Source organism: Asterias amurensis, chromosome 7 (genome assembly GCF_032118995.1).
Source record: "Asterias amurensis chromosome 7, ASM3211899v1".
NCBI lineage: Eukaryota > Metazoa > Echinodermata > Asteroidea > Forcipulatida > Asteriidae > Asterias > Asterias amurensis.
In genome coordinates, this window is record NC_092654.1 from 21,931,435 (window position 1) to 22,427,030 (window position 495,596).

The 495,596-nt window shown below is 38.2% G+C and overlaps 16 protein-coding genes, 1 long non-coding RNA gene, 1 other non-coding gene and 1 pseudogene across 30 annotated transcripts; 5 read left to right on the plus strand and 14 right to left on the minus strand.

Annotated features, from left to right (window-relative positions):
- Positions 1-20,665: 20,665 nt before the first annotated feature.
- On the minus strand, positions 20,666-25,213 carry LOC139939418 (frizzled-2-like). Its single transcript, XM_071935289.1, has one exon. It carries the CDS (start codon positions 24,772-24,774, stop codon positions 23,116-23,118), a length of 1,659 nt encoding a protein of 552 aa, XP_071791390.1. The 5' UTR covers positions 24,775-25,213; the 3' UTR covers positions 20,666-23,115.
- Positions 25,214-27,565: 2,352 nt separating this feature from the next.
- LOC139939440 (cyclin-dependent kinase 14-like) lies at positions 27,566-141,273 on the minus strand. Of its 2 annotated transcripts, XR_011786308.1 has the most exons (15): positions 141,022-141,273; positions 123,142-123,222; positions 115,382-115,428; positions 93,102-93,350; positions 76,514-76,605; positions 74,839-75,013; positions 72,352-72,538; positions 71,665-71,785; positions 70,400-70,493; positions 69,991-70,054; positions 69,142-69,190; positions 66,042-66,181; positions 65,664-65,749; positions 41,868-41,954; positions 27,566-27,990 (listed from the first exon to the last, which is right to left on the minus strand). XR_011786308.1 is itself a non-coding variant. In XM_071935360.1 (13 exons), the coding sequence occupies exons 1-13, from the start codon at positions 141,077-141,079 to the stop codon at positions 65,691-65,693; spliced, it is 1,416 nt and encodes a 471-aa protein (XP_071791461.1). In that variant the 5' UTR covers positions 141,080-141,273; the 3' UTR covers positions 60,831-65,690. The 2 variants fall into 2 exon arrangements, 1 of the variants encoding a protein (XP_071791461.1); XM_071935360.1 differs by lacking the exons at positions 27,566-27,990; positions 41,868-41,954 and having other exon boundaries at positions 60,831-65,749.
- A 576-nt stretch (positions 141,274-141,849) lies between these two features.
- Positions 141,850-150,240, plus strand: LOC139939441 (uncharacterized). Its single transcript, XM_071935361.1, has 5 exons — positions 141,850-142,069; positions 143,524-143,754; positions 144,137-144,334; positions 145,546-145,678; positions 147,326-150,240. Exons 1-5 carry the CDS (start codon positions 142,038-142,040, stop codon positions 147,431-147,433), a joined length of 702 nt encoding a protein of 233 aa, XP_071791462.1. The 5' UTR covers positions 141,850-142,037; the 3' UTR covers positions 147,434-150,240.
- A 27,707-nt stretch (positions 150,241-177,947) lies between these two features.
- On the minus strand, positions 177,948-182,077 carry LOC139939907 (frizzled-5-like). Its single transcript, XM_071936069.1, has one exon. It carries the CDS (start codon positions 181,462-181,464, stop codon positions 179,839-179,841), a length of 1,626 nt encoding a protein of 541 aa, XP_071792170.1. The 5' UTR covers positions 181,465-182,077; the 3' UTR covers positions 177,948-179,838.
- Positions 182,078-202,284: 20,207 nt separating this feature from the next.
- Positions 202,285-214,846, minus strand: LOC139940046 (monocarboxylate transporter 13-like). Of its 4 annotated transcripts, XM_071936244.1 has the most exons (6): positions 214,781-214,846; positions 213,385-213,583; positions 208,501-208,778; positions 207,123-207,266; positions 204,996-205,847; positions 202,285-204,292 (listed from the first exon to the last, which is right to left on the minus strand). In XM_071936244.1, the coding sequence occupies exons 3-6, from the start codon at positions 208,697-208,699 to the stop codon at positions 204,165-204,167; spliced, it is 1,323 nt and encodes a 440-aa protein (XP_071792345.1). In that variant the 5' UTR covers positions 208,700-208,778; positions 213,385-213,583; positions 214,781-214,846; the 3' UTR covers positions 202,285-204,164. The 4 variants fall into 4 exon arrangements, with proteins under 4 accessions (XP_071792345.1, XP_071792347.1, XP_071792344.1 ...); XM_071936246.1 differs by lacking the exon at positions 213,385-213,583 and having other exon boundaries at positions 214,781-214,837; XM_071936243.1 differs by lacking the exon at positions 214,781-214,846 and having other exon boundaries at positions 213,385-213,822.
- A 3,755-nt stretch (positions 214,847-218,601) lies between these two features.
- On the plus strand, positions 218,602-261,805 carry LOC139939594 (uncharacterized). The gene is made up of 41 exons (XM_071935612.1): positions 218,602-218,674; positions 219,532-219,561; positions 221,013-221,211; positions 222,222-222,463; positions 224,179-224,325; positions 226,952-227,050; positions 227,165-227,416; positions 228,290-228,535; positions 228,650-228,901; positions 229,536-229,781; positions 230,114-230,365; positions 231,031-231,276; positions 231,391-231,642; positions 232,318-232,563; positions 232,678-232,929; positions 233,590-233,835; positions 233,950-234,201; positions 235,137-235,382; positions 235,497-235,748; positions 236,417-236,662; positions 236,777-237,028; positions 237,704-237,949; positions 238,064-238,315; positions 239,150-239,389; positions 240,090-240,212; positions 240,832-240,991; positions 241,629-241,912; positions 242,375-242,607; positions 243,108-243,309; positions 243,862-244,296; positions 245,771-246,054; positions 246,416-246,569; positions 246,814-247,011; positions 247,725-247,955; positions 248,480-248,706; positions 249,670-249,868; positions 250,419-250,463; positions 251,655-251,752; positions 253,088-253,311; positions 254,157-254,279; positions 261,682-261,805. The coding sequence occupies exons 1-41, from the start codon at positions 218,602-218,604 to the stop codon at positions 261,716-261,718; spliced, it is 8,523 nt and encodes a 2,840-aa protein (XP_071791713.1). The 3' UTR covers positions 261,719-261,805.
- A 2,952-nt stretch (positions 261,806-264,757) lies between these two features.
- LOC139939691 (uncharacterized) lies at positions 264,758-270,506 on the minus strand. The gene is made up of 4 exons (XR_011786342.1): positions 270,121-270,506; positions 269,477-269,571; positions 268,694-268,766; positions 264,758-268,393 (listed from the first exon to the last, which is right to left on the minus strand). It is a non-coding gene; the product is annotated as an uncharacterized lncRNA (long non-coding RNA).
- A 7,802-nt stretch (positions 270,507-278,308) lies between these two features.
- On the minus strand, positions 278,309-278,659 carry LOC139939595 (uncharacterized). Its single transcript, XM_071935613.1, has one exon. The coding sequence runs from the start codon at positions 278,657-278,659 to the stop codon at positions 278,309-278,311; it is 351 nt and encodes a 116-aa protein (XP_071791714.1).
- Positions 278,660-281,008: 2,349 nt separating this feature from the next.
- Positions 281,009-289,488, minus strand: LOC139939936 (uncharacterized). The gene is made up of 9 exons (XM_071936103.1): positions 289,261-289,488; positions 286,821-288,673; positions 286,193-286,439; positions 285,755-285,891; positions 284,664-284,828; positions 283,976-284,308; positions 283,316-283,555; positions 282,534-282,686; positions 281,009-281,223 (listed from the first exon to the last, which is right to left on the minus strand). The coding sequence occupies exons 2-9, from the start codon at positions 288,597-288,599 to the stop codon at positions 281,014-281,016; spliced, it is 3,264 nt and encodes a 1,087-aa protein (XP_071792204.1). The 5' UTR covers positions 288,600-288,673; positions 289,261-289,488; the 3' UTR covers positions 281,009-281,013.
- Positions 289,489-294,836: 5,348 nt separating this feature from the next.
- Positions 294,837-300,544, minus strand: LOC139940066 (uncharacterized). Its single transcript, XM_071936298.1, has 8 exons — positions 300,469-300,544; positions 299,787-300,043; positions 298,887-299,058; positions 297,993-298,430; positions 297,160-297,450; positions 296,459-296,740; positions 295,690-295,868; positions 294,837-294,962 (listed from the first exon to the last, which is right to left on the minus strand). The coding sequence occupies exons 1-8, from the start codon at positions 300,542-300,544 to the stop codon at positions 294,837-294,839; spliced, it is 1,821 nt and encodes a 606-aa protein (XP_071792399.1).
- Positions 300,545-302,234: 1,690 nt separating this feature from the next.
- LOC139939306 (uncharacterized) lies at positions 302,235-309,658 on the plus strand. 2 transcript variants are annotated; one of them, XM_071935079.1, is made up of 5 exons: positions 302,235-302,507; positions 303,378-303,466; positions 305,090-305,211; positions 306,350-306,448; positions 306,968-309,658. In XM_071935079.1, the coding sequence occupies exons 1-5, from the start codon at positions 302,293-302,295 to the stop codon at positions 308,252-308,254; spliced, it is 1,812 nt and encodes a 603-aa protein (XP_071791180.1). In that variant the 5' UTR covers positions 302,235-302,292; the 3' UTR covers positions 308,255-309,658. The 2 variants fall into 2 exon arrangements, with proteins under 2 accessions (XP_071791180.1, XP_071791181.1); XM_071935080.1 differs by lacking the exon at positions 306,350-306,448.
- Positions 309,659-310,415: 757 nt separating this feature from the next.
- Positions 310,416-325,477, plus strand: LOC139939308 (phosphatidylinositol N-acetylglucosaminyltransferase subunit A-like). Its single transcript, XM_071935081.1, has 13 exons — positions 310,416-310,525; positions 311,286-311,376; positions 312,230-312,295; positions 312,632-312,754; positions 314,191-314,366; positions 315,846-315,961; positions 317,047-317,154; positions 317,952-318,058; positions 319,298-319,380; positions 319,946-320,031; positions 320,389-320,516; positions 321,851-322,006; positions 324,854-325,477. The coding sequence occupies exons 1-13, from the start codon at positions 310,509-310,511 to the stop codon at positions 325,025-325,027; spliced, it is 1,431 nt and encodes a 476-aa protein (XP_071791182.1). The 5' UTR covers positions 310,416-310,508; the 3' UTR covers positions 325,028-325,477.
- A 2,928-nt stretch (positions 325,478-328,405) lies between these two features.
- Positions 328,406-335,047, minus strand: LOC139939309 (transmembrane protein 41A-A-like). The gene is made up of 5 exons (XM_071935082.1): positions 334,845-335,047; positions 333,405-333,561; positions 332,081-332,242; positions 330,591-330,729; positions 328,406-329,896 (listed from the first exon to the last, which is right to left on the minus strand). The coding sequence occupies exons 1-5, from the start codon at positions 334,970-334,972 to the stop codon at positions 329,718-329,720; spliced, it is 765 nt and encodes a 254-aa protein (XP_071791183.1). The 5' UTR covers positions 334,973-335,047; the 3' UTR covers positions 328,406-329,717.
- Positions 335,048-335,459: 412 nt separating this feature from the next.
- On the minus strand, positions 335,460-343,246 carry LOC139939310 (uncharacterized). 3 transcript variants are annotated; one of them, XM_071935085.1, is made up of 3 exons: positions 343,163-343,246; positions 339,496-341,775; positions 335,460-338,375 (listed from the first exon to the last, which is right to left on the minus strand). In XM_071935085.1, the coding sequence occupies exons 2-3, from the start codon at positions 341,726-341,728 to the stop codon at positions 338,080-338,082; spliced, it is 2,529 nt and encodes an 842-aa protein (XP_071791186.1). In that variant the 5' UTR covers positions 341,729-341,775; positions 343,163-343,246; the 3' UTR covers positions 335,460-338,079. The 3 variants fall into 3 exon arrangements, with proteins under 3 accessions (XP_071791186.1, XP_071791187.1, XP_071791188.1); XM_071935086.1 differs by having other exon boundaries at positions 343,173-343,212; XM_071935087.1 differs by lacking the exon at positions 343,163-343,246 and adding an exon at positions 342,772-342,819.
- Positions 343,247-343,604: 358 nt separating this feature from the next.
- On the minus strand, positions 343,605-362,110 carry LOC139939352 (uncharacterized). The gene is made up of 19 exons (XM_071935159.1): positions 361,811-362,110; positions 360,857-361,105; positions 359,314-359,427; positions 356,763-356,885; positions 355,121-355,243; positions 353,997-354,239; positions 353,403-353,666; positions 352,349-352,615; positions 351,637-351,900; positions 350,992-351,090; positions 350,734-350,826; positions 350,198-350,296; positions 349,322-349,375; positions 348,668-348,795; positions 348,008-348,072; positions 347,414-347,592; positions 346,711-346,894; positions 345,232-345,435; positions 343,605-344,885 (listed from the first exon to the last, which is right to left on the minus strand). Exons 1-19 carry the CDS (start codon positions 361,878-361,880, stop codon positions 344,507-344,509), a joined length of 3,201 nt encoding a protein of 1,066 aa, XP_071791260.1. The 5' UTR covers positions 361,881-362,110; the 3' UTR covers positions 343,605-344,506.
- A 359-nt stretch (positions 362,111-362,469) lies between these two features.
- LOC139939351 (uncharacterized) lies at positions 362,470-464,789 on the minus strand. Of its 6 annotated transcripts, XM_071935152.1 has the most exons (30): positions 464,451-464,789; positions 461,495-461,710; positions 458,952-459,038; positions 454,125-454,217; positions 452,080-452,175; positions 451,431-451,523; positions 450,584-450,679; positions 449,936-450,028; positions 449,262-449,357; positions 448,611-448,703; positions 447,789-447,881; positions 447,404-447,499; positions 446,766-446,858; positions 446,382-446,477; positions 445,732-445,824; positions 445,348-445,443; positions 442,739-442,831; positions 441,559-441,651; positions 440,692-440,784; positions 438,486-438,578; positions 376,973-377,071; positions 375,526-375,567; positions 374,994-375,109; positions 373,707-373,771; positions 373,015-373,193; positions 372,037-372,205; positions 369,823-370,020; positions 367,766-368,117; positions 367,034-367,084; positions 362,470-366,498 (listed from the first exon to the last, which is right to left on the minus strand). In XM_071935152.1, exons 1-30 carry the CDS (start codon positions 464,527-464,529, stop codon positions 366,481-366,483), a joined length of 3,270 nt encoding a protein of 1,089 aa, XP_071791253.1. In that variant the 5' UTR covers positions 464,530-464,789; the 3' UTR covers positions 362,470-366,480. The 6 variants fall into 6 exon arrangements, with proteins under 6 accessions (XP_071791253.1, XP_071791256.1, XP_071791254.1 ...); XM_071935156.1 differs by lacking the exons at positions 362,470-366,498; positions 367,034-367,084; positions 367,766-368,117; ... (5 more) ...; positions 375,526-375,567; positions 376,973-377,071 and adding exons at positions 409,509-410,695; positions 416,090-416,261; positions 416,833-417,011; ... (2 more) ...; positions 431,086-431,127; positions 436,077-436,175; XM_071935155.1 differs by lacking the exons at positions 438,486-438,578; positions 440,692-440,784; positions 441,559-441,651; ... (15 more) ...; positions 461,495-461,710; positions 464,451-464,789 and adding exons at positions 379,903-379,995; positions 381,280-381,372; positions 383,017-383,106; ... (11 more) ...; positions 394,467-394,691; positions 397,387-397,879.
- Trnas-aga (transfer RNA serine (anticodon AGA)) lies at positions 406,180-406,253 on the plus strand. Its single transcript has one exon. It is a non-coding gene; the product is annotated as a tRNA-Ser (tRNA).
- LOC139939526 (uncharacterized) lies at positions 412,281-415,463 on the minus strand (annotated as a pseudogene).
- Positions 464,790-468,340: 3,551 nt separating the features above from the next.
- LOC139939861 (calcium-activated chloride channel regulator 3A-1-like) lies at positions 468,341-492,615 on the minus strand. The gene is made up of 16 exons (XM_071936014.1): positions 491,903-492,615; positions 488,036-488,288; positions 486,924-487,053; positions 485,470-485,621; positions 482,647-482,757; positions 481,533-481,733; positions 480,597-480,771; positions 479,612-479,730; positions 479,005-479,167; positions 478,298-478,551; positions 473,872-474,046; positions 472,939-473,114; positions 472,236-472,425; positions 471,822-471,944; positions 471,411-471,572; positions 468,341-471,273 (listed from the first exon to the last, which is right to left on the minus strand). Exons 1-16 carry the CDS (start codon positions 492,130-492,132, stop codon positions 470,636-470,638), a joined length of 3,252 nt encoding a protein of 1,083 aa, XP_071792115.1. The 5' UTR covers positions 492,133-492,615; the 3' UTR covers positions 468,341-470,635.
- Positions 492,616-495,596: the final 2,981 nt, after the last annotated feature.

The window sequence follows — 495,596 nt, forward strand, 5'->3', positions numbered from 1 at the left end:
CAAATGCTGGAAATTTACTGCAACGCTGTGAAATGGTTATTGGCAGACATTGATTTGTAAGAGGCTCTCTTAGGTCTCGGCTTCCTGACTGGGAAACCAACGTTCTTCTTCACATCAGAAAATTGTTTACTGAAATTTTAGTCGCTTTGATACATTTTTTTAAATGGTTTTATTACCTAAGTCTCTATAAATGGGAGTATGATCAATATAGACATGTATCCTGCTTCAATCACATTGTTGTTATCCTTTATTAATAGCAGTGGTCATTACTAAGAAGAAGGAGCCAGGCTATTTCCTCTTACAGCCTTACTCAGGAGATGTTTTTTTAAAAAGTATCAAAACACTTCACTCTGTTGAAGGTTTTTTTCCCCCACAAGATTATAAACAATCATTTTACATTCAGTCTCGGTATTGCTGCAATCAAACTTACAAAATAATATGTAAAAAAATCTCAATTTGTACTCAAATCTGCTGTATTAGATCTAATTTGATAAATTTCCTTCGCAAGCAACAAAATAAAAACATAAAAATTACACAATCGCAGGATCAATGAGAAAATGATCGACAACACAATAGTTGAAAGAAGAACACAAAAATCTAATAATATTATGCATCTCCTTAGCCTACATAATGCATTATGCGTGGAGAATTTTCAATTTCCATTAAAAAAAAAAAAAACACACGAGAGTTTTATTCAGGTTAAACCAATATTAAAAATAAACACAAAATCCGGCCAACTGACACGAGGCATAGTCAAGTACAAACAAATAAATGTATATACGCGGGCGAAAAGAGAGAATTTACATTCATATCAACGACTGGGTCTCTCACTCGACAAATACCTGGACATTTTAACGAGCACTTCAGCAAGATGACTCATGTGATTATATTCAACTGCTGCAGCCAAATTAAAAGTGTTACGATCATCGTCGTGCAACGTCGAGAGTGAATGACTAAGGCCAAGGGGAGAATGAGACCAGCTGAAAGGTTGCTGCTCTGTGTTGTATTGAGGCGTGCTCAACAGGGCAGATTTAATTCAAGCTGTGTATTATACCGAATTCACACAGAATGACTTTCACATTTTTTTTTTTCTTTCAAGGTTTTTGATTGCTATCGCAGATTTGGGCGCAGATTCATTATTTGGATAATCCGCAAAAGGGGAAGGACAGATCAAAATCTTCGCGAAAGGATTTTTCTAAGATGGTATTTGCGCGGTCTACAGGGTGTGACAGGTCGCTGCATGTAAAATCAGGCGTAAGCCTGCTCGTGGCATCTCCAACTGCTAAGAGCTTTTACAGAAACATGGCTGCAATATAAAAAAACCACCACTAGGTCTTAATCAGTCCATTAAAACACGATAGGATCATAATATGTCACTTGTACTGAAACTCAGAAACGGATTACATCTGTTGTTTGTTGGACACATATCATAAGACATACTGCAGCATGATTCATTCTGCTGGAGTGTATCGACTAGCTGTAATAGATACATGCGATAGGGTTATATGCTAAGTTTAGAGAGAGCTGTATTTGTTAAGAGATGGTGTGAGGATGAGGATGCAACCAAATACACTGGAGGATGAGTAAGACTGCACCAGGAGGCTGAAGGATATGAATTAACTAAACAGATCAAAATACACAAGAGTGACTGCTCAGTTCTTACCCTCCGAATAAATTATCAACATGAATTTCATTATAGATGTTTTATGCGGCATGAGGAAAAAAAAAAAAATGTAGAATAGCAGATAAAGGGTTTACAAGTTAAAATTGGACCAAAAGGCTGAAGTAGATGCATTAACTAAACAGATAAAAATACACAAGAGTGACTGCTCAGTTCATACCCTGTGAATAAATTATCAACATGAATTTCATTATAAATGTTTCATTATAAATGTTTCATTCGGCACAAAGAAAAATACAGACAGGTTGGACAAGGAGGCTGAAAGAAATGAATTAACTAAACAGATAAACATTTACAAGAATTGCTGCTCAATTCATACCCATAGCATGAACTTCCATATAAATGTTTCATTCGGCATGAGGAAAATTACACACATCTTGCAGAATAGCAGATAAGGGTACACAAATTAAGACTCTTGTGTATTTTTACCAGATACAGAAAGAGATGAATTAACTAAATAGATCACAAAATACACAAGAGTGACTGCTCAGTTCATACCCTTCGAATTATTGGTAAGAATTTCCCTACTTCATTCGGCATGAGAGTGGGAGAGTACATAAATTCTGCAGAATGGCAGATAAGAGTATACAAATTACACTGGATAGTAGGCTGAAGGAGATGCATTAAAGGCAGTGGACACTATTGGTAATTACTCAAAATAATTATTAGCATAAAACCTTTCTTGATTACGAGTAATGGGGAGAGGGTGATGGTATAAAACATTGTGAGAAACAGCTCCCTCTGAAGTGGAGTAGTTTTCGAGAAAGAAGTAATTTTACATGAATTTGATTTTGAGACCTCAAGTTTAGAATTTGAGGTCTCGAAATCAAGCATCTGAAAGCACACAACTTCGTGTGACAAGGGTATTTTTTCTTTCATTATTATCTCGCAAATTCGACGACCGATCAAGCTGAAATTTTCACAGGTTTGTTATTTTATCCATATGTTAAGATACACCAAGTGAGAAGACTGCTCTTTGACAAGTACCAATAGTGTCCAATGTCTTTAACTAAACAGATCAAAACACATTCATGTAAGAGTGACTGCTCAGTTGCATACCCACCCTGCAAATGAATTATCCACATGAATTTCGCTACACATGAAAAGGTTTCATTCCGCCTGAAGAAAATTTTGCAGAATAGCAGATAAGGGTATACAAATTAAGATTGGACCAAGAGGCTGCCTAAACAGATAAAAATCCAAAAGAGCGACTGCTCAGTTCAAACCCAAATTAGAAACTGAGAATAAATATACATACGAATTTCGCTTCAAATATTTTGATTGACACGAGCACAATTAAAAATGTTTCTTATGTCAAATTAAATATATAGGGCCTAAGTCTTAATAACCTATGGACAAATACAAAATATTGGTTTAGACCTATAAAAAGAAACTGTAAATAAATTATCCATATGAATTTCCCCTATGTTTCATTCGCCATGATTGAGGAAAATGATTGAGATAAAAGTGTTAGACAAGTGATCTTTAATTGTATCCCATTGAACAATTGCTTATTTGAGTACACTTTTCAAAGTTATTATTATTATTAATAAGCATAATATCACTTTCAAAGAGAATTTTTTATCAGAAGACATTGAATGAATTGTTCATGGACATGGCATCTATAACGAGACAAAGCAAGTGCAGAGACTCAAGATGACAAGGGAGAGGGAAGTGAACTTACAAAGGCTATATTCAATCAAAAGCCATTCCCTTTAACAAAAGAAAAAGAAAAAAAATACCAACAATGACATCGTCCCCGTGGAAATCGTCTGGATGTTTAATGGATGAAGGATGTATGAATGATAAAACCAATCAAAACCAACAATTGAGATCATCTTCGAACTTATCAGATGGAAATATAGAAGTTCTCATGAGTTGAGAGGGATATTGTACAAAGCGACTTCTCCCCAAGGACATTTGGTTTTTCACTCAACACTGAACTATCTAATGGATGTGTATCCAATGGAACCATTACAAATTTCATAAATCATTTTGGTTCGCTGGTATTTTTCTTTAATTGACAACGTGGAACATTTACAAATTAAAATGCCCCCTGTGCACCCGTAGCTGTCAGAGTAACACACATAATGAAATAAGTCTTCTTGCTACTGGCATGGTCAAGTGTTAAGTGCATCGTTTCTAAATGCTAGAGAGTGCACCTCCTGGGCTTGTTTATTAGGATTGACAGCGAGTGAATTATATTAACGCTGAAAAGGTGAAATAAACAGCTTTACCTGTAAGTCATGCAAGACCTAGTAAAGAACAGGCTTTGCTTTGAGGCGAAGGCGAGAATAAATTGTACATTATTTTAACTCCAGTTTAGAAGAAACTCATAAATTAGTTCAACTACACTGACTTTCCTGCAAAGTGGATATTTTCTTGTTTTGTACATACGACTCAACACTTTGCAAAACCCAGTGTTCTGAATCCGGATCTTCTAATCTAAAAAAAACCAAAAATTCTTCTAGTTCTCCAAATCAGTTCCTTTATTATTTTGTGTCAAGATGGTCCGTTCCAAATGAAAAGGACTTGCCTACATCTATGGCCATTTGCTTCAAAAAGAATCCACTCCAGCCATGGCAACTGACTGCATAACTTTGTCTTGCCCTAGCTACTGCTGAGGCAAACCACGGCTTTATATGCTTGAAGAGCTTTCATGGATGAAGAAAATTGCAAAATATAGCATGCTACTTTACCAGGAATAACCAGACTATTGATATAGACAGTACCACTCTCTGTGAAAAAAATAACTGTCTGAGATTGTGTGCCACAGTTTGGCCTATCAGAAAGTTGAAACCACAATTGTGCCATTTTCAAAAGGGGGATTGGCAGTCCTTGGCAGGGGATCATAGCACACAACAGGTCAGTTATAATTGCCTACACATTCAACACAAGCCCTTTGTCCCAAACCAACTCATAGTCACTCTCTGGTATTGATATTCCACTTCTTGTAAATTACTTACCTTCTGCTGACCTTGTAGAATACAAAACACATTGCAGCTGAGACCTAAGCAGTGAACATTCAACCCCATGCTGGTCCCCAATACAAACACCACATATCATTGACACAACATGAATTTATAAGCAGAGAGCTTAGTAGTAGTTCCACCATGGAGCTGTATGGGGCCAAGTCCTAGCTCTATGGTGCCACAGAGCATCCTTCCATCACAGAGCAAGGGCACAGAGCTAGCTGACCAGCTTGAGTTTTATGTGACCATTAAGCTATTTGCAAGCAATTCAGAAACAACTCTCTCTCTCTAGAAATAGTGCCAAGACGACCTCCATAAAATCCAGTGAGGTATTGAGTTTTATGTGTCTGTGATGTGATTGAGAAAAACTTTGGTAAACAGACTGGTGAGGAAAAGTAAGGTCATGGGGTAACCCTGTTCATAGGAATCCAAAGAATACACCAGGTTTCAGTCACAAAGGAACTATGCTATAGTAAAACTTTAGAATTTGGGTTTTAGAGACGATTGAACTTTTCCAGAATCGTGTCACTCAAAGTTGTATCCCTTTATTTCTGTTACAACATTCCTTTAAAGACAGTGGACACTATTGGTAATTGTCAAAGACTAGCCTTTACAATTGGTGTATCTCAACATATGCATGAAATAACAAACTTGTGAAAATTTGAGCTCAATTGGTCGTCGAAGTTGCGAGATAATAATGCAAGAAAAAACACCCTTGTCACACGAAGTTTTGTGCGTTTAGATGGTTGATTTTGAGACCTCAAGTTTTAAACTTGAGGTCTCAAAATCAAATCCGTGGAAAAATACTTCTTTCTCAAAAACTAGGTCACTTCAGAGGGAGCCATTTCTCACAATGTTTTATACTATCAACCTCTCCCCATTACTCAGAACCAAGTGAGGTTTTATGCTGATAATTGTTTTGAGTAGTTACCAATAGTGTCCACTGCCTTTAAAGTGAGATGATTCTCAAAATGCTTTATACTATCGAAAGCTGCTGTACTTCTAAAACTCTTTCTACCTCCAAGTAAGCTTTTACTGCCATTCATTTTAGGAGTGATTACAAAAGATGTACCTTCCCTTTAATTCAGAAACAGCACTAAGTGTTGACAGACACAGGGTAAGGAATTTGGGTTAACAAAATTTTTGAGGGTCACAATTCTGGGCCATCCTGAAACCCCAATCCTAAACTTACCTGGCAGCAAAGGTCCCTGTTTATTCTAAATAATACATGTTGATGCATTACATGTATGGAGAACACATTCTATACACAAGGGAGAGGTGCAGTGGGAGAAACTGTCTGGTGTGATATGATTTAAAATTGGAAATACATTTTTAGAAAAGTAGCTGAAAGATAAACACCATTTGCTGAGTAAACAATTCTAAAGCAGACACTGAGCTAGTCTTGAAGTCAAGACGGTAATTGTTAAGCGCGGTGTAGTTACAGCGCGGTGTAGCTATGGGGACGGTACACTCATCCTCGATCCCAGTATGTGTGTGTGAGTCAGTGGCAATGAGCTACCTACAACCGTTGCATGTGTATAATCGCACTGTGACTGTTGCATGAACGGCAGATAAATAGGCAGTGCCTAACGACTTGTCATCAAGTCTAACCATGAGCAGACAAAGGTACGTGGGTTTTAGGCATTGACTCCTAAAAAGAACTAGTGTCATTTTTATCTGAAAGCTTGCTTGGTAATGGTATAAAGATGGTAACGGTTGTACAATTATTTTGTTGATTAGAAATCAGTTAAAGTATGTCCACAATTTTGAAACTTCAAAGATCGCCTAAAGGCTCCTTTTGGAAATGGCTGTTTGAATGCAGCTCAATATGGCCAGAGATGCAATAAATTCTTCATGAATGTAGGCACTACATACCTTAACAGATTTTTCTTCCTACTAGACACTGTATTCAACTGAAACTTTCGCAGGTGACTTGTATCTGCCTTGATAATTGTGCATAAAGGCAGCATCCCGGTCTTCATTAACAAAACCGAACAATAACCCTCTCTTGATTTTTTTCTTCTCAACATTACAATTATTTCGTTTCTTGTGTATTTCTTAACGGGTCCAACATTGGGAAAATGATCACTTTCTTCTTCCATTTGAAGCGTTTTTTTTTCTTTCTTTTAAAACTTCCTATGAATCAATCCTCAAGCTTTTGTTTTTAAGATGTAATTTGAGTGATTTGATTTTATAGAGTAGAAAACAAAACAACATTTAACACCTGTCACTATGGCATACACAGGAATCTGTTATTAGAAAACAAATAACCCAAAAGAACAAAATGCTCCAATGGCAAAAACATTCAAAACCACAATCGCTGTGCAAACATTACAAAACGCATTCCGATCAGCTATGCAATATATCGCTGTTGATACTGCCTGGAGATTGGTCATAGATCCTCAGCTACGGCCACCGATACGATGCCTCACAAACCCCTCAAAGTAAATATATGCAGATGCATTCACAGACAAACTCTGCATACAGCGAGCTTGTTAATTAAGTCTGTACATTAACTGTCATGAGTAGGTATCACTGGCGAAAACAAGTCCAGTGAGTAGGCAGATTCCTGGAAAAAGTGTGTAAAGTAATAGGATATTAGGCACATTAATTTTCAACGGCAGAATTAACTTCAACAACACACCTGTAAAAAATACTACAAGAAGAAGATGAGAAAAAACACTTCATTTTGTCATTAAGATAATAAGGCTTTGATTTAAATTCTGGTCATTTTTACTAGTGTATTTTTTTGTTAAAATTTGCCTGTGTAATTTTCCTATGGAATGGTATTTTTATTGTTTTACTGTTATGCGTCCTCGAACAGTCTGGACCTGACGAGAGCGCAATATAAGTTCAATAAATTATTATTACTATTATTTGTGATCACTAAAAATGTGTATTGAAAAAACAACACAAAACACACACAAATTCTATTTTATGTGTGGTTTGTTTTCATTGTTTTCAACTGAGTAAAACCCTCTTTGGCCTACAGTATTAAAGCTGGCAAAAACTGTCACAGACAGTGTTTATATTTTGTGTTATCAACCTTGAAATAACAAACATTTGAAAATCTGGACCTCAGCCGCTGTGCCAGTCAGGAGAAAACAGTGGGGGAAAACAGGCACAGTTTTCAGCTTGTACTGGTATACACATTGTTTCCTAATTTTTTGTTATAACAACCCAAATCAGCTGTTCAATTTTCACCAGTAAAAACCTTTTCAGATACATTTTTCTTGATGTATGACTTAAATTTCAGAGGTAAACAGTTTCCCAGAATACAAGGTTCTAGTATCAGTAATCTTTCAGAATAAAATTAAACAAAGTATTTTTGTCCCTTACCATTCGAGTAATAGCTTTAATAGGAATATTTGCTCTTGCTTTTAACATGAGCACCTTAAAACACATTTAAAACGCTGTAGTCATGTGAGAAAAATCAACACTAAACTCCTCCAACTTATCTAAACAACAATGCAAACTACCTTGGTGTAACATTTTGTTTGTAGTAGGAACCTTCCTTCATGGTAGGACCATGGAGGTAGAATTCGCCAAGGACCCACCATGACCCACTACCCCCACTAGGTGCACATCTGTTTATGATGTAAAAGGGTTTGTGTGGTTGGTCCCTTATACCCAGCCCAGCATAGTTCCTGTTATTATCACCTCCATTGATTATTAATTCTCTCTCTCATTATGCAGTGTATGGAAACACTAATCTACTCTCAACATTCCCCATTAAAACACCCCCCTCTTCTCTTTGAAGTCCCCCAACCCCATCTATAGTTACCCCAAAAAGAGAAGCTCACAACCAAGACAGGAGACAGAAGGCCTTGAATGGCCTACTCTAATGGATCACAACAAAAGGAACAGGGGTCCTGGACTCCCTTTTGAGACTGTTTGCTGATGGTGTATTTACATCTTAGCTGGGGTCTTGGGGTAGAGGGGTTTGGCTTCAATAAGACTGGAATGTGATATGGTCATGGATCTAATGAGAAAGGGACCACTCTGGGTATTAGATCCTGGCACAACCTCTCAACAGGGACAAACCCATTCTTGTGGTCTAGTATGAAGAGTGTCTGATGGAAACTTGAGAGGTCTAATTTTACCTCCCAATCTCCTCTCTTTGACACCTTTTGTTCCTTCCAATGACTTCATCTTACTACCGGATTGTATTTCATCCACTTATGGCAAAACAATTCATTGTAAGCTGCACCATGTAGAATTTCCAAAAAGATTTGCTAAAAAGGTTTTCTAAAAAGAGAGAAAAATAGCGCATTGCAACAAAAACAGAGCCCCCTTCCTTACCAAAAGCAGCATGTCACGATGGAGGGTATTTGAATAAACTAACGAAGCAACAAGGGAAGGCGGGGAAAACTCTCTTAAAAAAAACAAAACAACAACAACGATACACACAAAGAAAAACTAGTACATGAAGATTACAAAAACTATTTGTAAAATGCCCAACTTGAATTTATGAAAAATGGTAGAAGTCTCCTCTAATTTAAAAAGTCAGACTCTAAATCACCACCATAAATGGAAATAGACTTTTATCATGCTGCCTCCATGTTAGTCATATTCCTAGTATTGAATAACAATAATTATTATTATTAAAATTCATGCTAAATAAACATCTTGTAATTATGAACCAGACTATTTTGTTCCCCCAGACTCAGTTTGGTAACATTGATAATGCTATCAATGGTAGAAATTCAAGATGGCTGCACCTTGATAAAGGTCTGGTTATATTAGGCTAATTTGTTATTAATTGTACATTTTTTTAGCCAAGTGAAGTGGGCCAGTCAATGCACCAGTTAGTATTACAAACCCTAATTAGTCAGGGCCATGAACACAGTCATTCATAAAACCATTAACTCCTTAGATGTATGCAGCACCAGTGAACATAAGGGGCACACAGGATGCTTTTAATTCACATGAACAATCTCTCCCTTCACTTCACAATCACAGCCTTACTCTATGCTCACAGGTAGGCCTACCCATTTACTCCTGGGTGATGAGAAGTGTCTTGCATTTGAACTCACACTTAGGTAATCAGAACTTGAGTTTGATGCACAGAAGCTCGCTCAGCCAAGATATGTAGGATAACTTCATTGTGTGAACAAAAACAAGATTTTATCTTACTTCCTTTGGTGGAAATTTTCATGTTTTTTTTTTGACAGTTAAAAGACCAAGGAAACCTACAGGTTAACTCTGTAACATCACAGGCTTGTGAGCAAACTCAAAATTAACCCAAATGGATCTCATGAGAAAATACAAGAGAATACCGGAAAACCTCGATGTCTAGACTCACATCAAATACCGATAAAGTCTGACAAATGCTCACTTAATTGTCTACTCCATTCATTGATCTCAGAGACAATACTTCAAGTCAACTCATCTGTAGATATAGAGGCTCAGAACACAATATTAATATGGTACAGCTGGTGTGAGTTAATTGATCTTTCTTTGAGGGCAGACGGAGGCGTATCCAAAGAAGCGAAATCTCACAACAGATGTTCCCACGAATCCTTTGTCATTCGGAAGCGTCAAGTTAGTGCGACATATAAGTAGGATATGATGTAAACTATCAGTTTGGTGTGATATCTAGTTTGTTTCTGTCTCTGCACCAGCGCTGAAAAACATAAGAGCACTTCCTGTTTGAGAGATGGATCAATATACATTCTGAACATTTTTGGGAAAATGTGGTTGCCCTGTTGTTTATTCCAAGATGTTTACTCTCTTCAACAATATTTTGAGCCCGAGTATTGCGTAGTGACTCCATTAAGCATGCACAGAGCAGAGCCATTCATAAGCATATTTTTCATTAAAATGTTTGTCCCGAACAACTTTTCATTCTCCCTTGAGTTAAAATTAGCGATGGTTCACTCTCGCCGTCTAAGACAGACGGAGACGCATGATCTTGTTCAGTCTGTACCATCGATTGCCATACCCACTCTCTCCACTCAGTCTTTTCTTTTCTCCTTTTTTCACAAGGTACATGTTGACACAGTACTTGAGGGCAAAATGCAATTAACCCAGCCCTATGCAGTGCTAGATGTAAGCCAATACAAAAAAGCATTGAAGCAGTGTGGAGTGGGGAAAGGGGCCTGTACACTATTCAGCAGTTCACAGCAAACAACAAACAGGCCCTAGTCATGGCAAAGCAACCATTATTGACCTGAATGGGCTGTGATTATCATGTGTAAATGGGCAAGACAATAGGGCTTTAAAGCCAAATAAAGCCCCCTATTCATGTGGTTTGGACTAGCTGGTCACAATGCACACTGGGCTGAGATTAAACTAAGCCCATGGCTTGGAAACAGCTTGAATATCTTGGAGCTCAGTTTTGTCATGGAGGTCTGACATGGGAGCGGGGTTCACCTAAACAGAAAGTTTTTCAGTTCTTGGAATAGAAAACAAGGTTTACTGGACGAGAAACTTATTTACTTCAAGTCAGACCTGACCCACGTAACATGTCATAACCACAAACCTGTTGTCATTTTAATTCCAATCATTGAAAATACATTCCTCTAAATCTTCTTCCGCACCGCCACACAAATCCTGTCTAAAACATGATTCCTTATCAAACAATACTGTTAATATTAATCATTACAAGCACATTGGGCCATGACCTGAAGTAAACTACTCTGCCCCCTTATCAAAGTGACACCTAAAAAAATATACTCTAGAAACCACAGTTTTTGCCTCGGCACGCAAGTCCAAATTTCACCGTCGTTAAACAATAGCGATTGTGAACCGTTTCCCTCGGACATCTGCCAAAGATTCCTGATAAACAACACTTCAAGGAACAAAGTTCAGATCATCATGGATACCGGGCAGCGATACCAAAACTCCTGTGGGTCCCCATTCAGGGCACCAGCCGCTAATTTGAAGTGACTTAAATTCTTATCTACTAAAATAAAGTACAAACCGATGTTAATGATATTACTCCAACAATGAATGAGACATTAATAAATTATCGCAAACTTTTGAGGGGGGAAGAATTTCCACTCCGCACAAAGAAAAACAGTTGTTCAACATCATGAACATGTGTTGTTCTTCTTGTGTCCTATTCATCCTGCTATTGATGTTAATTGTGTTGTTAGATGTGTAATCAAATAAATACAAACTTAAAAAGGGTGTGATACACAATTTAATGGGAAACATTAGCACCTCACAGTTCTTTTTATTTTTCAAAAGAGTTTGTTTTCTTTGATCCAGTACAAAGGCCCTTTTCAGAGCCACAGCTTAGGCTTATGATGCTCTGGCTTGCTCTCACTCCATCAGTATTTTTCAATGTACTTCTCTACAGGACATCTAAAATATTATAGGTGGATGGTGTCTCAGCCAGAGCCCAAGCCAAAGCCATAACTTTGAAAAAATTGCCATAGAACCAGTGTGATGCTAGACTTGTGGACAAGTCGTTAAGTGTCTGTTGCGGTGATAGCATTCCGACTCTCCACGCGATTCCCGCAATATTCTACTACTGCTGTCACAACTACAGTCCCATGCAGAAGTCGGCAACAAGCAGCTCATGATCTCGCCATAGCACCACCACAACTCGTCTATCTCACCACGTGGGACATTAACGACCACAAGTCTAGTGTGATGCTGGAAGGCAAGTCAGTATGGTCCCTCGATCTATCACTGCTTTAAACCGTACTCCACACACAGGGTGTTAGACAGAGATAGTGAGGGCTTGCTCTGGCAATATCACCATGTAAACCAACCGCTTCTTCAGTAGAGGATCAGAAAGTCATGACTGGGGTGGTTTGGATTCATGATAACTTCAGTTTCCCAGCAACCTTGGAATTGTACCAAGACCATTTTTTTAAAGACCCTCAGGGGGGATAATAAAAACCCAGGAAGTAACCAACAGGCCCCTCCAGAAAGCCTCAATTAGAGCATTTGTGCTGCATGTGCCTGTCAAAACACACCCATTCCAAGCCTCTAGTGCCAGATTTGGCATTGACCTTTTGGGCAAGTGCGGAAAAATAACAAGCAATGAAAAGTCTGTCTTCTTTCGGCGGTTTGAAAAGCACCAAGGAAAAAGCCAGGTCTAGTACCCATGACCCTTAAAAGCACTAAGGGGAAATTATGAATGTGTGGTTTTGAGACCCTCTTTATGAAGCAGGCAGTCTGTTCTCCTAAATTATAGTTGGTAGCGGACACACAACAAGTCTTCAATTTGAACAGTCAACCACTCAACCCACTGCATGATTTCGCATGTTATTTGGCAAAGCCATTTAAAAAAAGACACATAAATATTCCTGGAATCAAAATTAAATTGCCATCTTTTGTATAAGGTGAAAACCTTGATGTACCAGTCACTAGGGAAACAATCTCATATATTATGATTAAAGTTGAAATTTTCAAGTTTGGCTTTCCTGAAGAATTATCGGCATCCAACTGTTCAAGTAATGCAATTCAATGTATTCACCCTTAACAAATGAGTCATAATTCCAGTTTGAAGTTCCGAAAACTTTCGAAAACCATTTGTAGAACTCATAGTTTTACTTAAGAACCCTTTTTTTCCTGTACTCCGACTCAAAGAACACAAGTCTTGTACGTCTACTTGACTTCTACTGGCATGAACAACATGTACTGTGCATGTACTCCTACTTATGGGAAAAAAGCTTGTATATTTTACTCATGGAAATGTTCTTACTAAAACGCTGCTCTCCAAATATGTTCCTGTTCAATTAAAAACATCTGTAGTAAAAACAACTCACAAACTAGATCTTCAACAGTGAAACAGGTTGAATTTCTGTCAAACCAAAACAGTGACACAAGAGAAAGAGGCAAGGTTTATACAGTTTTTCTTCAAAGCGTGGCCAATACAGCATTTTTTTATTTTCACATTTCCAGCAGCGGGTGCTCACTACACTGTTAAAGCTGATTTACATAACAATAGGCTATATTTGAGACAATTGTAAACATTAACAACAGCTATTGTTAATTATGAATATTTACAGTCCAGACTGACTGTTTAATTTCTTTCCCAAATTTGCAATCAACAAATTTGGAATAACAATCTTTGAAAAAAATCAAACAAATCCAATCCAATAAAACCAATTCCAAATCAATATTGTTATTACGAAAATGGGCCTAAGAACATACACAACTCTTTCAAAGAATATATATATAATTATATAAAAGATTAATAAGTAGTTTTTAATATCCTACTTTAAGTTTCAAGCAGGTTCATTTTCCTGAAGATTTTTTTGTTCTTTTTTGTTTAATCAAAAATAGTACAAAACGTAGCCAAAATGAGAAACAATGTTTTAATACTCATAGGCAGCATATTCAGGATTCCAGGGTCTAGGGTGTGTCCTTTGGGATATAAACAAGCATTTGTTATGAAGTTAATATGGACGGTTCAATATGGTTCAAGGAAAGATGTTTTAAAACTAGAATATATGCTAAACACAAAAAAACCTCACAATTGTGTGGTTTTCCTTTTACTTTGTGAACGAACCATCATTCTAAAGAACAAATTTTTTTAACTATAGTAGTTCATGAAGTATAAGGAGAACCACACAATTTCAACGCATATTTTTGTGGATCATTATTCTAATTTTCCAACCGCTTTCCAACCATGTTCATTTCATAACAAACGCCTTTTATAACTCAAAGCATCTTATCCAAGGCAACATGTTCCTTTAAATTAACACGTCAGTCAGATATATTATACATACCAGCCTGACTCATCAAATTATCCATAACAAAAATGAAACTGCCATCAACGCACATAGTACATTGTTGACAATGTCTTGAGCAAGGTTTTACAAACAGGTACTAATTAAATGAGTCAAATGCCCTTGATAAAGATGAGGGTATTTGCAAAACAGAACTAAGAAATCAAAACAACAACTCTTAAAATACATCGGTTAATTTTTCAAACTTCCTGAAAATTTTACATCAAAAGAAAAGGAAAAACGGAAAGAACAATATAATGTTAAATTTATACAACTGTACATGAGCAATAATGTTAATACGAACTTTGTGTAATGATGAAATGAAAAATAAAATGGAAGGAACTTCTTTAAGACGGTCCTCAAACTATACAACAAAAATTAAGTAAACCGGAGTTTATTATTTACTCTGCTCAAAGAACTGTGGTACTTTCTCCTTGCTAACATGTTACCCTATCTGGAACATCAAGATAAATCACAGCAAAGAACAGAGATAGGAAAAAAATCACCTCAGTGAAGTTTACATTGTTTCCGAACAATATACATGGCAAAACTCAACAACCAAAAAGATGACTTAACATTTGTCAGAATAAGAATTAGTCAAGTTATTGGAAAATTACATGTGTATGTTGTACTTTTTAACATCACAACATAAATTATGTAATGGTATGGTATCTTTTTTTCATAGGTTGATTTGAGAGCACATTAAAAATGTTCATCCTTTCAATTTGTGTAAAATTCTTACCAATGACTGGGGCCATGAAAACACATAATTTTCTTCGTGATTGGCACTCCGTGGGTATTGGCCCTTGTTTTGGCTAAATAAATAATGGGATGCAAATGAACACGCTTTGTAGCCATGCAGGTTTACCAATTGTGATCCACAGTACATGTAGGTCACAGGAATAGACTTTGATATCCCCAAAAATCAGAAAAGGAGGTAGCACCATTAAGCTTTGTTCCAGAATGGAACATTGTTTTAGGTTTGTTAAATTAGTTTCGGAACAAGGTGATCAACCCCCACATATCATCTGGGATAGTCTTTGATGTAAGCATCACTGTATCAAGTACTAAATGTTTGTATGACATCTGATGACATCTCTGTCTCAAATCCGTGATTGATATAAAATTAAACTCTGACACAAGATGAAAAGTCAAACCTTCAAATCCTATCACAATCATTTTTTCTGTATCCATAGTAACCTCACAATCAATTAACATTTCACTAGCATTACAAATTACACTTCACCCACCATTTCCCCCATCATACAATTTATGCAGCAGCTACTTACACGTTTTTTCTCAAAATTATCTGAATTACTTTCTCTATCCGACATTTTAGAAATCTAAGTTTCACAATTTGTTTTGCAGGCTAAAATACTCTTGTATGTGCACAGTTATGTCTATACATGTAATTTACATGAACAAAAAGATTTACGCTTTGTTAGAATACAGTAGTTTACAAGACGCTTTGTTATCTTTATACACCATTTTTATATACACATTTTCACTGCAGTTTCATGCACAAGTCCTTCCACAATCAACTTAAAAAGTGCTTTCAAAATAAGAAATACAAATCATGATTTAGATTTGTCTTCACATTAATTATGTCACCAACAACAAAAATGAACCATTTTAAAGTTCCTTAAAAACAACAAAAAGGAACCATTTTAAAGTTCCTTAGAAAATGAACTTCACATTTTTGGAACACATTTTTTTGTGGCTGGGGATTTTTTCGTCATCTCAGCAGCAACTGAAAGTTTTACCAAGTTTAAATGAACATATGTAGTTCCTTAAAAAAAAAAAAAATACAAAAGTGTGAGAAGAAAATAAAAACTATTGTAACTGTGACAAGTTGAGTTGGAGGTCATGATTATTCAATTCAACTACTGATTCTTTTATATAAAAACATAATGAAATACCTTTCAAATACCAGTGGTGTTCACAGCCAAACAAATCTCTCTGTGGTTGGTGAAATGTTACAGCCAACAATCCTACCAACACCTTTCTCTTATCCCAACACCCCTACCAGACTTCTCCCTTTTCGGTTTCATTGTATTATTTGTATGAAAACCTGTCTTTTTGCGTTTCCATGAGTAACTGTATTAAGTATACTCAGCTGAACCTAAATTTTTCCCTTTCACTACAACAATAACTCGACATGTTGTTACCAGAGTGTTCTCAAAAGTGTTCTTTTTTTTTTTTTCCCAATCAGATATTCAATGGAAAGAAAAAACTCCTTCAGGAAAGTGGTTTGAGTTTTGCTAAATTGCTTGGGAGTGTGGGGTTGCTGTGTATTTTGTAGCGTCTCCTATGCATTACATTTCAAGCAGAATTGAAGCATGCTTTGACAAATTACCAATTTGACAGGTTGCGACCCCTGGTTTCACAGTCCTGGGCCAAAAGACGCCCGCCTGACATCAAGCCATGTGAATCATTCTGCAAACTCTCCTTAGATAAACAAAACGTGACAATGCCCTAGCCCCGACCCGTGATAAATTGTGAATAGAGCAATTTTGGTTGGCGAGTTGTTGTTCAAGCAGAGCATAGGGCTTTCTGCGGTGGTTTTTCACCGCCGACAAAAGAGCCCGAGATAAATCTAGAGTGTTTAGTGGCTGCTGCAGTAGTCTCGGTCATGATTGAACTCGAGAGCCTCCCTAATTCACATCTGGCTGGTAGTCAGGCCTCCATGGTTTCCGTTCAATGTTTTTAGAGGACAAGTGGGGGAACGAATTGCTATTCGTAAATCAATGTTGAAATAATAAATGGGGATGAGAGAATGATGAAAGTCAGAAGTTCTTGCCGTGACAAATGGCATTTACTCTCGCCCGTAAAAACTTGATAAATTTGATTGAACAGTTATTTCAAGTTGATGGTTCCAAGAACATTGAAACAACATACCCAAATTTTGTTTACAGTACGGAGAGTTTCGGAATAATTTGTTCTGGCAAGCGAAGCTGTTGATGAAAATTCACCAGCTTTGGAATTGACATCAAGGGCCTTATCGTAAAATATAACCATTCACAAATCACAAGAGACAAAAAAACATTTTAGATGGACTGTAAAAAAAGATAACTCAGGCAAACAAAACTATTCACATTCACTTTGGTGAAAATTTTATTTTTTATTGTAAAATAGTGTTTTGATAAATACACAGATGCGATACTTTTACAGCAATATACAATAAGAGGGTCATTGGCAAAAGCTTAACATAAACAACTATGGTGTTAAAAAAACAATAACAAATGAAATAAAATAGTCAGAAAACAAAAGCACCACAACTGTCAAAAAAAAATATTCTAAAACTCAAAACTTACCAAAACAGCAGAAAAAGTGAATCCATTGATTTTGCTTACTATGATTTCATTGTTCCATTATGACATATGCTTTAAAATACCTGTAAGATTTCAGGATTTGTTGGTCTTAACACCACTGGATTTGTCCGGTAAACATTACTAACTCCCACCAGCCTAACCTATATCCTTATAGCTCAAACACGAGGTATGGACTTATTGTGCTAGAATCGTAGTGCAGTTGTGCTTTTAATACATAATAAAAGCCATCATGTATAACTCCACCATAAATATCTCAAGTTTGTCATTATAAAGCAACACAAGTGCTCCAGTGTTGGACCTGTTTATATTATGGAAAGTTCTTGGGATATGCATGGTCTGTGAAGCATCAATGACCAAACTGGGCTATGCATCAATGCACAATTATAATATTTCTTGCACATAGAACTGCCATTGACAGATCTCCATGCATGACAGGTACCAAAGTACAAATCCTATGCGAATCTAGTTTACTCTTATACTTTTCACCGTAGATTTTTTACACACAGCATCTAGAATTGTGAATGTGATGATATTCAAAATAGGGTTGCTAGTAAAAGACAAAGTAGAGCTGAATTTGCTATGGTGTCTTCACATGCTAGGTCCAACTTCAATCCTTATCGTCACAAATCTCCAACACAAATATCTCACCATACAAAGTCTATGAGCAAACACACAGCCTGGGTTTATCGGGTCTTGCAGTAGTACAGAACCAGACATGAGCCTAGTCAGGCATGCTAGTGCTTCTAACCAGTGGAACATCAACAAATCCATAACAAAGAGATTAAATCTACAGATTGTGAAGAAATGATGGTTCACTGCTTTTCAATAGTAGACCCAGTTGGTGGATCAGAAATGTGACAAGTTTATGCTCTCAGCAAAAAGTGATTGGAAATAGACTATCGTCAGAGGAATGAAGCTGAACCAAGTCAGTACTCAAGTTTCACAAAGGTGGTATACATTGACAGCTTTTAACTCAAGATAGATTTATAAAATCTACAATGTGAAATAATGTCTTTATATCAGAGTCAACTGCGACTCCATTGATCCCATACACATTTATCATCAAACCATCTTGGTCATGTTCCCCCTATGCAAACTACAATAATAAATACTGATTCTCATGATGCCAAACAGAACCGTTCCAGACTACATGACACTAGTCTTAGTTCACTTTTAAATTGAATGAAATAGGAAAAAAAAGCTTGAACATTATTGGTGATAACCCTTAAATTGTGTCTGGTACCTTGACTGTGCACATACATTCTGAACTAAGTTAGGAAGTACTTCACAATTATTTGTAACCAGAATTAACTTCTTTTTGACATGGACATACATTTATTTTGAAATCTGTAAAATTTGAATCTTTAGTTCAATAAACTCATTGATATATTTAACAGTACTGTTTGAAGTAAAACAAACTTTCTGATAAAGGGTGCCAGCAAATCAAAAAGATTTTTCGGAAAATTTGCTGCAGACCTTTCGTTTTCATTTAGCAGTAGTACTGTACTCCGATCACAGACACAAGTTTAAGGCGAATGTTGAAAACAAAACACAAAGTCTCGCAAACAGTTTTTCATCTATAATCATTTTTTTCTGGGAGTTCAAGGAAAAGAGGAGATGTTGATGCAACAGTTTTGCGTCATTGCTAACAACTTGATATTTTTTTGAATATTTTAACAACATTGTATTTCTTATAAAACTAACAAACATGTTGACCACCACAGATAATTATTTTTAAAAAATCCATCTTATTTTCCCCATCCTATCATTTGCAAACTGTTAGTGACATTATCGTACTGCGTTAATCGTTAAATACAAGCTGTTACATTTTCATTTCTTTGCTTCAAATACATGCACCACAAAAACACCACAGGAGCAATATCTCAACAATACATTCGATTCATTTTCATAACATTTGGACCATTGTTCGGTTTCAGCAGACACCTCTTTGAATTATGTTCCCTTACGACCCACACTACCCCTTAAAAAAAAAACACCAGCTGTTGGCAATCCATTAACAATTCAAGAGGGTCCCAGACATACGCACCTCTTTGTAAATCGGCACTAATTTGTAATAAAGTATAAAAAATTGTCAAATGGATAATCAAATAGGAACCAGAGATGAAGCGAGTATAAAAAGCGACCAATACTGGATGGAATGGTCAATAAACAAGGTTTAGCAACAGGACAAGCTTCAAACTACCTTGACTGAACTGCTGGTCAGTTCTTGAGTTATTATGAGCTATAAATTTTATGTGATTGTTCTGATGTTTTCAAATTACCCCCTCCCCCTTAAAGTGTCTTCATATAGTTCATCCTAAGGGAAGTGATAAATCTCATGAAGTCCATTTGACAAGGGTAAAGACAAAAATGGTTGGAGTGGATGGTTCCATCAACATTCAAATTATTCTTTTATCAAGCAATGTTTCTATTTCATGGAAAAAATAAAGAGATTTTGCAACTGACAACACTTCAACTGAGAATTTTGATTGTCTATCTTAACAATTCATGTACTTTTTTATAAGAAATAAAGAGATTTTGGAACTGACAAAACTTCAACGGAGAATTTTGTTTGTCTATCTTAACCAATCATGAACTTTTTTTATCAGAAATGTCTGCCATGGTTGGATACAATTAAGCATAATCTTAACAAAAGACAATTTTGAGAGACTTATTAATTGCTCGTATTTCATAAATCAACACAATGCAAGTGAATTGAGAGTGTCAGTTTGGGGATTGCGAACCCCTTTAAACCCAGGCAAGAGGAATTCCTCGCCTTGAGTCACCCTAGAGACCTACGAAATTGATCTCCCAAGCAGAAAATGCACAGAAGATGGATGTCAATTTGGGCACAGGTGATGGGAATTTGAAGTTTGAGAAGTTACAGGAATGGGGTTTTGGAATTTGAAGTTCCTTCTGTGGTAGTGGGACTGGACTAGGGCAATGGCCTCTTTGGAGAGGTCAAACTAGAACCATGATAAATTATGATTTCTTTTGTTTGGAACTGCAAAAAGAAGTGGCACAAAATTACAACTTTGTCTAGTTTTTGTTTGACATTTCTTATTCAAGTCCATTGAAACATAAATATTGTCAAAGATTCAGAAATTCCTGAACATATTTTGAAGTCCAATAAATGTGTCTGTATCATCAGTTGCAAACCTCATTATCATACCATCCAAGCCTATTAAATATTAACATCTATCAGTTGAGTCATAAGTTTACCATTTGAACAGTTCCTTTAGCATTTCTGTTACCATATTATAGACTTTAAATGATTAGATAGGCCTATACACAGTATGGACACAAATTGCCAACTTATTCTCTCATTTGATAATAATAGGATAACGTTTGATAAACCATTAAAACAGATTTCAAAAGGAAGAAAAGTCTGCACAATGATTGCATCAAGGACTGTAATGAATAATCAATACCTCTTCCAGACCCTTTGGTGTCAAAAAAACTGGGGAGGATTTACATATTGTTGAGTTTTTTTTCAAGCCTTCGGGTGAATTGTTTTCTGTCTTCAACTGAATGTGGCACATTGTTAGTGCTTGACTGAACTGATTTCTATCTGTCTACAAGGAAAGACAGTCGAGGCAGAGTGAGCGGAGGTCAGGCTGGGTTTGCTGAAGCAGAAGTTATTCCTAGATCAGAATCCAGCTGACACCAGACTTTACTATGGAATAACTTCTGTGGTAGTTTACGGATCGACCTTTGTACCCCAGCTATCAACAAAACCAGCGCTTGACACTGTGGGAACGCTCCAAAGGTTTATTTGCTATCATTCCGTACATAGACAAAGCACCCCGTTTTCCATACTTGAGATTTTTGGAAGGGCTGATTTGATAAGCAATCAGTACAGTCACAGGAAATAAGTTTTATATATTTAGCTTGCCAAATAAACAGGTTTTAAATTGATAGTATTTTTTTTCCAATTGATGAACTGAAAACTGAAGATTTTTCTTCCCCCAAATACAAATTTGCTTTTCATAATTGCCAATGAGTAAATTTAGACAGTTTATCATTGTAAATTTGTAAATTGAATTTCAAACAACCTTGGGACAAAACTTGAGAAAAGTATTTCAGAAAACTGAAATATTTTAGAAGACCAGTCATTGCCGAGTGGAAGTGAGAAACCGAAATGAGTAATGAATTATCGTCTACCGATTATTAACTCATTACGCTACGATATTGAGAAAGAAAAAACGTCCATCAATGATCAACACAATACATTATATTGATGATTCATTCAAAATGGCTGCCAATTCTATCAGCAGTGGCAAGCTAGTAACATAACACATCCCCTGTATAGCTTTCAAAGACTTAACAAAAGGGGTTTTAAGCTGCCATTAATCACTCACGCACCACCACATACCAGACAGTTGTGTTTCCCCTCAAGGACTTAGGTGATGGTCCCAAGCCCTGGCTTCTCATCAAAAGGAACAAATTCAGGGATCGTCAGTGACAGTTCTCCTCCAATCAATCCGCAGATTATAGATCAAGAAATGTTCACCTAAGTATTTTTTTCCAAAAGTTCTGACACAATTATAACATTTCCACGTTGTAACTACATTCACTGTGCATTATCTACGTACTGTTCATCAATGTCATCATATGCTAAAAACATGTAGGTACTTGAGACTGTGCTTGTTTGTGCTCATTAGATTCTGTGAAGAGACGGCGGCGGCGTATGACTCAACTCATTTCTGACCGATTCTAGTCCCTGTATGTACATTTGTAACACCATTTTTTGCATCTTACATTTACTGCTATTTTAATACACTTATTTATGTGAATTTGACTACCATACCTTACATAGGCCTTGATTTTAAAATTAAATTACCCCTGCATTTGAATTTCTGTACAGTATTGATTTACATTGGGCAGAGCAACATACATGTTACTGAATCCTGTCCTAGCATGTGTTGAATAAAATAAAAATCACAACAAAAAAATAACCATTTACAAGTATGATTAAAAACAGATCTCAATAGAATAAAGTTTTATAAATGGTAAAACACACATGCAGTACACAATGGCTGCTTTTCATATAGTACATGTACAATATTCGGCACAATTCAGTCATCAATATGACTTGGACTTTTCTTTATACAGCATATTTACAAGAATTCACCCACCTGGTTTCCGTCCAGGGGCTGGAGGTGGGTGGGTGGGTGCTGTCTCCTGCGAGGTTTATCGACTGCACTCCTTTGGCCTTTTTCCACAATTCTCACACAAGCTCACAATGTCACTCCTACCATAGTCGCGTATTTATATTAAGCACAGCGTCACTGTTGAGAACAAGTCCAACGTACAAGCTTGAATCTCAAATGTTACCGAGTACAAAAAGCTTAGCTTTATCAACACAAATCCTCTATTTAACATTAGCTTTTACAGTCTGGTGCTGTTTGTTTCTCTAGCGATTTTAAACAAGTACATCATACGTTTGTAGGCGGTTGTTTGGGCTGAAATAGAGAGCAGATCCTTGAGTAAAATATCGACCATGATCGAACTGTTTTTCCAGACCAAATCCAAACTCCGCTTGTGATTCCAACAACTAAAAGCATCAGATATTTGATCATGAAGACCAGAAAGTCTGGGCGGGACAAATCTTTGAAGTACTCCGCGTAGGTGCAGGAAAAACTCAACTGGGAGCAGTGCTGTAGTCGCCATTGCTCTTGCCAACGGGAGTGGTTGGACTGCTCGTAGAAATAACATCCAATAACTACTGAGGCGGGTAACGTGTACAAGACAGAGAAGAGTCCAATTCGCATCATCAGCTTCTCTAGTTTATCCGTTTTGTTCCCGTCTTGCTTCATGAAAGTTCTAATACGGAACAGAGCGATAAATCCCGTCAGGAGGAATATGGAGCCAATGATAAGGTATACGAACAACGGCGCCAGAACGAATCCACGCAGGGCGTTGATGTTGGACACTCCGGTGTAACAGACTCCTGCGAGGGAGTCCCCGTCTATTTCACCGACTGCGAGAATGATGATTGTCTTAATGGCGGGGATGGACCAGGCTGCAAAGTGGAAATACTGAGAGTTACGCTCGATGGCCTCGTGACCCCATTTCATCCCTGCAGCGAGGAACCACGTCAGACTGAGGATGACCCACCATAGCGAAGATGCCATCCGAAAGTAATACAGGAGCATGAAAAGGATGGTACAGCCTTCTCGCTTTGCTCCCCTTGTCAAAGTCCACAGCTTTCCTGGAGCAGTGGGACGGTTGCAAGATACACTGTCCGCCAAGAAGAAACCGCAAATGTAAACTACAGCGATGACAAAGTAGCATCCGGAAAGAAAGATAATTGGACGCTCAGGATACTTGAAACGGGTTCGGTCGATGAGGAAAGTCAAGACGGTGAATAGGGATGAAACTGCACATAAAAATGCCCAGGAACCGATCCATATACGGGCAAATTTTTGCTCATTGGTGTTGTTGAAATGCATATGACATGGGGCTCCACAGTTCTTAGCACCCATAAATTCATAATCGCCAGCTTTCTGATAAACTAGTTCCTTTGGACATGTGAAAGGTACATGTTTCTTGATTGCTGTCGTTGGTGGCATCTTGGTCACATTGGGAGGGGTTGTAGGGGGAAGGGTGAACTTATCTGTTGTGCGGTTGCGATCAAAACATAGTCCAGTTTCGGGGAATTTGTCACAGTCGAGACTAGCCGGCCATGAAAAGCCGAACTTGTTCATGAGCTCCTCGCATCCATTACGGGCACTCAAGCAGAGCGATTTGCAGGGCTGAAGTGCTGGTTGATCTGGCATTCTAGCACAGAACGGAGCATACATGGAACACAGAAAATACTTGAGATCCACTGAACACTGCACTTTGACAAGTGGGTAAAACTGATGCACTTCCAGCCCAGCTTCGTCCTGTCTTTGGTGGTTCAGTAAATTTGGCATGATTGTTTCGTTGTAGGGGACGTCTTGGCACAACGGAATTGTAATGGGCTCGCAACGTCCGTACGATATGCTACCGATTTGACAGTCCACGAATGAATTCGTACACAGAAGAACTGCGACAACTGCAACAAGACGGGTCGTGGATATCCGCAAAACATCTCCGTTTCCGAACGCCATGTTGTCAGTTTGATGCTATGATATCCTCGTTATGGCCAGATCATCGAGACAGCAACGATCAAAGCTTGATTTCGGAAGAAATTCGGCAATAAAGCTTTCAGATGATATCCTCTCGGCGCGATCTGCAGTCAGGTGAGACACATTCATACATGCAGCAAACACACCATTGAATGATGCACACAGCTAACGATACAAACACCCTGTATTGAAGAGACTGCTGGCATCTACATATTGTCAGTGCGTATTGCCAATGTGTGTACCTGCTTTGTGTGGCCGGCTGAACCCGGTGGCTGCGACTGACGTCACGAGGACGGTTTCTTGTCACCCCAAAATAAATAGCGCTACATAACGCTTTCCACCCCCAAATTATCAATGCAATTGACATATATGTATTGTTATTCATGAATGATACGGCCCATCTTTCAAAATTTATCAAAATTTATCACAATTCAGTGATATTTACGCAAACTGTTCGAAAAGAACCCATTTTCACCAAAGAGGCGACCATTTGAAACCGCTTAATGCTAAGTGCTGTTTGACCAATCAGCGCACAGCACAAAATCACATGATCACCACTTGAACAAAGTGGTGAGAACAGGTACACAAAGAGGTGGCACTGTTCAATGAGCGTATAAACCCATTCGCCGAAACTTTTTCTCCCCTCTCAAAAACACAGTAGCCTAATAACCATGCATCCGGAGTTCCATAAGCCTTAACCCCTCACTCGATAGCTACACAAGGGAGACTTAACATCCAGCTGTCTTAAATTCGCATTTTTGAAAACGATTTCGTCTGATAAATTCACGTCTGGTCTGTCTTCCCCACTACCTTTGTTCCCTAACCAGACGCCACTGTGGTTATTAATTCTCTATTGCTGATTATGTTGTTTTGTACTTGACCGAGTTGTACTTGATAAATTGGTATCCCATTGAGGGCCTATTTTGTATTAAAACACCGTATGTGTTTTTAATTGTTGACGCTGTATGGGGCAAGGGCGTTAGGTATAATGGCTGGAAAACCAATAAAGGGGGTTGAATTGAAAAGACCGGTATCATATACAGCTGTATTTGTCTACTGATTGGAAATGTTTCAAATTTTGAGAATAATTTATCATCTTTTTTAGTATAAACACGACGGAAGGTTAATTTAAAATAATGAAGCGAAGAACAAAGACAGCACTTATAACAAAATGTATGCTCTGAATTCGCGAGACGAAATCTAATATGGCAAGAATCCCAATGGATTGAAGGGACAGCTATTAATCTTGGAATTATTTCCTGTATTACCTCGCGCTTTCCTCTCCAGCAGTAACTGTGACTTCCTGCTTATTACTCAATACACATCGAGACTGTTGTGTAGTCAACAATCATTCAATATGAAATGCACACAATACAACTTTTGTGTATCACAACGCAGATGCATAATTCAACTACAAATATTGTTTTCAAAATGTCTAAATGGTGCTCTCTGCTCCAGACATCAAGACACTTAAAACCATCAAAATAAAGATGGATGGTGATTGCAGCAAGGATTTTATGTTTCATGAACATTTGTTACTCATGTTAAATTTATCATTTTCCTACATCAAAACACTTTCACTACTTGGGAGAAATAGACGTAACACAGTGACTCATTAAATGGTGAATGGTAAAGATTTCTAGATTTTGGATAAAAAAACAACAACAACGTTTTGGGGCCGGTTTGTTTTTGATGTGACGCCCTGACTCATGTGAATAAAAACTACACACTCTTCGTAGCCGTCACCAGCTTACGATGATGGATATTGGAAAGAGCAGGTCCCCTTTGTGTTCCAGCGTAATCTCCACCAAATCAGACAGAAGGTCTCTTCCGGCCGTCCTGAAAAAACATGAAAGAATTGCCCAATTTTGTAGCTTTTTTTCTTTTACCAGGCCACAATTAATTATACAGGATTTCCTGTTTAGAGAAGGGGACCTGGCGACCTGTTTACTACAATGCGTGGAACAAGGCGGACATTAATTGGTAAATGGCTTGAGGCAGTGATAAAACCTAAAAGCTACTATCGTTTATTTTTCTTCTAAGAATGGACTGTGGAATCAGCTGTGAGTGGCAGATCAGCTGCGTGATGGTGAGTGATGATTTGAATATCATGAATAATTCAACAGGTTAACCGCCAATGGCGAATGATTATTTGAATACATGGATAATTCATCAAATTTTGTGTTACTGTTGAGCCAAGTGTACTGACTGAGGATAATTTGAGTATCATGAATTATTCAAATCAGCATATTTACATATATTTTTGTCTAACAAAATTGAAGTTTATGAAACAGTACCCACTTTGAATTGTTCAGATTTTCTCTTATTAAAGTAACTCTATTTTTAATTGCATTCCATTTGTCAAATTTGCTAAAATTTCTGTTTGACATTAGAGCACAAATGACCCATGATAAAAAGTTTTATTTGTTATTACTTATTAAATAGCATAAGAGACTTGCTTCTAAAATTAGTACTTAAATTTGTAAGTCTAAACCGGCCATTGGGTTTCGTACCAATTACTAACTAAAATAATTTATTCAATTCGTTCAAACTTACATTTATTTCAAAACTTCATGAAAACAGTACAAAGTTATAGTAATGCAAGTTTTGAATCACATGTACAGCACATCACTTTATGACAATATAACAGTAATTAATACACATCTTAATATGATTTCAATTCAAGTAAAGCAGTAAAATATTGCATTGAGGAAGAGTCTAGGTATCAGGTTAACCAGTTATAAAATGATTGATGACAAAAATCACACAATAAGAATTAGTCTCCATCTCAAGTTGACACCTCCCACAATACATCTCAGATTGTAGTTGTCCAGGCTAAGGTCATCGGACCGTAAAGTTAAAATGGTTCAATTATTTGTTCTGCTTGGTTGATTTTCAGTATTCATTCAACATCCCCTGTGGCCCCAATTACTGATCTCACTGAGTTCGGTTAAAACTCATTTCTTGGCCAGCCAGAATGGTGTGTATGATCATCAATTATGAACAGTTTTTTTCCCCCTTAGCTTTGTGAACAAAAAATAAAAGAGAAGAGAGAGGGAGAGAGAAGTATTCCTGCCTAGGTTTCTAGGACTAGGTGTCAAGATATTTAACATTTAAGACTCGGTGATTAGCCATTGCTTCTTCATTGCATTCTTGTTCATGATAAAATCTATAGCTGTATTTCACATTGGCCAGCATCTGTGAAACAGAGTAATCAAAAGACATAGTGAGTAATATTGCATACCACTTCTGTGTGCAATAACTGCCATGTTTTCTTTCTCTGATATTATATTGAAAGCAATCAATAACTTGATTCACATGGGTTCAAATAAATACCAAGTTGAATTTTTGGGTGCACCAAAGTGTGATTATGATTTCTGGCACCGATTGTTTGTGTAATGCCAAAGGTCTTGGGTTCGAATCCCCACCCGAGTCATATACCTGTGTATTTGGTTCACAGAATTTGAGAGAGTACTAGTGCAGCTGCTAAGGTGGCAATTGTGCACTTTGAAGTACAATCATAAACTGCTATATGTTGGTTGGTGTTGGGCTAACTATCAATTTTAGAAATGGACCCATATGGGTCTCTCCTATTTCGGGAAGGAGTCACATTTGAATAAAAAGGTGGCATAGGGTATAAATAGTGGGGGAAATATGCTTATAAAAAAGAATAGTTTATTTTTTTGCACAAAAATATATACTTGAAATCCTTCACTAATTCAGACACAAATGAGTATTAAAAAAAACTGTACTGGGTGTATAAACCAAATAGTTTGAATTATTGATATATTAAATAAATCAAAGCAAGATTTAAAATGAGAAAAGACAAAGTGGAAAATAAATATAATTACAAAAATGGAATAAAATCTTTCATCACAGGTGAAATCGTAGAGTTCACTTAACGACATTCCCATATCACTCTCTTGTCTGAACTGCAAAGACGCTAGTCAACCTTCCGAACAAGATGTACCCAGGCACTTTCCATTGAGAAATGTTAGCATTTTGATCTTGTTGAGCATAGTTCCACCTAGCTGTCAATGTCTATACAATCCAACGAACGCCCCGGGGGTTATTTTCTTAACGTGCACATTTTACATGTTTTAAGATTACTAGCCCTCCGGCTAGGGAGTAGGGTGAATAGAAACATATCCGAGATGTAATATGATCACACATTATGATAATTGCGTTGCTGTACAATTCATTTCACTCCACTGCAGACTATATATTTTCTTTTTCAAGATTTTTGTATTATTATAGTTTGTATTGTTGACTGGTTCACTATATCTGTAATTATATTCACAAGTTGAGGATTCACTGCAATGCAGACATGGCTTTTAGGATGGATGAAGCGCAGTGTATTTTAATGGAGAAATCATACACAATAAACCAAATTGATCGGAATACTGCTATGTCATAATCTACACAAACAATTTCTTTTGGCTGGTTTAAGTGCTGAAGCATTAGACTTGCATCCTATGTTGTCATGTTCCCTGTGTGTTATATCACAAATTAACATTATACCAAAAAGATACCAGACTATTCTCCCTTTCTCCCAAGCCTCAGTTTTTGTGTGTGATTGGAATAGGAATAAAACAAGATAGCTGTAAATCAAAGGCCGGTTACCAGACTATTCCCATCTAGCCTCAGTTTGGTTTTATTGATCGGGATAATGAGTAACAATATGGCAGCGAATCAAAGGTCTGGTAACCTGCAGACTTTTCCCCTCTAGACTCAGGCCGTGTCCGAATTGGCGACTTTGGCTACAGCTACGGCTAGTTCAGCGCGTCTGTCAGTGTTGAAGAATGGCAGATGTGCGCGCCCTAGCCGTAGCTGTAGCTGAAGTCGCCGTTTCGGACACGGCCTCAGTTTGATTTCATTGGTTGGAATAGGAGAAGAAAAAAAATGATGGCTGTAAATCAAAGGTCTGGCACCAGACTATTTCCCTCTAGCCTCAGTTTGATGTTTTTGGTTGGAATAGGAGAAAAATAAAATGGCAGCCGACCAAAGGTCTCGGAGTAAAACAAGATGGTTGTAAATAAAAATATCTAACATGGCAGAACATAACAGATATCGATAAAGAGATTAATTTCACTTTTTCACTTTTGTTGTTGAAATAATCCTCAACAATGTTTTTCCCGGACTCCTTCTTAGAATAATGATATGTGGAGGTCTAGTCATCAACCGCTGGCTTTTTAATCGTACAAAGGTCTTGATAAATAATTATTAACAGGCCAGATGGAATGATAAACTAGGCCAGCAAAAACACTTGAGCAAACACACAGCGGATTTATAAACCCACAACTATTCCTCTATGACCCGATCCAGAAATACTACTATATTAGGTAGAAGAAAAATACCAGGTATGATATTGCTATTCCAATGGAAATATCATAAGTCAATCTGTTGTCCTCCAAGTGTTGATGCATAAAAGATCATTTCACCTACTTGGATATAAGTCATTATAACAACCCTTACCAATATTCTGCCTTTTCATTGGTTTAGAGCATGTCACATGATCTGTCTTAGTTTTGCTAGACGACGGCCGTGTGATAGTGCATCGGTTTGCCGTGCGCTAGTCCGAAAGACTAGCACACGGCGTGCAGTACCCAGACGTCCGTTGCGTGTACGAGGATGACAAATTAATAGTCTGTAACCATTTCGGATTACATGCAGAGCACAGTAAAAGTTTTCGCAATCTGTATTCGCGTCGTCCGTGGATTGTAGCATTCAGGTCTGTAAAGTCTGTACATTATTTAGAAATGTTTGGGGTGTTATAAAACAAATATTGGCTGCTTTTACTCGTGCAATGGTTTAAACTATGACTCCCTCGGTGATCCCCGGAGATCACTTCGGGAGTCATAGTTTTAACCATAGCGCTCGAAGCAGTCAATATTTGTATACTATTTTTTCTCTCTCTGAAAAAAACTTAAGTTATTTTCAATGTCTCTTGGAAACTAGTTTTACAAGAAAAAAAGGACAATACTTGTAATGCTTAGATAAAGGCAGTGGACACTATTGGTAATTACTCAAATTAATTTTTAGCACAAAACCTTACTTGGTAATGAGTAATGGGGAGAGGTTGATGGTATAAAACATTGTGAGAAACGGCCCCCTCTGAAGTGCCATAGTTTTTCGAGAAAGAAGTAATTTTTCGAGACCTCAAATTTAGAACTTGAGGTCTCGAAATCAACCATCTAAACGCAAACAACTTTGTGTGACAAGGGTGTCTTTTCTTTCATTATTATCTCACAACTTCAACGACCGATTGAGCTCAAATTTTCACAGGTTGGTTATTTTATGTATATGTTGAGATACACCAAGTGAGAAGACTGGTCTTGACAATTATCAATAGTGTCCAGTGTCTTTAAGGTTTGTTAAGAGGTTTATGCTTGGTAAGAGTTTTTAAACACTTTATTTGAGTTTTGTTCATGTAGTGAGACTGCATGTTTACGCCATAGGAAAATCTCTTCTTAAAACAGCCCAGACTCCATTTGGTTCTTATCAAATATTTTTTCAATGTCAATGTAATAAGTATTTTCTAGGCTAAATTTAACCCCTTAATAAATAGGCCGTCAAAAAATTATCAATATTTCCAATCATGGTTCTATTATTATTTAACTGCATAGGCTTGTCAGGGTTATTCCTTTCATTCATTGATAAATCCATAATCCAATAAAGGCACCCCCCCCCCCCCCCATTCACACCCTCCACGTCCACATATTTTCCTTTTGCAGAGAGGGGGGGGGGACATTTTTAATATATTGAATGATTCATTTGTGCATTATTTCATGGGGGAAGGGGCCTTCTTCTGGTTATGCCACTATCCTTCCACATGCTGGAACAAAATCAATTCAAGTGCCAACCTTTCTCAAGGAAAAAGGAAGTTAACCAATCAATTGAACTTAATGAAGGGTAAATTTGAATTGACCAAATATTTATGGGAAATGACACATGCCACTACCCTAAGTCATAATTCTAATTCTCAAAACACCAGAAGTCCCACCAGACCATTACAACAGGAATGTGGGTTTGAGATTTGATTGTTTGCTTATGTAAGACTTCCTCTTTTTGCAATAATTTCCATACCCCTTTGAAGGGTTCAAGGGTACAATGTGACCTCAAAATGTGACCTCAGGTGACCTGAGTTAGAATGGTTGGGATTCTAGGTTTTTTTTTCATGGGCAGTAAATATCTTACTTTCTGGCAGAGCAGTTGAAAATGAATTGAAATAGCTGTGGGTGATAAACACCTCATATCAATACAAATATTTCAATGTGTTGAAATTTATGACTAGTATCACACTGCATCCATAATTTGCCACACTCACTGTGTGCATTTAAGGTACACTTCCTCAAAGGTGCCAAACTGTTTGTCTTTCTGTATCAGAACTGAAATTTCCTTCACAATGTCTTCACTCTAATGGGTTCTTTGAAGTGAGCTTTTCAGAGAGTCAAAATGAAATTAGATTTAAATATGATGCCTTCAAACACTATGGATAGAATTCTTTGCTTGTGGAATTCCTAAGGAAGAGTTTTAATCATGGGGGAAGGAACTTGAATTTGATCTGACATTATGGACTGTCAACAACTCATTTGCTTATTTTCACACATGGGAAATTGGGAGGAATTTCAAAAGATTTTGTTTAAATGTAGCAGCTACTTAGTCAATTTGATAAAGAATATTGGATATAATAGAAAACAAACTTTTTTTTTTTTTTGGGGGGGGGGGGGGTACAAGAAATGATGTCTTTGCCTCCCCTTAACCCCCACTACTCCAACGACTATGACAGTGTGTAAACAACATGCCAAATTCAATTTTGAATAATCACGTTCTTTAAAATCACCATTAAACCATTACAGCCAATAAGGGGCACCATTAAGACAGCATTCTAAAAAGTCAGTCTTGTGACAATCAGATTTATGACTTTAAAAATGTTTGTAAATCCTCCAAGTGTAAAAATAAATGTGGCCTTAATTCAGTTAATAAATTAAATCACATGGAATTCACAATGACACATTTGTTGCTTTACATTCATCTCATGGCTAGCTCGGACTTACTCTCCTGCTGCTTTGGTAAGCAGACCATTTTAATGATTGTGTATGATCCCCAGAAGACAGGTGCTGTAGAGATTAAGAGTGAATCAGTTCATGATCAGAATGTCTTACAAGGGATTAACCCACAAGCTGGCCTGTCAATCATAGCCACTGGGCCAGAAATAAGCCTCTTCCATTTTTTTTCACTCTCACTTTAGGTGTTTTTTTTTTTTAACCCTGTAAGATCTAAGTTATGGATTGAGGTTTTGTTGGGCTACAAAGGCTGTCATAACAGGAGTAGAGACTAGTTTGTGAGAACTCCACCAGTGTGTTCATTGTTCATATGCTTTGGGCTGTAAAACATGGATTTGAATTAATCCATACACATATTGAACCGAAGGACCCCTACGGCGCTTGACTCAATTTTTTTTTTTTTTCATTCCCAATTCAGGGGGTTAAGACTGCTGGAAATTTCTCACGGCGTTTTTATGTTCCTTGAGATGAAAATCTTTTTAATCCATGCCACTTCATGAAAAGGGCTGTTTGGTAAAATTAAATCAAAAAATGTAATATTTATCCATTTATTTTTTATAGAAGATGTATCTGTCAATATTACTTAGCTTTAGGCCTGAAGTATTATAATATTTGAGTGAGAAATAACCTCTTTCTCGAAAACTATGTTACTTCAGAGGGAGCGGTTTCTCACAATGTAAACTATCAACAGCTCTCCATTGCTCATAAATACCAAGTAAGTTTTTATGCTAATAATTATTTTGCGTAATTACCAATAGTGTCCAGTGCCTTTAATTGTGATGGCACCATCTTCATCATGTGTGCTAAACAATCATGAGTTTTATTTTCACCCCAGAACAGGACTAGAAATTTTCCTTAAAGGAACATGTTGCCTCGGATCAGACAGGTTGGCAGTATAAAAAGCGTCTGTAACCGTTTGTCTCGAAATTGCGTGGAACTCGTCAGTCGACGAGGTAAAAGGAAAACCACGCGTTTTTGAGGCATATTTGTGTGGATCAATGTATTCTACTTTTAAAACATCTCTCCAACTAATGCCTTTTATAACAAACGGTTACAAACGCTTTTTAAAGACCAACTTGACCGGTCCAAGGCAACGTGTTCCTTTAAGACCTCAGATTGGTTACAATGATCACAATTTTAAACAAAAACCAATATGGCTGCTCCCCCCTCCCCTGGAGTCTATTCCCCCTCATCCTTGGCTTGTCCTCATCCTCCCTGTGGCCTTGAAGACATTTCCTGATTTACCATAGCAACAAAAGCCCCACAGTGATCAAATTCACCTTGGCAGCCAAAAATGTGCTACAAACTCAGTGCAAAATATTGATTTCTCTCGCTCAAATTTGTCCTTATTTTGCAAGCGTTGCTAGGAAACTGAGCGAAGCGGAAGTGCCGAGTGTTCGTCAGTTGAATGCAGAGTATATCCAGAGGTGTGTCTGCATAAACATGTAACTGATCGGAAGGTGTGCTACTGCTCACTTGATACTACATTTTAAGGCCCTTTATAACAACAGTTGGTTTCAAGTGGGATTTCCCCTTAATTATTGTGATTAAAGTATGCATACCTTTATGGTTTTTAGAACCATGTGATTGTTTTAATCATGTATATTAATATCGTTGATACATACAATTAAACTAAGCTGTGAAAATTTCATTTCAAAAGGTGGGTGTGTTTGGGGGATATTGCGAAAATCTCGGGCAGTTACGCCACACAGGAAGAATAATCTGGAAAAAGAATACACAATCTAAGTAATGCTTCTCAGAATCAAATTTTGGGGTGTAAAAATTTATATATTTTTCCATCACCACATTAAATCAAAGTGAAATGTTCTCCAAATGATTTATACTATTGAAAGCTGTCGTGGGCTTCTAACCAACAATTTGTATTGCCATTAATTTTAAGAGTGATCACCAAACGTATACCTTCCCTTTAATACCTACAATAAAAACTCCAATAAAAACTCTCTCTGTAATCCAGACTGACTAATTTGACAAATGAACAAAAGATATAAAGTGATAAAAATAACTGTGTATTATTATAAGCTTGATCATTTAAAATAACAAATTTTAAGTGTTTCCTTCCTTCGCCTGTCAGTGTCGAACAAACCTTTTCCTTAATAAGACCTAACCAGAAGGCCAAATGCACTTTTTATTTAAAGCCTGAGTTTAAGTGTCCAATCCACTGAATCCGTTTCCATCAAACTCAACATAAATTTAAATAAGACGCTTTGAACCTGAGAGGCGCGCAAGCTACCGCCATTAGTCGTTTCCCATAAATGTCAATTAAGCCACGCTCTACTGGAGTTTTCCTCCTCCTTATCCGAGATGAAAACTCTCAACATGGTGTTTTTTTTTCCGTAAGACATGGCATCATTTTCACGGCCGATTGCTCATTTTTTCAATCCCGCCTGTTGGGTCATACTGTTACCTATTGATTTAAGTTGGATTATAGTCACTTTCAGCATGCTTTCAGCACATCTTACAGGGCTATTTCCTTTGTCAATGGCGGTGCTTGGGGCAACTAGAGGCCAGATACAAGCTGTATCAACACACCCATATATCCCCTTTTGCCTTTCTTTTATACTATGTCTTAAACCTCAAGAGACAAATTATACAAATTAAGACGGCCCCCCGGAGGCGATGTTGTGAAACGCAAATTTTAAAGAAGCATCTCCTGTTAATTAATCGCCACTTCTTACCCGAAATCAGTTCATCCAAAAAGGTGAATATTGCTTAATACATCTTACTGTAACCATGGAGTCTTTTCCTTCCTCCATGCAGTAACAAGTCCTTCTATTTCTAGCCTGAAATATAGGATTCCTAGATTCGTCCATTTAAGTTAAAGGGAATCTTTGCCACATTCATACAGAGAGTCTAGTTTCATCGAAATCCATGGTTTTACTTTCTTAGAAAATACACAAACACATCTAGTTGCTGACGTCAGGTCACAGTGAATATTTCTTAATATATCCATACCTTACTGTAACAGGTCATTGTAACCTTAAATATAGGATTTTTGATTCATTCACAAGAAATGGAAAAAAATGCCTTTTTCATATAAAAGAATTTAGATTTATCATGGAGGTAGAAATCCATGGTTTTAACTTCTCAGGAAATACACAAACACATTGGTTTGATGTTAGTCATGTAGGTAATTAGCATGTACAAACTTTCCATCCATCCTAAACCTTGAATCTCAGATCCTGAAGATCAAACACGCTGAAAAGATAAACATCACAAGGCTGAAGTAACAGGGAGAATCATCTAAAAAGATGTCTCACATCTTGAAGGTCAAAGACTTAAAGATGATTCCACATTCCCATCATGAAGTCACTCAGGATGGTCTGACGACAAGGAAATGCAATCAAGTGTCAGCAAAACCTTTAAGGTTATGTCCACTTCCAAAACTAAGTTATGTAATTTACAGAATGTGGGTTTGAATCCTGGCTTGGCCAGTCATAATACTGGTGTCATAATTACTTCTCTCCACCTAGATGTACACATGGGCACTGGTGAGAGCTGGGGAGTAAACTTGTGATGAACTGGCATCCTGTTCAGAGACATAGTTGTAGTTGTTTGAAGCCAAAGAAATCATACATAAACACCAGCCTGATGAGCCATATTCAAAGCTGCAAAACTGGTAAATTGATACTCTTCTTAAACTTGTGACAAATTACACTTCAGTTACTAATTTTGATTGCTGCAATCAAAATAAGCCCAGTGTTAGAATGGGTGCAAAGTCCATGACAAAACATCAAACCAGTTTTTGTTTGTTGTCTTCACTCTGAAACTTTCACATTCTCAAATGTTATTTGGAAAACAGGAGGATTGAAATGGGTCTACTCTTCCAAAACCAATAATGTTATGCAAATGTACTTTTTGAAACCTCCAAATTGAGCTTTGACACAAGGCATGCAGATGGTATCCTGCTGTTGGGAAGGGGGGGGGGGGGTGGCAGGGGTCTGGAGTCACCACTAGCCCTGCAATACCAGGAGGTGACGATAGACAAGAACCAGACTGGGTTGACATGCCAACAACTCCAATATGAATGTGAGATTATTTATGGATCTGGTACTGTTGTGATGAGATATTTATAGGAATATTTCATGCTTGAGGAGGAGGTGGACTTTGAGTTCCTTAGTTTGGGTGTTGCCATCTTGTTTATTCAGTCTTCTCCCTGTGGAAGTCTTTGACAAAATGTCTTGGGATTTTTCTGCTCTGAACTTAAGACAAGTTATTTCATTATTAAAAAAAAAAATTCTTTCTTAGTACACATCCAACAGCCCGATCATCAACAACAGGATGAATAAGGAACAAGAAAAAAGGTGTTAAATATGGGAGGAAATACACTCACAATTGCTAAATAAATTAGCTATTTTAAATGATGATGTTATTTTTCAACAAAAAACACAAAAAAAAACACAGTTTTTTGTCCAATAGCTTTTATACAATTGGGTGAGGTTTGCAGTAGCACAATGTGTAAATCTCATTTGAGTAGTGATGATTCTGAAAAGTACCGGTGGTTAACAACTCAACGTTTTGATGCTCTGATCATTTTTATAATTATATGCATGCTTGGTGAATAAAACATTATGCATTCTAAACTGCAAGACAAATACATTTAATTTGAATCTGTGAATCTCTATACAATATTTTTGTGTATGTTTTCTTATTTATAAAACTGTCTCCAATTTGAGTGACAGGGTGACAACCATCAACAAAATTGTGTTGTTCTGTTGTTTAAAGACTTCCCAGTTGTAAAGTATGTTTATATCCAAGCATCCTACCCTACAAATAAAGCCAACAAATCTAGCTCTATCCACACATGGAGAAAAGACCCTCCTCAAAACAACCCCATATCACTCCCATGTCACCTCCTCATAGAATGGAACATTCCAGTCTTCTAACAGCTATTTATGAGTTCCCCCATCCTGGTGCACCTGCACATTAACTTGACCCTAAATGACCTCATTAATTTCAGCTTTTAAGCCTTGTGCCTCCTCCTACTCCTCACTGTAGGTATCAATATCTTTGTCATTTGCCTGAGTCAGGAGTAATAAGAACGGATGGATGCACTGGAGGCAGGCAGGGAGATGTGATGGACTGGCAATAAGATGGGCCTCACAAATACAAAATTATGTTACTTCTTCATTTGCTTCTCCAAAGGGGTCACATTTCTAAGATAGACTTAAGGCTATGCATGGTGGACAAATTTGTAAGGTTTGTGTTGACACCATGTATAACATCTCGGGCCAGTTTGTACTGCTAGATGCTTCGAGGTCGCAATTTTGTTATGGTCTAAGATTTATTAAAATCTCAGACCATAACAGAATTGCGACCTCCCGAAGATTGTCTGCTCAAGAAATGTTTGGGCAACGTAAATCTCTACATAAAATTTCATAAACGCAAGTGCACTGTAATTCCACATACAAACTCATGATTTTAAAGACTCACTTGTTTTAATCTAAACTGAAACAAATGGCGTCTTATATTTAATTAGTTCATGTGTAGCGCAGCGGGAAGCTCCTGCATTATGCGCTACAATGTCTTGTATTATTTGTATTCTTCTCGTCTATTTGATTTTTACCTCTGATGATAGATATTATCAAATTACAACTACTTAAGCCAGGTTCATACTTCCTGTGAGATGCGATACAAACTTTGGCTTCACAAATAATTTGCCTCAGTTGATTAAAGCCTGGTTCATACTTCCTGCGAATGCGAAGCGAATGTTGACGTCACAAAATTCGCAACCAATTTCGCATCAGTTCAGCTCTTTTCAACGCACTTGAGAATATCGCTGCGAAAGGATAGTTGTGACATCAAATTTACGTCAAATTCACTTCGCATTGGCATTCGCAGCAGTATGAATCGGGCTTTACGGTGCTCAACTCCTGCGAAACATTCGCTGCAAAAGAAAAACAGCCCTGAACGCCAAAATTCTTATCGCATTCACATTCGCAGGAAGGATGAACAAGGCTTTATCGTTATCAAACGTAACCTTATGCAAAAATATTCCTTGATTTTACGTTTGAATGACAATGACAGACTCGCGTAACTCTAGTAAGGAATACACATCAAGACCCTTCAATTCCAATAAGTCACATTTTTCCGCAAACCAAAACTCAACCGCATCCCAGCAGAGTCAGATAAAACGATATGTCACACTCAGTCAGAAATCGCTCTTATCAACAAGCCAGCTAAATAACTCCCAGTGAAACAAGAAATGCCGAACCACATTCCAGCTTCGGTATGTCACAGGAGATGGAGGGTCCCCCCCCCCCTCCTCTACTCACTCTTGTAAGATCACAATTACTTAGCAAGCATGGTGCCGTTTTCACAATCATTGAGCTCGGTGTGTGTTCAGACGGTCTCGCTTGCCTTAGAACCGAGGGACCAACAGCTCTCACACAACAGGGGTTGCCACCGCCTCAATTTGTCAAACTACTGGAAATATTAACACTTGGATATACCACTAGAGAAAGAAGTTTAGTTTGGCATGGACTGTGAACGAAGAAAAACAACCGCAGTTTAACTTATTTTATAAACAATATTTTTTTAAATATTATTTTAGTTTTATCCGTACACTGATTTGTATTCAGCATGTACTTGGTATACACAGTTCTGATTCCTGTGAATTTGTTTACATTTAATGTTAATATATTAGAATAATACGTTTATCCCTGATGCAAACTTAACATTACTAAATAATTTGTTAATGAGTTTATTACTAATGCCTGTTGTATGAGTGTTGAATTTCAAGCAAACTGTTTAAAATGATTTCATCTGTGTTTTCCTTTTCTCAGCTGTAAGGTTCAGACATGTAGAGTAACATATAAAGTGGGCTTTCCCAATGTGTTGTTTCTGATTCGGCTTTCTTTGATATTTCCTGTTAAAAACTCCCCACAAATTCAGTTCCTACCTTAAAATATGACCATTTTCTTAGATATTTCCTGTTAAAAAAAGTCAAAACACCCCACAAATTCAGTTCCTACCTAAAAATATGCCCATTTTCTTAAATATTTTCTGTTAAAAAAAGGCAAAACTACCCACAAATTCAGTTCGTACCTCAAAATCACCCCACAATGTATATCTAAAGCATAAAGTGTGGTGGTCTCCCAATAAATTGATGTTACAGCCTCCAAAGACAACATACTAGGGGTGCAATTGCAGGAAAATGACAAAATCTGAAACTGTTTCCATTTGGTCGAGAAATTAACTCCCTGAATATACAAGGTTTACAGACTCTCTAAATCAAGTCAAACAGATATCTGAAGGTCTGGTCATGAAGGCTGAGTCGTTCACTCTATATAGTGGCAATTTTTCCCCAAGGCAGGAAAATCTCAAGGTGTAGAGAGATCAAAGGAAAATCCTTCAATCAGGAAACAAATCCTGAAAAAACAACAAGGCTGTACACATTGTCAAGGTACATTAACAAGTAACTTTCAATGTCAATAAATGCTTACAGAAGAACAAACAGAATTCATACATATAACTAAAAGGAAGAAAACAATGTTAAATCTTACATTTGTTTTATTATCTTTGGACATGAAGAGGACAGAGACATCTCAACATATTCAGTTTATTTTGTTATAATTATTTGTGTGTTAAATGCATCAACGAAAAGTAAAATTTAATCAAATTGTATAAAGAGCACAACAGGGCTCTATTCATATGAAGGTATATTCTGAATTCCTTAATCTAATTTCTGCTTTCTTGGTTTTGCTGTCCTCTTATCAAACTGTTCCTGTTAAAGGCAGTGGACACTATTGGTAAATACTCAAAATAATTGTTAGCATAAAACCTTTCTTGGTAACGAGTAATGGGTAGAGGTTGATAGTATAAAACAGTGTGAGAAATGGCTCTTTCTGAAGTAATGTAGTTGTCTTTGAGAAATACATAATTTTGCCATGAAGAGGACGCCATAAAGTGGTAAAAACCAACAAGTTAAAAACCAACAAGTTGGTTTAATGCAAAATCAATACACATTACTGCTTTAAATAAATTCAGCACAGTAATAGTCACATGCAAATCATTCCTAAAGGTCACTGGGTCAGCCAGGCCTAAAGATCGCATCTCAAAGCAGTCTCCTGCATCAGCGAAGATCAAGACGCCCAAATGATTCCTCGCTCTGAAGCAGACTTCCCTCTCCCATCATCCCATTGTTTATTTGGACAGACTCGCCAAACCCATCCAACAAGATTGAAACACGCTGAACTATGCGGCCCGCCTATTTATATAAAACCCATCCACCATCGTGTTTACATATTTATGATTTTAACACTATTCCGATTATTTATTACACGCGGAAGACACACTTTACATTTTTCTGTTTTTCTGGTTGATTTACAGGCTGATTTATGAGCGCTTGAAGTGTTTATGGTGATATTATTTTGGATTCAGTGACCGTGGTGAAAAAAAAAACAAGAGTCGAGAGCAAAAACATTAAATACAAGCTTCAAAACGGTCCTAAAACTGAAATCTCTGCTTAAAAACACCAGGGGGATTAAAGTCATTTACTTTTGGTAATTACTATTTTGTTTATAGTCCCCCCTGCTTCATGTTTATAGTGTTCAGAATGCCCAACAAGCATCTAGGCATTAAGTCCTTGCTGTTCATGCCCCTAGCCTGTGGTTTTTTTGTTTTTCATGAGTTTATTTTATTTTCCACCAGCATTATATTTTATGTTTGACCATGTACCTGGTGGGAATGGGTTATGTTCAAAAAAATAAGTAAAGAATTGATAATAGATGTTAAATTTGCATCGGGGATAAAGAATATTAATTTTTGGTTTTTACCCATACACCAATGTGTGTTAGCACTGTATACTCAGTACTTTCCCCCCGAGTCCTGTGAAAAAAAGAATTGCAAGGGTTGTGGGTTCGAATCCCACCCGAGTAACATGCGTGTGATATTTTTTCACAGGACTCAGGAAAGTACTGGGTATGCAGCGCTAACACACATCGGTGTATATGGGTAAAAACCAAAAATTAATAAAGAATTGATGCTCACCTTCCTTGTTTTCTTTAACAATGCGTTCCAATATGAGCAAGAACTGTTCCAAAAACAGGACCTCTAAATTCCAACCTAAACTGCACCCTGTAAGTTCACAAAATAATGGCCAATCTTAAGTTACACATTTACATAGTAACCAAAGAATCTAGTTCTGCAAAATGTTTGCAATGTATACAATTTACTTGTTTTTTAATTCAAATTGAGTTCATAATAAGAATAAGAACTGCTCTAAAACGTAGTTCAAAATGGTCAATCTTAGTCACACATTTACATAGTAACCAATGCCCAAAGATGGAGGCAAATCTAGTTCTGCATAAAATTTCAATTCACATGACCCCAATTGATGATACATCACCTTAAGGGGGAAGGAAGCCCAGCAGCTGCTAAAAAATCAAGAAAAACTTCAACAAAGTGTTTTCAAAATTTCAGGCTGCAAGTTTTTATATTCCTGGCTATAGGCTAAACCGCAGCATTCACATCAAATTGAATTATACCTGAATATCTCTGCCAACGATTTTTCCCGATCCAAAAAAGAACTCTGAAATATGCATTTTTCTCCGGAAGAAAATTATGTCGCTTTGGAGAAAAACCTCCAGGGGGTTTAAGATTTGACATGTGGACAGGTGCATCTAAGGAGAGCCAGATGAAGGGTTTGTAGGAGGAGACTGTCTCCAAAATCCTTGATAATTTGACGCGGTCACGTCGCTATGGCAATGTGTTTTCCTCTCGGAAAGTAAAAACAGTTATAAAGAGGATGATGGGTCTTGCGTGACATGCCAACGCTGTAAAACACCTTTACTCCCTGTCAGAGACACTTGGGCAACTTAATACTTGACGTGAAGCTCTGGTAATGAAGAAGTAGTGGAGAGAAAGTGAGAAGAGATGAAAACATCTTTGGAGATGAATTTGATAGCATTGCTGGAGGGGTTAGAGCTATGGCTGGAAATGCCACTCTTCCTGTTGATGCAGTAGTCACCTGACTACGGTTTCATTTTGAAAAACTTGAATGTCAAAACATGTTTTTTCTTGTTTTTGCATTTAAGGACAGCAGTCTCTTACGTCCTCTTCCCACAACGAGGTGATCTAAAATCTTTTTATTGAAACAAGAAGAAACATTTCCAAGAATGAAACATTGTTGTAATGTTTAATAACCACATTTAGACGGCTCTGGATAGAGTGTCCAGTTTTGCTGAAAATTACAAGTAAATGTTTCCAGTATCCACCAGGGTTCCCAAGTTATTAAAATTTACCCATTTTGCTTATTTTATAATCACTTGACGAGTTAAAGGTTTTAACAGTGCTGAAAAAATATTTAAAGACTGTGTTCATGTGTTTTTATAGATCAACCATAAAACATAAAAAAACAATCCTGTGAAAATATTTGGGCTTAATCCAGTTTGTGAGTCAGGAGAAAATAGTGAAAGGAAAAAAACATGCACAATTTTCAGCATGTAAATTAACATATTGTCCTTAATTTTGGTTGCAACAACTGAAATCAACTGTTGTTTTTTTTTAAATAGGTTTTCAGACACAGTGCTTTCCTGGGCTTACTTTCAGAGAGAAATATTTCACAGAAAAATATGGTGCTAGTACCAACTCTATTAATACTCGGTAAGCTTTCAGTTTAACAATGATATTTGTATCCTTACCAATCCTTTGTAACCTTAAAAGACTGAAATTATCATATGCCATTTAAGGAACTCTCCAAATCCCCAAAAAACAAAAACTCACAAACCCTCTAACTTTGATACTCTAGCTCTTGATTACAAGTACATGAACTGTCGTTACTCATTCCAAAGAAAACTGAAGGAGAAAAAAAAAAAAAACGATGACAGGCTTTCAAACTAAAATTAAACAATGATATTTTGTATCCTAAAAATCTTCTATGAAACCTTTAATGACTGAAATTATCGTGCCATTTAAGCAACATATCAAAATCCAGACCCGAACTTCAACCCTCTTAATTACTCTAGCTCTTGATTACAAATACATGAACTGTCATTACTCATTCCAAAGAAAACTGAAGTAGAAAACAAAAACAACGATGACAAGCAATCGCACGGTCCATCATCATCGTCACACAATTTCTGCTCTTAATTGCCAATAATCAGAGCAGTGACAGCGTCACAATTCCAGTCCGGTGATTCCGGCATCAGGTTACCCAATGTCTACCTCTTCCCCTATCTTGGGAACCGCGAGCGAAATCTGGCGTCACCGTCTCGCGTTTGTAATTTACACCGAATGGGGAGTAGCAACCAGTGGGAACATTTTTCAGCGTGATGAGTCATGTGGAGAGGGTTTGGGATGTATCATTTAAAGGGAAGAAGATGTCTTTAAGATTGGTTGGATGCTGCAGAAGAAAGTATAAGACTAAGAGAGGTAACTAATGGTTTTTCGAAGGATCTTATCCTCATACAGGAATGTCATTTATTATGGAGGTTGTGAAATAGAACTGTTACTCCATTTTGATGTGCAATATTCATTATTGAGAGTATAGGGTCATGTATAAATACTCCAAAAATGTATGACATAAAAACTGTTGAAGACACTGGACACCTTTGGTAATTGTTGAAGACCTGTATTCTCACTTGGTGTATCCCAACATATGCATAAAATAACCAACCAGTGAAAATTTGGGCACAATTGGTCATCAAAGTTGCAAGAGAATAATGAAAGAAAAACACCCTTGTTGCACAAATTTGTGTGCTTTCAGATGCCTAATAAAAGGCTTCAGGCCTGATGTCTTTTGATATTTGAATGAGATATCTCTTTCTCAAAAACTACCTTACTTCAGAGGGAGCTGTTTTTCAAAATGCTTTATACTATCAGCAGCTCTCCATTGCACAATACCAAGTAAGTATTTATGCTAACAATAAAATATTGTTTAGAGTAATTACCAATAGTTTCAATCAGTGCCTTTAAAGGCAGTGGACACTATTGGTAATTACTCAAAATAATTATCAGCATAAAACCTTATTTGGTAATGAGTAATGGGGAGAGGTTGATAGTATATGACATTGTGAGAAACAGCTCCCTCTGAAGTGACCTAGTTTACGAGAAATAAGTAATTTTCCACGAATTTGATTTTGAGACCTCAAGTTTAGAATTTGAGGTCTCGAAATCAAGCATCTGAAAGCACACAACTTTGTGTGACAAGGGTGTTTTTTCTTTCATTATAATCTCGCAACTTCGTTGATCAATTGAGCTCAAATTTTCACAGGTTTGTTATTTTGTGCATATGTTGAGATACACCAAGTGAGAAGACTTGTCTTTGACAATTACCAATAGTGTCCGGTGTCTTTAAAGGGGAGAAGATGTCTTTAAGATAGGCTGGCTGAGGCAGAAGAAAAAAGGTATTCTGAGACGTGTAGGAGATGTAACTAATGGTTTGTTTGTACGATCTTACCCTCAGGGATCTCATTTATTATGGAAGCTGTGAAATAGAAGCGTTACTCCAACTCAGATGATTTTGATGTGCAATATTTATTATTGTGCAATATTTATTATTGTGCAATATTTATTACTGTGCAATATTTATTATTGTGCAATATTTATTATTGAGAGTATAGGGCCATGGATAAATACTCCAAAAAATTAATGACATGAAAACTCACTTCTTGTTTTTACAAGTGTTAACAGTGTGCTGAGCTAATTGTACACGGTCGGTTAAATTTAAAGCAAAATATGTTTTTATTGTTTTCTCAGCTGAAACTTTCATATGAGATTTTGGTTGTATTTTTCTTTATAATTTTGCCTATAAATCAGCATAACGTTGACAAAATCCAATATATTACCTTACCTTAAATGTATAGAACAAAAACATTCACTAAATTTTCTAACAAAAGAGTTAAAGATGCTATGTCAGTTTTTTGGCCCCAAACATTAAAAAATTGATTTTATTTTAGTGAATGGTATTTCATCACGAGTATCACCCGCTCTAACAAAAAAAAAGTTTAACTTTTACGTTTACAGGTCAGGAACCATAAAAATTTTTTAAAACGTTTCTTATAAAACACATAAGAATTGGTCACGTGATATATTGTCGGGATCCCGACAAAAACTAATTTTGAGCACTTTATTTCACTGCTACTAATAATTGGCGGACTTTTTCGAGCAATGGCTCAAATGAAAGCTTGTAACTTTCTTTACCCCCATCAAAATACCTATAGAATTTTAAATCAAAATTTTTGGGTCAAATCGGCCAAAAATCTGACATAGCATCTTTAATAAAGAAGGTGCAAAACAAAAGGGAAAACACCAAGGAGATAACTCGCATTTGAACTGTGACATCATGATACGGTATAATCAAGAAGGAATAGGGATTGAAGTAAAGATATGAAGGAACTCTCAGGTAGGGATAAACATACATCAGGCTAGAGGGATCTTCATTATTATACATGGATCAATGGGGATAGGCCACTCCCTTTCATCATTTTACATTATGTGGTTTATTTTTGTATAGTTTCTCTTGTTGTAAAGCACCTTGGAGCATTGTAAAAATGGATTTGGGGCTATATAAATGTGTTTTATTATTAAAGAGGTATTGAGTGGGTGGTCTTGCATTGCCTTGTTTTAATTATTTAAATTATTTAAATTATTTAATTTTATTTATTTAAATTATCACAAAGAGCCTTACAATAAAACTATAAAACCCAGGCAATAAAATGCTCCCAAAGAAACAAAATTTTAATTTTACCAAGAACATTGGTTTTACTTGGTAAGTCTGCTGCCAAACTAAACTAAAAAGTTAGTTTTAAAAAAGAAAACAAAAGAGGTGGAGGATGGGGGCGGAGTATATTGACTACAAAATCATATCAAACCATTTCTATTATGTTAATCTCATATGTAGAAATCTCAAAAATGGAAAATGATCAGAGAGAGAGAGGGGGTTGGAAAGGGGATGGACAGGACCAATTTGCATAAAGATGGTTGATTATCAGGGTGCACTACCCTTTCCCCTGTCAACCCTGATCTACCAAAAGCCTTGCAGACATGACCAATTACCAGCCCTGCAGAAGTCTATTGTGTCTAAGCCATTAAGTCCCCGTATAGGGGATCAATACTGAACATGCGCCACCGAAGTACATCCAATTATTGCATTAATATTTTGATTGACGGCCGTGTGTGTATTTGCTTGGGATGTATTCATCGCACTCGGGTGGATAACACTACATGGTTGAGTTAACAATGACAATACCCAAACGAAATGTCAGATCCACTTTGCCTCGTGACTCAACCAAATCTACCTTTGTCGGCGCCTTACGATTTCATTGCGCCGTCTTGCACTAAAAACTTGTTCAATATCGGTAAAAAAAAAAAAGTACCAGCGTCAGGCGCTAATACGCTGCAGGTAGCCATGTATAAACATGGATGAAGGTGACAAGAGTACATAGTGTGGAGATTTGAAGCATATTGTAATTGGTCAACCTTTGAATGGTGTGGCCAATTATCGTTCAGTGCTGGTGTTGGTTAGCCTGGTACATTGCTTAAAGCCATTGGACCCTTTCGGTACAGAAAAAAAAAAAAGTTCACAGATTTACAAATAATTTACAGGGTTTACAGAAGGTAATGGTGAAAGACTTCTCTTGAAATATTAGTCCATGAAATGCTTTACTTTTTGAGAAAACAGTAAAACAATATAAATTCTCGTTAACGAGAATTACTGATTTGTTATAAACAGGAGTGGGTTTTCCCGTTATTTTCTCCCGACTCCGATGTCCGATTGAGCCTAAATTTTCACAGGTTTGTTATTTTATATAGAAGTTGTGATACACGAAGTGTGGGACTTGGACAATACTGTTTACCGAAAGTGTATAATGGCTTTAAAAAAAGTTTGAAGGACACAAAACACAATGTCCACATATTTACATTAAACTTACTGTTTGAATATAATGATGGTAGAAAGCTTCCCTTAATATATTACTTGCTGAGGTGCTGTAGTTTCTGAGAAATGAGTAAAACAAGTTACATTTTTGTTATGTCTTTTCCACCACCATCTTCAAATCATGTAAGTGTAATGTAAATCTGTGGACTTTGTGTTGTGTGTTACAAAAAGTACCCACATCACCCTTTCAAAAAGATGGGTCCAAATATATAAGGAAACAGGGCTTTATTAGTTTCAAGAAAAACTCCACTCGACCACAAGGGGCCTCGAGGTGTAGTTCAGAACTTTCCACTAAACCTGAAGTAGGTTTTACAATACCTAAAAATATGTCATGTTTAGATTTGTCAAAAAAGGGAGACCACCAATCGCTAGGGCTAGATTAATAGCTCAGTTAAAAGTGGTACATACAGCACAGCATTAGCACAGGCAAATTAATGCGGAGGTCACAGGTTCAAGTCCAGGGCCCAAATTCATAGAGCTGCTTAGCACAAAAATTTGCTGAGCATGAAATTTCTTCCTTGATAATAACATGATTACCAACAAAAAATTGATTGGTTGCATATTTCTTGTTACTGGTATTCAGCTGTGGAAATTTGGTTGGTAATCCTGTTATTATCAAGGAAGAAATTTCATGCTAAGCAAATGTTTGTGCTTAGCAGCTCTATGAAATTGGGCTCAGCTCTAGTCAATTTGTCTTAGCTCAACACTCAATGTTTATATTTGCTGAACTTAAAGTAGTAGCATTTCTCCATGGTAGAATTTGTGAAATTGCAAGGCTTTAAAATAAAGTATATTTAACATAACACTTTAATGGTAATAAACAAAGTAAGTCAATCAATATTGATTGATCAATCAATCAATCAATTAGACATGTAGGATGTTAAACTTTGCGTGGCGGAAGTATAGGTTTGCGAACACTATGTAAATATCTCTTTTGAGTAGTGGTGTTTCTGAAAAGAACCAGTGGTTGCAACTCTCACTCAATTAGACATGACAAAAGAATTATTACTCAAAGCATTTGTTTTCAAGGCCACTTGTTATCCAGATGAAAGCAAAATCCTTCCACCACTCTTTCAAAACTCCACTTCCTCTTTTCAATTCTTCATTTCTGCATCTGATGACTGATGCACACCACTCCAAAGAATCTCTTAACTTCACTCATGAAAATCACCTTTCCCCCCCCCCTGAATCGCAAACCATTTAAAGCGAGAGATGGTCCAGGCTAATGCCCCAGGTAAGGGTGTAGCCATAGGGGGTATCCAGCAGCCTGTCCACACCCCAGTGGGTTACCATAATGCCTCAGCGAACAATCACAATAATACCAAGATCCACTGCTATCTGACTCACACCTCCCTCCTCCTCCCCCCAAAAAAGTGCGCTTTGTCATCTATAAATTGCTATAAATTGCTACCAAAGATCATTATTTCGGACCCAAACTATTGATTTCTTCGGTCTTAGGTACAAGCTGGAAAGTGACGATGGTGGTGGAAATTGGCGGGGTTTCTTTCGGAGAGGCGTGATTCATCTGTTTTCATTGTGGAAATTGAATTGTTTATCTTTGGATGATTTGACAAGGAAGTGGATTTGAGAGGGAGGGGACCCACAAGTTGTGATTAAAAGAAGGAATGACTTTCTTCATGATTGAAAGTGAAAAAAAAAAAGGGAGATGGGGGAGTTGATTGGTCCGAGGATCCCCTGTCGGAGAAAGGGTCCATTAGGGAGAAGAAGAATTATGGTAGGGGGTGGCTCATGCCTCCTCAAACACCGATGAGTCAGAGAAAGCAGTTTGGTTGGAAGAAGCTCAAGGAGGAGGAGTGTCTTGGAAAGAAAAACAAACACATCCAGCGACAGAAAAAACACAGAAAATAGAGTGATTCTTTTGACTCGCTGTCAACATAACAGAGCTGCCAACATTTGCATCTTGCAATCAGGGAGATTGTGTACAACAATTACAACAATCAGAGTATTTTTAGAATTACATTCAAAAGAACAGGCATAAAGTTTCCATCATCAGGGAGATGTTTAAATTTCTTCATCAGAACATGGACAGAGTGGTTTGTTTTCAGGGAAATTTCTCTGCAGAATTAATGAGTAAGTGGCAGCTCAAGAATAAGCATCCTGCAAACTTTACAGTTAAATTAATGATCAATCCAAAAATCATTTGACTTTAAATAAACAACAACTGATTTCCTGTGGTTTGTTTGCGAGTCTAATTGCCACCCAAGACGATTTACAACAAGTGTCTAAGCACACCACAATCCTCTTCAATTAAAATATTTTGAAAAGAGCTCAGCAGGACATGTGAAAAGTGTGAGATCGTCATCATACAAAAGGGATAGCCCTGTAAATAGATCAAAGGCAAACAAAGGACACTGAGCATGAATTAATGAGGCGTTAGGAAAATCCACCTGCTGGTCCTAGCTACAATGCTAGTCTCACTCTTGAAACCCATCCATCTCCTTGCCTGCAGGAGTCCCCCAAGATCGCCATTCTATCATGGGACACCAGGGATTGGATGAAACCGAGCGTTCACAATACCTTAGCATTCCCCTCCCCCCAACGGCGAGAAAGGGATTATTGTTTCAACACGTTCTTCCTTAATGAGGGCTTTGACACCTTTCAGGAAGATGTTGAATGAGTCACCATGAATGGTACCTTGGGAGGTAACGATTTTGGTTTTGGGTTAAGCGAGCGACGATTCATTCCAAATTATCAATTGGCAGCAGTTAAGCTTTGAATTTGCATTCATAAATGTTAAGTGACAAGTGAAAGATAAGATTGATAGTAATCTGTACATGTCTAAAAAGACAAAATAGTATATTGACAGCAGCATTGACATCTGATATTTTAAAGTTTTAAATTCCCAGACACCTATGTCATCCCTTCCTCTTAAAACCCTAAGAAAAACAAACAACCAAACAGAAAACAGAATAGCTCGAATGAAGTTTAGAAGTATAACAGAAAAGTTGCATCCTTTCCCATTTAAATTTATATGGAAACTTGCATGGATAACAAATATTAATTTTTGTTTTGTACACCGATGAACAAAACATGAATTCCAACTTCCATTTGTTTTTCTTAATCATTTGTTTTTCATTTTTTTCTAAAAACAGTCTCCAAAATCTGGTTTTATTAAGTTACATGTAAGCTAGGACAAGGTGCGAAACATAATCATATTCACATAAACTCTCTGTCATCCATTTGCTTTGTAAAAGAATATTCGGATATCATGTCAAATTTGAAACCATTCTCAAATCGAAAAAAATATCCCAAGAAGACGGAATTTCTGTCAAGCATTCTAAAGACAAAGTGGAGCCTAGTCGCCATGATCGCGCAAAGGCAACTGTAGACTGGATGACCACAAGAATATTCAAATTACCTCAACGAGATCTCTCAACGTGCTTTTATCGCAGAGCTCGCCCTAGGCCCTTCTCTTCATTCTTATGTCATCCGATCCTCCACAGGTGTGGTTTGAGCGAGCTGTAACACAATGTACACGCTTTTACCGAGAATAATTATTGACTCTGTATTGAAGAATTGCAAATTCAGGGCAAACAGAACGGTAGGGTGATTCAGACGACGTATGTAGTGGTACGAATAAGTGAACTGCATGAGAGGGAAAAAAGGTGAATATTTAATAGTTTCAGCCAACATGAAAATATATATAGGCCAATGAATGTGTGTGCATAGGATAATCTTACTGCTCGGACTTTGTTATATAGGCTATGGAATCCTACTTTTAACTCGGGGGATAGGCTGAGTTGATTATTTACACTGTTCAAGACAAATAAAATGGGTATTATTCAGTGTCTTACACAACCGAGGAGTATATCTGTAACTCATTCATTTAACTTGATTTTTAGGTAGTAAATTTAGATTGATCATGATATTGGTTTAGTACTACAATCTAATAATGCTACAATTTATTAAAAGCTGATTTTAGCTTCTATAATCCTAGAACCTTGTTTGAACAAAAAAGACGAAAACCTTTTTGCAAGCAATTAATGTCACCGTAGCAACCCAACTTGTAATTCTCCATGTTTGTACAGTTCGGTCTCGATCCACGGTCCTTGAACAAATGTTTTCATCCATCGAATCATTATCTGACAACAAAGTACGGCCACCCCTCTGAGCGAACAAAAATAAAACCAAAAAATAATTGTCTCGACCTGTGTACATGGAGGGTCAAACGAACCATGAGGGAAAACAAAAAAAGCACAACAGAATTTCTAGTTCCAACTGCAATAGCTCCAGGCTGCTTGCCTTCCTGCCCGACCCTAATTAAACGAGGGTAAATAAACCGGCTCTTTTCAAGATGGTAATTGTCAGTTTTCTCGGCATGGCGGCATATTTTGGCTGGACTGTTGTACACATGGTGACAACATGATACTGGGGGTGGAGTTTGAAAACCGATAGCATCTGATTGTTTTTAATTAGGGAAATGGGTTTTATATTTGGGCACTCAGTTGTCTTGTGACAGGGATCAAAATCAACATGAGAAATAATGTGATGTCCAATAAAGTGGGGCTTGAACTTCAAGGAAAAAATGCTAAAAATGCACTACAGACTACAGGGCCAAATTTCATGGTGTTGCTGAGGCTAGAATATTATGGTAAGCTATGTTTTAGCCTTCGAGAAAGGGTTGAAAAGTCAGTGAAAGTCAGCTGTGTGAAACTGAGGCCAGGTCTCTTACAATTAGCTCAGAAATGTGAAACATATATACGAAGAAGAAATCTTTTTATTTGTTAATGTAAAAATACTTTGGGGGGTGAACAAAGAATAATTGACTGTATAACAGGATATGTGCCGGTGTTCTACCAACTGAGCTACCTTGCCCTATAATGTTAGCGCACATTAATCTGGAGGTCTTGGGTTCAAATCCAGTTCAAGTCAATCTTCATTTGTTCAATACAAATTTGAATTAAATTGTACCCAGTTTCAAGGGCCTAGTTTATAACTTGACATTTTGATGTATTTGCTGAATTGTTTGGTGGAGGTTCGAACTAAAAGAAGCTAAAGTATGGGCTACCCTTCAGCAGAAGTATGTGTATGGGAAAACTTGACTTGGGTTGTGGGTTCACTGGCCCTATGCTTAATAGACTGATCCAGTAGGCTCCACCCATTACGCATGTGTGAGCAAGAACACGTGGGGCTCGCCAATGCCTTTCTGCACAACTCTGCCGCGCGCGCCAAGCAGACGCGCACGCATGTCGGACCTTAGTGTCGAACCTTCGTTGCGTTGTGATTGGTCAATACGCAAGGGGGCGGGGCTTAATGGATCGGTCTATTACTAGACTCTGACCAGTGATCCAGGGAGTATTCTGAGCCCTGATAAGGTAAAAAGTTTAATCATGTAGCAGCCATGTTGTCCATCTCCCTATCAAGTCAATGTAACCAAAGTGAGGCTGTGAGGGAATATAGCCCGACACCTTTTTTATACAATGAAAAACTATATATACCATATTGCTAGTGGATTACAATGAAACAAGACAAAGATTGTGGTGACATGATTCTAAAGGTCTACTGAAAAGATTAAAGGCACTGGACACTAACTATTGGTAATTGCTCAAAATAATTGCCAAATATAAAAACTTACTGGGTAATAAGCAATGGGGAGCTGTTGATAGTATAAAACATTGTGAGAAACGGCTCCCTCTGAAGTAAACAAAGTTTTCAAGAAAGAAGTAATTTTCCACTAAAATATTTGAATTTGATTTTGAGAACTCAGAATTAGATTTTGAGGTCCCAAAATCAAGCATCTGAAAGTACACAACTTCATGTGACAAGGTTTTATTTTTCCTATCATTGTCATCTTGCAACTTCGACCACCAATTGAGCTCAAATGTTCACAGGTTTTGTTATTGTATGCACATGTTGAGATACACCAAGTGAGAAGACTGGTCTTTGACAATTACCAAAGGTGTCCAGTGCCTTTAAATTGCCCCACTTTTTAAAACCACAGTCACTTTCTAAAATGTAGCTCAAAGAGAGCCTGTAGGTAAATGAAACCACAAAAACACACTATACCTTCAATCCTAACCATGAACCAGTTCAGCTTTGAAATTACAAAACCCCAGACTGTCTCAATGTCCAGGAGAGAAATGCTACAAATAATGAAAAAAATATAACACTGAAAGAACCTTGTTGTTTTGAGATCTAACCATAAACTTTTCACCTCTCCTGACACTGATAAGACCCATGGTTACCCCTACACCTGAGGGGACAAACCTCAACACTAGTCTCCAAGAAGGCTTGAAGACAGTCAACTATACTCTTGGGCCTAAACCATAAACTTTTCACCCCAAAACCTCAAATAATCCCCTACACCTGAGAAAAGAAAACACAGCCAAAACCACATCCATGGAAACCTACCAAGGAAACGTGTCCCACCTCTAGGAATGTTACCTGTTTCAAACTGTAAGGATAAATAAACAGGTCTGAAGTTGGCGAAGATAATTTGAGATGGTTGGGTGGAAGGCCACTTCCAAAGTCAATGAAACTCGATATAAATATTTGGCTGTCAATAACTGTCAGAATAATAACATTCCCCCCCCCCTCTCCAAAAAAAAACGAAAAGAAAAATAAACACCAAAAAGCACCTCTGGAGCACTATTCCCTTCGTCATCATCTAACCAATTCCAGAAAGCGTCTTAAAGGCAGTGGACACTATTGGTAATTACTCAAAATAATTATTAGCATAAAACCTTTCTTGGTGACGAGTAATGGGAGAGGTTGATGGTATAAAACATTGTGAGAAACATCTCCCTCTGAAGTGCCATAGTTTTTGAGAAAGAAGTAAGTTTCCACCAATTTAATTTCGAGACCTCAGACCTCGAAATCAACCATCTAAACGCCCACAACTTCGTGTGACAAGGTTTTTTCCCCTTCATTATTATCTTGCAAGTTCGATGACCGATTGAGCTCAAATTTTCACAGGTTTGTTATTTTATGCATATGTTAGATACAACAACTGTGAAAGCTAGTCTTTGACAACTACCAATAGTGTCCACTGCCTTTAAACAAGACACCATAGTAAATTTCTCATTTTTGTTCAGCATTTTAATCCCTTTGAAAAAGTGCTTTATAAATACTTTTATTATTAAAATAATTGTTGGCATAACAACTTACTTGCATGGTAACAAGCAATGGAGACTCCCTCTGGAGTAAAGTAGTTTTCAAGAAGGTCATTTCTCACTCAAATATTAAAATATTTCAGGCCTGAAGACTTTTTTTCAGCATCTGACAGCACACAAATTTGTGCAACAAAATGTTTTCTTTCATTATTCTCGGACAATTACCAAAGGTGTCCAGTGCCTTTAGAAGAACAACACAAACTGTAGGGTGGTGACATCCATTACTCTCCTTTTATCAAAACACTTCAACTCAGCCCTTTCATTGGCTAAACAGCCTAACTCTAAAAAATAACATTTTAAGAAAAGTTGTTTTGTCATAAAAATGAGATGCTAAAAAAGAGGCTGAGACAGGACAAGATATATTCACATCCATAGAAAGTTATGCCTTTGAAACTCTGAAATGGACAAAAAACCTCAATTTACCCAGAAATGATCTGATACAAGAAACCAACATGTTTGAGTGAGGCTTTTTTGTCATGGACTTACCAACTGTAACAATGCATTTGTACAAGTTTTTTTATTTTTTTATTTGTTATTTTATTTTAAGCAAGTCACCCAAAACAAGGCTAAAAGCCACTCTAGGTTAAGGGCTACAAGGAAGAAAACATAGACATGCAGAAACTCAGTGGGGCTGAAGGTAGGAAGTGACATTCTTCTTACAAGATGGAAGATCATGATGAAGGGAAACATGCACCAGGCAAGGAGTTCCAAAGAGATGCAGTACGAGGGAAAAAGCTACTGGAGTAGCTCTTTGTTCTACATCTCGGCACAGCCACAGTATAAGGATGAGAACAAGTTGGGTTTACAAAGAGGTAAACAATGTATCAAACTTAAGGTGAACTTTTTCCTGACCATGCATCTTATCTCGATAAACTCGATTAGAAAATTTGAAGAAAACAATCTTTGAGAGTGAATACAAAACATACACACGTGCCCTTTAAACTAAACTTTTCTCACTGACATCTAAAAGACTTTTACCTTGCCTCATCATCCGAAAATATAAGGGACATCCTAATGGCATACCAAGTATTTCTCCATAGTAACTTGATCAGCCAAACTAATAAAAACCTCCACTCTGGACACTTTCCTTATCATTGCTGAAGGTACTGATTATTCTTGATCTCATTAAGACAAATAGTACCGGCTCAGGGACACATTATCTCAGTTTCATCTCATCGTCAATTTTAAGGAGGTCAGGGAATACAAACCGACTGAATGACAAAAGATATCTGATAACGGCATTTCCCCCCTTGATATATACTTCGCCTATAATGAAAAATGCATGAGGATAATGAGGCACGGGAGTAAACAAGACCCTAAGTAATTGTGACAGCAGTTATGCCCCCCCCCCTCTTCTCCCATTTCCTTATCAAGATGAAATTCTTTCTTGTTGATGTCCTTCGGATGGGACGTAAAACTGTAGGTCCTAATGTGTTGTTACAAAAATTATCAACGCACATAACAAAAAAAACAGTACACACTTATCGCAAAGCGTAGGGGTTCACCCCGATGTGTCTGGCAGTGCGACTACCTTCAATCATGAAGGCTGCACAAGAAAGGAACGAAGAGAGAAAGAAAGAACAACCCACACTACAAAACCTGCGAGGAGGTAAATAATAAAATAAAATAAATAAATGAATACAAAAACGCTGGCCGAGGTCAGTTACTTATTCACTTTTCACTGTATCAGATGTCGCTGGAGAAAACATGGAGGCAACTCTGTCCTACAGAGTGTTTTCTAAACACACATTCTCTGCACTGGCATTTCATTATTATTGGTGCAACACAATTTTCCCCCTTATCTGTGTGTTTTAAGGGGCCACCCAAGCCGGGTAGGCAGCCACTCATGCTTCCTATCCACGTTAAATTCTGATAAATTACTTTGCACAAGTGTCATTCTGTTTTTAAAACATACAGCTTTTTTTTTATATCAAAAGATAAGGAAGAAATTACCAAATAAAAGAAGCTTGATATGAGAAGATGTCAAGATTGCAAAAAATTGTTATTTTATCTGGGGTCAGCTGAATAAATTTGTGTCTAATTATTGTTGATAGAAAGTCAATATAATTACTCTTTCCTTATCAAAAGATAAAGGAAGAAATGACCAAATAAAAGAAGTGTGATACAAAAGATGTAAAGATTGCAAGACATTGTTATTGAGTCTAGGGTCAAATGAATTCCATGGAATTTAACCAAACACAAAAAGCACATGGGTTTTATTATTGCAGAGACGGTGTATTTTAGTAGCTGGGAATTTAATCAAATTTCCGGGCAGATGTTGCAAAATCCGCGTAATTTATCATTGATAAAAAAAGTGATATTACAACAAGATAAAATAACTACGGTTCTGACGGAAGCCAGTTTTTCCGCCACATTTCAAGACAACCGTGGCTAGTCAAACACAAAAACGGGGAAAAGTACCGCGGGCTACCGGGGACATGTCTCGTGGTCAACTCGGAGAGAAACAAATTTGCATGCATGTAATTAAATTCCAGTTGGACGGGGTGCCGTGGCGGTGCATCAAAGAGAAACGCCGATGCACTCGGCAAGGTTCTGGGTTACGGATCTGCAGGGCATTGTGTTGAATTGAATCTCGGCGTAAATTGCTCGCTATGGACGGCTTTAGGATCGAAAATGAGCTGAAGATGAAAGAGATGACAGAGCAAAGAAAGAAATTCAATTTCTCTCACTCTCTCTCTCTTGATGCGATGCTGTGGATTTGTTCCTTATCGACATCAGCAAAACTGATTTGATTTTCAGTTAGGACAGGAAAATATGATTTAGCGTGACCCGATGAAATCTCGAGGTGTTGATGGATTTGATAATGTGTGCAGGATTGAACTGAATGATTCAAACTTCACTCCTGTTCAGCAGAAATAAATACCAGACCAAGTCCTCTGATAAACGTTAGAGGTGCTTCATTCACATACATTAGGTGTAGAAAACACATGACATTGTGATTATAAACCTGATAAAGATCTTACTAAAATTCAACGTGTATAGAACACTGCTGTTCGCCTCGTTTCTTGCCTGCCTCGTTCTCACCATATTACATGTACACCTGTACAAATGCAACTGCATTGGCTCCCAGTTAAGTTTGGAACAGTATACAAAATTCTTCTGTTAACTTTCAAGGCTCAAACATGTCAATCTCCTGCTTATTTATCTGAACTTGTTCATCATTATTCCCCTACTCGGACTTTACAATCATCTCAACAGTCATTGCTTTCTGCTACTAGAGCTTCTTCCATTTTTTATGGCCACAGATCTTTTTCATATGCTGCAAAGTTTCTTTGGAATAGTCTTCCTGTGCATATTCGCCAAGCTAATTCTTTACAATGTTTTAAGTCCCTGTTGAAAAGTCATTTGTTTAAAGCTGCTTTTTTGTAGTTTGCTTATTTGTATCTTGTATCTTTCTCTCATTGTTTATTTTATTGTTCTCTTGATGCGCTTAGAGGCTTTTTGCATTAGGCGCTTTACAAATGTCTTATTATTAATATTATTATTAAACCTAAGCTGCTAAGCAAGATAACTGACAGTTCATCAAGTTTTGCTGTAATTTCACTGCACCACAGCAATCTGTGCTTACAATCAAACTCTGCTAAGCAGCAAATTTCCTACCCAAGCTGTGCAAGTGAAGGATCTACTCTGAGTAACACATGCCAGAATTTCATGGGGGTTTTCTGAGCCTGAACAAAAAACAGATTCATTGCAAATGATAAAGAAGGTCGGACCACGACGAAAGCATAAAACCTCATGCTGGTGTTTTGATTGCTCAAAGAATGAGTAAACAGGTTCTATATTCACTTGTCTTGGATTTTTAGAAGTGTTAGGTTGGCTTTCCTCACCTTCCACCTCTAGGACCCTGGTTCGAATCACACCAGGGGCATTATGTTGATTGGGTTTTCAGTCAGTGCGTGGGTTTCCCTTGAATACTTATTTTCCTCCCACATCTAAAGCTTGAAGGAACACGTTGCCTTATCCGTCGAGTTGGTCTTTGAAAAGCGTTTGGAACTGTTTGTTATAAAATGCATATGGTTGAAAAGATGTTTTAAAAGTAGAATACAATGATCCACACAAATATGCCTTGAAATTGCATGGTTTTCCTTTTACCCTATCGACTAACACGGTCGACCATTTATGATAGTAAAATTTTTGTCTCCCATAAATGGCCGACCGTGTTAGTTCGCAAAGCAAAAAAAACCATGCAATTTCGCGGCAAATTTGTTTGGATCATTGTATTCTACTTTTAAAACATCTTTCCAACCATGTGCATTCTATAAAAAAAAAACGGTTAAAAACACTGTTTATTCTGCCAACTCGTCCAATTCAAGGCAATCTGTCATTCCTTAATTGCATTTCCCATGCAGAGATTCCTCTGTTTAAACCATCACTGTCAAAACTTCCACAAAGACCTGAGTGAACTATTCTAAAATTAGAACAGACCAAGATTGCTACAAGATGTGTGGTAAGCAGTAAGCAGTGAACCTTCTCTTATCCATCTCAACCGAAACACAGCTTCAAATACTCCAGCAGACTTTTGCGTTCCAATACAGTCCACCAATAAATTTGTGACCTCAGATGACCTCACCACAAAGGAACCGTTTTATGATCTCAACAGGATTGATCTAGTTGGGGTTGGATTCTTTCACCACTGGGGCCACCGGCCTCTCCAAGGTGAACGATGATAGCCACAACTGACCACCATGCAGAAAATATTGTCCCTCTGGACTCTTTCAGCAAGTCCACATCCAATGCCAGACATCCTAATGGCCAGATTACACCAGGGCCACTCCCCGCTCATACAGCATAAAGGGCTGTTTATAATCACTCTGTCACCAAGCTTGAAAAGAAGGAGGGAGGTCGAGTTATTTAAGAGTCCCCTCGACCCCTAGGGGGTCAGGAGTTTGACCTCAGAGGTCAGATTCAGATGCAATTTATCTTGGAGAATCTTTTTCTGAATGTTGTGATAATTCTCCGAATTCTTTAGGGTTTAATGGGTGTTTAAGATGGATTGATGAAGTGACCACAAACTGCTGGAGGTATTAAACCATGGAGCTATGCCGACACCAGACTAGGACCAGACAAATATGAGGTTGTGAAACAAATTATCACTAGAGAGTGAATATAATTGGGCAGTGGCTGAACCATGCAGCTTGACAATGGACTTACAATGATCATGGAGAGGTAGTAAGTGCAAGACTGTGGGTGCAGCCACAGCTTAAAGGCAGTGGACACTATTGGTTATTGTCAAAGTCTAGCCTTTACAGATGGTGTATCTCAACATATGCATAAAATAATAAACCTGTGAAAATTTGAGCTCAATCGGTCATCCAACTTGCGAGATAACAATGAAAGGAAAACACACCTGTTTCACACAAAGTTGTTTGCGTTTAGATGGTTGATTTCGAGACCTCAAGTTCTAAATTTGAGGTCTCTAAAAATTACTTCTTTCTCGAAAACTATGGCACTTCAGAAGGAGCCGTTTCTCACAATGTTTTATATTATCAACCTCTCCCCATTACTCGTCACCAAGAAAGGTTTTATGCTAATAATTATTTTGAGTAATTACTAATAGTGTCCACTGCCTTTAAACACTAATATTAATACAAACAGGCAACAATAACTGTTCTGACAGTAGTAGGCTGTAACAGCCAATTACCAATGGAGCACGAGCCATTGCTCTGCCACCATTGTTGTGGCCATGAGGCATCTTTTACAGGCACCAACTGCAGTGCATGCTAATGACAACTTTTGTGTGGCACATTAGTAATTTTTCAAACAGTGAACATTCCGATGTGATTGCGTTTTCTTCTTGGATATTGCCTGGAACTGGCTGCCTGTAAATTATCCTGTGTGACATATGACCCTAAGACTTGATTAAATGCAAGGGTCAATTATTAGTTGAAGCCAAACAAACCTTGTGTTGTTAAGTTCATCGTTAATTTATTAAATTTCAACATTCTCCCCCGATTATTTTGTAAGTACTGGTACATAAGTTTATTTAAAAAATCAAGTTGTGAATTTTATTTTAAAATAAATACAGCTTTCAATTACAAAACGAACCCCCAAAATAAAGATTTGCAAATTATGTGATTATACATTGCACAAATATAAATTTTTGTAAAAACCTCTTTAAAGGGTCTGGGTACTTTTTGTAGAAAAAAACACAATGTCTACAGATTTACATTAAACTTGAACACAGTTTGAAGATAATGATGGTAGAAAGCTTCCCTAAAAATATTACTTGCTGAGGTGCTGTAGTTTTTGAGAAATGAGTTAAACAATGTCATGAAAATAACTTTTGTCTCAGTTATCATGAGACAAAAATTATTTTAGCATGTAAAAACGTGTTTTCATGACATTGTTTTACTCATTTCTAAAAAACTACAGCATCTCGGCAACTAATATTTTAAGGTATGCTTTCTGCTATCACTATCTTCAAACGGTGTAAGTTTAATGTAAATCTGTGGACATTGTGTACCCAAATCCTTTAAACTGATCACTCCAATCCACACAGAGAGAAATAGATTAAGCTTAAGAAAATCATCCACTACAAGTTTAGTTGATCAACCACAAGATTTGTGGATATAAACCCTTTACTTGTGCTGGCATTGTACTTTTTCCTAACACAAAACACAATGTCCACAGATTTACATTAAACTTATACAGTTTGAAGATTATGATAGTAGAAAGCTTCCCATGAAATTTTAATTGCTGAGGTGCTGTAGTTTTTGAGAAATGAGTAAAACAAATAATTTTCGTCTCAGTTTTAGCATGTAAAAATGTATTAACCAGTTATGCTGTGGTTTTGGTATAATATCAAAACTGGTTAATGGGATTTTACATGCTAAAATAATGTTCGTCTTTCTGAGACGAAAATTATTTTGTGACTTGTTTTACTCATTTCTCAAAAACTACAAAACCTCAGTTAGTAATATTTGAAGGGAAGCTTTCCACTATCTTCAAACCCTGTAAGTTTAATGTAAATCTGTGGACATTTTGAAAAAGTACCCAAATCCTTTAAATTGGTTGAAACTTTTGTTATTTTTCGTTTGCCCTAAAATGATGTGGTTTACATCACATCTCAGGAAATAAATAAAGAATAATTTAAAATAAAATAAAATTATAATGAAATATAAATTAGATATTATAGGCTATAGAGGAAAATACATAAGTACAGCTTGTAATGTAAAAGAAATAGTAATAAAAGTGTGCTTTTTAAACTACAACTTGGAAATGATATAATACTGTCAAGCTCTTGAAGGGTCGACTCTTGATTTCTTGTTTTAATGCCCCCAGTAAAAATAAAATATTGTCTTACAAAGGTGCCCTTTATCATAGAAAAATGCCTTGACATTCTAAGAATGAAGTTTCTAAGCCGATGAAAATGGTTTGGTATAGAAGTCACTGGACACAAAAGCAAACTCTTGAGAACAAATTTGTCTGCAAGAATGAAATGATAGTCTAATAAACATCATTTTTCTTACACTGATATCTCAACTTCCAAACTCAGCTACCATTTTTAAAAAGAGAGATGTGGTATTTAGGCATTTGTTACTCACATAGTAAGTATTGTTGGTGTCAAATCACTACATTAGAGGCATAATCTATCGCACCAAAATGGTGGACATGTTAGCAAAGGTGTCTGCAGGGGCCTGAATCCCCCCTAAACAAAAACCACTTTGTGAAGAAAATGCAGTATGCAAAGGCAAATGTGAAAGGAATTTGGTGCCAAAAGTTCTCAGCAAAAAGTCTTTGTATGTTTTGTGAGAATTTTCTGCCTCAATGATTTGTTTAACACAATTTACTTCCAGATGGCTTGAGGTTATGAATCATACTGAACTAGGAAATGCTCAGTGTTGTGAGAGGTTCAAATTTGCTGGCCTTAAGAGCAAAGCTCAAGAAACTTGTCATCAAGAAAATACTAGAATTCTAGTATCTTCTAGAAATAATAATTACCAAACCACAGCTTTTAGTCGGGAACAAATTTGCTTTTAAATGGTGATGCATCAAAATATTTGATACGAGTTTGAACATTCAAAGGGAGAATTGGATGGGAAGTTTAAAATTATATGTAGTTTTACAAACTCCCTTAAGACACGTCTTTACGTCTTGTTCTTTGTATGTAATATGATTTATGGACGCAAATGCCAGATCTGGACTGGCGGCTACGGCTACGGCTACGGCTACGACTGTTGCTAAGGGTGTTGCTGAGGGCACCCCATACTTCATCACATGATGATGCAGCAATCCACCCATAGGCGCCAATTTGATGAAAAAAGAACCAGACTAATCAAACCGGCAAGCCTCATTTAAGCTACTTGGATTTGATTGGAAACAAAAGCTGCACCAAGTAAAGGTTGATACAATGCACTCATGCAACTACAGTTTCTCAACAGAAAGAGGAAGATGCCAAGCACAGCAAGAGTTTTTGTTATGTGTTTTAACATCTTTAGTGGCACATGTGAGAAAATATGGTTGACAGTAGAAGCAAGGGCTGTGCTTTACTAAACTTGTTCAATGAAATGCAATGGGTTTATGTGGTTGAAACAACTACGAGTTGAATCAGTTCAATGTGTTTCATACTGATGTGTAACTTTAAAATTGAGTGGACGTCTATCATGGTAGAGTTGGCTGAGAGCAATAGCTGTTCCTTTTTTCATAAAACAAAAATTGTGCAAAACCACCCTTTTTTTTACATTGACGGCAGCTTTTTATTTATTATAGTTCCTTTTTACAATTTCTTCCATGGAAGAAAATAATACTATGTTACAATAAAATACACAAGAAAATATACATAGTTATGTTCAATTTGTACACAGCCTTCCAATTACTAAATTGGAATTAATTAAAAAAAAAAAACAATTTCAGTTTTACAAAAGTACGGCATTGTTTGAGAAATTAGGGCCTACATCAGAAATTTACAGCGCAAAAAAACCTTCACAAATAATTTTTTTTATTCATCTGGCAAGATTGGGTATCAGTGGGGCGATCAAGAGAGGGCGCCATCATGATCCTGAGTGAGACCCTATTGCTCATCAACAGAGGGCGCTAGCACATTTAATTTGTCAAAAATTGTACTGGTCACTCTGAGCATTCAGTTCGGGAGTCCAACTAATTTCATTAGATTCATTTACATTTACGCAGCAGGAAAACTTGAAAAAAAGAGGAAATTTCCATGGGTATGACCTTAATATTGTATAGATGATTTTTTTTCTGGCTATTTATTTTACTGATTCTCAAAGGGTAACAGAATCTGAAATTTTGTTAATCGCTCGGGGACAACCTGCATTATAGCAAAAGATTATCACAATAAAAGTCTGTGTTTAAAATTATTTACACCTTGGTAATAATTATATAGCACGTCTTAAGGGCTTAGACTTTGTAGTCACATTGGAGAGATACAATGTGTTAATCTGTTTCTGTCAGACCACTCTGACAACTGAAAAAATAGGAAAAGCAAAACCCCAACTTCATAAGAAAGTTTTATTAATGTAATTTTATGCAAAGCAAGGGAAAGAAGTATACACTGTAAATCAAAAGAGCCTGTGACAATTGGTTGGAGCTTTGCTGGTGGCAGTAATAAAACAACTTTAAACAACCCAGTAATGTACAGTCAACCCTTACTGTCAAAACCATGCTATAAAGAGGTTCTGCTTATTAAGAGTACATTCTGAAGTCCAGATTCTCATTTCTGCTTTGTGTTACTTTGTTTGGCTGTACTCTTATAACAACATTCCTGTTAAAAAAAGGTAGTTTGACAAGTCAGCAACTTTGTTTTAACGAGAGTTGACTGTATAACTTTCTGGTTAGTTGAACAGGAAAACAAACTTGTAAGGTAAAAATCCACCACAACAACAAAAGATTCATCAAAAAAGAAGTGCTTGTCATACAAACCAACACTCATTAATTATAGAACCATTTTCAAATCAACAGTAAATAGGGTACCAGCCTATCAATAGCACACACAAAGTATTAAGTTTGTGGCTGGTAACCTTTTTTTTTTTTTTTTTTTTTTTTTTTTTTTTTGCTGAGCTGAGCAGCTTTTTTCCCGCTCTAAGCAGATTTGTTTGTTTCTGGTGGATTTGTAGCCTACTTTGTTTTAAAAAGAGAATAAACATTGTAACAAGTGAGAGGGAGTGATGGGATGGGTTAGTGCGCAGTCACCGAACTCAATAACAATAAGCACTTTGATACGCGAATTTACAGGAACGTTACAGAATTGGTAAGAAACAAAAAACGTGAAGACCAAAGATTAACATAAAACTTACACGGTCTCACGATGATGAAAGTAGAAAACATCCCTTGAAATGTTTCTGTCTGAAATGTCATATTTGATGAGAAATAAATAATCTAATTTCACCTTTAGAGTTTATCGCTCATCAGTGATAGTTTTACTCATTTTTGTTTTTTGCATCGATGTCATTTATATATCCTGGTTAGCGTTTTCTGTTCTATGATGCCCATCCTGCATCCTTCCCGGTAAAGGCGTCTTTCCGACTTAAACCCACGCCTCTTCATACGACAGGCTCCAACAGTCACCAGAATGCATTGGCCGAGTTCACTAACTTGAATTTGCCTTTTACAAGTTGCGACAGGCGTTGGGAACGGCAGTTTTTATTTGGATGCTGTAGCAGTAGCGAGCTCCGTCAACCAATCAGAGGAGCTGTTAGCAAAGCACTTCGGCAAAATATGCATGAAAGCATGTGATGAGTGCACTTATAACACTGTGCGGGATTGGATGGTTGAACAACCAATCAGAGAGAGACTTACAGATGTGAGTCATCAGCAGAAGTCCTCTCACTTGGATGATTTCTCTGGTTCTAGCTTTATGCCTGGGACATTAAAAATGGACGCAACTGTGGGTGGAAAGGAGAAACAAAACCCCCATTAATTATATATACTATGACAACTTTAATGACAACCACAGGTCTCTAAGAACTGGGCCCCTTGGCCAGAAGTGGGGGGGGGGGGGTGATTGTTGTAACGAAATCCCAAAATATTCAGTAACTAGACAACAATACTTATATTAGTCATTGTGGCATCAGTGGTTAGCTTGGTAGGATTCAAACCCACAACCTTGTGATTGCAAGTCCTGCAGTCTAACCACTGGACCACAGTCATTTTGACATAAAACAGAGAGAAACTTACTATCTGGGAGGTCGTGTATTTTCGTTGGCAAGTCACTGAAGTAATGATGCCTCATGGCATCGGTGGTTGATATTCTATTTCTTGGGTTCAGCTGAAGAAGACGTTTGGCAAGATCGTCACCTCCGTAACTGACACACAGACTGAGGAAAAGAAAGAAGACATAAACAACAAAAATCAGACGAATATTCACCTGTTCTAAACGATGTCAAAACTTTTTACGATGCACACATAGTTCAGAAGTTTTCAATGATTGTGTGAGAAAAATTTACAACTCAGAAATTTACTGAGTTAAGAATAATATTAACCAAGTTCCTAACCATTTATTGTGCTATCACCACTATGCACATAGGTTGAACTTTGTTCTGGTCATAAGGAAAAAGACGTTGGAAAAATAAATGTAGATCAATCCTTCCGAATTCTGAAAAAAACCCGAAGAGAACCCTTGTATATATTTTAGCGTTTTCTTCTAAACATGCCAGCCTGCCGACTATGGGAAGTACCTATGCTTCCCTTTGATTTGTCATGATTCGTCAAAGTTTCCTGCATGTACAGCTAGTCAAGTCGTAGGTGTTCTCAAACTCTCCACAAGGACAATAGTCCAGTATTGTGAAATTTGAGTCCTGGGACTTCCTGTTCCCCAGAAACTACAGAGCCCGATTTCCACATCTGATGCATATACCATTTGTATAAATATTTACACCAGATCTCAAAAAGTGGCAGTGTACATTAGAATTCATCAGCAGTTTTTGGAGAAATAAACTCTTGAACAAACTTTCTGAACCTAATTGCAATCCATGCCCTTGATATCTACCAGAGAAAACAGAGGAAATTTCCTCCATGCCCATGGTCATTGCCTTGGTGCCCCTATAACGTGGTCCATTAGAAGTGTTAATTTCCCTGATAGAGATGCCCTTTTACTTGGGAAAAGCTTCCTTGCCCTTATAACCAATGAACCAATTATCAGGCCTGGGTCCAAATTCATAGAGCTGCTTAATCAGCAAATAGTGCTTAACAATTTTCTGCTCAGCAAAAATGAGCAGGATACCATTTACAAAATGGTACATGTTGGATGGTGTTTTGATGGATACCATTATTCTGGTAAGCATAACTTTGTTACTTTTGTTAGGCTACTTTTTGAGTTTAAGCAGCTCTATGAAATCAGGCCAAAGACTACATTCTTGATTACTTTAATGATGTATGCTTAGGTGAAATCTAGGTTGTGGTTGTATTTCCTGGAGTGAAGGGGGGGGGGGGGGGTGGTTGGGCTTGGGTGACAGTTTGAGTTATATTATTTTACATTGTTCACAGCAGGGTTGGTTAAAACCAGATATTGTGGCCTAGTGTTATCTGGTTTGTGGTTTCACACACACAGAGTATGAGGTCCGACAAAACAAGAGAAAGACGGTGAGTTTTTTTCAAGGGAAATGGAGGAATATCTTCAGGGTCAATGGCCTACAAAATAGAATGTGAAGGTGTAGATGTTCTTAAAACCTATCTTTGAAAACCCTTTCCCTTCTTTCAATACAAAAACCTTTTCTGTGTAAAATTATTTCAACCGGCTTAATAATAGCATATGGTGAAGGATTGGGATAGTATTGTTAGCCTCTGTTTAAATAAGCGTCAATTATATTTCGTTAAGAAACAAACAAAGCTAGATAAATGGTACATGGTTTCAATTGCCAAGTGTTCAAAGTTTTGGGAGGAAAAAAAAAAAAAAAAATACTAGAAACCAATGATCCATCTTGAAACTTGTGCTGAAAAAGTGTATCAAACGTTATGCAATTTGGTCGCTGGATTTCTCAACCACAATTCTTAATGGCTGTAAATGTTTATGATAACAAAATATTTGAGGCTGACTGAAACCAGTCAAGTACCAGTATGCAGAAACAGGTTACCAGCTAAAATGCCATTAAGTTCACATTGTTGCGACTGGTGCTGCACTCATTTTTCGCTTAAAGCCATTGGACCCTTTCGGTACAGAAAAAAAAAAAAAAAAGTTCACAGATTTACAAATAATTTACAGGGTTTACAGAAGGTAATAGTGAAAGACTTCTCTTGAAATATTAGTCCATGAAATGCTTTACTTTTTGAGAAAACGGTAAAACAATATAAATTCTCGTTAACGAGAATTACGGATTTGTTATAAACACATGTCATGACACGGCGAAACGCGCGAAAACAGGAGTGGGTTTTCCCGTTATTTTCTCCCGACTCCAATTTCCGATTGAGCCTAAATTTCCACAGGATTGTTATTTTATATATAAGTTGTGATACACGAAGTGTGGGACTTGGACAATACTGTTTACCGAAAGTGTATAATGGCTTTAAACAACAACTTTGATGAGCAGTATTTTCTGCTAAACAGCTTCATGAAATTTAGCTATTGTCTTTTAAGTTATGCTAGTTCTAGTCCCACTTAAGCACCCAAACAGCTCTGCAATTTTTTGCACTTTTGTTTATGCATTGTTCCTGTTTAACTTTTTTTTGTTTAACCTTCACAATGAGCCTCTAACCACCCTCCAAGTTCCCCGCTGTAAACTTCCTTTTCCTGTCAAAAAAACAACTAAACAACCGACTGGAAAATCCCATCCAAGGGATCTCAAATCTCTACAGGATGTTGAACTTCCTCTGTCACAGAAAACCACAAGTTCCTAGGACGATTGGCTAAAAATAAACTTCTACCTACCTTCCTACCTTTTTAAGAGAAACTTGGGAATTTTATTCAATAGATGTTGAACTTGCATCGTGGATATAGAATATTAATTTCCCTCCCGAGTAATATGCCTGTGATTTTTTTTTTCACAGAACTCGGGAATGTACTGAGTATACAGTGCTAACACACATCGGTGTATATGGGTAAAACCAAAATTGATATCAGGAATGTTTTGTTGGTGAAAGCTTTGAAGTAACCTTGCTGTCATTTCATTGATGTTATAATTGCATAAGACAGCTACCCTAGAATGTGGATGTTGTGGGTTCCAATCCCACTGGAGTACTCTATGTATTTCTTGCCTCACAGGGCTTGGAAAGCACCCAGTACTTAAAAAAAAATTAAAGTAATACAAAAATATTTAAAAAAAAATGTTACTGTAACTCTTACCTTGGTACTACTTCACAGAGGAATTTGGGCGGATAAACTTTAGTCACTACTGTAAAAACAAACCGGACAAAAATAGACAAATGAAACTACAAAATCGCAATCAGTACTCAAGTGATAGAAACAGCTCCACGAAACCAACATTCTTGGTTATTTACTGTAAATTATTGCAACACTGCAATTGAGGAAACACTAAGGTTTTTTTCACTGATTGTAAATGCGGTATTTTGGCTATGGGTTGTGTTTGAACATGTAAGCTTTATCAAGTTTGGTGCGTTTAAATTTCTACCAAAACTGTTCAGTAATGATTATTATGCTGCAGAGTTTAAGACACTGGACACCTTTGGTAATTACTCAAAATATATAATAAAATAAAAACTGTAACGAGCAATAGAGAGCTGTTGATAGTATAAAACATTGTGAGAAACGACTCCCTCATGAGGTAATGTAGTTTTTGAGAAAGAGGTAACTTCTCACTAAAATATTTGAATTTGAGAAAGACTTCAGACCTGAAGCTTTTCTCAGGCATCTAAAAGCACACAAATTTTCTTGCACCTTCGATTACCAATTGAGCCCAAATTTTCACAGATGTGTTACTTTGTGTCGTCTTGTTGGGATACACCAAGTGAGAATTATTCAAACATTTGATTGCATATTCCTGATTGAATACTTTTGGATAGCAATTTGTTTTTAGAAGTTATGTGGCAAAATTTTGAAACAGGGAATGGCTTTCTCTTTCCATATGATGAAATAAAACTTAAACTTCCTCGTCCGGAGGTGAGCAACACGCAGGAAGTATCCGATTCTATGTTTCAGTTTCAACCTATAAGAAAAAAGCTCAGTTCAACTTACCTGTTTTATAGTTTGGTAGTCTTGTTACACCTGGCCAATTTGCCTCTGTTGGGGTTCCCAAAATCTGGGGAAAAAAAAACATTGACAAAATCAGTCAATCTTCAACGTCAAACAACAATGGATATATGTTTGTACCAATAAAATGAGTTTAGAAACATGCCAGCCAAAAAGAAATACACAAAATAACAGGTATGTGAATTTATATGAAGTACAGCATTGTGTAGCTGAAATAGTTTGGAAGCTTTTTGTGTAAAATAAAAGAAGAAATCTATTGCAATATATCATGATCAAGCTCGGACATTTAAAAATCAAATTAAATAATAAATATTGGATTGAAACTTCTACCACAAGAGGGCAGTAAACAAAATGGTGCTGTCAGAATTTAGTTGGATAAAAATAAATACCATACCTTGAATATTCTCTCGAGTTGGTCTTTGTAATCTTTCATTCCGGGGAATGCTGGATGGCCCCTCAACATCTCAATGAATATACAGCCAACACCCCTATCAAAAAATGGTCAAGTCCATTAGCTTCTGACTTTTGAGATGAAGTGAGTTACCCAAAGAGGACTTTCAAAACTCATTTCTTCAAAACTTTGCAAAACTGTTCAAATGACGTCAACAGTTTTTTCTAAGTGGATGTATCTTTACAGATGAATACAGTTGCTGTTAATGAAGACATTTCTTCATATTAAGAACATTCTCACCCCATGAAGTCAAAATGTGAAGTATGTTACATAATTGTCAATGGTATGCCAGGTGTAGTGAGCATCAAACTGCCTCCATCGATATCTGGAGTGACAGTCTAAAGTGACATCAATTTAAATGATTTCATGTCATTGAAATATTTCTGGTGGCTGACAAAAATAGTTCACTCAGTGAATAATAAATGCAGACACTACCTTTGAAAAACTTCATCTGACTAAGGTTAAGTTCTGTTGCCTCAGTATTTATAGACATTTATAAAATGCAGTTTTATTTTCAATTTTATAGCTACTGGTAAATTTATAATAATTATTACTAGAGTCTTATGTCGGGCAAACAGATTTATTTATTTATTTCTTGTTTATCCTGGGAAATCCATTCAGTAAGAAAAACACACTGATCTCCCATGGATCCCAGCTAATAACAATCTACAGAAGTGAACTTAAGATAAAATATTAAAAATTTACACAGAAAAAACAAGAAGCAGGAGACCAAGCCCTCCCTAATGCCGGCCCGGCCTTGTGGAATTCACTTTCTGATAGCTGAACAAAAACAAACTCACTAGAATCATTCAAGAATTTGCTGAACACACTTGGGTGTTTTTTTTTTTTTTTGGGGGGGGGGTTTAAAGGACACAAGTGTCATGTTTTCAATTATAAATGTTCTGTTTTGAGATTATTGACAGATTATTGTTTGAAGCATCTGTTTGTTATTGGTTTTATTTTTTGTGATATGGACTCATAAAGACTTCAACAAGGATGAGACATTGGATTAGGGTTTGAGGATTCAACTTGAAAGTTCTCAGGAAATTTGAAACCTTTTCATGAGTGAAACCGGAGTTACATCTCTAAGCTTGCATTACAGTTACATGATCATTTTATCGCCAAGTAGGTCCAAGGATCTCACTACATATCCCCGAGTGAAATTACAGCTACTAATTTCAACAAAATGTGTAAATTTAGAGGCTCACCAGATGTCTAGTTGTGTAGAATAATCTGTAGATCCTAAGAGTACATCTGGAGGTCTGTACCACAACGTGACCACCTCATGCGAGTAGGTTCTACTTGGGATGGACTTGGCTCTTGCTAGACCTAAATGAAGATACAAGACACAAAGGATGTTGGTTAGAAGCTTCATCGAGATGGGCGATGATAAAATAGGAAGAGTTGTAGTGTTAACATTTAACATTTTTTAAGTTGCGAAACATGGATCTTCCATTTTTTAAACACGTTTGAGACTATGCTTCCCACTGTAGGCTTTCTATGATTAAGTAAAAAGTTATGAGAGAGGACATTAATGCCTTTTCTGAAAGTAAACCTCAACAGCAAATGTCTGCACATGTATTTTTGAGGATTCTGAACAGAACAAAATTAACTAATAATTCTTCTCTATCCCCTCTGAAATATTTAAAGAGGTTTTGTTTTCTTCGGATGTTTTTTTTTTTAGCAGTCAATTTGAAATACATGATAAGAGAGAGAGAGAGATAAGCAGAAAACACACATAAAAAGCAAGGGGTAACGAAGAAGACAATTTGATGAAGACCTTGCTGTGTTAAGAATATAGTTAAATCAAAATTGTTCTCTATCCCCGCTGAAACATTTAAAGGGATTTTTTTTTCTTTGGATGTGTTTTACTTGACTTGACTGAGGAAACTTACCGAAATCTGCGAGTTTGAGTTCACCCGTTTCACTGATGAGAATATTTTGTGGTTTCATATCTCGATGGAGAATTGTCCTCTGATGACAGAAGGAGAGACCCCTCAGCAACTGGAAAAGGAACAGCTTGACATTGTGTGGGTTCAACCCACCTGGGTGCTTCTCCAAATACGCGCTCAGATCTGTATGCTGGAGGAGAGAAGATAGAGTGTAGTTGATGTCATTAAGGCTTAGTATGTATCATCCATTATGAACAACAGAAAAATCAAAGAATCAAGCAAAAACGTTGGATCACGATTTTGCAAAAACTTTGCATCTTGCACATAATATGCTTTGTGCAAAAACATTGTGTATCGGCTCAAACTTTTTTTGTGTGTAGGAGAAACAACATTTTCAAATGCAGGCCTCCGATACTTCACGGAGGCAACAAAGGCGATTGCCTCCATGCCCCCCCCCCCCCCCGCCATTGCCTTGGTGCCCTTAAAATGCTACAGTAGATATTTCCTCATCAAGGATAAAAATGCTTTAGAGCCGTTGCCCTTTCTAAAACAAGAAGCATACAGGCCTGAACATAACACAACTAAATAAGTATCAATCAACCTGGATCTTATGATTCTAAGGCAATTTTCATCCTGTGTTGAAAAAGTAAACTGGATATTTTAATTTGAAACAGCGAGTTTCAGACAAAGCGAATTGAGTTGAAATACAGCACCAGATGTGCTCAACCTACAGCAGGTCTCTACCGAAAGACAATCTTACCACTCATTCAATTTATTTGAGTTGACTTTGCTAAAACCCCCCCAAGAGACAAAACAGCGCCCCTGGATATGCTTACTGTTTCATTCCAAAAGTCTGCGTTCTAGATTTCCGTTCTTCGGTGTATTGTTGTATTTAATCAAATTGTTGCATGAAAGGCTGGTGGACAACTTAGCCCAATTTCATGGCTCTGCTTACCGCTGAATTCTGCATCTACAGAAACAATTAACCGCTTAGGCAGGGTAAACGCATAAATTCTGCGCAAGTTGTGTAAGTGAAGAATGGTCAGTTTCATGAAGTTCGATGCACACTGTGTAACTCACTCACACTAAGCTCAGAATTTTCTGAATAAGCGCAAACCTTTTGCTTTTTGTTTACTCCCAAGCAATGGTAGTTATTTCCCAGGAAAATGCTAATTCCCGGGAATGCGCAGGAGTTAGTCATGCCAAGGTCGACCACAATTCAAAGAAAATCCTCAGGAAAAACGACTAATGCGAAAAGGGCATAAGAAATCCAAGACCATACCAATTCCATGCCGAGATTTAATACACATACAAGAAGCATGGGTGCAACACATTATGCACTCACTACACGATGTACATTTGAAGTGACACAAATTTAATGCACCACCCCCGTCCGTCTGATATAACATAGCGGGCGAATTTACGAACAAATTTTAAAAAAGCTCTCTCTACGTCAATTACCAGTGAAAACAATACACCTTTAACCTTTTGTGATGTGAATAACAACTTGTTATTTAAGCATCGCAGCCTGACGTTTTTCGCGTATAGTCAAGCGTGTCATTGATTTATAGTCGCACTGTTGGCTCAGAGAAAGGTGGGCTTCTTAGAAATCTTGCGTTCTACGACTTTGACATGAAATTCTGTATCTCAAGCATTATGGGAAGAAATCAATGTTACATCCTATACCCTAAAGAAGAATATTGTGAGTGTAAATATTTGCATGCGTTTTCTAGTTTTGATTAACCTAAATAAAAGGTCTGGTTTGGATGAAAGCTAAAGCCGTCCCTTACTACTTTTATGTTTAAATCGGGGATATCTATTTTAGTACACAAACATCTGCACTATTCTGCTTTATTCTTCTTCAAAAGTATTTTTACAAAGATGACCCAAACTTACCAGACTCCTGGATGGGGCTACCCTCTACTATTGACGGACTGCTTTAAATAAATTGATAAATAAACCGGAAGGTCGCAGTTTCAAATCCCGCTCTAGTCAACTACTTCTTTGTTGGCCCCAAATTTATTTATTTGCACCTAGTCAGTTTCCCTTGTGGTTTATGACTTGTAAAATAAATGTTTTCACTTTTCCTTTGGTCATGAAATCTTATGAAAACAAAATCTCATGAAAACAAAATTGTCCAGTGACAAAACATAAATTCTGGTGCAATTAGAAAACAAAATGCTTCTTTTATGCAGACAAGTTTTTAAACTGTTCTTGAATATGCCAAGTGAGTATGAAAGTTTCACAGTTTCAGGTAGGGAGTTCCAAAACCTCGGTGCTGCACTCTTAAAACATCTCTACCCCCATCAATGATTTGGAGTTGTTTTTCCGAAGGAGTTTGTGTTGTGAACAGCCTAAGACTATTTATGTACTGTGGAACTATCAACATATGATAGGCAGGTGTAAAAAACTACACCCTAACTGGATCACCCCCAACCAAAAACACACTCAAGGGACAAATCTTTGGTGTTCAATAATTCAAAAACTCACCACATACTCGATGACAAACGTGAGCGTCGTCTTTGTGTGGATGATGTCATGAAGACAGACAATGTTTGCGTGCTTCAAACCTTTCAGGAGCGACGCTTCCCTGATTGCCGTAAAAGGAGCGCCCTCGTCTTGTTGTAGACGGATTTCTTTAAGCGCAACGACTTGTTGATTAACGCTGAAGGAAAGAGAAAGAGAGGAGGAAATCAAGGAGAAGGGGTTGAGGTTATTTTGTCAGACAGGAAAAGTGCAATGTGGGGGGGGGGGGGAATGCATTAAAGGTTGTGTTAGAATAAAGAGTATTTGGTTGAGTGTTTGATACCAGATAGATTAACTTTATTATTGTTATTATTTATCCGACCAAGATTTCAACAAACAGTACAAGATACAATATTACCGTACTAAAGAAATATAACAGTATAAGAAACAATGAATGTAAACTTATGACACCAAGAACAATTGTAAACCAATGGTTGAATGAGACAGAGCACTGGCAATCAAGCAAGACAATTATAAAAACAGACAGGACAAGCCCATTCTAAGATGGCCAGGATTAATCAAAGTGAGCCTAACCACTGTGACTCGAAAGCCTATCAATCCAATCTTAAAATGGGAATAGAATCTTTAACAAACATTTAAAAACAGTAAAGATAAACTTTGGAAAATAATAAATATGAAGAACAAAATAAATATGTTTATGTTAAGAAAAACCTATTTACATGTAGCAAGAACATTTGGAAGTGCACATTTGAGTTTTAAAAAGCTGACCTAAAAATAATGTACAAATGAGGGGGGAAAAAAATACAGAAATTATGTGTGTCTATACTTCAACATTGCCGCTACCCTACGCAGTAACACCGAACAATCAGAGAAACACAATCTAAAGGGTTGTTTAAGGCAAAGTATACCTTTGGTTTTTGAAACATGTGAAAATTTGATTTGAGTTGTGGTTGCGTTTTAGAAATATCACTGAAAATCCAGAGCAAATGAATCCATGCAGGAAGTAAAATACCTAATGGGAACACACAATAATATGAGAAGTGTTTCTGACAGCAGCGCTTCGCAGATTCCAGTTTGGCATAACAACTGATACTTTTTTTACATTATAACCACAAAACTTTGAAATGATACTATTCTCACAATGCTTTATACTTTCGAAAGCTGCTGTGCTTCTAACCAAGTAAGCTTTTATTACCATAAATTTTTAAGGAACATTACAGAATTGGTTTTTGCTAACAAAACAGTTGCTGGCAGTGTAAGCACTTAATGTAATCCATCGTATACATAAACTGACAAACCTGTAGAAGTTTGAGATCGATCAGCCATCTGGGTCACGAGAGAATAGTGAAAAAACGATTACAATTTTTTAATTGTTCGATGCCAAATTAAAAATTGAAAATAAAAATAAAAAACGCGAAGTTAGTTTATTTTTTTCTCATCAAATATGACATTTCAGACAGAAATATTCCAAGGGATGTTTTCTACTATCATCATCATTAGACCCTGTAAGTTTTATGTAAATCTGTGATCTTCACGATTTTTGTTTCTTACCAATTCTGTCACGTTCCTTAAAGAGTGATTAGGTACTGAACGTTTACCCCCCCCTTTAACACTTAAATTTCAAAATAAATTCTTCAAAATTGCTATAAATAGAGAAATTGGATCTTAAATTACCTACCTGCTTATTGCCTTATACACTTTGGCATATGAACCTTCGCCCAGTTGACCGATTTTTGTGTATGTCTCTGACTTGCCGAATGGTGAACAGGACTGCAAAACAAGAACAAAAAACAAAGACGTTTTAGATTAAAATTGATAGAACCAAGTTGAAGACATTGAGGGTTCCACACTGCTTGTCCATTGAGTGGTAACAAGTACGCTAAATGTGAGTTTTATATCTGTAATGGTAAAAAAGGGCGTTCAGTGTACCCTGCTAAAAATTGTCTTATTGAAATAAAAACAAATTCATTTTTAAAGACACAACTAGAAATAATTTCTAGTTAGATTTTTGGGAGTGACACAAGATAAGTTTTCTTAAAATAGGCTATATTATTCTATTATTTCATAAATACAATTTTTAGCAGTCTAGATACTTATACATCTGGAAACAAAATAAAAATCCACAGATAAATGTTTTTATCAGAAAGCATGTTTCTTGCCTAATACTTTAGTTGGTGAATTTTTTTTACCAATAAGTTATATTGGCCAGGACTTCAAAAATAATGCAAAGCAACTTATGAACTCCATACAAATGGTACTGACGCAACAACCCCTGATAACTCCAGTGGACTTCATAATTCTGATGATCTTACAAACTCTACATAGCATTGCGGAAAACCAGAACAGGGAAATTGATGCACTGTTCAGACCTTAAAGGCAGTGGACACTATTGGTAATTACTCAAAAATAATTTATTAGCATAAAACCTTACTTGGTAACGAGTAATGGGGAGAGGTTGGTAGTATAAAACATTGTGAGAAACGGCTCCCTCTGAAGTGGAGTAGTTTTCGAGTAAGAAGTAATTTTCCAAGAATTTGATTTCAAGACCTCAGATTTAGATTTTCAGGCCTCAAAATCAAGCATCTGAATGCACACAACTTCGTTTGAAAAAGGTGTTTTTCCTATCATTATTATCTCGCAACTTCAACAACCGATTGAGCTCAAATTGTCACAGGTTTGTTATTTTATGCATATGTTGAGATACAGAACGTGAGAAGACTGGTCACTGACAATTACCAATAGTGTAACTGTCCAGTGTCTTTAATGAGGATGCGGATGACGTTTCCCCTCTGTTATCAGTCGTTGTTAAAGCCATGCCAGACAAAGCAATTTAAAGGCACACAGTTCCAGGTATTCTCACAAAAAGCAATTCACACAACAGTTTTATGAGGAGGGAACTACATTAACAAAATTAACTCCCATACAAGTGTTCCTTTTGAAGGTAGTGCAATTGGTTGCCTTCAAGTTGTCAGTAAAAATGTCCTCATTTAGCAAGATTAGAACCTCAGAATGATTTAATGTACATTCAATCCTAGTTTTTGAAGACATAATAAATTCCACCGTTCCTCAGTCTGGTAACTCGAATCACTTAATTCAGGGGTCGATTTCACAAAGAGTTAAGACTAGTCTTATCATGAGTTAGGACAAGTTACTTGTCCTAACATAAGACTAGCCATACGTTTTGTATATATCTCCTAGGACTATAGTCCTAAGTTTTAACTCTAGTCCTAACTCTTTGCGAAATCGACTCCCTGACGATCTTACAAAGACTGAAAGTCTTTGCGGATGGAAAACCCGTCCAATACAAGTTGGTACAATATGAGGAATATGAATTATGTACAAAAACCATTCACGACAATGCTCCTTAATGATTTTAACCTCCACAATCTAAAATTTAATCCTAACAAAAATGACAATAATTTCCATCCAAAATGTGGCAGCAACAAACCTTGCATGGTGGGCAAGTTCCCCTTCGTTGTATTTCATTACGTGGTTTCTCATCGCACAGTGGTAAATGAACACTGTTACGTAGTCCAACGTTGTGACACCCCACACATACAGCAACGTTAGGCATCCTTCTAATATAAAAATCACTTAGTTGACCTCCAAAAAAACAATCCTGTCTCTTCGAATCACTTCTGAAGTATGGCTGTCAGTCCGCCAATCCATGAGTTTTAAATAGAAAGGAAAAATCCAACAGGAAATGTTGGCAGATAAGAGAATAACAGTTTACGGGGCATACGACGGAGCGGTTGCTGTGGTGGGTCTGCAATGACCTTGTTTATCGTGGCGTAGTACAAATGCCAGTGACGTAACTCTTCACCAATCAGGAAGCTGCCTCACATCATGAATATTTATAGGATGTGGACTGAATCACTTACACGTTGAACCAACCAGCGTGTTATTGTGAGTGGGTTGGCAACTACGTGTACTTGCATAACCAACGTGTAAGTACATGCCTACAGGCGATATCACTTCTATATTTACAAACACGTACAATACGTGTGTGCGACCACTTTTGATATCCACTGACAACAAATTGTGAAACACTCCTCAAAAATTAGGAAAAAACATTTAGTAATCAATTATGTTTTTACTATTTGCTATTGTGGTTAGGTTTGTTGTTGTTGATTCGCAATTGTTTCTAACACATTCTAGGTGATTCACACGCAGGTGATTTGAAGGGTTCGTCCGACGTCCAGGGTGGCACCAAGATTTCGTAACAAGACAGGTTTTCAACTGGGGTGTCGTGGCTGAGTGGATTTCTGATGCTTCTGTTCAGCAGAGTGTGGGTCTGAATCCCGGTCGTGACACCTCTGTCCCTGAGCAAGACACTTAACTATAACTGCTTATCTCCAGGCAGGGGTAAATGGGTACCTTCAAGGGCAGAGATGGTTCTTGTGATTGGTTTAGCCAAATAGCGCATATGGTTGTTGACAGGCTGTATACTCCCCAGGGAGTTGAGATGGTTTAAGGAATGATTTAAGGCCTATTGACCAGGGGTAATAATGTCAAAGCGCTTTGAGATGCCCTTGGGTGTGAAAAGCGCTATATAAAAACTGGTTATTATTATTATTATTAAATTCTAACAATTTGATGGCATGAAAATAACAGAGCTTGGTAAATCATTTGGAACTTAACCAAATACTAAAGAGTGTAAAACTTTGAGTGTTGTTACAAAAGATTCCAGGAAGGTTGCCAAAGTTATTGTCCCTTGTGTAACTTTTCTTCTTCCGTGTAAAATGTTAAAATTGGAACAAACTCTCCAGGAAATGTCTAAAAGATTAATCCTTTCTCAATAATCAGCCTGGTTGAGATAAACTACGATGGAACATTCGTTAAAGGTGCAGATGACACATCAAAGGGCACGGCTGGCCAAACTACTCCCCAATAGTGGAGAGGATGTTTATCTGAAAGACACTCTATATTTGTCATTGTCAATTGTGTCATATGTCCTTTGGATATAACACTCCTCATTTACATTCCTCCAGCTTCAACTACAACTTGACTGAGCAAGTCTAGCGAAATAAATTATACATGAGGACCTGTTTAATAAGTGCGCAAGTTTGTTTCCTGCATGAGTTTGTTTCCTTCACGCTTTAAAGCAATGTGCGTGGGAAAAAAATGGTCCCAAAGTGTTAGATTACGCGGAAAAAACTTGTACAATTTTAGTTCGTTGTTCAGTGGGAAATCCGGATAAGTGTTATCCTACTCAAGGTTGGTTCGGGTTGCGCAAAGAAAATTTTACGCATACAGGATATGAACAAAAAAACCTCTGGTTTAATGTGTTGGTGCTCTACCAACTGAGGTATCTAGCTGGCACCTCTGAACCTTCTGATTGGCCCCGGACAAAATAGGGAGACCACCACCAAAGGGGACACATGTAGCTTAGTTGGTAGAGCACCGGCACGCTAAACCAGAGGTCGTGGGTTCAAATCCCACTCTAGTCAACTTGTCCTTTTTCAACCCCAATTTATTTACAATAGTCAGTTAGGTTCCCGTGTAGTTATAAACTCGTTGCCCATGTAATTTATCAAGTTGTAAACTTGATGAACTTGTATTTAGTTGTAGCTTAAATATCAGGGCTAGCTTGACTGGTGTTTCTTGTGGAAGTCATACAGCACCTGCCCAAGCCATTTGTGGCCGTCATAATTGAGGCAAATGATTTAAAATCTGGATAAACAATGGGAAAAAAACTGCTTGTGATGATTGACAAAAGCAGATTGACGTCACCAGGGAAACATTTCTATTCTTAATAGTCTCTTAAATGTAAATTACATATTTACCACCACCGGGATGTTATTCCAAGCTCACAGTTACAGAAACTATTTTGGGATTAATCAGAATGATCAGACAGGAAGCACAAAGGGAGCCCTTGCATGTATACATATCATGGTAAAGAAGGCTTGGCTGTAATATGACTTTAGTGTACAAGTTGTTTGTGTTATAAAATCAATCAATAAGAAGACATTTAGCGCCAAAAACAACATAAACTGTTCAAAAGCGAGGAGACAGTTACATGGAATTAATCACAATACACATTTGAGAATGTTTTTTTTTTTAATATATACATTCTCTGAGTATCTTTGGTGTGATTTGGAAGAAGAGGAAAGTGTGAGATGCTGCAATAAGGTGGTTTTTACAAAACAATAAATATAAAACTGTTAACAATTACAGATTGCACAAAGCCAGGGGTAGATGCAAGTCGCTTCACCATGTCTACCCCTGCCCCCTTGAAATGTTTTATTATACCCTTATTGATAAATGGTGTTGTCACACAAAAAATGGACTCCCACTTGCAGTCCCCCCCCCACCCCCTTTCTATGAAAAGTGATACTTCTTCATGAAGAAACAAAATACAACAAAAAGAATGATTATTGGTGTTGTCAAGACTTAAACACAACAAGTTTGATACCCACTTGCCCCCCCCCCTCTTTAATAAGAAATGTGATACTCCTTCATAAAGAAACAAATGCTAAAAGTTCCTTTCCCACGTACGGACACAACGAAGAAAGGGATTCCAAATTGTTAAAATGTCTACTAGTTATTCTGCCGCAATTTGGATTGTTTAGAGGGATTGTTTAGCTTCTCTTCCTGTCTCCCCAGACAAACCTACATTGATCCTGATCGGTCATTTGTAATCATTTCCTCTTACAACTGCCCGTCCGTCCTGGTGGTCAATCTTGGTGGTCAATCTATCCGGTTGACCATCTACTAGTTCATGAACCACCTCCATGTGCCACTGTTTGGTGTATATCCATAGGACTGAGAGGTCGTTCAGACCATGAAAGTCGGTTTAACTCATGGTTCAACCCAATCGAATTCAACTCTGTGTGTCTGAACGATACTAAGGTTAGTCCGAATCGAGTTCAACCAGCGAGGGGGTTTATCTTTAGACCGCTTCGGGTTTATCTTTTAACACTGTGCTAAAACCACCTTGAAAGTTAAACTGGTTCGGGTCTAACTTAGTACGCTCACTGAACATACCCAAAGCACCAGTAAGATCATCAGGCCTGTACTTCAGAGAAGTAACGAAGGCAATTGCCTCGGTGCCCCCTAGTAATTGCCTTGGTGCCCTTGAAAGGCTCCAGTAGAAACTTGAAATTTCCTCAAAGGGTGCCCTTTATCGAGGAGAAAATGTCTTGGTGCCCTTGCCCTTTCAAATCAAAGCAGTGGATCATCTCCTTGTGCCATCATCTCCTTGTCGGGTATGCATCAAGGACGACTTTATCTGGTGAGCCACCATTGGCTCTGAGAAGAGTCGGTTGTTTGCTCGGCGCTATGTGAGTATACTCTTATTCTCCAAAAGATGTTCAGAGTATACTGATCGAACTGTCCAGCAGAAACCAGCTCTTCTCAGAGCCGCCACTACTCAAAACAGATTGTCATGACAAACTATATAAAGAAAGACAGTTCTCTTAAGAACAAACTCTACCTGGCAAGTAGATACACACATGGTGTTACAGCAAACTTTAACCAATTCATACACCATTTATTTTAGTGATAAATCGATCAAGTATGGACATATTTATTTATTTAATTATTTTTATATCAAGGGTAGCGCATACTGATTATTGTGCCACCAAACATCACATTCGCATTCGGAGGAAGTATGAACCAAGGCTTAAGGGGCGAACACTTGTCCCTGTCCATGTATACTACCAGCCTTTGGTCACTGAAATCAACCAATTATTTTGACCAAATTTGTCAAGTTTTTGTATACCTGGCTGAATCTGAAAGGAAATGGTGCGTAATTGTCGGCTTAACGGTCATACTCTTTAACTCCCACATTTCCCGCCAATTCAACCTTATTTCCTCATTTCTGAAAACTATTCATTTCAGATATAATGCTGAGGAGGTTATGAGGAAAATATCAACCCACAAAAAGTCACCTATCCGTAGCATTTATATAAAAAATAAATGACAACATAACAGGAAATGTGATGTGATGATTCTCATAAATGACCTTAATATAAGTTGTACAAAACTTCCTTGATGAGGTGGCTGGCCAGGAGCTGTCCAAATCCATGCAACAATTATAATTTGAACCATTGAAGAGTTTTTTTAGAATTTCCCTTCAACAGCAAGTTTTCTTAAAGATGCTATGTAAGATTTTTGGCCCCAAACATTAAAAAAATAGATTCTTTTGAGTGAATGGTATTTCAAAGAGTACCACCCGCTCTAACAAAAAAAAGTTTAACTTTTACTTTTAATGGTCAGGAACCATGACAAAAATTTAAAACGTTTCTTATAAAACAAAGAATTGGTCACGTAATATATTGTCGGGATCCCGACAAAAAACAATTTTGAGCACTTTGTTTCACGGCTACTAATAACTGGCGGACTTTTCGAGGAATGGCTCAAATGAAAGCTTGTAACTTTCTCAACCCCAATCAAAATACCAAAATTAAATCAAAATTTTTGGGTAAAATCGGCCAAAAATCTGACATAGCATCTTTAATGACTTCTTCACCCAAATAAAGGCCAATCATGTGCGCTGCAGTTTATCAGTTCGAAACTATAATATGGACAATCACAATTTCATGATTTCTTTTAGCCATTTATAAGGTCTATCAGCTAAACATGTAATAAATATAAAAAATTAGAGTAAAACAAAACAAAGATTACCAGAGCAGAATTCGAACCTATGACCTCAGGATTAAAGTGCGGATACTCTACCAACTGAGCATGTTGCCTTTTTCGCAGGTTGAAATCCATTGTGGTTTAATGACAAATAAACTTTAAAAAAAAGATTAGCTACACAAAATGGCTGCCCTTTTCTCCTATATTGACCCGTTTCACATCCAAGAAATTTGAATTCTACTAGGAGTCAGATCTCTTATGGTCACACCGATGCTTAGCGCTTGATCTGATGAGAGAACTCTTTCTATAAAATCAATACATGATGGCGCCTGTCTGCCTCGTCCCTTCCCTCCAAGCAAAAAAAAACGACTGAACAAATGGCTTGTCAAAGGCTCATTTTTATTCATGGTCAAATTTCACGGTACATTGGCTCAAATGAAAATATGACTGCGCTCATGAGCAAAATAAAACATAACCATTCTAACAGCAGTATTGGTAAGAGAAAGCTCAACTGCAATTGTAATTAATAAAGAAATTATGACAAAATTATTAACATTTTATTTTATCGGTATTGTTATAAATATTAGAAAATATTAGAAAAAATTAGAAAAACAATTATTGGGAAATTTGTTAAAATATGTTATTAGCTATTCAACTATTAGAAAATGTCTCTTGGGAATTTTTATTAAAAATAATATGTTATTATCAAAACTAGCATTGTGACTTTTAACTGAAAACTTTTGAGCACATGTCATTGAGTCTTGGTGACTAGACTAGTGTCGTAGTGTTGATGTAAAGGATTTTTTGTTTTGTTTTATCCAGGCCAGATTGAGCTAAAATGCAAGATCGACATCTCCTCCCCTTTCTTCTATTCTACTCTAAAGTCTTCCATTCACTGTGCCATCAATATTCCATCCAAACATTATCAAGTGTTATAGCATGGTTGCTGAATAACAAACAGGTTGTTACTATGGGTTTCTGATCAAGGTGTTATGGACAGAGGAAAGGCCGGATAGAGACTTCTTTATCCTAGCTACTGGCAATGCAGGACACGGCAACGGCTAGTTCAAGGTTTCATTTGCAGTTTATTGGACAATCGTACGAGATAAAACTTTCAATATGGGCAAGAGGAAGTGGACTGGAGATATTGTGGAATACGTGCAACCATTGATAAGAAACAAAACTGGTTGGTTTAATTGTTGTTGTTGTTGTTGTTGCTGTTGTTTTGTTTTTGTTGTCCCTGAGACCAAATAGCCACAGGCAGGAAATGCTCAGGTTTGTTGTTTGTTTGTTTGTTTGTTTACATGTAGCAGGCCTTGAACTTCGCTCTTGAAGGAGCAAAGCAATTTTGCTCTGGTTATAAGGGCAACTCTATGAGGAAAATGTCAATTGAACTAGCATTATATTAGCATTCACTCCGGGCAGTCTTGACAGAGACAGAAGAACGAGTGAAGAGCGCATGCATTTTTCACCGTACACAAAGCCCTTGTATAACGCCCACAGTGCTGTTGGTAAAGCCAGCCAATGTATGTCATAGAACTGTCAACCAATGAGGCCACTTGACTCTGTGAAGCTCTTTTCCAAACCTTTGAGAAAGAGTTAGACTCTCCTTGGGCTGAAACGTCACTCTAGGCCTTTAACTATTTTTGCAAACCCTTATCAAAGAGAGTAACCAAAAACTCAAAAGAGTCAAGTTAAATGATTTAAGCTTTCTAAAGTCCAAAAGTAACTTTATAGAAAGACTTGTGGGGTAAACTAAAACCAAAATGAGTCAAAAAAATGACTGAGGATTTGCGGAAGTCACATAAAATAAAATAAAAACATCCACTTGTAACTTTATGCAACAACTTAACCTTTGTTATGTGTCAAGTAGAAACTGGTGAAGTCAACGAAAGCCAAATTGAATCACCAAAATGACTGAGGATTTGAAGGAAAAACGTAAAAACTTCCGTAATGGACACGTTCGGTACAGAAAAAAAAAAAGTTCACAGATTTACAAATTACTTACAGGGTTAACAGAAGGTAATGGTGAAAGACTTCTCTCCAAATATTATTCCATGAAATGCTTTACTTTTTGAGAAAACATTAAAACAATATCGATTTCCGATATCGAGAATTACGCATTTATTTTAAACACATGTCATGACAGGGTGAAACGTGCGGAAACAAGTGTGGGTTTTCCCGTTATTTTCTCCTGACTTCGAAATTTTCACAGGTTTGTTATTCTATATACAAGTTGTGAAACACAAAGTGTGAGCCTTGAACAATAGTGTTTACCGAAAGTGTTCAGTGGCTTTAAGTCCAAAGGTAACTTTACGCCAACTGGAATTTTGTTGAATCAACTATAAAACCGAAATGAAAAAGCAAATGACTGGCGATTTACAGAGTCACATAAAACTCAAAAACTGGAAACTTTATGCACAAACTGAAAACATCATGTGACAAGTGGTGTGACGTCAACACTAAAACTGAAAAGAGTGAACAAAATGACAAAGGATTTGGCAAGGGTCACCTAGAAACTGGGTTATTTCAACGGACTTTATGGCACCCTTGTAGTGGCCAGACTTGAACCACAACCTTCAGAACACGAACATAATACATCACAAGTATCTGTCATAATAGTAGTGAAGGCCAGAAGGATCTAAAGACCGAAGGCCTATTGCGCCATTGAGGGCTTACCTCCATGCATTGCACGCAGAGGCAGGGAAACACCATATTGTGGTCATTAATCATTTGGCCTCGTCAGGTGTTTACCTGTTATAATTCATGGACAACAACAAAGTCAAGGACAACAACCGACATCAGATGATCTATCCTGCATGAGCCTCTCATTTCAACATCTACATGTATCATTGGTTTTAACACCCTAATACACTGGACTCCGTACTTTCCTGGGTTTTGTTTACAAAATCACAGGAATAATACTCGGTTGGACACACCTAGGCCTTAGGGTAATTATACCAAAATTAATATTCTTTATCCCTGATGCAAATTAAACACAATGCATAAATACCCCAGACAGTTTCTCTACTCCTATTGGTGGAAAGCGCGTGACGTGGGTGTGCATAAACCTTTTGCTAATGACCGGTAAAAAGTGTTAATTCATGAGCGTGACACGTGACCTTGCACCTGTTCTTATAAGACAGTTTCTTCATTCCGATTGGTCGAGAGCAACGGCTGAAACAGTTGTGCCACATCACCCGTTACGCGCGACGCCCACAGCATTCCCTTATAAGGAGTTGTTTAAGCGAGGGCAGCGGAGGGCTCTACCATTTCATAGCTGGAGGGGTGTTGTGTTGAAAGAAATCATTTAATTATCAAGAACCAGGCCTCGTTAGGATTAAACCACTAGTTGAAAACCTCTTCACCACACATTGATTCTTTATCCCTGATGCAAATTAAACATAAATAATGTAACCTCAAACAAACTAAAAATCTACAAAACCTAAAGCATGCAGGGGGAACACTTTGCAGCCACAGGGATCTATTGCACACTCCACCATATAAAAGGTCATTAGATTAAAGTCATGGGCCTGGGGGGGGGGGGACTATGGAAACCCCCATCCTCACCCCCCTAGGTCTGCATGTACCTCTGACATGTATATGGCATGCCATGGGGGAAAGATGCAAGTTTTGTAATTATGTTGAGAACGTGTACGTATTTGATCCTTCTAAACTAATTAATGTACATGTATGCCTCCAAGGATTTCTGCACGTACTCAATTTCCAAATCTGGGAAGTGGAAATTGAGTACGGAAAAAAAGGTAAATGAAAAAGGTAAATGGAAAACGCAAACAAATGCATTAGGGCTTCCCTGTATGGAATAGTGGTTTTACTTGTGAAAAATTTTCAAGCAATAAATGCCATGTTGTTCATATCTGTACATAATAGGACTGTATAATCACAACATGCTTCAATCCTATTGGGGGATTTCCTAATAATATACACACGTGCTGTCTGCAAGAAATCTCAAGTTATTAAGCATATAAGCAAAAATACTCTGTTCAAGGCCCAGTCACACATGCCTCGATAACGAGAATGATAACGTCATCAATAGGTACATGACCTCGATTGGTTGAATAAGCGTGGGCGAATTCTGTGCGGAGCAATTCAACCAATAGAATGCAGTCTCTGCGTCGTTATCGTTATCGTTCTCGTTATCGCTGCAGAGGACCGGGTCTTTAACCATGAAATACACACAAGCACATACATTCTATTTTTTGCATCCCTGTGGAGACATCTTTTGGTCTTGTCTTTGCTCCTGTAGTTTTAGAAGAACCTCCCATTAGACTTTGTATGCACAATTTTTTGTGGAGCACCCCAGTCTTTAGAATTCCCCTTTGGGGGACTCTTTGTTTTCCCTTTCTGTTTTGTTCATGGTCTCCGTAAGGTAGTGAATATGAAATCACCGCAGCTATTTGCTGCTCTTGTATGAATCTACCCTATAAAAACTGGGCCTTGCTCATCGGCCTAAGCGGCTCTCATCAATAGTCAATGAGCAAAGTCAATGTCAGATCTCTGTAAGCACCTGCACAAATACCCTGGCACCTGCTAAATGGTGACAGGTGCTGCCGGTAGCTTTGAATTCCATGCATAAACCTCGTAAGTGTGGCTGGTCCCGGGGAAACATCATCGAGCTATTAAAGGCACTGGGCTGGATTTCACAAAGAGTAAGACTCTAGTCTTATCTCGAGTTAAGATGAGTAAATCGTCTTAAACTTAAGATAGCCTTAATTTTGAAATACCGCCTGGGAATTAAGTTTGGACGGGGTTTGTGAAGACGACCACTGGATACATTCGGTAATTTTCAAAGACCAGTATTCTCACGACACTTGGTGTATCCCATTTGCATAAATCTTTGAAAATGTTTGCTGAATTGGTCATCCTAGTTGAAAGAAAATAAGAAAAACACCATTCTTGCACAAACTTGTGTGCTTTCAGATGCCTAAGAAAGGCTTCGTAGGCCTGAAGTCTCTCTCAGATTCAAACACTTGAGTGAGATATTTCCTCTTTCTCACAAACTAGGCTACTTCAGAGGAAGTCTTTTCTCAAAAGGTTTTATAATATCAACAGCTCTCCATCGTCGTTACCAAGTAAGTTTGTGTATGGTAATAATTATTTAGAGTAACTACCAAACATGTCCGGTGCTAATAACCAACAAAAATATATGCCCGATTCCCTGCATAATTCTTTGAGTTCAACTTGCTATTAAGCATTATTTGCCCTATTCATTCATTAATCTATTATTAGAACTCGTCCCAGAATGATGTGACCTCACCACCCAGTTTAAACGCAATCAATGATTCCCCTGCAATGCAAGGGAGCTGTTTATTAACCGCGCTCCCAACTGTTTTTGTGTACACTGCCGTGCATATCAGTTTCATATCCTCAAGAACACTTGCAGTTTCATACCTGTCGACCTTTTCAAAAGCGCATTCATAAAAATGAGATATGTTGGTCAGATGAAACGCGAATAGAAAGTGCAACATGAAGCCATACAGGCAAGTCACTGTGGATCATGTTGTATAAAGGTCAGTATTCAAAGCACTTGTCATCAATCAAAAAAAAAAAACGTCCCCACTAATGGTGTATGCTCATGGTTCAATTATGTTTTACAAAGATCTATCTCCTTGCCCTTTCCCTTATAAACATGGACCAAAAGAATGGAACACTCTTTCAAATCACATCAAGGATGATCAGACCATGGATGGAGCTACGTACTTATCAGACTATTTTCGAGAAAATGCTCAAACGTTATCTTTTTCAATAAGTGAAAATGCTCAAACGTTATCTTTTTCAACAAGTGTATTGTATACGTTTTTTTGAAACTGTCTTGAGCCCCTTTGAAATTATTTTGTTGATTTTTGCGCTATAGGCCTATTTCTTCTGATTGATTGATTGACTGATTGAAACACAAGAATGACTTGTGCGTTATCAATGTGCTTTGCCTAATGATACATTGGGATGTCTCCAGTATATTGAGTTAAATGTACTTCTGATGTTCTACTTCTGAGAATTTGATAAAGTCCACTGGCAATATTTCTCAATATATTTTTATCCGTTTCTGCACATTTTGCACAAGTTATTATTTTTTTTTACAGTCACAATTCTTGTTGGGGTGTGTGTTGGGGGTTGGGGGGGGGGGACAAAGGGCTGATGTGATCTCAGGTGTTATACGCTTACTTATAAATGTTTTCTATGTTGTTCTACTTCACTTCTTTTGCGGGGATTTCATGTTTGTTTTTCCCTTGTTGTCTAAAACTTTTTACTTATTTATCGGTGTTTAAATATTCTACTGTCCTTTTAAAAAAAAATCATTGTAGAACTTGTTCCTTTATTTTTCTCCTTCATTTTCGTCGACAACAAATTAATTTCATTAATTAATTAATTAATTGAATTCTGCAGCTACCTATACATCATAGAATCCCTAAATGTCTCACAATGACTTCACCATGCTGAAGAATTTTACCAGTTTTGAGCCCAATACTTTGCATAACACTAGGTTCAAGCTGCAATATTGAACATTGAATATAATAATATGCTTGTATTCCACTTTCTCTCCTTAACTGTGTCAATCCAGGGGAAAGAAATTCTATCACAACACCTGCCCACTAGAGACCACAAGCCTGAAGCTCTGACCTTCAAATCTCATCAACTCTCCCCACAGAGGATGTTGTGATTTCCCCCAAAAGACTGACTACAAAAACAACAGATTACACAACAAAACTGTTATGAAATTTTCCATTTTGTATTGTTGAAAAAAAGTGTCAATTCAAAAATCAGGGGGCGGCGATGATGGAGTTCTTATAGAGATCAATGTCACTAGGGATTATTTATGATGATCCGATGATCAGTACACGTTAGGATAACTCCAAGCTCATGAGAGAAACTGTTGACGTCAATTTAGTTTAAAGGCGTGGTTTCCTGCTCTTTTAAATATTCTTTTCAATAAATTTGCAGCATTTAAAGGCCTGGACACTATTGATAATACCTAAAAATATTTCTTAGAATAAAAACTTACTTGGTAATGAGTAATGAAGAGTTGTTGATAGTTTAAAACATTGTGAGAAACAGCTCCCTCGGAAGTAACATAGTTTTTGAGAAAGAGGTAATTTCTCATTCAAATATTAAAAGACTTCCGGCCTGAAGCCTTTTATTAATATTAGGTATCTGATTTGAAAGCACATTAACTTGTGTGTAAAGGGAGTTTTTCTAATCTTCATTATTCTCTTGCAACTTCGATGGCCAATTGAGTCTGATTGTTCACATATTATTTTTTTACTTTATATGCATAATATATTGGGACACAACCAAGTGAGTTAAAGCCATTGGACACTTTCGGTACAGAAAAAAAAAAAGTTCACAGATTTACAAATAACTTACAGGGTTTACAGGAGGTAGTGGTGAAAGACTTCTCTTAAAATATTATTCCATGAAATGCTTTACTTTTTGAGAAAACAGTAAAACAATATCAATTCTCGATATCGAGAATTACGGATTTATTTTAAACACATGTCATGACACGGCGAAACATGCGGAAACAAGGGTGGGTTTTCCCGTTATTTTCTTCCGACTCCGAAGTCCGATTGAGCCTAAATTTTCACAGGTTTGTTATTTTATATATAAGTTGTGATACACAAAGTGTGGGCCTTGGACAATACTGTTTACCGAAAGGGTCCAATGGCTTTAACTGCTCTTTGACATTTACCAAAGGTGTCCAGTGCCTTTAAGCTGTTTGACAGTTTACAGTAATACATAAACAACCTTGTAATAAGCCTGCAATATCAATCTTGTTAATAATACAAAGACCAAATCATACACATATTTAAGTCCCATTTGAGTAAGTTGATTGACTCTCCATACGTTTGTACGTACGTAAAAAATAAACAGCACTGAACAGTCACACTTGACTTTTCAAGCACGCTCCAGTTGTTATGACATTCTCATCCAGGAAAATATACTAGTCCTGATTTGCAGTGATGTTTGAAGACAGTGGACACTATTGGTAATTGTCAAAGACTAGCTTTCACAGTTGGTGTATCTCAACATATGCATAAAATAACAAACCTGTGAAAATTTGAGCTCAATCGGTCATCGAAGTTGCGAGATAATACTGAAAGAAATAACATCCTTGTCACACGAAGTTGTGTGTGTTTAGATGGTTGATTTCGAGACCTCAAGTTCTAAATTTGAGGTCTCGAAATCAAATTGGTGGAAAATTACTTCTTTCTCAAAACTATGGCACTTCAGAGGGAGCCGTTTCTCACAATGTTTTATACCATCAACCTCTCCCAATTACTCGTCACCAAGAAAGGTTTTATGCTAATAATTATTTTGAATAATTACCAATAGTGTCCACTGCCTTTAAATATACACATCAGTTTCCTGTAACTTGTCACATTGTACATACATGTACATGAAATATCTGCCAAGACTTCTCCAAATATTGATCCAAACAGCAAAAAACACAACTCAAATTCTTGTCTGAGATTTTGAGCCGGATCTTCCTCATGTATGGATGTATTTTGATTTGGCAAATGGAAATAAAAAGACGAGTTTCGGCTTTGGGAGGAAACTTACCCAGACAACGAAGTAATTTAAGGAGAACAATTTCTTCAGGATCTAGGATCTCATATCAAGTATTTCTTTTAAAGGGAAGGGAGGCTATAGGTTCGGTAATCACTCTTAAAATCAATGACAATAAAAACTTACTTGGTTAGAAGTAGCTTTCGGTAGTAAAAAGCATTTAGAGAATCATTTCACTTTGAAGTAATGTGGCTTTTGACCCCTTGCACGCCCGTCACCTACGGCGACTGATCCACGCTCACCATGTTGGTGGGCAAGTTAGGTTTACGTGTATTAATGCCGCGTCACCTAAAACGAGCACTTTCACTGCATAACGCACATCAGTGAGTTATACATAAAAACGTACAGTGAAATTGCCCACCAGTATGGCGCATTCAAGATTGTTTTGATGATGACGTTAGGTGAAATGGGTCAATAGACAAATATTTCAGTTCTTATCGCCCAAAATTTGAATCTGAGAAGCGTTATGGACATCAACGTTTCTCAGATTGGGTTTTCCATCTATGGTTTATCCTTCCTGCCTTGACTTAATCGCTCCGGATTGCATGCATGAACGCTTCAAATATTTTTCTCAAACTGAACAGTTGCTGTGCTTCTTATCAAGTAAGTTTTTATGGTCATTTTATTTTTGTAGTGATTACCAAAGGTGTATACCCTGCCTTTAAAGAAAAAACATGTAAAGGCACTGCACACTCTCGGTAATTACTGAAAATAATTGTTAGCTTAAAAACTTATTTGATATTGATCAATGGAGAGCTGTTGATAATATAATAATAATTATACAACATTGTGAGAAACAGCTCCATCCGAAGTAACATACATGTAGTTTTTGAGAAAAAAAGTAATTTCTCACTAAAATATTTTGATTTTGAATTTGAGATCTCATCTGAGGTCTCGAATTAAAGCATCTGAAAGTACAAAACTTGTGCGACAAGGGTGGTTTTTCTTTCATTATTCTCTCCCAACCTCGAAGACCAATAGAGCTTAAATTTTCACAGGTTTGTTACTTTATGCATACATTGAGATACACCAAGTGAGAAGACTTGTCTTTGACAACTACCAAAGGTGTTGAGTGCCTTGAATGCAAATTAACTCACCGAATAATTCATGCTAACAGGTCTCCTCCTAACGTAGTCATCTTTACTCCGTGTTCTCTCTAACTCCACCATTAGGTCATCGTTGGGTCCCAGCATTGCGTCGTTCGCTGAGCAAAATCTTCTTATGGTTGGGTGAACGTCTAATTTATTAGAATCAGGCGGGGCATCTGGACATCCATGTACAAGGATTGCGATGGAGTCAGGTGAAACTGGGAGTCGGGAATCCTCTGCAGGTGACAGTGTGCCATTCTGTTAAAAATAATAAATAACAATAATGAAAAACTTATAAAGCGCACAAATCCATCGAAGTGTTCATGGCATTAAAAGTACAAACAATAACATACACATGTACAATGTAAAATAACCAAATTTGAAACGTAAGAAGAAATCCAGAATATATATGGTAGAAAAATACAATACAAATGCAATATCTAAGAAAACATTGAAGTGTAACAAACAAACCATTGACTTAAATACTTGACAAACGATAAAAATCAGATACAGTTAAATTCAAGTTTTAAGACAAAATGTAAGACCTTTGCCCTATTACTAGACGGATTCTTCTTAGTGGGCTCAGGTGGTCACTCAATGTTAAAGGGACACATTGCCTTGGATCGGTCAGGTTGGTCTTTGAAAAGCGTTTGTAACCGTTTTTTATAAAATGCATATGGGTAGAAAGATGTTGTAAAAGTAGAATACAATGATCCACACAAACATGCCTCGAAATTGCGTGGTTTTCCTTTTACCTCGACAACTAACACGTCGGCCATTTATGGGGGTCAAAATTTTGACCCCCATAAATGGCTGACCGTGTTAGTTCGCACAGTAGAAGAAAAACCACGCAATTTCGAGGCAAACTTGTGTGGATCATTGTATTATACTTTTAAAACATCTTTCCAACCATATGCATTATATAAAAAAACGGTTACAAACGCTTTTGTTTTGACCAACTCGTCCGTTCCAAGGCAACGTGTTCCTTTAAGATGAAAAGATGCAAACTTTCTCATAACAAAACGTGAACAATCAGTCACAGATTTCATCTCATGAACGCTCTTTTATTATTTGTAAGATGATTAATTTTCCAGACAAGTTTATGAGATTATTTTTTATTACATATGGTTCAACTATCCAAGTACTCTATCAAAGTGCACCGTTTAGGGCCTACACTTAAAGGAACACGTTGCCTTGAATCGGACGAGTTGGTCTATAAAAAGCGCTCGTAACCATTTGATATAAAATGTATATGGTTAGAAAGATGTTGTAAAAGTAGAATACAATGATCTACACAAACATGCCTCGAAATTGCGTGGTTTTCCTTTTACCGCGTTGACTAACACGGTCACGGTCGGCCATTTATGAGAGTCAAGACTCCCATAAATGGCCGACCGTGTTATTCTGCAAAGTAAAAAGAAAACCATGCAGTTTCGAGACGAATTTGTGTGGATCATTATATTCTACTTTCAAATTATCTATCTAACCATATGCATTTCATAACAAAAGGTTTCTAATGCTTTTCAACGACCAACTCGTCCAATCCAAGGCAATGTGTTCCTTTTACTGATATCGGCTTTCGAGCCAAATCAACTGTCACCAGGGGGAAGACAGTACCTAGGGCTGAAAGAGGGTTACCCCCTTCGGTATTATCCACAGTAGCCTGGCTGGTAGAGCAGTGCACTACCTTCCCAATTTTTTTTTACGAAGCATTATGGTTAAGTGCTTTAATCAAGGACACAAGTGTCATGACAGGGATTCGAACCCACACCCTGCTGCATGGGTTTGGTGAACTAGACCACTCGGCCACGCCACGCAACACTCTCAAACAGCCCCATCACTGAGGCAAAAGGAGGCAGATTATTGGACGATAGCTGTTCTTGGAGCATCAAACGTGCGCGTGATCATAGTATATCAGAAACGTTGCGCATTAAGCGAGCAGTCTCTCTGTACAGCTACATTATATTTTATTATTCTTCACCTTTTTTTGTAATATCCTAAAATGATTTATGACAAAATATTTGACAAATTTTGCATGCTGAAGGTAATAATGTTGGCGCCTAACACTACATCTGTACGTGCATTATTAAACCATTGAACAAATACAAACCCTAAGTAACCAATTATGATTGCAAAGTGCACTCCCATTAAAAACCAATTAAATGTACATCACTAAAGTGCTGTAGTTACAAGAGTCGGGACTATCCATAAGATAACTTCACTCAGGAAAATTTCCAAGGGGAGAAAAAAGAGAAGCTTTTGATCAAAATCCAAGTCCTTGGGGAACTTAATTCATTGCGATTGATGGCAAGGTACTTTCATGGAACATTGACAATCATGCTCAGATTTACCTTAAAAGCAAATCCATTAGGACTGCATACATATAATGAACAAAAAGACCAAAACATGACGCAGAAATTGCTTATGTTTTGTTTTACTTGTCATATACGCATTTATACTAAAAGATGAAGTGCATGTATGGCATTTAGGGCTTGAATGTTGAAGTTTTAGGGGGAATACAAGGCCACAGGGCTCGAAGCTCAACAGTTTCACTGCCCCAGATGTATTTGTATAAGCCCAGAATCAAAATGAGAAGAAAACAATTGTCTAAACAGTTTAAAGCCATTATACACTTTCGGTAAACAGTATTGTCCAAGTCCCACACTTCGTGTATCACAACTTCTATATAAAATAACAAACCTGTGAAAATTTTGGCTCAATCGGTCATCAGAGTCGGGAGAAAATAACGGGAAAACCCACTCCTGTTTTCGCGCGTTTCGCCGTGTCATGACCTGTGTTTATAATAAATTCGTAAATCTCGCTAACGAGAATTGATATTGTTTTAATGTTTTCTCAAAAAGTAAAGCATTTAATGGAACAATATTTCAAGAGAAGTCTTTCACCATTTCCTTCTGTAAACCCTGTAAATTATTTGTAAATCTGTGAACTTTTTCTTTTTTGTCTGTACCGAAAGTGTATAATGGATTTAACCTACACAATAAATTATTTTTACTTTCAAGAACAAGCAGTAACAGAAGATTGATCTTATTTTGGCCTACATGTATGGGCAAGTATGCTTCTATACAGAACAGAATTGAAAGATATTTATTATGTGACATGACCATACTTTCTCATCCCCCCCCCCCCCAAGCATCATGTAAAATGCCATTCTAATGCACAATGAGACATCCAATGCTGTATTCCATTATTTTTTATTTATTTTTTTATTTTAAATCTTTAGACATACACAATAGTTGCAAGTTGTACAGGGGCTGTCAAGGCTAAAACAAAAGTATAAAACTGTCATCAAAAGATGTGTAAAACCAGACCCCTGCCAACGATAAAAATATAATTATACAATATAAAAAGGTGATTGCACTGAAACATTTAAGAAAATCACACAATAGAAATCATTAAAACACAACAAAATCAGACTATTGAAAACAAAAAACTACACCCACAACAAAACACCGCAGCGATAAGAGGAAGGGACAACAATTGAAAATAATAAAAAAACATAGAATGGACTAAAAATTATGTGACATTATGTGACACTATTATGTGACACGACCATACTTTCTCATCCTCCAAGCATCATGTAAAATTCCATTTTAATGAACAATGAGTACATCCAATGCTGTGTTCCTAAGGCATCTTAAACTCAACAATCTTCTCAATCTGTCTCCACAGGTTCCTTCAAACCCATGGGTTACACTTACAGTAGAGTAGACAGAGCCGCCTCAAGAGAATGAGGACACACAATTATTGAGGACACACAAATGAAATATTATATATTAAGCAAAAACAATGGAAGATTTCGTACAGGCTGAAATATATGAGGACACAAGAAAGAAGGAGTAAAATTTAAGCCTTAATTGTGTTTCCTGATTAATCCTTCATTCATATTTCCTTTGTGTGTCCTCATTAATTTTTACTTTTGTGTGTTCTCTAGAGATGGTTCCATTTAAATACTTACAGTGAGAACCACTTTAACCGCACAACTTGCTGAAATGCGAAAAACTTCACACAATTTGCTTTCTTTTTGTTAAAAAAAACAATTGTATAGAATGTTCCCGATATATGTAAGTAGATCATTCTGAAGTCCTTGTTTCAATTCAGCGTCCTTCGTCCAAACATTAACAAATTTGATAAAAACCTGAAAAGATCCCTATAGCAATTCCTTAGTTTCGTCACACAAAGTAGATATTGTAATTAAAGGCAGTGGACACTATTGGTAACTACTCAAAATAATTATTAGCGTAAAACCTTACTTGGTGACGAGTATTGGGGAGAGGTTGATGGTATAAAACATTGTGAGAAACGGCTCCCTCTGAAGTGACATAGTTTTCGAGAGAGAAGTAGTTTTCCTCGAATTTGATTTTGAGACCGCAAGTTTAGAATTTGAGGTTTCAAAATCAACCATCTAAACGCACACAACTTCGTGCGACGAGGGTGTTTTTTCTTTCATTATTATCTCGCAACTTCGACGACCAATTGAGCTCAAATTTTCACAGTTTTGTTATTTTACGCATATGTTGAGATACACCAAGTGAGAAGACTAGTCTTTAACAATAACAATAGTGTCCAAAGCCTTTAAACGATACATCAATATTTTCACTTTAACCACCTCTCTTTAGCAGCTCGTTTAAAAGACACACACACCAATTCTGGTTCACTTCCTAAACGATTTGATTCATACCTTTTGAGTATACACACCGGCGTAACAGGATCCCATCTTCAATTCTACAATTGTTTGTCCCGGTTACATACAAAGACCACTTCAACAGATCACCTGAGAGACCAACTAACTCGATGAACCAATTAATAATTACTGAGAGCTTACGTCAGTATTATTAATCATCATGTCTTGAGACACTGATACTTAACTCAAGAGATTGTCGTAAGATGTAGCACCACGCTGAATCAGAAACAATGCGGTGATCGTTCACCTTTGCACAGAGTAGCAAAACACTACACATAATTTATTGCTCCTCAATAATCATTGTTTGCAACTCAATTTTAGCCTTCAGAGTACACGCAAAACACAATCAGTGTGAATATTTCTTCATGACATAAATCTGGCTGGAATCATTCCCTGCACTGTCAGCCAATATCTGCATGTGTCCATGGTGAAGCCAAACCAAATGCTATTCAAACAAGTTCTTCTTAAGTCCATATATTCATGTTTGGTCAGTATTAACAATCATCATGTCTTGTAACACTAATAGTCAACTCATGTATTTTGTGGTAAGGTGTACCACCACGTTGAAACAGAAACAATGCTGTAAATGTTCTCCTAAGCATGGCGTAGCAAAACACTACTCACAAATTATTGCTCCTTATACATAAATCATAACGTAGCACCCAATGTTAGCCTTCAGAGTCCACAAATGGATTTCTGGCTAAATCCTTCTCTGCACAGTCCGCCAATCTGCACATGTGTCATGTATTATCACCATCCAGTTTAATTGTCCGTTCAACGCCTTTGTTGGGCACTCGCAATGAAAAAAACACCAGGTATTGTTATTAGAACAGCCACCGAAATAGACGTCAAGATATCGTAACGGGTGATCAATCAAGTTCAATTTTATTACCGGCATACCGCGACCATGCTGCACACGTTGCCGCTCACTTAATTATGTCGTCCTTTAAGACGGCAAAAAATTACCGAGAAGTGTTCATCTCCAGAGTTAACTAAAGCAACCCTCGTTGGTCAGCGAGTTCCAGTGGATCATAGATAATAACCATAGGTGCCCACGTTGTCGATGGCGTGTCCCTATACAGGGAACCAGGCACCGGGAACCAGGCGCTATATACATCTATCAGCAGGCAGTCGTTGCCCACACTTGGAGATGAGGTATTAATATATCTGTGTCAATCTTTTCATGACGGTCAGGGTTATTGAAACTAGATCATGGGATGTGAATCAAAAGAATCTAACCCAGCATGCAAAAAGATGTGCTGTTGCTCCCTGTTGGTATCAACTCATGCAAGAATAAATCTCAGTCTGCACTTCACTGTACTCATATCAACAATTTCAAAGATATTTAAAATAAATTATTGCTTTTTTCCCCATCTATGTTTCTTTAACCCTTTAAACTCAACACCTTTTTTCCAGGGGGGGGGAGGGAGGGGGGGGAATTGGCATTTCCTCAGGTTATTTATTAACAATGACAGATTTACTATTCAGAATCTGGCTAGTATGTTTTCTTTTTTACAAAAAGCATACTTACTTACTTACTTTGTTTTTGCAATTTGCATGCGCTCTTGTTTGATGATGTGGAGTTATAGGACTCCATTTACATGTATTCAAACATTTATTCAGTAGCTTGAAACTTACTTCATTTGTATTTTTATAATAATCATAACTTATAGTTCTGCTGCATCTTTAATATTTACCCTATTTGCTACAAATTGATTAAAGTACTACTCTATCATTTTTAGTATTTTGAACCTAATTATGAGCGGATGAGATGGCAAATTCTTTTTTCATCATTTTAAGGGAACCTATACATTTGGTTATGAATCCTAAAGTAATTGGCAATAAAAACAGACTTGGCTAGAAGTACAACAGCTTTCGATAGTATTAAACATTTTGAGACTCATTTTTTACTTTGAAGTAATGTGGTTATGGAAAAATATATCAGTTTTTATCCCCTAAAATTTGAATCTGATAAACGATTAATTTCTCAGAATGTTCATTCCAATTTTAGACTATTCTTGCTGGATATATCCACTTCGGATTTTCTAAAATAAATGCAGCAACCGTTTGAAATGACATTTTTACAAATTAGTTTTCTTGTAAACATACATAGAATTAAAGGCAGTGGACACTATTGATAATTACTCAAAATAATTATTAGCATAAAACCTTTCTTAGTATCGAGTAATGGGGAGAGGTTGATGGTGTAAAACAATGTGAGAAACGGCTCCCTCTGAAGTGCCATAGTTTTCGAGAAAGAAGTAATTTTCCACGAATTTGATTTCAAGATCTCAAGTTTAGAACTTGAGGTCTCGAAATCAACCATCTAAATGCACACAACTTCGTGTGACAAGGGTGTTTTTTCTTTCATTATTATCTCGCAACTTCGATGACCGATTGGGCTCAAATTTTCACAGGTTAGTTATTTTATGCATATGTTGAGATACACCTGTATAGGTTGAGATACAACTGTGAAGGCTAGTCTTTGACAATTACCAATAGTGTCCACTGCCTTTAAAGCCATTATACACTTTCGGTAAACAGTATTGTTCAAGTCCCACACTTCGTGTATCACAACTTATATATAAAATAACAAACCTGTGAAAATTTAGGCTCAATCGGTCATCGGAGTCGGGAGAAAAAAATGGGAAAACCAACTCTTGTTTCCGCACGTTTCGCCGTGTCATGACATGTGTTTAAAATAAATCCGTAATTCTCGCTATCGAGAATTGATATTGTTTTAATGTTTTCTCGAAAAGTAAAGCATTTCATGGAATAATGTTTCAAGAGAAGTCTTTAACCATTACATTTTGTAAACCCTGTAAGTTATTTGTAAATTTGTGAATTTTTTTTTTCCTTTTCTGTACCGAAAGTGTATAATGGCTTTAATCCCAGCAATGGAACAGTTCCAAAAAACAACTTTAGGTTTATTTATTTTTTCTATTTCTCAATAAAATCAAGAATTTTGAGATTTTTTTCTAACACATAGAGTTGAGGACTTCACACTGCACTAAGAAAAACGCTTGCATCATATAGAAGATTTTAGTAAAAGTTGAAAAAGACAAACAAATTCATACAATCTGCTCCTATCCAAATATTTATGCTTGACTGCCACTAAAATGGCTTCCCGAATCTCATGCAACCACTAGAGAGACAGTAACCATGGCAACTGTTTTGTTTCATTTCCCATTCCCCATGTGACGTAAAGCTTTCTTTTGTTCCCAATTTGTTCCCTTTTTTTTTCTTCATCTGTGCAATCAGTTTGGTGGGTGTTCCATTACATTCACTAACAAATAGCAAGGTGTCCAAATGTCGCAACAAAAGCGCACCTATCAAAATCCATTCGTACGCAAATACAGGAAATCCTTGGTGTTTGCTGAAGACAGTTATAGAAAGAAAAAGCTTTCAAGGTATGGATTCTGAAGATCGATTGCCAAGTGCTGGCGTGATGTTATTAAATTGTGCGAGAGTGTTCTCAGGTTTTGTGTTGCAAATCAATTCTATTATTTTTCAATGGCTTATAATATTTTTAAACATGGCCTTAAAAATACATGAGAAGTCAATGTTTCTAGTGAGTCTTAAAGGAACACGTTGCCTTGGATCGGTCGAGTTGGTCTACAAAAAGCGTTTGTAACCGTTCGTTATAAAATGCATTGATTGAAAAGATGTTTTAAAAGTAGAATAGAATGATCCACACGAATTTGCATGGGAGTCAAAAATTTGACTCCCATAAATGGCCGACCGTGTTAGTCGATGAGGTAGAAGGAAAACCGTGCAATTTCGAGGCATGTTTGTGTTAATCATTGTATTCTACTTTTACAACATCTGTCTAACCATCTGCATTTTATAACAAACGGTTACAAACGCTTTTCAAAGACCAACTCGACCGATCCAAGGCAACGTGTTCCTTTAATGAAAGTCAATATTTTGAAAGTTCCTAATTTTATTACACAACATCCATCAGTTTTATTAACATGTTTGTTTTAAAGGCACTGGACACTATTGGTAATTGTCAAAGACCAATCGGCTCACTTGGTGTATCTCAACATATGCATAAAACAACAAACCTGAGAAAATTTGAGCTCATAGATCAATTGGTCGTCGAAGTTGCAAAATAATAATGAAAGAAAAATCACCCTTGTCACACAAAATTGTGTGTTTTCAGATGCTTGATTTCGCGACCTCAAAATCTAATTCTGAGGTCTTGAAATAAAATTCATGGAAAATTACTTCTTTCTTGAAAACTACGCCATTTCAGAGGGAGCCGTTTCTCACAATGTTTAATACTATCAACAGCTCCCCATTACATGTGACCAAGTAAGGTTTTATGCTATTAATTATCTTGATGATTAAAAATTACCAAAAGTGTCCACTGCCTTTAATTGTCTTCTCAGACTGTGGTGTAAAGCATGCAGATAATTTGTCCTTGAAATATTCTCAAAAATGTTCAAGAACTTCTGGTTCTGTTTGGGGCGTACACAGCAATTTGGGTTTTCTGTTCATAAAATTAGGCAAAAGGTCACATCCTACACAATGGAACCTTCAATCTCTGAGTAATGAATTATATTTCTGCAGAAAAAATGCAGAATGTCTTTTTTTTTTAATTTCTCAAAAACTTCTTTGGGTGACATACACAGAAAATTGGGTTCATTTATTTTTACTTGTGTGGGAGAAGGCTGCATCCTACTCAGCAATAATGGAACCTCCAACCTCTAACTAAATAAATGAAATTTCAGAGAAAAAAATCCTCAGACTTTGTTTAAAGAATGCAGAACGTCTTTCCAACTGAAGTAATTCTCAAAATGTCTCAAGAACTTCTGGTTATTTTTGTGACTTACACAGCAATTTGGTTTCCTTTCATAAATGTGAGGTAGAGGCATCATCCTACTCAAAAATAATAGAAATTTCACTCTGTAAGTAATAAATGATTTTTTTTCTTTGTTTGTAGGCAGTGGACACTATTGGTCATACCTCAAAATAATTATTAGCATAAAACTTTACTTGGTAATGGGTAATAGAGAGTTGTTGGTAGTATAAAACATTGTAAGAAATGGGTCCCTCTGAAGTAAAGTAGTTTTTGAGAAAGAAGTAATTTTCCACGAATTTGATTTCGAGACCTCAGATTAAGAACTTCAGGTTTCGAAATCAAGCCTCTGAGATCAAAGCACACAACTTCGTGTGACAAGGGTGTTTTTTCTTTCATTATTATCTCGCAACTTTGACGACCAATTGAGCTCAAATTTTCACAGGTTTGTTATTTTATGCATTATGTTGAGATACACAAAGTGAAAAGACTGGTCTTTGACAATTACCAATAGTGCCCAGTGTCTTTAAATTGCAGCAAGACACAAACTCGTAATGATCCTTGTTATAAAGTACACGTGTGCTTAACGCATTCACATCTATATAAATCTTTTATACATTTTCTCCTCTAGTAATAATACAAACTGAACTGCTTCTCAATTCAAACTTCCTGTACATTATGTCTTTGCTAGTGCACGACAGTTTATTTTCGACGAAAAAATAAGAGCAGCACTTATTGAAAGAAGCGAGGAGGGAAAACCACTTCTTCTTTTTTAAGGTTGGGGAAAATATTGTTTCAAAGCAACAACTCGTGTTCAACTAGGTCAAAAGGATGGCAAACAAAACACACAACTCACTTCCCAGATAGAAGCACCGACATATAAGATAGATGCAGTCTGGTCCATGCCACTTTAAAAATACAGAGGCCTGACTTCTACCTTCCATTAGGCAGCCTTGGCATTTGACAAGTTGCCTGAAAGCCACATCATTTTACTTTTTTAGAGGCAGTGTACAAGCTTATATATTCATGTTTATTTAAGGGTAGCTGTTAAACCATTTTAAATTCTGAATATTTGATAAAGAACACCTGAGGATGTGTAGATGTACTTGCATACTCCTAGCTATAATGGCATCTTCAGCAGAATCCTAAAATAAAATTGTTGAAAGAATGGAACGACACTTGTTCTTGGCAAAGATCTTTTCTTCTGTTTGTCTTTTTAAAAAAATGTGATCTGTTTCTCTCTCGAAAACCCTTCGGCTTTGTATCAAAATGGAAAGGTAAAACAAAAAAATGTATGTTTATTTTAACAGAATTACCATAATCTTTAATAGATAAAGACTTCTTATATTAGTGTGTATTATATTTACAACAAGAAGTTCACTGGCACTGTACACAGCAAAATCTAAGCATTCCGTTTTCAACAATTATTAATTTAAATAATTGCGCCTGACGAACTCGAGTACTGTGTATACACAGTGCAAGTGGAAGGCCACACATCACCGGTGTCAGCGTTCATCCTGTCGCTATGTTTACTTCATAAGTACCTTGGACACATAAAAATGGCTGTCACCATGGTAACATGTATTGCATGATAGCCACTTGGAAATGAGTATATTTCAGATTGCTTGGGGCAGATGTATTTATTGCTAGTACAGTTGAAAGTAGACAGTTGCTATTTATTCACTATTGGACAAAATAATTTTCTCTAAGGGAAATTCAAAATAACAATTTTTTAACCGAGATTACCCGACTAGCTAGAGGCATTTTGAATCTATATTTCAACAGCAGATAGCTCAATAATGTAATAGGTTACATTTGCATCCAGGGTATAGAATACTATTTGGTTCTACGTATTATTAGGATTAAACTGCCTTTAACGACCCCAGGCAATCTTGTTGGTCTAGTTGTAACACATCTGCCCTAGAACGGCAAAGGTTGTGAGTTCAATTCCAACCCGCCCAAGTAATATGACTGTAGATTGTTTTCACAAGACTTGGGAAAAATACAGAGTATTTAGTGCTTTCCACTAGAGAGTAGATTCAAATATTATTAATTATCGCGAATGAAAATTAAACACCTATATTAATATTTTTTATTTATTTTTTTTCAAAATAAATCCAACAAAAGCAATTAAAATGGTCAATGAATTAACATGATATAACAAAAGGAATTAAATACAATGTACAAAAACTAAAACTGCTTTTATTCTTTTAAAATTGTTAAAACTTGTTTTCCAGATGTCCAGTACAAAACATATAAATTTTAGCCTCACAACTGCAGTATCAATTGTTTCACCTTTTTTATAAACATGTTTAACGAGATTTGTTCTTGCAAACCCTCAGTACACAATCAGATTTCCCGGAGCTCCTGCATCCGGAGCTAACAGTACCTGGGATTTGTTCTCTCATCTTCTCTAAGCTCGCTGAAACTAAATCAGCATGGAATTTACACAGCTGGGGTCTCCAGAGAAACCAATTCTACAGTTGAAGGTGTATCGTCTACGTTTATATCAAGTCTTCTACATGAAGTCTTACTCTGATGGCGACTTGCATTTCGGATGGATGAAAAGTCACACTATGGTTTCCAATTTACAGATTGAGTTCCTTTGCATACGGAGTAGGAGTTCTAGAAATAAAACAAAATCTACTCAGCAGTAGTAGAGAACTCTCCCGAATTCCAAAAAAAAAAAAATACTCCGCAGTAGAATATATAGCAAGACGAGCTCTCAAAAGAACATAATCTACCCAGCAATTATACACAGTCAATGTGTTACTGTACGTATACCAAATATACATTGATACCTCACCATGCAATGCCTCAAATCCAATATTCATAAAATTCCTTGCCAGACTGTTATTATTTTAAGGTTTGAATTTAGGTGAAGTTCCACAATGCTTTAAGCTCAAAATTTGTACTTGTCCAGAATTTATTTTACAGGTACTATTCAAAAACAACTGGACTTGTCCAGTCATAAATTAAATTAGTTCTCCAAGGTTTTTCTAAAACTGGGTATTATAGACCCAAAGTGGATGTTTGGCCTAATCATGTTCACATAAATATCCAGACTTCATCATAACAGGAAAATGAAAAAGTGCAGAGACCTGGCAGTCAGGCTGTTTCTTATTCAAAATATATTCTGCCACTGTATCTGTCACCTTCCCTGACTCCACTAATGATAATGCGTTCCAGTCACATTATATTAAACAGGTACCAGACTATTTTACACTTTTGGCCGCAGTTTTATAAGATTTGAACGAGAGTCAAACAAAATGGTGGAACAAAAAGTCTGTATCATAAACCATAAACCCACGATGCATTTGTTCCTTGAAGATCCAACACCCCCCCCCCCCCACACAACCTGGACAAAAATATCCATTTTTTCCAATCAATGGCAACTAAATAATGCCCTTCTATGCTTTTTCTTTGATGGCAATATGTACTCCAGGGTTTCCCTTGATTACAAAATAATTGGCCCTAATTGAATTTGCCTTCGGCCAACAGAATTGTAAAATTGGCAGAAAAAAAATCAAAGCTTTGTATGCATAATTTCGATATGACAGGGGTAGATGCAAGGATGAAATTTTATTTATGGGAAGATTCTTGGGATTTTCTGACCTGAGGTTCTTCCTTTATAGTCTATAGACCCAGAACCTCCCCTTTGACTTCAGGAAATTTACAGACCAGTGCATCACCAGAAAGACAAAACTGTAGGTTTTGACACATTAGTTTTTCTCTCCCTTTGGTATACTTTTCTCAAGACAATTTGAGGGCTCAAGACAATTTGAGGGCTCAAGGGGATTTTGAGGAAATTCTGCTGAAATCTAGACAAAACTGACAAATCACAAAGCCAAGGTAGATGACTCAGTAGCAGGGCTGCCAATATTTACACCTTGCAATCAGGGAGATTTGTTTACTACAATAAGGAGATTTTCCAAAATATCCTTCAGAACATGGAAATCTTGGTTTATTTTCGGGGAACTTTCTGCAGAATCAGGGAGAGTTGGAAGCCCTGCAGTAGATTTGCTGTTGGTATGAAACCTGATACAAACCAAAAAAGTGCTTATGATTGAACTGGATTATAACCAACAATGACAAACATTTTTTGCTTTGGTCAACATTTAACATTCCACTCCCTGCTGATGATCCACCATGATCATTTTCCTGTTATTGGTTTGAAATTTATGACAGTTTCACTGTATTTTACTCACGATCATCTGATACAGTTTTGTTTGGGGAAGTGCATCAATTTTGTGCATTCACGTGACTCATGTTTGCATGAAGTAGAGGTGTGAGCCCCCCCCCCCCCACACACACACACACACAAACACATTCTGGATAGGTTCCTTTCCCACCCTCTGCCACTCCTTGCATTTTGGCAGGAAGCTTGTTTCTGCATTATATTTCTGCACTAAGCAAACTTATGTGGGTGCTGGTAAAATTTGTAAGGCGCGGCCCATATCACATTATCAGTTAGTGTGAAATCCACGTTCCCTTTGTAAACAGGGTGGTCTATTACATTCCATGGTCTTTCTGGCAGGCAAGATACAACACTGTTCAGATGGGAAAATTTTACACTTTGTGAATTAATTTCCACATAACTTAACATAACTTAACATGACTTAACATGACTTATAAAAACAAAAACCTGAAGAAAGGTTTGGTATGTTTCCCTTTTCTTCATATCAAATGTTTTATACAAACCCTACAGTGCAATTTCCATGCAAATTTCACGTTTTAGTATTGAGCTGTTTTACATACAGAATTGTGCCTGCAGGAAGTCCAGGCTCTGCGGCTCTTTAGTAAACATGTGATATCACAGGTCACACGATCAATATAAATGTACTGAGCAGAGGTCATCGTTGCATGTAGATAGGTCAGCAGAGGGCATGCAGATAACCATCTCTCTTACTCTGGGAGCTGAAGTGAAAGACCCTGGCCTGAATCGGCCTTGTGCCCGGACAAAAAACATTAGCCAATAACGGCTAGCTTCCTCTGCCCACTGTCATGGCCATCATGCCTTGGGGTAACTTCAATCAATACTCATGTCAACTCTTATTATAATTCTTTGAAAGGCTAATTACTAGTCCTTGCTCTAAGGTATGATAATGATGTGTAAGTCCATGTCAATATATTCCGAGTTGACAAACCAGGAAACTACATGTGCAGCTAAAATGAAAATTGTAACATACATGTAAGCTGTCATTATTAGTCAGCAGTGATCTTTGTTCAAACTTAAGCACTATAGCATTAACTGTAGTGTTTAAACTCTATTACACGTTTTAATAGATGTTAAATTTGTATCGGGACAACAAATACTAATTTTTTGTTTTTACCCCAGCTAAAACATAGGATTGGACTGCCTCTAGCCACCGGGCAATCTCGGTGGTCTAGAATTGCAAAGGTCATGGGTTTGAATCCCACCCGAGTAATATGCCTGGTTATTTTCACAGAACTCGGGTAAGTACTGAGTATACAGTGCTAACACACACCGATGAATATGGGTAAAATAAAAAATGAATATTCTATTACAACACTTACATACTGAAGTTTCACAATATTGGCCCGTAGTGGCATAATCAGAGTGGGGGCTTAGGGTGTGTGCAGCCTCCTGCCCACCAGAACCCTCCCCTCTAACAAATAGCTCACACATTTCAAAATATTCAGAGTAACCCAACCAACCTCTTTTCAAATTCCCCTAACTCTTTCATCATTGGATACATTAGAATTAACAATATCCCCAAAGATTTACAACTATTATTACAGTGAACAATTTCCCTTGTATAGCAGAGCAAAATGCTACATAAAATGTATCCGTTGCTACTCAAAATTCATCATTGCTACTCAATATTAGCATTTAGAGTGCACAAAACTGTTCAGTCTAAATATTTAGCTTTGCAATTTATGCTGGACGAAACCGTTCCATGTATTATTCTTGTCGGGTGTTTCTCATGACTGATTACTAGAGCTCCCCATTTGTTTCTTCTATCTCTTGTCCTTCATGCAACCCCCTCCCTCCCCCTCCCTCCCCCTCCCTCCCCATCAGCAAGCCATCTGTGTCAACCTTTCATCAGCGGCAATTGACTGTTCCAGATAAATGCACGTACCTACATACGTACATACGGGTTCTTGTTAACAAGAAAACGTCATGCTCTTGAGTTGAAGGGAAATAACAGCAAGGACTCAATGTCATGGATGAATCAACAAGACCTGGCCACAATGCCAGGGAGAATACTGCACAAACAAGATGCAGAGTAAGGGTCCTGCGTTGTCTCTTGCTGTCTGCAGACCAGTAACCACTTGTTTACTCTTTCAAGGAACTTGCAAGGAAGTGAATTTGCATTTACGCTTGAAAAACAATGTTATGTGAGCAACATATTCCTGCAACAGAGCATCTATCTTATGTATCCTTAAAGCCATTGGACCCTTTCGGTTCAGAAAAAAAAGTTCACAGATTTACAAATAACTTACAGGGTTGACAGAAGGCAATGGTGAAAGACTTCTCTTGAAATATTATTCCATGAAATGCTTTACTTTTTGAGAAAACAGCAAAACAATATAAATTCTCGTTAACGAGAATTACGGATTTATTTTAAACACATGTCATGTTTTCCGTTGTTTTCTCCCGACTCCGATGACGATTGAGCCTAAATTTTCACAGGTTTGTTATTTGATATAGACGTTGTGGTACACAAAGTGTGGGCCTTGGACAACACTGTGTACCGAAAGGGTCCAATGGCTTTAAAGACTTATATACAGCAAATCATGATTTAAAGGCAACACATACCTTCAAATTTTTGAGTAAATACCAAAGGTTATACTAAAAATGGATCTTATCTGTTTCGAGCCAAGGTCGGCCCGAGTAGCGTCAACTATACCCTGGATCTCAGTGCTTTGTGAAATAAACTACTAATTGCAATATATTTTTCCTGTGCACTGGACAATGACAAATGTGCATGCTGTATATAATGACAACTTTTGTCACTACATAGTGCAACCAGCATGCACTTTATTTCACGGCTAAAGCGTACGAAGTTGTCTGGAGTCCAGACCTCATGCCAACAACATTAACTTTACTTTGTTAATGCTAGAAATTGTTTGGCAATGACATACAATCAGATATAAATTTGAGATTCGTGTTTTGAAATGCAAATAAATGTATACAGTTTTGTTTCAACCGCGAGCGTATATGTCGGTTTGATGTAACTTTGCACAACTGGTTTGCCAAAGATCTGAGACATTATAAACAAGTAGCTTGTTCAAACATTTTGTTTTTTGCATCCCTTTATAGAGACCCCTTTTGTTCTTTCCTTTGTCCATGTAGTTAAAGCCATTATACACTTTCGGAACAGAAAAAAAAAGTTCACAGATTTACTAATAACTTACAGGGTTTACAGAAGGTAATGGTAAAAGACTTCTCTTGAAATATTATTCCATGAAATGCTTTACTTTTTGAGAAAACATTGAAACAGTTATCAATTCTCGACATCGAGAATTACGGATTATAGTAAACACATGTCATGACACGGCGAAACGTGCGAAAACAAGAGTGGGTTTTCCCGTTATTTTCTCCAGACTCCGATGACTGATTGAGCCTAAATTTTTACAGGTTTGTTATTTTATATATAAGTTGTGATACACGAAGTGTGGGCCTTTGGACAATACTGTTTACCGAAAGTGTCCATGTAGTTAAGATTCTCGGATAAATTTTGTGGAATACGTACCCCAGTCTTTAGAAAACCCCTATGGAGACCTTTTGTGTTCCCTTTCTGTTTTGTTCTCAATCTCCGTAAGGTATAGTGAATATGAAATCATATGAAGTAAAACATGTAGGGGCCTACAATGTACAGTGTTGACCTCATTTTATCAATCATCACGTACCATGTATTTTGAGTACCAGACCTGCACAATATTTACAATTACCGTAAGAGGTGCATAGTATGTGGTCTTCACAATTTCGCTGCTTTTTAACTATGATTTTTTTACAATGCAAACTTGTTATGGAATATATCAAAACCCAGGAATGGAACTACACTGAGATAACAACCACCTCCATGCATCACTGACTTTTCAATTTGTCATCTAAATGCAAGTTTAGTTTAAGAGTTATCAGCAAATACACCCCAGACTGCAAAGAATCAGAATATCGCCAGATCGCCGACCGACTGATGCAGAGGCTATGCCCCAGCATTAAAGAACACAACCCCATGGGATAGTTGTCTATAAATGAATTAGACTAGGACTGTGAGCTAATGGCAGAACATTCATTCCATCTTGTACTGTACAAGCACTCCAGGGAAGGGTCCAGATGATACAGTCGGCTAGACTACAAGACTGCATCCCAATGTAAAACATCTCCCCATGGATGACAACTGGGTCTCTTTGAAACAGTTCAACTTGTAGTTGAATTTAATTAGACGCCTTGTCCATTTATACATGTTGTTTCTAATGACGTTTACTTGTTCAAGACGTCTTGTGAGTGTAATTAAATTTTTCACATTTACATATCCATACATACAGCAGGCCTGTATGCTTCGCTCTTGAAAGGGCCTTCAAGGGCACAAAGGAATTTTATTTTCCTTACGTAGTAAAGGGCACCCTATGAGGAAATTGTAATTTTCAACTACAGCACTTCAAGGGCACCAAAGCAATGACCAGGGGGCTTCGAGGCAATCGCCTTTGTTGCATCCATGAAGTATCAGTCCTGACACCAAATAATAGTGCTTTATCAGGTAAATTCATCTCTTATATCGTTGCGGTACCCGCTGACAAAACATAGGATTCGCACTGCCTCTAGCTACCGGGCAACCTCGGTTGTCTAGTTGGTAAGACACTGCTCTAGAATTGCAAGGGTCGTGGGTTCGAATCCCACCTGAGTAACATGCCTGTGATATTTGTTCACAGGACTCAGGAAAGTACTGAGTATACAGTGCTAACACACATATAGGTAAATTCATCCCATAATAATCTCTCTGCAAGGCATTCATCTGTACACTTACAGGGGCTGTTTAATTTGATGTTCGGATTATATTCTTTTCAAACAAGGTTTGCTTGTAGGTATTAAATTTACATCAGGGGATAGAGAATATTATTGTTCGGTTTTACCACAGAGGAAGAAATACTCCTTCCTCCATGGTTTTATCCTTTCACCGATGTGTGTAATCAGTTAGTACTCAGTTCTGTGATTTTTTCATAGAACTTTTGAAAGTACTGATCTGATAAAAAGTTTGCTTTGCTCAATACTGTTTTTCTTGTACAACACACCAAGCCACAATGATTTATAAACAGAAGGTAGTCCTATGCTACCAGTGTATGTAAATTATGTTCAGTTGTATACAGCAAGACAATTCCATTATAACATCTCAATTTTATTTTACTTGTTTAAAGGAACACGTTGCCTTGGATCGGACGAGTTGGTCTATAAAAAGCGTCTGAAACCGTTTGTTATGAAAATGAAATGCATGGTTAGAAACATGTTTTAAAAGTAGTACACAATGATTCACACTAATATATGCCTCGAAATTGCGTGGTTTTCATTTTAATTTGCGAACTAACACGGTTGGCCATTAGTTTTATGGGAGTCAAAAATTTGACTCCCATAAATGGCCGACCGTGTTAGTCGACGAGGTAAAAAGAAAACCACGCAATTTCGAGGCATGTTTGTGGAGATTATTATTCTACTTTTACAACATCTTTCTATATAGAAAGGTTTGCGGTAACACCATGTAGAGACTATCTCTAAAGAGTTGGGTGGTTCTTTAGTCATTACATGGTGTTACCGCAAACCTTTCTATATCGTATTTCCACCATGCAAAGTTTCAAATCCTACTTAACATCTTTCTACTCATATGCATTTTATAACAAACGGTTACAGAGCGCTTTTCAAAGACCAACTCGACCGATCCAAGGCAACGTGTTCCTTTAATGTGACTGTAATAGAATTATAAATTCCCTTCCATCTCCCTCCCTTGTCTCTTCCATTGTTCATCCCTTGCTTTTTCTTTGTGCTTTCTGCCTCTCCCTTTCTCTCTCTCCCTCTCTTTCTCTTCATTTCCTTTTATTTCCTTTATCTGCCTCTTTTCTACTTGTATACATGCCACCCTCTGTGTCATCTGTGGACGCGGCGTATCGATACCATGCAATACGCGTGTATGGCAAAATGATCTTCACGTAATACACGTGTATGGCAAAATTATCATCATGTGACACGAGTGTATGACAAAATGGCATCGCACATAGACCATTTCTACGTGTTTACATTGGTCAATGTTCATGATGTCAACTGTATGGCAAAATATTTTGCCATACAACCATACACAAATTTTGTACGTTCCCCATAAAAATTGTCTCACAACGAAATCGCACGCACAATTACGCACTCAGCATTCTCCGGGATATATTTCTATGGCTAGGGTCTAAGCGTCAGGCCATTATCTTATTTTGTGCATTTATATCACACGTCCTTTAATTCGATAAGCAGTTTAAAACAGCTGATTAGTTTTTTTTCAGAGTTACAATTTAATCACACAGCAAGCAATAAGGTGCTGCGTATCAGTGACAGACATTATACAGAAATACATCTCCAATTTCCTGAAGATTACAAGTGCTTCGCGCTATGAAGCTTTAATTTGAAGCTTGTAATACGGTTAGATTTCATGAATTGCGTACATGTTATTTTAAAGGGTCTTTGTACTTTTTGTTGGACAAAAAACACAATGTCTACAGATTTACACTAAACTTACACAGTTTGAAGATAATGAGAGTAGAAAGCTTCCCTGAAAATATTACTTGCTGAAGGGCCATAGTTTTTGAGAAATGAGTAAAACAATATCATGAAAATAATTTTCGTCTCAGTGATCATGAGACAAAAATTATTTTAGCATGTATAAAAAACGTATTTTCATGACATTGTTTTACTCATTTCTCAAAAACAGGAGCACCTCAGCAACTAATATTTTTAGGTACGCTTTCTACTATCACTATCTTCAAACGGTGTAAGTTTAATGTAAATCTGTGGACATGGTGTTTTGTGTTACAAAAAGTACCCAAATCCTTTAAACAAGGTTTGCTTGGTCACTGTTGATGTGATGGGTCTGTAATCAACATCCAACCAGCATCAGTGCCTCATCAATGAAAGGCACTCTATGGTAATTCGTCTCACTGGTGAAAAACAATTCTATATTTGTTTTGCTAAATAATTTTGCAAATTTGCAGTTTTATTTGATACCGTGTGTACATTTTATTTATGTAGCTCGAATTGTTACCGTCAGACCTGAAGTTTTAAACAAGACCAGAACCACAAGGAGCAGGACTTTGAAATGTTTAGACTTTAAAACGCACAAAGAGAAGATTGATCTTACTTGTCCAATTGCTAAGTAAATGTGTATCAAATTACTGCAAACGGCATCAAATTATTAACAGGATGTATCTCTTGGCAAACGTGCAAAAACAGTGTAGACAACCGGACTTGGTTGGATGGTCCTGACTTTTCTGGCCCAATTCTTATATAGCCTTGGCCCTGTCCTCCAGAGTAGATTTTGTACTCTGGTTGTACTTCCTACACTGGCCATAATGAGGTTTGAGAAATGTTAAAATTTACCCAGTCAGCTTCGTCCGTTTTATTACAAGATATACAATTCAAATTATTATTATTATTTATTCGGCATAAAAACACATACAACGTACAAACATAATACAGTACAAAACAAAAGCCAGAGACATGCCTGGAATTAAAAAAGTTTACCTAAAAACTGTAGCCCGAAGGCCTTCAATTCCAATATCCCTGGCCATATACGTATTAAAAATCTATAATTATTTACAAAAAACTATAAAGACATAAAAAACCTTAAGACAAAAACAGAAAGATAATTAAAAGCTAGGACGCAGAAAGAGTTAAAATGCAAAATAGCCCCACCCCCTCCCATCAGGCATTATACCTTAAATATGTGAAGAATTTCTCACACTACAGAGCCAGGTCCCAGGGAAATAAAACCCAAGGAAATTAAAAGGGTGTTTTACATACCTCCCCCCCCCCCAACCCCCTCAAGTCAATACTTGACGGATGACCACTCAGTAAGGGTAACCCAGTGGTTATCTGGCTTAGCCATACTACCAAGCACTAACCTATAGGGTGGTTATTTCCTAGGAAGTAGCTATTTCTCAGGACCAAGCCAGGGTTTTCAAATTTTCAAGTGTAAAAAAGTAAAATCAAAAATTTTCTGTGAATTTCATCCAGTATGACAGGGGCTTACAAATGAACCAGTTAACAGTATGTACATGGTAGATTTAATGCATTCCAATATCACTTATTATTCAAAATGCTACTCTACTATGACCATATCACCCTGAGCAAGGTTTCTACAGGAAAATGCTGACTGAGAATATTATGCCAAAAATGTGCCAACGAGGCAACTTCCTGCGAAGTTGCCTCGAACAAAATAATTAACAGTGTAATTTTTAGACACTTTCTCTCAAAACGGTTCCTCAAAAACTGTGAAGTATGTTGCCACAATTAATCAATCAGATCATTAGATGGTTCACAGAATTGATTCAAAAGAAACCATGTACGATCAACGATGTCAGAATTTCTCTTGAGATTTTGATTGGTCAGGTTTCTTTGTTGACGATAAAACTTGTCCATACAAAAGGAAGGTGACAAACCAACAAAAGCAAATAATACATGAACATTTTGTTTACCTTCTCTACTGTGAAATCTTCACAAATCTTCCTAGGATGAAGAAAACAAATAAATGGCAGATAGGAAACGACTAAACAAGTCTGACTTACCTCATGTTGGCATGCTTCCTCTGTGATTGTGCTGTCCTTGCTAAAAGCTGCATAAGAAGAAATCAGACAAGAAGAAAAAGTAGTGAATTACACGTACGCACCTAAAACCCCCAAAATGCCATAAGCAGCTGACGAACAACAACGCATCGGTCGAGTGGATGTGGGTTTATTAGCACACACCGGCCACCTGATCTGAACGCGGTTGAGGGGAGAGTGTGACAGACCTTGCGCTCGATCATTAACTCTCTGTATTCTGGGTTGAGAGGAAGACAGCTTCCCTTCTGTCGTTTCCCCTGCACGGGGATCAAGTCGAAGGAATCACTTAACGATTATGCGAGCCGGGCCCGCATAGGCCGACCGCCGTTTAATAGCTGCGTTGTGATACGCTTATGCTTTCGCATTAGTGAACTTAAATATAGATCATCATTGCAATTTCCATTTACAAGAATTCTGACCAGATTTGCTCGTATATAAATCACCAAGAATGTTGGATGGTAACCACTTCTGCTTATCACCTTGGTTACGAGCGCAGCGCTTAATGGTAGTATTCTATAAAATGGCCGCCTCAGATGTTTTATAATTTTCAACTTGATGAGTTTTCAGGATGTGGAAGTAATGACTCAATTACAGAAGGATTATAAATTTATGCACTAAATCCAGGTGCCTTTTGAGAGTAATGTTGCATACAAACAAATTGTTAAAATGTTAAAACATTATGTGGCTGTTCCTAAATGATTTTTCTTTAGAAATGACCCACATCTCCCTTCCTCCCCACCGAGGGCTTGAATTTGGATAACATTCACCAAGACCGGTAGGCTTGTAGCTCAAAATGGTTTCTAAACAAGAATTTGTTTTGACAAGACCAGAATCTTCATAAGAAAGAGCTTGCTACAGAACTTTGAAAAAAATATTTGAACAAGCACTGAGAGAAGACTATCTCATTTTATTTAAGGGTTAGTATTTTGGTCCTCAAAAGAATAGACCGTTCCAGTAGGCTCCGCCCACGACCAACGTGTGAGCAAGAACACGTGGGGCTCTCCAATGCCTTTCTGCACAACTCTGCTGCGCGCGCCAAGATACGTGCACGCATGTTGGACCTTAGTGTCGGACCTTCGTTGCGTTGTGATTGGTCAATACGCAATGGGTCGGAGCTTAATGGATCGGTCTATTGTGTTACCAGACTCACTCACAAGTCGACATTTGAAAATTAGTTCTTTCTGTTACAAATAAAACACAGTGGGGTATTATTATTATTCAGTTGAAAAAGACAGGAAAGCCAGATTTGTTAGATCATGAGTTTACTGGTCCAGGGTTTAAGTCACCGCCTAGGGCCTGTGGTCCAGTGTCAAATTGAAGCCCTGCAACACCTAAATTGTTTTTATCTTGATGAATTTTCATCAATTATCTTTGATAATCAATCAATTATCCTTGAGCTTCCAAGCATGGACAGGAAAAAAGAAATTAGGGCGTGATAATTGAGGAAAAGGGGACAAAACCCTGTCCTTAATAATTCTTAAGGTCATCAGTAGAATTAATGATGTCCTTAAGACGCATATCAAATCAAAATATTGCTTTTTTAATATAGTTCGAGGGTGAACGCCAAACTATTGACGCATGTTTGACGGTTGCCTTTTTAAAACCATTAAAAGATTACCAGCTGCACCTTTGTTTTTGTTGCATTTTCTTCTCTATTTATATATCATGTATTGTCTTAAATAAAATGTCTCAATTTGCCGCAGGTCCTTATAAATGGCAATGTAAACCCTTCTTTTTTTTAACTGATCAATTGCTTTAATCCTATATATAATTATGAAAAAAAAAATACCGTGAAAATTTCATTTTTGAGATAAATTGAAAATCCGGAGCGTTTCTTTTTTTATGTCCACGCAGCAGAATGATAATCCCAAGTATAGGAGTACACTCTCAATTTAAAATTTTGGGAAATAAAAACTGAAATCTTTTTACATAACCACATTACTTCAAAGAGAAATGTTTCGCAAAATGCTTTATACTATTGTTGCCATTCATTTTAAGGGTGATTACCAAACATATACCTTCACCTTTAAATGAAACTCTACAGCGTGATCGGTCCAAGGGTAGAGCAGTAGATACCTGCACAAGTCTAGTAAGTTGTTTGTTTGATTGTTTGGTTTATTTCCATACGTATTGCGAAGAGCAAAAGAGATGGCGCTGTTGAACCCACACAAAGATATAGGCCAATCCGTGCGCACATCGTGCATGAGAACAGGAGTGTCTTTTAGACAGACATGGCGCATTATAAATTGCCACTATTATTATTATTATTAACATACACCGCCGATGCCCCATCTGCCTACCCATAACGCATTGTGGTTCTGAATCGCGATAAACTTTATTTGCACAACAAACATAATAACAATCATTTATATTATACAATATTGCTAATGAACAATGTAATAACTACGGTACAAACTAACATCCAGGTACATGTATAACCCTCCTGCAGTGGAGTACCAATTACAAAACTTGCCTCAGTCTTACACAACAAATTTCTGCAACTCTCTACAAAAACATAAAATACGCACATTAACCCTGCGAGGCGGAATGCGTAGGTTAAAAGATTTCATAAGCCTCTGTGCTTCAAAGGCACTGGACACTGTCGGTAATTACTCAAAATATTTTGTTAGCATAAAAACTTGGTACTTGGTACTGACTCATGAGCAATGGAGAGCTGTTGATAGTATAAAACATTGTGAGAAATGGCTCCCTCTGAAATAATGTAGTTTTTGAGTTGAGGTAATTTCTCACTCAAATAATAAAAGACTTCAGGTCTGAAGCTTTTTATTCTCTGAAAGCACACAAATTTGTGCAAGAAGGGTGTTTTTTTTCTTTAATTATTCTCTTGCAACTTCAATAACTAATCAAGTCAAATTTGTTCACAGATTTGCTGTTTTATGCATGTTGGGATATGCCAAGTGAGAATCCTGGTCTTTGACAAAATTTACCAAACGTGTCCAGTGCCTTTAAATGAAGGTGAAATGCAATGCCACTGCAGGGATGAGTTAATCTCCTCTGATCGTGCGAATGGCGCGGCTTTATGCTTGAAAATAGCCCCAAGGGAGGAATATACCCGATGTGCCTCAGCCGAGGGAACGTACATGGATATGTCTTGGTATTTAGCTCAGCAGGAGGAGAAAGACGAGGCAAGACGAGACGTGTCATACTTTGTACCAAACTTCATTCTAGCCAATGTCGTTGAGATTGTTACATGGTGTGTTGGGGCGATGATTATGAGACTTAATTTACACTTGAGAAAGCGTCCTCCCTCCCACTCACCCGTAAATCTCCGCCTCCCCTTGCCTTGGCTGCACAGATCTTTATCCTCATCATGTTGTTAGTTATATGAATCCAAGTCATCTCTGAAATTTACTTCTTTTTTTCCCTTTTTTTTCCAATGAAATCTCACCTAACATCACTGACTGATTTGGGCTGTTGAACCAAATCAAATGTCACCAAAGAGCACATTGCCACCTGTTTCTGAAACAGAGTTACCCCCTTCACAGTTCGTAAGGATGTAGGCAATTTTGGTTAAGTGCGATAGACCGATTGGCCACGACACCCCATAAAACAAACGGAGTTACAAAAATATTTCTCAGTAACCCAAGTCTAGAAATTGAGATACAAACCAATTTATGGGAAGTAACTTTTCTTAAGCAATGTGTCATAACAAATTTGAGTACTAATCTAATTTGATATTTAGTGGTAAAATTAAGACACGGCCCAATTTCAAAGAGTTGCTTTTAAGCAGCTCTTTGAAATAATCTCTTAAAAAAGGCAGATAATGTCGCCTTACAATTTTCTGCTAAGCAGAAATGAGCAGGATACCAGTCACTGTTTCGAATAGGTACCGCATTCTGGTAAGCAAATTTGTCGTGCTTGTGACTGAGCAGCGTTGTGAAATTGTACCTGGGTCAATGCTCTTCCGTCCTCATTCCTATATACTCATGCCTCACCGTCACTCTCATAACTTATGGCAAACAGGAAGTAACAATTGGTCACAAGAGGGGGCTACAGCACCAACAACAAATCCCGACAATTGAATACTGTACATAATGATGCTTCCAAACATGCCTATGTACTGGTAGCTATAAATGCACTGATATGAATAGTCAATATATTTGGCCCTTGGAATCAGGAAAATTGTATTGAGTACAAGGGCTAATCTACATGTACGTTACTATGGTTTTAATAAACTGTTCAGGCTATTGATTAAAACAGGACCAAAACAAAGTCAATTTTTACATGAATAATTTCCCGATGAAAAATCCCTTTTCCCCGTAAAAACCACCAGGTGCTTATACACAAACAAAAAGTGAATTGAACTGAATTGAATTGAATTGAATTGAATTGACAATTCTTTAAAAATCTGCAGTCTTTCCCATGTGGAAAAGAGAATGTATTCTTGGTCAAGAGAGGGCGCTGTTAGTATTCAGCAGCAATAGCTTCTGAATGAAGACCTTGGATGTACACATCAACAGGCAATCCTTCTAATCCCCAATTATGACCTCAGAATTAATGACACGGTTGATGGATTTCAAACCACTAGCCTCCATAAAAAGTAATGTCCCCCAACAAAGTATACCACAATAAAATCAACAGAGCAATATTTTAGCAGAGATATTTTAAGAATGCAGCCAAGCTTAGTTAATTGACAAGTACTTCTCGTTAAAATTACCACTGACATGATTAATTTAGTCGTAAATGGATTGCAACCAGTGAATTTACATCTTTACAATAATGCCACAGAGCCTGGACTTCCTGCAGGCACAATTTGAACACAGCTCAATAAGCGAAAACATTAAATCTGATTTTTTTGTAGAGATTTGCACAATATTTGTTATCAACTTTTGATATAAAGAAAGGAGCCCATCTAAAAATGTGGTCAGCCGAATTTTTTTCTTGAGTTGATGCGGAAACTATGAAACAAAATGTTAAATTTCCCTTCTGACCAGTGTCGTTTCTTGCATTCCAGTAAATGCACTTGGGTGTAAAAGGTCCTTTTTTCTTTGGAAACAAGGGTAACCTGGGCCAAATTTCATGGCTCTGCTTACCGTAAGCACAGAATCGGCGCTTACAGAAGCAGGGAATTCTGTGCTTACTGCAAGCAAATTTTACGGGTAAACGGCTAACTTTGACTTCTGCGCGTGCGTACCAGGCATTCTACGCTTACAAGGCTAGCGCAGAAACTCGGCGATTGCACATAAGCGGGGAATCGCGATCGTAAGCGCAGAATTCGGCAGTAAGCAGAGCCATGAAATTGGGCAATGGTCTACACCCATCGCTCTCCAAGATAACAAAATTGTCATATATTTTAAGAATGTGGCCACATACCAAAGCTTTTATAACTGACACCCACTTCTATCTCTTAAATGTACCACTGACATTAAGTCAGTCGTTACTGCCTATCCCCATTGCTTTCAAAGATAGCAACTAATGCATTCCGCCTGGCGTGGGAATTACATTACACGTAAAAAAAAAACTTCCTTCACTCACTTTGTCAGCTTAAAAGATTCAAGCCTTAATACATGGTCGTGGGCTTTAACAGCATTCTTTGATAAAAATGTACTATGTGTATAAATCAAAGATCCCCTGATACTTGTCACTTCTTGGAGATGTTATATTTTGAGACACATTAGCAGTGTTTTCCCCGGCAGAGTTTCAAAACTTCAGGGTACGGAAACAACAGTTCAGAATGATTTAATCTTTAGTCATCTTCACACTATCCAATATTTGTTTCTTTAAAGACAGAAGAAAAAGAATTATCACGATTCCTGATTACAATTTTCAATACCATTTCAACAATTGTATTGGTCGTCTCCGAACAAGTGGTTTTTTTTTCTTTTCCTTTTTATAGCAATCTATTCTGTTTCCTCTGGGGTATTTTCAACAGCCCCTTGTTTGAGGCGAAATGCAACCGGTTTCATTATTGCCCACATTAGCGTAAGACTTTGGAAATTGCCCGCAGTGAAATGTTCCTGATAGATTTGCATCCCAGCTGCTGTTAACGAAGACTAGAGTATGAGGCTTGCATCGGATGATACTGATGACGCTGATGCCCACGCAGTTATGCTGAATGCATGTAAATTATACAGAATCAAATGGAGATTCAACGAGCTCCACAGTTAGGTATAGGATAATGCGCGAGGTGCGCGCCATTCGTGGTAAGAATAGAGGTTCACCGGCACACCTGTGATGTTATGCTATTTTTAAAATCGCTCCATTATTTTGCACGAATGGCGCGATATTGTTAAATTTTTAAGTAAATTGTTTGTATGTATTACGCAAGATTTTTCACTCCCCAGTGATGAACACCACCGGTGATGCGTGAACATGGTAGGCTGGACGTAGACCAATATTTAGGACGTACTCTCGTTCCTTTGACAGTAGCATCATGGATCGGGAGAGAAAGTGGCAGCATAAAAATGATTGATTTTTTTGTCTGGACGACCACTTCAAGGTGAGGGCTACACTTAACCAGTGTGGGCTACCGACCTAAATCAACTGCCGCTAGGAGCACGTTGCCACCTACTCCCCCGCCCTATATGCAGACCTTTTTTGTGCAAAGTCAAAGCCGTTAGTTGGTTGACAAAAAGTACAGACTGCCCTTACTAAAAAAGGTGTCCGAAATGTTTTTGTAAGTTACAGCAAATTTGTTGAATCACTGATGAATTCATGATTGCTTCCGTTATATTCCAAATCTCCTTACTCTTCATAGCTACATGAGTGTGGAATAATAGATAGATTGCACTAAGCGTCATCACTTGCCATACTCAATAATAAACAATGCAAAAGTGCATACGTAAGCGCGCTACGCACAGCTCTTAGCCAATGATAGCCTTGCACGCGTGCACATTTCATCAAATATGGCGGTCGATGACGCTTAGTGCAATCCATATAGAGGATTTTACAAAACAAAGGTGAATGATGAGTGACTGCAGAGTGAATGCAAGACAAACTGTGTGTAAATATCTACTGCAAGAACTCGTCTTATTTTTTTTTCTACTGCCGCTGTTAGAACAAATCCACACAGCATAACACATGATGTTACTGCAAACTGATGCAATTCCATGCCTCAAAACCCATGTTTGTGAACAATGGTTTAGTCCAGGTCAAATGGAATAACTCAGATCATTTCACAAAGGGTAACAAGATTCATCTATTTCACAAAGGGTAACTAGATTCATCTTATAATGAGATGGCAGTATTACTTGTGATTTGTGTTGAGACATCACTTTACTCAGCAATTAAGACTGATTTGCACTTAAGATCAATCTTAAAGGAACACGTTGCCTTGGATCAGTCGAGTTGGTCTTTGAAAAGCGTTTGTAACCGTTTTTAATAAAATGCATGGGTAGAGAGTTGTTGTAAAAGTAGAATATAATGATCCAGACAGACATGCCTAAAAATTGCGCGGTTTTCCTTTTACCTCGTCGACTAACACGGACGGCCATTTAAGGGAGTCAAATTTTTTACTCTCAATAATGACCGACCGTGTTAGTTCGCAAACTAAAAGAAAAACCACACATTTTTTAGGCAAATTTGTGTAGATCATTGTATTCTACGTTGAAAACATCTTTCCAACCATATGAATTTTATAGCAAATGGTCACAAACGCTTTTTACAGACCACCTCAACCGATCCAAGGCAATGTGTTCCTTTAACTCTTTGTGCAATCGAGCCCTGAACTTTGTTATTCTCTAAAGGTCAGTAATCATACTTACAGCGTCGGAAACTCTTGAGGGAAATTCGCTTCTTTAGATTCCTCATCCGGCTTATTGGACCGATCTTCTGTCCGTTTGTTTCTAAAACGTTGCGGAAGAAAAAGTAAGCCACACATTAAGCGACAGTTAAAAAAAGGCAATAAAATGTACAGTATAGCTTTAGCATATTTTACAGTCATGACATAAAATAATGGTCCCTGGAACAAAGTACACATGTAGAAAAATTGTGATTAGTAAAACGTCTTACCCACATGTGATACAGGATTTAATAGACTTTTCAGGCTATTATATAAGTTTTCTAATTTTTCCAAGGGCCAACAATTTCTTCTTCGAAAATCAGACTCAAGTAGGAGGAATATCATGCCTGCATTTTAAGCTCATTTGAATGAAACAAGGATCCGTTTTTAAAGAAAAAGTTTTAGTGTTCCCTAAAAAAATATTGACAAAATAGGGAGACTGTTAACAGAGGGCTAATAGATAGCTCAGTTAGAGCACCGGCATGTAACTCGGAGGTTGTTGGTTCACGCCTGCTCTAGTCAATTTGTTCATTCTTAATTTCCCTCCAACTTTCTCTCACTTTTCTTTGAAAAAAAAAATTAAAGGTACTTTTCTTCCCAAGATTTGAGTTTTATATGTATGTTTGAATAGTTATAAATGGCTCAAGGTAAGTACTAGTTGGAAACATGCCTATTTGTTCGTGAGGCTGATAGACTAAATGTAAATTAACAGACACGATTTTAGAAAGGGCAATGGCATCAAGTTAATTTCTTCTCAATAAAAGAGATCTCTATTAGGAAACTGTAGATTTTAATTTGACAAATTCAAAAGGGCACAACAATGACCAGGGGCAGGCCTCCACTGCCTCTGAAAAGTAAAAAAAAACTATAATGTTGGGTTCAATCCATAACAATTTTATACTTTCAAAGTTAATAACAACATTTGAAGTCCCAAATATCGTTAGATATACCGTAGGGCAGTTGGACCATAGGTCATCCTTACTAAAAAATATATTAAAAAATACGCCTACTCATCTTTGGTTGGATTACCAGAATTGAAGTGTACAAAATGTGGACAAATTCTGCAACAAAATATGAACTGATTTTCATTAGAGCAACGCTTATGAAGAATTTATCACAGACGACTGATAGGGGTGTGTTGAATGACATTCGTCTTCCAAACATCTACAGGTAATAAGAATTGCGTAATTACTGCTTTACATGTAAACGCCATGCACTACCACAATCATGCAATGTACATAAACACTGCATCTTTTGAAGCACAAGTTCCTCCCAGGAACCTTTAGACTTTCAATGTCAGAGGTCCAATGTAAACTACATGCATGTCCACACATTTCCTGTTATGGTTACAACGTATGTTTATACTTCACCATTCATCTTGTAGTCCGGCTTCCTGACAGATTGTTTTCCCTTTTTATTTGATGACTTACTGTAATATTTTGAGGAAGTATATACATTTGTGAGTGTCTGATGTCTAGAGGCATTTAATAACATGATGAACCCACAACGGTTCACATTTTACATGTACATCTGGGCTCAAATTCACTTCACCAAAAAGCAGCCAAGCACAACAAAATATGCTTCCCAGAATAAAATTACCAGCCGAATACCATGTCACGTTTGCACTATTTCTGACTGGTATCCTAATAATCTTTGCTTAGCGAAATTGTCTGTAATTAGTTAGTCTTTAAAGGAAAGATACACATTTGGTAATTATGGTAAAGTCTGACTTGGTAATGAGCATTGGAGAGCTGTTGATAGTATAAAACATTGTTAGAAACGGCTCTGAAGTAGCATAGATTTTGAGAAAGAGGTAATTTCTCACTAAAATAACAAAAGACTTCTAGCTAGAGGTCTTTTATTCCTATCTGAAAGCACACAAATTTGTCCAACAAGTGTTTTTTCTCTCATAATTTTCTCGGAACTTCGATGACCAATTTAGTTCAAATTTTTACAGGCTTTTTGTTTTTTTGTGCAAATGTTGAGATACACCAAGTGAGAAGACTGGTCTTTGACAGTTATCAAACGTGTTCCTTCCCTTTAAGTGTTACTATGTATACCTTCTTTGTTTTATCTATCAGACTAACACAACTATCTCTATAATTGTCTACAAAATAAATGGCATCAATTGTGAAAAGGAATAAAATTTCAAATGTAATGCTTAATGTCACAACCAGACCTGTACTACTAAGAAAACCCAACATTAATATTAATTTTGGTTTACCCATTTATATACACCAACGAGTTCTGTGAAGAGGCAGTTCGAATTCTAAACTGCTTGATTATTTGCATGGGTTAACAAAACTTTAAAACATTTATGCAAAATGCAAATTCGACATTCAAACCCAACATTGTTTATTCTCATGGAATAGGCCCTACACGAAGATGTAGAAAAAACAAATTGGCATTATACAACGTATGCCAAGTTATTTCTCAACATATCAAAATGTTGATGATAACATGACATGGACGTCAAGGCTAATGTTTCAGTCGACTTTATTCCATTTTACTATATCCCCCAAACAGCCTGATTATTCACAAGGATAGTCGCAAAATGTTAAAAAAAGCTCAGTTTGTTAAAATGTATAAAACTGGGTGTGCCCGCAACAGCATAAAGAAGATGACACGAACACGAAGGCTACTCGAGTGTTAGGAATGATGTTGCTTGGATATAATCTTTCATTCTGATCAATGTTTTTATAAGATTATGTGCGTACAAGATGCACGAGGCAATGAAATAGCAGGTGTTGTTACCGAAGTACATTAATACTGAGTGGCTATATGAAAGTGAATCTTCGCGTGAGCCTTGTCGAGGCATCGCTGTCCCTTAAGGAAATAAAACTGTTCACACGGTGTGCCATTACAACTAAATAATGTTGTACACAAATAGTACAGCGTTAGTCATGTTAGTATACGTACTTTTTCACCACAGACAGTGGGACACGACAAAATTATGAAAATGATGTTGAGAAGTATGTTTATAGTTCAAATTCAAATGGATCAAGTAATTGTACTGGTGTATTTTTCCTGTTTATTTACACTGTGTATATTGTTACATTCTGAGTGTATTTCCTATTTCAGGATCATCGTTACAATTTATTGTATTGCAATAATGAACCATCTGATACTAAATTATAAAAATTTACACATCTACTTTTATTAAGGCTAAACAAATTTGAAAAGTTCTAAAAACCAACATACTTTGCCTTTAAATGCAGTGGACACTGTTGGTAATTGTCAAAGACTAGCCCTCACAGTTGGTGTATCTCAACATATGCATAAAATAACAAACCTGTGAAAATGTGAGCTCAATCGGTCTTCGAACTTGCGAGATAATAATGAAAGACAAAAAACCCATGTCACTCGAAGTTGTGTGCGTTTAGATGGTTGATTTAGAGACCTCAAGTTCTAAATCTGAGGTCTCAAAATCAAATTCGTGGAAAATTACTTTTTTTTTCTCGAAAGTATGGCCCCTTAGAGGGAGCCGTTTCTCACAATGTTTTATACCATCAACCTCTCCCCATTGCTCGTCACCGAGAAAGGATTTACGCTAAAAATTATTTTGAGTAATTACCAATAGTGTCCACTGCCTTTAAGATATTATGCTATGTTATCCGAGGTAAATTATTCGTTATCGTCATTTTATGTTGTTTGTCCAAGACGCTATCCCCTTCAAGTACTTTTCTTGTCCAGCTTTGTGTTTTTCTTCAGTCCCATCAAACCATTGTAAGTGAGTTATTTTCAATCGCTGTACCCTGCAGGCAGAATAGCTTCCCCTCTTGCAGATGCGCCCAAAACACAAAGGTAAATCTATCTTGCATTTTGCAGGACCCCGGTATATGGTAATAAGAACGTACAAACTCTTTAAAGGAACACTACAGAATTGGTAAGAAAACAAATCGTCTAAGATCACAGATTTACATAAAACTTCCACCATGTACACGGTCTTATGATAGTAGAAAACATCCTTTGAAATATTCCTGTTTCGAGTTTATCGCTCAGTCAGGGAGTGTTTTATTCCTTTTTTTAAAATCGATGTCATGCAAAATGTGTAATCATTTTTTTTCCACTATTTTCTCGTGACCCAGATGGCCGGTTGATCTCAAACTTCTACAGTTTTGTCAGGTTATGTATATGGTGGATAACATAAAGTGCTTACATGCCAGCAACTGTTTTGTTAGCAAAAACAATTCTGTAAGTTCCTTTAAAGGTAAAATCAATCTTGTGGAATAGAGGCTTCAAGTACTCTTCAGGAATCTCCACAGGTTTGTTGGGCATTCTGGACATAATTTTTTTTAAAGTTTTGCAAAGGGACGCTAAAAATAGAGGGCCTTCAACATGTTTTCTATTTTTGGTGTTTATATTGGTTTTAAATACCCTAATGTGCAATCTAGAGCATTGTAAAAGGTTTTAGCAAGATGATTGTTGTATAAATAAATCTCTGCATGAAATTACTTGTCAAGAAGCATTGAAGCTGCTGATAATAATTAACTGTTTTGAGAAAGGACTCCCTTCAAAGTATGTATCGGTGCAAGGGTAAATAAACCAAAAGGGAATGCACCAGTATATATTAGGATATTTATCACCCCATAACATTTGAATCTGATAAACGATTCATGTATGATTTGTTTCTCAGATTTGTGACGGTTGACTGAAAATTTAAATTTCCATGGTGTCTGTTTACAAAGCTTGCGTCCAGAGATGCGGTTGCGTGCCTGCTGTCACCTCTCTAAACATGGATGGATTCAACATTCTTAATGAAACTACTGGGTCTCTTTTTCGCTGCATTCTGAACAGGCAGACACTCTGTATTCAGTACGGCCATGCACAGATGACCTTTAAAATGATTTTGTGATAATCCTGCCAATATATCAGAATTATGTTTACAAAAAAAACAATGATCCTACCTAAAAACCAGACAGGATTTGGCAGTTCAAAAGTACATTCATATTGGGGATGTTATTTTTTTCTTTTTCTTTTTGGCAGCACAGACCTTTGCTCCAAGGTCCAAATACAAAGAATGCTATCAGCTTAGTGAAGATTAGAAAGGTTTTTATCTGTTGTTTTTTGCTAATCAGTAGAATAACACACAGCTACTGTAATTTTACTTGCTCATTACCATGCCACACATTGTCAAGCTGTATGCTTCCATATTAAAGTGCAGGCAAATAAAGGCCTTGTAATCATTATGTCAAAGACCAAGTGAGAGCATGAAGGAATAAATCAGGTAGTGTTTTGTTGAATGGAAATCACATTTATAATGGAACAATTCAGAAACCACAATGATGAGGGATTAATAAGGGGCATGTAAGCAATTGCCTCCAGTACAGACTGGGCAGTTTTAAGGGGCGTGTAGGCAATTGCCTCCAATACAGACTGGGCAGTAGGGGCATGTAGGCAATTGCCTCCATACAGACTGGATGGGCAATAGGGACATTGTGCCTCCAGTACATACTGGGCAGTTAATGGCGTACTATGCAATTGCCTCCAATACAGACTGGGCAGTAGGGGCATGTAGGCAATTGCCTCCATTACAGACTGGGCAGTAGGGGCATGTAGGCAATTGCCTCAAATACAGACTGGGCAATTGGCTATAGCACGGCCCAATCCTTCAATTTCCTCTCCACTCCAGACCAAGTTGTTTAGTCTTGGTGTTTGAGATTGGAATGTCTTACACTGTGTCAGTGGGGCGGCCTGCTGGCCCCAAGTCCTTCTGAATCTTTCACTTGGGCAATTGGATTACACAGGATTTGGAACTGAAAGGGGTTAATGACACTGTAATGTATCATGCCTATGTGTATTACACACACATTTACAATGAAAAACCTACAAAACAATAACTTTATCATGGTAAAAAAAAAAGTGAAAATCATTATCCTTCGCCAGTAAATTGAAAACATCAATAATTCTTGGCCTCGCTCAGAATCACTTTATAATTGTGTCCCCGGTTTCACACCTGATCGGCTCAATCTATTATTTTTTAATTTACTGGTTGATTTAGTTCTGCTATGCATGTAAAGTACTTTACATCCCCCAGTGTGAAATGCGTGTACTTTAAAAAAAAAAACTAAAGTGGCGAGGAATACTTCATAAAAAAAGATCTGAATAAAATCAATGAGGATGGCTAGAAGGTTGAATATAAGATGCAAGATTCATTGACGTTGGTCTTATCAGGGAGTCTTTACCAATCTGTTATTTTTAATCAAGTCCTTATGCTTGGATGCCAGAGGCAGGGGGTATCCATTAGTCTGTATGCACCAATGTGTTCCGAGATCACTTCATCTGTTCTGGGTATCGTATCGCAGGGATGTGCGACTTCAAGGAGCCATTTAAGACGTTTTGGTCACCGTGGTCCAGTGGTTAGGCTGGTTCGAAATGGCGGCTTCGGCTACTGCTACAGCTACAGTAGATCAGCGCGTCAGCCAGTGTTGAGGAATAGGGAGGCGAAGGCCTTAGACTCTGCAGGCCTTACAATCACAAGAATGTGGGTTTGAGTCCTAATAAGCTTACTGCTGATTTCACTTAAAGAATAAGTATTGTCGTCTAGTTATCGAATTACATTTTCTTGATTTGTGCAATTCATAATCAAAAACCAATGTGTGTATGAGACAGATTGGCTGTTGCTTGCTTGGTTTTGAAAAGTAGTTTTAACTACATTTATAATGCTTACCAGAAAAAGGTTACCTGCCAAAATAAATCTCACATACAAGCTATGTGACTGGTCTCCTTTGTTTCTTTGCCTAGCCTAGCAGCAGAAATTGTAAACAGTATTTTATTCACAAAAGCAGCTCTATGAAATTGGGGCCCGGTATACAATTTAAAGAAATCGAACATCATGCCCTTTTCCTGCTTGCCTGTCCTATTCCACTCTCGGCACACACCTTCCCCTTTCACGACACTCGTGAGGTAGCCCATCACAAATTCAAATGCTACAAACAAACAAAATTAAAGGCTCAACCAGACCATTCATATTCTTTAAGATAAATAAGAGTTCTGCCAAAATCAGATTCATACTGTATCTACAAAAAAAAAATTCATGGCGCATGATTGTGGCAAGTCACACTTCAACCTGCGAATGGTTTTCACAAGAGAGATTCCCATTGCAGATGAGATGACAATTTGATATTTGCTTAGGCAGGCCTAGACCAGGTGCAATAGATTTCTGACATTGCTCAATTCATCTGGGAGACAAGGTAGAGAGGGGTGGTTGATACTAAAGTGCATTACATTTGCACTATACACATTGTGGCTAGTTTTTTCCTAGGTCCCTGTAAATTTACATAGCTTCAGATTGATCCATGTAAATTAGCTTTCCATTTCTGGGATAGATTTTAATCATTAAGTTTTTTTTTTTTCCCGGTTTTAAATTTACTAAAGGCACTCGACAAAAAAATCCTTGTTGCACAAATGTGTGTGCTTTTAAATGCCTTACAAAGGCTTCAGGCCAGAAGTCTCTTAAGATTTGAGTGGGAAATAAGCTCTTTTTCAAAAACTAAGTTGCTTCAGACGGAGCCATAAGCTAACAATTATTTTGAGTATTTTACCAATAGTGCCGTAGTGCCTTTTCAGTAAACAGCATTTTGCACATTGCGCATAGTTTTTTCCCCAGTCCTGTAAATTTACATAGCTTCAGATTGATCAAAAAATAAGTTTTCCAGTTCGGGGATTGATTTTAAAGGCACTGGATACCGGTACTATTGGTATTTACTCAAAATAATTGTTGCCATAAAAACTTACTTTGTAAAGAGCAACAGAGCTGGTGATTGTATAAAACATATTCTTTGTCCCCGATTCAAATTTAACATCTATTATAAAACATTGTTGGAAACGTTGTGAGAAACGTACTATGGCAGTACGCGTACATGGCAAAAACAAGAATACTTATCATAAAGGAGAAGGGGTCAAAAGTCACTGGACACTATTGGTAATTACTCAAAATAATTGTCAGCATAAACGAGCAATGGAGAGCTGTTGTAGTATAAAACATTGTGAGAAATGGCTCCCTCTGAAGTAACATAGTTTTTTAGTAAGGCATACAGGCCTGAAGCCCTTTTAGGCATCTGAAAGCACACACATTTAGGCAACAAGGGTGTTTTTCTGTCAGTATTCTCTTACAACTTCGATGACTAAATGAGTCATAAATTTCACAGGTTTGTTTTTTTATGCATATGTTGGGATACACCAGATGTGAATACTGGTTTTTGAGAATTACCAAAGGGTCAGTGCCTTTAAATCAGTTGGTGTTTTTTTCTTCAGTTTTAAATTGATTAAATGCATTCAGGGTCCCATAGTAATGTTCTCGTGACAACTAGCAAAGAAAAAAACATTGTGGTTTACAGCAACTAAATTAAGTTTCAGCAAGAAAAACACCAACAAGGGAAATTTCCTCCACGCGTCTGAATGCATTGCAAGGTGACAAACTTCATCATGGATTTCTGATCATTTATAATCAAATTTTAAGGCTTTTACTGAAGTATTGATTCAATTTTGTGCTGAAAGAATCTAACAAATTGTTATTTCTTTTGGATCTGAAGCCTTGAAGGAGAAAGCAAACGTTTCTACTACTTGAGGTGCAATGAACGCTTGTGACATTTGAACAAATTCACAGAATGGTAGATAATCACAGACATGGGGGTCGTTTTTTTATAGTTCAGATGTACTTCTGAAGAAAGAAAAAAACATCTACATAAAACATACAGACAACGGGGAAAATACTATGTAGACTTTAAAAATAAGTCTGACAAACAATTATTTATTAATAACCATCACAAAAGAATGATTGGAAACTTCCGGTAAAAGCCAAATGTGTGCTAAAAAAAAGTCTAAACACACTTATCGAATCAAAGTATAAGATACTGCAGCCGATTTCATGAAACGCTAGGATTAATCCTTACTCGAGATAGGACGAGTAACTTGTCCTAACTTAGGATGGGTTTAAAGCGCCCTATGTATTTGGAAACGGAACTGAGTCCTAAGCTTTAAAAGAAATGTTGCATTATAATATTAATATAAAACACTGAGTAACTTGTAAATAAATTTTCTTAAAAAGTAATTATTAAATGTTATCGCAGGTTTGTACATTATTTTCTCTGCTTGTTTTTAAAAAGTGTGTAAATTTACTCAATCCTAGATAAGACAACATGTTTTGATGAGAATAACAAAAGTTTATAGACAAAAAAATGTTAATACTTTGTCAGGCCTGATACTTAACGTAGGCATCAAAGGTGATTGCCTCCATGCCCCCTGGTCATTGCCTTGGTGTCCTTGAAATGCTCCAAGTAGAAATTAACAAAAATCCTCATAGAGTACCCTTTACCAAGAAGAAAATGCCTTAGTGCCCCTGCCCTTAAAAATGAAGCGTATAGGCCTGCTTTTGCCCTGTGACTCTTGAAAGCAACTGTTTTCTCTCTCGACAGTAATTTCTCTCTTATTTTTCTGATGCCAATGATTTAATGAACAAAAGAACAAAGCATACAGCTGCTCTACGTAGTACTCCATGCAGGTAATCAAGGTTCTCATTCAAACAAATTAATTAATAATACAACTATGCATACTGGGCAAACAGCATAAAAACCCTTGCTGTTCTGTTTAAATATTGATGGAACAGAACGGACGAACACAAAAATGGCTGGGAGCTGTCAGGCAATGCACTGCATTGATCAGTTATAGATGGATCAATAGGAGCCCAAGGTAGACCAGCCATATTAATATACTATTATTACAATGAAGGGTCGCAGAGGGTCATTTGTTATGGCATTGAGTGGGGAGGGATTCTAGTCATGTTTGCTTCCTGGGGAAAATACTGTTTTTACATATGTTTCTAATGTAAACAATGTCAACTAAAGCATTATACTAGATAGTATTACACTTCCATGCTTGATAATAATAATAATAATAATAATAATAATAATTTATTGATCTTATATTGCGCTCTCTCCAGGACCAGCCTGTTCAAGGGCGCATGACAGTAAAAACTGCAAAAGATAAGAAAATGACATATCATAATTGTTCTTACTGGAAAGGGGGAAATGTACTTACTTTAAGTTTTTTGTGAAGAGAGGATCATTTAAACTCAAAATATCTTCTAATAATCATTCTTTAGATATTACAATTCTTTATAACAAATCCAAAACGCACTCATTTTGTAAATATTTTAATTCTAAAAACCAATATTCCGGATTGGTGAATTTAATTATTTAATCATTGAGACTAACTCTGATAAATCACTGATCTACAAAAAAATAAACAACATGCATCTGGAAAATCTGTAATAAATTAGGCCTATAGTTAATCCTCAATAATCACCTTATCTGGAAATTTCCTTCCATTTTAGAATCTATGTGCTAATATGAACACAATCTACATGTGATGCACATCATGAATTTCAGATTGAGTTGTTGAGGTTAAAATTCAGCATCTCATCAAATGAACCACAAGGCGATGGTCTGTGTGCAACTACATTCCCAGAGTGTGTACGGACTACACTTCATCTTGATTCATCTTAAATGAGATAAAATGTGCGTACGTGTGCATGCACTTTCTATGTTTAGAAATTTGGGGGATGGTTAATGGGCCTTTTGCTTTTTTAGCAGCAAAAGCTCGCCACACGTTGTAAACTCAAAGACAACTCTCAGCTAACCGATAATTCAAGGCTTCGGATGAACACTGCTGGCGGCAGGCCTGGAGGCCAGAACTTTTAGCATTAGGCCAGTAAATTCGCTACCAGACAAGACTGGTGTTTTTTGTTTTTGTTTAATTAACCAAAGGCTACCTACCGGTGGTGAGCGCCGGACTCCCTGCACTCCTGGGTCGATTGAGCACTAAAAATGGTATTTCTTTAAATATTCTGATTTCATTGATATTCGGCAAAATTCTTACTTTATTATAATACTGATTCAGTTCATTTACGAACAATGCCTCTCGACTATGCTGGTTTTCCCTCTCTTTAATTGTTTTGGTAATTCCATTGTTTTATTAGTGTGCGTGGTACCAACTTATGGGGTTTGACCTTGTGAGTTGGTCGTACGTAACACAGTATTATCTCACTGTGTAGTAGTGTTTAAAGGGTCTATGTAATTTTTGTAGGACAAAAAACATTATGTCCACAGATTTACACTAAACTTACACAGTTTGAAGATAATGATAGTAGACAGCTTCCCTGAAAATATTACGTGCTGAGGTGCTATAGTTTTTGGGAAATGAGTAAAACAATGTCATGAAAATAATTTTTGTCTCATGAGACGAAAATTGATTTAATATTTTACAAACGTATTTTCATGACATTGTTTCACTCATTTCTCAAAAACTACAGCACCTCAGTAAGTAATATTTGAAGGGAAGCTTTCCACTATCATTATCTTCAAACCCTGTAAGTTTAATGTAAATCTATGGACATTTTGAAAAAGTACTCAAATCCTTTAAAGTGCAAATGTTGACAATGAATCCGAATGTCTTACAGTTCTGTTTATTATCAAAGTAGCATGACAAATGAGATAGGCCTAGATCTTCTCTCTTAGGGTTGGTTCAACTCATTTTGAATCTGGTACTGTAAAATAAATTGTTGTCCAGTAAAAACATTTAGATATAAAAAAAAGCGCTGCAGTCTTCCCACATTCAAGACCTGTAATTAGAAAAAACATGTACTGTTTGTTTTTTTATTACCAGAACACACAAGCATTGACTTGGTCATTACCATGCCATATATCATCATTTGCACGCGCTTCCAAATGCCTGTGCAGACCTGACACTGTTGATTATCAACAGCGAAGGGCACCTCCATAAGAAAAATTAAAGGGACATGAACTGCTTTTAGGTGCTTTGGACAAAAGCATTTATTATGAAGTTAATATAGTTTAAAAGATGTTTCAAAAGTTAAGTATGATTCACATAAACATTCTCAAAATTGTGTGGTACTCCATATTACTTAATGAACTAAAACAGTTTCGACATTTTGTAAACCAAATACTTTACTAAACAAAAAGGCGGACATGTGTTTGTATAAAAAAAAATTTAAAAAAAGAGGACCATATAACATCTGAAGGCCCTTCCTGAAAACCACATTTGTTTATTTGATTGCAGCACTCAAAATACAAAGCCTAAATTTTCCAAGGCTTTCATCTCCATGTCTTCAAGATTCTTTCAAATGAGGAGGAGTTTACAAGAAACACATGAGGACACTGCGTACTATTTGCGACTTCAAGGAGCTTGTTGTCTACCTGGATTAAGGGCACCGGATCAGGGGACAAGTCCTGAATCTAAATGAGGGAGGCTAGTCAAGAACACTTGAGGTTTTCAACTGGAACTTTTAGCCATAAAGTGTAAATCCTTGTCTTTTTTTATTTCTAAGCTGGAGATTTCACCGCTTTCATTCTGGAAGAATGAGAAGGCTTAGTTAGTATCCAATCAAGGGTTTTGCAGGTGGTCAGCATGGACACCTGACAGAACACTGCTCAAGTACATCAGGGAGGGCTGGACTGGCTGCTGGACTGCATTTTTGAGAGAAAAAAAAAACAAGGATTGGGAATATGTATCTACAGTGCAGGAATTTTTGAGTTGAACCAATGCATAACATATCTGTCACTGAAATACCACACACTGAGTGTGTGTAATTTCAGTGTGATGGAATTTATCTGTGAATGATCAAATCATTGATCTGAACTCTGAAGTCTCAATTCTAAAGTCCTAAACATTCACTTTGTTAGAGGGGGCTTCAAACAGGTTGAAAGAGTCAAATCTGGAGCCCTAGGCCCAAGTTATAATTTTGAAAAGGGCCATCAAGTAAGGAATTTATAACTTGCTGTGTTATAAAACTACATTCCAAAAGCAATATTGCAAGCAAATGAACAACGGAATTCAGGGTTCTCTCCTAATGCACAATTACAGGTTGTGTATCAGGCTGATTAACGTGAATTGTGTGCCAAATGTGTGTGAATTTGGGCTGAAGTAAAATTCACCGACAACAATCATCAAGACTTACACCATTAAGAATGCCCGAGATTACACAGTAAGGACTTTTAAAACCAAAGATAAACACAAAGTAAAAAATATTCAGAGTAGAGGACCTTGTTTAAATTCAGCATGCTTAGGCAAAAGTTCAGAAATTTTGATCCAGAATGCCAAAGTGACTTGATTTCAAAAAGCACTGTTGAAAGCTGTCAGTATTTCCACTGTGACATCATACTTTGCTTAGCAGTTAAGATTGATTCGCACTTAAAAGATCAATCCTAACCCTTTGTGAAATCGACCCCCAGAGATCAGCTCCTTTCACAATTTTATTTGCATCATGAATAACTTGTTAAGAATTCCAAGAAACCTTCTTTAAGAGCCACAGAGCTCTAAGTAGTTTCATATTTTCTCACTCATTGGTTCAAGAGTAAACATTTCCAAAGGATAATGCAAATATTTTTAAAAACCAGAATTCTTTCCAAGAATATAAGGTGCGTTATGGAAACACGGTTGAGTGACCCCCTGCACAGACAATGTGTAACCTAAACCCGAAGTACTGTGAAGTCCTATTCATTGTGATGGACGAATTAATCAATACCAAGGAATCTCTGACGAAATCTCACAATGTCCCGTTGTTGTGTACAATGGGGAGTCAGAACAACAATTGGGACTAGTCTGCTTGAGTTCTGAATCAACAAGGCGTGTTGACACAGAGTAAACGACTCTATTACTAGATGACCAACTGCATCAGTCTTCTCAGAGATGACCAACTGCGTCAGTCTTCTCATAGATGACCAACTGCATCAGTCTTCTCAGAGATGACCAACTGCGTCAGTCTTCTCATAGATGACCAACTGCATCAGTCTTCTCAGAGATGACCAACTGCGTCAGTCTTGTCATAGATGACCAACTGCATCAGTCTTCTCAGAGATGACCAACTGCATCAGTCTTCTCAGAGATGACCAACTGCGTCAGTCTTCTAATTTTTTTGAAGAGATGGACTCGTTGTGGATTCAGGTAGAATCTTCGTCGTTATGATTGACGGGAACTTGTAGGAATTAATCAGCTTGGGAATTTCCATCTGAACATTGGGGAACACTGACTGTCCCCAAATGGGAATTTCCATTTAGCCCATCCCATTGTTTATAAAAAGAGCCACAGAGCATGGACATTCTTGTCATGCCTGTATGCACGATGTACCTAGCTCAGAAGAAGACCAAATTAAACCTTACATTTTGACAGCAACATCATGACTTGACATGCCAAAAGCCATGAAGCAAAATGGAGGGAAAACTCAAGTGTAGCAATTTAGAAAGTTAGGTCTCAAAATCATCTAGTTTTTAGTTTGAAATGCTACAGTAATATAACCATAACAAAACCTTTAAGAACCCAGAATTGCATTTTCACTACATTCAGAAGTGTAACAAAACGTTGAACTTTTGTTTCCACAAACTTTTTGACACTTTGTGAAGCTGCTGACAACTTATGAAACACCTGCAAAACCATACAAAAGTTAGTTAACAGCTCGAGATTTTTAAGACATGTAGTACCAAGTACGTACATGTACGTATGTGTACAATGCAGACACCGACGAGCGAAGACACCTCACATTAATTGTTTCTGTGGGTGGATATAAATTGTGCTTGTACTTTCAATTGAAAAACAATACACTAACAAACCTTTTATAAAAAACGACTTTCCCTTTATAGTCCAGAATGCGTTCAAGTAAAAACATCATCACGTGACTGAGCTTTAAAAATAAAAACTAAACAAACACTAAATAATTAAATAGTTTGTAAAAACTTTACAACTCCTTTTAGCCCTGTGTCATTCCCAATCAATTTACAATGTAAAGTTTGAGCTGGAATTTAACCTTTGACATGTCAAGCATTTTGATTCCCATGTGTATTTGCAAGGTCATTTGGTTTGGATAAAATCATTTATTTGATTTCAGATTGTACCAATGAGTGTGTCAGGCCTGGAATTTCATTGAGGCCACTAAGGCCCAGCCTGTTGTCTAGGTGCCCCATCAAAAGTTGCCCATAGACAAAATGGAAATTCCAGGCCCGCATATATTTTCCATCCAATCAGCCTCCACTCTTTCTCATGGGTGTCTATCCCTTACAATCAGAGATCTCATTTTTTAAAACAAAGGGATGGTTTTTTAAATTCTCAATTTTCTCCCATGTATACAAAACCCATGAGACAAACCTTTATAAAAAGCAAGAATAAAAACAACGGAAATAAAGGAATATTAAGAGGTCCCTATAATCCTTATTTGCATAGTGTAAATAGTTCTTGATCAATGTTTGAATGAGAGAGATTGGCTGTTGCCAGTTTGGCATTTAAATACTCTTGTGGGAGCTTTGCCGAGTTCCCTTGTTGGGAAGATCATCTAAACAAACAAAGTAATACGTGGTATTTTGAAGGTGTCTAAAGGCCTTTTCACACGAGGAAAATAAGCAGGGGGTCCTTGGTCTTAAAGGAACACGTTGCCTTGGATCAGTCGAGTTGGTCTTTGAAAAGCGTTCTATAACCGTTTGTTATAAAATCGGTATGGTTAGAAAGATGTTGTGAAAGTAGAATACAATGATCTACACAAATATGCCTCGAAATTGCGTGGTTTTCGTGTTAGCTCGTCGACAAACACGGTCGGCCATTTATGGGGGTCAAAAACTTGACTCCCATAAATGGCCGACCGTGTTAGTCCGCGACGTAAAATGAAAACCGTACAATGTTGAGTGCTACTTGTGTGGATCATTGTATTCTACTTTTAAAACATCTTTCTAACCATATGCATTTCATAACAAACGGTTTCAAACGCTTTTCATAGACCAACTCGTCCGATCCAAGGCAACGTGTTCCTTTAAGAACACAACGCTGTTTAATCCACATCGTGTAAAAGGTACCTCTGCTTAAATTGGCACGGGTCCCTGGTCTTAACGTTGTGAAAATTATACCACGATCGTCCGTGTGTGCTGTGTGAATGGAAATTGCTTGCGTAACGAAGGACCCTGGTGTGGCTGGGGCTACCAAGAGCGCAAGAAGAAGGTGCAAGAAAATTAAGATGTTCGACCCCGTTACATGATAACGTTACACCTTTGAGCGTGTGCACGACTCCTTCAAGAGAGCAAGTTTTCAATGTTGACTTTTAGCACCACAACAGACGAAGTTCTGAGACACGGGGGGGCGTTGGTTTCTGCGCCCGTGTGAAAGGTCCTGTTTGAGTTTGACCAATGTCCTAAGTCATGACAACTGGCACCGGAGACCAAGGACCCTAGTTTGACTTTGTCGTGTCAAAAGGGTTAAGTTACATCAATCGGCGTAATCGGCTGACACTGATGGTGTAGATTTACAGGCCTGGAATTACATTACACGCATGCCAGGAAGGCAATGCCCTCCATGTCACTGGTGTTGACCTTGGTGCCCTTTCAATAAGTATCCCATTAAGATGTTCCGAAGAAAAGGCCCTTTGCAGAATGAAAGATGGCCTTACCCTTTCAATAGATGAAATTCCAGGCCATGGTTCAATCAAATCAAAACAAGATGCACCTCGTTTCATGTTTACAAAATGACAGTCCATAGTTCACTGTTCATAACATACAATGTAATCATATGGGTTTATCAGTAAAACAAATATTGAGTTTTTATGGTATTTAAATACTCACTTCAAATGGTTTTTAAAAGCATGTGACAAGAGCTTCTAAGCATGGCTATTACTAAAATAAAGACAGAACAAAGACAAATCCATAAACTTGGGTTGACTTTCATGGCAACAACAAAAATCTATACTTCTGGCATGGCACCCAGAGGACTGGACACAAAGATTGTGCGTTGAGCAAATTTTAAGAAAACAAACAAGAACTGTTGACACAGTTAGGCCTAATGGATGTGGTCGAAAACATTTTAGTGGACACTGCATCATGGAACTTTGAAAATATCAAGAGTTCATGGATAGAAGATCATCAAGACTGAGAAAAGGACTTTGAAAGACTTTGAAGGATGCAGAATCAAGACCTGCAAGAATCAGAACCTGCAAGTTTGGGATGAGGGGTCAGACAGTCAGATGGTCTGAGACCAAAGAAGTCACTGGACCAAAACTTTGATTGAGGTAGTATCATGGTGCTCAGAACAAGATCTTTTACCATGAGCTAGTTATAAATACTCAGTAATAAAAAATATTAGAGCAAAATACATACTTAGTAACGTTACAGTTGCCACAAATAAAAACTGTTTTGGGGTAAGAATGGGAAAAGTTTCCGTACAGCGCCATTCATTCGATATGAAATAATAAGGTATTTAAAATCTAATTAACCTCGATGATAAATCCCTTTTTGTAAAAATTAGTGAAAAAGTGGTGGCGCCATACGGAAAGTTATCCAAAGAATGGTGACCTTTTTTGAAAAGGAGGATATATTATTCTGTAACAATCCAGCCCTTGTGTCATTATTATGACAAATCATTTGTCTGCCCCTACAAAAAAAAAAATTGCCAACAATAAAACACTGTCCAGTAGAGTATGACACTCACACTTACCCACAGTAATGTTTTGAGCAAAATTTTATTGAATTTAATTAGCATGACAACAAATGCAAAATTTCATCATCTGCTGATCATACTCCTGAAAATGAACACGAATTGCACGAACCAGAGAGGTAGGTAGGCCTACAATTTCTACCTCCTGGTAATAATACACAAAGCATAGCAGCCGACACTCACTGACACTCAGCAGCAGTAGCAGCTCGACCATGAAAAGGTATTGAATTTGACTCATTTATTACAATGTCAGTCACTAACTTGTCACCCCTGTCTGCTGGACGGCCAACTCGCAACAGCTCAAGAATGCAGCAGACAAATAATAAGGTTCCTTCCTCCATGATTAGCCAGTGCAAAATAAACAACTACTTTGCGTACTTACCACCTTCCACAATACTTGGATCCGGTTTCTTCTCATCTTCGAAGACTTCGACGTCCATCCTCGCCACAAAACAGTACAGCGATACCACAACAAAGTGTGAACCTTAGTGCTAGACCAAAATGTGCACAAGCAGCAAATTTCAGCTGATGGTTATTGTCAATAATCCTTCACATCATTCCTTGACAAACACTCATACGTCTCTGTCTACGTTCAGTGACAAACCGCTTATCGTCTGCTGTTTGGCTGCTGCTGTTTCACGCACAGAATACACACGACGAATGGCTGTCACTGTCAGAATGTTGATGTTTTTTTTTTCTAACAGGTGTGCGCAATAGCGCCCTCATTTGACCATAATTGACTCGGTGTTTTTTCCACTTCGGAGAGATCGAGATCGAATCGCCTTGCCGATTCCGAAAGGTTGGTTCCCCAGGTTTGATGTAAAACCACAAATTATTTTGCTGAAGTTATACTTCATATATTTTGTTCTTCATGCATTTAAATAATTTGTTTTGTCCCTGCTTCTAAAACTAATAGCATAGAGTAAGGACAGACAACTAGAAATGATTGTGGAGGTCCCGAAATAACCAGATCCCATCTTTTCCCACACTCTTATCATGAATGCTATACACTCAAGAACAACCAAGTCAAAGTACTTTGGCTCAATGCACATACTTGTCTTAATAATATATCTTATCATTTTTATTCTTCCTGCATTTTTGAGAGAAATAACCTACCTCCTTTTTGTTTACAAGATCATGAAGTCGTACCACCACGCCCACCACGTGCGCCACCGTTAAATTGCTATAGCGCCCTCAATCATTAATTGATCACGTGATTGCTATGACAACTGTGCCGACGACAAGATGGCGGAACTTTAGGGCTGTCAGAATAGAGAGAAACTATTCTTGTTTTGAAAGCTACATGAGTACAATTTCACTGCTACGAAGCTTGGTATTTTATGCCTGATATTGTAGTTTTTCAAGGAACCAACAAGCTAACTATGGAAAGTTCTTCTGATGGTTAGCAACAGCAGTTTGCGAGAAATGAGGTAGGCATGTGTTTCAAAAAAATGTCAAAAATGACAATGATTGGATGAGGTAGGCCTAGGCATTATGTGTGTTTCAATTCAATTTTTGCCATTCTGTCCTTACTGATTTACTCTATGGGCTGACCGACATGACTGCGTGATGATAGATGGACACAATGGTTTTGATAATAATAATTTGTTTATCATTTCACATTTGAATTTCCAGCACTGCAGTGTTGTAAAATTGTATTACTGTTACTGTAGTGTAAATCTGTGTTTGATTGATTGAATATTCAGGCAAAACAGTTGAAAACATGTTATTAATCATGTTAATATTAATAGCCTCTGTGGGAGTGTGTCAACTGCCAGTGTCATGACTTGTTTACAACATTTTATTTGTTACAAAATACAACAATTAATGGAATGAATGATTTTATTTTTAACAAATGGTTGCCTTTGTTTGTTTGCTTGTTGTAACTAATGTTTGTTTTATAAAAAATATAATCAATTTATTTGTATTAACATTTCATTTGCTTGTAATTGTAATAATTATTCACTGCCTTCATGATCACGTGTATTATTATTATTAATGATGAACTTCAATGGACTGGTATAAATTGAATTGAATTGAAAATTGAAATAAATTGAATGAATAGTTGATTGGAAAAGTTTCTGTATGGCGCCACACTTTTTCATTCGATATGAAATAATATAGTAATTAGCCTCAATGAGATATCTCTCTTTGTAAAAATGAGTGGAAAAGTGGAGGCGCTGAACGGAAAGTTATCCAATTGATTTGGTATGATTCAATTATGATTGATTTGTTTTGTCCAGACAGATAAAATCTTGAAATTTAATTAAATAATGTTGACAACTTGATATGACTTGTGTGAAGGATCTCATGTTTCTAACTGAAACTCATTACTTATGCTTTTATTTGTTTTAATGTTTTTTAAATTACTGTTTTGTAAACTTTTTTTTAGGCCTACATTCTGGCTTCTACTGTTCTAGTTGCTGTATTGCAGTATTTGCTTTTAATTAACAAGTCATTAAAAAAATAATAACTAGTAATCAAATGCACAAAGAATTGATAATTTATTTATTTTAATTTTTAATTTTATAGATTTTCTTTATAAATAAAGTATCCCTGCTCTAAAATTACACTTACAGCTAGGCCTACATCATTATACTGTTTGAAGAGTTAATTAATTTTAGTCCTAAGGCTTAGTGTTTATCAAACTTTGTAAAATGGTCACGTTTAAATTAAAACAATTAGGCCTACAAATGAAAAACATTTAATTTTATGTTCTGCTCAGTTAAACGAAACATAATTTTTCTTCCCTGAAGGATTGTACTGGAGAGAACTTATTATCAGTTAGCTTTCACATTAAAAGTTGCTATTATGTTTTTAATGAATTCTATTCATCTAAGCCTGTGCTATGTTTTTAACATTAACTTATTTTATTTATTTTCAGACCTGCCACCTCCAGCAGAAGTTTGCCAAAAGTTCACCGAAAGAAACCGCAACATCGACGTGTACAATCTGATGAGGGCAGTGCCCTCGTTGACAACGAGATACCGTACCGCTTGCCGAAAGTAGAACTTTCACAATCTCTTCCAACACCAAGAAGTACGATTACAAGAAGAATTAGTAGCAGCCACGAGACAATGAGTCATGACCTACTCTATAAAATTGATTACATGGGGTAAGATATAAGAAACTGACAATTTTTGCTATTGATAATAACTACTGAGTGGACAGTGGACACTATTGGATATTACTCACAATAATTATTATCATAAAACCCTTCTTGATTACGAGTAATGGGGAGAGGTTGATAGTGAGAAACAGCTTCCTCTGAAGTGACATAGTTTTTACTTGATTTAGTACGGTGATTGAGTTCGCTATTCTGGGGGCCCTTGGCTTCAAAACCAGAATAAATGAAAATCCAAACTTCCCCTTTCAGGGAAATTGGAAGGTTTCCTTATAAATATGCCTCTCTGTCCTCAAAAGAGAAATGACGGTTGTGGTATAGTCAGTGACCATTAGTAGTGTTGACCTTGTTCTTGTCTTTTTCAAAATTGCAGATCCGAAAGCCTTGAGAAATATTTCCAGCGGAGAGAGAAGCTTCCAGACCCTCCTAACACCATAGCACAGCTCAAACGCCAGGAGGGCATTCATATGCCCACCTTCAAGAGGGCCAATATTCGACCTATTGACCCCAATAACAAGATGGGTGGCTACAGTGAGAACCTAGCGCAGGGACATACGGCGAGTAGAACAAGGTACCTGAAACTTATATTCACTTTCCTGTTAATAATAAAAATGATAATAATAATAACCAAATTTTATATAGCGTTTTTCACACCCAAAGGGCGTCTCAAAGCGCTTCCAACATTATTGCCCCTGGTCACTGGGCCTTAATTCACTCCTTAAAGGAACACGTTGCCTTGGATCGGACGAGTTGGTCAAAACAAAAGCGTTTGTAACCGTTTTTTATATAATGCATATTGTTGGAAAGATGTTTTAAAAGTAGAATACAATGATCCACACAAGTTTGCCTCGAAATTGCTTGGTTTTCCTTCTACTGTGCGAATTAACACCGTCGGCCATTTATGGGAGTCAAAATTATGACCCCCATAAATGGCCGGCGTGTTAGTCGACGAGGTAAAAGGAAAACCACGCAATTTCAAGGCATGTTTGTGTGGATCATTGTATTCTACTTTTACAACATCTTTCTACCCATATGCATTTTATAAAAAACGGTTACAAACGCTTTTCAAAGACCAACTCGTCCGATCCAAGGCAACGTGTTCCTTTAAAGGCACTGTACACGTTTGGTAATTGTCAAAGACCAGTCTTCTCACTTGGTGTATCGTGAAAATTTGAGCTCAATTGGTCGTCGAAGTTGCAAGAAAATGATGAAAGAAAAACACCCTTGTTGGACGAATTTGTGTGCTTTCAGATAGGAATAAAAGACTTCTAGCTAGAAGTCTTTTATTATTTTAGTGAGAAATTACCTCTTTCTCAAAAACTACGTTACTTCAGAGGGAATCGTTTCTCACAATGTTTTGTACTATCAACAGCTCTCCAATGCACGTTACCAAGTCAGTTTTTAAGTTAATATTTGTTTTGAGTAATTACCAAATGTGTACCGTCTCTTTAAACCATCTCAGCTCCCTTGGGAGTATACAGCCTGTGCAAAATTAGTAATGTGCTACTCGGCTAAATCTAAGAACCATCTCTGCCCTCCAGTACTGCTGCTCTCACTCGTACCCATTTACCCCTGGGTGGAGAGAGCAGTTATATAAAGTGAAGGAGATTTGTTGATAATGATTAATGATTAATGATAAATTTACAGGCATGATGCTATAATCACTGCCCTTAAAGCCTACAGTCCAGTGTTAGTAAATTTTGAGCCAGCCCCCATCCTTATGTTATGTTCAGTGGTTTTTTTGGTGAAATTGATTATTGTATTGTGGTTTTTGTTTTGTAGTCTCGCAACAAGGGGTACTACTGGGCTTCCTGGCATCTTTAAATCACCGGAGCTTATGCAACATTCATCAAATGGAACAAAACAGGCTGCTTGGAGACTATCACCATATCAACACAAGAACTATGACGTGCAGGTAAGCAGGACCCATTGATTATGTTGATCAGTTACGGAAGGTATACAATTGTAGAACAAAATTGTATAATATTTACATGAATCACTACAAGTTATGGAAACGATGTGGATTTTTTTTCTCAAAAATTTAAGAACTGGACCCTATATTTAGAGCTGCTTTAAAAGCAGAAAAATGCTTAAACAGAATGCTGAGCAGGACACCATTTAAAAATTGTACACGTGACATGGTAGCTTAAAGGAACACGTTGCCTTGGATCGGTCGAGTTGGTCTTTGAAAAGCGTTCTGTAACCGTTTGTTATAAAATCGGTATGGTTAGAAAGATGTTGTAAAAGTAGAATACAATGATCTACGCAAATATGCCTCGAAATTGCGTGGTTTTTGTTTTACCTCGTCGACGGTCGGCCATTTATGGGAGTCAAAAATTTGACTCCCATTATGGCCGACCGTGTTAGTTCGCGACGTAAAATGAAAACCGTGCAATTTTGAGTGATACTTGTGTGGATCATTATATTCTACTTTTAAAACATCTTTCTAACCTTATGCATTTCATAACAAACGGTTTCAAACGCTTTTCATAGACCAACTCGTCCGATCCAAGGCAACGTGTTCCTTTAAGGTAAACACCTGAAGACGAGCAGAGTATACTGTTCGAAACGTCGAGACCAAACCGGCTCTTTTCAGAGCCACCATTCCCTCAAAAGAGTTTTTACCCATGGTTGTGCCCGCAAGTTTACTATTAATATTTATATTTAGTTGCTCTTATTCTCCACACCATGCAAAGCTTCAAACACCATTTACCATTTTATAAGAAGAAACTATAAATAAATAAATAAGATGGTTGATTTCGAGACCTCAAGTTCTAAATCTGAGGTCTCAAAATCAAATTCGTGGAAAATTTATTCTTTCTCGAAAACTATGGCACTTCAGAGGGAGCCGTTTCTCACAATGTTTTATACCATCAACCTCTCCCCATTACTCGTCACCAAGTAAGTTTTTATGCTAATAATTATTTTGAGTAATTACCAATAGTGTCCACTGCCTTTAAGCACCATTTTGTTTGTGCTTTGCTACTTTTTGTGCTTAAAGCAGCTCTATGAAATTGGGACATGGGCTTGAACAATAAAATATTCATTCTTACAATATTTAGGGAAAAGTTATGGTGTCCAAATTTATATAACATGTAGGTGTTAAAAAGACTCCCATACATCCTCTTGCTAACACCATGACTGGAATTAATTAATCACAATATGAACTAATCACAAGAAATGGAGACAGCCTGGTATTTACACTAGCGAATCAGTACAAACTTAATAATTACCACTAAATGCAGAGAGGTGAAAGTGAGATAGCGCCCTCTATTGACATGTAGTCCCTACAACTGAAACCTAATGAGCCCAACACATCGGCAGTCAGGCTCGGTGTTTGGCTATCCATTACCCCACTTATACACCATAAGACACATTCAGTGTTGATGAAACAGTCATCTTGTTTGACAAAGATCCACCTCCACTCTCCCCCCTCCCCCCACCAAGAAAAAAAAAAACACCACAACCAAGGAACCCGCCCTCCCCCATTGTGGAAACTGAGGATGAATTTCAAGATTTGCCTTCAACACTTTCCTATACACTGTTCATTATTATATCACAGGCCATCCGAGGCCAGACTGCTCCATTCTCAAGAGACTTCATTATACACTGCAACACCCCTAACAGCTGGCTACGCATGAAATTGAAGAGTCAGAAGACAGACCACTGACAGGATGTTTGGGCCGGAGTTTGTTTTCTGAAATAGAATCGCTGAGTCCTGGAATAAACAAGATGATAGAAGGTGAGAGGGGTACTGGCAAGGCACAGGCTTTGAACTTCACAGGGGCTTCATCGGAAATAATTTTCCTGTCTCATAACTTTGTCTTTGAGCCTTATGAAGCGTTGTGACTCCACAATTGTTTCCATGCCCAGCAGGCCTTGAACTTTGCTCTTTTAGGGCACAGCCATTTTCAAATTTTCCACTTCTATGAAGAAAATGTAAATTTGTATCAGAACTTCGCAAAGGGCACCACGGCAGTTACTGTGGCGGCCATGGGTTATTTCAAGGTGAACTGAAGGGCTTTTGCTCTACACTGTCACTGAGGAATATTCGCCTCTGTGCCCATACTCTTTGCCTTGTTGCCATCCATAAAATGGGATGAAAACACAGGCCTGGAATTACATCGAGGACATGGCATTTGTTGCCCGCGGTCTTGGCCTTGGTGCCCCTTGACTTTAAGATTTTCCAATGGAAGTGCCCTTTGCAAAATGAAAAATGGCCTTGCCCTTTCAAAAATGAAATTCCAGGCTTGGTTCAAAAATGAAATTCCAGGCTTGGAAACACGGTATTGCAGGAAAGGTGTCATTAGTGTGTGAAACTCCTTTCAGTGTGTTTTTAAATCTAAAATTATGTGTAAAGAAATCTCATTGGTTTGAAACCAGAGTCCAAGTCTCGGTCTGAAATAGTTGATCTGAGAAAGCCAGTGCTTTTTATCATAAAATGATTTGAGTTATCATATCAATAGAGGGCGCTATTTTAGAAGGATATGATGCACTAAGATGTTATCAATATTTTGAATCAGTGATGAACATTGTCAAAAGTTATTTATACAATAAATTTATATGACATGCCTTTTGGATGATTATTTGATGGTTTATAAAACTACTTAATTAAGACTTTTTTATGTCACCCCTTTCCATGTACCTGATCTTACGATTGTGTGTGAAGACTTCTGAAGTTTTATGCAGTTTTGTTAAAATTGTTCAAAGCGTAAATGCTGTTTTCAGTTTACTTTCTTAATTTTCACTCTTGCCCAGTTTTACCTTGCTTGATTTCTTTTTGAATATTCACGATACAGTCACTGTATGATTATGAATTGTACATTTTTGCATTTTCTTTTCAATGTGATTAGCAAACAAATGTTTATCAGGTAAATATACTGAGTACAGATGGGACAACCCTGAAGTTTGGAACGCAGTGTAAGTTTAAGAGAAAATATTTGGTTATATGGGCATCGCAGATTTGTCCTTTGCCTGTTCATCTAGTGTAACAAGCGATGACAGTCATTTTGAAATTTGGGGAAATAATTCAAATTAGTGTAATGGCCCAACAGACAGATACATTTTGTGTGATGTTCTCTGACTGTGCCAAATTCCATGTTTGTGTCATCAATTCCCCCAAATATTACCCTTTCTGCCCAAATTTTAATCCATTTATAAAAAATTGTGTATTTACTTAAATCTTTAACGCCCTGACCAATCAGACAAAACATTCTAAGCTATTTTTAATATTTCATTTTCAATGTATTTTGTTAGTGTCAGCATTGCCTACAGCTCCGGTCATTTTTTGTCATAAACTACAAAAATAAACAAAGCAGTCAAGCAATTTCAACTTCTATAAATACCAATCGGAAAATGACACCAGATTTATCGCCTGAAAGAAATAAGCTATTAGGAAAATAAATTCTGGCGTAATGGATGATGGGTAGATTGAGCCAGCCCGATGGCGCTGCCAGGGGCTCGAAGACGCCTCAGTCACCCAGCCGACCTCATCGACCCTTCCTCCAACGACCCGACCCCTCCATGGCAGAACACACAAACTGCACCATCGCATTCCTGTCCATCAGCCTTCACCGGTGCCAAGTATGCGCCAATGATTTCACAGTGTTGAAATGAGTACCGGTGTCATTGACCTTTGACCTTAAGTCACCCTGCCTACTGAAACTTGACAAGAGTGGTGATTGACAGCCATGCCATTTTAGTAAGGTGCACCGAAAGTGCCAAAATCTGACCGGATTTTGTGTGTTGGTTTTTCGTTTACAATAAGATTGAAACAGCACTAGCTACTATTATTAAAAGAAATATTTGTTGGCCTTTTGTCTGGGCGAATTCAGAATCGATCTTGAATGTTTCCAAAAATTATTCATAAGGGTTTCAAACGGAACCACTTTGATCAATCGATGTGTAGCGGGGTTTGGTTTTGACATAAATGGGACACTGTATAGTGGTAGCTGACTGCATTTCTGGGCTGTGTAAATAACCAAATTTGCATTAAAAAGGTGAAGCTTAGATGATGTAAATACAATGCGTTATGTTGGTTTGCTGTAAGCGTCGAGTGAACTTGAAAACTCGGAACACTTGAATGCAAAGCTTGTGGAAAATGCTGTGAGGAGATGTTTTTTTACAGAAGATAAAATGGTTAGAATATGGATAATAATATTCATTGTGTTGATCACAATTATTTATGAATGAAATGTATTCTAAATTACTATGATAGGACTAAGACCTTATGATTGATTGATATTAGAATTTCTGGAAAATACCATTTCCAAAGGCATGAATTATGTATGAATTATGCATGAATTATGTATATATTGGCTTATTTTGCATGTTGCTTGTAAATTTAATGAAGGAAATTCATATTTTCTGGAATGATTTTTTTTTTCCAATTTGTTGTGATTATTTTACAATGTTCAAATAAGGTACACATTGTGTATAAATATAGAATGGACTATCTGTAAATGTTGCTAATTATTGGATATAAAAATAATCAAACAAAACTATTTTTTGGTCAATTCTTGTTTGTCTGCAGAAATTGAGAAACTTCATGTTTTTGTGCTGTAGGTTTCTAGACCTCAAGATTCTAATGCTCATTCTCTTCTGCAATATGAAGTCTGTAAACCACTCTTTCCGTTCATCAAACCGAAGTGTGTCTCTTCCTTAAAAGTTTTTAAAGGCCCCAAATTTAATGATTTGATGTTTATTTTCCTTCATTCTAGTATAAGTTCAGTGCTGCTTTCACATCAGTGATGTTGTGACAGCATTGTGATCAAAATTGACAGCCGACAAGAACGCGGACTAAAAGTAACCTCGTGCCTTTAACACAAATTCTTGTATTCAAAAGAGGCAGTATTTGTGGTCAGTAACTGACATGTCAGGGTGAGTCACACTAAGTGTCTGGTCATACCATCTCTTAGGATCTCCTTTATTCCAAAATGAACCCATGCCCCAGTTTTCCCTTCCCCTGGCAGACTTCAACCTCGAACAATTGGAACAATCAACCCCAGTTTGACACCAAATACTGGTGTACATCTAAAAGTAAAGTCAGCAATGAAGAGTCGCCTACTTCGTTGAACCCTACCTCAAAGTTTGTTAATCGTGTCCTTAACAATAAACCTCTGTAATTTAACATGGTTATTGACAGTTCTTCAAACTTTACTCTGTTTAGAAATTACCAATTCAAGGACCTAAAATGACAGACTTTTTTTGTATAACCTGGAACAATAGTTGAGATATTTATTTGATGTGTTGGGCCCGATTTTTCTCCTCATTGTGAAAAGAAAAAATCCCACTTCCATTTCGTGTTTTGTTCTTGGACGTTAAATGGCAGGTGTTTTTTAAGGGGTCATGTTTGCCAAGTAGCACCCAGTGCTACTGTTTACTTCCAACTCTGACAAAATATTTGTGAATAGGGTTATTTTACCCCAGTAGAGAATACACCACTCTGTATAACCCAAATCAAATTCATGATTTCCCCGGCTCCTCTTTTATTCAGAAATTCTCAGCGACATTCCCCTCGTGGTCTGTAGTACTTTTTCTCTCTTCGCCGCACATTGTGTGCTCAACTTCCATGGGAAATAAACGGGTAGAGGGAGGGAAGGGGGAAATAAAAAGATTGTGTGTTGTTCAGCGGAAATTCTTGGGCCGAGTGTGGAATAGAGAGAGTGTACATGTATACGTACGGATGAAGTGTGTGGCTTTCACGACCACACCAGTCCCCCGAAACACGCTTGGGACACGATGGGCTATTGTTGGGGCTGACAATAACGGGCTATGGTTGAAGCACCAGGCTATTTGCTTAGTGGAGTACACGTTTGTTAGCTCACTCTGAGGTAGCTCCTTTGCCAAATGTATACCGTGTTTACCTAGGGCAAGCGGGTCTGAATAGAGTGCCAGAGCTGGTGGTAGTCATGACAGTCCCTTACCCTCGCGTCTTGGGACCCGTTTGCTCAAGTCTTTTTCGGTACCCTTGTACTTTTGCTCACCTTGTGACACAGTCCTTCTGGGTTTCCATGTATTTTTACAACGGTCTGACAGGGCAATTATTATACAAATTTAAGCGAAGTACTTTATGATAGATTTCATACCAACAGTCATCAAGTGGGAACGAAATTGGGAATAATAATAACAAGTGATATAATGTCTATTATATAGTTTCGAAAATGACGATGCAAATAAAACCTGAGTTATGCATCAAAAAAATAAAAAATGATAACATCTAATTTTGATCATGCTGCAACTGTATGAATTTGTAGCTGAATTTGTTTGCCTTTGAGAAAGACTCTTGGTCGAAACTTCGGGCAATTAACTATTTTTTGAAAGTGTAGCTGGATAACATAGAGCAAAAATTAAGTGTTATTTTTCATTTTACACAGCTGTGTTTTCGATGTAAATATTAAGCATTAGTAATGGATGGTTTGATTGAGTATGTTTCCTCAATGTCAAAAAATCTACCATCTCCTAGCCATTTATTTCCCCATGTATGTTATTCTAACCCAACTGACACATTGCCATTATTTATAGCCCGCATAATACACAGTGTATATTTTGGTCCATTAAATCTTTTTAATCCATTTTGCCGGCTAGGAGCACACTGACAGAGGCCCATCATAACTATCGCTTACCGGTCCTTTCATGATCCTGGGGGCGACTGCTATGGAGGCTTGCGGGAGGGAACGAGGAGCTAGTGCGAAGTCTCTAAGAATAGACGCCGGGTTTAAGGACGGGGAGCCCCGGGCGCAGACTGGCTTGGCTGCTACTGTGTGCGATCCGACCGTGGACCTAGCATCAAAACACGAACTCCAGGGGCAGGAGTTGATGGTGAATCGGTCAATCTGGAGAGCCATTGTTGTTAGGTTTCTTTTACCATTAAAGTTGGGTTTTGAGGTAAAATTAAAGATATGGTACACAGGAAAATGTTGTTATTGTGTGCATGTATGTCAACCACAACAAAATCATGTGTTTTCAATATAGAGGAACCTCTGTTTACTGTTTAGGCCTGATATATTTCACGGAGGCAACGAAGGCGATTGCCTCCATGCCCTTGGTGCCATTGAAGCTCAACGTTAAAAAATAACCATTTCCCCAGGGTACCCTTTCAAGGAGAAAATGCATTGATGCCTTGCCCTTTCAAAAACGAATCATAAGTCCTGAATTATTTTTCAAAATATCAATTGAGGAAAGTAAACTGTTGCATCTGCACGGACGATCTGAAACTCAAATCTTTAGACGCCCGTAATTGATAATGAATAATGTTCATACTTTTATGTTATTCATGCTGTCACAAACATTGGTGAAACTACTTGTATTAATTTGTTCCCTTTGTTCACTTTGGCATTGTGCTAAAATTACAACACCGTGCGTCATCGAGCGACTCTGCGAGTCTAATCCGTTACATCATTATCGTATATATTTCTGCTCTCCAAGTTGTCAGCATCTTCTAACAGAAATACAGGGGGAGAATCAGCGAGTGGGGAAAGAAGGAAAAAAGTATTTGACAAGGCTGGAATGTTTGGATGAAAGCATAAGGTAGAACCCCTGGTGTTCTTACGAAGGAATTAACGGTAGGGCTCCAGGCCTGTCAGAGACATCTCCAAGCGTTTCTTCCTTTCAATAATGGCGCCTAATTGGAGCTCAGTCCTCATTAAGACCAATAAGTAGGACATCGCCCCCATCTTTCTCTCTTTCGCTGTAGAGAATCACGAGTGTGTTGCGTAATTTTGGGCAATTTCCCACCCAGCTCTTTCTCACAGCGCGTCTGTCGTATGTTTCATTCAATTCAGTTATAGACTTGTGGACAAGTCGTTAATAGAATATCACGGTAGGATAGTCGAGTCATTGTGTTGGCGTGATGATTCAGGTTTTCGCGATCGACAGACATTTAACGACTTGTCCCCACGTCTAATTCAATTCGCTCGTTAGCGGTGCTTGGTGGTGGAGGGGCAGTACATGGTATAAAAGCTTTTCAAGTATTGTCTCCGTTTTCGGTCTGAACATGTGATTGCTATTTGGAGTTTGGGTTCTTGACCCTCAACATGTTCCATGTGTTATTTGAGCGGGAAAAAACCCTGATGTTCTCGTCTGCTTCCTTATTAATTGGGCATAGAATCGCTTATATCCGGTGAACATGTGGGGAACATTGTACAACCACGTGGGGTCGGAGTGCATTTCTGTTTTACTTTTAGAAATATTGCAAGAAACTTGTCTGTAGAGTTGGTGTTTTATGTCATAATGGAAGAGATTGGTTTTGTTGTAATCCTGAAATGGCGGAAATAGCAACGTTTTAAAAGCATGATGTCTTCCGGGATGAGAAACTTGAAACCTTTATCTGATTTCAGACTTCTGTGTTTTTCTTTTCTTGTGGGAACTTATTGTCTCAAAATTTTAAAAATAGCTTATCCTGCGCTTGATTGCTTTTTCTCTTGCTGAAGAAACTGTTCCAGAAGCTTGTAGTGTGTATCTCCAAGGGTTATCAAGAGGATGGGAATGCCATCATTTCAAGGAACCCCTAAAATTTGGGTCACGTGTCTTTTCTTCTATGACTTCCACCTATGTATATAACAACCAGTTGCTTGTCTTCTGTGCAAGTTAACCACCCCATGATCGGTTTGGTTTAGCAATGAACACCAATTCATAATGACAGGGCGAAAACCAAACTACACAACACCCACCCATGAGAAAGCTGCCAAACTGATGAAAGAACATCCCCAATGAGGACTTGCCTTTATTCTTATGTACTCCTGTCGTTTTCCTTGTTCAATTTGTATGGATCTAAAAATCTGAATATGAAAAATATAATCGGAAGAAACTGCAGTTTGAGACGTGGGATGGAAACCCCTTAAGGGAAAACCCACGCAGTGAGGTAGAGACTGAAACAAATTACAGATCCACGTGCAAGGCTCGGTCCAGGTATCGAACGAGGGTCCACAGAGAAGAAAGACAGTGACGGAGAAGCCACTGAGCACACCTAACTGCCCATAATGGGTGCGTTCGTTTAGCTTCCCTGGGTCGACCCCGGTGTGTGGAGTTTTTTTCCCACGACGAACGTGTGCAGATAATTACCCACGTTCGTCCTGGGAAAAAAAACACCACACACCGGGGTAGACCCAGGGGAGCTGAACGAACGCACCCTGATGATTCAATCGGTGTGGTATCTCGCTGTTTGATGTCAGGCGTTGCTTATATTTGTGTGTTTTCGGATGCATGCGAAAGGCGCCATGCCTTTCTCATAATTTTAAAGAAATAACCTCTTTCTGTAAAACCACATTACTTCAATGGGTGTTTATTCAATGTTTTATAATAATTATCAACAGTTCTCCATCCAGTGCTCTTAACCAAGTGTCTATGGTAATGAATTTCTGGATTTCTAATAATTATTACCAAAGATTTGGGGCTTGTTTTGGCCGCGAATAATACAATCATTCGTCATGTACATTGTCATGTGCATGTTCCTTAGCCAAGTAAACTACATCATATAACTTGTAGTTGTAGGGGTGAATGGAATGATAATTACATTGATGTACTACATTCAATAATTCATGTATTGATCACACACTAGGCAAAAAAAGACCACACCATGACGTCCATTGTACATGAAGCAGTTAATAATTTGCAGGCAGGTAAGTCCCCACTCATTGATTTATTTCCGAGGTGGAAGTAAAATCAGTTGATATTTGTTTATTTTCAGTGTCATGAAAACTGTCCATGCGAACTGGCACTGTGAGCCTAGATATGCAAGTATGCGGACATTTTATAATTTGAACTTTTGGTGATTGGTACCAACTTCCTAACGAAACGATAACCTATTTCAGGGCGAAACGGAAGGGGAGGGCCCTCCAAAACTAGAAACATGTATAGTGACGTCATGTAAGTGATGTCGTAGTGTAGACCATGTGGTTCTTAAGCGTTGTCGCTGAACAGCCCTTTTTGGTCGCAAAGCCTGAGGAAGTGGTGGCAGTCTTCGAAACTGCGTAGTGCATACTGTGGGCTTTGCACACCCCCCCCCCCCCCCCCATAGACCACGCATAGACGTAGCCTAAGCCGGACCAATTCGAAACCTGTGTTTCGAGCTAGGCTACCACTGTCATAGGCCAACATGTATTTGAAAACGTGCACAAGGATATGATACGTAATTTCAAACGGACAGACGGCCCTTTTCGAAACCACGTATTCGGCTTATGGGCTTTGGCTTATAAAACTCCGAGCCCAGATACCGAAAGCATGCACACGTTTTTTGAAAAAGTACGAGACGAACCCTACCAACAAGAGCCCACAAACTGGAGTCGTGATTTCGAAAAGGCAATTAAAGCTCACAAACTGTTTTTGGCTGGTCACATGGAATCGCAGCTTTAATAAGATTTTGGCTTTAGCAGTCAATAACTGCCAACAACACTGTACGTTGTTGGTTGTTGAGGAGGCAATGACCGGACGTCTAAACTGTAGGGTGATCACCGAGGATCAATTTCCCCACAAATCAATCTGGAGTTAATGGATATCACCCCTTCTAATCGATATCTGTGTAATCATAAAACAGAGGGGGGGTCAAGTTGAAAATGACTGTTACCTGATCGATATATCCTCCCACACATGTCGATGTAAATTAAGACCGGGGCTTCACTTGTCGATGACGGGTTAAGGAGTACAAAGACAAAGTGGGAGATTAATTGATGGCGAGGCACCTCGTTGCGTAATGAGTTTTTTGTTTGCGTCTGTAATGAACCTAGATGAGAGATTGATGACCGTGGAGGCATTAGCTTCGATGGTTCTATATCGAAAGTGCAGTGTCATAGTGATTATACTCTTGCAATGATATTCAGCTATTTCAGTCAAGTGGCTTTGCGAGATTTGAATATTGTCTGGTACAAATTACGTGTTTGATCACAAATTTGTATTAATAGTAGAAAGATATTTTATTTCTCTTCACAAGTTAAATATAATTTCACACAAAATAGATACAAAAAGATATGGAGGAGGCAAGACTGAGGAGAAAAATGTAATTTTCCCAATAATTATAAAATGTTCAGTCTGCTGATAAAAACATTCTATAAGGTAAAGACACGCAGATAAACAGGGGATGAGGGGGGGGGGGGTGAGATAAACATTAATTTTACAAAGATATCAACAGTTAAAAACTTGCATGAGTTGAATTGGTTGAATCAAGTTACACTGCTTAACCTCATGCAGAGAAGGTGTCACATTATGGCACACTGGTACGCAGGTTTTGCTCATCTGGAGGTTGCTATGCAAAAGCTTTCCTGAACCATGTGTTGACATAGCAACTGTATCTAAAGTCCGAGGAAGCGGTAACTTGTGCCTATAAACAGGTTATTATACAAGATACAAATTATTCAAATCTACCCCTAAATGCATTATTGGCTGCCTATGTATTAAAAGTCCAAGAAGTCGATTTACCGATGTAAATAACAGACATCTCTAAACAAAAATTACACATGTAGTGGTGTTAGAAAAGGGGAAGTAATTGGGGTTGTAGGCTAGCCTGAACATCTGACGTCACACTTCGAGGCTCGTGAATTACGCCAGATATTTGTTGTCGACCCACGTTCATAATCACCTTTGACCTCATCATTTCACATGACCTTTATGGTTCTTGAGATTCGCAGTGTGATCCGACGTACATGTGTTGTACACGTATATAAGTCAATACCTGTCATTATCCTTGCGGATAGGGGCAGGGGACCAGTTTACGGAAAGTAGTTTTGTTAGAAAGGGAAGCAATGATGGTTGTGAGGGATAACTTGACTTTAATGCATGGGTTTTAGCACATCCATGGATATCAATCCCAAAATGCCAGGCAGATCCCTTCCTCTTTTGGCTAACGATGTTCCCTGTACCTTTTACGTATTCCCCAGGCATATAGCGGGTTTCAACCAAACGATCGGAAATCGAATTGTAAGGGAAAACGAAACGCTGCAACCAGTTAGGAAACGCCCTCTAAGCGGTTTGATTTAACAGGTCTTATTTTCAAGAGATGACATCTGAAGCGATATCCACCGACTGTGTTGAGTTACAGAGAGCTCACGGCGCCTGGTGGATAACGTGGCTGATCAGCAGGTTATGTTACCAATTGATACAGTTAAACTTTTACAAGCAGGAAACTGGATTCGTGTTACGGGCTTTTTCTGGTTAAGGGAGAGGTCGAGTGAAATACCAAATTCACTGCTTCTCCAAGTTCCCTTTTTGAGTTAGATACCGTATTAATTGCAAACTGTTGATTCCTGTTTGTGATGCCCTAAAACGAGACGGTATTCTAATACGGAGATGGATGTTTATTTTTAGGTATCTTTCTGGCATTAATGCAACCACAACCCGGAGGGCTTGAGATACATGTGAAGATGAAGATGGTTTCCAACTTTTCATGTGAATTTTATTAAATGATGTGGGAGATAATAAAGTCCAAAATGAAGTAATGTGTAAGTAGAAACCCCAGTGTGTGTAGGTCATGGGCCCAATTTCATAGAGCTGCTCGGAAATATTGCTTAACAATTGCTGCTAAACAGAAATGAGCAGGATACCAGTCACAAAATAGTTGTACATGTTACATGGTAGTTTGGATGGTAACCTTATTATGGTAAGCAACATTTTATTTTGCTTAGCCACTTTTTATGCAAGCAGCTCTATAAAATTGGGCCATGGTCTGGATTCGAACCGGGGTCCACAAACGTGGAAGGATACCTGGGAAATGCATGACGCTAAACAATGAGCTTCAAGTAAACTTCGCCAACGTCGACATAAGAGACTTTTAAAAATTGCGTATAAATGCAAATATCGCAAATTTTGGACAATAATTATTACAAAAAGTCTTCCCTGCATTTTTTTTATGACGAACACTTTTCACTATAGGTCTGACCCCAGTTGCGGTGGACAATCACAGTTTTTGAGTGTTTCGACCCATCAGCAAAAAAACAAAAAATGTTTTGTTTGTTGATTTTTGTTTAAGGATGGTCATTTTGTCTCTTAGCCTAATTGGGCTTAATAAAGTGGCGTGGCAAAAAAAAAAAAACTGTTGTAGAGGATAATAAAAAACAAATTTCGTTTTAAAGCCTGGCAGCAATGCCATCGTTGTGACATGCGGTCAGTCGCCAGTCACGAACTCTGGTTTATACTAACATTAAAAGCTTGTTAAACATCCCCATTATTAACCAACCTGACCGGAATTTACTCTTAAAAGGTTATTTGTGTCCACGACCACTGACAAGTTCAAGAGCAAATATGATGCAGTTCGTGTCAGTCAGAGATCTAAAGGTGGGTCATGCTTAGACGTGACCTTGAGATCTGTCATACTTGAACCTCTGTCGTGAACCCACAACCGGCTCGTGAAAACACACACACACTTGATGCTAAACTCCCTCTAGTGGAAGATGAATCCTTGTCGGTATAGGTCCATGTCCGTCTCACCATAAAGAACGTTTATGGTCTCACCCAGAGCTAGGTTATCAATATTACGGTATAGGCCTACCGGTAATCGATAAAAACCTAAGATCGAATTTCGATTAATTAAAGGCCCTGGGCACAATTTGTAATTACTCAAAAATAATTGTTTTATGGTATAAAACGGAGAGCTGTTGATAGTGAAATAAAAAACATTGTTAGAAACGGCTCCCTCTGAAGCAACATAGTTTTTGAGAAAGGGGTAATTTCTCACTCAAATATAAAAAGTCTTCATGCCTGAAGCCCTTTTTAGACAAATTTTGTGCAACAAGGTTTTTTTTTCTTTCATTGTTCTCTTACAATTTCGACGACCGATTGAGTCCAAATTTTCACAGATTTGTTATTGTATATGGACATACACCAAGTGAGAATACTGGTCTTTGACAGTTATTACCAAATGTGTCCCAGTGCCTTTAATGAAGACCGTTAATTATTTCCCCAAAATTTTGCCCTGCTGAGAAATTTGAGGGGAATGACTTCCTACATAAAAAGGGTGGAGACATCCACTTTACCTCCCCTGACATATGGAAGCTATAAACTGAAATGAAGCCTTCTCAAACCACACACTCTAAGCTAAAATCTGTTTTCGCTGGAGGGGACAGTGGGCTCTAAACAAACCAATGATCCTCTACATACCGGGTACACACCTCAATGAGATGACGATCAAACCACGACAGGCGACGGTGGGGGTAGAGGGTACAGGGATACGGTTGAGGGGGGATGAACAAAAACTGTCAGGAACAGGTCAATTTTGTTAAGAGCTGCTGAGAAGTCACATTTTTTGTTAAGCAAAATCGGCGGTCATGTTTTGTAGAAACTATTACTTCGGTTTTAGATTGGTAATGGATTGGCGCGGTTTCTTTTCTCGTACCTTTGACGTATGACCCCGGTTCGAATCCCTCCGGTGCACAATGTGGATCAGACTATTCACTCCCTGTATTATTTCCTCCAACATCTAACACTGAATCTTCCTTATACTTGTTTTCTCTCGACGGTGTTCTTGGCTTATGAATAGTAATTTTAAGCTCGCCCTTTGGCCCCTCAGCCAGAATTTAATGAATGAAGATGAAATAGAATATCATTAGCAATAAGCAAACCATGGGACTTTCCTCACTGTTTCTAGGCAGATTCTTCTGCATCCTCTCAAAGTATAAGTGACATGGAATCCCGGATCCGACGTGATCTTTGCCTTAAAGGCAGTAGACACTATTGGTAATTACTCAAAATAATTATTATAATGAAACCTTACTTGGTGACGAGTAGGCCTAATGGAGAGAGGTTGATGGTATACAACATTGTGAAAAACGGCTCCCTCTGAAATGCCACAGTTTTCGAGAAAGAAGTAATTTTCCACGAATTTCTCGAAATCAACCATCTATAAATTGCACACAACTTTGTGGGACAAGGGTGTTTTTTCTTTCATTATTATCTCGCAACTTCGACGACCAATTCAGCTCAAATTTTCACAGGTTTGTTACTTTATGCATATGTTGAGATACACCAAGTGAGAAGACTGGTCTTTGACAATTACCAATAGTGTCCAGGGTCTTAAATCATCTTGTAACTTGAATATTGTCCGGATATCTGTAACTGATATTGAAGAACACTATAGATATAAAATCACCTCAATTTACTTAAAAGATAAGTGAAATTGAATCACATGGTTCCATTCCTTGTCCTGGATGTTTTCCGGCCTCATTTCTATAATTATTTTTTACGTGATTATTTCCTTCACTTAATAATTATTGTATGGATAATCTGTTATTGATTCAAGAAACACAATATTTAAAGACACAAGATTTAAAATCTTCTCCATTCACTTAAAATTTATTAATTTTAAATCTATAGACATACACAACAGTTACAAGTTGTACAGGGGCTGTCAAGGTTAAAACAAAAGTGTAAAAACTGTCATCAAAAGATGTGTAAAACCAGACCCCTGCCAACGATAAAAAATATAATTATACAACATAAAAAGGAGATTGCACTGAAACATTTACAAATCCCCCCAAAACACACATTAAAACACAAGCAAAACCAGACTATAGAAAAAAAAAGAAAAAAAAATGATACGAGTGAAATGGAATCACTTGGTTTTTTTTCTTGACCTCTGTCTCATTTCTCAAATTAGTTCCGATGTGATAATTTTCTTCCTTATCTTGTAATGTCTGTACATCTGTAGTTGACTTGAGAAACACAAGATTTATTACAGTCTTTATGCACAAGAGAAATGAAATCCCATGCTTCCTCCTTCACTGTCTGTCTCAATTCTCAAATTAGTTTTGATGCTTCCTTCACTATCTTGTAACTTTAATATTGTCTTGATATCTGTAATCCAATCGAGAGAAACACAACTCAAGGTTTTAAGGTAAAGTCAGAGGACAGAATCACCCATTCCTATATCCATATCATCTCTAAATCCTCCGTGTAAATTGATTATTTTTGCTTTACCTCCGAGGATTTGCGATGCTTTTTACTAGAGATTTCCGGCCGCTGGGCCACCGCAAGCTTTGATCGCAGAGCTCGCAGAGAGAGAAAAGTACGACGGCAGCGAGTTGTTTGTTTGTTCGGGGATCGGTGCCTCGCCAAGATCTGACTGTAAGATGCCAAGGCGCCTATCCGGGTCCTTTCTTGGTGGGTGCCGGTTGCTCAAGAGGTGTCGATGGATGAATCTGATGGAGCAATTCGTTTATCTATTCTAAATACAATGGATTTGATGTGTAAATATCTATAGCTCTATGTTCTTTCCCCTCCAGCCATAACTGAGGTCGGGCTTGTGACCTTGGCCTTATATTATTTCACATCTTCCCAAAGTCTCGTTTATCTACTTTTCCATTTCTGGATTTATTTATTTCAAACAGAAACTTGAAGGTATTTACGTTGACGAGTCAAAATACCGAAAGAGTTGGGGTGTAAAATGTAAATCGCCAGACGGAATTATCTCCTCCACTCACGCACTAAACATAATGGATGGCGTTGGTTAAGGGTTCGAGTACAACTCGCTGCACCTATTATGTTGTTATTATGATGGTTTTTGACAACAAAAACAATCTCTTCAGTCTTCATCTTTCTCCGACATTGAATGGACCTAAAATGGCGTTCAGGGTCAACTTGCTTGTTCCCTCCCACTAAGAGGAAAGGCCAGTCTGGTTCCCTATGAGGATGGTTCATTTAAACCATTTCTCCATGTTTAAACCATTGCACACAGGGAACTATCCCTATGGTGGATGGTAAAGGTCTTTCAATCCTGAATCAATGAACTCCACGAACCCAGTGTTCCAGTTTCGTTGACCATCTTCAGTCAGCCTGACCGCAAATTGACCAGCCCAATTTCCTCCCATTGTCTCCTCCATACATCCCCACACAATCTCTCTGTACGGACCATTACCTGGTTAACCTCAACCTCTTCTAATTGACACCACTTCAAGTTCATCCGCTGCTTAGATGAATGAACCAGATTAACAAAGTCTCCTTCGTAGAAACTTTCTCTTGATCCAACCACCTGTGGTATTCTTGGTTGTGACTAAACTGGGGGTCTTTTTGGAGTGGGGGTTATACTTGAGTTCTTACTGATCGATGACACTACTTGAAGTTGGGTTAACTCAATAATCTGTGTCTTGGAAGCTCATTGAGAAGACACTGCAGACCTGATTCCGTCATGGAGACAATGAAGGCGATTGCCTCCATGCTCCCTGCATTGGTCAATGCCTTCATGCCCTTGAAATGCTCCAGTAGAAATTTACAATTTTCCTCAAAGGGTGCCCCTTACCAAGGAGAAATGCCTTGGTGCACTTGCCCATCTTAAACAAAGCACACAGGCCTGAACTTTATTGAACATCTCTGCATGTTGATCAGGACGAAAAAATGATTACAATACCCAGCGGTCGAGTTGGTCCTATAACTTGAGTTCTCTATACGCACGTTTCATTGCCTGGTAAACAATTGGCATATTTTACACCCTCGTTATTCTCACAAGTCTTGTCTTTTGATGAGTAATGCTCATTACACATTCCGTCATTGTATTTCGTGAGAAATTCTAGGTTTAAACAAAAATTTCAGTTTACTAAAATACTCTCAGATGAAATTCTCAACCTCAATCAAAATCCACTAAGCATCGAAATGCATGTTAATCCGGGGTCTCGGGTTCAAATCATGCTCTTGTAAATTTTGTCTTTGTTCAGCTCAACAGTATTTTACAATGCATGTTGTAATGAAAGCAACATTTCTAACTATAGTGATTTTATACTCCCAGTCAGCGTTTAATGATATTTCAGCTCAAATTTATTGTGGGACACTATTAAAAACTTCATTCAATTCTCACCCAAGAACCCAATTTAAAATGTCGTATTTAAGCGCTTTTGCGCTTAGTGTTTTCAATATATATTCCTAGCCTAAGGACATGTGTTCGAGTCTGCTTGATCCCTGTTTTATCCTCGTACCCAGGGGCTCGATCATTACTCGCATAAAAGTATCCAATATGCAAACGGATTATCCGGTTGTTTCGCCGGATATGTTTAAGGATCTGCAGGTTTATTTTTGTCGTCCATTTTACTCCGGAAACCAAAATTGGCTCAGAATTAAAACATGTTTTGATGAGTGTTTCCTTTTAAGACACTGGACACTATTGGTAATTGTCAAAGATCAGTCTTCTCACTTGGTGTATCCATAGAGAAAGGACAATCTAAACATGATGCGTAAAATATGAAAATTTGAGCTCGATTGGTCGTCGGAGTTGCGAGATAACTATGACAGAATAAAACAGAGGGATTTGAAAACAGTTCAATCCGAGAAACGTTTTTGCATGTTGTTGCATGAAATGTTTCTCAGACGGTGTATTCCAATTACGGTTTATTTGTTCATGTTAGGGACATAACCGCTTTCAATTTCAGGGGGTCGATTTCACAAAGAGTTAGGACTTAGGACTAGTCCTGGGATATATTAAAAACGTATGACCAGTAATAAGTTAGGACGAGTTACTCGTCCTAAAGTCGAGATAAGACTAGGGTTAGGGTAAGTCTTAACTCTTTGTGAAATCCACGGCGGTTATGTTTAAAAAGGCTACAACCTTTTGAAATGAAAAATTTCACAGGTGACTTTTATTGTGTATATTTATATTTATGTAGGAGTAAAACAACTCAACGGTTCCAAAACCAAAGGTAAACTCTTTCTTTACAAATGCTTCTTACTGTTTTCGCTATACCCTCAACTTGGACTAACCCCCACCCCCCCCCCCTACTCACCCTTGTTTTCAATCACATTTTACTCCCATCCTTGATCAGTTATAGTTGGTTAAAATAGTTTGAATCATTTAAAAAAAAAAAACATTTAAATGAAAACTATTTCAAAGTAACTTTCCCACGATCAGTGCAAATCTGTGAACACTTTGTATACTCTTACCAATGTAAAGTTTAAGTCGTCGGAATAACGAAATTTGTTCTAGACAAACCTTCCACTAAAGACAAGGTGTTGTCAAGAGACTTCTTATCGACTTCGAGTTGTTTCGCATAAGTTGCTCCTGTTTTTAGTTTGTATCCACTGTGAACTCACTTAGTATTTCGATTCTTGAACACATATAGGAGCAGTCATCGTGTGAGAGTTTCTAAATCCTCTCCAAGTGCCCATTATTTGCATCTCCGAGATGGTCGAGTGCCTCTCTCCAAGTTAGCACAAGATCGGTGAAAATATGCTATCGTCCAAATCCCACGACCACTTCGGCTGTTTGCGTACCACAGGGGGCTGTGAGATAAGTACCACACTGCCCCTCAGTTCGCTCTGGAAAGGGAATGTTTTATGAAAACTTCGGCGAATATAAGTTATAAATAAATAGTCTAACTACTCCGAATGTTTTATAGGATTGTGTATACTTTGAACTTCGGAAATAAGGTTGGAAATGGTACTAGAAAGAAAACACTTTCGATACTGTAGGAGTATTGTGTGGACACTGGTGAAAGAATAGCCAAAGGGCATTGCTGATTGTAAACTTTAATCCTGGTCCGTGGATCGATGGAGCTAAAAATCTTCTAACCCAAATCCTAAGCAAACATCTTGTTGTGAGCAATCATAGAGTGTTGCCGTATGCACCTCAACTCTGAAATGATCGGGTGTGGTGGAAATGATCGCTTATTGGTCAAACCAAATCGACAAATGTATCGATAATGAACTGGAAGACTTGTTTCAATTGCCTCTTCTTCAATTTTTGTTTTCTTCTTCTAAAATGTTGCTCCTTCGAGAAAGACTTTTCTCTAGGGTCGAAACGTCATGGCTCAATTTCATGAAGCCTGTAAGCACAACAATTTGCTTAGCATGAAATTTCTTCCTTGATAAAAACAAGATCACCAATCACATTTTAATTTGTTGTATATTGCTTGATGCTGGCATTCAGCTGTTGTTTGCTTATAACGTGGAAATTTGGTTGATAATACTGTTTTACTAAGGAAGAAATTTCATGCTAAGCAAATGTTTGTGCTTACAGACTTTATGAAATTGGGCCCAGGTCATTAAACAATTTTTGTTGCTTTAATGTCTCTATACAACAAAATTCAAGTATTATTGCACGCACGTTTTTCAAGCAGTTACCATCTATCCACACTAGCCACATTTTTACAGCCTTTAATTTCCCGTATTATTATTTTGATCGGGAGAAACCAATACACAAACTTTTGCAAATACAAATTTTTCCCAAAATTATATATATATTTTTTTTTTCTGAAAAGATCTAGGTCTACATGTGATGATCCCTTAAAAATACATTTGTTAGTCAGCTGCAAAAAAAAGGACAACAAGTTGCTTGATATGTTGTTGTTGCAAAGCAACAGCAGACAACTCAACAGGCTGTGGACAACCTAAATAATATGATTACGTTATTGATAATTAACTGATAGCCACTCAGCCACCATCGCACCGTTTCATTTTAGACTTCGCAACACAGCATTATTAGCAATGGTCTTCCAGTTGTATACCACAATGTGACAATGTATAGGAGAGATGCAACAACAAGAGCCACCTTTTCAAAGAAGACGGTATTAGTTGTGAGAGCTTTGCGTTGTGGATATCTTCACCCGTGTTAGTCTACCACTTGAGCATGACTGACGTAGAACTGTAAACATTACACTGCTAGCTCTCTTGAAGAGATCGTTGAACAACATGTCGTCAGTGGCAAGGAATCACTGGCTTGTTGACTTATTATGCAACTGTTTAAATGTTTGGGATGGGGAGTTCGGTATGATTTTTGTAGCATCTTTGTGGAGGTGGGAGTGGCTAGTACAAATTCTCCCGATGAAGGGGGGGGGGAGTTTTCTTCGTTTAGTTGTTCAGTGAGGGCCCAATTGTATAGAGCTGCCTCAGCAACAAATTTTGCTTGACGATTTGCTGCTAAGCAAAAAAATGAGCAGGATACCAGACAGCGGTGGTACTTGTGACATTGTATTTTGGCCTGTATCGTGTTACGGTAAGCATAGTTTTGCTGCGCTTGGCTCCTTTTTTATTTAAGCAGTTCTGTGAAAGTGGGCCCCCTCAGACTTATCTTAATTTAGTGGGTGTGTATCTGTGTGGTAGGGTTGGGCTGGGGCGGGCCCGGGGATGGCTATTTAGAAAGTTTAAATGTAGCCATTTTGGGTAAGATCAAGTTGTTCAGCCGTTCCAAAAGGTTTGTTTTCCTCAGACGGTCTTTGGCTCCCCGTTATGTAATATAAATAAAATGCACATGCTTCAAACTTAAAGTATTGTTCCTTTGACCAGAAGTATAGCATGTGAACACGCTGGACAAAGCAATGAGTAGCCTTCACCATTGATCCTTACCACGCCCTCTCCATCTTGCCTCTCACATGAATAATTGGTCATCTCGACCTCGCATAGCAAGTCTTTGCTTTCAAGTGCATCCTATAGAGACCCACATCCAAAATAAATCCACCATTCACTTCAGAACAGCACTAAGCCAAGAAGAACGAGTACTGACCAGAACGGAAGGGTCTTTCTGGCGCAAAAAAACCTCTTCAGTCAGTCGTGATCAAACACGCTGTCCGTGCACCACTTGGCCTAGGTGCTAGCAGGAAATTGTCCCTCGCTTCTAGCACAAAAGACCCCACTCAAATACCTCTTATCCCGTTTTCTTAAGAAATATTCCATTGTTACCGGTTGCATAATCTTAAAAAGATAAGCCTCTTAAACCCAAAGCAGTAAGAAAGTCTTAAATTCTGGTCTAAGAGCTCAGATATAGATCGAGGAAAAGGAGCTCGTTTTTTTTTTAATTGCGCGGGGCCAAATAATTAATTGGGCATGTAATTAACAGTCACTGCGCGGGGGATCGAGTGCGTTTTCCTCCGGTATAATCATTTAGCAATTACAAGTAGCCAATTTTGTTGCTTTGGACGGTGACGATGTTAGACTAATTAAAGGTGGGCGTTCGATGGTGGGGTGTTTACCTACAATTAGTCACTCGGCTTCTTTGTATTTAGTTATATTTTAAAGACACTGAACACTATTTGTAAATATCAAAGATCAGTCTTCTCACTTGGTGTATCTCAACATATGCATTAAATAACAAACCTATGAAAACTTGAGCTCGATTGGTTGTCGGAGTTTCGAGATAAATGAAAGAAAAAACGCACTTGTCACACGAAGTTGTGTGCTTTCAGATGTTTGATTTCGAAAGCTCAAATTCTAAATCTGAGGCCTCGAAATCAAATTCGTGGAAAACTACTTCTTTCTCGAAAACTATGTCACTAAGAGAAGCCGTTTCTCACAATGTTTTATACTACCAACCTCTCCCCATTACTGTTTACCAAGTGAGGTTTTATGCTGATAATTATTTTGAGTAATTACCAATAGTGTCCACTGCCTTTAACGCGTATACGGTAACTATGCCAGCAAAGTACATTCTTACTGGGCTCGCAAAGGTATCAGTAGAGTCAAGACATGACATAACCTTTTCTTTACACAATCTCTCCATTGAGTTTTTTGATATTAAAAGAATGATTCTTGTTCAATTTTGATTAAAAAAAAACCAAAATGTATGATTGGGGTCAACAACCAGTAGTTGGCTATCAGCCGAATTGATATTATAACTTTCATAATAATTCTGGTAATGAAATCAATAATGCCTCATAAGTGAGCTTAAAGGAACACGTTGCCTTGGATCGGTCGAGTTGGTCTTTGAAAATCATTTGTAACCGTATAAAATGCATAATGAGTAGAAAGATGTTGTAAAAGTAGAATATAATGATCCTCACAAACATGCCTCAAAATTGCACGGTTTTCCTTGTACCTCGTCGACTAACACGGTCGGCCATTTATGGGAGTCAAATTTTTGACTCCCATAAATCGCCGACCGTGTTAGTTCGCAAAGAAAAGGGAAAACCACGCAATTTTGAGGCAAATTTGTGTGGATCATTGTATCCTACTTTTAAAACATCTTTCTAATCAAATGCCTTTTATAACAAACGGTTATAAACGCTTTTCAAAGACCAACTCGTCCGATCCAAGGCAACGTGTTCCTTTAATTGTGCCTACTGTAGCTCGTAAACCCGAGGCATGCTTGCTTGTGAACAAGAAACACCGGGGTTTACCCCCGTACTCTTCCATGTATTCTGTTTTGACATGTGTGCGTGCATGAGACCTTCGGCTCCAAGTGTCCCATCCGAAAGATAAAGCAATAATTGTGGTAAAATATATTGCTCAAGGACATAAGTGCCATGCCACAACCGGGACTCGCACCCACACTCTGCTGATCCGAAACGCCAGAGCTCAGCCCTGACACGCCAAGAAAATAGACAATAAGCAAAGTATTTTAGATTCATGTATCGGTTTACCCAGCGCATTTTGCTGATAGTGATAGTTCGTACAATAGAAGAGTATGCTAATGGCACACCATAGTTCTACATAATATTTGAACAGAGAGCATTTTTTTTTTTCAGAGAGCATTTTAAAACATGATGTGGGTATCCGCCAAACATGCACCTACAACTAAAAGTTACCACGATCATTTTGGTCACATTATATAGGTCAAGCCCCAGCGATAAATTTCACGTTTTCCTTTTTGCTTTCTCGACAAAAATAATTACTCAGTAAAATTTGTTAAATTATTATAGAAGGCCTTAATTGAAGACCAATGACAGAGTTGGGTCACAGGTTTTTAGCCATAATGGTTTCTTCGTATGTAAACCAACCCGCTGGTGGCTATTTATTAGATTAATTATCAAGAGGGAGTGCGGTCTTCTTGTCGTCTGATTTGATGGAGTGTGTATTTGACAGGGGGAGGGGTAGACGATGTAAAGACCACTATAATTAGACGTTTACTAGTCGTCTTTCAGCTCCTATATTTTACGAAATAGTGGGCATTGTTACACGAGGCAACTCTTTCAGCCAACTTGGAGGTAACCATTGCAGTAAACACTCTAAAAACTCCCGGGTCAGAATTGACCCGGATTTGGGTCCTAGGGGTCCAGACCCGTTTCTGGGTCAGTTTGACCCTGAATCCGTGTCAATGTGTCCCGGAATCCGAGTCAAAATTCCCTGTTTTGACCAAATTTCTGGTCACAGTGACAAGGATTCCGGGTCACATTGACACGGATTCCGGGTCAAACAGACCCACAAAATGGGTCTGGCCCCATGGGACCCAAATCCGGGTCAATTCTGACTCGGGAGTATTTAGAGTGCATGCTACAAATACCACCTTGCTAGCACACGAGTAATTTTTAAAACAATTTCTATAACGATACCAAAGAATATTATGTGAACAGTCAATCAATAATGTCAATGCCTTTTCTTCATGGAGATTGCCTGGAACTGGTTGCCTGTATAAGTTGTCTCATGCGACATGAACCTTCTGCTACCATGCTACATTTTATAGGGGTGGTATGACCCTACAACTTGTGTCAAAAGTTTACAACCAATCTCAAATGACCAACTATACCTTAAAAATGCCCTAGAAATGTTGGTAATACACACATTGGTGATAGCTTAACATGAAAGAAAGGTGGTGACGTAATGCGACAAGACTAGCCATGATTGCTTCGCGGCTACTCTTCACGGGTTAAATAAGTTTGGAGGAAAAAAGTAAAATTAGAGGCAAGTGAATGAAACAAACTACGGAGTACGGTACGATGCTTTTACGAATGTTCAAATCTGCCGTGGGAAGTTAAATTCACCCCATAACTGAACGAGAATGTGGCACTAGTAAAAGGTTTATTCTTTCTGGTGGACCTTTTATAAAATGTATTTTTGGAATATTAACAATTGCCTTCTTTGTGTGGTACCAGTAAAAAGTTATTAATGATTATGTTTGCTCGCTTCCTGGTACGTGGACCTTTTATGAAATGAAACGTTCTGAATATTAACCTTATATTGTCTTCTTTGTCATCGCCCAATAACAATTCTCATGAGAGTTGACGTCCATATCAGTAAGAATAGACCTCCTTTAGAACGTCCGTCCCAACGCATGTAACCTACCACTGACCTTTTCCCCCATGTCATCATAATATCACCGGAGCAATTTTCTTCAAATCCCATTACAGAAATGTTCGTCTCATCTCACTTTTCGTGTTTATCACGAGACTTCAGAGATGCATCCAATCGAGGGGTGCTTGTATTTTGTAACCCTCGCGATCCGATGGCAGTAACAATTTTGTTGCGTCCATTACCAGAACGACTCATGTTTCACTACGCACAGACGATCTGTGCATTAAAATTGATTGGTTGCCTGAGAAAAACCCGCTAAAAATTGAGGTCAGAAATTGTGGGTTGTGTTGCTGTTTTCCCCGTTGATCAATTTGTACTGGGTCTCTCCCCTAATAATTGTTCTCTAGTGGCCTCTGTCCATTGAAGGGGTATCAAACAGCTCGTAGGTAGGTTAAATTATTGCTAGGATCTATTTTTTTTTTCCAAAAAGGGAAGGAATATTTTGCGATCTTGGCCCAGGCTATCGGTCCTGTGGGAGCCCGCTACAAATGATGCGAGTCGAGGTATGAATGGTACTCCGTATGTAGATGGGTGGGCCGTGGGTACTTTTGGTTGGTTCCGTGGGTACTTTTGGTTGGTTCCGTGGGTACTTTTGGTTGGTTCCTTTGGGTTTATAAAATACATCTCAGTGGGTCTAACTGACATTTCAAATCAGAATTTCACCATTTTAAAGTTATATGTCTGTACATTAAACACAAAAAATGTGCGAACTGGGTGAGTATTTTTTTCTTTTCAGTAATGATTTCAGTAAATTACATCTACTGACAAGTTGATAACATTGATTTCATACGTTAAAGGCATTGTACACCTTTTGGTAATGGTCAAAGACTACTGCTCTCACTTGGTGTATCGCAACGAATGCATAAAAAAAATCTGTGAAAATATGGACTCAATTGATAATAAGTTGCAACAGAATAATGAAAGAAGAAATACCCTTGTTGCACAAATAAGTGTGCTTTCAGATGCCGAATAAGGCTTTAGGCCCGAAGTCTTTTATAATTTTGAGTGAGAAATTACCTCTTTCTCAAAAAACTAAACGTTACTTCAGATGGAGTCATTTCTCGCAGTGTGTTTACTACCAACTGTTTCCCATTACTCGTTATCAAGTAAGTTTTTATGCTAACAATTAATTTGAGTAATTACCAATAGGTATCCAGTACCTTTAAGTCTTATGACATTCGCCCCATTATCAATCATGTACATCAGCTGTGCCAATGTCACTATCAGTCCAACAGTCATTCTTTAAAAAGACACCATCATGAAACGGTCACTGACGACCTCACCCCCAACCCGCCCCTTGAAATCCCAGCCAAAGTGTCGTGACGCCTGTAAGTGTCGATCTAATAAATAAGGTCCAAATTGACGCTGTTTGCGAGATGAAGTTGCCTGAGCGCGAGGGTGAGATTCGGCCTCTCAAGTTTCGTAGTCGGTAAACACAGTAGATGACATGTTTTCATTGAGTCCAGTGCTCTATTAAGAAGTGGTGTTGCGCGCCTGTTTTGTTGGGTAGCGTTGCTGGAATCTCCAGAGTCAGCCGCTTGTCACATGTCGACCAAACATCTCTGAACTCCTTTTTTTGCATGAACTAGATTCAACCGCGGAAGCATATTGGCATATCCCCGGGGAGTAATGGGGCAACTGAGAGTTGAACTCTGCCAGCGATGTATGTATTTAGCCACAGTGGAACAAAAATCTCATGGTCGCCATTTACTTTTTTTTCATTCTGACAAACTATGGACAAACATACAACAACGCGATGAGAAAATCAACACAAACATCGAAACCGAACAGTACGCGGGAAGCGATCAGACAAATTGTCTGTTCATGCGTTGCTTGTTTTCCTAAAGACCGTTTGAAAAGTTTTCACTAGGTTTTCATTCCCCCATTCGACGAAAAAGAGAAGAAGAAAAAAAAACTGCCAACAATTAAGACCCCCAAATCGGTTCTTTTATTGTTGAGAAAAGAGGAAAATGGGTTCACGAGTGGCAAGTCCTCTCTCGAGACCATGAGTGCAGGCCCAGCATTTGTTGGCTTGCGGTTGATTTTCCCCGTACCACTGTGACTTTCGAGCAATGCTCGGGCCGACCCGTGTGCCCCTAAGGTACGTTGCATCTCTGGTTACACCTCGGTCCGTCAGGGGAATGCCTCTCCCATTCTATGGTTCTCTTTCCCCGTGAATGGGGGTGCCTGCCCGGACAATAGAGTGCCCACTATTCTTCTCGAACAAGGCCTGCCATATTCCGTGTTTATTTTATTCTCGGTGAGTGTGCTGGGCATTTTTTAGAGCTCCTTTTTGTGGGTTCATACTAGGTGGGGTTAATGCTAGCTGATGATAAGGGGTACAGATTCGAGAAGCTGGCCTACCCCTAGAGTGAAAACGAATACAAATTAAACCTGTGCTGATTTAGAATCTCATTTTGAGTTTCGTTTAAAGAACAGCCAAACACACCGTGCCAATTTCTCCAAAGAAGTTGATCTTATACAATCTTCAAGAATATCAAGTCTTAATATTATTTATATAGTGAATATCATTTCCACTTCTAATCAATAAGCATTTATAGCAGGTTTTTCTGGCATTATATAAAAATATCGGACTTCTCATTGTGGTTTGAGAGTGTGTGTTTTGTCACATGGAAAACGCCTGCAGTTCGATAAGGCATTTTTTTTTAATATACAGTATTTCTTTCACAATTCTGGATTTTATAGAACAGGTTAAAATGTTCGAGTTTTGTTTTGTTACAGTAAGGCATCGTTTCAACACGATACGAAAACAAAACCTGGTTGTTGAGTTGGGAGTCTGGTCACAGCCCCGTGTAACATGTCACTCCATGTGTTCTACATAGCTGGTATGTTGATATTGAGACGCTAGGAACGGATGGGTGTTGATTTGCATGAATGTGTGGGGGTCTGCCAGCCTGCCTCCTCCATCTTAAAAAAAAATGCCCCAGATTTTAATTTTAGACGCTGGAATTCTTAAAGAACATAATGCATTGACTGGAGTTGTGCGTGACTGTGTTACGAACATGGTCCTCCATTGTGGTATCAAGTTCGAACGCGGTATACCTGCCTGAAAAAGGTCGAAACAAAATGAAAAGTGGGACAGCCTAGTTTATATATATAAACAAAAAATTAAATAAAATAAAATATGAAATAAATAAATAAGAAATAAATAAATGAAAAACAAAAAATAAAACAGCAAATAAAGATACAGATACATCAATAAGATAAATAAGTTAAGATGCTACCTGTATTCTATTTTGGTCATTCTGCTGATGGGTGTCTTGTGGTACGAAGTAGTCTGTTCAGGAGAGAGATGATGTCAAAGTTTCATTAGCTTTTAATTCTGAATGTGTTGTATAAAATAGCTCTACAGAAATGTATTGAGCACTGCGAATTGTGATGTAAGACGATTTCAGTTGATAAATAAATAAATAAATAAATGTAAAAAAAAAACAATTGATGAAAACAACCGTTCCAGGTGGAGTGAGAGTCTGATGAAAGATGTGACATCAATGGATTAATAAACAGATTGACAGAAACTCATTTCGCCATAGCACTTTGATCGAGTACATCTTTATCCAACAGAGACTATGATTGAGATTTGACTTCAAAAAGTAAAGGTATTGTTTATTGAGTTCTTTACCCAGCGGGTGACTTGCTGAAATGACTCGAGAGCCACAGCGGGCATCTTCCAATAACCTTCCTGTCGAGAATTCCTCCTTCCGTCAAGAACCTTTGTTTCCAATCAAAAGTATCCTAAATGAGCCCCACTCAAAAGAAGATGCAACAAGAAGCCAACAAATTACTTCTTTCCATCATGCTCCCCCCTGCCATCTTGGCAATAACATCTTGAGACGAGACATCTTTTTCTTCTTCTTGTCCTTACTTCTCGGACATGTAATGATGACTTTAGTCCCGCGGCTTATGTAACCAATTTAGCACCCCGCAGCCTCAGCCTTGACGACCCCGTCATGCCCGCTGTGCACCCCCTCGCCTTTCTTTCCCTTTCATTCTTGTCCAGTCCCACGGCCGCCATTTTGAAAAAAAAATGTCCTGTCAACTAGTGCTTGTTAGGTCCATTAGTGACAGGCGTGGTTACACGCTGACAGGCAGCCGTCCATTGCAGCACCCTCTAAATGCTTTATGTGTGTTTCACCTGCTAGTGACAATTGTATTATGTAGTGTGTGGCGAGCGAGGTGATCAAACGTCAGGACTTTAATTTGTTGAGCTGATAAACATGTCTCGTAAAAAAACTCCGTGATTTACAACAGCCACGAGAGTTGTTCTACCAAACAAGATAAATGACCTGGCTTGGGTTGATAATCAACTAAACAGTTTATGCCACTTGATGGAATCAAAGTACAACATAATTCAGCATTTACATTGCTTCTGTGTTTTGTTTAATTTGTAAACGTGCATGTTTGCATGGACATTGTTTACCAACTTCTACTTCTATTTATAAAGAGAGTAGTGGTAAAAAAAGGGGGGCTTTCCTTTAATGCAGTTATATTTTTTGATTAGCGCATGAAAACCTTTGGATGGAGTTAAAATGAAATTGTCGTTCTAGTCTGTATAGTACGCCTATGCCTAATGTTTTTGAGGTAGTTCAGTTTGGAAAGTTTCATGTTAATGTTTTATCATTTCAAGAGATGCCAAAATGGTTCTTGGGGTTTTAATACAGCAACCTTGGACTTGGAGGATAATAAGAAGTATATTTTACGTTGTACTAATTATGAACAAATTCCACAATCAAGGGGATTTTCAAATCTGTCCGTGGGAACATGAAAAGATTGTTTTGATTTTCAGTGAACTTTCTGCAGAACCAGGGAGAATTGGTAGCTGGCTCTGATCTTGAAGACATCTTTAATGAAATCTAGTTTTCAGGAGTTTCACATGTAAACATACCTCTATATAAGGAGTTTTGTTTCTGACTTTTGATTAAAACAGACGTCTGATGAAGTTATAATTATATTAAGGGTAGCATAAAGTGTGTACTTCCCTCCATCTTTATCACATCAACTTGTCGATATGAGAGTTATAAACTTGTTTTCTTATTGCATACAACCATAGAGCAAGATATAACCTATAGAATTGGGTTCGGGATACATAACTTCTGCGGTGCTCCGATGGCCTCTGAGTGTTTTCCCAATGCTGGCGAGCCCCCGACTTAGAATTCCAATTCCTGTTTACTTTTCTAAACAGCCGTCGCCTAAAGGCCGTAAACGCTCTCGCATGAACTCTGTCAGCCCTAACAGACATGCCTCATTAGGGGCTCCCTAAGCCCCGCCCAAATAATTAGGACATTTCTTGACGGGACGATAAGGAGGTGGCTAAACAGCATTTTTTTGCAAGATAAACAATGTGTTCACGCACTGGTGGGTTTTTATCTAAGGATAGAGTAGACTTTTACAGGGCTTCCGTTTTGGAGACACTAACGTCAGGGGAATGCTATTGACTTTATACTCAAGGGAATACACTTTTTCTAAGACGCCTTGGGAAGTAACCGTTTCCAACTTTTTTAAAGTTTGAAAGTCACGTTTTATTGATAATCGGCTCGCAATTCAATGCGATTTTTAAAGATATTTTTCATTGAGTAAAACCTTAAGATTTTTCTACAATTTACGTTAGCCCCTCCTCCTTACTTAGCATGAAAGACGAGGTAAATCTTAGACCATAAGCCTCCGGATGACGAGTCTATTCTTCCGGCACCCTCTTAGCCAACAACAGGGTGAAACCCTCTCTTCTTCGTGAAGAGAGAAGAAAATAAAGAAGACGGAAAGATAGACAGCCATGCGGATTAGTCTCCCCTTTACTAAAGCTCTTTTGTGAGCGCATTCAAGGAATTGTGTACCAATGGTCATCATACTGACGAGCTGTCTTTAACAATGCCCACATGGGGCGAGAACGGCAATAATGAGCCAGCCTAATTGCCTATTCAGTATGACCAAATACCCGGTAAGACTGTTTGGAAAAAGGTGGCTTCTGGCACGGTACTGACAAATTGGGGGGCCGTATGAAAGGTCATACATCACTCGGGCTCATAATTCCACCCCAAAACGAACACACAAAAGTTAAACTCCTTACACAATCTCAATTCGTTTTACTGCTTTCTTTTACTCACACCACTTTTAAGTGTCAATTTCATATTACGAACAACTATATTATAGTTTATCTTATTTTAGTTTACAATAGTTCATAAGAGAGCATCGTCTTTTTATGAGTTAAAGTTTTAACATTTTTAAAGTTTGGCTGTGTACCTCAAGGCTTGGATGAACAATCAATGAAGTTTTACAATGTGTCAATGAACATTCGATTTCCAATACCCATCAACCCACCCAGTGAAGATGTCACCATTCGACTATTAAGGCGTACTGTACAACCAATGCAAACACATTTCAACATTCTTAACTAGCCCCATGGGACTAAGAATGCAAGAACAAAATTCAACATAGGGTTAAACCAGAATTCTAGATGAAATACAAAAGGGGTGGTACATTATTGGTTTGGGATTCTAACATTCATTCCAATCTTCCTTAAAGGAACACGTTGCCTCGCATCGGTCGAGTTGGTCTTTGAAAAGCGTTTGTAACCGTTTTTTATAAAATGCATATGGGTAGAAAGATGTTGTAAAAGTAGAATACAATGATCCACACAAACATGCCTCAAAATTGCGTGGTTTTCCTTTTACCTCGTCGACTAACACGTCGGCCATTTATGGGGGTCAAAATTTTGACTCCCATAAATGGCCGACCATGTTAGTTCGCACAGTAGAAGGAAAATCACGCAATTTCGAGGCAAACTTGTGTGGATCATTGTATTCTACTTTTAAAACATCTTTTCAACCATATGCATTTTATAAAAAACGGTTACAAACGCTTTTGTTTTGACCAACTCGTCCGATCCAAGGCAACGTGTTCCTTTAAACAAGGATTGAGCTTGTCCACATTGGGTTCCACGTTGATTTAATTCTCACTACTCTTTCGAAAAGTTCAATTTTACAATTGAGCTCGAGTTGAACACTTGAACACTCATAAAAATTGAAGGCAACTTTAAGAGTTGACGTTTTTGTTGCCGGTAATCTGTACAATGTTAAGTTCAGAAATTTCTCACACTCAGTTAAATGAGACTCACAGTGAAATTGTATTAATGTTTTCACCAAGAAAACTCCAAAAACATGCAATAAATTTCAAATAAGATATTATACCAATGTTGTACCATCCCTTCAAAAAGAAAAATCACTACAGCATCAAATAAATTCCAACCATAATTTGTTTAAATTAAATATTTCAATTCTGTATTGTTTTAATAAACCAACTTGCGTCTAAGGTCCTTTTGTAAATCCAGACTACATGTCTATCGAAGTACATTGAGATTCCAATATATTTCAAAATAAGACGAATGACTTGAAAGTTTCTTGAAACTTCACACATAAAATAGTTGAAATATTCCTTATAAAATGATAATTTAATGTGTCCCTCGATTAAAGTATCATTACAGCCCACACTTAAAGTGCTAAAATTATTACAGACACAATATTCCCATTAAAGGATAAATAGAAGTAACATAGAACCATTATCAGATATTTTAAAACTCACATGCAAATTAAAAATTTCCACTGTTAAATTATAAACCCTGGTTGTGTCTCAAGCGGCATTTGAATTTGCAGCAGCAGATTTTTTTGGAAGAGAAGGGTCAAAGATCACTGTTGACTTAGTCAATAATTTATCAATACAACAAAACATCTGACATTTACTGATTATAATGACATTGCATCGTTAGGTGACGTCAGAGGCTCATCGTTCAAATTCAATGAGGAAACAGTTTCCGGTATGGGATGATAAATTTACCAAACACACATTACCAACCAAGAATTTCAATACTAGGTTTTGATAAACGAGGTTGACATAATTTTCTCGAATGAAAACTGACTCTATTGAACGATAAATACATTGTGAATGAATCAGAAAATCAATGTATAATCAGACTGACATCTTAAAGTTAAATGGCAGTTGCTACGTGGGACATCACATCTCAAGAATGTCTTTTATCGAGGAGATATTTTGCCGCCCGAAGGCAAACTGGGTGATGCTTGTCAAACCCGTCCAGCCAGGCCATTCGTTGAGGAAACGTTACCATAACAACATAGTATTGATATAACACGCTCTACAAACTCAGTTCATGTAAAACCAAATAGTCACACTTTTTGATAGAAACCAGTATAGCAAATAAACATGCAGTTAGTAGTACACGATATAAAACCAAATCTGTGTTTAAGTCCCCTTAAAATGTTTTAACCCAGCAGTTTGAAATAAAATTGGTATCACTCTCTACTACGCAGCAATTGATGTTCTCAATGGTTGTACAAGATGACTGTTCACATTATTCTTATATTCCATTATTACAAATACATATACAAGTTATGTTACAAAAATATAATTCTGAGTAGATTTTTCTAGCAGTGTTTTAGACGCATGTGACTCCTTGTGAAATATAGTTTCAAAGAGTTTTCCCTCTCGCAACAAATGCAACACTCGCAAAATGGTAAATTCATCCGTTTACAATACAAGTAAATCTTTGAGTGGGTTTATTTGGCCACGTCTATATAATGGACGTCCAACAGCTTGCGTTTGGACAAAGCTAACAGTAAAATACTCTATATGCTCACCGCCTCTCCATTAGTGAGGCATGGTACCGTTTACCCAGCGTTTGTCCCGCTAAGAACACGTTACACATACGAACAAAAGAGAGAAAGTTTTAGAAACCCGTGTGTTTCATTAGAGTGTATTGAAGACATTGGTCGGCATGTTGACGTGGGTGATGTAACCAATGTTTGCACTGCTGCTGCCCGGCTCGCTTGAGTAGGACAACAAGAAGGCAGAAAGAAAAACCCAGAGATGTTTAAACAATTAAATGCAAATATCGACTGCAAATGACTTCCTTATAATGCATTTTAAAATATATCACAGGTTGTATAAAACACTGACACAGGGTGCCATAAAAAGCTATAAAAAATCAAATAATTTCTGTACACATTAATAAGCATTCTATGGAGAGTTACTCAGTGTTTTTGTAGTAGGATACATTAGACAACTCGTCCATTAATGGCAGTGTTATTGTCATGAGTTCGTTGGTACACCATGGATACAGTTTTTCGCAGCTCTTGATAAATTTGATCAAACATGTGCCAATGGAACAGCCTTTGGGTTGGATGGCTTACCGATTCTGTCCAGTTCTCTCTTTCCGAATAAACGATAATAAAATCCTTTCCACGATTCAAGTGTCTTTCCGGACCAGATCCAAACCCCAGACGTTATCCCAACGACTAGGCACATAAAGTACTTGAGCATAAAAACAGAATAATCGGGATATGTAACTGCTGTGTTTTTGCAGCCACATGTGTGTGTTCTTTCCCATTTGCCACGGGCATGTTGTTCGTAGAAATAACACCCAATCACGATGGTAGCTGGCACCGTGTAAAGTACTGTAAATACCCCAATTCTGATCATCAGTTTCTCAAGTTTGTCTGTTTTACTGCCTCCTGCTTTGATGACATGTCTGATGCGGAATAGCGAAACAAATCCCGCCAGTAAGAAGAATGTTCCAAGGATGAGGTACACGAAGAGGGGGGCAAGCACGAAGCCCCGAAGTTTCTCCACACTCTGATTACCGACAAAGCAGATCCCTGAAACCGGGTCGCCGTCCACGGAGCTCAGAGCTAAAACTGCGATGGATTTGATGCTCGGTACCAGCCATGCCGCAAGGTGGAAGTACTGGGAGTAACTCGCTATGGCCTCGCTGCCCCACTTCATACCGGCCGCTAGGAACCACGTCAGGGAGAGGATGACCCACCAGATCGAGCTGGCCATCCCGAAGAAATACACGAGGAGGAAAACGATGGTGCAGACGGCAGGCCCAGTGGACTCGTAGCGGATGTACTCCCCGTTGCAAGCAACTGTCTCGTGTCCTGCGATGAGACGGATGATGTATCCCAAAGAGACGAATAAATAGCATCCACTCAAGAAGATGATGGGTCTCTCTGGGTACTTGAACCTCTCCATGTCGATCAGGAAAGTTAAGGTAGTGGTGAGTGTGGAAACGAAGCATAAAATTGACCACAAACCGATCCAGAAGGTTGCAAATGTTTTCTCATCGGGCGAGAAGAAGGCACCGTTGCAAGGGGTAGCACAGCTGGACACACCACCGGTGCTGACACGACCGTAGTACGGGTGATGTGGTGGCACCGTTTTGAAGGGTTCTTTACAGGAGCAGGGACACCCACCGTCCGTCGGCTGGGATGGACGCTGCTTGGTGACGGTAGGGATGGTTGGCTTTGGAGTGGGTTTCTCGGTGGTGTTGAACCCCATGCAAAGCTGGTCTGGGTTGCCGAATTCAGGTAAATCCTCACATCTCATCCTCTCCGGCCAGGCGAATCCGTACTGTCTCATCAGCGGTGCACAGCCCGACTTGGCCCGCTCGCACACCGACCGACAAGCCGGCAGTGGCTTGTGATAGTTCGTCACACAGATTGGAGTGTACATACTGCATAAGAAAAACTTCAAGTCCGCTGAACACTGGATCTCCACCAGAGGCCAGAACTGATGCACCTCAAGTCCGGCCTCGTCTTGTGTGTCATGGTTAAACTGGTTGGGCATGTACGTCATATTATACCCAATATCACGGCACATTGGGATGGTGATGGGCTCACATTTAACATCTCTGATCGCCGAGCATCGAACCAGGAAAACGGCGAGTACAGCAGCGTGAAAACACAGGATGGTAGGAGCTGTAGAGAAGGCCATGTCTTCCCCCTACAGTCCGACCAGTCTAATATGAAAATACAGTCACACAAGGTTTACTCACAACTCCGAGTCTTTGTGTATGCACAGCATTGATCAGTGTACAAATAAAGCCGTTGGTCAAATACGAGCCGCAACCGTGCGACAGCTACCACATGTACACACTAGCTCGAGCCTTGACGGGTTACACGGGAGAGTGGAGAGAAACTTAGAGTCACGTAGTAGTCCAAAGCTTGATCACAGCTTGTGTAGCACCCACTCACTAAACTAAAATAGCACTCACATTTTATGCACGAGTAAGTTCTCCTGGAGTTGGTTTCCCGGTGAGGTGCGATTCTTTAAAAAGTCCACTGAAGCGACTGTAAATAGACAGAGAAATTTTCACCAGCAATGAAAAAAACTTTCATCAGTCATCCATATATTATTTTTCCGGAGGAAGTTGTAGCCGGGTATACAGTTCATGTGTGTACAATAACACGCTGTAGAGATGTGTACACACTGATGTCGATTTGGTTAATGACTGAACAGAGATGTGCCGCAAGGTTTATGGTAACCCCCAAGCATTAGGAAGTATACATGTACAGTCTGAGCTAGATCGAGTCCGTTTATGTCTCAATGTGACGATTCTCACAGCCCATAGCCAACAACCTGCCACTGAGGTGTCAACGGCTCGGCCTGTCACTCTTCTGTCAGCTCATTATGCCCCATTCAAACGTGACGTCACACGTCAATCATGTAATCAATCCTCCAATTAGCGAGTATAGTTGTGGGCGTGACGTCGGGACCCCGCGCGCCAATTGGCAACCTAACCATTGAAAAGGTTAGTTCAGCACACAAAAACTGAAAGAGTGAACAGCCAGGCTGGCGTGGACAGTAGCAAAGCAATTGGTTTGAAGGGGGTCCTTCAAGAGCCAGCAAGAGACCCCTCGGTAGGGAAACATTTTGGGAGAGGGGATCCCATTGTTGGCCGTCTTTTGTTCATCCTCATTGTTTGCTTTCCAGTTGTATTTCTTTAACTTTATAATCAAGGCTGTATTGTCAGCAGAGCCATGGACCAACTGCTGGTTAGGGCACTATGCTGTGCCAAAAAATAAAATCTTAAGTCTTGTCATTCTGAACTGTGAATTTAAATCCACACAGTTAAAAAAAAATTGTACAAATGATCTTCATACGACTCCGCCTTGCCATTCTGAAACATCGATCATTCTATATACACATACCATTTGGCAGCGCGGTTTGCGTGCTACCAGCTACTAGTCCACCATTCCTGTCTACGTGGACATAACCATTACCCACAGACGGCCCAGAAACAAAAACAAACCCGTCCTTATCTGCAATATTCTTATCATTCTAATGAATTGAACTGATAACTTTAATGAAATCCATCACTAAAAAAATCTCTATCAGAAATCACTCCAACAAAACACAAACAGTAAAACAAACAGAAAACAGACACAAAGAAAAACATTACTTTTAAAATGGACACCGAAGCCAGCGAGGCATGGCCAACGGGCACACACACATACCCTTCGGCGGTTTAATGGTGGCCAACCCTTTCGCGCCACTGTCAATGACAGCTCCCGATAGACCCTCAGAAAACAAACTTTTTATTCTAAACTTTGGATTCTGTCATCCTACCACGTGATTGAATGATGTTTACCTTTTGAGTCAACTAAAAATATTGTCAGTGTTCGGGGCAAGTCGAGGGCGAAGAGAACCCGGTCGCTCCATTTGTTGCTTTTGAAATTGGTCTCTGCTGGGCCCACGTGTGATATTTTGAGTCAAAACAGAACTGACAAAAATAGTTGCTTCCGTTAAAAATGTAGATCTATGCATTGTTTAGGTTCAAGTTGCTTGTCCTGCTATTGCTGGCGTGTGAATGTATTTTGAATGGAACTGATTCGACTGTTATTGTAAAAGAAGATTCGAAACAACACAACCAATTACATATATGTGAGAAATAAATGTTGTAATTTTATTTAGCCTTTAAAAATCGGGTAAAATTAATGTAGTGGCACTGTGCTGCATTTTGTAACAAAACATAATCTTGAAACCATTGGAAATGGCTTACAAGTAAACAAAACTAGAATCTTCCAGCTTGTGGGTTAGGACTTTTGACAATGCATTCGCACTCAAATAATTATTTTTGAATTGAATTTGAAGGGTGGAAAACAAGATGGCCGCGTTTGATATAGACCTTTGTCATTCTGCTACCATCCTTGCCATGTTCCTTGCCTGGTATCCAGTAACAACAATGGATGCTAATATCCACTGTACAATAAGGAACCAGACTTTTTCTCCTCCAAGCCTCGTTTTGGTTACATTGATTTGAATGGGGGAAAACCAAGATGGCCGCACCATGATAAAGAAAAAATCTGGATGGTTTATATGGTACGTGTTTCCCCCTTTTGGCAAGGACCAGTCTTGGAGGATGGACGCATTCAGTGTATTTAGATAGGCCCCTGTGTATTAGACAACCCTACATGATGATATCAGCCCGAGCCAGACTTGTCAACTCACTCACTCGCGGTATTTTCAAGGAATTGTGCCACACTGTCAGGCGATGACAGCTCACCATTGCACGCCGGATTATCGTTAGCGTCTACCGTAATCCAGAATTTATTGTTGCTGCGACCAACCCGGAATAACCCTGCTGTGATCTCGGCTGATCCCCGGGATCTATCCCGTACAACTAAAACATGATCTGTGCTTATTGATGTCCTATATCAATGGGTATTTGGGAGACGGGTTGAATAGGGAGGGAGACTACGGTGTGGGCATCATTAGGTGGGGAAGGACGGAGCTTATAACTCCCCATGGTAGCGGGACAAATTGGGGTGCCTCGTGGGGCTAATTAAGGCGCTGGGGTTTTGTAAGTGAAGGGGTTGTGACAAGAGCTAATTGACATCACCATAGTGGGATGACAGACAGAGGACGGACAATATGGCGGCGGGAGTTGTTTTTTGTGATCATTAATAAGGCAGGAGGCATCTTGTTGGTTGATGTAAGGAAATGATTTCATAAACATTAGCTCTGATGGAACAGAGTCTGACCCTTCTGAATAAGTTATGGGTAAAGCCACCGATCTAAATATAACCACACATTGAAAGTTAAGTTCTGAAGGAGATGGAAAACTTGTACTTTTCATTCTCACTTTGTTTCACTCCTTACCGCTTGCACAACAAATATACCAAATAATATGAAAATCAAATTGTGTCATTTGCAAAAGTTGGTAGAACAATCATTTGAACACAGGCAAAATTATGAAATCGCAATAACTTGACGATTAACCAGACAGTTTTTTTTTATGGATATCAAAGTAAAAGCTGGTTCACTTGCGTTACATTGTGCATAAGTCCTGTCTAGCATTATGCATGCTTAGGGGTGAGGACTAGGGCAGATAGATGTGTGTAACACCGACACATAGCTAAATATTAAACCACAATAATTTCTCTTCGGACATTAGAGAGGCACGGCACGTACAAAATTCATTATTTAAAGTGAGATGTTCCATTCACTGTTTGAACCTCACAGCCTCGCCCGGTGAAATATTATTCACACGCAGTGCTTAAAAAAACACTTGACAAAATTCGGCAGCACTCGAGATGACCCTTTTTTCTACTGCATCCGTCTTAAGGAAATGTTGATCCCATGGAGAATGTTGATGACTTCTTCTGGGTGGAATAATTGTCTCGGGTCCTCGAGGTCCACAAATAAATGGCAACATTTTGGGGTGAGTGGGTGTTTAAAGTTATTATGTGACGTCAAAGAAGCATTACAGTTTGCCCGGTAAACCTAGAGCTGGCTCTTTATCTTGTCCCGTTTGTTTTGCATGACATACGTTCGTTACAGACTTGTAGAAAGACTTGTTTCAAAAAATTACAAAACTTGTAAATTTTATGTGTTTATGATCAATCAAATGTAGGCAACTTAATTTAGAAATTGTAGAAAGGGGTGTTTGTTTATTCGCCGAAAGACTGAGCAAGTCTAGCAAGTGTTCCATTTGGGACACGCCAAAGTGATGTTTGAATGACACGTTAAAAGTAATAGCCTTTTTTTTATCTCGACTCCGCCATCTTGTTTCTCCAAACCGACGGCTAGAAAGAAACAGTCTGGCACCATGACGTGCAAATTAGAGCTATTTTGTGTCATTGGGTATCCAGGGAACCCGACAAAGATTGCAGATAGGTGATTGATGGCTTGTAGAAACGAGTAAGAAAGTGTTCAAACATACACTATATAGTTCGGTGGCCCATTTAGTATCGGAGCTAATTATAAAAAGACTTGTTTCAAAAAATTACAAAATTTTTAAATTTTATGTTTTCAGTTGCCATAAGAATACCATTTTCTGTAAGTTTTATTACAGACACAATAAAGAAAATGAATCTACTGTAGACTTTCAATTCAACTTTGAAATAACACAAGACATCCTATAAAAGTTTTTCTCAAACGCCTTTTTAATATGACTTTTAGACCAAATTATGTTTGTCAATTAGAAGCCTTTATGCACGACATTGTTTATTTAGCTACTGGTATCTTATGCGTATTTACCTGTATGTGTAGTGATAAGATTGGGAGGTATTGCCTATAACTGGATTATTGAGTTTTCACACTCAGTCGACTTGTGGGTTTACTACTGGGTTTGCTTTAGGCACAAATCTTCTGCTGAAAATATAATAATGTTTTGCTTGACACCAAAATGAGCTGCCGATGTAGTTAGGGTGGACATATAAGCCCTATATAGGACTCGTCCTCTGTACACAGATACAGTATAATACGAAAGTGCAATGCCGCCAGGGCTATGGTGGTCATCATCACTCTTATTTTTTTTAATGTTCTGTCCTTTTATGGTAACTCATCCAGAGCAATACCTGTTTTTAAACAAACAAACAAACCGCCCACCATCTTGTAATTCTTCGTCCCGTGCTCTTTACTGTGCGCAGAAGTGGAAGTAAATGACATTACTATTCTGGGAAAGAAATTTAAACTCTCGTCAACAGCAAATGGAGCGGAGAAACGGCACAATTGAAAGACTACGTTCGTGGTTTTTCTTAAACCCATGGTCAGACTGACAAAAAACCATGGCTCAAAAACCATCGTCTGTCAAGTGTCAATCATTCAAGTGAATGAACCAGCTGGAAAGTTTATACATAAACATTGAGTCAGATGTCATGGAATGAAGTTTTTGAAATGTCTGGTCCTTTTCATGTACTCGGTATAAAAATTTTAATCTCACTATAGTCTAGTCAATCTATGCAGCAACTAATGTTTGAATGAATCGAAGAGGAGTCTGGAGGGCGAAACACTGGTGTCGCGGTCAAAAAAGATGCAATGTCGACCTACTTGTGTTTACTCTTTCGTTACTTCTTACAACTTGGGTTTTCTGGTAACAGTGGTAGTAGATTGTGTAGAAGGGAGGTTTGAGAAAGGGGTGGGATTTAATATTCACTACATTATGGAGGACCGAGGACAAAACAGAAGGGAAGACAAAGGGTCTCCGTGGAAAAGACTGTGAAGCTCACCAAGGAATTTTGTGTAAAAAGGGAGGTTCTTGACTACAAAGACAAAGAAAAGAACAAAAGATGTTCCAACAAGTATGCAAAAAATAGAACCTGTGTGGAATTACGTATCATAAAATGTTATTGAAATTTGACGGTAGTTGGACCTATGTGTAAACAGTGGCCTTTGTGATTTAGATATAGCAACATGGAAGTAAACGAGAGTGTTGGTTGCTCGAACAACAACATTGTCTATTTAGATAACGGCCCAGTTGGTAGACAATAAGTTCCCTGCTGGAGACAGTTTTTAAAAGAACCCCACAAATAAAAATAAAATGTGCGTGATTTGAGAAGCTCCGGCATATGGGAACCGTACATAAAATGCCTGTTATTAGACACAGGAAGCGACTAGGAGCCAGTCTCCCTTCACACCTGCCAATCATACTCGTTTCATGCCATCCCATGCGGCAACAATTTGTTTTTTCAATAATCATATAACTATGTCCCGCCGCGTCATAACAAAAAGTGTTGTAACAATTTCCAGTTTCTTCCCAAGGTCGGGGTTGTGGAAACATAAGAGTGGTCCCAATGCCCTTGTACTTTGTGTAGGCCTAGGCTAGAAGACTCCAGCGCGCCACCTGAAGTCGAAGCAGCCAGTTTCTGGACCAACCCCCTTAGATTGTGTTTTTGTATTTATATTATAGGAAATATTACAGACTCTTAACATTGAAAACAAAAGAAAGAGCCAAAATACAAAAACGAAATGTGGGACGGATTAGTCATTTTCGTAAACCTTATATCAATTTGTTGGACTATTAACACAGCGGGGTACCATTGAAATTGGATCGAAACACCTGGTGTTGGTTTTTTCTCCCCTAAACCCAAAGAATGGACCCCAATTGGTTATTTGTCAACACAGTTAAAGGCATTTTGGGCACTTTTGGTAATTGCTCAAAATAAGAGTTAGCATAAAACTTATTTGGTAAACGAGCAACGAAGATAGTATAACACATTGTAAGATACGGCTCCCTCTAAAGTGACGTATATATATATATATTTTTTTTAGAAAGAAGTAATTTCTCAATAAAATATTTGGATTGAATAAAAAACCTCCTCTGAGGTATGGAATTCAGGCATCTGAAAGGTGTTTTTCTCTTCTTCCACTATTCTCTTGCAACTTTGACGACCAATTGAGGCCACGTTTTCACAGGTTTGTTATTTTATGCATTAAAGTGAGAAAACTTGTCTTTGCAACTACCAAACGTGTCCGTACATTTCATCTGAATGCTTGTTCGATGTGACAATGTGTGCCTGAAATGTTCAAATTGTCGAGAAAATTTGCTCTTGTTATGTTTTTTTTTTTGTATTTAATATACTATAGTAAAATTTCGTAAATTGTTGTTTAAATATGCACAAGTTGTATTTTTTCATTACATGCCCTATTTGAACACTTCTCAAATTTCAACTTCACCGCTTAGTTACACTATTACCCGTTCATGTTTTGTTGTTGTCATTTAACCTTCGAGAAACTCTGCTGGGGCCGAAACACCAGGCCATATTACTATTTGTAATTTTCAAATAAAGTCAAACGTTTGTGAACCATTGTTGAATTGTGTTGCTTCCCCCAAACATGCCGTAAAATTGTAGAAACCGAGCGAAGAAATCGCTTCCTTGCGTTAAAGCACATTACGTTAAAATCGTTGCCCATTGTAGATTTTGTAAAAAAAAAAAAAAAAAAAAAAAAAAAAACTACAATTAATTTCCTTCGATCTGAGCCAGATGGTGGAGACTTCATTACATTCTAAGAAAAAGGGCTGTCAGTTCTCATCCATGTGGGGATAGTTGATGCCACATTTTGATGATCAAATGAATAAACCATGGGAGAACTGTATACCTAGCTGATGAGCCTTAATTGTCTATAGGAGCTCATACAAACCTGCATTCAGTTAACTGTAACAATTATCCGAATAATGAGGAATAATGGCCAAGGCGTGGCAGTCTACCTGTCAATCACTCAGGGGGATGTGATTGACAGGTCGCGGTTAAAACTACATAAAAGGTGTGTCAATTCTTGTAATACACTGTGGCTTTCTTTTTATATGGATCGAGACAATGTAATAACATCACAAGTGTAGAGCCACAGAGCCTCATGGATTTTTCTGCAGGCACGATTTGTACAAAGCCTAATGAAAGAAAACATTAAAACTTATAATTGAGATTGCATTGTATGATTTGTATAACCTTTGATACGAAGAAAGGGGCACATCTCAAAACATTTCCAGCTGTTAATTTTATAGCGATTGAACTTGTGTTTAAATCATCACATAATACTGAAAATTTCTCATACGACAGTGTAGTTTGTTGCCTGCCAGAAAGACCATGAAATGTACAGTGTACATGTCATCTACTGTTTGATGTTTAGTAATTTTATCCTGATGTTATTGTTTTTCAGATTACCCGAATGATGGGTTGGGCTGGAAAGCTGGTGACTGCTCTGTATTCCGACATCCCTATGTTCCGACACCCCTATGTTCCGAAACCCCTACGTCGGAATATAGGCTGAGTTGTCGGAACATAGGGGTGTCGGAACATAGGGGTGTCGGAATATAGGGGTGTCGGAATATAGGGGTGTCGGAATATAGGTGTGTAACCGGAAAGCTTAGCCGTCTGAAGTTTGAGATTACCAATATGTAACCTTTCAAACAATGAACAAAATAACCGAGTATTGTTATTGGACACAGTCGCAGAATATTGGACCGTTCTGTCCCGTGAAGGGGCAGGGTATTGAGCTTTTACAAGGAGCGAAAAAGACAAAAATGTAGTTTTTTTCTGTTATAGGACGTGTCTTATTGTTGTTCCTGGTATACAGAGCTCGACACCCTTAAAGGCTCCCGGACACTATTGGTTATCACTCAAAATAATTTTTAGCATAAACTTTAATTAGTAACAACCAATGGAGAGCTGTTGATAGTATAAAACATTGTGAGAAACGGCTCCCTCTGAAGTAACATAGTTTTCGAGAAAGAAAGTAGTTTTCCACTAAAATATTTGAATTTGATTTCGAGACCCCAGAATTAGATTTTGAAGTCCCGAAATCAAGCATCTGAAAGTTCACAACTTCGTGTTACAAGGGTGTTTTTATTCCATTATTCGCAACTTCGACGACCAATTGAGTTAAGATTTTCACAGATTTTTCATTTTGTGCATATGTTGAGATACACCAAGTGAGAAGACTGGTCTTTGACATATCAAAGGTGTTTAGTGTCTGTCATACCATAGAACTAGGACCCAGCTCTATGGTAATACCCTTCATATATCCTTGCACGCAATGCATAGTCTTTCCCCCCCCCCTCCAAAATCAGTGCAGTAACAACTTGTGGACCCATTAAAAAACCAATATTAGTCAATGTCCAACCATTCCTGCCACCTCGACCTCCCAGGCCCACTTGAAGCCCAACGTTTAGCTTAAGAAGGAGCTACTGCACAAACGAAGTCCTTGGTCTGTTTGTCCAATTTCCATTTTCTTAAATCATTAACGAGGCTATGTCAACACTTGAGCTGTGAGTCAGAGAGTCTTTTCGAATGACAAGAATGCCATTACATTGTTTGTGTGGTGCATTCTCATGATTTGTAACTTTACTTTAGAAAGTTGACTCAAAACAGCCTACTCCAACACACCCAGGGCCCAATTTATTCAGCGCAATGAAATTACCAGAATATGGTTACAAGCCAAGCTATCATGTCACGTGTACAATTGTGACTGGTATCCTGCTGAAAATTACTAATAAAAAAAACGTTTTAAAATATTTTTCATTTAAAGACACTGGACACTATTGGTAATCGTCAAAGACCAGTCTTCTCCCTTGGTGCATCTCAACATTTATGCATAAAATAACAAACCTGTGAAAACTTGAGCTTGATTGGTCGTCGGAGTTGCGAGATAACCATGAAAGAAAACAAACCTTGTCACACGAAGGTGTGTGCTTTCATAATTATGCTTGATTTCGAAACCTCAAATTCTATTCTAAGGAGGTTTTGAAATCAAATTCGTGGAAAATTACTTCCATCTCAAAAACTACGTCACTTCAGAGGGTGCCGTTTCTCACAATGTTTTATACTATCAACCTCTCCCCATTACTCGTTAACAAGTGAGGTTTTATGCTGATAATTATTATTTTAGTATAATTACCAATGTTTCCACTGCCTTTAAGTATGCAACTCTATGAAATAGGGACAATAAAGCTGCTTAAATCACAGAAATTTCTCAACTATTTTCATTGTACAGGTGACCTTATTAAAACACTGCTCTATAATTACAAGATTGTGGGTTCGGATCCCAACCGAGTGATTTTTGTTTCACAAAACTCAAACAGTACTGAGTGTACAGTGCTTACACACGTGGAAAGGGTAAACCAATTGGTAACCTTACTCGTGGTAATCATACTTTTGTTGTGCTTGCTAACTTTTGAGGTGAAGCAGCTCTATGAAATTGGGCACGCAGGCTCCCTTGCACGGGATGGCTCATGTATCCAAAGTCTATGCAAACCAAAATACCCACCCCCCCCCACCCCACAACCCCATTCACACATGCATTTACGGAAGCAGACAGTTAGTTGCATTCAAAAATAATTCTGAGTATTTCGTTGAATACAACTTCATCTGATGCTGACATTGTTTGCTTGAAAACTAGCAGCCGGAAAATTCAGTGGAATTCCTCAATCTCAGAACCGAGTCCTTTATTAAATTCTTGAAGCACCACACGCTGAGCCCTCTGTCACTCAGCATTACTATCTTGTCATGTTCGCTGCCTCATTCTTCTCTTGAAAACCACGGGAGGAAAAGACTGATTATTACCGGGTCCCTTTTCAGAGCTGTGTATACCACCTCGGACTCGGAACAAACTCCGTGGTGGGGCTAAGTAATTACTAATACCACGTAGCTCCACGTCTTCGCAAGATCATTAACTATTATTGACAATACTCATCGGGATGACTATGTGGTATTTTATAATTTAGAACAGCCAAGACCAGTTGTTTGTTCTTCAATGTGTCAAAAAAAAACTCTCTCGTCAGAGGCATGGTACTTTTGGTAGACGTCAAAGACCAGATTCACACATTGTATCCCAACATCTTGTATTAACAAACCTGCCAGTATGGGCTCAATTTGACATTGAAGAAAGACATTTTCTAAGAAAATAGTTAAAGAATAAACATCATTGTTGCGTAGAATCGTGTTTTTATTTTATTTTATATTTTATGCAAGTCGCCTGACACACAAGGCCTGTGAAGGCCACTTCAAGGTGTGGGCTACAATTATTTTTTCCAGAGGCCGTTGCCACCTACTCCTAGGGCTGCAACAGGGTTAACCCCTTTACAGTCGATACGGATGTAGGCTTGGGTATCATCAATTCGAAGTCTGGCCGGTATAGCAGAAAACACTACCCCTCCCCCCCCCCAAAGTTTATGTAGCAAGTGTCACGACCGGGATCCGAACCCATACTCTGCTGATCAAACACCAGATTGCTTTCAGATGCCCGAGAAAGCACATGCTCGAAGCCTTCCTCAGATTCAAATGTGTGGGTCAAAAATTACGTGTTTCTCTAAAACTACTTGAAAGGAGTCGTTTCCTCGTTTCCACCAATGAAAATATTGTGTAATATCGACAGCTCACCAGTGCTTAGTCTTACATAAGTTGCTGTAGAGTTATTAAAAACACTACACACTGCCTTTAAAATACGGATAAATAGAATAGTACAACTTCTTCGTCTTTCTTTACCAGTTGTATGTCAACAGTTTTTTTCTTGTTGCAAACAACTCAACAAAGTCCTGAACAACATTTCCCCTCGTCTATTCATTACATGAAGGTGCAATTTTATATGCTGTAATAAAAGTAGACATGTTTTTCGTTTTATTTTCATTCTGCACGCGTTTTATTTTTTTATTTTAAAAAGTTTATTAGGTTTGGTTCCGTGTTGAGGAAGTAGCGAAATAAAGTTTGTATACAGGAGATAAAGTTGACCCGACGATCCGGCGCTTGGTTCGTTCCGGGCCACGGATGTATCTTGGCGGATGTTCTAAAGATGTATTTAACTACAATACCAGAGCAATAGTGGCAACATGTGACCTTGATGTTAAAAATGAAACAGATGTAGGAAGTGGGAGTATTGGGTTGAATTGGTGATCAACGAACTGTATTGTCAAAGTTAATTATTACCTGCATTTTAACAACGAACTCAAAGCTTTTCACTGAACTCTGAAGGCACTGAGTATACAGTGCTTCTGAAACTAAAATGTGTATTTATCTTTATTTCAAAAGAATATTTACCAACGTATAAATGTATACCATTATGCAGACAGAGCGCTCTCTTTCTCATTAAAGGCAGTGAACACTATTGGTAATTACTCCAAATAATTATTAGCATAAAACCTTACTTGGTATCGAGTAATGGGGAAAGGTTGATAGTAAAAAACATTGTGAGAAACGGCTCCCTCTGAAGTGACGTAGTTTTCGAGAAAGAATGATCTTTGACAGTTACCAATAGTGTCCACTGTCTTAAACTCTGCACATTGACTCATGTGGGAATGAATTTGTGTGGCAAACTTAGGGACAAGACATACCTTTGTGTTTTGAAACCGTTCGATTGTTGTGATCCTCTCATACATTGTATCGATAAAACCAACATTTGAAAACATCATTTTAAAGGGTGATCGCCTTTTTGAATATATCCACACATGTAGTATAAGCCTTAATAGGAATACACAATTATGAGAAAAGTTACTGACAGTAACACTTCTCATATTATTCCTTTTTGGGGGATAAAAGCTGATATTTTGTTTTACAAAACCATATTTCTAAAGATGCTGTACACTATCGAAAGCTGCTGTATAGGCTTCTACTTCTAGCCAAAAGTTTTTATTTCCATGAATTAAAGCAAATAAAAAGTCTAGTCTCTACATCTCTTCTCACAGTTTGTCCCGTACACCGGTCATTTCCCCACAAGATTTTCAGCGAACTGCTTATTTGTATTTGTTCTCTTATCTCATCGTCTTGAGATATATAACTAGAGTCGTGAAACACTCATTTGACCGATGTACTGGTTGATTCAATTTTTTATTAAATTTAATACCAAAATTAGAAAACAGGCATTCTTCAAATTTTCTGATTAAAAAAGGTGATTTCGTGCGTCTGACACAGCTGAACCCAGTAATGCCAATCAAAATTCAATCATGAAGTCGGAGAAATCACATGTGCCTGAGAAAATTAAATCCCTGACAATCTAATATTTTGACTGGATTGGCAAACCTGTATGCTGTAAAATACAATGGAACATTATTAAGGTTGTCTGTAAGTGGTGTGGCCAGATGAGGCTGGTGGGGCGTTACCCCCCCCCCACACTCAGAACCCTTGAAGTATTCTTGCACCAAAAGGTCAAAGGTCGCAAGTCGCGGGAACACGTCTTTATTTTTGCTCTCCGACTCTGCCCCCCTCTCCATCAGCTGGGGGGAAATACACAAATGAATGATGTAATACACAACCTTCAACATTAAGTCGTTGCCCCAACCCCTGATCAAAACCAAAGTGGGTGGGGTGAGCCCCAGCCCAGCCCCTCCCCACTCAAAAACCCTTGACGTCATCTGCCCATCCTCAAATGGGTTCGAAAAATACACCAACAAAATGAATGGTTCGTTACAAACTAAATGCCTTTCCCCTGCTTGTCCCTGCCCCCCCCCAACAACATACATGCATACATACACAAATGTTTTATAAACCGCCATTTCATCAAGACCCCCCCCCCCCCCCCAGTATAGCTATATGCTATGGCTACAGAATTTAGGCATATAATTTTAGAAATTTTGAAACTGTTCAGCAACCATGGAACAGTGAGTCAAAATAAATGCGGGTAATTTATCAAATCGGGTAATGGGTAAATCATCAATCTGTACCCGGTGCCTACTCAACGAAAATCCACATTTCATCATGGACTGCTCTTGGCATTACTTGCCCTATTTTGATAAACTGGTAAAGGAAAAAAAATAAATGAATTTCAACGACACATTTCCGAGAGCCGTGTTTGCTTTTTGGAGGGTTCGGTGCACAGTAGCAACAGCATTTGATGCAATCTTATTGATACTGTGATCAGGGTGTGTTTACATAACGGCTAATATTTTACTAAACTGACATGGCTGTGATAAGCGAGAACAACGTTATCTGTGTTACGCTGTGTGCCATACATATTGGAATTACTGCACCAATGTTGGTTTCAATGTTAATAAAACAACTGGTGTAAGACGAACGCTGATAAATTATATTACTTGACATTATTTCACACTAACAAAACATACAATTTGCACGACACACAACACAGCTTTTCCATAATGAATGCCAATACATGAATTTTATATAATGGTAGGAAGAAACTAATGGTATCGACATTTCGAACAGTGTACTCTGATCGTCTTCAAGATAAACTGTTTCTTTTATAACCTCCCAAGAAAAATATATTAACACACGGTTGTACCCGTATATTCATTTATAGTTTATTCCTAGTTATTCACACCATGCAAAGCTTTAAACAATACTGATATAATTATGTTGTGTACATAATATGTAGGGAAAGAAATAAGCTTAACTGTCTAGCTTAACGGTCTTTAGTTTTTTCTATGCAAGTCGCTAGACACAAAAGGCCTGTTTTTCCAGAGGCCGTTGCCACCTACTCCTAGGGCTGAAACAGGGTTACCTCTTTACAGTCCATACGGATGTAGGCTTGGGTATCATCAGTTCTTCCCAATTGGACATACAGAACATTTTAACAATTAGACACAGACATACCAGGGTGCAAGACAACAAAATACAACGATTGAAAAGAAAAAGAGGAGCATACAGTTGGCAGCAAAAAAAATTAAAGGTTGATTTGAGAAACTCATTGCAAATAAAGATTAGACAGATTATATGCAGTGAGACAGATATTGCATTAAAGAAACGAGCCACTAGAAATTGTGGCAACATAAATGATTGTCAATGCCAGACAAAAACAGTAAATTTGTCCATGGTTCTTGTGTTCTTAGGTACATTTTCTCTGTGGACAGTTATCATAGTCTACCGGCGTTTTCATAAATCTAAACGGATGCCATTTTTTTTTATTTTATCGATTTGAAGTTTGCACCGATTCACCCAGACTGAATTGTTTATCTTTGTATAAACACTTGTCGAATGATAAATGAGTTTTCAATTGGGTCACAGTTTTGTAAGGGTAGGATTTTGTGGGCGTGTTGATGAGAAATTGATGCCGGCTTTGTGGGGCTGTTGGGTGGTTGGTGGAGTGGTGTATGGCGACGGGAATTATTTGCTTTAAAGATGCAATACATTGAGTGTTGGCAATGAACAGAGAAATAATGTAATCATAAAAAACGGTATTAATTTGGGTTTTTACCCATACACCGATGTGTGTTAGAACTGTATACTCAGTACTTTCCCGAGTCCTGTGAAAAAATATCACAAGCATATTGCTCGGGTGGGATTCGAAAAGAAGGGTAGTACTGGTTGTGTTTTCTTTTTAGATATTGCCGAAAATTCAGAGCTGCCGGTTATTTCCACGCAGAAAGAATAATCCGCAATTGTAATACTCAATCTGAGAAACGACTCTGACAGTAACGTTTCTCAGATTCAATAATTCCGAAGTAAAATAAAACGATGTCCTTTTCCACAGGTCTTGCATATTTCTTCAAAGTGAAAAGTTTATGAAAATGCTTCACTATCGAAAGCTTCTGTACTTCTACCAACTAAGTTTGTGACTGCAATTATATCGGATCTGTTTCAAAACGTATACCTCCCCTTTAAGTCAATTTGCGAGTAGGTTTTATCTGTACCTACCGACACTGACATTTAAAGGGACAAGTGCGGCGTATGTTTAAGTTATTACACGATTTTTCGTGTTTGGCCTCTGATTATGTTCGGTCTCCATTCCGAATTTTACGCTTTGAGTCTAATGTCATGTATACATTTCACTTTGTTCCAAATCCTGAACTGTGATATATTCTGCTAACATTAATATAGATACATCCCTATCGCTGACATACCATTTTGATATTATACCGGTGTCAGATGCAATTGTGTCCGCCATGCAATACTGTCCGCTCCGGACACTTTTGTATATGCAATCGTGTCCGAAGCTATGCAAAAACCGTCAGGCGGACATGTACATGACAGTACATGAATATGTGCGCGTTAGCGAGCGTGCATGCACTGAACCTACGTTATGTGCAGCATGAATATTCACGTATTTAATGATTGCAGCGAATTACCCCAACGGCCGAACATTTCCCGTGTCATTCATGGCATGCACTCATGCTTGCTTGTAACAGTAATGGCGAACCTGTTCCGTCGAAGAAGGGCGTTTAATTTACCTCAAGGACGATTTTGCACGGGGGCGGACACAACTGCATATGCAAATGTGTCCGGGCGGACGCAATTGCATTATGCAGCAGCGTCCGGGCGGACACGATTGCATATGCAAAACCGTCCGGCGCACATTATTGCATATGCAATAATGTCCTCCGGATAGTATTGCATATAGGACATAATTGCATGCGACACCGCGGAACAAAAATGAGCGGCAGTATTGCCACGGTTGTGGTGTGACGGTCCTTCTTTGTAGAAGACGTTTACGTCTGGAGTTTGTGAAGACCTCCCCGTACACTATACTGTGGAATTCCCAACATGTAACTTTCCAAATAATTACAATCTACCTGTTTAAAAAACATGCCTTACCCCTGTAATATTTTTGTTTCTGTTTCTATAGCCGTCCAATTGTAGCCATCACATTGAGTGGCCTTTTAGCCTCGTGTAAAACAAACCTCAACATTGCGTCATGTATGATTACATGACACACCTATATAACATACGATTCGCTCCTACAATTACACAGTGTGTCATTTGTTACATTATCTTATTGAAATACTTGCTTGTCCACAAGACGAACCTCATCTGTCATTGACTATGAGAAACCCAGTCACATTCAGACAGACGTAATGTCTAACCAGAAAGCAAACAAACTCATCACTCTAGTCGGGCCCATCAACTTGCAACATCTCCATGGGTAACTGATATGATCTATGAAGTAAGGTTTGCAGTATTACTAATTACCTTTCCACGTGATATTATTTCAAGGTACTTGACACCTTTGGTAATTTGTCAAAGCAGTATTCCCACTTGGTGTGTCCCAACATAATGCATAAAATAACAAAAATGATGACTCAATTGGTCATCGTAGTTGCCAGAGAAAAAAATACATGTCTTGCACAAAATTGTGTGATTTAAAATGCCAAAAAGGGGCTTAGGGCCTGGAGTCTTTTAATATTTGATTGAGAATCTCTCAAAAACTATGTTACTTCAGAGGGAACCACAGCTCTGGCCCCTCATCGTTACCGAGAAAGTTTTTATGCTAACAATTATTTTGAGAAATTATCAATAGTGTCTAATACCTGTATACCTATGGTTTTTGGAAACCGTCGAATGTTCATCAATTTCGTTTTCTGTCTACCTTTTGAAATATTGCCGAAAATCCGGAGTGAACTCTGTCCACGCAGGAAAAAATAATCCTTAGTTAAGAATACACAATCTTGTTACTGGTAACGCTTTTAATTATTCAAAGTTTTGTGGTAAAAGTTATTTTTCCATAACCGCCATTCTCTGAGGTGAAATATTTCTCAAAATGCATAACTATTCAAATATGCTGTTCTGTTACTTTGAAAGTTTGTATTTTCACTAATTTACAGACCCTTTAACAAACATGTACACTGTAAATTCATCTCAGCTTGGCTGATATGATGTTTGTTTGTACCATGGAGGAATGTATTCCTCCATGTTTGTACAAAAACAACATTGATCTGTCTATCTTTTACATAGTCAATTGATAGACACAAAAATCTGCAGTGAACAACACTGATGAGTTGCCATTTTCAGATGAGTTGTCTTTTTTTTCCATTTTCTCATGCAGTCATTATTCATAGTGATTAACGAAAAAGGAGATCTTTTGTGTTTTCATATGCCAATCAGCTTCCTTCGCAAATCATCCTGTCAATTAACACCTTCTCGTCTTCTATAAGTTGAATAGTTAGCATCCCCGCATGGAACCATGCTCCTCCCATTCGTTATACAGAGTTTGTTACACCCCATTGTTGTGCCCGGATATACCACGCTGTGTCCATCTGCCCCCCTCCTTGTGTCGAACCACAATGAAGATGCCCAACCTCCCCCACCCCTTCTTTGTTTCGTATTATCCTCCCTAAAGCCACTTTCCCTCCCACATCTTTAGTTCTTCTCTGGTCTCATTAACAACCTTCTTCATCTTTATCCTGCCATCTATACACAAGATCTATCTTAACAAGAGACTTCCAGTGAAGCTCTGTGGCAACTTTTAATGATGCATTATATACATACAATTATTTGTGATGTGTGTCTACTTGCCAGGTAGATTTTGTTCTTAGGAAAACTGTCATACTATATTTTCTACTACAGCGGAGTAGATTTTTTTACCAAATTCATGTATGTAGTAGAATAAATATCAAGACAGCTCTCTAAATTCCAAAATCTGCATGGCAAGACACGCTTGGTGTTACCGCAAGCCAAAAAGTGTTGAGTATATATACAGTGCTTACACACATCGGTGTAGGGGTAAAAACCAAAATGAATATTCTTTGTACCGATGCAAATTTAACATCTAATAATTATTATATATTGATACGTCACTATGCAGTGCCTCAAATCCCATTGCAGTTCAGTGTTTATGCCGTGATGACTATTGTGAATAAACCTTTTTCTTCTGTGGATAAGCTTTGAAGGAGAGCTGTCAAATGAAACTTTCTTACATTTTATCTGAATTTAGTAAAACTTTGTTTCAAAATATACATAACTTTATCGCAGGTTTCTCCTTCAACAAAACTGAATCTGCTAGATGAAAATGCCAAATGAAAGGTTTTTTAGGGACCGTTACTTCAACGTATTAACAAGATAAACTAATGATGGATCGAGTGCGTCGGAAAACATAAAGTAATTTTCAACGCAGTTTTAGCCTTCGTAACACTTCATAAAACATACATTGTTTTGACCATGGAGCTATAAAAAGGACCTTATGACCCACATGATATTTTTGGAAGAGAAAAATGTAAAACAGTGACATGGATAATGTCGTGCTGAGGTTGTTATAATCATAGAGGACGAAATATTATAATATTGACATCAAAAGGTTACGTTTGAGTTGTTTCCGTCTTGAAGACAGATGAATTGATAGGGGCGAGGGCGGGCGGAGCGGTTGGAGGGGGGCAGTTGGTGGGTATCTATGAGTTTAGTTTATGTTTTCTTGAACAACAATATTGGTAACGTCAACAGCTTATCAACCATTACGTCAAACAACAAACCAACACGATAATTGAACCAATCCTTATACCTCCCACAATGTAAGGCCATTATGATTGGTCCTTAATGCCCCTCCTCCTGTTTCCGCAACCAATTAGATCGATTGTTAGTCACAGTTGGAGACTGCCGTCCCGTAACAATTATTGTCCCAGATGGTTATTGTTTTCTCTAACCCGACTGGTTGACTTTGGAATAATTAGAGACGCCTGGTGCCCCACTTTCTTTCGATGTATACATCATAATAAGTTTCTTCTCCGAATTTGTGAACGGACGAATGGTAAAGCCTAACCATAGAGAAAGGTTATCTCTATGGATGTTCTCGTAAATCTTTTTTTGACATTCCTCCTCAACACACATAAAAGGAAAATTTTCAGTATTTCCTTGATTCATCCGATTCCCAAAACAAACTTGTGAAAATCAATGATGCGGTTGTAAGCCTCGCTACGTCATCAGTATTATGGGGCTCACAGCAGATAGGTTTAGGTGATTGTTGAGGGTGCTGAGGTTCAAGGAAAACTGGAAAGTAACGATTTCAAGTAATTTTTTTGACCGCTGTTCCCAATTGGTGTCAATTAATTTGGCAATATTTTTGTCAACGCGTTTTGAAACGACGATGACTGCAAGTCACGCTGCCACTTGTGCCCCAGGAACGAACGGAGCGCCGGCCTCACCAGCCTCATTAATGTTTTCAAGGCCCTCACAATATTCGATTATAGACATTATTTGAGAGCTTAAAAAAAGGAAAAAAGTGTAAACAATTTGCCCAGTTGTGACCTTGGGAATTGCTGACTTCCAACTTGAGGTATTGTGGATGACAGATACTCTGAAATAATTGGTCTTATTTTCCGAGAGGTGTAGGGATATAGTTTTCAAGACTGACATTTGGACGTTTGGAAAATTACTCCGATAAAGCGTATCTTTATTTGGAGGGAGAAGAACTCGACGGGCCATGTGACTCCCCATAACAAATTGAGCAGAGGATAACAGTTCAAGAGTCGGTGAATAATGTCCTCTTTATTGTACGAAGCTGTGAGACTTCTAAGATGTTTCGTGTATTGTTAAATATTAAGAATTTTTCACTGGCTATGGGGGGGGGGGGCGGAGTTAGTGGCAGGCACCGTTGATCAGTGATTTTCTTGCTCCATGCCGTTTCCTTTACAAGCAGCATAAATAGCGCCCGCTCTTGACAATGCGAGTTGCACCCTCACTAGACTGGTCCCCTGTCTTTTTCACGAGCCTCGAATGTGACGTCACTGTCTAGTTTCGCAATATTTTGAATGAGCATTTTACTGTAGTTATTTAAAAGAATATTTACTTGATGAAACAATAATTAATTTCTCTGACGGTGAAAACCATAAAGCAATAAAGTGTTGCTTCAACAGTAAGCCCACGGCTTTATACCAATTAGGGCCCAATTTCATAGAGTTGCTTAAGCACAAAATTTTGCTTAAGCAAAAAAATCCTTGCTTAGTAAGATTACCGGCCAAGGCTCCACTCAATTGTTAACAACAGCTAAATACCAGTCACAAGCAATGTATATGGCATGACATTTTTGCCAGTAACATGTGCAAAATAAGTGTGCTATTTTCGTGCTTAAGCAAATTTTTTGCTTAAGCAGCTCTATGAAATTGGCCCCAGGTCATAATCAGTTTATACATGGAGGTAGTAATGGTTTAAACAAGTGGAACTTAAACTTAACAGGCCTATTGTTGACTTTGCCCCTGTACCCGTGAATTCTGTCCGCCGGAGATTCGGCCCCATGGATGAGGATGAGGATGTTTCAAAAGAGGGCGCTATCAGAAGTAGTTTGTAGACAGTTTTTCAGGGACCGAATCTCCGGAAACAGTATCTCTTGCCCACAAAAATAAAGATTTCTCGTAAACACGTTTTATCTAAATATAGTGAGCTTTATTACATTTCATAATATTTTTTTTTACAGCACACAGCTCGTTCATTTACAAACTTCATTATTTGGCAAGTGTAAAAGACACATATAAGACACCTAAAGATATTGTGTGGATTAAATAATTATTCTGAGTAATTACTAATAGTGTCCAGTGCATTTAATGTATTCTGGGCCCATCTTTACGTCCTGTCCAGACGAGGATTTTGAAAGGCGATTTTCGTTTCACAGACTGCATGCCCAAAAGGACCAAAGAAAAACAAAAAACAACCCGTTGTATAAAACACATAACCCTCACACATGTTTCGCTCAAAATAACAAACCAGCAACGTTTACGCTAGCCTTTATTCAAGGCGCACGCGGCTACCCCAGATGTCAAGCACGACCCCAGATATCAAGCACGAAAAAAGACCAGCGCGTACATAGGATTTTACTGCGAATCTCCATTTGAAATGAATGCGAGGTCAACGGTGTATTTGTAAGGATCCTGATAATATACACCCCTGGGCCCAATTTCATAGAGCTGCTTAAGCACAAAATTTTGCGTAAGCAAAAAAATCCTTGCTTAGTAAAATCAGATTACCGGCCAAGACTCCACTCAATTGTTATGCTAAGTGAACAATAGCTAAATACCAATCACAATCAATGTATATGGCACAACATTTTGGCCAGTAACATGTGTAAAATAAGCGAGCTGTTTTCGTGCTTAAGCAACATTTTTGCTTAAAGGCACCTGGAAATAGGATTTTTTTTTCTTTTAAACATAAGAGTATATGTTTATTAACAATAAAACAATTTTTTGAGTAATTGTTAGTCACGATTTATATGTTAAAAAATTAATTAAGTGCTTTGACTCCGCCTACCTCTTTTGTGACGTAGGAAAAGGAAGACTTTGCCTCGATGCGTAGATAAACACACGTGCAAAAGTGCATGTAATTCTAAGACGTGAGTTTGTACGCTGCGAAAAAGGTTTTTTCTGGCATTTTTCCGGCAATGCCGACCAGTTGTATTGCTGCTGGATGCAGCAAAACAACTAAAGATGGGGTCAGTCTTCATCTATTTCCTGCAGATCCCAAGTATAGGCGGTTGTGGGCTGCGAAAGTCAGATTAACTAGAGCAAAGTGGTCCGGTCCGACGTCTTTTTCAGCGCTATGCAGCGAACACTTCGAGCCGTCGTGCTTCGAATCCGGGATACACCACTCATTTGACATTACGAGAAGAGCCATTCTTAAACACGACGCCGTCCCAACAATTTTTCCAGCTAGTGGGAAATCGAAGAAGGTATCTGAAAGACGTGACGAACCCAGAGGAGCATTTGCTTAACGTGAAAAAATTCGGGTAAGTTTGAACTTTGAGGGTATGTTTTTAGCTTTTGCCAAGTGACACGATTTTTTTTTGGTACCGCATGCGATTCACCGTGCGTGCAGGTCCTATGTATCGCGCCTTGAAATACGTCAGGAACAGCGCCCTCTCGGGTCGGGGCCTACTCGTAAATTTGTAAATACAATCAAAAGTAATATTTTTAAACCTTAGTTAACTTTTTATTCACATTCCTCTCGTAAAAACACATATTTTAGTGACAAAAGCTTTATTTTAAAAAAATACCACTTCCAGGTGACTTTAAGCAGCTCTATGAAATTGGCCCCTGGTGATATTCACGAGCCTTAAGGTGGTTGGTCTGAAGTGTTGGCTGTTAGTTTTTGAAGCGCCAGTAGTTGTTATAGCGCCCTCTTGCGTAGGCTTGTGTTTGTTTTCGTCGCCATCTTTGTAGTTGCGTTTTACTCCGTTTGTAATAAAAGTCCTTTTGTAAAAGCATTCTAATGTGTATTCTGCTGTGGCTACCTTGTGTTTTTCCATCCATCTCCTTACCTTGGCGAAGCGTGATGATGCTATCTTCTTTTCTCACGTACGGCGTATACAATGTCTTCAAGGATGAGAAATACAATAACTAAAATCGACATACATCCCAATAGAATGAACGCAGAGTCATAACTTCCACTTTGGTCGTAAAACCAGCCTGAAAAGGAAACAAATACACAAATAAATAAATAAACCAAAACATTAAGGTATACCCTTTGTTGTTGATATATTATCGTATGATAGTAATTTTTGAATAATAGATTTGATTTGTCGTATTATGCAAACTGAAGATTATGTTTTTTGTTATGCTGACATGATGACGAACTTTGAATTGAACATGATTGAATAGAATTGAACAGTCTGGTTTGCCTTTGAAGCAAAGTATGGCCTTTGGTTCATGAAATCGTTCGATTGTTTTAATCCTATATAAATGTAGATGTAGGCCTACACATTGGAACTATTATAGCGTGTGCAAATTTCATTTCAAATAATGTGGTTGCGTTTTTGAGATAGGCCTTTTGCCAAAAATCCGGAGCGGATATTAGACTAGACTTGATTAAAGTCCCTTAATATCGTGTGTAAGGTCCCAAACACATGTAACGCGCCAGCAGTCACATAAGACAAGTACGCCCCATCGTCAGAATGTAGTTATTGCAGCAGCGATCAGGTTGGGGCTCGGATTGGGACTTGAGTCAAGTCTAATAATTATTAGACGGGAACGCTTCTCAGATCCAAATATTGTGACATGTTTTTAAATCAAGAAATTGATCTAGAACCGTCGTATTGTTGAAAGTTGACAAAATTAAAAACTGGATGACATAAATTTATTATTATTTTTTTTTCATGGAAATCTCGCTTACCAGTCATAAAACTCGCAACAACTCGCAACACTCCTCCAACCAGCTCCGCCCAGCCCAATGCACTGGTCATTCTGGCCACGCCCACCACTTCTCTCATCATAGTATACGTCAGAGGCAACGTGATGCCAATACCAATCCCGAAGAAGAAATTATTGGCAACTAGCGGCCATGTACAGTTGAGCAATGGATCGCTAAGTAGAGTTAACCCTATAGTGATGTTTGCCGCGTAAAGCATTGTTCGTCCCTTCACCACGTGGAAATCAACCAAGAGTCCATGGCCTATTTGCCCAATGAAGATTCCGATCCCGCCAGCACAGACGATAATGGTAGCATTGTACGCCGTTAGACCTTTGATGAGGAGATGAGGGACCGAGTACACAAGCCATGACACGTTGACAAAACACACGTTACAAACACAAGCTATCAAAGTCAAGTATGATACCTCGCTGAACAAGTCTAAACTTGTAGCTTTAATGAATTTCCTAAACAGATTTTTACACCGGTCAAGAGATCTTCCTTTTTCAAGACACGTAGATTCTTCATCATGTTCTTCATGACACGTGCTTGGATGTGTGTTAAGCTCAGAATATCCGCCATGTTGGATTTGAGATGACGTATTTACTGGTCTGAGAAGACATCCCAAGACGGCAAGATGAAACTGTATTCCCCCAATCAGCAAGAGGGCGCCATGCCAACCATACGTATCCAATAGCAACTGAGACAGAGGAGCAAATACCAAGATACCGACGGAGAGACCCGAGTAAGCAACACCGTTTGCGCATGCGTAGAACTCTGTAAAATGATGACCGAGTAGTACAAGTGCTGAGTTCAGAATAAGTCCAAACGCCAAACCTGGTGAAAATAAAAGACACATAAACGAAACAAAAAGCACGGGTAATAGACTGAAAATTGCTTCTTGAGTAGAAATGACAAACCTGGTGAAAATAAAAGACAAAATAAAATAAATGAAACGAAAAGCACGGGTGATAGACTGGAAATTGCTCTTTGAACTTGGGCCTGAGAATGGGGGACTTTTGGGTTCTATGTGGCAGCAGATTTACCAGGTAAATCCATTGTTGTTGAATTGTGAGCATGCTCATGAACATTGGAAATTACCCGGTAGTCAAAGTCTGCTGCCACCTAGCGTTCAAAGGTCTACAATTCTACCAAGAGCTGATTTTTTTGACATTGCCTAGAACATAAACGACTGTGTACTTATCTCCCAAAAACCCTTTGTATAACACGTACGGCACTAGACTGGCCCATGTGTTGGTTTGTAATGCATACACCATGTACGTGGGGTTTAGCTGCGAATCTACAGAACCAAAAAGGTCATGTGAAATGATGCGAGGTCAAAGGTGATTACACGCATGTGCTTTAAAGCCATTGGAGACTTTCGGTAAACAGTCTTGTCCAAAGGCCCACAACTTATATATAAAATATCAAACCTGTGAAAATTTAGGCCAAATTGGTCATCGGAGTCGGGAAAATAAATGGAAAACCCACCCTTGTTTCCGCACGTTTCGCCGTGTCATGATATGTTTACTATAATCCGTAATTCTCGTTGTCCAAAATTGATAATTGTTTTAATGTTTTATCAAAAAGTAAAGCATTTCATGGAATTATATTTCAAGAGAAGTCTTTTACCATAACCTAGTTCACTGACTGACAGGATAGGAACGTGTAAAATGCGGTGCGGGTCGTAAAAGGGGTGTTCGTATAGGCTAGCCATCTGTTTCGGTATACTTCTAAAGTTATGACAAGTCCAACATTTTAAAGAATTTTGGTAAGCATAAAATAAAACAAATCCCATCAGGCACGAAGGCCCTTGAAATGCTACAGTAGAAATTTACTCAGGAGAACATTCCTTGGTGTCCTTGCCCTTTCAAAAACGATCTATATTCAACACATTCCACATAATAGTTTTCCTCCGTTGTTATGGCAAAGTGGCTTGCACAACCATTGTGTTATGTTGAAGTAGGTTTCGAGGCCAATGAAGTTGCCATAACAATTTGTTGTTTTTATAATGTGTTTCCCACTAAATGTTATTTAATGGACGTGGGAAATGTTTAAATATTTTCTTTTTAAGAGGTGGCTTTGCACAACCCACACATCGTTTACACTTACCGGGAAACAATAGAAGACAAAGGGCAAAGTGGACAACGTTTGTTGTGAATGAGGCTGCTACAACACCAATGCCTGCCGCAAGGCCACTCACGAAGGCTATCTGACGGTACTGGAACTTAACCTCAAGCAGTCGTAACAATGGACCTAAATAAAAACATATCCAGTTGTACTCAGAGATTAAGTTCATGAATTATTAACTCTAGAAGAACTGGACACTATTGGTAATTACTCCAAATAATTAATTTGCATAAAAGCGTACTCGGTCGAGCAATGGAGTGTTGTTGATTAATGAAACATCGTGAGAAATGACTCCCTCTTGAGTTACGTAGTTATCAAGAAAACAAAATTCTTGCAACTTTCACAGATTTGTATTATGTTTATGGACATGTTGGGTAGACCTATACACTAAGTGAGAACACTGGTCTTTGAAAATTACCAAACGTGTCCAGAGCCCTTTTCAAAGAGAATTTTATACAAGAGTAACTTCAATAATTTTGTTTTGAAAATGACATCCTATTATTTACTTTCCATCTTTTAATGGTTAAATTTTAGAGATTGCGTGCTTTAGAAAACATATAAATATTGTTCTTTGATTTTTAGGGTTTCTGCGCATTTCCGTATCAGCCTTATTTCGATTGTGACAAATTACCGTAAGCGAAACAGACTACTTTTCTTTGTCTTTGCCTTCTCCTTTCCTCCACAGAAAAACTTAAAGGCCAATGAGGCTTAAACTTCTACTGGTAAAATATATTACACGCATCTTCACTCACATATCTTCATTCACAGACCAAAACCATGATCTACGTAAGGTATAGCAAACCCTTTATAAAGGCAGTGGACAATATTGGTAATTGTCAAAGACCAGTATTCTCACTTGGTGTATCTCAACTTATGCATAAAAATAACAAACCTGTGAAAATTTGAACTCGGTGGTGATCGAATTTGAGAGAAAATAGTGGAAGAAAAAACACCCTTGTCACACAAGTAATTGAATGTCTGCTTTCAGATGATTGAATTCGAGACCTCAGCTGATGTCTTTAATTCAATTCAAATATTATTATAGTGAGAATTTACTTGTTTTACTCGAAAACTACGTTACTTCAGAGGGAGCTGTTTCCTACAATGTGTTATATCATTACACAGCTTGCCATTGCTCGTTACTAAGTAAGTTTTTATGCTAACAACTATTTTGAGTAATTACCGATAGTGCCGAGTGCCTCTTGGGATGCGCGCTAAATAACCTTTTACAGTAATAATAAAATATTAAAATTGATTTTGAAATTGAAGTTAAATTGTTGTCAATACAAATTGCTTAACGAAACTTGTGTTTCTGCCACTTTTGTGAAAATTTGACCCAATTTGACAAAATGTTTCAAACCTGAAAATCCTCTGGACGCAACCATCAGACCGATGCTGGAACCCACAGCCCAAGTCTCCGAGTCGAACTGATCTCTTGCCGACTGCAACATCACTCCTAAACTTTTGCACAGCCCTTCCCATAACATGAAGCAAAGGTGGGCAGCGACGAGAGTCAGCCATTTTGCTTTTCGGCTCTCGGCGGGGACACTGTGGTCCATCTTTGCGGACGGGTTATGAGCAACTCCTGCTGCTGGTGAGATGGTATGGACCCGCCTGTGCGTAGCCCGTTGGTTGTCTCTAAATATACAGCAGTATTATATTGTTTAATGGATTGCCATGGCTTGATTGTGCTATGAAGTTACAATATTTGCGACCGGAGTCACGTGACTTATAGAAAATAGAATTGGCTGTTGCAAACAACCTCGATCGTGTTTTTTGTTGTGCGGTTATTTAACCTTCGAGAAAGAAGGGTCAAAACGTCAGGCCATTCACTATTTTTAGCTGTTCCGACCGTCCGTCGGAACAGGTATTGTTTTCGTCTAGATTGTTATTGTTTTTATTATTATTATTCTTTGTTTCTCCCCTTTATCCCATAGCGTTTGTACACGTTTTTGCGGCAGCCTAATCTCCTAAACCATAATACGAAAGAGTGAGTTTATTATACCAAATTGAAGCTTAGAACATAAGCTTAATTCTTATCGTAAAAAAATTAAAATTGTTAATTAATAAGCCTTAATTAAGCTTATGAATATTTAATTAGCAAACCGAGTTAACACCATATCTCAGAAAGTAGACCGCCAATCCTGAAACTTTTTTCAGCTATACACTAGTCAGGTCCTGTTAATGTGATTTCCGACATAAAATTCTGGACGACGTCACCATGACGTCATGTATTGCACGTTTTGTGTCTGTGCAGAAACACAATGGCTCTTGAAGTGTAAACAAACCCAGCTTTCGGAAACATAATTTATGCGATTAAAATTTAATTACATGTTGTACACTTCCCAAAACTGCTTTAGATTAGGATATATTTTATTGATGGTCATTTTAAAAGCATCAGAACTTATAGAAACAGTGTAATTATTTTTAAAAACCTGTATTTCCGGGGAAGTTTTTTCAAAGATCATGGGTACGGCGTAAAACTTGATTTGAATAGTCAAAATGGTAAAACTGTAAACTTGACCAAGTCCTTATCACATTTTCCACCGGTATTATTGCGTTTTTTTTGTTCAATATACATAGATTTCTTACGGTCACCGACTAGCGCAAGTCTAAACTTGTTCCCAAAATTTGACAAGCCTGAGCATGGTGCGTCGTGGACCGGGTTCATTTCAGGCGACGAGCGTGGACGACGAAAATAGACCGCCCGGGATTTGGAATTATTTACGGGTAAAGTCACCTTGTTCGCGCCGGGGACCATTTGCCTAAACTAATTCCAGTATTTCGCGTTACGTTCGGAAATTAGACCATGACAAACAAAAACTCTTTGACAGGAATACAAAAGCAGAGATTTTATTATGCTGACGTTTCTCTGGTGGTTGAGTGGCTCAGTTTTATAGAGCTGCTTATAATAAACAGGCAAAACATTTTGCTTTACAAAATTGCAGAAATTGAGCAGAACACCTGGATTCACAACTTGAACATGAGGCATGGTTAAGCTGCTTTTTGTGTTTAAAAAGCTATTATGTAGTTTGGTCCTGGGCCAATGGCTTTTAAAGGAAAGAATCGCAGCGCTTACGTAATCAGGGAACTGTGCTTATGCTAAGCGTATTTTACAGCTTAGCAGGGAATGTGTTCTTCACGTCACAATTCGCATCAAAAAATTTGCTACAGTTGACTAATTGTGCTCAACTCCTGCGAAACTTTCACTGCGAAAACAGTGACTAAAAAATTTGATTTGCATTCGCAGGAAAAACCGTGCTTTACTTGTGACAAAAGTAGGCAGGGGCGACTAGTGTGCTTTAGTGTTAAAGCCGCGACTACAAATTATTATTTGAGTCTCGACTACTGTTTTTCTCTACTCCGTTATAATCGTGTCCACACATCGACTACAAAATTTGTCCCGACTACCTGTTTGGAACCAGTTGTGTTGCTTACTACTATTCGCAACATAATTAATATTGCCCTTGCGGCAAAGCGGCACAAATCTTGAGAATCTGTACTTTATCTCGACAAGTGTCATAGTTAGGTTTGAATTGCGACTAGTCGAGTAGTAAATTTCACTAGTCACACCCATTCGCAACATAATTAAAAATTTGTCCCGACTACCTGTTTGGTGAACCAGTTGTGTTGCTTACTACTGTTCGCAACATAATTTATATTGCCCTTGCGGCATAGCGGCACAAATCTTGAGAATCCGTACTTTATCTCGACAAGTGTCGTAGTTAGGTTTGAAGTGCGACTAGTGCAACACTAGTCACACCCATTTGCAACATAATTAATATTGCCCTTGCGGCACATAGCGGTACAAATCTTGAGAATCCGTATTTTATCTCGACAAGTGTCGTAGTCAGGTTTGAGGTGCGACTAGTCCAACACTAGTCACACCCATTTGCAACATAATTAATATTGCCCTTGCGGCACATAGCGGTACAAATCTTGAGAATCCGTATTTTATCTCGACAAGTGTTGTAGTCAGGTTTGAGGTGCGACTAGTGGAGTAGTAAAATTGACTAGTCACCCATACGCAACATAATTAATATTGCCTTTGCGGCACATAGCGGCACAAATCTTGAGAATCTGTATTTTCTCTCGACAAGTGTCGTAGTAAGGTTTGAGGTGCGACTAGTCGAGTCATGATGGGAACTTGCTTAATGAAAAAGATTCAGTGCTCTGCAGAAGCATTGAATTCTGCGCTTACGTCAAGCGAAATAGACTGCTTATAGCAGGGATTTCTTTTGTTTGTGTGCTTCCAAGCTCGCACATTATTTTCCAAGCTTGCACATCACAGTAAGCGGAAAATGGTGATCGTAAGCGCAGACTTTGGTGGTCATGAGAACCATGTAATTTTGCCCTGTAAGTAGGTTTGGTAAGGCCTACACTTCAAACATGTAAAGTCAAAACAGATTGTTAGTACATGAGGGGAAATCTTGTGAAACTGGTCCAATTTGACTCTGCTTCACTGCGTAAGCAAAGAATTGACACATCAGAAGCGCGGATATTATCGCTTACATAAAGCATATTTCACAGCTTAGCAGGGATATTTTTACTTGTGCGCGGGGAAATTTATCATAATATGTAATCTTTGCTTTGAACTAATTCCACAGATATTTCAGCGCCTGCACAGTAAGCGGAGAATGGTGGTTGTATAATAAATGGGCAGAGTTTGGTTGAAGCAGACAGAGCCATAAAACTGGGCCGTGTTCTATAGGGGAAATTATAGCCTGACATTTTGTGACAGTTTTGGTCTCTGCGACGTACACATACAAATACAGAGTCAGATACAGACATTACGGTGCAGAAATCGTGCAATTGAAATGTCTCATAAGAGCGCCCCCTATCGGCAGGAGTAGGAAAATAAAGGAGTATCCTACAAATTAATTATGTGTTTTTTAAACACGTAAAATAATATCAAATGGTTGTTTAGCTTAATTCCTATCATAAAACATATGAGATGGTATGGACCCGCCTTTCAACTGTTTGTTCTTAAAGACTCCTTGGGGGTTGGAGATTAATTTGAAAAAACTGTGACCACAAGTTGACCTCTACTTCCGCGTCAACCGGAAGTGTCACCATATCTCAAGAACTATACAGCAGATTTTCAAAATATTTTCAGTTGTAAAGTCCTTAGGCATAAAATATTAACTTTAAAAAACCGTGACCTCAAGTTGACCCCTACTTCCTGGTCAACCGGAAGTGGGACCATATCTCAAGAACTATACAACAGATTATCAATTTTTGTTCAGTTTGGGCATTCAAGATTAGTTTGAAACAACTTTGACCCCATGTTGACCTTTACTTCCGGGTCAACCGGAAGTAAGCCCATATCTAAAAAAGTACAAAGCTATTGTTCAAACTTCAGTTATAGACTCCTAGGCAATAAATATAAGCTTTGGAAAACTGTGACCCCAAGTTGACCTCTACTTCTGGGTCAACCGGAAGTGGGACTATATATCAAGATCTACACAACCGATTTCATAGACTCCTTGGCATTGCAGATTAATCTTTGGTAGCTGTGGGCCCATGTTGACCTTTACTACGGGTCAACCGGGAAGTAAGACCTTATAACAAGAGCTACACAACTTTTTTGAAACCTTTTTTCAGTTATATATTCCTTGGGCAATGAAGCACATAATCCAAGCAAAACAACACGGAACAGCTTCGTGTTTGTTCACAAACACTTAATGTCTAGTTTGGACTTATTTCTCATGGCATATTTTCAACAAAGCAAGCAAGCATAATTGTTATACCTCGGTAAGAAACTGCGAAGTTTGATTGGTCGAGAACCGATCACGTGACGCGCAACAAAAACGCATGTTACATGGCTCGACTGGCCGGGTAACATGAAAAGTGATGTACACCAGTGAACATCACCTTGATCGTTCCCAGCATTGGTCGATTTCCAGCGCTCTGTACTAAACAACCGCGGGTTCGAGGGAATTGTTTCTTGTTCGTCTGCTTATTAAACAATGAATAGTCCGTCGTAATAATGTTTGAAATTGACAACAGAACTTAGAGAAGAGGAATAACAATTAAACAAAGGTATAACAAAACAATTGTTGCACGTTGTGACTCGGGTCCATGGGGTTGTACACCCTCGGGGGGAAATGGCACCCTCGGCTTCGCCTAGGGTGCCATTTCCCCCTCGGGTATACAAAACGCCATGGACCCCGGCACAGCGTGCAACAATTGTATACTGTTCACCAGTTAGTTAAATTCGAACGATAGGATATCGGTAACTTACAATGAGTTTGCGGCTCTATTTAAGCTGTCCAAGCCACGAAGGCCTTGACAAAAGGCTTGGTGAACTGTCTTTTCATTGGTTACAGAATAGGCTATTCAGTGTTATAACACCCCGTACGAATATTCTGCCTTTTCGTTGGTTTAGAGCGCGTTCTACTGCTTGTGGGGCAGAAGTTGAGTCCCTAGGTCATTTTCTGCATCTGAAAGGGTACATGATGAGAGGTTAATTACTGTGGATTGAGGGGCCAACGGTTCAGCTTCAGTGGGTACATTGCGTTTGAATCGTCTCCGTCTGTGATGCTGCTGTTTGGAGACAAGACGACCAATCTTGCCATTTCTCCTGGAAATCAGAACAGATTCAAGTTTAGTTAAACCAGCATTGATCTCACTGGTGAATTGCTCAAAACGGGCACTTGAGCAGATGGACCTAAGTTCCGCTTCAAGATAGGATATATCTCGGTTGAAGCTGTTGAGACAAGCATCACACTGGTCTGTTAGAATATGAATAAGTGAAGTACTATGGAGTGTGTTGTTCCACTGTCTGCGGAGTGGGGTACACAAAGACCCAAGGGCTGGGTCAAATTTCACCTGTAAACCTGTGGGAATGAAACGGGTTAGTGTGTAGAACCTGTAGTTGTCTCGATGATACGAATAACGTAGTGCTTTTTCTTTTAGTTTCCTAAGTTCCTGAAACAAGCGAACGCAACTTTGGTTAGACATGGTGGAAAAGAAAACAAACAGGAACAAATCTGTAGAGAAAAGCAATACAAAAATGTTAATAAACTGAGGCTGGCGGTAACACCAAGGGATGATAATCTAAAGAGGAGTAGGGGTGGTTCTGAGAAGAACCTTTGGTTTCAATTGGAGAAAATGCTAAGTTGACAAAGACATGAATAGACTGGGGGAGGAAAACAGCATTAATATACAAAAGGGAAGTGCACTAAAAAGGAAACAGATTTTAGTGAAAATGCAGGGTGTGTAGAGTAAACCTGCAGGGGGAGGAAAACTGTGGTTAATTATACACGGGGGAAGAACTCATGAAGGGAAAAAAAAGACATGATGAAACAAGTAGGGAAACAAACAGGAAAACAAAAGTGCTGAAACAAAAGTTCAAGCAACCTGCCACAAAGGAAAACAAGCAAACAAATGAAGAAACCTGTGGAGAAATATAGTAAATTTAGAAATTGAACATAGTCAAAAAGGAAATGGGAGAAACAAATTGGTTATCATATATGGAGAGAAGGCAATGAGAGAAAGAAAGAACAAACTGTGAAATACAACCAACAAATAAGACAAAATGTAACAAGAAACCAGGGAGGTAAGGAGGATCACCAAAGGGATACTGCAACAGAGGAATATAGATGAGAAAATAGAGTTAGCTGTTGCAAACAACTTACCAACCAAATGGACCGAGAGTATAAATGCAAAATTGGCCTGACGTTTCGACCCTAGCAGAGTCTTTCTCGAAGGCTAAATGACAACGCAACAAACAAGTGAAAGAGAAGCAGTGAAGTGGAAATACATGAATGGGGTTAGAAAGCATACAGAAAAAAGCAGGGGGTAAACAATGAATAGGGGGACAAAAGGGGGGGGGGGGGGTGAAGGGAAGGGACTGGCTTGACCACAAACTAAGAAGATGGAAACACAAAGGACAACATCAAGGGTGGTGAGGTTGGGTTAACAGTAATTTATTAGTGAATGAGGCTCAGGCTAAAAGGCTATGGGGAAAAAAGGAGACGGCAAAACAAAAGGTTTATTAGTCGTTTCCTTCTTGGATGTTCAGACCATGGGGTTGAATGGTCTGGAGGCGTCTAATCCAGAGTTTCTCCCTACTCAAACGCACAGTCTCTCTGTGGTTGCCTAGTGCCTCTATGCCCTGTAAGATCATGTCAGAAATGGAGTGATTAGGAAGATTGAAGTGATGACCTACAGGTGTATCTAGCTTTTGGGTCTTGACTGTAGATCTGTGGCCGTAGAAACGCCTCTTGAGTGTAGTTCTTGTTTCCCCTATATTGAACACCACAGACTCTGCAAGATATGAGATAAATGAGATTAGTGGTGGTGCAGGTGCAGTGGCGTAACTAGACATTTTCATTTGGTGGGGCAAGTGGGGGCAAAGATTAAATTTGGGGGGGGGGGGGGCCAAAGAAGTGCAAGATTATTATTAAATATGTTAACTGATATATAGTTGATACACACCAATGCAGTTCTAAAACAGTCTATAGTCAGCATGTAACAAAAGATTGCGAAAACAACAAAATCTTAGAGAACATGTCATTTTGTATAAGATAAAACTTTTTGACTGTATAAAAGGATTAAATTACCAACTGTGGTCAACAAGTACCAATTTAGAGTTGTACACGGTATTCTCAACTAGGCTTTGTGGGTGTGTAAATACCCAAAACATAATAATATTAGGCCAAGTAAAAATAGAAAAATAGAAATGTTTAGCGTCCCCGCCCGCTTCCTTTTTACAGGACACCTCTTTTTTTTCTTAAGTTTTTTTATGCACATTTTTTTTTCTTTTTTTTTTTGAAAAAGGGTTATTTTAAATGATCTCAGCAAAAAAAAAAAAAAAAAATCTGAATGTCTTGTCTGAATGCCTTGACCAAACTGTTTCATTAATGTTTTGTGTATTTCAGCAGCAGAAAAAAAACAGTTGATATTTGACATTCATGGCGACCATCTTGAAATAAAAAATAAAAAGCCCCTCCTCCTTCCTTATTTTTGAGAAATCCAGACACTAAACATGTTTCTTTTTTTACTCGGCCTTATTGTATCAAGTGTAAGCCAAAAATACAGGATCGAAATTGTGGGTGTTTAATAATCACATTTTAGTTACGAAACGGATATTTAAAAATAATAGGCCTACCTCTCAATTGCACCGCTTGCTTCAAAGGAGAAGAAATGGTCTAAGCAACCTTTTTCGCTGGCCATTTTTGTGCTGTAGTAAATTTCTCTGTAGTGCATCTGACCATGGAGGTAGAGGTAGAAATTTCTACCTCCATGATCTGACTTTGTGTTTACGGAGCTATTGGTCTGCGTTCAGACCATCACTTATTTAACAGAACTTTGTCACATCCTGCACTCTCTGTAACCGCAAAACCACAACAAACATTTACCGCCAATACGATCGCGCGCGCGTTTCCACGCATTTTTCATGTTATAGTCCACATAGGGCCTACTGATAATGAATAAAAGTTTTCCGTTTTACGGCAGCATTTTATGCAGCCTTAAACGATTTATATATAAGGCCTATAAGAATATACTTATCTCTGATTTCATATGGGGGGGGGGGGGGGCAAGAGGGGGGGGGGGGGCAAGGGTTCTGAGCGGGGGGCGCCGGCCCCCCCTGCCCCCCCTCTGGTTACGCCACTGTGCAGGTGACATGACCCCTTGTCTTATGGGCGGTACCGCCGGTGTTACTCGTGAAGGAGTCCGATTCCCTGATGTGTTGTCTACAGACGATGCATTTGGAGATGTTGGAACACCTAAAAGTTCCCTGTGGTAGAGGGGGATTAACATCATCATTAATGGGAGGGACTTCTGCTCGGACAATGAGATCCCTGAGACTTGGTGGGCATCTGTAGGCAACTATGGGTTCTTCCTGAACAGCACGTTGAAGTCGATCTGATGTGTGAAGAATATGATGGTTAGAACTGGTTATTTTACGAATGGGAGGAAGTGAGGGGTGGAAAGTGACAACAAAAGGAACTTTCCCCGTAGGACTCTGTTGTTTCTTGGGTCCTTTGGAAAGTACTGACTCCCTAGAACGAGCCTTGACTTTCTGGATAGCTCGATGGACTGCTAGAGAGCTATGACCCCTGGAAACAAGGTGTTTCTTATACTATGATCGTAATTAACTGATCTGCCGCGGAGTCAGTTCTGAATTGGTCTCAACGTTTCGAATAGCTTGGTCTAGTCCCCTGACGATGACTAGAGCAGAACAGTTAATTACGATCCTATAAGCTAAAGCAGTAGTCCAGTCTATTTTCTATACCATCCGCCCTAGTAATAGTTAAAAAGCAGGACAGTTCTTTTCATAACTGAGAAGTCTCCCGAACCTCCGATTATCTACTCCGCGGCAGTAGAATAAAGCAAGACAGTTCTCTAAGAGCAAACTCTACCTGGCAAGTAGATACACACATGGTGTTACCGCAAACCTAATATACATTGATACCTCACCATGCAAAAATAGCATTTATATTGTTGATTTACCTTTGTGGTATCCCGCATTCAGTGATCACACTCTCATTGTCTTTTTCATGACTCATGAGATTCCTATAAATTACACTGTAAATTGTATATAATATTTGTATGACTTCCTGTATAATGGCCCCCAAAAACCATCAATAATTAACACAAAATGAAAAAGAGAGAAAGACAAAAAGTTTCCTTAACTCGTTTTGCGTCACAGAATTGGTGAACACATCCCCAACCCCGCCCTTGGTCAAAAAAGTGCGAAGTGTTCGCTAATAACTGACACTATTACATTAACCAAATTGTTTTATTGCGTCAAATTCTCAAAATGAGAAATTTCATAACTTCAGCAGCACCTACTTGTTTTTCTCCTAGCAGAAACACAAGATGATGAGCAGTGATTATTTAATTTATTAATACTTTCTCATTTTCCCACATATTTTCCCCAACGTTTTTTGTCAACGTTTGCATTTTTACTCTATATGGCATTGTTCTCGATTTGTTCTCGAAACACTCGAGGCAAGAATAAGTAGGCAATCAAAACATATGGCTGTACTTAAAATTACTTCACTTATTTGAATGACCATATTGTCCAGTAATCGCAAAATTTACAATTTTATCAGACTATTCCTTTTCTCAAAAAAGGGGGAACTTTCATAAAATATTAATACAAACGTAGAGGTCTTTATTGATTCATAAGAGTAGTTTGTTTAAATAAAGCTGACTGACACCCGAAATACTTTAGGGAAAAAAATACAACATTTTTAAGACAAAACAATCTAAATAGCAGTTTAATTATACGATATTTCATAAATTGTTAATTAAAATATTAATATTGAATTATTACATAATTTAACTCGTCAGCAGGAACCCCTTCTCATAATGGTACCACCTTAAGTTAGAATGTGTACAAAAGAGGTGCAAACATCGGCATTAGGACCATATTGCCCTGGGCCGGAGCCGACTCAGGACTAGTGGTCCAAGAAGTATACCCTGCGGAACCCTCCATCAGTACACCATGGGTAAACTAAGCACACCGGCAGTTGTTGCGCTGATATTCATGGCACTAGGAGTAGTGAATGGAGATATTTGTAAGTACATAAAAACAATCTACTTCGATGCATGTAAAAACTTTCAACTGCACTGATGTTGTCAATAATCTGTATGGGAAAGCCTAACCCGTGTTTTGTCCGAAGAAGAAATACATAAGCGAATTTGTGGTATTGATAATTCAAAACTGATAATCTTTCAACACCCATACTAACGGTTCCTAATTGGTCCATCGGAGTTGTTCTAGTGTTAAATGTGTGTTTTTGTTTTTGTTTGTTTTGTTTTCCGGATGATCCGGAGGTTGTTGGTTCAAATCCCGCTCCATTCATTATTTTTGTCTTTGTTTAAACCTAAATTATTAAAAAGTATTCAGTCAGTTTCCAAAGTTACACTAAAATCGTCAGTGAGTGGCAAGATGGAACAGGTGACCAGCACCTCTAGTTCCCTTCAAAGCCACCCGATACTGTATGTAGTTGAATGGAATTGGGGTTGAGGAAGGGGGCACGGGAAAGAGGAAAGATGAATGGGGGGGGGGGTGGGGGGGGGTTGGAATGACAGGAAGCAAGCTGAACGAAAAAGGGACAAGAGGGACTCTCGATGCCTGCAGCATAGCGGAACCAGGCTGACCGGCAGTTTAGAAACCTCAGTTGTCAGATTTAAAAGTGGAATTAGAATGAAGATACAAGAACCTTTGGAGAGTTCAAGGCTAGCATTTTGTTCGATTTAGGGACAAAAACATTCAATGAAACTTCCTTCCACTCACTTAAACTGACTAGGCCCCTATGACAATAACAATCAATGAAAATAGTTGTGTAACCTTCATCGAATGTCAGAGGGGTTCGTCCAACGCTGTATTGAATGCAACTTCTACATTTTCACTGTTTTTGTTTTGTTCCAGATGGAATTCCAGATCTCAATACTGATCGTGGTAAGTTCTTTCTTCAATTTGTGTCCACTGCATTATATTGGTATGTAATACATGGATGATAGATTTGCATCGGGGATAAAGAATATTAATTGGTATGACTCTTACACCGCTAAGAGTTATACTCAGCTTTCACGAGTTCTGTGAGAGAAAAAAAGGAACAGGCAAAACACAGAGTGGTTAAATGTTAATATTTTTTATCAGAGGTTTTCTGTCTGCACAATTCGAAATCCTGAAGCCCTTTATAGGTAAAGTTCACCTTTCGTTTGTGGAACAGTTCGATTGTTTTAATCCTATTTATTTAAAATAGATGCACACACAATAATTTAGTGTTCACATTTCATTTCAAAAGTTGGTCGCGTTACATCGCCAAAAACCTGAGCGAATAGGAACTCAGAATAGTCTTAGAAACATTACTGCAGTAACGCTTCTTAGATCCAAGTTTTGGGGCTTCATAAATAATTAAAAAACATTACACAACAAACAAAAAATCAAGAGAAATGTTTCTGTATAAATTCTTTATACTATATATCAAAAGGCCTATAACCAATGGTTTTTATTCCTATTAATTTTAATAGTGATTGCAAAACGTGTATCTTTCCCTTTAACAATCAAATCATCAACAGTAAATCATCAAAAGTATTAAATTGATTACTCAAAGCTGAGATTTCTGAGTGAAAATTGTAAGCAGTTTTCTGGTTACACCAGTACCACCACACACCATCCTCTTCCTCTGCAATAATACTGCAAGATTTGCCGAAAAAGGGCGCACAACCCAAACAAGTGCACTGAATGGATCAATGCACCGAACCTTGAATTAACATTTCAGAAGCCCCAAACAGAGCATGTCAGCATTATTTATAACGATTGTTGGAAATGAGAAATAACGGTTGGGTGTTATTTACTTTTAGTTTAGGAGCTTAGTGGTTTGGGAAAGTATAGGCCCTAAAAAAACCTTTCACACGAGAGGAATTTGGCAATGGTCCCTTGCTAAATTGTAGCTTGGTTATAAAACTTTACAAAGTGTACCCCGTGTGAAAGGACAACAATTTTGTGTATCGCCCATACACAAGATGGCATCTTTTCGGTTAGATACACGAAATTTGCAAACAAATGTATTTTATTTGTGACGGTGTAGCCCGTTTGGGCTTTTTAGAAAGTTTAAACGTCACTGCCACTTTTGCTTAAAGGATGTGAACATACAATACAATATATTTTTAGCAAAATGTTGTGTACTGCTTCCTCAGACTTTCATTTCGTGTCATGCTGGGCGTTTTCTATATGGATATTAGTGTGCGTTTCAGTTGATATCAATCTTGATAAAAAGAACGAGGTGGCTTTGGAAAAGAAAAGGCAGAAATGTGAATGGCTTAATTCATTATTTATTTGGAACTTGATGGGATTCTTCAGCCACGATTGGTTAATTGTTTTATTTTCCCTCCATGTGTTTGAAGGATACTTTGCTGTGGTGGAAGACACCACAACATACAACAAGCTCTACAAATACTTCAAGTACCCAATCACGCCATCTGGGTATATATTATTTGAAGTAAAGACCGAAGGCAGTGCTTACATTACTCTGTCTGCAGAGGCCGACCACCAAATAGTACAATATGAGATTGTCATCAGCGGTCATAAGACGCTCATACGAAGGTAACGAAATCCAAAAACAATTTTCATTCAATGTTTGAACTTGAAAGTTAGTTCCTTCGTGGATGCGTTCGTTTTAGCTTCCCTGGGTCGACCCCGGCGTGTGGCGGTTTTTTTTTCTAGGACGAACGTGGGTAATTATTTGCACACGTTCGTCCTGGAAATAAAAAACGCCACACACCGGGTCGACCAGGGGAAGCTAAACGAACGCACCCAGGTGGTCCCTATATGTTGAGAGCAAAATGAGCTAAGAAACGGGCACTGAATGCTTGGCAACAGACTGAACTTGATAGAGTAAATAGTGAAATGGTATAAAGAGGTTTCCTTCTGAAGTGGATTGCATGCAGAATAAGAAAGAATATAATGAGTACAATCCTGATTAAACCATTTCCCTGTTCGCCTTTCGCATTGATAACCTTGTATAGGAGTTGACCATAAAGAAAACTCTGATTGCTCCATGCTCTGACCAAGGCCATATCAGTAGCAAAAACACACAAGGAAGACGGGTGAATGTCAACTACGAGTAGTTTTACAATTAACGAAAAGACGATCTTTTAACATGGAATTCTAGACGCATGCATGGTATAGTATCCGACGTGGTTTGTGCGGCAGCTAGCGATCACTAGACGGTCTTATAGACTCTAAAAACTCGAAATGAGATGGAAGGAGATTTTTTCATTACTCTCTTACAACTTCGCTCGATGAACAATTGAGTTCCAAGTTAATGTTCACAGATTTGTTATGTTATGCGTGTTTTGGGATGCACCAGTGTGAATACTGCTGTCTGACAATATTGCCAAAGGTGTCCAGTGCCCACTGGGCGGGAACTGTTCATCGAATAATTCATGTTGTGCAATGTTCCGATCTCATTTGGGGCAAGAAGGGGGCAAGGGTCCTGACGAGCAAGTGAGCTCCGCCACTCCCGAGCTGGTACCACCGGAGATAGTGCATGGATGAGAGCATTTTTCAAGGTCCAGTTTTAATTGTTTGTACTTTGTTGTCTATAAAAACAGATGCATTGACAGTTGTACTAAGGCCATAGAAGTTCACGACATCTACCTCTTGAGTGGTACAGAGTTCACCTTCTTCTGTATCTCGTATAACAATGGCCACATCAAACTGGGTCAGACCTGCAGTCAGGAACCTGGGCTTGTATCGTGGACAGATGATAACCCTCTCCCAATCAAGTATTTTGGTTACGCCACTCAGATTGATGATTCCTGGAAGACTGGGATGTGGAAATTTTACATCGTCGGTAAGAGACAAGTATCTGTTTCCTGTGTTTTCAGTCGCTTTCGTTTCTCCTACTTCCAGCCTTAGCATAAAAACTTACAAGGTAACAAGCAATGGAGAGCTGTTGATAGTATAATTATTTAAAACATTGTGAAAAACGGCCCTCCCTGAAGTAACATAGATTTCGAGAAAGAAGTAATTTTCCACGAATTTGATTTCGAGACCTCACAATTAGATTTTGAGGTCCCAAAATCGAGTATCTGTTATCTCGCAACTTCGATGACCAATTATTGAGATAAAATTTTACAGGTTTGTTATTTTGTGCATATGTTGAGATACACCAACTGAGAAGACTAGTCTTTGACATTCAACAGTGTCCACTGCCTTTGAAGAGTGTAGGCTCGGTGTATTTCCCCAATGGAAATACGTCTGTTGGTGTTTGGGGGCTATCCTTGGGGATATTATCTCTCTTGTGTTCTATTTTCTATCTTATTTCATTGTCTTTTCTCCTGTTGTTGTATATGAATTGTTGCCATGTTCTTGCTGTATTTTTATCCAAATAAATTCAATCAATCAATCAACCGATCACTCAATCAATCAATGATCCATCAGCTATTTCAGTGCTAGCCCTTTTTCAAGATTTTGGCGAAGCGTGCGTAGTCTCCCGTTCCAGTCGCTGGGGATCGCGGCTCTCCAAGCCTCAAATGCCCGGAGGAAAGGCTTGTGCATGTGTAAACTCAATGTGCCAAGACCAATTTTAATAGCTAGCAGAAGTGTATAAAATAGTGTAGGTACAAAATAGTGCTGATGCTGGTGTGGTGTTGTTAACAGGTCTTGACATGGGCAGTGGTTTTGAGGATGACTTGCGGTATGGTTTAGTTTAAAGACACTGGACACTATTGGTAATATTGTCAAAGACCAGTCTTCTCACTTGGTGTACCTGTGAAAATTTGAGCTCGATTGGTCGTCGGAGCTGCGAGATAACTATGAAAGAAAAAAAAACACCCTTGTCACACGAAGTTGTGTACTTTCAGATGCTTGATTTCGAGACCTCAAGTTCTAAATCTGAGGTCTCGAAATCAAATTCGTGGAAAACTGCTTCTTTCTCGAAAACTACGTCACTTCAGAGGGAGTCGTTTCTCACAATGTTTTATACTACCAACCTCTCCCCATTACTCGTTACCAAGTGAGGTTTTATGCTGATAATTATTTTGAGTAATTACCAATAGTGTCCACTGCCTTTAAACATGGAGCTCGAGGTTCTACCTCCATGGTTTAAAGGTGAATTTTACCAGTAGGATAATGCACTGTAACCTTCAGTTCAAGAGGGAAAACACCAGAAACTCGTGCACAATGCACTAATCATTAAGAACGTTGTGATTAAAATAACAACATACACATATTTTAAGGTTCCCCATCTTTATGCTTGAAAAAATTAATATCAAAGTTGTATTGTTAAACCGTTTCCCGCAAACTACGATTCAAAGTATATCTAATGCGGTTTTCTTGCAAACATAAAAGTTTGTCAGTTCTGACTAATTTATTATGCCCTTCGTGAAAACAGTGACTAATAATTATTTGAGGAAACATCTTAGCAAGCCGGTTAGTTTAGTGTCACGTCAATTTCTTAGTTCTAAATATTGATTTTCAGAAAGGGTGATTTTTCTTGCTTTTTATTTCGTGTTTTGAATTTGTATGGTAACTTTTCTGTCTCTGATATAATTTATTTATTTTCAGACAAGGAAGCACCTGTGATCCACTGTCCCCACGACAAGCTGGTCCCAACCGACGTGGGCCAAGACAATGCCGTGGTCACGTGGGACGACCCAGTCGTTACAGATAACTCTGGTACTGCGGTTCTAGTCATATGTGACCCGCCATCGGGCTCCGTCTTCGAAATTGGCAAGACGATTGTGACATGCACTGCCACAGACTCGGCTGGGAATACTGCGTCTTGTCGGTTCAAGGTGGAAGTTGTTGGTAAGTGTAAGATAAAAAATAACACTAGTAACTAACACATGCTTTTGTAATGCTCTAGCTATTTGAGTAAATAGAGTGAGTTTAATTATTTTTGAGCTGTCTCACGATGCAAGAGCCTCTGTGATAGGCTAAACTGCCATATGATTGAACCAGCTACTATTTTCCCTATTACTTCTGGAAAACTTCCGTATAAATACCACAGTAGGGCCTATCTATGTACAATAGTTTCGACTCGAGCTGGATAGTCTTTTTTTGTTTGACTTTGTGATGAGGTCTAAAACATTACGCGGACGTCCATTTTGAAGAGACCGCCCTCGTGGAGTTTAATAACAAGACCACGTGGTTCAATGTTTACATTTCATACGCCCTCTATTGAAATTGTATATTTCGGCCGAGCGAGGGGAACTTGAAGTAAATAAAATGCAACTTGGACTGTGAAGAAGCGGAAGGGCTTTTTCTTTTCTCGTTTTCAAACACCTGTTTATTAATTGTGGTGGAAAATGTGTTTGAACATGCACTAGAAAGGTATGTACGTGACGTATTGAGTTTACCGTAGTAAATTTAAAGTAGTACGCTGCTAAAATGGTTTTAAAAACTGGTTCCAGAAAACCTCACAACAAACAGCCATGTGTGTGATTGTGTTGAACTTGTAGGCCTACACAGTCGTGTGAAGGAGAATTATCGTCTTGCTTGGTTCATGGTTTATTGGTCACGACTCCTGTCCTGGCTTGCTTTACACTAAAGCCTAACCACAAATGATTGCCAAAATTGCTGGTGGTGTAGCTTGTTAAATTTTGCCAAATACTAATACGCTGGACTCGAAGGAGCGGATGGCTAGGCTAGGCACTCCATCCAGTCAGTGGCAGTACTGTACGTGACTGATTTATACGATAGCATTTTTCTATTTGGCACTGGTGAGCATGGTGAGGCTACTGCTGGAATGGTGTAGTTCTACTACCTGTGTGGCCAACTCGAATCTCAAATCCTTTGAATCGAGTTGGCCACACACCTGTCATGCCTGTACTGGTGGGGCTAGCTACTGCTGGTGGTACTAATTTTAGAAATGATAAGGCTCATCCGTGAGCAGGGGAGCCTGAGTTAAGTAGTTTCTAGAAGAAAATGGTGGTACTACTTCTAGAAACTATATTAAAGGCTCCGGAATGGCGGCCGTCGGGAGGATTGTTACGTTATCGCAACTACCCCAAAGGAAGTATGGTGGTACCAGCTAAGTTTTGTCAAATGCTATTCAGTTCATCCAGAAAATCAAGATTCAAGGCCATGCCAATAGCACCAACTAAAATTGCAAACGCAAGTCAAGATTTTAATTTTATTTCTTGAAGTAATTGTTTAGATTTAAAATAAATAGTGCCCATAAATAGTGCCCGTATAAACAGTGCCATAAATAGAAAAGAGAGAGTTTAACAATTAAGCGCTAATGCGCTTTGCAGTAAGTAAGAAAAATTGGGGAAAAAATATTCAGCATCAAAAACGTGTGTTCCTTATTTCTATTTGAAGAATGATTTCACCTCCTTGAGAGAGATAGGTGTGGGGGCAAAAAGCGAAGGGAGTCTAGAGTATTTGGGACTATATGGGACTAACACTCAGTTGTGTAGCTCAGTCAATCAACAGTGTTCTACATTCGAATCTCAGCCGCTGTCTTTGTGGTTTTTCATGTATTTCCGTGAGCTTTTTTGCTGACATGTTCCCGCGGCCTGCTTACTTTTGCATTTCATAGTACGATATTACTCACATGAGGCTTGTCACGCTTGTACTTGTATAGGAAGAAAACGAAGAAGATCCCTACAAATATAGTGAATATTCTTTTCTTATTAAAAGTTAACAATATGTACAATATGTTTTTTTATAATGTTGTAACCTTTTGTTTTTTTATTATCTCTAGATTTATTTTTCAGGGGAATGATAAGTAAAAAATTTGTGGTCCTAAATTCCCCTAAAAGCGACAAATATATTCACCGGCAAATTTTAACCTAAGATTCGTATAGTAACCTTCTATCCGATCAGGAAGAACTGAGAGTAATTATTGTCGCAACTGAGACCTTTTCATGGGTGTGTTGCTATCTTGGATTTGCATCGCAATTTGGGAACTCAACCAAATGTGCATTTATGCCTATCGCTTTTTTTCGCCTTTTTAAGTCAGGGTGTTGTTTTTTGTAATTTTTTACAATAATGAATGTGAACACGCCAATTTAAGTCCGTTTAACTTCTGTTGTGTATTTTGTGATATTGTTCATAAACCTTAATGAATTGAATTGAATTGAACATTGAATAAAAACAAGAACTCTGAGACAATGTGGAGAGGCCTATGAGACCCACTTTTTAAACTACCTTTAATACCATTTGTGTGTTATTTCTCATCTCACAGATAAGGAAGATCCAACGATCACATGTCCACTTGACATGACTGCACCAACTGACATAGGAGTAAACAATGCTGTGGTCACTTGGGTAGATCCAGTAGTGACCGATAATTCTGGACAATCACTGACCGTTGTGTGTGTTCCTGAATCAGGCTCTACATTTCCACTGGATGTAGTGACCACAGTGACTTGTACAGTAACTGATGATGCAGGAAATTCAGCTGCTTGTGACTTCACAGTGACTGTTGTTGGTACGTTCTAGTCTTCTTTTCAGTCTGTTGGATTCAGACCATTTTGTACAATTCCAATGACTTTTATTAACCAGCTGTTTAACGGATGTCTTAATTATTGTCTTATACCTTCAGATGAAGAAGTCCCAGCTATTTATTGTCCAGCTCCCATCTTCACGGTGACCGATGCAGGCCAACCAGGAGCTGTCGTTACTTGGACAGTCACAGCTCAAGATAATTCTGGGGCTGAGCCAACCATTGTGTGTGTTGCTCATGGAGGACTTGTTTCTGGAGATGAGTTCCCTATTGGTGTTACCACGGTAACATGCACTGCAACGGATGCTGCCTCAAACGAAGCAAGCTGTTCATTTACAATCACTGTAGAGGGTAAATTTAGAATTATCTCTACATTTGTCAACTCAACTATTTTATGTCCAGAAAACATTTACAATTCCATATAGTAACAATAATTTAAACAATAATAATAATAATAAAAACTTGTCACATGCACATATCCACCATGTTGGGCGTCAAGGCGCAATTAAAGCCATTGGACCCTTTCAGTAAACAGTATTGTCCAAGGCCCACACTTCGTGTATCACAACTGTCATATAAAATAAAAAACCTGTGAAAATTTAGGCTCAATCGGCCATTGGAGTCGGGAGAAAATAACGAGACAACCCACCCTTGTATCCGCACAATTCGCTGTGTCATGACATGTGTTTAAAATAAATCCGATATTGTTTTACTGTTTTCTCATAAAGTAAAGCATTTCATGGAATAATATTTCAAGAGAAGTCTTTCCCCACTACCATCTGTAAACCCTATAAGTTATTTGTAAATCTGTGAACTTTAATTGTTTTTCCTGTACCGAAAGGGTCCAATCGCTTTAAAAAAACCAAACAATAAGAAAGATCACAGACACAACAAAATTAGTCCTTGAAAACCTGTGACATTAAATAAAATTTGAGAAGAGATTTTGAATTGTGGTACAAAGACAAGATCTTAGATTAAGTAGTATAGAGTTCCAGATGCGTGGCGCAGCAGAAGAGAATGACCTTACCCCATGAGTGTAAAGACTTAGGTTTAATGAGGAAAAGCTTGGAGCTTGATCAAAGATTCCTTGATTGAGTGTAAACTTTAAGTAGTCGGGAGCATTGCTGTTAAGTGCTTTGTGGACAATGAGCATCAATTTATTTTCAAAAAGTTATCGCAATTTTTTTGTATTGATTCTAACTTTGTTTTGCTTTATTTTTCTAGATGAAGAAGATCCAACTATCACATGTCCACTTGACATGACTGCACCAACTGACATTGGAGTAAACAATGCTGTGGTCACTTGGCTTGATCCAGTAGTGACCGATAATTCTGGACAATCACTGAACGTTGTGTGTGTTCCTGAATCAGGCTCTACATTTCCACTGGATGTAGTGACCACAGTGACTTGTACAGTAACTGATGATGCAGGAAATTCAGCTGCTTGTGACTTCACAGTGACTGTTGTTGGTACGTTCTAGTCTTCTTTTCAGACTGTTGGATTCAGACCATTTTGTACAATTCCAATGACTTTTATCAACCAGCTGTTTAACGGATGTCTTAATTATTGTCTTATACCTTCAGATGAAGAAGTCCCAGCTATTTATTGTCCAGCTCCCATCTTCACGGTGACCGATGCAGGCCAACCAGGAGCTGTCGTTACTTGGACAGTCACAGCTCAAGATAATTCTGGGGCTGAGCCAACCATTGTGTGTGTTGCTGATGGAGGACTTGTTTCTGGAGATGAGTTCCCTATTGGTGTTACCACGGTAACATGCACGGCAACAGATGCTGCCTCAAACGAAGCAAGCTGTTCATTTACAATCACTGTAGAGGGTAAGTTTAGAATTATCTCTACATTTGTCAACTCAACTATATTTATCTAAAGAAAAACATTTACAATTCCACCATGAATTTTCATAATAATAACAATAATAGTTTCGGCGAGATTATGTCTCTTAAAACTGGCTCCCCTCACTACTGCATAAATAACGGATTTTTCCTCAGCTCAGTTTGACCAGCTGTTCTCTGCTGCAGTGTCCCCTGTATCAACCAAATTGATTAGCCCACAGGCTACTTCAACTAGCTTTCAGCTATCACTGAACTCCTTGGCTATCGCCAAACATACACTTCAATACTTTAGGCTAGCCCCAAAACTGTGGTAGGTCCGCACTCCTCGAGATGCTGGATGGATCTGAACTCCAAACATTCCAATGCCCGAATTAAGGCTCCCCTTGCAAAATCACCTCATTTACTATGCAAGAAATAACTTACAAAAGAAACCCCTTTGATGCTTCCATATATAGTCAATGACGTAGGGCAACGCCCCAACCTCTGTTTAGCTAAGTTTCATAAACCTAACCAAATACCATAAAATGCAGAGCCCTCTTGTGACACTGTGTAAATTTCTTTTCAAAAGGGTATCAGATTTTTTGCATTGATTCTAACTTTTTTCTCTCTTTTTTTCTAGATGAAGAAGTTCCAACGATCACATGTCCACTTGACATGACTGCACCAACTGACATAGGAGTAAACAATGCTGTGGTCACTTGGCAAGATCCAGTAGTGACCGATAATTCTGGACAATCACTGACCGTTGTGTGTGTTCCTGAATCAGGCTCCACATTTCCACTGGATGTAGTGACCACAGTGACTTGTACAGTAACTGATGATGCAGGAAATTCAGCTGCTTGTGACTTCACAGTGACTGTTGTTGGTAAGTTCTAGTCTTCTTTTCAGTCTGTTGGATTCAGACCATTTTGTACAATTCCAATGACTTTAATCAACCAGCTGTTTAACAGATGTCTTAATTATTGTCTTATACCTTCAGATGAAGAAGTCCCAGCTATTTATTGTCCAGCTCCCATTTTGTGCAACTACAATTACTTTTATCAACTAGCTGTTTAACGGATGTCTTAATTATTGTCTTATACCTTCAGATGAAGAAGTCCCAGCTATTTAATGTCCAGCTCCCATTTTGTGCAACTACAATTACTTTTATCAACTAGCTGTTTAACGGATGTCTTAATTATTGTCTTACACCTTCAGATGAAGAAGTCCCAGCTATTTATTGTCCAGCTTCCATCTTCACGGTGACCGATGCAGGCCAACCAGGAGCTGTCGTTACTTGGACAGTCACAGCTCAAGATAATTCTGGGGCTGAGCCAACCATTGTGTGTGTTGCTGATGGAGGACTTGTATCTGGAGATGAGTTCCCTATTGGTGTTACCATGGTAACATGCACAGCAACAGATGCTGCCTCAAATGAAGCAAGCTGTTCATTTACAATCACTGTAGAGGGTAAGTTTAGAACTATCTCTACATTTTTCAACTCAACGATTTCATCTCCAGAAAACATTTACAATTCCACATAATAATAACAATAATTGTAAAGACTTGTAATGTGCACATATTTCACCCTGCTGGCAATAAGGCGCAGTACAACCAAAAACAAAACGAAAGAAAACAGTCATAACAAAACTAGTCCTTGGAAAACCTGTGACATAAGATAAGTTTTGAAATGAGATTTGAATTTTGTGGTACAAAGCCAAGATCTAAGATTAAGTGGTAGAGAGTTCCAGTTCTGGGGGCAGCTGAAGAAAAAGACCTGTCACGCCATGAGTGTCGAGACTGAGGTTCAATGAGGAGAAGCATGGAACTTAGATGAAGATTCCTTGATGGAGTCGGTAAAGTGTACAGCGTAGACCACTGTGGACCCAGTAACGAACCCTTTCAGAAGTTTTTGGTGTGAGGATAGCTCTAAATTTTCGACCAAATTTGTGGGCACTCTGTATTGGAAAACTTTTGACTACTCTATTTAAAAGAAAGTTATACCAATGGATTTTGGAACCGTTATTTGGTTTAATCCTATATAAATGTAAAGTTAACCTGTGTAAATTTCTTTTCAAAAGCTGTCTCGGTTTTTCATATTGATTCTAATTTTGTTTCCTTTCTTTTTTTTCTAGATGAAGAAGTTCCAACGATCACATGTCCACTTGACATGACTGCACCAACTGACATAGGAGTAAACAATGCTGTGGTCACTTGGCAAGATCCAGTAGTGACCGATAATTCTGGACAATCACTGACCGTTGTGTGTGTTCCTGAATCAGGCTCCACATTTCCACTGGATGTAGTGACCACAGTGACTTGTACAGTAACTGATGATGCAGGAAATTCAGCTGCTTGTGACTTCACAGTGACTGTTGTTGGTAAGTTCTAGTCTTCTTTTCAGACTGTTGGATTCAGACCATTTTGTACAATTCCAATGACTTTTATTAACCAGCTGTTTAACGGATGTCTTAATTATTGTCTTATACCTTCAGATGAAGAAGTCCCAGCTATTTATTGTCCAGCTCCCATCTTCACGGTGACCGATGCAGGCCAACCAGGAGCTGTCGTTACTTGGACAGTCACAGCTCAAGATAATTCTGGGGCTGAGCCAACCATTGTGTGTGTTGCTGATGGAGGACTTGTTTCTGGAGATGAGTTCCCTATTGGTGTTACCACGGTAACATGCACGGCAACAGATGCTGCCTCAAACGAAGCAAGCTGTTCATTTACAATCACTGTAGAGGGTAAGTTTGGAATTCTCTCTACATTTGTCAACTCAACTATTTTATGTCCAGAAAACTTTTCATATTCCACATAACAATAATTAAAAAAAAAATGATAATATTAAAAACTTGTCATGTGCACATATCCACCCTGCTGGGCGTCAAAGCGCAATTAAAAACAAAAAACAATAAGAAAGAAAAAAACACAACAAAGTAAGTCCTTGAAAATCTGTGACATAAGATAAAATTTGAGAAGAGATTTTGAATTGTGGTACAAAGACAAGATCTAAGATTAAGTGGTAGAGAATTCGAGATGCGTGGCGCAGCAGAAGAAAACGACCTGTCACCCCAGGTGTGTCGAGACTTGGGTTCAATGAGGAGAAGCATGGAACTTGGTCGAAGATTCCTTGATGGAGTCGAAAGTATACAGCGTAAATCACTGTGGGCCCAGTACTGACTCCTGTCAGAAGTTTTTGTTTAGAGGATAGCTTTACATTTTTGACCAAATGTGTGGGCACTCTGTATTGGAAAGCTTTTGTCTACTTTATTAAAAAGAAAGTACACCTATGGGTTTTGGAACCATTAATTGGTTTAATCCTTTATAAATCTAAAACTAACCTTTATATATTTCTTTTCAAAAAGTTGTCGCGGTTTTTCATATTGATTCTTACTTTTTTTTCTTTCTTTTACTTCTAGATGAAGAAGTTCCAACGATCACATGTCCACTTGACATGACTGCACCAACTGACTCAGGAGTAAACAATGCTGTGGTCACTTGGCTAGATCCAGTAGTGACCGATAATTCTGGACAATCACTGACCGTTGTGTGTGTTCCTGAATCAGGCTCTACATTTCCACTGGATGTAGTGACCACAGTGACTTGTACAGTAACTGATGATGCAGGAAATTCAGCTGCTTGTGACTTCACAGTGACTGTTGTTGGTAAGTTCTAGTCTTCTTTTCAGTCTGTTGGATTCAGACCATTTTGTACAATTCCAATGACTTTTATTAACCAGCTGTTTAACGGATGTCTTAATTATTGTCTTATACCTTCAGATGAAGAAGTCCCAGCTATTTATTGTCCAGCTCCCATCTTCACCGTGACCGATGCAGGCCAACCAGGAGCTGTCGTTACTTGGACAGTCACAGCTCAAGATAATTCTGGGGCTGAGCCAACCATTGTGTGTGTTGCTGATGGAGGACTTGTTTCTGGAGATGAGTTCCCTATTGGTGTTACCACGGTAACATGCACGGCAACAGATGCTGCCTCAAACGAAGCAAGCTGTTCATTTACAATCACTGTAGAGGGTAAGTTTTGAATTCTCTCTACATTTTTCAACTCAACGATTTCATCTCCAGAAAACATTTACAATTCCACATAATAATAATAATAATTAGAAAGACTTGTAATGTGCACATATTTCACCCTGCTGGTAATAAGGTGCAGTACAACCAAAAACAAAATGAAAGAAAACAGTCATAACAAAACTAGTCTTTGGAAAACCTGTCACATAAGATAAGTTTTGAAATGAGATTTGAATTTTGTGGTACAAAGCCAAGATCTAAGATTAAGTGGTAGAGAGTTCCAGGTCTGGGGGCAGCTGAAGAAAAAGACCTGTTGCGCCATGAGTGTCGAGACTTGGGTTCAATGAGGAGAAGCATGGAACTTAGATGAAGATTCCTTGATGGAGTCAGTAAAGTGTACAGCGTAAACCACTGTGGGCCCAGTACCGAACCCTGTCAGAAGTTTTTGGTGTGAGGATAGCTCTGAATTTTCGACCAAATTTGTGGGCACTCTGTATTGGAAAACTTTTGACTACTCGATCTATTAAAAAGAAAGTTATACCAATGGATTTTTGAATCGTTATTTGGTTTATAAATGTAAAATTAACCTGTGTACATTTCTTTTCAAAAGCTGTCTCAGTTTTTCGTATTGATTCAAATTTTGTTTCCTTTCTTTTTTTCTAGATGGAGAAGTTCCAACGATCACATGTCCACTTGACATGACTGCACCAACTGACATAGGAGTAAACAATGCTGTGGTCACTTGGCTAGATCCAGTAGTGACCGATAATTCTGGACAATCACTGACCGTTGTGTGTGTTCCTGAATCAGGCTCTACATTTCCACTGGATGTAGTGACCACAGTGACTTGTACAGTAACTGATGATGCAGGAAATTCAGCTGCTTGTGACTTCACAGTGACTGTTGTTGGTACGTTCTAGTCTTCTTTTCTGACTGTTGGATTCAAACCATTTTGTACAATTCCAATGACTTTTATTAACCAGCTGTTTAACGGATGTCTTTATTATTGTCTTATACCTTCAGATGACGAAGTCCCAGCTATTTATTGTCCAGCTCCCATCTTGACGGTGACCGATGCAGGCCAACCAGGAGCTGTCGTTACTTGGACAGTCACAGCTCAAGATAATTCTGGGGCTGAGCCAACCATTGTATGTGTTGCTGATGGAGGACTTGTTTCTGGAGATGAGTTCCCTATTGGTGTTACCACGGTAACATGCACGGCAACAGATGCTGCCTCAAATGAAGCAAGCTGTTCATTTACAATCACTGTAGAGGGTTAGTTTAGAATTCTCTCTACATTTGTCAACTCAACCATTTTTATTTCCAGAAAACATTTAAAATTCCACATAATAATAATAATAATTCAGAAAGACTTGTAATGCGCACATATCCACCCTGCTTGGCGTCAAGGTGCAGTAAAACCCCCACAAAATGAGGGGAAAAAACAGACACAACAAAATTAGTCCTTGAAAAACCGTGACATACGATAAGTTTTGAGAACAGATTTTGAATTTTGTGGTACAAAGACAAGATCTAAGATTAAGTGGTAGAGAGTTCCAGATTATGAGATATGTTGTGCAGCAGACGAAAACGACCTGTCATCCCAGGTGTGTCGAGACTTTGGTTTAATGATGAGAAGCTTGCAAGCTTGATCGAAGATTCCTTGATTGAGTGTAAACTTTCAGTAGTTCTGAGATATATACATGTAGTTGGGAGCATTGCTGTTAAAGGCAGTGGACACTATTGGTAATTACTCAAAATAATTATTAGCTTAAAACCTTATTTGGTTACGGGTAATGGGGAGCTGTTGATAGTATAAAACATTGTGAGAAACGGCTCCCTTTGAAGTAACGTAGTTTTCGAGAAAGATGTATTTTTCCACAAATTTGATTTTGAGACCTCAGATTATGAATTTGAGGTCTCGAAATCAAGCATCTGAAAGCACACAACTTCAAGGGTGTTTTTTCTTTCAATATTATCTCGCAACTTCGATGACCGATTGAGCTGAAATTTTCACAGGTTTGTTATCTTAAGCATATGTTGAGATACAGCAATTGAGAAGACTGGTCTTTGACAATTACCAATAATGTCCAGTGTCCCTTAAGTGCTTTGTGGACAATGAGCATCAGCTTATAGATGTAAATTTCTTTTCAAAAAGTTATCGCAATTTTTTGTATTGATTCTAACTTTGTTTTGCTTTATTTTTCTAGATGAAGAAGATCCAACAATCACATGTCCACTTGACATGACTGCACCAACTGACATAGGAGTAAACAATGCTGTGGTCACTTGGCTAGATCCAGTAGTGACCGATAATTCTGGACAATCACTGACCGTTGTGTGTGTTCCTGAATCAGGCTCTACATTTCCACTGGATGTAGTGACCACAGTGACTTGTACAGTAACTGATGATGCAGGAAATTCAGCTGCTTGTGACTTCACAGTGACTGTTGTTGGTACGTTCTAGTCTTCTTTTCAGACTGTTGGATTCAGACCATTTTGTACAATTCCAATGACTTTTATCAACCAGCTGTTTAACGGATGTCTTAATTATTGTCTTACACCTTCAGATGAAGAAGTTCCAGCTATTCATTGTCCAGCTCCCATCTTCACCGTGACCGATGCAGGCCAACCAGGAGCTGTCGTTACTTGGACAGTCACAGCTCAAGATAATTCTGGGGCTGAGCCAACCATTGTGTGTGTTGCTGATGGAGGACTTGTTTCTGGAGATGAGTTCCCTATTGGTGTTACCATGGTAACATGCACGGCAACAGATGCTGCCTCAAACGAAGCAAGCTGTTCATTTACAATCACTGTAGAGGGTAAGTTTAGAATTATCTCTAAATTTTTCAACTCAACGATTTTATCTCCAGAAAACATTTACAATTCCACATAATAATAACAATAATTGTAAAGACTTGTAATGTGCACATATTTCACCCTGCTGGCAATAAGGCGCAGTACAACCAGAAACAAATCAAAAGAAAACAGTCATAACAAAACTAGTCCTTGGAAAACCTGTGACATAAGATAAGTTTTGAAATGAGATTTGAATTTTGTGGTACAAAGCCAAGATCTAAGATTAAGTGGTAGAGAATTCCAGGTCTGGGGGCAGCTGAAGAAAAAGACCTGTCACGCCATGAGTGTCGAGACTTGGGTTCAATGAGGAGAAGCATGGAACTTAGATGAAGATTCCTTGATGGAGTCGGTAAAGTGTACAGCGTAAACCACTGTGGGCCCAGTAACGAACCCTGTCAGAAGTTTTTGGTGTGAGGATAGCTCTAAATTTTCGACCAAATTTGTGGGCACTCTGTATTAGAAAACTTTTGTTTGACTACTCTATCAAAAAGAAAGTTATACCAATGGATTTTGGAATCGTTGTTTGGTTTTATCCTATTTAAATGTAAAATTAACCTGTGTCGGTTTCTTTTCAAAAGCTGTCTCGGTTTTTCATATTGATTCAAATTTTGTTTCCTTTCTTTTTTTCTAGATGAAGAAGTTCCAACGATCACATGTCCACTTGACATGACTGCACCAACTGACATAGGAGTAAACAATGCTGTGGTCACTTGGCTAGATCCAGTAGTGACTGATAATTCTGGACAATCACTGACCGTTGTGTGTGTTCCTGAATCAGGCTCTACATTTCCACTGGATGTAGTGACCACAGTGACTTGTACAGTAACTGATGATGCAGGAAATTCAGCTGCTTGTGACTTCACAGTGACTGTTGTTGGTACGTTCTAGTCTTCTTTTCAGACTGTTGGAGTCAAACCATTTTGTACAATTCCAATGACTTTTATCAACCAGCTGTTTAACGGATGTCTTAATTATTGTCTTACACCTTCAGATGAAGAATTCCCAGCTATTTATTGTCCAGCTCCCATCTTCATGGTGACCGATGCAGGCCAACCAGGAGCTGTCGTTACTTGGACAGTCACAGCCCAAGATAATTCTGGGGCTGAGCCAACCATTGTTTGTGTTGCTGATGGAGGACTTGTTTCTGGAGATGAGTTCCCTATTGGTGTTACCACGGTAACATGCACGGCAACAGATGCTGCCTCAAACGAAGCAAGCTGTTCATTTACAATCACTGTAGAGGGTAAGTTTGGAATTCTCTCTACATTTGTCAACTCAACTATTTTATGTCCAGAAAACTTTTCATATTCCACATAACAATAATTAAAAAAAAAATGATAATATTAAAAACTTGTCGTGTGCACATATCCACCCTGCTGGGCGTCAAGGCGCAATTAAAAACCAAAAACAATAAGAAAGAAAACAGACACAACAAAGTAAGTCCTTGAAAATCTGTGACATAAGATAAAATTTGAGAAGAGATTTTGAATTGTGGTACAAAGACAAGATCTAAGATTAAGTGGTAGAGAATTCAAGATGCGTGGCGCAGCAGAAGAAAACGACCTGTCACCTCAGGTTTGTGGAGACTTGGGTTCAATGAGGAGAAGCATGGAACTTGGTCGAAGATTCCTTGATGGAGTCGAAAGTATACAGTGTAAATCACTGTGGGCCAGTACTGACTCCTGTCAGAAGTTTTTGTTTAGAGGATAGCTTTACATTTTTGACCAAATGTGTGGGCACTCTGTATTGGAAAGCTTTTGTCTACTTTATTAAAAAGAAAGTACACCTATGGGTTTTGGAACCATTAATTGGTTTAATCCTTTATAAATCTAAAATTAACCTTTATATATTTCTTTTCAAAAAGTTGTCGCGGTTTTTCATATTGATTCTTACTTTTTTTTTTTTCTTTTACTTCTAGATGAAGAAGTTCCAACGATCACATGTCCACTTGACATGACTGCACCAACTGACATAGGAGTAAACAATGCTGTGGTCACTTGGCTAGATCCAGTAGTGACTGATAATTCTGGACAATCACTGACCGTTGTGTGTGTTCCTGAATCAGGCTCTACATTTCCACTGGATGTAGTGACCACAGTGACTTGTACAGTAACTGATGATGCAGGAAATTCAGCTGCTTGTGACTTCACAGTGACTGTTGTTGGTACGTTCTAGTCTTCTTTTCAGACTGTTGGATTCAGACCATTTTGTACAATTCCAATGACTTTTATCAACCAGCTGTTTAACGGATGTCTTAATTATTGTCTTATACCTTCAGATGAAGAAGTCCCAGCTATTTATTGTCCAGCTCCCATCTTCTCGGTGACCGATGCAGGCCAACCAGGAGCTGTCGTTACTTGGACAGTCACAGCTCAAGATAATTCTGGGGCTGAGCCAACCATTGTGTGTGTTGCTGATGGAGGACTTGTTTCTGGAGATGAGTTCCCTATTGGTGTTACCACGGTAACTTGCACTGCAACAGATGCTGCCTCAAATGAAGCAAGATGTTCATTTACAATCACTGTAGAGGGTAAGTTTAGAATTATCTCTGTTTGTCAATTGAACGATTTTATCTCAAGAAAACATTCACAACTTCACTTAGAAAGTGTTAGGTTTGAGGAATGCTAAAATATTTAGACCAAATATGGGGGCGCTCTGTATTGGAAAACTTTTATCTACTTTATTAAAAGGGAAAGTACACCTATGGATTTTGGAATCATTTGGTTGGTTTAATCTTATATAAATTTAGATATATAAAATGAAGTTGAATTGTGTAAATTTGTTTTCAAAAAGTTATCGTGTTTTTTGAGATATTGCTGGAAGTCCGGAGCAGTAATGTCCTCTTAGGAATAATAATCCATAATTGGATTACACAATCTTTAAAACTTATATCTGAGCGTAACGTTTCTCAGATCTTTGCGCAGGGATAAAAACTTACATCTTTTTCATAACCATGTTACTTTGAGCCAGAATGACACTCAAAAATGCTTGATACTATCGAAAGCTGTTCAAGTTACGATTGCCATTAAAGGACCATGACAGATATGGTATTTGCTTGAAAAACATTTGCAGGCAGTGTAAGCACTTCATGTTGTTCACCATATACATATAAACTGACGAACCTGTATAAGTTTGGGATCGTCGCCATCTCGGTCACAAGAAAATAGTGAAAACAGATTTTGCAAAACGCTCACTGAGTGATAAACTCTAAACAGGAAGTTTGTTTTATTTGTTTCTCATCAAATAAAATATGACATTTCAGACTGTATTGTTCCTTTAATTTTAAGATTGATTAGTTAAACCCAAACCTTCTCTTTAAGATATCTTTGACACTAGGCTATTTGACACACTTGATCATTAACAGATGAGGAGATACCAAACATCTACTGCAGCGAAGACATTGTTGTGAAAGAGGACGAATGTCTGAATGAAGCTGTTGTTGCCTTCACTGTTACTGGCTCGGATAACTCTGACATTGACCCAACCATTGTGTGCTACCCTGCATCCGGATATACGTTCCCGTTGGGTACCACAACGGTGACCTGCACTGCAACGGATGGAAACGGCAATGAAAACACTTGTGAATTCACTGTCACTGTGGAAGGTAATGGCTTTGAATTTTTTTTCATGAAATATGGGAATAGTTTTTGTTAACACTTTGTACCTTAATCAGGTAAATCAATGAGCAGCATAAAATTTTCGTTTGGAATACTTTATTTGATAGATCAGGGTTTGATTTCACAAAGAGTTAAGATTAATATATAGACGATGTGACCTATGTTTACACTCAAACCGCCCTCTGTTGACCAAACACTGTACACGTCATGTTTCGCCTGGACAAAAAGACGCGTAGTCATGGTAAGGTTGCGTGTACTTTCTAGCTGGCTGCCAAAACAAGGAGGTTTTGCCTTGCGGTATGCGCATGAATCATGTTATGGTTTTCGAGTGATGTCAGAGGTCACAAACCCATCTTAATTTGGAAGCAAATTCTGGTGGCAAAGTCTGGTGGCACAAACCATATCACTTTGGTGACATTCCATCTTTAGATGAATCTTAGTGCTTTGTGAAAAAAGACCACTGGACCTCTGCTAGTCAGATAGAATATTAATGAGCTGTTCAGAAGTTTACTTTCATTCGCATTGAAAACCAACATGCCTAGTTTATTATTAATGTTTTTCTTCTTCTTCTTGCCAATCCTTTGTAAATCAGACTAAGGATTCCTGTGCTGACGTCAGTGTGTCATTAAAAACCCACATGTTAGTTTATGATTAATGTTTTTCTTCTCAATTCGTTTGTGTAATCAGATAAGGATCCTTGTGCAGACAACCAGTGTGTCAATGGGGGTATTTGTGTGCCAGACCCTGTCGATTGTTATAAATACACTTGTCTCTGTAACCCATATTACAGAGGAGAGTTCTGCGAGAGATGTAAGTTGATTTTTTGTTGGGGGGTTGCCTTTTTCTCTCATCAAACTAACTGCAGCTGTGGTATTTGTTGAGCCGAAAAAAATGTTAATGTATCAAATATTTTTATAAATCACAAGGGTAGCTGACTGTGTAAATTTTAAATGATTTGGGGTTAAACAAAGAAAAATTGACAAGAGTGGGACTCGAACCAACGACCTCCGGATTAAGTTGCAGGCACTCTACCAACTGAGCTATAGATAGCTCAGTTGGTGGAGCACCGGCACATTTGTCGGGAGTTTGTTGGTTCAAGTCCCTCTCTAGTAAATTTGTCTTTGTTAAACCCCCAAATCAAGCTGTTAATGGGTATCTTTTAGCATTCTCAAGTTATTTTCCAGTTGTTGAAAAATTATAAAAAATTATACACTTAATAGTTTGGCGTGAGATCAATAATATTTTCAAAGAGAAAAAAAATTAATAGCTCTAAATTTCATGAACAACATCAAATATCCAACCTACAAGATGTTCATTGAAAGTCTTTGAAAACATTTTCACACCTTTTCAGCTCTTAAACAAACGGCACATTTTCAAATAAAATTTGACTACCACCACATTGTTTTTCCTACTTTTTTTATTTTGCCAGTGTTCCATGTTCAGCTGGATGTGCAAGAGGTGACTGTTGACATTCCAGCAGATGCTCTGATACAAGATGGTGGAGTTCAACAAGTCACGCTAGACATTGTTTTCATTCCCACTGAGGACTCGGCTGATGTGGTGAATGCCGCGGAAGATGATCGCTACAGGTCAGAAACCTAAACTTCGATTACTCAAGAAAACAACTTTTGGTTCCTGTTTGCCTTCCTAAATTCTCTCCAATTCTTTTTAATAAATTTATAGTTTGTTAGACATTGCATGGTGAAGGATCAATGCATATTTGGTTTGCGGTAACAACATGTTTATATGTAATTTGTTGTGTAGATTTTGTTCTTTGGGAACTAGGTCTTGCTTAGGCGGAAGGTAGGAAATCAGCAGGGACTACTATTTTCGCTAGGTGGATCGAGGACACTTTTCATTAAATAACTTCACTACTGCGGAGTTAGTTCTTAATTGGTTCCAGTATTTCAACTAGAGCAGGCTAAAATAGCCAAAATATTTGTCCCGGCAGATTTCCAACCTCTCGCCCAGTTAGTAATAAGCAGAAAAGTTCTTTTCAGAACTTAGTAGTCTCGTTCTTTTCAGAACTTAGTAGTCTCCCAAATTCTAAAATTTACTCCGCAGCAGTAGAAAAAGGCAAGACCTACATTACTTTACAACAAAATCTACATACATGTAGCGAGAGGATATACACTTGGTGTTATTGAAAATCGAATTAAGCAACAAATGTTCAAATATAAAAATTGAAGAAAAAAAAACGTAATCCTTTCTCAAAACTCTTTTCAGGATTCAAGTCTTCCTCGCCACCGATTCCGATGGAAGCAACCCATCACCCTCAACAGACGCTGACCTTACACCCAGTCAACAGTCACAAGACATCACCGACCTTGTCAATAACCTCTTTGATAATGTTGATGTGACCCTTGACCTGTCGGAGGTCAGTTGCTTTGAAGGTCAATTCCAGTATATCTGCATTGATCTTGGACCGTCCCAAGTCGCCTTGGATGACGAGAAATGGGACCAAGCACCACCAGCTATTAGAGTTGGATGTGCACCTATAACCTGCAAATGTGAGTATTGTTCCTTATTCTCGCTGTGAGTGTCTTGGTCTGGCTACATATGAATGCAATAGGTGCTAGTTATTATAGTGGTGTATTGTGGCTGAGTGGCAAACACGCTGGACTCAAGCTCTGGTGTTTCTGATCAGCAGAGTTGGTGTTCAAGTGCCAGTCTTGACACTTGTGTCCAAGCAAGAAACTTAGTATCCAACGCTCACTAAATAAATTAACTAAAGTCAGCTTTACTGGTGAAATCAAGACTCTAGGATCCACTTTAGAGAGGTGTCTTGCCCATCAGAAACCACTGGTATTACAAACTGATATTATCGTTCAGAGAGGTTGTAGAAACAGGGTTTTCATCACAGTCTCAACAACAAGAGGTGGAACTACTACTTGTCAAGGGGGGGGGGGGCTTTACACAAAATAAGGGGATGATTTTGGCACTAACAATTGTTTTTTTAATTTAAAAACCAGCCACTGTGGAGGTCAACATTGACATTGTGAGAATCGACTCTCCAAACACTCTGATCCTCTGCGATGAAGAAGTGAATGAAGTCACTGTGAGTGTCATGGCCACACCTACTATCGATTCATCAGCACCAATCAATGCATGCGGGGTTGACCGATACTCATTCACAGCCGTCCTGGCTACGGATGACCAGGGAAACCAACCAGTACCTGTTCCTGACGGCGTACTGACAGTACAGGTAAGGCAGCGTTAAAGCTTTAACTGCTCTGCTGTTCACCTGGTATTTCTAATAGCAATCATAATAATAATAGACGTTTGTAATAATAATAATAATAATAAAACCATTCTTATATAGCGCATATCACTGTGAGGTCCCTATGCGCTGTAAAAGGAAATCAACAATTATTGTGCAAAGTAAACAGATATGTTTTTATCTGTCAGAAAGACACATCTTAAAGATAGAAAAAAGAACTCTGGTAATGACGGTACTCTATCAAAAAACCACAACCATATCCCTCCAATTCTCAAAGATCTTCGCTGGTTGCCAATCCGGTAGCACATTGTTTACAAAATACTGCTGCTCACCTTTAAGTCTTTAAGTTACATGATTGAGCTGCTCTGCCGACCTTATAAGATGCCCGACTGTTTTGACTTTAAATCTTCACAATGAATGGAAATCAGGCCCCGCAATTAACGTTATCTGTAAGAATAACTTTCAAAATTACACCATACATGTAGGTCAAAGCTCTGGATTTAGAGGACAACGTGGAAGCTCTCTTCAATGACATTGTGTTCACAATCGATCTGACAGGAGTAGACTGCCACGAGGCTGGTTACTCTCATCTATGTGTCACCTTAGACTCATCATTGGCATGCGCTGAGTCATGGTGCCAGTCCCCTGAAGCTGTACACACAATGTGCACCCCGATCTTCTGTTCATGTGAGTTAAAAGTTTAAGACGTGGCGTTTCGTGGCTGAGCGGTGTAGATCACTGGACCCAAGCTCTGGTCTTGTCAGTAGCAGAGTGTGAGTTCGAAGCTGACCATGACATTTAAGCGATTGAGCAAGGCACTTTATAACCATCATTGCTTGGAAAAAAGTTGGGAAGGTAGTGCATTCTGCTCTACCATTTAGGCTCTTAGTTGCTTACATCTTTGCGGACTGTGAAGGGGGGAACCATATTCCTATTTAAGTTGCCTCCTTCATAATGAACTTTTTGTCAGGCTGGAAAATAATTTACGAAGACTACAAACTTTCTTTCCCTTGTAAAATAATCAGGGGCACCAAGGCCTTTCCTCCTTTGTAAAGGGCTTCTCTTTGAGGAAATCGTAAATTTCTATTGGAACACTTGAAGGGGCACCAAGGCAATGACCAGGGGGCAACAGAGGCAATTGCCTCTATGTACGAGGCTTTAAGAGTCTGTTATTCCTTTCTACTCTCAAACAGATACAAGTGACTGTAACGTGATTGTAACGTTTTTCCTTTATTTTAGCTAATGTTGAACTCAATGTGGACTCAGTGGTTGTGACAGTACCTCTGGATGCAGTCATCACGGATGGTATTCTCCAAGAGCTGACCTTCGACCTGGACTTTACCCCCTCGCCTGGCTCCGCGGCGCCAGTCAACAGCGCAGGATTGGACCGCTATGAGGTCAAAGGTTTCCTGTCAGAAGATCAGTTTGGGACGGTCAAGGTCGCAGCGGCAATCGCCATCCTGACCCCAGCCCAAGACTCCATGGATATCACCGACGGCGTCACATCAACCTTCACTGGGTTGGAGGTGACCCTTGACCTCACAGGGGTCAGTTGTGCTGGAGGGATTTACACTCATTTCTGTGCAGAGCTGGAGCCATCGCTTGAAGCAAGCAAAGTGTGGAAGCAATCAGATGATGCAATTAAGATTGGCTGCTTTCCTATATGCTGTGCTGGTGAGTGCCACTTTAAACCCTTTAAATGAACAGTCCATCATCTAAAATACTTGCAGTACTGCAGAAATGTCATCCATCATATATTTCTAGTTCTACGCTTGTACTATTTGAAAGCCTATTCAGCAACTGAACAAGGATTAAGGTGTGGTGCCTTAAAAGGTCGACACAAGGGGCTAAATATAGGCCTTTTTTGACTGCTGGGCTTGGCCTTTGACATATGCTCTGTCATTTATTTTGAAAATACTATTTTTTTACCCAAAGTCAGAGCCCAAGGAGCGAAGCCCAAATCAGAGTCGTGGTTTAAAAAAGGGCAAAAGAAAACTACCAAAAACTCTGTAAAGTTTTGTAAACTGCAATGGTTGGCTCTTACATTTTATGTGGAACAATGAAATATTAAAATGAAATGTGTATCCTCTGCTTACCAGTTATCACGCTATTATGCCTTTTTCTTTGAATTGGGAAAAAAATAATGATGCAATATATCAACCGATGCCCTAATTATCTTCATTTGTTAATACGAAGTATGCAAACATATATTAAAACTTGATGAACATTGAAATGTTCACACCACACACCGATCTTGGATGACTTCAACTGGCCCTGTTTGTTTTGAGTTTTTCCTATTTTCACGGCAAACAAGAAAGTATGGTTTCCCGGTGAAGCCGTATGGAAGAAACATCTGCAGTGACTACAAGTGTTCTTTGAGACTCTGTGTATGACTGTATAGCCAGCAGTTGCCTTCATTTTATTCAAAATATTTTTTTATTAAATTTTTAAAATTACCATGGTAACTTGCAAAAAAAATATTAAAAAAAAAACAAAAATAAAAAGTGTGAATAATTACTGGCTTCAAAATCTGATTTCTATTTAATTTTTTTTCTACTTTTTTTCTTAATATTTATAATAAAGCGTATTAATAAACAGTGATAATTGAATCAACAAGCTGATGTTTAAATTTTAATATAAATAATAGTATTGATTTGAGGGTTACAAAATAAAAATCTCAAAAAATATTAGAAAATGATATAAGGCACATGGCTTCTTTAAGCCTCTGTATTTTTCTTTAAGAATGCTCAGCAAAACATTCAGTCACATGATTTTGATCATCATGAATTGTGAATTGAAATAGCGTTTGATGAAACTTTTTCGGTGGGCAAATATTTTTTTATGGCCTCAACATTATGACATATTTTTGTACCTTGTAGAAATGCCTAAAATACCAACTTTTTTGCATTTACAAGTGCAAATGACCAGTGGAGCCTTACGTGTTTCTAAGTTTTGGTCAAAGAAGAGGAGACTTTTTGCTTGGCAAATAAAACCACACAATTTTTATCTAGGGACTGTTTACATCGCGCACAGAGAGGTAAAAGATTTGCCACGATATTAGGGACACCTCGAAAACAGGACCTCCTACGATATATAAATTACAAGTTTACCCATAATCTTTACCTCTTCCCCCCTCCCCTCCCCACAGAATCTATTGACATCAACATTGACACACTGACCATAGACTGGCCAACCAGTCTCATCATCCATGATGGAGGAATCGCCAATGTCTTCCTCTGTATCTTCCTGAGCACCACCGAAGGAGCCGACGTCATCAACGTGATTTCAACGGACCTCGAGCGTTACGATATCACGACATGGCTGTCCATCGATGCGCAGGGCAATGGCCCCGTGGCAACGACAAAGGGGAATATCTTGAAGAAGTTCCAAGTGCAGCCGTTGATAAACGGAGAGCAGTTCATGATGGCTGAGGTATGTAGATTGACGAGGGATTGTCTTTAACCTTCTTCCATTGTTTTCCTCTTTATTAATACCATCCCCGATATTTGGCAGAGGGTGTCCCTCAATGGCAGAGGGTGTCACCCAATGTTCCCATACTTGAAAATGCTGTTTCTTCCTCTACAGAGAAGTACATTGTACCCCCCTTAAAATCCTCAACAAAATTCCTCAGACCCCGAAGTATTCAAGTACTCAAATCAAAATTTATTTCAAAGCACACTCTAAGAGGGCACTGTTTCAGGCAATGTATAATATTTATCAGACAGACAAAAATGACACAATCACAAACTTGAAACCAAGTCTACACGTTGTCATTATATTTCACCTTCCCCAGGTTGATGTGGAGTTTGACTTGAAATACATCGATTGCCATGAGACTCATATCTGGGATGTTTGCATCGACATCCAACCTGCCGATCCGTCACGCTGCCTCTGGGCCCAACTACCCACCGCTATCAACACTATATGCACTCCCATCTATTGTGTCCGTAAGTGCTTTTTTTATACTTTTTTTTTAAATATTTTTTTATTTACTTTTTATATATGTTTTTTTTTTATAGAAAATAAACAAAAACAACAACTCCAAAAACACAAGACGGTCATAACATGAACAAAGGACAAACAAAATTAAAGAACAAGTTCTTTTTGCTGCTTATTAATGTGTTACTGAAATCATCTGGTGAGGTCTTGTGTAGAAATTTTTCACCTTCAATTTTTCTGTCTTTTTCTCAGCCAATGTGGAGCTTAACGTTAATCAGTTGGTTGTTGGAGTACCAGACTACCTCGTTGGTGGAGGAGTCACCTCTGTGACCTTTGACCTCAAGTTCACCCCTAGCCCTGGATCATCACCCGCAGTGAACAGCGCCGGCAATGATCGCTATTTGGTTGTGGTGTACTTGGCACAGAATCTGCATGGAGACTATCCTACAGGTAAATAGAGGTTGGGATCAATCGTATTAAAGGAACATTACAGAATTGGTTTTTGCTAATAAACCAGTAGCTGGCAGTGTAAGCACCTTATGTAATCCACCATATACATAAATTGACCAACCTGTAGCAGTTTGTGATCGATCTGGGTCACAAAAAAATAGTGAAAAACCGATTATACATTTTGCATGACATCTATGCCCAAAAAACAGAGAATAAAATGCTCACTGAGCAATAAACTCCAATCGCCAAATTAGATAAATTTTTTCTCATCACATACATGAATGGGATTTCAGACATAAATATTTCAAGGGATGTTTCCACTATCATCATCATTAGACCTTAAAAGTTTTATGTAAACCTGTAACCTTCATGATTTTTGTATTCCAATTCTGTAATGTTCCGTTAACTTTCATCATGGTGCAGACATTTTAATCCACACTCAACCTCGACCAATGTATCCAAAACTTGGAGGGTTCTTTTGATGGTGTTGAGAAAATCTGTCTGAAAATGGCAAACAAAGATCAAGGTCAATTTTGTCTTTTTGAAAGCAAAGTGAGGTAGAGGCTTTTGTTTTCTCAATGAGAAACAAAGATGTGCTATTTGTTGTTAATATGTATTTCATACAGGGTTAAGTTCTAAAGTTTATCCTTTTTATACTTTTTGCGATATTGGTGGTCCTTATTTTCAAATAACTATTGGTTTTATCCTTGCAGCCTTTGGTGAAGCTGTGCTTTCCGTAGCTCAGAAGCAGCTGGACATCACAGACAACATTCAGTCCGTTTTTACCCAACTGACTGTCGACCTGGACTTGACCTCTGTAGATTGCTCTACAGCTAAATACAAATACGTATGCGCTAATCTGCTGCCCTCAACGGCTGCCAAGAACAAGTGGGCTCAATCCTCTGATGCCATCATAACTGCTTGCACCAGTGTGCCTTGTGTTTGTAAGTATTCCTCGCGTGTTTTTAGTTTAAAGGCAGTGGACACTATGGTAATTGGTAATTACTCCAAATAATTATTAGCATAAAAACTTACTTGGTGACGAGTAATGGGGAGAGGTTGATGGTATAAAACATTCTCAGAAACGGCTACCTCTGAAGTGCCATAGTTTTCGAGAAAGAAGTAATTTCAAGACCTCAGATTTAGAATTTGAGGTCTCGAAACCAACCATCTAAACGCACACAACTTCGTGTGACAAGTGTGTTTTTCTTTCATTATTATCTCGCAACTTCGACGACCAATTGAGCTCAAATTTTCACAGGTTTGTTATTTTATGTATATGTTGAGATACACCAAGTGAGAAGACTGGTCTTTGACAATTACCAATAGTGTCCAATGTTTTTGAAAAGTCTATTTTCTTTCTTCTAGTTTTTAAACATTTTATGTAGAGCGTTCCATTTTAGCCGAATGGCATATTATTATTTGGATAATTAATAAAAGACTTGACTTGTTTCCATTTTTTGTGCAGCGTGCCATTACGTATATGAGACTGTCGGAAACGGCAATTGGGACTTTGTCTTCGGACATCTCCAGGTCAACTACATCACGTTTGCCGTCCAAGCCCACAGCTATGTCCATATTGCTCTCTCTGCTGAGAATAACTACCTCCCTTACATGTATGAGATCATCTTCGGAGGATATGACAATAGTATGATACTCCTCAGGCGACAGAAGGGTGGAGAGTTTGTCGCCTCGGTAAGATTGTAATTAGAATAAAAGTCATTCAAACGGCTACCTCTGAAATAACAGAGTTTTTGACAAAAAAGGTAATTTCTCACTAAAATAATAAAAGACCAGCTGAAGCACACAAAGTAATACAACACAGGCGTTTTTTCTTTCATTATTCTCTTGCAAATTCGATGCCCAATTGAGGCAAAATTATCATAGGTTAGTTTTTTACGCAAGTTGGGATACACCAAGTGAGAATACTGGCCTTTAACAATTACCAATAGTGTCCAGTGCCTTTAAGAGGATGAAAATTATTGCATCGGGGATAGAGAATGTGATTTGGTTTTACCCTTACCCCAATGAACGCACTGTATACTCAGTACTTTCCCAAGTTCTGTGAAGAGAAATCCACAGGAAAATCACTCGGGTAGGATTCGAACCCCTGATGCAAAAATTCACATATATATGAGATCGTTGGAGTACACACTGCTATTTGCAGAGGATTCCAATTGCCTCTAGCCACTGGGGTAGCTTGGTGGTGTTTTGATCTCTTCGTTTGCATCCCTAAGGTGTTGGAAAACAACTCCAGAGTTCTGGGGTCGATTTCACAAAGAGTTAGGACTAGTCCTAACTTAGGACTAGTCCTAGGAGATGTGAAATCCACCCCTGGAGCTTTGGTTCGGACTAGGTGGTCATAAAAGTTCTGTATGCCCCGTTGTCTTTGTTGAGAGTGTCCCCCCCCCCCTGTGTCTTGTGTTTTGTCAGGTTCTGTATCAATAACCGAGGCATTGTCTGAAGCCGTTTGTGGTGTGGTTGCTGGCTGCAACATGGTCGGTGAATTGTTCACTCACTATATATGTTTGAGTAGGCAGGTTTTCGCTAGAATAGGTTAGGCAAGCAGAGTTTGGAATTTTTTAAAAATGGCCTCTGCTTTGTGCATTGACTGTTTCCTGAAGATTTGTTATCCTTATTTTCTTTCTTATTGATCAGGCGGCAGTTTCTGGCGTTTTATCAGCACAAGACTACCGAACCTTCTGGATCGTATGGCATCATGGGACGATCCTCGTTGGTTTAGGAGGAAGCTACGAAGCCATCTTGACCTACACCGACCCTGATCCACTATGGATTAAGTATCTCGGTTTCACAACATCCTATAATATCATTGGATACTGGCAGTTCTGCAATGTTGGTAAGGGATCCGTTCTTTTCTTAAACACTTGACTCAAAAACGCTTCAAAAAAAAAAGTTATGTAATAGAAATAGGTTAGTTGGGATTTTAGACATTTTATTGTATATTTATTTTGCGGTAACACCATGTGTATATCTACATGTAGTATCTAGTTGCTGGGTAGAGTATATTTTTTTTGAGAACTTGTCTTGCTTTATATATTCTACTAGGGGTAGTAGATTTCTCAGAAGTCGGGAGACTTCTCAGTTCTAAAAAACTGTCCTGCTTATGAGCGGACTGCTGCCTCTGGGGATCAAGGGGACTTCTCGTTATTAGAGAGAAATACCTCCTGATATCTTTTGCTGAACTGGTTCCCTTCCACGCTTTTCTTTTTTAATATATATTTTCTTCAAAACACCTTTTCTGAATTTTGTTTTCTTTTAACAAGTTTGGTAGAACACAGAAATCTTCTCAACAATCCTGAAAGGATCAACTTGAGTAAATGTGAAACTTAAATAGAATTTGCATTTGTCTTGATTTATTATTATTTTTTTCTTCTTATTATTTACAGAGTACGGAGGACTACCGCCGCTTTTTTCCTACCCACAGCTCTCTGGTAAGTCAATAATTACTATGTACTATTACTTAGTCTTGTTTATCAAAGGTTGTTTGAGGCTAAAGTCAGGCTTTCTGCTTCTTCTCACCCTTAAGCAATGCCAGGTTTTTGAATTAGTGTTTATCTTAACTGTTTGTACTTTTTTGATTTGTGGACATTTCATTTTAACTGTATTTTCTGTAAGGTTTTATACCTGTATAGATTTTAATGTTCCTATAAAATTGTGGAGCACCCAAGAGCATGTTTCATTGATGGAAGCTATTTTAAAAATTGCATTATTATTCTTATTATATTATATTTTTTGTCCAAATCAACAGCGGACGAGCCGCCAATTACAGGAAAGGATAAAAAACAATAAGAAATATTCATATAGCCTATATAAAAACAATCTGATTTGTACAAAGTTAACAATTAAAATAGAATCATCTTAGGAAAGAAAATTAAAGCATACATTGAAGATTAAATAAAATAAAATAGGGAACAGAAACAGACCACCATGAACGACTGTGAAAATATATTAAAAATATATTTTAAAAGCAAAAGCCTACATTAAATTATAAAATAGAATAAACAATAAAAGACAAAGGAAATAAATTTAAAAACAAATAACAAATATAAACAAAAAATATAAACAAATCGATGTAACAATACCGAATAAAATAAAACAAAACACTGTGGTGTACATTTTCAGACTTTTTTCTGAATTCAGACTTTTTAAGTCAGTCTGCAAAGAAAATCAGCTTTTACTTCCCACTTTCAAAGAAATCCTGCTCTTTGATCTACTTCTCTAGTGCTGAGGATACTGTTCCTAAAAGAACTGTGAAGACTAAATTAATCCTAGGATGTACCTTTCTAAACTTTGGATCCTAGATTTTGATGTTTTCATCAGCAATAACTCTTACCACTGTTACCATGCTTTATTGTACCTAAGTTGCATTGTTTTTTTTACTGTTTTACAGTGTTCATGCACCTTTTTTGTCAATAAAGCTTTGATTTCTATTTTGTTGATTTTTACTGACCAGTGTTCCTTTTCCTAAACTTTTCTGTGTTGTTTCTCATGGTGTTTTTTTACTGTGATGCGCCCTTGTACAGGCTGGTCCTGGAGAGAGCGCAATATAAATTCAATAAATTATTATTATTATTATGTGGTTGTATTTTCTCCTCACGTCTTTATTTGATTCATTTGAATAGATTGTGATGCCTACACTCCTGGTTACTCAGTCGGTGCCGATCCTTACCAGTACATCTGGAATCTTGGACTCCTCCAGAGCCACACCGTTCATTTCGAGGTAATCCAGGGCAATCTGTTTTAACGAAAAGATAATTTTGCCCTCCCTCTGGCTGAGTACCCTTGCAACCCCCCCACCCCCCATCTTGCCCTTCTCTCAATAATACAAAAAATGCAGAAATGAACAGTTTGATACCTTAAATAGACCCCCAATGATGTTTTTGCCCCACGCTTACCCCACCCCCTCCCCAAAGTGTATGGTTAAAGGAACATTACTGAATTGGTTTTGCTAGCAAAAAAAGTTGCCGGTAGCGTAAGCACTTTATGTAATCCACCATATACACAAACTGACAAACCTGTAGAAGTTTGAGATCGATCTGTCATCTGGGTCACGAGAGAATAGTGAAAAACTGATTACAAGGGAATATTTCTCAAATTGTAGACTAATTATTTTTAAAAAGCTTCTTTCACCCAAATTGCACAGAAAATGTTTTTGCAGAAGTGGGTTACACATCAAAAATTGTATAGTTTTTTATACCTGTTGAGTTGACTGGTACCCAAATAATTTGTGCTCTGCTTTTGTTTCTTAACTAATATATGACAGCTAAAACTTGGTATTGTTTCTTTCAGCGCAGTAACTCTAATTTAAAAGTTGTATCTTGATTGTCATAGCTACAAGTTTATTAAGATGTACAGCTGAATCCAATAAACTTTTTGAGAAAAACTAAGAGAAACATGTTTTAGGATTTGGAGTAAACATCATTTGATTCATAGAAGTCACTCTACAATATATTTCATTTAACTACAAACTCTCTATCATTTTCATTTTTCTAAAATTGATTAGTTTTATAAATCCACACTATTATTGTTATAAGTACTAAATGTTGAGTATGCAAATATACAAGTTATAAGTACTGAGTATACAGTGTTAAAGGGTCTATGTACTTTTTGTTGGACAAAATACACAATGTCCACAGATTTACATTAAACTTACACAGTTTGAAGATAATGATAGTAGAAAGCTTCCCTGAAAATATTGAGGTGCTGTAGTTTTTGAGAAATGAGTAAAACAATGTAATCTAAATATTTTTCGTCTCAGTGGTCATGAGATGAAAGTTATTTTAGCATGTAAAAAGGTATTTTCATGACATTGTTTTACACATTTCTCAAAAACTACAGCACCTTAGCAACTTATACTTTCAGTGAAGCTTTCTACTATCATTATCTTTAAACGGTGTAAGTTTAATGTAAATCTGTGGACATTGTGTTTTGTGTTAGAAAAAGTACCCAAATCCTTGAACACATCAGTGTATATGGGCAAAACCAAAATTAATATTCTTTATCCTGGATGCAAATTTCCATCTATTAAATTAATATTATTATTATTGGTTCTTAGGTCTATGCAACCAGCACCGTGTACCTAGCCTTCTCAGCTGAGAACCACAACCTACCTGACATGTATGAGATCATCATTGGTGCAGCGTATGGTATGCAGATTACCATAGCTCGATGCCAAGGATGTGATCCGGTAGCTTACGCTGTCCACCCATGGGTCTTGAACTACTATTCCTACACAAGCTTCTATGTTACTATCGGAGCAGATGGAACCATAACTATCAGGTACGTACAGTATTTACGCTTATTGAACTTTGACACCTTGCACCTCATCACACGCGACTATTAGGAGCAAATTAGGGTGGCGACTAGACTTGACTATACCGACTAGGCTAACCAGAAAACACACAGGGTGATTGACTACAGCGGACCAAGCACTGGAGCATGGTCGATATGGTCAATTCAAGAGCTACACCACAGTTTCTGGTCGAGACAAGTCGCTCACCCAAACTTGCTTACTGCTGCAACTCTTTTATGATGAGTGGACTCCCACATTGTTAAAACAATGTGGGAGTCAACTCATATGTGTAAATGCATCGTCACTCTAGCAGAGTTTGTCTCGCACAAGATGCTGAATTTTTTTAGCCTTTAAAGGGAACGTACACATGTGGTAGTTACTCAAAACAAATATTAACTTAAAAACTGACTTGGTGCATTGGAGAGCTGTTGATAGTATAAAACATTGTGGAAACGACTCCTTCTGAAGTTACGTAGTTTTTGAGAAAGAGGTAATTTCTCACTAAAATAACAAAAGACTTCTAGCTAGAAGTCTTTTATTCCTATCTGAAAGCACACAGATTCGTCCAACAAGGGTGTTTTTTCTTTCATCATTTTCTCCAAACTCCGATGACCAATTGAGCTCAAATTTTCACAGGTTTGTTATTTTATGCATATGTTGAGATACACCAAGTGAGAACACTGGTATTTGACAATTACCAATAGTGTACCTTCCCTTTAAAAAAGACTTAGATTGGCTGAGAGCATAAAAACCTCTTGCACAAAATTCTTTAGTAAAGTACATTATTTCAGTTGAAAGCTCAGCCACGTCTTCTTTGTTTTGCCTTTTACAGTTACAGCAGTTCCCAACACATCTTGTTGACTTGGCACGATCCGACACCCCTACCTGTATCTTACTGTGGTTACTGCACTGGGGGACTACACAACTATGGACTCTGGAAGTTCTGCCATGTCTGGTAAGTACTTGTGATATATTGTTCTGATGGTGGGGTCCAGTTACTGGTTTCAAGAAACTTGTCTGATTAGACCTCTTGGGTTGTTTGGTTTTTAATAAAACTCTAAGCACTCAATTGGAGCAGCATCTTCTGTTTTTTTTTTATTGTTAGGAGCTAGATTTCATGCTATTTGATCAGATTTATTTAACCTGTTGATCTCTGTAACTGACTATCTTTGGAATAACATTTACAATTCTGCTTACTTCTGTTGCCCAAAATGCTGCGCAAAAGTTATATTTTACAGCTACGTATCAATAAATAACAAAATTAATATGCGGTTTCGGGTAATAAAATGATGCCAAACAATGGTGACTACGGTCTGTTACATATTGTGTTAAAGAGTTGGTTGATTTTGATAGAACATTTTAATACAGAGTTATAAAATGCTTGTTGATGTTCACTGATATTCAGCCCCAATTATACAATCTTTAGATTCAAGTTTGCCCTTCTGTATAGTGAATGATGGATTTATGGATTCAGCTAATAGTTTTATAGGTGTTGGAAGATACTTAATAACAGTTTTTGTTCTATATTATTTCTTAACAGATCGCACTGCCTGATTAACTCATGTCTTCATTAAAGGAACACGTTGCCTTGGATCGGTCGAGTTGGTCTTTGAAAAACGTTTGTAACCGGATGCATATGGGTAGAAAGATGTTGTAAAAGTAGAATACAATGATCCACACAAACATGCCTCGAAATTGCGTGGTTTTCCTTTTACCTCGTCGACTAACACGTCGGCCATTTATGGGGGTCAAAATTTTGACTCCCATAAATGGCCGACGGTGATAGTTCGCACAGTAGAAGGAAAACCACGCAATTTCGAGGCAAACTTGTGTGGATCATTGTATGCTACTTTTAAAACATCTTTCCAACCATATGCATTATATAAAAAACGGTTACAAACGCTTTTGTTTTGACCAACTCGTCCGATCCAAGGCAACGTGTTCCTTTAACCATCAAGCTGTTTCAGTTAACTGATCTAACGCCATTTAACAATCATTCTGTAACCAGGCGCCATTAGTTGTCTAGTAACCAGTTAATAGTTATTCCTGTAACCAGTTAATAGTTATCCTGAAACCAGTTAATACCATAGAGTTGTACATAAGAATTTGAGGGCGCACTGGTGATGCTTCTGGTACAAACGCGACGGCACCGCAAGGAGACACGCGCACGCCATTCTGTACGTGCATTGAATATGAAACACACGTTGGAGTTTGTGTTTATTAAACGCTACGCGGCGCTGTTTTGTCAACTTACAAAATGGCCGCACAAACACACGCTGTGCGATGCCTGTTTTGTCAACTTAGAAAATGGCCGCCTGCGCGCATACCGGGTCGCGTATATAGGCCAGTGCGCCCTCTAGTTCTTATATATAACTCTATGGTTAATACTCATACAATAACCAGTTAATAGTCATCCTGTAACCAGTTAACAGTAATTCTTTAACCAGTTAACAGTCATCCTGTATTACTAGTTATCCTGTAACCAGTTAATAGTCATCCTGTAACCAGTTAACAGTAATTCTTTAACCAGTTAACAGTATTACTAGTTATCCTGTATCCAGTTAATAGTTATCCTATAACCATTCATGGTGCGGTCAAATACTTACAAAAATTGTCTAGTTAATGTTTATCCTATAACCTGCCAGTGGATACTCATCATTAACCATTAACCAGTTTTAAATGGATGACTGTTAAAATAGTAATCCTGCAATCAATTAATGCTCACCCTTTAACCAGTTAACAGTCAGTTACCAATTAATAGTCATCTCTTAACCAGTTAACAGTCATCCTGTAACAAATTAATGCTCACCCTTTAACCAGTTAACAGTCAGTAACCAATTAATAGTCATCACTTAACCAGTTAACAGTCATCCTGTAACCAATTAATGCTCACCCTTTAACCAGTTAACAGTCAGTAACCAATTAATGCTCACCCTTTAACCAGTTAACTGTCAGTAACCAATTAATAGTCATCTCTTAACCAGTTAACAGCAATCCAGTTATATTTTTGGTCATGTTGTATTATCAATGTGTCCGAATACAGCAGAATCCATCAGCACCTTAAATCAGTAAAACTATTTTCTTCTCAAGCATTATTCCATGGCATTTGAGGATTACAAAGCAATTTAGTCTGTAATTGTATCAGTTTTTTGGTTGATAAACAATTGATTGCTTTATTTATTTAATTATCAGTTTATCTGTCTGATACTTCTGTTTATTTATTGTCACTTTTGTTTTCACTCACACTTTTAGTTTTTATTTATCAAGTTATAATGGTTAAGGACAGAAGAACATAATAGCACATTTCTGTTGCACTCAAATCATGAAATATACCACGAATGAGGGTTTACATTTAATTTGTTGTCTAATCCTAATATCGTAGTCAATGTGATTATTGGTGGTGGTTTTGTTTAACTTCCGTTGAAGGAATTAAAGCCTGTTTGGGCAAAACTATCAAAGAAACTGTCTTTGGAAATTGTTTTTGTTGTATATAAATGAAGAGAATATTTGCAATTAATGAAGCACTCGGTGATGGGAGCCTAAAAGATGTGTATGTTTTAGTAAGATTTGTCTTGGCTTTGTATCATAGCTTGTACTTCTTATCTTCGGAATTGCAAGTGTTTGTACAATTGTTTAATTTCCCTTAAAGGCACTGAACACTATTGGTCATTACTCAAAGTAATTTTTAGCTTAAAAACTAACATGGTAACGAGCATTGGAGAGCTGTTGTTAGTTTAAAACATTATGAGAAACGGCTCCTACTGAAGTTATGTAGTTTTTCAGGAAGAGGTTATTTCTCACTCAAATAATAAAAGGCTTCAGTTGAAGCCTTTTATTTTAATGTACATCTGAAAGCACACAAAGTTGTGCAACAAGGGCGTTTTTCTGTCATTATTCTCTCGCAACTTCGATGACCAATTGAGCCCAAATTGTACAGGTTTGTTATTTTATTCATATGTTGGGTTGCACCAGGAGTGAGCTTTGACTATTACCAAACGTGTACAGTGCTTTAAGAAAACAATTGTGTACAAAGGGTTTGCATAACTTTGGTAAAATATAAAATACATTTGCACATATTAACACATAACTTACACCACATCATAACGATGGTCTTGGTCAGAGGCGCAACCTAGGGGAGAGAGGGAGGTGTGGGGGGGGGGGGGGGGGGAGACATGTACCTCCTTGTGTCCCCCTAAAATGTTACCTAGTTTTCGGTGCTGGTTGAAGTAGACAACAACTTCCCTTTAAATACTTTTGTCTGAATACTATAGTTTTTGAAATTGATTTTGCGAGCCTGATTGGTTCCCCCCTCAAACCCCTCCCCTCCCCACTTATTTTCTGATGACAGATTGAGCTTAAACTCATGTATTATGATATTATGTTTCATGTATTATGATAGACTATGTTGGATAACACAAAGTGCCCCTACTGGTCTTTGAAGGGCAGGTGAATGCTGAGGATTTTTCCTGGATTTCAGGATTTGCTCAAAACCTTATTGAGCCTTCTAATTTTCTTGAAAGAATTTAAAGACAGTGGACACTATTGGTAATTGTCAAAGACCAGTCTTCTCACTTGGTGTATCTAAACAAATGCATAAAATAACAGACCTGTGAAAATTTGAGCTGAATTGGTCGTCGAAGTTGCGAGATATGAATGAAATTTAAAAAAAACCTTGTGTGCTTTCAGATGCTTGATTTCGAGACCTCATATTCTAAACTTGAGGTCTCGAAATCAAATTCGTGGAAAATTACTTCTTTCTCGAAAACTAAGTCACTTCAGAGGGAGCCGTTTCTAACAATGTTTTATACTATCAACCTCTCTCCATTACTCGTTACCAAGTGAGGTTTTATTCTAACAATTATTTTGAGTAATTACCAATAGTGTCCACTGCCTTTAAGCAGTCACCCAAACCTTTGATTTTGTGTTTCTGTGTGTCTAGAGTAAGTGGGAACCAATACCAGGTCCACAAGGCAGCGCCGAGGCACTGGACACTAATTGGTAATTGCTCAAAATAATTGTTGGAATAAAAACTTACTTGGTAACAAGCAATGGTAAGCTGTTGATAGTATAAAACATTGTGAGAAACGGCTCCCTCCGAAGTACAACGTTTTTGAGAAAGAAGTAATTTCTCACTAAAATGTTTGAATTGAATAAGAGACCTCAGCTGAGGTCTCATCTCAAAGCACACAACTTGTGCAACAAGAGTGTTTTTTTTTCCATTATTCCTTTGCAACTTTGACAACCAATCGAGTCAAAATTTCCACAGGTTTGTTATTTTGTGCAAATGTTGAGATACACCAAGTGTGAAGACTGGTCTTTGACAATTACCAATAGTGTCCAGTGTCTTTAAGGGACAGTAGGTGAGTTGATATGCCCGAACATTCACAAAGATAAATACTCAAGTATCAGTTTCCAATACCGGTTAAAACAGTTTGTTGTTTTGCTTTTTGCCCAAAATTTCCTTACCGTTTCCCCTAATTCATTTGAGATGATTTGTTCTTGTCGGGTTAACTTTTTATTTATTTTGGGTACTTTTTGTAATTGGGGGGGGGGGGGGGTAGTTCCCTATCCGCCCCCCCTCCAAACCCCATAAGCACTATCCGTCCCACAGCGACGCGGGGAGCTTTGAAATTGTTTTAAAATTAGGGCCCAATTCAAGCCATTTGACCTAATGGTGTCAATGCGTGTCCGCGATGAACGAAACTCGGCCAAGCTGGCACCATCGACATAACCACACCTCCTACAATCAAATATATGTAATGAGAAGTACATCATAATCGTTGTGTAATAAACGTAGGATTACCGGTTATTTTTCCCCTATATATTTTCAAAAAATTGTGCCGTTCCCATTTACACCGGAAAATGTTTTGGAAGGGGGACACTCCCCCCCCCTTCCTCTGGCTACACCACTTGGGTGTGGGTTCGAGTCCCGGTCGTTGTAGAGCTTTACAATAATTGTTTTGTCCGTTGGATGAGACATTAAGCCGTACAGGTCCCGTGTACGAGGATTGGTGGTTTACGTAAAAGAACCCGAGCACTTAAACTGGAAGAGTATGGTTAAACCCAGTGTTTCTGGTTCACATAATATAGCAAGCCCCAATGTTTACAGGTTTCCTCAGGCTTGTGATCTAGAGTAATTACATTTAGTTAGAGTTATCCTTGGTTTCATGACCAGATATTAATAATAAACAAATAGCAGATGTATTGTTATATATAATTACATGGATTTTACCCCAACTAATTTAATGTTTCCTTGTGGTTTTGCATAATAAAGGGTTTACAACTAGCTAAAATATACTAAATATTTTAAACTAAATATTTGACGATGTTCACAAATTTAGAAGAACCTTCAACTCTGCTCAGTTACATAAAATATTTACAAAGCGCAGTCATATTTTGTTCTTGAAAACCATATGTTGCCACAACAATGTAACCATATTTGAAGTGGATCTTAAACTCAACTGTCGTCAAAATAATGCCGTATTGTTTTCTGTCAGACAAAGACGCGATTGTCATATGTATTACAAAGAGCACCTCTTCATTCAATTTAGGAAATAAAACCCCCGTTGACCTTCTGACCACCCGATGCTCATTTCAACCAACAACTTCACGACACATTCCCGAAGATTTGAGAACAGGACCATAAAGTCACTGGACACTATTGGTAGTTTCTCAAAATAATTATAGCATAAAAACTTACTTGGTAACGATCAATGGAGGGCTGTTGATAGTATAACCCATTGTGAGAAACGGCTCCCTCCTAGCGTAGTTTTTGAGAAAGAGGTAATTTTTCACTAAAATATTTGAATTTGATTTCGAGACCTCTAGGTTTTGAGGTCTCGAAATCAAGCATCTGAAAGCACATAACTTCGTGTGACAAGGGTGTTTTTTTATTCTATTATAACTTTCTCGCATTTCCAACGACCAATTTAGTTCAATTTTTCACAGGTTTGCTATTTTGTGCATATGTTGAGATACACCTAGTGAGAAGACTGGTCTTTGACAACTACCAAAGGTGTCCAGTGTCTTTAAACCGCAATCATTTTGTTTGTTCTGAAGTAGGAAACTTTTGTTGTGATGCTCGCAGAAGCTGGGATGGGATAACAATGACCATCCAGTGTCCAGACGGTACATTCTGAAGTACCGTTTCATTTCCAATCGTATCATAATCAAAATACAATGGGTCAATATTGTGACTGGTTTAGAACCCAAAACTTCAGATGCCGTATGGTAAATAATCTCATGTTGTAGGTGACACACTCTTGAAGATTACAATAAAACCAAATTGAATAGGCATTTTGGTAAGCAATCGTCGACAGGTTGTGCCGTGTTTAGAGAGACAGAAATGGTTTACGCGAGCGCCTTTGCTGTGTTGCTGGCTTTGTTTGGCTGTGCCCAATCGTGGGATGAGGGAGGTAAGACATGGGGGGGGGGTATAGTTTTAAAAAACAAATTAAACATCAATATTTAAACATTTTACACCAGAATCTAGTTTATCATTACGAACAGTTCGATACTTAAAAGGGTCTGTATTCGTTTGCCAACATGTGTCTGAAAATTAGTGGCAATAACTTAAGAAGTAGGCCTACAGGAGCTTTGGATAGATAAAGTACTTTTAGAAACTTTCCACTTCGAGGTACTATTTTTATGGAAAAATATATTACCTTTTTTTCCCAACAAATTTGAATCTGTATGAGAAGCGTTACTTGCGGATAATTCTTCCTGCGTGGACATAACCGCTCCAGATTTTCGGCAATACTATCTCAAAAACGCTACCACATTTGAGATGAAATATTTTCACAGGTTATAGTTTTCGTATAAAAGGATTCAAATAAGAAAACTGTGGGTTTTCTCTTTTGAAATTTGAAAGACAAACTGTTGACAGACAACTTAAAAAAAGTAGTGCTATTGGAGACTTTTAAAGGCAGTGGACACTATTGGTAATTGTCAAAGACTAGCCTTCACAGTTGGTAAATCTCAACGTTATGCATAAAATAACAAACCTGTGAAAATTTGAGCTCAATCGGTCATCGAACTTGCGAGATAATAATGAAAGAAAAAAACACCCTTGTCACACGAAGTTGTGGGCGTTTAGATGGTTGATTTCGAGACCTCAAGTTCTAAATCTGAGGTCTCGAAATCAAATTCATTTAAAATTACTTCTTTCTCGAAAACAATGGCACTTCAAAGGAAGCTGTTTCTCGCAATGTTGTATACCGTCAACCTCTCCCTATTATATACTTGTCACCAGAAAGGTTTTATGCTTAAAATTATTTTGAGTAATTACCATTAGTGTCCAATGCCTTTAAAATCTGCAAAACAACTTTTGATTGTTGTTTGTTTTCTTCTTACCACAGTGATAATCAAAACTGCTTGCAAGGGCCAGTGGCTTAACATTGACTGCCCAGCTCCGTCAGCCATCAACATCAGATCAGCAAACTACGGTCGCAAGCCAGACGACAATGTATGCGGTTCATACGCGAGCGGTGCCTGCGTCACTGAGAACTCTCTCAAGGCGGTAAGGGTCAAGTGCCAGGGGGAGAGATGGTGCAAGATCAAAGCCAACAAAGCCTTCTTTGGGGGTTATTGTTCCGGGCCGACCAACTATCTTAGCGTTGGATACACATGTAAGTGACTTTTTTGTTCCCAAATTTAGTCCTAGCTTTTTGTGTTATTCTTAGAACAAGATATTTAAAGTCACTTGTAAATAATTTAACTTGTGAATTTATTTAATATACTTTGTAAAGCGCGCACAGGGATAACGTTTCATTAGGTGCTATATAAATCGAATGTGTTTTATTTTTTATTTATTTATTTATTTTTAATAGATTTTTGACAACTTTATGTTTTCTCATTTTTTAGGTGATTATCCCTCAATGAAGAATAAAATCGTTTGTCAAGGGGAAACCCTGAATCTCGACTGTAGATCTGGTCATCATATTGCGATTGATAATGCTATCTTTGGCCGTGTCCATGGTAACGCCATTTGTCCAAAAGATCCGTTATGGGTGAAAAATGTGAACTGTATTGCCCGTTCTAGCGTTGAGGTAAAGTTCCTTCTCCTTTTTCTTCCCTTATTTTTCTACCAACTAACAATATTAAATACGATCTTTGTCATTTAGTTTTAAACAGTGTACAAAAAAGTAAGTTTCCCTTGTACTTGTAGCATATCACTTTATATTTGAAATAAAAAGTTGCATCCCCTTTGCTGCCGCTTCCCAGGTTTCAAATAACCAAACAAATAAACAACATTTGTTTGATAAACAACAACAAAGCAGCAACAACAAAGCAACAGCAAAGGCAACAGCAACAGTAGCAGCAGCACAGTGTTTTACACTATCAACAGCTCTCCAATGCTCGTTACCAAGTCAGTTTTTAAGTTAATATTTGTTTTGAGTAATTACCAAACGTGTACCTTCCCTTTAAGACATTTTTATATTGTGCATGTTCTAGTGCAATTCAACCATATCGGTTGTCATACTGTTCATTCCTTTGTAATGTTTTTATGAAATAAACCAATAAATATAACTGTTATAGGGAATTGTTCTCTCTTTCTGGTCTCTTTAATAGGTCGTGAAGAGTAAGTGCCAGGGGAAGAGATGGTGCACAGTAGCGGCTAAGCCGGGAGTATTTAGCCACCCATGTCCAGGAACATGGAAATATCTGTCTGTTCGATACACCTGTAAGTCTTCTCATAATTTAATCAAAATTATGCTAATTACATTAACTAACGCCCGTAGGCCAATGAGTTGTGCATTTTTTGTGTTCATTCTACGCGTGTGCTCCAAAATTGTTAAAACATCCTTTAGTGAAAGCTCAAGTACTATGTCAAGTACGACCCATAATTTAATTATGTCACGCACGAAAAAAGACTAGTGCGCATGGCGCCTTGAAATTGAAATTTTGTAATTACTCAAAATAATTGTTAGCATTACAAACTTGCATGTTAACGATCGATGGAGAGCTGTTGATAGTATAAAACATTGTGAGAAACGGCTCCCTCTGAAGTAATGTAGTTTTCGAGAAAGAAGTAATTTTCCACTAAAATATTTGAATTTGATTTCGAGACCTCAGAATTAGATTTTGAGGTCCCGAAATCAAGCATCTGAAAGCACCCAACTTCGTGTGACAAGGGTGGTTTTTTCCCCACTATTATCTCGCAACTTCGACGACCAATCGAGTTCAAGTTTTCACAGGTTTGTTATTTTGTGCATATGTTGAGACACACCAAGTGAGAAGACTGGTCTTTGACAATTACCAAAGTTGTCTAGTGTCTGTAAGTTCACATAGAGTTTATTCTGTCTTTAGTTGAGTATCGAACCGACTCTCACTATACTTATAACATGTTTATGCTAGTCCATGTTGTATTTTTGTTGGTCTGGGCATACCTACCCCAAGCTTTGGCTATTCTGGTTATGCCCACATTTCCAATTCTCCTCTTACTGTTCGTTGTTATGGCTATTTTGATTCTCTTTTTGAATTGAAATAGATGTCTGGAAATGAAAAGGTAAAATAATATGAGGTCAAAATGAGGTTTGCTTCAGAAGGAAGGCCTGAAGGGTTGTTATCTTAGGTACTAATAATCAGGCTTTTGTTGTATCTGTTTCTTTATACAGGTAAACGAAATGTTTCAGGCTCCTCCAGTACGACTCGTTCCTCTGGAAGTAGTTCTTCCCGAAGTGGTTCATCTGGAAGTCGTTCTTCCCGAAGTGGTTCATCTGGAAGTAGTTCTTCCCGAAGTGGTTCATCTGGAAGTCGTTCTTCCCGAAGTGGTTCATATTATGGAACAAGTAAACGACAAGTTTCAGGCTCCTCCAGTAGGATTCGTTCCTCTGGAAGTAGTTCTTAATTCCCGAAGTGGTTCATCTGGAAATTGCTTATACTAAGTTTCCTTCGGCAAGGGTCCGTTTAGTTAAGCATATTTACTTTGGAACTGAAGTTTGGTTTGTAGACCATTGTAATGGTGATAATGCACTGAGTTGTCTTAAAGGAACACGTTGCCTCGGATCGGACGAGTTGGTCTATGAAAAGTGTTTGAAACCGTTTGGTATGAAATGCATATGGTTAGAAAGATGTTTTCAAAGTAGAATATAATGATCCACACAAGTATCACTCAAAATTGCACGGTTTTCATTTTACGTCGCGAATTAACACGGTCGGCCATTTATGGGAGTCAAATTTTTGACTCCCATAAATGGCCGACCGTGTTTGTCGACGAGGTAAAACGAAAACCACGCAATTTCGAGGCACATTTATTTTGTGTAGATCATTGTATTTTACTTTTATAACATCTTTCTAACCATATCGATTTTTTAATGCTTTTCAAAGACCAACTCGACCGGTCCAAGGCAACGTGTTCCTTTAGAGGCACTGGACACCTTTGGTAATTGTCTAAGACCAACATTCTCACTTGGTGTATCCCAAAGTATGCATAAAATAACAAATCTGTGAAAATTTTGACTGAATTTGTCATCGAGTTGCAAGAGAATAATGAAAGAAAAAAACACCGAATGCACAAATTACTTTCAAAAGTTAAATGGACAGAGTTGACTTCTACCTCTATAGCCTTTTCCCAAGAGTAGATGGGGTTTGGGATCAGGCTACCCATGGCTGCAGTCACTGCAACAAATCTACAAGGGTTCCAAAGAGAAGCACTGCCAGCTATAAGAGAGGGATGGAGCTTCCAATCTACCTCAGGACAATGATTTTAGAAGAGCAAAACGATTCAAGATTAACGATAAAGACTTTGAAAAAGGCTTCAGCCATGAAGCATTTCTCAGGCATCTGGAAGAACACAATTCTATGCAACAATGGTGTGGGTTTTTGCTTTCATTATCTTCTTGCAAACACCGATGATCAATTTGGCCCAAACTTTCACAGGTTTTTGTTATACATAATCAAATGATAATACTGGGGTCGATTTCACAAAGAGTTAGGACTAGTCCTAACTTAGGACTAGTCCTAGGAGATATTCAAATTGTATGGATAGTCCTAAGTTAGGACGAATAACTGGTCCTAACTCGATATAAGACTAGTCCTAACTCTTTGTGAAATCCACCCCTGGTCTTAGGACTGGTGGTCTTTGACAATCCGAAAGCATGCACTGTCTATAATTTTACCTACGGTAGTCGACATGGTTCGATTCCTTTTAGTCATGAAGTAATTATTTTCATAGGCCTAATATTTGTAATTGGCCCATAAATACACTCCTGTTGGTAGAGTGTTGTCTTCTTCTCAAAATGGTTAACAATAATGTTTTCATATTGGTGTGGTTTTGCTTTTGTTCTGGTGTTGTACTTAATAACGTATTCTGGTTAGAGGTATTCTGGTTTGACCTTAAATAAATAAAATTGAATGAAATAAAATGAATAATTCCGGTTCAACTATTTATTTTGTACTGAGACGTTATCGACGTTTTTTTTAAGTATAGGCCTAGGCCCAAATAATGGTCATTACTAAAATACAAAATTAATTTCAAGATGAATCATCACCGATTATTATTATGACATTTGAAAGTAGAATGCACGATATAAAATAGTTTTAAAAACAATGTGTTACAGAAGGTTTACAGCAAATCGGTACAAAAATCACAAAATACTTTTAACATGGTTAACATCCGAAGGCCTAAATAAGACCTTTAAAATATTCACATAGTCACAGGTATAAAATGTATAACCTTTACGAAATTGTTAGAAACACAGAACTCCTGGGCATTTGCAAAAGTAACTCGTCTACAATGTGTATCTATAAGGATGGATTCAATGCGTCCTAACGTCTACGGATACAGAACTTCAAGGCAGTGGACACTATTGGTAATTACTCAAAATAATTATTAGCATAAAACCTTACTTGGTAACGAGTAATGGGGAGAGGTTGATAGTTTAAAACAATGTGAGAACAGACTCCCTCTGAAGTGACGTAGTTTTAGAGAAAAGTAATTTTCCACGAATTTGATTTCGAGACCTCAGATTTATAGATTGAGGTTTCGAAATCAAGCATCTGAAAGCACACAACTTCTTGTGACAAGGTTGTTTTTTCTTTCATTATTATCTCGCAACTTCGACGACCAAAGTTGAGCTCAAACTTTCACAGGTTTGTTATTTTATGCATATGTTGAGATACACCAAGTGAGAAGACTGGTCTTTGACAATTACCAATAGTGTCCAAATATAATTTTGTCTTCTTCTTCAAACATTAGAGTATATGTTTCTGAACAATTAAATAATTTGTTGAGTAATTATTTTAAACGATTTATATGTTAAAAAAGTTGTGTGGGGGTGACTCCGCCTACCCCTTTTGTGACGTCAATCGAGGCAGACTTTGCCTCGATCGAACACACGTGCAAGTACATTTAAGTCCTAGTCGTGAGTTTGCACGTTTCGAAAAAGTTTTTTTCTTGCGTTTTTTTTCCGGCAATGTCGACCAGGTGTATTGCTGCTGGATGCAGCAAAACAACTAAAGATGGGGTCAGTTCGCAAAGTGGTCCGGTCCGACGTCTTTTCCAGCGCTGTGCAGCAAACACTTCGAGCCGTCGTGCTTCGAGAATCCGGAATACACTACACATTTTGACATGAAGAGAAACTTTCTTTTCTAAATTATGACGCCATCCCAACAATTTTTCCAGCTAGTGGGGAAGTCAAAGAAGGTATCCGACGTAACGAACCTAAAGGAGCATTTGCCTAACGTGAAAACAAATAAGGTATTGTTTCAAATTTGAGGGCATGTTTTTTAGCTTGCGCCAAGCGTCACACTGCATGCGATTCATTGCGCCTCGATTGACGTCACGAACAGCGCCCTCTCGGGTCGGGCTTTTTCCAAATTTGTAAATAACATGGAAACTAATTTTGTTTAACATTAGTTAATTGTTTATTCATATTCCACTCATCAACACACATATTTTAGTGACAAAAGCTTTATTTTGACAAAATACCACTTCCAAGCTTTTGGTGAAATCACGGTGGAATCGACGGCATCAATCGTGTTAACTTTAACAGCGAACTAACAGTCCACAATAAGCCGCAGGGGAGTTTTTACCCATTGAATGTCTCTAGATGAATTAAACTTTTCTGATACAAGTTTTGGATTGTTGTAAGAATTTGAGTTTTATAAATAACCGCAATACTTCACAGTTAACAGTTTCTCAAACATGGTTTGTACTATCCAAAGCTGCTGTACTTCTAACCACGTACGTCACTTGCCATTAATTTTCAGAGTCGGAGTAATTACTAAACAATATTTAACACAGACCCTTTAAAGGCAGTGGACACTAATGGTAATTACTCAAAATAATTATTAGCACGAAACCTTCCTTGGTAACGAGTAATGGGGAGAGGTTGATAGTATAAAACATTGGGAGAAACGGCTCCCTCTGAAGTGCCATAGTTTTCGAGAAAGAAGTAACTTTCCACGAATTTGATTTCAAGACCTCAAGTTTAGAACTTGAGGTCTCGAAATCAACCATCTAAACGCACACAACTTCGCGTGACACGGTTTTTATTCTTTCATTATTATCTCGCAAGTTCGATGACCGATTGAGCTCAAATTTTCACAGGTTTGTTATTTTATGCATATGTTGAGATACACAAACTGTGAAGGCTAGTCTTTGACAATTACAAATAGTGTCCACTGCCTTTAAAAGTGGACATTCAATGTTTCTGCAACAATAAAGGGAGCATAATCAAATAATTACGCCTTAACGTTTTCCATATTATTGTACCAAGCTGTCTCGAAAAAAACATGTATAACCGAAGAACAACAAAGTATAAGTTGCAGGCAACCACGGTACGTCCATGTAATGGCTTCACAAGGTTCGGAAATCGTAACACCCGTCGCCAGGAAAGAAAAAATGAAACCCGGAACCCCTAATGCCAATGACCTTTTGTCGTAAAAAGCGTTAATACCAACAAAAAGCGCAAGAAGAAATATTTCTATGTGTTCTATATTCTCTGATGTTCTGTTTGCACCTCGGCATCCCAGTGCCAGTACGTCGTGTGGTGCAAAAAACACTGATATTGCGCCGAGGAATAAGGCAAAGATGCTCCACCATCGCATGATTGTAGTTGACGTTTCCTGCAGTAAAAACAAGTGGAACACTTTCTTGATTTACTTTGAAACGCAGATTGGTTCTGCTTTATACGATGAATGGGCCAACATAAATTAAAACTGTTATTTTGTCTGGATAAAAAAAAAATACATATATATATATATTTTCTCTTTTACAATTCCATTCAACAAAGCTTTGCAATGACATTATGTTAAGACATAATGGAGAACGTAATGATTACGTAGTCCTGCAAGATGAGCACGATACCAGTTTGTTGCTAAAATGGAATTCAATTCGAGGAATGATCAAATAGTATAAACTCTTACTGTGCACTCTGCTGAAGCCTATCAGTTGGGTAGAAGGTACACGCGATGTTACCTCTGTATAGTGATATGTATACTGTAGACAAAAATGTTCAAAATTGTTATCAAATCCCTAACTAACAGTTTGAGTGTAAAAACGACCAGACTGTACGTGTGGCAAGAGTCCCATTGTTTAAAATTCAAAGTCCACACGAGTCGGTGTCATAGGTTTACACCATCTGTGCTGTTAAAGATGTTATACCTGTTCAGGATATAAAACGCTATTTAATTTCAATCAGAGAGCTTACTGATTATGGATTTCTGAGAACAAATTTTAACTTGGACTTAGGTAATTTTCGAGAAACATTTCCAGAAAACTGTTTCTGAAAACCTAAACAATTTTGTTGTAATGTCGGTGAAGCTAATCGAAGTTGCTTTAGTATTGTTTGAATCTAAATTGTGTAGTTCTTTACTCTTCATACGCAAACAAGAAAAGGGAAATACCCTAAATCGATTGTGAAATACAACTGCAGTGGTTTTTGACCCGAGCTCAAATAATAATTATGAAGAAGTCGACAAAATGTTTGATTACAGGATTTCACAAAGGCATCAAACTCCTATCCCAGGACAAATTCAATAATTCAACTATAGTACCAGCGTGATTGGCGATTTTGGCTATTTTAATGTGTTATATGTTTTTTCAAAGAGTAAATCTTGCTGATATTTTGTGTATTTTCACGGCCATTGTGAGTGCCACATACTTAGAAAAATGTGCTTTGGTTATAGTTAATTGTGAAAAACTCTTACCAGAAAATTCTTATCCAATGTGGACGGCTACAACTGCTTTCTGTATTACGGCATACAAGAACAGCGAAATACCCTGAATTGACAAGCAATGCCGCCTGTAAAGAAAAGGGAAATACCCGGAAATGACGTAATGCGCCACTGCAATAAGCCATATTGAAATAATGGTGGGCACACAGCAAAATGACACTATTACTAATTATGTTTTGGTATCTGTCTGTATAGACACTAAAACCAAACAGCACAGTGTCCACCATAACTATAAAAAATCATGACTTTTGAGCGATCAGAAATATGTTAGATGAAATCTGAATGATTAAGGCTAAACTTAACTCCATGGAAAAACAGATACTTAATTTCATTTAAAGTATGGCACCATCCCTTTGACAGTATAGGAAACAAAGGGTGCGCGCAATTTATTGTGCGGTTTTAGTTTTTAATTTTTTATTTGATAGCATTTTCGATGATTAAAGTTTGCTGATGTTCTGTCTATTTTGACTGTCATATAAACTTAATTAAATGAATGTGCGAAATAAATATTTTTTCTCAGAACTGAGAAGTATCCCGAATTCCGATAAATCTACTCCGCGGACCGCGGTAGTAGAATAGAATGCCTCAAAGCCTAGATATGAAATAAATATTCTTACCAAATTGGTTCACTTTCAGCATTAAATGTGGCGACCGTCAATGAATGTCCACAAGGTAGACTACGAGACGAATTGGAGTGCCGCTTTCGTCACAATGCCCTTATGAGCGTCACTGGCGGGAAATTCGTTGATGAGAAATACATCGACATTTGGTAAACTTAACCAAATCCGTTGAGCATTATTGTGCAAATGTTTTTGATATGATATGAAAGTTCAGCTACGTCAAACATTGTGTGACCTAATACAGAGCTCAAACAACCTTGTGGTTAATTATTAATATCTGAAGGAAAAAAAAGTTGCATATACTTAAAGCCATTGGACACTTTCGGAACAAGAAAAAAGTATCACAGATTTGCAAATAACTAACAGGGTTTACAGAAGGTAATGGTGAAAGACTTCCCTTAAAATATTATTCCATGAAATGCTTTACTTTGTGAGAAAACATTAAAACAATTAATTACCAATTCTCGATATATCAAGAATTACGGATTTATTTTAAACACATGTCATGACACGACGAAACTTGCGGAAACAAGGGTGTGTTTTCCCGTTATTTTCTCCCAACCCCGATGACCGATTGAGCCTAAATTTTCACAGGTTTGTTATTTTATATATTAGTTGTGATACACGAAGTGTGGGCGTTTGGACAATGCTGTTTACCGGAAGTGTCCAATGGCTTTAAACAAAAACTGGACACTTTTGGTAATTTTCAAAGACCATCACTTGGTGTATCTCAACAAATAACAAGCATGTGAAAATTTGAGCTCAATTGGTCGTCGAAGTTGCGAGATAATAATGAAAGAAAAACACCCTTGTCACACGAAATTGTGTGCTTTTCAGGATGCTTGATTTCGAGACCTCAAATTCTAATTCTGAGGCTCTCTGAATTCTGAGGTGATCCCTCTCCTGCCGCTTCCCATGTTGTGTCGTAAATTTAGGAGTGGTTCAAATTCCGCTCTAGTAAACTGTCTTTGCTCAGCCCCAAATGTACAGTTTGGCATGTCAGTGTCTCTTATTTCAGTTATTTTGTCTTTGTTCAACGGACCCCAAATTATTTAAATTTACCCAGTCAGTTTCTGTTCTTTTGTGGTTTATTATTCGACATCTGAAATCAAAAGTGATCCCATGGCTGTCGCTACATTAGTTTTTTCTTTAAAACTTCTTTAATTTCCCCAGTGTGGGATAATAAAGTCAACTTTTTTTATCTTATCTTATCTTTGTTCAACCCCCAAAATATCAGAGCGGTCTGAACTAACATGTACAATGTACATCTACATGGTTTACGTGCATGAATGCATTGTAAACTGCGTTCTTGTACACTTGACGAAAGGTCAAAACATGCTGTTTTGTAATGCTAAACATTCCTTTCCATATGCCTACCGAACGTTATAAAGTATGATGTTGCATCTAGCTCCGATCAGTAAAATGAAGAACACGGTCATCGTGTCACAAAATTACTTGTCCTATAACGATTATTTCCATTATTTCAAGACATGCCCATGCACAAAAGTACAGAATCACAGACAAAGAAAAACATTATTATTCAAACGAACAAAGAACAAGAAATAGGATTCACTTTCGTTTTTATTAGTGATTGATTAACAACATTTTGAAATTCTGCCTGTCGTTAACGGTTCTTGCGCATCTATTTAAAGCTCTAATTTGTATCTTTCTGTAGAAAGATGTTCTAACTATTAGTAACAACAGCGTAGTTTGTGTTGGATTGTGCAGGCAAACGAAAAGTAGCAACAATTTGTTGTGATTTGTGACAATTAAATGTATATGATATTATTCTACTCATGCTACTTTGGTATTACTAAACATCAATAATTTCCATTGGAATAACAGATCAATAAATGAATACAGCAATTTAAATACTTCTAAGACATGCAATTTTTCTTAAAGACACTGGACACCTTTGGTAATATTGTCAAAGCAGTTATATCCTCACTTGATGTATCCCAACCCAATGCATAAAATAACAAATCTGTGAAAATCTGGACTCAACTTGTCATCGATTGGTGAAAGAAAAAACACCACTGTTGCATGTGTGCTTTCAGATGGCTGAAGTCTTTCTCAGATTCCAATGTTATATCATTAATTTTGTCACAATTTTGTATACATATCATCTGCAGCGCTCTAACAGTTGCCAGTTGCCAAGTAAGTTTCTATGCATAAGATTCCTGATTTGTTTTGAGCCTACTAAAAGTACCCAGACCCTTTAATATGACACTTTAACAACCATTAGTTAATTTATTTATTCAAGTAGTTTTTTTAATTTCTTTCTGTTTCTTTTTTTAAAGTTATTGGAAAGTATTATCTGTAGAATGGACTGGCAATTCAGTCGATAACTAGCATGTGTATCCCTCAAGGAACTGTGAAATAAGTGACCAAAAGAGGGACATAATTAACCCCATCCCTGACTGTGTTCCTGTGTGGCAGGAGATTCTGTGTCCCCACCACCCCCCCCCCCCCACCCCCACCCCCATTTTATGGCAAACTGTCTACAAACTACATTTTGTGATAGCGCCCTCTTTTGAATCAATCATCTTCCTTCTCATAATAGGGAACAGAATCTCCAGTGGACAAAATTCCCCTGGCAACGGCCAACCAGAATACAAAACTAGCAACAGGTGTGCTTTAAAACGCAGACTGAATAACAGAATTACAATTTATCTGATAAGAATGTCCACGTATGGTTCTTAATGTTGATAGCCAGGGGCCAATTTCATAGAGTCGCTTAAGCAAAAAATTTGCTTAAGCACGAAAATAGCTCGCTTGTTTTACACATGTTACTGGCCAAAATTCATGCCATATACATTGCTTTTGACTAGTATTTAGCTGTTGTTTACTTAGCATAACAATTGAGTGGAGTCTTGGCCGGTAACCTGATTTTACTAAGCAAGGATTTTTTCGCTTAAGCAAAACTTTGTGCTTAAGCAGCTCTATGAAATTTGGCCCCAGTTCAGGTTAAGTGTTGTTGAAGTAGCAATTTCTCGTGAGATCAAACAAGTTGATATGTATTATAATTTAATAGCACATCTGTTCCACACGTTACGATGAATCCATGCACTGTTGAGATGTAGGTGTATGAAAGACTCTACCTGCCGAACAGATACCCGGAGACAGCTCCGATACCTGCTGTAACAGCATAACCAGCCGCGCCAATCCCAGCTGCACCCACGGATTGAAGGGCTGCAACAAGCCCCCCTGCTGCAACACCACCACCATTAGCGACAGCTGCAGCTGACATCATACCTGCTGCAGTCGAGCCTGCGACGATTCCTGCTTTTGTAAAGCCTATTGCAGCAGGGCCATACGTGATGATGCCTGCCCCTGCAGCTGTTACTGCTGTTGCTATTGCTGCTGCTGCGATGATAACCATGGTGAACTGCAGTGGGGGAAACGACATAAAATAGGTTACTCCCATGATCTCTTTATACTATATAGATAAATATATAATGCGGATAATAAGATAATAAGTGGCAACCGCAACTTACTAAGAGGCGGTCGCAACTTACTAAGTGGCGGCCGCAACTTACTAAGTGGCGGCCGCAAGATAAAAAGTGGCGGTCGCAAGATAATTGCGGCCGCAAGATAATAAGTTGCCCCTGCAAGATAATAAGTTGCAGACATAATATAATAAGTGGCAGCCGCAAGATACTAAGTGGCGGCCACAACTTGGTAAGTTTCGGCCGCAAGATAATAAGTGGCGGCCGCAATATAATAAGTGGCGGCCGCAAGATAATAAGTGGCAGTGCTGTGAAAACATCTCATTCAGTGAAACATATTATAAAATGTACTTGTCAAGTAGCACCAACGGGGCTTCATACAGAGCTGCTTAAATTAAGCACAAAACACCTTAGCACAGCAAAATGTTGTTTACCAGAAAGAGGTTGGTTGTAATAAGCAGATTCATCAGAGAGGGTTTTGAAACGAGAAAGGGGAACAGTGCAGTGGGTGATTACTAATCGAATTGCACCAAAAATAATTGGGTTGTAAAAAAAAATGCCTTTTCTCCGGCCCTATATTATATAAACACGGACTCCTTTCGTGCAAACGAAAGGAGTCCGTGATTTAGATTTCTAGGTTGTTTTCAAAAGGGCACGGCAATTTCCCCTAAAACGAAGGGCACATGATGACAATTTGAATTAGTATTGACGGTTTTTTGATAAGGGCACCCACAGCGATTGCTGTGGTGAATTGCTGTGGTGCCGTGGCTGTTTCGAGACCTCCGCTATTTACTGCACACTAGACATGCTAGACTGAGAATGGAAATTCCCTCAAGTGATGTGCAATAACGCTGCAATGGTTTTATAAACGAGCACAATATTGCTGTAGATGAAATCTGTGAGGAAACAAAATCCTTTCAAATGGCACCATGCTGCCATTGTCGTTTGTTCAGGAAACGATGATGCACTATAATCGTGCATTTAATTTTAAAAACAACCAACAAAACACCATGATGACTATAATCTTGTTGTTGTCTATTTTGACAGCCATTAGAAAGAGTTAGGCATATGACTGTCACAGTAGTTTGTGTTCATTGTGCTTAATAGTTTAGGTTAAAGAGTAAAATATGTTGATTACTGTGTACGGAATGATTTAATTCTTACCAATATAGGTGCACTTGACTTCTGTGTCAGCAGAAGAAACCAACCCCGCTTATTATGAGTCCAAAGCTAAGATCGTATTATAGCGCCGTCCGTAGATAACTTCGCGGAGTGTCCAAAGCGTAATTTTTACACTGAGCACTACATGACACTTCCGTCACAATGCATGTCCTCATGAAATTATGCAAACTACATTGGCGCATGCGTACATACCATGTTGGTTGGCAAGGACATAATGTGCTATGTGCAATTTACATAATATCATTGTAACCAACTATAGCTGACTTGGAGTACCCAGTCTTGTTTACGTAGTTATTTTAATTCACCGAATTGCATTCCTTTTAGCAACTTCAATTTATAAAGAATACTTGCAGTTCGCTGATGAGAGGCGTTAATTGTTATGGCGCGGAGCTATCCTGATTGGCAGGCGCTTGGCTCAACAAGCCATCGCCAGAAAACTATTGTTTTGTGTTGCTCTGCATTCCTCAACCTGTTCCGCAAGATAGCTAAATAAATATTTTGACTAACTGCGGGCATGATATGCTTAGGGACCTCTCGCACGAGAACGGGACTTGAATCAAGTCTATTCCTGCACAAGAAGCGACAGCAGCTAGACGTGTTTTGAGTATTCGTTTATTCCGTTATTTTGGTTAACAATGTTGAGGTGAATTAAGTGGTATGATCCGTCATCGAATTAATGACAAATAGCTCCATGCCACAGCCCGACGTAACCTGCTAGCATCATTCCATTGAAGTGTTTACTGGTATATCCATTTTTGATGTCTCCCAAGTCTAACCCTCTGGCAATAGTTAAACCCGTCCTTGCAACTTGTTGAGTGCGAATGGAACAACCATGCCCCATTATTTTTGCGGTAGCCTTTTTTAATGGCTTATATACCTTATTCTTACAGCTTTCATACCTTCTAGCCTTTAATCCTATAGTTTCGCTTTGTTTTCCCAACAAACATCCGGAACGCTTCTTCTGTAGAACAGTTTAAAGAACTTTTAAAAACACATCTGTTTAATCGTTCCATCTAATGTGTTTTTGATTCTAGTCATTTTCTCTTTTGGGTTTTTGGTTGCATTATCCCTAGCGCTTTGCATCCTTTGGAAAAGGCGCTTTATAAATTCGGTATTATTATTATTATTAGTGCAAAATGTTTTTAAAAAGTTGGATTTTGGGTAACATTATTTTCTTTTTGTAGGGACAGAGTTTGCTATCACACACCAGTTGTTTTGGTCCCGAGGCTTCAGTAAACCTTTCAGAGTTTATGTGTACCATGCTAGACAAGTTTGAGAGCATCAACAATTAGTTTTACACATGTTAAGCAGTATACAGTCATGGACTGCACGATCATGCGTTGGTGTGAATAATTGGCATACTGTACGGCCACAGATTTTAGTGTAGAATTCACATGGTGCAAACAGCGATTGACATTTAATTCAATCAACATTTCTGCATGGATTGCCACAGTGCTACCTTTGTTATCAGAAATGTGTTTATAAAAACATTGGTGAGACGTGAACATGAGTCAAAATCAACACTTGTTTTGATTGCACTGTTTCTTTATTTCGTAAATTCTAAATGATATATTGTACCTCTGTCTACACAATTATTAGTAACGACAAATTTGTCCAAACCAAGCCCTAATATCATGGATAATCTACGAATAGTACTTTATTATATTATAATCCACAAGGGAAACTAACTGGGTGTTGGTATAGCGCCGGCACACGTTAATCCGGAGGTCGTTGGTTCGAGTCCCAACTATATATAGTCGATTTTTCTGTGTTCAACCCCAACAAATAATTATTGCTACAAATGATTTCACGGTTTGGTACAAACGAGATAATGTACCGGGTTTAGGGTCTCGGAGCTGAGAAGAACCGGACATTATTTTTACACCATGTTTTCTGTTCTGTTTTCGTCGCCAGTTGATGCATTACTATTTGTTGTATTAAGCTAGTTCGGTTTGTTGCTAGGCCCGTTTTGACTGAATGTGTTGGAAGTGTTTCTTGTGTTAAACTATTCCGACCTTTTATAGGCACTGGACGTGTGGTATTGTCAAAGACCAGTATTCTCACTTGGTGTTTCCCACGGCAAATGCATAAAATAACAAACTTGTGAATTTTTGTGTTCAATTGCCATCGAAGTTGCAAGAGAACAATGAAAGAAAAATGCCCTTGTTGCACACATGTTTGTGCTTTCATGTGTGTAATAAAAGGCTTCAGCTGAAGCATTTTATTATTTGTGAGAAATTACCTTCTCAAAACCTACATTACTTTAGAGCATAGAGGAAGGTTTTTTTTTTTTAGAGGGAGCCGTTTCTCACAATGTTGTATACTAGTCTTAAAAATATTTGCACTGCTTACCAGTCGTCAATGTGTTCAATTTCTATGGGGTTTCGAAGTTAATGGTGACTGTTTAGGTCGAATGACTCACCCCAAGTTAATTCTGCTGGTAACAGTGTTTTCCGGTTATGTTCCATTAGGGACCTTAACAAGTTTCGTGATTATTTGATCATACCGTTAATGAGAGTTTACCATGGTACAGTTGCTGACTGTGCGACAGCTCATGATCAGTGTAAAGTTAAACGATTGAAAGCCACATGGCTATCTACCATAAAGTAAACAAAATAGATAAAGTTGTTTAGGGGGTGACTCCGCCTACCCCTTTTGTGACGTCAATCGTTGCAGACTTTGCCTCGATCGAACATCGAACACACGTACGTGCAAGTACATGAACGTCCTAGTCGTGAGTTTGTACGTTTCGAAAAAAGGTTTTTTCTTGCATTTTTTCCGGCAATGTCGACTAGGTGTATTGCTGCTGGATCCAGCAAATGGGGTCAGTTTGCAAAGTGGTCCGGTCCGACATATTTTCCTGTGCTGTGCAGCAAACACTTCGAGCCGTCGAGCTTCGAGAATCCGGAATACACCACACATTTTGACATGAACAGAAAAGTTCTTTTCTGAAACATGACGCCTTCCCAACAAGTTAATGGGAAGTCGAAAAAGGTACCTGAAAGACGTGACGAACCTAAAGGAGCATTTGCCTATCGTGGAAAAAATCGGGCTTTGTTTCAACTTTGAGGGCATGTTTTTAGCTTGCGCGTCTAGCCGCTGTCGCTTCTTGTGCAGGAATAGACTTGATTAAAGTCCCGTTCTCGTGCGAGAGGTCCCTAAGCATATCATGCCCGCAGTCAAAATTTACCTATCGTGCGGAACAGGTTGAGGAATGCAGAGCAACACAAAACAATAGTTTTCTGGCGATGGCTTGTTGAGCCAAGCGCCTGCCAATCATACATAGGGCATTTATATTGCGCCACTACGTCAAGAACGCAGCGCATATAGATAGGATATAGAGAATGTTTGATACACTTCTTAAATGTTCGAAGAGAGTCGGATTTCCTGATTGAGGGGGAGAGTGCATTCCAGGTGTGTGGAGCAAAATGTGAGAATGTGCGACTTGAGGCCGACTTAAGAAGCTTGATTGAGTTAGGTTCCATGAGGCGAGTAGTGTCGGATGCTGAGCGTAGACTTGAGCGCCCAGGCCGATGGAGAGACGGGCAAGAGGATTAATAGCCAGGAGCTGTGTTGTTGAGGCATTTATACACATAAACCAAGATCTTGAAGGTTATCCTCTCCCTAATCGGCAGCCAGTGAAGATCTTGTAAGTATGGTGTTGCGTGGTCATGCTTTTGGGCACGACAGACAAGTTTAGCAGCCCAGTTTTGTAGCCGTTGGAGTCGCTGTATGTCTGTTGAGTTGGACCCAAACAGCAAGGCATTACCATAGTCAAGCCTGGTAAGAATCAGAGCACGGACAACAAGATGACAAGTGTCCTTATCGAGGAATCTTCTGATTCTAGAGATATTGCGCATCTGGTAGTTGAGACCTTTGCACAGGGATGTTACTTGAGCATTCATACTCAAGGAAGTGTCAAACACAATACCGAGATTGCGCACACTCTCAGAGGGCTGGATGATCTTGGTACCGATACGGAGAGTCACTGCAGGCAGGAGGTGCAAGGTGATCAGAGATTACCACAAGGAACTAGGTCTTCTCCTCGTTGAGCTTGAGCCTGTTGACAATCATCCAAGACATGATCTCATCAATGCATGTCGACATCTGTGAGAGTGCAGATATCATGGAATTGTGGTTGCCGGGGTCGAAAGAAGAATACACTTGTATATCATCTGCGTAGATGTGAAACTGAAGGTTGTACTTACGCAGGATGTTGCCAATTGGAGTGGTGTAGATGTTGAACTGTTGGGGGCCCACTATCGATCCTTGTGGTATGCCATATTTCAAGTCAAGACGTTGAGAAAACGAGCCATCAATACATACACTGGTTGTTCTTCCAGAAAGGTAGGACCCAATCCATTTGAGCACATTACCATCCAATCCCATTTCATCCGCGAGCCTGTTTAGCAAGATGCGGTGGTTAACGGTGTCAAATGCCGCACTGAGGTCTAACAGGGCCAAAAAAACACCTTTGCGCCTAGAAACAAGTTCCATGATGTCATTTTTGACTTTCAGCAATGCAGACTCGGTGGAATGTGCAGACCTATATGCTGATTGTAATGGCTCTCCGAGGTTGTTAACAGTCAAGTATCTAGCAATGTTGTCAACGGCATGTTTCTCAATGATTTTAGACAGGTAAGTGATGTTGGATACTGGCCGATAGTTCTTTAGCTCATTTGGTTCAAGAGATTGTTTCTTGATGACAGGAGTGATGATGGCATGCTTCAGTGAGTCTGGGAAGGTGCCAGAGTTGAGAGAGCAGTTGACAATCTGAGTTATGACGGGAACGAACATGCGTACATTCTGCTTGATGAACCATGTAGGTATTGGGTCCAGCAGACATGATTTAGCTGGAGTCTTCATGATGTATTTCTGAATGTCAACCGCGGTAACATGATCAAACTCGGACATTGTGCGGGCAAGTTCATGAGTTCGAGGTTGCTGTGGTTCAGGGATCGAATGAGAATTAGCCAGTTCTATTTCTATTTCAATGCCATCATAAATTTTGGCAACTTTACCCGCGAAGAATGTAGCAAATCCGTTGCTAAGTACCTGAGCAGAATCGTAGGTAGGTAAAGTCTTGACAGGTTTGTTCAACGGCATGTTTCTCAATGATTTTAGACAGGTAAGTGATGTTGGATACTGGCCGATAGTTCTTTAGCTCATTTGGATCAAGAGATTGTTTCTTGATGACAGGAGTGATGATAGCTCCGCGCCATAACATTAACGCCTCTCAGCGAACTGCAAGTATTCTTTATAAATTGAAGTTGCTTATAAAAGGAAAGGAATTTGGTGAATTAAAATAACTACGGTAAACAAGCATACGCGAATGTAGTTAGCATAATTATTATTCATGGGCATAGTATACACATAATGAATGTTTATGAGTGCAATAGACCCCTTTACAGATAGGAAAAAACAATGCATTCTGGGATAGGAAGCGATGTTTTGGGATGTTCGTCACGCATAAAACGTGCATAGCTTACTCGTGAACTCTCCCAAAATGCATCATAATCACCACTTCCGGCCTATCTGTAAAGGGGTCTATGGTGCGAATATGTTCATGAGTTGAAAGATGGAATGTTCTATTCAACGAGGCGGAGGAAAGAAGCAATTCAAGTCCAGAATCCAATATTTTTATCAAAATATTAAGTTCTAATTACTATCTATAAAATCCTTCTGATATGCCATAATAAAAAAAGGCTTGATCTGGTTTCCTTATCCACACGAAATTTCCGAGTAGAAAAATTGGTTATAATTAGGATTAACATATACTTCTCTGTCGCTATAGATTACACAAATAAGATTCCAAAATACCATCACAAGCTCTATATTTTCTTTATGTTCACCCACTGAAGAATATATTGGGTATATCATAACCTTTTCTTTTTTACATTTTGACGACTTTCTTGGCATCATGCCTATACTACATGTACTCTAAACAACTCAAGTAACTGACCATACCGAAACAATCTTCGCTCTTTATATAAACAATTACCAAACACCACATTTCTTTGAAGTAAAATGTTTCTCAAAATGTTTGTCAAAGCTGCCGTCCGTTTTACTAAGTGAGATTCCATAGCTATTAATTTGGGGGTTTACAAGTGATATACATGTATTTGTTCCTTACCGCAGTACTTCGAAGTGAATTGTTTCTCGAAATGCATTTAAACTATCCAAAGCTGCCATTTTTCATACTAAGTAAGTTTCTACTGCCATTACTTTTCAGAGTCTTTACCAAACATATACAACCCCTTTAAGGTTGAGTAATACCCTTCACTTTGGAGGCCAATTTCTCAGCATGGTTCACACACCACCGAGTAAGATCCAAGATGCCATAAGACTCCGTGGGGTTTGTTCCTTTCTCGATGGATACCGTGTCTTTGAAGATTTTTCTCGACCGATCATCAAGGAACTTTCGCATTGCTATGAAACGGTAGTTATCCTCATTGGAACACGGCTGTGCCTGTCAATAAAATTAACAAAAATATATTCCTAACGTACAGATAATTTTCTGTTTTTTTAAGGAGAAAACTCATTAAAAGCCTAATTTAACCTCTTGTCGCACTAGACAATGCAATGCGTATACCAACGTGGACTATAGTAACAAGCTATAGACCAGCATGCACCTCATTCCACAGTTAGCGATTGCGCTATGGATATTTGCGAACGGCAATGCTCTTCTCTACAGTCTTCCTAACAACCAGATTTCTCGACTTCAACGGCTCCAAAATACTGCTGCCCGCATTGTGACACTGTCTAGAAAATCCTGTTCTATCACCCCCATTCTGAAACAACTACACTGGCTCCCTATCTCTCAACGAATCATCTTCAAGCTGATGCTCATTGTCCACAAAACACTTAATAGCAAGGCTCCCCACTATATTTCTGAATTGCTTCAAGTTTACACTCCATCAAGGAATCTTCGATCTAGTTCCATGCTTCTCCTCATTGAACCCAAGTCTCGACACTCATGGGGTGACAGGTCTTTTTCTTCAGCCGCGCCACGCATCTGGAACTCTCTACCACTTAATAATCTTCGATCTTGTCTTTGTACCGCAAAATTCAAGTCTCTTCTCAAAACTTATCTTATGTCACAGGTTTTCAAGGATTAATTTTGTTGTGTCTGTTTTTCTTTGTGTTATGTTTTGTTTTTATTTTGATTTTTGGTTTTACTGCGCCTTGAACACCCAGCAGGGTGGATATGTGCGCATTACAAGTCTTATTATCATTACCATTACCGTTACCGTTACCGTTACCGTTACCGTTACCGTTACCGTTACCGTTACCGTTACCGTTACCGTTACCGTTACCGTTACCGTTACCGTTACCGTTACCGTTACCGTTACCGTTACCGTTACCGTTACCGTTACCGTTACCGTTACCGTTACCGTTACCGTTACCGTTACCGTTACCGTTACCGTTACCGTTACCGTTACCGTTACCGTTACCGTTACCGTTACCGTTACCGTTACCGTTACCGTTACCGTTACCGTTACCGTTATTGTTATTGTTATTGTTATTGTTATTGTTATTGTTATTGTTATTGTTATTGTTATTGTTATTGTTATTGTTATTGTTATTGTTATTGTTATTGTTATTGTTATTGTTATTGTTATTGTTATTGTTATTGTTATTGTTATTGTTATTGTTATTGTTATTGTTATTGTTATTGTTATTGTTTTTTGTTATTGTTATTGTTATTATTATTATTATTATAGTACGTGTGGCGTTGGAGTTCTTACAGAATAGTCTTCTATTTTTCCGGTTACCTACCTGCAAAATGATATCAAGCAACTTTTTGTCGTCGGAGATTTTCTGAGACAGGAGTTTTTTTGATTTGAGCTGCTTTTTCACGTTTCCTTCCCAGGATTGTTTGTTCTCGACTGGGCATTTGTCTAGAAATGGAAACGTTGGGTACAGGTTTTCCTGAACAGGGAGAAATAATGTGATAAGTCAAAACTAACAGCGGTGAACTTGACTTCAAACTTTAAAAGATGATGAGGAGCAACAGGCACTCTTTAAATCACCCGGGTCACAATTGAACCGGATCCCGTGTCCCAGGGAGCCTGACCAATTTTGAGTTAAGCGGACCCGTAAGTGATGAGTGCGTCAAGAGTGGCCCGGTGTTTGGATCCCATGGATCATGACCCCTTCTGTGGGTCAGGCAGGCCAGGAAAATCGTTAAAACATGTGATTTTAACTCGGATTCAGCTTCATTTTGATCCATTTCTGTGTAATCTTGACATGTTTTCAGGATTATATTACATTACAGAAAAGGGTCCCATGACACATGGGACGCGGACCGGGATCAGTTTTTACCCAGAAGTTCTTAAAGTGTAAAGAGTGGCACTATCAGGAGGAATTTTCTTCTGCCAAGTATCTGGCTATAGGAAAGACAGCCAAAGACACCCAGCCCTACAGCTGGATCCGGGTAAATTGTAGAACGGAAGAGTGCATAGAGTGATAATATAATAGGTTTCTTCTCCAAGATTCTGGTGAGGAAAGTCAGTCAAAAACATCCAGCTCTAAACACAGTTTTATGTCAAGCAACATACCTCACTCTGCAGTGACCTGTTCAAGAGTTTGTCAGCCTCTAAGCACGTCTTGTGACACTCCTCAAGAACCTCCATCGAGCTTTGATCACCATTATTAGTCAAGAGTGCAGCTTCGACCTCTAGATAACCCTTACGGAGATCTTGACTAAACCCACTGTTCCGTTCGGACAACTCAGTCCACCTAGTTAGGTCGACATCGGTACCAGCTTTTTCTCTGCTGTGATTTATCAATGCGAGTGTCTGAAACAAGAAAACAAAGTTTTTGTTATCAAATTTGATTTGGTTATTGATCTTTCAAAGCTACTCAATTGGATTGCTGGGATTCCTTTTTACCTTCAATATTTCAAGGCAAAGGACACTATTGGTAAATACTCATGCTAATGTTAGCATAAAAACTTACACAGTAACAAGCAATGGAGAGCTTATTGTAATACCAACATCTCCCTCTGAAGTAACATAGCTTTAGAGAGAAAAAACTTCAGGCCTCTTGCAGCTTGTATGACCAATTGAGTCCAATCTTTCACAGATTTGTTATTTAATGCAATGGTGGGATACACCAAGTGAGAATACTGGTCTTTGAAAATTACCGAAGGTGTTGTGCCTTTAAAGGTAAAAGCTTCTGCAGTAACCGCGATCATTTAAAATGTGTTTGAAACTTACCCCAAGATACTTCCAGGTATTATCCAGTCTGATAACGAAGTCTTCGTTCTTCATCAGTATTCCGAAAAGTTCATCTGCCTTCTCAACCTCTTCACCACCGCCTTGTCTTATGGCTGATACCAAATCTTTCACCCTCGTCCTCAACACCTTCGCCTCTTCCATGGTGTCGAAGAATACTTGGCATATCTCTTCGACTTTGTCGGTAGACTGTCGAGCAAGTTCGACTGGATATGGTTCGATATCCAGAACGTCCTCACTGGTGTGTTTTGTCTTGTTCACGATGGTACAGAAGTTCTTCATGAATGTATTTCCTGGACTGATTTTTGGCTGCAGCTGTAATTGGTGCAAATAAAATGAAGTTAAAGCTTTAATTAAGCTCAAATTGTACTACGATACAGTCCATCGAACGCATTACCTTTTAAACAAGACGGTCCCCACATTAGTCTAAAACTGACACTTAATCAAAATTGTCTTCAAAGAGTCATTCGAGCTTTTTCTGCTAGAAACAAAAAACACCCAAAACACACAAACGAACGGACGGACGAAAGACGGGACTTCCCCCCTCCAATATGTTGCAACACAGGGATGAACGAATAAAGGGACGCACCAATGACAAAAAATGCTTGACCATTCAAAATCACCCATATTTATTTGGACGCAAATTTAATGAAAGAGACTCAAATCTTACCTTCAGTAGATAGTCATAGAGCTTTGGGTAGTGTGTCCTCATGTCAACCTTACAGATCTTGAGTTTTTCTAGAAGACTTTCCTTTGTCTTTTCAGGGGTCAAATTCTCATCAAGTATCAGAGGGAAATAGTTGTTCTTCACCGTAGCTATGTCCAGTTCATCTTTCTTTAAAATAAACATTTAGAAACCGTTACAATCCTTAAAGGAACATTACAGAATTGGTTTTTGCTAACAAAACAGTTGCTGGCAGTGTATAAGCACTTTATGTAATCCACCCTAAACATAAACTTACAAACCTGTCGAAGTTTGAGATCGATCGGCCATCTGGGTCACGAGAAAATAGTGAAAAACCGATTACAAATTTTGCATTGCATAGATGCCAAAACAAAAATTAATAAAACGCTCACTGAGCGATAAACTCCAAACGCGAAATTAGTTTATTATTTTTTTCTCATCAAATATGACATTTCAGACAGAAATATTTCAAGGGATGTTTTCTACTATCATCATCATTATACCGTGTAAGTTTTATGTAAATCTGTGATCTTCACGATTTTTGTTTCTTACCAATGCTGTAACCTTCCTTTAATACAACCGCATGGCATAGCTTACAAGGATTTGCTTGACAGAAAAAGTTCAGGATCTCAATCACGGTCAGAAATTTCCGATACTTTCCTTTTTGAGAGGCTCAAAATGGCGAATGGTCCAATTCAAAACAGATTACTGTCCTGTGATTTGAGAGGCCAGTGCTGGCGTGAAAATCTCATGTTTTTCATCGTGTGTTTTTAATAAATTAATAGTTATTTAATAAATTTATTTATGTCTGGGCCGAAGATGTTCCACTGTACACTTTGGTAAACATTTGATCTTCGAATTGTTTTCTGAGCTCAAAATTGTCTTAATTTTAGTACAAATTTGTTGTCCACTGTTTTGGCCGCTTTCGCAAACTCTTGAAATTGTCTATATAAACAAGCAAATATAAAATTCTGATACCCCCCCCCCAAAAAAAAAAAAAAACCCAATAACAATTTGGATGATAATTGTTTGAGCTCAAAATATGATTAACATAACGTCTTTGTTTGTGTAAATACCATAAACTTTTCCATGACACGGTCAAGCAGAGGTCTCGTATCACAACAGCAGCCAACAGCCTTGTCGATTACGTCATCAGTTACGCCCTCCAACGGACTCGCTTCTTCTCTCCCATCTAATCCATGTCCATCGGTACCTAAAGAGTATTTTCAAGGATGAACAAATTGTGAAATAATAGCGACAATATTTGATGCATGTGTGAGCAAATTGTCTACTATTTTACCAATGGTAGAAATCAAAAGCATAATGTAGATTCATTTCTAAAATTTAACTCCTTAGGGAACAACCCCCTGTTCTACCACAAACTTACAAAAAGTAAACTTAAAAAAAAATAACAACAACGACGACGACGACGACGACGACGACGACGACGACGACGACAACGACGACGACGACAACAAACGCTTTTGTTTATGTTTAGCTATCAAGAAGCTTACCTCCAAACCTTTCCTTGAGTAGCTTCACCTCCATTTTGAAAAGTCCCTTCCATGCCTTTTGGAAAAACGTTTCCTTTGACAGGATTCCCTTGAGTTCGTCTTTGATCTTGGTGCGATTCCTCAGCATACAAGGTTCGATAGCAGTTTCCTTGGATCTCAGGCCTCCTTCGAACGTCAGGGGCTTAGATTCAGCATGTAGGGCGTCAGATTGGGACTGTGAGCAACACACCTTTATTTCTGCCAGCATCTATAGCATTTGCAAAACAGAACATTTTAAAATAGCAGTGTACAATAACTTTATTAAACCTAACCATTCAAATTCGCAGACGCTTCTTGAGGCGTGTGTGTCACGAAAAAGAATGACGCTACGCTGAATTGAACAGAGTGCTTAAGGAATTTGAATCGACCCAAAACGAAATTGAATGGCCGAATTCTGAATTTGAAACGCAGTAACAACTGGAAAAGCAAAACAGCTTTAATTCGAACGCATGAAATTTAAAATGACTACTCATTTGCCGAATTTGACCGAGAAAACCTATATGATACATTTAACAAAACTAATTTAAAGTTTGAGTGGTCATCCCAAGGTCGTACCCTCTGGTACTACGATCCCAATAAAAAGTCTTACCTGGATGAACTTTGACATGGAGCTGGAGGATGTGTCTATAACGTCACTCTTGGCAAGCTTCATCAGCTCCAAACCGGCTACCAGGCTTCCACATCTGACTGCCTCGCGATATGACGTCACACACCTGTCTTCCAGTTGAATGACGTCATTTGCATTAGCCTGAAGTTCGTTGTGTGCGATTGCCAGAGCTGTGTCCGCTAGTATTTCTCGAACCTTTTCTTGTTCCAGTCCTGACTCTCTGACCAACTCTACTTTCTCTCGAGCTCTTGTGAAATCCCCAGCTGCTTCTTCGGGACTTGCTTGATCGCCAACAGTTTTCTCTTGACCTTTTTTGAGATACGACTTTGCAAGGTAGTACGGCACTTCGGCGTTTGTTTGGTCCACTGTGGCCAACATGTCGATGGCTTGATCGAACTCATAGTTCTGGTAGAATAGAATTCCAAGCTTCAGATGATCTGCTTGACCTTCGTAGTGCTCTTCCAATACCTTGTACGCTTTAGTTTTAGAATCGTTTGCTTTTAGAGTCGCTTCCCATTTACCTGATTCATTTTGATGTCCAAAGTGTTCAGTGAAAATGTTCATAACTTCCTGCCACATGTCAAATCTGTCGTTGTATCTAGACGCCGTCTTGTTCTCGTTAAGAAAAGAAGCAAAGTCTTCGTAAATTTTAAGCTTGTCATCCGGAGTATTATCCTTCATCTTATAAACAATATTGATGTATACTTCTTCTGGGTTCCCGTTCGGCACGTCTTTCAACAGTTTTGCCTTGTTCAATGAAGCATGGCCATGTAGACTGTCCATACTAAGACATTTATCCAGTTCTTCAAGTGCCTTTTTGTTCCACTCGTTTCCCTTCTTTTCTGCGTATTTTTGTATGTAACACAAGGCAAGTTGGTGATGATTTTCGGTTCGATCTGGTTGTCTTGAGATGGCTCTCTTTAGTATGGTTATAGATCCATCAGGATCTGGTTTCCTTTTGAAACGGACAAGATTTCGGCAAACTTGATGTATTTCTGGAGCCTCTTTGTACGCCAGTTCCAATAATTCCAAGGCTTCACGTTTCTCCCTTCTCCTATCACGCCTACTCAAATTCCATCCAAGCATTGACTTCACAAGACATGAACGTTTATCAGGTAGAATCATGTCATTTAGAGTTTCCCAGTATCCCTTCTCTTCATCCATCAGGGTTTTTCCAATCTGGTCCATTCTGTGGTAGTATCTCGAGCCTATTGGTCTTACGAATCTCATTTTCTGTCCTGTGATGAATGCAACTCCAAAAAGAAAGTCTGGATTTGAAGGGAACGCTTGGTGGGCTGCCTTGAAGAGTGCTAAGTTAGTGTCACACATAACAGGACCGAGTCGCATGAGGGCCGCTGCCTTGACTGCACCAACAACCCGCAAATCTTTCTCCTCTAACTGTATGGTTTTTAGTTCTTCATGTAACTCACAAAGCTTCTGGGAATTGGATAAGATCGTGTTTTCAATCCACATGCGATTTAGGTGCTCAACGCTCTTGTAACCTTTGTATTCATCTTCGCCTCTTCGTTTTTCAATTTCTTGCTTTGCTTTGTCGAGGGACACAAATGCGTCTGTGACGTCTTTAAACCATACCTGAAGACATGCCTTAAACAGAAGATGCCCAATCCCGAGGAAATCCGTTTCCGCTAAGTTGTTCTGTATTTTCCGTAAAATTTTATCGGCCGTTTTAATGACTACGGGGTTTTCTTCGAGGTTCCAGGTAAAGTGGCACTCTCCATCAGTTTGCCAGGCGGAAGCCATTTTATGATCGCAAAATGGTGACTCCTTCTTGTCTTGTAGGCCTAATTATTTTAATGGAGACAATATTCACATCTCTGCAAGAGTTGAAAATAACAAGATCATTCATGGGATTTCATAGCATGTCTCCAAAAATAGGGAACCCCCCACAATAAAAAGAAACACCAAACAGTTTGATAGTTTGTTACAAATAGATTGTTTGCCTTATAACGAAAACACGTTTATCATGAACTGTCACCCATATCGATTCAAACCGAGGCTGGTTTAATTTTGTTCAATAAACAATAGCCTTCAGTACTGTTATGGGATACAGGGAACATGACCAAGATGCCGTTAGCTTGATAACGATCTACTGCGCGATAACAAATTCTTCGTTCACAGGGAAGGCAATAACTAATTCCATGACGACGATACACAGTATCCGCCAGTATTTGCCTATCGACGCATTAATTAATATAGGGTAAGAATAATAAAACGTACCCTGGACCATCCTGAACCATACACAAATGCTTATAAATAATCATTGTGCAAAACCATCTCCTTCCTGCCTCGGTTTGATTTGAACGGGACAACATTACCGTGGATGGATGAACCATTGATAAAGATCTGTTGCACTCGGAAACAATTCTCTAATCAGATTAGATTGTAATTCGTATACACCTACCTGTTGATGTGTTGGCAGTCCTGCGATCTGGTGATGAACATCTAGTGCATTTTGAATAACACCTACATGTAGAGTGTCCTGTATTATTAGCTATAAAGCCCCTGTCATTCCGCGGAATGTTGCAACCTCATTTCCAAATGCACGCAGTGGGAAATGGTGCTTCATTCATATACCGCACGCAACCAGTGCGAGTAAAAATAATTTGCGAAAAACACTCCCCAAAACAACAATGCAATACCAATGTAATTTCCTTTGTTTAGAATCGATACTTGGTATATAGCACACTTCGACGGTTACTCAGTGTCGATACCTTATTACCACTTTGCTACATTAGTACATTTTATCATGGAGGCTAAACCTACCTCAATGATTTTATTCAGGTTCTCTGGAGCTTTTTTATAAGCTTCGTTTAACAGCTCACTTGCCTTCTTTTTGTCATCTGATCCGTCTCGCCGAGAAGTGCAATCCAAGCATTGACATAGATAGCATGTGGTATTCTCGGTGGTCAGGTTTCAGGGCATACTCAAGAACACTCTACTGTTTTTAATGGCTTTCTCAGTATCGACGCTCACTGAACACTGGTACAGTGCTCATTGAGTATCGACACTGAGTAACCGTCAACACGGACGACCTCCATATTTATGACAATTCTACGATTCAGTAATAACTGATGTACATAGGTCACAACACCGATACTTGATTGGCTTTAGAAGAGCAATGTTCTTGCATATTCATGACGGTTTGTTGACCTTTTTCAATGCAACAAAGTTCGCGCATGCGCAAAACTAAATGGACTCGTGAAACGTACGTGACCAAAAGATCGTAGTTATTTAATTCTATATCTATATGGGCCGAAGGCCGAGTTGGATATGGGACGCGGACGTGCTATATTTTCCGTATTTCCACGAGCGCGTGTGTGATAACGTATTTATCTTCAAGCAAACTTGGCGCGTGACATAGAACACACACGACGCATGGTAGTGATATTAGCCGTGCATATTATATACATAATGAATGTTTATGAGTGCAATGGTGCGAATATGTTCATGAGTTGAAAGATGGAATGTTCTATTCAACGAGGCGGAGCCGAGTTGAATGGACATTCCAGCTTTCAACGAATGAAGATGTTCGCACCATTGCACGAATGAAAAACATTCATTATTTGTTTTATATAACATCCAAGTAGATCTTTGTCATTTTGATTGAAAGATACAACTTTCAAAACAAACAAAGCGTAAGCCTACAATTTTTAATTTTAGAAGCTGAATGCTAGTAATTTTACTAATTATGCCTTGCAGTATCACTGCTGCGTTACCAAAGACACGCGCACGCATTGATGTTTTTACTCAGCTTTTTCGTTCCATTTGATGGTACTTTTATTTGCTATCACGTGACGGACAATCATCCAATCAAATGGCAAGGATCTGCTTGGGTGTTATATAAAGCTTTATCTTCAAGTACGCGCTAATCCTCCAATCAGGTTGGCAGAATGGAGTGGTGATAAAAACCTATATTGATGATTGGTACATACTTTTGACCTCTTTCACTTGTTATAAATCTTATTTAAACTTAAAAATACTAATATGTTAGTGGAAATTTCATAGTTACAAAAAACCCATACGGTACACCCCAATACACGAATACGCTAAATATAGGATTACTGAGACATATATTTACAAATTGGAAGTTTTCTCGACCAAAAATGTATTTCTAATTTGTTGCAGAGGCTATTCAACGACTATTTCATGTACAACAAGTATTGCTCGAAATAGTTTTTTTTTCGAGTTGCATGCTCTCGAAGTTTGACATAATTTCCCAATCCGTTTTGTGTGCTAATTATTGTCTGCTCCAAAAATCGTCATACAAATTTTAAAAATAATTCGAGTAAAAGGAACAATCGATACAATAAGGTAAAATTGTTTGTTCTTATAGTGTGCTATAAAGCTCCGACATGAAAACTTTAGAAATAAAGTTATACGTCTGCAAATGTTGACATTTTGTCGTCCTAAATTACGTATGATTTAGCACAGCATAGCAACCGTAATGTCGTGAGATTGTATTCAGCACGACAGATTTATCCTCAATTTACTTTTTTAACAGTATTTAAATATAATTTTAAACAAAATAAATTTACAAGAATGCGTGACACTTTTAAAAAACAATGTTAAAAATGGACTGAAAGTCCATTGTTTACACGTGCGTGGCTTGGGTTGTCAAGATCAAACAGTCGTCACTCGCAGCGGTAACAAACTCGCGCATGCGCAAAGTTGGAAAACAAAGTGACTGCACGTCGTTGAATGGGGCTGGAACATACACGTGTGGTCTCCATCATAATCCATGTAATCACTGCTGGGATTGGTTTAATCTCCTGACACAGATTACAAAAGTCAAGTGCACCCCGATTTGGTAAGAATTAAATCACTTCGTACAGTAATCGAAACAACTACTGTGTGACAGTCATAGATAGGCCAATGGCCGTCATAAAACAAAACATCAGCAAGATTTTAGTCATCAAAAAACAAATGTTTTGCTGTTTGTTTTTAAAATTAAATGCACGATTACTTGTGCACCGGTCGTTTCCTGAACAAACGACAATGGCAGCATGGTGCCATTTGAAAGGATTTTGTTTCCTGGCCGGGAGTTTGATGCCTTTGAAATCATTTCATAAAATAATGTGTGTCTTAAATTAACCACACAGATTTCATCTACAGCAATATTGTGCTCGTTTATAAAACCATTGCAGCGTTATTGCACGTCACTCGACTCGAGCGAATTTCCATTCTCAGTATTGTGTGCAGTAAATAGCAGGTCTCGAAATAGCCACGGCATCACAGTAATTCATTACAGCGATTGCTGTGTGGTGCTCTCCAAAAACCTTCAATGCTAATTCAAATTTTCACCATGGGGTGCCCTTCGTTTTAGGGGAAATTGCCGTGCCCTTTTGAAAACAAAACTCAAGAAATCTAAATCACAGCCTCCTTTCGTTTGCACGAAAGGAGTCCGTGTTTATTTTTTTTTTTACAACCCAATTATTTTGGGTGCAATTTGATTATTAATCACCCACTGCACTGTTCCCCTTTCTCGTTTCAAAACACTCTCTGATGAATCTGCTTATTACAACCAACCTCTTTCTGGTAAACAACATTTTGCTGTGCTAAGGTGTGTTTGAGCTTAATTTAAGCAGCTCTATAATGAAGCCCCGTTGGTGCTACTTGACAAGTACATTTTATAATATGTTTCACTGAATGAGATGTTTTCACAGCACTGCCACTTATTATCTTGCGGCCGCCACTTATTATCTTGCGGCCGCCACTTACTATCTTGTGGCCGAAACTTACCAATGTGGCCGCCACTTAGTATCTTGCGGCTGCCACTTATTATATTACGTCTGCAACTTATTATCTTGCAGGGGCCACTTATTATTCGCGGCTGCAACTTATATCTTGCGACGGCCACTTTTTATCTTGCGGCCGCCACTTAGTAAATTGCGGCCGCCACTTAGTAAGTTGCGGCCGCCACTTAGTAAGTTGCGGCCGCCACTTAGTAAGTTGCGGCCGCCACTTAGTAAGTTTCGTCCGCCACTTAGTAAGTTGCGGCCGCCACTTATTACCTTATTATCCGCATTATATATTTATCTATATAAATATAGTATAAAGAGATCATGGGAGTATAAACCTATTATATGTCGTTTCCCCCACTGCAGTTCACCATGGTTGTCATCGAAGCAGCAATAGCAACGGCAGTAACAGCTGCAGGGGCAGGCATCATCACATATGGCCCTGCTGCAGGAATCGTCGCAGGCTCGACTGCAGCAGGTATGATGTCAGCTGCAGCTGTCGCCAGTGGTGGTGGTGTTGTAGCAGGGGGGCTTGTTGCAGCCCTTCAATCCGTGGGTGCAGCTGGGATTGGTGCAACTGGTTATGCTGTTACAGCAGGTATCGGAGCTGTATCCGGGTATCTGTTCGGCAGGTAGAGTCCTTTGTACATCTCATCAATGCATGGATTCAGCGCAACGTGTGGAACAGATGTGCTATTAGATTACAATACAGTTACACTTGACATATCAACTTGTTTGATCTCACGAGACAATGCTACTTCATTAATACTCAACCTGAACCTCTGCTAAAAGCACATCAATCATGGAGGAACATACTACACCGGCTTTCAACATTAAGAACCATAATATGTGGACATTTATAAGATAAATGTAATTTTGTTATTCAGTCTGCGTTTTGTATCACACCTTTTGCTAGTTTTGTATTCTGGTTGGCCGCTGCCAGGGGAATTTTGTCCACTGGAGATTCTGTTCCCTAATGAGAATGAAGATGATTGATTCAAAAGAGGGCGCTATCACAGAGGGGGTGGGGACACAGAATCTCCTGCCACACCGGAACACAGTCAGGGATGGGGTTAACTAATATGTCCCTCTTTTGGTCACTTATTTCACAGTTCCTTGAGGGATACACATGCTAGTTAGTGACTGAATTGCCAGTCCGTTCTATAATACTTTCCAATAACTTTAAAAAAGAAACAGAAAGAAATAAAAAAAAATACTTGAATAAATAAATTAACTTATATGGTTGTTAAAATTGTCATATTAAAGGGTCTGGGTACTTTAAGTAGGCTCAAAACAAATCAGGAATCTTATTCCTTCATGCTCAAATATGCATCAAACTAACTTGGCAGCTGGCAACTGTAAGAGCACAGCAGTTGATAGTATACAAAATTGTGACAAATGAAATACAATTGGATTCTGAGCCTTTCTCAGGCATCTGAAAGCACACGTGCGACAGTGGTGTTTTTTCTTTCACCAATCGATGACAAACTGAGTCCAGATTTTCACAGATTTGTTATTTTATGCATTGGGTTGGGATACACCAAGTGAGGATACTGCTTTGACAATTACCAAAGGTGTCCAATGTTTTAAGAAAAAAATGCAAGTCTTAGAAGTATTTAAATTGCTGTGTTCATTTATTGATCTGTTATTCCAAATGGAAACTATTGATGTTTAGTAATACCAAAGTAGCATGAGTAGAATAATATCATAAACATTTAACTGTCACAAATCACAACAAATTGTTGTTACTTTTCGTTTGCCTGCACAATCCAACACAAACTACGCTGTTCTTACTAATAGTTAGAACATCTTTCTACAGAAAGATACAAATTCGAGCTTTGAAAAGATGCACAAGAAACGCTAGCGACAGGCAGAATTTCAAAATGTTGTTAATCACTAATAAAAACGAAAGTGAATCCTATTTCTTGTTGTTCTTTGTTCGTTTGAATAATAATGTTTTTCAGCTCTACATTGCTCGTTACTCAGTAAGTTTTTATTGTAACAATTATTTTGAGTAATTACCAATAGAGTCCAGTGGATTCCTTAATAATCTAAGTCACACTTAAAATTGCTTATGTTTGTCCTGTCAAATTGTTGCTACACTATCTCTAAATATCACATAATTATTGACTTGCTTGTAAATCTTAAGAAACTGTTTTGTATTAAAACATCACTCGTCGTCGCGTTCCAGTTTTAAGACAGCCACCATTCTTGAATCTTCGTCCCGTGACAACACTTTCTAATGCGGCTTACAGTAGTAACGTACGAATAGATACTTGTGTGTACCTTTGCACGGGTTGCCGAATACGTAGTTGGTTGCCTTTACGCTGCACCATCTCTGGTTCTCACATTTATTCTTGACGATCTGGAAAGACGAACCAAAATTAATTTTAAACACAAAATCTTGAAGCTGTTAATTTGAAAACTGCTTGTTTTTGAAAGATGATCCTCTGGTATAATTTGTTCACTGGTAGTCAACGTTTGAACATAATAGTATATGTTGAACTTGAACAAGCTTGTGATTTGAACCTATGACCTACGGAGTACCGATCGATGGCCGATTTCAGAAAGAGCTAATATATTGATCTTAACTCCAAATCAATCACAGTTGCTAAGTAAAAAGTTAGTTCTGATGTTACTATAGGGATCCCAGGTGTGCCCCCAGTGTTGAACTTGTATAAAGTTTACTTTTTGGGTTGTCACGTGACAATCATCCTCGTTTTCCTTAGAGCTCCGTCTTGAAAGAGCAACTTATTGGGATACTTTGTAACGCTTGATCTGGGTATGCGCACATTACCGAGAACAATATAACATGGTGTATGGTGCCACCTAACGTTGTGTTGATCAGAGCCCATTTTGGGGGGCTCTGCTTTCCGTACGCAAAGAGTCGGCGCTTACACTCACAGAAGCAGGGAACTCCGCTTTTGCCAACCATACTAATTTTCACCGGACCGTAAGCGCCAATTTTCGGAGGTGAGCCGAACCATGGATTTTGACCCCCTGCTTACACACGTAAGCAACCCAACAAAATTATGAAACGGGTCTGCGGAGTTTGAATATAGAAGTTCGTAGCACTTTTTTTGTCCACTTACCGAAAGGGCATTTTCAGCTTTGCAGTTGAAGTCCAACAAGTGTTGGCTGTTGCACACGGCACTTCCGTGAACACGGCCGTAGAGGGCGTAGTCGATTTTGATGATGTGCCCAGTGGGGCAATCGATGCCCAAAGAACCTCCTTGACAGACCGATTTGTAGACCATTATGGGATAGTCACCTGGACAGATATGTGAAGAAAAAATTACATAACAGTGCAACACTTTGTTCTATCTACTACAACCAGTGCATCATAATGGACTGTTTTAAGGCATTGACACGTTCGGTAATTACTCAAAATTAGCAAACAAACTTACTTTGCAAAGATCAACAAAGACCTGTTTTACACAATTAGTAGATGATTATTTTCTCACTTCAATAATGTATCTGAGATTAAATTTATGCAAGAGGGCCCTACCGATGTAGACTTGATTCAAGTCCCATTCTTGTGCGAGAGGTATCTAAGTACATCCACCGTCAAAATGTAGCAATTGCGGCACAGGTTGACAGAGTTATCTGATGTTATAGGCGATGGGACTGAAAAAAGGGACTCTCACGGGATTGGGACATGAGTCAAGTCTAATACCAATGTAGAAAAGTTGATCTATACAAAATCACCATTCATAGACCATTTCAGAAAGAGCTAATTCAGAGACCATTAATTAGAGTTTGCTTTAATAACACTAGTGCCTAGTAACCTACGTTTTAGGAAAGTTCAAAGTGAGAAAAAAAAATTGCATTCGTTAAATAATTATGTATCAATTCGCTTACATTTATACCGGACTCTGAGATATCTTGGTCCCCCGTAGCAGCAGTCTGAGAACCAGGCAGTCGTAGCGGGCACCTTGCACCACCTCTTCCCCTGGCACTTGGTATGCACGGCGGCAAGCGAGTTCTCCGTAATGCACTCGTCGCTCCCGGCAGACCCGCAGACATTCTCGCCTGCGTACCGACCGAAGTTGGCATCGAGGATGTTGACTCCTTTACCGGCTGGGCAGTCAATTTGGAGCCACGCCCCATCGCACACTGTCTTCACTATTCCTGTATCGCGACCTGTTTTTTGTGATAAAGAAGAAACAGTCACGTTTTTATTAATTTGTTTTCATTTTTGTTGATGTCTTAAACATTGTTTATGGGAAATGTATGATTTAAATTGTTGGGAAGTTTCAAAGCAAAGTCGAAGATATACAATGACATTCATTATTTGTTTATCTCTCAAAGGCAATTCATCTTTGGTTTTTGGAACCGTTCGATTGTTTTAATGTAAGAGCTTTGCAGTTATACAAAAAAATTCTTCTGTGAAAATTTCATTTGAAAAGGTGGTCACGTTTTCGAGATCGTTGAAACTCAGGAGATAATATTATGTCCACGCAGGAAAAATAATCCCTACAGGAACACAATCTGAGAAGCGTTACCGCGGTTACGCGTCTTATATTCAGAGGAGATGTGTAAGAATTGCACACGATACTCACAGATGTAGAAGGCATGGAGGTACTTGGTGGTACCCGGACATGGGTCACCGAAGACCCCGTTGTTAGTGGTGAAGGAACACGCCGTTTCACCCTCGCATTTGTCCCGTACAACCTTCAAAGAGTTCGAAGCCCTGCATTTTGTCGTCAAGATGGAGCTACTTGGGCAAACGGTGTTACCGGGTATGATGCGACCGTAGACGGCATCAGCAACGTGGATGGCGTGACCCGCTGGGCACGAAAGACTGAAGACGTTGTCCTCACATACTCGGAGTGCTTGGAAGTTGTCTTGGGCTGTTTATTAAAAAAGTAATGGACAATATGAGATGAAACCAATGTTCTCTTAAGCTTTGTAATTATGTTGTCAATGTTTCTTTTATTATTTTGTTTGATGGTGATGCTTATTTCGTTTTTAACAATTGTGAGTACAGAACTGTTCTTTGTCTATAGCTGCAGTTGGGCCTTTTCAAAATATGTTGGACACTATACAGTGCTCTGTTTGGTTTAGGTGTATACCTACAGATTTGCCCAAACATAATGGTGTCTTAAAAATAGTCTTGTGTCGGCCAAAATTGCTTCGTTGTAATGTCTTTACGCAATGTCTTTTATAATGTTAGGTTTCAAGACACACATGATTCACACCAGGGACTTATGACAAAAAGGACAACATGGCCCTCGTTCGGTGAAGGTCTCCATCAAGTTGGGGAGCATGTACAAAACCAATGGAAGCTGTTGCCGAAAGTTATACAAACAAGAGAGGGGGCAATAGGAGATCCCGATTGCTGAACGCTTCTAAGGTATTTTTCTTATTTAATAACTATGTCACCGAAACTTACCAAGACATATAATTGGAGTGCATACAGTCCGCACTGAGTTAGCAGTCAGCCCCCACAGTCCAGAAACCCCGTCATCAGGCGACAGAGTGACGCACACATACGGGTAAGCCCCGTCAGTGCAGTCGATGTTACTCAAGTCGAATGGAAACTCAGCGTCGTAGAAAGACACTTGCTTGTTGTCCGTGAGTACCTGAGTCTGATCAATCTTGTGGATTGTACCGATGACTTGAGCAGTATTACCCACGCCGGTGCTACTGGTCGACAGGAAGGCAGTGAGCTTGAACTTCGCGATGGAACCTAGGGAGTTGAGCTCCTGGGCGGCGCCATTTTTGGGAGTGAAGTAGACGCATAGCGATAAATCGACGATTCCTCCATCGACAATGATGGCATCGCGAGGTATGTCGACATCGACGGAATCAAGATCAACTCTCACGGGTTCTGCAAAGTACCGGTATCAATAATGTAATATTAGTTGATCTTTAAGTCATACAAATAGTATTAAAGTGTGTGTTTTTTTTTCGTCACAAAATTGTGACTACGGTGTTCACTTTTCACAGCAGCAGCAACAATAGCAAAAACAACAACTACAACACCACCATCAACACACCAACAGCAGTTGCAGCAGCAACGACAACGAAAACATCCAATAACACAACAAAAGTAGCAGCAGCAACAACAACATCAACACCTCCAACAACGAGGACGACGACGACGACGACGACAACAAAGATGACAACAACAACAACAACAACAACAACAACAACAACAACAACAACAACAACAACAACAACAACAACAACAACAACAACAACAACAACAACAACAACAACAACAATGACGACGACGATGACAACAACAACAACGACATTAACAATAGCATGAAATTGGACATACTTGGTTTGCAGGAGATATAGACGCATCTGGTGAGTACAGAGGATGTACTTGGCTGCCAATGGTTGGCAACGACATCCGCTGGGCTGAGGGTCAGACACGCATATGGGAACTTATTGCTGGAGCAATCTACTCTCGTCAAATCAAACACAACATCAACGTCAGGGAGAACCAGCTACAAATCAAAGAGAAAAGTAGGTTTTAATAGTAACAGCTGAATGTTCCCAATTGACGTCAAACAACGTAAATCTCTAATCTACAGGCAAGATTGCATTAACTATACCAGCGTGATTGAGGCATCCGGGAGTTTAATAATGTTTTGTCTTCTGCTCAAATGAGTCGATGAACCACGGCCAAAATTTTACAGAGACTAAGCTGCTTATGCACAAAAGTAGCTTAGTAGCAGTGCTTAGTGGATTAAGGTTTTTACCAGCCAAAGCATTTTTATTGCTTTTAAGCAGCTCTATGAAATCGGGCCTTAACTTGCCTGAGGGGTCGACTTCACAAAATCCTAGTCCTAAGCAATGCTAAGAGATAGGACTGGTCCTAAGTTAGGACCAGTAACTCATCCTAACTTAGGACTGGTCCTATCTCTTAGCATTGCCTAGGACTAGTCCTAAGTTAGGACTATACCTTTGTGAAATCCACCCCATGATAGAAAAACCAGAATGCTTGACACATCTCAAAGCCAAAACCCATAGTTGCGCAAAGACGCACACACCCGGCAAGTCAAGTCTCCTCAATTATAGGACGAGACGAAAGTATGGGCCCATTTTTTATTTTATTTTTCAGACAGCTAGCCTGGACTGATGTCAAGAACACAGCGTTATCAAAATAATAAGTACAAATGTTGTCATCATTAAAAAACTAATTTTCTCAGGATAGGGTAGACCCGTTGCATACCTGTCTTCCATCAGTCAGTGGTTTCAGTTGGTCTGCGGATGGAATCACTCCCGGTGTCACAGCAGTGGGATTCGAACCCTGCTGGTCCGTAGCGAGGAAAGCGACCAGTTTGTACCGATCGCTTGTAAAGCGGTTCAGGATGTTTGAAGCTCCATTTTTAGGGGTGATGCGTGCACGGAAATTAACTGGTGCTCTGCCGCCGTCAAAAATGATGGAGTTAGCTGGGGTGTCTATTCCAACACGATCCAAATTAATATCTGTAAACATTTTTTAAACAAATCAAATTATAAAATACAGTGACATAAATTATGATCTAGTTTATGGCTTTCTAACTGTGTTGATGAGAAACGAAGAAAGAAATCAAGAGTGCAAGACATTATTAAGACATTTAAATCAAAGAAGTGAAGATGGGCAGGTCATCAAGTAAGGAGGTATGACAGCAGGTGGTCATGCAAAACAACCAAAATGGTCTCCAATAAACCGGAAAGAAAAAGAGGGAGACGAAACAGAAGATGGAGAGATGAAAAGTAAAATGAGGGGCATTGCTTGGCAACATACAGCGCAGGACAGAGTGAAATGGAAAATTAGTGAAGAGGCTTTCCTTCTGCAGTGGACTGAAATAGTATAGACAGACAGAATTGTTTTGATGTTACTGGATATTTTCAGGCAAGGTTAATTTTACCAAGGTATCGAAGTCCGCCGAGAGCAACGTCCGTGAGACCCAAGACCACGACAACAATGATGCCGTTGATATTCATCTTGACGCCCGCTATAAAATCGAGCCCAGAGCTGGCAAAAATCGAACTTCCCACTTCTGCAATTCAGTGGGAATAATTGGTGCAACTCAGCTACAATCTTTCTATTTATAATGAATTACAACTGTACACGTGTCGCCGAAACATGTCCCTGGTGCAAGAACTGAGCATCGTGGCTTAAGAGCGGATATCACTTCCACACTTGACCATACGATTCTTTTGTTTATGACAATATTGTTTTTATTTTGAAGAACTCTCTGGTTTAATAAGTGCTGGAAAACAAATATGGCGACCGTATGGTATCCATCAACTTAACTCACCAGATTTTGAGTTGGAAGGACTTATAATAATAATTGTGGTTTTTACCCATACACCAATGTGTGTTAGTAGCACTGTATGTATACTCTTTTCCGAGTCCTGTGAACAAATATCACAGGCTTAATTACTCGGACGGGATTCGAACTCACGAACCTTGTAATTCTAGAGCAGACTATCGAGATTGCCCGGTAGTTTAGAGGCAGTCCGAATCCTATAAATTGGACTATATTTCATTTTGGATCAGAGCTATACACGGAAGATTTTGTTTTGTTTTTACGAACAATGCAGATAATAAAACACCCGGCACTCGGCCACTGATGATTGACCCGGAGTACGGTCTAAGGGACCCGCCCATATCTAGGTCAGAGTGACCTGGTATAAGCGACTTTTCAAAATGTGATTGTATAACTGGGATTCTATAGCTGTGTCGGTTCGACCCATGTTCAAGTATTTTTTGACACACTTCCCGGTACTGACCCAAAATGAGTCAGACTTAAGGGACAAAAATATCTGAATATACGGACCTGCTATATGTTTGGTTCATTCACTTGTCACAAGAATATCAGTGGGTCATATCGCCATTACGAGTGACCAAGTAAGGTCAACATGACGACCCAGTCTGAGTCAGACTGCAGGAAGTAAATCTTCCCTTTCAAGTCAGCTGGTCACAAGTGTATGGAGCAAGAATCCGGGTCAAATTCGATTTAACAATAATTATTATAGGGGCCGAAAACAAGATGAAAACTTCCCAGTCGCTCAGCTTGACTCTGTTTGTTGCCAGCTTTGCAACATCCTTGGATTGAGACTACCATCCAATAAAAAATGTAACTGAATATGAGTGGTTCTTCAGCCTGGGTTACATTATGTTCGAGGACAACTTCCTGCCTCAATTCTCTATCCAGATGGCCAGGGCCCCCTTGATGAAGTTGTCAATTGCTCTATTTTTAAGTTGTGGCCCCCACGCATTGCTCTTTTTGATGGGACTCGGAATCCCGGGATACATTTTGACCCGGGTACTCTCCTGCGTATAACACGGGCACCGTCTTACCAATGAGCTCCTGTCTCTGACCAATGTTGCCCTTCAATATTTTAAATACAAAGTGCAGGGTTGTTCAAGAATGCTGCTTTCGAACATGATCAATCATGGATGGTTTAACATGCTTATAGTCCCAAACCTAAAACTAAGAGCCCCCCCCCCGGTTCTTCCAACGCCCCTCCCCTTATCACTGGCATTGAAAGGTCGAGCATAATGATGACGACTTTGTCGTGTCAATGCATCTCCCTATACATGTACTATGTACGAGTTGACTACTGACTGCATTGATGCTGCAGTTGGTGCTATATAATTTTTATAAGGTCGGTCGAGTGTGTCACATCAGATTATTTAGAGCGTACACATGCGCATGATGCGGTAGACAACAACAGCAAAAACAATGTCTAGTCTAAACTTCAAGCTTATTCGTCTTGGATCGTGTTTACATGATCAGTGGTTGAAGGAAAAGACGCTGTTCCAGACACGGCTCAATGCAGAGAGACATGCAGATGAACTCTTAGATTGTGATGAAGTTTCTGCGGGGGATTTTCTTGATCATTTACTCGATGTTCATCGGCGAATGTGTCGAGTTTGTAGTTGCAGTAAAACAACGTCGTAAGTGCCAACTCGACCATGTCGACTCTCTTGCTCATACAATTTTATACTGACTGCTGTCTGCTGATGAAAAACCATGGAGCAATAAACTAGATTGCTCCATGATAAAACCAATTTGTTGTTAAACTTGGTACTGGTAGGGGATTGACTGAATGCGTTCGTTAATTCTCGTCTTCTTCTTTTTAAGTTTTAGTTATTTTTATATTAGGCCTAACTATATAAATCAAAGTTCAATTCAAACTTGCAACTTTTTTTTTTTAACAAAACAACCAACAAAGTTTTGATAGGTAAAACTTGGTTGTTTTGAATTGATTTTAGTTTTTTTGTAATTAATTGAGACCATGTCAAATTGGATAACTTTCTGTTTGGCACCACCACTTTTCACTCATTTGTCCAAAAAGGGATATCTCATTGAGGTAAATTAGATATTATATTATTTCATATCAAATGAAAAAGTGGTGGCGCAATACGGAAACTTTTCCGTCAAATGTGACGTTTGGTTTGAATCTGGAATGGTGGATGAGGAGGTGAACGGTGATGGGGGTTGGGAAAGGCCTAAAGTTACTAAGGTTTATTAAAAGAACTTTTTTCTTTTCGCTAGTCTAGTTTAGTGTTAATAGACCCCTTGATTCAGGCCTGCATGCGTGCTTCGTTTTTGAAAGGGCAAGGGCACCAAGGCATCTCCTTGGTAAAGGGCACCCTATGAGGAAATTGCAAATTTCTAAAGGAGCATTTCAAGTGCACTTGGTGCAACAATGGCAGTGACCAGGGGCAAGTATCGGGCCTGCCTGACTATATTATACTATAATAGCGTATAATAACTTTTTATAAAATTTTTTATAAACTTTTTAGATGTTAACTTTTTTACAGAAACTCAAGAAGTGAAGTCAACGAGTCAAAAGTCTCCCTGTTGTCTCCTGCATCAGAACTTCCAACACCTCATCAAGTTTTAAGAAATGGTAAGCATTGTAATACATAGCTATTAACCTCTGGTTCTCACGATGTCATAATGTTTTTGGTTTTTATTAACACTTTTCAAAAACAGGTCCATTACTGGCCATACCCAGGCTTCAGTTCCATTGCAGAATTGGTGCTGCTGATATTTGTGTGTTTGGATCCACTCGGACTATAAACAACATATTTTAAAAGTAGGATTTGAAACTTTGCATGGTGGAAAACGATATAGAAAGATTTGCAATAACACCATGTAATGACAATCTCTAAATGAGTTGGGGTGGCTCTGGAAAGAACAGTTGGTTTCAACTTGACGTTTCAATCAGTATGCTCTGATCGTCTTCATGCTTCTCCAGAAGACGATCAGAGCATACTGTTCGAAAGGTAGAGTTGAAACCAAAGTTTTTTTATTAGGACCACCCCAACTCATTTAGAGATTATCATTACATGGTGTTACCACAAACCTTTCTATAACATTTTTGATGCAAAGTCTCCTGACCCCCAAATAGTGCTGATGACCTGTTAACCCTTGATGACGATACTAGGAGGAGTAACTGCCTTTCCTCGGACCTGCCAGTCTTCAATTCAATTCAATTCAATTCAATTTATTTATTTCATCACAGATTACAAGTAAAAAGTGAAAATTGCTTTCCCTGTGTGCACTAAAAAGATTCAAATATGATACTTATAGAAAAACAAACATTACATTTAAAAAACACAGAATTCATTACAAAAATTAATATAAGCAACAAATAGGCTAGTTCAAGTTTTACAAAGAGAGAAAACGTTATCAAAAACTCACCCTCACTGATTAAAATGGAAAACAACAACTACTACTAAGTTGCCTTATAAAAAGTGAGTTAAAAAGATGAATAGCACTGGGTAAAAAAGATAGTCTGAACCGGTTTGTGCGAGTAGAGAGAGAACGGTACCTTCCTGATGGGAGAATGTGAATGAATGAGTGAAGTGGGTGAGATGGGTCCTGGGTTATAACTTTCAGTTTGTTTATATACTGTTTGTCTAGGATTTCTCTCATGGGTTTTACTTCGAAACCTATTATCTTGCTGGCGACCTTGCTGATACGATCAATTTTCTTCTGATTTTTCACAGTTAGATTATTATACCAAATAATACAGCTAAAAGTAATGACTGACTGAATAATACTCTGGTAAAACAGGTGTAAAATTGAATCACGGACATTGAAAGATCGTAATTTCCAGATGATCTTTTGTGACCACAGGAGCAAATGAACTTTAATGAACTTGTAGCGTGTCATGGCAAAGCCGTTAAGAGCACCGGATTCAATCTCTGGTGTTTGATCAGCAGAGTGTGGGTTTGAATCCCGGTTGTGACACTTGCTACATTTAATTGGGGAGGTACATGTAGTGCTTTCTGCTCTACCAGCCAGGCTTCGGACTGATGATACCCAAGCCTACATCCGTATGGACTGTAAAAGGGGTAACCCTTTTTCAGCCCTAGGAGTAGGTGGCAACGGCATCTGGAAAAAAATAATTGTTGCCCATACCTTGAAGTGGCCTTCCGGCCTTGTGTGTCTGGCGACTTGCATAAAAAGAATAATAATAAAAAAACTAGCAATTCTTACCCAATCTGTGTTTTTGACTTTACAGGGGAAGTTACAGGCTCATGTAAGACCACCACTCCAGAATCACAATCAAGGACTGCACAAGTAATTACTGCAGATTTAACATCACCGAGCACACAAGATGGTTTGGATTACTCGGATGAACTGGTAAGTTTGGAGTTGACTTCACATCAACTTGTACCAAAAATGTCTTGCACTAATCCACTCGTAGTAGTTACAAACACTCTTTCATTATTCATCACATTTAAAGAACATTCTCAATATGGAAATGTTTGCGGTAACGCCTTGTAATGACTATCTCTAATTGAGTTGGGGGTGGTTCTGAAAAGAACCGTTGGTTTCAACTCGACGTTTCGATCAGTATGCTCTGATTGTCTTCTGGAGAAAGCTGAAAAAACATTCTCATTTTACAGAATAATAATCCAAAATCCACTAAATTTAGATGCTAAGGAAAGAGGCAAAATCAGACAGATGACAATTACAGATAGGCCATATTAAAAAAAGCTAATGTCATACAATTTGTAGGCCTTTTAGGGGAACTATTATGGGAAAAATGTATTTATTTTCTTTACCTCTTAAATTGGTCAAGTGTAACACAGTGGTCCGCTGTTCATATGCTAGTTACAATATACCAGGGGCAGATTTCACAAAGATCTAAGATTGAGTGCAACTACAAATCAATCATATTTGCTAAGTAAAGTGTGATATCACAATTTAAATCACTATGGTGATACTGACAACTTGTATTGCGATGAATGTGATTGCCTTGTGAAGTCGGCCCCTGTACCCAGGCTCTGCTTACCGTTCCATAAGCCAAGAATCTGGGCTTATGGAAGCAGGAATTTCGCAAAACTTGTCTGTGCTGAGCAAGTTATTGTGCTTGCAGTGTTTATAAAATTGGGCCCTGTTGACTCTCTGGCAAATTTAAGAGCAAACTGAGCAGACTATGTTATGCAGATTTTAAGGCAGATGACACTGGACACTATTGGTAATTACTCAAAATAATGATTATCCCAAAAGCTTTCTTTAATACAAGTAATGGGGAGAGGTTGATAGTATAAGACATTGTGAGAAACAGCTCCCTCTGAAGTAACATAGTTTTTGAGATAAAAGTAATTTTTTACGAATTGATTTCGAGACCTCAGATTTAGAATTTGAGGCCTCAAAATATTTTCCCAGTATGTTATTTTATGCTTATGTTGAGATACACCATGTGAGAAAATTTTTTTTTTGACAATTACCAATAGAGTTCAGTGTCTTTAATACCTTTCCCCCCTAATTTCAGACGAGTCAAGTTGAGAACCAGTGCACCAACAGTGTGTATAAAACAGAGGTCAGAGATGAAAGGTCACCTATATGGATATCAGATGATGAAGAGTCTAATGTAAGGGTTTCTCTTTTAAAAATTAATTTCATTCCATATTTACTTTAAAGGCAATGGACACTATTGGTAATTTTCACAGACTAGCCTCCACAGTTGGTGTATCTCAACATATGTAAAAATAACAAACCTGTGAAAATTTGAGCTCAATCAGTCATCGAACTTGCGAGATAATAATGAAAGAAAAATAATATGGGTAAAATGAAAGTGTAGCTCAGTAGGTGCATGTCAGTGCACACTACACACATGGAATAACAAGGTGAATAACACATCAGTCCTTTGACACATCTGGTCTGACTGACTGGAAAAAGTTGAGGTCTTTTCAGGGTTCTGGGTGCAAGTTTTCATCATAAGCCAGAGCAACAAGTTTGTGTCGCTTGACGTGGATCAGTTTGAATATTGAAAACTTCTTAAAATTTGTTTTCTGAGATTGTAGTATTGTTAATTGAGTGTCGGTATCAATAAATTGAGTCAATTCAAATCTTCTCAAGAATTTTTTATTTATTTTATTTTAATGCACAGGACAACCATGGCAGAATGCTGCAGACAGAGACATCCAATGTCATTCCAACTGATATTCAGATGTCATCCGAAACCACTGAAGGTCAAAGGTCACATTTTGACCCTTCAATGTCAGTCATGGAGTCTTGTAGAGTCCAGGATGCGGAGCAGTCTGATGCAGTGGGAAGCAAACCCGCCAATCACAATCAGTTTATGTGCTGGGATTGCGGACAGATGTTTGAGAATTTGACACATCTCCAGCAGCACTGTAATAGCAGCAACTGTAGCCAGCAACAAGGAGCCGTCACCAACGACTGCACCAGAGCTAGTGTGCCGATGATTGATGACAGCCACATCTCAAGTTTGAATGCTGGACCGGCCACCGCCCAGAATCCTTCAACTCACACATACAACCAGAATCACTCGGAAACGGACATACCTACCAGGGCTTTTAACAATGATCTAGGCAACAGATTCTTCCAACGGAAGCGGAATATGGACTATCACAGGAGATTCCACACAAACATCAAGCCGTTTGGATGCGGCATCTGTAACAAAACGTTCACGCAGTTAGCTGCCCTTAAAGAACATAGACATGTCCACGATGATATCAGGCAGTACGCATGCTCTATCTGCAATAAGAGGTTTAAATATCGAAGCAATCTCTACGACCACCGAAAAACCAGTCACAGGGTGGCGCAAACTGTTGTGTCAACGTACCAACCAGCGACGATGCAAAGTATAAGTCAAGTATCTGACACAATTTCTTCGCAGGGAACTCAAGATCTTAATCATACCCATCAATTGCCTCTTGAAGAAACTATTCCCCAAGGTGCAAGTTTTACGGAGAGTCCGCCACAACAAGTGGAAAGTCACCCAAATTTGGAAGAGGGCCAAAGTGGTATCGCCATAAACCAGGTCAGATCCCTCGCACAGCCCAACTTTTTAACGCTCGACGATCCAAAGAAGTATGTTTGCGACATCTGCGGTCGACCGTTTGCCCAGAGTAACAATCTAAAAAGGCATCGTCGGACTCACACCAAAGAGAAACCCTACCAATGCGATGTGTGCTTGAGGTCCTTCACACAAAGCAACACGATGAAGGAGCATAAGAAGATCCATTCAGATCAGAAAGCCTATGGATGCGCCTTCTGCGGGAAGCGCTTTAGGCAGCGAAGCAGTCTGGACAAACATAAGAAGTCTTACGCCACAACCGAGGATGTTGCGTGCGGACTATGCGGACAGAAATTCAAACAGAAATGCATTCTCAGAGTTCACATGGCCAACCATGTGATTTTCTTGCCGTGATGGTAACAATTATAAAACTATGCCAATTAGGGTATAGTTTATACTATTACTCACTTTGGTACATCGACTCCGATAAAGATATCATTTACCAAATTATGAAAACTTAGTGCACTTGTTTTGATATCTTAAAGACACCGGACACTATTGGTAATTGTCAAAGTCTAGCCTTCACAGTTGGTGTATCTCAACATACATGTATACACAAAATAACAAACCTGTGAAAGTTTGAGCTCAATCGGTCCTCGAAAGTGCGAGATAATAATAAAAGAAAAAACACCCTTGACACACGAACTTGTGTACTTTCAGATGCTTGATTTTGAGACCGCAAATTCTAAATCTGAGATTTCGAAATCAGATTTGTGGAAAATTATTCTTTCTCGAAAAACTACATTTCTTCAGAGGGAGCCAGTTCTCACAATGGTTTATACTATCAACCTCTCCCATTACTCGTTACTAAGAAAGGTTTAATGCTAATAATTATTTTGAGTAATTACCTTTAGTGTCCACTGCCTTTAAAGGGGTCATGTCGTTATGGTAAAAAAAAGGTCTGTTGGCTGTACATGGCTTATGAACCTCACACAGTTACTGCACACAACCTTAAGGATTCGGTCTGTGGGTTCAAGCTATTGTAGTTCTATTATGCCCTTTTAAAACAATTCTCTTGTGGGGTCCAATGTTCAATTTTCTGAAAGAACCCACAAGGGCGCTCCCGCATGTGTCCTACATAGATAGGGTACGGAGGGTGTAACAAAGAAGGTGAGAGTACAGAACTCCATGTGTAGCTACAGCATGTTTCGATCATGACGATAGTGGCCCTTTAAAATCTTGGGTTTAAAGTTTTCAATTAAGGGCTGACCTCAGTGTAAATTAATTTTGTGTGTGCATATTTCATAGTGCAATTTAGTATCTTGCCACTTAATTTTTTTTTTTTTTAACACTAGTGAGAATAAAATGATTGAATAATGAGCAACTGAAAACTATTTTATGTTTATTCGTCATCTATGTTGGGAGCAAATGGAAAGTGTGGCATTTATTGAAGATGCTATGTCAGTTTTTTGGCCGATTTGACCCAAAAATTTTGATTTAAAATTCAATAGGTATTTTGATGGGGGTCCAGAAAGTTACAAGCTTTCATTTGAGCCATTGCTCAAATTAGTTTTTGTCCGGATCCCGACAATATATCACGTGACCAATATCACGTGTTTTATAAGAAACGTTTTAAATTTGTGTCATGGTTCCTGACCATTAAAAGTAAAAGTATTTTTTTTTTTCGTAAGAGCGGGTGATACTCTTTGAAATACCATTCACTCAAAACAAATTATTTTTTAATGTTTGGGGCCAAAAATCTGACATAGCATCTTTAACACTCATGCTTTTTGTTTCTTTAATATGTAAACAATATTAAGGGTGTAATTTCGTTTGCACATTTTTTGTGCATTTTTATCAATTAAAAAATGCATAATTAAATAATAAACAGTTTTGTTAGTGTCTCCTTGTTATATTTGTTGGGGAAAAGAAAAATGGAGTTGGGGTGGGGTTATAATGAAACAAACATGTTAAAATTAACATGTTTTGTCTTTGGAATGTTTACATTTTAAAATCTTAAAAATTGTAGACAATCAATAGTTGCTTTAGAAATTAATTGTTTTTGCCCCAAAACAAGGCTAAAAGCCATTTTTTTGTAAACGGCTAAGCCCCGTAGTCGCTTCAAAACGAAATGTATTAATGTGAGAATATTACCCAGGGGAGCGGAGAGTAGGATTATTATTTCTCTAAAACAGTTTATAGTAAGATGAATGGAAACATTCACCAACAAGGAGTTCCAAATCCAAAGAGACGGGAAAATCCCTCGTGGAATAAAGCTGTGTGTGAATGGCTCTTTGATCTTTTCTTTTGATTCGGGACAACTTCTTTTTGGATCGGAAACTGGTGGCGAAATCCACTGCACTGAAGTTAAGTTGTTTTATTCATGTTATTGAAAAAAACTATGATTGGCGGTGATTTCCGTCACCGTCTATCTGAGCATAGAGTAAGGTATTTTATGAGTTAACCTTTAGTCCAAAAACTCCGCCCATGCAGTTAACAGGGCCGTGTATACGCACTAACTGCAAACAGCGCCACCGCGCGTCCATCCAAAACTTTTTTTATAAAATGGCGGCGCCCAGGAAGTGGCATTTGATTCCTGTAAAAATTAGTTTCCCAAGTGGGTTATGTATTGAGCAAAACATAGTGTTGGAGCTGAAACAAGTGCATCATGAAGCATCGAATCTGGTAACCATTGTACTTGTATTTCCATTTATTTACTTATCAGTTATCTAATTCTATCCCTTCGACGAGTACGTTTGCCGCCCAAAAAACAAGGCACTTCCATTTCCAAGCGGTCAAAATACTTCCGCTTTTTTTTGCTTGCGTTATCATCATGATGATTGCATCCTCTATGATTGCATCGTACGTAATATGTTTTTTAAAGGTTGTGTACTACTGTGTTTTTCATTCAATCAAGTCATGGAATCTCAATAACATGTGCACTATGTTTTTTAGACAGATCGAGCATTTAATAATTTAATAATAGTAAATTAAAGAAAGAGCCCTGGCTTGGTTAGTAAACTATTAACCTAAAAAATTGATCACCGTCCTATGTTTTTTTTTTTATCTTAAGAGGAGGAAAATAAGGGTTTTGTTTTGAACTTTTGTCTTTCAAAGAGCTCAGACTAAATATTTGCTGACTTTGTTTGCAAGTTACAATTTAATTTTAAGAACTTTAATTTGAAGAAGTCTAACGCTAACCAATGAAGGGTAAATTACGTGTAAGTCAATATGTGAAAAAATTGTGGCGAGATGAATTCAGTTAAAAATACATGATTATTTCATCTTTTGTGGGATGAAAAGGATAAAATGAAATAAAAGGATGCGTCTTCAAGAAAAAAGTAAGTGAGGATTTGATCAACTTGCCTTAAATTTAGTAAAAATTGCAACAAGTCTGTTTTATTGATGGTAATTATCAATAAAAAATTGTTCTTTTTCTTTTCAGTATGGTGTCTGATTTCTTCTTTCCAAACACTGGCGGAGTTGAGAGTCACATTTTCCAGTTATCACAATGTCTCATTCAACGAGGACACAAGGTTTGTTTCATTTGTCATGTTACTGTATTCAACTCTGAATTGTCCACATTTCTTCATGTGAGAAGAATTCAACTACATGTAGGTACTCTTGCACTTCTTTCTTTCATCTTGGCTGACGAGCTGTATGAGCTTATATTATTAACCCTGTGCAACCCCCCCCCCTCGAACTTAACCAGATCAATGTTTTCGGGTGCATTTTATGTGTGTGTGAATGTCGGTCACTTTGTACCCATATCACTTCATACCTAAGTCACATTGTACCCAAGTCACTTCATACCCAAGCCACTTCGTACCCAGGTCACTTTGTACCCAAGTCACTTTGTACCCAAGTCACTTGTACCCAAGTCACTTGTACCCAAGTCACTTGTACCCAAGTCACTTGTACCCAAGTCACTTGTATCCAAGCCACTTCGTACCCAAGCCACTTTGTACCCAAGTCACTTTGTACCCAAGTCACTTTGTACCCAAGTCACTTGTATCCAAGCCACTTCGTACACCCAACCCAAGTGTGTGGGTACATGTAGGTACACACATTTGAACCGGAAAGCTTAAAAATAACAAAAATAGGGTCCCTGGTCGGGTGAAGATCCCCAGTTGGAACCAAACCAATGGGAGCTGTTGCCAAAAAGTTTAAGTACAAACAAAAGAGCTCCAAAAGGGGATTTTTTGTGCAGTTGTTTAACACACTTGTAATGTATGCATGATGACGTTTTTGTTTTAAAAATACAACGTCAGACCATAAAGCATGTGTTCGCATATATACCATAGGTCCTTTTGGTTGGTAATAAGATTGCATTAGCTTGTTTTTATTTTTCCAAGTTTAATTTCTTCCTTTCGGTTCAATTATCTACAGGTGATAGTTATCACACATTCTTATGGAGATCGTAAAGGAGTCTATTATATGACCAACAATCTTAAGGTGAGTGAGATTTGAAGCTTAATTAGTGAATTTATCTTGTGCTCAGGAGAAGGGCGTAAGGCTTCGTCTTCCAGAAACACAAACTGCTTTTTGTCCCTGACAAATTATCATCAGCAATTAAATTGCTCCTAACCCCCAAAATACTGCATTACTTTAACATTTTTGCAGCTAGAAATATCACAATGACATATTTTCTCATTCCAATGCAGAATTTAAAATTTCCATGAAAAATTGTCTTTCCCCTCAAAGATAAAATTCCAGGCCTGAAAGTCGTCAAGTTGATTGTTTAAAAAACAATTGAAGTAAATCTATTTTAAAAATGTTTTGCAAATGCAGGTGTACTACCTACCATTCATCGTCTTCTACAACCAGTGTGTGTTTCCAACAGTGTTTGCCACGTTGCCGATAATACGAACCATCCTCATCAGAGAAGGCATCACAATCATCCATGGGCATTCAGTAAGTAGTCTAGGATTGGAAACTTTACACAGTGGAGTGTAATCACAGTGCTCAAATTTTGGGGAAAAATCTAGGATTCCAGGATTTGTACATTGTAGCTCAGAATCTTGACTGGACTGGGATTTTATTCACAAGTCCTGACTCAAAATGAAAGGAGACAAGAATAGAAATTGAGGACACGATTTTATCATCTAAACTGTTCCATTTGAACAAAACATCTCAGGCTTGTGTTCCAGTGTATAATTCAACTCAAAGCTCCTGGATGCTGCTTAAGCTGGATGAAGATTAAAGGCCGAGTCACTCCAGCGATAACGAAAACGATAACAATCACGACACAAAGAGAAAGCATTCTGTTGGTTGAATTGCTCCACGCAGAATATGCGCACGTACATTCAACCAATTGAGGGCGTGTATTGCAAACGTTCTCGGTTTCGTTCTCGTTATTGAGGCCAGTGTGTCCGGGCCTTAACTGGTGGTTGGGCTTGACTAAGACAGTTGCTTTGTCACTTGATTTGGTCTAAGCTTTTGCCTGCAAGTTGATCTGGAGGTCCAGGTCACAGGTTTAAAGGCAGTGGACACTATTGGTAATTGTCAAAGACTAGTCTTCACAGTTAGTGTATCTCAACATTTATGCATAAAATAACAAGCCTGTGAAAAATTTGAGCTCAATCGGTCGTCGAAGTTGCGAGATAATAATGAAAGAAAAAACACCCTTGTCACATGAAGTTGTGTGCTTTCTGATGCTTGGTTTCGAGACCTCAAATTCTAAACTTGAGGTCTCAAAATCAAATTCGTGGAAAATTACTTCTTTCACGAAAACTACGTCACTTCAGAGGGAGCCGTTTCTCACAATGGTTTATACTATCAACCTCTCCCCATTACTCGTAATCAAGAAATGTTTTATGACAATAACTATTTTGAGTAATTACCAATAGTGCCCCACTGCCTTTAAAGCCATTGGACCCTTTCGGTACAGAAAAAAAAAAAAAGTTCTCAGATTTACAAATAACTTAAAGGGTTTACAGAAGGCAATGGTGAAAGACTTCTCTTGAAATATTATTCCATGAAATGCTTTACTTTTTGAGAAAACAGCAAAACAATATAAATTCTCGTTAACGAGAATTACGGATTTATTTTAAACGTCATTTCATGACACGGCGAAACGCGCGGAAACAAGGGTGGGTTTTTCCGTTGTTTTCTCCCGACTCCGATGACCGATTGAGCCTAAATTTTCACAAGTTTGTTATTTAATATAGAAGTTGTGGTACACAAAGTGTGGGCCTCGGACAACACTGTGTACCGAAAGGGTCCAATGGCTTTAAGCCCCGATCTAGTAAACTTTTTGTCATTCATCATAATGTTATGTTAAAGTAGGATAAACATTAAGTATATATGCTTGAACCATTCTAATATTTGATTTTAAACTTTATTTACAGGCCTTTTCCACATTGGCTCATGAGACGTTGATTCACGGCCGTGCCATGGATCTCAAGACGGTCTTCACAGATCATTCTCTCTTCGGGTTTGCTGATATTAGCTCCATACTGACCAACAAACTCCTGAGCTTCACACTGGCGGACATCAATCATGTTATATGTGTGTCGCACACCAGGTAGATTACAGCTTTCTTAATATTCACAACAATGCTCCAGAATACCTCATCAACCTCATCCACCCGTACACCTCAGCACACACCAGGCTGCGTTCTAATGAGCTCATGATGCTTCATCAGCCCTGGGGCCGATTTCACAAAGGTCTCAAATTGATCGTAACTTCAAATCAATCGTAGTTGCTAAGTAAAGTGTGATGTCACAATGCAAATCTCTATGGTGATACTGAAAATTTGTCTTGCGATGAATTTTATTGCTTTGTGAAATCGGCCCCAGAACTTCCACTCTTTGGGGCAATAGGTCATTTTCTGTAGCATCAGCCCGGGTGTGGAACCAACTCCCACTGACTGTCAAATCATCTCCATTCATCACAACATTCAAGACAAACTTTAAATCTCACCTGCTCAAACAAGCATACTCACACAATCCTCGGTCCTAATTTGTCTTTCTCTCCTCAAGACTATGAGCGCCTTCTTTAGGCGGATACCGGCGCTCTATCTTTATTTATTATTATTATTAATTTAGATTTTCTTGTGGTTTGTTATTTGATATCTGAAATGAAGTAACGGCCGAAGCCATGACTTGGATATCTATAAATCCTTAATTCAGTCCAACCTGAAGATAATCTGGTGAAGAGCCGCCCAGTCCAAGTAAGCTTAGGCGATATCAATTTATTTTATTCACGATATATCGCCGACAATAATTATATCGCGATATTCGATATAATCGCGATTAATAAAAATTTGACATCATCAGTCTTCAAACTCCCAGTGAAAGTTGTAGAAGAGACAGTCATAGCATAAGAGAGGTGTTCTAATGACCTACTCTTCTGGTTTTACTCCAAACCTATGGGGTGAAAGATGTCTCAGCTAGGAAATACAGTGCGATATTGTGATACCTAATCGATATCGCGATATATCGCGATACATGTATATCGATATTTCGATTAAAACCAAATCGAAAATTGTTTCCAAATGAGTATTGCGGTATTCAATAATATTGTGATATCGCCCAAGCTTATATCCAACTAAATACTCAACTCTTTGATAACTCAACATCAACATTTTTGGCGGAGATTAGATTGGTATGCCTTGCTTTGAGTCTGTACAGTTCAAGCAACTTAATGAATTGGCATTTAGCACTCTGTTCAGCAGAGTGTGAGTCAAGTCTTGGTCTTGACACCTAAGCAAGACACCATTATTGCCTCGTTCTCCTGGTTGGGAAATTATAGCTAAAAAATACAATTTGGTGGCTATGAACCGATAAGAGTAAAGTGGGACAAATTACTATTATATTAAATTCATCCTGTATTGCAAGAATGCAAACTGAAATGAAACAGCTCAGCATTTGAACTACATTTTATTCCTTGAGTGGGAACCAGTTCGAGTCAATTAATCAGATTTAAATTACAGATGGAAGAGTTTTTTTATCCAATTGAAATTCCTGATTATTTATCCACACTTTCTTTTTCTCCGGTAAAGCAAAGAGAACACTGTTCTGAGGGCGTGTCTTCAACCAGACATTGTGTCCGTCATACCAAACGCTGTGGACTCTACAGTCTTCTATCCTGATCTCACCAAAAGGAGGAAGGACAGAAGTAAGTTGGAGAAGCTCATCTTGATACTCTGCTACAGGGTTGTGTTCCTGAAAGATCCCCTTTCTCTCTCTGCCCCCCTTCATCCTACCCTATAAGCCTTTTTGAGGTATGGCGGACATACAATGTTTTACGCGCGCCCCAAACGGGGGCAACTCATAGATATAGAATATAATACCTAGATCGGCCGCGCGCCTACATACGCGCCATAAGCCCCAGTAGTGTTGTAGCATTGTGTCCGTCATATATCAAAAAGGCTTATCCTCTATATTCTGCTACCATTCTTGCCTAATACCATGCGTTATATGGGAGAGTGGTATGGGAGCAGAGGTACTCCCCTGGTAGGTATGTTAAAAGTAAGAGAACATGGCCCTTTGTTCTCATACTTTAAGACACTATTTTCCTCTCGTACAGAGGAAGGCCCAACCCCTAAAAGCCCTGATGGATTCCTGAGATTCCAAGAGCAGGAATGAAGACCCAATTGGGGGGGGGGGGTTTACCAGTATGAAGCATAATGCAAGTTATCTTTCATAAGGTTAAAAAAAAAAATGTTAGATTGCCCTATCCATACCGTCCGTAAAAGAAGGAAAACCTTGGTCGCGTTTTTATATTTTTTTAGTTGTTTTTTTATTTACTGTTGCCCTTTGTTAAATATCAAACCACACGCCCATTCCGATGTCACGTTTTCACAAGGAACCAGTCTACCAATCCATTGAACAACAGAGGGCACCTGTTGCCAATAATGCCCATATAGGTACCGCTCGTTTATTGAACGAATGAAAAACACTGGTGAATGAAATGACTCGTGGAAACTGTGTTTGAAGGAATTTGCAAAAAAAACAAACACAAAAAGAGCGCTTGAAGCGAGATGTATAAGATAAAATATCTTGCTTGTTTGACAACCAGATCTTTCATGAAATGTTAATGCAGTTTTGGGCATTCTTTGACGACCGACTGACCGACCCAAGCAAAAAATCGAGTGAAAGGGCAATCAAACCGTTTTTTTTTTGGCTTAATCAAAAGCCATGGCTTAGTTTGAACTTTTGAAAATTCAAGCCTTCTTCCATTTCCCCCCTTTATTATTTCAGTAACTGTTGTTGTGGTGAGCCGTCTTGTGTACAGGAAAGGAATGGACTTACTTGCAAGGGTCATACCAGAGGTGTGCCAGAAGCATCCCAGTGTTGATTTTCTTATAGGTAAATATTAATATTGTAACGCATGGCTAAACAATCGGTATAGTCTAGCGCCGTTAAGATCTCCAAACTGTAAAAAAGAAACGTTTTTGCACCAGCAGGAAGATGCTGACATTGAGCCAAGAGATACACACGTTGCATTATATTATTTATGGTATAGTTGTGTTAGGGCCGTTGTCACATGAGGCAATTGACAGGCAACCAGTTCCAGGTCATCAAAGTCTTATAATAGCGCACGTACAGTGTGTATCTACCAAACAAGGAACTCAAGGGGCTGAGTATATATACAAACTTTCAGAAAGATAGGTTGTTGCAGTGATGAATCTTGAGACCCAATCAATTAGCACCTTATAAGGGTTTACAAGGTGCTACGGCGCATACAACAGCCACAGCCAGGAACACCCGGCAAACCCCTTCTCTTTTTAATTAGATAAGTGCACTGGGTTCTTTTACATGCATTACACAACACATGGGACCAACGGCTTTATGTCCCATCTGAAGGACAAAACAATAGTTATGTGTCTTGCTTAAGGACACAAGTGTCGCGGCTGGGGATTCAACCCACTCTGCTGATCAGAAACACCAGAGTTTAAGATTCGGTGCTCTTAACCGCTCGGCCAACACACTTCCAAGAAGAAAAAACGTTCACCTTTAAATGTTCACCTATTATTCTTGGGAGTTCTAATTTGATATCTGGACTCTTGACTACTCTATAAAAATAGCAAATCATAAGATGGTGACTTTTGTGTTGTAAAAGAAATGTACAATAATCCTTCAAAATATTTAATTTTGTTTTGCAGGTGGAGACGGTCCGAAGAGGATTGATATCGAGGAAGTGAGAGAGAATTACGAGCTTCAAGATAGAGTCAAGATGTTGGGAGCTCTACCTCATGAAGATGTCAAAGATGTAAGATTTAAGACTCAACCATTTAAAGGAACGTTACATAATTTGTTTTTGCTAACAAAACAATTGCTGGCAGTGTAAGCACTTTATGTAATCCACCATATACAATGATACATGTATACAGTCGACTCCCGTTGAACTCCCATGAACTGACAAACCTGTAGAAGTTTGAGATCGATCGCACATCTGGGTCACAAGAAAATAGTGAAAAACCGATTACACATTTTGCATGACATCAATTATTTTTTTGTTAATAAAAAGCTCACTGAGCAATACACTCCAGCAGGAAATTATTTCTCATCAAATATGACATTTCACATTGAAATATTTCAAGGAATGTTTTCTTCTATCATTATTAGACGTGTAAGTTTTATGTAAAATGTGTGATCTTAGACAATTTATTTTATTATCAATTCTGTAATGTTCATTTAAGATAGAAATATTTAATGGCCTGATATTTCGACCCTAGCTGAGTCTTTCTCTAAGGCTAAATATTAAGAATGCTCTTTGAATGAACTATGCTTAAAAGCTAATTCATTTTGAGATATAAGTCAACAAAAATTCTAAAACTGAAATAACCTTTGTCAACCATTTCTCCATGGGTTGTTGGCAGCCCGCGGCTAGAGTTAAAGCCAGTGGACACTATTGTTAAATGTCAAAGACTAGCCTTCACAGTTGGTGTATCTAAACATATGCATAAAATAACAAACCTGTGAAAATTTGAGCTCAATCGGTCGTCAAAGTTGCGAGATGATAATGAAAGAAAAAAACACCAGTTGTGTGCTTTTTGATGCTTGATTTTGAGACCTCAAATTCTAAACTTGAGGTCTCGAAAATCAAATTTGTGGGAAATTACTTCTTTCTCGAAAACTACGTCATTTCAGAGGGAGCCGTTTCTCACATTGTTTTATACTATCAACCTCTCCCCATTACTCATTACCAAGTGAGGTTTTATGATGATAATTATTTTGAGTAATTACCAATAGTGTTTACTGCCTTTCACTTTTCTGCCTTTAAATTGGCTTCACAACCAGAACAAAATAAATCATTCCTACATGAGTAACATGCCTGTGGTACTTTTTCACAGGACTCGGGGAAAGTACTGAGTATAAAGTGTTTTACACATTTAAAGTGTATAGGTAGAAACTAAATTATATTTTTTGTCCCCGATGCAAATTGAACATCTATCAAAGAAACTTGTAGTTGTTGATTTATGAATAGTTTTATTTTGCTCATTGACAGGTTCTAAATCAAGGGGATATTTTCCTGAACACTTCTCTCACTGAGGCATTCTGTATAGCTATTGTGGAGGCAGCATGCTGTGGGTAGGTTCAGAACAATTTTGAAAACTTACCAAATGTGTGTTAAGCACTGTATACTCAGTACTTTCCCAAATTCTGTGAAAGAACTCGGGAAATGAGAGTTAAGTATACAGTTTCTATTATACATCGATGTATGGGTAAAAAACAAATTATTTTATTTATCCCTGATGCTAAAGTTAGCATCTATTCAAATTTTAGCATCGAACAATTTTGTGAACTTTTGAAAAAAACTAGTCAAAGTGGCAGAAAATGTGAATCCAAATGATATGATTTCAGCAATTTCTATAAATTTCTATTCAGGTTTTGGATTGAAACAGGACTGAATCAGCATTTCTTTACTAAAACTTTTTTGTTAACTGTAGGGGTGGGGGGCAGTTGGTTGATTGGGTCGGGGGCCACAAGGCAAGACAGGAGCCTAATTTCAGGGAAATAGCGTTTGAGTAATTTCTTTGATAAGTAAACATTCCTGGGGAACCAGTCATGGACATTGCACTTGATACAGTTTGGCTGATAACCTTCATGAAATAGGATGTTTCTCCAAATCATTTACGGTGATTCCACTTTTCAGTTTGCAGGTGGTCAGTACAAGAGTTGGTGGAGTTCCAGAAGTTCTTCCAGATAATCTCATCATTCTAGCAGAGCCAAGTGTAAAATGTAAGTTATCGTTTGAATTTCTCATACTACAGCATCATCAAAACCTAAAGACTTAAAAATAAAAGCGTTATATTCACAAATATTTCAGAGATGGCATGGCTCCAACTTCTCACCTGTTGAAGAAGTATTTTTTCCAACTGGTGGAGCGGAAAGAGCTACATTGTAGTAGTGTTTGCTTTGTCCTTGGGTTTGTGTGGGCATATTTTTTTTCTTTAATTATGACAGAACGTCTAACATCACAAGGTCAGACGACTGGTCTTTGACAATTACCAATAGTGTCCAGTGTCTTTAAATTGCTTTTTGTGGTATTATAATATTTTAATTTATTTTTCAATTTTGTTTTCTTCATCAAAACAGCTCTAGTAACATCATTAGACGTCGCTATCAACAGACATAAGACGGGTAACCACGTTCCGGCCCAACAAGCTTATGAAACGATGAAGGGCATCTACACATGGCAGAATGTTGCCAAGAGAACGGAAAGGGTGAGAGTATAAACTTTTAGGAGCCTCCACGGTCGTATTCAGCTTTGTAAAAAATCATTTACCAAAGGTTCAGGGGAAATTTCAAGTCTCTTACCTCATGTTAAAATGCTGTGAAATGCCATTTTATTTGAGAGCGAAGTTTGAAACATGACGTTATCATCAGACACATAAAAATGGGTCTGTTCCAAATAGAAATGTTTGCGCCAGTCAAAAGGGCAAAGGCAATGCAGTTCTGATAGAACATCATCAACATTCAGGAATAAACTAAAACTTCTCTGTACAAAAATGTATGGATCATAAATTTGAAATGTGACATCAAACTTTTTTGGATTTGGGCGGAAATTGCATTTGAAGGGTATCAAACACAGTGTCTTTTCACCCCTTTTTTAATCTGAGGAAATAGAAAGCTGTAATGTTTTTTCCCAATTTCAAAATGAGTGGATCAGAAAAATTAGTTTGATCTTGGAGCCCCTTATTAATTGTGAGGTTCCAAGGTGGTTTGGGAAATTTGTGTAAGTACATTCAGAAAACCCTCATAAAAACATAAAAGGATTTGGAATTGAACAAAAAACTTGACTGGAGCGGGATTTGAACCAATGACCTCTGTTGGCAGTCTCCCTGTTTTGTCAATATCTTTGATCAGGGATGCAAGTCGGAAGCCATAGGGGCCTTCAGCTGTTAAAGCCATTTGACCCTTTCGGTACAGAAAAAAAATAAAAGTTCACAGATGTACAAATAACTTACAGGGTTTACAGAAGGTAATGGTGAAAAACTTCTCTTGAAATATTAGTCCATGAAATGCTTTACTTTTTGAGAAAACAGTAAAACAATATCAATTCTCGATAGCGAGAATTACGGATTTATTTTAAACACATGTCATGACACGGCGAAACGTGCGGATACAAGGATGGGTTTTCCCGTTATTTTCTCCCGACTCCGATGACCGATTGCGCCTAAATTTCCACAGGTTTGTTATTTGATATAGAAGTTGTGATACACGAAGTGTGGGCCTTGGAAAATACTGTTTACCGGTTTCCTTGGCAATGACAGTTGAGAATATTTCTATTCTATTCCCCCTGGACAGGATGTTAGTCCATCGCAAGTTACCTCCCTGCTGTCGCCGGTACCCATTTGTACTCCTGGGTGGAGGGAAGCAACTATGATAAAGTGCCTTGCTCACTGATACAAGTGTCACGATTGGCCAGGCAGGATTTGAACCCACATTCTGTAAATTACAAAACTTAAATCCACTGCCCTAGATCGCTCTGCCACGACACCCCAGGGTTTGATGAAATCAAATCTTTATATCTTTTCATTTCTGTTTTTTTTTCTAGGTCTATGATCGGACACTGACGATGCCAATCCTCTCCTTGGCCGAGAGACTGGAACGCTACAATAAGCTAGGATTCATCGCCGGGAAATTCTTTATGCTTGTTGCCGTCGTTGATTTCTTAATATACTGCTTCTTTGAATGGTGGGCACCGAGGAAGGTATGTCAAAAATGTTCCAGTCTTTTTTTGTATTCAGTCTTAAAAACAAAATGTTAGTTTAAAGACACTTGACACTATTGGTAATTGTCAAAGACCAGTCATCTCACTTGGTGTATCTCAAAATATGCACAAAACAACAAGCCTGTGAAAATTTGAACTCAATTGGTCGTCGAAGTTGCGTGATAATAAAGGAAGAAAAAACACCCTTGTCACACAAAGTTGTGTTCTTTCAGATGATTGATTTCGAGACCTCAAAATCTAATTCTGAGGTCTCGAAATCCAATTCGTGGACAATTACTTTTTTCTCCAAAACTACGTTACTTCAGAGGGAGCCGTTTCTCACAATGTTTTATACTATCAACAGCTCTTCATTACTCGTTACCAAGTAAGGTTTTGTGCTAATAATTATTTTGAGTAGTTACCAATACTGTCCAGTGCTTTTAAATCCAAATTGAGGCAAGATGCAATAAGGCTGAAATTAGTCTGACCTCATTTTGGTGTGATGAGATTCAGTAGTTGTTTTTTACTATGGCGCACAGGGACCATGTCAAAGATGGAAACTGTCTGATGGAGGATTATGGAATGCTTATTGAAAATACTTTCAATTCTTAAAGCCATTGGACACTTTCGGTAAACAGAGCTGTTGATAGTATAAAACATTGTGAGAAACGGCTCCCTCAACATTTACAACTTCAGCAGTGATTTTGGTTGATATTCCCAAAAAATACTTTCAATTCTTAAAGCCATTGGACACTTTCGATAAACAGTATTGTCCAACTCCCACACTTCGTGTATCACAACTTCTATATAAAATAACAAACCTGTGAAAATTTAGGCTCAATCGGTCATCGGAGTCGGGAGAAAATAATGGGAAAACCCACCCATGTTTCTGCACGTTTCCTCGTGTCATGACATGTGTTCAAGTCAAATTCGTAATTCTTGCTATCTGATCGAATTGATATTGTTTAATGTTTTCTCAAAAAGTAAAGCATTTCATGGAATAGTAATTCAAAAGAAGTCTTTCACCATTACCTTCTGTAAACCCTGTAAGTTATTTGTAAATCTGTGAATTTATTTTTTTTATTTGTACCGAAAGTATATAATGGCTTTGAACTGTTTTTTTTTTTTCTGTACCGAAAGTGTATAATGGCTTTAAACGCTGCTATTGCTGCCAACAGCCATATAAACTGCTCACAAAAAGTAAGGAAACTTTTTTCAATCCGGTATATTTGTTATTATTTAATACTCTTTTTGTATATGGTATGTATCATTGCAAAGCTGAACTCTTCCTCTTTAAAATGATACCACAATTGCAATGATTACATGTTGCTGGACTTGACCACGTTAATGAGAATGAGACAAAGTCACAAATCAAATGTGCCAAAATTAGCAATACTTTTGTGTTACTGTATGAATTGACACTGTAATTCAAACAAGCAAGACAACTTACTGATCTTAATCCACTTGATTGAGACAAGAAATTTGGTATAGAGCAAGACAACTTACTGATCTTAATACACTTTATTGATACAAAAAGTTCAATAACGAGTGGATGATCCGAAGGCGTTGATGACAGCATGGCACCTTCTTCTCATGCTGCACACAAGTCTTGTGATGCGCTGATGATGAGGAGTTGGCGTTCCATTCTTCATTAAGGAACCTTGTTAGGTCAGCCACAGTTGATGTGTTGGTGGTTCTGGCGCGGACAGCGAGGCCAAGCTGGTCCCACAGCTGATGTTCCATGGGATCCAGGTCTGGACTGTTAGCGGGCCAATCCATCCGGTGCACCCCAACATGTTTCAGGTAGTCAGTCACCAGTCAGGCTCGAGGGGGGCGAGCGTTGTTATCTTGAAAGATGGAGTTTGGTCCAAAGTCTGCAAGTATGGGACTGCACCCGGCTGTAGAATATCGTCTTGCAAATACCCATCAAACAAGGTGTTTTTCATTAGATGAGGGTAAATTGTGTCCGATGAGCTCACTGGTGAAAATCACTGTGTAATGGTTCTGAAAAGCTTGATCGGTTTGATTAATGAGCATTACCTATTGACCATTCACAGACAACGGTAATTTTGGCACATTTGATTTGTGACTTTGCCTCATTGTTATTCATGTAGACAAGTCCAGCAACATGTAATCATTGCAAATGTGGTATCATTTTAAAGAGGAACAGTTCAGCTTTGCATTGATATATACCATATACAAAGAGAGTATTAAATAATAACAAATATACTGGATTGAAAAAAAGTTTCCTTACTTTTTGTGAGCAGTTTATATCTATAGGTAAAGTTGCTGAATTTTAAACTCCACCAAGTAAAATGTTGTTTTTACAATTGTTTCGATGTTAAGTGGACTCTTTAAAGGTAGGGTCATAGATTAGTTTTTTTTTGAGGCAAAGTTATAAACAAAGATGCATTAAAAGTCACAAGCATACACTTCCAATTGCTGAGAAAAAAGTATTTTCATGGTATTGTAAAAAGAAAATCAAATCCATCCTTGTTTAGTGAGGTGACTGTGGGAACCAACTGCATCTCTGGACGTGGCTTTACTGAACGAACACCAGCCCTCAATAATGTGAGAAATAATTCTTGCATGAATTTATTTTTCAGACTCAAATTTTTTTTCCAAACCATACTACCTCACAGGGAATTCTTTCTCAAAATATTAATAGTATTTATAGCTGCAGTGCTTTGTCCCGGGTAAATCATTATGGTAATTTAAGAGTGTTAACAATTCATGACCCTACCAGTAAAGAAATAAACAACTTTTAACACTTTTATCAAATTTTCACTTAAAAAAGAAGAAGAAATAATCACTTTCTTATTGTTCCGTTTGTTTTATATCTTTCAGAATATCAACATAGTACCTGATTTTCCTCAATCACTTCCAAAAGAGGTTGACAAAACTTTCCTGCGCAAACCTAAAGAATCACCTGGTCTAAAGATAACAGCAGAGGGCGGTATTTATAAAAAACGGCTAAGACCACGAGTTGGAGTAAAGGGCGACAGGAAGTACAAGGTCTAGCATCAATGTTTGTAAAAAAAAGATGGCACGCAATAATTGTTTCTTTCAGGTTTTTTTTTTCATAAATGAGAAAAATGGGTGCTGGAAAAAGAGGCTTCTCCAAAGGCATTAAAGAATGGCTTCCCTTTTTCCGGTAAAGCAATACATGTGTATGCATTGTTAATATAGTTTATATTTCATTTCAAAGTGCAAGCTATAAATTAATTTTTAATTGATTAAAAGTGATTAGGACAATACTTGAGAAGTTTAATTCCTAGGAATATTTTCAGTGCCAAAGTGTCTCGTTTAAACTTCTTTGCAATAGTTGTTTCCTTGGTGTGTATATACATGTACTAGTACATGTTATATCTAATTACTGAAATCTTTTAAGGGTTGTTAATTTGTTGGCAGCTGAAATGTTATGTTTTTTTAATTTGCATTTTATCCGTTTTATAACAGTGGTTTTTCCCCCCAAAAAATTTAGCTTTGAGAGGTAAGTCCAGCATTTTCATCAAATTTGGGGTCCAAAACTGAACAAATCACAAGGGGTAAGTGAAGCATTTTTAGCAAATTTTGGTCCAAAATTAAAAAGATCACAAGGGGTAGGTCCAGCATTTTCAGCAAATTTTGTTTAAAAACTTAAAAGAAATCACAAGGGGTAAAATTGAAAAAATCATAAGTGGTATTAAGTCCAGCATTTTTATCAAATTTTCTTTAAAAATGAAAAAATCACAAGGGGTAGGTCAATGATTTTCATCAAATTTTGGTCCAAAATTTAAAAAAATCACAAGGGGTGGTCCAGCATTTTCATAAAATTTTATTTAAAAATTTAAAAAAATCACAAGAGGCAAGTCTAGCATTTTCATCAAATTTGGGTCCACAATTGAAAAAATCACAAGGGTACATTATCATCAAATTTTTGTCCAAATTTGAAAATAAATCACAAATGGTACGTCCAGCATTTTCATCAAATTTTGTTTAAAAATTTAAAAAAATCACAAGGGGTAAGTCCAGTATTTTCATCAATTAATTTGGGTCCAAAATTGAAAAAATCACAAGGGGTAAGGCCAGCATTTTCATCAAATTTAGGTCCAAAATCGAAAAATAAACAAGGGGTAAGTCCAGCATTTTCTTCAAAGTTTGGTCAAAAATTAAAAAGATCACAAGGGGCAAGTCCAGCATTTTTATCAAATTTGGGTCCAAAACTGAAAAAAATCACGAGGGGGTAAGACCAGCATTTTCATCAAATTTTGTTAAAAAATCACAAGGGGTAAGGCCAGCATTTTCATCAAATTTGGGTCCAAAATTAAAAAAGTCACAAGGGGTAAGTCCAGCTTTTTCATCAAAGTAATTAGGTCTACAACTGAAAAAACCACAAGGGGTAAGTCCAGCATTTTTATCAAATTTGGGTCCAAAATAAAATTAAAAAAACAAGGGGTAAGTCCAGCATTTTTATCAAATTTAGGCCAAAATTGAAAAAATCACAAGGGGTAACAGCTTTTTCATCAAATTAATTGGGTCTACAACTGAAAAAAAATCACAAGGGGTAAGTCCAGCATTTTTATCAAATTTGGGTACAAAACTGCAAAATCACAAGGGGTGAGTCAAGTATTTTCATCAAAGTTGGGTCCAAACTTGAAAAAAATACAAGGGGTATCCACCATTTTCATCAAATTTTGTTTAAAAATTGAAAAAAATCATAAGGGATAACTCCACCATTTTCATCAAATTTTGGTCCAAAACTGAAAATATCACAAGGGGTAAGTCCACTATTTCCATCAAATTTGGGTCCAAAATTGAAAAAATCACAAGGGGTAAGGCCAGCATTTTCATCAAAGTTGGGTCCAAAATTGAAAAAATCACAAGGGGCAAGTCCAGCATTTTAATCAAATTTGGGTTTAAAATTGAAAAAAATTATTTAATCAAATTTGGGTTTAAAATAAAAAAAAAATCACAAGGGGTATGTGAGTAATTGGAGTTAATTGAGGTTATCAAATTATGTCTTTCAAACAAGGTTTAACATCCAGGATAGAATGGTCATACGGATTGTGTCTTTCAGAAAAACACTTGTGTCTCACTATTTATGCAATTTTATTTGACCTATTTTAATACTGAAAAGTTTCTCAAATACCTCATCTCACGATAAAATGATAACATTTTTGTAAAACAATACTTACACTGTATTTGTATTGATTGAGAAATTTGGAAATAAATGTTGAATTGAAACTAAGGAGAAATGTTTCTCGCTGAGATGAACATCTGCAGGGCTCAAATTTAACACTGGGCCACAGGCTCGAGGCAACTGATTATAGCCCCGAGGCCAGTAAACTCTTGACTGGTTAAGCCTCGTTGTCTTGTGTTTTTCAATTGAAAATTGAATAATAACACCCCACTGTGTAATATCAGAAGGAAATTATGTTTAAACGTTTAATTTGAGTCAAGTCTGGTGATTATCTTTCAATTCTGTTAAATATCAAAGTATAGACGATGTAACCTATGTTTACATTCAAACCGCCCTCTGTTGACAAAACACTTTACACGTCATGTTTCGCCGGGCAATAAGACACATAGTCATGGTAAGATTGCAACCACTTTCTAGCTGGCTGCCAAAACACAAAGGTTTTGCCCGGTGGTATGAGCCCGAATCATGTTATGGTTTTCGAGTGCAACAGAGGTCACATCGTCTATAAGTACACCTATAATTATGACAAATGAGATAAATCTTCAACAGTGATTGTTCAAATGAAAACAGTTTTGTATGTGAAACCCTGCAGAAAGTTCTTTCTCGTCACGATTTTGGCCTTGTTTAATTTATTCTAGACGGGTAAACATCGTGAGCTAGAAGCCCTACGGTGGTCTTGAGGAAATTCACAACCACAATTGAGCCCTGCTGCCGATTTCACAAAAAAATAGGATTAATCGTAACTCCAGTTAGGACGAGTAACCCATCCTAAATTAGGATGGGTTCAATGCGTCCTTACATATTGGGATACGTAACTGAACCCGTCCTAAGTCCTAAGATTAATCCTAAGTTAGGAAGAGTTTGGCGAAATCGACGGCTGGTCTCCCTGAAGCATAGACACAACCAACCTGTTAAAAGCATTTTTAAAAGCCTTATTTCTTTCTCAGGGAATGCTGAAATGTTTCAAATATGATTATTACATTGAGTTAATAAGTACCGTATTGTGCAAAAGTAAGTTCTACTATTAGTAGTTTTAATGGAAAATTAATAAAAACATTTTGAAATACTGTTTACATTTCTGTGAATTGCTTTACTGTTACAAAATAATATTGTTTTTATATATGTGCACGTTTTATATTAAAAACAGGTTATGTCTAAAAAATAGAATGTTCGTAAATTCTATTGAAAGTTAAAGTTACGATATTGTGCATAGTACCACTTTGCTGTCGTTTTTCTTGAAGATGTTAATGCAGTTTATAGACAGCAGTTTGGCAAGTGCATGAGGCAACCCCCAAAAACCCCCACCCTGCATCCTATCAACTGAAGTCCCTAAGGTAAACCTTGCAAGAGTAAACCTTGCAATTTGCAGTATCTGTGATCGCATGAGGCATGTGTGAACTCAATTTACAAAAATGCGAAACAGTTCAGGTCTCAAATTAACCCTCGACACCCATATTAATTACCATGGTGTCATGTGTTTTTTGCTGTGGTGCGCTTCGCAAGGTTCCAGTACCAAATTTCATTTTCCTCATAGAAGTCCCGAATAAGTGCCACTTACCAAGGGCCAATTTCATAGAGCTGCTTAAGCACGAAAATTTGCTTAAGCACGAAAATAGCTCGCTTAGTTTTTACACATGTTACTGGTCAAAATTTCATGCCATATACATTGCTTATGACTAGTATTTAGCTGTTGTTTACTTAGCATAACAATTGAGTGGAGCCTTGGCCGGTAATCTGATTTTACTAAGCAATGAATTTTTTGCTTAAGCAAAATTTTGTGCTTAAGGAGCTCTATGAAATTGGGCCCAGAAGAAAATTGGTGAGCCCCTTCAAGAGCAAATTTCACCTGTAAAACTAAAGTGAAGCTTAAAGGCAGTGGACACTATTGGTAATTACTCAAAATAATTACTATTAGCATAAAACCTTTCTTGGTGACGAGTAATGGGAAGAGGTCGATGGTATAAAACATTGTGAGAAACGGCTCCCTCTGAAGTGACGTAGTTTTCGAGAAAGAAGTAATTTTCCACGAATTTGATTTTGAGACCTCAGATTTAGAACTTCAGGTCTCGAAATCAACCATCTAAACGCACACAACTTTGTGTGACAAGGGTGTTTTTCTTTCATTATTTTCTCGCAACTTCGATGACCGCTTGAGCTCAAACTTTCACAGGTTTGTTATTTTATGTATATGATGAGATACACCAAGTGAGAAGACTGGTCTTTGACAATTACCAATAGTGTCCACTGTCTTTAAGCCTTTTTTTCCAAGTTAATATTTTATTTTGCCTTTGATACAGAAAATGACATACTAGCAGTCGAAACAGATATTACTGTAATTGTGATGTAAGGAAATTTGCCATTGAAAGTGCCCTCTTCAGGTCAAATATATGCACAACTGCGTTGCGTTTAGACTGGTTCTGAAAGTTTACCTTTAGGGTATTGAGATAAAAGTCAAGTTAATGTTTAATTTATAATAATAATATAGTTCTGCTAATTATACAAATACTTTCCTTGTCCCTGTATGTCCGTCTAATCCTTCTTGGTTGTTCCCTTCTTGTACTTCCTGAAGAGGAGACCAGGTAATAGCGCCACCAACGCCATCCCTCCCAGTCGCAGCATAACGTTAAGCGTAATAATCTCATTGAGTGAGGTCACTTCCGATAATATACTACCAGTTTGAATGCAGATGAAGTTGTAAGGCATTAAACCTGGAGCAGATAGACAATTGGAAAGACAAAATGAAAAATATAAAACAAGACGGTGCCTCTAGGCAAAGAATGCTGATTTATAGGCAAACTATAAACAAAGATACATTAATAGTCACAGAAAATTTCAGCTGAATACATTTTCCACTCGGGAAAACAGCAAAAAAACTGTCGCACTATTTTAATGTCGAATCCATCCATGTCTAGCGAGGTGAAAGTGGGTGCCAACCCAAACTCTGGCTGTAGAATACGTGAACGGGCACCATCCCTTAAAAATCTGAAAAATGAAATGGAGTATGCATGCACACAGGTCAAATGTCCATGCTAACCCGTGAAATATGTTTGGTGTAAGGGCTGAATTCCCTGCTTCCATAAGTGCTGATACCTCGCTTATGGTTAGCAGATCCATAAAATTGGGCTTGGACTTTTGAAGGGTTCACTGTGTACTGTGTATCCCATGATATCAAATTGCATGTTGGAATAGATTAACTATCATTTAAGACAACAACAGATCAAGTTGAATAGTCTGATAGTAGGAGCGTTAGTATCAACTCATAATTAATAAATGTTTTGTGTTGATTGGAAGTCGACTGCAGGAAATCTTTTGACAAAGTGAGGTAACCACCCACACTAAGACAGGTTAAATGTACCTCTGCTCACAGCTTAACTGGTAGCAGAAACACTGCACTGCACTTACCTATTAAAACAGATAGGAAGAACTGGAAGAGAGGTATTCCGATGATCGGTGAGGTCATATTAAGGAACCAGTTTGGTGACATGGGAAATAATCTCAGAAAGAGTAGGAAGAAAAACAGACCATCCAGATTCTCCTCGACCTGATAGATGACAAGAATATAAAAAAATGAAATAATTAAAAAATTAAAAAAACAAATTACGGAAATGGGAGAAATTTCTCTTGCTTAACTCCAGCTTCCTTCAGAACATTAATACCTACTTAAATCAATGGTATTATAGGGTTTTGATACCTTTTGTAGACTTATCAGCTTCATTAGTTGTCAAGTTTTTGGGAAAGTGAAACTGAAAATCACAGAGCATCGTCTTCAGGAGAGTCGCCTTAATCCATTGTACAGTGTGCATTCTAAAATAATCTCACTGAAAAGTCTTGCATAAAAAACATGAATTGCCATCAAGACCACTGGTCAAGACATGCTAAGAACACTAAAGTACATGTACAGTGTATCCAAACAATTTTTTTTCTCTTTCTTGGGAAAGTGGCAGATTAATATTTCATTTATTTATGATTACAAAACTGTTTTGATGAAAATGGATAGCACAATGTGTAGCAAGCCGGTTATTGCCTTGGTGCCCCAAGAAATGGTTCAACATAACTTTACAATTTCCTCAAAGAGGTGCCCTTTACTTTCCGCCCCATACTTTATGGGCTAAAAGCTTGTTTTGAGAGTTTCCTTAAAACTACTCACAGAAGGTATGAAGGATTATTCCAAATAAGACTCAAGAGGACTGCATTAAAGAACGATCAATACCAAAGATAAATGCCTTGGTGCCCTTGCCCTTTCAACAATGAAGCACCATGCCTAGTATAGACTGTGCAAGTCTCGCGCGCCAGGGAGCGAGAAAACACGACAAATGAAAAACTATTTTTTTAACATATCAAATCTTTGCTTAAAATTCTTCAAAATACCAAATTTGAACAACAAAAATACACATTAAAGCTTGTTTAATTTAATTTTAGCTTTTTAAACATTTATGCAATTAATCGGCTATAGTTTATGTATAGACAAAAGGAAAATTCTTGGACAAGGATGTTTATTTGATCTTAAATTTTTTGAAACCCCTGTTGCACATCTACGCCTGATTGTGAAATTATCAAAAGGTGGGTTTTACGCGGACGCACAATGTTCACGAGGGCGTTAAATTAATGCGTGACGCAGTTAAAATAGGAAGCTGACCTGAGTTCATGTTTTCCTATCGGTTTTTCTTTGTTATTTTGTTGAATTAATTTGTACTTTTTTATATGTTGTTAATAAGTATTACATTTTCAAAAAAATATGTAATTTTCACGGTCATAAGGTACATGTCAATAAACTAAAACTATGGACGAAACAAAATCTCCTCAACGTAAAACTCCATACGGTTGGGACACAATGGTCCCGGAAGCTCAAATATGCGCGAGGCTTGCGCGAGACTTGCACAGTCTATTGTTACCTTTTTTTGCAATGGTTGTACTCTCTGTGAAAAGTACTTCATGACGACCGCTCTACCGAAGAGATGAGACAGGAGGTAACAGCAAGAAGCCCCAGTCGCTGTCAAGACACAGCAGAGTGGAAAGGCATACCAGATACCAAACAAAGCACCTCCTAAAAGGTTCTGAAATATCAAAGATAATCCATTCAAATTTCAATTCAATTCAATAAAGCATTTATTGCCATCTTGAAAAGTATACCAAAATTAAAATAAATAAAAATATTGTGTGTTAATTTTTAATTTTTTTTTACCCATACACCGCTATGTATTAGCACTGTATACTCAGTACTTTCCCGAGTCCTGTGAAAAAATATCACAGGCATGTTACTCGGGTGGGATTCAAACCCATGACCCTTGCAATTCTAGAGCAGTGTCTTACCAACTAGAATACCAAGGTTGCCCGGTAGCTAGAGGCAGTTCGAATCCTATGTTTTGGCAGCGGGTACCGCAACGACATAAGAGATGTTAAATTTGCATCGGGGATAAATGATTTTTAAATACGTGTTAGCACTGTATACTCAGTACTTTCCCCGAGTCCTGTGAAAAAATATCACAGGCATGTTACTAAAAATATTGTGGAGACACAGTCCTTATAAGCCAAGGCTTGTAGTGGAGTGTATTGAGAAGAAAAAACAGAACAGACAAACTCATTTAATATAATAAAATGAACAAATTAATTTTGTACAAACAGTCTAAATGTATTGGGAAGTTGATCTGACACGAAAGAAGTTGAAATAAATGACGGCTTAAAACTGCAATGGAGAAAGCAACTCTGGAGAATAAACTAAAGTGATAAAACTATTAAGATGCTATATATCGGGAGTTATGCATAATAATAATAATAATTAGAGATTTATAAAGCGCACATATCTGCCTTAAATGGCACTCACGGCACACAAGAAAAAACTAGAAACAGTAATTAGGGAAATAATGACGGAAAGTAAGTATGGAAATGACAGTTAATCGCTGGATTCCTTCATGAGTTATGTTTTCAGATGCTTGTGGAACAATTCTGTAGTTTTGCTAGTTTTGCATATAGGCCTGACATTTTGTTCATTTTGCCTTTTGTTTTGATATTTATACTAAGGAAAATCAGGCCTTGCGCTAAAGTTTTTGTGAAGTAGCCTATGTATGGAGGGTATAGTTTGCGGTAACACCATGGGTAGGCCCTAAATCTACTTCACTTGCTGGGTAGATGATGCTCTTTTGAGAACTTGCTGTATTTTCTACATATGAGATGCAGCCTGTAAAAGAATCAAGGCTGTCTTTTGATGGAGGTACTTACCATAAATACTGATCCAGGGATGGCGAATGTTTGTTTGTAGAGATAAGCGCTACAGAATAACAACATGACGTACCCATAGTTATTGGTTTTGTATTCTTGTAGTAACTCTGCGAGATTGTTGAGATCGTCGAGGTTGGTGGGAAATCTCAACTCAATACTACATCAGTGACAGAATGGAGAGGAAAGAAAACACATTAAAGGCAGTGGACACTATTGGTAATTACTCAAAATGATTATTGCCATAAAACCTTTCTTGGTACTGAGTAATGGGGAGAGGTTGATGGTATAAAACATTGTGAGAAGCGGCTCCCTCTGAAGTGCTATAGTTTTCGAGAAAGAAGCAATTTTCCAAGAATTTGATTTGGAGACCTCAGATTTAGAACTTGAGGTCTCGAAATCAACCGTCTAAACGCACACAACTTCATGTGACAAGAGTGTTTTTTTCTTTCATTATTATCTCGCAAGTTCGATGACCGAAGCTCAAATTTTCTCAGGTTTGTTATTTTATGGATATGTTGAAATACACCAACTGTGAAGGCTAGTAAGTAATATGAAAATGCAAGACTTGAATTCAATAGAATCTCCACTAAACCATTCCACAGGTCTACTGCTCAGAATATTTTAATAAATAAACAAACAATGCCAGTTATGTTGATACAATGTAAGCGACCATCACAAGATTTCAACATTTGTTTAGGTCACACAACAGGGAGTAGCTTTGGAGGATCTCTAGCCCACCTTGTTGACATCGGTCACATCACTGTCGCCACTAAAGCCCACCTTCGATACATGTCTAAAACGCTATTAGTTAACAAAGGTCGCAAAATGCATGGTAGTTTGATTGCAAATTTCTCCCATTTAGAAAAATCCTATACTACTCCAACGTACCTCATTTAATTCCTTACATTTGTGGAATTCATACATGTATCACACATAACCATAAGTTATGGTTATGTGTATGTTGGGTAAGCCCTGTTATGGCATAACAGGGCTTACCCAACATACACAAAGTTAAAGTAGAGTAAAGTTCAAAAGATTTTTCAATTGAGGCACATACATAATAGAATAAACATTTCAAATCCCCGGATCCCGACCCCTTAACTGGGGGAAAACTTTCCGTATCCTGCCACCACTTTTTTTTTAAATTTGATTTCGACTTCGAGCCCTCAGTCAGCTCAGAAAAGAATTAGACTTTGTTGAGGTCTCGAATTGAGCTCAAATTTTCACAGGTTTATTATTTTATGCATATGTTCGTTGAGATACACCAAGTTTGTGAGAAGACTGGTCTTTGACAATGACTAATAGTTTATTCCCCAGTGTATTTAATTAATCACTACGTAAATAATGTATCGTATGCAACATAGATGATAGTTTCATAAACAAAACACAAACAACTAACAAGGCAATGCAATTGGCTAACTAACCATGCTAACGAATTACCTTTCATTCCCTGATGCGCTTTGCAGATCACTTGGCAGTGACGGTAAATTAATCGACAGCAGGTACAGCCAGAATGTTGCAGAAACGAATGCACCACCACAGGCAAAAAAAGCAGTCAAAACTGCCATTATTCAATGAAAACAATTACTTTGTAAGGAGAAAACAAATTGGTAAAGTTTCGCTGATGGGCTGCGCCATGTTGGTGACTCCCGCCCCCAACGTTGGGACGTGCTTATGCGCATGCTGACAGACACCTAAAGAGGCGGGGCTTAGAGGCACGGAGCAGTCAGCGTGGGGAACACCCCACCCTCATACTTTGACAAGATAACATTATAAAAAATAGTGTTAATACAGTTGTAGTTATCATAACTTCCATCACAGCAATATTGACATTAAAAAACCTTGAAGAAAAAACAAAAAGTCCTGATTTCAAAATAATATCCTGTCCCATTGTCTATTTTTTGGCAAATATTAGTGGCCCATTTGATTGAACTGACAGCCCTAAAAGTGTACCATTTTATTGCAGCAGGATAAAAAAATGCTTCTTGGATATTTCTAGACTCACACAAGAACAGACATAAACACAAAGCGGAACAACATTCTGCTGGTCACACCATTTATTTTATTTTATTGTGCCTGTCTTAAATTCATTCACTACAACTGGTGTAAGTTTCAAACCACACAACTTTCATGTTAAAAATAAAACACAAATTATTAATCAACTTCCAACCTGTACCAAATCAAATTCTGTCATTTTATATAAACGTCTGCACATTATGCTAATGGTACAAAGGAATGTGTATCAGTGGAATGCTTTTTAGAACAAATAATTAATAAGAAAATAAAAAACTTTAAGCAGGTAATAATAGCATAAATTAATTAAAAGCAGTAGCATAAATTGCAGCAAAAATATTTCTCTAGAAAAAGAAAAGACCTTTTTTCAAGACATGATGTGAATGTTTCAGTCTGGTATACACAAACCCTTTATTGCGGATGCAGGTCCAAGTAGAAGCATGATTACATGAAAGTTTACTTGAAAGTTTACTTGAAAGTTTACTTGAAAGTTTACTTGAAAGTTTACTTGAAAGTTTAATGTTGTGATATATATAGACTATTTGCATAGACAACTTCACAAATATTAAGAATGTGTTTGTTAGCCATGGACTGAAGTGCTCGCTGGTCTAGTTGGTGACAAATTTAATCGCTAAACTAAGACCACAACACAGCTTAGTCCATGTTTCACACATACAATGACATTACAATCTCAACAGCACCCTGACTTTGTTTAAAGATATTATAGACCTATCATTGGCTGAAACTTGTGCCATGGAGTGGTTAATTCTCAACCAATATTATTGACAATTTTTGTTTAAGCACAAAGGTAGGAAACCAGTCAAGGGCAGTGTAGATAAAATCGTATTTTGGTTGGAAACCAATTTCTCCTTTGCAAGATTTGTCTTAGCAACTTTTTAACTGCTAAAAAGCTTATGTAAATTGCCCCTGTTGGTCGGTTGCTAAGTTATTTCAAAAATTACAGGGGGGAGGGGGGGAAGGTGGGGGTTGTAACTTTTAGCTTTCTATCAAATAATCAAATAAAACACTTATTTAACAGGTAATAAAATTGTTCTGGTCAGAAAAATGTATAAACTAAAATATATTGGCTCTCAGGGCAACTTAAAAACAATTATTTGGCAATATTGTTGTAAACTAAACAACAAGATATTCAGAGTTCCCATTTGCTGTTTTTGTGTTCAATAAGTCATTTCTAGCAAACTAAATAATTTAATTAATGCTGAAACATGAACTTATTTCATATAAAAAACTCTCATAAATAGAATGTTCCTATTTATATAAATATCGTTGGTACTTTTAGTATTTCTTTCAGTAGTATTTCTTTTAAAGACACTGGACACTATTGGTAATTGTCAAAGACTAGCCTTCACAGTTGGTGTATCTCATTCTCAACATATGCATAAAACAACTAACCTGTGAAAATTTGAGATCAGTCGGTCATCAAAGTTGCGAGATAATAATAAAAGAAGAAAACACCCTTGTCACACGAAGTTGTGTGCTTTCAGATGCTTGAATTCGAGACCTCAAGTTCTAAATCTGAGGTCTTGAAATCAAATTCGTGGAAAATTACTTCTTTTTCGAAAACTATGGCACTTCAGAGGGAGCTGTTTCTCACAATGTTTTATACCATCAACCTCTCCCCATTACTCGTCACCAAGAAAGGTTTTATGCTAATAATTTTTTCAGTAATTACCAATAGTGTCCACTGCCTTTAAGTATGACAAGAAAACAGCTTTAAGTGTTTGACACTTAAATCAGGCAAGGGCTGACCAACATGTGCAAATTTTGGGCTCTTTAATTAGTCCAAGTATAAAAGTATAACTTTTTAAATAAAAATCAGCCTATTAAATGGAGGGACTATCATGCCTGTTTAAAATAACACAAATTAAAACAAAAAGAAGATCTCCATTTTCTTTTTGTTCACTGCAGGAAAAAACTTTCGGTGTGATAAAATAAAATATGTAAACAATTAATGAAATGATAAACAAAAACTAGACACTGCATTGATTTTTGGAAAAGCAAAATAATTAAGCCCAACATCTAGTTTTCTAAATATTGATAAAAGAAACACAGTGTATAGCTGATGCTTGTCAAATATTGTGTTCAAAATATTATTTTATACCTGTTTTGAAACTTTGAATAATGTAAGAGGCAGCATGGCAGTATTTCAGACAGAAATATTTCTTAGAGTAAAATAGTCAAGTTTATAAAAAAGAGAAAACAGGGAATTAAAAAATAGTTTTTCAGATATTTTTTAAACATGAGTCTATAACCACTAAAATGGTGGTATCTCCCAGCATCACTTGCTTGAAACCTGCTGTCACATCCCTAAGCAAGGATGGATTCAAAGTTTTTCATATATAGTTCTTAAATATCAATTAATCAATCAATTGACGATCGATTGATCGATTGATTTTCTTTATGAAAATAATGTGACTGTTTTGCTGTTTTCTAGACAAGCAGACACTATAATAGGCAGCTGAAACTTTCACATGTGACTTTTATTGTATCTCTCTTGATAATAAAAAAAACAAACAATCGATGACCCTACTATTAAATAAAAGTCAAATATTCATCATCCATGAATATTTGGTTAACATTTCCATCGGAGGGGAATATGACACTGTTTTTGCCTGACCAGATCAAATAATCAGGCTTGGCATTATAATCGATGAGCCTGTGAATACACTTTGATCGTATTGACTTTACCGGCCACTACTGGCATCTCAATCAGCCTAAGGTACCTGACTAATTCCTCTCCATTGGCCGATCGCCCTCGCCTCCCTCTCCACTTCCGCAACGCCACCATGACCATCACATCAGGTGGGTCGTTCTTGTGGGCCTTCTCGATGACCGACATCTCATCTTTACTGAAATGGAAGACCCGCATGAGATCATGCAGCTCTCGCTGACGAACGTTGGCCGCTACACAACGGAACATTCTCTCAATCATTGCAACTGTAAAATCAAATTACAAAAATCATTTTAAAATGCAGACCCGATTCCTTCATGGAGGCAACGTTCATTGCCTTGATGCCCTTGAATTGCTCAAGTAGAAATTTACAATTTCCTCAAAGGGTGCCCAAGATCAGACCAAGGAGAAAAAACTTGGGTGCACTTGCCCTTCCAGAAACGAAGCAAACAGGCCTGAAATTGTATGAATATTTTGTATCTGTCAGGCCTGGAGACTCATTTTTGAGAGGGCAAGACAATTTTCAATTTGCAGAGGACACTTCCATTGGAAAATCAATAAGTGGATGGGAAGTATTTGAAGGGGCACCAAGGCCAGAATAGACACAAAGGCCATTGCCTTTGTGTAATCACTGTTGTTCCTGCTTCCGCCAGTAAAACCTAACAATAATGTTACGGACTGTGAGACTAGGGTTAAAGGCAGTGGACACTATTGGTGTTTTTTTCTTTCATTATTATCTCGCAACTTCAACGACCAATTGAGCTCAAATTTTCACAGGTTTGTTTTTTCATGCATATGTTGACATACACCAAATGAGAAGACTGGTCTTTGACAATTACCAATAGTGTCCACTGTCTTTAAATCTCTGTAAAGAGGGGCTCCAAAATCAAATGCAGTTTTGTGATGCACTCATTTTCAAACAGATGGAGGCCTTATGAAAGTGGGGAAAAAGTAAGAAGTCTATAGCCTCAGGATAAAATAGTATAAAATGTGATTTTATTTGGTACTCTTTCAGAGCAAAACTTGAATCACGATATCAAAAAACAAATTGATCTCCCATATGGAATTTCTGTGCCTGTCATCAGATCAAATCTTATACCAGTTAGAATGACTAAATCATCACAATTCATGAAAAAATTTGTAAATTCTCTGTACAAAGATGTACACAGACCTATCTTAAATTTTGACACCATTGAATTGACATCATTGCACTTGAAGGGTATATATCAAACACTGGGAATTCTATATACCATTTTAACTTGCGGTTTAGACACTTGTAATTTGTTCCCCATTTTCATCAGGACTCTACATGTATCTCTTCACAAAACTGAATTTGACCTTGGAGCTGCTCAGAAAGAAATACTTCTTTTACTTGAGACATCATACCTTCTCTTTCTTCTGCTACATGTAAGAATCTTGAGATAGGCTCCATCGCTCCACCATCACAAACATCACTCGGCGGGTGAGACAATGGATTTTCCTGCAACCTCAAATCGTTCAAGTTCTTCAAGCAATCAAACCCCAACGGAAGTCGCTGTAGTTTATTCCCCTCCAAGTGTAGAGCTTCAATGTGCTTGAGCTCACAGATGGAATCAGGAAGCTCGGCCAAACAGTTGTGCGTCACGTCTAAGTTCATGAGATTCTTCAGCTCGGAGATTGTGGAGGGTAGGCTTTCCAGAGAGTTATTAGAGACGTCAAGTTCTTCAAGTTGTTGGAGAACTTGAATAGTAGATGGTAGGTAAGTTATTTTGGTTCCCTCTGGTTGTGCAAAGCGTAGAACTCTCAGATTGGGGAGGCCACAAAGCTGAAGCGGAAACAGTCCGTAGCGATTGTTCGACAGGTTGAGCTCTTCTAACTGCTCCATTTTCTCCACATCGTCGGCCATGTCAATCAACTGGTTATTGGACATTAAAAGTTTATGGAGCCATGACAATGAGCACAGTTCCTCTGGGAAATTCTGGAAGTGGTTTTGGCTAAGATCAAGGTGAGAGAGATTCACGAGGTTGGAGATCTGGGCAGGAAGAGAGGAGAGCGAGTTTTTGGACATACTCAAGTGTTCCAACATCTGGACTTCGCAGAGTTCAACTGGGAAGTTCTCCAGCTTGTTCTCATTCAGCGTCAGCTGCCGGAGACTGAACAAATTCTCAACCTCTTGGGGAAGATTTGATAGTTTATTTTGGTCGAGGGTGAGAAGTTCAAGCTCTGCTAGGGAGCAAACTCCTGCTGGAATGTCCTCAAATTGATTGTTCTGGAGGAGAAGTTGGTTAAGATGCCTCAGGTTTGCGACCTCAACGGGGAGATCTGTTAGCCTGTTTCCTGAGAGATCAAGGACTACCAGGCTGTGAAGAAGGCACATATCATCGGGGATCTCCTCGAGGCAGTTCTGCCCAAGGTACAGCTCCGACAGGACGCTGAGGTGTTTAAATTCAGAGGGAATCTTCTTCAATCTGTTGGAATCTAAACCGAGAATCTCCAACTCAGACAAGTGTTGGATGGCTTTGGGAATTTCAACCAACTGATTGCTGTTTAGTCCGAGTATCCTAAGTTTGTCAAGATGTTTGATTTCCTTGGATATCTCCGTGATGAGATTGTGCGAGACGTTCAGCTCCTGAAGCTCAGGGAGCCAGTAAACTTGCACAGGAAGGATCCTCAATAAGTTTTTCTCAAGATGAAGTTCTCGAAGATTGTAGAAATACTCAACATCAGATGGGATCGACTGCATGTAATTTCCACACATGCTGAGCTGGACTAACTGATCCAGCAAGCATATTTGCTTGGGAAATCTTCTGAAATTGTTGTTGTTCAATCCAAGAATGCGCAGAAAGTTTAACTGGTTGAATTTCAGTGGAAGTGCCTCGAGCTTGTTCTGGTTGAGATTTACGACAGTGAGTTCAGACAAATAACAAAACTCATCCGGTAACTGAACCACCTGGTTGTCATTCATGTGAAACTGTCGGAGTTTTCTCAAACCTACAATGTCGCTTGGCAAATCTTGAATGTCATTGCCACTCAGATCAAGGATGTCCAAGCTCGGCAGGTGGCAAATCTCGACTGGAAAGCTTGTCAGTCCACATCCCTGAAGAACAAGCGCTTCTAAGCAGGTCATCTGCTGAACTTGTGGCGGAATATCGCTAAGTTGGTTGTTGTTCAACAGCAAACAGTGAATATAATCAAGCTCAAACGTCTTAAGAGGGATTCCGGTCATGGCCTGGTCACTTAAATCTAAGCAGTACTTTCCATTTGGACTCAAGAAGACCTGAGTATTCAGATCTTCCATTGAGGCACTCTCAAGTACTGCTCGAAGTAGATTTAAATTACCCTGCTTCATGTCTTGTTGAGCCGTCGTCTCTGATGTTGAATCAGGAGTTTCTCTCCATGAGACCTTCTCCGTATTAAGCGAGGCATGTTTTGGAGTCTCACTCTGCCGTTGGTTTTCTTCTTGAGTGATAAACGCGTCTTTCTCTTCAACAGGACTATCCTCATCTCTTTTCTCAGCACTTTGGATATTTTTGGAGTCTCCATCTTGTGTGATCTCTGGTGTAATTTCTTGATCTTCTCCTTCATTGTCAGGACTCGTTTGGAACTTAACAGTTGTTTCTTGCTGAGTAGAGGCATCCATCCTACCCAAATTACCCTTCAATTTTATTTGTTAAAGTTGTAGATCATCTGCAAAAAAAAAAGTATTTGATTATAAAGATAAATTTTAAACCTGATTTTTTTTCTTTGGCCCTTTGGTCCATTACCAATTTAATTAGTTTGTCCCCTAGACTAAAGTTTTTATTCAAAAATAAGATCCCATTGTGTACTTTGCTTCTACTGTAAATGTTACAAAATAATCCACTTTACTTGGGCTTGATTGTTTTGCTGTTGTTGCTGTTTTTGTGTGTGTTTTTTATATGAAAACTAAAACAAAATGTTTTATCGGCGCTGTATTATTGAAAAATAATTTAACAAAAAAGAAGATGCATTTTTATACTAGAGCCCAAGGAAGAAAACTTCTCACTCGTTTCATGACACAACCATCATTTTGCTATGATTTTCAGGGAACCAAGCAACAAAAAATGCCTCATGTTTACTTTTTTAAAAGGCACTTCCGGCAGCTGGGTGCCAAGAAAATCATAGCAAAATTACTTTGGGTCATTGAGGTCTCCTGGGGCTCTAGTTCGAAAATTCAAATGAACGTTTTTTTTTTACATGTGAGTAGGCCTACCGGTACAGTACAGAGCCTCAGTTAAAGGCAGTGGACACTATTGGTTATAGTTACTCAAAATAATTATCATCATAAAACCGTTCTTGATTACAAGTAATGGGGAGAGGTTGATAGTATAAAACATTGTGAGAAACAGCTCCCTATGAAGTGACGTAGTTTTCGAGAAAGAAGTAATTTTCCATGAATTTGATTTCGAGACCTCAAGTTTAGAATTTGAGGTCTCGAAATCAAGCATCAGAAAGCACACAACTTCGTGTGACATGGGTGTTTTTTCTTTCATTATTATCTCGCAACTTCGACGACCAATTGAGCTCAAATTTTCACAGGTTTGTTATTTTATGCATATGTTGAGATACACCAACTGTGAAGACTAATCTTTGACAATTACCAAAAGTGTCCACTGTCTTTAAACAACAGCACTAGAAAACACTAAACTGTCACTGTGCATTTACCTTGGATCAAGGTTTTAGTTATGTGAACATCATACATAGAGATAGACCCAAAAGCCAATGACTGATGGGGCGCTAGATTCCTTTTTCCGAAATTTTGACATTATCAGTCACTGGGTCTAACATAGAGTACAGTCATTCATGAATACACAAATTGTTCCTATTATGTCTCCGCCATTTTTTATTTGTTTTCACATAAACAAACACATGACAGATGAAAACAGCAGGACAGAATGTTTACAAATTGCAATCAGATTGATTCAGTATTCATTAAACTGATCGGATTCAATTTTCAATTCATGTTATCGTTATTTATTCACCTAACCTTTGCTTCGAAAGACCATTGTGTACAAAAATCTCATACAAATACTTAAATTGAGTGAGCGGTACTCACGTTTACTCACCCATGTTCAACTTCGTTCGTCATTCGCCGTTTTCGTTTTGATGTAACCGGGCAACTGTGCCGAGAGGGTCAAAGTTTAACTGCGACAGGTGTAGAGGTCTAGTCAACGACTCAAATCGACCCGTTCTCCAGTACGCAAGATACGGTGCCGATAACCGGACTAAAATAAGATAATTGATTGGCCGATTTAACAGCGCCCTCAAGTGCTTTTATATGTTTTGACATCAAAAATAGAGGGCGTGGTTGGGTACAGAAACGGATATTTTAAGAAGGGTACTTTATTTCATTTGTTTTAAATTGTTATGTTGGTCCCTTATTTTTACCCCGTAAACTCCACAAGATCAGTGGCAGTCTGAGATGTGAGAACTTCAACAATTTCCCAACAGAAAACTGGTAAACAAAACTACAAAAACAGTGACTTGAGTTGCTCATTATGTTTTCTCGGTGAGTTGTTTATTTACTTCATAATAAAAAAGCGATGAAGGGAAACCTGACAACAACGGGGCATTGTATAGTATCTATAAACGGCTCCTATTTTTATATTAATGAGAGATCTATATAATTGTTTGTGTTCGTTAGGACTGAAAGGTTTTGCTTCAACTAGGTCTATGCATAATGTTTAACGAACTACATATAAAAGCAGTTATTGAAACTATTACAGTAATTTGTGTGGGAAGTCGTGACAGATCTTCTATTACCTAAACTCCACCCACTCCCCCACCTTAAAGCACATGTGTAACGCTGGTGTCTATCCACAATTCATGTGACTCAATGCATGTATATAAATATCAAACCTTTAAAAGTTTTAGCTCAATCGGTCATTGGAGTCAGGAGAGAAAAATGGGGGTACTTTGTACTGTTTTCAAACATTTAGCTTTGGACTTGCAAACCAATACGTACTTAATAAACTAAATATAATTTGTTTTACTCATTTCTCAAAACCTACTGCTTTTCAGTCAAATAATTCAAAGGAAGTTTTCTGCCATGACACATTAATTTGTGTACTCTTATCAATGTTAAACATACCCTTTGGTTCTACAAAATGGCAAATCTAGTGATACGTTCGTTTAGTCAAGGTAATTATTAGTAAAGCTATTACAAAGGAACAATTACAACATACATTTATCACAACACATTATTTGCAGACTGGTCTCACAAAGCAATAATAAAGAAGAACATTTTTAGAAAACATTACATCTACTCATTGCGCCTAAATAATGTATAGCCTATTGTTTCAAATCTCTATCCAAAAATGAATTGATTCTTTTTACAATCAAGTTCCGTATTATTCCCCCCCCCCCCCTGTATCGTTTGTTTTCTCATTGTTAATAATTTCTAGTCATCGGTTCCACTGACCATCCGAATAAGTTTCGTCTCCCCCTTCAATGGGTCTGCAAGGTTCCCCCAGAAGTACCAGTTCCTATGTTTCTTTACTGGGCCAACTTGAAGCTTCTCAAAGCTCATGTTGGTCTGCTCGTCGGTGACGATGTCGGTTGGTTCCTGGGCCGTCTCGTCAGCTACCTCCACGGCGGACTCTGACCAGAAGATCTCGGTCTTGAGTTTGTTCGCGTAGCCGCCTTTCTTACCGTAGATGTAAGAGTACGGGTAGAGGTGAGTGGTATCCGGGGAGTTGGTTGATCCGTACATGGGGCTGCTAGGGAATATATCCCCGTCAACCATGTACAACTGGCCCCTTACCCCATCGTCTGAAGCACTGGAGAAGAACGAATAAAATAGGTTCTGTTTTAAAATTTTCCATGATGATGAATTATGTGAGTTTATCACACAAAATTGAGACTGGGACATATAAATTTCGGTTTGGAATTAATCTGCCATGTCAATTGCTCACGGAAACTGAAGGCTAAACAAACATTTACTTTAATGTCATACAAAAAGAATAATCTGACATCGTGACATCACACCTCCCTTTCTCCGTTTTAATTGAATCCATGATGAGTGCAAATTAATGTTTTGCCCACGGAAACTGAAGGAAAAAGTAAATTTAACAAAGTTAACACTAATCATAATGTTTTGACAAGTCTGGTATCTTGACGTCATACCTTCCTTTGTCTTGTCCATCTCCTCCATTCACCAGCTTATACTTGTTGATTTCTTCTCTACGTTGAATCAAGCAAACCACCAAGATGATAATCAGTAGAAGTATCGTAGTGCCTCCAATCCCGCAACCAACGTAGAACCCAATGAGGTGGACTCGTAGCTGACAGTGACTGCCTAGATAGAGTATCTCTGGCGATTGAGGACAACTGTGTGGGGAGTAAAGACGGAATGTATAAAAACAAGACATTTCAACCAAGGGTTTATAACTTATTGGCTATAAAAAACATAGTTGTGCCGGTGTTGCATGCAATTATGTCCTCTATGCAATACTATCCGGAGGACATTCGGAAGACATTATTGCATATGCAATAATGTCCGCCGGACGGTTATGCATATGCAATCGTGTCCGCCCGGACGCTTCTGCATAATGCAATTGTGTCCGCCCGGACACATTTGCATATGCAGTTGTGTCCGCCCCCGTGCAAAACCGTCCTTGCAGTAAATTAAACGCCCTTGGTCGACGGAACACGTTCGCCATTTTGTTGTTGACACGTTTCTTTGTTAAGTGCATGTCATGAATGACATGGGAAATGTTCGGCCGTTGAGTATTCGCTGCAATCATAAAATAAGTGAATAAAAAATTATTCATGCTGCATCCAGTACGTAGATTCTGTGCATGCACGCTCATGTACAGTCATGTACATGTCCACCGGACGGTTTTTGCATAGCCCCGGACACGATTGCATATGCAAAAGTGTCCGGAGCGGACAGTATTGCATGGCGGACACAATTGCATCTGACACCGGTACCAAAATATGCATACAGTATAAAATGGAGTGCAGTAATAACATTGTACTATACTTAGCATAATGTCCGCCGGCTCCAAGACGTTGGGACTGAGGCCGATGCCCCCCCCCCCCCCACACTACCCCGCACTAAGTTACTAGAGCTGAATTAAGGACATCCAGTAATATTTTGAAGTTTCCTATAAAGTCGGTGTTTTTCTGGCTAAGGGGTTTAAGCTAAAGTGTGGTGGGACAACGTTTACTCGATGCCGAGGTGAAATGAGGCAGAGGCAGACCCGAAGGACCCGACGTTATCCGCCGTGAGCGGCATCGCCGCTACCGGGGTACCCGTCTTTGAGCAAACCCATTCTAGCATACGGTTCAAGAGGTTTAGTTCTAGGACAAAACTATCATTACTTGAGTTATTTGTTTATTAAGATCAATCGCATATTCTTGTATTGTTTGTAACAACATTACATCACTCGGTCGTGTTTCTTTTGTAGTTGCATTTGCTCACTTAAATCTGCTCAGTGTGTGGTGGACCTTGTGACACTCACTGTACGTTTTAACTGAACATAACACAGTTCTTTGTTTTAGTAAAAAGTAACATTAAGGATGTCTGATTGTCCCCCTAAATAACATTCGAAAGGTTAACCACAATTGAAGAAATTTGATTTAGTTTGTAATTATACCAACCTGCATAATATTTCGTCACTGTCTGGTTCCTGATAGCACGTCCCTTCCCCACAGTAATCAGCTGCGGCTTTGCAGCGTGACTGACATACGTAGTAGCACCAGGTTTCCTGACTATTATGCATCTCCACAAGGTCAAGTCCTATGGGACATTGTGGTTTATCGGTGTTGCACATGTATGTCTTATCTAAAATGACAATTTGAAACTTAACAATAAAGAGAATTTGTAGTGTGCCTATCATGACAAAATGGATGGCAACGACAACAACATGATGACAATAAGGCAATGGTAGTACGGCAATATCACAATAAGGTAATGGAACTGCACTTATCAACTGCGACAATGACACGATGACAATGAAAACTACCAAGTCAATGTCACAGTCCATAGCACTGCTTTTGTGTCCTCTCTAAACACACACCTTCCTTTAATAACAACAATAATGTTGAACATTTCTAGTGCGCCATGTATGTCAAGTCCTGGCTAAAAAAACTCTGCTAAATACACAAGACAACAAACACTTTATGAGCAAAATTCAAAGATTTTACTCAAGGTTGTCCCATTATTTTTAGTTTTTATTTTAGTTTTGAGCAACTATAGTATGATTCAGCGATCATCACATCCGACATTTATCGGGGGTTCTGTGACTGGTCTCCACCAGTCACATCCAGAAAACCATTTCAATAAAGTCTGATTTGTGATTACCAGTTGGTGTTGAACAGTTTCGACACTCCGTCGGTATTTGTAGAGCCCCAAGCCAACCCGACTGCACGGCCTTCCATACGGTCTTCTCGTAGATACCAACGGCGGAGAGGGCCCGGGCTGACGGGGTCATCTTCCCGTAGTCGTAGACCACCTCGTGGGGCACAATCACACTACCGGGCCTTGGTAACAAAATTGAAGACACACGAAAAGTTTTCAAACTACCCTTGGTAGCAAAACTCAGTGCAACAACATAAACAAGAGCTTTATGCGAAGCTGCTCTTTACAACATTTTCCTATAGAAAAGCTCACACTAAAACATTTTTGAAAGGACGCGACTGATCGGTCATCATTCAAACGCCATCTTTAGCCTGTGTCACCCCCCCTTTAAAACAAACTTTTCTAATAGCGTTCTATTTTGAATTATCCAATATTTCCCTTTGACACCGGCGCCTGTATGGGGGTATAGTTACTGTGAGCAGCAAACATTGTTAATCAAACTAATTTCACACACAAATATAAATAATGATACACAAGAAAATTTGTATTTGTAAAAAAGGAAAAACAGCATTAATAAAAATTGACCCTCTAACTTACTTGAGATCGTCCTGATTGATTTCAACGCGGTCAAAACCTGATAGAAAAGAGTACTCCGTTTCTACCTATGTGGGAAAAACATGGGAAAATATTTCCAGTAAGATCATCGGATTTACTTAACGTACACGCCATTTTGTATAATATCCACTCAATTGTTAGCGTTTACTTTTGTTGAATATTATTAGGCCTACTGTAAATGTTCCACCTTCTCTTAAAGTCACTTGGAAGTGGTATTTTGTCAAAATAAAGCTTTTGTCACTTAAATGTGTGTTTTGATGAGTAGAATATGAAAAACAGTTAACTAAGGTTCTAAAAATTTAGTTTCCATTTTATTAACAAATTTAAAATTGCAAACTGACCCCATTTTTAATTGTTTTGCTGCCTCTGCGGTAGTTCTGAAAATTGACAACTCAACGTAATAAATGTTATAGAAATGGATTATTCACGGGAAAACAAAAAAAAATTAAAATTTCGATCAGAGGAAATACATCCCCTGATCTAGTTTGTGTTTGTCACTGAGATTCACAGCGACACGTCTCGTTTCATTTACAACAATCTACCATAGCTTACGTCAAGATTAAATTTACTGGAAAAAAAATGAACTATTTTAAAGTAATTAGCTTCACTACTTTCTTTGCCAATTTCTTTTTATACATTTACCGCTTGTCTGAATTCAGTGACGAGGTGCAAACACACATCAGAGTTCTTATTGACGGTTGTTTCACATGTTTTATTCTCAATAACTGGAGAAATGACGGCTATTTCAATTGATATCCTTTTCTCAATTACTGAAAAAGAAAAGTACACAAAAGAACAATGCAAGTTAACTGTTGTGTAAGCCGAAAGTGTTCAATGGACGAGTTTTCTTGCGATTTTGAAAGCCGTATCCGAATATGCGGCTACAGCTACGGCTAAGAAGGTTGCATATGAGGTTATAATGGGCGTCCTATACAAACTCAACGGTAGACATGTCTTAACGGATGACATGTCTCATTGGTAAACCTGTCTTAACAGACGACATGTCCCAACGGTAGACCTGTCCTTAACGGACGACATGTCTCAACGGTAGACCTGTCCTTATAACGGACGACATGTCTCAACGGTAGACCTGTCCTTAACGGACGACATGTCTCAACGGCAGACCCGTCTTAACGGACGACATGTCCCAACGGTAGACCTGTCCTTAAAGGACGACATGTCTCAAGTCAAGTTGCCCATTGGTCGACTTGTCCGACCTCCACTTTTTTTTTTTAAATGAATAGAACCGAAAAGTGCAATTGGAGATTTATTGATGGTTATAAATGATTGACTCACCGACTCCATCGGGTGGATCTGGATACTCGTCACTGGGAACGCAACTCGTAGTCTCTGTTTACAAAATAAGGACACAGAAGTTATTGTAGCCAGTTAACCTTCATAAGACAAGTTTAACATTGATAGTGAAACTTGAGAAGTTCATGGTTAAAGTCACCTGGAACTGGAAGTGGTATTTTGTCAAAATAAAGCTTTTGTCACACACATATATGTGTTTTGATGAGTGGAATGTGAATAAACAGTTAACTAAGGTTCTAGTAGTTTTGCTGCATCCAGCAGCGATACACTTGGTCGGCATTACCGGGAAAATGCAAGAAAATAACTTGTTTCGAAAAGTACAAGCTCACGACTTGGACTTGCATTTACTTTGCACGTGTGTTTACTCTACGCATCAAGGCAAAGTCTGCCTCGATTGACGTCGCAAAAGGGGAAGGCGGAGTCAACCCCCAAACAACTTTGTTTATTTTTCAAACATATGAATCGTTACAAACAATCACTAAAAAAATTGTTTTATTGTTACTAAACATATACTTTTATGTTTGAAAAAAATAAAAATTAAAGTCAAATAAGCAATTTTGCACATTGAATGATCTAGGCTGCCGTAAAATCAACTCGTCACTAGGGACACAACTCACAGACTATGTTTACACAAGAACAAAGAGAAGTATTCAGTAATCAACTTCTTACCGAAAAATCAACATTGATAGTGAAACTTGAGAAGTTTTAGGTTAAAGTAAAAGCAATTTTGCATATTAGATGATCTAGGCTGCCGTAAAATCAATAACTTTTCATGTTGAAGGATTGCAAACACTACCACGTTTACGATAAGTAAGTTCCGATTCAGTCATCCTTAGTGTTTGTTCTAAAGTGTGGTACCTGAGCAATATCTCCCTGTCCAGCCATCTGCGCAATCGCAAGAGCACGTGTCTCCCTCCAAGGTTCCCCCATTCAGACATACATCTCCACTTTGACAAACTAAAAAAAAGAAAATCAACAAAGTTATCCATTTACACTTGTTTTCTAGCCATAAGCAAAGAGAGCAATAAGGTAAGTGTTCAGAATAGTCTAATTTAGGCATACAAATTAAAGAAAGGATGAACCAGTTTGGAGGCCAATTCGATAAGCCGAGGATTGCTGCAGACACAGGACAAACGGACACACATAGGACGTAACGAATCATGATTATGTGCCTTGCCTAAGCTGTACATGGAAATAAAGCTATGCTTATATCTAGAGATTTAGTGGCTCGTTTAAAGAAAGCTTTAAGACAGCCAAAGGCTGGTTTGAATCTTCGTCTATATCTTTCCACAAGCGATGACCATTTACAATCAACGGTATGTTCTTCTTGGACGAACGAAGTTGGAAACATGAGCATTGTGAAGTTTATTTGGTCAATGGTTTAATGGTGTCACCTGAACACAGTAAACCGGTGTAGAGGTTTGGGCAGTCACATCCACACGTCACGGCATTCTGGTACGATCCGCCATTTTGACAAGGTTGGCAATCTGATTAACACAATAATGTACACAAATTTATTTCCTCATATTACCAGTTATTAGTTTGAATTTGAAAGAGTAATTAACAAAATAACGATGGAATGCAATGTTGAATGATATTCATTTCCTATTGCAATGATTAGTTATTTTAACATTAGCACGACACAACTTCACCTGTACAGTTGTTTCCAGCGTAAGGCGGTGGGCAATCACAGCTGCATGACTTGTAAGAAAACTTCCCACCATTTTGGCACATGAATATGACCGGGCATCCTGAAGATAAAATGGATCGAATTTAAGCATATAACTATTAGCACGGTTCAAACATAGGTTTCATAGAAGCAAAACATTAGTATGGAACTGAGTTGTAGATTATCGTGCAAGTATCAGACGGTTTGAACAATGGTTCATTTTAGTTGATTCAAAGGTTTCAAAATGAGCAAAACTTTCACTTTCGTCTCCGCTCCATGCAACTCGACTTTTTTTGCTGAAGAACTATATTATCACCACCTTCAATTAAGAACCAGTCAAAACAACTTCACATCACAGGGCCAAAAGCTACATATCCGCGAACAGTAAATTCGTCTCCATTGTGTCCAAGGGCTTCTGAAGGGCTTCTGAGCGTACAACGATGAAATTGAGGTGATATCGCATTATTTCGTCTTGCATTTTGCCACACTTTTGTGATAATGTTTATTGACAAGTGCTGCTTTAAAAACTATGAACAATTTATTAAAAAAAACACCTTTGTTTATTATCTCTAAACCTTTATAAAATTAATATTTGATTCTTCATTTGATAATCAAAACATTATCCAACCTGTAACGTTAGTGCTGAATTCACAACTTCCCTCGTTGCCACTTTTATCAGAGGCTGTGCAAGTTATTGTCGTCACACCCACTGAAAAGTTGTCTCCACTCTGAACGACGTCGCCTCTGTCATTTCTACACGTTACGTCCGAAACACCGTCGACTACATCGATACATGACGGGACTGGGGACCAGTCTATGGTCGCATACGTCATGCCTTTGGGTGCCTCTGCTTTCAGATCTTTCGAGCACGTCATGATTGGAGCTTCGTTGTCTGTATTGAAAGTATATAGTTTTTTTTATGAATTAATCTTTTATAGTGTTGAACTTGTATGGGTAAAAACCAAAACGAATTATGGTGAACTTCTTCCAGCGAGTAAAGCTATATTCTAATCCTTTAAAATAATAACTATGGACACCAAAGAGTTCACTGTTTAAGTTTGGATTTATACAAACAAATTTACCCAAACCAAATACTGCCCTGTGTCCACCATGCCTCAAAATGGCTTGCTTAGTTTTTAATCCGGTGTAGAGAGATATTCTGTCCCCCGGAGATTCGCTCTCCAACCCATGTAAATTTCCCACATGACACCATCTCATACACTGCCTTTGCTCTAATTAGCTTTCAGCACGGAGCTTTATAGACTAAACCCGTGGTAGACCCATAGACAAAACCAATATTCAAAACAGTCGAATGAATAAACATAAGCTCTATGACGTACCGACGACTGTGATGACGAAACTGCAATCTCCCTCATTACCACTTGAATCAGATGCCGAACACGTGGTCACAGAATCACCAACAGAGTATCGGTTCCCTGACTCAACCTTGTCTCCGGCTTGATTGACACAGGTTACATCACGTACAGCACCATCGACGACATCTTGGGCCGACGGTAACGGGGACCAGTCTACTGTTGCATCCGCCATTCCGGACTCTACATTTTGTCTGCGATTAGTTGGGCAGGTTACGATGGGGCCTTCGTTATCTAAAACACAATGGTATTTCACATTGAAGCAAATGACTGACGACACTAAGGGGTTTTGTCCTCGGGTGGGGCGCTTTGGGCTTTAAGATGCGTTTGTTATATGAAAGTGAAAGTGGTTGGAAAATACTTTTAAAACGTAGAATGTATTGATTCACATTAGTATCCCTTGAGTGTGTGTGGTTTTCCTTTTACATCCTGAACTTTTTTGCAGTTGAGTGCAGTATTCCTTGGGTGTACGATGGCTCTTTTTCGAAATTACGGCTTCGGCTCCAGATTCGTCTCAGGCTAGCTGGCCTGCGGTTGTTTTGGACAATAACAATTAAGCATGCTTTGCGTACGTGCTCAGGGCTTCAGACGAGAGAGCGGAGCCTGAAGTAGAACCCAAAGCCGAAGCCGTGGATTCGAAAAGGGATGAAACCAAACTTGCCACTAGTCAATGCGACGTTCATTGACTCTTTGCATGCTGTGGCTCAATCTGCTCCGTTCTATCAATTGTTTCACATAGACCTTATCGCAAATACCAATGCGCAAGCGCAGACTGTTGAATGAGGTGCATTGTGGGATATATATGAATCAAATTTGTAATCAGCTAGACCACAATGCACCTAATTCCAAGCTTTACGCGCGCGCCCCAGTATTTGCGAAAAGGTCTATGTCAGCTTTACGAAACAGTGGGGGTAGAAATCATGTTGAGCGCGGTGTTTGAATACAATATGACGTCATAATGACGATGACGTCATAACGACGAAGAGGTCAAAACGTCACCAATACTTTTTGTTTCAAATACCTGTGACTGTGATGACAAATTCACAACTGTTTTCATTCCCGCTGCTATCCGAAGCTGAGCACGTGACATCTGTCGTCCCTGGTTGAAATCTGTCTCCAGTCTGCACAACTTGGTCGTCTTCATTATAGCATCTGACTTTGACAACACCTTCAGCAGCGTCAACAGCTAATGGAGGCGGGGACCAGTCCACAGCAGCGTCTGGCATTCCTGGGTCCACATTCGCATTGGTGGTATCGGGACACGTCACAAGTGGGCTTTCTAAATCTAGAAAGATAAAATGTAAGAATTGAAGCATTGCTTTGTGTATAAACTGAAAACCTTATTAGTAAATAGCTATTATGAATTGTCTTTATGCTTAGAACTTCAAGGTCATTAATGGCAGTTCCATAATTAATTTTCAAGTGAATCAAAAATGCGTATTTGCCAAACAAATACTTCAAATACTGTTGACCAATAACCCAAATTTTACCAGGAGCTCCAAAACTTATGCAAAGCAGTTTTACTAAGTCTATACAAATTGCACTGAATGACTGTTGATTTGTTTTTCGTTTATATCTAGTTACAACGGTTTTGTAAAAACAACAACAACTATACCTTGAACAGTGACAACAAATACACAGTCTGAAACATTGTTGAAGCCGTCAAAGACACTACACGTAACTTCTGTCCGGCCGATATAGAACGAGCTACCAGAAGAAGGATAGCATAAAACAGGCGGAGAGCTGACGGTGTTATCTGTTGCTATTGGATCTTCCCATTTAATTGCTAGACTACTGCTGTTTACTGTCGTTTCGGTGATATTACCCTGGCAAGTGACGAATATCGGAGGGACGTAATCTGACATCAATAAATAAAAGTACATACTTTAGACAAATGGAAAAGCAACCAAACACCCCCTCAAACACTCTGTGCTACATATGCTCTGTGGACCTTCCCTCTGCCTTGGATCGGACGAGTTGGTCTATACACAGCGTTTATAACCGTTTGTTATAAAATGCATTATGGTTAGACAGATGTAAAAGTAGAAAACAATGATCCACACAAATATGGCTCAAAATTGCGTGGTTTTCCTTTTACCTCGTCGACAAACACGGTCGGCCATTTATGGGAGTCAATTTTTTGACTCCCACAAATGGCCGACCGTGTTAGTTCGCAAAGTAAAACGAAAACCACGCAATTTCGAGCCATATTTGTGTGGATCATTATATTCTACTTTTACAACATCTATCTAACCATATGCATTTTATAATAAACGGTTACAAACGCTTTTCAAAGACCAACTCGACCGATCCAAGGCAACGTGTTCATTCAATAAATTTCATGTGGAGATCTTTAATTTTCAATTTTATGTTTTGTTTGTCCTTGGTCGCCATAAAATGAGCCCACATTAACTCTCTGGATTTATTATTATTTTATCGACACTTCGTGTGCATGCAACGCTCGAACGCACAACCTTTACGGATCCGGTTTGCGGGGTCCTACTATTGTTCTTCTGTTATTCCCTTAACGTATAAAGATTTATCTTGTGGGGTACATTGTTCCATTATGCAAACGGCCCTTACGGAAGCCCACTCCAAACAAACATAAAGTTTGAATTTAAGGGATAAAAGTAAACAGCAGTGAGGGCTGGTAAATGTGTATGGAAATGAAAATGCGAAATGTTCGGTGGTCTTTGCTGTTTGATGAAACCACGGAGCTATAAAAAGGATGTCACAAACCGATTGTGCATGACAACCCGTGCCATTCAACTCTACACAAGCAGGGTGGGCCGCGTTCATCTCCCAAACAAGCTTGGCAGTGTTGTGGTTTACCCTCATACTCGCACGTACTACCGTGATCAACTGCAAGAAAAATACACAATTAAAATAATAAAGACAGTTTACTTTGGATCAAAACAATTAAGACTCGAGACGTTTGGAAGCGTTTATTGTGGGCTTGGACTCAACTCTTGCGGCTGAGTCCAATCTAGGACTTGAACCTTTGGAATGTTTCATGAACACGTCGAACCCAAACAACGTCCATCCATCACTTCAATTCACTTCAAATCAATTCTATTCAATAAGAAATTTATTTCATATTGACATCCTCAATGACAGTGAATACAGTTTGTACAAGGACAACTTCCTTTGTTGGTCGATTAGAGAGAGGGTTTTTAAACCCATTATCGCACAATGGTTGTTAGATTAAATTGTCCACCCCTTCAGAGCCCAGCTGCTTCATTGCTTCATACTTACCAGCATCACGGGCAACAGGTCTTGGCCCCTTTCATTAAACCACACTTACCACTTAGCATCAAGGGCAACAGGTCTTGGCACCTTCATAATGCCACACTTTATACCAGCATGACGGGCCAGTCTTAGCCCCTGCATGACTCCACGATGACCAGCATGATGGGCCGCTCTTGGGCCCTGCACGACTCTACACTGACCAGCATGATGGGCCGGTCTTGGGCCCTGCACGACTCTACACTGACCAGCATGATGGGCCGGTCTTGGGCCCTACAAGACTCCACACTAACCAGCATGATGGGCCGGTCTTGGGCCCTACAAGACTCCACACTGACCAGCATGATGGGCCGGTCTTAGCCCTACAAGACTCCACACTGACCAGCATGATGGGCCGGTCTTAGCCCTAGAAGATTCCACACTGACCAGCATGATGGGCCGGCCTTAGCCCTACAAGATTCCACACTGACCAGCATGATGGGCCGGTCTTAGCCCTAGATGATTCCACACTGACCAGCACGATGGGCCGGTATTAGTCCTACAAGATTCCACACTGACCAGCACGATGGGCCGGTATTAGCACTACAAGATTCCACACTGACCAGCATGATGGGCCGGCCTTAGCCCTACAAGACTCCACACTGACCAGCATGATGGGCTGGTCTTGGGCCCTATAAAGACTCCACACTGACCAGCATGATGGGCCGGTCTTAGCCCTACAAGACTCCACACTGACCAGCATGATGGGCCGGTCTTAGCCCTAGAAGATTCCACACTGACCAGCATGATGGGCCGGCCTTAGCCCTACAAGATTCCACACTGACCAGCACGATGGGCCGGTCTTAGCCCTAGATGATTCCACACTGACCAGCACGATGGGCCGGTATTAGTCCTACAAGATTCCACACTGACCAGCACGATGGGCCGGTATTAGCACTACAAGATTCCACACTGACCAGCATGATGGGCCGGCCTTAGCCCTACAAGACTCCACACTGACCAGCATGATGGGCTGGTCTTGGGCCCTATAAAGACTCCACACTGACCAGCATGATGGGCCGGTCTTAGCCCTACAAGACTCCACACTGACCAGCATGATGGGCCGGTCTTGGGCCCTACAAGACTCCACACTTACCAGCATCACAGGCAGGTCCTTTCCATCCCGTCTCGCAGCCACAAGAAGACCCGGGTCCAACGCAACTCTCTCCGCAGTATGCTGACGGAGTACTAGAGTCCGTACAACCTGTGCCATCTTCAACTGCAAAATAAAGAATTAACACTTCCCATTGACTTCATTCGAAGTAGAGTCACTTGACCATGTCACCGTAAAGGCGCTGGACACTATTGGTAACTACTCAAATTGTTAGCATACAAACTTACTCGGTAATGGGCAGGGAGAGCTGTTGATAACACATTATGAGAAACGGCTCCCTCTGAAGTAAAAGTTTTTGAGAAAGAGGTAATTTCTCACTCAAATATTTTTTTATTATGCATTTTAAAGCACAAAAAGTAATGCAACAATGGTTTTTCTTTCTTTCATTATTGTCTTGCAAATTCGATGACCAATTGAGCCAACATTTCCAAAGGTTTGTTATTTTGCATATGTTGGCATTAAATACACCAAGTGAGAATACTGGTCTTTGACAATTACCAAACGTGTTCAGTGCCTTTAAGTTGTTCACTACGTCCAATTACAGCAATCCCGAGAGCTGGTTGCTTATTCACGTGAAAAGGAATAACATTGTGAACATGAAGCTGGTTACTTATTCACGGCGTGTAAAAACAAAAAACATTCTTGGGATTTCTTCTCATCTTCTACCTTACAGCGCTTGAAACAATTATAATAGTTCTCTCCTCCTTTTTCAGGATGTGTACATAAACATTTCCACTAGAAACTAGCAAAATTATTTATAAAAAAATCCGTCTTTCAGTTTGCAGTGAAGAAGGAAACGAAAATGCGACTGTCCAATGTCCATAAGCAAATGCAGCCCCAAGAACGTGTTTTAACAAACTGATTGCCAAAGTTTTGACGTTTTTTATATACCATTTGCATTTCATTATAGACCTTATAGACCTTATCGCAAATACCAATGCGCAAGCGCAGACTGTTGAATGAGGTGCATTGTGGGATAGATATGAATCAAATTTTGCTACCAGCTAGACCACAATAGACCTTTTCGCAAATACTGAGGCGCGCGCGTAAAGCTTGGAATTAGGTGCATTGTGGTCTAGCTGGTTACAAATTTGATTCATATCTATCCAACAATGCACCTCATTTAACAGTCTGCGCTTGCGCATTGGTATTTGCGATAAGGTCTATAGACTTTATCGCAAATACCAATGCGCAAGCGCAGACTGTTGAATGAGGTGCATTGTGGGATATATATGCATCAAATTTGTAATCAGCTAGACCACAATGCACCTAATTCCAAGCTTTACGCGCGCGCCCCAGTATTTGCGAAAAGGTCATAGACCTTTTCGCAAATACTGGGGCGCGCGCGTAAAGCTTGGAATTAGGTGCATTGTGGTCTAGCTGGTAGCAAAATTTGATGCATATCTATCCCACAATGCACCTCATTCAACAGTCTGCGCTTGCGCATTGGTATTTGCGATAAAGTCTATAGACCTTTTCGCAAATACTGGGGCGCGCGCGTAAAGCTTGGAATTAGGTGCATTGTGGTCTAGCTGATTACAAATTTGATTCATATATATCCCACAATGCACCTCATTCAACAGTCTGCGCTTGCGCATTGGTATTTGCGATAAGGTCTATAGACCTTATCGCAAATACCAATGCGCAAGCGCAGACTGTTGAATGAGGTGCATTGTGGGATAGATATGCATCAAATTTTGCTACCAGCTAGACCACAATGCACCTAATTCCAAGCTTTACGCGCGCGCCCCGGTATTTGCGAAAAGGTCTATAGACCTTTTCGCAAATACTGGGGCGCGCGCGTAAAGCTTGGAATTAGGTGCATTGTGGTCTAGCTGGTAGCAAAATTTGATTCATATCTATCCCAAAATGCACCTCATTCAACAGTCTGCGCTTGCGCATTGGTATTTGTGATAAGGTCTATGCACATGAAGTCATTTCAGTAGGGCGCCCTCACCTATAGGTCAAAAGGAGGTTGTTCATTTGGCCAGTCCTGTGCGCCGCGCGTACAAATCTGTGCGTTTCGATTGTTTCGTCACCGTTTTTCCCACTAAGATGACCGCTGGATGACGTCAATGCATGAGGTCTATTGACCCCTTGCACGCGCGTCACACGCGGCGACTGATGCCATGCTCACCGTGTTGGTGGTCAGTAGGTTTACGTGTAAACGTCGCGTCGCCTAAAATGCGCACTTCTCTGAACATAGAGCAAGGATGCTCTAAATAACACACGTTGACATTGACCACCAAAATGGCGCATCCAAGATTATTCTGATGATGACGTCAGGTGAAATGGGTCAATAGGTAAGTGTAATTCATTCATGGGATGGAAAACATCTCGTTTGAGAAACTTAGCAACAAAAATACGACACTCAAGTTTAATTTTTTCAATATAGCAATTTTATTACTTGTGACTCTGCTGGGGCAAAACGTTTTACTTTGTGTGCCTAGACAAACGTAGCTAAGCCTCTTTGACCTTCGTCCGGGCACACGAAGAAAACATATTGTCCCAGTCGTGGGGAGACGAGGCTTACCTGTGCATGTGACGCCAGTAAAGCCATGTCTACACAAGCAAACATTTTTATCATCAGGAGCACAAAGACAGTTTGGGGTAGAAGGATTTCCTCTGGTGCAATTTAATCCATGACCTGATATAAAAAATATACCCAAATATTAAAAGGTAATATTTTATGGCACAACTTCTCTTCCTGTATTATTTTTGTGGTTTAAATCACAAACCAGACCCGATAAAAACATTTTACCGTAACTATGCTGTACAGAAGTTCTTAAAGGGATACCTTTGGTAATTATACTCAAAATAATTGTCAGCATAAAAACTTACTTGGTAACAAGCAATGGAGAGCTGTTGATAGTAAAAAAAACATATTTTGTGAGAAACGGCTCCCTCTGGAGTAACGTAGTTTTCGAGAAATAAGTAATTTTCCACTAAAATATTTGAGTTTGATTTCGAGACCTCAGAATTAGATCTGGAGGTCCCGAAATCAAGCATCTGAAAGCACACAACTTCGTGTGACAAGGGTGTTTTTTTCTTCCATAATTATCTCGCATCTTCGACGACCAATTGAGTTCAAATTTTCACAGGTTTGTTGTTTTGTGCATAATACTGTCTTGACACATGCATCTTAGATTCTAATTCAAAAGGTGTCTATCCCAAATGATTTACTTGTAATTCAAAAATCACATCCGAGCTCGAAATCACATCCTGGTTAATGTGCCTATTATCAAAATCACATCCACTGCTAGCGGCATTACTTAAAAATTATGTTGAGATACGCCAAGAGTGAGAAGACTGGTCTTTGACAATTACCAATAGTGTCATTTAAACAGCTGCTTAAAACCATTGGACCCCTTCGGTAAACAGTATTGTCCAAGGCCCACACTTCGTGTATGACAACTTCTATATCAAATAACAAACCTGTGAAGATTTAGGCTCAATCGGTCATCGGAGTCGTGAGAAAGTAACGGGAAAACCCATTCTTGTATCCGCGCGTTTCGCCGTGTCATGACAGCAAAATAAATCTGTAATTCTCGCTATCGAGAATTGATATTGTTTTACTGTTTTCTCAAAATATAAAGCATTTCATGGAATAATATTTCAAGAGAAGTTTTTCACCACTACCTTCTGTAAACCCTGTAAGTTATTTGTAAATCTGTGAACTTTTATTTTGTTGTCTGTACCAAAAGGGTCCAATGGCTTTAACTCGAATGGACAAATTTACGGGAATGCTATTCAAACTTGTTTATAATGTTTGTGTTTCTCATCTAATGTGATTTTGATAATATTTTGTACATGTCTGAATGTTTTGTAATGATCGATGAACAAATTAAGCCCCAACCGCAAGGTTTTGAAAAAACTAAAAACATTTGCCGTTTACGGCGTGCGTCAAAATGACAACACCTGATGTCAATTGTGTGATGCTGCTTTGTTTGATATATCTAGATGCTGCAACAAAGCGTCTACACAAAACGGAGCTACCACTAGACGCAACATGAGTGGTGACGTAACAGGACTTTTAGCGAATCTTTCTGAAAAGCATTATCAAAGTATTAACTTACCAAATTTGACCAGGAACGAACACGAAGTTACAAGTGAAGTATTTGCACCATCCGTAGCGTTACATGTAACGAGAGTCACACCCAGAGGAAACGTGTGGCCAGTCGGCTCGTGATCGCATGACACCATGGCCGGCTTTCCGGTAGAATCAGGGTTGCCTGTCGGGGGAGTGAAGCCGACCGTGAGAGACGTTTTACCCGAGGCTGGTGCTTGGATGAGGTCGTGTGGACACGGAGTGTCGAACGTTGGTTCTGTTGGGAGGAGATTCAACCACGGGCGTTATAAACGTTGAGCCCTAGACAGTCCCTAAAAACACACAGTGATATCATACGGCTCAATGACGAAGCCATGCGGTGATCGGAAAGCTCTGTCCTGGAAAACTCTGTATTAGAGACTGATAGAATATTCAACGTTCGCTCATACTGTTCCTGTGTACAGTTTATATTTATCAAACTGCCTTCCAAAACGACTGGCTGGTACAATTTACAATGTATTTTTAAATCTGACAGTACCCTTATAAGATTCAAGTCATTTTGCAAGATCCTATACCCATCCGCTTCAATCTTTTGTCGTTGTCAACAAATCAGGAAGAACTTAGAACACGCACTAAGCGCCCCACAATGTCATTCCTGCCTAATGCTTGCCACCTATTCAACTCCAAATTCAAAAGTCCGATGCTTTTTGTTCCTTGTCTATTTTTCCTGGTTTGCTGGCATCACTGACACTTTTTGCATCCTTTGTACTTGTGGTTTGATTGTGTTCACATATTATTAGCGTTAACGTACTAGGAAATCGTTTTTGGAAATCATCGAGAAGAATATGATTACATAATCACTGCAATTATTGGGGCTGAACACTCAACCACAAGAGGGTGAGCCCAATGGGTTTTACCGCGAAAGCATTCTACGTGTTATAAAAATTTCAAACTTATCAAGAATTGTACAGAATGAACTTACCCTGGCCAAGGACGAACTCTGTCGAGCACGTAACGCACAACGTCAGTATAACCAAAAAGGAGACACCCATCTTAATTATGCGTAAAGTCGGAAAGAAACAAAACTGGTTTCTTTCAAATCGTTTCAAGAGAGAAAACAACTTGCGTTGTGTGGCGATCGATCAGTTGGTATTTTGCTTCTCTTTAGAATGTTCACGCAAACTTTATTTCAAAAGTGTACAATTTGTCACACCACACAAGCTAAAAAGTCATCGTAAATGATGAGCCTTTAGATCGGCCTTGCGCGTTGAAGACTGTGATAGGCAAACGATCTTTTTCCAAAATTGTTGAATTGCCTGACTATTTATTCCTTTGGTTTTAGAAGCCAGATGCCTCGCACTCGATTGCATCTAAAACACGCCCACCACTAAACTTGCTATCTGGTAAATTGTAAGAATCTTTTATAAAGCCGACAAGTGTTTTTAGCAGTTGCTGACGCGTTAGTTGCCATGCAAAAATAAAGGAGAAAACTACTCTAAAACTGTCAATCATTTTGGTAATGTACCAATAAAAATGCGTCAAGTAGTATCACGGCCCTACAGATTATGTTTAAAATGAAACTGAATCCAAACAGTAAACCGAAGAATATCCATCTTTTAAAACATTAGAAAATCCATTTGCTTCGATTATTTTCTCAAAATTTGAATATTTAATTGATATTTACAAACGATTCATACGGTACAAACGATTCTCCGATTGACCTTATGCAGTGACATCATCATGCTGACATTTTTAGAGGTACAAAGATGAACGAATTACTGGAAAACGTACATCTTGTACGCGCTCTCAGAGGGTGAGCTAATGAGCAACCTTTTTTGACCTCTAGTTGAGGGCGCCGTACTCTAATGACGTCACGTGCATAAGGTCAAGGGGAAGGACTAATCTTAACTATAGGCCTATTATTGATTAATTGAGAAAAATATACTTTAACATTTCTGACATTAAGGCCTCTGAAGCTAATGAGTATACACATTTTAACAGGAAAACTTATTAATTGTTCTGATGAAGAAAATACCAATGATTCCCTTCCTTGATTCCACAATATCGGAGCGAACCATCTTTACAAGAACGTTCTTGTGTCACATCTACCTCTACAAAACCCACCTGCAATGTAAATGCTCCACCTCACATCTTCTGCGATGTGGGCGAGTGCTGATTTCACTAACCATTAAGAATGATCTTATGAGAACAATTTGCACTGAATATGTCATTTAAAAACAGATTCTGCTGAAATTTGATAAATTGGTGAACTCGACCCAAGTGGTCCATAAATTGCAGCCCCTTCCATAACTAGCAGACTGGTATTCACAATTACAGCAAAGGCAATCTCAAGATTACAAGTTCTTCCTTTTTTAAAGTTTCTCCTTCCAGAAAACTGTCTTCCCTGGTTGTCCCACCGTCCTCTAAAAAAACACAACACACCAAAACTATAAACCAAATCACAACCATACGAAATTTCTACTATGGCAATTCAGACGGTTAAACTGGTTTGATAGCTTATGTCAATGTCACAAACGGTAGCAAGAATACCTCTTGATAGCTCGTATACATCACCTGTCATAATTATCACAATCATGGGTGATTGATCATGTTGACACAACCTATAAAAAATTACCATTATCCCTCCTCAGGTGGAACTTCAAAATCTGTGATCGTTCATTTTTTTTTTTTGAAAACCATTTGAGGAAACATATAAGAAACTTTTGCACACACATTTGGAACGCATCGAGTAGTGTAACTACTGGTGCAATTAATTACACAATAACATCAACAAACAAACAAAAGTAATCGACAAACAAATAAAACAACACTGGGTAACATTTACTGAATAACTAAATAGTCCAGAGCCATGAATGGGTTCAACCATAAGGGTCATTATCAGCTCTAAAATGGTACCATGGAATTTCTCGACAGGAAACCCTGCCTTTATCTGTGTCTGCCCTAATTACTCCCATGTGCCTCTTGGCAACTATTACAAGTCTCTCAATTTGACCAAAAGATAACCAGAGTAATTTGTTGTCAGAATAGTGCCAACAACTTGTAAATAAATCTAGATATCAATGGTCTGCATATCAAAGTTTTGACTTGGGGTCGAGCTTTGGCTTGGGCTGGCTCCGTCATCGATGTTAGAAGAGGTTACATTTTGCACGGTGTTTTCAACATCAGAAGATGCTCGGAGATGGAGCCCGAAGCCCGCTTCATACTTCCTGCGAATTCGAATGTGATCCGAATTTTGACGTCACCGATTCGCATAAGTTGAAATATGCTCAACTCATGCGAAACATTCGCAGCAAAAACAGGGTCATGTCGTCGAAATTCGTATCGCAATCGCATCTGTAGGAAGTATGAACCGGGCTTGAGCCATGGTTTGGGAAAAAAGCCTTAAGTCAACGCTGCATGCACATTGCAAGACAAAAGGATCGTTCAGAGAGCCGAATATTTCGTGGGGACTATACTAAGTCACTACGGAGCAACTTCGGAGTATGGAGTCATGTTATTTTGATGGAAACAAATTCAGTTAGAAATGAAGTTATTGCGAGAATACAAAATGTTGGCCAATTCATTAATGATAAATTCGATACACTATTTCTTGGGGAACAAACTTCTGGAAAACAATTTTCAATGAAGTAATAACTTCTTGGGAATTATATCAATGGCCTAATTTGTTCGAATTCGAATAAATTTGCACTGTTTTAGCGTTACACTTTTGAGGTGAAAACAAACATACCTCGACTGAAATTATTTTAGAAGATACCAAACACTGTTGACATTTTAGTTCACAAAGGCTTAGTATGACCATAATGCATAAAAACGAAGAAACTAAAACAAACTTTACAAAAAAGTAACAATGTTATTCGCAGAGAGTAAACACTTCACGAAAACTCGGTCAAACCTCCTATGGTTGGGGAGTGTCCAATTATAACCGACTAATTTACGTAACTATACACATGTATTAAGAATAAACAAACTCAATAGCGATAAAGTACAGTGCCTTGTTTAAAAAAATGTGGCAACCTTGTCAGATTGAATTCATAGTAGTTATTACTCACTGCAAGCGAACTAGCTCACCAACTGTTATGCATGGGGCCTACTGGTACTTTGAAGGGACATGTTGAAGTGGACTGGGCGATTTGATCTATAAAAAATGCTTCAAAGTGTTCGTTATGAAGTTAATATGAAACTAATTATGATGTGACAGATAAGTCTTTAGATTATGCATGGTGGAAGTTAGGTTATCGGTGACACCATCGCCTTTGTGAGTAGTGGTGGCCCCAGTTTTCTGCTCCATTTTGATTTTTCTTATTGTTTGAAAGATGTTTTAAAAGTAGAATATAATAATTCACATAAACATGCCTCAAAATTGTGTGGTTTTCCTTTTGCTTCGTGAATTAACTCGGTCCGCCATTTTGTCAAACCAAAATTGTTTGACTACACAAAATGGCGGACAGTAGTTCACGGAGTAAAAGAAAAACCCTACAATTTCGAGGCATGTGTGGATCGTTATATTATACTTTTAAAACATCTTTTAAACGACAATTCTTTCATATTAAACGAATGCTTTCAAACACTTTAGCCCAAATTACCCCATCCAAGGCAACGTGTCCCTTTAATTTGTCCTAATTTATTTTAATTTTATTGAAGGCACAGCAGTGTTGTTACTTGCAGACTTATATACAGATCTTGCTGTGCATGCTAGTCACAGCTACGTCACCTGCGTCGTGCCAACAATTGGTGAGGCAATGGCCTTTATGGTCAAATTAATTACAACAATTTGCTACAAGTTCTACACACCACTTAAATTGATGGTTGGTGCTTAGAAAAAAACAGTAAAAAATTCTTAATAGCAGCGGATTAGACTATGAAAACAAAAATATACTTGTTCATTAACACATTTTTTTAAATAATCCAGGCCGCCAAAAAGGAAACAATTTGTTGACTATAACAAGAGAAATGTATCTTAAGTAAAACAAATCTAGTCTGGTTTCTTTAACGTATCTTATTAGTATGAACATTATACAAATAGGAAATCAGACAGAAAGGCGTAGAAATACAGCTTGAAATGCTGAGCATAATATGTTCAGTCCAAAATACTTTTTCTTTCAAATATTTTTTCAAACCTGCCAGTACTTTTGAGTACTCAGTATCACGGTTATTAAACTGGCAAAAGTTGTCGTTTAAATAACAAAATAGTTTGGAAGACTTTGGAAGAATTGATCATCTTTAACTTGTTCTGTTCGTCTAAATTTTAGAAAACTTAGACATGAACAATCCTATTGGAATCACATTAAACTGAACCTTTATAACCTATTTACAGTCAACCACAAGAGGGCGCCTTCATGAGACTTCGAGCAAAAAAGAAGAAGAAAACACAAACAAACAAGTGTTTTTTTGAATAAAAAAGGTGTGGGAAAACACCACGTGCTCCTGAAAAGCATGATTAATTTAAAACAAGATTAATTTTCATTTATAGTTTAGTAGTTAGATTAAAACCAGTGTAGCATACCAAAAGACAAAAACAAAACAGTTATTACTGTCAGTATTTTCTCTTGCTCATTTTTGATTCGTGCTAGACTACATACAAGAAGATCACGTGGTGATGTGATATCCCCGGATGATGAATCTGTCACGTGCTCAGAAATAATCCCTTTCCTGTTGATAGAAAAGAAAACATCAATCAGTGAAATATCGAGTTCATTTCACAAACAGCAGTGTTAAACGTTTTGAAGGCACAGGACACTAGTTGGTAATTACTCAAAAACAATTGTTAGCATAACAACTTACAATGCCTCAGATCCTATAAACAACTTACTTGGTAACGAGCAATGGGGAGCTGCTGATGTTAAAACGTTTCAAAGAACGTTGCAAGAAACGGTTCCCTCTGAAGTAACGTAGTTTTTGATAAAGAGGTAATTTCTCACTCAGTTATTAAAAGGCTGCAGGCCGGAAGCCCCTGTTTTGTAAGCATCCGAAAGCACACTGTGCAACAAGGGTTTTTTTCTTAAATTTTTCTGTTGCAATTTCACTGACCAATAGGCCTATTGAGTCCAAATTTTTCACAAAGTTATTATTTTATGCATATGTTGGGATACACCAAGTGAGAACACTAGTTTGCATTTACCAAAGGCTAGTCCAGTGTATTTTAAGCAGAAACTAAATAATCGAAGACAAACAATTTTGTTCTTACCGGTAAGTCGTCTTGTTTGCCCATCGCAATCTGGGGGCGCTGGATCTTATACTGTACCAAAAAGAAAAACAAGAAAGAAAAAAATTTAAGTCAGGTATTTACATTGCTCTATTTTTGGAGGAGCTTTGTTTGAATTATAAGGTTTGTCATGCCTTTCACCTCTGTTATCGAATAACCATTATGAATGCAAATAATCATTTTGCAAATAGGAACCAGACTATTTTGTTTTTCCAATCTCGGTTTGGTTACATTGATATTAATGTGAGAAATTCAAGATGACTGCACCATGATGAAGGTCTGTAGGATTTCCTTCCACGTTTAAAAATAACCCAAACCTAAACCTAGATGAGACTAGGAACAAAGAAATACACCACCTTGAAAATGTCGGTAGCTAGGCCTATCTGAATTCGGGGACTGTTAACCAAAATCAACTGTCACCATCAGGGGCACGGTGCCATCTGTTGATGGGGCTTAAATAAGATTATCATGTTCACAGTCTGTAAGGATGTAGGCATTAATCTAACCAGAAGCCTGCAATTTCATTAAGCCTGTAAGCACACAACTTGCTTAGCACAGAAATAGGCTACCAACCAGTTACATTAAGTTTACATTGTTGTGACTGGTCCACTCAATGTTAGCTTATAAAACAAAATATTGACAAGCATTTTTTTCTGGTTAACATTTTTATGAAATTTACTCCAGCAGAAAATATGAAACTCAAGTTTTCCTCACCATCTTACTGGGGTCAATACCCCGCACCATTGGGATGAGTTCAGTTTCCTCCTTGACCGGGTCACTGAGGTTCCCCCAGAAGTACGAGCTTCGTTGTTGCTGAGCCAAGTCATCCACGTATTGCGGCTGTTGTTGCTCCCTGTCAACCGGTGCCTCGTACCGTGAATTACGCTGAGCGGCCCCGGAGTTGGACCTAGAGACCCCGTTGACACCTTCCTCCTTGCCGTAGATGTAGGAGTAGGGACGGGCCCGGGTAAGCGAGGATGTGTTACCCTGCGCGTCCTCAGTAGCTGCCGTGCTGTCGTCCACGAAGCCGTTGTTGTGAACGGCCTGTACTTCAACTCTAAGCTCGCTAAAGACAACCACACAATGATAACAAACAATTATGTATCTTATCATAAGATAATGACATTGGAAACTGGCAATTGAATCCACATCAATCCTTAAAAACATTGTTTGTACTCTGTTTTCATGAAGTATGGAAATAAATATCAGTTTGAATGAATGAACGTGCAAGTGTCATTGAGAACATCATTTCTAAGAACCTATTGTTTTAGTTAAAACAATGGTTTATAGGCACTGATGGACAACTTAGGTAATTGTCAAAGACCAGTATTCTCACTTGGTGTATCCCAACACACGAATAAACCCTTTGGTAATTGTCAAAGACCAGTATTCTCACTTGGTGTATCCCAACACACGAATAAACCCTTTGGTAATTGTCAAAGACCAGTATTCTCACTTGGTGTATCCCGACACACGAATAAACCCTTTGGTAATAATTGTCAAAGACCAGTATTCTCACTTGGTGTATCCCAACACACGAATAAACCCTTTGGTAATTGTCAAAGACCAGTATTTTCACTTGGTGTATCCCAACACACAAATAAACCCTTAGGTAATTGTCAAAGACCAGTATTCTCACTTGGTGTATCCCAACACACAAATAAACCCTTAGGTAATATTGTCAAAGACCAGTATTCTTACTTGGTGTATCCCAACACACGAATAAACCCTTAGGTAATTGTCAAAGACCAGTATTTTCACTTGGTGTATCCCAACACACAAATAAACCCGTAGGTAATTGTCAAAGACCAGTATTCTCACTTGGTGTATCCCAACACACAAATAAACCCTTAGGTAATATTGTCAAAGACCAGTATTCTTACTTGGTGTATCCCAACACACGAATAAACCCTTTGGTAATTGTCAAAGACCAGTATTCTCACTTGGTGTATCCCGACACACGAATAAACCCTTTGGTAATATTGTCAAAGACCAGTATTCTCACTTGGTGTATCCCGACACACGAATAAACCCTTAGGTAATATTGTCAAAGACCAGTATTCTCACTTGGTGTATCCCAACACACGAATAAACCCTTTGGTAATTGTCAAAGACCAGTATTCTAGCTCACGGTGCATCCAAATATATAAAGCATTATATCTGTGAAAATTTGGACTAAAACAAATAATGGTCATCGAAGTTGCAAAAGAATAATGCAAGAAAAAACACACTTTAATGTTAAGTCTTTTATTATTATTCGAGTGAGAAATTACCTCTTTCTCAAAAAACATTGTTACTTCAGAGGGAGCCGTTTCTCACAATGTTCTATACTATCAGGAGCTCTCCGTTGCTTGTTCACGACTACTTTGAGTGACTACCAATCCAGTGACTTTTAAAGGCAGTGGACACTGTTGGTAATTACTCAAAATAATTGTTAGCATAAAATATTTCTTGTTAACGAGTAATGGGGAGAGGTTTAACGTTTAAAACATTGTGAAAAACGGCACCCTCTGAAGAAACGTAGCTTTCGAGAAAGAAGTATTTTTCCACGAATTTGATTTCGAGACCTCAGATTTAGATAAAGCATACAACTTCGTGTTTTTTTTTTTCATTATTATCTCGCACTTCGACGACCGATTGAGCTCAAATTTTCACAGGTTTGTTCTTTTATGTATATGTTGAGATACACCAAGTGAGAAGACTGGTCTTGGACAATTACCAATAGTGTCCAGTGTCTTTAAGAGTTTTTTTGTACAAATCAAATATCATACTTGTCTGTCTTTTTTCCACCGTGTCCCTTTTTCAGTTTCTTGTTCTCGTTGTTGCATCGAATCACGCACACGGTCAAGATGACGATCAGCAACAGAAATAAACCACCACCAACACCACAGCCGACATACAGCCACAATAGTTCGATCTTTAACTGACAGTTACTCCCGATGTACATTACTTCAGAAGTTTGGGGACACCTGGAAGATAAAAAAGCAGCAACAATTAATTCATTTATGTTCCGACAACCTAATGTTCCGAAAAAAAACCTTTAGAAAAATATATATTAGGGGCATCGGAACATTGGGTGTGGCCATTTCATCCAATAGGGTGTGCAAGTCTAGCATTTTGTTTTTACCGGGAATCTATGGTTTGAACTTGGGATTCAGACCGTTTTCGAAATCAAGGCTTGAGCTTGGGATTTGGATTGGCTGCCAATTATAGCGTGCTGTCATTATGGGCATTTCAACGTGTGAGGAAACCAGGACAAAGAGCCCAATCCAAACCCTTGATTTAGAAAACGGTCTTAAAGGCAGTGGACACTATATTGGTAGTTACTCAAGATAATTATTAGCATAAAACCTTACTTGGTGACGAGTAATTGGTAGAGGTTGATATATAAAACATTGTGAGAAACGGCTCCCTCTGAAGTGACATAGTTTTCGTGAAAGAAGTAACTTTCCACGAATTTGATTTCGAGACCTCACATTTAGAATTATGAGGTCTCGAAATCAACCATCTAAAAGCACACAACTTCGTGCGACAAGGGTGTTTTTTCTTTCATTATTATCTTGCAACTTCGACGACCAATTGAGCTCAAATTTGCATAGGTTTGTTATTTTATGCATATGTTGAGGTACACCAAGTGAGAAGACTGGTCTTTGACAATTACCAATTATAGTGTCCAGTGTCTTTAACCACCACTTCTTCAAAATCGTGACTTCTGCTTAAGCTACGCTAGCCAGAACATCTTGGCCCATGTTCATAGAGCTGCCAAGCACAAAATATTGCTAAGCATGAAAATTCTTACTTGATAAAAACAGGACTACCGACCAAATTTCTATTTGTTTCATATTGCTTGTTACTGGTATTGAGCTGTTGTTTGCTTCTCCTGAAACTCACGTGAAAATTTGGTTGGTAATTCTGTTATAATCAAGGAAGAAAATTCATGCTTAGCAAATTTTTGTGCTTAGCAGCTCTATGAAACTTGGCCCAAGGCTCGTAAACAGCTTGGATACATGGCGGGAGCCAGATAAACATTTGAACTAATATCCAATCACACGTGTACTCACATGACACTTGACTACAAACATTATGCATACGCAGCAGAGGGCGATGTTGGTGTACCTTATAAACTACGTCAGCTCGAAGCAGAGCAGTTATAACTCAGAAACTGAAAGCTTACGTCACCGCAAGTTAATGCACTGATATCACTGGGCCTGTTAAACCAGTGCCTGTCTTTACCCTTGCGGCTACAGACAGGGGACCAGTCTAAAATTCCGTCAGGTGCCCCCCCCCCCTACTCCCAATGAAAATGTCTAGCTACCGTCACTGGTTTAAATGACTTTTAATACATGTTTTTGTCGACGGGTGTTATAATCATTGCTGCCCATGTTTGACTTGCTGTCATGGTTGTCCATGTCTGAGTTGATGTCATTGTTGTCCAAAAATGTTGTCATATCCACGTATTTTGGTTAACAATTTCAAATTGTCTATATTTTGTTTATTTAAATATTCATGCTATATTTTTTAATGATGTAAAACTAAATTCGGCCTCCCTTAAAGGGTGTATGTACTTTTTGTAGGACGAAAAACACAGTGTCCACAGATTTACACTAAACTTACACAGTTTGAAGATAACGATAGTACAAAGCTTCCCTGAAAATATTACGTGCTGAGGTGTTGTAGTTTTGGGGAAATGAGTAAAACCATGTCATGAAAATAATTTTGGTCTCATGAGACGAAAATTATTTTAAGCATTTACAAACGTGTTTTCATGACATTGTTTTACTCATTTCTCAAAAACTACTGCACCTCAGTAAGTAATATTTGAAGGGAAGCTTTCCACTATCATTATCTTCAAACCCTGTGAGTTTAATGTAAATCTATGGACATTTTGAAAAAGTACCCAAATCCTTTATGACCGTGAAGCCTTTATTTTTGAAATAAAGCAACCAATAATACATAATAAAAAATAATAATAACCACAAACTCACCTGCATGTTACGACGTCACTTCCTTGTTCTTGGCTGCAAGTTCCGTCTCCACAAATCGATGTTTGGCAAATGGACTGGCAAATGAGGTAGCAAGAATCACCTTCGGTCATCTTGTACTCTTCAAAACCTTTGCCGCAATCTATAGCCTCATTGCACGTATCAGTAAAATCTGAAATAAAATTAAACGGTTATTGACTGACAGGGAGACACATTGGTAAACCCAATTCACATTCAAACATAGGCCTAGTAGATGGGTTTTTAAAATAATATCCGTATTTTGAGCGTCTTTTTCCAAAGGATACAAGGCGCCAAGTATTTACAGCAAGGTGAGTGGGACGAAGCTTTGAATTATGAGACCTAATCCAATACCACTATGAAATGGTTTACAAGGTGCTGTGGCGCAATATTCTGCCAATCCTGCCAGGAACACCGGGGCGAACCCCTTCTCTTTTCGAAAGTGGACTGTTTTTTTTACGTGTGCTACACAACACACGGGACCAACGGTTTTACGTTCCAACCGCTCGGCCACGACAGAGTGCATTCATTTCCACCATCAAGCTTCCAAAAACATAATTTTTTCAGAACTGAAACCGAAAAACTTTATCCGGGATTCATTAATAATTTTGTTTGGGATATTGCATAAAGACGATAAGAACTATTTCAAGTTAATGGTGTGTAAAAAGAAAATAAACAATTTAACAAAACACGTCAAAATTACAATTCGTTAAGGAACAAGATGTTCTTAAACAATGTACTTTCAAAAAATAAGACTCGCAGAATGTACTTCCAAAAAACAAGAATAGCTTAATATTAATGTACTTCCAAAAAAGAAGACTTCCAAAATATATACCTGCAACATAACAAAATATACTTGCGATGACACTTGTGGGCTTTCGTAGATTTAGACTAATGATATACACTTAAAGTGACGAAAAGTTCCCAACTCTAAATTCGAAAAGTTTTTGGAAAAAAAACTACCTTCTGGTGCAATGCACTTTGCACACTCCGGGGACACTGAGAGTGCCCCAATCATCCCCTCAGACACCGCTGGGCCAACTGTCATATCGTAGAGGGCGACTGCCGATAACTGTCTCCCCTCCTGACTCATTTTAGCGTAGTCATATGTGACGTTGTGTGGAATTATGACACTGCCCTGCCTAGGAAACGCACCAGTCGAAAACATTAACAAGTTGTGAAGAATTGATTGCACTAGTAAAACAGTAGGATCCTGGGTTATTTTCTTACAGAATGACCGAGTCAACAATTTTATTTTTAGAAAACAAACCCTATACTGTTCATGCCACACCGCAGGTTTTTTTCAAAATAATATTAAGCATCTACAGAGATCTTCCATGTTTCATAAAGTATGTGTCTGGAAGTGTGGCACAGATAAGGCCTGGAGTTTATAGTTGACATCGTAGTTTTCTACACATTATGATGATATTGATACATTCACTAAACTGATGCAGCCAACACTTTGTATTGCATGTTAGTATAACTGGTAAAGCAAAGCTACGCTACACACAAAACAAGTTTAACTTGTAGCTCAAAGCTACTATCTTTCTTGTAAGTTTCAGTTCAAAGCAATGATTATGAGCTTTGAGATTGAACTTTTGTTGTTTGTTTTCCATAATTACAAATCCTGTCTTTGTAAAGATTAAAATCTTTACCTGAGCTTCTCCAGGTTGACTATTACTTCCTTGAACCCAAGTAAACTCTGATATAACTTTTCTACCTGTTTGGGGGCAATAAGAAGAGTCGTTGCATTATATTGTTTCAATGTCACTTTTTAATGCACCGCAATTAACAACTAGAACTATTAGTTGAAAAAAAAAAGACGAGACACCAGATAAATAAATAAATAATTAATAACAAAATAACAAGATTGGAAAATAACAAAATAAAAACAAGATGCGTTTCGATGAAGCCCGAACACCTAAAAACGGAGAGCGGTTATCACACACGATACATATCCTTGTGGATTGGGTCTAGAGGTCCAGATGTTATTGTTCTCTGTTGGTTTATTTGTTAACTTGTCCTCTCTGTTTCTAAGAGAAAACTTTGTTGGGGTCTATTGTTCCATTGTGTGTAAAAGACCCCAAAAGACCCCCATCGACCAACCGATATGTTGAAAGTAAAGTCCACTTTTGCTTTCTGAACTCTGTGCGGGGAAAAGATCCACAGACTGATCTGATGAGATTCGAACCAAGAAACCTACAAATTGTTGTGTTGTTTTGGGGCATCAGTTTCTTGTTTTGATTCGTAACTTTGATTGCTCTTTACTGTTTTTTTTTTCACTTGTTACTCTATGTACAGGGGCCCTTTTGGATAGCATTATTTTGTAATATTGAAAATGCTACCCTTCCTTATAAAAACTGCAAATAAAAAAATGAGTACATTCTAGAACAATAGAATGGAACAACGAGTCAGATTTATACACAAATACAACAATATGAGTAGAGTGTCAGCAGCGAAAGTACAAGCATTGTGAAACTACTGTCAATAGACTCATCTTCTTAAAGGAACATTACAGAATTGGTAAGAACGAAACTCGTCTAAGATCACAGATTTACATAAGACTTCCGGTCTAATGATGATAATAGAAAACATCCCTTGGAATATTTCTGTCTGATGTGTCGTATTTTATGAGAAATAAATAAAACTAATGTTCCGATTGGAGTTGATCGCTCAGTGGACGTTTTTTTCCCCCTCAGCGATGTCATGCTATTGTGTTATCGGTTTTCCACTATTTTCGCGTGACCAAGATGGCCGATCGATCTCAAACCTCTACAAGTTTGTCAGTTTGTGTATTACATAAAAGACTTACACTGCCAACAACTGTTTTGTTAGTAAAAACCAAATCTGTAATGTTTATTTGAAATAAAGAAAACTTTCATCAAAGTCATCATCCTGAAATATCCAATATTATCCTAAAACTATTGAGAATTAAGCCCTACCTCTTTCTTGAACTCGTCCACCAATGTTTTGCACTCCTCTGATGTTGCATTGTCTGTCGCATTACAATCACTGTCGGATGTCACAGCAATCTCAATTTGGACAGTCTTTTCACCCTCTATGAAAAATAATATACAAAATAATGAATGTTCATGATTGCAATGGTGCGATCAGTTTGAAAGATGAAAGTTGAAAGTTTTTTTCAAGTTGCAAACTTATTGGAACAAAAAAGGCACGGTGAACGACGTAGCGTGCAATGGTGTGTTTATCAACACGTGACAACCAACAGGTTGCTGGGGTGTTGTACAATAATAATTTTGCACTCAAATAAGTAATAACCAATCTATTTCAAAGGCGATCTGAACAAATGTCATTGCAAATGGGTCTTTTCAGAGCCGCTAAAACTCACAGTGGAGATTATTTTTGCAAAGCCAACTACATGGAATTCTTACCATGCGAACTTATGTGAAGGTACTAAATCAATTATTTCGATTATATGTACTATAAATTAGACATGCCTTGAGTCTGGCTTACCAACTTCTGCATATTGATCGTCGGGAAAACTTGGCACCGCTTCTGTAGGAAACAAAAAATTCGAGCATTATGTGTAGGAATTTTTTTGAATAGTAAATCTGTTGGTAAATTTTGATTTCATCAAAGTTACGTCAATGGTTTTGGACCTTTCGTTATGTTCACTACCGCTATATCACGAACAATCGGCTTAAAGGCAGTGGACACTAAAAATAATTATTAGCATAAAACCTTTCTTGGTGATGAGTAATAGGGAGAGGTTGATGGTATAAAACATTGTGAGAAACACTCCCTCTGAAGTGCCATATTTTTTGAGAAAGAAGTGATTTTCCACGAATTTGATTTCGAGACCTCAGATTTAGAACTTGAGGTCCCGAAATCAACCATGTACACGCACACAACTTCGTTTGACAGGGGTGTTTTTTTCTTTCATTATTACCTCGCAACTTTGACGACCAATTGAGCTCAAATTTTCACGGGTTAGTTATTTTATGCATATGTTGAGATACACCAACTGTGAAGGCTAGTCTTTGACAATTACCAATAGTGTCCACTGCCTTTAAAGCGAAAATAAACTATTATCATCATCATCGTCGCCGTCGTCGTCGTCGTCGCCGTCGCCGTCGCCGTCGCCGTCGCCGTCGTCGTCGTCGTCGTCGTCGTCGTCGTCGTCGTCGTCGTCGTCGTCGTCGTCGTCGTCGTCGTCGTCGTCGTCGTCGTCGTCGTCGTCGTCGTCGTCATCATCATCATCATCATCATCATCATCATCATCATCATCATCATCATCATCATCATCATCATCATCATCATCATCATCATTATTATTATTATTATTATTATTATTATTATTATTATTATTATTATTATTATTATTATTATTATTATTTATTTGACCTCAACAAATACAAGTACATGAACAACCACAGCAGAAGTTTGGTAATCACTCTAAACATTAATGGCAATACGAACTTTTGATTAGAAATCTTCAGCAACTTTCGATAGTATAAAGTAATTTGAGGAACGTTTCACTTCGAAGTAATGTAGTTATGTAAAAATTGTGTCAGTTTTAACGCCTCAAAAGTTGAATCTGAGAAGCATTACTGTCAGTAACGCCAGTCTTAAAATGTGTATTCCCTTTACAGATTATTTTTCCTGCATGGGTATATATTCGCTCTGCCTTATAACGCTATAGTGTCACTGGTTCCCCTCTGCGCTTTACACATGTTTGCATTGAACAGGCTATTGGGACCATTGAAGAAACCATGGTCACCAGGCTGGTTCCAAATGGTCGACCACAGTAGTCAACCAATGGTCGACCAGCCTGGGTTTGAGTTAAAATGGTCAACCTTTAGTTAATCATTGTGCACACTCGAACTTGCTCTAACTGGTTTGCATTTAAACTTGCTCATGGAGTCATTGTGATGATGCCCTATATAAAGGTTATACTTACTGGAACAATCTGCCCCTGTCCAATCTTCCGTACATTCACAAAAGCAACTTGTTATGTTTGGAGTTCCACCGTTCATGCATTTCAGCCACTGTGGACAAACTAGATAATGTTTGGTGACTTTTAAATAACATTAACCCACACCTGTGACGTCATGCTATTGTTAAATCGCTCCATTATTTTGCACGAATGGCGCGATGGGTACATCTATTCACCCATTGTGCATAAAAGAGCTAGGGAACAAAGTAAATCAAGTCAATGACGCCATTGACCATATATTATTTTGTTTTTAATGGTTTTTAACACAGGTTAATAGAGCTACACATGTATTGCAAAATGATCGTTGACACACAAGTGAACAGCTACATTATTAAATTATTTAGCTGAGATGTTAAAAAATAATTATAGAACTACAACAGTAATTTAAGCAGGTCTTAAAGTCAGATAAATCAATTTCATTTTAACCAGTATTTTTGTTTTTGTTTTTATTAATTCCAAATGCTTAATTTATCATACACAAACATGGTAAGTGAGTAAAGTCCCTAAAATTTAAGATTGTAAAGATACTTTTTTCAATATCATCATAAAATAACAGGAATTCAACTGAAATTGTTGATCATAAAGGTAGCTTAAATTTGTTTATTAAAAACAAATCTGAAACTACAGGCTTGTACGCGGGTAGGTCACTTCTTTTATCTTCACCTTTTGGGTTTTTTTGTAGACAGAGAAAGTCGGCTACAACATTATCTGATAGTCTGTTTCTATCACTAACTTGTATAAATTTACTTAAAGTCAAGAAACAAAATCACTTATCTGCTGCCACTTTCGCTCCCGATCTATGATGCCACTATCGAAGGAACGAGCATATTTCCTAAATGTTGGTCTTCGTCCATTGTTCACACACCACCAGTGGTGTTCACTGGAGTGAACAAGCTTACGTAATACATACAAACAATTGACTTAAAAATTAAACAATATCGCGCCATTCGTGCGAAATAATGGAGCGATTTTAACAATAGCATGACGTCCCAGGTGTGGGTTAAGTCGCATAATGCCCTCGGTGAACGCGCCATTCGTGGATACGAATGGCCCTCGGGCTTCGCCCTCGGGCCATTCTTACCCACGAATGGCGCGCACCTCGGGCATTATCCTATACATAATAATAAAAATAATAATAATAACAGGTATTTAGAAACGCTCACCATAGAAAACTATATCACACTTGGGGGCAACCAACTGCAGTGCATGTCAAAGGACCAACTTGGTAGCACAGAAGTATTCTTTCAAAAAACGTCTTTTACGATGTGATCATTCAGTTTTAAACGCAATTTCTTCCTTGAGATTTCCTGGAAATGGTTGAAATGGTTGCTTGTAAATTGCATCATGTGACATGACCATAAAATATTTAAAGGCACCGCCTGCATTGATATCCCGATAGTGGAGTTTGTGTGCAGTACCGAACAGATACAGAAGGCAGTGGACACTATTGGTAATTACTCAAAATAATTATTAGCATAAAACCTTGCTTGGTAACGAGTCAAAGAGTGTTATTTTTAAAACTTTCCAACGCGATTTCCCTACACTTCTAGCAAAATTGAAGTGGTTTCGGTTGAAGTATTCTTCATTATGGATCAAGTTGCCAGTTTCAGTTCCATTGTTTAAAATCATGTCACATTTTATTTACTGTTCGTCAAGTTGGCGAACACTTTTATGGGCTGAGCATACAGCATGATAGTCGGTTGCTGTTGGTTTATCCTATTTGTTTAAGTGAAGTGTACACAAGCATTTTGCTTCTTCCTCTTCAAAATGCAGACAGGCACTGAACACGTTTTGTAATTGTTAAAGACCAAAATTCTCAACTGATGTATTTCCAACATTTTTTATGCATAAAACAATTTATCATCGAAGTTGCAAGTGAATATGAAAGAAAAAACATCCTTGTTGAACAAATGTATGTGTTTTTTGTATCCACATAAAAGGCTTCAGGCCTGAAGCCTTCTAATAATTGAGTAAAATTTACCTCTAACGTTACTTCAGATGGATCCGTTTCTCACAATGTTTTATACTATCAACAGCTCTTCATTGCTCGTTACCACGTCAGCTTTTATGCTAAACATTAGTTTGAGTAATTACCAATAGTGTTCAGTGCCTTCAACGATCGGTTCATCCAGGAATAAAAAAAAATTCTCAAAGTTTCTGATCGTTACATAGTTTGTTCAAGACACTGGACACTATTGGTAATTGTCAAAGACAGTCTTCCCACATGGTGTATCTCAACATATGCATAAAATAACAAACCTGTGAAAATTTAAACTCAATTGGTCGTCGAATTTGCGAGATAATGATGAAAGAAAAAACACCCTTGTTACACGAAGTTGTGTGATTTCAGATGCTTGATTTCGAGACCTCAAAATCTAATTCAGAGCGAGCCGTTTCTCACAATGTTTTATACTATCAACCTCTCCCCGTTACTCGTTACCAAGTAAGTTTTTTATTTTTTCATTTTGAGTAATTACCAATAGTGTCCACAGCCTTTAAATCTTTTATGGCCGTGTCACACGATGCAATTTACAAGCAAACAGTTCCAGGAAATCGCAAAGAAGAAATTGCATTTACAACAGAATGTTCACATCGTAAGACATCGTTTGAAAAATACTTCTGTGCTACCAAATTGGTCCTTTGACATGCACTGCAGTTGGTTGCCCACAAGTTCCCTTGTGTGGCGAGGGCCAATTTTCACAAAGCTGGTATAAACAGAAAATACAGCTTGACAAATTCATTTGCCGAGTAACAATTGAGTGGGGCACCAGTCACAACAATGTAAAGTTAATGTAAACTGGTAACCAGTTTATGTTTATAGCAATACTATTCTGTGCTTAGTAAGTTTTTGTGCTTACAGGTTTTATGGAATTGGGGCAAAGGCCTTTACTTACCTGTACACAATGGGCCAGTCCAGCGCCCCGGACACTCGCACTCGCATGTGTATAGGTTCTGTAGCGTTCCTCCGTTCTCACATTCTAAACAATCTTTGGGTGAAATATTCAAACAGGAAGCGTTTAGAGTATAATTGTTGATAAGCTCACTTCAGTCAAAATTAAATATCTAATGTTACCATCGATTACAAGACTTTCATTGGAGGGGATACTGTTAAAACACAACTTATATTTCTTTTACAGAACACTAATTATATCAGATAGGAAAAGGGGAAAGTATATCTTTATTAAAGACACTGGACACTATTAGTAACTGTCAAAGACCAGTCTTGTCACTTGGTGCATCTCAACATATGCATAAAACAACAAACCTGAGAAAATTTGAACTCGATTGGACTCGTAGTTGCGAGATAACTACGAAAGAAAAAAAAACATCCTCGTCAAACGAAGTTGTGTGCTCCCAGACGCCTGATTTCGAGACCTCAAATTCTAAATCTGATGTCTCGAAATCAAATTCATGGAAAATTACTTCTTTCTCGAAAACTACGTCACCTCAGAGGGAGCCGTTTCTCACAATGTGTTATACTATCAACCTCTCCCCATTACTCGTTACCAAGTTCTAATAAATATTTTGAGTAATTACCAGTAGTGTCCGGTGCCTTTAAAAGCAGACCCCTTTCCCACCATTTTATTGTATTAATTCGCGTGTAGATACAAAATAAACATAGGCCGTGTCCGAAACGACGACTTTGGTTACAGCTACGGCTAGATCAGCGCGTCTGTCAGTGTTGAAGAATAGGCAGACTCGGGCGATCTAGCCGTAGCTGTAGCCGAAGTCGCCGTTTCGGACACATATATGAAGAATTAGCCATAGTTGGAATAGTCAATCTGAGAAATGTGACTGTCAGTAATGCTTCTCGGATTCAAATGTTCGGGGATACAAACTAAACATATTTGTCCATAACCACAATACTTCAAAATATAATGCTTTTCAAAATGCTTTATACTACATAGGCCTTCTTCTAAGCAAGTAAGATTTTTACAGTACTAAATTGATTTTAAGAGTTGTTATCAAACGTACCCTCCCTTGACAAGCCTTTGATTTATCTTTATATATTATTTATTTTAAATCTTTAGACATACACAATAGTTACAAGTTGGGGCTGTCAAGGTTAAAACAAAAGTATAAAAACTGTCATCAAAAGATGTGTAAAACCAGACCCCTGCCAACGATAAAAATATCATTATACAATTATAAAACTGAGATGAAGGAGACATCGTATTATACCTCAAAGGGTACATTAAACACAATTTTAAGAGGTGATATTAAAGTTGCTAAAATACATAATATGTATATTATCAAGAATAAACTATTACCTTCACACAGTAAGCCTATGAATAACTCGGGGCATTCGCAAGCACAGGTTGAATTATTTTGCTTTCCACCGTCGTTAAGACATTCCTTGCACTCTGGAAGACAGATACATCAAGTTGTGATGACTATAATTTCATTTTCAATTTTCAATTCAACTCAAGCAACCAAGAAAGAATTATTTACAAGGTAGAAAAAAATAAATAAATATGGAGACAACTTCCAGAAGGCGAGTTCTGTGGTGTGATGCTACGGACAGACAAACAGGACATAAGCATGAACAAGAACGGACGAACAGACAGGTTGAACAAAGACAGAACATGATGAAGAGTAAAAAAGAGCAATGTAATTGTCTAGAAGTTACAGTGAAAGCACAACACAGGCTTCCAGTTGCAGATTGTTACAAAGCCTTCAAAAATAATCAAAAATCGTGCAATTCAACTACACTTTTCTTGAAAAAGAGCCATTTTAGTGGTTTGAGGAATATTTTAAGAACTTCAGTTACAGTGAAAGCATAGCCAGGCTTTAAGGTGCGGAGTGTTTGTACGCGGCTTTAAAACATTCTAGGATGCACATTCAGCAAGTCGTGCCATTTAACTTTCCACCATTTAATGCATTCATAGTGTACAAACCTACTGGAATATACAATATCCAATATCGATGTATACAGGTTAGACTTTCACTGTACAAACCTACGGGAATGTCCAATATCTAATATCAATGTACATGGTAGACATTCACTGTACAAACCTATGGGAATGAACCATATCCAATACCGTTGTACAAGGTAGACATTCACTGTACAAACCTACGGGAATGTCCAATATCCAATATCGATGTACAAGGTAGACATTCACTGTACAAATCTACGGGAATGTCCAATATCCAATATCGATGTACAAGGTAGAGATTCACTGTACAAACATGAAATGACCAATATCCAATATCGATGTACCAGGTATAAATTTACTGTGCAAACCTATTGGAATGACCAATATCCAATATCGATGTACAAGGTAGACATTCACTGTACAAACCTACTGGAATGGGCAATATCCAATATCGATGTACAAGGTGTACATTCACTGTGCAAACCTATTGGATCGATCAATATCCAACATCGATGTACAAGGTAGACATTTACTGTGCACACAAAATAGCAAATCGATGTACGAGGCAGGCATTCACTGTACAAACCTATGTGAATGACCAATATCCAATATCGATGTACAAGGTAGAGATTCACTGTACAAACCTACGGGAATGACCAATATCCAATATCGATGTACAAGGTAGACATTCACTGTACAAACCTATGTGAATGACCAATATCCAATACCGATGTACAAGGTAGACATTCACTGTACAAACCTACGGGAATGACCAATATCCAATACCGATGTACAAGGTAGACATTCACTGTACAAACCTACTGGAATGACAAATATCCAATATCGATATAGAAGGTAGACATTCTCTGTACAAACCTACTGGAATTTTCAATATCCAATATCGATGTACAAGGTAGACATTCATTGTGCACACCTATGGGAATGTCAAATATCCAATATCGATGTACAAGGCAGACATTCACTGTACAAACCTACTGGAATTACCAATATCCAATACCGATGTACATGGTAGACATTCACTGTACTGTCGTTTGTATTTCTTATTTTATTTCTCAATTAAATTTCTCTTTACATAATAAACTATACAAACTGAAATGTGTAGTTACTCACCAGTACAAAGTTCGCCTTGAAAACCATCGTCGCAGTTGCACCCGCACGTTGTATTGTCCAACTGTCCGTTCAAGCATTCCTTTGTACATTCTGTGGATACGAAGATGTTGTTTTGTGGTGAATATTGGGTTCAATACATTCACGCAATGGAAACCAAGATGAGTACTTTGTCATGACATTGGCGACAATATTCACAGTTTGTGCACAAGACCCTACGTACATCCTGCACCAGTATTCACGTCGTGATATACTGTCATGAATGTTCAATTCAATTTCGATTGTTGTGAGATGCATGATGGACAGACAAACATAACATAAACATGAACAAGAATAATAACGTTGTGTTTGATGTCCCTTAAAGACAATGGACACTTAAGTTATAATTACTGAAAATAACTGTTAGCATAAAAACTTACTTGGTGTAACGAGAAATTGGGAGCTGTTGGTAGTTTAAAACATTGTGAGAAACGACTCCTTCTGCAGTAAAGTAGTTTTTTACAGAGAGGTAATTTCTCACTCAAATATAGGTTGTTTTTTTAAGCCTGAAGCCTTTTAATGGCCATCTGAAATCACAAAAAAAAATTTGTGCAATAAAGGTGTTTTCTTTTATTGTTCTCTTGCACCTGCAATGACCAATTTGGTCAACTTTTTCACGGATTTGTGATGTTGTGCATATGTTGAGATACACCAAGTGAGAAAGCTGGTCTTTGCCAATTACCAAAGGGTGTCCAGGGTCTTTAAGGGTCACCATAGTTATGCACTCACCTTCGCAGAGTTCACCTTCAAACCAATCAGGACATTCGCATGCACAAGTCGCATTGATAAACGTACCACCGTTCATGCAATCCTTTTCTGTTACACATTCTGTGGAAACAAACCATAGTTTAAAGGCTGCAGCCGATTTCACGAAACGCTAGCTCCAGCTAGGACGAGTAACTCGTCCTCATTTAGGATGGGCTTAATGCGTCCTACGTCTTCGGATACAGAATTAAACTCGTCCTTATAGTCTTAAGATTAATCCTAAGTTAGGAAGAGTTTGGTCAAATCAACAGCCAGGTACTTTTTGTGACACAAAACACAATTTCCACCTTTACATTAAACTTACACCCGTTTGAACTTAATGAAGGTAGAAAGCTTCACTTAAAATAATATGACTTGCTGAGGTGAAAGTGTTGGAGTCATTGTTTATAACTCACCCCACATGAAGTCAACATTTAATATCTAATGTTACCATTGATCTGGAATGCAAAATAAATTAGTGTATGATAAAGAGGGGACGTTGTTAGGGAAAACTTATATTTCTATACATTATTGGTTTATTAAAAATGCAAACATAGCGACCAAAAAGCCGAAATGCGGATGCATATATACAAAGAATAAAACATACATAAATATTTTTTATTTCATATAACAATAAATATATCAGATTGTACCCGGAGTGAAGGGAGACCCTTTTTAACCGATTGTTTTAATTCTCCTGTAGTATACAACTAAACTAACTGTGAAAATGTCATTTTAAAGGTGGTAGCATTAAGATATCGCCGAAAGAGAGGTAGTCCACGCAGGAAGAATCACCCGTAGTTGGAATAGTCAATCTGAGAAACGTGACTGTCAGTAATGCTTCTCAGATTCAAATGTTCGGGGATACAAACTAACATATTTGTCCATAACCACAATACTTCAAAATATAATGCCTTTCAAAATGCTTCATACTACGTAGGTCTACTTCTAAGCAAGTGTACAGGACTAAATTGATTTTAAGAGTTGTTACCAAACTTACCCTCCCTTTGAAAGCCTTTGATTTATCTTTATATCATCGTATTACACCTCAAAGGGTACATCACACAAAACTTTAAAAGGTGGCATTAAAGTTGCTAAAATACATATCAAGAATAAACTATTACCTCCACACAGTACGCCTATGAATAACTCGGGGCAGTCGCAAGCACAGGTTGAAGTATTTTGATTTCCACCGTCGTTAAGACATTCCTTACACTCTGGAAGACATATACATCAAGTTGTGATGATTATAATTTCATTTTCAATTTTCAACTCAACTCACATTTTGTTTCCATACAACATTAACGTTTCCAAACAGTTCATAAGCAAAACATCAGAAGTAACCAAGTAAAGAATTTTTTACAAGGTAGAAAACATGAATAATTAAATATGGAAACAACTTTCAGTAGGCGAGGCCTGTGGAGAGATGCAACGGACAGACAAACAGAACATAAACAGTAACAAGAACGTAGGACAGACAGGACAGAACAAAGACAGTAATGGTCGAGATTAAAAAAAGAGCAACGTGAACGGTCTGAGGAAAATGTCGAAGTTACGGTGAGATCACAATGCAGGCTTCAAGTTACATAATTATTAATGTTTACACCATTTTTCAAAATTAGGCAGTCACAATCAGAAATCGTGCCATTTAACTCCACAATTCTACGTTGCTTGAAAAGGGGTCATTTTGGTGGTCTGAGGAAAATTACAAGAAATTCAATTACAGTGAAAGCACAGCCCAGGCTTTAGGGTGCGGAGTGTTTGTGCACAAACAGCCATAACAAATTCTAGGATGCACATTCAGCAAGTCGTGGCATTAAACTTTCCACCATTTAATGCATTCATAGGATTCTGATGATTTGGTGTAAGACCCAAGACATCGGAGAGAACATTCGTGTCAATGATGGGTTTTGGAAAACTTTAAGTTGGCTACATTCAGATATAGTCTGTTGTTATATATCGTTGTATATATGATTTAATGGATTCAAGGTTACTAACTCTTGGAAAACCCAACCATTAGAACACATCTGCTCACAACCGGACTTTCTCCTTTATTGCTCCGCGAATATGGAACAACCTCCCATAGTACGCATCAGAAATTGTAACTCTTTGCCTTTATTCAAAAAATCTCTCAAAACTCACTTGTATCAGATGTAATTTGTTGTATTTATAGTTCCATTGGTCTTGCTCTTTCCAGCGCTTTGATCTTGATGTAAAGGCGCTTTATAAATATTTAGTTGTATGTATGTATGTATGTATGTAACTCACGAGTACAAAGTTCGCCTTTAAACCCTTCCTTGCAGTCACATTTACAAGTCAAATCGTTCCAATTTCCGTTTGTGCATTCCTTGGGTGAGCACACTGTAAAGAAGAACACACGAAGGTGTGTTTACTATACGAATCATAAACAGCGGGGAAAATAATCATGTTATTTAGGGTTCGGGATACTTGCAACTCGCCTAAATTGCAATTACATGTTGTTTAGATGTTCCCGCCCAGACCCCGACACAAGTAGCATATTATGTATAAATAAAACTAGAGGAAATATAAAGCAAGAATATAGCAAATCGAGATGATGAAATATTAAAGTATGTATTACATAAAATAGCATGAAAAACATAGAACTGACACAAACCAAGATAATGACAATTGCCCAAAACTGAACACATAATTTCAGACCCCGCCGCAAACAGATGTCAATCAAAATAGAGGAAATAAAAAACATGAATAAAATAAATCGAGATGATAAAATATTATTGTACAAAACACTTTATTAATTAAAAAGCATGAACACCTGACAAAAATAGTAGGGTAAGATTATGGCAATTTACCAAAATGTTTGAAAGAACTAAAAATAAATCTGCGACTCACCGGCGCAAAGTTCGCCTTCAAAACCTTCAACGCAGTCACATTTACAACTTGTGTTGTTCAACTTTCCGTTCTCACCACAATTCTTCGGAGTACATTCTGTGGAAATATATCTTAGATGGATTAATGTACGATCCAATAGCTATGAGGAAACGTTCCTATATCCAATATCGATGTACAAGGTAGACATTCACTGTACAAACCTACTGGATGTCCAATATCCAACATCGATGTACAAGGTAGACATTCACTGTACAAACCTATGGGAATGTCCAATATCAAATCGATGTACGAGGTAGACATTCACTGTACAAACCTACTGGAATGACCAATATCCAATATCAAACGTACAAGGAATAGACATTCACTGTCGGACCTACTGGAATATCCAATACCGATGTACATGGTAGACATTCACTGTACAAAGTTACAAACCTATGCGAGTTACAAATATCCAATATCGATGTACAAGGAAGACATTCACTGTACAAACCTATGGAATTGTCCAATATCTAATATCGATGTACATGGTAGACATTCACTGTACAAACCTATGGGAATGTCCAATATCTAATATCGATGTACATGGTAGACATTCACTGTACGAACCTACTGGAATGACAAATATCCAATATCGATGTACAAGGAAGACATTCACTGTGCAAACCTATGGGAATGTCCAATATCCAATATTGATGTACATGGTAGACAATCACTGTACAAACCTATGGGAATTACCAATATACAACATCGATATACAAGGTAGAAATTCACTGTGAATGTCCAATAAGCCTGAAGCCTTTTATTGGCCATCTGAAATCACAAAAATTATTTTGTGCAATAAAGGTGTTTTCTTTCATTGTTCTCTTGCACCTGCAATGACCAATTTGGTCAACTTTTTCACGGATTTGTGATGTTGTGCATATGTTGAGATACACCAAGTGAGAAAGCTTGTCCTTGCCAATTACCAAAGGGTGTCCAGGGTCTTTAAGGGTCACCATAGTTATGCACTCACCTTCGCAGACTTCACCTTCAAACCAATCAGGACATTCGCATTCACAAGTCGCATTGATAAACGTACCACCGTTCATGCAGTCCTTTTCTGTTGCACATTCTGTGGAAACAAACCATAGTTTAAAGGCTGCAGCCGATTTCACGAAACGCTAGCTCTAACCTAGGACGAGTAACTCGTCCTCACTGAGGATGGGCTCAATGCGTCCTACGTTTTCGGATACAGAATTAAACTCGTCCTTATAGTCTTAAGATTAATCCTAAGTTAGGAAGAGTTTGGTGAAATCAACAGCCAGGTACTTTTTGTAACACAAAACACAATTTCCACCTTTACATTAAACTTACACCCGTTTGAACTTAATGAAGGTAGAAAGCTTCACTTAAAATATGACTTGCTGAGGTGAAAGTGTTGGAGTCATTGTTTATAACTCACCCCACATGAAGTCAACATTTAAAATTTAATGTTACCATTGATCTGGAATGCAAAATAAATTAGTGTATGATAAAGAGGGGACGTTGTTAGGGAAAACTTATATTTCTATACATTATTGGTTTATTAAAAATGCAAACATAGCGACAAAAAAGCCGAAATGCGGGTGCATATATACAAAGAATAAAACATACATAAATATTTTTATTTCACATAACAATAAATATATCAGATTGTACCCGGAGTGAAGGGAGACCCTTTTTAACCGATTGTTTTAATTCTCCTGTAGTATACAACTAAACTAACTGTGTAAATGTCATTTCAAAGGTGGTAGCATTAAGATATCGCCGAAAGAGAGGTAGTCCACGCAGGAAGAATCACCCGTAGTTGGAATAGTCAATCTGTGAAATGTGACTGTCAGTAATGCTTCTCAGATTCAAATGTTCGGGGATACAAACTAACATATTTGTCCATAACCACAATACTTCAAAATATAATGCCTTTCAAAATGCTTCATACTACGTAGGTCTACTTCTAAGCAAGTGTACAGGACTAAATTGATTTTAAGAGTTGTTACCAAACTTACCCTCCCTTTGAAAGCCTTTGATTTATCTTTATATCATCGTATTACACCTCAAAGGGTACATCACACAAAACTTTAAAAGGTGGCATTAAAGTTGCTAAAATACATATCAAGAATAAACTATTACCTCCACACAGTACGCCTATGAATAACTCGGGGCAGTCGCAAGCACAGGTTGAAGTATTTTGATTTCCACCGTCGTTAAGACATTCCTTACACTCTGGAAGACATATACATCAAGTTGTGATGATTATAATTTCATTTTCATTTTCAACTCAACTCACATTTTGTTTCCATACAACATTAACGTTTCCAAACAGTTCATAAGCAAAACATCAGAAGTAACCAAGTAAAGAATTTTTTACAAGGTAGAAAACATGAATAATTAAATATGGAAACAACTTTCAGTAGGCGAGGCCTGTGGAGAGATGCAACGGACAGACAAACAGAACATAAACAGTAACAAGAACGTAAGGACAGACAGGACAGAACAAAGACAGTAATGGTCGAGATTAAAAAAAGAGCAACGTGAACGGTCTGAGGAAAATGTCGAAGTTACGGTGAGATCACAATGCAGGCTTCAAGTTACATAATTATTAATGTTTACACCATTTTTCAAAATTAGGCAGTCACAATCAGAAATCGTGCCATTTAACTCCCAAATTCTAAGTTGCTTGAAAAGGGGTCATTTTGGTGGTCTGAGGAAAATTACAAGAAATTCAATTACAGTGAAAGCACAGCCCAGGCTTTAGGGTGCGGAGTGTTTGTGCACAAACAGCCATAACAAATTCTAGGATGCACATTCAGCAAGTCGTGGCATTAAACTTTCCACCATTTAATGCATTCATAGGATTCTGATGATTTGGTGTAAGACCCAAGACATCGGAGAGAACATTCGTGTCAATGATGGGTTTTGGAAAACTTTAAGTTGGCTACATTCAGATATAGTCTGTTGTTATATATCGTTGTATATATGATTTAATGGATTCAAGGTTACTAACTCTTGGAAAACCCAACCATTAGAACACATCTGCTCACAACCGGACTTTCTCCTTTATTGCTCCGCGAATATGGAACAACCTCCCATAGTACGCATCAGAAATTGTAACTCTTTGCCTTTATTCAAAAAATCTCTCAAAACTCACTTGTATCAGATGTAATTTGTTGTATTTATAGTTCCATTGGTCTTGCTCTTTCCAGCGCTTTGATCTTGATGTAAAGGCGCTTTATAAATATTTAGTTGTATGTATGTATGTATGTATGTAACTCACGAGTACAAAGTTCGCCTTTAAACCCTTCCTTGCAGTCACATTTACAAGTCAAATCGTTCCAATTTCCGTTTGTGCATTCCTTGGGTGAGCACACTGTAAAGAAGAACACACGAAGGTGTGTTTACTATACGAATCATAAACAGCGGGGAAAATAATCATGTTATTTAGGGTTCGGGATACTTGCAACTCGCCTAAATTGCAATTACATGTTGTTTAGATGTTCCCGCCCAGACCCCGACACAAGTAGCATATTATGTATAAATAAAACTAGAGGAAATATAAAGCAAGAATATAGCAAATCGAGATGATGAAATATTAAAGTATGTATTACATAAAATAGCATGAAAAACATAGAACTGACACAAACCAAGATAATGACAATTGCCCAAAACTGAACACATAATTTCAGACCCCGCCGCAAACAGATGTCAATCAAAATAGAGGAAATAAAAAACATGAGTAAAATAAATCGAGATGATAAAATATTATTGTACAAAACACTTTATTAATTAAAAAGCATGAACACCTGACAAAAATAGTAGCGTAAGATTATGGCAATTTACCAAAATGTTTGAAAGAACTAAAAATAAATCTGCGACTCACCGGCGCAAAGTTCGCCTTCAAAACCTTCAACGCAGTCACATTTACAACTTGTGTTGTTCAACTTTCCGTTCTCACCACAATTCTTCGGAGTACATTCTGTGGAAATATATCTTAGATGGATTAATGTACGATCCAATAGCTATGAGGAAACGTTCCTATATCCAATATCGATGTACAAGGTAGACATTCACTGTACAAACCTACTGGATGTCCAATATCCAACATCGATGTACAAGGTAGACATTCACTGTACAAACCTATGGGAATGTCCAATATCAAATCGATGTACGAGGTAGACATTCACTGTACAAACCTACTGGAATGACCAACATCCAATATCAAACGTACAAGGAATAGACATTCACTGTTGGACCTACTGGAATATCCAATACCGATGTACATGGTAGACATTCACTGTACAAAGTTACAAACCTATGCGAGTTACAAATATCCAATATCGATGTTCAAGGAAGACATTCACTGTACAAACCTATGGAATTGTCCAATATCTAATATCGATGTACATGGTAGACATTCACTGTACAAACCTATGGGAATGTCCAATATCTAATATCGATGTACATGGTAGACATTCACTGTACAAACCTACTGGAATGACAAATATCCAATATCGATGTACAAGGAAGACATTCACTGTACAAACCTATGGGAATGTCCAATATCCAATATCGATGTACATGGTAGACATTCACTGTACAAACCTATGGGAATTACCAATATACAACATCGATATACAAGGTAGAAATTCACTGTGAATGTCCAATAAGCCTGAAGCCTTTTATTGGCCATCTGAAATCACAAAAATTATTTTGTGCAATAAAGGTGTTTTCTTTCATTGTTCTCTTGCACCTGCGATGACCAATTTGGTGTCCAGGGTCTTTAAGGGTCACCATAGTTATGCACTCACCTTCGCAGACTTCACCTTCAAACCAATCAGGACATTCGCATTCACAAGTCGCATTGATAAACGTACCACCGTTCATGCAATCCTTTTCTGTTACACATTCTGTGGAAACAAACCATAGTTTAAAGGCTGCAGCCGATTTCACGAAACGCTAGCTCTAACTCGTCCTCACTGAGGATGGGCTTAATGCGTCTTACGTCTTCGGATACAGAATTAAACTCGTCCTTATAGTCTTAAGATTAATCCTAAGTTAGGAAGAGTTTGGTGAAATCGACAGCCAGGTACTTTTTGTGACACAAAACACAATTTACATATTTACATTAAACTTACACCCGTTTGAACTTAATGAAGGTAGAAAGCTTCACTTAAAGGGTGGGTGGGTTGCTGCAGTGTTTTTGTTATTCATTTAAACCTGAAATATTTGTTTAATATGTTTTATTAAATGCGCTAGTATTTAAAAAGAAAATCAAGAGATTAGGGGAGCCTTCATTTGCATAAACGTGACGTCATGTCAGTACCCGAGTCGCCGGTTCCCCTGGATGTTGTATATAGAGACGTGTGCACTGTGTGGCCTGGTACCTAGGCGCGTGTAGTTAGGGACCAGACTCTTTTTGCCGACGATATGTTTGAATTCCCGACGTGACGTCGATGGTAGGGGGCGGTAACAATCCACAAAAGGGGGGGCATGACTTATTCACTACTCATGACTTATTCGCTAATTAAGTCAGATATGTCGGGAATAAACAAAACACATTTTATTGATGTTCAATACATAGATCAGAAATAAATGACAGCAAAATTAACTGTTTTATTTTAATTCACTGAAGCATCCCTTTAAAATATGACTTGCTGAGGTGCTGTAGTTTTGGAGAAATGAGTTTATAAACTAAAACATTTGTCACAAAAATAAATGTTCGTATAATGTTTCCATTAAAACGTGTTTACCAGTTGTGGTATCTACCATAACTGTATAGACGATGTGACCTGTGACATCACGCATGTTTACAAAAGAGCCACAGAGTCCGGACTTCCTGTACGCACGATTTGTACACAGCCCAATGAAGGAACGCATACAATCTTATATTTTATAGAGATTACTAATTCTTATCAATTTTGATATGATGAAAGGGGGTACATCTCAAAAATTGTCAAGCTTTTACTTTCATAACTCTTGGTTTTATGTGAAAATTACGACACAAGATGTCACTTTTCCTAAAGGACCAGTGTAGTATATTGCCTGCCAGAATACTCAAAGAATATACAAGGTCACACTTATTGGAAACAAAGTTCACATGGTCTATATAGTTAATGCGTTTTTACATGCTAAAATAGTTTGTGTCTCACTGAGAAGAATTGTTTTCGTGTGACTTGTTTTACTCATTTTTCAAAAACTACAGCACCCTTATGTTTCTCCAGATATCATTTAATATTCGAGGTACAGACTCACCAGTACAAAGTTCGCCTTCAAAACCACCGAGACATTCACATTCACAAGTCGAATTGTCCCACATTCCGTTTGCACATTCCTTGGGTGTACACACTGTAAAGAAGAACACACGAAGGTGTGTTTAATGTACAAACCCTCATGTCGCGGTGTCCTATTAACTGTCAATGCAGTTCTTGGGTGTAAACTTTTGCAGGAGGGTTTAAAAGTAGGATCCAATAATCAGGAAGCATATCCATTTCATTTGAGGTTTGGAATTTGATAATTTGACTAAATTACGTTTCACAATGGTGTAAAAAAAAATCATGTTTATCTTTCAAAATTACTATCATGGGTTGTACAGAAAGCTCAAATCGGCGAACGAGATTGAAAGCTGAACTCTCTATTATTTCAAACCAAAACCCACACCCCTACTACGCCCGGTTCATACTTCCTGTGAATGCGATACGAATGTTGACGTCACACATTCGAATTTGCATCAGTGGAAACGTGCTCAAATTCTGCGAAACCTTCGCTAGGAAAATATAGCTGTGATGTCAAAAATCGAATAGCATTCGCATTCGCTGGAAGTATGAACCGGGCTTTATTCGCTGAAGTTTTTGCAACATGTTCTCGCTTAATTTGCTTCTACAAATCTTACCATCACAAAGTAAGCCTTGGTAACCCTCATCGCACTCGCAGGCACAGGTGTCGTTCTGGCTGCTACCATTAACACACGGCTTGCATTCTGTATAATTAAATATAATAAAATCAACAAGAAGTATTGTTTTATTAAAGTTCATTTAGTTTTAAAGTTGATCAAATTGGCCGATGAAGCTACACGGATTCGACTTTATACGTGGTTCCCAGAATAACACTGGACATTTTTTTTTTTTTTTTTTGAAATGAATTTTTCCAAACAAATCATTACCGCAGTGGAACGAACGAAGAAAGAAATCGGTTCATTTTATCGAACCGGGTCATTACATTTCGTTTATGAACCGTTGAACCAGCATTCAAAAGTCAAAAGGTGTAATTCACTTTCTGAGCAAATAAGATCATTCATTTTCATTAATCAATAAGACTCATACAGTTTCGTCAAAGCCAGCTGCAAGAGCTGGACAAACATTTAGATTCATGAAGTGTCAACAGGTAGAAATTCAACATCAGAATGGTCAAGCTACAATTCTGGCCTCGGCCACACTATCTCGTTGGGATTGGGGGGAGGGGGGAGGGGGGCGGCGACGGGCGAGAGAATGTTTATTGTCAGGGGATTGGGCAGGGCATTTTGGCCGGGATCGAAGAGTGCAGTCTTAACTGTCAATAAATAAAAAAGAATGACTGAAACTAATCTTAATGAAAAATATTAATAATGTGAGCACGAAAACGAAATTGAATGCATTAAAAGCTATTTAAAAAAATCTAGTACGAGTGGATTAGGGGCCAATGTGTATATTTGAATGCGTGTTCAATAACTTGAATGAATTTTTTGCTGAAACTGGCCGGGAAAAAATATAAACAACAACAGCAACATCAACAGTAACAGCAGCACTTACCTGTTATATTTATGCTAAACTCACAAGTCTCATTCATCTCATTCATGCAATGTACAATAGTTTCTCCGATTGGAAATGCATCTCCAGATTCCACCATTTCTTCATCCTGATTGAAACACTCGACGGTAACATTTGCACCTTCTGTAATATTTGGCCAGTCAACAACAGTCCCGTTCTCTCCATGAATCGCATTCTGCTCAATGTCATTGGGACAGTCGATGTCATCTGCGAGGATAACTAAATGGTTAAGAGTGATGTTAAAGGCAGTGGACACTACTAGTAGTTGTTTTTGGGTATTTTCGTTCACATCTTTGGTGTTTTTAAGGTGTGATTTTAGTGATGCCCTGTAATACTTGAATCGCTTATGGGGCACTGATGGACACTTTTGATAATTAGTCCAAATAATTGTTAGCATAAAAACTTACTCGTTAACGATCAATGGAGAGCTGTTGATGGTATAAAACATTGTAAAAAAGAAAAAAAAAAAGGCTCCCTCTGAGGTAACGTAGTTTTCAAGAAAGAAGTAATTTTCCGCGAGTTTGATTGTGAGACCTCAGAACTAGATTTTGAGGTCTCGAAAACAAGCATCTGAAAGCATACAGGTTCGTGTGACAATGCTGTTTTTCTTCCACTATTATCTCGCAACTTTGACGACCAATTGAGCTCAAATTTTCAGAGGTTTGTTATTTTATGCACGTGTTGAGATACACCAAGTGAGAAGACTGGTCTTAAAGGGCTTTAGAGATCGCGTAAACCTACTTGCTTCACCAACCTCAGCCTATCAGGTTCCCTCCTTCACGCACCACTAAGCCTATAGTACTTAAACACCATCCAGCAAATGAGTCCAGCATACTCTTAAAGACGATCATAGCATACCGATCGTAACATTGAGTCATCAACCACCGGTTCTTTTCAGAACTAACATTACTCAAGAGAGATATTCACAAGAGGCTATACTGCAAGCCTCTTTTAGTTTTTCCTCTATGGTTCGACTTAATGTGTTGACTATTTTCTTTTGTGAACTTGCCTAATTGCTTTAGAAGTCTCCCGAATTATGTTAGTAGAACATAAGACAATTTCTCAAAGGAACATAATCTACCCAGCAAATAGATATATGTACACATGGTGTTGTTGCAAACCACGCATACATTGATATAAAAAAAAGACTGATAAAATACGGTTTAAGAGCGGTATATATCACGTGTACTTTCATTTCTCTTTTGAGTTTTGGGTTCTGGAAAAAGCCGGTGGTGAATGAATTTGACGTTTCTTTAGAATGTTTTTTTACATGGAATCATAACGGTTTGCATTGTTGAAATATTGTGTGCATTGTTATACTTAAAGGCATCGGACACTATTGATGATTACTCAACATATTAACATAGCTGTTGATAGTATAACACATTGCGAGAAACGGCTCATTCTGATCAAGTAACGTATAGCTTTGAGAACGATGTAGTTTCTAACTCAAATATTAAAACACTTCAGGCTTTTCAGGCTTATGAATATTGTGCAACAAGGGTGTTTTTTCTTTCCGTATTTTCATGCAAATTCAAAAACCAGTTGAGTTTAAAATTTTCACAAATGTGTTAGTTTATGCATATGTTGGGATGCACCAACTGCCAATACTGGTCTTTGACAATATACCAAAGGTGTCCAGTGCCTTTACTACGGAGCTCTGGAAATGCCATCGCACATGTAGAGACTTTGAGATAATTTACTGCTGTATGGTGACATTATAAACGTAGGATGTCGACACCCTGAGATTATTATCTAGGCGACAACATTCTGAATAAAGGTGTCGTCCTCCCGATATATTTTATCTTAGGGTGTCGACATCAAGAAAGTAAAATGTCGACTTTCCGACTCGATGTTGACATCCTGAACAACACAATTCGTCTTGGGGTGATAACACCCTGAAAATGTCGAGAACCAAAGATAAATAATCTTGTGAAGACAATATCCTATTTAAGATTGTCGTTATCTCTAGATCGAATAAAATTTGGTATGACATTCTACTTTCAAGTCGGCTTCATCCCAAGATAAATTATCTCTAGGTGTCGTCATCTTACGTTTATGATGTCATCATCCTGCAGTAAGTTGTCTTAGAATCTAAAGAAGTTGGATGGCAGTTCCAGGTCTAGTTATCTAGCTTTTGTTCCAAAGCCTATGGACAGACAGACAGACGAATGACAAACGAAAGGAGCATACAGCACATGATTAAAGGATATACAGTAATCACGGTCGTTATAATCTCCATTATATGTACATACAACATTACATAATTTTATACAGTATCTTAGCATTGCAAAATTAATTTCAGGTTTTCTAGTAAAAATAGAAATAGTGGGTAATGACTTAAAGACACCGTGGTGGATTTCACAAAGAGTTAGGACTAGTCTTATCTCGAGTTAGGACCAGTTACTCGTCCTAACTTAGGACTATCCATGCAATTTGTATATCTCCTAGGACTAGTCCTAAGTTAGGACTAGTCCTAACTCTTTGTGAAATCGACCCCTGGACACGTTTGGTAATTGTTAAAGACCAGTATTCTCACTTGGTGTATCCCAACCTGATCCCAACAATTATGCATAAAAAAAAATTTAAAAAAATGTGAACATTTTGGCTCAATTGGTCATCGAAGTTGCAAGAGAATATTGGGAACAAAAAACACCCTTGTGTGCTTTCAGATGAAGTCACTTATTATTTTGGTGAGAAATGACCTCATTCTCAAAAACTATGTTACTTCAGAGGTAGCCGTTTCTCATAGTATTTTTGCTATCAACAACTCTCCATTGCTCGTTACCAAAGTCGTTATGCTAACAACTATTTTTTTAGTAATTACCAATAGTGTCCAGTGCCTTTAAAAGTGTTATCCAGACTATTCCAATAGTTTGTGATTTGAACATTATGTTGTTACCTTCTTGTGCACTGACCATCGTGATTAAGATGCAGCAAACAAGCGAGCACACGAATCTTCGTTGAGCATACGTCATCATGACAGTCACTACAAACACCAGTCGGTTTATAAAAGAAAGAAACTTGCAGTCTTTCCAACACTCGTCTCTGGCCCGCCAAAAGCAGTGATGTTGTAACGCCACACTGCCAGAAAGGTATCGGCAGAAGTCAACACAGTGTTATAATTGACGTATAATCCGTGTAACTCCAGCTTCCTATATATCCACCTACATCAATTGAAATCATGTGCTAATCCCTCAGGTGTGAGAGTTTGTTTCGTTGGATTGATGAGATGCAGAAGGGATGCAACCGGTTCTCATTTCCTCATAGTGTTGCAGAGCTACGCAGTAGAATTGGACCGCTCTGTTCTGTATGTCTCTGCCACGCGGTTCAAAGTACAGCAATATGCACAGTTTGTGCAGCAGTAATAAATAAATGCAGCATAAACGCTTCTCTCTGGTTACGCGGCCACGGTGATATCAATGTCATGTGACCTTTGAACTATGGTAATGCCCCACTCCCAAGTGGAGTATACGATTTTAGCTGAAACTATAAATACGGATAACAATAAATTCTGTGAATGTTTAACTTTCTGAGCTGACTGAGCCAAATAGATCCGGTTTGGCAGACGCAATGTCAGGAATAACTTACACATTGAGATAAGTGTGTTGTTATGACTCATTATCATTACGCCCTTACCAGCAAATTTTAGGATAACATGGCAGCCATTTTGAAATGAACTCAGTGTGCTTAAAGTGATTGCATTAATTAAATCTTCTTAAATAAAGTCAAAACATGTTGAATTGGTTTTTAAACATTTTATTTGCGTTCTTTACAATCATCGATTAAAAAGCACTGGATACTTATACGAGAGCTGCTAAGCAGCAGTCAGAAGGATACCAGTTACAAAATGTACACGGGGGTAGGTAGTTTGACAGGTAACCTTATTCTGATAAGCATATAATGTTGATGCGCAAGCTACTTGTTATGCTTAAGCAGCTCTATAAAAGTTTAAACAGGTACGGCTGAACAATTGAAGACCAACCGCAAACGATTGAGTTTCAGTTGAAACAGAAACAGGAACATTTCAGAACTAAAAATAACTAAGCCCAGCAGAGAAGGAAGCGACTTATAAAGTCATACAGAAACCGCAGAGACATGCCTTCATTCTGAAAATGGTGAATTTTTTAATCGGATACTAAGCATAATTATTAGGTGATGTCAGATCTGTTCGTGAACCAAACACTGGTTCGGAATGCTTGTTTATTACCTATTTCCTGTACATAAGCACATGTACAAATTGCTGTGCATATTGTTTTACATTCAGTTGTATTGCTGGCAGGTGTTTAAACACAAAACAGCATAATAACAAATTATTCAATGATAAAGCTTTGTCTAGTTTTTCTCTCTCGATTTTAAAGTCAACTAAACCAAACTAAGGATGGGTTGGAAGAATTTTGTGTTTATTCCAATGTCGAGAAAGAGAGCCAATTGTAATTATGATATAGCTTGAAATGTGAAATGTAATTATGGTAAAAGGGTTATGGTTACTGCATATTACTACAATCGGCTGTTTATCAGTGTTTCTTTTGTACCAGCAACATTTCTTGCAACCCTTCCTCTCGTACAAAAACATAGCGGTTGTTTTTATGAATTAGTTTTACACTACAGTGGAAAAACACCTAACATACTTGGGTCATCGGAGAATGGTTTAGGGAGTATATTCAAATGCTTCGAAACAAAACAAAACTGTAAAGTAACAATTGTTACACATTTTAACAGTTTGTTACAATTGTTACCTTAATGATGTTGAACGTATATCTGTAACATCACTAAAATCATACCTTAAAAACACCAAGGTGTGAACTAAAATCCTCCCATAAAATAAACACAACTTATAGAAATAAATCCATAATACTAAACAGAGAGGGCAGAAAGCTGGAATGAAAAGATTCCGAGAGGCAAAAGGTTAAGTATCAATCACCAATACCACTTGTAGAAATCGACCTTTGAGCTAGTTGTGTTTACTAACAAGGATGGTGTTCATTGTCAACAAACAATAAAACAGACAGGTGTCATCATTGGACTTAAGTGAGCGTTTAAAGGCTCTGGACACTTTGGTTAGTTGTCAAAGACTAGTATTCTCACTTGGTGTATATCCCAACATAAAATTTGGACCCGATTAAAAATCAATTTCGCAAGAGAATACTGAAAAAACTTGTTGCATTTCTTTGTGTGCTTTCAGGTCCTTAATAAAAGGCTTCGGCTGAAGTCTTTCAAAATATTTAATTGAGCATTGAGCAATTACCTCTTTCTTAAAAACTTTGTTACTTCAGAGGGAGCCGTTTCTCACAATGTTTTATACTATCAACAGCTCTCTACAGCTCGTTAATATCAAGTAATTTGTAATGCTTACAATTATTTTGAGTAATTACCAATAGTGTCCAGTGCCTTTAATACTAGAATTTCTAATTAGACGACCGGGAATTCTTTAATTTAAAACAATACAACATTTTTAGGATAATTAGTCATTATCATGTAATTAAAGAGGCGAGGTATTTTTCGTGAAATGTTTCTGATACGATGTGCATTTTATTAACAACGCTACGCGGCCCGGCAACCCAACCCAGACTATAATCTTTTAATCTGAAAAAAATGTTAATACATAATTCTCGGAATGTTCTCGTGCTCAGACTGATGTTGAAAATTGACCCCCCCCCCCCCTTCACCGGTAATACACACTAATATCTCATTGTTTTGTCCTCATTGTTTTGGGGATGCTATAGCTTTAAGTTTCAAACTTGTCCTTTTAGTGGACGTTTTGGTGTTAATGAATCACATAATTATGTTAAAATGTAAAAATCTTACTATTTCGTTGTACTAATAGATAAATATCCTTGATCACTAATGTTCCAATATTGGGAAGTATATAGGACGGGCAAGTGGGACGACATCGGGGGGGGGGGGGCATGAGCCCCGTCCCCATGAGTCCCCTAGGTTTACAGAACAGAAGAGAGTAGTCTACCACATGATACAAATTGCTAAACTAAAACATATATATTTTAAACAAGGACACTCGGGGGGGGGGGGGGTATCAATTGGAGGTGTGGGGGGAGGGGCTGTAGTTTAAAGAACAAAATAAAGAAGCCTGCACACGAATACAAATTGAACCATAATAACCAGAATTTGTTAGCAATATTGTACCGTTTACTTTATTATTATCGGTACATTTATTACAACTCGCCGGAGCAGAGAATACAAATGCATTAAGTAAAAGCCAAAACAGCTTCAGCTGAATTTGTTTTACAAAATAACGATTTTCTTAAAATAAAAAACTAAGCATACAAAACCCAAGATGTATAGGTCTATATTAAAACAATAATAAAATATAAAACTGCTCATTACAAAACAAGCGCATTAATAGTGATTTCTGTGTAACATGTACAATAGTGTGGAAACAAATGAATATCATTTTATAAGAATATTCAGATGAAACATTTTAAAACAGACTTACAATTTAAAACAAAAATGAATCCTTTGAATATTATTTGATAAAAATACTCATATAAAACCTTTAAAAAAGACGTGAGAATTTACCTATACTATTTGTCCCATATTATGTAACTTAAACTTTGCTATTGTTTTTCCTTTGAATGTTTGTCCTTTGTTCTAATTGCATCATTATCAACGAAAAGTTTCCCCACGTTGTAACAAAACTCAAATAATTAGGGAGTAAGAGTGCGATTACCCGGTCTTCACTGCGTGGTAATGACCGGGTTGGTGGCTGGCGCTGTTGTAACAGCGCCAGCCACCAACCAAGGTCATTACCACGCAGTGAAGACCGGGTACGAACACTGTTATTCCCATTAATAAATACTTTTTTTAGCGAATTAAACGGCTAAAATTGTCCAAATTTTGTGACTTTTCTCTCGGCGGTACTTCCAGACATGTTCAGGGGCCATATTTGAGCTTTTGATGGTTCCCATCTCTTTCGTGCGTTAATCACATTACTGATCTTTGAGACCAGTGACTCTTTGAAATAATGATCTGTTCAGCGCCTTCACTGGGGTCAAAGGAGGCAAATGATTGGACGATAGCTGTTCCTTGTGCATTAAAACGCGCGCATGAGCTCGGCGTCAGTTTATACGCGCGCACATATTACACGCGCTCACTCAAAATTGATACATTTTCAGCGCGCGTACGCGTAAGTGCGCGAAGTTGCAATGAAACTAACAGGGATATAAATAAGCGTGCGATACAGTGCAACGCGCAAGGTTTACACAATGTATGCTGATTTAGTGGCCACTTATTCGCTATTTTCCAAAGCCGGTCTTTATACCACCGTTAACACTCCCACACGTGACCGGGTTTTGACCAATCAGAGACTTGAAACCGTCCAGAGGATTTATTAATGAGTTATTCAAAACTGTTTTGATAATTGTCCGATGTAAAAAACATTAATTATGCATAGTTACAAGCAATAATGACATTACGCAATTTCTTCTTTTGCTACGCATAAAAGCAACATAATTGGTAAGAAACAAACTCGTCTCACAGAGTTACAATAAACATACACGGTGAGAGTAGAATGCCTCCATTTGAATATTTATTTCTGTCTAAACTATCAGAGCATTAGTTCACTTTTTCCTACCATGCTGTCTCCGTTTTCATCTGCTCTGTTACCAAGTTTCAATAATCAAATTTGTTGTTCAATTAATTACCTGTAATCATCGACATTCTGTGTCATGGTAAATATCCTAAATCAGTATGAAATAAATGTTGTTGTTGCAACATTTGTATGTATTCTTGGAGTTTCAGTTATGGCGCTATCTGGTTGACCGACAAGTATATCCAGTGTTTAAAGCAATCGCGCAACATCGGTAAACAGTATTGTCCAAAGGCCCACACTTCGTGTATCACAACTTATATATAAAATAACAAACCTGTGAAAATTTAGGCGCAATCGGTCATCGGAGTCGGGAGGAATAACGGAAAATCCCACCCTTGTTTCCGCACGTTTCGCCCTGTCATAACATGCGTTTTAAATAGATCCGTTATACTCGATATCGAGAATTGCTATTAATGTTTTCTCAAAAAGTAAAGCATTTCATGGAATAATATTTCAAGGAAAGTCTTTCACCACTACCTTCTGTAAACCGTGTAAGTTATTTTGTAAATCTGTGAACTTTTAATTTTTGTTCTATTCAGAAAGTGTCGAATGGCTTTTTAACTTAAAAATTGATACCATTCTGCTTTTCACCTCATTTTTAAATGATGATATTTTTCGTTTAAAGTTTTAACTGCGTATAATGTATAAACTATTGCCAAAACCATTATAAAATACCATTGAATGATAATTACACTCATCACGTTGCAAGGAGCAAAAGAACAAAATTAGGCCTACTTTTAGTAAAAGGTGTTTAATTTCAGATAACCATTTCCCGACGCGATACTGTAGCATTTCACTTCAGCCTATGTACAATCACCATCACGCAAAAAATATATTGACTATCATCATTCATAAACATGGTGCAGACATCTTGTTTTTCTACCTAACAAATAACTGCAACCCGAGCCTAGGCTGCACGGTGCAAAATAGTCTGGCCCTTTTGCGTACTTTGTAAAGTCGAGTTTGTTAACTGTGTTTGCGGTTTGGGACACGAGGAAGGTCAACTGGTTAACTATCCTATATTATCTTATAATTTAAGGGGAAGAACTAAACATGTTGTGAAGGAAGACAACACTGTGTGCGAACAAATCCAGGCGGTTATTATTAACAGGTGACTTTGTCAAGTGGGGGGGGGGGGGGGGGTCTTTATGGTGCAGCCAAACTAGTATTTCTCCAATTCATATAAAAGTTACAAAACTTTCACTAGCTGTAAATCCATTACTATTTGCACCACTGTGAACAGAGAGGGCGCATGATTCAAATCATTCGCGTTTCTGGCGTTCCCGCAGCTGGACGTGAACTGGTTCGTCTCCGGTTGGAGGATCGGAAACACACAGAGGCTTTATTGAGCGCAATATTCTGAGGGGATTTCGGGTGAAGTATACATGTAGTAAAGTGACTAAGGATATAAGCCCGAAAAGGTGAACATGTTTTATTTGGGGTATCTCCGCCTTGTTACAGCCTTAAGTTCGCTCGCACAGGCGAGGGGTTATTGTTACGAAGAAGGATCTTCGGTACCGCTTTGGTGTGTCTCTTTCCTCTACTATTGTAGAACATGCCCTGTGGCACAGCAGTGCAGTTTTAGAGCAGAGTGGTTCATACTGGTACACATCAGAGAGTATTAACATAAGGGGAACACGGGGACAGTTTTCCTTCAGGGCTGGTAGTAGATACCATCATTCCTTGTCGTATTTCATTGCTTTTTCATCCATTTTAAATATATTCCATGGCAGCCGGCTCAAATAAATTGCTGCCCTTTGTATACATTGGGTCCTCCCAGGGGGGCGGAAGGGGTATTGCGCAATAATTTGCTAGCGCGGTTTGGGTACACTCCATTTTAAAATAGGTGATGACAATTAAAAAAGAAAAAGAAAGCATGAATACCAATGCAATGCTCTCTTTAACAGCACTGAAAACATAACAGTACTTATTGTAAGAGCATTTTCAATTGTTAAGCTGGTTATGTTTTACACAAAATGCTTAAACATTTTACCGAAATTTTCCGTTGGCTTATTGCAGCGACCAACGTGTATGAATGGGTCCAGGTGTGAGTTTCGTTACACAACGTCACCCCTAAAATGGCTATAAACATCGACATAATGTGAAAAAAATTATCGTTCATCCTCTCATTTTTTTAACTAAATGTTATGATGACGGATAGATATTTCATTCCTGAAAGTTTAAACAAAATCCCTCCGTACATCCTCTGGATATTTGACGTTTTTTAAGAGGTATTTTTGAGAAAATGGTTTTTGCCTATACTTGGTTTCCACGCAAACGATCGTCTGTTGGCGGACGGGAACATTCGCCGCAGGTAATGTTAATTCTGAGGCAAGCGCACATCCTAAACGTAATATGTAAGACATGTCATTTACGTTAAATATATGTTGCTTATTAAATTATTAAATTACTGAAGCAGTTGGCAATGCAAAAAAACAAAAAAATTTACGATGTTTTCTAGTGTAAACATTTGGTGAATTAACAATATTTAAGATAAAACACCCTTTGATCAAATGGACCCGTCCAGGCAGTCTCAACGGCCGCGCCTGCGTTGTATTCGAATCTTAAAGGGACACACCAGCCGAATTGGGCTATTTGGGCTACAAAATAGACTAAGATATGACTTCAACGGTCTTCCAGGAATGAAGAAGAACAGTCCTTAAAAAATCATCAAATTTAGCCGTTTTTGAGCAATTTAAGACAAAAACGCAGGTCGCGTGATTGTTCTAACCAAAAAGTGGTACAAACAATCACGTGACCTTCCGGGCTAGTTTTACTTCCAGCCGTCTAAAAGTAACTCATCAACCAAATTTAAATCTTTTTTTTTACAAAATTATTAACGAATAATTGACGAAAAAGATCATGTATTCAATTATCGCTACAAAATGTAAATAATGGTGAAAAATCTAACGTAAGACTCGCATTCAAAGAGTCCGTGTAACGGAAGCTTGTTATGGCCCCACGGCGTGGAGCAATCAGAACGTAAGCCTCGGGGCATATACTGTAGGGAATGTACGTGCACTACACAGCGCGCCATTTGCGTATGTTTGCATGGAGAGCTTCGACCGGCGCTCGTCGCGAGAGTAGAATGAGATTATTTTCAACGTAGGTGGCGGGTTGGTGGCGGTACCCCTTCCGCCCCCCACCCCCCCCCCCCCCCCCTGGGTCCTCCCTTAAGGATTCTGCCGAGTAACAAACGTAAACGAAAACGAATTTTAAAAGTGAGAAATTACTTCTTTCTCAAAAACTACGCAACCCCAAAGGGGGCCGTTTCTCACATAGTGTTATAATATCAACAGCTCTCCACTGCTCGTTACCAAGAAATATCAATTAAATAATGTATTTGTCCATTTAAAAAATAAAAATGGACAATTTACATGGCAACACATCGATAAAAAGTTCCAAAAACAGAACACTAAAACAAACTAATGGAGCTCTCAATCAACACGGCCGATCGCCATTGAACAGCGTCCTCTAAAAACTTGTTAAGATAACAATTATTTTTTAGTTTCTTTAATAGATATTAAATTTGCATCGGGGATAAAGAATATTAATTTTTGGTTTTTACCCATATACACCGATGTGTGTAGCACTGTATACTCAGTACTTTCCCGAGTCCCGTGAAAAAAATCACAGGCATTTTTACTCGGGTGGGATTCGAACCCACGACCTTTACAATTCTAGAGCAGTGTCATACCAACTAGACCACCGAGATTGCCCGGTAGCTAGAGGCAGTTCGAACCCTATGTTTTAGCAGCGGGTACTGCAAACGATTTAATAGATATTAAATTTGCATCGGGTATAGAGAATATTAATTTTTGGTTTTTACCCATATACACCGATGTGTGTAGCACTGTATACTCAGTACTTTCCCGAGTCCTGTGAAAAAAATCACAGGCATTTTTACTCGGGTGGGATTCGAACCCACGACCGGTGTATATGGGTATATGGGTAAAATATGGTGTATATGGGTAAAAACAAAAAATTTATATTCTTTATCCCCGATGCAAATTTAATATCTATTAAATCGTTTGCAGTACCCGCTGCTAAAACATAGGATTCGAACTGCCTCTAGCTACCGGGCAATCTCGGTGGTCTAGTTGGTATGACACTGCTCTAGAATTGCAAAGGTCGTGGGTTCGAATCCCACCCGAGTAAAAATGCCTGTGATTTTTTTCACAGGACTTGGGAAAGTACTGAGTATACAGTGCTACACACATCGGTGTATATGGGTAAAAACCAAAAATTAATATTCTTTATCCCCGATGCAAATTTAATATCTATTAAATCGTTTGCAGTACCCGCTGCTAAAACATAGGATTCGAACTGCCTCTAGCTACCGGGCAATCTCGGTGGTCTAGTTGGTATGACACTGCTCTAGAATTGCAAAGGTCGTGGGTTTGAGTCCCACCCGAGTAAAATGCCTGTGATTTTTTTTCACAGGACTCGGGAAAGTACTGAGTATACAGTGCTACACACATCGGTGTATATGGGTAAAAACCAAAAATTAATGTAGGAATCCAAAGTGCGCCCTCATTGTTGGATTTGTTCAAAGTTAACTTTTGGTTTTGTCATGTGACACTCACCCTCTTTTTATTTAGCTTCGACTTGGAAGAGCAAATTATTTTATTGGGTCTGTGATTCTCTCTATTTTTATAGGGAGCATGGCTCTGGCCATGCTCCAAAAACCTATTTATATGGGATCAATAGAGTTATAGAGATATTTGTGAGTATTATTCTGTGATTTACCCTCATTAATGCCCAAATTATTGTGCGATTTTGTAGCTCTCTATTTGGATCGTTTTATTTGTTAAACCATGTGTGTATGCCAGGCAGCACTGTCACACACGTGCGTCCATTAGCCTCTGTGTGTGCTGACCTTTTGGTGAACTTCGTGCACTGCATCATGTAGGCTACGTGTAGTGTATACTGTAGTGTTATAACTTTTTGTATGTTTTCTATGGGTTGGAAGTATTAAAACCTGTATAGTAGAGATTTTCATAAAAACGTCATTGGCTTACTGACTGTTCCATTTATTGACATGTATTTTGGCGAATGCTCGTCCTTTATTAAGTAGAGGACCGTCTCTCACCTTCCCGTCTCTCTCTCTTTACAATATGGCGTCGTAGACAGGATAGAGCATTCGCCAATTCGTTTTCGTTATTCATGTCTTTTGGATTTGTCTACGCCTTTCTCAAGTTGGAGTAGAACTTTTCGCTATATTTTATGATGTCGGTCAGTTACCGTGGATTATGTAAACCCGGACTTTAGAGAACTGAGTTAATGTGAGCGATGTCGCGTTTTCGTCGCGATCTATGGATGTGATGGTCATCTAGCAATTGCCCCCTGCATCGACAAGAGGACTTCTATGAATACATATTTTGTTTACATTTTATGATGTGCAACTTTCATTGTATAAATTCTGTTTGTAGAACTGTTTGTAATTTGACAATTTAAATCCAAGCTTTCTAGATCTGTTGTAGTTTAAAGGCAGCTGTGTCCTATGTGAGTCTTTTGAGATTCAATATTTCAAGAAACAGATGATTTTGGAGCCAGTTGTAGGCCAGTGCTTTGGATAAAGTGTGTTTTAGTCAAATAATTTTCTTGTTGCACACATAATATTGTAACTGTGAGTTTTCAGCTAACTGCATATTTCTTGTTGCACTTGTGTGAATGGTGTATACTTATGACTACTTGTCTCGGCAAACTAATAACTGTTTAAGTCTTTCTAAGACTGTGTGTATTGTCAATTGAGAGTTCGTGAAATGCAATAGTACTTTTTGTCTACCGTGTAGGTGAGACATGTTTTGGACTTGTATTTTTGTCTGTGTTAAGAGCAGACTGTTTTGAAGGTCGATAATTTAGGCCTCAGTATATTTCAACAAGCCATAATTTTGTAAGTACATTGCTATAGAAATAAGAAGTAGAAATAAGAAGAAAAATAAGAAGAAGCAGAAATGAGAAGAAAAATAAGAAGAAGATAATAATAGTATTCAAACTATGTCTGTGCCAGACAATGTTTCAAAGTCAAACAGTGCTTTAGCTGAAACCATTGTGAGTTCCTTCACTAGTTTTTTACGTGAAGACGAAGACGAAGATGAGTGTCCTATTAATATAAATGTTGTGGTCGTCGATAGCATTAAAGCTGCATTAGATGCTAGATTTTCTAATATTTTCAAGTGTCTTGAAAATTTGAATGCAGACACTGATAAATTGCAGTCACCTGACCCGATTGATTTTTCCCCTTCTATTTCTCATGTGAATGATGATGTATTTTTTGAGGAGGCTGTGCCGTTTAATATTAAGCCAGTTGTTTTTGAAGCTGCTAGTTTTTGTTATGTAGAGGTGGCAGGAGGAGTTTTAGTTTCTCCTGCTGTGAGTGTTTTTAACGATAGCCACCATGTCAGCTTCAACCGCCCCTCATTTTGTTTGCCAGATGGCAAAGCGAAGGAAAAAGTAGGGAAGTCTCCTTTGTATTTAGGGATTGCAATTTATTTTCATATTCATGTACCTGTCTGGGCCGTAGCGGTGACCATCAGTAGACCCACTGTACATTTTATCTTGGGTCTGTGGCCAAATGCCATTACTTAAACTTTGTGTAAATAGCAGAGGACTGTCTGTTCACTATAGGTGACGGAACGTGCGAGTAGCACCTCTACGAGTTGTTTAGGCCTATTTGTGTTCAAAAGTGAACCTTTTTCACTAATATATCTACATTGTGCCCAAGGAAGTAATTGAGTAATTGAGTCTTATATTTTGAAGTATGATCTTTCTGTGGAAAAACAGATAATTGACTTTCTGGAACATGTTCATATTGTGATCTTGGAGTGTTTTTGGAGAATTTTAAGTGCTATTGTTGTTATGTATCAATCACTATATTTATTGGTTTGAAGTCATTTTATGTACACTTCGATGTGAGTATATGGTTACCCTAAGTACGTGTAGTGACGGGTTGTGTTCAGCATGAATATCTAGCAAGTTATCAAGTTGTGTATTTTCATTGACTTCCAATTCCTATATTTTGTGACCCTAAGAACTTTAAGTGACGGGCGTTGCTCCTAAAATACTGTTTGAAAGGCATGTTTGATTAGTCAGCATTTTATTCCTAATAAAAGGATTTGCTAGACATTGGTTGGCCTTATACAGTTTAATGAGTAATAATGTGATTGATATTGAGTGCTGTGTAAAGCCATTTTATTCTCCAGTTCCTCTGATTTGTGACATCTTTGTTGTATAAAGATCACTGTGCTTGTATTTTTGAGCTAAAAATAGTTGTTGTATTCACATATATCTGTGGGTAGTTGAGATAAGTATAGTTTTGCCTGCCTTGTGAAATCCAATTGAGTAGTAAGAGTATAGTGTAGTAAGATTGCCTCACGTAAGAACGTTGAGAGTCTTGAATCACCATTTATATATGTGTGTTATAGTATGTGGAGTCAACTCTGGTTGACCTTAAAGTGTATAACAATGTCTAAACAGAAACGTGGCCAAAAATACCTCAATTAAAATGTATAACAATGTATGGACAGAAAGTTCGGGCAGTTGGCCCAATATTACATAAAAACAGTGTTTCGCGTTTGGGAACCAGAGGAATTTCGGCAGTGTGCCGAAGACTCAGCTCAAGCTGCCTTTGTTACCAACTTTGTGACTGCACTGGATAATAGTAAAAATAAGTTATATTGGTAGTTTTTTTATCCTATGCATGGATATGGGAACGAATGATTTATGTGCCGTGGGTGGCAAGACCCAGGTAATTGAAGATACACAGTTAAATTTCTTGAAAGCTTAGTTTGTTTTGTTTAAACCACTCGGGTCGCGTGGTTATAAAGTAGGGAACATGTAGGAATCCAAAGTGCGCCCTCATTGTTGGATTTGTTCAAAGTTAACTTTTGGTTTTGTCATGTGACACTCACCCTCTTTTTATTTAGCTTCGACTTGGAAGAGCAAATTATTTTATTGGGTCTGTGATTCTCTCTATTTTTATAGGGAGCATGGCTCTGGCCATGCTCCAAAAACCTATTTATATGGGATCAATAGAGTTATAGAGATATTTGTGAGTATTATTCTGTGTTTTACCCTCATTAATGCCCAAATTATTGTGATTTTGTAGCTCTCTATTTGGATCGTTTTATTTGTTAAACCATGTGTGTATGCCAGGCAGCACTGTCACACACGTGCGTCCATTAGCCTCTGTGTGTGCTGACCTTTTGGTGAACTTCGTGCACTGCATCATGTAGGCTACGTGTAGTGTATACTGTAGTGTTATAACTTTTTGTATGTTTTCTATGGGTTGGAAGTATTAAAACCTGTATAGTAGAGATTTTCATAAAAACTCATTGGCTTACTGACTGTTCCATTTATTGACATGTATTTTGGCGAATGCTCGTCCTTTATTAAGTAGAGGACCGTCTCTCACCTTCCCGTCTCTCTCTCTTTACAATAATATTCTAGTTTCTTGTTCTTGTAGTTGCATCGAATCACGCACACGATCAAGATGACGATCACCAACAAAATAAAAACACAGACGACATACAGCAACCAAAGCGGGATTTTTACCTGACACTTAGTCCCGATGTTCATTACTTCAGAGGTTTGGGGACACCTGGAAGATAAAAAAGCAGCAGCACTTAATTCATTAATGTTCCCACAACCTATGTTCTGTGCAAGTATAGCATTTTTTCTGGTTTCCGGGAATCTATGTTCTGATCTTTGGATTCCGACCGTTTTCAAAATCACGGATTGAGCGTATCAAACATCACACATGGCAACAAACATTACAAGTATCCAACAGAGGGCGATGCTGGCGTAAGCTGGCAAACTACGTCACTTCGGAGCAGCCAACCACAACATATAAATAGAAAGCTTATACATCACTGCAAGTTATTTATTGAGATAATTTAAAAAATTATATGAATGAATGAAATATAATTGTAATTCTATGAATAATAATGAAGTACAAGTACAAGAGGGATTGCATTCCTTCCTACGTGATGGCATGCGGATCACACAATACATTCAAAGGTTGTATTGTTATTCAAATAAGTCCATGGGGCGATGCCCGTATATAAAGGCCCGGACACAAGTCCTGAGCCATCTTTTCTGAGGTTTTTGACCAAACAGTATTGGGAGGGTTCAAAACCAGCAGCGGGCGGGACCCTCTTCGACTTGTACTTCATTATTATAATTACAATTATATTCATTCATTCATATAATTTTTAAATTCCATAACATTCGTACAAGTCTTCAGAGGGATTGCATGTTCAAAGTAGATAAATAATCTGTGATGGTCAAAAAATGAAAACCCAGGTCAACAAACCGTATGAGGAACTCTTATTTATTATATTTAACATAAATAACAAAGTATTACATACATGTACTAGAACTAAGCACTACTTTACCGAAGGATACTTCCTCGGTTGGCTTATTATAAAACTTAGCAAATGTACTTGCATTTGACCAGTCGGCTGTTTTCAGAATTTCTTGGAGCTTTACCCCATGCGCAAAAGCTGCCGATGTAGCTGCACTGCGAAAACTATGAGCAGTGTAAACAGAGGGATCTATTCCCGCTGCACATAAAACGGCTTTCATCCATCGAGCCAACGTTCCAGTGGTTACTTTTTTGTGTGGCTTTTTGGTTGATATAAACAGTTTAGTTTCTTCACTAACTGTTCTAAGCGACTCAGTACGATCCAAGTAATCGTTCAATGTGCGGAGAACGCATAACTTTGGGTTCTCATCAAATTTTGGTATAACTATTTTGTTATGTCCCAATCCTCTTTTTGGGCAGTTCGTTTTCAATAAATCCAAAACGGAAATAACACAGGAATTAACTGATATATTCAAGTGACTAGTATCTATACTAGCCAGCGTTTGGGTTCTTTGAGCTGATACAAGAGCTATTAGAGTTAAAAGTTTCTGACTTAAAACTAATAAAGAAAGTTCATTGTTAACTGGCAATGATTTTAAATAATCTAAAACAATTGAAACTTTCCATGTTTTTGAGTATCTCGGTTTCGGGGGTGTTGTATTAAATACTCCCCTCATTAAACGTACTATTAGAGGGTGTTGTCCCGCTACATGTCCCTCAATTCTAGGTAGGGCTGAAGACAGAGCTGATCTGTAAGTGTTTAAAGTGGAATATGATTTTCCTTTTGAATGAGCCTTGGCTAAGAAATTTACTAAGTCTGCTACAGTGGGAGATAATGAATTAACTTGTTGTCCACTACACCAACTAGTCCAGCTTTTCCAAGCTGATTCATATTGTAGCTTTGTAGTTGACCGCCATGAGTTTGCGATGAGGTTGGAAGCTTCTGCCGAAATGCCTTTTGTTTTCCAACATTCCCTGAGATGACCCAAGCGACCAGGTGCAGGTTTGGAACCGGCAGTAGTGGTTGATGCATCAGACAAAACTCTGGTAGTTTGATTGGGTTTGCAAATACCATCTGTAGCAACTGTGGAAACCACGGTTGGGCCTTCCATAGAGGGGCGATGAGAAGGCAAACAGGAGTTTGCTCTCGTGATATTTTGTCCAAAATTCTACACAGCAAACAGAAAGGTGGAAAAATGTAAGGTGTTATACCAAACCACTGCATTGAGAAAGCGTCAATGGCCCGTGCGTTAGAGTCTGATTTCCATGACACATAGCAATCTATCTTATTATTAATATAAGATGCAAACAAATCAACATCTGGGTATATTTGTGTTTTGTTGACAACATCCCAGAATATACGTGAGTTGAGACTCAATTCTTTATTCAATTTCTTACGAGAAAGATAATCTGCAGTGGTATTATCTACTCCCGCGATATGGGTTGCGGACAGAGTAATATTTCTTTCGATACACCAAAGGAAAATTGTTGATGCGAGGTCATTTAAGGGACCAACAGTTCCCCCCATTCTCGAAATATAAGACACCGCTGTGCTATTGTCTGATTTGATCAGAACATGAACATTATTGAGAGTTTCACAGAGAATTAGCAATGCATTTTGAGCTGCCAATAACTCTAACATATTTATATGCAACTGTTGTTGGGTTTTGGACCACTTACCCTGTGTGTAAGAGTTGTCCGTTTCGGAGACTGCACCCCAGCCGGTATTACTGGCATCTGTACAGATAACAATAGTAATGGGTGGTTTTTTAATTGACGATTTTACATCATCGCATGGAATATCCAACCACCATGTAGTCTCTTCTCTTATAGTTTGGTTTACTGCAATATTTGCATCATAATTGCCATACTCATTTTTTAGGGTATTTGATTTGGCAGATTCGAGTTTTCGAAAATGCAATTTTCCTCTTGGAATAGCATCAAATGTGGCAATAATCATGCCTACGAATTTTGCGAGATTCCGTAAAGTCAAGACTTTCTTTTCCAGAATTTGTGTTCCCTCCGATTTTAACTTGTGTATTTTCGACTTTGGAACATTGATCGTCATTGTTTTGGAATCGATCTCACGCCCAGGTAAGTTGAATGGGTCTGCGGTTTCAAGTAGGATTTTCCCTTGTTTATCTGGAATCCCAAATATTCCAATCACTGTACCACAAAGGTTGTTTGTTCATTGCTTTCATTCTCCGATGAAGCCATGATCAGAATATCGTCAATAAAAATTACCAACCGAATTCCTTTACTTCTTGCTGCTGCAATGACTGGTTTCATCACCTTTGTGAAAATTCGAGGGGCTGAGCTCAGCCCGAAAGGTAAACAGGTGAATCTATAGAACTGATTCTCCCATGAAAAGCACAGATAAGATTGATCAATCTCACACATTGGGATTGCGAAGTACGCATCTTTCAGGTCAATGGAAGTAAGGAAGTCATTGGATTGAATAATTTCATTAACTAGTTTTATATTTTCCATTTTAAAATTTTCATATCTGACAAAAGTATTCAAATCTTTCAAATTTATAACCGGTCTCAGTCCACCAGATTTTTTAGGAATGAGGAAAATGTTCGATACGAACCGACAGTTAGACCTTTTAGTGGGCTGAATTGCACCCTTTTGAAGGAGTTCTTTTATCTCCTGATTTACAGTCTGAATTTCCTCATCAGAAAACAATATTCTGTTTGGTTTGACTGATTGTACAGGGCGTGCAATGAAATCAATTTTGCAGCCTGATATGGTGTTTAGAATCCACCTGTCGGAGGTAATCTGAGACCAATTATAATGGTGAAACTTTAACTGCCCGGCACAAGCCGAAATTGCAGTGGAGTCATGTTTTACATACCAGTTTTTTGTTTCAGTAAATTGCCCACTTGTAGCTGTTGCTGTAGGTTTATGGTGGGAAAACTTCCCACTATCATTTCTCCCGCCTCGGCGGTTGCCACTTGGGTAGTAGGATTGCGTATACCGCAGTTGAGTTCTGTTTCCAGAGGTACGCCCTGTCGTGAAACCCTGGCGAAATCCACGGGTTCTTTGGGAGTAAGGCTCAAACCGACGGTTTTGAGTACTTCTGTTATTTTCTGAATAAGTCAGTTTTCTACCGGCTTTAAAAGCCTCGGCAACCTGTTTCATTGACGAATTTAGATCTTGTCCGAATAGTTTATCAGACACAGGTGTGCTCCTTGAGCACAAACCCTTATACATAGGGTTAAGACAGGGTTTCAAATCATCCCGTCGCTTCATACTCAATTTATATGATGCATTTCCCGATAGTGTAGTGCCATCAAGGGCAAACTGTTTGATTTTTTTCGGTGTCTGCTACGGTACTCGCCATGGCAGTGTCCCGTAGTTCATTTAGAATATGGAAGTATGGAATCATACCTTTGACCACATGTTTCTGAATTTGCTGAGTGCCCACGTCTTTGGAGCGGACCGATGCAGGAATAGTGCCCCACAAGTCTGCGTCCACTCTGGGGGCAGATACAGCCGGCGCATTAGCCGGTGTCGCATATTTTTCTGCGATCTTTGTATATATCTCCTTTTTGATCGGTAGTGTTACCGCTTTGATTGCTCTATCGGCCAAATTTGAGAAAATTTCTGCGCCTTTGGCTTCAGAAGTCTCATAAATGTCTTCGCAAGACAATAAATCAAAATCTTCCTCCTGTTTGGAAGGAGAACTGGCTGCCACGTTACTGGTCAGCTCGAAATTTTGGTTTGGGTCATAACAGTTACCCTGTTGTCCAACGAAATCATCAACATCAAACATATTGTCGACTGGGATTGCAGACGACTGTTGGTTTTTTACCATGTTCGTCAGCATGTTTTGCATGCTGGCGATGGAGAGGGAAAGCTTATGTATTCCCGTTGAGTTTGCCTGAAGCTTCGCTTCTAAGCTTACATTTGGTGTAATATCTTCATCACCAGCGACTTGGCCGCACTGAAACTCAGACTCAATGTCTGACGGGAGCTCTAACTCAATCGAATTTTCCATTTCGATGTCCGCAGTGCTGTTACACACGAAAAAAAAGATGGCTCAGGACTTGTGTCCGGGCCTTTATATACGGGCATCGCCCCATGGACTTATTTGAATAACAATACAACCTTTGAATGTATTGTGTGATCCGCATGCCATCACGTAGGAAGGAATGCAATCCCTCTGAAGACTTGTACGAATGTTAAGCAATAGAATTGGGCCGTTGACGTGTCTGTCTTTATCATGAATAAAGACAGAGGACCAATCTAAAATTCCATCAGGTCGCCCCCGCCCATATTCCCAAATGAAAATGTCTAGCTATCGTCACTAGTTTAAATGAGCTATAATGCATATGTAGATGGGTATTAAACATTGGAGTCCATGTTTGACTTGCTGTCATGGCTGTCAATGTCCGAGTTGATGTCAATGTTGTCCCAAAATGATCTCGTATCCACTAATTTGGATAACGTTTTTTTTACAAATTTGTATAAAATAAAAATGTATAATTGAAACCTTTCTTAACGTCACTTAATGATGTTAAATAAAACTAAATTCAGCCTCCTTAAGGCCGTGAAACCTTTATTCCTGAAATAAACGAATCAATAATAAATAAATAACACTAATAATAGCAACCACAAACTCACTTGCATGTTATGACGTCACTGCCTTGTTCTTGGCTACAAGTTCCGTCTCCACAAATCGGCGATTTGCAAATTGATTGGCAAATGAGGTAGCAAGAATCATCTTCGGCCTTCCTCTTATACTTTTCAAAACCTTGGCCGCAATCCAGAGCCGCATTGCACATATCCGTTAAATCTGAAATAAAATGAAATGATTGTTGACAGACACTGGGAGGCACATTGGTGAACCCAATTCACATTCAACATAGGTCTAATAAGTGGATTTTGGAAGAGTACATCCATTCCAATCATTAGGTTTCCAAGAAACATAAACCAGTTGGTAACTTGTTCAGAACTCAAACCGAAAAACGTTTGTCCGGGATTCGTGCCTAACTTTATTCTGATATTGCATATAATGATAAGTAGTTTTCTTTTATGTACTGCCTAATGAAATGGAAATAATCCTAAAACCTGAATTATTTCATAATGACTTGGGAAATCTTGTCATTGCCAAACGGAATTTAAAAAGTAAAACAAAAAAGAAAGAAAATAAACACAAAATATATAAATCGTCAAGAAACAAGATTTGCTAATTATGTACTTTCAAAAACAAGACTCGCTAAATATGTACTCCCCCAAAAACAAGACTTCCAAAACATATGCATGCAACATAACAAATTATACTTGCGATGGCACTAGTGTGCGCTTTAACGTGACGAAAAGTGCCTTACTCTAAACTCGAAATGTTTTTTGATAACAAAAACTACCTTCTGGTGCTTCGCACACTGCACACTCCGGGGACACTGAGAGTGTCCCAATCTTCCCTTCAGACACCGCTGGGCCAACTGTCAGATCGTAGAGGTCGAGTGCCGATAGCTGTCTCCCTTCCTGACTCATCTCAGCGTAGTCGTATGTTACAGTGTGTGGAATTATGACACTGCCCTCCCTAGGAAACGCACCAGTCGAAAACATTAACAAGTTATGAAGAATGTATTGTACAATTTATTTTTGCACAAAAAGTAGGTTTTTCTCAGAATCTTGAAAATGACCGAGTCAACAGGTTTTGTTTGAAAACAAACTCTGAAACGTATGCCACACCGCAGGTTTTTTTTCCAGAGATCTTTCAGGTTTCGTAAAATATGTGTCTGGGAGTGTGGCACAGATAGGTAAATGATACTGGTAGGCCGGTGGGGTTTATGTCGTACAATACATCGTAGTTTTCTATACATTATGATGTTACATTCACTAAAAAACTAGACTATTTGTGTATACTAGACTGATGAAGTCTATACTTTGTATTGCAGGTAACTGATATTAAGCAAAGCTAGACAAACAAATTCACCTTAAAGGCAGTGGACACTATTGGTAATTACTCAAAATAATTATAACCATAAAACCTTACTTGGTAACGAGTATTGGGGAGAGGTTGATGGTATAAAACATTGCGAGAAACGACTCCCTCTGAAGTGACGTAGTTTTCGAGAAAGAAGTAATTTTCCACGAAATTTATTTCCAGACCTCAGAATTAGAATTTGAGGTCTCGAAATCAAGCATCTGAAAGAACACAACTTTGTGTGACAAGGGAATTTTTTTCTTTCATTATTATCTCGCAACTTTGACGACCAAATGAGCTCAAATTTTCACAGGTTTGTTAATATTTTATGCAGTTTTCATGTTTAGATACACCAAGTGAGAAGACTGGTCCTTGACAATTACCAATATTGTCCAGTGTCTTTAACCTACGCACAGATCTTTTCATCTTCTTGTAAGTCTCAATTCAAAGCAATGATTATGAGCTTTGAGATTGAACTTTTGTTGTTTGTTTTCCATAAATACAAATTCTGTCTTTAATCTTTACCTGAGGTCCTCCAGGTTGACTTGTACTTTCTTGAACCCAAGTAAACTCTGATATAACTTTTCCACCTGTTTGGGGGAAATATGAAGAGTCGTTGCATTATATTGTTTCAATGTTACTTTTTAATGCACCGTAATTTTAAACTAGAATATCAGGACAATAGAAATACAGATAAATAAACAAATAAATCACTAGAAATTTAGAGTTTGTAAAACAAACTCTAGGTGTTCGGCGGGAACGGGTGTGTGAAAGGGGTTGTTTGACAAGTGTGTACACTTTACTAGGCAATACAAAAAGTACCAATCAAAGCAATGTTTTTAATCTGCCGCTAGAGGGCGCACTAATTTTTGGTGACGGCATCGGTATTATTTTTTTAAACCAGGCCTTTGCCAGACTTGTATTATGTGATTGTAAACCATCAAAAGGTGTACATTTCAACAGTCACTTCTGGTTTAGACAGATAAAAGTGTCAAGAAAAGGTCACCAACATATCCATTTTTGTTAAGTTCGTATAGCCCTTTCATATAATGTATAGATTGTCAAAATAGTTTATGTGGTTTAGGAAATATGAACTTATGAAATATTGACGACTGTAGAAGAGACTTAATAACAGTAAGGGACATGTATGTTTTAAACGCCTTGAACGAAGACTATTCTACGTGAAGCTTTTTCGCGCTCTATGGATGATCACTGGAACGTGACTCTTCTGCACCGCTACACGTTGTGTGTGGGCCTACGTATAAAATGTTTATGCACATACCATTGGGGAATTAACGTAGTTCTTTAGACACGAATTTCGAAATGTTTAACCTCTCTTTTGAGCCGGAAGACAAAGTCAAAATGGGTTCATGTCTGTGAGGCGTTTACGGAGTTTTCAATGAGTTCAACAAATTAATGTCCTTGACTAACAATACACCTCAGTTTCACCTCAGTCAAACTTTGTTTGGCAGACACACAGCTTTGAAAAGTGCACCTTTAAAGCAATACCACGTGACACATAATGACGTCATCAAGCTAAGACTCCACAGATATGTTGCTAATATGAAGGAGATTATGTTTACCAATTTTGAAACAATTGTCAGAAACTCCGACACAAACATCTAGTAAAAAAGTATTTTTAGATGTTTTTAATCTGCCGCTAGAGAGCGCACTACTTTTTAGTGACGGCATCGGTATTATTTTTTTTAAACTAGACCTTTGTATTATGTGATTGTAAACCATCAAAAGGTGTACATTACAACCTACATGTAGAAGCCATCAAATAACGCCTTTTCAAAGCATTTAACAGTCACTTCCGGCTTAAACAGATCAAAAGGTCAAGAAAAGGTCACCAACATAACCATTTTTGTGAAGCTCGTAAAGCCCTTTCATAAAATGTATAGATTGTCACAATAGCTTATGTGGTTTAGGAAATTGAACTTATGAATTATTGACGACTGTAGAAGAGACTAAACGCCTTGAACGACTTGAACGAAGACTATGCTACGTGAAGCTTTTACGCGCTCTATGGATGATCACTGGAGCGTGACTCTGCTGCGGCGCTAATACACTACACGTTGTGTGTAGGCCTACGTGTAGTTTGGTTCCCAGACCCAAAAATCTCCGACTAGGCTCTGTCGAATTTAGGGTCCGGTATCACCCAAAATCACGTGACAAAACAGGAAGAATTCCTCCTTTTTCGAAGTTATCCGAAATGTTCCGAACGTGTTGTCGTCAACATTCGGACAGTATCGTTGATGATCGGTATGGAATCATAATGTCCTGTCGGCCGTAGATCCAGGAGTTTTTGAATTTATGCTCAAGTCAAAGCTGGCCTTTAGACATTGAGGTAAGTTCGTGCCCTTAGAATTTGTGTCATGATTTTTGAAAGTGGTAAAAATGGGGCAAATCTGGTGACTAGCTGTCGAAATTATACGTGTTGGACCAGATTGTCATTTGCCGATCAAGAATCTCTTAACCCTCCGGCCTGCTGGCGGCCGTTTGGCGGGAGGAGGGTTATGTTATCGCAACTAGTGCAGACATGGGCCAATTTCATAGAGCTGCTTAGCACAAAAATTTGCTTAGCATGAAATGTCTTCCTAAATAAAATTAAAAAAAGGATTACCAACCAATTTTTCCATTTAATGCATATTGCTTGTTACAGGTATTTAGCTGTTGTTTGCTTATCATGTGGAAATCATGTGGAAATTGGGTTGGTAATCCAACGTTGTGGTAATCCCGTTTTTATCAAGGCAAAACATTTCATGCTAAGCAAAATGTTGTGCTTAGCAGCTCTATGAAATTAGGCCCAGTTGGTTTCCCTGGAGATGACCACAGACCCTGACAAGTTGCGTCATGCTCTATTTTTAACCGTGGGTGATACCTGACCTAAGATTTTTAACAAGAGACGTCAAGGAATATTTGGTTAGGGGACCAGACTAGCCTATGTGTTAATGCATATATCAATGGGGGATTTACGTAGTTCTTTAGACATGAATTTTGAAATTTTACACCTCTCTTTTGAGCCGGAAGACAAAGTCACAATGGGGTCATGTCTGTGAGGCGTTTACGGAGTTTTGAAAGACGATTCCGATGATGTTTTGATTGTAAGAATCCCTCATGTAAATCAAAAGTTATGATTTTTGAAATAATAAATTTGAGTTTTAATAACTCAAGAAATGACGTCATCATGACGTAACTTCAACGGTTTGTTCTCCTAATGAATGTCTATCTATGTGTAGTTCATACGGTCTTTGGAAAGATGTTTCTGTTAGCGGACAAGGGACGTAGAGAAGAAGAATAAGAAGAACTAGACTTAATTTTTTTTTCATAACAAAAACAAGTTGTTCGACTTCCGGGAGTACAAAAAACAACCCTGGTGGATAATTATCAAAAGAAAAACCCATGAAGTTAGGCCTTTTCAGAGCATTTTACATGCACTTCCGGTTTAGACAGGTCAAAAGGTCAGGAGAAGGTCACCAACATAATCCATTTTTGTGAAGTACGAAAAGCCCTTTCATATGATGTGTAGTGTGTTAAAATAGCTTTTGTGGTTGAGAAAATAGGAACTGATGAATAATCACGACTGGAGAAGAGACTAACTAAACCGGAAGGGAAATGTTTGTTAAAAACGCATAATAATAATAGTAATAATAATAATAATAGTAATAATAATAATAATAATAATAATAATAATAATAATAATAATAATAATAATAATAATAATAATAATAATAATAATAATATTAATAATAGTAATAGTAATAGTAATAGTAATAGTAATAGTAATAGTAATAGTAATAGTAATAGTAATAGTAATAGTAATAGTAATAGTAATAGTAATAGTAATAGTAATAGTAATAGTAATAGTAATAGTAATAGTAATAGTAATAGTAATAGTAATAGTAATAGTAATAGTAATAGTAATAGTAATAGTAATAGTAATAGTAATAGTAATAGTAATAGTAATAGTAATAGTAATAGTAATAGTAATAGTAATAGTAATAGTAATAGTAATAGTAATAGTAATAGTAATAGTAATAGTAATAGTAATAGTAATAGTAATAGTAATAGTAATAGTAATAGTAATAGTAATAGTAATAGTAATAGTAATAGTAATAGTAATAGTAATAGTAATAGTAATAGTAATAGTAATAGTAATAGTAATAGTAATAGTAATAGTAATAGTAATAGTAATAGTAATAGTAATAGTAATAGTAATAGTAATAGTAATAGTAATAGTAATAGTAATAGTAATAGTAATAGTAATAGTAATAGTAATAGTAATAGTAATAGTAATAGTAATAGTAATAGTAATAGTAATAGTAATAGTAATAGTAATAGTAATAGTAATAGTAATAGTAATAGTAATAGTAATAGTAATAGTAATAGTAATAGTAATAGTAATAGTAATAGTAATAGTAATAGTAATAGTAATAGTAATAGTAATAGTAATAGTAATAGTAATAGTAATAGTAATAGTAATAGTAATAGTAATAGTAATAGTAATAGTAATAGTAATAGTAATAGTAATAGTAATAGTAATAGTAATAGTAATAGTAATAGTAATAGTAATAGTAATAGTAATAGTAATAGTAATAGTACTAGTACTAGTACTAGTACTAGTACTAGTACTAGTACTAGTACTAGTACTAGTACTAGTACTAGTACTAGTACTAGTACTAGTACTAGTACTAGTACTAGTACTAGTACTAGTAATAGTAATAGTAATAGTAATAGTAATAGTAATAGTAATAGTAATAGTAATAGTAATGTTATTGTTATTGTTATTGTTATTGTTATTGTTATTGTTATTGTTATTGTTATTGTTATTGTTATTGTTATTGTTATTGTTATTGTTATTGTTATTGTTATTGTTATTGTTATTGTTATTGTTATTGTTATTGTTATTGTTATTGTTATTGTTATTGTTATTGTTATTGTTATTGTTATTGTTATTGTTATTGTTATTGTTATTGTTATTGTTATTGTTATTGTTATTGTTATTGTTATTGTTATTGTTATTGTTATTGTTATTGTTATTGTTATTGTTATTGTTATTGTTATTGTTATTGTTATTGTTATTGTTAATAATAATAATAATAATAATAATAATAATAATAATAATAATTTCAGATGCGTGTCGCGGCTGAAGAAAAAGACCTGTCAACCCATGAGTGTCGAGACTTGGGTTCAATGAGGAGAAGCATGGAACTTGATCGAAGATTCCTTGATGGAGGGTAAACTTGAAGCAGTTCAGAAATATAGTGGGGAGCCTTGCCATTAAGAGCTTTGTGGACAATGAGCATCAGCTTGAAGATGATTCGTTGAGAGATAGGGAGCCAGTGTAGTTGTTTCAGAATGGGGGTGATAGCACAGGATTTTCTAGACAGTGTCACAATGCGGGCAGCAGTATTTTGGAGCCGTTGAAGTCGGGAAATCTGGTGTTAGGAAGACTGTAGAGAAGAGCAATGCCGTTGTCAAGACGAGAAGTAACAAATGCGTGAATGACCTTTTCAGTGGCACTTTTGTCCAGGTACTTGCGAATCTTACCTATATTCCTGATGTGATATGATGATAAACGAACAATGTTGTTGATATGTGGCTGAAGTGTCATCGATGAATAAAAAATAACCCCTCAGTTCCGAGCTTTCAGCGAGGGAGCTATCCGAGCATCACCGATGGAGATGTATGGCACTGAAACCTTAGTTAACTGTTGACGTGACCCAAATAAAAGGAACTCTGTTTTATCATCATTTAACTTCAGGAAGTTTTGTTGTGTCCAACGTCGAATCTCTTGGATGCATTTCTCAAGTCTTGCAATAGATGCATTGGCGTTTTCTTGAGAAGGTTTAAACGTGATGTATAGCTGAGTGTCGTCTGCGAACACATGGTAATTCAGATTAAATTTAAGGATGATGTCACGAATCGGTAAAGTGTACAGCGTAAACCACTGCGGGCCGAGTACCGATCCCTGTGGCACAGAGTAGTTCAAAACAACAGGTTCGGATATCGCAGTGCCAATACATACATGCTGAGTTCTATTGTGGAGATACGATTTGCACCATGCTAGGGCTGTGTCCTCTATGCCAAGGTGATTCTGGAGCCGAGAGAGAAGGATGTTATGATCAACAGTGTCAAAAGCAGCACTCAAGTCTAGCAGGAATAGTGCTGTAAGGTTACCATTGTCCATATAGTGAGGTGGATTAAGGACAAAAAACACGAAGATCGTGACACGGCGGACAAAAGCACCAAATTTTCACCAAAGTATCAGTTTGACCCGTAGATTTCAAAAAAGTCATGCTGCACAACAATCTCTGCATCACTAACACTTTCTTCAACACAAAGCCCCAACACAAGGTATCCTGGAGACACCCTAGATCAAAGCATTGGCACCAACTTGACCTCGTGCTCACAAGACGTAGGGACCTGGGCAGCGTCAAGATAACCCGCAGCTACCAAAGTGCAGACTGTGATACAGACCACTCCCTTGTGTGCAGCAAAAAAAAAGCTTCAACTACGGAGAGTTCACAGATCCAAGAAGGCAGGGCAGCCTCGCATTGACACGAACAAGACTTACAACCCAGAGATGGTGGAAGCGTTTGTCCAGGTCCAAAAAGATGTCTTGCCAAGAGTACCCAATTCCGATGTCAGCGGAAGATGGGAACACCTCAAGGATGCTGTCTACAATGCCACTAGTTCGGCAAGAGGCCGTTCGAGGCTCATGCTAAGGAGATTTCAACTCTCATAGAATATAAGAGACGCGCTCTCTCAGCATACAAACACTCACCTTCTGTGACAAACTTGCAGTCACCACGGACCACGTGAAACCGAGGCCAACAGTAATGTAAGAGGTATGTACGAGGGAATAAAGCAGGCCACCTGAAGATGACCGCTCCTCTGAAGTCAGTTACCAGTAAGGTCCTAAGGACCCTCTGAAGGAGATGGATCGATTGGTGGAGCACTACTCAGAGCTGTACTCCAGAGAGAACTATGTCAACACAGAAGTTCTGAACAACAAAGATTGCCTGTGTATCATGGACGAACTGGACAGTGAACAAAAACTAGAAGAACTTGGCAAAGCGCTAGATACACTCTCCCCGGAAAAAGCTTCAGGAAAAGAAAGATGGCATCCCTGAAGTCCTCAAGTGCGTAAAAGGAATCCTCATCAAGGATCTGCATGAGATATTTTGCCAGTGCTGCAGAGAAGGTACAGTGCCACAAGACATGAGAGACGCCAACATTGTCACTCTCTACAAAAACAAAGGTGACAGGAGTGATTGCAACAACTATTGCACCATCTCTCTCTTAGCATTGTGGGGAATTCTTTGCTTGAGTTGTCGTAAAGAGACTTTGAATTCTTGGTGAAAGAGTCTACCCAGAGTCTCAGTGTGGTTTCAAGCCAAACTGTCGACCATTGACATGATATTCTCAATCAGACATGTGCAACAAAAGTGTAGGGAGTAGGGAAAGCCACTCGATCTACATCGCCGTGTCGACCTCACCAAGGACTTTGACCTCGTGAGCAGAGACAGCCTTATTTAGATCCTGGCCAAGATTGGTTGCCCTCCTGCTCTGCTTCGCATCGTTAGTCCTTTCAAGAGAACTTTAAGGGGTCCATAGTTTCAGTGGCTCAACATCTGAACCCTTCGAACTCTGCAACAGTGTAAAGCAGGGCTATGTCTGGCTGCAACCCTTTTTGGCATTTTCTGCTATGTTCTACCCAAGCATGCTCTTGGGTCAGCCACAGAGGGCATCTACCTTCGTACGTGGTCGGATGGAATCCTCTTCGACCTCTCAAGACTCGGAGCCAAGACCAGAGTAAGAACGAGATGCCTTAAAGATTTCCTGTTTGCAGACGACACAGCCATCACTACACACACACACCAGATGACCTGCAGCAGCTCATGGATCGATGTTCTGCAGCTTGCAAAGACTTTGGACTTACCATCAGTCTAACAAAAACGCAGGTAAGGGGCCAGGATGTTGATGGACCACTGTCTACCAGCATCGCCAACCATGACCTTGAGGCTGTCCATGAGTTTGTGTATCATGTCTCAACCATCTCCAACAATCTCTCGCTTGAAGTAGAACTCAACAGGCGTATAGGAAAGGCTGCAACAACACTCTCCACACTTACAAAGAGAGTATGATGCAACAAAAAAGCTATCAGAGCATACCAAAGTCGAGGCCTACAAGGCTTGTTTGGTGAAAACGCCTTCCACATAAAGATGCCTAAGGCGCATCCTCTGCATCTCCTGGAGAGACCACATACCAATAACAGTGCTTGACAGAGCGGCAAGTCTCCTTGTTTACCACCCTCAAGTAGAGACGCATGCCTTGGCTGGGACATGTCACCAAGTGGAGGACGGACGTTTCCCAAAAGACCTCCTGTATGGAGAGCTGGCATCAGGGAAGAGGGCGTTCGATCGGAAGACCCAAAGCTGCGCTACAAAGACACTTCTAAGTGTGACCTCCAAGTCACTTGCCATCAATACAACCACCTGGGAAGCAGCCACTGCAGACCGATGAGCCCGGAGGCAGGAGGTGTAGAGAGGTATTTCCAAGTTCGAGGAAGACCTGTCGTAACGTGCAGATGAGGGATGACTCCCGAGGAAGGCCCAGCCTCAAGCAGTTAGAACAGCTTCATCTTTCACCTGTAGTTATTGCGGTAAGAGACTGTCATACCGGAATTGGACTCTACAGCCACACCATTCGCTATTCCCTAGCCGAAATCCAACGACACAACTCCGCGGTTCTCAAGGATTGACGAATGCCTACTATACTACTATTAATTTTTTTTTATACAAAAAAGTTTCATTTTTGACCCAACATGTATGTGAGACTTTTTTGCAACCTTCCCTGTGAAGTTCCCCATATTCGCTATTCCACATAATTAATCTACCCTATAACCTATATCCGGTAAGAATCATTGTGTTTCAGTGTGTTTAGTGTTTTGGTGGATAGTATTGATTATGATATCATGATAACATCACGGTATCTTATAGATCAGTGCCACGGTAATTGTACCATATGAACACAAAAAGATTAGCATTTTGGCGAAACCACACGACATTAATTTTGTTTTCAAACTTCTTGTGATTTGTGTAGTATTAATGATGATGACGTCATAATTACATCATTATACTCATCATAAAGTATATTATTTGTTTACAAACTAATACCACCCTAATTGAATTCCTTGACCTTTACAAACATAATTTTGGCATGTAGAAATCCCACCGCATGGCATTTTCCTATGCTTTAATACATAAAAAGAAGTTATGACGTCATAATGACGTAATTCAAGGTGATGCCATTCTCAGATTTTTTGGAGCATGACTTTTTTGAAATCTGTGGGTCAAACTGATACTTTGGTGAAAAAATGGTGCTTTTGTCCGCCGTGTCACGATCTTTTCCTCACTAATAGAAGAGAGAATATCGTTGCTCACACGGACTAGTGCAGCCTCGGTCCCATGGAAAGGCTTGTATGCTGACTGGAACACGTCGGACAGGTTGAAAGTATGAATGTGATCAGAAATACGTGATGACACTACTCGTTCGATGACTTTTCCAAGATATTTTAAGTTTGCAACCGGTCTGTAGTTTTTGAATATCTCCTTGTCCAGGTTTGGTTTCTTGATGAGCGGCCTGATGTAGGAAACTTTGAGGCTATCGGGGAAACAACCGGAACTGATAGATTCGTTTACAAGCTTCGTGATGTAGGGTACAAATATATCAATGTTTTGCTTTATCATAGATGTTGATACTGGATCCAGCTCACAGGATTTTGAAGGAGATTTCATAATAACCCTTTGAATTTCAGCAACAGTGGCAGGCTCAAACACAGATAGTCTACACTCTGGTTGAAGATGTGGCAATGTCTGCGGCACGTTGTAATGGACTGATGAAAATGATGAGCGGATGTCTGAAATCTTGGTGACAAAGAATTTCTGGAACTCATTTGCTAAGTCCTGGTCATTGTAGGTGGATGGAAGGACAGGGGTTTTGGGTTTGAGCAACAACTTACCAATTATCTTGAAGAGCTTCTTTGATCTCCTGAGGATTCTTGTACTTGAGATGAATAATGGATGATCTTTGCCTGGTTGATCAAATTCCTAACTACTTTACATTGGTTGCGATATTATTGTCGTTGTATTGCCAATTTGCCATTTTTCCGCCACTTCCGCTCCAGTTGACGACAGATCTTTCTCGCTGTACGACCTTGACTGATCTCGTTTTCCAAGGTGCGTATTTATCCAAGATGTCACTGACTGTAATCTCATATTGGCTGACATAGGAATCCAAGCAGTCATGATCAACTTCTAGATTTGCTAAATGAGTGCCTATGTCGCGGAACACTTCGGGAGGATTCACATGTTTCCATTGATGGCTCTTTATAGTGACGGTTGGGACTTTGGGCTTGCACAGACTCATGTTACACATGACTGCATAATGGTCAGATAATCCAGGTAGAATAACAAAGTTTGAGACAATTGGTGGGGAGATTTCACGAGTTATGACAAGGTCCAGGCAATGACCGAGACGATGAGTCGGCTCCTTGATATGCTGGGTAAGACCAAAAGCTTGAAATAGATGCTTAAACTGGTTTGCATTGGTGTTGTGGACGTCATCAACATGAATGTTAAAATCACCGGTGATGATGATTTCCGATGGATGAAGCAGATATTCCAAAATCAAATTCTCAAACTCCCTTAGAAAACTTGAGAAAGTCACATGTTGGCCGTTTGAATCCCTTTCACGTCTGTATACAATGACAAGGCGAACAGATTTAGAGTTTCCGGAAACTTCAGCATGAAGAAATTCAAAAGTTGTGTACTGGACGTCATTACTTTTCACAGAGACAGATAAAGTAGATCTGTACAGTATTGCAACTCCTCCACCAGTCTTGTGAGGTCTTGGGATGTGATGAAAGTAGTAGCCAGCAGGGGTACACTGACGACATGTTAAGTTGTCGTCTGGTCTCAGCCATGTTTCTGAAATGGCAATAAGGTCCAGATCTTTTTGCAGAACAAAATCAGCAAAATCGTCATACTTGTTACAGATGGACTGTGTGTTTAGAACACAAAGGCTGAGTTGAGATTTGGCTGTAGTCACTGGTACTGGAACAGAAGGGAGTGTAACTTCGGGTACAGGGGGTTTATGAACAGTTCTACGGCGACCAGCTTTTTTACCACGATGTGTAGGTCGATAAACAGTACTGGGATTTACAAAAAGGCCAAGGTTCTGTAATGATAATATACAGGAAGGCAGCAGAGTTGTAGCACGTGTGGATGGGGCATAACGGAGACTGAGAAGCTTGTTTCGTGAGTAGGAATTTGCAGAGATGTATAGATTGTCTAAATAGCTTTTGTGGTTGAGATAGGAATTTATGAATAATGACGACTGGAGAAGAGACTAACTGAACGAAAGGGAAATGTTGATTGAAAACGCCTTGAAAACAGACTATAAACGATCAGCTGATATAAAATTAAAAAAAGGAAGTTGAAAAAAATGCATATCGAACTATGTGCGAAGTTTCAAGTTCATACGAGTTTGGGAAGTGTGCTTTTGTTCGAGGACAAGGGACGAAGAGAAGAAGAAGATGAAGAAGTATAAAAAAAAACTAAAAAAAACAACAACTATAATTTAGTGTTTGTAGAAACAAACACTAGGTGTTCGGCTATTGTTGGGTCAGTGATTGAATCAATGAAAAAAGTGTTGTTAATAGCTCGTCAAATTGCAAAGAAATCAAAACCAAACAGTTTTCTCGATGTGTAATAATTTTATTGTAAAGCATCAAAAAGTGTACATTTCAACCTAAAAGCCTTTAAATAATGCCTTTTCAAAGCATTTTACAGGCACATCCGGTTTAAAAAGGTCAAAAGGTCAAGAGAAGGTCACCAACATACCCATTTTTGTAAAGTACGTAAGGCCCTTTCATATGATGCATAGATTGTCAAAATAGCTTTTGTGGTTGAGGAAATGTGAACAGATGCATAATGACGACTGGAGAAGAGACTAACTAACCGGAAGGACATTTTTTGTTAAAAACGCCTTGAAAACAGACTACGTACGTAACGCCCTTTCATTTGATGTATAGAATTGTCAAAATTTGTTTGGTAATCCAGTTTTATCAAGGAAGAAATTTCATGCTAAGCAAATTTGCGTGCTTATGCTTAGCAGCTCTATGAAATTGGTCCCTGTTGAGAGTCGAACCCTCAACCTTCCACATAGTGTTGTTTTCGGTCTCAGTTTGCTGTTTTGATTCGTGGATTTCCTTAATTTGCTCTTTACTCTTTGTTCACTTGTTACTCTTTGTACAGGAACCATACTGATAAGGCTACCCTACCTCATTAAATAAATAAATAAATGAATACATTGTAGATTGGAACAATGAGTCAGATTTATACACAATAATACAACAACAACTCAGAGCAGAGTGTCAGGAGCAGCATTGTGAGACTACTGTCAATAGACAGTAAAGGAACATTACATAATTGGTAAGAACAAAATTCGTCTAAGATCACAAAATAATTTACAAAAAACTTCCAGTCTAATAATGATGATAGAAAACATCCCTTGGAATATTTCTGTCTGAAATGTCATATTTTATGAGAAATAAACAAAACGAATTTCCCCATTGGAGTTGATCACCCACGGTGAGCGTTTTATAGCAGTGGACGCTATTGGTAATTACGGAAAATATTTAGTAGCATAAAACCTTACTTGGTAACGTGTAATGGGGAGAGGTTGATAGTATAAAACATTGTGAGAAACGGCTCCCTCTGAAGTGACGTAGTTTTCGAGAAAGAAGTAGTTATCTCGCAACTTCGACGACCAATTGAGCTAAAATTTTTACAGGTTTGATATTTTATGCATAGATACATCAAGCGAGAAGACTACACCAAGCAATTACCAGTAGTATCCAGTGTCTTTAAATCGATGTCATGCAAATGTGTTATCGGTTTTTCACAATTTTCGCGTGACCAAGATGGCCGATCGATCTCAAACTTCTACAGGTTTGTCAGTTTGTGTAATATGCTGGATTACATAATAGACTTACACTGCCAACAGCTGTTTTGCTAGCGAAAAAAAAAGAAGCGATTCTGTAATGTTCATTTGAAATAAAGAAAACTTTCATCAACTTCATAATCCCGAAATATCCAATATTATCCTAAAACTTTAGAGAATTAAGCCCTACCTCTTTTGTGAAATCGCCCACCAATGTTTCGCATTCCATTGACGTTGCATTGGTTGTCGCATTACAACTACTATTGGATGTCACAGCAATCTCAATTTGGACAGTCTTTTCACCCTCTATGAAAAATAATATACAAATACTTAAGTTTTATGAGTGCAATGGTGCGAATATTTTCATGAGTTGAAAGAAGGAATGTTGTTTTCAAGTTGCACACTTATTGTAACAAAAAAATGCACGGTGAACGACGTAGCGTGCAATGGTGTGTTTATATATCAACACGTGACAACCAACAGGTTGCTGGGGTGTTATATAATATAACTTGCACCCAAATAAGTAATAACCAATCTCATTTCAAAAGCGATCTGAAATGTCATTGGGTCTGTTCAGAGCTGCTAAAAACCGGGCGAACTTATGTGAAGTTATTTAATAAATTATTTCTACTATTATTTACTATTAATTATACATGGTTTGAGTCTGGCTTACCAACTTTTGCATATTGATCGTCAGGAAAAAGTGGCACTGCCTCTGTAGGGAAAAACAAAATTCGAGCATTATGTGTATGAAATATTTTGGAAAGTAAATCTGTAGGTAAACTTTTATTCCATCAAAGTTAAGGGTTTTAGGACCTTTCTTTATGCTCACTACCGCTTCATCGCTACAATCGGCTTAAAGCGAAAGTATACGTTTGGTAATCACTTTTAATATTTATGGCAACACAAACTTTTGATTAGAAACCTAGAGTAGCTTAAACAAATTGAGGAACATTTCACTTCGAAGTAATGTAGTTATGGAAGAAAGATGTCAGTTATAACACCCCAAAATTTGAATCTGAGAAGCATTACTGTGAGTAACGCCAGTCTTAGATTATGTATTCCATATACAGATTACTTTTCCTGCATGGATGTATCTGCTCTACCTTCCGCGTTTTCGTGTCTGCTATAGTGTCACTGTCACTGGTTCGTCTTTGTGGCTTGTTAGCATTGAACAGGCTATTAGGACCAGTGTGTGACGGTTATAAAGACACCCCACAGAGTTTTCTTATTTTTCCTTTAAATGTACTACTTTTTTTCATTTGTAAACGTATTACTTACATTACCTTTTATCTTTCCGTTTTAGAAACGTTTATTTATGCAAATCAACCTCTTTACACTTGCGCACTCATAAGCTACACGTTCACATTTCCACTCACTTTCAAATTATGTTCACGAGAGACAACACCAACGGACTCTCTCTTCTCCTATTTTCCAGTTTCCAGATCAATAAAATATTTGTGAACGGCAAATCTATTATTACATCCTGGTCACAAGTGAATGAACCATAGTCCTGAGGCTGGTTCCAAATAGTCGACCACAGTGGTCAATCAATGGACGACCAGCCTGGGGCCTTATTCATGAAGCGTTCTTAGGCCTTAGTAAGCACTTACGTGTTACTAGTTCGTTCTTATAGCGAGTTGCGTCATATTCACGAAGCACTCGTAACTTCAATCGAGTGCGTAAGTCCTTACTAGTGCTACGTGGGGTGTTTTCGGCTTCGTAGCGTTTTCTTAAACCCTATTTCAATATTCCTGGCCAATATTTTCGGGCGAATTGAGCTTTATGTCAATTACAACAACTTTTAATATGTTTTACAATCCTTGCGACATTTTCTCAAACTTTCTCAACATTTTTGAGAATTTACTAACCTATTTTTTCTCACTTTTTAGTAAATTTTTCGTGATTTTGTTATTTTATTTCGTCATTAATTAATTATTTATGTTTATTTATTTAGTTAATAGTAAAAAATAATAGTGGACATGTATAATTCGCGGGTATCCATCTAAATATGTTCATGGCGCCAGTGACACAATAAACGGGGAAAAGTTATGAAGTCCTCATTCGATGAGTCTTGAGGGAAGTTTTAAACAAAGCTATTGATGGAGAAAGTTTAACATGATCCGGCAAGTCGTTCCATAATGAAGGAGCAGCAGAAGTAATTGATCTTTCACCCCACGATGTTTTTGCCAGGGGTTTCCTTAAAAGATGTTTGTTATTAGATCGCATATTATACTGGCAGTTGGAAGTATGGGGTTGGAGTCCTTCTGAGAGATATGGTGATAAAGTGCCTTTTGATATGAGCGATAGACATACACAAGGATCTTGAAGATGATTCTATCCTTAATGGGTAGCCAATGAAGATCTTGTATGATAGATGTGATGTGACTCTAGTGTTGGACCGGGTTACAAAATTACGGCAATATTTTGAAGGCGAGACAAGCGGTAAATTTATTATGCAGTCCATAGAGGAGAGAGTTTCCCATGTCAAGTCGGGAGGTTACAAAGCTGTGCGAACGATTTGCTCTGTAGTATTTACTTCGTTTACTTTATTTACTTCGTTTATATACTTCGTTTATTTATGTATTTTATATTTTTAGTTTAGGGGTAACCAAATACATTTTGTACTCTCACTGCATGTTTGCGTCGTGTGAAAGCTTGCGAAATCTCTGAATGTCATCCCATTTGTGATGAACCACTTTGGTAGTTCTGAGGACTTTTCCAACACAGTTGATTCTCCGCGATTTGCCCAGGTGTCGGCCTTTCTCTTCGGCGTTACAACATCTGAAATTGTGTTATTAAGCACCTACCAATGCAACAATGCAACAAGGTCAACTAACTTCACTATCTCAGTAGGCGAGAAACTTCACCTTCCAATGATTCCCCTTTCCTTTGCCTCCTCCTCGCGTTGCGGGACAACGGTCTTTCTCCTTACTTTAGTCTGGCGATCCATGTTTACATGATGAAAAATATCTCCAAAATGACGATTGCCAGTCTAGTCACTGTATAAATACTCGTTTTGGACAATGAGATCACGCTCCAGTGAATTACATAACAAATCCATGACTGTTCAGCTCAAGCGCGTTCCCGCTTAAGAAGGCGTTACGAGAGGTTTAGTAAGTAACGCGGTAGTAAAGCGATACGAATGCTTCGTGAATAACACGTAAGGGCTTACTAAAGTCTTACTAACGTCTTACTTAGAGCCACGTAAGTGACCGATTTACTGTGAACAAGCTTCTTGGTGGAAGTGAAACTGCTCTCCCATCTACCACTCCAGATGCTACATCACTCTGCAATCGCTTCTCAAATTACTTTGCTGACAAAGTTGCAACCATTCGCAATGATTTGGAAGACCAAGCTCCTCATCTACCGCAGGAGAAAACGACACCAATACCATATCGCAATTGCTCAACCCAGTTAGCAGAACTTCGACCATCAAATCCCATTGAGCTATTGAAAATCATCAAAGATAGTCCATCAAAGTCGTGTTCGCTTGACACCATTCCAACAGACATCTTGAAGCAATCTGTTGAAGCTCACCTTCCAATCCTCCTCAGTCTGGTTAATACGTCATTCATCACCGGGACTTTCTCAACGAATCTTAAGAAGGCAGTCATCACCCCAATCCTCAAGAAACCTAACCTCGATAAGGAACACCTTTCGAATTATCGTCCAGTTTCCAACTTGCCCTTCATTGGAAAGCTCCTTGAAAGACTAGCAAACAAGAGGCTCATTGAACACTTCAACATCAATAACCTCAATGAAGATCTTCAGTCGGCCTATAAGAAACACCACAGCACAGAAAGCACTCTACTGAAGGTTCATCATGACATATCAACTGCTCTGAGTGTCAACAAAGCGTGCCTTCTTGTGCTGTTAGACCTGTCCGCCGCTTTCGACACTATCGACCAAGATCGCCTTATGTGTGTCCTTGAAAGGCAGTTTGGTGTTGTAGGCAAAGCAAAAGCATGGTTCGCATCATACCTATCTCATCGCTCCCAGCGCATCAACATTGGCTCCTTCACATCTGATGAATTCCCTCTGAGATTTGGTGTTCCACAAGGGTCAGTGCTTGGCCCCATACTGTTCAATGTATACACTGCGCCACTAGAAGCCGTCATCACATCCTATGAAATACACTACCATAAATATGCTGATGACATCCAGCTATACATCTTCTACAATCCAAACCTCGACGGTGATCTTGAACGATCTAAGCATCACCTCTCTTCGTGCACGGAAATAGGAAATACCTGACCACATCTTCATGTCGCACTGTTATCCAGTCTCTGGTCGTCTCAAACATCGACTACTGTAATGCCATTCTCTACGGAGCTACAGGTTGTCAGATTGCCAGACTACAACGTATCCAGAACCACGCAGCTCGCTTAATCACTGGAACTAGCAAATTCCAGCACATCACTCCCATCCTGCAACAACTCAATTGGCTTCCGGTTTCGGACAGAATCAAGCTCAAAACAATGCTCTTTGTTTGGAAATGCCTTCACTCCTCAGCACCTGTCTACCTCAAAAATCTTCTCTCCATTTATCATCGCGACAGCTGACTCCGTAAATTGGACGCCGCAACAAAACTTACTCCCACCATCTGTAAGAAACTGGTTGGTCAGGGTGCCTTTGTTATAGCGGCCCCAACCTATGGAACAAACTCCCCAAGAAATCCGCCAGTCTGACTCAATCATGACATTCAAAAAACTGTTGAAGACCGATCTGTTCAGAGCCCATTAATTTGTTTATTGTTTATTCTCCTTCTGTTCAGCGCCTTGATCTAGAGTCTAGGATATGTGCGTTTTATAAGAACTTTGTATTATTATTATTATTATTATTATTATTATTATTATTATTGTTTGTTGTTGTTGTTGTTGCTGTTGCTGTTGCTGTTGCTGTTGCTGTTGCTGTTGCTGTTGCTGTTGCTGTTGCTGTTGCTGTTGCTGTTGCTGTTGCTGTTGCTGTTGCTGTTGCTGTTGCTGTTGCTGTTGCTGTTGCTGTTGCTGTTGCTGTTGCTGTTGCTGTTGTTGTTGTTGTTGTTGTTGTTGTTGTTGTTATTTACGAGGGCTTCATGAATAAGGCCCCTGGACCGTACATGTACTTTGCACGTGTGTTTACTCTACGCATTGCAAGCAAAGTCTGCCTTGATTGACGTCACAATAGGGGTAGGCGGAGTCAGCCCCCAAAACAACTTTATATATTTTTTAAACATATAATTATGCATGACGTCATAATTCGTACCCAAAATGAGGCTATGAGGCTATGGGTTGCAGTGGCTGCGCCCATCGCCTCGTTTTCCAACATGATGAGCGCATAGATATAGAATATAATAACTAGATCGGCCGCGCGTACATACGCGCCATTGCCTATGTAGAACAAGTTTTGGTTCGCCATGGACGCAGTAAAAAAGTCACGTTCGAAAGAAGACGCGCAGAAAAAGAACACGCGCTAATTAATGTCACGTGCTGACGGCAAAAAGTCACGTGCTGACGGCACATAAAATGTACACGGGAGATAGGCCATGGCGGCCCCCATGCCAGAACCCGCGTATGTACGCGCGGCCGATCTAGTTGTTCTATTTTATATCTATGGGTGAGCGTGGCATCAGTCACCGCGTGAGTGACGCGCGTGCAAGGGGTAAATAAAGGTTATACTTACTGGAACAATCTTCCCCTGTCCATTTTTCCGTACATGCACAAGAGCAACTTTTGTCGTTCAAAGTTCCACCGTTCATGCATTTCAACCACTGTGGACAAACTAGAAAATGTTTGGTGACTTTTAAATAGGTTTATTGGTTTAAATAGCAACGTTTCAAACGACACGGCCAGGTCGAGCAGAATTGAACTTGAATTAAAATAATAACAAAAATAATTGTATTAATTATAGGCCTAGGTGTTAAATTTGCATTGGGAGTTAAAAGTATTCATTCGGTTTTACCCATAATTATACAGCAAGGTATGTTTAAGCACAGTGTACTCAGTACTTTCTCGAGCTCTGTGAAAAAAAATCACAAGCAAATTTCTCGGATGGGATTCGAACCCACGACATTCGCAATTCTAGAGCAGTGTTATACCAACAGTACCAATAATAATACTTCTAGCTACTAATAACTAAGGCACAAGGTCACGTAAATAACCTTCGCTAACGCTGAAATATTAAAAAACTTTTAAAAGACACTTTTAAACATTTTTTATAAAAAGTAATAACTAATAAATAATAACAATATAGCGCATTTCACAATAACCGTATCAATGCGCTTTACATTAGTGCCCTGATGTTATACATATAATAAAACAAACAGATAATTTGTTCGTGTCATCGTGTTTTTTTTTTTAAACTTCCAATACGATTTTCCCTTCACTTCTAGCCAAATTTAAATGGTTTCGATGGAAGTTTTCTTCCATGAGTATGGATCAAGTTGCTCAGTTTCATTGTTTAACATCATGTCACATTTTATTTACTGTTCGTCCAGTTGGCGAACACTTTTATGTGATGTAGCTTACAACATGATAGTCGGTTGCTGTTGTTTCATACTTTTGTGTTAATAGTTTAATAAGGGAATAAAGGGGTAGCGACAAGTTGTTCAACGTATAACTTTGTGAAGAATCTGTTCAATGCATGTGTACGCGCGCGCGCTTAGATTACGCGCTGATAGCTATGAATTGCGTTCCGCGTGATAATCTTGCGCGCCCCACACGCGGAAGCCAGCTTGTTACAAACAGAGCTCCAACGCGCTCTCCACCAATAGGAGTAGAGAAACTGTCTAGGGGTATTTATGAATGGTTTTTCATGTACACAAGCATTTTGCTTCTTCATAGTCAGAAGGCAGACCAATTATTTTGGTGAGTGTAGATACAAAATTATGCAAGTGTGAAATTAACCATGAATTGATTTTGAAAGGCATTGGACACCTTTGATTATTGTCAAAGACCATTTATCTCACTTGGTGTATCCAAACACATGCATACACCAACAAATCTGTGATCTAGTTTGAACTCAATTTTGTCATCGAAGTTGCAAGAGAGTAATGAAGAAAAAAACAGACTTGTTGTGCTTCAAGATGTACTAATAAAAGGCTTCAGAAGTCTTTTTATATTTGAGTAAGAATTTACCTCTTTCTAGAAAACTACGTTACTTCAGAGGGAGCCGTTTCTCACAATGTTTTATACTATCAACAGCTCTTCATTGCTCGTTACCACGTCAGCTTTTATGCTAAACATTAGTTTGAGTAATCACCAATAGTGTTCAGTGCCTCCAACGATCGTTTCATCCAGGAATCAAAGTCTTCTTCAAAGTTTGTGATCGTTACACAGTTTGTTAAAGACACTGGACACTATTGGTAATTGTCAAAGACAGTCTTTTCACTTGGTGTATCTTGCATGAAATAACATACCTGTGAAAATTTGAGCTCATTTGGTCGTCGAAGTTGCGAGATAACAATGAAAGAAAAAACACCCTTGTCACACGAAGTTGTTTGCTTTCAGATGCTCGATTTCGAGATCTAGTTCTGAGGTCTCGAAATCAAATTCGTGGATAAATACTTTTTTCTCAAAAACTACGTTACTTCAGAGGGAGCCGTTTCACACAATGTTTTATACTATCAACCTCTCCCTATTACTCGTTACCAAGTAAGGTTTTATGCTTATACGTGTTTTGAGTAGTTATCACGACTGCCTTTAAATCTGTTATGGTCATGTCACACGATGCAATTTACAGACAACCAGTTCCAGGAAATCTCAGAGAAGAAATTGCATTTACAACTGGATGGATAAGACATTGTTTGAAAAAAATACTACTGTGCTACCAAGTTGGTCTTTTTGCATGCACTGCAGTTGGTTGCCTCCAAGTTGTTTTGTGTGACAAGGGTCAATTTTCACAAAGCTTTTAAAGCAAGAAAATACAGCTAGACAAATTCATTAGCCGAGTAACAATTGAGTGGGGCACCAGTCACAACAATGAGTTAATGTAAACTTGTAACCAGTTTATGTTTATAGCAATACTTTTCTGTGCTTGGTAAGTTTTTGTGCTTACAGGTTTTATGGAATTGGGGCAAAGGCCTTTACTTACCTGTACACAATGGGCCAGTCCAGCGCCCCGGACACTCGCACTCACATGTATATTTGTTCTGTAGCGATCCTCCGTTCTCACATTCTAAACATTCTTTGGGTGAAATATTCAAACAGAAAATGTTAGAATTTTGTTTATGTAAGCTCACTACATGTAGTCCAAATTTAATATCTAGTGTTACCACTGATCTGGACCGCAAAACAAATTAGTATATGATAAAGAGGGGACATTGTTCGGGAAAACTTAGATTATACCCTGAATGAAGGAAGACCTTTTTTTAGCCGCTTTATTATTTTAATTCTCGCGTAGATACATAAAACTAAACTTTCTGTGAAAAAGTAATTTCAAAGTGCAGGTAGCGATTTTAAGATATTTATCTCCGTAAAAAAGGTTTTAGTACACACATGAAGAATAGTAGTTGGAAAAATCAATCTGAGAATTGTGACTGCCATTAATGCTTCTCAGATTTAAATGTTCGGGGAAACAAACTAAACATATTTGTCCATAACCACATCACTTCAAAATATAATGCTTCTCAAAATGCTTTATACTACGTAGGTCTACTTCTAAGCAAGTGTACAGGACTAAATTGATTTTAAGAGTTGTTACCAAACGTTCATTCTCTTTACACGCCTTTGATTTATCTTTCCATCATCGTATTATGCCTCAAAAGGGTGCATTACACAAAATTTTAAGAGCTGACATTACAGTTTGTTAAAATAATTTTAAGAGGTGACATTACAGTTGCTAAAATACATAACCAAGGATGTTGTAATATGCTCAAAGTACACGCCCTATACATTGCATCTTATCTTCAAGTATGCGCTAATCCTCCAATCAGATTGGCAGAATGGAGTGGTGATAAAAACCTTTATAACACCCCTTGCAAGTATTCTGCCTGCTCATTGGTTTAGAGCGCGTCACATGACATGTCTTAGTTTTGCTAGACGACGGCCGTGTGATAGTGCGTCGGTTTGCCATGCGCTAGTCCGAAGACTAGCACACGGCGTGCAGTACCCAGACGTCCGTTGCGTGTACGAGGATGATAAATTAATAGTCTGTAACCATTTCGGATTGCACGACACTACATGCAGCACAGTAAGTAAAAGTGTTTGCAATCTGTATTCGCGTCGTTCGTGGATTGTAGCATTCAGGTCTGTAACTTAATAATAATAGTACAGTATTTAGAAATGTTTGGGGTGTTATAAAACAAATATTGACTGCTTTCACTCGAAGCAGTCAATATTTGTATATTATAACACCCCTTGCAAGTATTGTGCCTGCTCATTGGTTTAGAGCGTGTCACATGACATGTCTTAGTTTTGCTAGACGACGGCCGTGTGATAGAGCGTCGGTTTGCCATGCGCTAGTCCGAAGACTAGCACATGGCGCCGTGCGCTAGTCCGACAGACTAGCACACGGCGTGCAGTACCCAGACGTCCGTTGCGTGTACGAGGATGATAAATTAATAGTCTGTAACCATTTCGGATTGTCCGACACTACATGCAACACAGTAGGTAAAAGTGTTTGCAATCTGTGTTCGCGTCGTCCGTGGATTGTAGCATTCAGGTCTGTAACTTAATAATAATAATACAGGTTTTAGAAATGTTTGGGGTGTTATAAAACAAATATTGACTGCTTTTACTCGTGCAATGGTTAAAAACTATGACTCCCTCGGTGATCCCCGGAGCGTTCTATTTACCCTCGGCTTCGCCTCGGGAAAATAGAACGCTCCGTGGATCACCTCGGGAGTCATAGTTTTAACCATAGCACTCGAAGCAGTCAATATTTGTATAATATTGCACGGCTAATATCACTACCATGCGTCGTGTGTGTTCTATGTCACGCGCCAAGTTTGCTTGAAGATAAATACGTTATCACACGCGCGCTCGTGGAAATACGGAAAATATAGCGCGTCTGCGTCCCATATCCAACTCGGCCTTCGGCCCATAATTCTATATCTATGCTTCGGCCTCGTTGGATATGGGACGCAGACGCGCTATATTTTTCCGTATTCCACTCGCGCTTGTGTGATAACTTATAATACAAATAATTATATGTGAACGTATAGTTGATAATAAAGACATGTGCCAACATGGCGACCTGCTTGACAGTGCATCATAATGGTGAGTCCGTTCCACCGTTTCTATTCTGATATTCTTGAACCTATCCACCAGCATAACATTAACAAAGAATAAACTATTACCTCCACACAGTAAGCCTATGAATAACTCGGGGCATTCGCAAGCACAGGTTGAATTATTTTGATTTCCACCATCGTTGAGACATTCCTTGCAATCTTTGAGACAGATAAATCAAGTGTGATTATTATGTATAACATTAAATATTAAACTTTTTTAATTCAACTCACATTTTGTTTCCGTACTTTATGACAATTTCCAAGCAGTTCATAGCTATTACAATAAATTAAACGGCAAAAGCATTTTTGACAAGGTAGAACAAATAATTTAGTATGGAGGCATCTTCTATAAGCCGGGCTTGTGAGATACTGGGGATAGACAAACAGTACAGAAACATGAACAAGAACGGACGGAAAGACAGGTTGAACAAAGACAGAACATGATGAAGAGTGAAAAAGAGGAATATGTGCATGGTCTGAGGTAATTGTCTATACAGGCTTCAAGTTGCAGATTGTTACACAGCCTTCAAAAATAGGCAATCACAATCAGAAATCGTAGCATTCAACTCCACAATTCTACATTTCTTGAAAAAGAGCCATTTTATTGGTCTGAGGCAAAGTTTAAGAACTTCAGTTAGAGTGAAAGCAAAGCCAGGCTTTAAGGTGAGGAGTGTTTGTACGCGGCTTTAAAACATTATTGGTATGCATATTATTCAGATGTCGTGCCATTAAACTTTCCACCATTTAATGCATTCATAGGTAAATTCAGATGATTTGGTGTAAGATCCGAAACATCGGAGAGAACATTCGTGTCAATGGTGGTTTTTTGAAAACTTTTAGTTGTCCTCATACAGATGGGATAGATTACCTGAGATAGGTTGTAAAAATATATCGTTGTATTTATGATTTAATGGATTCGAGGTACAAACTCACCAGTACAAAGTTCGCCTTCGAAACCTTCTTCGCAGTCACATACACAAGTCGAATAGTTCCAATTTCCGTTTGCGCATTCCTTGGCTGTACACACTGTAAAGAAGAACACACGAAGGTGTGTTTAATGTACGAACCATAAACAGCGGGGAAAATAATCATGTTATTTAGGGTTCGGGATACTTGCAACTTGCCTACATTGCAATTACAGATATGTTATTTATTTGGTTTGCGGTAACGCCATGTGTGTATAACTACTTGCCAGGTAGAGTTTGTTCTTAGAGAACTGTCTTGCCTAATTCTACTACCGCGCAGTAGATTGTTCGGGTGTTCGGGAGACTTCTAAGTTCTGAAAAGAACTATCCTGCTTACTAACTGTTACCTGGGCGGATGGTATAGCAATAGGCTGGGATGACTAGAGCAAGCTAGTCGAAACGTTGAGACCAACCCAAGAACTGACTCCGCGGTAGTACAGTTAATAACGACCCTATATACTTGAAAAAATGTGACAGCCAGACCGGTGGTGAACTACTTTTAACTGTCTTTAATACCAGTGAGCTTTACCCGTGGTTTTTTATACTGCACGCACGGGGCTGGAATTAACTGGTTGATGGATGAATATTAATCTGATTTTAGGTGATTTTCGTGGAATTATTGGAGAACTTTAGTGAATAACATAGCGATTTATGAGGTGATTGGAATCGTGTGAAATTAGGCAGTCAACAGAGGGCGCTATTTACATTTCCGCTAGAGACTTTTTTACAATACTAAAGTAGTAGTCCTAGCCTATTTCTATACCATCCGCCCAGGTAATAGTTAATAAGCAGGATAGTTCTTTTCAGAACTGAGAAGTCTCCCGAACACCCGAACAATCTACTCCGCGGTAGTAGAATTAAGCAAGACAGTTCTCTAAGAACAAACTCTACCTGGCAAGTAGATATACACACATGGTGTTACCGCAAACAAAATATATATTGATACCTCACCATGCAAGGCCTCAAATCCTATATACAGATATGTTGTTTAGAGATGGTTCGGAAAAGTGAAATGTAAATTTTTGTTTCATTTCTCGTAATATAGAAGTTGGCCCCATTCAGTCTGTTACAAAAGATATAATGTTACCTGAGATAGGTTGTAAAAATATATCGTTGTGTTTATAATTGAAAGGATTCAAGGTACTCACCAGCGCAAAGTTCGCCTTCGAAACCTTCTTCACAGTCACATACACAAGTCAAATAGTTCCAATTTCCGTTTGCGCATTCCTTGGCTGTACACACTGTAAAGAAGACCACAAGTGTGTTTAGTGTACGAACCATAAACAGCGGGGAAAATAATCATGTTATTTAGGGTTCGGGATACTTGCAACTCGCCTACATTGCAATTACAGATAATATGTTGTTTAGAGGTTTTTTTTTTTTTTTTGGGGGGGGGGGGAATTCAATTTACAATTTTGTTTCATGTCTCGTGGCATGTATGTTGTTGTATTTTTTTTTTTTTTTTTTTCGGACTTAATTTTTTGTTGGCAGGGCCTCCAGGGTAAGATCATAAAGGAAGGAACAGAAGGAGCTCGAACGAAGGGACTTCAAAAGTCGAACCTGCGGTACCGCGGTCGTTTAACAACACCTCGTAATCACCGACATACCTTATACAGACAATGGCCGACCTGGCGTATGTGAGTTTACGCGTGCGCACTTGGTTCTTCACTCAACCATGGTGTCGTATGTCGTATGGATATAATACAAAAAAAACAACTTTTTTGAAAGCTGATAAAAATTGTGTACATTTGTGCTCACCAAATCGAAAAACACAATTAAATACCTACCACCCTCGTGTGCTAATACCCAAATTTTGAACCACCGCTAGTGACCGGAAAGTCAAAAAAAAAGAAAAAATATGCCATGATGTTTCAGTGAAACACCACAAACGGTATATGAAAACGTGTATATTCACAATTCTTGTCTCCAATGATTCAACTTTACACGAAGGCAACGTGCAGAGCGGCGGTACCGCACGTTCTGTACAAAGAAATCTAATCCTGCTCGTTAATCGGCCGTCCAGCTGGAGGTCTCCTATCTTTCTCCACTGGTTAGACGGGGGCATTGTCAGGGTATTCTTTTGTTACTCTGTGGTTTTGCGGGTCGTTCGAGCTCCTTCTATTCCTTCCTCCATGGTAAGACGAAAGCGAAAAAAAGAACAAACAACCAAGAGAAAAAAAACATTGTCATCAAAGCGATGTTCTCGCCCAGACCCCCCCCCCCCACAAGTATAGCATACATGTAAATAAAACTAGAGGAAATATAAAGCATGAATATAAAAAATCGAGATTATAAAATATTTTAGTACAAACCACTTTATTAAAATAAACAGCATTAAACACCAAGAACTGACACATAGTAGGGCAAGATAAAATTTGCAGATTGCGCACGCTTTTGCTCATCCAGTAGGTTCAGCTAAAATTCGGCAGAGCGCAAAACGCTTATTGCGCACAAGTTTGTTCCGATTCTTTTAGCCAATTTTGTGAATGGACTTATTCAAAAAGAAACTTAATGTCGTTTTGCCTAACAACTTTGACCAAATGCAAAGCAAAGTTTTTTTTTACAGCTTCAAAACAGCCTTTGACGTACGTGTATAAGCTTCACCATAGAGTAAGGAATGGTTTCACAAACTTCCGTGATGGGTTAAACTCTGAAACTGCAACATTATACCTCCATGAACAGACCGTATTCTAAAACGGTATTCATGTACTCATTTGAGTTTACTGGCAAAAGATAGTGTCCCTAGTTTAAAAACAGCAAGATACGTTTTGCATCAATAGTGCAATTTCTGTATGGAGATTTTTGTAAGTCCGAGGTCGCCACCCACTGTCAACCTAAAGTGGTCCCACGGCGACCTCCTTCACCAAGCAACAGGTGGCCTGTCTCAAACCAGACAACACACCACTCACAATACACTGACCAGAATGGCTCTTTGTGTAAGCCCCCCCCCCCCACCCCAAAATGTTATTAATTGTAAAGTTCCCTTAGACACCTTCCAACCTATAGCCGGCCCTACCCAATGTTTCCAAATTATAAAGCTTCCGTTCGATCCCATCCTTGTCCATCATGATAATTCTCATGCCGTTTGGAAGTGAATGCTTTTCCATAACAATTATCCATTTTATCTGTTCAACAAGTGAGTCACCTGTCAAAAGGATTTCTAGGAAGTCTGATAACAACGTCGACCAGTGGTTGACACATGGTCGCCTGCGAAACATCAATCTACGGTACTTCACCCATTCAATGCAAATTCGTGAGATTGGTTTCGGTTTTGTCCTGGCACCCAGCCTCTTCGACCCTTTCGACCCTGCGTGGCAATGAATGAACCAATCCGGAGAACCCTGCTTTGTACAACACGAAAGTAACTGACCAAAAAGGGTGGATCGAATGGCGGGTGGGCGGGCGAGGGGCAATGAGTGAACCAATCCGGAGCACCATCTGCGAAACACTGTTCAAAGAGTCGCCTGTCAGAAAGATTTCTAGGAAGTCTGGTAACAACATCGACCAGTGGTTGACGCACGGTCGCCGCCCGAAACTTCCTCCAATCAAATGACTTGTAAGTGCGAGTTTGGATCTGGGTTTTGCAGACTTGCAACCCGACGTCTGAAACCACACAAACGTATTGAATTCCACACACACAACCGTGTTGGATTCCACAAGGATGCCATACCACTGGACCTTCTAATTTTCAATCCAAGATGGCGCAGGTTACGCTTTTAATAGTATAGATACAACCAAAGATAAATCTGCGACTCACCGGAGCAAAGTTCGCCTTCAAAACCTTCAAAGCAGTCACATTTACAAGTTGTGTTGTTCAATTTTCCGTTCTCACCACAATTCTTCGGAGTACATTCTGTGGGAAAAATAGCTCAGATGGATTAATGTACGATCCAACAGCTATGAGGAAACGTTCCAATATCCAATATCGATGTACAAGGTAGACATTCACTGTACAAACCTATGCGAATGACCAAAATCCAATATTGGTGTAAAAGGTAGTAATTCACTGTACAAACCTATGGGAATGACCAATATCCAATATCAATAATGCCATCTGCTATTTGTATTCCTTATTTTATTTCTAAATTTGTATTTCTCTTAACCTAGTAAACTATACAAACTGAAATGTGTAGTTACTCACCAGCGCAAAGTTCGCCTTCAAAACCTTCTTCACAGTCACATACACAAGTCAAATAGTTCCAATTTCCGTTTGCGCATTCCTTGGCTGTACACACTGTAAAGAAGAACACACGAAGGTGTGTTTAATGTACGAACCATAAACAGCGGGGAAAATAATCATGTTACTTAGGGTTCGGGATACTTGCAACTCGCCTACATTGCAATTACATATATGTTGTTTAGAGATAGTTTGGGGAGTAATGAAATTTACAATTGAGTTTCATGTCTCGTGGCATATATGTTATTATATTTATCTTTTTTGTTTTTAATCTTCGGACTTAATTTTTTTGTTGACAGGGGCCGTCCAGGGTAAGACAAAAGTGAAAAAAAAAGAACAAAAAATCAAGAAAAAAAGTCATTGTCATCAAAGTGATGTTCCCACCCAGACCCCCCAACAAGTATAGCATTACATGTAAATAAAACTAGACGAAATATAAAGCATGAATATGAAAAATAGAGATGATAAAATATTATAGTACAAAACACTCCATTAAATTAAACAGCATTAAACACCAAGAACTGACACAAAGTAGGGCAAGATAATGACAATTGACCAAAACTTTTACTACAGTTTCAAAAAATATACAACCAAAAAAAAAATCTGCGACTCACCGGAGCAAAGTTCGCCTTCAAAACCTTCAAAGCAGTCGCATTTACAAGTTGTGTTGTTCAATTTTCCGTTCTCACCACAATTCTTCGGAGTACATTCTGTGGTAAAAATAGCTCAGATGGATTAACGTACGATCCAACAGCTACGAGGAAACGTTCCAATATCCATTATCGATGTACAAGGTAGACATTCACTGTACAAACCTATGCGAATGACCAATATCCAATATTGGTGTAAAAGGTAGTAATTCACTGTACAAACCTATGGGAATGACGAATATCCAATATCAATAATGGCATCTGCTATTTGTATTCCTTATTTTATTTCTTAATTTGTATTTCTCTTTACATAGTAAACTATACAAACTGAAATGTGTAGTTACTCACCAGCGCAAAGTTCGCCTTCAAAACCTTCTTCACAGTCACATACACAAGTCAAATAGTTCCAATTTCCGTTTGCGCATTCCTTGGCTGTACACACTGTAAAGAAGAACACACGAAGGTGTGTTTAATGTACGGACCATAAACAGCGGGGAAAATAATCATGTTATTTAGGGTTCGGGATACTTGCAACTCGCCTACATTGCAAATACAGATATGTTGTTTAGAGATAGTTTGGGGAGTAATGAAATTTACAATTGAGTTTCATGTCTCGTGGCATATATGTTATTTTATTTATCTTTTTTGTTTTTAATCTTCGGACTTAATTTTTTGTTGACAGGGGCCGTCCAGGGTAAAACAAAAGTGAAAAAAAAATCAAGAAAAAAAAAACATTGTCATCAAAGCGATGTTCCCACCCAGACCCCCCAACAAATATAGCATACATGTAAATAAAACTAGAGGAAATATAAAGCATGAATATGAAAAATAGAGATGATAAAATATTATAGTACAAAACACTTCATTAAATTAAACAGTATTAAACACCAAGAACTGACACATAGTAGGGCAAAATAATGACAATTGACCAAAACTTTTACTACAGTTTCAAAAAATATACAACCAAAAATAAATCTGCGACTCACCGGAGCAAAGTTCGCCTTCAAAACCTTCAAAGCAGTCGCATTTACAAGTTGTGTTGTTCAATTTTCCGTTCTCACCACAATTCTTCGGAGTACATTCTGTCGGAAAAAATAGCTCAGATGGATTAACGTACGATCCAACAGCTACGAGGAAACGTTCCAATATCCAATATCGATGTACAAGGTAGACACTCACTGTACAAACCTATGCGAACGACCAATATCCAATATTGGTGTAAAAGGTAGTAATTCACTGTACAAACCTATGGAAATGACGAATATCCAATATCAATAATGCCATCTGCCATTTGTATTCCTTATTTTATTTCTCAATTTGTATTTCTCTTTACATAGTAAACTATACAAACTGAAATGTGTAGTTACTCACCAGCGCAAAGTTCGCCTTCAAAACCTTCTTCGCAGTCACATACACAAGTCAAATAGTTCCAATTTCCGTTTGCGCATTCCATGGGTGTGCACACTGTAAAGAAGACCACAAGTGTGTTTAGTGTACGAACCATCAAAAGCGGGGAAAATAATCATGTTATTTAGGGTTCGGGATACTTGCAACTCGCCTACATTGCAATTACAGATATGTTGTTTTGTACGATCCAACAGCTAAGAGGAAACGTTCCAATATCCAATATCGATGTACAAGGTAGACATTAACTGTACAAACCTATGGGATTGACCAATATCCAATATCGATGTACAAGGTAGACATTCACTGTACAAACCTACTGGAATGACCAATATCCAATATCCATGTACAAGGTAGACATTCACTGTACAAACCTACTGGAATGACCAATATCCAATATTGGTGTACAAGGTAGACACTCACAGTACAAACCTATATGCGAATGTCCAATATCAACATCGATGTACAAGGTAGACATTCACTGTACGAACCTATGCGAATGACCGTTATCCAATATTGGTGTACAAGGTAGACATTCACTGTACGAACCTACGGGAATTACGAATATCCAATATTTGTGTACAAGGTAGACATCCACTGTACAAACCTACGGGAATGACCAATATCCAATATCGATGACACGGTAGACATTCACTGTACAAACCTATGCGAATGACCAATATCCAATATCAATAATGTTTACTGCCATTTGTATTCCTTATTCTACTTCTCAATTCGTATTTCTCTTTACATAGTAAACTATACAAACTGAAATGTGTAGTTACTCACCAGCGCAAAGTTCGCCTTCAAAACCTTCTTCACAGTCACATACACAAGTCAAATAGTTCCAATTTCCGTTTGCGCATTCCTTGGCTGTACACACTGTAAAGAAGAACACACGAAGGTGTGTTTAATGTACGAACCATAAACAGCGGGGAAAATAATCATGTTACTTAGGGTTCGGGATACTTGCAACTCGCCTACATTGCAATTACAGATATGTTGTTTAGAGATAGTTTGGAGAGAAATAAAATTTACAATTTTGTTTCATGTCTCGTGGCATAAATGTTATTTTATTTATCTGTTTTGTTTTTAATCTTCAGACTTAATTGTTTGTTGGCAAGGGGCCGTCCAGGGTAAGACAAAAGTGAGAAAAAAAAGAACAAAAAACCGAGAGAAAAAAAATCATTGTCATCAAAGTGATGTTCCCGCCCAGACCCCGCCACAAATATAGCATACATGTAAATAAAACTAGAGGAAATATAAAGCATGAATATTAAAAATTGAGATAATAAAATATTTTAGTACAAAACACTTCATTAAATTAAACAGCATTAAACACCAAGAACTCACACAAAGTAGGGCAAGATAATGACAATTGACCAAAACTTTTACTACAGTTTCAAAAAATATACAACCAAAAATAAATCTGCGACTCACCGGAGCAAAGTTCGCCTTCAAAACCTTCAGAGCAGTCACATTCACAAATAATGTGGTTCCACTTTCCGTTCTCACCACAATTCTTCGGAGTACATTCTGTGGAAAAATAGCTTAGATGTATTAATGCACGATCTAACAGCTTTGAGGTAACGTTCTAATATCCAATATCGATGTACAAGATAAACATTCACTGTACAAACCTATGAAAATGTCCAATATCCATTATCGATGTACAAGGTAGACATTCACTGTACAAACCTACTGGAATGTCCAATATCCAATATTGGTGTACAAGGTAGACACTCACAGTACAAACCTATATGCGAATGTCCAATATCAACATCGATGTACAAGGTAGACATTCACTGTACGAACCTATGCGAATGACCGATATCCAATATTGGTGTACAAGGTAGACATTCACTGTACGAACCTACGGGAAATACGAATATCCAATATTTGTGTACAAGGTAGACATTCACTGTACAAACCTACGGGAATGACCAATATCCAATATCGATGTACACGGTAGACATTCACTGTACAAACCTATGCGAATGACCAATATCCAATATCAATAATGTTTACTGCCATTTGTATTCCTTATTTTACTTCTCAATTTGTATTTCTCTTTACATAGTAAACTATACAAACTGAAATGTGTAGTTACTCACCAGCGCAAAGTTCGCCTTCAAAACCTTCTTCACAGTCACATACACAAGTCAAATAGTTCCAATTTCCGTTTGCGCATTCCTTGGCTGTACACACTGTAAAGAAGAACACACGAAGGTGTGTTTAATGTACGAACCATAAACAGCGGGGAAAATAATCATGTTACTTAGGGTTCGGGATACTTGCAACTCGCCTACATTGCAATTACAGATATGTTGTTTAGAGATAGTTTGGAGAGAAATAAAATTTACAATTTTGTTTCATGTCTCGTGGCATATATGTTATTTTATTTATCTGTTTTGTTTTTAATCTTCAGACTTAATTGTTTGTTGGCAAGGGGCCGTCCAGGGTAAGACAAAAGTGAGAAAAAAAAGAACAAAAAACCGAACGAAAAAAACATTGTCATCAAAGTGATGTTCCCGCCCAGACCCCGCCACAAATATAGCATACATGTAAATAAAACTAGAGGATATATAAAGCATGAATATAAAAAATCGATTTTATAAAATATTTTAGTACAAAACACTTCATTAAATTAAACAGCATTAAACACCAAGAACTCACACAAAGTAGGGCAAGATAATGACAACTGACCAAAACTTTTACCATAGTTCAAAAAATATACAACCAAAAATAAATCTGCGACTCACCGGAGCAAAGTTCGCCTTCAAAACCTTCAGAGCAGTCACATTCACAAATTATGTGGTTCCACTTTCCGTTCTCACCACAATTCTTCGGAGTACATTCTGTGGAAAAATAGCTTAGATGTATTAATGTACGATCCAACAGCTTTGAGGAAACGTTCCAATATCCAATATCGATGTACAAGATAAACATTCACTGTACAAACCTATGAGAATGTCCAATATCCAATATCGATGTACAAGGTAGACATTCACTGTACAAACCTACTGGAATGTCCAATATCCAATATCGATGTACAAGGTAGACATTCACTGTACAAACCTACTAGAATGTCCAATATCCAATATCGATGTACAAGGTAGACATTCACTGTACAAACCTACGGGAATGTCCAATATCCAATATCGATGTACAAGGTAGACATTTACTGTACAAACGTATGCGAATGACCAATATCCAATATCGATGTACAAGATATACATTCACTGTACAAACCTATTGGAATGTCCAATATCCAATATCGATGTACAAGGTAGACATTCACTGTACAAACCTACTAGAATGTCCAATATCCAATATCGATGTACAAGGTAGACATTCACTGTACAAACCTACTGGAATGACCAATATCCAATATCGATGTACAAGGTAGACATTCACTGTACAAACCTATGCGAATGACCAATATCCAATATTGGTGTAAAAGGTAGTAATTCACTGTACAAACCTATGCGAATGACGAATATCCAATATCAATAATGGCATCTGCTATTTGTATTCCTTATTTTATTTCTTAATTTGTATTTCTCTTTACATAGTAAACTATACAAACTGAAATGTGTAGTTACTCACCAGCGCAAAGTTCGCCTTCAAAACCTTCTTCACAGTCACATACACAAGTCAAATAGTTCCAATTTCCGTTTGCGCATTCCTTGGCTGTACACACTGTAAAGAAGAACACACGAAGGTGTGTTTAATGTACGAACCATAAACAGCGGGGAAAATAATCATGTTATTTAGGGTTCGGGATACTTGCAACTCGCCTACATTGCAACTACAGATATGTTGTTTAGAGATAGTTTGGAGAGAAATAAAATTTACAATTTTGTTTCATGTCTCGTGGCATATATGTTATTTTATTTATCTGTTTTGTTTTTAATCTTCAGACTTAATTGTTTGTTGGCAAGGGGCCGTCCAGGGTAAGACAAAAGTGAGAAAAAAAAGAACAAAAAACCGAGAGAAAAAAACATTGTCATCAAAGTGATGTTCCCGCCCAGACCCCGCCACAAATATAGCATACATGTAAATAAAACTAGAGGAAATATAAAGCATGAATATAAAAAATCGATATGATAAAATATTTTAGTACAAAACACTTCATTAAATTCAACAGCATTAAACACCAAGAACTCACACAAAGTAGGGCAAGATAATGACAATTGACCAAAACTTTTACTATAGTTTCAAAAAATATACAACCAAAAATAAATCTGCGACTCACCGGAGCAAAGTTCGCCTTCAAAACCTTCAGAGCAGTCACATTCACAAATTATGTGGTTCCACTTTCCGTTCTCACCACAATTCTTCGGAGTACATTCTGTGGAAAAATAGCTTAGTTGTATTAATGTACGATCCAACAGCTTTGAGGAAACGTTCCAATATCCAATATCGATGTACAAGATAAACATTCACTGTACAAACCTATGAAAATGTCCAATATCCAATATCGATGTACAAGGTAGACATTCACTGTACAAAACTACTGGAATGTCCAATATCCAATATCGATGTACAAGGTAGACATTCACTGTACAAACCTACGGGAATGTCCAATATCCAATATCGATGTACAAGGTAGACATTTACTGTACAAACGTATGCGAATGACCAATATCCAATATCGATGTACAAGATATACATTCACTGTACAAACCTATTGGAATGTCCAATATCCAATATCGATGTACAAGGTAGACATTCACTGTACAAACCTACTAGAATGTCCAATATCCAATATCGATGTACAAGGTAGACATTCACTGTACAAACCTACGGGAATGACCAATATCCAATATCGATGTACAAGGTAGACATTCACTGTACAAACCTATGCTAATGTCCAATATCCAATATCGATGTACAAGGTAGACATTCACCGTACAAACCTATCGGAATGACCAATATTCTATATCGATGAAGGTAAAATGTCGAATATCCAATATCTAAAAAGCATCATCGATATTTGCTGTACAAACAGTATGTCCAATATCGAACATCATCTTTACCGTCAACAGACAAGGCGCACATATACATAATAAACTATACAAACTGAAATGTGTAGTTGCTCACCAGCGCAAAGTTCGCCAGAATTGTCCCAATTTCCGTTTGAGCATTCCTTGGGTGTGTTTAAAGGCAGTAGACATTATTGGTTCTTACTCAAAATATCTATTAGCATAATACCTTACTTGGTGACGAGTAATGGGGAGAGGTTGATGATATAAAACATTGTGAGAAACGGCTTCCCCTGAAGTTCTATTGTTTTCGAGAAAGATTTTGTTTTCCACGTATTTGATTTCGAGACCTCAGCTTTAGAATTTGAGGTCTCGAAATCACTCATCTTAACGCACACAACTTCGTGTGACAAGAGTGTTTTTCCTTTCATTACAGTCCACCCGCAGAACACTCGATTTAATAAGTCTCCTTTGTGATTTATCTGCGCGAGTAGGCGTGATTTTTCATGCGTGACCTCGGTTTGAATACTAATTAGTACAAAGTGCTTCTGAAATTCAGTCTTTTTCGGCCTTTTCTGGAAAGTCTCAACCAAAATAATGTACCAGTAAATTGAGACAAAGAGCATATTTGTCGTTATGTATTAAACAAATCGGTCAGCTCAATTTTTAAAAAGAGGATCTTGTACGTGAAAAATGGCTTCGAAAACGGAGAAAACAAGTCACAAAAACACGGCAAATTTTCCCGTTATGAACGTCGGCAGCAGTCCCCAATTAGTATGTATGGATAGATTATTTCATATTCTACCTGGAAATGTTTAAACCGAGACCGGATCGTTCCTAGTCCAGTCAGGATACAGCGATTTCCACCGTTAATCCAAATTTCACATTACGAAAAAGTCAACTATTAGACAGAATGGTTTTCTTGCACGGGTGATTGGCTGACGATGACATCATCAACTGATAGGGCAGCATGCTGTTTTTTGTTGGCATGGTACCCTGACCACCAAGCCTAAGTTTGTCAATAACAAAAGCGCCCGTCTATACCATGGGCTGAATGAGCTGATTCCTCATTCAGCCCATGGTATAAACGGGCGCTTTCCGCATTCCTTGGGTGTATACACTGTAAACAAAAATGAGGGTGTGTTTAATCATAGAGCAAAGATGTACGAACCATAACAGGTTGAGGTGTCCCATTAACTGCCCATGCAGCTCTTGGGTGTACACTTTTCAGGAGGGTTTAAAGCAATTTCTCAAAAACTACAGCACCCTTATGTTTTTCGAGACATCATTTAATAGATTCGAGGTACAAACTCACCAGCACAAAGTTCGCCTTCAAAATCTTCTTCGCAGTCACATACACAAGTCGAATCGTTCCAATTTCCGTTTGCGCATTCCTTGGGTGTACACACTGTAAACAAAAACGAAGGCGTGTTTAAATATCGGTGTTAACGGTACTCCTACATTAAAATCACTATCAGAACTTGTTTTATCAGCTATCAATTCATTGTTGTGGTCATGTTTTTCTCCGAATAATTTTGCTACAATTTGACCGAAAAAATTTGACCGCGATTCTTCGGTTTTGAAATTTCCCGCCCTGTACTGGTTCCCGGCTATTAAACCAACACTGAAATCCAAGCGGTTTTGTAACCAGCGAACGTCATAAACGTGGTCAAAAAATGGTTACGTATTACACATGAAGCAACGAGAGTAAACAAAGATTACGCCATGTTACTCCGTGTGTTGTGTATGCGTTTTCATCAATACTATATAGGCGTGCGTGTGTCCAATCCACTCCGTATCCTTGGCCCCAGCACCACTAATATCAAAATCTTTTGGGTTTTTTTGAAAAACGATCTGCAACGATCTGCATCATGAAACTTACCGATCTAATGCTTCAAGGTGTAGGTGTGGGGGGGGGGGGGGGGTTGGAGGTCAGGTTTTCTATCAGACATAAAGAAAACCTGCCCCTTGGTTTTGTTGTATGTGGACTCCTTTTGTTCTGGTTTTGCGTTAACTCCTGTAAGGTTCTTTTCAAAACTACGCCAACTCACAGAGAGATTGTCATTACATGGTGTTGCGTCAAACCTTCCGAGATTGTGTTTCTGCCGTGTAAATTTTCAAGAAATCCGACACAATGATTACATGTATTTGGTTTTGTTTTTTATTTTTCATAAAAAGATACGCAAAGAATGCATGCACAATGCACTGGTTCTTTATGTCAGCAGGGTGACAAGACATGAAAACAACTCCATCCGCAACTGGATGTGTAACCCCGTGTCGTGACATCAACCTTCACCAGCCGGAAAAGGATGCGCAGCTGATGTGTAACCCCGTGTCATTGACATCAACCTGCACCAGCCTTAGTTTTTTTTTTTTTTTTTCTTCTTCTTCTTCTTGGAGGGGGGGGGGGGGGGGGTTCAAAGGTAGTGGATTCAACTTTGTTTGAAGACAGAATAACCTGTGTCCAGTTTCATGGCTCTGTTCACCACCAAATTTAGGCACAGAACTCCCTGCTTCCGCAAGTGCCGATTTTTTGTTTACAGTAAGCAGATCCATTAAATAGGGCCATAGCCTGTACACATTGATGTTTCCTTTTTTTTTGGGGGGGGGGGGGGCGGGGGTAAACCAGGGTAGTACAATAAACTTTGTTTAAAAACAAATTGACATGGTCTGTACACAATGATTTTATTATATTCTTTTAATGTACAACTTAATTTACAATTTACAAAGAGAACCACAGCTAACTTGGTACATAACATAGTCTTGGCCCAAGACTATGGTGCTTGATATTGGATAATGTACTGCGCGCGGTTGTAATAGGCCAAAGCGCGCCCGCCACGGTATGATTTAGTTTATTGGACGGCTTGTAATCTAGACTATACTGGCAAGCTACCATAGTCTTGGATATCTTGCAGCGCTGTGTTAACTTTCTGCATTGTTTTCTGCTTCAGCTTTCCGACGGACCAATCAGCGTGCGATCGTAGTAATAAATTAGCATAATGTATTCTGTGACCCAGGGTCATTCATGTTATGATTACACGGCATTGGCAGCTCCGTGTTTGTCGTGGAGGAAGAATCGTAAGAAAAATATGAAAATTGTTCACGATTATGAAAAAAGAATGAAGATGAAAAAGTAAGCCGAAGCTATATTGATCTGCTACCTAGATGGCAATGAATTAACGACTATGTCAAAATTTACCAGCTAGTGCCCTCTCTGCTGACGGTCTGTGTTGTGATAAACTCCGTCAGTTCTCCGTCAGGAGTAGTATGAGCCCAGCTTTTTGAGAGGTTGGATTTGTCTGACTTGAGTCACCAACACTTCAATGCACACAGATGCATATTTATCCCTTGATTTGAAAATGGCTCATTGGCTGACATTCTTTTTTTTAACTGACATGTTTCTTCTGTGCAATTGCTATAGTTGGGTTGATTGATGATCGTAACGGAACCCTCGATGGTCAACGGATTAATATTATTATTATAATCAAAACAAATGTACACATTTTACATTAAAGCTTGATGCAGAAAAAGTTTAGCACAATGAGACCCAATATAATCACTGAACTTATTCTATGATTTGTATTTATGTCATTCTTCTGATAGGGCACATTTCCAGGAAAGGAGTCTGCTTTAAGAGAACTGCTGCATGACCACCTTGGGGTACTGAAGTAGTTTACTTTCTAAGCCTCGTCTTGTCAGATGAATGGGCAGTCGACTGCTCTGCATGCAATTGAGGAATGGAGTTCTTGATTCAAGAGAGACAAACCTGTGACAGAATCAAGATTCAAGCGTATATAGTTGTGGAAGATATATTTTGCTTTTTTGCAGAGGATGTCTCAAGAAAAAAGGAAAAGATGGAACATCATATTAACTGTCAATCAAGAAAGACATATGTGAAGAACTGTACTCTGAATGACCCTGGGTCACAGAACACTTATGCTAATTTATTACAACGATCACACGCTGATTGGTCCGTCGGAAAGCTGAAGCAGAAAAAAATGAAAAAGTTAACACAGCGCTGCAAGATATCCAAGACTATGGTAGCTTGCCAGTAGAGTCTAGATTACAAGCCGTCCATTAAACTAAATCATACCGTGGCGGGCGCGCTTTGGCCTATTACAACTGCGCGCAGTACACTATCCAATATCAAGCACCGTAGTCTTGGGCCAAGACTATACCCATGCCAGAAGGCAATCATAATCCAAAGTAACAGTTACATACATGTATGTAATGAATGCCGTGAGATATTTGTGTGGATGCACATGTGTCAACCACCATGCAGTTACTACTTGGTGGAGAAAAACAACAACATAGCTTAACTATAATATCAGTTTAAATTGATAATGTATGAATTTTGCCAATTAGTTATAAAACGCAAAACAAAATTACCCATCCCATCACATTTCTACTGACTAAGTGCATGTGTTGTTCACACATGTATTATACAATGTAACGTGGATGGAGGTAAAAAATAAACCTTGTTCGTCATGTTCGTTCATGTTTTAATTTAGTCAAGGATAGCCTTCAACTATTTGGCAGCAGAAATAAACTGATCAAACGAGGCATCATTCAGTATAATTCATGAATCATTTTGTGGCCCTTACCAGTCCGTCTTTAGCCGTCGATCATCAGGGTTTGGCTCATCGTCTTCGGCCTGACGATCACCGTCCCCGGGCTGGTTAACTGCAGGCACCGCAAATGGCTCAAACCGGTATGGCTCATCAACGGCAACGCCACGTACTCTTTCTTCCTAACACTTCTGGTGAGCTCCCCTCATCGCTAGAGCCCTCACTCTCCTCTGAAGTACTTCCCTGAAATGCCTTTTCCTCATCTATACTGTGGTTTTCCCAAACTCGCTGCTATCGGACATTTTCGCTGGGTTTGTTTTGGTCGAAAAAATGCAGCTTATAGTGTCCGATGTTATTCCGCATTCAATGTATATAAAAAATGCACGCACACGATCGACCCGATACACTGTGTACAGAGCTTCGGTACGTGGTGTGACGTCACACACAGCGTATGAATGGTTCGTGGGTCACCGGCTTTTGCCGAAACTGAGTTTTTCTGGGTCGGAGTACGCCGCGCGAATTTGTGTTTTTTGCATGAAGGAAAAGGTTTTATTGAATACTACTAAAATATCAGTCCTTATTTTACATTTCTTGAACAAAAATAGCAATATTGGCTATATCAATAATCCGTTCACATCGATCTTTAATCATAGAGTAAAGACGAACAGACAGGTTGAGGTGTCCCATTAACTGCCCATGCAGCTCTTGGGTGTACACTTTTGCAGGAGGGTTTAAAGCAATCGCACAACATCGGTTAACAGTATTGTCCAAAGGCCCACACTTCATGTATCACAACTTGTGTATAAAATAACAAACCTGTGAAAATTTAGGCTCAATCGGTCATCGGAGTCGGGAGAAAATAATGGGAAAACCCACCCTTGTTTTCGCACGTTTCGCCGTGTTATGGCATGTGTTTACAATTAATCTGTTATTCTCGATATCGAGAATATAATTGTTTTAATATTTTCTCAAAAAAAAAAAGCATTTCATGGAATAATATTTCAAGTGAAGTCTTTTACCACTTCCTTCTGTCAACCCTGTAAGTTGTTATCTAAATCTGTGAACTTTTAATGGTTGTTCTGTTCAGAAAGTGTCCATGGCTTTAAAGTAGGATCCAATAATCGGGAACCATATCCGTTTCATTTGGGTTTTGAAATTTGATAATTTGTCTTCATTACATTTTACAATGGTCTTTTAGAATTGAATTAATGCAAAAAACAATAAAATAAAATTAAATACAAATCATTCTCTATCTTTCAAAATTACTACCATGGGTTGTACAGAAAGCTCAAATCGGCGAACGTGATTGAAAGCTGAACTTTCTTTTATTTGAAACCAAAACGGACAGTCCTACTACGCCCGGTTCATACTTCCTGCGAATGCGATACGAATGTTGACGTCACAAATTCGAATTTGCATCAGTTGAAATGTGTTCAACTTCTACGAAACATTCGCTGCAAAAACAGTGCTGTGATGTCAAAAATTGTATCGCATTCGCAGGAAGTATGAGCCGGGCTTTATTCGCTGAAGTTTTTGCAACATGTTACACCTGTGTTTCCCTAAATAAATCTTACCATCACAAAGTAAGCCTTGGTAACCATCATCGCACTCGCAGGCACAGGTGTCGTTCTGGCTGCTACCATTTACACACGGCTTGCATTCTGTATAAATAAATAGAATAAAATCAACAAGAAGTACTTGTTTTGTTAAAGTTCATTGAACTTTAAAGTATATCAAATTGGCCGATGAAGCTATTCACGGACTCGACTTATGTGGTTCCATGAATATGACTGGAAACTTTTAATTTTTAAAATGAAGTTTTCACGAATAAAGAAAGAAATCGGTTCATTTGATCAGACCGGGTTTTTAAGTTTTGTTTATAATCCGTTGAACCAGCATTCATAAGTCAAAAGGTGTTAATTCAAATTCTGATCATCAGTTTAGCATTCACCGGTCAAATAAGATCATTCCATTTTCAGTTTCGTCAAAGCCAGCTGCAAGAGCTGGACGAACATTTAGATTCATCAAGTGTAAACACTCAGGTAGAAATTCAACTTCAGGATGGTCAAGCTACAATCCCGGCCCCCGGCCATATCTCGTTGGGCCCCCTGGCCCCTTTCAATGTTGGTTCTCATTGTTGCACGGTCTTCTTCTGCGTTCCAGTCAACATTGAGCGCGGGGGGGGGGGGGCGGAGGACAGGGGAGAGAATGTTTATTGTCAGGGGAAGTGGACAGAGGGTTGCCCAAGCATTTTGGCCTGGATTGTAAAGTGCAGTCTTAACTGCCAATAAATAAAAAAAAAGAATGACTGAAACTAATCTTAATGAAAAATAATAATAGTGTGAGCACGAAAACGAAATTGAATGCAATAATAGCTATAACCTAGTTCGAGTGGATTAGGGGCCAATGTGTAAATTTGAATGCCTGGTTAATAAATTGAATGAATTTTTGCTGAAACTGGCCGGGAAAACATATATAAAACAACAACAGCAACAACAACAACAACTAGACATTAGGTGTTTGTGAACAAACACAAAGCTGTTCCGTGTTCTTTTGCTTGGATTATGTGCTAAAATGACCAAGGAGTCTATAACTGAAAACAAGTTTGAACATGTTGAATAGTGTCTTGAGTTATGGTGCCACTTCCGGTTGACCCGGAAGTAGAGGTCGACATGGGGTAACAGTAACCTTAGGCTAATCTCCAATGCCAAAGGAGTCTCTAACTGAAAAAAAGTTTGAAAATCGATATTGTCCCACTTTGGGTTGACCCAGAAGTAGAGGTGAAGTTGAGGTCACGGTTTTTTTGCAATTTATCTCCAATCCCCAAGGAGTCTATAACTACCAACAGTCTAAAAATCGCCGTGTACTTCTTGAGATATGGTCCCACTTCCGGTTGACCCGGAAGTAGAGGTCAACTTGAGGTCACGGTTTTTCAAAGTTTATTTTTAACGCCTTAGGGGTCTACAACTGAAAAAAAGTTTGAAAATCGGTTGTACAGTACTTGAGATATGGTCCCACTTTCGGTTGACCCGGAAGTAGAGGTCAACTTGAGGTCACGGTTTTTCAAAATTAATCTAATCTCCAATCCCCAAGGAGGTTAAACGTCCGTGTACTTCTTGAGATATGGTGCTACAAAGATTTCCCAATTAAATATGCAAATATGGGTCACGTGGTTAATTAATTACGATTTTAAAAAAAGTTGGGGTCGGTGGTTTGATGTTTGATCAAGGACGATTTGATTTCACAGAACTCTTAACCACCAAACTCTGCGCTTATGATCACCATTTTCCGCTAACTGTGTTTTTCAAACATCATCGTGTCATGCATGCACACAGGTTATGTTGGGCTGACAATTGAGAAAAAGAAAAGGCCACACTATCGATATAAAGATAAGAATCTAACTGAAATATTACAAAAAAAAGTTACATACTGTATGGCATTTACCATAGAGAATGTTTAACAATAACATGGAAGTGACTGCATCCAGTTATATTCAAATGCGTAGACTCATCTCAAGAAGTCACAACTCATGATAGGTACATACTGTATGGCATTTACCAAAGAGATTATTGAACAATAACATCGAAGCGACTGCATCCAGTTATAATCAAATGAAGATTACTGGCTAATTGATTAAGATTTTTATTTTTTTTTACATTTAGAGTAAAGCTTATGTTCTAAGCTTCAATTTGGTACAATAAACTCACTCTTTCGTATTATGGTGTAGGAGCTTAGGCTTAAAGAAAAAAGGTGTAAAAATTCAATGGGGTTTTGGCGAGAAACAAAGAATAATAATAATAATAATAATAATAATAATAATAATAATAATAATAATAATAATAATAATAATAATAATAATAATAATAATAATAATAATAATAATAATAATAATAATAATAATAATAATAAAAATAATAAAAATCTCGACGAAAACAATATCTGTTCCGACGGTAGGTTCGAACAGCTAAAAATAAAAATCTCGACAGAAACAATACCTGTTCCGACCTAACCTGTTCCGACGGTAGGTCGGAACAGCTAATAATAAAAATCTCGACGAAAACAATACCTGTTCCGACGGTAGGTCGGAACAGCTAATAACAGTAACAGCAGCACTAACCTGTTATATTGATGCTAAACACACAAGTGTCATTCATGCACTGTACGATAGTTTCTCCTATTGGAAATTCATCTCCAGATTCCACCATTTCTTCATCCTGATTGAAACACTCGACGGTAACATTTGCACCTTCTGTAATATTTGGCCAGACAACAACAGCCCCTCCCTCTCCATGAATCGCATTCTGCTCAATGTCATAGGGACAGTCGATGTCATCTGCAAGGATAAATAAAATGGTTAAGAGTGATGTCAAAGGCAGTTGACACTATTGGTTACTGCTTTACCGACCCAGGCAAATCCAGCTCCCTCCTTCACGCACCACTAAGCCTAATAGTTAAGCAGCATCCAGCAACAGAGTCCAGCATGCTCTTAAAGACGATCATAGCATACCGATCGTAACATTGAGTCATCAACCACCAGTTCTTTTCAGAACCAACATTACTCAAATGAGATATTCACATCGAGGCTTTACCGCAAGCCTCTCTTAGTTCTTATTCCTGTATAGTTCTACTTAATGTGTTGACTACTTTCTTTGAATGAACTTGCCTAATTTCTTTAGAAGTCTCCCGAATTCCGAAAATATCTACCCGGCTGTAGCCTATATTCTACTATTAAAAGTAGAAGGATATATAAGAAAATTTCTCGAAACAACATAATCTACCCAGCCATACCAGGTTGCCGCAAACCAATGCGAATCACGTGTACTTTCATTGAGTTGTGGGTTCTGGAAATAACCAGTGGTGAATGACTTTGACGTTTCGATCAGATACACCGATCGTCTTCAGAATTTTTTTTTTTGTACATGGAATCATAATGGTTAGCATTGTTTAAATTATTGTATGCATTGTTATACTTAAAGGCACCGGACACTATTGGTGATTACTCAACATATTTGTTAGAATATAAGGCTTACTTGGTCGAGCAATGGGGAGCTGTTGATAGTATAACACATTGTGAGAAACGCCTCCTTCTGATGGAGTAACGTAGCTTTGAGAAAGATGTAGTTTCTAACCCAAATATTAAATTGCTTCAGGACTGGAAGCCCTTTTAAGGCATAGCCTATTGTGCAACAAGAGTGTTTTTTCTTTCATTACTTTCTTGCAACTTCATTGACCAATTGAGTTTAAAATTTCACATCCATTTTATTATGCATATGTTGGGTGCACCAACTGAGAATTCTGGTCTTTGACAATATTTACCAAAGGTGTCCAGTGCCTTTACTACGGAGCTCTGGAAATCCCATCGCACATGTAGAGATTCTGAGATAATTTATGCTACTGCTGTATGATGACATCATAAACGTAAGATGTCGACACCCTGAGATTATTTATCTCGGTGACAACATTTCTAATAAAGATGTCGTCCATCCTTCCAATATATCTTATCTTAGGGTGTCGACATCACGAGAGTAAAATGCCGTCTTTCCGACTCGATGTTGACATCCTGAACGACACAATTCGTCTTGGGGTGATAACCCCCTGAAAATGTCGAGAACCAAAGATACATTGTCTTGAGAAGACAACATCCCATTTACAGGGAAAGTAAACGTTTGGTAATTGTCAAAGACCAGTCTTTTCACTTGGTGTATCCCAACATAAGCATAAAATAACAAGCCTGTGAAAATTTGAGCTAAATTGGTCATCGAAGTTAGGAGAAAATGATGAGAGAAAACACACCCTTGTTGGACGAATTTGTGTGCTTACAGGTATGAATAAAAGAATTCTGGCTATAAGTCTTTTATTATTTTAGTGAGAAATTGCCTCTTTCTCAAAATCTATGCTACTTCAGAGGGAGCCGTTTCTCACAATGTTTATACAGCTCTCCAATGCTTGTTACCAAGTCAGTTTTTAAGTTAATATTTTATATGAGTAAGTGCCAAACGTGTACCTTCCCTTTAAGAATGTCGTCATCTCGAGATCAAACAAAATTGGGGACAACATTATACTTTCAAGTCAGCGTCATCCCGAGATAATTTATCTCTAGGTGTCGTCATCTTACGTTTATGATGTCATCACCCTGCAGTAAGTTGTCTCAGAATCTAAAGAAGTTGGATGGCAGTTCCAGGGCTCCGTAGATATTCTTTTATAAGCACAAACTTTTTAGGGTATTTTTGTTTAGGGAACGAAGTGTGATACAGAAAACCTTAGTTGTGTAATGATTAATATTGATGCGTTTATGTTTACTTCGACCTGCCACAAATTTATACAGCATGAATACTTTTTTAATCGAATTGACTGTAGCACAAAAACAATGTTTAGAAGATATAAACTTGAACTTAACAATGGCAATATCTAGGTCTAGTTATCTAGCTTTTGTTCCCAAGCCTATGGACAGACAGACGAATGACAGACAAACGAATGACAGACAAACGAAAGGAGCATACAGCACATGATTAAAGGATATACAACAATCATGGCCGTTATAATCTCCATTACACGGACATACAACATTACATAATTATGCAGCATCTTAGCATGGAATTGCAAAATTAATTTCAAGTTTTCTAGTAAAAATTGAAATAGTGGGTAATGACTTTAAGGCACTGTACACGTTCGGTAATTGTCAAAGACCAGTATTCTCACTCGGTGTATCCCAACCTGATCCCAACATAACGAATAAAATAACAAACCTTTGGAAAATTGGGCTCAATTGGTCATCGAAGTTCCAAAAGAATGGGAAGAAGAAAAAACACCCTTGTTGCACTTGTGTGCTTTTAGAATAAGTAATTTATTATTTGGGTGAGAAATGACCTCTTTCTCAAAAACCACGCTACTTCAGAGGGAGCCGTTTCTCACAATGTTTTATACTCTCAACAACTCTTCATTGCTCGTTACCAAAAGTTGTGCTTACAACTGTTTTTAGTAATTACCAATAGTGTCCAGTGCCTTAAATTTAAAATAGACATCCAGACTTTTCGAATCCAGACTTTTTGTGAATTAAACATTATTTGTTTTGCCTTCCTGTGCACTGACGATCGTTATTAAGATGCAGCAAACAAGCGAACACACGAATCTCCGTTGAGCATACGTCATCATGACAGTCACTACAAACACCAGTCGCTTTATAAAAGAAGACAACTTCTTTCCAACACCCGTCCCTGGCCCGCCAAAAGCACTGCCAGAAAGGTATCGACAGAAGTCAATAATCCTTGTGACTCCAGCTTCCTCTATATCCACCTAGATCAATTGAAGTCATGTGCTAATCCCTCAGGTGAGAGAGTTTGTTTCGTTGGATTGATGAGATGCAGAAGGGATGCAACCGGTTCTCATTTCCTTATAGTGTCGCAGCTACGCAGTAGAACTCGACCGCGATTCTGTATGTCTCTACCAACGCGGTTCAAAGTGCATCCATAAGATGCAGTTTGTGTAGCAGTAATAAATAACGGCATAAACGCTTCTCTTTGGTTACGCGGCCAGGGTGATACCAATGTCAAGTGACCTTTCAGCTATGGTAATGCCCCACTCCCAACTGGAGTACAGTTTTAGAAGAAACTATAACTGCTGATAACAATACATTCTGTGAATGTTTAACTTTCTGAGCTGACTGAGCCAAATAGATCCGGTTTGGCAGACGCAATGTCACGAATAACTTACACATTGAGATAAGTGTGTTGTTATGACTCATTAGCATAACGCCTTACCAGCAAATTTGAGGATAAAATGGCAGCCATTTTGAAATGAACTCAATTTACTTAAAGTGTTTGCATTAATTAAATTTCCTTAATTAAAGTCAAACATATAAATATTATTGATGTTGAATTGGTTGTTAAACATTTTGTTTGCGCTCTTTATAATTATCGATTAACTTGATACTTATACTGGCCTGCTCAAACAGCAAAAATTGCTTGAAAGTTTCTGTAAAGCAGCAATGAGAAGGATACCAGCCACAAAATGTACACGGGGTAATAGGTAGTTTGCCTGATAACCGTATTCAGGTAAGCATAATGTTGATGTGCTAAGCTACTTTTTATGCTTAAGCAGCTCTATAAAAATTGAGCCAGGTACGGCTGAACTTGAAGACCAACCGCAAACGATTGAGTTTCAGTTGAAACAGGAACAGGAACATTTCAGAACCAAGTAAGTTTTCATGCTAAAACACTTATATTGAGTAATTAACAATATTCTCCAGTGCCTCTAAAGCAATTTAAGTATACAGGGCATCACTAAAATCACACGTTAAAAACACCAACGGTGTGAACGAAAATCCCTCCCGAAAAATAAAAAAATAAAAACCTGTTGACAAGAAAGTCCCCAATAAAAAACAGAGAGGGCAGAAAGCTGGAATAAATATATTTCGAGAGGCAAAAGAGTAAGTATCAATCACCAATATCTTGTAGAAATCAACCTTCGAGCTAGTTGTATTTACTAACGAGGCGGGTGTTCATGGTAAACAAACAAGAAAACAGACAGGTATCATCTTCGGATTGTCGTGAGCGTTTACAGACAATGAAGACCTTTGGTTAATTGTCAAAGACCAATATTATCACTCTGTGTATCACAACATATGTGTGTCATTCCATGTCAGACCAACACACTTTTTTACCTCATGTATTCCGAAAATTGCTGTGCTTGTAGGTCCTAATGAGCAATGAATGCACACCAATTTTTAGCCCGATCCGACTTACCATGTGGTCAGGGCAGAAACCACAAAATTCTGACATCTTTAGGGTAAAATACCACATTTTTTGTAGAAATATGTCATAACCATGTCAATGTTTATCACATATATGCAAATTTGGTATCAAAATTTTTCGTGTGCTATACGATTAGCGGCGCTATGAAATGGAAATCGCACAATTAACACAAAATCTGCTGCTGAACAGCTCTACCAAAATGGGCCCTGAAGTCAGAGTTGCAGCATGGTAAACAAATTGTTCTTGAGGATTTCTCAGAAAGTTATTATGCATGAATTTGTTGCTCAAGATTCATCACAGGGGATTAAAGCAAGACTGCATATTGTGATGATCTACTGAAGATAGGCAGACAGCTTCTCCATCTCAAATTTGATGTAATCTCTAACTGGGATCACTAATAATCACAGTGATGCACCCGAAGGGGGGGGGGCGATGAGTCTAGGGGATTGATCCCAGCCCTCCAATGTATTCAATTTGTTTGTTTGATTTGTTTTGATTTTTTTGTTTTACAATCTTCGAAAGAAATATTTGGGGAAAATAATGGCCCACCCCAAAAAATAATAAATCCTGTGTGCGTCACTGCTGATAATTTAAATTCTGATTCTGGTTAAACCACATCAGCCATCAACAAGACAAAAATCGCAAGCCATGAAGACTTTAAGTAACTTTAAAACCAGAAGAGTGAGTTTTGTTGGTGGATTTATTATGTAAGTATATAAATTGACTAATTTGTAACCTAACAACTGTACAAAAATAGTCATAAAATTGTAAATTTTGAAGAGCCCAACTGTTTCTTAGTGGATTCTGATAGAGGGAGACAGCTCTATTACGTGATTTTTATTTCGTTGATTTTTGGAATGATACATTATTTAAAAAACTAGGTCAAAGGTTACGATAGCATAATTAAGATTACAGTGACTTACATTTCAGAAAATGTATTTTTGACAAAAGAATTGATTTTAGCATGCAATTCTCATCATTTTGATACCAAATTTGCATATGTGTGATGAGAATTGACATGGTTATGACATAGTTTTACCAAAAAGGTGGTATTTTACCCTACAAACGTCAGATTTTAGTGGTTTCTGCCCTGACCACATGGTAAGTCCGATCGGGCTAAAAATTGGTGTGCATTCATTGCTCATTAGGACCTACAAGCACATCAATTTTATCAAACTCGGAAGACATGAGGTAAAAAGGTGCGTTGGTCTGACATGGAACCCATGTATAAAATAACAAACATGTGAAATTTTGGGACCAATTGGTCATCGAATTTGCAAGAGAATATTATAAGGAAAAAAAAAACATTTTGTCGCATTACTTTGTGTGCCTTCAGGAGCATAATAAAAAGCTTCAGCGTAAAGTATTTTATAATATTTGAGTGAAAAATTACCTCTTTAAATAAAATTATACTTGGTAGGAAGCCGTTTCTTACAAAGTGTTATACTATCAACAGCTCTCCATTGCTCGTTACCAAGTAAGTTTTTATGCTAACACTTAATATTTAGAGTAATTACCAATAGTGTCCAGTGCCTTTAACCCGGGGAATTCTTTAATTTAAAGCAATACAACATCTTATAATAATTAGTCATTATCATGTAATTAAAGAGGTGAGGTATTTTTCGTGGCATGTTTCTGATACGATATACATTTTACTAACAACGCTACGCGGCCCTGCAACCCAACCCAGACTATCATCTTTTAATCTGAAAAAATGTTAACACATAATTCTCGGAAACGTTCTCGTGCTCAGACTGATGTTGAAAATTGATCCCCCCCCCCCCCCTCCCCGGTAATACACACTAATATCTCATTGTTTTTTGTCCTGTTTGGTGGGGACGCTAGCCTAAAATTTCCAACTTGTCCTTTTGTGAACGTTTTTGGTGGTAATGAAGAAAATAATTATAAAAAAATGTGAAAATCTTACTAATTCGTTAGTACTAATATATACATAATGATCACTTGTTCAAGTATTTGAAAATATACAGGGTGGGCAAGTGGCACCACATCAATTTGGGGGGGGGGGGGTTGGGGGCCGTGCATGAGCCCCGTTCCATGTCCCCTAGGTTTAAATAACAGAAGAGAGCCTATCACTAAACTAAAACATCAAGATTTAAAATGAGGGCACCGGGGGGAGAGGGACATCAATTGGAGGGGGGGGGGGGGGGCTGTAGATTAAAGAACAAAATCAGGAAGCCTGAACACGAATACAAATTGAACAATAATTAGCAGAATTCTTTTTTTAGCAATATTGTACCATTTATTTTATGATTATCGGTACATTTATTACAACTCGCCGGCGAGTTAGCAGAGAATACAAATGCATTAAGTTGAGTAAAAGCCAAAGCAGCTTCAGCTAAATTTGTTTTACAAAATAACGATTTTCTTAAAATAAAAAACAAAGCATACAGAACCGAAGATGTATAGGTCTATATTAAAACAATAATAAAATATAAAACTGCTCATTACAAAACAAGCGCATTAATAGTGATTTCTGTGTAATATGTACAATAGTGTGGAAACAAATGAATATCATTTTATAAGAACATTCAGATGAAACATTTTAAACAGACTTACAATTTAAAACAAAAATGAATCCTTTGAATATTATTTGATAAGAATACTCAAATAAAACCTTTAAACAGAACGTGACAATTTACCTATACTAATCGTCCTATATTATGTAACTTAAAATTTGCTATTGTTTTTCCTTTGAATGTTTGTCCTTTGTTCTTATTGCATCATTATCAAAGAAAAGTTTCCCCACATTGTAGCAAAACTCAAATAATGAGTTATTCAAAACTGTTTTGATAATTGTCCGTAATAATTCTTTGTCCAATAACCACAACCCAATGTCCGATGTAAAAATATTAATTATGCATAGTTACAAGCAATAACGACATTACGCAATTTCTTCTTTTGCTACGCTTAAAAGCAGTGGACACTTTTGGTAATTACTCAAAATAATTAGTAGCATAAAACCTTTCTTGGTGACGAGTTTAAATGGGTAGAGGTCGGTGGTTTAACACATTGTGAGAAACGGTTCCCTCTGAAGTGCCATAGTTTTTGAGAAAGAAGTCATTTTCCGCGAATGTGATTTCATGACATCAGGTTTAGAACTTGAGGTCTCGAAATCAACCATCTAAACGTACACAACTTCGTGTGACAAGGGTGTTTTTTCTTTCATTAGTATCTCGCAACTTCAATGACCGATTGAGCTCAAATTTTCACAGGTGAGTTATTCTAGGCATAATATGTTGAGATACATGTACACTGATGAAGGCTAGTCTTTGACAATTACCAATAGTGTCCACTACCTTTAAAAGGAACATAATTGGTAAGAAACAAACCCGTCTCACAGAGTTACAATAAACATACACGGTGAGAGTAGAAGGCCTCCATTTGAATATTTATTTCTGTCTAAACTATCAGAGCATTAGTTCACTTTTTCCTACCATGCGGCCTCCGTTTTCATCTGCTCTGTTACTAAAGATTCAATAATCAAATTTGTTGTTCAATTAATTAGCTGTAAGCATCGACATATCTGTACAATAAACCTGAATCAGTAGAAAATAAATGTTGTTGTTGAAACATTCTCCATGTATTTTTTGACTTTCAGTTATATGGCGCTATCTGTTTGATCGACAAGTATAAAGTATCCAGTGTTCAAGATGTTACCATTCATTTTAATTCATTTAAACGACGATTGAATCATAATGTTATACTTATCACGTGTACTTACTGTTTCAATGCAAGGAGCAACAGAACAAAAGCAGGCCTTATACTCTATAAAAGGTGTTTAATTTCAGATAGCCATTTCGCGACGACATACTGTAGAATTTCACTTCAGCCTATGTACAATCACCATCATTCAAGCAAAAAAATATACATGTATTGACTATCATCCCTCATAAACATGGTGCAGACATCTTGTTTTTTCTACCTAACGAATCATTGCAACCCGAACCTAGGCTGCATGGTGCATAGTCTGGTCCCTTTGTATACATTGTAAAGCTGGGTTTGCTAACTATTCTTGAAGTCTGGGAACACGAGGAAGGTCCACTGGTCAAGTCTGCCATATTTGATCATTCAAGGGGAAGAGCTTAACATTTTTGTAAAGGAAGACAACATTTCCTGCGAAAGGTGCCAACAACGACAAATCCAAGCGGTTATTATTAACAGGTGACTTTGTCTGACAAGTCTGTGTGTGTGGGGGGGGGTCTTTATGGTGTAGCCAAACTATTTTTTCTCCAGTTAACATACATCCATACATGCGGGTTATACAAAGCAAACATAATATAATATCAAACTCTTTCGATCAAAATCAAACACACGGCTGTGCTCCGTGGTCATAATGGGTTAATGTGGCTGGCAGCCAAATGCGCCCTTGCATGCCTGCTTCTCGAACACGCTGTAGCTGCGCTCTTCGCAATTCAGCTCTTAGCTGCGAGTAAGGATGATTTGCCCTCCAAATATTATTATTATTATTATGTTAATGTCTTTGTATTTTACTGACTGTCCGGCCTAAATCCCTGGTTATCGAACATTGACAGAGCATTGCGCACGTGACCCGGCTTAATATGAGCCCCACCCCCCTCTCGATTATTGGCCAGATTCGGATCCCAATTTGGGTCTCTATCGCGCCGACTGATGACGTGATCATACACTGGATCATCAGTAGGGGCAGTTCCGAAGGCTCCTGCCCCATTATCGGGCCCAGCTAAATATGCAACCCCAGCACTTTTAGCGGCCCCTTTCGGGTTTGCTACCTTTACCCCTTTAGTTGGCACCATAGCCGTTTTTACAACCCCCGTTGGTTTTGCGGCCTGAGCCGTATTTCCAGCCCAAGACCCATTTTGATTCTCTTCTTCGTGTGCAGTGCTGTAATGGTTCATATTCCTCTCAGTCGAGCCCATCTTGCCTGATACATCACCCTCAGCTTCTTTCGGCTGTCTTTTCCTGCAGAGAACCGCAGCTAAAGCGATCAAGATTATTAGGAGTAGGGCGCCACCTACCGATATACCAACGACGAGAGCGAGTGGAAATTTCCTGAAGTTACGAGCGGATGAAGATGCGACGTTAGAGGGCTCACTCTGATTGCCTTCGTCATCAACAGCCACAACAGAGAAATAGTAACTGAAGCTCCCTGTTTTGTTAACAAAAACAGAAAGTTCACAGATCAGTTTGTTGTGTTGTGCAGGAACGTTTCTTTCGAAACCAATAAGAAACCAAGATAGACTTATTTTCAGAACTACATATTAATTTACACCAAATTATACGTACCGGTTTTAGAGACACTCAAAACAAAGACCTCACTTTCCCCTGCCATTGATGTCACGCTGACGTCACCTGTGACGTAACTTGAAGATGGTATCTCTTCCGCAGCTTCAAAGTTATCGAAAAGATCTGAACTGTGTAACGTCCTTTTGATGATGTAACTCGAAACTAACACAACATAAACGAAAATAATACGTTGTTTTATAAAATCTAAATTGTTCAATATAATATTGGAATAATAATAATTTCAATGACCCTTGCCTGTTCAGATAATAATTTGTAGTATTTCATTTGCTTTATCTTTTTTGTTGTTGAGATGAATGCAGATGCGATCTTGATTGGCAAGTAATACCAACCATTTTGTCTTAATAAATCACATAGAATGCAGGAATCATATTTGAGTGAATGTCTTTATACCTTGGCCATTGGTCAGATCGTCTCCTGGTGCCGTGAAGGTTAGTGTAATCTGCATGTTTTCGATGTCCACATTGTCGGCTCTTAAATCGGTTATTCTCGACGGAGGATATCTGTCTACAGTGGCTGTATCATTATAATAAAATTCAATTCAGTTCAACTAGAAGAGCAAAAAATAATAAATAATTTTGAAACAAATGATACAAAATATAAAACAAGTCAAAGACAGTCAAGAACAGATCAAGAAACCATTTAAGAAACATGAAATGAAAATAAAAATAAAACTAATTTAATGTAATGGTAGAGCAAACCAACATGGGGCATTTACTGAAGCCAAAAAGGCTTGTTCAGAAATGCCTGACATAATACAAAAAGAAAGAAACAAACAAACAAAAAATATGCGAAGATCAATCTCACCATTGCAAAGATCAGCCGATTCACATTTAAAGCTTCCACCCACAGTGACTCGCTGGAAGTTCCCGGTGCCAAGTAGCTCTGGGATTGATTCGCCGTCTACGTCATCGAAAGCAGGGTCAGAGGCTGCACCAGAACCGATAACACTCCCGAATACTATAGATGTCACATCACCATTGTTGGACACATCAATCTAGAATGAGAAGAAAACAAACACAACTTATTAAATGAACAAAACTGTATTAACAATATTGTAAATGGGGTGGGGGAATTAAAGGCACTGTACAATATTGGTAACTACTCAAAATAATTATTAGAAAAAAAAACTTATTTGAGAAACGGCTCCCTCTGAAGTAGTAGTTTTTAAGAAAGAGGTAGTTTCTCACTCAAATAATAAAAGTATTATTATAAAGCATATGAAACCACACAAGTTGTTGCACAAGAGTGTTTGTTCTTTCAATATTCTCTTGCACCTTCCACGATGACCAATATTGAGCCCACATTTTCACATAGTTGTTATTTTATGCATAATGTTGGGAGATATCAAGCGATAATACTGGCCATTGACAAGTATCAAACGTGCCCAGTGTCTTTGACCGGTTCTCCCATCTGCATCTTCGGGGATGAAGTTATTTTACACTGAGTGCCGTGTTATTTTCTGAATGAAAACCAATTGCATAATATTCTGTAACAATTCTAGTCTTACATTAGCGCCGTATCTCCCCTCTCCGCAGAAATCAGTGAAATAAGTTGAGTAGACGCCATCATCCATTCTGACGTCAGCACCTATCCCATCATCCTTTGGTATCAGGGTCACAGTGGCGTTACTACACGGGCGGTCAATCACAGCTCTGACGTCACTGCGAATAACTGGTATGTTTCCTGTGTACAAAACAAAGTTTATATACTGAAAACTTTGTTCTTGGCTATGAGTTGTAAGGGCATTCAAGTTTTGCAATATTATTGTGTTTTTTTAAATGATAAATCGTGACATGTTACAATATGATTTTCTTAAGGCTTTGTTACCTGGATGAAAGATGAAGTTATTATTCTCTAATTATAATATTTAGGCCTCACTATGACATCATTAACATGTTGTTCTTTTCTATATGGTTCACATACACCTTTCTTATACAAAGTCACCAGGTTGGACAACAATGGAAAGCCATAAATCCAAAACAAAAACAGATGGCAATGGTTTGTAACAATGTTTGTTAACAAAAAATATGTCACACAACTATTCAAAAACAGTTTTGAATTTGTTGAAACAAAGGAATCGATTATGGGATATACTAATTATTTAATTTTGCACGATTGAATGTATTGCGGTCCATGCCAACCAGCGCGGTGTGTTAATCAGCAATGGGAAGGTCTAGAGGAATTTAACTCAATAAGTCAAAGCAATCATTAAAAAAACCTCAATTCAATTCAACCAACATAATTTATTTCCATATTGGTGAAAAAAAAGAGAGAATAATAAACAAGTAAATTATTTAAGTCAAAGACAGTCAAGAAGTTAAAATATACAAAACAAAAGCAACAAACAAACAAAAATTAACAATCTAACTCAAAGAGGACGAAACAAAATATAATAATAATATGATAATATACAACTATACATGTTGGATCTTGTACTAACCTTTTCCCACGGACACATAGAGGGATTGTCTTTGTGGTGGAACAACACTTTCGAGACCCCACCGGGCATTGACAACGATCGGATCTCCACCTTCCCTTGCGTGGCTCTGGACAAGAATGGTCACGTTCTCTTCATTTTGTAGTTTATTCTCAATTTGAAACGTCCACAGCCCGATCTGCCAATTCAACAGTTAGCCAGCAAGTGATGAGTATAGTAGTTAAGAGTCAGTTCAGGTAAATAATTGACATAGTTGCTCACGGTCAAAAAATGATTTTTTTTTATACTTTGTGGGTGGAAGGGCCTTGGGGTGCAAGTAAACAAAATTGCATTTTCAATTCTATATATAGCCCGTTGCCATGGTTACGGCTCATTTTGTTTTTTGGCCATTTTAGGCCGATTTTGGGGTCTGAAAAACTGGTTTTTAGCTCATATTTACAACTCCACCCCACCAAAATGCAACATTATTTCAAAAAACCTTTTACATCACTACAAAGTATCATCCTTGGCTTTACTTGAGAAAAAAAAATTATTGCTAAAAATTTCACCCTTGTGCTATTTTAAGAACGTGCATTAGAGTATGTTTTTAGAACTTGCAAAATCAACATTTTTACCATATTTTTTGCCCTCAAAATTTCATTTTTTCAGGGGTCTCAGAATATTTTCCTTTCGGTTTTGATCAGGGCAAAAATTTGTCTTTTTATTTCTGGTAAGAAAAACTCGGGCAATTGTATCCTGATGTGACAGAACTGTCTTAAAAGTAGACCCTTTTCCCCGAAAACAGAGAAATGCATTTTGAAATATTTGCTTCATTTTGAATTTATAACATTAAGAAGTTAGTAATAATTCCATCAATCTGGCAGCTTTTCATAAGCACTCTGTAGGCTTAGTGCATTACCAAACATTGATCAGGACCTGTTGATGACCTAAATCTTATAATTTGCCCCGCCCCGGCCTCACCCCGGCCCCGGCCCAATCATATTTCTTGACATTGCATAAAATAAAAAAAAGTTTTGTGAACAGCGCCTCTTTTTTGAAAGTCACATTTTTTAATTCCCCTTGCACATCAAGAAAGTTTGTACTGTCTTAATGTTTTGGTGGTTCTCAGAATATTTCCCTTTTTGTTGTGATTGGGCTATCATTATGGTTTGCATGTCTGCTGGGGAGAAACACTTTGGTTTATTGTATCCTGTGACACTTCTGCCTCAAACATGGTAATTTTTCCAAAAACAATAAAAATGCATTTTGAAGTTATCCCTTAGTTTGAATTGATAAAAAACAAAAACGAGCATGCTTGTTAAATAAGTATGGCACTGTTTCCATGCTCTTTAAGTAACAAATAAAAAGTGTATAACCATGCTTTGCCACTGAGAGTTCTTGTTTTGTCATGACTACTTTACCTAGATGTACAGGTATGATTCACATTGCAAGAAGAGAAGTAGTGCGATGAGCATTCTTTACTATTCTTGTCTATACATGGCCTTATAACAGTCTTCTTAGTCCCCTGCCCGGTACCAAACTAAACATTTTCATCCCTATCAGAACAAAGAGGCTCTAAAAGTGAGCAAGTACTGTATCCAAAGTATCTAAATGGCCATTCACCTGCTTTGGCCTTCTGTAAGCAGTTCCCCCATCTATGGTGGGGTTCCTTTCAATTGTACTGTTGCAAACAACAAAAGAGTTGGTTTATTTAACGTGATAAACAATTCAGCAGGTAATGTTTGACAATGTTTTTTTGTTGATCTTTCTCAGAGACATATATAATAATTATGAATTAGTAAGATAGTGAATGGAAAAAATAATCAAACTAGCCTGAATAGACTTTTTCACTGCAAATGCATCTTATTTATTTATGTTGAGCAGGTGCAAGTATTTACAACTTCTTTCAATGTTGTTTCATTAAAGGAACACGTTGCCTTGGATCGGTCGAGTTGGTCTTTGAAAAGCGTTTGTAAACGTTTATTACAAAATGCATATGATTAGAAAGATATTTTAAAAGTAGAATATAATGATCCACACAAGTATCACTCAAAAACATCTTTCTAACCATGCATTTTATAACAAACGGTTACAAACGCATTTCAAAGACCAACTTGACCGATCCCAGGCAACGTGTTCCTTTTAAATGATCTCTTACGCTCATCTTGCAAATCGTTAGTATCATTGTTTTTAATAAGTGTTGGACATGACTGGATGCTCCAAACCATCTGCCTCAAGCACAGAAACTACATTGTTTATGATCTCTATCTCTATGAAAAGTTTTACATTTGGTAGCAGGCAGGGACCAAGGAGAGTAGGCCCTGTATTAAAGACAACTTGTAAAGAATGCTCATCGCACTCTACTTGCAATGGGAATCATACCTGTACAATAGGTAAAGTAGCCAAATCAAGAACTCTCAGTGGCAAAGCATTGGTTATGGTTTGGTTGGATACCATTATGTTTAAATAAAAACTTTGTATTCATTACTCAAAGGGCATGGAAACAGTGCCAGACTTTTTAACAAGCATGCATTGTTTTTGGAAAAATTACTATACATGATCAGTCACAACAGGATACAATAAACACAGTGTTTCTACCCAGAAGACATGAAAACACCAATAACAACCGAAAGGGAACACTTCCAAAAAAAGAGGCGCTATTCACAAAACATTGTTTTATGCAATGTCAAGAAATATATGATTGGGGCTGGGCCGGGCAAATTGTAAAATTAAGGTCATCAACAGTTCCTGATCAATGTTGGGTAATCCACTAGTGCCTAGGAAAAGCTGCGAGATTGATAGAATTATTACTTTTTAATGTTAGAAATTCAATATGAAGAAAAAACAATTCAAAATGCATTTTTCTGTTTGGGAAAAAAAGTCTATTTTGAGACAGTACTGTTAACATCAGGATACACTTGCCCAAGTTTTTCTTACCAGAAATAAAGTTTTTCTTACCAGAAATAAAAAAGACAAATTTTGGCCCTGATCAAAACCGAAAGAAAAATATTCTGAGACCCCTGAAAAAAATGAAATTTTGAGGGCAAAAAATATGGTAAAAATGTTGATTTTGCAAGTTCTAAAAACATACTCTAATGCACGTTCTAAAAATAGCACAAGAGTGAAATTTATAGCAGTATTTTTTTGTCTCAAGTAAAGCCAAGGATGATACTTTGTAGTGATGTAAAAGGTTTTATGAAATATTTTTGTTTTTTGGTGGGGTGGAGTTGTAAATATTAACTAAAACAACAGTTTGTCATACCCCAAGATCGGCCTAAAGTGGCCTAAACACAAATGAACTGTTACCATGGCAACGTGTTATATTATGATTTGAAATATAAATGTTGTTTATTTGAACTCCAAGTCCCTACCATCCACAAAGTATAAGAAAAATATTCCCTTTTTTTTAACATGGACACGTATTTCGATATTATGTGAAAAGACCCTTAAAAAGGCATTTTTCACGTTTTGGGGAAAAAAGTCAAGTTTTGAGGCAGTACTGTCACAACAGGATACAATTGCCCAAGTTTTTGACACCAGATATGGAAAGACCCATGTTGGCCCTAATCACAGCCGAAAGGAAAATTTTCTGAGACCCCTGGCAAGTTGACATTTTGGGGTCCGAAAATAGGGTAAAATGCGATTTTGCAAGTTCTAAAAACATACTGTAATGCATGATGCAAAAATAGCACAAGGGTGATATTTAAAGCAATAATTTTTTTTTCTCAAGGAAGGCCAAGGATGATACTTTGTAGTGATATAAAAGGTTTTTTGAAATAATGTTGCATTTTGGTGGGGTGGAGTTGTAAATATGAGCTAAAAACCAGTTTTTCAGACCCCAAAATCGGCCTAAAATGGCCAAAAAACAAAATGAGCCGTAACCATGGCAACGGGCTATATATAGAATTGAAAATGCAATTTTGTTTACTTGCACCCCAAGGCCCTTCCACCAACAAAGTATAAAAAAAATTCATTTTTTGACCGTGAGCAACTATGTCAATTATTTACCTGAACTGACTCTTAATAGGGGAATAAAAGGGTAGCGACGAGTTCTTACACGGCCGTTTAAAGCCGGCAGGTCGAATTGCCGTGTGATAAAGGCCCTATGAGTGAAAAAGTATCCCAAAATGTGTTAAACGTCAAACTTTCAATTTCCTCGATGACGATAAAAATTAAATCTACAGGTAAGCCAATCCCGACACTTAAAAGTACCGCTGTTGAAAATGATTTACTTAAAGTTTTGGGTGTTAACAATGGTTCTCAATTTATTAAAGTGGTTCTCTTGTCTCCAATTTAGCGCGCCACCAATAGATAGATGATCAACCGTTCTCATTTGTTGCGGTTTTACAAAGGATGAACTCTTTCTTGCTTATTAACGATACGCCGTTAATATGTTTGACCAAAGTGGCCTGTTAAATTGACATTTAAATTGTCGAACACCAAGCCTCACCTTTGCATCACCAGGAATTGTAACACGAATTTGCAGGAAGTCTATGTTGCTGTTGTACCCCGGGCTTCCGTCTGATATCATCACACCGTCCGGATCAGTGACTACGACTGAAATGCTTTCTCTGCTTACATGCCCGAATATGAATTGAGTGTTTTTACCAAGGGTCGAATCGATGTATACAGCATCGGTGAATTTGGTGCCTGCTTGGACTTGGACGAAATCCATGTATAGGGATACTGGAACTGACGTGATAGCTGGTCAAAGGAAATTGAAATAAAACTAAACATTATAGGCACACTACTACTAATAAAATGGTATTTGTAGGGGCAAACAAGCCACCAAGGTGCTGAAGGCACACGAGAGGGAATCTGCACACAGTAAATACGGAGTGAAATCAGACAAAGAACAGTTACAAGTTAGCCATATTAAACAAGCTATTTTTCTTGAAAGTATTTATCTAGAAATTTCACGAATTTGAAGTGGTAAAGTCATTCCAGAGAGTGGGTCCAGCATGCTAAAGTGACCTATCACTCAAAGATAGGGAAGCTTTCTATCATAATTACCTTCAAACAGTGTTTAAGTTTAATGTAAATCTGTGGACATCGTGGTTTGTGTCCTGAAAAAGTACCCAAACTATAATAGGAAGCCAAAACTATTATTATTATTATTATTATTTTTATTATTATTACACAGTGTAATTTCCTTACATTTTTCTGTGGTGGCTGATTTACTGAAAGCATCAGCTAGTGAGTTGGAACGTTCGTCGTGATTATAAGCTTGTCCACCGGTTGAGTTTGACAGACGCTCAAGTTCGGGCGATGCGTCTAGTCCGATAGCTATAGTGTCTATAGTTACACCAGACTCATTTACCTAAATAAGGGTACAAATTATCAAAGATGAATGGGGAAAAAAACTTCCTTCAATCATAAACCTGTTTGTTTAGTTGCAAGCTTGTTTTAACAGGTGTATACGTTTGGTAATAATACTAGAAATTAATAGAAACGAAAACTTTGGATAGTATAATGTATTTTAAGAAACTGTTTTAAGTTTAAAGCACTTAGATTAAAGGGAAAGAGGAATAACTTGTTATCTATGCAAACGCAAAATATGAGTCTGAGAAACGTTACTTACAGTAACGTTTCTCAGATTGTTGTCTATCTAGTTGCACAATATTCTTCCTGCGTGAACATAACAATTCCAGACTGCCGGCAATATCCAAAAATGCATGCAGAGTATAAGCTCTGAAGGTAGGGAGGGGCTGAACCATGAAGTGTTTTGATTGGAAATGGCGCCTCGCAATATTTCATGTCTTACCAAATGAAGAATATCTTCAATAAATGGTGCTCTGTTCTCTTCACCGTCGGTGATGACTAGCAGCTTACCCCCCGCTGCAGGACCGTTACGACCAAGAACCTCTAGACCGACTTGTACTCCTACAAAACGAAAAACATTAAACGACTCAATTATTTGTTTAATGAGAGATTGCCTACTACCACAAGGCCTAGGACAGCCACTTCAAGGTGGGGGGGGGGGTGGCTTCTAAACTGTGCCCAATTTAATAAATTCGTAGAAATATTTCCTTAAGGCAGTGGATACTATTGGTAATTACTCAAAAATAATTACTAGCATAACATCTTACTTGGAACGAGTAATGAGGAGCGGTTGATAGTAAAAAAAAGATCTGTGAGTAACATCCACGAATTTGATTTCAAGACCTCGGAATTAGATTTTGAGGTCTCGAATTCTGACGTCTCGAAATCAAATTCGTGGAAAACTATTTCTATTTTGAAAACTACGTCACTTCAGAGGGAGCTGTTTCTCATAATAATTTCCATTATCAACCTCTCCCAATTAATCGTTTTATGGTAATAATTATTTTGAGTAATTACCAATAGTGTCCACTGCCTTTAAACTGGCACTTAAATTGTTGACTGGGTACTTTAAAATGCAGGATTTAACACTTTCAACATGTTGTCACTCTCCGAACTCATGCAAGTGTATGAATCAACTCTATAGACGATGTGACCTATGGTTCAATCAAACCGCCCTCTGTTGCCAAAACACAACATACATCATGTTTCGCCAGGCACTGAGTTGCGTCGTCATAGCATGGAGGAAGAAAATAGACCTCCATGGTCTAAGTAAGATTGCGTAAATTTTCTTGCTGGCTGCCAATACACAAAGGTTTTGCCCGGCGGTATGCGCGCGAATCATGTTATGGTTTTCGTGTGACGTCAGAGGTCACATCGTCTCTAGTTTTTAGAGTGTACAATACCTTTGGCACTATAGCACTACTCACCAGCTCCAATACTTGTAGCACCATCAGCAAATGTGGGCAGTAGACTCAGTAACGTCTGGCGGTTAGCATCATTGATAACAAGTAGTTCGGAGTTGACAACTGCACGATTGTCAAACGTGACAATTCCTAGCTGTTCACCGTCTCTCAGGATTTGGGTGATGAGAATTTCTGCTGCCTACAGGTAAAGTTGTTAAGTCACGTTTTAATAAAAATAGTAATTATAACGTGGCTTCTTATATAGCGCTCGTATACATGGAACTATTAATTATGAAGTATTACAACAATAATGTTGTAATAGATGTTAGAATAAGTATAACCAAAATTTTAATACTTATAATAATGCAAAAGCCGCTAAGCGCACAAGAGAACAATAAAATACACAATGAGTGAAAAGCGGATTATAAAATATGCAGCTTCAAACAATTTACACTTTTAGCAGAGCCTTAAAGGCAGTGGACCCTTTTTGTAATTACACAAAATAATTATCAGCATAAAACCTCACTTGGTATCAACAAGTAATGGAAAACATTGTGAGAAACGGCTTCCTCTGAAGTGACGTAGTTTTCGAGAAAGAAGTAATTTTCTACGAATTTGATTTCGAGACCTCAAGTTTAGAATTAATTTGAGGTCTCGAAATCAAGCATCTGAAAGCACACAACTTTGTGTGACAATGGTGTTTTTTTTTCTTTCATAGTTATCTCGCAACTCCGACTACCAATCAAGCTCAAATTTTCACAAGTTTGTTATTAAATGCATGTTGAGATAAACCAAGTGAGAAGAAAGGTCTTTGACAATTATTACCAATAGTGTCCAGTGTCTTTAAAACAGTGTACAAAACTGAAAATATAGTGCGTCATAACAAAGAGGTAGGGTTATAACCACTCCGAGTTGATCTTGGAGCTCCAATGAAGAAAGATACCAGTGTGGTTGAATTACCTGTCTAAGTTGTATTAGTCTTTGGTCCTTCATACTTCCAGACCGATCTAAGACGAGAACGATACGGCTACTCGTCCTCTTCACGATGGTAAACGTAGGTGGGTTATATCCGCCAGCTTCGGTACCGCTAGTTTCACCCCCGCCATTTACAGAGTTATCCCCTTTGCCACTTATTCGGAAATCTTCGTGCTCCATCATAACCTGAGGAGAGAAGTTTCAATTGACTTCCATAACCCAGATTTCAAATTCAGTGGAAAAAGAAGCTAGGTTTAGAACTGCAGCCGTCGATTTCACAAAGAGTTAGGATTCGTCTTATCTCGAGTTAGGAGGAGTAATTCGTCCTAACTAAGGATTAATCTTAAGGTCTGCATGCTAGAGTGCAGGGTTGGGACTCGTCCTAATTCATAAGATTAATCATAAGTTAGGAAGAGTTTTGTCAAATCGACGGCAGTTGATTTAATAAAAGACAATCATTGAAGAAAACAGAACAAAATTATGAAAAATGTTCTATGAGCAAACCAATATGGGGTATTCCAAAGGGAGGCTTGTGTTGAAATACACACTGACAATTAATACATTCTAACACAATTTACAGGAAACAAAAGCAACCGTCAAACAAATAAACAATAACAAATTAGGCCCAAGTTTGTGATAAATATACTTTGAAACAGTAAAACAATTATAGTATACATAGGTCTTAAGGCATTGTATGGTAGGTATCAATTATTTGGTTTGCGGTACACCATGTGTGTATCTATTGCAAGGTAGAGTTTGTTCTTAGAGAACTGTCTTGCTTTATTCCACTACCGCGGAGTAGATGTTCGGGGGTTAGGGAGACTTCACAGTTCTGAAAAGAACCGTCCTGCTTGTTAACTATTACCCAGGCGTATGGTATAGAAAATAGGCTGGGACTACTACTCTAGCTCATATGATCGAATTATAGTAACATACTGATTTCAGACCTTCCCTATGAAAACACGATGAGTATTAGTTCAACAGGAGTTACTTGTATGTAACTTTTATTAAAAACTATAGTATGGGAAATTAATATAGCTTTCGATAAAAACCTGACCTTGGTCATAGGCATAAACTAATGGACTATTGTATGTACTACCTCCCAAATACTCTTTCCCTGGCATCGGTTGTTCTGCAGATTCGGCGCATCTCTGTTGTGCTTATTCCCTTCGTAGCTACCGATTCCAGATTTCTCACAGAACGTGCTTATCTATAAAAGATCCAAAGGAAATAATGTAAAACAGACTCAAGTCGATATTTCTATTTGTTTTTAATATTATTTATGAGAAGACTAAAGGACTTAAAATCAACATAAGGGTCCAATTCCATAAAGATGCTAAAGCAGATAATTTTGCTCACAAATTTTGTTTGTACATGTGCCATTGTATTCTGGCTTAATTTGAAAAAGAAATTCAGCTGAGGTCTTGAATTCGAGGCATCTGAAAGTACACAACTTGTATGTTAAGGGTGTTTTTTCTTCCATTCTCTCGCAAGCTCGACGATCAACTTAGTCCAAAAGTTCACAGGTTTGTTGTATTATGTATGTGTTGGGATTCACCAAGTGAAAATACTGGTCTTTGACAATAACAAATTATCAAACGTGTCCAGTGCCTTTAATAATGATTCTTGCTCAGCTCCATGGGGAGTATACAACCTGGGCTACCGTTTTACAGTGCTCAAAAGGCTTGTTTCATTCACAATATTAACCTCTACCCTCGCATGTACCCATTTATATCCCTGGGTGAAGAGATCAAAGTATCTTGCTCAAGGACACGGGTGTCACGACCGGGATTCGAACCCACACTCAAGTGACATAACCACCAGAACTTGAATTCGAACACTCGGCCATGACACCCTTTAAATGGAAGGTACACTTTTGGTAATTACTGAAAACAAATATTAAAACTGACTTGGTAAATAGCATTGGCTCCCTTTGAGGTAGCATAGATTTTGAGAAGGAGGTAATTATTAAAAGACTTCTAGCCAGACGTCTTTTAGTCCTGTCTGAAAGCACACAAATTTGTCCAACAAGGGTGTTTTTTCTTTCATCATTTTCTCGCAGCTTCGATGACCGATTGAGCCCAAATTTTCACAGGCTTGTTTATGCTTATGATGGAACACATCAAGTGAGAACACTGGTCTTTGACAATTACCAAACGTGTACAGTGCCTTTAAAGAAAGGCAGTGGACACTATTGGTAATCACTCAAAATAATTATTGAAATAAAACCTTTCTTGATGGCGATTTTTGTGGAGAGGTTGATGGTATAAAACATTGTGAGAAACGGCTCCCTCTGAAATGTCATAGTTTTCGAGAAAGAAGTAATTTTCGACGAACTTGATTTCGAGACCTCAGATTTAGAACTTGAGGTATCGAAATCAACCATCTAAACGCACACAACTTCGTGTGACAAGGGTGTTTTATCTTTCATTATTATTTCGCAAGTTCGATGACCAGTGGCGTAACCAGAGGGGGGGGGGGGGGGGGCAGGGGGGCCGGCGCCCCCCCCCCCCCCCCCCCCCCCGCTCAGAACCCTTGCCCCCCCCCCCTCTTGTCCCCCCCCCCCCCCATATGAAATCAGAGATAAGTATATTCTTATAGGCCTTATATATAAATCGTTTAAGGCTGCATAAAATGCTGTCGTAAAAAGGAAAACTTTTATTTATATCAGTAGGCCCTATGTGGACTATAACATGAAAAATGCGTGGAAACGCGCGCGCGATCGTATTGGCGGTAAATGTTTGTTGTGGTTTTGCGGTTACAGAGAGTGCAGGATGTGACAAAGTTCTGTTAAATACGTGGTGGTCTGAACGCAGACCAATACTAATAGCTCCGTAAACACAAAGTCAGATCATGTCTACCTCCATGGTCAGATGCACTACAGAGAAATTTACTACAGCAAACAAATGGCCAGCGAAAAAGGTTGCTTAGACCATTTCTTCTCCTTTGAAGCAAGCGGTGCAATTGAGAGGTAGGCCTATTTTAAATATACGTTTCATAACTAAAATGTGATTATTAAACACCCACAATTTCGATCCTGTATTTTTTTTTTTGATGGCGTACACTTGTTACAATAAGGCCGTCGAGTAAAAAAAAGAAACATGTTTAGTGTCTGGGTTTCTCAAAAAAAGGAAGGAGGAGGGGCTTTTTATTTTTTATTTCAAGATGGTCGCCATGAATGTCAAATATCAACTGTTTTTTTTCTGCTGCTGAAATACACAAAACATTAATGAAACAGTTTGGTCAAGGCATTCAGACAAGACATTCAGATTTTTTTTTTTTGGCTGAGATCATTTAAAGTAACCCTTTTTCAAAAAAAAAAAAAAAAAAATGCATAAAAAAAGAGGTGTCCTGTAAAAAGGAAGCGGGCGGGGACGCTAAACATATCTATTTTTCTATTTTTACTTGGCCTAATATTATTATGTTTTGGGTATTTACACACCCACAAAGCCTATTTTATTTTGAGAATGCCGTGTACAACTCTAAATTGGTACTTGGTGACCACAGTTAATCCTTTTATACAGTCAAACAGTTTTATCTTATACAAAATGACATGTTCTCTAAGATTTTGTTGTTTTCGCAATCTTTTGTTACCTGCTGACTTTAGACTGTTTTAGAACTGCATTGGTGTGTATCAACTATATATCAGTTAACACATTTAATAATAATCTTGCACTTCTTTGCCCCCCCCCCCCCCCCCAAATTTAATCTTTGCCCCCACTTGCCCCACCAAATGAAAATGTCTAGTTACGCCACTGTCGATGACCGATTGAGCTCAAATCTTCACAGGTTTGTTATTTTTCGCAAATGTTGAGATACACCAACTGTGAAGGCTAGTCTTTGACGATTACCAATAGTGTCAACTGTCTTTAAACTATTAATTACTATAAAATGTCATTGGAAATCAGCCATGCTGTCTTACCTGAGGAAGAAACTGTTTGTACATGAGTGATCCTGTATAGCCTGATGACGTCACATCGTTTGTGTTGTCCAGGAAACGGCAGTCCGGTTCCGGCAGGCCATTCTCCATGATTTCACACGCACGAAAACCATTTTTGGGGTTTACCATATTACCTGTGAGAATTGAAAGAATCCATCAGTATTCAGAAATTTCAATTCCATTTTGCGGTCACAGCCTTTCACTTTAGAGCAATATGAACAACTATTATAGAAATATTGACTGCCATGATGGGGCACAGTTAAAAAATATAGGCCCAAGGTGATGTGCCCCGATTATTAAGCAGTCAATATTTATGTTATAAACCGAATAATATGCTTGTAGATTCTTCTAATCAACGACCCAGACTATGGTAAAAGGTTGCTTGCGAAGAAAGGTCACAGTTCACGCCGTGACACGGTACGCTAGTCGTACAATGGACGCTACGTTATTTTCAGCCGGACACAGTCGATTGCTGTGCCCCGGGCTCAGTAAACTATGAAATCATCTCGATAGAAAAAGGGGCCCAACTATTTCAATTACCAATTTTTTAACCATACAGATTAGAGACATCTATGCGGTACATAAAAATAAATAGTAAATTCCTGAAGACGAGCAGGGTGTACTATTCGAAACGTTGAGACCACAACGGCTCTTTACAGAGCCAACCCTCCAACAAAAGAGATTTACACATTGTTGTACCTGCAAGTTTACTTTTTATTTTATTTTTTGTACCTCACACCATGCAAAGCTTCAAACAATACTTACTTTAGAGCAAGTTGTGCCTGATTAAACTCTCCACCCATTTAAAAACATGGCTTTAGTTAGTCGATTGTGAAACAAAGGATGCTTTATCAGTGAACTTAATCACTGTAGTTCTGGGAAGCCTGAGGAAATTTGTAAACAAGGGTGTTGAGTGAGGATGTGAACCAGAAACACCAGGAGTAACCTTAACTCTTCCATTATAAGTGTACTGGGATCATTTAAAGTTCACAACCAACCCAAGTACACGGGACTCATATCAGCTTCACAGGGAGCAGACAACGTTACAAGCAACCATCCATTATTTTCAAGGGACACGTGACGTTGCCCTGGATTGCGTGAGTTGGTCTAAGAAAATCGTGCATAATAATTATGGTTAGACAGATGTTTTAAAAGTAGAATATAACGATCCACACAAAATATGCCTCGAAATTGGACGCCAATTTGTAGAGTCTAATTTGTGACTCGCCACAAAATGGTCGACCGTTTTGTTCGCAAAGTAAAAGGAAAACCACGCAATTTTGAGTTTGTTTGTGTGGGTCATTATATTTTACGTTTAAAACATGTTTAAACCATGCATTTAAAACGGGCTCAAGCGCTTTTCATAGACAAACTGATCCGACCTAAGGCAAAGTGAAAAGGGAAGCACAAAAACACAACCCTGGTTCATAACTCACCAGTAATGCTCCGAACGCATCTCACGGCCTCAATCGAGCCATCTTCGTTGGCGTAAAAATGCCTCCCACTTTCAAGTGGAAACTCGTCGAAGACGCCCCATCTGTAATGGGCCCATTCGTGAACTAGTGCCTGAGTGCGAATATAAAAAAACATATTGTAGTTACATAACACCAAAGCCTTCATTTTCTTTTCTATAGATGATGTGACCTTAAAAGAGCCACAGAGTGTGGACTTCCTGCAGGCACGATTTGTACACAGCATAATGGAATTAAACATGATTCAAGTCTTATATTATTTTATGGAGATTGCACTGTCTATTTCCTATCAACTTTTGATATGATGAAAGGGGGGCACATCTCAAAACTTGTCCAGCTTTTACTTTCATAATTCTTGGATTTATATGGAAAAAATAACACAAAATGTTAACTTTCCCATAGGACCTGTGTAGTATCTTGCCTGCCAGAATACCCAAAGAATGCACAAGGTTACACTTATTGAAAACTAAGTTCACATGGTCTATACATTCTGCTGATTCATGTTTGTAAGACCATCACCACACGATTTACTTACGGGCGCCGCCATGACAGCTACGAGTAGAGCACTCGGCACGGCACTAAAATCTATTACTTTTCGCTTGGTGTGCGCAGGCACGGCATGACGTGATACTACCGTTTGGTATTCCAGAACTCTGAGCATGCCGGAGCGGGGAGACCGCCACACCGGTAAATTCTCACCCGGTTCAATTCTCACCCGGGTCAAGAAGTCAAGGTACGATTACCGTTTAAAGACGTCTTACATTTTTGAATCCATTTCAATTTGTTCACCTTCTAAAAGTAAGGTTTTAGGATGCAGTCAGAAACAAATGATGATGATTTTATTTTACAAGTTTTAATTGTAATTGCCTCAAGCTACCGGGCATTTTTTTTTTTTTTTTTTTTTTTAACATAATTTGGGGGAAGAACCGAGTGTACAGTGCTGACACACATCGGTTTATGGGTAAAAACCAAAATTAATATGCTTTATCCCCCGATTCAAATGTAACATTATATTTAGTTATAATTTGTTAATAATTATTCTATCAATACGGCTTTTTGGGATAATGAGGGTCTACCTTGTCATAATCGCCGTATCTTCCCGCTATACTCTGTGACAAGATGTAATCTGGCGTGAGATTAATGGAGAATCCGGGCTCCCCGCACTGTGTGGGTTTATTCGTGTATGGTCGGTTACTTCCGCCATCACTCGGCAGATCGATCATGACGTCACTCTGGTCGTAGCGCTGCCAATCCACGTGGGAATACGCATCAGAATTTGACCAGGTCTCCGGAACCAGAATGTGGATATCTTTAAAATAGGCCTTTTGGCTAGAAGAGAAATATATAGTCAGTTTAATGAATAGTTGACTTATTTATCATTGTCCTTTTATATTATTGTCTTTAATTTGGCTCATTGGCTAGGTAGAAGGCAAAACATATAGTTGGTTTAAAACAAATAATTGAATGCTTTCCCATTTCCTTTTTTACTATAAAATATTATTATATCATATAACCGAAACTGCGAAATCATTAACAAAACACCACAATAATGCGCAGCCGTAAGAGAGTTCCGGGTGTGTTCGAAACAAGTTTCCTGATGTACTCAATAATATACGCAGTGTGGAAATAACTGTTCCCCTTCTTCAAGACAGTGGACACCATTGGTAATTACTCAAAATAATTATTAGCATAAAACCTTACGTGTACGTCATTGTGAGAAACGGCTCCCACTGAAGTAACGTAGAGAAAGAAGTAATTTTCCACGAAGTTCATTTCGAGACCTCAGAATTAGATTTTGAGGTCTCGAAATCAGGCATCTGAAAGCACGCAACTTCGTGCGACAAGGGTGTCTTTTCTTTCATGTTTTCTCTTGCGGCTTCAATGGTCAATTTGAGTCAAAATGTTCAGATATTTTTATTTTTTTTTACGCATATGTTGAGATACACCATGTGAGGATACTGGTCTTTGACCAAAACACCATGGCAGGGTTAGTTTCACCTCTCTGTGCAGAACTGACAGATCAACTATGCCTTCCCTGTCAAAGATTTTATGACAACATGTTTGCATTTTGCATAATATGCAGTGTGGAAATAACAAACAAATGCACTACACCAATGTGTAACCCGGCTATTTGCACAGCGAGTGGCTGGCTCCCACACACTCGATCTGATGAACCGTGAATTTTTTCAATTATATTCCCAGTTGCCAGGAATCAAAAAAGTGTTTTGACAATTGTGACAGTCTCGGAACGCCCCATTGCAAATAATACTTGATTTAAGTCCCGTTCTTGTGCGAGAGGTCCCGTAGCATATCGTGCCACCAAACACAATGTGGTCCCCGGCAGAGGTCTCGCGGGATTGGGACTTGAGTCGAGTCTATAATTGCAAATGGTGCGGCACGAAAAGGTAGACATTCAACTGCAAATCCAACTGCCAAAACTTTTATACAAAACTAACAATAGTTTTGCAAAGCTTGACAAAGGGAACAGAACTAATGGCCTGATTTGTTGTTCAGGTGCACCTGTTTCATGTAAGACTGCACTTTTGTCAAACGGGGGGGGGACCCCACTTAAGAAAAAAAAACAATTCAATAAACATCGTCACTGTGTATACTTTGTGTCATCAAAAATAAATATATTTTTAGATACAGTTATAAATAAATGCGATTCGAATTGAAAACAAAGCATGATATAGCTGTCAAACTTCCTTCTTGTGGTTGTCGACTGGAATATATCTCTAAAACACAAACACGTACCATCAGGCAATTGAGAATAATATTATTCCATTTCCGAACGAACAAGTAACATGACCATGAAATCACTTTGAATCCTGGGGCGAATCCAGAACGAGTGCTCAACAATGTAGAGGTAACCAAGTGGAAAGGGAACATTCAAAGGGAGTGAATAAAGTTTATTGTACACTTCTATCCAAATAAGGAAGTAGATTCGAAACACGATTTGCATTTATGGAGAAAACAAAACTATTCATCGTAGAAGTGATTGAGTAGGAAAGTAAACTGTTTACGGTGCATTTTTGTTTTGTTTTTTTACATACATTGAAATCAAAGTATTGAAACCGTAACTTGGTGTGGACAAGATTAGACCTTTATCATGCTGCCTCCATCTTGGTCATGTTTCTCGTAACGAATAACAATAATGAATGCTAATAATATTTTCGCAATTAGGAACCAGACTAGTTTGTTCTTCCAGGCTCGGTTTGGTAACATTGATATCAATGGGAGAAATTCAAGATGGCTGCACCATGATAAAGGTCTCTAATGAACTTTCTTTGGTTCAATGTTAAACATCGGGAGCACTACATTAAAGCGGTATAAAAACATACATTTGCAAAGCAAATAGTGACTGAAGAATGTATTTTTAGAGATAATCTTGCACATACATAACATCATCGGGTTAGGTCCAAAACCTGTCAACCAAAACTGGAAAAACAAATCAATTTTTGTTGGACATTGAATTTAGATTTTTTTTTTCTGTGTGTGAGCCATAATAGATTTTGGAGTTTGTAGGGATTTTTTTTTTGCTGAATCTTGAGTGCGACGGGGCGGAATTGTAACCTTGTTGATTCTTATATAAACAAAGCTAGTCAAATCAATTTTTTGATCAGATGTTTGGCTTGTTCCTCTACACCATTACAACATTAGCATATACTTTTCATCAATGATTAACCACAAAAGATGGATTACTAAGTTTTCCCGAATTAATTACTCTACATGTTAAAGGGTATAATTATGTACCTTTTCCTAACAAAAAACACAATGTCCACAGATTTACATTAAAGTTACACAGTTTGAAGATTATGATAGTAGAAAGCTTCCCTTGAAATTTTACTTACTGAGGTGCTGTAGTTTTTGAGAAATGAGTAAAAATAATAATTGTCGTCTCAGTTTAAGGATATAAAAACGTATTAACCAGTTATGCTATGGTTTTGGTATAATATCATAACTGGTTAAGATGATTTTACATGCTAAAATAATGTTGGTCTCATGAGACCAAAACGATTTTGTGACTTGTTTTACTCATTTCTCAAAAACTACACAACCATAGTTAGTAATATTCGAAGGGAAGCTTTCCACTATCATTATCTTCAAACCCTGTAAGTTTAATGTAAATCTGTGGACATTGTGAAAAAGTACCCAAATCCTTTAAGGACAACAAATGTAACTCGGTATGTGGAGCTGTTTATTTATTTTGTTTGTTTGATTATTTATTTATTGGCGGCCCGTTCAGAGGGATTGAGAATTATGCTTCTTCTCTACAAAAAGCAAAGGCATGTGTTAAAGACACTGGACACTATTGGTAATTGTCAAAGACAAGTCTTCTCTCTTGGTGTATCTGAACATTAAGCATAAAATAACAAACCTGTGGAAATTTGAACTCAATTGGTCGTTGAAGTTAATAATTGACGAAAAAAAAACTTGTCGCACGAAGTTGTGCACTTTCAGATGCTTGAGTTTGAGGCCTCATCAGAATCAAATTCTGAGGTCTCGAAACATTAAAATACTTTGTTGAAAATTACTTCTTTCTCAAAAACTAAGTTACTTACAGGGGGAGCCGTTTCTCACAATGTTTTATACCATTTACCGCTCTTCATTGATTGTTAACAAGTTAGTTTTTATTCTAACAATTGTTATGAGTAATTACCAAGTGTCCTGACTGTGCCTTTTGCGTATACATGGGAACATTGGGGGGGGGGGGGCACTCTTTGATAGGGCAGATCTTTGCAGAAGAAGACGTATTTCCTCCATGCTTAGGACATGCTTAAGACAACCCAATGTATGTGAGTTTTCTTGTTCATGACCGTCTGGCAGTTAGTTTGTCTTTCTGTACTTCGAAAAAGACACTGCTATGGGTCGAACGTCTGGCCACTAGGCTATATAAGCCCTAACTATTTTGTTGAAGATATATGCAAAAAAATTGGACTTACTTGGTTGCCTGGTACAGGAACTGGGAGGTTTCGGTAAACACAAATTTAATCCGATCTAGGAGAGCTGGGTCTTCGGGCACTCTCTCGTTGATTCCAATCAGTAGATTGACGTAGCCTTTATTGACCAGTTCCAACGGGGCTCTTGTGTTTCTATACCCGGTAACGATCCGAGAGAAACCGGCGAACATCAACACCAACACGGACACCAGCAGAAGGCGAAGCATGGCCATGTTACGATGCGAAGAGAACGTTTTCCTGCTTCGTATGGTAGAAATAGATCAGTTCGTTACCACCATTCAACCTCGAGATATGACTCTACAAAGATGGCAAGTTGTAGCTTAATAACTATGGGGGATTTCCTGTGCTAACAATGTGAAAGTCCGTCAAATGCGGTTGTTGAATTGGTGTATAGTTTCTTTGATGATTGTTGGCTTTGGAATTCCTTTCCATAGATCGATTCTGAACAACCCTGTCAGAGGAGTTCTTAATTCCCTGTCCACTCCAGTCAGTTCCTCCACTGTTCAACTTTCCTTGGTTATAAAATAGGGGGCACTAGGCAGTTCTCCAAGAAGTTATCTTCATATACAACAAGTTTTGATCCCACCAATATTGTCAATTACATCAATTCGAAAGTCATAAAGTTTTCGAGCACCTCTCATGCAAATTGCGAACACTGCCTGCAGTGATCGAGCGCTCCAGTACTGTTCTGAATGCAGAGCTTCAACACTTTGACGTTCGTGTATTGTGCTACAAGTATTTCTTTTCATTTCACGAATGACGTAATTGTATAAGAATAACCGCCAGTCGTTTTAACTGTTGACACACTGTTGCTTAGCTTTGGGACGGTCTGGTGAGGACTGGGTATTATACAATCCCTAACTCATGAACAAAGAAACGTAGAATGGACCAAGGATTTCTGGTTTGCACACTGCGGATTACTAAGGCGAATAGGAGAGGGGCCTTCTCATCAATAAAGGTCTAAAAAATAGCGTTATTTGTGGTGTTGAGTTGTGACTTGGCAAGCATGGCTGCCTGTCAACAAGGTTTCTCCTTGCCAAAAATGCTGCTGCACTTTTCTCAAATTAAGACCCATCAAGAGAGGTATTTGATATAGGTTACACTTGAACAACGCCTTTGTGGAATTTCAGCCCCTGTCTCAAGGACTGTTAACAGGACCATTGCCTGAATCTTTGTTCCTTTACTTTAATGGATACCTCCAAAGTTTAACGAAATTTACTTTTGTCATCACTGTATTATTTCAGAAAAAATAATTGCCTGTTGAAAACTGCTTACCAATCAACAGGGATAAAAAAGCAAAACATTGATAATGGCCTGGTTTCAAACCCAACAGAGTCTTTCTCGAAGAACTCTATATTCCAATGCAACTTTTCTGATTTGAATGTATTGGTTGGTTTACATTGGAATATGCCCTATAGACCTGAAACATGAATCATCAGCCCATGGAATAAAGTCACAATGTTCCTTATGAGTGATTGCCCGACGACTGCCAACCCGAGTCGCAGAGAGTTGCGTTTCAAAAAAAACGTTGTATTGATGGTTTGGTCGTTCAAGTGGGGAAAAAACTACAACAGCAGTTTCATAAAGAACTGTGTTCTTTCTTGTGACGTGCGAACCGTTAGCCCATAATGGGATGTTCCATTGTAGTGACGTCAAAAGTTGCAGCAAACGATAGCGTCAGTTGTTGTGGGGGGGGGGGGGGTAGGCTGAGGCTTGAAGATTTGGGGATCCTCTTTTGTTACAAAATGGCCTTCAACATTTAAACCCTGATCAACTTAACTCGCAACGCTACAATGTGACTGACACTCTTCGAAATGTTAAGCATGGTCAACATAGCTTTGCCTGTGGGCCTCCACTACGGGGCATCGAACCTGTGTGAAATCGGATCTGGAACACCACCCTCTGGAAGGAAATTATTTTATTTGTGTTGGTTGTGAAGCCAAATGACTTTCAGAAAAGCGAACTTAATCACTACTTTATTGCCAAAAACCCAATTCAGATATAACTTCGTAGAAAGTTTCAGTTTTAGATGTTGGAGGAAAACTCGAGAGTATTCCAGGGAAAACTCACACAGTTCACATATAGTACTCGGTGTGATTCAAACCAGTTACTTGAGCAAATTGTAGCATGGTTGTGAAATTTCAGGACGAACAATGTTTTACCCATCAAGTTCCCCTGTAAAATGCTGTCAACCATGCTTAAATTAAGCTGGGATCCCAAATTAATATGCCCCGACCTAAGGCCGTGTCCGAATAGGCGGCTACAGCTATGTTACGGCTACGGCTAGAACTCTGCGTCACCATGCGTCGAAGTATAGGACGCCCTATAAGCACACCCTTAGTAACAGCCGTAGCGTAGCTGTGGCAGCCAATAGACCGATACATTAGGCTCCGCTCACGACGCACGTGTGAGCAAGAACACGTGAGCCTCTCCAATGCCTTTCTGCACAATCTGCCGCGCGCGCCAAGCATACGCGCACGTATGTCGGACCTTGTCGGACCTTCGTTGCGTTGTGATTGGTCAATACGCAATGGGGTGGAGCTTAATGGATCGGTCTATTCAGATAACTTTTGTATGTGGATTGGGTTTCAAGTCTCTGCCTAATACTGCGCAGGTTTTGTCTACTTGGAAAACACGCGCGTGTAATCACAATATTTTTTATCAACCAATCATTTAATAAAAAGGCAAACAAGTTGTTTGCGTTCTAGACAACCTTGAATAAAAACTTTCATAAAAAATTGTTTGCATTCAGATTTCAATTCTATGTAATCAGATTACAACTCCATGTAATGCAAGTTCAATATTGTTAACTAACAAGGCGTGACTATTTCGGGCTGTTGCATTTCGTCATGACTTGCACAATATTTTTGTCACAACAAACGGGAAAGTTTAGGGGGTGCCCCTATGTGTTCAAACCCATTGTAATAAATTTCAAAGAAAAGCTGATGAAATGGTACACGCTGGCATCATGTTAAAGCCATTGTACACTTTCGGTAAACAGTATTGTCCAAAGGCCCACACTTCGTGTATCACAACATATGTATAAAATAACAAACCTGTGGAAATTTAGGCTCAATCGGTCAGCGGAGTCGGGAGAAAATAACGGGAAAACCCACCTTTGTTTCCACACGTTTCGCCGTGTCATGACATGTGTTTACTATAATCCGTAATTCTCGTTGTCGAGAATTGATAATTGTTTTAATGTTTTCTAAAAAAGTAAAGCATTTCATGGAATAATATTTCATGCGAAGTCTTTTACCATTACCTTCTGTAAACCCTGTAAGTTATTTATAAATCTGTGAAATGGCTTTAAAGCCATTATACCCTTTCGATACAGGAAAAAAAAGTTCACAGATTTACAGATAATTTACAGGGTTTACAGAAGGTAATGGTGAAAGACTTCTCTTGAAATATTGTTCCATGAAATGCTTTACTTTTTGAGAAAACATTAAAACAATATAAATTCTCGTTAGCGAGAATTACTGATTTATTTTAAACACAAAACGCGCGGAAACAAGAATGGGTTTTCCCGTTATTTTCTCCCGACTCCGATGACCGATTGAACCTAAATTCTCACAGGTTTGTTATTTTATATATTAGTTGTGATACACGAAGTGTCAGACTTGGACAATACTGTTTACCGAAAGTGTAAAATGGCTTTAAAAGGGATTTGATG

What these genes read in the sequence shown, in the direction of transcription:
- LOC139939418 (XM_071935289.1), bottom strand. Translation starts at nt 24,774, where the DNA reads ATGGCGTTCGGAAACGGAGATGTTTTGCGGATATCCACGACCCGTCTT.
- LOC139939440 (XM_071935360.1), bottom strand. Translation starts at nt 141,079, where the DNA reads ATGGACGTCGAAGTCTTCGAAGATGAGAAGAAACCGGATCCAAGTATT. An exon ending in TCTACACAACTAGACATCTG is followed by an intron (nt 70,494 to 71,664) that starts GTGAGCCTCTAA and finishes ATTTTTTGATAG; the next exon opens with GGGTGTTGGCTGTATATTCA. An exon ending in CTCTGTGAAGTAGTACCAAG is followed by an intron (nt 66,182 to 69,141) that starts GTAAGAGTTACA and finishes TCTTTTCCTCAG; the next exon opens with TCTGTGTGTCAGTTACGGAG.
- LOC139939441 (XM_071935361.1), top strand. Translation starts at nt 142,038, where the DNA reads ATGGTTAGCAACAGCAGTTTGCGAGAAATGAG. An exon ending in AGCAGTTTGCGAGAAATGAG is followed by an intron (nt 142,070 to 143,523) that starts GTAGGCATGTGT and finishes ATTTATTTTCAG; the next exon opens with ACCTGCCACCTCCAGCAGAA. An exon ending in ACAAGAACTATGACGTGCAG is followed by an intron (nt 145,679 to 147,325) that starts GTAAGCAGGACC and finishes ATTATATCACAG; the next exon opens with GCCATCCGAGGCCAGACTGC.
- LOC139939907 (XM_071936069.1), bottom strand. Translation starts at nt 181,464, where the DNA reads ATGGCCTTCTCTACAGCTCCTACCATCCTGTGTTTTCACGCTGCTGTA.
- LOC139940046 (XM_071936244.1), bottom strand. Translation starts at nt 208,699, where the DNA reads ATGGACCACAGTGTCCCCGCCGAGAGCCGAAAAGCAAAATGGCTGACT. An exon ending in TGCGTCCAGAGGATTTTCAG is followed by an intron (nt 207,267 to 208,500) that starts GTTTGAAACATT and finishes GTTTTTATTTAG; the next exon opens with GTCCATTGTTACGACTGCTT. An exon ending in TTGTCTTCTATTGTTTCCCG is followed by an intron (nt 205,848 to 207,122) that starts GTAAGTGTAAAC and finishes TATTTTCACCAG; the next exon opens with GTTTGGCGTTTGGACTTATT.
- LOC139939594 (XM_071935612.1), top strand. Translation starts at nt 218,602, where the DNA reads ATGGGTAAACTAAGCACACCGGCAGTTGTTGCGCTGATATTCATGGCA. An exon ending in AGTAGTGAATGGAGATATTT is followed by an intron (nt 218,675 to 219,531) that starts GTAAGTACATAA and finishes GTTTTGTTCCAG; the next exon opens with ATGGAATTCCAGATCTCAAT. An exon ending in GTGGAAATTTTACATCGTCG is followed by an intron (nt 222,464 to 224,178) that starts GTAAGAGACAAG and finishes ATTTATTTTCAG; the next exon opens with ACAAGGAAGCACCTGTGATC.
- LOC139939595 (XM_071935613.1), bottom strand. Translation starts at nt 278,659, where the DNA reads ATGAATGCTCAAGTAACATCCCTGTGCAAAGGTCTCAACTACCAGATG.
- LOC139939936 (XM_071936103.1), bottom strand. Translation starts at nt 288,599, where the DNA reads ATGGCTTCCGCCTGGCAAACTGATGGAGAGTGCCACTTTACCTGGAAC. An exon ending in CCATGTCAAAGTTCATCCAG is followed by an intron (nt 286,440 to 286,820) that starts GTAAGACTTTTT and finishes CAAATGCTATAG; the next exon opens with ATGCTGGCAGAAATAAAGGT. An exon ending in GTGTCATGGAAAAGTTTATG is followed by an intron (nt 284,829 to 285,754) that starts GTATTTACACAA and finishes TTTATTTTAAAG; the next exon opens with AAAGATGAACTGGACATAGC.
- LOC139940066 (XM_071936298.1), bottom strand. Translation starts at nt 300,544, where the DNA reads ATGAATATCAACGGCATCATTGTTGTCGTGGTCTTGGGTCTCACGGAC. An exon ending in CCTCCATGCCTTCTACATCT is followed by an intron (nt 296,741 to 297,159) that starts GTGAGTATCGTG and finishes CACAAAAAACAG; the next exon opens with GTCGCGATACAGGAATAGTG. An exon ending in AAGCTGAAAATGCCCTTTCG is followed by an intron (nt 294,963 to 295,689) that starts GTAAGTGGACAA and finishes TCGTCTTTCCAG; the next exon opens with ATCGTCAAGAATAAATGTGA.
- LOC139939306 (XM_071935079.1), top strand. Translation starts at nt 302,293, where the DNA reads ATGTCTAGTCTAAACTTCAAGCTTATTCGTCTTGGATCGTGTTTACAT. An exon ending in AGTTGCAGTAAAACAACGTC is followed by an intron (nt 302,508 to 303,377) that starts GTAAGTGCCAAC and finishes ACTTTTTTACAG; the next exon opens with AAACTCAAGAAGTGAAGTCA. An exon ending in TCATCAAGTTTTAAGAAATG is followed by an intron (nt 303,467 to 305,089) that starts GTAAGCATTGTA and finishes TTGACTTTACAG; the next exon opens with GGGAAGTTACAGGCTCATGT.
- LOC139939308 (XM_071935081.1), top strand. An exon ending in CTCATGAAGATGTCAAAGAT is followed by an intron (nt 318,059 to 319,297) that starts GTAAGATTTAAG and finishes GCTCATTGACAG; the next exon opens with GTTCTAAATCAAGGGGATAT. An exon ending in GTGGAGGCAGCATGCTGTGG is followed by an intron (nt 319,381 to 319,945) that starts GTAGGTTCAGAA and finishes TCCACTTTTCAG; the next exon opens with TTTGCAGGTGGTCAGTACAA.
- LOC139939309 (XM_071935082.1), bottom strand. Translation starts at nt 334,972, where the DNA reads ATGGCAGTTTTGACTGCTTTTTTTGCCTGTGGTGGTGCATTCGTTTCT. An exon ending in TCCCTGGATCAGTATTTATG is followed by an intron (nt 332,243 to 333,404) that starts GTAAGTACCTCC and finishes TTGATATTTCAG; the next exon opens with AACCTTTTAGGAGGTGCTTT. An exon ending in TACAACCATTGCAAAAAAAG is followed by an intron (nt 330,730 to 332,080) that starts GTAACAATAGAC and finishes GTCATCTATCAG; the next exon opens with GTCGAGGAGAATCTGGATGG.
- LOC139939310 (XM_071935085.1), bottom strand. Translation starts at nt 341,728, where the DNA reads ATGGATGCCTCTACTCAGCAAGAAACAACTGTTAAGTTCCAAACGAGT. An exon ending in TGTAGCAGAAGAAAGAGAAG is followed by an intron (nt 338,376 to 339,495) that starts GTATGATGTCTC and finishes TTGATTTTACAG; the next exon opens with TTGCAATGATTGAGAGAATG.
- LOC139939352 (XM_071935159.1), bottom strand. Translation starts at nt 361,880, where the DNA reads ATGGGTGTCTCCTTTTTGGTTATACTGACGTTGTGCGTTACGTGCTCG. An exon ending in AGTGACGAAATATTATGCAG is followed by an intron (nt 345,436 to 346,710) that starts GTTGGTATAATT and finishes CTCCCCACACAG; the next exon opens with TTGTCCTCAATCGCCAGAGA. An exon ending in GATGGACAAGACAAAGGAAG is followed by an intron (nt 344,886 to 345,231) that starts GTATGACGTCAA and finishes GTTCTTCTCCAG; the next exon opens with TGCTTCAGACGATGGGGTAA.
- LOC139939351 (XM_071935152.1), bottom strand. Translation starts at nt 464,529, where the DNA reads ATGATGACGTATGCTCAACGGAGATTCGTGTGTTCGCTTGTTTGCTGC. An exon ending in TGAAGGCGAACTTTGCTCCG is followed by an intron (nt 451,524 to 452,079) that starts GTGAGTCGCAGA and finishes TCTTCTTTACAG; the next exon opens with TGTGTACAGCCAAGGAATGC. An exon ending in CGAAGGCGAACTTTGTACTG is followed by an intron (nt 440,785 to 441,558) that starts GTGAGTTTGTAC and finishes TCTGTCTCAAAG; the next exon opens with ATTGCAAGGAATGTCTCAAC.
- LOC139939861 (XM_071936014.1), bottom strand. Translation starts at nt 492,132, where the DNA reads ATGGCCATGCTTCGCCTTCTGCTGGTGTCCGTGTTGGTGTTGATGTTC. An exon ending in TGCTACAAGTATTGGAGCTG is followed by an intron (nt 479,731 to 480,596) that starts GTGAGTAGTGCT and finishes TTCGTTTTGTAG; the next exon opens with GAGTACAAGTCGGTCTAGAG. An exon ending in ATCGGCTGATCTTTGCAATG is followed by an intron (nt 471,945 to 472,235) that starts GTGAGATTGATC and finishes ATAATGATACAG; the next exon opens with CCACTGTAGACAGATATCCT.